The following is a 484,898-nucleotide window of genomic DNA, read 5'->3' as shown; positions in this document are numbered from 1 at the left end:
TATGTACAGGTAAAAATGAGATGATCTATTAATATGGAAGAAAGGAGAACAGACATTAGGGAACAATGAACTGCTGCATTTATTATATCCATTCTAAAAGGGAAAACTGCCACAGGTCTTCTTCCACCAAAAAAGAAAAGAAAAGAAAAAAAAATAATTCTGTTACACTTTGCCACACCAGAGCCAAAAGTTTTGAGGGGAGATTGTGGTGAGTGGAGCTTCATGGCAGAAGCAAACCTGCTTCAAGAACCTAATGGTCTTAAAAAGCATCACTGATAAGAAAAGAATTCTTTTGTGATAATTTACCCAGCTCCAAATGATCATGACTTACCATGTCTAGACTATTACAAAGGGATTATTCAAATCATTCAAAAAGCAACTATGTAGCACCAGTCTGTGGCTGGTTAACTCGTTTAAACACATCATTTCATTCCACAGCCACCAAAGACTCCTCCATAACATGGACCAGTCATCTTGTGTGCAAATAGTGTTGGTAACAAAAATAAATGGAAGGATAAATACAGGAGACAGAGGCAAGGAGGAATAAATTGTTGGAATTCAGAATGCTGGACAAGCCCTAATGTTACCAGGCAATGCAAGGGACACATAAGCAAAAGAAAAATTGATTAATCTTTTAAAAAGTGTCTTCTGTTTAGAGCATATCAAGGTGTTTGTTAAACAAACTGATTTACAGGTGATATACAAACAAGTGTGGTGTGAAGCTGACTGGATGCAAATATGCCAGTGAAGTTCAGAAAGAGAATGACCATCCCATGTGGCTCTGTTCCTGGGAATGCTTCCTCTGACCTGTCTGAGGGATAATTCCTCCTTACCCCTCAGGACGCTGCACAAAGCACCATCTCTTCTTCCCTACTGCCCAGATTTAGTTACCACTCTGCCTTGTACCCTTCTTTCCCTTCACTGTTTCTGCTTTGTAACTGAACTGCTTGTTTGTCTTCCCTATTGACTTCTACTCAGCTTCTAGAGCTTTCTACAGGGTCCACACAACTTCTAGAGAGTAGGCACCTTGTTGTTTCATCTTTGCATTCATGGCTCATCACAAAGTGCTGGTCCAGCATCAGATTGGAGGGAACAATGAATCTCTCAAGGCTGATGTGGGAGGTAGAGCTAAAGGTGGAGTAGCCTTAGGGTTATCTTTCTTCCAGCAAAAAGATACACAGAATGCTTTCTGATGATTTTATTTTGTTTCTTTTCTGTTTATTTTAAAAATACTTTGTTTTATTATAGTTGATTTACAATGTTGTACCAATTTCTGCTGTACAGCATAGTGATCCAGTCATACATATATATACTATGCTGTACAGCAGAAATTGGTACAAATTGTAAATATAGGAAGACATACATACTCCTTTTCTTAATAATTTTATCTTCCATCATGGTCTATCTCAAGAGACTATATATAGTTCCCTGTACTATACAGCAGGACCTCATTGCTTATTGTAGCTTTTATTTTCAAAACAAATCAGGATAAATCTTAAGTTCAAACAAGTTATTTTTTATGATGTCAAATAGCTGTTAATGATTTTTATCATTAGAAAAATATCCCTGGAGATAAGTGTAAAGGAATTTTAATTTTAAAAGTGAGGCACATCACCCTATTTTAACAAATTAAGAAGTTTCTCATATGTGTTACTGAAATGCAGAACATCTAACTGAATTTTCCTTTGAGGCATCCAGAACCTCTCCAGAGGTTTTATCCTTTGCTATCTTAATGCAAGTAAAAATACATATTTATTAGATTCAAAAGCACTTCTAAATTAGAGTCTATGGGGGTGTGGAGAGAAGATGGTGGCAGAGGAGTAGGACATGAGGCTCACCTACTCCCACAAATCCACTGAAAATACATCTATAAGTGGAACTACTTGACCAGAAAACTTGCTGACGTCTCACCAAAGAACCCAAGATTCCAACAGAGAAAGAAAATATTCACAAAAGTGGGTAGGACACAAGAAAAAAGAAAAAAAAAGGGGGAAAAACAAAGTAGGTCAGCACCCACACCTGGCGCCCATGAGGGAGCTGGAAAAGGAGGAAAAAACAAACAAACAAACATAACTCTGCACCCTGAGAAGTCCCCTACATCAGCAAGGAGACCAGCTGAGACAGAGGAACTTTGAAGTACTGGAGAACACAACAATCAGACTAAAGCAGTTGAAATGGAAACGGTCCTCTACAAATGGTCAGTATCATCGCCCTGCACTTCCCAGCCATAATGGGGGATGGACAGGAGCCGAGAACTAAAATTCCAGCTCTGGAAATCAGACTCAGACAGAAAACGGGGCTGGCTACCTGGGGAAAAGCTAGAATTACAGACAGCCTGCAGGGTCTGGAATCTAGAATAACCACATTTGAAGTTGTAAGCTGAGGAATCCCCTTTGGGCTTGGAGGCTAGATGCCATTGTTAGGGGGAGCTGGAGAGAAGAGGCAGGATCCACCAGACCCTTAACCCCCACGAGTGCTCTCAAATGCAAGACTCCAACTTCCCCAGCTCCAGGTTTTACCCTTGAGCAATGGCTGCTTAGCATCAGCTGCAGAGCAGCCCACAGCCCTTAAGACTATAGAGAAAGTGGAGCAAGCAGAGGGTACCCTTTGAGCAGATGGAGGGAATGTGGGAAAAACACAGTCCACACAGCCCCAGCAAGCAGCTGGGAGAGGGAACACTGAAGTGACTAACATAACAGTGCAGAAGGCTCAGGGGATCTCGGATGGCCCTTGGTGTGGTGGACAGCTCCGTTTTCCCTACAGGAAAGAAGCTGTTTTTGGAAACAGCACAGAGGGCCTGGAATTCATCAGGATGTCTCCTGAGCTCCCAGAAAACTTAAGATTCTATAGGGGCAGAGAAAGTCACTTCTGAAGCAGCTTGGAGAGCCAGATTCCCTAAGTCCCCTCTGATCTCTTGATCTCCCTACCAGAATGGAGAAAGTCACGCTGGACAGAGGGAAAGCTCCTGGGAATTTGCAAGGGGCCCCCCAGGCGGGTGCAGACCCACAAGTGGCCTAGCACACAGATCATGATTTTGGAAAGAGTGGATAGGTCCAGCTCTCTGAGCTGCTGGAGACCTCCAGATTTCCTAGGGGGTGGAGAAAGCTATTCTGAAACAGCGCGTGGAGGGGCAGTATCGCACAAGTGCCCTCTGGGGAGGGTATAGAGCTACAACCTCCCTACAGGGGTACAGAAAGTTACCTCGGAAACAGGGAATACTCCTGGGAGTCCACAAGGAAGCTTCTGGGTGATTGCAGACCTGTAATTGGCCTATGAGACAAAAGGGGTTTTTGGAAACAGCGCAGACTGTCCAGAATTCTGCAGGGGGTCTCCTGAGCTGACAGAAACCCGCAGACTTCCTAGGGGGTGCAGAAAGTTATTTCTGAAACAGCACGGAGGGAAGGGACTCTGAAAGGGGCCTTTAGGGAGGGCACAGAACCACAATCTGCCTAAGGGACAGAGGGTGATTTGGAAAACAGCACTGACTGTATGGGTTCTGCAAGGGTCCTCCTGGATGGACACAGAGCCATGATTTGCTTAGTGAACAGTGAAAAGTATCTTGGAAGAAGCACAAAGAATCCTGGAAATCTGCAAGAGTCTTCCTAGGTGGGTTGAGAGATGTGAAAAGCCCACTGAACTGGTAAAGCTGTTTCAGAAACCACACAAAAGGTCCTAGGAATCACAAAAGGCTAGTGGGTAGGCAAAGAGCTGCAATCTACACAAGAGATGGAGAAAGAGAACTTGGAAACAGCAAAAGGATGCTGGGAGTTGAAAGAGGCCAGATGGGCAGGTAGAAAGCCCCAAAAGGCTTAGTGAAGGGGTAAAGTGAACCTGGAAACAAAGCACATAGCCCAGGAGACACAAAACAGCCTAGTGAATTGGCAGAGTGATCTTGGGAAAAGCACAGCCTCCATGATCCTGGCCAACATTCAATCAGGGGACCGCAGAAGCAGAGTATGTTGCATGGCTAGCCAAAGGAGCTGAAAGGGGACCACTGGTGCACATGTTTATAGCACAACAGCTACAGGGAGCACTCTATCAACAGCCTGGCAGGAAAAAGGACCACTGGAATGGTGCAGGCCTTTCAGCTATAGAGAAAGCCTTTTAGCAACAGTTAAGGAGAAGCCCCCACCCCTGGGGCTACAAAGAAGGCCTCTTAGACTGGACAAACAAAGTGACTACAGAAAGGCGCCTACCCCCCTCCCCCTACAGCTACAGAGAGCAATCCCTAGAACCTCCCTGTCAAAGGGAAGGACTGCGGGATCAACTGCTGATGTTGCCAATCACAGGAAACTGTTCTGAGAGCATCCTGGAAGCAAGAGGAATCACAGGAGCCAGTCCTGACCGCCCCCCCACAAGAAAGCAATCCTGTGAACTGTGAACCACTACCAACATTCACACAGACCCCAGCCATAACAGCCACCTTGGTTCAGGGGAGGTAACATAATGCCACCATCCCCATCACATGCTCTAGGTACCTATGAGCCACTAACACCTCTGTGAACTTCAAGACAAGGCAACAACGACAGCATCTACATACCTGTCATCAAGGGGACAATAAATATAGAAAGTTAAACATTACGAGACAACAAAGAAAGAATCTTCAAACAAAGGAACAAGACAAAAATACACAAAAACAACTAAACAGAGAGGAGAGAGGTAACTTACCTGAAAAAGAATTCAGAGTGATGATAGATAGTAAAGATGATCCAAGACCTTGGAAAAAAGATGGAGACACAGATAGAGAAGTTATTAGAAATGTTTAACAAAGAGTTAGAGGACCTAAAGAACAAGCAAACTAAGATGGATAGCACAATATCTGAAATGCAGAATACACTAGAAGGGATCAACAGCAGGATAATGGAGGCAGAAGAACGAATTAAGCGATGTAGAAGATAAAGTGGTGGAGATAACTGCCACAGGAAAAAAATAAAGAGAAAATAATGAAAACTGAGGAGAGCCCCAGTTGGGACAACATTAAACATACCAATATTCACATCATAGGGGTTCCAGAAGGAAAATAAAGAGAAAAGGGGCCAGAGAAAACATATGAAGAGATTACAGCTGAAAATTTCCTTAATATGGGAAAGGAGATACTCACTCAAGCGGAGGAAGCACAGAGGATCACACACAGGATGAACCCAAAGAGAAACAAAGTGAGACACATACTAATCAAACTGACAAAAATTAAATACAAGGAAAATATATTAAAAGCAACAAGAGAAAATCAACAAATAGCATACAAAGGAACACCATTAAGGATAACAACTGATCTTTCAGCAGACTCTGCAAGCTAGAAGAGAGTGGGAAAATATATTTAAGGTGATGAAGAGGAGGAGCTTAGAACCAAGAATACTATGCCCAGCAAGGCTCTCATTCAGATTTGAAGGAGAGATCAAAAACTTTTCAGACAAACAAAAGCTAAAAGAATTCAGCAACTCCAAACCAGTTCTACAGCAACTACTAAAGGAACTTCTTTAAGCAGAAAAGAAAAAGCCACAACTAGAAACAAAAAAAATTTCAAAAGAATAAAATCAGTGGTAAAGACAAAGATAATACAAAGGTAGAAAATCACCCATTGACAAAAATGACATCAAGACTAGCAGACATGAGAAGACAAATGCAGAACATTGAAAATGCATTCAAAAATAAGAGAACTGAAAACCAAAATAATAAGTACAACACACACACACATAAAATAGAAAAAGCAATCCAAATACAGCACTAAAGAGAGTCAGCAAATCACAAGAGAAGACAACAAAAGAAGGGAAGGAAAAAAAGACCCAAAGTAACAATTCAAAGCAATTAACAAAATGGCAATAAATACACACATCCATAATTACAGAATGTAAATGGATTAAATGCTCCAACCAAAAGACACAGACTGGCTCAATAGATACAAAAACAACACCCATATATTGTTTACATATATATTCTGTTTACAGGAGACCCATTTCAGACCCAAGGACACATACAGTCTGAAAGTGAAGAAAATCACAAGAGACAAAGAAGGACACCACCTAATAATTAAAGGATCAATCCAAGAAGAATAAATAACAGTTGTAAATATATACGTACCTAACATAGGAGCACCTCAATATATAAGGCAACTGCTGACGGCCATAAAAGGAGAAATTGACAGCAACACAATAATAGCAGGGGACTTTAATACCCCACTTACATCAAGAGTCAGATCGTCCAGACAGAATCAACAAGGAAACACAGGCCTTAAATGATACTCTACACCAGATAGAGTTAACTGATATTTATAGAACATTCCATTTCAAAGCAGGAGAATATACATTTTTCTCAAGTGCACATGGAATATTACCCAGGATAGATTACATTTTGGGCCACAGATCAAGCCTTGGTAAATTAAAAAAAGTTGAAATTATCCCCTGCATTTTTTCCAACCACAATGCTATGAAACTAGAAATCAACTACAAGAAAAAAAAAAAAAAAAAAAAAAAAAAAAACACAAACTCCTGGAAGCTAACCAATATACTACTGAACATCCAATGGATCATTGAAGAAATCAAAGATGAAATCAAAAGATACTTAGAGACAAATGACAATGAAGATACAATGACCCAAAACCTATGGGACATGGCAAAAGTGGTTCTGAGAGGAAAATTTATAGCAATACAATCTTACCTCAAGAAAGAAGAAAAAGCTCAAATAAACAACCTAACCTTGTACCTAAAACAGAGAAGGAAGAACAGACAAAGCCCAAAACTAGCAGAAGGAAAGAAATCATAAAGATCAGTATGGAAACAACTGAAATAGAAAGAAAACAATAGAGAAGATAAATGAAACCAAAAGTTGGTTCTTTGGAAAGATCAACAAAATTTATAAACCTTTAGCCAGACTCATCAAGAAAAAAAGGGAGAGGGTTCAAATCAATAAAATTAGAAATGAAAAAGGAGAAATTACAACAGACTCCACAGAAATAGAAAGGATCATAAGAGATTTATATGCCAATAAAATGGACAACCTAGAAGAAATGGACAGATTCTTACAAAGGTAAAACCTACCAGGACTGAACCAGAAAGAAACTGAAAATATGAACAGACCAATCACAAGTACCAAAATTGAAAATGTTATTAAAAACCTTCCACAAAACAAAAGTCCAGGACCTGATGGCTACACAGGTGAATTCTATTAAACATTCAGAGAAGAGTTAACACCTATTCTTCTGAAACTCTTTCAAAAAACAGTGGAGGAAGGAACACTCCCAAGCTCATTTTATGAGGCCACATGGCCCTGATACCAAAATCAGACAAAGATAGCACAAAAAAAAAAAAAAGGAAAAGAAAATTATAGGCCAACATCACTGATGAACATAGATGCAAAAATCCTCAACAAAATACTAGCAAACTGAATCCAAATATATATTAAAAGGATCATACACCATAATTCAGTAGGATTTACCCCAGGGATGCAAAGATTCTTCAGTATCTGCAAATCTATCAATGTGATACACCACATCAACAAAGTGAGGAATAAAAACCAAACGATAATCTTAAAAGATGCAGAAAAAGGCCTCTGACAAAATTCAACACCCATTTCTGATAAAAGCTCTCCAGAGAGTAGGGATAGAGGGAACCTACCTCAACATAATAAAAAACATATATGAAAACCCCACAGATAACATCATTCTCAATGGTGAAAAACTGAAAAGATCCCACTAATATCAGGAACAAGACAAGGATGTCTACCTTCACCACTATTATTCAACGTAGCTTTGGAAGTCCCAGCTACACCAATCAGAGAAGAAAAAGAAATAAAAGGAATCCAAATTGGAAAAGAAGAAGTAAAACTATCACTGTTTTCAGGTGACATGATACTATATCTAGAAAACCCTAAAGACAGCACCAGAAAACTGTTAGAACTCATCAATGAATTTGGCAAAGGTGCAGGCTACAAAATTAATACACAGAAATCAACTGTATTTCTGTATACTAATAATGAAAGAACAGAAAGAGAAATCAGAGAAACTGTAACATTTACAATCACATTAAAAAGAATAAAATACCTAGAAATAAACCTACCTAAAGAGACAAAAGACCTATACTCTGAAAACCATAAAACGTTGATGAAAGAAATCAAAGACAACAAAACAGATGGAAAGATATACCATACTCTTGTACTGGAAGAGTCAATATTGTCAAAATGACTATACTACCCAAGGCAATCTACAGGTTCAATGTAATCCCTGTCAAATTACCAAAGACATTATTCACAGAACTAGAACAGAATATTTAAAATTGTATGGAAACACAAGAGACCCCAAATAGCCAAAGCAATATTGAAAAACAAAAATGGGGGAATCAAGCTTCCTGACTTTAGACAATACTACAATACTATAGTCATCAAAACAATACGGTATTGGCACAAAAACAGAAATATATACCAATGGAACAGGATAGAATGCCCAGATATAAATCCAAGTACCTATGGTCAACTAATCTATGACAAAGGAGGACAGAACATACAGTGGAAGAAAGTCAGCCTCCCAATAAATGGTGCTGGGAAAACTGGAAAGCTACATGTAAAAGAATGAAAGTACAACACTAATACCATATATAAAAATAAACTCAGAATGGATTAAAGACCTAAATATAAGGCCAGACACTATAAAACTCCTAGAGGAAAACATAGGTAGAATGCTCTTTCACATAAATCATAGCAACACCTTGTTTGATCCATCTCCTAGAATAATGACAATCAAGACACAAACCAATGGGACCTAATCAAACTCAAAAGCTTTTGCACAGCAAAGAAACCATTAAGAAAATGAAAAGACAACCCACAGAATGGGAGAAAATCTTTGCCAATAATGCAACAGACAAGGGCCTAATCTCCAAAATACACAAACAACTCACACAACTCAACAACAACAAAAAAAAACCAAACAGCACAATTGAAAAATGAGCAGAAGACCTAAATAGACATTTCTCCAAAGAAGACACATTGATGGCCAACAGGCATATGAAAAAATGCTCAATATCACTAATTATTAGAGAAATGCAAATCAAAACTACAATGAGGTACCACCTCACACCAGTCAGAATGGCCATCATTAATGTCAACAAACAAATGCTAGAGAGGGTGTGAAGAAAAAGGTACCTTCCTCTGCCACTGGTGGGAATGTAAATTGGTACAACCACTATGGAAAACAGTATGGAGTTACCTCAGGAAACTAAATATAGAGCTAGTAAATATAGATCCAGCAATTACACTGCTGGGCATATATCTGGACAAAACTTTCACTGACAAAGACACATGCACCCCTGTGTTCACAGCAGCACTATTCACAGTAGTCAAGACACGGAAACAACCTAAATGTCCATTGACAGATGAATGGATTAAGAAGATGTGGTACATATACACAATGGAATATTACATTACTCAGCCATATAGAATACAAACTAATGCCATTTGCAGCAACATAGATGGAGCTAGAGACTCTCATACTAAGTGAAGTAAGCCAGAAAGAAAAGAACAAATACCATATGATATCACTTATTTGTGGAATCTAAAATATGGAACAGATGATCCTATCTAAAAATAACAAAAAAGCAAAAAATAGAAACAGATCATGAACAAGAAGAGCAGGCTTGGGGTTCCCAAGTGGGAAAAGGGAGAGAGTTGGATGCATGGACCTTTGGGGGTTTTTGGGATGCAAACTGTTATATATGGAATGGATGGGCAATGTGATCCTACTGTACAGCACAGGGAAATGTTTGTGACTGGGTCACTATGTTGTACAACACACCTTGATGAAACACTGTAAATCAACTATACTTTAATAATAATAATAATAAATAATAAATAAAATAAAAAAATAAAAAAGTAAATTAGAGTCTATGATTCTTGTGGAGACCTACAATTCACATGCTTCGTTAAAATCACCAAGACCTAAAAATTAATTTTATAATGAGCACAGTCAAGTCAGTTCTCATCTGACAAATGAGCAGCTGGCAGCAATGTTCACATCTGCTCTTCATTCACAGGATGACAGACACAATGGGGAAAGCTGATGGAACACTTACCAGGCTCCAATTGCCTAGTTACTACTAATAGCTGTCTTTCCTCATCAAGGACAACACTGTCCTCATTTGTCCTGCCAAGCCAGAGTCACCAACATAGAACGTGTTAGAAGCAGGCTCTAGGGTCAGACTCAGAGAATGAATCTCAGCTCCTCTATTTATCAGCTGTGATATCTTGAGTCAATTATTTAATATCTCTAAACTTCAACTTTCGCACCCAGAAAACAGTAGGTGATAACTGTCTTCTACACATGGGAATGTGGATGAAGTTGTAGAGTGTGGTATGGAGGGGTAACAGGTGCTACTACTACTGAGTGACAATCATGGCCAAGAATACTTTAAGTATTTTTATGTATTAACTTAATTACTCCTTATAATTTACTGGCTCCATTTCATAGCTGAAGAATCTGAGGCAAAGTAACCTGTCCAAGATCTAATAAATGACAATGCTAAGACTTTAACCCAAGTATCTGACTCCAGAGTCCACGCTCTAAGCTATTATACCATATTGCCTAAAGGCAGGAAATAAAAGTTGTCAGCTGCCTAAAAAGCAAACAACTTCCAGTGAGGGTTTGGAATATTAGCTTGCCCCCAAAGAAAGACAGAGAGACTATCTCGGTTATTTCTTAGTCCTTATGAGAGACCAACAGAGACAGCCAGCCACCAAAAGACTACATATTGACAGATGTCATGGTAACATCCTTATCCTTTAGGAAATATGAGGGCAGCTGGCAAATGGGGCTAAAATGGCTAATTTAGCTAATGGCTAAAAACTAATGGGACCAACTCAACACCTATTAGGATGGCTACTAGAAACAAAACAAAATAATACAAAAATTAACAAGTGTAGATGAGGAGGTGAAGAAATTGGAACCCTTGTTGATGGGAAGTAAAATTGGGCAGCAGCTATGGAAAACAGTAGGCACGTTCCTCAAAGAATGTAAAATAGAATTATAATATGACCCAACATTTCCAGTTCTGGGTATATATCCAGAAAAATTGAAAGCAGAGACTCCAAACAGTTATTTGTACATTAATGTTCACAGCAACAATATTCACAAGGTCTAAAAGGTAGAAACAACCCAAATGTCCTTTTATGGACAAATGGATAAACAAAATGTGGTATACAATGGAATATTACTCAGCCTTCGAAAAAGAAGGAAATTCTGATACATGCTACAACATGGATGATCCTGGAGAGCATTATGCTAAGAGGAATAAGCCAATGACAAAAGGACAAACACTGTACGATTCCACTTACATGAAATACCTAGAGATGTCAAATTCATAGAAACAGAAAGCAGCAGAGTGATTTCCAGGTGCTGAGGAGAGGCAGGAATGGGAATTACTGCTTAATGGGTACAGGGTTGATGAAGAGCTCTGGATATGGATGGTGGTGATGGTTGCACAACAACGTGAATGTACTTAATGCCGTTAAACTGGAAACTTATAAATAAGATAGTAAATTTTATGTTATGTGTATTTTACAATTTATAAAAATCATATAAAAAATAAAAACTAGAGGGAAAACATCTGTTAATAGGACTAACCCATGGTGTTGGAGGTAATTGGAAATGACCTCTGGTTCACCTACAATATTCACAAAATGGGTAAGGAGTCTAAGCAACATCATTGTGGTGGTCCAGAAACTACAAGTCCCAGCCTCTCCCAGGGAAATTCTGCAAACCACCATGGGGACTGCCACCTATGACACCTCCTCTACTTCAGAGGATATGACCTCCTGGGGAATTTAAGGCCTGGCTGCTGGAGGCCTTCACCCAATGACCCCAAAGGGCAAACTAAAATGAGTTTCCTTCCTTCTACAAGCCTAAGCATTCAATATTCATGTCAATTTTCTGGTTCCAAAGGTAAAGTTAAAGATTAGGTGTTCTTCCTCTAAATGAGGGGAACTTTAGAGCTCATACTATCTAAGATATGAACTTTTTTTTAAAGTAAGTTTTACTTTAGCCACTTGACCTCACCAGGCCCTGTGGGGAGAAAAATAGAAAATTCCATCGCAACTCTAGGCAGAGTACCCTGCAGCCCAGAGGGGAAGGAAAGTAAACACTGTTTTTGAAACTTGCAGTTTCCCAAGGAAGAAAGTCTCCCTCTCATAGCCAGAGAAGAAACAACAGTTCCACAGCAGGTTTCTCTTACATCAGAAAAGTGGGTCAGGAATGTTCCTGAGGACAGAGTGGTGATGGTTTGTCTCTGCTCCATGACGTCTGGGGCTACAACTGGAGGGGAATCAACAAGTGGACCCTTAATTATCTGGAAGCATCTTCATTTAGGTCTGCATGTTGCTCCTGGCTGTCAGCAGGGACCTCAGCTGAGCTATGGGCCAGAATACCTACATATGTCATTTCCATGTGGTTTCTCTGCGTGAGCATAACTTGGGCTTTCTCACTGTATCTCACCTGGATTCCCAAGGGAGCAAAGTGGAAATGCAGAGAATTTTTAAGATCTAGCCTCAGATGTCATAGGAAATCCTTTCTACCATATTGTACCATTGGAGGTGAAAGATAACTTGCCCAGATTCACTAAGAGGGAATTGGAAGGAGTGTCAAGGTCACATTATAAGAGGCATATGTGAGACAGGAGACATTGGTGACCATCTTTGGAGAATACAATCTTTGATATATCTACCTGAATGTTCAGTATCTCACCTATAGTGGATATTCACTAGTGGACCCAGACATAGGACACAAAGATCCACACAGTTTTGTCCACTCCCTTAGTTCCCTCTGCATGTCTCTTCCCAGGTCTCTTTGCTACACCTCCCAGGCCTTTGACTCACTCAACCACACAATTCACTATTTCTCAAGACTCTGTATTTCCTTGGCTCAGACTATTTCTCCCTCCAATCAAAGGTGATAACTAAATGTACATCTCAAAGTTCTGTCCGCTAAGATTTTCCTCACCACTGTCCTTTAGAGCCCCTCCCTGAGTGAACTATAGTATAGTAACAGCCTGTTTTCAGCTCTGATAACACATCAAGCCTGAATCAGTCATGAAGATTCTTCTCCAACATCAGGGGCCATAAGAAACGCCTCATGAAAATGTAAGTGTGAGTAAGGAGTACAAGATGTTTGCCACCTGTTCTTGTAAATAATTTATGACTTTTGGACCTGCTTAGATGTGATCCCATGTATAACACTTCTGTTATTCAATGGGTTGTTGCTGTGTGGACCCAACCTTATAAAACCCAGGTCCAGAAGGGCAGCTCTGATAATATAATCATTTGATGTTCCATAGTCAAATGCTCAGTATCATGCCAGTAGGTTTTCTGAACCTACTCTAGAACATTAGAAGGCTGTGCTGTGATTTTCCTTTTAGGTCATGCCAGATTCCACACAGCATCATTAACAACCTAGCACCTTGGGATCTGCCATATCATTATGAGCCAAAGAGAAGAGTAGCTTGTATCACAGCCTGAAACCACTGCTGAGTCCTCTCTTTTATTGACTCTATTCAAAACTTGCAGCTTTTTGACTCATCTGATAGGTGAGAGCAGTACTTTCAAGTGTGGCACAGGCTATCTGTAAAATCTAAACAGGTGTTCCAAATACTGTTTTATATTTCTTGAATAGGTAGTAGGTGGTAAGAGGTGAAAGATGCCGTAACTTTTCCTTTCCTTTGAAGGGGTTACCCAGGTATGCCTCAGATATCCAAGTTTCTAAAAATATGATCATTGTTGCAGGCCCCTGAATATTTATAATTTACCCCTTACCCTTTGGCATGTATGTATGTTACTAGGGCACCCGCAGTACTTGCCATTTCCTACTCCCCAGGACCAATTAATACTATATCATCAATAAAATGGCTTCATGTGATGTTTTGAAGCAGCTTCAAATAATCAAATACAGTCATTTTGAACTATATTATGACAAACATCAGGAGAGTTAGTCAGCCCCGAGAGAATTCATAGGAAAACATCACAGCTTTGAGTGAATATGAACTCAATTTTCCCAAGTGAATGCAAAGTGCTTTTGATCTTTTTTCCTGAAGGGAACTGAACAGAACACATTTGCCAGATCAAAAGCACAAAGCAAGTGCTAGAGGCTGTGTTGATTGGTTCAACCAAAGATACAATACCTGGTATACCCTCTATGCATGAAGATACCACTTGATTAAATTCACAATAGTCCACCATTATCTGCCATGGCCCATCTGGCTTTGGAGGACCATTCTGGTAAACCAAGCTCCCTAAAGATTTTAAATCTTTTAGGTTAGCATTAATCTCTACAATTCCACTAGAATGAGATAATACTTCTTATTTACTGTCTTTGAAAAGCAAGTGGGGTAATGGGAGGCAGTTTCAGGAGCTTCCACTTGACCCTTCCTACCTTAATGGTTCTTAATTCACAGGCCAGAGGAACACTGATCACATTGGATGGTCCTATCAGCTGCTAGGTATATCCATTTCAAGTATGCACTCAGCAACTGGAGAGATGACCATAAGTTGATGGACCCACTGAAGCTACAATGAAACAGATCTGGGCTAGGACTCTGTCACCTGGCCACTATATGTCCCACTCCAGCATGGGGTTATGGTGGCAGTTTGGATTCTCTGTATCAATGTAGTTATCCTGTATCTAACAGCTCTTTAAAGAGCTTGGTATTTATCATTTCTCCAATGTGGGCCTCCAAGGCTCCTCCAGTGAGATAAACTCAAAGAATCTCATTATATCAATGTCAATGGGATAAAAATTACCAGACCTTTATTGCCCTTCCATCCCATTGCAATTGTTACATAATTCAAGAGTTCCTTCTGAGCAACCTGGCCTATTCCTTATCTCCTATTAGGAAAGGTATTTGGCCAACCCCTTAACCCACTTATATAGGGGCATTATAAGTCTCCAGCCAACCAGAAAGTGTATTGTTAAGACCTTTCTTCTCTCCTTTGTCCCTGGGTTATAAAAACAGACAGAACCATGTGCCTGAGGTCAGATTTCCCTGATCATTAGGAAGTCTGCCCACTGTACCGACAGCATTTCTTATCTCAAGAAACTCATCTTTTCACCCTGCTCTATGTCTGGTAATTCTTCTTCCAACCTGAGCATAGACCACAACATCCAGTACACAATTAATCTGAAAAATGGCCATAGTTTCCTTTGGAAAAGATATAAGTACATATTGTATATACTGGTTGTGTTGCAGAGAACTTCCTCAGGGGATCCAGATTTCATTTAATCAATGGACTCTGAGTTTGAGAATTGGCTCTTATCTGGAAATATGTCCAAAAACCATGCTTTTCTATTTTGGCAGTTAAAATGTGCCTTTAGCTCACCAGCTCTTGATTTTGCTGTCATTAGATAAGTCAATAAATACCCTCATTAGCTTTCTATCTATCTTGCCCCTTGGAACACAGGGTGTGTAGAACAGCACAGATCTCCTACATTCCAAGGATCTCTAACCAGTAATTAAATTCACTTGCTTCTGATGATTAAGTGCTGCCAACTACTTTTGCTATTCTGGAATTCTATCATACACATTGACACTAATGCATCTCCTATTGTCACCTCTGACCTGCAAAGGGCAGTCATCACTGAGTCCTCAACTATGTCAGTGCCAACGCACTACTGCAATCTTACAGCTTTAGTGAAAGAACTGTCCTCTGGGCCCTCCCAGGGAAGACAGTAAGCTGGTAGATTCTCTAGTCTCACATAATAAATCCATTCTAAACCCCACTGCTGAGCCTCCTGACCCTTTCCTTAATAATCTGTCAAGGCAGGAGTTCCCGTCGTGGTGCAGTGATTAACGAATCTGACTAAGAACCATGGGTTGCAGGTTCAGTCCCTGGCCTTGCTCAGTGGGTTAAAGGATCCAGCGTTGCCATGAGCTGTGGTGTAGGTTATAGATGCAGCTTGGATCCCCCGTTGCTGTGGCTCTGATGTAGGCTGGTGGCTACAGCTCCGATTGGACCCCTAGCCTGGGAACCTCCATATGCCGCAGGAGCGGCCTAAGAAATGGCAAAAAGACAAAAAAAAAAAAAAAAAAAAAAAAAAAATCTGTCAAGGCAGTCCCGAGGTCTCCATCTCATTTACTATAGGTTACCATTGTGTCTAAGCTTCAATATGCCATCCCCAGATGGCAGGTGTGGCCATTAAAAGAAAAAGAGAAAAAAAAACATGAAGAGACAATTAGTGAACCAGAAGTTGTATTCAAGGAAATCATCATAAACATAAACACAAAGAAATGAAAAATATGAAAAGTCTAATTAGGATACTGTGATACTGGACAGTGATGGACAATGACCAATGGGGGAAAATAGAGGGTCCCAAACTGCCCCACAAATACATGGATACTTGTTTTGCTACAGAGCTATCACTGCAAATAACTGGAGAAGATTGAGTGATTAAAAGAATGGTACTAGAACTACTGGTTACCCATGAGAAAAAGTGAAATTGGATCCATTCCAAACCCCATCCACATAAATCAAATCACATGGACTCATTTTAGAGAATAAATTCCAAGGGATCCCTTGGTTTCATGTAGATGTGAGAGATGGTGTATGTTTGGGGTGGGGTATCAGTGGTTATTTGTGGATAAATTTGCTATAAAGATTCACCTGATAAATCAAGAAAAATATACTTGCTCATGGCAACCCACTTGACTCATTTATCTGTCATTTTTCCCTTTAAAATGTTGTCAAATCCCACAGATCTGTTATTTTCCAAACTGGCAGTGCATCAGATCTCCCTAGAATTCTTAAAGTCAATTCTCATGCCTCCTCTAGGACTTACTCAATCAGAACCTCTGGGAGGCAGTGCCCAGAAGTTTGTATTTTTAACAAATCTTTCCAGGAAATTCCACCACACAGCCAAAACTGGGAACCACTGTCCAGGATCATTATTAGGTCCCAGAATTCATTGAGAAAATAGAAGCCACAAGACAGAAATGCTATCAAATTTTTCTGCCATCAAATCTCATCACAATGAAGTAACTTTGCTGGGATCAGATGGTATCTCCTCCCTTGGCTCTGGATCTCCAACTGTTTCCCCTCTGCAAGAATCTGACTCCTGTAATTATCCCCTATCTCCCCTGACTCTTAGCAGGGCATCTTTGTTTAGGAAACACTCTTCTTCCTTACTTCCATGACACAACATTTGCCTGGCTCTTCTCTTCCATCTCTGGCCATTCTTTCCCAGGCTCTTTGGTCTCTCTTTCTCCATCTGATGTCTACAGAGGGAAGGCCCAGTGCCTTAGTCATTTCCAGCTGTCATAAAAATTACCGTAGACTGGGTGGCTAAAAAAAAAAATTTACTTCTCACAATTCTGGAGGCTGGAAGTTCAAGATCATGATACTGGCATGGTTGGGTTCTTGGTAAGTGCCCTCTCCCTAATTTACAGAGTGCCATCTTGCTGTGTCCTTACATGGTAGAAAGAGAGCTAGCTAGCTCTGTAGCCTCTTCTTAAATAGGCCCTAATCTCATTCATAAGGGCTCTACCCTCATTACTTAACTACCTCCTAAAAGTCCCATCTCCAAATATCATTACATTAGGAATAGGGTTTCAATATATGAATACTGGAGGGATACAAACATTCAATCCATTGATCCAGGAACCCTCTTCTCTTCTCAACAGTGTCTCCTTAAGTGATCTCATCCATTACCACTTCTCTTCACTTCCATCTCTACCATCATATTCCAAGCCACTCCTGTCTCACTTGGGTAATTACAACAGCCTCCAACCTGGTCTTCCTGCTTCAACTGTTCCTGCACACCAGCCAGCTGTGAAAATATAAGCAGATCTCTCGGACTAAAAATTTCCCACGGTTTTCCCTTTGAAATCCTTACTATGACTGGGAAGCTTTCCCAGATCTGGCCTCTGCTTCCCTTTCCATCCTCCTGTCTTGCCATACTCCCCTATTAACCTTCCCACCCAGGTCTTGATTGCTCTTTCCCTTACATTGCTTTTATCATCTGAAATTATTTATTTATTTATTTATTTATTTATTTATTGTCTGTTTCCACTTGGTCTAAATCCAAACTCATCATTTCACCCCCAAAATGGCAAAGGGAACAAGTAGGTGCTGAGGAGGATAAGAAGTAGAGAATTAAGGGCCAGGACTAGAGTAAGGCAAGCAGGCACCCCTAGCACATTTAATGAGGAGCTCCATCTCAGGTTTGCACAAATACTATCCTGAGAGTGACTCCTTAAATTTTGCATCCTAGGCCTCTGCTTGCCAGAGGACATATTGAAGTACACACTGATTTACAAATCAGGATGCCAGTACACTGATAAATAGAATAGTTAAATGGATGTCGAACTTAGGCTGGCTAGTTGCTCCAGTCCCAGCCTTGAAAAGAGGACCATGGGGTATTATTTTCTCTCATCCTTTGATTTCTTACCATCATCTACAATTTGCTAAATCCAAATTTGAAGGCAGAGCTCAGAGGGACATTAGCTTTCTAGGGCACAGAAAGGTAGAGTGTTAAATTGAAAATATCCAATCCAGCACAGCTCTTCATGGAGTTATGATGATTAGAGGAATTAGGATATAAAATTCAGAATTCCTATTGTGGACAGTGGAAACAAATCCACCTAGTATCCATGAGGATGCGGGTTTAATTCCTGGCCTCGCTCAGTGGGTTGGGGATCCAGTGTTGCCGTGAGGTGTGGTGTAGATTGCATATGCAGCTCAGATCTGGTGTTGCTGTGGCTGTGGTGTAGGCCAGCAGCTACAGCTCCGATTCAACCCCTAGCCTGGGAACTTCCATGTGCCATGGGTGTGGCCCTAAAAAGCAAAAAAAAAGGTATAAAATGCTTAGAGAGCTACCTAGAACCTGTTGCTGCTGCTGTTAATATTTTTTATTGCTCATATGATGTAAAAATTTGAATACATCCTCGGGACTCATGGACTCCCTGAAGTACATTTATAAACTGGGTTCAAGGACTAAGAGTCCCTACTCTGATTGAGCTCTTTTTACTGTATAGTGAACCTTCACAAAAAAGCCTTTAAATTTTTTCCCTCCAATTCAGTCCTTCCCAACCATTTTACATCATAGTATCTATAGAAAATGGCTGTATTTGTATAACACTGGGATAAAGAGATGAGGCTACCCTCATCCTGAAGCAACTGGCCCAGGGGCTCTGCCTACACCAAAGACTGAAGGGGTCAGTATCTTAGCACATCCATGCCAGGTGGAAAGTTCTGCTCAAATCTGTTATCTAACCTGCACAGTAACACCAATTTAGTTTTCCTAAAACAGTATTTCCATCACATCTTTTGCATCTAATGAACAACAGTATCCAGAATTCTTGGTCTGACATTCAATATTAATGAAAGGAGTTGGAAGAGACCTCAGAGATCACACAATTTTTTTGCTTTATTTTACAGATGAGCAAGGTGAAGCCCAGCAAAGTTAAATGACTTGTCCAAGACAATACTGACAAGGTCAAGTTTAAGTACCATCTCCTTTATGAAAGCGTTTCAGTTTACCCCGCTGAAAGTGAATGCTTTCTCCTCTAAATTCTCACAAAATTCATTCAGAAACTGTATAAGGAAAAGGAGCAGATAAAGACTGAGCATTTTCAGCCATGCTGGATGAGTTAATCAGATACTAGGATGCAGGATTTTATAACAGACTGATTTACAAAGTGGGATGCCAATTCACTGACAAATATAACAGTTAAATGGATGTACAACTTAGGATAACTAATCAATATAATCTGAAGTAGCACACTTTTAAGGACCAGATAATAAATACATGAGGTCACATACAATCTCTGTTGCATATTTCTATTCTCTTTTCTTTTTGTTGTTGGTCTATTTCATTTTTGTTTTGTTTTTACAATGCTTTGAAAATGTAAAAAATATTCTTAGTTCACCACGAATAAGGTTGCATGGATTGCATTTGGGTGGGGGCCTTAGTTTGCTGAGCCTTAATATCTGTTGCCAGAAGGAAATCTGACTTAGGAAACAAAGTAGGTTATTAGAAGGCTGTTTGGTGAATAAAACAGAGTAAAAGGAGTTCGATTTCTGACAGGTTATCAATATCCTGTGAATGTCTACTCTGTGCCAGGTCCTATCCTTGGTCTTGGAGCCATGGTAGTGAATAAGCGATGCAATTACAGTTCTCAAGGTGATGGGGGAGTGGGTGTGTGATGAGAGATGATTGAAACATTTTAAACAGGGTAGTTTCATTATGATTCTGACTGCTATGAGGAAGCAAGACTGAGGCGGGACAAGAAAAGAAGAGGAGATACTGCCGAGAACCTTATTACAGTGGTCCAAGGAAGAGACGACTAATTCAGACCTAGGCTGCAGTGGGGGAAGTGATGGGAAGGATGGTTAGATTTGGGATATATTTTGGAGATAGATCCAACCAGATTTATCAGTGAATCAGATGAGAACACAACCAGGATGAGAGTGCTGGCACTTGCTGATTTTGAGGGAGGACAGAAAAACATAAAAGTGGGGGATACATGGCCAAGAAGAAGGCTGATCTTGGGATGAGGTCAGGGGCAGTGGGAAAGTGAACTCACCTGGGAAAAGTATTAGGACTGTCTGGCATCTTTGAGTGTCATTTGAGATAAAGGGTCATCAAGTGGCATTTTTAGTGGGTTCTTAATGAATAGTACCTAATGTAACTTAACTGAAAATTTATCTTTTGTATAAATGGATCTTTTCCCTTTATTTTATTTTATTGCATTTTTTAGCGCCGCACCTGCGGCATATGGACGTTCCCAGGCTAGGGGTCAAATCGGAGAAGCAGCTGTCAGCCTACGCCATAGCTATAGCTATAGCGACATGGGATCTGAGCTGCCGTGTCTGCAACCTACACCACAGTTCATGGCAATGCTGGAACCTTAATCCACTGAGCAGGGCCAGGAATTGAACCTGCCTCCTCATGAATACTAGTTCATTACCGCTGAGGCACGACAGGAAATCCCTTTATTTTAAATTATACAAATAAATGTTATTGGATACCACAAAAATACATTAACATACCTATAAGTTATAAAGCATATTTAAATGTACATCCACTCTATCTGAATTATACCTTTACCAATAATTTATTTACCTTTGTTCTTTCTAATCCCATCTCCCTTAACACTCCTCTCCCCCACCAATCCATATCCTGAATTTTATGCTTACCATTTTCTTACCTTAAAACAATATATGTATTTTTTTGCCTAAACAATTTTAGTTTTCCTTATACTTGAACTTTATAAAATAGTATCGGGGCCTTGAGTTTTTTAAATTAACCATTACATTTCCAAAATATATCCATGTTATTACGTGTGTTCATTCATTTACACTGCTTAATTGTGTGGCTATACAATAATTTAGTTATCCATTTTCCTATATAAAACATTTGGTTTGTTCCCACTTTTTTGCTATTATTAAAATTGTTGCTGTGAATATTCTTTTATAGTTTCTTGGCACACAAATGCAAAAGTTTCCCAAATGTACATAGTTAGGAGTGAAAATTGCTGGATAATAAGGTGTGTATGTTGACCTTTAGAGGATTTTGCCATATTGCTTTTCTAAGTGGCTGTACCAATTTACACTCAAGGCAGTAATGTTTAAGAATTCCCATTGATGAACATACTCTCCAGAATTTGGTACTGCCAGACTTCTTAATTGTGTCAATTTGCCGAATGACAAACAGCATCTCATTGTAGTCTTTTTTGCATTTCTCAGATTAATAATGACACAGAGCATCTTTTCATATTCTTATCCGTCATAGCACTTTCTCTTTCACATCGGTATTTATCTAACTTTTCAATCAACCATTATAATCTTCTGCCATTTACATTTCCTCCTGAAATACACATTACTTTCAACGGTTACAGATTATTTAACATTTGCCACATTTACATCTAACATTTTCCCTTTTAGGGCACTTATGGCATACCAATAAAGTCTAATTAGTAATGCATTTATAAGTCACATATTGGGTGGCTTTGGGGCAGTTTTCAACATATGAATCCTCATCAGATTAAGAGTTCTGGTCCTATCATTAATGAAGATGTAGCCTTATCATTAGTTTAGACCTTTATTCTTACAAGCTGAATCTCCTCTACTGAAGTTGATGACATACAGAAGGTGGGATCATATCCACTCATCTTTATTTTATTTTATTTTCGTCCCATCTGCACCCATGGAAGTTCCCAGGACCAGGGACTGAACCCCTGCCACAGGAGCAATTCAAGCCGCTGCAGCAACAACAGCGAGATCCTTAATCCGTTGGGCCACAAGGGAACTCCTCCATAGTAGGATATGAAGTTCTCTTGTGGCCCAGCAGATTAAGGATCCCGCTGTTTTTTTATTTACTTTTTCCTTTTTACTTCTGCACATATGGAATTTCCAAGGCTAGGGGCTGAATCGAGCTGCAGCTGCCAGCCTACCCAACAGACACAGATCCAGCTTGATGTAAGGTGGGACCCTTAACCCACTGAGAGAGGCCAGGGCTTAACCGGCATACTCATGGATATTATTGGGGAATCCGATGAGCCTCATTTTTTTTTTTTTAAGGGCTGCAGTGTGGCATATGTAAGTTCCCAAGCTAGGGTTCAGATCAGATTTACAGTTGCCAGCCTATGCCACAGCCACAGAAACGCCAGATCCGACAGCTCAGGCAACGCTGGATCCTTAACCCACTGAGTGGGGCCAGGGATCTGACTCGAACCATCATGGACATGAGCCCGGTTCACTTCCATGAGCCAAAAGGGGTACTCCCCCCTACTCATTCTTAAACCAGTATTCCAAGCATCGTGTATTCAATACATTTTTGTATGACTTTCACCTCAGTGTACCAATGCTGTCCTGAAAAGTACCGTCTACATACTTACTTTACAGCTGGCCCTACCACTCGGCACCAAGCGTGCTTTCTCTGCCCATCTCTGCCATTTCAAGTAGTGAGACAAGAACTGTAGGTCTCTTACTTACCTCTACTTGGGCAGAAAAGAGCTCCCTTATTATTCGTTTCACAATGACGGGACGGGGAGCAACAGAAGGGGAGGGGGTGGGGAAGTCATCAACTTGTAAAGTTAGGGACTTCTTGGGTGCGACTGTGGGCACGCCCTTCTGGACAAGTCGACATTTTCTTCACTCATATCGTTTGAAAAAAGCATTACCTTTATCTACAACAAAGGTCCAAAATTCATGGTCATGAGTTGTGCACATTTCCTAAAAGCAAACAATACAAACACACGGATGTCCCAATACCCACACACCAACGAAAACACATCCACGTGCTCCGGCCTTCTCCCGCGCCTCAACTTCTTTGAAACCTAACTGAGAAAAATTATCTTAGCATTCCGTCTCACACTTTCGACAATATCCATTCAGCAAAAATAAAATTTAAACAGAAAGTTCTAAAAGAAGCATTTAAACGGATGATAAAACTTCCTTTGTTTACATACCTTCTTTTCTTTTTGCTTTTGTGGGAGGGGGGTTATTTTGAGTCTCCAGACTGAACCCGCCCATGAGCACAAGTAGAAACTGCGACGAGTTGGGCGCAGCTGCTGAGGAGGCGGGGCGGAGGTTGTGACGTCATCGCCGCGGGGCGGAGGCGACGGTGCCTGAGGAGAGACTCCGCGTGCTGCAACGCCGGCTGCCTGCCTCTGAGGCGGCGTGAGTCCCAACCAGCAGCTGCTTTTCGCTAGTGGTCCTTCCACGTTGAGTTCTGCGTGAAGATGGCAGACGATCTTGGAGATGAGTGGTGGGAGAACCAGCCAGCAAGAGCAGCCAGCAGCCCAGGTACCCACTGTGCCCGCGTTGCTGCGGGGCCTCCCCCACCCCCCAGCCCTTCTTTGCACTTCAGCCCCCGCCAGCCTCTGGCGGTCGCCGGGTTCTGCCCCGCCGAGGTGCGCACCGCTGAGGGAACACCCTATCGTCACGGAGCAAGTGGTGTGGGAGATTTACTAACACGTGAGACAGACAAGTGTGACAGTAACTCAGACCTGCCTTCCATTTGGGAAAAAACCCTTCCCAAGCAGCTTTTGCTTTTCGTTTTCCTGTTTCTTAATAGATATGACAGTTTTCGCGGAGACAGGGAGTTTAGGCTTAGTGGTTAAGGGTTAATTCCTAGATTAGGTCCAATTTGCTTATGTTCACATCGCGACTCCAGGCCTCTAATACTATTTCGCTTCCTTTTCTTCATCTGTAAAATAAGGATAATAATGGTAATTGCGTAAGATTGTTGCGAAGTTTAAATGAAGATAATACAAATGGTGCACTTTGGCACCATTTGTACGAGGTAAATAAAAACTTTACTTTTTCTTGCTATCATCATCATGTAATTTGGATTATTTGGCCTAAAGGAGACTTAGAGATTCACTTGGACTCTCCCAGTTGAGAGATAAGGAACGTGAAACCTAAAGATGTCAAGTAACCTGACAAGATCCTAAAGCTAGTTGGTGTCAGAAACAAGACTAGAATTCAGTTGATACAATTTGGACAATGTTTATTATTCTATGTGTACTGGCTGCCAATTCAGTGAACATTTTATCCTTGAGTCACCTTAAGTAACTCCTCACCACAGGCTGGCCTTGAACTTTCAAGTCCCATGGCTTAATGTACAGTTTTTGTTTTTTAAATCATCCTTCAAAGTTGGCCTCTTTCCTTATTAGATTATAATATTTATTAGAACAAAGCAAAAACCTGATCATGTCTGTAAAGTCCACAGGACTGTGCACATGATTGACAGTTGATACATATTTGCTGCAAACGTTAGTCTTGAAATATGAGTTGAGAAATATCCATTAAAGACAAAATTCTGCTACAGCATTGTTTCCAGAAGGGCAGGCTTCAGGTACAGACTAAGCAAATGTCTTTTTTTTAAATGTTGCCAGTGTGATACTTCCTTGATTAAACTTCCTCTTTGTTGCTCTGTTTCTAGCAAATGTATGCTTCTTCTTGAAGGTACAAATGCCTTTCTTTTAAGGCTGTGGTATTTCACTTTTACTTTAATAACCTCTGCCCCCTGTAACTAAGGTGTTAAAAGCTGTATTTTATGGTATGATTCAAGGATAGAGGCCAATTAAGAAATAGTTGAGAAGTTCCTGTCGTGGCTCAGTGATTAATGAGTCCAACTAGGAACCCTGAGGTTTCGGGTTTGATCCCTGGCCTTGCTCAGTGGGTTAAGGATCCAGCGTTGCCGTGAGCTGTGTTGTAGGTTGCAGACTTGGATCAGATCCCAAATTGCCGTGGCTGTGGCGTTGGCTCCCATTGGACCTCTAGCCTGGTAACCTCCATATGCTGCAGGTGCAGCCCTAGAAAAGACCAAAAAAAAAAGAAAGAAAGAAAGAAATAGTTGAATTCCCTTTGAGTGGTGAAGGGGATCGTGATTCTTGGTCCTAGTTCTGTTTCTTGCCCCTCACCACCTATATGTCTCTAAAGTTAGTCACCCTTTGGGTAGAAGAAAATGAACATATATTGAGTATGTACAATGTGTCAGATGTTTTCTTAAATATGAATTCATTTTATCTTCATAACATGCTTAAAAGGTAAGGTTACTTTCATTTTTATAATGAGAAACAGAAAATTTAATGTACTTAGGAACATACAGCAAGGGAGAGATCTGGGAAGAGGATAGTAAAGTGCACCTGACTTTCGAAGTCACACTTTTCCCATTATTACTATGTGGCTTCTCTGGTCCTCAGTATCATAATCTGTAAAATGAGGGATCCTTAGAGATCATCTTTTTAAGGATTTTACCAACCTACGGTTTTAAACATTGAATCTAGTTAGAATGATAAAGTGCTACAGCCTTTTTCATCTAAGTTGCCGGAATTCCCATCAAGATATGTTGGAGTCCCCAGGTTCACCCTACTTCTTGGGTTCATTCTAGTTGTAAGACTGAGCTTTGAAAATTGCTAACATTAAATTTATTGAGGGGTTTTGCTTTGTTAACTCCTTTGAAGGTAGGTGAGTACATACACTTCCTTGAGATCTGCTTGATTGATTATTTACTTGGTGATTTGTCTAACCTATATAACCTCTCGAATTTGGAAGAAATCACAGTTGTACCAATTCATGTTTTCTGATTCTACTTAGGTTAATGGGGAAAGATCAGCTAAAATATGTGAATTATATTTTGTTTTGAAAGTCAAAGGAGAAATAGTGCCTTACATCAGAGAAGGGAAAAATCATGGTAGTAATGCCTTTATTCCTGTTGCCTGCTATGCTACCTGCTTATAGGTAAAAAATTTTTCCTTATCACCTGTTCCCAGTACATGCTTATGGTGGCAAGGTGATGGAGCATTTTAGTCATTTATTCAACAGTCTACATCTTTCTACAACAAAGGCCTGACATTTGTAGTTATAAATTCTTGTACCAATTTTCTAAGGATAAACTATACAAATACATGGATGACCAAACACTGACACACTGGGTATGACACTTATCCAGCTTTTTTTGTCAGGAAAATGAACTATGTTTTGGCTGTTTTCATGACTTTTTAGATGTGGTATGTAACTTAGAAACCAGTTACATAAAGGTTTACTCTTTATGTAAACTCTAAAGGTTTACTCTTATTCTACATGTGACCCTTTTGTACATATCTGTGGCTTTTCAAGACTTATAGTTTTTCTACAGGCATTTCTTACTTTATTGCACTTCACTTTATTGTGCTTCGCAGATACTGTTTTTTTTTTTTTTTTTTTTTTAACAAATTAAAGGTCTGGCGTCCCCGTCGTGGCGAAGTCATTAACGAATCTGACTAGGAACCATGAGGTTTCGGGTTCTACCCCAGCCTCGCTCAGTGGGTTAAGGATCCGGTGTTGCCGTGAGCTGTGGTGTAGGTTACAGACGCAGCTCGGATCCCGAGTTGCTGTGGCTCTGGTGTAGGCCGGCGTCTATAGCTCTGATTAGACCCCTAGCCTGGGAAGCAGCTCAAGAAATAGCAAAAAGACAAAAGAAACAAACAAATTGAAGGTCTGTGGTGACCCTCTTGGTTAGTATTTTTTAGCAATAAATTATTTTTTAATTAAGGTATGTACTCTTTTTATGTGTAGTGCTATTACACACTCAATAGAGTACAATATAGTGTAAATATAACTTTTTTGTGTGTGCATTGGGAAACCAAAAAATTCATGTGACTTGTTTTATTGTGGTATTCGCTTTATTGATAGTGGTCTGAAATGGAGCCAAACCAAAAAATCTCTGAGATATGCCTGTACTAGAATCCTACATTTTACGGGAGCCCAAAATGGACCTGGTACTTAGTTGGTGTTTGATAGATATTAGCTGAATGAGTAAATGCATGCTGCAGGGCTTTTGGTGTCATATACATAGGTAGACATAATTTCTCATCCCATCCAGATACCATTCTTCAAAACTCTGAGCCTCTACTTCTTTTGAGGGTTTTCATACGCTTTCCAAACTTATTCTAAATCATTGGTGCCATCTTTTCCAAGCATCTAACTAGAAAACTGAAGTGTGACGATACTTTTGTGTATAGCGCAGGGAGACTGCCGGTCACAATAGTAATTTGTATTTGTAGAGTGGTGATTCTGTTTTGATTGCTTTTCGTGCATTGGCTCATTTAATCTTCACAGGTACACCATGATATAGTTACTATTATCCCTAGTTTATAGATGAGAAAATTGACGCACTAAGTGGTTAAGTGATTTGCCCAATATTATTCAGTTGATAAGTGGAGAAGCTGATTCATAGATAGACAATCAGAAACTAGTCTCTGCACTTTCTCCAAGTTAATTATTCTAATTATTAGTGATAGGAATCTTATCTCTAAAATAACAGTCCGTGGAATTCCTTGGTGGCATGGTGGTTAAGGACTTGGTGTTGTCCTGCTGTGGCTCAGTTTCAAACTCTGGCCCCAGGAACTTTTGCATGCCATAAACAAACAAACAAATAAGTAACAAATGCTTTATCAATTTAAAGAAGCTCAAAGTTTATTTTTTTATATTACTCAATGAATTTATTACATTTATAGTTGTACAATGATCATCACAACCCAGTTTTATAACATTTCCATCCCAAACCCCCAGCATCCCCCCACCCCTCAACTTCTCTCCTTTGGAAACCAAAAGTTTAAGGCTCAAAGTTTAGAAACCTTTTATTTATATACATCGTTGTTATCAAATTGTTTATTAACCCTTTGTCTCCCAAAGCGTACTCTTCTAAAGAACATTGATTACTTTGAGACACAGATAAGTAGGTTGTAGCACTGGACTTTGAGAATAGTCTATAGCACTAATTTTACCTATAGGCAGCCATGTATAGTAGATGTTGTAAATCGTTGCCTCTACATATAAAATTTAACTTGGAATATTTACAGTAGATGTTTATAACATACAACAAGAGGTCAACTTCAGAGCATGTCATTTTCAAAATCATTTATTGAGGTCTCATGCTTGGCCCTATTTCAGGCCCTGTAGTGAAATTAGAGGGAAAACATAATCTGCTTACATTAAAGGGTGTATACATTGATGTGGTTCATTCAAAATGGAAGTAATATTATCTCAAGACAGATGTTCAAAAGCAAAAAACAAAGTTAGGATAAATTTTAAAAGATGAGAGGAAGGAAAGAAGAGAAAGTGTACACAACATTTTTGTTCTCTACTTGAAGGCTGTGTAACAAAAGGCCTAAGTTTTGCTTTATACAATTTCTATGATTCTTGCAAATGATTAAACAAGTGGTTCTTGACAGCAATTATGAATGTATAAAGGACACATTTACACCTCTTTCTCCAAATAACATGTCTTGAAAAATGCCAGGAATTTGTAAGGCATAGAAATACTTCCATTTCCCCTACTCAGATTCAACAGTTATACACTACATTATATTGTGGCACAAATAAATCCTTTGACCTGTTTTTATCTGACGTTCTTTAGTTGAACACTAGTGCATTCATAGAATTATATACATTTTACTAAATATATCAACAAACAGCTCGAAATATAGTTTCCCCATTTTCATCAGCTTTCATAGAATTCTTAACTGCATTCTTACATTGCTTTTAAAAATCAGTTAATTAAGCTCTTCTTAAGTTCTTATTCTTGAGTTCCTTGTTATCAGTCTAGTTCACAGTAGGCCAGAGGTCAGGAAACTTATTTGTGAAAAGCCAGATAGTAAATATTTTAGGCTATGTTGGCTAGTCTGTGTCACAACTATTCACTCAGCTCTGCTGTTATTGCATAAAAACAATCACATAATAAATATGTAAGCAAATGAGTGTGGCTGTGTTCCAATAGAACTTATATAGATAATGAAATTTGAATTTTCATGTAATATTCATATTTCACAAAATATTCTTTTGGCTTTTTTTTCTATTTAAAAATGTAAAACCATTCTTAACTTCCAGGACATACAGAAAGACTGGGCCAGACTCAGTGTCAGACCTCAAGTGTTATGTCCCATGTCCTCAAAAGCAGGAATTTGAAAAACACCCCTGAGAGAATTACTCTATTATATCAACTACTTCATTACTCGTCCATAATTATCATATATTAGATCAGCCCATTCATCCTGAAATCAGATACTTTATTCTAAAAAGCTAAAAGATTAGTTCAGAAGTCATTGAAGCTAATAAAGGAATGAGGAAAGACTCCAGCATACCATACAAGTATCAGGTTATTAAAGTTTTTGTTACAGTTTGAATGTGTTTTTATTCACTTAGATTTTTATCTGTTTCCTTTTAAAAATTAACTGAATGAAATCACTAGAATTATTAGGATAGCTTCTTTTATTCTTCTCGTTCTTCGGAGGGACCACATTTCTGCAGAAGCAGGGTTATGCTTAGGAAGCAAATTCTTTATGTTTTGGTTGTGTTATATAGGTCAAACAGCATTTTTCTAAACTTAAAATATTATTTCCAATTCTAAATTGTTTATGTATTTTTAATGGTATAATATATTGATTTAAAATAAGCATGATTTTTGGTTAGTAATCCTTTTGTTAGACTAGATTTTGTTAAAGGCTTTTGTCTTAGTGGAATTAGAACTGTATTACCATTTAAAGATGGGTTTCTGCTCCTTGCCATAGAAGTGTTGCTATTTTCCTATACTTTTTTTTTTTAGTTCTTTGTACAGTATCTTGTCCCTCTTATCTTGCTTACTCTTGAACTTGTGCTGGCTTGGCATGAAAATGTACTTTAGGAAGTCTCCTAACATAGGAGAAAGCAATTTTGAAAACATGCAACATATTTTGTGCTTATCTTCAAGGTAAAACATTTCCAGGGCTTTGTGTTTTTCTTGGAGTATTGCTGGTGCCTGTTTTTCCTCTTTTGTTTCATGATTTTTTCAGTCTGTTTGGTTTCCACCCCAGGTGGTTCAGTGTTTTTTCTTTTCATCAGCATAATTATCAGTGTTTTTTCTTTTCATCAGCATAATTATCAGTGTTAAGTGTTACCCAGCATGAATGCTTTTCCTTATCCTATCATATACCATTGCTGTCTCTTAGCACATTTTCTCACTTATGTCTTGACTGAATGGCCCTTCTCTCCCTCATTCTCTGTTCACTTAAGATTACCTGCTAATATCAGGCACAGCCCTAAGCACCTTACACATTTTCCCACTGCACCATCCACCGGTTACTGTCCTACTGCCCTGTATTTCCCTCTGAACTGTCTCTCTTGTGTTATTTTTGTGTCAGAGCATCATCATCTTCTTTTCTTTTTCTTTTTAGGGTGAAACCCACGGCATATGGAAGTTCCCAGGCTAGGGGGCGAATCGGAGCTGTAGCTGCTGCCCTGTGCCATAACGACAGCACAGCAGTATGTGATCCGACAGCTCATGGCAATGCCGGATCCCCAAACCACTGAGTAGGGCCAGGGATCAAACCTGCATCCTCACGGATACTAATTGGATTCATTTCTGCTGCACCACAATGGGAACTTCTGATCATCTTCTTTTGTAGTCTGCTCTTTCCATTATTCTCTTACTGCTTTCCTTTAACTTAGACTTTTCCACTTTGGGGTTTTTTGTTTTTGTTTTTGTTTTTCTGTTTATTGCTGCATCTGAAGCATATGGAAGTTCCCATGCTAGGGGTCAAATTGGAGCTGCAGCTGAGGCCTACACCACAGCCATGCCAACACCAGATCTAAGCCACATCTGTGACTTAAACTTACGGTAACACCGAGTCCTTAACCCACTGACTGAGGCCGGGAATCAAACCCACATCCTCATGGAGACAACATCAGGTCTTTAATCTGCTGAGCCACAAGGGGAACTCCCACTTTGGGTTTTTATTTCACCCAGTCTTCCTACATTCTCCCTCTTCCACTTATCTGCTGAGACTGCTGCACATCATTCCTCTCTTTGGTTTGCATTGATAGCTCAATACTACCCAGATTCCCAGTTCCTTCTTCTCCTCCTTGACATTGAAGTGGGTCCCAGGGACATTTGTATAGTGGCATCAGTGCATTGAAGCTAGTTTGCCTGGATGAATGTGGAGAATGGCAGTTCCCTTGTTCCTGCCCTGCTGACTCCATCCCAGGACAGCCAGCTAAAGCACTGTCCCTAGCGAGGAGCATTTCCTCTAGGATTTTGCCTCCAGTTCTTGGTGCAAAATCACAGAAAACATTGAGTCATGCTCTTTGTAGACTTTTTTTTTTTTCCCTCGCTGAATCTTTGTGAGATATAACTGTCTCTTATGTCAAAAATACCGTATCTTAAAATGTCATTGTGTTACTCTGTCTACACTAGATTACAGACACAGCTTTCTCTTGATTCAGTGAGTTTTTAGTGTGATGAAAAGAACTGCTTTAGCTTACTGCCAGGGGACTAAACTCCACCTTGGAGATGACTGAATTCAGTTTTTTTCTGTTGGACATACTCATGGATTATCAGGACTGGAAGGGACCTGAAGAATTATTTAGCTCTTCGGTTTTGCATACTAGAAACTCAAGGCATAGACTAATGCTCAATGTCAAATGAGTGAAAAGCTTGGATTAGAATTTGAGTTTCCTGATCCCAAGCTTTTGTTGAATCAACTGATTTTTCTGTAGCATTGATTCAGGGAAGAGATATGATTAAAGAATGCTGTATGAGGTGATAATTATTGTCTTTTTTTAAAAATTCAAGACAGTGATCTCATAATGAAATCTCAAAGATTTCATTATTAGTGACCTTTGATTCTCAAGTGTCCTGATTACTATAGAAAAGCAGCAATATCAATCTAATATGGTTTGTTTTACAAGCCTAGCAATGAGATTCCATTGCTAGTAGATACAGGAGGGGCAACCTCCTAGGAAAAATGGGACAGAAGACTGAGTGCCAGCAGCCAAACTTGCACCAGCGATTATCAGGTAGGCCATGCAAAGGATGTGTTTAGCTATTACTCACTCTTGTTGTTTCTTTTCTACTTATAACTAAGATACCAATCTCCCCCTCACCCCTGTCCATAAAGAAGTCATATTTTTAGATCTTAACATATGATTTTAATCGTCCTTCAATTTTGACGAGAGTCATCTTTCTTGAAGCAGATTAGGAATTCTTGCTATTATATCTTCTTGGCAAAGTTCTATAAAATGAAGAATTACTTCTAGGTTTACCAGAAAACTATCTAATGAATTCAGTCCTATCCCAGGCTAATGGTAGGTAGTCCAGCCTTGGGTTGGATTACAAGGAGGATGTGGAATTGGGAGGATTTGGAGTATATGTCTGGGCCGGTGATGGTATATATAAGCATATACATATATAGGTAAAATAATTGTAGATGTGCTAGTCTTTCAGGATGATATTCACCAGGTCCAGGAACCTGTGAGTGAACCATTTGTCTGTTTGCTGCTTCATCATTTCCTGGAGAGATAGCCCTTCCTCTTTATCCTTCCGCACTGGTAATTCCAGCTTTCCAGATATTTCTGTAGGTGAGTGTATCCTGGCAGTGCATTGGCATGACTTACCTTTTCCCTCCCATGTGGAGGAAAGTATTAGAAGTGACAGTCCTTATGATGTGTAGTTTCCCACAGCCAGTATGGTGAATAGTCTTATCCATAGGCCTTTGAAGAACCTTAGGGGAAAGCTTAGTGATGCCTGTAGATTTTGGCTTAGGGATCCGTGTTGGGGTTCTCTGTTTGCATGCCTCCTTGATCTTGAATTAAACAGAAAAACAAAAAGTAATTAATGATACAGTTGGTGGAGAAGCAGGCATTGTTTAGGACACAGAGACAGCTTGGCGATTTTGGCTTTGTTGAAAACGCTAGGTTCCAGGAACACATCAGAATAAAGATTGTCAAATTGAAGAAAAAATTTCAGTAAAGCAGTTCTGCCAACATGAGTTAAGTTTATGCTGTGTGCAAGGCCCTCAAGTGTAGATAATATTAGATACAAAGATATATAGGTTATGTTTCTTGCTTTTGGGCAGTTATAGTATAGTGGGTGATAAGATCAAAAGGTCATGAAATTTCCAGAGAAAGATTAATTTCAACTAAGGGGTCTAAGAGAGCTTCATAAAAGTAGCATTTGACTTGGGCCTCAAAAGACTTTTACAGTTTTTAACAGCAGTAATTGGAGAGCATTCCAGAGTAAAGGAATACTTTTGGCAATGTCCCTAAGGTAGGAAATTGGATACAAGATGGAGTGACTTCAAATTAGGTTGTGTTTGAGAAGCAGAATGGGAGTGTAGACTAGATATCAAAAATTATACCTGATTCTGTAGATAGTGTATGTATGTAGTGGGGGAATAGTAAGGACATAGGTTAGCAAAGACACATTATGGAAGTAGAAATGTATTAATATTTAATAGTTAACATACGAGGCTTGAGAGAGGAATCACAGATGGGTTGAATGATTTGGACTGGGAAAGTGGGTTTTGGTGTATAAAGGAGTAAAGGCTTGATTTAGTTCATATTTGCTTAGAAATACACTCTTATTTTCTTTTATTTGGGAAGAACACTCCTTGAATATGAATACTCCTTGGTAAAGAGATGGGGACAATGTCTCAGCTAATAACTATAGCTCTCTCATAATCCACAATGATGGTGATGATGACTTCCTCTTTTATTGCATCATCCTTTTCTTGCTATGAACTCAAAGACAGAAATCTTTTAAAAATGCATTGTAGTGTTCACCATAGATTTGTAATATCGCTTTTCATGGAAACCTTTCTTATGTTGTTTTTCATTCTATAGAAATTTGTTTCCACATTTTATTGTACTGATAAAGTACAATAAAGTAAATACTACACAGCCCTGGCTAAAAATATGAGTCCTTCAATTAAGGCTAAACTATATGGGGAATATGCTTCCTTTTGGTACAGTCAGCCTTCTCTATGCCTAGGCACTAGTTGAGTTTTGAGGCTTTAGTGTTCTTACTGATTTTTTTTTTTTTTTTTGGTACTTAATCCTAAATATAGCAAATGAAATGTTGATACTCCGATATCATTCTCCTGCCAGGAGAGAATCAGAGATTCAGGCTCTTCATTTTAGCATTATTTTAACAATGAAAAATGGACACAGTTTAAGACTCTAACAAGCCAGATAGAGTAAGTGAATTATACTATAATCACATGAAAATATTATGCTATCTTTAAATAATGATGCTTTTGAAAATATAGGGAAATAATTAGAAATGTTAAAAGCAGGCTTTAAAACTGTATACTTGCTTTAACTATGTATCTTTGAACAGAAAATACTAGAAAAAAAAATACACCAGTGCTATCAGTGGTTAACTCTGGTTAGTAAAGTTATAGATGCTTTTTTTTTTCTTATATCTTCTATATTCTCTACTTTCTGTAATAAGTATTCAGTTTTTAAAAGCAACACTAAGTTATATTAAGGCATAAAAAAAGAAAGGAAATGCTTCAGAGACCAGAACATTTCTGTAAACATCGACCATATTCTTCAAACCATGAATAGCAGCTGCAGTTGAAATCATAATACAAGTCAGCTGATCTTATAACCATAGCATTGATAATACACTTTCCAAGATAGATTTCAGTGATGTCCTTTAACTTTGTCAAGATTTAGGTTGGTTGTCCTATTTAGTGTACAAAAATCTATGTTGGGAGCCTACTTAAATTGTCGATCCCTGGGCTTTTCCTCTAGAATCTATATTCACTTTCTATGGAGGCATCCAGGAATTCACATATTTAATAAACCTCAGGGTGATTTATCTGATGCATGTGGTCAGCCTAACATACTTTGATAAACACCGCCATAGTCAAACCTCATTTAAATGTAAACGTTGAGTTTTCTTTTCACCTGGAACTCTGACCTGCCTGTATATGGGAGGGTCAACACTGTGGATGGCCAGGGTTTCATGGCCCAGTGGTCTTACATGCCCACCAGGACCACCTGAGGGGCTTAAAACAATGCAGGTGCCTATATCCCATCTCAGAATCTACTGACTCAGATTGTCTAGGAGTGTGATATGAATACCATAGGTTATTACGAACTGAAATCTGTCCAGTAAACTAATTGGTATGGAACGCAGTATTGGCGGGCCTTGTTTATTGTAAGCTGTATTGATATATGTTGGCGAAGACAATATGACTTGAAATGGTGGTCATTGGTAGAGTCAGCTGCCTGAGAGTTACTGGGCTCCCATTGTTTCTACATCTTTGCTGCTGCAATTAATTTTGTGTTTTCTTGATAACTCTTGATTTCACTTTGTAGTTTTTACCTCTAGATGGCAGCAAAGGCTGGTTATATTAGGACAACTGTTATTCCAAAATCTTTAAAAAAAAAAAAAAAAGATGCTGTCTTTTTTTCTTGTATGAATTTTATACTTGGACGTGTTTCAGTAAATGAGGTATAGTGCTTTAAAATGTGTCATCTCTTGGAACATTTTTATAGAACATTATGTCAAATAGATTCAAGAAAGTTTTATCCAAATTTGGAGTGCATGGTGCAAGAGGAATCCATGCATATGGCTCTTTTAAGACCACACAGTGAATGTTCTACTAAGAGTTGGAGGCTCCTGGGTTTCATCAGAAAGCAGATGTCTTAGAAGATATTTAGCAAGTTGGAAAGCTCATTCATAGAAGAAAAGAATTTTTTTTTTTTTTTAATGTTTAAAACTCAGTTCAAAATGGAGATTGGGATTTGGAATGGATTGCAGGTCTGAAAAATGCTGAGTTCAGTGAGGCACAGGCCTTAGTTTTATTTAGGGAACAGTAGAAAGAAAAGGAGTAGTTATTAAATTTTTAAAATGTTAGCTTGTTTTGTCCATAGGTTCTTAAAATAAACTGAGCAATCTTTAAGACTCCCTGGTTCCAGGAAGTCATTAGACGGCAGTGAGCTTTAGTGCCCTCCCCTCAAAAAAAAAATTACCAAAAAGTAACAATTTTTTATTCAAAATCTTAATTCTGTAACTCAGTTTCTACTTGATCCTTATGCTCCTTCCCATTATCATGGAGGGCCAACATCCAAAAAAAAATCAGCATTTTTGGGGAAGCTATCAGATCCTAGTTAGACAGCTGGAGTCAGGATGTTTCCTTTTCTCTAAATGAAATTAATTTTGTAAGTGCTTTGAACTTTTTGGATATGTATTGGCAACATAATGTGTAACAAGGCTGTATTCACTCAGGAGTGTTCCTAACTCCAGAGACTGCCAGGCCCCTCATTACACCTTTAGCTCTAGAGGTTGAAAGGCTCAAGACTCTCAAAGACCTTGGGTCGTTTTCACTTGTGATCATTGGAGTGGTACAGGGCTGCCTTACTCCCTCAGGAACCCAGCTGTGGAATGCTTGGTCAAGGCCATGTGTTATCAGAATGACAGTGTTTTGTATTTTTGTTTTTATCTTTGTTTAATGGGAAAGTACATAAGTAATGATGATGGATATGATGATGAAAAGGAGGAAATACTAAACTGAAATGAAAATATCTTTGAAATATTGTTGCCTTCTTTTGTGTATTGTTTGGTAAATCACTGGTAACTTATTTTTTTAAAAAAGAAACTAACAGATAATGAATCTGGCAAATAGCCCAGAGTTTCATATGCTGCTTCAGCTTTTTTCTCTTCGTTTTCTCAGAACTTCCTCATTATACGATAAAATTTTATCACTAAAGATTTTATAGTTTTATATGACAAGGGATCCTTCAAAAGGAAACTGTAGTTTGATTAGCTACAGTAGTAGTTAGTGTAGTTCCAGCTAACCTCTTGTGAGAGGATATTTGGTTTTAAAGAGAACTGCCAAAGTGCTATGGTTTATATTTAAGAGTTGCCAGTTTCTTATGTGAAGAAAGGTTAGAGGAAATTGATGGTTTTATTTTATAATGTAACCTGTTTTTTTCATTGGTTTTTGTTTGTTTGTTTTTTCTTTTTAGGGCTGTATATGGATGTTCCCAGGCTAGGGGTCGAATCAGAGCTGCAGCTGCCGGCCTATGCCACAGCCACAGCAACTCAGGATTTGAGTCGCATCTGCGGCCTGCGCCACAGCTCATGACAACACCAGACTCTTAACCCACTCAGGGAAGCCAGGGATTGAACCCAAGTCGTCATGAATACTAGTCGGGTTCGTTACCACTGAGTCACAATGGGAACTCCTAATGTAACATGGTTTGTGGTTGTAACTAGTCACCTCTCAATCTCTTTGTAGTAATTACACCATGGGCAATGAGGGCAATCCAAGAATAAGCTTTGAAATACAGTTTTCAATAATCCTTCCTAATCTCAGTGCTTCTATTTTGGAACATCACATGTAGAAATAGAATGTTAAAATATACTAACCTTGTTGTCTTATTTATCCCCTTCCCATTTATTCATGAGATTTTTCACCTCAGCTTTTTTTCTTCTTCTTTTGTTTTGGTACCCACTCCCCTTCTTTCTCATTCTTTCATTTGTACCCATGTGAATTTTAAAAAGTTATTCATCAGGCTTGTATCTTACAGCAGCCTAGGGTTAGTTGCTAGAGCCGAATAGACCTGGGTCGGTCTCCATTCCAGTTCTGGCACCAGCTAGCTGTGTGTTCTTGAGCTGGCCAGTTAGCCTGTGCAGACCTTAGTTTCCTCATCTTGTAACCCTTACTTGGGGATTGAAATACCTACTTGCGACTTCTCCAATGGGTAGACATACTGTGTAAGAAAGTCCCTGGCACATCCAAAGTGTTAGTTATTATTAATGTCAACGTTATTATCTTTGTCTTTGTCTTTATATCTGTTAAGATGCCTATTTCTCAATCACAATCATAACTTACCTTCTTTGGTTATTTTACCTTTCTTTTCTTTTTTTTTTTTTTTTTTTCCGCTTTATCCTTTGTTCTCCCATCTCTCCAGTTAATTATTGGAGACATGTTGCTAAGCATAGCAATTGTGGCAGCTAACCACTGGGGCTGTGTTTCTAATCACATCTAGCCCAGAAAAGAACCCCTTCACACATCCTTTTCCCTCTTTATCCTACTTAGTCTATTCGTTATGAGCTTTTCCTTTTTAGAGTTCACCTGAGAACATTATTTTCTACTCTTTTGTGTCTTTTCCTATCTTTTAGTTGTTCAAAAAATGAAGGAGTTATACCAGCTATGAAGTCCTTTGACCCTGACATTCAGTGATTCTGTGAAAAGAACAAATGCAGCTGTGACCACCCAGGTGTGTTGTGAGACCTGCTCATCTTTATTGAGCACCTGCTACCAGCAGTATTTAGGTCTTGATAATGCAGAACAGTGGTTCTTAAATTTTATAAGCCCAAGAATGACTCAGACTGCTTATTAAGATGCAGATTCCCTGCACTGGAGTTCATAAATCTGGGTATGTGGAAATCTGTGGAGTCTTAGGTAATTCTGCTAAAGGTGATCAGTGACTGCAGTTTGAGAAACATTGATAGAAAGTTTCAAAAGTAAATGATAGGAGTTCCCACTATGGCACAACAGGATCTGCAGTATCTCTGCAGAGCCAGGGTACAGGTTTGACCCCTGGCCTGGAACAGTGGGATCACATCACAACTGCAGCTCAAATCTGATCCCTGGCCCAGGAACTCCATATGCCATGGGATGGCTAAAAAGGGAAAAAATAAATTTAAAATTTAAGTTTTTTTAAAAAGAAAGTAAATGATAGCTGATTCTTGCTCTCAAGAGATTATAATATAAGAGGGGTAACAAGTAATTATAACAAGAGGCAAAATGAAGTGCTATAATAAAGGTACGAACAAAGGTGTTTTGGAAACTCAGAGGAAGATTGAGAAAAATAGTTTTCTGGAAGAGTTGGCACTTGAGATAGGAGTCAGATTTCAATACAAGGAACAAAGAGAGAAGAACATTACAGCCATAGGAACAGCATGAACAAAGGTACAGTGTTAGAAGGCCTGATGGTATGTGGGAGGAATATGGGAGGATGGTCAATACTATATTCTGATGAGTGTGCAGATTATGTCCAGAGTTTCAAAGGGAGATGAGGTGAGCTATGGAGGCCTGGGAGAAGTGCTATTTTGAAGGGAGGGACTAGAGGATTGCCATAATCAGGACAGTGTTGTAGAAGGATCACCAGCAACAAAAGTAAAGAGTTGAGGGGTTAAGTGTAGTAGATTAACTATCTTAGTAGCATCTGTACTGAGGTCTGGATTTGGGGAGTTGTTGCACAAATGAAAGGGGGAGGGCAGAGGAAGAAATAGGCAGAGTGGCTGATTGGATCTGGGGGATGAGCAGAAAAGTGGAGAATGGCACCCAGTTGTTGAACCTGGGTGACAGGGAAGGCGGTGGACCTTACCAGAAGTTAGACAAAGAGCAATCCAAAGGTGACAGTGTGCTGAGGAGTGGGGCCCATGCCAAGTTTGAAGTGTAATTGGACCTTCTATATGGAAGGGTTTGGTGGGCATTGAAAGCTTGGAGATGTTGCTTTGAGAATCGTTATAGAAAAATTGTTGATACCATTCAAGTAGCTGAGACAGCCTAGGGAGAAAATTTAATTCCTCCTCACCTGCCACTTTTTTCTTCTCCCACTATCTGTACTTCTGTACCTTTTCCCAGAGCCTGAGAGGTGAGTTTTGATGGGCCCTATCCTGTGCCCACACCCCCTCTATAATACTGCCTGTCTTATTAACTGATAAGTGTTACTAGTTCTCAGAGCAGCCCTCTAAGGGGGCATTTCTTTCCAGTACTTGAACAAAACACAGTGACTGAACCATTTTCCAAGGCACTGATGAGTTAGCTAGGGGAAGGGAAATCCTGCCCGTCTCCTGCAGTGATCAGACTGGCCCCTGGGCCATTGTGTCTGGGCTGAACCTACAGATTACATAAACTCGGGGTGGGGGGGGAGGTGTCTGCCACTCCTTAGCATGGGGGGGGCCATCAGTAATTACAGGATGGTCCCTCTATAGCACATTTCCTTCTTCATTGGCAGTCTAAGGACGTCGTGGAATAGGGTCATAGTTAATAGGTTGGCCTGAAAAAATAGTAGTAATTTCCATTGTTCTCCCTAGTTCTCTCATTATTCTGAGAAGCTAAAAGCAGTGGCTCTGGCAGCATTTATATTTCCCCAAATTTTTGTAATAAATATGTATTATTGTTAAAATCAGGGAAAAAGTTTTCTGTTAAAATTGTGCTGCTTATGTCTGTCAGTATTAGATGTTATCCTTCTCAGAGTAATCCCTGCCCATTGACTGACTCCCTGCTGCCCTGAAGGAGCCCTCTGGTGTTTAAATGTTTCTTATGTTATGGACCCTTTGGAAATCTATTGTGATTTTTGGTTCACTTCTTTTTCTTTAAAATGGTGCTTTTCTGAGGCCTCAAAACTGACTGATATCAGTGAATTCAAGTGAGAACATCATTTAAATTCATTTAAATGTAAAGAACAGAAAAGGAATAGGTTTTTTTGTTTTGTTTTTTTTTTTAGAGCAGGGGGCCTGTTTGGGGGGAAACCGGCCAAGTCCCTAATGGTGAAGGATAGTAATTTGTTCTTGAGGAACTGCTTTGAGTGGCTGCATTGAAATAGGTTTTTGTTGTTTTGTTTTTTGGGGTTTTTTTGTCTTTTGTCTTTTTAAGGCTGCACCCTCAGCATATGGAGGTTCCCAGGCCAGGGGTCAAATCGGAGCTGTAGCTGCTGGCCTACTCCACAGCCACAGCGATGCAGAATACAAGCCGTGTCTGTGACTTACACCACAGCTCATGGCAATGCCGGATCCTTAACCTACTGAGCAAGGCCAGGGATCCACCCCTAGTCCTCGTGGATACTAGTCGGGTTTGTTAACCATTGAGCCACAATGGGAACTACTGAAGTAGGTTTTTATATGCACTTAATTGTAATGAGAGATGATTGGAGACCAACTTGAAGATTTTCCTCTAAAATGGCAATTTTATTTGTGATGCTTCCTTGCTTTACAGTTATTTAATCCTGAATTGGAAGCAGAATTTAGAGACTAACAAGATTGAACCCTAACACTTCTTCCACTGAGTTAAAAAAAAAAAACAGTTTTTTTTAAACTTATTTTGGGACCATAGGTCTTTCCTTATAGGTCTTGATGTTGCTTGAGAAATGGAAACCCTAAATTCGGGTATGTCACCTAGGAAGATTTTGTAGGGTTCTGCAAAGGCAGAAGTCCCACCACCTCTGGTGGTACTTGTCTTTTTGATGGCTAGACTTTGATCCCTAGATTGTCTTTTCTGTAAGTCTTGGGTCACTGTTAGGACTATCAAGAGGGCACCTACTTAGAAACTTTGAGAGAGTTCCTGTTGTAGCTTAGCAGTTTAAGGACCTGATGTTGTTGGGCTTCCATCAATCCTGCCCATTTGTGTGGGGCTTGGCCTTTCATACTCACTATTTTTTGTTAACCTAACAGTAGCCTGAGGGAGATGGGAGGAGTTGAAAGAGGAGGCATATTGCTACTCTCTTCTAAGGTGATCAGATGGTGTTGTAGTTTCAAAAGAGGTAAGGCTTGGGCTAAACCTTTCAGTGTAGGTCATTTGATGGAGAAGAGAATTCTATCCAGGAGCAGTGGGGAGGAGGAAGGAGAAAGCCCTGTGACTTTGTAGGGGTGACTCAAGTGTTCTGGCAGACTTGTGAGGCAGAGTGCAGGAAGGTAATGTTAGGCACCTTGAGTATGTCCACAGACAATGGAGAGGATTAGATGCAAGTTGTCATTCTCCTGCTTGCACCAACAAAACTTCTCAGTATGTTGCCATAGAAAGAGAATGGGACAGTGAAATTAGATCTATCTTCTGTCTCTTTTTTTGTCACAAACAGAGCCAGCTAATTTTCCTTACCTCTCAGAATTTAAATTTTATATCTCTAAAGTTATGATGCTATCCACTTTACAGGGTTGTTGTGAAATGAAAGAATTAGTTTGAGGAGAAAATGCTCCCTCGAATTGTATTCAAGGCCCTTCGTAGTCTGACAGTACTGTGTCCTTTTCGCCTTACCCCTGCCCCAACCATCAACATCAGCCACACTGCATTGCTCACTGTTCCTTGAATGCTGGTTTTCTGCCCTCCTGCTTAACCCCACACCTCTAGGCTCTGAGCATCTCCTGGAATGCCTTTTATCTTTTCTCTAATCCCAGTCTTCCTAATCTCCCAGCCCTCCCCCACCCCCTCAAATCTTAACTGTTTCTGAAACCTGCCCCTGAACTCTGCCCAGAGTAATCTGCTCCTCCTCCAAACTCCAGTTAAGTGCTTGCTATCTACAGATTCCTTCTTTGTGTTGTGGTCTTAATTACCTTTTAAGGCAGTCCTCCACTCCCACCTTAGATTCTAAATCTTATACCTGCATAGCTATCCTGCACAACAGTGAGTAATACTGATACTTCGTAGTAAATATTTGTGGGTTCATTCTTGTGGTGATTTGTTGAGAAATGAATAGAGCCTATATCCTAAGACAAAACATTTGTGCCTGTGGAGACTATAAACTAATACAAAGGAGACTGAAACTCCTCAGAGAGGACTCTTTAGAAAGGTCTAAACAGTAAGGGTTATCTCTTAAATTCTTGGGAATCCTGCTGAAACATGTGTAAGGCAAAGTTGATTGGCTATGTAGACTTCTCCTTACTTCTCCCAAAGCCTTGTGAGAAATGGAAAGCTCATCTGAAAATACTAGTTTATAGTATGGTATCTTTGAAAGAGACAAATGTACAAGGAATTAATACAAACATAAATGTTCAGGGAGTTCCCATTGTGGCTCAGAGGGTTTTGAACAGACTAGTATCCATGAAGATGCGGGTTCAATTCCTGGCCTTGTTCAGGGGGTTAAGAATCCAGCATTATGGAGTTCCTGTCATGGTGCAGCGGAAACGAATATGACTAGTAACCATAAGGTTGCAGGTTCGATCCCTGGCCTCGCTCAGTGTGTTAAGGATCCGGCGTTGCTGTGGGCTATGGTGTAGGTCTCAGATGTGGCTTGGATCTGGAGTTGCTGTGGCGCTGGCATAGGTCAGCGGCAACAGCTCCAATTAAACCCCCAGCCTGGGAACCTCCACATGCCACTGGTGTGGCCCTAAAAAGACAAAAAAAAAAAAAGAAGAAGAAGAATCTAGGGTTTCTGTGGCTGTAGTGTAGGCTGGCAGCTGCAGCTCTGATTTGACCCCTAGCCTGGGAACTTCCATATGCCCTAAAAAGCGATACCACCTTAAAAAGCAAAAAGAAAACAAATAAACAAAACTTGTAAATGTTCAAATATGCATGTGCTCTGGGCTGATCTGTCAGGTTAGTGGAAACTAGCCTTATGCAATGAAATTCTTCAGTGAAGATTTTTAAAGTTGTTTTGAGGCTTATCTTTAGTCAGATTCAAGATTCTTCTCTCTACACACCAGACCAAAGAAGCCCCTGAAGGACTGTGAACATTTTGTCTCCTTTATACTTGCCCAATTCAATGTGCCTTGGTCACTGGATTTGATCAGTAGTGTCCATGCGATGCTTTAAAGAGAATATATTGCATGATGAGACACTGCATGTCACTGAGACACAGTACTGTGTCAATAAACGCACTCCACCCTTCCAAAGGCAGGGTGTGTGAGACAGCCTTTGTAGGTCTGCAGGGCCTATATACATTGTTGGTTATCCAAAAATGGCCTTTAAAAAAAAACGAAACTAATAGGCAAAAAAAAAAAAAAAGGTTTGTTTTAGGTTACTTTACAAAAATATGCAGGATCATTAGGCTATGTGGGAAAAGAACTCACTAAAGTAAGAAAACTAATTTCAGGTTTTCAAAAGACTCTCTCAATCAGATAAATTTTATTTCTCTTGACCAATAATTTTGTGAAAAAAAAAGTGAATTAAAAATGAGGGCATAAAATGATTTTCCCTAGGATTGCTGACTGCAGTGCTAAAGATTAGTTCAGATTACATTTTTATGGCACCATTCTAAGTGTAAAACCTGATGTCCTAATGGAATATTAACAGATTTGTATGTGTTGCCATATGGAGAGTGTTAATTCATTATCAAATGGTAAAGCACTTAGAAATGTGTTGGCCAGTTTATTTGCTGGACCCCCCAAAGGATTCCTTACCCTTCAGCCTTTGGGGGATGCCTGCTCTGACATATTTGCCTAAACAGCCAAAAAGTCAAAAAGTCCATCAGATGGAAGGGAAAGAACTTTTAAGTGCAAATGAATTTTAAGGGGGTTTAAGATTTATGGGTTTTATTGAACCTCTTATGTTCCTTGCTCTTTCTTGCATTTGCTTCACTGTGGCCTGAAGTGAATGGAGTGCTTTGTTTTGGCTCATCCAAACTGCTCGCCATTAATGTGTGTTCTAGACCATTCCCCCAAAATGCTGTCGGGTTACCTTTAGGGCCTGGAATCTGAGATAGAAACAGAGCCTGTAGGTATCAGGCAGCCTGCTTCTGCTCAGTTAAAGATTCAAGCATCTGTGCCTTGCTACAGTTGTAAAACTTAGAACCTTCCCACCTTATAAAATGGTAGGTTGTTTGTTTGTTTGTTTTCTCTTTTGAATAAAAATAAAACCTGGGGAATAAGCCTTCTGTTTGTCATGCCAGCCACTAGAGGGTAGAATAGTCATACTTCCTGAAACAGGTATATTTCACTCTAATAGAGCAAGACCAGGGTTAGAACATATTTTCATTGTTTAGCAATATATAAATTTCTAAACCAATGGAATTCCTTTCTTTAGGTACATACTAATCAGCAGAGGAGCTTGTTAAAGATGCAGCTTCCTGAATCCTCACCCTCAGTCACCCTCAGAGATTGTAATTTGATAGCTCTGTATGGGAAATCAGGGATTCTCATATGTGTCTTGAATTTTACTTTGAGAAACATTGATCATAATGTTTTGGGCATGCATTATTGCCTGATAATCTTTTATCTTAGGATTGCAAAATAAAATGATTATTTTGGAGGAAGAAAAAATATAACAGAAACCAGAGTGCAGGGAAACTAGAGTGTTATTAAAGCTCTTTCCCTATCTTTCTCTAACAAGTTTCAAAGGAGACTCACTCTGTAACGATTCAGAATCAAGGAATTAAAAACATATTTTTGTGTGGAATTGTATTTTAGTCAATAAAGATCACAGAATCTTTAGGCTTCAAAGTCTAAGAATTTTTAGTTAAATAGCCCTTTTATAACCATCTCACAATGCAACCTAATTTTATCCTTTGGGTGTCATGAAGACCCTATACCTAATGTCTTGACATTGTGAAATGTTGTTGTAGAGACTTTCTGAGTAGAGCTCATCTAATCCTGTCATCATTTTGAGCATATATACTTTCCTTTGGATTAAAGATCCAGCTATAGTAATGCACATTGTCTTTCTGGCAAGGTGATGATTTTATTTTTGCCATTGTCCCCAGAGAACAATGGCATCCTTGGGAAAGCTTTACCACTGCTCTTTAAAGGGGAAATAATGTAGTAAAATCTTTCAAATCTGTGAGAAGATGCTGCAGCTTAAAACATTAAAGAGATAGGAGGACTGAGAAACTTGGTTCTGAAGCTGGGACTTCAGATGAGATGAAATAAAGATTTTTTTTTCTGACATTTATGAAAGCAATCTTCTCTTCTACGAGTCTCTCATGGGCCTTTTTTCCTTTAAGAATACAACCCTCTACTTTTACGTATCTCATATTAAGTTTTTTTTCAGTGCCATTTTCTCTCCTTCCTTGTTTTTAAGGTTTTACTGTGATTTTATATGAATGAAAATGAAAATTCTGTAACCTCCCAAACACACACACATGCACAGAGTTCTGAACAGTTGTTTTGAAATTAAAGACCAAAAATCTAGCATGTGCCATTATTTGCATAATTTTATGGAAAAGGGAAGATGCTTTTTTTTAGAGATGATGCTCTCTACCATAAATGTTAATTAGTAGCACTTTTAGTTATATGTTATTAATGGCAGTGTTCCTAAATTTTGATGTGGGTATGAATTTTGACACTGAAGTAATCCTAGTAGAGGAACCTCTAAGAGAGGTTCAGTTCCTTGAAAGTCCAGTATATTTCCAGTAATGTTAATTACTTGGGAAGCCTATTTATAGTTAATTATATGGAGCAGATGATGAAATGAGAATCAGTGCATTATAATCATGGAGCAGAGGACTTGTAGTCTTAACTTTATTGTAGAGAATTGCTCTAGCCCACATAAGATAAAAAATTGAATCCTTATAAAACAGGCTAATGAATACCCCAGAGCTTTCAAATTCTGTTACAGGTGTGCCAAGAATGGATCTTTCCCTAAGCATTTGGGGCAGCCAGGAGGAATCTGGGGTGACAGGAGTCCCTCAGCAGAACATCTCTGCCTCTTTATCCATTGTATTCAGTGTGTTTTCTGTTTGTGTCATTATTTGACAAAAATTGAGAAGTGCTCGGAAGACTTTGTTCTTTAATACTTCCTAGTTTCTGTTCATTATTTCATGATCAATTATTCACTATTCTCTAAAGCATTACTTATACTCTTGATTATTATCTAGAAAACATCTTATGCAGCAACATTATGAATGTCTACTTTGAAAGATATAAAATGTTGTATGTAGTTTCTTGTAAAGTTCTAACCCAAGATGACTTAAAAATAAAAATAGTTTTGGAAAACATTTAGACAGTATGTATTTTGTAATACAGTTGGGTCACTGCCGATTCCCAAGATAAATGTGTTTAAACAGAAGCTTTCTCATTCATCACTAGCCTTAGCTTTCATCTAAATTTATTTAACGATGATGCAAGCCCACAGCATTCGAGTTGCAGTACATCACCATGGATATGTTTCTGTCAACAAATCCTTGCTTTGCTATCTATCATGAAATTGATTTTTCAGGGGAAGGAGGATAATTGTGAAAGATTCCCTTTTACTTTTAAAGATCTTCACAGTTTGCCTGGGTGTCTAAATTAATTGTGTTTAAAATCAATAACTGGCAATAAAATTGACCACACTATATTAACAGGTTAGAAAAGGGAAAATGGCAACGAGCTACTTTGTCTGAAATCATCTTTTTGGAATGTGGCTTTGGGACCAGGTTTGAAATTTAAAATGTTCCTTTGAAAGCTGTTGTTCTCTGCTACAGAAGTACAATTATGTTCAGAGTCCCATTAGCCGGGTGTAAGAATTCCCAGGATGCTTTTTTTTTTTTTTTTTTTTTTAGGAAGACTTGAGTTTTTCTTGAAAATGGCATAACAAAAATCACAGAAGAAACTTCCCTCAGCTAACACTGTATTTTTTTATACATGCCTTTTCTATAACTTATGTTTGTAACTATCTCTGGTTTTTATTTGCTTGTTGGCAGTTAAAAAAAAAAAGCAAGATTAAGTTTATGCTTCTTAATGCAGCCCACTAACAAACAAGCAAGGTAGGAAGCACCTACCTTAAGTAATTCAAACTATTTTGGGAACTAAATAGGAGAAAGTGACAAGGATGACATCTTTGCTCTGAAGCACAGTGTTCATAAGCATATGTCATAGTGGCTGATTCCAGGTTTGGATGCAGCTATATGTTTTAAGGGGATTTTCATCTATGATAAAAATACAGTCAACTCTTGACTGACCTGTTATTTCCAGCTGTGCTTTTTCTGGCTTCTTATCACATTTCAAAGCTTTTTACTTTCACCATCAGCTCATATGTGCTCATAAAATCAAATTACTTAATATTATTTTATTCAGTTATTGTCAGTAAACATTAAGTTTCTGAATTCCTAATGTGCTAAGTACTGTCCTGGTCACCAAGGATATTCACATACATCTCAAGCATGAAGTTAAGTTTCCTCCTGAGAGATGTTATAGTTAACTCTGAGATAAAAAAGAAATAAAGTTTTATTTATTTCAACTACTTCCTCCTCCTCCTTTAATACATGATCAGAAGTTGAGCAGGTCCTGTTTGTTTCTAAGTAAGAATTAAGACACTATGAACAGAAAATGAAATTCTATTATACATGCAAAAAAAGAACACAAAATGACCAAAAAAAAAAAAAAATTCAGCAAGCAATGGTAAAAATAACAATTTACTGCTTTATGATGTTAAAGTATTTCACCAAAACAAGTTGCAATCAAATTAATGTGAGTTATGGAAATGAAAATACATAAAAATGTATTTATACAAGTGCAGACTAAATATTTTCCATACAGATATGTAAATGAAAAGATATACAGTAAGTGCACACTTGATATGACTATGCAGGCAACAGTTAGTTTCAGATACTCTTGGATAGTTCATGCATAAACTTTCCCAAAGTACAAGTTCAGTCATCTTTTGGGGGATGTGGAGGGATCATTATAAAAAAGGACTGAGTTCCTTGCAATGCTGTCAGTATAAACTGGATCAGGGTGAGGGTCATCAGTTATATATATTACTTACTGTAATTTGTGATTGTCGAGGAAGAGGTGTAGCTGTTGGTGTGATAGTAATACTGCTGGTGACTTTATTGGTTGTTTTGTTTAGTGCCCCATTAGTTAAGCCTTGAGTTCGGTTATCCTGCAGTGGTGTTGAAGGGCTAGCAGGTCTCACGGGGCTGGCTACAGCTTGCATGTAAGGACTTCCTAAGTGAATGTGGATTTTATTATCCTCAGTAGTTATCACACTTGAACTGTTACTATTTGAACGCTGAAACTGCCATGATGACTGCCGGTCAGGGGAGACTCTGAAAATCGCGTGCTTGGCACTGATTTCTATTGGCTCTGGAGAGCGCCCCTGCTCAGGGGAGCTAACTGAACCAGTAACAGCCAAAACTTGAATAGGTGACATTGTTCTTTCTGGAGTTATGGAACCACAAGACTCTGGTGTCTGTGCCCTGGCAAAGGCTGCCATGGTAACCGGGGACATGCCTTGCTCTAAATTCATAAGGCCTTCAGCAGAGGTTTTGGATTTCACTGGTGTTATGGAAGCATTTTGGAGGATGGTTATCCTTTGCTTTGGGGTGCCACAGTTTGGTATCACTGCAGTGCTTGTGTAAGAGTGAGGACTCTCTGTGGTCGGACTTGTTATTTCAAGAGTGGCTGTGTTCTGGACGTGGTCTGGGGTAACCTTTATATGAAGTGGCTGCCCAGGTGTGTGGCTTAGTACTAGATCCCCAGGTTGCACGAAGTTGCCATTGGGTTTAGTTTGTATTTTTCCATTCTGAGGATGGCCCTCCTTGGACTTCATCCAAGGAATCCATAGCTTCCTGTTAACAGGACAGGGAGTAGATGAGTTGCATTTGAAGGACAGTACAGATTCCTCATCATTAGGATCATCTTCCTGGTCCTCACTCTCCTCATATAACTGACCATTGATGACTGCTCGTTCCAGAGGAATGAGACTCTTGTAATCAGGTGGCTCATTGTCTACTGCTTCTGTTTGAACTTCCTTAGAAAATACTTGAGGGTCAGATATTCTTCTTCCATTCAGACTGGGCCGAAGGCTCTTACTGAAATGACGGTATCGCTCTAACTCTTTAGTGAGGTTTTCAATCTCTCTTCCTAAATCTCTGTTCCTGTTTTCTTGTTGATTGAGTTTCTTTTGCAAAAGAGAATGATCTCCCTGGAGGTGACATATCAGGTCCTCGGTTGCCATGTATTCATGAATTTTCTCTTTAAGTGCATCCACTTCTTTTGAGAGGTGCCCTGATTTAGCTTCTTCTTCTTGAAGCCTTTTGAAAAGCCATTGTTCATGGCTAGACTCTGTCTTTTCTGCTAACTTGTACTTGGCAAGTTCCATTTTAACATGCTCCAACTCTTCAGATAAAAACTGAGCTTTGTCTCGTTCATTAGCATACCTTCGTTCTAGAGTTTCATATTCATCTTCAGTTTTCATGAGGTCATCCTCAATGGCTTTCATATCCTTTAGCTTCAGTTTCAGTCTTTCCACTTCTTGAGAGAGCTCTTTAATCTTATTGTTTTCTTGGTGTAATACTGTTGTGGACTTACTAGAATCTTGATTTAATTTGGTTTTTTGGAAGTCTTTCTCAATTGCTTCCAATGATTGAAGCCTATTTTTCAACATGTTAACTTTGGACAGGAGATCACTTCCTTTCTCCTCTTCTGCTTTCAGTTTGTTTTTTAGATCATCTCGTTCTTTGGTTACACTGTACATTTTTTCTTCCACATCGGTTTTGGACTTCAGTGCTCGTTTTGTTTCCTCAATTAACTTCTCAGTAACTGTTGTCACTTTACTTTGCTCCACTTGAAGCTGAGAAGCAGCAGCTTGTAACTTATCTTCTGTTTGCTTTAGTTTTTCACTCATTGTTTTCCGTTCATCAACCAACATCACAGTTAATGTTTTCAGTTTAGTTAAATCTTCTTTTAGGGTGAACTCTGTCTTTTCTAGACGACTTTCAATGGTTTCTAGTTCTTTAAGCCTTATCTTTAAACTCTCCAGTTCCTGAGACAACTGCTTTGTAGTCATCCTTTCTTTTTCTAAATTGCATTTCAGAGAATAACATTCTTGTTTGCTTTTGTTGAAAGCATCTTCCAATTTTTCCAGAGCCATAATTCTTTTATTGAGTTTCTCAACCTCTAGTTTAAAGTCTTTACTCTGTGTTGTTTCCTTTTCCAGCCTCTTATTGAGATCTCTGCACTGTTCCTCCATTTTTATGAGTTCTTCATCTTTCCCTTCCATCTCTAGGACACGTTTCCTGAGCTCCTCCACCTCAGCCATGACACTGGAGTTTCCATATTCTCCCTTGTTGACTTTTTCTTTTATATCTTGCAGCTCCTCTTCTGCTTTTCGTAAAGACCTGTTTGTCTCTTCTAACTCATCAATTTGCCGGCTAAGAGCTGCCAGCTTTTGTCGAAGCTGGCGATTTTGGCCATCCTCATTGGTGAGCTTTGCCATAATTGTTTCTTGGTTCTGGTGAAATTTTGTGGTTTGCGTTTGCAGTTCGTTCTCTAGTCTGGTTGCCTTCTGCTCTTCTTCCTGAACTCTGGCTTCAGCAAGGGCTAGTTTAGCATGTGTTTCCTTTGCACTTGTGGTTAGGTCTTGAATTTTCTGCCTTTGAAGGGCAAGCTGTGCTGTCAGCCTTTGTTGTTCATCCACCACCATCAAAGCAAAAGACTTCAGTTTGGTCAACTCCTCTTTCAGGGCAGTGACCTTCTTCTCTTTTTCTTGTTCCTTCTTCTCCTGGGACTCAGTTTCTTGGTCAATCAACCTTTTCAATCTGAAAAATATAAGAGTGCATTCTATTTTGTGATTGGTGCTTTAGAAATTTATCTGCTGTGAGTAAACATTTGTAATTTAGAAAGTCAGTATCAAATCAGCTCATACAAAATATGGAAAAGAGTTCCTGAATTTGATGTGGGAGGAGAATATTTATTAAACAGATGTCTTGCATTTTTGTTTTCATTATGTGCTTTCCTCCTACCTCTCATTGATTGGTAACAGTTGCAGTTTACCAGGAGCCTTAGTAGAAGAGAAAAGGCAAGAATGTTTGGTTTAAATTGCATGTATAACATATACCCAGTCCACCTTATAGCCTGAAGGCTGTGAAAACAGAAACAAGCATGAGAATTAGTTGGACCTGTCTTTAAGACTGGCTCTACTCCTACCAGCCAGTTAACCTGGGCAGTTATTTAACATCCCCTGAGCTTCTGTTTTCTCTATGAAAAAGAGGCAATAATTGTATTATCTCAGGGGCCATTTGTGAAAATTAAATGAGATAATTCATCTGAGATTCTCACAATGCTGGCACATAATAAGCATTTGATAAGTGTTCCTTTTTATTAATGTGGTTATTACATTTATCATGTGCTTTACTTGAACCATTATAATATGTGGTACATTAATGTTTGGTGCTCTACTTCCTGATTCTTAGTTAAGATAAAATTTATTCATATTGCTCGAAGTTAGGCATTTTATTGATGGACCTATTTGCCAGTTAATACACTAGCATGATATTGTGTCAGGAGTCAATTCACATATATCTTTAGTCCCATAGTTGATGGTGGTTGAATGAGAAGAATTGACAGGCACCTGAAGAGGTTTAGAGTTTTCATAACATACAGGAAGACCATGATATTTGATAGGAAAGAGTTTGATGAGAGTTAGATGTTAGAAATGATGGAAGAAAAACTTATCAGAAATGTAATGATCAGAACATCACTCTTGAATGATGACTCTACTATAACGTTATTTTTTCTTTAAGTATCAACAGGAGGATATTTTACATGCAATATAAATTCTCTCTTCCACACACTTTTTTCCCTCAGTATTGAGGTCACAGTTTTAAATTTGAGGCACTCCTAATTACATTGAGAATGGGCTGATTACAGAGTATGTAATTACAACTTTGCAGTATTGTTATACAGAAGCTAAATTAAAATGGAATCCCTGAAGAACCAAACTGAAGGGCTTGCCATGGATGAAAAGTTACAAATATTTGTTTTCTGATCAAGCATAGAGAGTTCATATTATTTTAACATATCTTTTCTACTAGGATTGAGTTCATTATCCAATGCATGAGTTTAATCTTTCACACAGAACTTTCTTTTTAAAATTGTTTAAGGATTTGACATTTTATAAGGAAACTAATTTGGGACAGTCTTTTTGGAAATAGAGTCCTTTTTAAGATCCTAATCTCTTCTGTAAATATACTAAATAAGAGGAATGTGTTTAAAACAATTGTATGATGTAAGAATTTTCAAACTTTCTTATGGAGAGGTTCTGCTTTTAGTTTTTCCTGTTTTGAGAACCTGACAGGCTGGCCCAAGGGCTACAATCTGTAAAGTTCTGAAGAAGCTAGTCTGGATTCTGGGGTGGGGTGCTTGATGATCTCAGCAGTCTTGGCAAGAGGCTTTCCCATGGCATCTGGCCCTGTCCAACTCGCTATTTGAGACATCTGGGAACCTGACAAGAGAAGCATGGCAGCTCCCTCCTGAATGGTAGTCGAGCTTCACAACCCAGTGGCAGAGTCTATAGGTAAACTGCTTTGGTGATAAAATAGTTAAGAAACTTTGGCAAAGTACTTCTTCCTCTCACCTAGCTTTAGAATGGTATTCAACAATACTGCAGTGAGATATTTTCCCCTCTTGACATCACACTTCTTAGAATTTTATTAGAGAACAGTTTCACAAAAACTTTTCAAGATTTCAACTTATTAAATAATACCACATGCTCTTTCATTTTCATGAGAAGAGGGTATGTTAGGATATGAGGGAGGGGAGATTGTTTGGAGTATAATGAAAAGAACATTTAAATCGAATGGTCAAAAGTGAATCTTGGCAGTGCTATATATTAACTGGCACAAAAGATTTTGACATTTTGGTTGTTACCATTGTGTTCAGTGTTTTCAGGAGCTGGCAGTGAAAGTTCCTTTATCTTTTTCATGATTCCTGAAAATCGGCTAGTATTCCCATCTGTTTCCAAGCCCCATCATATAAGGGTAAACACATAAAACTGACAGTCTTAATGCATTTGGTTTTGCATTTCCTTACTACTTGTTTTGTAATAACCTGCTATTTCCCTGTGCCAGTCCCATGAGCACACCTTAAGACAAGTTAACAGGCTAGTCAGGTACAGCCCCTTCAGGGAGAAAAATAGTTTATATGCAGAAAGAATTATATCACCAACCATAAACCAGTGTGAATCCAGAATAGGAGGGAGGCTGAGATAGAACCTTTCTGGGTGCTTATAATGCTTTCCTACATATTGCAGGGTTGTGTATGTGTAATATGAGATATATATATGTATAATATAATATAATATGTGTAATATGTATATGAGAAAAGAAAAATGCTACTGCATTGGAATCAACACTGCTAATATGGTGAATTGGTTTATCCTAAATCATTTGCTTTTTCTTACCTTATTATCCAGAAGCATTTTGAAGGATAAAGTTTGAGGTTAGTGAGGTTAGTTTATAGTCTTGAAGAAAGGTTTTTCTTTGTAAAGTTAACTGGTCTTAGAAGATTTGAAGCTGCAAGCCTGGCCTGTTGTGCACAGTACCCTCTTTTAAACAAGGAAGCTGTCACACAGCTAATTACTAACACAGGGATATATATATGTGTATGTGAGTGTATAAGTGTGTGTATGTGTATACATACATATATTTGACTAGGTGTATTTTTTTTTTCAAATATATATCTGAATGCTTTCAGAAAATGTCTGTTGAGTATTGACTGTATTTTAATCTTTCTTTGGCCATTCCTGCAGCATATGAAAGTTCGCAGGCCAGAGATCAAACCCTCACCACACAGAAATGACAACAGTGAAACCTTAATCTGCTGTGCCACAAGGGAACTCCCTGTATTTTAGTCTTTTGAAGTCTTTAATCATTCATCCAGAACTTCTGAAGCCAAGTATTTCCAAAATTTTAGAGTTTCCAAATTTTAGAAAGGCAGTAAGGAACATCCACCATATATTACATAACAGCTCAAGCAAGGCCTGTGGCACCACCTCCTAAGCAAACCTCTGAATACCTCTGCAGTGAATCCTGTGAATAAATTACACTAAGTGGGACAATTAAGATAGCAGCCTCACATCTATTCCAGGTTTTGTTGCCAAATGAGTTCATATGAGAAGTTTTGCTGCCACAATTTAGCAAAAACTTTGTATAGTTTTTAAATTTTTGAAATTGCAGATGAGATTGTGGATGTATACAATAAAGGTATAGACTTGGTATATTTTTGGTAAGGAGGGTATGGAGTTAGGGGTCCTAAGGCAGCTTTCTTCAGTAGGATTGGGTTTTAAACCAAACAATAACAGTTCTCTGCCTCCATTAATTTTTTTTTTTCATAGTAACAGGTTTTAGGTGTTGATGCTAACTGACTTTATATGCTAATACAGATTTTCATTGCCTCTGGTTTTGTAATAGCAGAAAAGTGATCTTGAGATCTTTTAACCAGAGTACTGATAATCTTGAAAGCAGCATAGATCTTGAGATGCATAAAAGTTCAGTTTATCCCCTCAGAGCTGTGTAGTCAAATTATTGCTCCTTTTCCCATCAATAGTTCCAGTTAATATGTCTTTTGCAAAGATGTTTGTATAATCTATCCTAGGGTTTCTTCAACCTCAGCACTATTGACATTTTGGGCCAACTGATCCTTTATGGTGAGGGGCCATCCTGTGCCTTGTGAGGTGTTTAGCAGCATCCTTGGTCTCTATTCAGGTGCCAGTAGCATTTCTCCCTAGCTGTGACAACCAAAAATGATCACTGATCATTCGTGTTTGTGTGTGCTGTATGTGTCCTCATGGACATGTGTATATTTCAGTGTTATTAGAAGCTAAACTCTTCATGGTCCTGCCTTACTCAGCTTTAGTTAATAAACAAGTCCAACAGAAAGTTCCCACCTGAGTTACATATGTACCTGGTGATTGTATATTTCCTGCTCACAGCCTGTTCTTTACCAGTGCTTCTCACAGTTTAAGGTTCATTTGAATGACCTGGAAATCTTGTTAAATTGCAGTTTCCAATTCTGTAAGTTGGGGGATGGACCCGCAAATTTGCATTGTAACAAGCTCCCAGGTGATGCCAAGACTAACACTACTATTTACATGTCAGGTGTTTTCTGGAAGTGGTATTCTGGCTGAAAATTAACTCAGCCAGTTGTTCATTATTGATAATATCCAAAACCATGGGCACAGCCTGTATTCCTGACCTGCAGAGCCGTCCATTTTTCTCACAGAGAACATTAGGTAGGAGAGCATAAACTAATCTAAAATCTGTCATCATTACAAAAAAAAAAAAATGACTCAAAATGCTTATCGTAGGTGTTTGGTCAGTAGCTAAATTTTCACCTTAAAAAAAGACAATAAATAACTTTAGTTTCTAGCCCAAAGACTAAAATATATGAGTCTATAAAATAGCTACCATTCTTTTCTTTTCTTTTTACAGCTGAGCTTGTGGCATATGGAAATTCCCAGGCTAGGACTCGAATCAGAGCTGCAGCTGCAGCCTACACCACAGCAATCCCAGATCCGAGCTGCATCAGTGACGAGCACCACAGCTTGTGGCAACACCAGATCCTTAACCTACTGAACAAGGCCAGGAATCGAACCTGCATCTTCACAAAGACAACACGGGGTCTTAAGCCACTGGGCCACAATGGGAACTCCTTAGCTACCATTCTTTTAGTGCCAGTGATGTGCTGCCAGGCACCGAGCTAAGTCTGTACAGCTTTTGGTTGTAATTCTAATGGTAAACTTTCAGGGTTTGGGATTATTCTCTCTTTTATAGTTGTGAAAATTGAGACCCAGAAAGGTCAGAAAGGGGCAGAGCCTGTTCTTCTTTCCGCACCCCACACTGCCTCTCCAACAAAAAACACTGACTATTTCATTTACCTGGTCCACATCTAAAGTGTCTTTCTCAAGGAATGCTCTGTGTACTAGAGAAACTATCAACCTAAAGAGAAATTCTCACTTATCATTGTGCTTGAATTATTTTCAGTTCATATTTCAGAGAGCAATGGTTTTATGATGTTTGCTCTATGTCTTCTAAAATGATTTCCTGTTAGGTACAATTAATTTGTTTATGTAAAGAGTAATTATAGCACTTTCTTTTAGCAAATATTGTCGTTTTTAGCTTATTGAGGTATAACAGAAAAATAAATTATAAGATATTTAAAGTATACATTGTGATGATTTTATATGTGTGTGTGTGTGCATAAATTATGAAAGGATTCTCACCAAGTTAACAGTTCCGTCACCTCACATATTCACCTTTTGTTTGTGAGATTACACTTAGGTTCTACTGTCATAGCAAATTTCAGTTTATAACATATGGTATTATCAGTTATAGTCACTGAGTTATATGTTATAGCCTCAGACATTATTCATCTTATAACTATAGTTTTATCATCCCTTCAGTGACCATTTCCCCCACCACCCCCAGTCCCTGGCAACAACCATTCTACTCCCTTTCTGAGTTCAGCTTTTTTAGGATTCCACATATAAGTAATACCATGCACTATTTGTCTCTCTCTGCCTGGCTTATTTCACTTAGCATGATGCCCTCTAGGTTTATCTGTGTTGGCAAGAATTCCTTCTTTTTTAAGGCTGAATAATATTCCACCACATATATATATGTGTATTTGTGTGTATGTATATGTAAATGTCTATATGTATTGTAGATATAATGTATGCTGTGTAGTATATATAGCATTTATATATGTGTGTATTATATACAAGTGTTATACATTTATGTGTACATTTATATATACATTTATATGTGTATTTACATATTTTCAATAGCCATATTTTCTTTTTCCATTCAGTTAATTGTCGGACCCTTAGGCTGTTTCCATACCTTGGCTGTTGTGAATAGTGCTACAGTGAAATGGGAGTACATAGATCTTCTCAAGACAGTGATTTGATTTCCTTTGGATATATACCAAAAGATCACATGGTAGTTCTATTTTTTATTTCTTGAGGAACCTCTTTATTGTTTTCTGTAGTGACTGTACCAGTTTACATTCCCATCAACAATGTACAAGAGTCCCTTTTCTCCACATCCTCTCTGGTATTTGTAATCTCTTGTCATTTTGATACTAGACGACCTCACAGATGTGAGATGATCTCATTTGGTTTTGACCTGTATTTCCCTGATGATTAGTGATGTTGAGCACCTTTTCATATACCTGTGGCCACTTGTATGTCTTCTTTGGGAAAAAAAGTCTGTTCAGGTCTTTTACCCATTTTTAATTGAGTTATTTGGATTTTTTACATTGGAGTTGTATGAGTTCTTTGTTTATGTTGACTATTAACTCTTTATCAGATATATGTGGTTTGTAAATATTTTCTCCCATTCCATAGATTACCTTTTCATTTTGTTTATGGTTTCCTTTGCTGTGCAGAAACTTTTTAGTTTTTTTTTTTTTTTTTTGTCTTTTGTCTTTTTTGTTGTTGTTATTGTTGCTATTTCTTGGGCCGCTCCCGCGGCATATGGAGGTTCCCAGGCTAGGGGTTGAATCGGAGCTATAGCCACCGGCCTACGCCAGAGCCACAGCAACGCGGGATCCGAGCCGCGTCTGCAACCTACACCACAGCTCACGGCAACGCCGGATCGTTAACCCACTGAGCAAGGGCAGGGACCGAACCCGCAACCTCATGGTTCCTAGTCGGATTCGTTAACCACTGCGCCACGACGGGAACTCCAGAAACTTTTTAGTTTGATGTAGTCCCACTTGTTCATTTTTTTGCTCTATGTTACCTTTTCTTATGGTGTCAAAATCAAAAAATCATTCCAAGACCAATGTCAGGGAGTTTACCACCTATGTTTTTTTCTAGGAATTGTACAGTTTCAGGTCTTCAATTCAATCTTTAATCCAGGAGTTCCCATTGTGGCTCAGCAGGTAAAGAATCTAACTAGTATCCATGAGGATGCGGATTTGATCCCAGGCCTTACTTCCATGGGTTAAGGATCTGGCATTGCTGTGAACTGTGGTGTAGGCTGCAGATGTGGCTCAGATCCCACGTGGCTGCGGCTGTGGCATAGGCTGGCAGTTGCAGTTCCAATTGGACTCCTGGCCTGGGAACTTCTATATGCTGCAGATATAGCCCTTTAAAAAAAAAAAAAAAACAACTTTTAATCCATTTTGAGTTAATTTTTGTGTATGATGTAAGATAGGGGTCCAATTTGATTCTTTTGTGGGTAAATATCCTGTTTTTCCAGCACTGGAAACTATCCTTTGCCCCTTTGATATTCTTGGCTCCTTTGTCAAAAATCAATTGATCATGTATGGATGGGTTTATGTTTTGTGTTTCACTGGTCTCTATCTGTTTTTATGCCAATACCAACTTTTTTGATTGTCATAGCCTTCTAGTACAGTTTGAAATCAGGATATGTGATGTCTCTAGCTTTGTTCTTTCTCAAGATTGCTTTCTTTGGCTTTTGTGGTTCCATATACATTTTAGGATCGTTTTTTTTTTTCTATTTCTTTGAAAAATTACATTGGAATTTTGATAAGAATTGAATTTAACCTGTAGGTCATTTGGGTAGTATGGACATTTTAACAATATTAATTCTTCCAATTAAAGAACATGTAACATTGGTCCATTTATCTGTCTTCATTTTGTTTCATCAATATCATAGTTTTTACTATCCAGATCTTTTACCTCCTTGGTTAAATCTATTCATTTTGATTTTATTAATTTTGATGCTATTATAAATTGGATTGTTTTCTTAATTTCTCTTCTGATAGTTCTAAAGCAGTTTTTTCCCCTTTTTTCTTTTTGGCTGCACCATGGCATATGGAGTTCCTGGACCTGGGATCAGATCGCAAAAAACAATTTTTTAAAACTAAGTACACCTTTGCATATTTTTAAAACTAGCATCTAGAATTTTTTTTATTCAAGGTTGAAATAATTTCAAATGATTTTATATATATATATAAACATCTGCCATATAATCTAACAGTCATTGTTGGCAAACCATTCAGCCAAATCAGACATTTAATAAAAGTCTGGATTCAGTTTCCAACTTAAGTAAATGTGTAAATACCCATTCCTCTGCCATCCATATCGCTTCTAAAAGAGATGAGGCACAGGGGCTTAGCTTAGCCTGAGTTGTCTCCAGGTGAATTAGCAGGCACTGCTCCATTCAGTGGTTGGTTTTGAAGCTGTTGCTGCTCTGCTCTCATGTGACTCTCTCAGGAAAGTCTTTCTATAGTTGTCCCTTTGTCTGTGCCCCAGAGGGGTTTCCAACCCAGGAAGATACATTTGGTAAGATTTGTTAAGTAATGAGATTCTTTTGAAAGAGTTATTAGAAAGGGAAACTCATAGAACACAAGGACTTTTTCTATCAAATCTGTTTTGGAAAGCCTGTGTGTGAATTGTGGGTGTAGACACCGATTCCCTTAAAGCTCTCCATGCTGTACTTCTGGAATTCTTTATGTACCTTCAAGGGTATGTATACTCAGTTTGAAGTATACTGTCTTGGAGTACTCATATTCATGTTCAAGTATAGGAACATTCACTGAATCCTGTCTAGTAAAAACAGGTTGTAAGAGCTGGTTTTATGGACACAAATATGAGGTAGTTAAATCCAAACTGGCTTATGGCAGTGTCCTATGACAGCTCTTCTTTAGAGTTTCTACTATGGCTTGGAACTGTTATAACTTACTGTGGTTTATCACTATTATTATGTGCAATGCCAGCTTCTTGTTTTTTCAAAAAGATCACATCTGTCATCTTCAAGTTCTTTGGTATTAACCATACGGCTGGTTCTTTATTACACATTATACATTCAGAGCATCTTTTCAGTTTTTATTTACACACACACATGTCGGCAGCACACGTGTGACTATATTTTATCTCTTCTGTGTTAAGACATTGTTAGTAATATGCATAATATAACACATAGGAAACAGACAGTGTGTCTAAATGCCAGTCATACCCATAATGATTTATATATCATTCTCACTACTTTGATTTTTGTCTTATTTATATATATATAATAACACTATTCAAATACAAGCTTCTTAAGAAAAAGACACATGTCTGATTCATTTGTATCCTCTATAGTGCCTACCACAAACCCTTTACCTATAGAGGTACCAAATGAATGTTTTTTTGAATGAATTAATGGACATTTTCCTGTGGAAAATACCATAGCACTGTCCTTAAGTAATTTTATTAATTTTTCTTCTTTTCTTTTCTTTTTTTTTTCCCCAGCCACACCTGCAGCATGTGGAAGTTCCCAGGCCAGATGGAACCCATGCCACAGCAGTAACCCAAGTCATGGTGGTTACAATGCCAGATCCTTAAGCCACGTGCCACAAGAGAACTCCCTTTAAAAGAAGTTTTTTTTTTTGGTCTTTTTAGGGCCACATCCGCAGCATATGAAGATTCCCAGGCAAAGGGTCAAATAAGATCTGTAGTGCTGGCATACACCACAGCCATGGCAACGCCAGATCCAAGCCGCATCTGCAAACTACACCACAGTTCATGGCAACATTGGATCCTTAACCCAATGAGCTAGGCCAGGGATTGAACCTGCGTCGCCATGGATGCCAGTCAGGTTCATTTCCACTGAGGCACAGCGGAAACTCCCTAAAAGAAGATGTTCTGATGTTTGCCATGTGCATGGTTTCTGGTATCTAAGAAAATTATGTGTGAATGTTTTTTTCCATTGTGTTCTTCAGTTACATTGACCTCTAGAAAAATGGAGACTGTTGGAACATCTCTTTCTCTTCCTTCTTCAGATCCCTGCATTAGAAGTGTATATGCTCGCTTATTTGAGGAGAAGAGAGATGGGTGGTAAATGTCCATATCCTAGCCCCTCACTCTTTTGGTTATTTCATCTCTGCAAACCTAGTAGTGGTCCTTTTTATTTTTTCCTCCAAGCCAGAGCTCTGCTGGACAAATAGGTTTGTATACTACACAAGCAACATTACATCACCAAAAAATGAAACTGGAAAAGAAATACTCATCTATGATCTGACCTAACACACCAATTTTGTTTCTACTTTTCCAGATTCTTTCCCAGTTTTTCAGACAACCAGCCCATATAAATAAACTTAACTCTTGGCATGATTATCAAGCAATAAAACCAGTTCCACAAGCCATTAATGGCATTGTGTTTTTCTGTTAGCTATATAAATCAACCTGTAGGTAAGAACAACTCTAAAGTCAGCTTAGCTTCTCACCTGTCATCTTTTAGGAGACAAATATTCCACTGTACTTAGTATGTGGATCTTAAAGTTTTTAATATGATGAATATGGCAATACTTTTTTTTCATTTAAACCACAAAGGAGTATAGTTAGTACTGGGGCTATACTAGGATGAACAGGGGAGGGTTTCTGTTCATCAGAATTTGTAGGCTGTTAAGAAAGAATGAGCAGATAATTTCAGTGCAACTCAGTAAAGTCTCCAGAACAGTAGTTCTCAAACTTTTGAGCCTCATGACTCCTTTATACTCTTAAAAAAAATTATTGAGGACTCTAAAGAGCTTTTGACTGTCTTGCTTATGTCTATCAATATTTATAGTATTAGAAATTTGGGCTAAGGTATTTTTAAATATTCATACATTTATTCATTAAAAATAAACCCATTATTTGTTAACATAATAACATGTTTTTATGAAAAATAACTTTTTGAAACCCATAAACTTAGTGGGAAGAGTTGTTTTGTAATTCTGCAAACTCTAATGCCTGGCTCAATTGAAGGCAGCTTCATTTGCAAATCTGTTTCATACATTCCATTAGCTGTTAGAACAGCGATGTCACCACACGTCATGTAACCCCTGGAAAACTCCTTGTACACTCGCAAGGGAATGAGAGTGAAAAAGACAGTGTTATTATGAAAATAGCTTTGACCTCTTAGACCTCTTAAAAGGGATCACACCTTGAGAATCACTACTTTTGAGGATGGACAGTTGAAGCATAAATGGCAAATGCGTCTTTCTCTGGAAAAGTCTCTATTTAGGCTGTCACCTTCTTCAGGCTATTACTGAATGAGCCCTTTGATTCCTACTGACGAAGTCCCCAGACTCACAGAATGTAGTCACTACTTAAGTGTTTACATCGTTTATAAAACTAGTTGCTCCCCACCATAGATAGAAGATTCCCTGCCTTCAAATACCTCTTTCCCAGTTGTTAGAAAAATCGTAAGTGACAAAATTATAAGACATCATGTTTTGTTTGAAACCACAATTTGAAATAAGGGTGTGGAAACCACTATTAACCTGGTTTTATGGGGGTCCCATATGCTAGGGCTCGAATATGAGCTGTAGTCACCGGCCTGCACCACAGCCACAGCAACACCAGACCCAAGCTGAGTCTGTGACCTACACCACGGCTTCTGGCAACGCCAGATCCTTAACCCACTGAGCAAGGCCAGAGATCAAGCTGCATCCTCATGGATGCTAGTCAAATTCATTCCCACTGATCCACAGTGGAAACTCCCAGAGCTAGTTTAATACATTCCTTTTTCTTCTTGATTTAATATGTTAATTAATAAGCAGAAAACTCTATACACTGTGTTACTCATTTTTGTATTTGCTCTCATGGCTAGGCTTTGAAAGTCTTGCTATAAATATATCCCACTATATTTTTTAGCTTTTTTTGGCTGAACCCATGGCACATGAAAGTTCCCAGGTGAGGCATCGAACCTGTACTGCAGTTGCAGCCTGCAGCACAGCTGTGGCAATACCAGATCCTTAACCCACTGTGCCACAAGGGAACTTACTTAGCAGTTCTTATCTAATATGTAATTTTATTTGTTGCATTGCATTGATAGCAGACATGTTTATAGTTAAATAACCAGAGAATTCTAAGCAGTTTGCAGAGTAATTACATGGAATTTGTTGGAAATCTGTGTTAGGCTGAGATAGATTCTTGGTAATCAGGCCTGCAATTTATGTTTCCCTGATTGACTTTCTGCTTTTCAATGGGACTTTTCACTGTTTAGTCTAATTTTTAGGAGCACTCATAAAAATAGCTATGACTAGTCTTTTTTATTCTATGTATGTTGCTTCCTTTTATTTCTCTTACAAGTCAAAGGTTTTTTAAAAATTACAGCTACGGCATTCCATAGTCATCATGTAATGCTTGATTCATTTGACTTGGTCAGCAAGATGCAGAAGAACAGTAACACTTTTTTTGGCATCGGCTAGCACAATGTGAGTATACATCTATGTCTGCTTTATGTCCTCGTTCCTGAAGATACTGTCATCATAATTGAGAGATCTTTTAGAGACACCATAAATGGGTCCAGATCCAGAAAACTGGATTACTATTTTTCTTCACTGTGAAATAAGAATTAGGGCATGAAGTGATGTAGGAGGCCTTAGCTGGCACCAGGGAATACATGGTAAAAATGGGGCATGGTGAGTCAGGACTCTTCAACATCTGAACAATCTTGTTTGGCTCCTCACGGGTCAGAGGAAGTGAATTTATAAGATGTGAATAGGCAGATGACATACTAATTATAAGGAGACTGAGAGCTTTTAGCAGAGAAACAGGATCCTGAGAGGAGCTTATGAAATCCTCAAATTGAGCGAGGGACCAGGATTAGGGCAAATCTTTTTTGTTTTGATTTTGCTTTTTAGGGCCACACCCGTGGCATATAGAGGTTCCCAGGCTAGGGGTAGAGTTGGAGCTGTAGCTGCTGGCCTGTGCCACAGCCACAACACCACCAGATCTGAGCTGAGCCTGCAACCTACACCATAGCTCACGGCTATCCCAGAATCCTTAACCCAGTAAGCGAGAGTAGGAATCAAACCTGCATCCTCATGGATGCTAGTCAGATTTGTTTCTGCTAAGCCATGATGGGAACTCCCAAATCTTCTTTTTTAAAGAAGGAAAAAGAGCAAAGAAACTGAGACAAAGAATCTTCTAGAAAGAAAACTGCTGCAAGGTGAAGTTTTGGAACCAGAAAGAAGTCAGTATGAGAGCTCACAGGCACAGAGTTTGGGGAGTAAGGCTACAAGGAGAATATTTTCATTTTGAGACCATGGAATCTGGGCTAGGAGACTCTACACACTCTATCAGTCAAAGGTCCAGGTGGAAACTTTTCTTTTTTTTTTTTTTGTCTTTTGTCTTTTAGGGATGCACCCATGGCATAGGGAGGTTCCCAGGCTGGGGGTACAATCCGAGCTGTAGCCACGGGCCTACACCACAGCAACTGGGGATCTGAGCTGTGTCTGCTACCTACACAACAGCTCACAGCAATGCTGGATCCTTAACTCACTGATCGAGGCCAGGGATCGAACCTGAAACCTCATGGTTACTAGTAGCGTTCATTAACCACTGGGCCATGACGAGAACTCCTCAGGTGGAAACTTCAAAAGCCTAGGAGAGGAAATAGAACTAACGAGGGACTGACAATAAGGACGCCATGGGTAAATCTGTGCCAGGATAATTACTTAGAACCTGAATTATATGTTGTTACTTCTTCAGCACAGTTAAGGAACTTTCTAGAAAGAACTACTGGATGATGGATGTTCATTGAATACCACTAAGCTTGTGCTTCCTCGTCCCCCATTTTAATATCTACTCAGATGGGTTTTTCTTTTTGCCATTTACTGTGATGGATTTTGTTTCCTTGCTTTGCTTTGAATATATTATAGCTCTCAAGAAGGAACTTTTAAAAAACAATTACTGTGAGTATACTACTACGCTAAAGAGCCTACTCATTTTTCTTTTCACATTCTTCTCCCTTCCCCCTACTCTGAATGAGGTTCTTAATTATTTGAAAAACATCCTCAGATCAACATTTTAATGTTTTTTTTTTTCTTTTCCAGACTTTCCATTTTGATTGTTACTACACCAAAAAACAAAGGAAAAACAAAACAAAACAAAACCTAGCTTGTCTTTCAATAGCTTGAGACTTCAGGTCCGTGGCAGACTGAAAGTTTCAGGTGGGCAGCTCCCTAACCGTCAAGGCTTACCTGGACTGCCCACAGCCATGGTGCCATCCCCTGGCTGCCTTGTTCCTCTCTAGGCAAAAGCATTCAAAAAGCCACCCAGAATGTGATGCCTTGGATTATCGCAGACGAGAGTGCCCCTATAGTCCTGAGATTGCCTTGCCTGGTATATGGCCTGGTACATGGCCTCTTTTAAGTTTAAGTTGATGGTAATGATGATATTGGGCTTGTCCCCAGGTTCCTAACACCTTGACTGTTTATCATTCTTTCCTCCCCCTTTTTATGGTTGATTTGGTACTCTTTGTGATCTGTGTTCTTCTGTATCTTATTTGTTTGCAGCCTTCTTGGTAGCCTTCTTTAGGATAGGGCTGCTTTCTACTGCCTATTCCCTACTGCCCCAGCAGTATTTGGCAGTAAACAAACAGTGCAGGTGGCTGGGTGTTAAGAGACATGCGGGATGCCTGATAGAGAGCAAGTGCACTCATTAGCACTGAGGCACCAGTTCGAAAGAGGCAATAGAATAATATAAGATGTTGGGTAGTGCTGGGGGAGAAAGTCACCTGTGGAGTTTGATTTTCACAGTTGAATCTTGGTTTCCCCACTCCTGCGTAGAATAACTGAGCAAGCAGTTTAGCCTCTACAAGTCTCAGGTTCTTCATGTGTTGAGCGGGGATAATACTGGAGCCTCCATTACAAAAATAGCTTTATTCCAAGGATTAACTAAAGCAATCAATACAAAAGCTTCTAGCATACTAGTTAGCACAGTGTATATCAGTTACCACTACAAGTAGGAAACTGTACTGATGAGCATTTCAGCCACAGTGGACTGGCCTAAAGTAGGGGTCACCTGGGAGAAACAGTCAGAATTCATGCTAGAATGAAAGATATAACTACATAATTTGTTTACTGTGATTTATCTTCAGGCCATTCAGCCATGCGCACGGTTTGCTACTAGTGATTGTCATCTGTAGGCCAGAGATTCTCAGCCTTGGCACAGCTGACATTTCAGGCTGGATAATTCTTTGTTGTGGGGCCTGTCCTGTTCATTGTAGGATGTTTAACAGCATCCCTAGCCTCTTAACTACTGAATGCTAGAAGTAACTCAGTACCCTTAACTCTGTTGTGACAATCAAAAAATGTCTCCCAACTCTGAAAAAAACCTGAGGGGGAAAATTGCCTCTGGTTGTAACAACCATTTTAGGGCATAGTTAATTTTATTTAAAACTTCTATTAGATTTGTGTCAGTTGCCTGTGACATTCATAACTCTTCTTCATTATTTGCTGCTCAAATATATTTGGGATCAGTACTTTCCATTTCTCTTTTGTTCGAGATCTCTGCCATAGTTCGTCTCCTTTCCTGGAAGAGAGTGATGTTTTGAATGTGTATTGTCCAGTCAGATGCCAGCATATCACAGTAGAGGCTAATAGCTGACATTCCCAAAGCCTCTCTGATGTTCTATTTATCTTACTCTCCTGTTCTTCATTTCTTGAGTGTGAATGTGCAGTGCACTTTCTTTGCTGGGATAAAATGCTTCTAGACTTGTTTCCCTTGGGACTCAAGAGATAGTGGACTGACTGATTTGGCACATCTCTGCGGTCTTTTTCTGTATGTGTGACTGCCAAGCTTAGTTTCCATGGAGGAAAATGTGGACAATATACTGAGGCTATTTTATGGTTTTTGAGCACTTCAGAAAAAAATTACAAAGTAACAGGCTGAGGGATACCCAAATTATCTAAGAAAGAGGTCATTTGAGGTTTTCATACTATTGTATACTTAACTTTGTAATTATGCGAAGTTTACTTTGCTCAGGTTTTGTTTTCATTTTGTTTTGTTTTTGGTCTTTTTAGGGCTACACCTGCAGCATATGGAAGTTCCAGGCGAGGGGTTGAATCAAAGCTGCAGCTGTCAGCCTACACCACAGCCACCCTGGGATCTGAGCCGTGTCTGTGACCTACACCACAGCTCACGGCAACGCTGGATCCTTAACTCAGTGAGGCCAGGGATCAAACCCGAATCCTCATGGATACTAGTTAGGTTTGTTATCACTAAGCCATGACAGGAACTCCTGTTCAGTTTTAACTCTTCAAGCAAGTCTGAATTTCAGTCTTGGATCTTGGGAGCATTCCAAAATATATAATATATATTTTAAAACCTGTATATTAAAAGGTATACCATGAAGTATGTTCCTCCCACCTCATCCTTCATCTACATTCTTTTCCCAACTTATAACCACTGATAATAGTTTCCAACATGTACTTCTGGAGTGTCTTTTTGAGTAAACAGAGAAATACAGAGATTCTTAATCTCTCCCTTTTTAATACAAAAAATAGCTTATTACTACATACACTGTTTATCCAACACCTTGATTTTTGCAGTTAAACATTTTCCTGAGGATCTTTCCACCAGATCAGTGTTTTTAAACAGGGGCAGGAAAAAGGAATAAAAATCAACATGACTGGGGAGTTCCCGTCATGGCGCAGTGGTTAATGAATCCGACTAGGAACCATGAGGTTGCGGGTTTGATCCCTGGCCTTGCTCAGTGGGTTAAGGATCTGGCGTTGCCGTGAGCTGTATGTGTAGGTTGCAGACACAGCTCAGATCCCACATTGCTTTGGCTCTGGCGTAGGCTGGTGGCTACAGCTCAGATTAGACCCCTAGCTTGGGAACCTCCATATGCCATGGGAGTGGCTCTAGAAAAGGCAAAAAGACAAAAAAAAAAAAAAAAAAAAAAAATCAATGTGACTGTTAAATAAATCCTTACTTCATCTAAAATAATTAAAATTTAAAGGATTTTTGAAACGAAGTAACAGAAGAGCAACAGTCATATACTTTTGTGTCTTTGAACTTTTAATATTATAAACTGTAACAGTAATATTGTGACAATTTTATAACAGCACCTTAATTGATATATATCTTTTTTATAATGTCTATGTGTAGCATCTGCATTTTCTTCCATTCTTTTTTTTTTCTTTTTACGGCTGCACCTGCAGCATATGGAAGTTCCCAGACTAGGGATTGAATTAGAGCTGCAGCTGAGTCCTACACCATAGCCAGCTCAGCAACACCAGATCTGTGCCACATCTGTGATCTACACCCCAGCTTATGGCAACACCAGTTCCTTAACCCACTAAGTGAGGCGAGGAACTGAACCTGCATCCCCACGGAGACAACGTCCAGTTCTTATTAACCCACTGAGCCACAATGGGAACTCCAACATCTGCATTTTCTAGGTTGAGAAACTGAAGCCCAGGCAGATTAACATGTAATGGTATCCCTGGTCTGGAACACGGGCTCTAATTCCCAGATGCTCTCCAGTGTGGAATTTAGTTTATAGTGAAAAAGAAATAAGCATACTGAGGGTCTACTCTGTGCCACTTGATCTTTGAGCTTAATCTCTTTCACAACTTTATAAGGTAAGTATTATTCCTATTGTCCAGATGAGGGTAGGAACCAAAAACTTATATTTTAGAGAGGTTAAATCATTACCAAACAGCACAAATACCCAAACCAGAATAAAATTTACTGGCTGCAAAGCATGTTTTCTTTTTATTTAAGCAATCTATATGACAAAGCTAGAGTACTGACTTCAAAAGAGTTTCTTCTTTCTCCCATCTCACGCTTTTAAAGAATTTTATTTTATTATTATTTTCTTTTTAGAAAGTACCCAGCATATGGAAGTACCCAGGCTAGGGGTTGAATCAGAGCTGCAGCTGCTGACCTACACCACAGCCACAGCAATGTCATGTCCCAGCCGTGTCTGCAACCTATGCCACAGGTCACAGTAATGCCTTATCCTTAATCCACCGAATGAGGCCAGGGTGCAGACCTTCATCTTCATGGATACTAGTCAGGTTTGTTATTGCTGAGCCACAGTGGAAACGCCGCATCTCATGCTTTTTGTGTTCATTTACTCATTCCTGCATTGTGTGTCCCTAGCCCGTTGGTTCCCTGACCCCTCCAACCTTTGCTCAGTCTGCTCCAATTTCCTTGTTGTTCCATAGAGTCTTTGGATTTTGTCCTGCCTGCCTTCCCAGGGAGCCACTGGACTCTCCCCTAGCTCATGTAGTACCATCTAGCATACTATATTTTACTTGTTTGATCTGTCAAATAAGTAAAATTAGGCTGTCTTTCCTACTAGAATGTAAACTTCATGTGAGTAGGGAGATTTGTGTATGTTTTATTCAATGACTGGTCAAGTACTTGTCTGTTTTATTCATTGCTGTATTTCAGGCTCAAGAACAGTGCCTAGTACTTAATTGGTATTCCATAAGTATTTGTTAAATATCTGAACAAGTATCTGTTCTACTCTTGAACTGGGTACCATGTTAGGGAGTAAAGATGTGACTAGAAGCAACAGTCACATGGTGCAGTAAGCCCTCCCTATCTGTGGATTCAGAACCTTCAGAGAGGGAAGGCCAACTGCGCTATATCATTTTATATGAGAGACTTAAGCATCTGCAGATTTTGGTATCTGTGAAGGTCCTGGAATCAATTCCCATTGGATACTGAGGGATGACTATAAGTAGTTCCTTCCCTTTACAGTTATTGAATAATATTGTTTATTGATCAAGTATTATATGCCATGTACCATGCTAGTCCTGGAAACAGTCATGAGGCAAGTATTATTATTCTTATTTTACAAAAAGCAGCTGAGGTCCAGAGAATAAATAATTTGCCAGAGGTCCTGCTAGTAATTGGCAAAACCAGAATGCCAGTGTAGTTTTTATTCCAAATCTTGCTTCTCACCACCATGACTTATATGTGCACCTCCTATTTCATATATCATCCTCTTCAGTGAATTTCTGTGTTGTATTATTCTGCTTGTGAAAGGCACAGAAAATCACTACCACTTACAATTCACTGTATTTTCTGTAGGTTCATAGCTACTTTGAGCCTTGATCCAGAGACATTAGCAAATATTCTCTTAATCATTGTAATAATAAAGCAAGTTTAGTCATTTGGCATAAATTCATGATTATTTTTGGATGGTTTAAAAAATTGTGACTTTGCCAGTAATAACATCTCATGTTCCCTAGAGGAGGTGGGTTTGTCATAAATACCATTTCCGTAGAACATTTCAAGGAACTTAAAGTTCTCGGAAAATATTTTTAACAGGCCACCTTTTTTCAGACAGACTTCAAGGGCATAATACTGTCTACCCTTAAAAGTGTGTGTTGTATGTGTTTTATCTTATTAAGAATATTTATATGTACTTCTCTTATTGCAAAATCCATTTATATTTAGATGTTCCTTTTGTATCTTAGTAGATTGAGGAAAACAAAAGTAGATTCTTGAGAAAAGTATTGATATAGAATATTGTTTTTAATCTAAGCCATTTTTTTTTCTCTTCCCAGATCACAGGTTATTTTCATTCAGATATTGCAAATAGGTGTTTTGGAGGATTAGTATAATTCCTTTCTCTTAACACTTATTTTTGGGTAGGTTGCTTTTCCTTCTTCTATTCTCTCCCTTTAAAAAGTCACAAAAAATTTATCCTTTTCTAAATCTTACTAAGCCAAAAAAAGTTTTTTTAAGTCCCTAGTTCCTGTAAGTCTTTTTTTTTTTTAAGTCTTTCTTCTTTTATTTGGCTTTCATACTTTAATTCACTGGTGTTCAGTTTTTAGATTTAACATAAAAGGCCAAAGCAGGGAGCAGTCATATGTGCCAGAGTGGATGAGTTCACTGGTTTTCACCTCCCTGTAGTCTGTTTGCCTGCACAGAGGCAGTGGCTAACATGGTATGCTTGGGAAACCAAACGTTTCCTAACTTGTTAGTGGGAAATTCAAACTTCAGAAATTTAGAAACCACAACAACAGAGGCTTATGTTTTATTTTGACTACTGAAGTCACACAATTTGCCATGAAAGCAAGCTAGACAAGAGCCAAGAGTATAAAAATGTGAAACATTCTGATCCCTAGAGAACATCCTTCTTCCCCCCACCCTGCCCCCCGTCTATTTTACCTATAGTAAATCAGTAAATAATAGGACAAGGACCCAGGAACATTTACTACCATTAAATAATATTTGTAGGTCAAGGCAGTTGGAGGCTGAAGGTTGATGCTTGGCCTGGATGCCTTCTGAGCAAACAGATCATGAAACAGTGAGCATCCTCCATCTACTTGTACTCACTTTTCCTAGTTCCTGAGCGTGATTGGTTTCTGTCTCCTCCATGATGTTTTAGAGAAGTAAAGTTTTGGCCATACATAAAATCTGATTGCAGATAGGTGGGAAAGTTTTATCCTAAAATCTGTTGGAATATAAATGAGCATTTGTCTTGTGGTCTGTGTTCTGCATGTCCTCTTGCATGCATTGTAAAAATTAAAATTGTTTTGGTCATCTAACCTTGTTTCATTTTCCCTGTTAAGAGCATTTGTTTTACATTTTCCTTTTCTGCCTCTTCTAAGCATTGAGAAGACAGAAAGCATGAACACAGAGTTTAATCCTATTTTTCTCTGAGTTGGGTTCTTTTAAGATGAGTATGTTCTAGAGAATATTAAGCTTGTGTAGTAAGGGGCAGTTCTATCAAGTTGTTACAATAGTTTATAACAGGCCTGCTAGAGGTGAGAGCAATGACATAATGCTTTACTTTTCTTGGCCCTTGGGTCTGTCTGCAGCTGGTTTTGTCCATGAGCAAATGTTTCACCCATTTCGTTGTTTGTCTCTATGAGATTCTGTTTATGGCAGGACTGAAGAAAAGACTGTAGTATACTTTGCGTATGTGCTATATGAATACCCATCCATTTTTGCTCTGACCATACCTTACTTTTGAATATTTGAATTTTAGGAGAGGACGAAGTATTTCAGGTTTGCAGTAATTGGAAAAAGTATTGTTGAAAAAAAGCACTGACTTCACTATCCCTAAATTTTAATCACTTTTAAAGTTCCCTCATCCACAACTGGAAACAAAAAAGCAAAACTTCAAACAACAGAAAAGCCACTTTCAGAAAAGCCATGTATTTATTTGATGGACAGGGAATGTTGAACCAAAAATCTGTTATTGACTTAACTCTGTGACCCTGCATCATCTCCCTGTTACCTCAGCTGCAACGTGGGGAAAGCAGTACAATTTTGTGTTTAAGGTTTACAAAGCCTTTAATGATCCTCAAATCTTGGTTACACAGAGTAAAAAAATAAAAAGCACCACCAACATTTAAAGTCCTTTCCCTCCCTTCTTTCTTATATAGCACTGTGTACAAATTCACATGTCAAAAGTGTATATTCATTCCATTCAATCAGAAGAGATTTTTATGACTTGTCAAGTCTCAGTAGTGAATAACTATAATGAGAACCTTACTTAATTGGAATTTCACGGGATTGTTTTTTTTGGGGGGAGTTCTTTATGTGTTGTAGTTCAAGGTTATAAGTCTGCTGTAAAAGTATGGAAGTAAATCTTTTTTAATGTCTGACACTAAAGTTTTCAATTTATGCTAAATTGAAAGTACAACTAAACTGAAAAAATGAGTACCTAGGAAGAAGTATTTAGTAGTTTCTGAAAGGGTATCTTTATTGTCTATGGCTAGGATCTAATATAAGCTATTTAGCCCATGTTGTAAGATTTGTCTTACTTACTTGTTTCATATGTGCGCCTCTCTGGCATAGTAGGATTTTCAAGGTAAAACAGGGAAATTCCAGGCTAGCTTTTAAGCCTTTTGCTCCCCTTGGTAACTTGTTTAGGAAAGCTTATGTGGGTTTCTCATAATGGAGATTCTATGAGAATCTAACAGGGAAATCAAGGGAAAGGATAACCTCACTCTTCAGAGTAGCTGAGGTTAAGCACTAGAGATACGGATTTTCTCCAGTAAGCTTAATTCTTTACTTCACTTTATGGCTGGGTTCAAAGAGCATGAGTTCTTTGGGACTGCATCCTACAAAGCTTCTCCTCTTTGGCCCTGAGGTAACACCTTGTGCCTCAGTCTGTCAGAACCCTATATCATTAGATGATGATGAAGCACCATTCTTATGGGCAGACTGGCATAATATCTAGAAGAGTAACAAGTACCATTACTGAGTGTCTGCTGAGGGCCTGGCATTGTGCTAACTGCTTTGTCATTACTTTTAATCTTCCTTTAAGGACTGAAATCACTCTGGAAGTCCAGATTGTTCTGAAAGCCAAACAGTGGATTTAAAAATCAGACTTTGGGTGTTCTGATGCTGAATCAAGGCTTTCTCTTTTTACCCCAGATTCCCTTTTCACAGTAGACTTCTAAGGTATAAATCTGCCATCCTTATTTGGAATGCTACATTTACTTTTCAGTTCAGATCGTTTCCTGAATATTCGCTAATATGTCTTACCCTGGCTGGTTCCCCCTTCTTTCTTTCTTTTCTTTCCTTTTTTTTTTTTAAGGCTGCACCCACGGCATATGGAGTTTCCCAGGCTACGGGTCAAATTGGAGCTACAGCCGCATCTGCGACCTCCACCACAGCTCAAGGCAACACCAGATCCTTAACCCACTGAGTGAGGCCAGGGATCAAACCTGCAACCTCATGGTTCCTAGTTGGATTTGTTTTCCGCTGAGCCGCAATGGGAACTCCGGTTCCCTCTTTCTGAGTCCCCACAGCCCTTACAGTTTTGCGACACAAATACTTTGTATTATTTTATACCACTTTTTAGTTTGTTTTATTAGTTCTGCTCTTGGACTAACTGTAAGCTCCTTAAAGAATTTAATACCTCTCTATCTTCCACATGGGTCTGAACTAGGTACATACTTGACAATCAGATGATTGAGAGGTGAGAAGACCCATTTCTTAGGGGACCATAATCCTCTCTTAGACTGAATGATACCTAAAGTTCTCAGAATTTACCCTTATTATTAGCAGAAGAAGGAGAAGTAGAGTTTTTTTTTTTCCTTTTGTTCATGTCACTTTTGAGGAGGGAGAACCATTCAGTGAAGTGAATTCACTTAGAGACAAATTTAAATAAAGTCCAGATGGGGGAAAACTAGCCAGAGAATCTTAACTCTGCCCGTGATTCTTTGCATCTTTGCTCAGCCCAGCAGAATTTTAGGGGAGAACCCCAATCACTTAATAGAGCTGTTCTCATCTTTATCTGAAAGATCTCAGCCTGCCCCATATAGTAGCTGTATGAATGCCTGAAGGGTAATGTGGAACCTCAAACATAATGTATTTCTTTTAATATAAAGTGTCTTTATCTTGATAATAAATTAATTGATTTTTTAAAAAAATAGATAATCTTCACATTAGCAGCAGAGGATTATTTTTCTCAAAACTCCAGAGTGATTCACCTCCTCCGCCATTCCCAATTAATTGACTTAACAAGCCAAGGCTAAGGGATTTCCACAGAATCTCACTGCAGGCCCTTTGTCTTCAGCAAGAAAGAACTTTCTCATGCTCTCCCCAAGCTCTTAGGTCCGGCAGCTCCTTCCTTTTCTTCAAATGTAACAGCAGCAGTCACTAAGACTTGTCAGCCCAAATATGATGAATGTTTTACATTCCTCTTATGACTTCTGCTCAGAGATTTGTTTTTGTTTTGATTCACTTAAAAAAGAATTTTGAAAAGAGAAGAAAAAAAACTTAATTCACCTTTAAACTTTTGTTCCAAGACTAGTGGGCCATGAGATATGATAAATCTAGCACATGTGCTTCTATCAGAGCCACCCATCTTGAAGGGCTGACCTCATCTTTGAGACTGCTCTTGGTAGGATCTTTTGGAGCTCTCACAGGTTCAAGGGCTAGTTATGTGAATTTTACCCCTGGTTTAGAGTAGACTTTTCCTCTCACATTCTTCCCATTTTCTTTAGCTGATTTGTCTCTGTAATGATATGATCAGTTGCTCGTATTTTTAGATAGTATTTGGCTCTATGGAGTTCCCTCACACTATTCTGTCCTCAGGGGTTATGGTGCTATTTTGTCCTCACCCAGTATTGAGAGATAGTTATAGTGGATGACATTGTTTCCTTTTTTTAGGTTTATGCAAGCCAGTGCTATAAGAGGCTTTACCCAGTGAATGGATGGCAGAGCCAAGAAGAGCAGAACTTGATTTAAGAACTGAGATAACACTATTTGTCCATACCAATTAGTGTCACTAGTAAACAAACTTGGAGATTGACTACATTCTGTTGTATTAAAAAAAAAAAAAAAGTCCTTCATTGTTTACGTTACTTTCCATGTACAGCTGACCTGTATTGTCTACATTGCTTTATCAGTTCACTAAAAAAGAGCTGGACAGGACAATGATTGAAACCATTCTATGAGAGCTGCTGATGATCTTAGTCCTTGTTTATGAAGATGGTAGGTGTAGCTATGTTAAGTGACATGGTGTAATGTTCAGAGAACATAGTTGCTAGGCTTGTTGTCCTACCTATACTTAACACACTGATGAGTAGACACTCATTAAATGTTTGGTGCTGATAAGGAGTTACAAGCTCTAGGCTGGCAGGTTGACACTGGCATTAATTACCTAACTTTGAAACTATAGCAAAATTCATCCTTTTCTGTAAAACCTGGCAGATGCACTGGACTACCCACAAAAACTTTGGAATAAAAGTGTATACCTGGGAAAGGGCAGTCTGCTGACTTCTAGTTACGGCAAGGACAAACGGTTTGGGTCCTATGACTGCAACTTCCAGGTCTTCAGCTAAGGCACAGAGATTAGGGAAAAACAGAGGAATACCCTTCATTAAGGACAAAAGCACTACACTCTGCTCTTTCATATTTTGCTTTGCATCCATTCCATGCCCCGGAGCAATTCACCTGGTACTCTTTCACCACCTTTATTCTCGTTATTTTGAGGAGGAAGTTAGATTGAAGTAGGTGGAGGTGGGCAGACAAAGAAGCATCTGACTTAAAGTCTGCCTACACAACATATACTGTACACTAGGAGCATATTTCACTGCCTTATCTTCATCTGAGCCTAATTTGTTTTCTGGTTTTTGTGTTTGTAAGTCAATTATATGTGGTTACTTCAAATAGCAGCAGAGATTTGTTTTGGGCTCTTAAACAAAATCTAGGCCCTTCCTAGCCTATTCTTACCAGAAATACTCTTTTCTTACCAAATGAGAAGCTTCTAGGTTGTAATTTTTGTATTTATCCAGCTCCCTTCTTGGTCTGGTAACATTCCTACTAACTATAGCTAGGTACTTTTCCAGGTGCTAGGGATAAGTCTGGGAGCAAAACTGACCCTCAAGGAGTTTACAGTCCGGGAGACAGATAATAAATAAGCTGTTAATGTGTATTTTAATGTCATGTAGTAATGCATGGTGTGAAGGTAAATAAAGCAGGTAAGCAGAAGCTTACAGCCCACAGTGACTTTCTGTGATGTTTGGGGGAGGCAGATATTTTAAAGGCATTGAGGCACTTTGAGTTTTGAAAGGGATCTTGCTAGCTGGGGAGGTCTAGGGAATGCAGAACGCTTAGTTGGAAGATACTGAGAAGAGGTCACTTGTGAAGTTAATGGCTCAGATCTAAATGGCTTTGACTAGAGAGCATATACTCTTTCCAGGGCACCACTCAACCTTTTAGGCAGAGAGTGAGCTTTGCCACCCAGAGGACCTTTAAGTACATTTTTTTTTTTCTTTATCCTCCCTTTATCATCTCCCTTCTATTGTTGTAGCCTAGTTGAACTGTATTGACTTTCACCTCCCTCCTTTCCCTTGGCTTCTTACTGCTTGTATTTATTAACACGAACTTTGAACCTTTCTACTTCCTTTTTTTTAACAGGGGTTTTATATACAAATTAACACCTGCTGCCCCAAGGCTTCTTTTGGAATCTCTCTTCTCATCTTTGCCTACCAGTAGGAGAAACCAGAGAGGATACCCCAAGAACACAGGGAACCCTGGCTCCGTCCCTGAGTAGTTCTGTGTTTCTGAGACAGGTCACACTGTAGACATCAGTTTCTTCTGTAAAGTGAGGCATTTGGATCAGATGGACTCTAAGGCTTCTTCCAGTTCTGTGGACATTCCCTGCCAGGTGTGTGTGTACACTCTCTGAGGCCTGCGGCATCCTACTCTCCATAAAGAGCTTATCAAGGCACTTCTCAAACTCACATCTGTGGGATTGAGTGTCTACTATTCTGGCATAGTATATACTCTCTTACTGATAACAACTGTCCTTTAGGCTAGAATCAGTAGGTACCATTAAAGAGAAACAATGTGTTTACACTCCTACCTGTCCCAGTGTTAAACTTACCTACCTACTCCTCCACATACCTCCTTACACCCTGACCACATATACACAAAACATATTTCCTAAGCTTGTCCTTAAAAAATAATAATTGTATCTTTAAGAATTGATCTCATTTCGGAACCAGTAGGGCATAAGAATGTGAGGATGGTCAGACTGGAGAAAGAACACTGCTACTGTGATATTCTCTGTTCTTGAGCTCAGAATGAAAACTGCTGTTATCCTATCTAATTATATTAGAATCTCATGGAACAAGCATGAAAATGGGGTGCTTCTCTCATAGCTGAAAAAGAACCAAGGGACTTTTCTTGGAGAGCCTTCCCACTTTTACTTGCCTAGCTTTCCTGGTCAGAGGTAATGTTAGTGCAGAAGGCAGCCAGGGAGAAAGAATCTCAACTCTGTTTTTAAGAAAAAGGGATGTAGGAGGGCTTATAACAGTGTTGGTGACGATCTGCTAGGAATTAGTGCACCTAACACTCGAAGTAGAAGCTGACTTTTCTAAAAGTCTTTGCAGCATACATTAAACATAAATGATTGGGTTGGTGGCCCTTAAACACTATAGTGATGGCAGAGGCAGCCATAGAAACATTTCTTTGGAAGTTTGTGATGCTGGCTGCATATGCAGTGCCTCTTCATCTTTAAATCCTTATTTAAATACAATTTACAGAAACTAAACAATTAGTTTGTATTAAGACCAAATTCATAGTCAAGTACAAATTAAGTAAACTCTAAAAATCACTTAAAACTAATGATGTGCCCAAGAGGGTAAGGTATGTTAAGACTTTTCAAAGATAATGACTCGCTCTGTGGACAACAGATTTAAGTTCCTGAAGCAGGTTGAGACCAATATTGCTTTACACCCCCTGATTATTACTTCACAATATCCCATCTTTTATAAACAGTTCTCTTCCTGCCCCATTTCCTTTTTCCCTTTAATAGGAGGCAGTATTTTTTTTTTTTCTCTATTCACCTTGTTAAAAGCATTTGCTTTGCCCTGAAGCACTAGATATAGACAGAACTTGACCTAAGAGGAATTAATGGAATTTTATTCTTCCTGTCCCCCACTTTCACTTTACCTCAAAATCCATTTGTTAGCAAAGGCTCTTTTTTTGGGAGAGGAAGAAGTAACAGAGAACCCAAAAACAAAATTCATAGCCTTTTCAGAAATCAAATTAATAGGAATTGTAAGTGGACTTGAACATTGAGAAGGTCTAAGCTTGATTTATATTTTCATATTAACTGTTACTATAAACATCATAGCATTGGGAAAATATCACAAAAATACTAGTGCTTAACAGTTAAGCTTAATCACCATAGAAAGGTAAATGAATTTATTAAGTATAAAATTAGTATGTGCTTTATTTAGAGATTTAAGAATCTACATTTATTCAATCCAAGACTTTTTTTTCCATCACATAAATTTTCCCAAGGATTAAGAAATGTTCACTCAAGAGAGCCCACCATGAGATAATGTATCCACAATAAATCTTTTTTAACTTTCAATTTTAAAGGGATTTTAAATGAACAATTGTTCTTTAAAGTTAATAAATGGGGAAAAGTGTGGAATGTTGAAGTGTGTCATTTAAAACTTTTAAAAAAATTGATGCTTGCCTGTTTAAAAAAAAATAAAACGCAGAATCTGGGATACACAGCTGTTACAGCTTTGATAGAGGTTATGATTTTCAACAGTTAAGCTATAGTTTACGGTACAGATGGTACTTTGGGTATAGCTGAAACAATAATTGATGGTTTCTGTTTCCTTTCTCCCCTGTTAGATTCAAAAGAATGGAATACCTTTTTCCCAAGGCAGGAATTTTTCAGTTTCCAATTACAGCCTATATCAAATAAACAACTTTTCTATTGCATATTCCATATTTCTCCACAGTAACTTGGGTGTTCCCACCTCTCTCGTCTCATTATGGTAGGCTTCCCTAGATTTGAAATAATAGTTTTGAGGAAATCCTACTTCTCAGTACTAACCTGCAGTTTATAGAGCCTATCTTCAGACCAAGTAACATAAAAATTTTCTTTTAGGATTCTAAAACCAAAGCCTTGCATTACTTCAAACAAAATTAGTAAACAACACTCCTCTGAAGCAAAAATGGCAGGCCCTAATGTCATATACTTTAAAAGACTCAACCACAGAAATTACTGGAAATACAGATACCCAAATTTTGAGCGAACAAAAAAATCTGTGTTTCACATGGTAAATAAAATATAGAGACTGTTTACAAAGGGAAATAATTATTTCATACATTTCTTAAGTTTTGTTTTACAACATAATGTTCAGACCAAATAAAGTTTGAGTGATAAATCATTTTTTCATCTCCTGGTCCCAGTGTTTTAAATTTGACACAGCATATTTTATTTTTAATTCATCTGCTGATTTTTATTCTGAAAAATAAAGTAAAATATGTAGATTTTCGGCATTTGCCAATTGTTCAATTATCCCACTATAAAGGGTTCATTTATAGCGATAGTCTGTTCAGTGTTTAGATTAACTAATTACTACTAAAAATGCCACTAGCAAAATTCTTATATAGGCTTTATCTTTTAAATTAGTATTTCTACATATAAACTATAGTCCAGAATATTACTGTAGAGAAACTGGGTTTATCTTTACTTTTCAGTGCAGTTTGTTATTTACCCATTGACTAAGTTGAAGTAAAAAGAACTCAGAACTGTGATAATTACTTTCTTGTACTAATTGACTTTTGCTTTTAAGACAGAATAACGTTTGTAGGATTTTTTTTTTTTTTTGAAGCTTAAAAAGTGCTTTACTTTTTAAGTTCGATTCATCTTAATTACAAGATGTATTCCTAACAGGGGTTTTCTAGTCTTTTTTATGAAGATTTACAAAAGAGGGAGTACACTGGGTGGGAAACAAATCCACTACTTTGTGGTAGTGTTTCACACTCTGCTCTTGCAAAACTTTAAAGGAGTCTGAATCCTAGGAGAGATAAGATCAGGAGATTGTTGCATTTTAATATGCCCCCCCAACCCGTTCCCCAAAGATTTCTCAATACAGGCGGGATACAAAGTGTAGCTCACTTGGTTACATTCACCCTTCTATATTAAAAATTAAATCCCAAACGTTTTCTCCGTTGGAGAAAACTTTTTAAGTTCTGTGTGAGTTGGAAAGGGTTTCGAACCTAGAGTTCATTGGACGCGCTTTTCGAAACCTGTCTGCAGTTCATGATGCATAACTTTAAAAGCCACCTACAGACTGCCTGGCTCTCAGACAGCAATCCCCTTGCTGGAGCAGAGGGGCTCTCCCGGGCTTACCTGAGTCGCCTGCGCCGGGGCCGGGCGGGGGCCGCAGTCGCTCGTCTCAGTGAGCGGGCTGTGCGCGCTCCGGGAGTCGCCCGAACAATGCGAGCGGGGCGCCGAGCGCGCCCAGCCTATGGGCGTTACGTCACTGCGCTGCCTTATAAGGCACTCCGCGTGTGCGGCGCGGGCGGCGGGGGCGCTGGTGACAGCCAGACCCGCGGCGGCGGCGCTGCAGCGCGCTCCGGCTCCGCCGATGTTGTGACCGTGTGAACAGACCGTCGGTCCCGGCTCCCTGTGGAGGGGAATGGGCGGCGGACGCTGGCGCCCTCCTACTGGGCTAATCGAGTCTTCGAGGGTCATGGTCGATCTGCTTGTAATTCTTCCCCCTCTGGGGTTCTAGAGCTTATGTTATTGCGTGGGACTCTTAAATACACATCCTGTTACTCTTAATTAAGCTTTTGTAAATACATTTTTGTTATTTTGCTTTTTGTTTGTTTTTTGGTTGCGGGGAAGGCGGGGTGGTGGGGGGAGAGAAAGAAAACCAGAAGTCAGCTTAACCCCCACCCCTTCCCTCTCTCTCTCTCTCTCCATCTTCGGGAGTGATTTAGACTTCAAACCTCTTTCCTCTTTGTAAAGAGTAGGGGTCCTCAGAGGATAGTATTTTATTTCCTGATGATGTAACTACCAAACAATTCTTCAAGTAATGATGGGAAGGCCAGATGAAATCTTTTTTTTTTTTTTCAGTGTTTTTCCTGAAAGAACCTCCTCCTTCCTCATTTCTGCATGCCTATGTTTTAACGAAAGTAGTTAAAACTAATTAGTTTATTTGGCAGGGAAAATATTAAAGAAGTTAAATGCTTTGTGCTGTACTTTCAAGACAAAGTTTAAAAATAGAACTTTAGAACTATTTTAATCCATTTGTTTTCTTCTACCACCACACAAAATAAAATAAAGACATGAGAAGAAAAAAGAAACTGACCAAATATGACTGAATTAAGCCTGTTACCCTTTACTCTGGGGCAGATTTACGTGTGTAAATCCTTTTTATGGTCAATGAGAATCAGCCTCCTAATTGCTTTGCACATCAATACAAGAATCTCTAAAGTCCTAGCCAAACTCTGAATCTGCTAAATAAATTAGAGACATGGCTGCCTCATTTGGGAGCTTCAAATAAACTGAGTAGTTTAAATAACTTGAGTCTATTTAATTTTTAAAATTACATTAAAATAGGATTGCTTCCTATTATGATGTACATATGTCTATAGAATTATTGTTTCCATATGTTTTGTCAAACAGAAATAATGAAAATAGTCAGCATGCTTCTTTAGTGTGGAGTGGAGAAAAGCTTGTTACAGAGAATTTACAGTTAGTGAAAATGGTGTGGAGGAAAGATGCAGGGCACAAAAATAAATATGTGTCATCTGTAATAGAATGTGGGCTCAATTTGACAGTTCTAGATCACTCTACCTGTGTACTAAGAAGTCTATTAAACTAACACCTGCTCTTCATATATATTGTTTCAAGAGAAGTGATTGACCATATCCTTCAGCCGAACTCAAAGTTTAATATTTGAAGTTTTGTATTAACATTTTAGATGTTGGTTTGTTAATTTTAAGTGTTACTCTTTATACTTGTGAGGTGTTTCAGTCTTTTTAGTCTTCTGTGCTTAGCTTGTACGTACTAAACATCCTTTGAGATTTTTATGCTAGATTTGATTTATTTCACATGAGGTAAAATGGCTGTCATGAAAGTTGCATAAAGCCTAAATACCTGAATCTCAGCTCCAAACTAGTAACATAAAGTACCTCTACCCAAAACTAGCATTTTATAAGTTGTTCTGCCTCCTTTACCCTCTGATGGATACAGAAGCTTCCTAACATTTGATGCTACATTTTTATATCTTTCTTAAATTTTTGTACTCATGCTTTGCATTGATGTTCATGTTTCTGACCTCCCAATTTCCATATAAAATATGTTAGTATTATTTCCACCTTTTCTTTAGCTGAAATAACTGAAGACTAGAGAAGTTAAATGGGTAAAAGACTTCTCTTGAAACAAGAGAAAAGATTAGGACCCTACTCCTGTGTTCCTTGCCTGTGCTATGTTACTCCCTGAAGCACTGGTACTGACCCAGCTATAACTCAGTGTTCCAGCTGAGGTTGTGGTATGTGACCACTGTCGTTAGGAACCAAGAATAACTCTCATTTGTTGAGTTTTTAGTTCATACCAGTCACTATGCTTAGTGCTCTACATGCACTCCATCATTTAATCTGTCCAACACATTTTGAGGTAGTATTAGCCATACTTTTCAGATGAGGAGATCCATTTGGAAGGGTAAAATTGCTTGACCAAGTTCACACTGCTAGTAAAGAAAGCAGAGATTTGAACCAGTGTTATATACAGCCTTAGTCTTGAGGATTTGCTCAGAATCTCTCAGAGGTGTTGTTAAGACGTGTTGATTTAACTGAGAAGTTTCTATCTTTATTTTCCAGACTAGATGTAGAACTGGGAAAAAACTAAGACTCGGCCTCTTTGGAGGCCACATACCAGAGCCACCCTGATTGTGCACTAAATAACCCTTGGGAGTGTTGTTTTACATTGGAGACATTGTGAATTAACATACTTACTAAGATAGTTCTCTTGAGGATGTTGGCAACATGTTCTATTAAAGTTAGAGTATTATAACAGTTTTCCAGCATATAAAAATCAAGGGTCTTGAAGAAGGGGTCTTTATCAAACTGATACAAGGATACCCTGTGTCTTTTATTGCGCACTCTAGCCAGCCATTGGCATTGTGCAGCATTGGCCACATGAGTCAATGAGTCGACAGACATTTATCTCTTTCCCTCTTCTTACAACATCCTCTTTGTGATGTAATTTTTGTTCTCTTAGCCCTGACATATATTTATTGTGAGAAGAATAGAGTTAATGACCATTGCGCCTCAGTCCTGGCTGAGGAAATTTTACTTTTCCACTGAAAATTTTACTGTCCAATTGCTATGTGACTCCTCCAAATTTATCATCAGGAATTTCCTACAAATGATTATACCTACAAATTAAAGTCCTTTCTACAGTTAGTAATCTGAATTTATTATCTAAAAATTAGATCTAAAAAGTTAGCTTTGGCATTTGGAAATGGTACAAAGGAATTTTTCTACCAAGCTAATTGTTTTCCAGTGTGAAAGGAGGATTTGTAGGTGACAAGCTTGGAAACTAGGATGTACCAATTTGATTGAACTATATGATGTCAGTTTTGTTAGTCAAAAACAGTTGAATGTCAGCAATTTCCCATGGTTCATGCTAATAGCCCGGAGGTTATTGCAGTGACCACAGCAACAGGTGTTATTAATAATGTCCACAATGTCATCATTATTTAACTGTTTTAAAATACTATTAACATATTACTAAGCATGTCAGAGCCAGTTTCTCTTTGTGAAGTGACTGCTCTTATTTTCTTTCTTGTCCTGTCTCCCCATCTTTGTTTCTTCTTGTGACAGTGAAATCTTTTAGTTATCTAAATAAGCACCAGAGAAGCATTATTCATAATTAGCTGAACTTTTCCTTCAGCTGCCCACAATTTGCACTACTAGTTCTTTCCTCAAGTTAAGAGCGATATGCACCGCTCTCTGGAAGCTCTGCTTCAAACTTTAGGATGATAAAGCTAACTTTGAATGACACACTTGCCCCTTTGCCTCTGTAAAAGAGTATATGTGGAAACACTGTAACATGCAACAAAACCCCAACAATTGTTATTGTGGGCATGGCCCTGTTATGAAAAGCTGAACGGAGTCAGTCAGGACAGATCCAGGGTAATGTAAAAAGTGGCAGAATGCTGTGGTCCTGCACTGTATTAGGCTACAGTTGGATTAACCAGAGTGTGAGCCTTTAAAGGTGCTAAGGTATTCCACCTGACAGAACATTCTAACGCCTCATGGGCAGCCTTCTTGCAAAATGGCTTTGCCTCTGAACTTGGGTAAACCTGCCATGGAGGTAGTGCTGGTCTCTTTTTTGCTGCCACAGAATGTAGGAGGAAAGCTGAAAGGACTGAGCAACTGTGGAACATGGAGCCAAAAGGAAAGTCTGTGGGTGAAAGCAGCTTCTCTCTGTGCCAGGGATGATCAGTTTTCTGACCAGCCTCTTTCATTCACTCTTTTTTTCTGTTCTTCAGGTGGTATCTGCCTAGCTCTGTACACATAAATGCGCACACAAAATATACCTCATCACCACCCAGCATAGCACTTACACTGTGTACTGAGGGCTTTATACGAGCAGTTAATGAGCTGCAGTGAACTTGAATTTATATATAGACCATCTCACTCTTTTCTGTAGCCCAGATCTCCTGGCCAGGCCTCCATAGCCCTCGAAGTTTCCAGAGGCTCTTCAACTAGTCCTATTCTTACTTCAGCTGACTTTGCTTTTAGAAAAGGACCAATACCCTTTGAAAATTAGCTCAGGCAAATTACAGCAACAGTGGCAGTGGTGATATTAGGGGACGGGAAACCCTTTATTAACATTAAAGTGAATGCTATTTTTGTGGTTTTAAAAATTAATTTAAAAGTAGTTCACGGAGTTCCTGTCCTCGCGCAGTGGTTAACGAACCCAACTAGGAACCATGAGGTTTCGGGTTCAATCCCTGGCCTCGCTCAGTGGGTTAAGGATCCAGCGTTTCCGTGAGCTTGGTGTAGGTCACAGATGCGGCTCGGATCCCATGTTGCTGTGGCTCTGGCGTAGGCCAGCGCTACAGCTCCGATTAGACCCCTAGCCTAGGAACCTCCATGTGCCGCGGGTGCAGCCCTAGAAAAGACAAAAAAAATTTTTAAAGTTTTTTTAAATTAAAAAAATAAAAATAGTTCAGTGCCCATGTCATAATTTGGAAAATGCAGAAAAATAAAAAAGACATTTAACAAGCCCATGTATTGTATTTTCTTTTAATTTTTTACCAAGCATTTGTAAAGCATAATTGTCTTCCTACTGTGGGCTATATGTGTGTATTATGTCTTACTTTTTACCTTTATAATATGTATTTTAATTATGTTCCTGGCTTTCCTGTAGACACTGGGTCATTTAAAAGTGTATATTTGCATATTTTCCCTAGAAATGGTAGTCACAAAGCTAAACACTGCCTGCCGTCCCACTGAATTGCCATGGTTTTTGATCTTCAATGAGTGAAACATGGACGTCTGTATTTAATGGAGACTCTTCTGTTGATCAGAAACCTCCTGTTCTTGGTTTGCATAGGATACTAAAGGGACCTTGTCAACTAGTTTGTACTCCATGTCTTTTTTAAGTAATGCCTTTTTTTTTTTCCTTTTTACGGCCGCACCTGTGGCATATGGAAGTTCCCGGGTCAGGAATCGAATTGGAGCTGCTGGGCTTACACCACAGTCATGGCAACACCAGATCTAAGCCACAGCTTGTGGCAATGCCAGATCCTTAACCCGCTGAGCAAGGCCAAGGATTGAACCCATATTTTCATTGAAACGACATGGGTCCTTAACCCACTAAGCCACAGTAGGAACGCTAAGTAATGAATTTTTAAAGAAACGACTCTGACAGATTTTTCTGTATAGTTGTGAAGCTTGATTTCAGGCCACATATTTGTGGAGGAAGACCTAAGGATTCAAAGTACAACTGAACAGGTTTTTTACATGGAACTCATTGGAGCAATTTAGGTTGTCTTTGGAATAGTTGGCCAACTAAGGGTCAAACAAATGGGTGAGTTGAATTTATGTTTCACTTATCATTGGAAACTCAAATATAATAATGCATTAATTACTATAAACTTTTAATCACATAAACTCATTGAAATGTCTAGAAGGCCTAAGGAAGTAAAGCATTTAAGAAATAAAGAAAAGTAAGAGTAAAATGGTTCATTCTGACTTTTGTGGAAGACATTTTATAATATTCCCTCCTGTCCCCAGTTCTACTTTGCCCATTATTTACAGTTGGTTATTGCTTAATGTGAATATGACTTTTAGTTGTGAAATTTTATCTATCAGGCAACTTCTTCCAAACCCCAGAAGGACAAAATAAAACTATCTCACAAAACAATCAGTAGTGGTATTATAGAATAAATGCTTCACTTCCCTACATTATGGCTAAAGATGTCCTCACTGGGGAAAATGATGAACAAATTAAGACATAAAAAAATGTGCTTAGATGGAGTTCCCTGATGGCTCAGTGGGTTAAGGATCCAGCCTTGTTACTGATGTGGCATGGGTTCGATCTCTAGTCTGGGAGCTTCCACCTGCCAAGAGGAAAAAAAAAAAAAGAAATGTGCTTTGAGTTTTATTAAAAAGGATGATCGTTTCATAAAATCACATTTTACAGTGTAAAAGCCCTTAGAAAACATCTACTCTATTACCACTCTTTGTTCTCCCTTTTTAAATAGATGAAATAATTGCAGCTCAGAAAGTTTTTAAAGGAGTTGCCTCAGGTCAGAGAGTAAATTGGTGATCCAGCCACTGTGTTGTATGGTTCTATATGTCTCTGCTGGGAAACATGAAAAATCAAAAATGCCTGTATTTCACAATGTAATTAGAATTTTCAAAAAGAATGTGTTTGAAATCCTAATTAATATTAGTGTAATGTACCTAGGTTTATAGTAACTACAGAAGTAAGTTGGGATATTAATGAGCTAGCTATCCACTTTATGATTAAAAATGCTTTTTGTTTTGGTTTGGTTTTAAATTAAATATCTGTATATTCCTGGTATTAAACTCAAGCCACCAAGATAGGTCATGGGTTGACAGCTCTGGTCAAAAATTTAATGGAGAGATCTGAACTTTTAATATTAATTCTGTGTTATGATTTAACACCATTGTCTTGCATACTTACCAATTGGTTATTCTGTACATGAGAAATCCTATTATAATTTATGCTACTAGGTATCCAATCCACATCATAAAATACAGGTTTGGAAGGGAGATCAAAAGTCTTGTGTTTATCCTTAGATTGAAATCTCTCTTAAGTGAGAATTTCAGCTTTCTTTCCACGAGTTGGTGTGTGCACAGTTCAGTTGTCATTAGTTAGTGCTGAACAGCTCCAAGGATTTGTTAACTTCCTCAACAAGTCCATTCCATTCTGAACTAAAATCTGGCTACCTCTAACTTTGAGTGACTGTTCTGATCTTTCCATGGAGCCATATTGAACAAATACATTGCTTTGATGTGACAACTTTTGAAATATTTGAAGACAGCTTGTCCTAAATCTTCTGCTATTCCTATTTGATATAATTGGAGTTCTTTCACTTCCTGTGTCTAATAATTTGTGTGTGTGTGTGTAGACATAAATTTTCATAGCATTTTAGGCAACCACATCAGACTACTGTGTCATTGATTGAGTTTACTGATCAGCTTCCTAATAAACACACCTAAATATTTTCATCATGCACTGCTCTTGTGATAATCTGGTCAATCACTTCTATCCTGTGTTGATTTTGTTTATGTTATATTTTTAATAACAACCATAATATATAACACATTTACTGTTTAATGGATACCATGAACTGTATGCCATATCAACTTTGATCCACATAATGACCCGACAGATAACTTAGAAATAGAGAGGTGAAGTAACCAGTACAAGATCACAGAGCAAGTGAAGAGTGGCACCAGGGTTTGAATTGCACTCTAACTTCAGCAACTCTGGTAGAAATCATACTCAGTGTCTTGTAGTAGGATTTGGTTTTAGGAATAAACAGAACTAACATGGAATTATAGAACTTTGTATCTCTTTTATCTGATGCCTAGTTCATTACACTTGCACTATGGATGGATGGTAGAGAGAGAATGGATCTTGGAGATCATCTGGCAGCTTCCCTCATCTTACAGTTTGTATAACTGTTACTGAAGCTATGTGGTAGCCTGTTTGGAGCTCAGGCCAGTGTATGGTGCCTTTTCTACTATGGAACTCTAAAGTGTTTCTGCTTTATACAATATCTTCTCTCTCTTTTCTCCTCCCTCCTTTCCTTCTTCTCTTTTTTCCTTCCTGTCTTCTCTCTTTCTCTCTATTTGTGACCATTAAAACAACAGTAACAGTAATAGAAATCACATTGAAAGAAATCCTACCATACCATGTTTTAAACTGTTTTCATTTATTGTCAAATTCTGAATCTATAAGTTCTTTATCTTTTCAGATTACAACATAGATTTAAGAATCTTATCGAATATATTCTCAGAATCTAACTTAAGTTTCATAGTTCAAAGATTTAAGGAGTGAGAAGGGAAGTAGATGGTATTGCTGTCATTTATTGAAAGCCCAATGTGTGGCGATTACTTTGCCCAGCCTTCTACCTTCATGTCTCAAAACTCCTTCTCCCTTTATGAGATTGTGTATGAGGACTAGCACAATATCTTCCACAAAGTGGGCATTCCACAAACCCACAGAATGAAGAAATGACTGGAAAGAAGCACTTTGGATCCAGCAGGAAAAGGAGATGATCATGTACACACAACTCATACTCATTGACTGTTAGCTTTTAATTCATTTTATGTACCATTTATTTCTTATCCATGAAGGCAAATGTGTGTGCAGGATGCCATGGGACATATTTGCAGTGATAGATTTTGACCTTGTGCTTTTAATAAAGCATAATGCTGATTAAGTCTTGATCCAGAAACCATTCTTTCTTCCATTTAATCAGGTTCCTTTAATTTCCTGATCACAAATATTACTTTCTAGGGAAACTTCCCAATGGGAGTGTATTTAATCATGGGAAAAGTCTATGATGAAAGTGCTCTGACAGCTTGAGGATTTGAGGAGTAAAAACTGCAGAGGCAGATTTTCTTCATAACATTTGCCTCTTGGCAAAACAGAACTTGAAGAATAGAGCTGATTTCTTTTTAAACATGATCAGTTACAATGAAAACTGACCCAGTTGAGTTTTGAAACATAAAATCAACTTTCAGTTACCATGCACAACTCCTGTCCTAGTGATGCCAGAATGTCCATGTGCCAGCCTAGTTTATTCACACTGGGAGTCTAGTCACTGGTGTTGACTTTCAGTGACCTCAAATTTGGACTCTGAGATTTATCTCCAAATGCTGATATATTCTGATAAGATTGACAAAAGAGTAAGTTTATAATAAGATTGCTTATTTGTCTCATTACTAGTCTTTGCCACTTAGAATGTGTTATAAATTAATTTTTAAATAAATCTTTTGAATAGCTCAATTATATTTCATTATCTTACCTTTCATTATAAAAATTAAAAGTTCTTTGTTATACAGGTATTTAAAATTTAGTAGGAATTCATAAACTTACATTGGCATTTCTTCATTTCCTTTTCCTAGTATGTTAGTAAACTCAAATTATGAAAGTGGTTTAGATCTCGCTTCACCTCTGAGAGGTGCTGACTGACTTTTGGTTAAAATCAGACTCACTCCATCCATCCATCTGTCCATCCTCTATCTAAGATTATCATTTGCTGAAACGTTATGGGAGAGATGTCTAACTCTTCCTTCCCTTCTCTCTGCTCAAAACGACACACACACATACACACACCCCATAAGTACACATTTAGGCTTTTATATATACTCACTAAGGAAATGAAGAACAATAAAATTCAACTTTTTAGATCGGGAGTGGAAATCTGCTTCCCAAGGGCTAAATGTGTTGTCTTTTCATCTAGTCATGGTGACCTTCAGCAACTAATAGCACTTTTTGTGCATGAGGATTAGCTTCAGTCATTTATGCCAATATGTTAGTAGCAGGATGGGTAGGAGGAGCATTGGCAGCTGATGCATGGCTTTCACTTGTACAACACTGAAAAGTTTTTATGCTTCTGAGAGGATAAAAGGCCTGTATTCTCCAATCAGGTGGTACCAGTGAGAAAATATGATTAAAAATCTTGAAAAAAATTAACCTTTGTTCGTAATATTTGCTCACTGGCATAGAATTGAGTAGGTGAAAAAGGTGTTACATTTTCCCTTCTAAATTAAAAGAGGTGGGGAGTTCCCTTCATAACTCAGCGGTTAACAAACCCATGAGGATCTGAGTTCAACCCCTGGCCTTGCTCAGTTGGCTAAGAATGCAGTGTTGCCTTGAGCTATGGTGTAGGTTGCAGACATGGCTCAGATCCTGTGTTGCTGTGGCTGTGGTATAGGCCAGCAGCTACAGCTGCAATTCCACCCCTAGCCTGTGAACCTCCATATGCTGCATGTGCGGCCCTAAAATAGCAAAAATAAATAAATAATTTTAAAAATAAATTAAAAGAGATGGGATATTTAAAGGGAATACTGTGTGTGTGCATGTTGTGTATGTGTGTATGTGTGTGTGATAATGATAATGATTTATAGGTATACAAGAGTTAAGCCTTGTCTGCAACTACTATATTCTTTTAAGAGGCACTCAGCATCTATTTGTTGAATACCTTCTGTGTGTATTTATCACTGTGCTGAGTTCATGGCAAGGAGAACAGAGAGTATAAAGCATGATCCTCCCCAGATTTTGAGGGGTAAATTAGAGAAAAACAAAAACAGACAAATAAACTCAGTATTAAATTGGGATGCTGAGTTTGATGAAGTATGAATTTTTACAGAAGTTATCATTTAGACGTAGAAATAATCTGGGAGGTGTTCATAACAAAAGATGAAGTTCATCTGGGCCTTGAAGTATGAGTAATTCCAGGAAGGAGGGCAGAGCAAAGGGACTCTGGATTGACTGCAGTCACTGACTAGCCCTTCTTAAGCAGTATTGGGTCTCTGCAGACAGTTGTGCAAGTGGTGGACCTTGCAGCCCTGGAAGAGAGGGTGGTCACATAGGGTGAAGTCAGACTATAAATAGGTCTTAAAATTCAAGCAACAAGTTTTGGATTTTAATTTAATGTTGTAGACAGTAGGGTGCCATTTGCAGCTTTTGAGCAGTTGAGTAATATACTGAAAACAGTTTTAGGTGAATCATGGCATCTTTAGAAAGTTCCTTTTCAATTGCATATTTACCTGAAGTAGAATCGAGAGTATATATTCATATATAAATGCTTCTTTTGGGTGTAGTCTTTGGATAAATGAGAGTATAGAGCAGTCTATTATTAAAATTTTTTAAAGATCTTTTCTGAGAATCAAAATAAAATAGATGTATAATGTTTTATATAAGTAGGAGAATTTCTTTTAGTCCTATTAAATATTAGAATGGCTGCTCAAAGAATGGTTCTCTTGAGCCATTTATTTGGTAAATAATTGTGATTTATCAAAGCTTCTCCCTAGAGAAAAAGTTGATAACTGGGTACAGATCTCCCAAGGCTGCTTATATCATATACTCACTTGCACGCACATGCACACACAAACGCAAATTCTGAATATGAATGAAGGACTGACTGAATGAATGAATTGGTTTGCTTGGTTGTTAGTTTGTTTTGATGATGTCCTTTGCTGAGGTACCTCTTTGATCCATTACTAAAAATGGAGGGAAGCTCTTTATATTTTAGGTACATCTTCTTAACTACTTACCTATAAGCAACTTTGTTTACTGGTTGGAAGGTAAAGTTGAGAAGAAAACTTCTCAGAATATTTTTTTTGTTGAGGCAGACACTGTATCTTCACTTTTTCATTTTCCAGGGAAAGAAATTCTATGATTGTCTTTATTGAGTGATAATTTTGATATTTTCATAGATTTCATTACAAAAACTAGCTCTGCTAAGAACTTTAGTTTGTGTCTTTTCTCTCCATGATTTTATTGGTCTTTCATCTTTCTCTTTGGCTCATGAGATATTTAAAGTTGTGCTTTTTAATTCTTAAACATGTATTTTGGAGTGGGGGGGATCTTTTTGTCACTAATTACGTTGCAGTCATAAAACAGTCAGTTGTTGTCTGCCTTTTGAAGTTTAATATTTGCTCTATGGTCCCACTTTGTGTTAGCTTTTGTACAAATTCCCTATCTGCTTAAAGAGTATATTCTGTCAGAATTAAGAACAGCATTCTCTATATACAAATAAAGCTTGCTTATTGTTAAAATCTTTTATAACCTTGCTGAGTTTTTCCTGATTGATTTTTTTAAGAGCTGTGTTAGACCCTTCCACCGTGGTGGTGAATTCCTCTGTCCTTGTATTTCTGTCAATTCCTGTTTTACATATTTGAGACCATATTTTTAAGGGCATGTAAGTTCAAACTGTTCCTAGGAAATGGACTCTCTTCACATTATATAATGACTATAGATGCTTTCCACCTTATAGTCCCTTTTGTTTCATATTAACATAATGGCATAACCTTTCTATTGGTTAGTGGTTGCCTGATGATATCTTTTAAAGAAGCTTTTACTTTCAGTTTTGTTATATTCTTGTGTTTCAGTGAGTCACTGATAAATACCATATAGTTGGGTATTATTATTGCTAGAATTGTTTTATTCTAGTCTGCCAATCTTTGCGTTTTAACATGAGCATTTATTATTTATTTATTTATTTATTTTATTTTGTCTTTTCTAGGGCCACACCCGCGGCATTTGGAGGTTCCCGGGCTGGGGGTCTAATCGGAGCTGTTGCTGCCAGCCTACGCCAGAGCCATAGCAGTGCAGGATCTGAGCTGCATCTGTGACCTATACCACAGCTCACAGCAACACCGGATCCTTAACCCACTGAGTGAGGCCAGGGATCGAACCGCAACCTCATGGTCTCTAGTTGGATTCACTAACCAGTGAGCCATGACAGGAACTCCCTAACATGAGCATTTAATCTATATTCCAGGGATCACTGATATATTTGGATTTACTTTTGTCATCTTATTTGATGGTTTTATTTTTACCACGTTTTTGTTACTGTTTTATCTCATTTCTTGGCTGCTTTTGGATTTCATTTTTATTCACTTTCTCCTTCTCTACCTTGGAAATTACACACTATCCCTATTCTATTAGGAATTAATTAGCCTGTAAATCCTACCTGAATTAAATTATCTAAGTCTAAAGCTTATCACTATTTAAATCCTCCAAAAACTTTTAAGGACTTCAGAATGCTTAAGTATACCCTCTCAATTTTTTTTTTTTCTTTTTTTTTAGAACTGCACCCATGGGTATGGAAGTTCCCAGGCTACGGGTCAAATCATAGCTGCAGCTGCCAGCCTACACGGCAGCTCATGGCAATGCCACACCTTTAACCCACTGAGCAAGGCCCAGGGATCGAACCCTCATCCTCACGGATACTAGTCGGGGTTTGTTGCCACTGTGTCATGATGGGAACTCCCTACCCTCCCAACTTTTATTGTTGAGATATATTTTAGCTCATGTTTTTAACTCCACAAGATATTGTGATCATCTAGTAATGTTCTTTTAATCAGTGTTTGTTTAGATGAACCAATATATTTACCACTTTCTTTGTTCATCATTCCTTCGTTTATTCTGGACTTCCATCTGGGATCACTCTCCTTTAATCTAAATACCTACTTCTGAAGTTCCTTTAGTGGAAGTCTACTTTTTGCACATTTTCTCTTTTTATTTATTTGAACATATCTTTATTTTCACCCTTGTTCTTAGGAAGATTTTTACAGCGTCAAGACTTTTAGGTTGACACCGTTTCTGTCAGGACATTGAAAATGTTATTCCACTGACTTCTGGTTTCCCATGTTACTTGCTGAAAAGTCAGTCATCAGACTAATTGTCATTCCTTTTTTCTCTATCTGCTTTTATGATTTTCCCTTTGTCTTTGATAGTATGCTGTTTCATTATGATATACTTAAGTATCAATTTCTTTATTTTATCCTTGCTGGGTTTCAGTGAGATTCCTGTATGTTTGAATAAATGTCTTTCCTTGGCTCTAGAAAATTCTCAGCCAATGTTAACCCGTCAGATATGGCTTCTGAATAGTATTTTGTCTCCTTACCTTTTAAAACTTAGACACATTATACCTTCTTATTTCATATCCCTTAACTATTCTTTCATGTGTTGTGTTTCGTTAGTGCTTCAGGCTGCATTTTATTATTTCTTCAGGTTTTTCTTTCAGTTCGCTAATTCTCACAGCTTGGATTTTTATAATCTGTTACTCTTTTAACTAGAAATTTCAATCCCTTTTTGATTTTAAAAAAAAATTTTTTGTCTTTTGTCTTTTAGGGCCGCACCCGCGGCACATGGAGGTTCCCAGGCTAGGGGTCGAATCGGAGCTGTAGCCACTGGCCTACACCAGAACCACAGCAACGCTGGATCCGAGCCATGTCTGTGACCTACACCACAGCTCACGGCAAGACCAGATTCTTAACCCACTCAGTAAGCCCAGGGATCGAACCGGCAACCTCAGGGTTCCTAGTTGGATTTTTTAACCACTGAGCCACGATGGGAACTCCTCAATCCCCTTTTTAATCTTTATTATATTAACTATGTTTCACATGCTGTCTGATAATTTAAATATCTCAAGTTTTTATATAACAGTGATTCTGATTCTGATTTCTCTGACTTTCAATCATAGTGCATTATTTTCTAGTGTGTTTGGGGACTTTTTAAAATATGAACTCATACATCTTGGAGTTCCCGTCGTGGCGCAATGGTTAACAAATCCAACTAGGAACCATGAGGTTGCAGGTTCGATCCCTGCCCTTGCTCAGTGGGTTAACGATCCGGCGTTGCCATGAGCTGCGGTGTAGGTCGCAGTCGCGGCTCAGATCCCGCGTTGCTGTGGCTCTGGCGTAGGGCGGCGGCCACAGCTCCGATTGGACCCCTAGCCTGGGAAGCTCCATGTGCCGCGGGAGCAGCCCAAGAAATGGCAAAAAGACAAAAAAAAAAAAAATGAACTCATACATCTTAGAAGTGTGGGGATTTTTTGAAATTCTTCAACCTGGGTTGAAGGTGGCTTCCTCTAGAGAGGATTTACATTTGTTTTTGCCATGTGCATGTGGGTATTTTCAGCTCTGAATCTCTAGGCCCAGGGGTTTTTGGGTTTCGTTTTTTGGACCACCCAAGTAGTATGAGTTTGGGCTGCAAATTCTCTTGTTTGGTAGCTTGTTATTATAAATTCTCAGTGGAGTTTATTTCCTCCCTTTTTCTCAATGTCATAGTTCAAGGAAAGCAGTTTTTTCTTTATAGTTCCTGGAGACTGAGTTTGTTTCTAAGTCACCTTTACACTGATGGTTTCGCTTTCTACAGTCCTTGCTTTATGTAGATTTACCTGGGAGAACCCTGGGTTTTGTCTTCTTTTGTGTCTTATGACGTCATAAAAATTAAATTCGTAGGGTTGAAAAAATGCTCTCAAAGCAAAAGCCAGCTTGGGTTCTTTGTGTACTTTGCTATATTTCTGATTTAGAAAAAGTTCATATTTACATGCTTATTTACAAGGTTAATTTTTTCCTATCTCCTCAGATTTTCCTTGCTCTTAATTCACTATCATTCTTTTACCCTTAAAAAATGGAAACTAGTTTTGGAATAGAAAAAAGTAATAACAAAATTGAAGAGGTCTAATGGATAGAAATGAGGGTTCTTTTGGCAGTGTTCTCTGATTTTGCTAAAGCCTAAACTTTCTAGTTGGGAAAAACAAGTCACCTGCCTAAGTCACCTTTTTATTGGGATGTTATATTTTATTGCCTGGTCATTGCTTTTTTTCATTTGATTTGGTGATTACATTTGTTTTAAATATAGAAACCTACTTCTGTTTGCATATCATTAGTTGGATTAATGTGAGTGCATGCATGTGTGCAAGTGTTTGTTACAGTAGCTGCTTGTGTTTGTGTGTGTGCATATGCATGTTTTCCTTAGTACTGCATTGCATTTGTTTTATCCTCAGCCAGGAATTAAGGGAATGCTACTGAAGATGATTTTCAAGAGGTAATGACTTGAAGTCCTTAACAATTGGGTGAATAGGTTTACAGCCCTCATCCTAAGTCGAGTCTTCATGTTGCATGGCTTTGGTCAGCCTTCTTGCCCTTCATACAGCAAAGCCTATGGGGTGTTCCCAAGAAGGGCCGAATGGGTGGGGTATGCAGTGGTGACTGTGGACTAGGAATAGCAATGCCTTGTTTAGATGAATGCAGAATGCTTGGCGTCTGTTCTCTCAAGGTGTTCCTATGAGGAAATCTGGGAACTCTTAGGACACATCCTTCTGCTTTCAAGTATCTCTAACTCCAGTAACAATATTTTTAGAATCTAGATATTTTTGAATAGTAGGCTCCAAATATTATCCATTTTGTAGAATCTCCACAACTCATTGTGCTCAATAGATGATTGATTTATAGTTAAATCAATTTGTGTAAAATACAAATAGAGTTACATGCTAATTGAGATCAATTTCTGTTTACCAGTATCCCTCATCGAATATATACTACCAACCCCAAAAACATCTTGAAGGTAAAAAAAATCTGATTTCCTTTTCCTGAATCCACACATGCTTCGATCAGTTTCTTTACAGTTTTCTTCTTATTGAATCTGGGTGACTAGACATTCAGCATTCATTTATTAAGTACCTACTATGTTAAGTGAGACAAATCTGAGGGGAAGAAAGCCGTTTAACATAGAACCAGCATGTAATAGGCTCAAGTAAACTTAGTTCCTTTCCTCTGTGCTATTATATCCAAATTTTCTGTGTGGTAGAAAATAAGACAAATCCTTTTCTTCAGGGAGTTTACAGCCAGAGAGGTATTAATATGGAAGAGGAAGTCTGCTGGTTAAAAACTAAGTTAATTACACAAGATGAATAAATGAAGTGCCCTTTCCCTGCAGAGAAAAAAGTTATGCATCTAGAAAGGTATGACAGAAGGTGGCACTTACGAGTTCAGGTAAAGTTCCACCCTATTTGCTCCTCTGTTGTGGGCACATAAAATTACAGTCACAAAGGAAAAACTGGTCTGATGCCAGGTCTGGCCTCAGGGGGCTGGAGGGCACATTCACTATCCATATTACAATTGTGTGCTCATGTGCTGGTCTCTTCTTTGGCATAAATAACCATTTCTTGGTTGGTTGTTTGGGGTTTTTTTTAATGCTTTTAAAGTCTGTGTTGCTTATGGCTTGTTTTGCTCATGGAAGGAACATGGGATAATGCTGAATTTATGTAGATTGTAGAGCTATGTGGATTCTTTTAGCAAGAAGGAAAGTGAATAGTTTAGTCTTCAAAATGTAGGAATTTCCCCATCTTGCCAAAAGATTGCTTGAAAGGTTCATTTGTAAGGTATTTCGCCATAGAAACAATGTTATTAAATGGAGAGTTGGTTCCCAGAGTAGCACAAAGAGACTTACTAAACCTGTAATGAAGCTGAAAACCTGTATTTGGGTATATATGATAGTATAGTGATATTATAGCACAATAATATTTACATATCACAAGATTTATACCTAATTATTATAGCATGTAGTAGAGAACAATATTCTTGCAAATATATAGAATTTAAACTGTATTTTAGGACAGCTAGTTTTTTGTGGACTAGCTGGGAGCCTGTGTTTTACACAAAACATGATATTTATTAGTAAATGTGTTCCAGTTTCCCACTTTGGATTCCAGGTGAATGCCTCCCCTGACATATCTTTGGCAGCCCCTGTAACTAGCCTGAGGAAAATTAAGTAGCTCTGGAAATATCTTGCCCTCCAGGTGTCATCCTTTTGAGCAGAATGTAGGCTTTTTTGTTTGTTTGTTTGTTTTGTTTTTCACCATACCCATGGCATGGCATATGGAAGTTCCTTGGGCAGGGACTGAATTCAAGACACAGTTGCAACCTATGCCACAGCTGTGGCAATGCCAGATCTTTTAACCTATTACACCAGGCCAGAGATCAAACCTGCACTTCCACAGTGACCCAAGCCACTGCAGTTGGATTCTTAACCCATTGCGCCACAGCAGGAACTCCTAGGCTGGCTTTTTATATAGGGGAAACATTCATGAGTCAGTTCATAATCCAAAGAATGCCTGTGTGTATTTTATGTGGCTAAGAAGTTTAAGCTTAATGTGTTTTATTCTTAGCTCTCCCAGGTTCAAGCACGATAGCATGTTCTTTTAAGCAACTTGCAGTCACCCATGTTCATGGCAAGAAAAGCTCAAACATCCCCCTTTAAAGAATGAATCATAATTCAGCTAACTTTGCAGTTGCCTTCATGGATTTAGTGGGCTGTCACTCAGCAGGATGATGTTTTATTTTTTACCATATCCCATAGCATATGAAGATAACATTTGTGGGCTTTTCGAGGTACTATATTTCTTTTATGCTCATGGACAAGAGTTTATTTTTTCACCTTCTTTTCCAGAAAAGGTTGAGATCCTGGTAGTATCTGCCAAATATAGTTTAAGGAACTTCATTCAACAGTAACATAGTTATTAATCCATGGCAGTGTTTCTTTGCCTATGTATTGGTTTCAGTAAACCAAAAGAGGATAATCAATACAAACCAAAACATTCATTTCTTGTTACTGCACTTCCAAACCATACTTCTCCACTTTATCTCCATAAATTCCCTTCATCTTTAGTGGAAAACCCCTTCCTCTTAACTAATCTCCATGGTGTTTTCTCCTCTTGACTCAGGGCAATCAATCACCTAGCAACCAGAACCCATGAAACAGTTGCCTTATTGAAAGACTGTGGTTAAATGTTGGGTAAACTCTAGCAGTGATTTCTGGAGAGGAAAAGAATGTTGATAGTTGATGAAGGTTTGACAAAGGAGCCCCTCACCTGTGTTTGTCAGGCTCTAAGCTATAAAGATACGCTTTTTGTAGTGGAGGCATGTAGCTCAGTGGAAAAGAGAATCATTTACTTCTACAGGGAATTGCTATGCTTCCATATTCTAAAGTATGAGTCACGGATGTCTTTATGATTACACATCCCCCCTAGCATATGAGGAATAAACTTTAGAGAAAAGGAAGTTAAGAGAAAACAGAAGTGTGAATAACTACTAATGGTGCTGTCTCTGGCTCCGTTCCGTCTGCCATTCCATCATACATAAAGGGGGTAGTTCAGAGATTCCTTTTCTGGCAAATAAATGGCAACATATGTTTGAAACAGTGAATGGAAATTATAGGGAGAAAATGACAGGCATATGGCAATAGGAAGGCAAGGGAAAATTTGTTTCTCTAATGTTAGCTACATAATTGATGTGTTCTTCCATAGAGGGGCTGTTTTAATTTAAAAAGTCTGCATGCCCCATTAGCACAGCATTTCCGAATGTGGAATGTATGTTTTCTAGGGATTTTATTTTTGTTTTGTTTTTTTTCATAAATGGCAGTCACCTTAAGCTGTTCTCACTTCACAGAGAGATGTCTTGAGAGAAATTTTCCCAAAGGGGAAAGACAGAACCTAGTTAGGAAATAGGCCCCTTTATTAAAGTAGCGGAAAAACTGAAAGTGGAGACGCACTTAGAAACAGTCAATTTGAAGGGCTGAGACTAGAAGAATGAGCCCCAAATTACTGTCTTCAAGCATGCTCTTCTTTTAAATGATAATTCTGCAGTGACAATGTTTAGGGTTTATTTGTTGCCATAGTAACTAAACCTTTGCTGAATAGTTTGAGATTTCACAAGTTACCTTAAAGGGCAAGTGTTTGATGTTTTGGTTTCACAAACTATGCATTACTCAATATTTACCTTCTAACAAACTGAAATGATTTTCTTTGAAAAAATAATTTTCTTAACATCAAAAAAAAAAATCAGTGAGTGCTGAAACACATTTCCAATTGTATGTCTTATATGGCTAATAAACAGGAAATGTGTTTTTAAGTCAGATTTAATTATGGCTGGTTGTTATATTAGTTAAAAGTACTAGAGAGAAATATAGTTTGTTTCTCAAAACAAAATTTTTTTTTTTTTTTTTTTTTGCTGCAGCCTATGACACAGCAGTAGCAATGAAGGATCTGAGCCACATCTGCACCCTACACTGCTGCTTGTGGCAAAGGTGGATCCTTAACCCACTGAGCAATGCCAGGGATCAAACCTGCAGCTAGTAGTTTGGTTCTTAACCTGCTGAGCCACAACAGGAATTCCTTTAACTTATTAATAAAAAGTTGTTCAGGTTGTGGGGAAAATTCTGTTATTATTGATTTGGGCCTTGATCATGAATAATATTAGCATGAACAAAGAACTCACTAATATGTATATATCTGTAAATATGATTTAAACATGTAGAAGCCAGTTATTCCATGCCTTATCTTCCAATATCCTCTTTATTATGATTGGTATTGATGGTATTATTTTTTGTCTAATCTCTAGCTTAACTTTTACATACATGCTTTACCTGAGAAGGTAATGTAAACAAAGTGTTTTATTTGTAATCAGAAATTTCTATATACGTTTACATGTATCATAAAGCAGGACATGGCAGAGAAAAGACATGTTTTATAGCCTGCCCACTACCAATTTTTGTACCTCCACAAGCTAAGAATGGTTTCGTTGTCGTTGTTCTTGTTTGTTTTGTTTTTAGGGCTGCATCCACAGCATATGGAAGTTCCCAGGCTAGGGGTCGAATCAGAACTTCAGCCACTGGCCTGTGCCATAGCCACAGCAACACGGGATCTGAGCTGCATCTGCGACCTACACCATGGGTCATGGCAATGCCAATCTTTAACCCACTGAGCAGGGCCAGGGATTGAACCCGCATCCTCATGGATACTACTCAGGTTCATTACTGCTGAGCCACAACAAGAAATCCAGTTTTATTTTTTTTTAATTTTTCTTTTTTTTGGCCAGGCCCACAGCATGTGGAAGTTCTCGGGCCAGGGACTGAACCCACACCACAGCAGTGACCCAGGTTGCTGCAGTGACAACACCAGATCCTTAACTCTGGTTTTTATATTTTTTAATAATTGGAAAATATCAAAATAAGAATAATATTCCATGATATGCAAACATTATATAAAATTCAAATTTTAATGTTCATAAAGTTTGATTGGAACAGAGCCACACCCATCTGTTTACATGTTATTGTCTGCTTTTCTGCTTCAACAGCAGAACTGAGATATGGGAACAAGGCTATCTGGCTACAAAGCCTAAAATATTTACTACCTAGTCCTTTACCAAAGAAAGTTTGCTGACCACTGTTCTGCAGCTTTGGCAATAAATACAGTTCAAAACAAAGCAAAAAGGGAACAACTGAAAGTTTGGTTTTCTATATCTCAACTAGTTTCTGTTCATTTGCTTGACACCAAATTTTGAATTTTCTGTAATAGTTCTTTTAGATCTTGAATCATTTATATTCTCTAAAGACTTATTAATCCATTATTCTTTTTTGTTTGTTTGTTTATTTTTTGTCTTTTCTTGAGCTGCTCCCGCGGCATATGGAGGTTCCCAGTCTAGGGGTCGAATCAGAGCTGTAGCCACCGGCATACGCCAGAGCCACAGCAACATAGGGTCTGAGCGATGTCTGCAACCTACACCACAGCTCACAACAATGCCAGATCCTTAACCCACTGAGCAAGGGCAGGGATGGAACCCGCAACCTCATGGTTCCAAGTCGGATTCGTTAACCACTGCGCCACGACGGGAACTCCTTTATTAATCCATTATTGCCAAGATAATGGATGCCTTTTGATGGAGTACTGAGCTGATGTATATTTGGGGAGAAATGTGGAATAGCGAAAGTAGAAAACCAAAGTTTATTTCTGAGACTACTGGGAAAGAATGAGGCTCTGTCCTCATTATACTTAGTTTCCTCTTTTCCTGACATATCATTTCTCTTATCTGCCCAGACAGGGGATGTCCAGGAAAGTGAAGGAGATTATAGGGGAATTCAATAAGAAACATCCCTATAGTGTGTCAGAGCTTTCTGCTTAAGTGTATGTGGCAAAACAAACCACTATGGAAGTATCCTAGTGCTCATGAGTAAATGAAGTTTTCCATGTGTCTAATCATCATAATTAATTGAGAACTAAGATATTAATAAAAGACATCCTACATCCAATTTATTATTTAACACTGGGTTTGCATTCCCTCAAAATGCATTTCTAGGAGTTGTGGCTCAGCGGGTTAAGATCTGGTTTTGTCACTACTGTGGCTTGGGTTGCTGCTGTGGCCCGAGTTCATTCCCTGGGCTAGGAACTTCCTCATGCCACATGTGTAACCAGAAAGAAAAAAATATGTATATTTCTAAGTAGGCTTAATTATCAAACTCTCAAAAAAGAAACATTCAAAAGAATGTGTGAAGAACAAAAGAAGCTTTGGTTGCTTAGTTGAGAGTTTAGATGTGATATATTGGGGGTTTTTTTGTTATTGCATATTTTGTCATTTTTAAAAGGTTGTTAGAGAAAGAAACTGTATTTCTTTCTTTTTTTTTTTTTTTTTTGCTATTTCTTGAGCCGCTCCCGTGGCATATGGAGGTTCCCAGGCTAAGGGTTGAAACGGAGCTGCAGCCACCGGCCTACGGCCTAGGCCAGAGCCACAGCAACACGGGATCTGAGCCGCATCTGCAACCTGCACCACAGCTCACAGCAACGCCGGATCGTTAACCCACTGAGCAAGGGCAGGGACTGAACCCGCAACCTCATGGTTCCTAGTCGGATTCGTTAACCACTGCGCCACGACGGGAACTCCAGAAACTGTATTTCTATATTGTAGATAGCGTTATTTTTAGAGATATGTCGTGGGTATATGGAATGAATAATATTTCAAATAAATTGTTTTACATGGAATTGCACAATGCCCAGGGCTATGTTTGCTCTGATTCTTTATGTCCAGTCTCATCCTTTTCAAAATCTCTTTCTTTAAAAATAGAAACCTAGGAAGAACAGCTACACAAAATTTTTCTTCTATAGTGGCAAATTTCTAACAGATTGACATTTGACGTGCATACACATGCATAAACACATATATGCATTTTCACATTATCTTAGTAATTTTATTTTGATGTGACTTGGACTATTACACAAGAATGTCAGAATAAGGTACAAAAATGAGATATATTCCATGAACTCTGAAGCTTTCATAGAAATTTAGGTGCATTTCAAGTTATTCTATTATTAGATGATTTCTAATATTATACAAATAATATTTCTGTTGTCATTTTAAATCAGCTAAGATGGGCTCAATACACAGAAAATAGGCCCTTCTTTTTATTTAGGGACTTAGAGACAACTACAGTAGATGTGCCTTGGTTATATCAGATGGAGATTTTATGTGTGCATTTCTGTAGAGGCTTAAACCAGGAACTCATTTCTTTTCATCTAAAAATATCTTTTTAGAGAAAGTAGTTTCTGGTGTTTGTTGATGTTTACTTTGTATCATTTTAAAAGTCTGTTCATTTTTATTTTGAACAGAACATTTGGTTATAGTTTTCAAAAGCATATTGCTTGTTTCCAATACCAAATTATTACACTTTGCAGGTGTTTTGGTAATTTTTTACCATGATACATCCTTTTAGCCTTAATGAGCATTACAAACACACTAGAGTTACAAATGGAAATCACGTACTTTGAGATCATAAAGGAAATATTCCAGGTAATTCTTTGTATAAAGAAGTCATCCATAAATTATATTGACTGTATAATTAAAATAATTAAAAGTTATTATATATAAAGGCTTTAGGTTTTTGTGAAATCTGTGTGGTAGCTGTTGTGATTATTGCTGTTGCCTTTTTTTCCAGCAGTTTCTTAGCCCCTATTTGCATTCTTCAACAAAATATTTCTAAGATAAAGTATGAGGAATAACATATAAGGTGCACTGTTCCTAAAATTATTATGATGGGCATTTTGAACTCTTACCTCCATCTTGACTATGGCTCTACTATAGTTCACCTCCAGGGCATTTTTCCTCAATGCACAGTAACACTGCAAAGATGATGGGCAAGACTTTGGAGCCAGACTCTCTGCATTTGATCTTAAGTTCTCCATTTATTGATTTGGTTACCTCTCTGTGTCTCTGTTCCCTTATCTATAAATGAGGATAGTGAGAGTACCTTCCTCATAGAGTTGTTGGGAGTTTTAAATGAGTTATGGCCTGTAAGTGCTTAGAGAATCATCTATACATAGCAAGTATTCAACTAGTAGCTCTTCTTATGCATTCCTAAGATGCCATCTGTGGTGTTCTGATTGTAATGGATCTTTGAAACTATTTATTCTAAGATCAGAACCAGTATTTTAGGATGGAAATAAATATAAATATGCGTGAAAGTGTTTTGAAAAGTTATAATGTTTGGCACATAGTAGATGCCCTGTGGATATTTATAGAATTAATTAAAAATTGAAAAAATGCTAACATAAAACAGTGATGTCATTCTTAAAATTCATAATGACTAAATTCTAGAAATCAAAGCCTTTCAACTCTTTTAGGTTTGAGAGAAATCATTTAACTCTCATCTGTGTTAATGAGGTATGAATAACAAAGATGGTGATAATGAGAATATATATTTAACAACTAATATTATACCTGGTGCTTACTATAGGTAAAATACTGTCCTAAACACTTTACACTTACATAGATTACTTCATTTAATCTTTATAGCAATGTGATACTATATATAATGTGATATTGCTATTATGCCCATTGAATGGATGGATAAACTGAGTCTGAGGATTTTTTTTAACCCAGGAAGTTTGGCTCCAGAATTCATACTCTTTTTTTTTTTTTTTTTTGTCTTTTTGCTATTTCTTGGGCCACTCCCACGGCATATGGAGGTTCCCAAGCTAGGGGTCGAATCCAAGCTGCAGCCGCCGGCCTACGCCAGAGCCACAGCAACACTGGATCCGAGCCGCGTCTGCAACCTACACCACAGCTCATGGCACAGAATCCATACTCTTAACTCTGTGAAGGTAAGCTGTAATTTCTTAACAGTTATTTAGTCCAACCTTTTTTCCAAATGTTCATCAAAGCAATCATAAAGTACTAAAGGTGCTGATGATTGCCTAACCCTGCTTCTTTCTGTTCTCCCATTCAAATTTAAAGCACTAATAACTCAAACTGGGCTGCACATTGGAATTACCTGGAGAGCTTCCAGTGCAGTATGGGTCTTAAGAGAGTCTAACTTAATTGTGTGCTTTGGGATTGGGATTTTTTTTTTCTTTTTTGGCCACCCTCTGGTATATGTAGTTTCCAGGCCAGGGATCAGTTCTGAGCCCAGCTGGGACCTATGCCACAGCTGCAGCAATGCAGATCCTTTAACCCACTGTGGGGGCTGAGGATAGAACCTGCGTCCTGGCGTGTCAGAGACCCAGGTATTGCATTGTATACACTATTCTTTTAACTTGTTACTTAAAAACAAAAATCAAGTAAGCTGTAGCAATTACTTTAGTCATGGGGTCTTAAATGACTATTGAAAATGTTCCAGAAACATTTGGAAAAAACAAAATGGCTACAAGTACGAATAGGATTGTATGTTCTTTTAGGGTTACCAGCTTATTATTCCAATGAGTAGAGTAGGCTGCCTTTACTAAACCATTTAAGAAAATTGATATTTATTTCAAATGTTTATAGTTTATCGTCTCAGAAGATTAATGCCAAATCCTCAAAAATGTAGTGACGAGCGATGACTCATTTTAGCTCATGTCAAAACAATGCGCTTTTGTAATTTTCCTGTCCCTGGAGAAGCTATTAAATACTAAACAAAAATGCCTTAGAATGAAACTTGATTGAGTGTTTTAAATTATGTACTTTTGCTTGGCTATTAGCCAGATGTTCTTTGGGAAAGCTTACTGCCCATAAAGACCTGTGATTTGCGCTGACAATGATACTACACAGTTTATGACACTGCTTAAATATCAGTGGTGTGTATTCTAAAGCTAAATAGTCAAGCAAAGCTCAGTCTTTTTGCATAAACAGTTTGTGTAACTCCACTCTCAGCCAAGTGATTTTTTTTTTTTCTTTGTTAAACTCTGGCGAGGATGTACCTAACAGATAAGGTATTTTTCTCTACATTATCTTGTTGATAAATAGCACAGATTCCAAAAGGCTTAAGAATAGTTTGATAGATAGATAGATAGATAGATAGATAGATAGATAGATAGATATAGATACTTATATAAAGATTTATGTAATTTTTGTGTAAGTAATGCCAAATATCTTGTCTCCAGTAGAGCACAGTGTAGTGTTTTGCATGTAGTATGTATATATGTGTTGCTGATAATATATGATACCAATAAACAAAACATTTTCATAAATTTCCTGTGATCTGTCTGCCAATACTATATGAGGTTTTTTAATATTCAGTGTTAAGCCAACTTCATTTTATTTTTTATGATCAAAATATTCAAATGATTGGCTTCCTTTCACAAACCTCCTAAGTAATGAGGATATTTACAGTATTAGACATTTTTAAGAAACATTTTCATCAGTATAATTGACTCAGTATTAATAACTAAGACATTCTTGGTACCATGTGATCTTTTTTGAATAGATATTTGGGGACATAGTCCTGATAACCAAAGTATGGTGTTACTCATGACAGTTAGTAGCACACTCAGTACCTAGGAAAGTGTGAGTGTTCAGTAGCTACTTGTTGAACAGACTTTCTACTCTTATTCTTACTAAGAAGAACCAGTTTCTTCAGATACAGTTCCATGAGAGGATGTGGAAAAGCTAATGAAAAGTAATTTCCTTCAGGATGATTCTGTAACAGGGTGATAGACTATCATTCCTAAGGAAATTATATTGAAGCATAAGAGTATCTCTCTATTAGCCCATTCTAAAATGGAAAATTGTGTGAAGAGTGGACAGTCAGAAAGGATTAACAGGTCAATAGAATGGGAAGGGATTCACACTAAATTAATAGCATGATCTTGTTTTTGATTAAAAATATAGAATATCCAGCTATATGTTCTGCCATTCTAGTTACTTGTTGTGAAAAAGAGTTTAACCAGAGTTGGAGGTTTCACATAAGTGCAAACAAAATATAAACTTGCATTTGATATGGCAATTCCATTCCTCATTATTTATCCTAAGAAAAAGGGTAAGCTAAGTGTACTCATATATGTAAATTGCAGCCTTATTTATGATAGCCAACATAATGTAAGCAACCTAAGTACTAATCAGTAGATGAATTGGTAAAGAAGATGTGGTATATACACATAATGGAATATTACTCAGCCATAAAAAGAATGAAGTCTTGCCATTTTTGACAGCATAGATGGACTTAGAAGGTATTATGCTAAGTAAAATAAGTCAGAGAAAGATAAATACTGTATGATTTCACTTATATGTGGAATCTAAAAAAACAAGAAATGAACAAACATAACTAAACAGAAACAGTTATAGATACAGAAAATGAAAAGAGGGGAGGGAGGTGGGGGAGGAAAGAAATACATAAGATGAGTGAGGGGAATTCAGATGTAAAGCTTGCAGTTACAAAATAAAAGTCACAGGTACAGAATGTATAGTGTGGGGGAATATAATCAATGATTATATAATATCTTTGTAGGGTGACAGATGACAATTAGACTTACAATGGTGGCCATTTAAAATATATAGAAATATAGATTCACTGAGTTGTGCACCAGGACCTAACATAGTATTGTAGGTCAGTTATACTTTAAAAACAAACAAACAAATCTGTAGAAAAAGAGATTAGATTTGTGGTTACCAGAGGCAGGGATAGGAGGAGGGGAATTGAGTGAAGGGAGTTAAAAGGTACAAAACTTTCAGTTATAAGTACAGTACTAGGGATGTAACATACAACATGATAATTAGCACTGCTGTATGTTACATATAAAAGTTGTTAAAAGAGTAAATCCTGAGAGTTCTTATCACAGGAAAAAATTTTTTTCTACTTATTTAATGTTATGTTTATATGAGATGATGGATGTTCACTAAACTTACTGTGATAATCATTTCATGATTTCTGTAAGTCAAATCATTATGTTGTACACCTTAAATTTATACATGTATGTCAATTATATCATAATAAAACTGGAAAAAAAAGGATACTAATAAAATGTGTAAAATTATAAATAAGCAGTGTAGCAGGGCAAACACATTTGTTCACCCAAACCTAGAATTGTTAGAAATGGAGTTTTGAAGGAAATGCCTTTACTCAAAGAGCAATGCACTAGAAGCAGTGTGACCTCATGAATAAGAATATCGACAGATGGGAATTCCTGTCATGGCTCAGGGGAAACAAATCTGACTAGCACACATGAGGACACAGGTTCAGTTCCTGCCCTCACTCAAAGGGTTAAGGATCCGGCGTTGCTGTGAGCTATGGTGAGGGTTGTAGACACGGCTTGAATCTGACATAGTAGTGTATACAATAGTGGCTGTGGTATATGCTGGTGGTTACAGCTCCAATTCATCCCCTAGCCAGGGAATCTCCATATGCCTCCATGGTGGCCCTAAAAAGAAAAAAGAAAAGAAAAAAAAAGAAAAGGAAAGAAAGAAAGAATATCAACAGATGGTCAAACTGCTGGATTGGGCTCAGTTCACTTCCCTGTCCATTTCTAACTCTGTCTTTAGGTGCCTCGTTTTCCCAGCCTTCAGTTTTTTCTTCATTTGTAAAATGCTACTAATTATTAGTACCTATCTCATAAGGCTGTATGAGAATTAAAGATTAAGTGAAAGCACTTAAAACACCAGCTGGCATATATAGTAAGCCACGTGTGTGTGTGTGTGTGACCTGCTTGTTTTAAACTGTTTCCCATACTGGTTGAGTAGGTTTAAAAAAAAAAAAAATTAGAACAATTATTTATAGATGAAATCCAAAATTGGCAAATTGGTTATTAAGAGTAATTCATCTTTTAAGGTTGCATCTCCACAGGCTTCTACAGGCTTCTTTGACAGCTACTGTCAGACAGGGATCCTGGGCTGGTTGGATCAGCGACCTGACCCAACAAAGTATTTGTTTCTGTTCTTACAAGATGCTTCTCACAGAAAACTATACCACTATATCCCATACTGAAATAGTGAAATAATGGTAAAGCTCTTATTCCTGCTGCGTCATTTGCTTGTACTAATTTGTCCTAAATGAAAAACTCTTCATTTGGTAATAGAAAAGCATGGCTTCAACTAATAGAATCAAGCCCAAGCTAATCGAGTTAAGCAAGATCTTTGGCCAGGAAAAGTAACTATTGAGATATGCATCTTATTTTTCTAAGCAAATGCTCCTACTTCAGAATCTGAGTGGGCTTTAATCTGTTTACCTGGCTTGAGTTGCCCAGTTTTCAGATTTTGCATTTCTGGGAGCAGTGAATATGATGAATGTTTTTGTTATTGTTGCTCTTAATGATAAGTGTGTGGTTTTTATTCTCACTGTAAAGAAAGGTCTGTAAGGACCTGAGACCAGACTGTTTAACCATTAGAATGTGCTTATTTTGTTATTTCCATCATTTGCTAGTATTTTTGTTCCTAATCTTGGAATAGATATTTCAGTAGGAAGAGAAGATCGTTGCTTTCCAATCAAGTATTTATAGCCACTTTAAGTAGTAGAACTTGTAAAGATTTATTTCGTTTCTATCAAGGCAGTTTTTTGGTACTGATATTTTTGAATGACCAAATTAAAATAGACCTTTAAAAATATATTTAACATATTCCTTCAAAATAGGATAGTCCATTAAAATGAGGTCAAAGAGCCTTTTAAACACTAATTTTTGTTATCTTGACATCTTCCTATTCCATACCTAGGAAGCTTAGAAGTTTTCATACTTTCTTTTGCAGTTGTTTTCCTGTTCTTTATGACTGCTTCTCGTTTCTCAGCCAGCCTGAGATTTGTGCTTTTAATTTTAATTCTCCCTCTGTCTGTTGTGATACTTCTTGTCTCCCATGCCCATTTGTCTCCTCCAGGACTTGGCTCTACTAGTCTTCGAGAGTTCCAGTATTTTTCAGTCTTAGTTGGCCCTTTTCCTTCAATTTCACTATTCCTACAAGTAAGCAGTCTCTCTCTTCCATTCCCATCTCTAGTGAACTTCTTGAAAGAATATCAGCTACACTCAGTGTGTCTGCATCCTCACCACACTCTTTGGTTCCTTCAGATCTAGTTTCAGCACCTACTATTCTGATGAAATTAATTCTCTCAGAGGTTATGGGTGACTTCATCATCAGATCCAACAAACTTTGTTTTTTGCTACTTCTCTAAGCAGTTAACATCCTTAGCTACCTCCCCACTTCTTGAAATTCTCCTTTTGGCTTCTAAGACACTAGGCTCTTTAAATTCTCTTTCTATATCATAGATTGCTTCTTTACTACCTTCCTTGCTAGCTTATTCCCCTTTCCTTAACCTCTGCAGGCATTTGCTGGAACATTCTAGCCCTTTGCTTTCCATACTACTTGCTACTGGCTCAACTTATTCTTCTGTGCTAGAACTCTCAAACCTCTATCTTTGGCCACTTCTTGCCTGAGTTCTGTCTGGTCCCATGAGTGCCATTGCTCCTAGATATCTCTTCAGTTTCTCAAGCACAGCATTCCAAAGCCAAACTCATCTGTCTCTCCAAATTGCTGTTATTAGGACCAATCTTCTCATCACCAGGGCTCATAAGAGTTGCTGAGTTCAGTCATTTCTATCTCTTGGATCTTCAGAATGTATAGCATACCTAATTTCACAACTTAAAAGCACTGCTTTTCCATTTTTATCTTTTACTGAGGTATAATAATTTATATGTGTCAATGTACCCAAATATTAAAGGCATAGATTGATGAGTTGTTATGTTTGTATGTACCTGTGTAAACTCTGTCCAGACTTCAAGATGAAGAATATTTGACTCTGCAAATATTCATGCCACCTTCAGTTCATGCCACCTTCAGTTCATGTCGCCTTCCCAAGAGATAACCATAATTTTTACCTCTCTTATGGTAGTTTAATTTTGCTGTTTTGAACTTTATTCAAATGGACTCTCATTTAAATGGAAATTTAATTTCATATAAATAGAATTTGTATTGCCACCAGAAGTATGCAAGTTCCAGTTGCTCTGCTTCATCAGTACTTGATTTTGTCCTTTTAACCTTAGCCATAATTAAAGGCTGGTAGTTCTATAGTGGTTGGTATCATTATAGTTTTAATTTGCATTTCCCTCATGGTTAATAATGTTGTACTCCCTTTTCACATGCTTTTTCTTTTTCTCATTTTTGTCTTTTTAGGGCCGAACCCGCCGCATATGGAGGCTCCCAGGCTAGAGGTCGAATTGGAGTTGCAGCTGCTGGCCTACACCGCAGCCACAGCAATGCCAGATCCAAGCCATGTCTGTGACCTACACCACAGCTCACGGCAACACTGGATCCTTAACCCACTGAGTGAGGCCAGGGATCGAACCCAAGTCCTCATGGATACTAGTTGGGTTTGTTTCTGCTGAGCCATGATGAGAAAACTCCAAGTCTTTTCCTTTTTTATATTGGGTTGGCAGTCTTTTTTTTTTTTAAATGAATTTGTAAGACTTCTTTATATATTCTGGATGTTAGTCTTTTGTTGGTTATACATATGCAGATATCTTCTCCCAATCTGTGGCTTTTCATCTGATTATTATTGCATTTTGATTAACAAGTTATTAATTTTAACAAAGATGAATTAATCTTTTATGATTGGTGCTCTTGTGTCCTTTTCAAGAAATCTTTACACTCTTCAAGATCATGAATATAAACTGAAGCACAGAGAAGTTAAGTGGTTTCTGCTAATATTGTGGCAGACTTGTTAGTTATCTTTTAAAACATCAATTGTTTTTTTCCCTCCAAGTCATGTATGAGTGCCCAGGCAGACATTCGTAGCTTTCCTTGAATTGAGAAGTGGTTATGTAAGTTTGGATTGGATCAGTGGAATGTGATGAGATGGTCATCTCCAGCTTGACAGTAGATACTTTTCATGTATCTTCATGAGACCTTTCTTGTATTTTCATGTATCTTCATGAGCCCTTTCTTGTATTTTCATGTACCCTTCTTTCCCACCCTCTTCATCCCCCCATGCTCTGTAAGGGAGGCACAGTAGAATTTCAGCTTTGATTATGTAGATGCAGACAATACTGACCTTGTGGAGCAGAGCTCATTTAAGCTTATTTAAATAAAAGTTTTAATTATTTAAAAATATTTAAATAATAAAGATAGTTCAAATGCTGCTTTTCCATGAAGCCTAATCCTATCCCCCTAATTAGTGTTCACCTCTTCTTCTACCACCCACATGCTTTTCTGCTCCTAAGGACAGGGATCACTTTTTTGGTCTAGTGCCTTGCACGTAGTAGACACTCAGAAAGTATTCTGAAAAAAGTGCCTAAATAAACTAGATAATAAGTGAATTTTTCAGGAGCTGAAACTATATATTTAATATTAAGAAATGTTGATCTGGTCATGTAATGAGTATAGCCTAGCTGGGAACTTAAGCTCTCTCTTCACATTGGTTCTGTACCTTCTCTTTAGTGAGGTTCTGACTCAGCAGTCCTGAATCAGCACATTTGCTTTGCTGTATCACTTTCACCTTCCATAAGACAGCCTGTACAGCTGGTTATCCTGATGCTAGTTGCTGACATAGTGTGACCATGACCTCATTTGACTTCAGCAAACAAGATCTTTCTGACTGCTGTATAGTGAGAAAAGGTCCACTTGGTAAAAGAGATGCTATTTTCTATTCAAAGCTGATGATTTGATGTAGACAACTATGTGACAACTGACTTTACTCAGGCTATCTTGGCATCTTAAAAGAACATTTAAACCACATTTGAGATGTCATTTTGTTCCTATCTCCTAATGCCACAGTTGGAGGATCTGATTCAGGATATTTGGGTTTGGGCCCGGAAATCTGTACTTTTAAATAATTCCATGGGCAACTCTGATGATTACGTACTTAATTTGGGGAATAACTGACAGAAGAGTTAAGAGCTCAGGTTCAGGAACCAGGTAGAGCTGAGTTCTAATTCTTCTCTACAACTACAGCAGTGTTACTTCAGGGAAGTTAGGTAATGTTCTGAAGCTTCAGTTGATATCTGAATATGATGTGGACAATAACAGTATCTATTTTGAAAGATTATATAAGCATTATATGAGATAATCTACCTCATATGCTTAGCACAGTGTTTGATGGTGAACATTCAGTAAAATACAACCATTCTTGCTACTATTAATATTATCACTAATTATCAAATTTTTTATAAATAATTTTTCTTTGTATTGCATGTAAAATGTACGAAATAAAATCCATCGTCTCCACAAAAAAAAAAAAAAAAAAAAAAAAAAAAAGAAAAGAAAAGAAAAAGGATTCAGGAGTTCCCGTCGTGGCGTAGTGGTTAATGAATCCGACTAGGAACCATGAGGTTGCAGGTTCGGTCCCTGCCCTTGCTCAGTGGGTTAAGGATCCGGCGTTGCCGTGAGCTGTGGTGTAGGTTGCAGACGCGGCTCGGATCCCGCGTTGCTGTGGCTCTGGTGTAGGCCAGTGGCTACAGCTCCGATTGGACCCCTAGCCTGGGAACCTCCATATGCCGTGGGAGCGGCCCAAAGAAACAGCAAAAAGACTAAATAAATAAATAAATAAATAAATAAATAAATAAAAAAAAATAAAATAAAAAAAGAAAAAGGATTCATGGTGTATGTGGGTGTGTGTTGTCTTTCTGCTAATGAAGTTCTTAGTTTCAGGGGTTTAATTAAGGTCTTTATGGTATTACTTTGACCTTACTTCCTCTTCATAGACAATTAATCAATTAGCTACTCTGTGCTTTTTTTTTAAATTATTGAGGGACTGTTTGTGAGAGTGTGTGTGTGTGGTGTGTGTAAGAAAATATTACAAAGAAATGCCTTCCTGGATTGCTTAAGAACTGAATGTTCTACTGAAGCACTACTTACTCAACTAATAGTAACTAATAGTTAATGTATCAAAATTTAGGAGCTCAGAGTTAAGGCTGTGGGTAAGGGAAATGCAGAGAGCTACCTTTTTCAAAATCTGGTCTCTGTATAATTCTGTATCTGGTCCAATATCAACAGATGGGACAGAGGTAATCTGATCTAGGGTTTGGTGGTGCTACCTACAAGATAAAGTGAGTTCTGGGGTATGTGCTATTCATATATCCATGGAGGAGTGATGTGGAACACTTGGAGCAGGAGGGAGGGACTAGGAGTAGTGAGAGTCACAGGATCAAAAGGTTTTAGAGCCATTCTCTTGCATCCTGGTTATTTGTTTATAATTTTACTCCCAAGGGTAACAATGAGTGATGAGAAGTTAAGGAACAGGAGCACTCTTTCATGGCAGAAGCAAGAAGATTTCTATTTAGGTAAAGCAGAAACTCTCCAGAGCAAGAGAGTGGGTGGGTTCCTTTGAAGAATCTTCTGTGCATAAAAAAATAATGCTGTGGGTAAGAATAGGGTGTTAAGGAGTTTCCGTCATGGTGCGGCAGAAACAAATCCAACTAGGAACCATGAGGTTGAAGGTTGGAACCATGAGGTTGCAGGTTCGAATCCTGGGCTTACTCAGTGGGTTGAGGATCTGGCATTGCCGTGGTGTAGCTCGCACACGCAGCTCAGATCTGGCGTTGCTGTGACTGTGGTGTAGACTGGAGCTACAGCTCCGATTAGACCCCTAGCCTGGGAACCTCCATATGCTGCAGGTGCAGCCCTAAAAATACAAAAAAAAAAAAAAAAAAAAAGAATTGGGTGTTAAAAGAAGAATATTCTGTTAAAGAACACAGAGTTAGAGTTGCCGAACCTCCATGTGGTTAAAGAAAAAAAAAATCCATAAATCCATGTATAGCTTTATAATCAGTCCTCTCTGCACCTGGCTCATGTGTTATATGCCTTTCATTTAAATAGATGAAAAAGTCCATCACACAGCAAATTTTAGTAACTCTTAAAATAACACTGTTGCTATCCATTCCAGTTAATTTAGGTAACTTTGACTTATATTTTACCACATTTTGGTTTCATTTGCATTGGATTGCCTATTGAATTCTCAGATTGCCTGGATAGTAGGTGATGAGAGTCATAGTCTACAACTCTTCCACTTTAGTGAACCCTTCTCAGCCAGAGTTCATTTATCACTGTCAGCAAAGAGCTGTCGTCATCTGATGAGAAATTTTAGTTCTTAGGGTAAGATGCGTATTTAGAGCTGAAATTTTAATTAGAAATAATATTGATTCATTAACAGTTAAATGTTTCATTTGGGGATCAGATTACCCTCATTGCTCTTTCAAGTATTAGACATTCTTAGTTATCCAGAACCTATGGAATTCTTAATAGAATTGGTTTATATATAATTTCTGCTCTTTGACTCATATGAACTTAAGTCTTGTCTGAAAACCTATATGGATTTCAGAGGTTTAGAGAGGATTAAAAAGGCTTTAAAATTTAAATAACTTCATCCAGTGAGCATGTTTACCTGAATGTGTCATCATCAAACTTCTCAGTTTTCTAGTTAGAAAACCGGTTTGGGACAGGCTGACTCAGTCAACTGATAGAATGCAAACACATTCAGAATTCTCCTGGTGAGAGTAATGCAACAAAAACAGGATTCTTTGAGCTTTTAGAGGTAAAGTATTTCATTTCTCTAATAAATCTTCCTATCACTAAGAGCTTTCAGAATAAACACATCTTCACAGTTGTTAGGTGCTGGGTGAGGTGGCATAGGCATACCACTGTATCCAGTATCTCCTTGCCACTCTTAAAATAAGTGATTTTTAAAGGTAACCTGGGAAATAGTAGTTAGCCCTTGGGCTGATGAAAGTAATGCTCTTTAATTCAGAATATCCTCAGATATAAACCTTTCACTTGGTTTGTATTTGATTTTTGACACATGGATCTCAAATTCTTTGCACAAATAGTTGCCCATATTTTTCTCAGCCCTTGTGGAAGGTAGTAGGTAGGAAAACTATTTTCTGCCCATTTTGCAGATGGAAACATCAGCTCAGAACTCAAGTTGTTTCTTTTTTATTTTATTATCTTTTAAATTTTTATTTATTTATTTATTTATTTTTGTATTTTTGCCTTTTCTAAGGCTGCTCCCGCAGCACATGGAGGTTCCCAGGCTGGGGTTGAATTGGAGCTGTAGCTGCCAGCCTACACCAGAGCCACAGCAACGTGGGATCCAAGCCACTTCTGCGACCTATACCACAGCTCACAGCAACACCAGATCCTTAACCCACTGAGCAAGGCCAGGGATCGAACCTGCAACCTCATGGTTCCTAGTCGGATTCGTTAACCACTGAGCCACGACGGGAACTCCCTGTTTCTTTTTTAAATCAAGTTTGCTCAACAAAACTGGGACCAAACTTAAAAGATGGCTAAAGACAGTGATATTCTCTAAGCTAAGTAGCTCTCTTTTCAAGGATGAAGGGATGGAGGTTGGACTATTCTCTTGGCAGAGCTCAAGGTATGGTCAAAATAAATAGATACTCCTGTTCCTTTCTCCTTTCCAGTTAGTTATATCTCTGTGCTGTTTATTCACATGTTGCTATAATTAGCCAATTTTAAGCCAGGCAAAAGACTTAGGTAGCATATTACACACCCACATCTCCTTTTCTAGGATTTAGGATGGGATGAGATTTATTTTTCCATTTTCTTTAGCTAAACGAGCATGTACTTCTCCAATCCCATTTTGCTGTGAGTCCATCTTTATCAAGAAGTTATATAGTAGTGGGTAACATGAAATGCATTTCTGAAAAGCCTTGCCCTCTTTGGTGTTTGACTTATAATAGTAATTTTATGGGTAGTGCTTTTATATTATTATTATCATTATGTTCTTTCCAAAGTTGACACTGAATATACCTAACACAGAGCTTTGTGTATGCTATAGGTTTTCTGACAAATCACCCATGGCAAGTTGAGATTTTTCTGCATGACAAATTTCTCTTGGGCTCAGAATAAAGGGAAATCCTGGGGTAATGGCACGCAGGGTCCTGTACATCCTGGCCCTAAACTGCTTATCCTCAACAAAGACTTAATTCCACAAATTCCTCTTCTTCATTCCTTTGTACCTGGAGGTATACTTTTCTGCCTGGAATACCCTTTCCCCTCTTCTCTGCCTGTTAAAGTGTACTCAGCCTTCAAGCTAATTGCTCCCTGCAGGAATGCCTTCCTATTTCCTCCACGCAGAACTAATGCATCCCTCAATTGGGATCCCTGAGCACTACATATATGCTTTCATTGCAACCCACAATTAATTACCTCATCCTACTTATGTTTACTACTGGAGCCCCAAAGACAGGATCCATATCTTATTCTTTACTTTTTTCCTAGTTCCATGCATTGTGTTAGGTTAAATGAATGTCAGATGAGTGAATGAATAGATGATAGATATCCATGTTTCCCCCCTTTTTTCCCCATATAAAAACAAAAATACTTTCTCCCCCCACCACAGCCTAGCAAATAATCATTTGCCTTTGGTTGTTTCCCTTTGGATATCCCCATTAACTCAAGTCTTTACCCTTTGGTTCCTGAGTGTGATCTAGCATTAAAAAGCCTTCCTTATAAAATTTTCAGAAAACTTTTAACCTATACCTCATGAGAAATATTTATTATCGTTAATAGTTTTATGATCACTTAGATTAGTTAAGTTATATCCATATGGACCCGTTCCGTTTTGTTAAGCCATAAAAAAGAATGAAGGGTTGATATATGCTACAACATTGATGAACCTTGAAAACACGCTAAGTGAAAGAAGTCAGATTCAAAAGGCTGCATATTATATATGATTCCATTAATATGAAATGTCCAGAATAGGCAAATCCATAAGAGACAAAAAGCAAATTAATTGTTTCTGGCTTGTGGGGAGGGAAAATGGAGAGTAACTGCTAGTGGACTCAGGTTTCTTTTTTGCTTTTTTAGGGTGGCACTAGAGGCATATGGAGGTTCCCAGCTAGGGGTCCAATCTGAGCTGAAGACACCAGCCTATACCACAGCTCACAGTACCACAGCTCACAGCAATGCCGGATCCTTAACCCACTGAGCGAGGCCAGTGATAGAACCACATCCTCATGGATGCTAGTCGGGTTCGTTAACTGCTAAGCCACGACGGGAACTCCCAGAGATTTATAGTCTTATTATAAAACTTAGAGTAGTTTAGAAAGGAAAAAAATATCATTTTCTCTGAAAGAAGAAAATGGCTATAGATAGTGGCTCACAGGTTCATAATAGTTTTACCTTTTATTTTACTTTGTTTATGATTCCCCAGAAAATTTGGAGTTCATCAATCATGTTCTCTTCCCCTCAATGACAGTCCCCTGTCCAAATAAATAGCATCAGTTGTATGGGGGGGGTGCATAAAGAAGGTATATGTAGGCTTTGCTTTTAAAATTCTGTTATCTTTGATTCTTCTAGGGTCACTTTGTTCACTTCATCAGGTGACTACTGCAGACAGGTATAAATTTCATGTGAACTGCGGGAGCTGCCACTCTTGGATAAAATCTCTGCTTCTGTAGCTGTTACAGCTCTGTTCTGCTAGATGCTCTGAAGACCTCTTGGGGGAAGTGCTCACAAGTACATGGATGGGCCATGTACCCATGGAAGTGTTATCTCAGTGCTGTCCTCTTCCTTTATCCCCACTACAGTCTTCTGTGTTGTCTTTAGGGTCTGGCACAAAGGCTGCTTTTCTTGTGGGTTTTAGTTTCTCATTATGCGAAAAACCAAAAAACCTAAAGTTACACGAGTAACCTGTTTTTTAAAAGTTAGATATAAGATGCATCTGGAAATTCCTACTGTGGCACAGTAGGTTAAGAATCCAACTGTAAAAGCTCAGGTCACTGCAGAGGCCTGAGTTTGAGCCACCTGGCCTGGGAGCTTCCATATTCCGTAGGTGCAGTTTTTTAAAAAAAAGAAGAAAAGATTCATCTGAAGTTATTGAGCGTCAATTCACTGAACAATGGATTTGCAATGTTTAATAGCAAATAAAAGAAAAAAAGAATCCAATCTAAGAGCCCATACATAGAGCCTAGCCAAATGAATTGCATCACTAAAATGAAATAGTTTACAGCCACCTTTTTTTTAAAAGGTAGAAGTTCTCTTTTATGAATTGCTGGCACATGCTTACAGTAAATTTTTAGAGGTTTTTACAGAGGTTTTTCAGTATATTTCAGAAATATACACAGAAGTTTTATCTGATTTGCTCTGCTTTGTTGTTATTGAAGCTTGTCTCACTTAGATTTCAACACAAATGAAAATTGAGGAGTGATTTTTATTTCCTTCCAACATTTTTGTTATTATGTGTCTCTTATTTTGTTTATTGATAACAGTCTTATTTTTCAAAGGAATGGTGAGAGTGAGCCACTGAATTTTTCTGCAATAGGATGCCACAAGATGCTATCTATGTCTCCACAAATAAACACATTAAAAGAACATTCATTTAACCTAAATGCTGTCTTGATGGTTTAATGCTATCATGTGTGAAAAGTATGGCTATAGAACAGCTGGAGTGTTGTTTAATAGATTATTAGGAGTTTCGATTAATTGACAAATCTGTTTAGAGTAAAAAGTAATTCAATGCAAAGCAAATGGCAGGTGAGTCCCACAAGAAAATAGTCTTTTTAATTGCCACTTATATTTGGTCCTCACTATTGCCATTACTGGTAAGTATTGGATTTTGAGATCTCTCTGATATTTTTTTTTTTTTTTTTTTTTTTGTCTCTTTAGGGCTACACTCACAGCATATGGAAGTTTCCAGGCTAGAGGTCAAATTGGAGCTGTAGCTGCCAGCCTACGCCACAGCCACAGCAATGCAGGATCTGAGCCACGTCTGTGACCTACACTACAGCTCATGGCAACACTGGATCCTTAACCCACTGAGTGAGGCTAGGGATCGAACCTGCATCCTCATGGATACTAGTCGGGTTCATTACTGCTGAGCCACAGCAGGAACTCCTGTTATCTTTGAAGGTAGTGTTTACTAAACAGTGTCATGATGGCTACGTGTGATTCTTTTTTTTTCCACATTTTTTCTTTACCTAGTAGTTATTCCAGTATTTGTTATGGTGTGAAGTGACTTGAGTGTCATATATACTCAGAACAAAAATGTATAATACAAAGCGACAAACTGTGAGGTAGAAATTCCTTATTTTGAAAAAAAACAAAACAAAACACATAGCCTCATAAATCCTGCAAATATGTTTCTTCTGAAACATCTTCTGAAGATATAAATTACCTGTTCACCAGGCATCTCAGAAATTTCATGCTGTCATTGGGAAAGTCATAGAAATAAATGCTATGGGCGTAAATGTATTATGCATGGTAAATAGGGAAGATAGGTGAGGAAGTGAGAGTTGGTAAGTAGAAATTGAGTTAAATAGGTGAAATTGGTATAGAATTCTCATTTTCTCCTAACCAACTAAATTATTAAAGGGGGAATTTCACAAAGTGAACTTTGGATTCCACTGTATTAACAAATCAGATTTGTCTATGTAAGGCTAGTACTATAAGCATTACAAACTATTGCTGAATTCGTCATGTGATAGGAAAGGTGAGCCAGGATCCTGAATTAGGACTTTGAGGCTTGTGTGCAGTTATACCAAGGGAGGAGGTTTCAAGCCTTTTAGAGAAAGAGGAACAGTTTTGGAAGGCTAATGATGGTAGCAAAATCTGAATTTGATGGGAAAAAGGAAATATGCTGAAATTATATCAACAATGGCAAAATATTCTTTCAAGAAAATGTTAGGTATGTTTTTGATGATATGTTAGAATTTTTTTTCGTAAATAGTAACTAACACGTATCTAAAACCAAAGCCCAGGGAGTTCCTGTCGTGGCTCAGCAGAAACAAATCTGACTAGCATCCATGAGGATGCAGATTCAATCCCGGCCTTGCTCAGTGGGTTAAGGATCTGGCACTGTGGTGAGCTGTGGCAGACGCAGCTTGGATCCTGAAATGTTGTGGCTGTGGTATAGGCTGGCAGCTACAGCTCTGATTTGACCCCTAGCCTGGGAACCTCCATATGCCATGGGTTTGGCCCTAAAAAGACAAATACATACATACATAAATACATACCAAAGCCCAAATTCATTGTGGAAGTCTGATTCAGGTTACAAACATTCACTTTACATAATTTTTAACATCATACCATATTTTATATAAGGTCAGATTCAAGACTTAGTTCAAGGCAAAGTTACAAAGTAAGAAATCAGTTCTCTCCTTCATCACTAATAATAGTATAAATAGGGCTGTTTTATAGAATGCAGTTTAACTAACAGTTTTCAAAATCCATAAAAGTTTTATAACTTTTGACCCAGCAATTCCACATCTAAGGATTTTTCTAAGGCAACAATCAGGAAGGTTATAAAAATTAACTGTAATATGAAGCTATTCATCATAGTGTTCTTTAGAAAACTGAAAAAGTAGAAAGAATCGAAACTCCTACAATAGGGAATTTGTTAAATAAATTACATCTCTATGACACAGTAGTATTCATATACTTAAAAATGATGGTGTAGAGGAGTAGTTAGTTATTTAGGAAAATGTTCATGGTAGTCTTGTTAGTGGAAAACATAGGATGCAAAAACTATGCCAAGTATGAATAAAGGGAATTAATTTTAGCTTTTCTTGTATTTATTATTTCTGGTGTTGTGAGTTTTTTTTAACTGTTATTTCCCCAACACAATTTTTTTTTCTACTATACAGCATGGCGACCCAGTTACACATACATGTATACATTCTATTTTCGCACATTATCATGCTCCATCATAAGTGACTAGACATAGTTCCCAGTGCTACACAGCATGATCTCATGGCTAATCCATTCAAAAAGCAAAAGTTTGTATCTATTAACCCCAAGCTCCCCAACCACCCACTCCCTCCCCCTTCCCCTTGGCAACCACAAGTCTGTTTTCCAAGTCCATGATTTTCTTTTCTGTGGAAAGGTTCATCTGTGCCTTATATTAGATTCCAGATATAAGTGATATCATATTGTATTTGTCTTTCTCTTTCTGACTTACCTCACTCAGTATGAGAGTCTCTAGTTCCATCCATGTTGCTGCAAATGGCATTATTTTGTTCTTCTTTATGGCTGAGTAGTATTCCATTGTGTATATATACCACATCTTCCTAATCCAATCACCTATCAGTGGACATTTAGGTTGATTCCATGTTTTGGCTATTGTGAATAGTGCTGCAATGAACATGCAGGTGTATGTCTTTTTTTTTTTTTTTTTTTTTTTTTTTTTTTTGCCTTTTCTAGGGCCGCACCTGTGGCACATGGAGGTTCCCAGGCTAGGGGTCTAATCAGAGCTGCAGCTGCTGGCCCTCGCCAGAGCCACAGCAATGCGGGATCTGAGCCACATCTGCGACCCACACCACAGCTCATGGCAATGCCGGATCCTTAACCCACTGAGCAAGGCCAGGGATCAAACCCACAACCCCATGGTTCCTAGTCGGATTCGTTAACCACTAAGCCATGACGGGAACTCCTGTATGTCTTTTTTCAGTAGAGTTTCATCCGGATATATGCCCAAGAGTGGGGTTGCTGGGTCATATGGTAGTTCTATGTATAGTTTTCTAAGATACCTCCATACTCTACTCCATTGTGGCAGTACCAGCTTACATTCCCACCAACAGTGCAAGAGGGTTCCCTTTTCTCCATACTCCCTCCAGCATTTGTTATTTGCAGACTTATTTATGATGGCCATTTTGACTGGTGTGAGGTGGTAGGTACCTCATAGTGGTTTTGATTTGCATTTCTCTAATAATCAGTGATGTTGAGCATTTTTTCATATGCTTGTTGGCCATCTGTATATCTTCTTTGGAGAAATGTCTATTCAGGACTTTTGCCCATTTTTCCATTGGGTTGTTGGCTTTTTTGCTGTTGAGTTGTGTAAGTTGCTTGTATATTCTAGAGATTAAGCCCTTGTCAGTTGCATCATTTGAAACTATTTTCTCCCATTCTGTAAGTTGTCTTTTTGTTTACTTCTTGGTTTCCTTTGCTGTGCAAATGCTTGTCAGTTTGATTAGGTCCCATTGGTTTATTTTTGCTCTAATTTCTGTTGCTTTGAGAGACTGACCTGAGAAGATATTCGTAACGTTAATGTCAGAGAATGTTTTACCTATGTTCTCTTCCAGGAGTTTGATGGTGTCTTGACTTATATTTAAGTCTTTCAGCCATTTTGAGTTTATTTTCATACATGGTGTGAGGGTGTTGCGTTCTAGTTTCATTGATTTGCATGCAGCTGTCAGGTTTCCCAGCAATGCTTGCTGAAAGACTGTCTTTTTCCCATTTGATGTTCTTGCCTCCTTTGTCAAAGACGAATTGACTATAGGTATCAGGGTTTATTTCTGGGTTCTCTATTCTGTTCCATTGGTCTGTCTGTCTGTTTTGGTACCAGTACACACTGTCTTGATGACTGTGGCTTTGTAATATTGCCTGAAGTCTGGGAGAGTTATGCCTCCTGCTTGGTTTTTGTTTCTCAGGATTGCTTTGGCAATTCTGGGTCTTTTGTGGGTCCATAGAAATGTTTGGATTGTTTGTTCTAGTTCTGTGAAAAGTGTCCTGGGTAATTTGATAGGGATTGCATTGACTCTGTAGATTGCTTTGGGTAGTGTGGCCATTTTTACCATATTAATTTTTCCAACGCAGGAGCATGGAATATGCTTCCATTTCTTTACATCTTTGTTAATTTCCTTGATTAATGTTTTATAGTTGTCGGCATATAGGTCCTGTACCTCCTTGGTCAGGTGTATTCCCGGGTATTTGATTTTTGGGGGTGCCCTTTTAATAGGTATTGTATTTTTGCATTCCTTTTCTAATACTTCATTGTTAGTCTACAGAAATGCCACTGATTTCTGAATGTTAATCTTATATCCTGCTGCTTTGCTGAATTTGTTGATCAAGTAGTTTTTGGGTTGAGTCCTTAGGGTTTTCTATGTATCGTATCATGTCGTCTGCATACAGTGACAGTTTTACGTCTTCTCTTCCTATTTGGATACCTTTTTACTCCTTTTGTTTGTCTGATTGATGTGGCAAGGACTTCCAGTACTATGTTGAATAACAGTGATGAGAGTGGGCATCCCTGTCTTGTTCCAGATTTTAGTGGGAAGGCTTTCAGCTTTTCTCCACTGAGTATTATATTTGCTGTGGGTTTGTCATAAATGGCTTTGATCATGTTAAGGTATGTTCCCTCTATACCCACTTTGGTGAGAGTTTTTGTCATGAATGGATGTTGGACTTTGTCAAATGCTTTTTCTGCATCTATTGAGATGATCATGTGGTGTTTGACTTTTCTTTTGTTAATGTGGTGTATGACATTGATTTGCATATGTTGAACCATCCTTGTGCACCTGGAATGAATCCCACCTGATCATGTTGTATGATCTTTTTGATTGGTTGTTGGATTTGGATGGCTAAAATTTTGCTGAGAATTTTTATGTCCATATTCATCAAAGATATTGGCCTATAGTTTTCTTTTTGGTGGTGTCTTTTTCTGGTTTTGGTATTAGGGTGATGGTAGTGTCATAGAATGTCTTTGGGAGTGTTCCTTCTTCTTCAACTTTTGGAAAAGTTTAAGGAGGATGGGTATAAGTTCCTCTTTGAATGTTTAGTAGAATTCACCTGTGGAAGCCGTCTTGTCCTGGACTTTTATTTGTAGAGAGTGTTTTTTTGACATATTCAATTTCATTTCCAGTGATCAGTCTATTCAGTTGATCTATTTCTTCTTGATTCAGTTTTGGCAGGCTGTTGGTCTCTAGAAAGTTGTCCGTTTCTTCTAGGTTGTCAAATTTGTTGGCATACAATTGTTCATAGTATTCTCTCATAGTTTTTTTAATTTCAGTTCTCCTTTTTCATTTCTTATTTTGTTTATTTGGGTTCTTTCTCTCCTCTTCTTGGTGAGTCTAGCCAGAGGTTTGTCAATTTTATTTACTTTTCAAAGAACCGGCTCTTGGTTTTATTGATTTCTTCTATTTTTTTAATCTCTATTTTGATTGATTTCATCTTTGATGTTTATGATTTCCTTCATCTTGATGACTTTAGGTTTTGTTTGTTGTTCTTTTTCTAATTCATTTAGATGTTGGGTTTAGTTGTCGATTTGAGATTTTCTTCTTTTTTGAGGAAGGCCTGTATTGCTATGAATTTCCTTCTGAGCATTGCTTTTGTAGCATCCCATTGATTTTGAGTGGTTGTGTCTTCATTATCATTTGTCTCAAGGTATTTTTTAATTTCCTTCCTGATTCCCTCATTGACCCATTGGGCTTTTAGTAGCATGTTGTTTAGTCTCCATTTAGTAAGTTTTTTCTCATTTCTTTTCCCATGGTTGATCTCTAGTGTCATACCATTGTGTTCAGAGAAGATACTTAATCTAATTTCTATATTCTTAAATTTGTTGAGGTTAGCTTTGTGCCCCAGTATGTAATCAATTCTTGAGAATGTTCATGTGCACTTGAGAAGAATGTTTATTTTTATTTTTTTGGCTGTAATGTCCTGAAAAATATCGATTAAGTCCAACTTTTCTATTGTGTCCTTTAGGATCTCTGTTGCCATATTGATTTTCTGTCTAGAGGATCTGTCCATTGATGTGAGTGAGGTGTTAAAATCTCCTACTGTGATTGTATTCCCATCAATTTCTCCTTTTATGTCTGTTAGTATTTGTTGGAGGTATCTGGGTGCTCCTATATTAGGGGCATATATATTGACAATTGTAATATCCTCTTCTTGAATGGATCCTTTAACCATTAAATCGTGTCCTTCTTTGTCTTTCTTAATGGCCTTTGTTTTAAAGTCTATTTTGTCTAATATGAGTATTGCACTCTTGCTTTCCTGTCTTGTCCATTGGGATGAAATATCTTTTCCCATCCCCTCACTTTCAATCTGTATGTGTCCTTTGCTCTAAGGTAAGTTTCTTGTGGGCAGCAGATTGAAGGTTTTTGTTTTTTTATGCAATCTGCCACTCTGTGTCTTTTGATTGGAGCCTTTAGTCTAATGACATATAAGGTGATTATTGATAGATAGGTGTTTATTGCCATTTTAAACCTTGTTTTCCAGTTGATCCTATGTTTCTCTTCATTTCTTTTTTGGGTTGGTTGGTTTCCATTTATTTTATGCTTGAGTACTCTTCTTTTCAGTTTTTGTGAATGTAATGTTCAGTTTTGCTTTGTGGTTGCCCTGTTTTTTAAGCATGTTAAGCCCTTCCTATATCTCCTTGCTTTTGCTTGATAGCCGTATAGGCTCAAACACATCATTAAAATGGTGTTGTTTTTTTTAACTTTAAAATTCCATTTCTAGATCATTCTCTCCTCATTGCCATAATAAAGGACTCATCCTCTTTTATACCCACTCTGTTTAAGACAATCCCAAAGTTCTTATGCTTACTTGCTTTGCCTGTCAAAATTGACTTGTTCTATATACTATCCTTAAATGCTGGGCTAAGTGAAGAGAATTAACCAAAAAGCTAACTTATGAGAAGATATTAATGGAAAATAATTAAAATGTAACAACTTTTTCTACATTTCAGTCACTTATTCAACAAATATTTATCCTACTTCTCCCTATCCTTGGCCCTACAGAAGGGATTATGAACAAAACAAATAAAAAATAAGCCCTCTTACCTTATTATGGGAATATTTGATATTTTACAGTCACATTAGGCAAGAAAATGTGATTAATGTGTAGATCATGTGATAGTGGCAGACCCAAGGAGCAGTGGATTCTTTTGCTGGCAAAAACCATCATTTTCGGTGAATCTTAATTCTGAGTATGTGATAGTATGTACTCCTCATAATATCACTGCATTAATATTTATGTTCATCTAAGTAGAATGATTTCCAAAAGGGGAAATAGGTCTTCATGGTTTAGGGAGGAAAAAATAGTTATTGAGTACTCAATGCTATAGTGTTAGATCATTAAGACATTTGGAAATACTCCTACTCTGAAGGAAATAAGATACAACCAGGCTTAGAGAATGAGTCCTCATTTGTGCCTCTTCTGTGTCCTCCATTGTTATTGCATCTGTAAGACAACATTGTGCTTGTTTTTGTGTCTTCTTTCCATATTGAAGATATGCCCTTGAAAGCTTTTATTCATCCTCATATCCTTAGCACTTGGCATAGGGTTCATTTAGGTGCCTTCTTTGCAATCCATGAACTGCCCAGTGGTGTGGTACCAGGTATGCAAATGAACTACTTTGAGGAAAGACGCTAATGCTTACTGAGTGTCAGACACCACATTTAGCACTTTCTATAATTATGTAATTTAGTAATTGCAGGAACCTATGAGGTCCATATCATTTTTTAACTTCTAGTGAAACTGAGATTTACAGGGATTAAGATTTGTTCAGGAGTTCCTGTCATGGTGCAGTGGAGATGAATCTGATTAGGAACCATGAGGTTGTGGGTTTGATCCCTGGCCTCACTCAGTGAGTTAAGGATCCAGCATTGCCTTGAGCTGTGGTGTAGGTTGCAGACGCAGCTCAGATCTGGCATTGCTGTGGCTCTCGCGCAGGCTGGCAGCAACAGCTCTGAGTAGACTCCTAGCCTGGGAACCTCCGCATGCCAGGAGTGTGGCCTTAAAAAAAAAAGAAAAAAGAAAAAAAAAAAAAAAAAGATTTGTTCAAGGTCAAAGAGATATTAGGACCAGATGAAATGGTGGAACCATGGTTCAAACTCTTGTTGGTTCTAACTCCAGAGTCTGTGCTTTTAAACACAATACCCTTCACACTTCTAAGAGGAAGCCTTTCTGTGAAGTGATATTTAGTCATTTGTGCCAGGCATCTTCCATTCTCATGCCTGGCAAAGCTGTTTGGCTTCATCTTCTCATGAAGTAACAATATATTTCCCCAGAAACTTTACCTGCAAGTAGCAAATTCAGGATATGGCTTAATTCTAATGTTCTACCTTGATTTCCATTTATGAGGCACAATTTTCCATTTTGATATGGCTGAATGACCTTATATATTTTGTAGTCAGATGGAACAGAAGCTTGAGAGTGCCTTCCACATTCAGTCTTTGGCTGTTAGGCTAGTATCTGTGAGCCAGTTAGATATATTTATCCAGTGCTTACTGTATGTCGTGCATTCTCCTAGGGCTATGCTGGCTGTTTTGGATAATTACAGTCCTTAATATCCTTTTCGCCTGACCTTGCATAATGTTGAAACAGTGGTGTCAATACCGCAGAATGAACACCTGAATCCTCTGAATCATCAGTAGATTATTTTATGAGGGTCTTGTCTTTTTTTTAATCCTTTCTTTACTTTTTTGTTGTCGTTATTTATTTATGTTGAAGTATAGTTGAATTATAATGTTATATTAGTTTCAGATGTACAACATAGTGGTTCAGTCATATATACACATATACAGGAGATGTATATATATATATCCTTTTTCAGATTCTTTGCCCTTATAGATTATTACAAAATATTGAGTATAGTCTTCTGTGCTATGCAGTATAACCTTGTTGGTTATCTGTTTTATATATAATAGTGTGTATATGTTAATCTCAACCTCCTAATTTATCCCCTCACCCTTTCCCCTTTGGTAATTGTAAGTTTTGTTTTCTATGTCTATGAGTCTGTTTCTGTTTTGTAAATAAGCTCCTTTGTATCATTTTTTTAGATTCCACATATAAATGATGTTATGATATTTGTCTTTCTCTATCTGGTTTACTTTGTATGAAAATCTGTATGTCCATCCATGTTGCCACAGATGGAATTAATTCATTCCTTTTTACGGCTGAGTAATATTCCATTGTAAATATGTGTGTGTGTGTGTGTATGCCACATCTTTTTTATCTGTTCATCTGTTGGTGGACATTTAGGTTGCTTCTGTGTCTCAGCTATTGTAAATAGTGCTGCAGTGAACGTTGGGGTATGTGTATCTTTTCAAATTACAGTTTTCTCTGTACATAAGCCCATGAGTGCAATTGCAACATCATATGGTAATTCTAGGTTTGTTTGTTTGTTTTTAAGAATGTCCATATGGTTTCCATAGTGGCTATACCAATTTGCATTCCCATTAACAGCGAAGGAGTGTTCCTTTTTCTCCACACCCTCTCCAGTATTTATTGTTGTAGACTTTTTAATGATGGCTGTTCTGACCAGCATGAGATAGTTTTGATTTACATTCTCTAATGATCAGTGATGTTGAGCATATTTTCATGTGCCTGTCGGCAACTTGTATGTCTTTGGAAAAATGTCTTTTTTGGTCTTCTGCACGTTTTTTTATTATGAACTAACTTTACACCTAAAGTTACTAGAGAAATAAGTACCAACCCTGCCCCCCAGTGTTACAAGGAAAAAAATCATAAGGATCAGAGCAGAAATGAATGGAATAGAGAAGAAAACAATAGAAAAAATGAATGAAAGTAAAAGCTAGTTTTTGAAAAAATCAACAAAATTGATAAACCTTTAGCCAGGCGGATTAAGAAATAAAGGGCGAGTGATCAAACCAATTAAATTCGAAATGAAAAAGGAGAAATTACAACCAACACCACAGAATTACCAAGGAACATAAGAGACTACTAAAGCAACTAAATGCCAATAAAATGGACTACCTAGAAGAAATGGACAAATTCTTAGAAGGTAAAATCTCCTAAACTTGAAGCAGGAAGAAATAGAATATATGAACAGATCCAAATACAATTACTGGAATTGCTTCTGTGATTAAAAACACTCAACAAACAAAATTCTAGGACCAGATGTCTTCACAAGTGAATTCTACCTTGTTGGTTTTAATATCTTCTTTTTGTCTGTAATTTTTGTCAATTTAATTAATGTGTGTCTCAGTGTGTTCCTCCTGGCATTTATCCTGTATGAACTGCACTTCCTGGATTTGGATGAGTATTTCCTTAACATGTTAGAGAAGTTTTGAGCTATTATCTCTTCAAATATTTTCTGTTTCCCCTATATTGGGAATGTTGGTATTTTTGACATTGTCCCAGAGGTCTCTTAAACTGTCCTCATTTCTTTGCTTTATTTTTTATTCTCTTCTACAATAGTGAATTCCACCACTCTGTCTTTCAGCTCATTGATCCATTCTTCATCATCATTTATTCCACTCTTGATTCCTTTTAGTGTATTTTCATTTCAGTTATTATATTCTTCAACTCTGGTTGTTCTTTATATTTTCTAACTATCTGTTAAAAACTTCTTATATCTTCACTCAGTGCATCCATTCTTTTCCCGCATTCATACATCATCTTTATGACCATTACTCTGAACTCTTTCTTGGGTAGATTGCCTATCTCCACTTCACTTAGTTATTCTTCTGGGATTTTATCTTTTCTTTTTTCTGGAGCATACTCCTTTGCCATCTTATTTTGTTTATATTTCTATTTGTATTTTTTTTTTATTTATTTTCCCACTGTACAGCAAGGGGGTTAGGTTATCCTTACATGTATACATTGCAATTACAGTTTTTCCCCCACCCTTTCTTCTGTTGCAACATGAGTATCTAGACATAGTTCTCAATGCTATATATATGGTAGGCTAGTTATGTTTCTCAACCTTTGAGAGGTGGCCCTCTGTAGGGGATGTCGTTTGTGTCCCATTAGTATACTACATCTCATCAGTCAGGGTCCAGAGATCAGCTGGATCCAGTTTAGGTTCTGACGTGTGTTTGTGGACTCAGTTCCACAGGCTGCAGCATTGTAGTTTTGTTTTGTTTGTTTTTTTTTTGTTTTTCTGGTGTTTGTCTCTTGGTGCTCAAGGCTAATCTAGAGGCTTCCTGCCAGAAGGAAACAGTCAAGGGTCTTATTTTTTCAATGTATTGTAATTATGTCCTAAATTTCTTTGGACCTCCCACATTACCAAGCACAAGGCTTGAGCACCTAGTAATGATTCTAGGGAGAACAATGTGAAATATGTAATCAGGAGAGCCAACTTCTGGTCTGACTTTACTGCTATTAAGCAGCAAGGTTTGGGGGTTTCTTAACTGAGACTTGACTGGCCTCACTTTTCACAATTCAAAAATTAGAAGGTTAGTCTAGATTGCTAGGTCTTTTTAAATTTAAATTTGGAATTCAGATATCTCTATAAATATTTTTATAGTTATCTGATAGATTTATTCATTGTGGCATAAACAGAAATAGAAAGGTTATAAATTGACCCATATTGGCAAAGATGAGATTAAGTTTAGTTTTTAATATGCGACATTCAAGAAGCAATAGGATATACCTTCATCTCGATATCCTTTAAGAATGGAAATACAGACTTGGATATGAAGTTGGTGGTTGAGGTGATGTCATCCTTATTGACCTCTTTTGATAATGAAGATTAGAATCATGGCCTTGAAGTAAAAGTTACTTATTTATAACAATCACATAATTACAGATTTTTAAATCTGCAAGAAACATGCAAATGATACAGCCTGTCGTATTTGTTTATACATAAGTTTGGGGAAATGGAATTTGCCTAGATTTACACAACAGTTGCAGATGCACTCTGCAGACCAGTGGTCCCCTATCTCAAAGTTCCTTGTTCATCCATCATTGTGCTTGTTATGTTTTCTGTTAGACTGCTTTTTAATATTTGTAATATTCTTTTGTGAGCAGTAAATTTGCTAATCATTATACATTCAAATACAAACCCAAAATTATTTGTAAAATTTAGCTCAGCTTTCTGTGAAGGAAAAGCAGTTAAATAGCATACTGTATCCAAATTTTGACCTCTATAATTAAATGGTATTTTATGGAAACCACTGAATCGTGCAATTACAAGGTTATGGTTTTGTGACGTCTGTTAAAAGTTAAGTCACAATGTACAGTCCTAAATGTGTTTTCAGTATCCTTATGAGGTAAGTAATTTCCCTGCATCCTTACCCAGATCCTATATTAGGTCCAAGGTGTATGAACACTGGGCTGATCACATTGTGATTCTCTATACAACTGTAATAATCTAAATATGTGTTTGTGGTGGGTCTCCATTTTATTTTGACAAAGTATTGGATTCCTATGACAAAGGTCAAATGGAGATCTGGCATCCATTTCACTACTTGCAGGACATATTCTTGAGAATATGTAATACATATCACTCCTTTGCCAGAAAACTGAAAGGAAATGATTGCATTTGAGTACAGTGTATCTAAAACAATTGTTTAGTGTGCATGAAATTTGAAACTGCTAGCTTTCCAAATATGATTTTTAAAAAGTGGACTTGGTTTATTTTTTCAGACATTCTGTCTACTGTGTTATGCTTCATGGGATATTCTTAAAAGCTGAGATTAAAGGCCAAAGAAACTGAAAATCCTAATGACAATATCAGTTGCAAGATATTGAATTCTCCAGTAAAGTACTCCAATTTAGTGTGTTCATTGATTTCTTCTGAATGTTTTATTTTCATGAGTATTTAATTTATGTTTTTTTGTACCATACTAGTGTCTATTTTTCCTCCCATCATCATCTCACAGTGCCCTAGAAGCATCTGTATCAGGTCTTAGAGTCTGCAGTAGTGTCTCCGTTTTACACATGTACAAATGAGTTAGCATTTTATGTAGGTGAAAAACACATCTAACTCCTTCACCTGGTATCTAGCACAGGACATGGCATGTAGCAGGCAATCATTAATTGGGTTTTTTGTTTGTTTTAGTGAATATATGAATGGCAAGCAGCACTTAAAGAGCTAACAAATTAGTGAAACTAATTAAACAATTAGATAAATTAATACATTCCTTCATTTATGCATATTTCAAGGGAGTACCCAAAGCCTCTTGAAAGAAGATTTGATGTTTATTCACTACCTTTCCTGATGCCAATTTAGAAAATAGTCTTATTATAGTAGAAAAGGGTTAATGATGTTAATCTTTCTTTATAAAATTGCTTCAGCCGAAGGGAAGGGTGGAGGAAAGACTTTGTTCTTTACCAAGGACTTAGCTCAAGGTGTGGTCAAGGCAACAACTCTTGAAACTGGGTCCCTGCTGACTTTCCTGCAAGATCCTCTGCCCCATAAACCACTGTTCTATTTAGTCACACCTGGGCAGACGGGAACAAGAAATTAATTCTACCTGTGATTCCTTCCTCACTATGTGGCTTTTGGAAGCTACCATTTAACTCCTGCTTTATAAAATCAGAATATCAGTGCTAGCCTATTTGGTCATGATATTATGAAAAAGTAATTGAAAGCTTTAAAAAAATCCATGGTTGAAGCCACATTTTTATACAGAGTTGCCATGATAATATTTGTTTCCCACTTTAGTGGTTGTTTCAAGGCCAGATATGTAGTAATATATATGGTTAGTATACATGGTTTGTTTTAGTGTTCTAAAAAAGAATGCATGGTTTCAAAAAAAGGAAACAGCCTTTTCCCCCATTGAAACTGAAAAAGCAAAAAAAAATATGCAAGCTTTTTTGAAAGTACAGACAAAATTGGCATTTCATTTATGGGAAAATTTTGCAAAATTGTACTGACTAAAAGTGATTTTTGTTTTGGCTTTCCTGTGAAGCCATCCAGAAAGGCCAAAAATTATTGGCATTGCTTTTGTATAAAACCTTTCACATAGACTCCACTTTTAATTCAGCCAAGTACATAATTCAGGTCATCAGTGACACACATATCCACACATTAGAGCTAGTTAGTGAACAGAAGGTTGTCATGAAATGCGGATATAATATTATTTTATGGACAGACTTACAGAGAAGGAAACTTTGCATTAGCATGCTTGGGAACTGGGTTTCCTGAACTTTTTCCTGCCCCCACCCTCCCTCAGTAGGAAAGCCAATTGTTTACTGATTACAACAACGACATCACTTGGCAAACATTTTGGCCTAAACTCAATGACATCAGTCTCCTGTAGGGTTTTCCATGTAAAATGAATTCTCCAAAGAAAACATAGAAATTAAACCTTAATTTGAAATCCATTATTACACCTCTAAGGTTTCATTAACTATCTCAATCATGTATTTCTTAATTTTTATTTTATTTCCAAGTAGGTATTATCTAACATTTAAAATACAAGCAGTAAAATTTTAACAATATTTTTTCAGTTTCAATCAGATAGTCCTTTATAACTATTTTACTCAGACCATTTTAATGAGGGTTATGATATCTTTCTTTGTTTCTCTGTACTGAGGGTCACTGATTTGGGAGTGGCTTACATCACTTTGAGGAAGGAAGCAAACATTATTCTTTGACTCTTTAGAAGAGATTAGTTCTTGCTTTTGTGAGGAGTGGCTACATGTTTGAGAGGAAGTACTCTCACTAACATTAGGACTCTGTAATGGTATGTGTTCTGTCATTTGTCATCAGAGAATGAGACACGTGAATGACACTTTACTCTCTTGTGTAAGCACCTTGTCTGTATGTATTTACCTGAAATTAGAGTTTCCGCTACTTCCTGCATTTTTAGGTGGTCTTCATTTAGTTCTTTTATGCACATGGCCTTAAAGCAAGTGGAAGTCAGTTATGCCTCATGAGGCCCACTGCCTCCATGCCACAGTCTGGGGGTGGGCAGGAGGCAGAAGGCACCAGTGCGTCAGCAGTGCCAGGAAATGGGAATTGTGATGTACAGGTGAAACAGAATTCCTCCAGTCATTTTTTTTTCTATTTTTTGATAATGGCTTACTTTAATTATTCTTTAAGACAAAAAAAAAAAAATTGTGTCCCGTATGGCTAACAAATATAATCTTTTAAAATCTCCCTCTTAAATCCTTGATACATAGAAAAATACTATTCTTGATATATTGATTCCATGATGTACAATTTACATTCATCTCACTGATTTTCTAGCCTGTGGTCTTTATTCCCACTACTCTGTTGTTCCCATTTCTGTGTTGTTCCTCTTTGGTCTCTCTTGATTTAAATAATCTTCACTTGCCTCCAGCTTTACAGTGTTACTTCTGGATAGCCCTCCTCAGCCTTCCTTCAGAAGATAGTAGAGATATAATTGTAAACATTAGAATTCTACCACCACCAGCAGCCTTCCACATTCTTACCCTAACTTATTTATAATCTGTTGTAACAGAGTCTTGCTTTCTCTGTTAATGTGATTAATGTGCCCTCTTTCCCCCCCGCCCCAGGGCAGGGACAGCACGCTTTCTTCTATGGCAGGCAGCACACTGACCATGGTCAATAGATGTTCATAATAATGAAACATGAAAGGAAGTGTCTGTGTTTAATAAGTTAGTGCCAAATGAGTATGGAGGCCAAATGAGGCCATGGGTGCCAGACCACAGGGATCTGAAATAATATTTAATATGACATTGTCTCATTGAGTAACAAATCTTATACTGTAATGTCTGAGTCAAATCTTTCCTTGGTGCCAGATGTCTTTTGCTGCTTTAATCTGCCCCTGCAGATATTTCAAATTCATGGGGGGAAGGTAACAAGACCCCCTCTTTATATAGTGAGTAGAAAACAAACTCCTGATGAATGTGGGAAAATAAACTGGATATGAGGGCCATTGATTCCCTGGCACTCTGCTTGGTGTCCACCATAAAGTCCACTGGAAAGAAATGAAAGTATGAAAGTTTCATTTAGGCTAGCTATTATGTAACTTCGGTTACCTAGCTAAAATATGAACTGTAGGAGCTCCCGCAATGGTGCAACGGGATCGGCAGTGGCTTGGTTGGATCCTCGGCCTGGCGCAGTGGAGTTGGAGTTGCTGCAGCTTAGTTTGCGGCTGAGGCTTGGATCTGATCCCTGGCCTGGGAGCTCCATATGGTGCGGGACAGCTTAAAAAAAAAAAAAAAAAAAAAAAAAAGAATTGTAAGTAGTCAAATAAAATAGTTGAGATTACTAGTATTTTAGAAAAAGGAGCTCACAAGTAATTATTTTTTTTCTGTATTTTCTGTGATTTTTAGATTCCAGCACCATTAGCTCTGTAACTCAGAAGCATACATGGAATAACACAAGTGAAAAGAAGATTCAGTAAAAATTTGATATAGCTAAGATTGGTTATTTTCTCTTTGCGGTGTCAATAGCAAGGAATCATTGTCCTTTCAGTTTAATATGGATGTTCATACTTTCTAACATAATTAGGAACAGAGAGTCAGAAGTTGAGCAAAATAATCAGCTTTCTATATGCTTATAAAATGGTTACTGTATTTCCAGCCATAGGTTGTCTATTTAGATATCTCATTCTCTCCACTGGATATTGGAATATACTAGTTACCTCACAGTCAACATATCTAAAACAAGAAACCCCCCACCAGCACCTTGAAATCTTGCAACAACAAAAAGCTGTGCTCCATTCCTACTTTTCCATACCTTGGTGAATAACCAGAAGTATAACTTCCTGTTTTCCTTGCTCTGCTCTCTAGTCTCTTTAGTCACTAATTCATATTGACTACATATCGTAAATATTTCTTGTTTACACCCCATCCTCCCTAACCCCATAGCCATTAAAACACATACCTGCCCCCAGTTTAAAGCTCCTCCTCTCTTCTTTAAGAAGGTATATACTTGATCAACTCATTCTTCTCATAATTTTTCATTTGCTCCTTATTGCCAATAGTATAAAATCCAGCCGCTCGTGGCTAGCCTTTTCTTTTCTTATCCTTCATTTATACCCTGTGCGGTAGCCATATGAAAAGCTTGAGTTCCCTCAGCATCCACACTCTATGCCTTTGTGCTTTCCTCTTATTTCTGCCACTGCCTTGTATATGGTTTCCCTTCTTATTTGTATAGAGACTGGATCCCTGTTACCTCCTCTCTGCAGCTTTCACAGGACACTCCCTTGCAGAATTAGGTGCCCAGCATTTATGTTTCCACAGTCCTGTCACACCCAGTTATTTTTGCATTGTATTGATGTTGTTTTTAAACATATCTTTTTCCTTACTCTGAACTGTGAGATTTCTGAAACCAGAGTCTATGTCATAATCATCTTGTATCCGTGTATCCCTTGGTAAAATGCCCAGCCCATAGTGAGAGGTTAGTAAGAGTTTGCAGAATGGGTCATTGTCTTGCCCAAAGTAGCCTTACCTTACACATTCCTGTTCTAGCAAGCTTATGAATTCATCATTCTTCTCCATGTATTCTTTATGTTTTCTCTTTTCTTCCTCCAACTCTAATATGGTTTGCCTGTGAGATTTTTCCACCATTAAAAGCTGTCCCAGGATTCGTCTGTGAGATTCTTTATGTTTTTCCACAACTTTGTCCAGCTACAAAAGAACGTATATTAATTGTCTAAGTACAAATCATTTATAATACTGCCAGCTTTCCAAGTTTTGATAAATTAATTCAACAGTGGATTTCTGATTGTCTTGTTCAGTTTTTATCATTGCTCTTGTTAATTGATACTTTTTGGTGTGTTTCAACACAAATATAACTTTTTATTGTCATCTTTTTTAAATCAGAGGGAAATTAGTGTCTCTGTAAATATCAGAACAATTTCCCTGACCTCCTTTCTGCCGCTTCCTTCTCCAAAGAAACCGTATCAGAGGAATGATTAAAAATGAAGAAATTCCTGTACAATGTTTTTTTTTTTTTCACCTTTATTTTAGGGCTACACCTGTGGCACATGGAAATTCCCTGGCTTAGGGGTTGAATCAGTGCTGCAGCTGCAGGCCTATGCCACAGCAATGCCAGAACAAAGCTGCATCTGTGACCTACGCCTCAACTTGTGGCAACTCCAGATCCTTAACCCAGTGGGTGAAGCCAGGGATCAAACCCAAACCCTCATGGATGCTACTCAGGTTCATTACCCTGACCCACAGCAGGAACTCCCCTATATAATGTTTGATTCAGCCACTCACCTAGCTGATCTCTCCTGCCCCAGCCCTCCCTAAAGTACTCTACCCCTCTTGGATCCCATGATCTGTTTTTCATTGTGTTATGTATGAAGGTGCTTGTGTAGTTTTAAAAAATTCTTGTTAATCCAGTCTGTGTTAGTATATAGTATAAATGTGACCAGATGTAAACATCAAGTCCTTTCTGGTTTCCGTGGTCTACCTATATCTCTGTTGTAAAACAGTTGCCCTGTGCTTGATTTAAGTTTGTTTCCTCTACTAGATTAAGAACTCCCTGAAGGGCCTGCATTCTATTTTTCTTAAGTTCTTAGCATCTGATAGCAAGCCTTGCTTACAGCGTGTGCATGTATGCTTACAGATCAAAAACAAAATAAGCAAGAAAGGAATCAAGAAATAAAAAAGGGAGACAGGATGATCAGAACAAATGTAGCTTAGGATCTTTGGCCAGTGATAAACTAAAATCCAGTTAAGAATGTGATTTTGAAAGCATATGACTGTCTAAATTAAGTATTAAACTGTAGCTGATAGTATTTGTTGATTTTATTTACCCTTTGCATTTTTCATAAAGGATTGAAAATTTGACTCTAAATTTGAAGTCTCTTTGAATTGTACATCCTTAAATAGCACGTACTGACTAGGAATCCAAGGCAAAAAATGGCCAAATTATTTCAGAAAAAGAATAGAATAAAGGTATCCCAGCATATAGAACTCAACTAATTCTCTCTGACCTCTAAACATCTAAGCTGGTTGTCTAGTTTTCTAAGATGGGTTTATAATGGGGCTGTAACACAAAAAAATATACGTCATTAAGTCATTCAGGTGTTGATGTTTTTAATAAATGTAACTAGTCCTTTTGAGGAAGCCAAAATCATTAAGATGTATTGCCTGCAGGCAGAGTCACTTTTAACTACTGACTGTTTTCTGAGAGGGAGATTGTAGGCTTAATTGTCCTGGGTTTCAGGCCACAACAGTCCTCTGAAAACTCCTTCCAGTTGCCCAAATATTGGAACGCACTGTAAGGGAAATTCAAATCAGAGTTTCCACTGTTGTGTAGTAGGCTAAGAATCCAACTGTAGTGGCTGGGGTCACTGTAGAAGCTCAGGTTCGATTACTGGCCCAGCGCAGTGGGTTAAAGGATCTGGTGTTGTTGCAGCTGCAGCATAGGTGTCATCTACAGTCCCTGGTCTGGGAACTTCTATATGCTGCAGGTGTGGCCATAATAATAATAATAATGTTACATAAATGGATTCACACATTATGTAACCTTTTAGGATAGGCAGTCATAAAAAAAATTCAAATCAACTGCTTTTAGAATTTTAGAGTGAAATAATGATAGAATCAGCCTTAATTTAGGAAATTTGTCACTTGACTTAGAAAAACACTCAATTTGTCGCAAGATGGACCCTAGAATTAATAAATGAATAATTGTGGTAGGTATTTAGTCAAGCATAAATGAATGACGAAGGGAACCTCATAAATGCAAGAAAAAAGTTCTCAGATAGCTTCTTATAATTGTATGGACATGAATATTAAACTTTATTCAGCCTAAAAAGAGAAAAGAGCAGATTTATTTAATCTACTGTTGCTTTCCATTGTGTTTTTTTCCTCCTTATTTTGTTTATTTGTTTGAAGGGACAAGGAAGAAAGGTCGAAGGTTGGAAAGAATCATTGCCCTTTATTTATTATACAACCTCCTAAGTGATCTCCCTTCCTCAACCTCACCTCCTTCCAGCCTGTCATCATCAGTGACAGCATGATCTTCAACCAGTGGGATTACTCTGCTCTCCTATTCAGAGCCAAAACGTCTCTCACCATCTGGCTTCCTGATACTTCCACCTCATTCATGTCCCATACCATCCTATCTTTCTTACCCAGCCTTTAGCCACACTGGACTTCAGGTTAGGTCTTAGAACACACTACGGTGCTTCAAGGCTGCTTTTTTTCAGTTCTGCGACAGAAACCTTTTTTTCATTTCCACCCAAAACTTTCCCTGTTCTTCATTTATAGCTTTCTTTGATCACTCCTAGGTAGAAGTGTTTGTTCCATCATATCCGTGAGATGCCTAATTCTCTGGGTTTTCCTTCTGTCACATTCCATGACTCTCCCCAAAGAAAATGTAACTTATGCTGGCTATATGTTTTAGCTTATGTTTGAAGTTTTATTCTGTACCTTCATTTCTCCATACCTAGATGGCCTCTTAAAAAATATGCCAGTGGTTCTAAATTCACTGGTTCTCAGTTCAGTGAACCATTCCTGACAGATAGATGATGGACCTGAGCCTGTCCGAACTTATTTCATTCTCCACCACCTCTGTATGTATACTTGTCTAAGCCACACATCCATTGCATACTTCAGATTCTTCAATGATAAATATAGTGGTTGGGCTTGATTTCTAGGATCAATTCTATTGCCACAGTTTTCTCAAGGTAACAGTTATTTATTAAGCGTCTATTATGCTGTATATACTTAGTACTATGATAGTTGCCAGGGGGAATACAAGAGAAGTTTGTATTCAATGCTTATACTCTCTCTAAGAGATAAGAGATACACATGAAACAGTTAGGAGCAGTGTAGGGGTGGTGTATCATTAAGCACTAAAGGATTGTCAGAGAACCACTGCCCCTTTTTTATCTAGCCCCACTTACAGATTGAATGAAGCTTGGGGAAGAAAACAGGAAGACTAAGGTCACTTCAGGGAGTGTCGGGGCAGAAAAATTGAAAAGATGACTCCTTAATGTTTATTGTGCAATGACAAGCTTCCTGCTTATCGTTTTAATCTCCCTGATATCATGTCCAAACCCCAACCCCTAATACAGTCCAACTCCTTGCCTAGAATGAAGGAACTACAGTGTGTCCCAATAGGTTGGATACTCTTATGGGCAAAGGAAGTGAACAGAGAGGTTTTCCATCTTTTTGCATTGGGTCTCTTATATATGTTTAGAAAAGAATAATAACCTTTGTTTTAATGGCCCCTGAGTCACAGACCACCCTAATTTGGGGTTTGATCTTCTTTCTGCACTGTGGTTTTGGTTCTCTTTGTTCTTTTCCATTGGCTCTTTGACAATTATCTTTTTCTTTGATTACTCTGAATATACTGATAGAGATAAGCTAGTCCAGACAACAGAGAAATTATTTGGTCATTTTAGTAGATCAAGGGTAACCTGATCATGCTAGTCATAAAATGTTCCATCTTTCCTGTCTTTCCTGAAACTAGTTTTCCTGGGTAATACTACAATCCTAGAGTCTGCTCTCCTCACACTGCCTCAGAATCTCAGATGCTAGAAATGGGGACATGATTCTCATGGCTCTGTATTGCCACTACCAGACTTATGAAAGTACTTCCTTGTTTTATCAGCACCCTAAATGGTAACAGTCTGCTCTCTCTTATTTAGTCCTCTGCTGAGCCTCAGGTCACTCTCATAATCTTCCTTTCTACTATCAATCTTGGTAGTATTCTAGATGATTTTCAGATTTAGTTGTACCTTCCATGCAGCTTTTTCCTTATCCCTGGTTAACATCCTTTCTTTTCTCCTTAAGGCACCTGTTTGAATCCCAAGCTTCTCTCTAAGCACCAGACCTGAACACATCCTTACCTTCTTACTCGTTATCTCCTACTTGTCTGATTAGTCAGTTAAGCATAAGTACTCTGTTTTTTCTTCTACATTCTTTTTTTTTTTTAATGGACACACCTGCAGCATACGGAAGAATCGGAGCTGCAGTTGCCGCCTACACCACAGCAACACTAGATCCAAGCCGCATCTTCGACTTGTATCACAGCTTGCTGCATTGCCAGATCCTGAACCCGCTGAGCGAGGCCAGGGATTGAACCCACATCCTCAGAGAGACAACATCAGGTCCTTAACCCGCTGAGACACAACAAGAGCTCCTCCTTCTACACTCTTAATCTTTTCACCTATAAGCAGTTTTTGTTGTTCTATCCCTAATTATCTCCTTCTAGCCCTTGTTCCATCTGTGAGTCTCTATTTACTCTCTTTCATCCCACCTCTGTCCCTTCAAAGTGTGCTTGCAAATATGATTAAGCCTTCCTTTTCTAAAAATACACATATATACACATACAGAAAGAGAGAGAAGGATTTACCATGTGGCTATCATCCAGGGCCCTGCCAGGGGCCCAGCAGTGTGTTCGCCCAGCCATGTATTTTGTAAAATGTACAAAAGTAATTGTAATTACACTTTGAGTGTAATCAGTTAAGACCTCTGTCTTTTTCCTACTTCTACGTATGATCCATCATACTTCCTTTCATGTTAGTTTTAGAGAAGCTCTTAACATTTGGGGGGTTCTACTAAAGGGATATTCAGTTGGTTTCAGTCATTTCCAAGTATAGTTAAATTATTGCTAACCACCATACTATAGAAAAGGCTTCCAAAAATGCTTTTACTGCCACTGTGCCAGCTCACCCAACCATTGTCATAGGTGAAAGGCCATAGGCTATACTGCAAAATAAATTTGTCTTCTGGTTCCCAGCACTAGAAGTTTGTGGATTGTAAAGGAGAAGGGTTTCAACATATATGGAGCCAGAAGTTAGTCTATGGAAATTTCCCTTTTAGTTTGTGGCTTCAGGATTTCTCTAGCTCCATCTAAAGTTCATCCATGCACTTAAGAGTATGTTGGATATTTTATTTATTTATTTATTTATTTAAGCGGCAGCACCCATGGCATGTGGAAGTTCCTGGGCGAGGAATCAAATCCAAGCCACAGTTGAGACCTATAGCACAGCTGCAGCAACTCTGGATCCTTGACCCACTGTACCAGACTGGGGATCAAACCTTCCCCTCCTGAGCAACCTGAGCCATCCAGTCAGATTCTTAATCCATTGCACCACAGCAAGAACTCCAATTTAATGTTTTTATGTCTTTTTTAGTGGTATGATTTCATAATATCTCATCTACAGTGTTACTGGAAATGGATTTTTTTTTCTTCCTAACTAGCCCCTATTCATTTTCTAGATCTTTGCTTTTCTTATTCTTCTATTTAAATTTGATTCCCCATTATACTCTCTCATAGTGCTTTGTGGTTTTTACCACAAAAATTAACATGGTGTATATGGTAAACTTATTTGTGTGATCATTTGTTGTCTGTCACTCTCTTAGACATTAAGCATCCCAAAGGCAGCAACCACAACTTTTTATACAACAAAAATTATAAAATGCAATTTAAAAGCAAAATTATACAGTTATTTAAAATAAGTACCTTAAGAATTACCCTAAGGTAATGCTAATAAGGCATGCAGATTCTTTTATTTTACTGCCTTGATAAATCCAAACTGCTATTATATTTTTCTTGATATCTTTTTTGGGAGAACTAAGAATATATTAAACCATTAACTCAGGTATCTGTTTTAAGGTAACTTCTAGTATAGAACCCTAGATTGGAAAGGAATAGGAGGTTATAAAACTGTTCTGGACTCTGAGTTCTTCCCTCCATCTTGACAATCCAGCTCCCCTCTCTCCCCATCCACTTCCTTTATTCTAGCTTGCAAGCCTCCAACTTAAGTCAGTGTTTCTAACATGTGATGTGATGAGAACAGTTTGCTTTTCTAAGATATTTTGCCTTATGAATAGATAAACCCCCTTTAGTTTACCCAAGACATGGTTGAGATTTTTTACGTTTTTAAAAAAAGAACATTATGAATAAAGTAAAAGAAGGGGAATGGAATAAAACAAAACAATAATTTTTTTTTCGAATGCAGATCCTCATCCTAATGTAATTAGGGTATTGCCAGGAATGATCTTAGTGGGAACATTCTCCTCTCTTTCTTTCTTTTCTTCAACCCTATCTGTGGACTCCTAGTCAGTATTTCCCTTTACTGATTATTCTCTGGATATTCTCCTCTCACCCATTACTTCCTAGATAGAGGAAGAAGGTAGGCTAGTGGGTTGTTGGGTAGGTAGAGTTATATAGGCTTCAAGGAACTAGGGGAGAGAAATCTGTAAGGAGGAAGTAGTAGGCTAGAGAAGAAAATGGGCAAATCACAGAGGTGGGAATGTCAGAAGTGTGTGAGTATGTGTGTGTATATCAAGGGGTATCTGTTGGGAGAGTGATCAAGGAAGGTTGGATTTATGAAGCAAGGTCAAATTATGGATAACTTTCAGGATCCTATGCAAAGTTAGGATTGCGAGCATTTGCCGAGAGGGTATTTCCAATTTTGTGTGTGTACAATGAATCATTTTTTAACTAAAACTTTTTTCTACTGATTTCAGCATAAGTTTGGAATCATTTTGTTTTATTTCACACTGAAGTGTTGAGGGGTTGTGCCATTTGTGGAGTTTTGTGAGGATATGTTCAGTGATCATTAATTTGCATTTGTGCTCATATGTATTAGGGAATTTGTGCCTAATGCTGTTTCACAGTCACTTTGTTGGGAGCCAGGATATAATTTTGACACTGTTGACTTGAATACAGCTTCAGCTCCTCTTGTTTAAAATTTGGATTAAAGTGAAATCAACAGACTCTGGGTGGTCTCATCCTCACCCCTCAGAGAAGTAGATCCATATGACCAAACTCCTTCATAATTTGGCAAGATGGTAGTCTCTCATGAGACACCCAAGACAAGAATAGCAAGGACATTAGAGGTCAGTCCTGAGGTAGATTGCCAGAGAGTATGTGGGGGAAATTTGTCCAAAACTTGCTTTCAGTCTCTCCAGCCTTAACTCATGCTCCTAGTTGTTTCCTTTTTATAAAAATGAAAAATTATGAAATTTTCCATTGAGGTCTCAGAGGAAAATAGAAGAATAAAATAAGGATGCCAAGGAGTTTTAGAAACATCAGCAAGTAAAAGAGCAAGAAGTACTGAGTCTTTACACAGTGGTGGCTGTATTGGGACCTTTCATCTTTGCCATTATCATTGCTGGGCACACTTGGTGGGGGAAAAGTCTTTGTCATTAAACTTTTGAAGGTAAAAGAGGATATCTGCTCATCTGAAGTACATGCTTTCTAAAACTCCATTTCTTGGACACTTCTTCAGATCATTTCCCTTCATGCTCAGAATTTCTATGACATAATACTTCAGTGTTTTCAAAGAAATTAACCTCCATGGTTGAAACTTTATCTGTTTTTTATTATTGCTTTCAAGTCTCTAAAAGACACAGACCCTTGTATGTGTGTCTAGATCTGAGTGTCTGTGTTTCTCTGTGTGTTTGTGTGTATGTGTGTCTGTGTATGTGCAAGAGAAAGAGGGAGAGAGAAAAAGAGGAATTCTCTTGCTAGGTTTTAGTCTGATGTCAAGAAACAAGCCTAGTGAAAATATCCCGTCCATGATTTATTCTCCTTTTTTTTTTTTTTTCTTTCCTATAGAACATGTAGTGTTTATCTAATTTGGATAGATTTTAAACATAGAACTATAAATAATCAAAAACAGAGTTATGTGTCTTGCTCACCTGCCAGGCCTAGTGCTTAACTGGCTGGTAAGCTTATTCCACCTCCCTAGGTACACACCCTTGATGTGATACATACCTCATTCATTGGTTTCTCATAGATGTCCTCCTGCCAAGGGTCAGCTTTTGCTTGAAAAGCATCTCGCTGAAGAGCTTCTAGCACCTTTTTTGGAGTGACAAACCCATACTGAGCTTCCAGCAAAGCCAAGTCCATTTTTTCAGCCTTTAAAATTCCTATGACTTCATCTCGAGCCTGTAGGAACAAAAAGCATTTCAGAAAGCCCACTTTTATCTAGCAGCAGTCTCAGCAAGTGATTTCTTGTGTAGTTGAGTGGTTTTTTTCTTCTCATTCAAATATAAACAAGCCATATTTGGTTTTCAGCGCTCTTTTAGAAAAGGTAGCAAAACTGTGTCCCTTCATCCTCTTACAATCCAGTTGCACATTAAAGTGATCACTATACAACAGGAAGAGACTGCATTTTTTATTGTGTTTTTGACAAGCAGATAACATGATAGTCCTCAGTGGGCTGGCATTTTCATTTTCAGGCATAGGAAATAAGATTCTCCTATATGTGTAGGTCAGTAATGCCAGGGCGCATCTAGGAAGGAGCCAGGTCATGTGAGATACAAAACACTTACTATTATTTAAATCAATCCAGAAGTCATCTGGTATTATTGTTACCCATATGTGCCTGTGCATTGGAGCTTGTAAGCAGCATGGGCAGAGGATATGACCTTTCACAACATGTGTGCCAATTGCATGTCATAACAACATCTCTTTTAGATGTGATCTATTGCCCTTCATGTTGCCAGAGAGGATTCTGTGTATGTACACTTTGCTTTCATGTATATACAAGTATGAACCACTGTATCTATTTCTGTAGCATCCTACACACCAAATTCATAAGCAGCCTTTTCCTTAAAACATGAAGGGGGAAAATTCTAACCCAGCTGACCTGCAGTTCTCCCTCCAGAATGCTGAGAAGAAATAATAAGTCATCTCTTGAGAGGTCTTCTCCTTGGTGGCTGTTACCACTGTGTGACTTAGGATATGGAAGGATTGCATCTGACTCACTGGTGGGCTCTTTGTCTCTGTGTCTCTGCTTCATGTCCTCAGGTCCTTGGAAACTGTCGTCTTTACTCTGTCTTGGAAGTTGCTTTCGGGCTGAGCCCTCCATGTCACTGCTTTTGGAACGCATTCTTTATGGACTGGAAAGAAGGAAGACAATTTGTAATTCTTAGTGGATGTGGAGTTTTAATAAGAACTTTGACAAGTCTGCACTCTTGTTGTATTTACCACAGCCAAAGACTTGATCATTGTGAAGTCTACAGCAGAGAAGGGCATTAGCAGATTCATAAATCACAGCCTTATTTATACTTCTGTTTTTAAAATCAACATTTTAAAAAATGTGTTCTGCTTTGATTAAGGCCACTTATGTCCATGGGTAAACAGACTGTATTTGAACTTCATCCACCAAGCATTCTACCTCAGGGACCTAAGTCATACCTCCAACCTCGGTCTAAGTGCTTACTTAAGATGTACTTAACATAGTTATAAAATGGCAGATTTGCTAATTGTTCTAACTTCTGCAGATTCACATTATAGTGTTTCCTTTGGAAGTTTAAAAATTTTTTTAATTTCGTAGACTTCGGCGATTTAAGATAGAAGCATCAAAATTACCACTACAAAATACTTTGGGTTATTTTGTTATGACAGTGAAGTCTAATATTAAAGGAATGAAGGCTTGGTCCCTGGCTGTACCCCTAACATTCTGCTAAAAACTATCCTTGGATAAGTCAAGGACTTATATTTAAGACCCTTATCTCCAAAATGAGAACAATAGTGCCTATAGTAGTTGACAATTATAGAAACAATATAAAATAAATTAATATTGGAGGGACATATTAGCTCCATATATGATTATATAATCATCCAAATTAATTTACAGTAACAAGATAAATTGTTCTGAGGTTTCTAATGAAAAGATAAAATACCAATTGAATTTGTCTACATCAATGATATATAAGCAGATTGTTAACTTTACTCATTCCTAAAATCATGAAAATTTTATCATGATTGGTACTTTGCTTTTAGTTTGTAATAATATTTCTTTACAGAAAGGTATGGAAATTAATGAATCACTACATGCTGCCAATCAGATATGTAAATCTTTATTTACCTTATACATTAGAAAACAATTTTTTCAGTAAAATATTACAGATACAGTCAAAGCCCTTAAGTACCTCTTCCTTAGCCAACTCTGTACCCTTCCCACTCCAGAAGTAACCATCTTGAATTTGGTGTTTATTTTCCCCATGCATGTTTCATACTTTTAAAGCATGTATATTTATTGTTGAGCAATATGTAGTATTACTTTGAAGATTTTCAAACCTTTTGTAAGTACAGCATATTAAATGTATTGTTCTGGAAATATTCTTTTCATCCTGTGTTTTTGAGGTTCTTTTTTTTTACATATTTTGATTGCTATATATTATTTCATTATATGAATAGTCTGCCATTTACTTATCCATTTTACTATTGATGGATATTTAAATAATTTACTTTTTTGTAGTATTAGAAAGAATGCTGCTGTGAATTTTCTTGTACATTTTTTGTGTGTACACATGCCTTTCTTTAGGTAATTTTCTTTAGGTCATAGGAGTGGAATTTTTGGACTATGAAATATATATGTTCTCAGCATTACTAGGCATTATTGCTCTCCTAAATGGAGTATCAATTTATAGCAGAGTATGAGGGTTCTCATTGCTTCATGTCTTCATCAACACTTGGTATTATGAGTTTATAATTTTTACCAATTTGATAAGTGAAATGATATCCAACTTCTTAATTTGCATACTATAATTAATGACAGTGGCATCCTTTTATGTTGAGAGCCATTTGAGTTGCTTCTTAAATTGCTTGTTCAGAGTCTTTGCCCATTTTCCTTTTATATCAGTTGTCTTTTTCTTATAAATTTGTAAGAATTCATGACATTCAATAAATTATTTTGTTGATTATATATTTTGCTATTATTTTTTCTTGTCTATTGCTTGCATTTTCACTTTGTCTTTTGTGGTGTAGAAATTTTACTTTTTAATTTAGTCAAATTTGTCAATATTTAAATCAGTTCTTTTCTTTTTAATGTGCATTGGAAACCAAAATTTGAAGAGTCATTGAGACCCACTCAGTGGGTCTGGAACCACTCTACCTGAGTTCAGATCTGTAATCCATTGACTGAAACTGGACAAGTTATTTAATACCTCTATGCCTCAGTTTTCTCATCTGTAAAATGAAGGTAATAATAGAAGGATATTTATAACCTAAAGTTGCTGCGAGGATTAAATGAATCAGGACATGTCACATGTCAAATGTTTGCAGCACGCCTCATGCAAAATTATCACTCAGTAGGAGTTCCCATCGTGGCGCAGCGGAAACAAATCCGACTAGGAACCATGAGGTTGCAGGTTTGATCCCTGGCCTTGCTCAATAGGTTAAGGATCCAACGTTGCTGCGAGCTGTGGTGTAGGTTGTAGGCATGGCTCGGATCTGGCATTGCTATGGCTCTGGCGTAGGCCGGGAGCAACAGCTCCGATTAGACTCCTAGCCTGGGAACCTCCATATGCTGCAGGTGCAGCCCTAAAGAGACAAAACAAAACAAAACAAAAATTATCACTCAATAAACATTAGCTTCTATTATTAATATTGATATTAATTTATTTCATTCCCCCAAATTTTATAGTGATTCTGCATTACCTTTAATAGTTGGAAAAAATTGAAGAACCAAAGTAAGTTTGATTATCTCTTTCACCTAATGAGATGCAAGCCATAAATACGGGGGAAGGAAAAGAAGATTGAAAGAATGGCTCTGTGTCTTTCCTTGGTACTCTGTTTAAGAAGTGATTCTTGCCAGTCCCAGTTTGCTGGCACCGTTTGAGAAACTTGAATGTCAAGATAGTTCAGGAACCTTGAGGACTTCACAGCCAATCAGCTAAGCCTCCATTCATCTCTCCACCCATCCTTCAGCAAACTTTTATTGAAGGTCACTGTGTGTCATGCACTAAGTTGGTTATTTGTGGTGTGGCTTTCTTACTTCCCTAATACAGGTGATACACTTTCAGGTGTAAGGTTTATGAAAATAGTTTGTAAATCTGAGGTCATGAAATGTGTCTGAACTAGACAGAAGTCTTGTGAAAAGAATTCTGTCACGAATCAGTTGTGGCACTCAGTTAAGACACTGATCATCTCTGAGTTCATTGTCCTGATTAGTGAAACGAGGGGAATGAGGAAGTGATCTCCATGATCCCCTTTCTCCTAGCATATACAATGATTCTTGCCACTGTGCTTTCCAGCGTAAGTTAATCAATATCATATTTAGAAGACATGGATTTGTGAGTCTGTATCTTGCAGGAAAACCACAAAATCTAAATGCTACATAGGGATATGCAGTAAACCTGTGTCTAATGGTTGTCACCAGAGGATAGACTAGAGTTAAAAGACAATGCTCAGGGAAATAATCCTTGTGATAATTTTTAGCTGAGAATTGTTTTGTTTGTTTTTTGTTTTGTTTTGTTTGTCTTTTTAGGGCTGCACCCACAGCATATGCAGGTTCCCAGGCTAGAGGTCAAATTGGAACTGTATCTGCTGGCCTACACCATAGCCATAGCAACGCTGGATCCAAGCCATGTCTGTGACCTACACCACAGCTCAAAACACCAGATCCTTAACCCACTGAGCAAGGCCAGGGATCGAACCTGCGTCCTTATGAATGCTAGTCAGATTCGTTTCCGCTGAGCCACAACAGGAACTTCCAAGCTGAGAATTGTTTTTAGCCTCATATAACAACAGGCTGTAAAAGCAGAACTTGAAGGTGTTATAGCCTTACCTGTTTATTATTTAAATATTTTATTTGTTGGTAACAAACCAACTGTCAGGTGGTACTTGAAGTTAAAGTATCCATCTGGAGAAATTTAAAACATACACTTTCAAAACTTTTAAAGTCCCTTAATGTGTTTTCTCTATAACTCATGATCTTTCTTACTTCCCTCCATCACACATTTATTTTTTACTCTATTAGATACTGGAGACAGAAAGACAGCATTGATGGAGGTGGCGATGGTGATGGTCGTGGTAATGATGATGATAGCTAATACTTACTGAGCAATTACTGCATGCCAGGCATTCTTCTAAGCATTTTACATTTATTAACTTATTCAGTTATCCCAACAACCCTATGATGAGGTAGGGAATATTATTATCTCAGAATTTACAGCAAAGAAATGAAAACACAGATGAATGTTACACAGCTAATAATTGGCAGAACTGGGATTTAAATCCAGGCAACCTGGCTGCAGAAATTATATCTCATGCCATTATATTCTACTGCCAAAGACAGATGGTTATAGGTAACTGTCTGAAATGGATACAGACACCTTGTCTGAAAAATGCTTATAGCCTTGCTGAAGAGGTTATTAATAATTACAGTACGGTGATCTGTGGCAGTTGTTGTCACTGACTCTTCCCTACATAGCCAGGGAAGGATTCATTTATTTGAGTAAAGCAAAGGCATAGAAGTATATTTTGGGAAGGGATGGAAGATTGAAAACATATGGGATTTATGACTCTAGGAAACCCCATTATGTTTCTTTATATATTTATAAATATGTATAACTGAATCACTTTTTGTACAGCAGAAATTGTTTCAACATTGTAAATCAACTATACTTCAATAAAACTTAAAAAAAATAAATAACTAGATAATGTTCCTATGCTAGCATATTAATATATGCTACATACTTATGAAAACATTCAAATGTAAATATTTTTTGGCCACCCTGTGGCATATGGAGTTCTCAGGCCAGGGGTCAGATCTGAGCTATAGTTGTGACTTACACTACAGCAGCAATGTCAGATCCTTAACCCACTGTGCCAGGCCAGGGATCAAACTGCATCCCAGCATTCCAGAAATGCTGCCGATCTCATTGCGCCACAGTGGGAACTCCTAAAAAGGAAAATTATTAACTTAAAAAAAAGATAGCTGTTTTCTCCCACCCTATTGGATTGTCTTAAACACCTCAGGGAGATCCTTGGTCTGGTCTGAAGGAATAATGGAAAGTTGTTAACGTAGATTAGATATATTTAAAATGGATAAATATTATATACTACCTTATGTGTGGCTATGTTCTCACATGAAGGACAGGGCTGTCCATGTCTTCTGTCTAATGTTATTAGTCTCTCCACTCACGTGTCCCATGGCGTTTCTGACCTGGTGCTTCATATATAATGGCTATTCAACAGAGTGACTGGTTTTCTTTTTCTACTTTGTAGCCTGCATAGTGCCTAAATAACAATGGCTCACAATTGTATGGTTCCCTCTGCATTTTCACTCATCTTGCAGTTCAGCTGGGTGTGGATGGTCTAAGATGGGTTCACTCCCATACCTGGCTATCAGCTTATTGGGCTTGGAGATCATCTCATCTTTGCTTCACATGGGCCTTCAACCTCTAGTAGACTAGGCCAAGCTTCCCCACATGGCAGTCTCAGGGCAGCATCCTAAGAATGTGAGACTCCAAGGTCTCATTTTTTTATTGGTGGAAGAATGTCACAAGACCAGCCCAAATTCAGCAGTGGGGAGATAGATTCCGCCTCCTAATGGAAGGAACTGCAAAGTCACATTACAGTGTACTGGGAAAAGTTAAGTGCAGCCATCTTTGGAAAAACTCTAGGCTTAATGCGGTTACAGATTCATATTTCTATGAAAATGGAATAAAAGTCTGGTTTAAAACAGGTAAAATATATTTGGTTCATCTTTTAGTTTCTTGGAAGAGTAAGGCTATTATGATTTCTGTGATAAATGCCTGTGCTTTCATCTTACCCACATATTCATATGTGGAATAATAGCCTACTGATACGAATCGACTTATATTCTGCTTAATCAATAAGGATTTCTCTACCACCATTAATTTTATACAAAGTATGTCTTCCAGAATTCCAAGAAAATTAAGCTTCTATTTAACCAGGTCATTTGCTAAGCATTGCTCATAAGTAGTGCTCTTTAAGACAACCCTGAGCTGCTATAGAAACTGAATGGAAATCTGTATACATTTTATCTTCTCTCACCTCATTCTTTTTTTTTGAAATTGAGTTACAGTTGATGTACAGTATTATAGTTACAGGTGTGCAGTATAATTTTTGAAGGTTATGCTCCATTTATAGTTATTATAAAACATCAGCTATATTCCCCTTCACCTTATTCTTAATGTTAGTTGGGTGAAATCTGCCAGAAGAAGACAAATCATTTGCCAATGATGATATTTATAAGTGATAAAAACGAAATGCCCTGAAACATTTTTACATTGTTTTATTCTTTTTAAAATAATTAGAGTTTTTCTAAAACCACTGATCTTCTTTGGGGACTGGGAAGAATAATATCAGCATTCTTGCTGGCACTCACATTGGGTTGGTGAAAAGAGCCATCGTGTGCAGACTTCTGGTCTACTGAGGAGTGTGTGTCTCTGCATGTTTACAGTGGTGGGGTTTCCTTGCCCTTCTGCCAACAACCACAAAATGATCAGTAATGAGAAGTAATTAAATATCAAGAGGAAGAAAACAAAGACATGAATTTCATGATACTCTCATGCTTTTTATTATCAGTGACTTCATTGTTTCTCTTGGCAAATTTTTAATGCATCTGTGCTTGGCCCAGGGGTACGTATTGAGGAAAAGAAAAATTTTGTAATAGCAATAGTGGTTTGGGATTTTCAGGTTACAAAGGAAAAAAAAAAAGAATGAAAATTTGCTTTTGTTTAGACCAAAAAATGATGCCTTACTTTTTTCATAAAGTGTCAGCAGTGATATAATGCCTGATGATTTTGCAAGGAGAAAACCTGCTTAGTTTTTCAAGTTTAATACAACCTAATGTGTTGTTACCTATGGCTGTCATAGCCATAAATGGCAGCCCTCGGAAGTCTAAGAGAGCAGCAGACTGGGAATTAGGAAACCTGGCTTCTGATCTCCGTTCTACTTGTAAGTAGCTAGGCTCTGGGTTGTTACTTGTAAACAACCTAGGATATTAGGCTAGATTGGCTCCAGAAGGTCATTCAGGATGAAACAAGGATCAGGGGTTCTTTTCCTTGATTTTTGCCCTGTTCCTTGCTCCCCAATAGGTCCCCTTGATGGCAGGATTTGCGCTTGAGACTAGATCATCTCTGAGGTCCTAGGACTTCCCACTTTTGAACTCTGTGCTTTTCTGTTGTCTTGTATCTATGGATACAAATGTGGTGTAGTGCAGTTGGCCCTGAGAAGTAGATTCTGCTTTGTTTTCCTATGTGGTGACCTCAGTCAGTTTCTCTTTGGCTTAAGCTGGTTGATATGGTGGTGTATCTTGGTAAGGATATGTCTGTGCAGAAGAACAAGTAGAGAATTTGCAACTATTTACTTAATTTAGTTACAGGAAATGGCCAAACGTTACTTGAGGCATATTCTACATACCACCGCACCCCAACATATACACTCCCAGCCAAGTCCTTACTTTAAAAGTTGAATTTTCAGAGTTCTTGTCGCGGCTCAGCAGAAATGTATCTGGCTAGGATCCATGAGGATGCAGGTTCAATCCCTGGCCTTGCTCAGTGGGTTAAGGATCTGGTGTTGCCATGAACTGTGGTTTAGGTTACAGATGCGGCTCAGATCTGGTGTGGCTGTGGTATAGGCCAGCAGCTACAGCTCCGATTTGACCCTTACCCTGGGAACCTCCACGTGCCATGGGTGCAGCCCTAAAAAGACCCCCAAAAAAGTTAAATTTTCTTAATCATTCTTTATTAATCTTATTAGCAAAAACTGCTTATTTTACATAACTGGTTTCTATTTAGATATAATTTAGCCTCCATGTACCTATTTATTTTCATGTTCGAATGGTGGAAAGAAGATATTTTGCTTGTATAAAAGAACTTCAGAAAGCCTCAGTGAAAGAAATTGGTTTTGATCTTGATCATTTACTGTGATAATAAGGTAACCAATCAAAGCTCCGATTTAAGAAGAAAATAATAATAATGATATATTAATTCAATACTTACTAAATATAGGCATGTTCTAAATGATTTCTTTTGATTAAATCATTTATTCTTCACAAAAAACTGTTCCTCATTCCCATTTTGCAAAGGAGGAAACTGAGGCTTGTAGCTGTTAACTAACTTGCCAAAGATTTTACTGCTGAAAAGTGGCAGAACCAGATCCTAACTTGGGTGGTCTGGCTCCAAAGTCTATCAAATCACTATGGTATATCTACCTTGGGTCTTATAAGAAAGCATACATCATAAAGGAAAAATCTTAGTTCAACATTGTTACTCAAAAAAATGTATACCATGTCAGTTATCGTATTTGCTGATATGTGCAAGCTTAGGTAAGCAATAACTTAAAATCCCATTTGTTGATATGGGTACTGTATAATATGAATTCACAACTCCCTGGCCCTTTCAGCAGTTGATCTATTCAGTAAAGATGTTTCGTTTTCATGTGTTATATATGTGCAGAAACTTAATTGAGTGCATTGTTATTCTTAAAACTTTAATGTTCTTTTCTCAGCCACTTTGCTGGCATCTTGGAGGTAGGCAGGAGGCATAGCATAATAAAAAGAGAAAGATTATGAAATTGTGGGTTCAGATGGATCTGGGCTTAAATATGTTAGTTTTCTAGACTTGAACAACTTACTATACCTCTGGGAGCCTTCAAATGTAAAATGGGAGTTCCCATCATGGCGCAGCAGAAATGAATCTGACTAGGAACCATGAGGTTGCAGGTTTGATCCCTGGCCTCACTCAGCGGGTCAAGGATCTGGCATTGCCATGAGCTGTGGTGTAGGTTGCAGACGCAGCTTGGATCTGGCATTGCTGTGACTGTGGCGAAGGCCAGCTGCTACAGCTCCCATTAGACCCCTAGCCTGGGAACCTCCATATGCCGTGGGTGTGGCCCTAAAGAGGCAAAAACAAAGAAGGAAGGAAGGAAAGAGAGAGAGAGAGAGAGAAAGGAAGGAAGAAAAGAAAAGAAAAAGTAAAATGGAGATAATGGCACCTGGTAATAGGTATATTGTTCATGCTATGTGAACATAGGGCCCTTGTTCCTGTCTCCCCAGTGTTCAACAGAATTGGACTTCAACAGGAATCATTTGAATAATGGAGTCATGTAGTTCTCCCCAGAGCTGATTGGCTATGAGTAGGAAGTACCTCATGGGAAAGATGATTCATGTGTGAACCACTGACTATAAATTCAGAAAAATAGTACCAAGAATCTAATAGCAGTAGCTGTAATGTATAAGAATAGCTAATGTGAATAGACCTCTTACAGCATACCAGGCACTGTTTTAAGTGCTTTATATAAATTACCTTATTTAATCTTAAAGAGTTTCAGCAATAAAGATCATAGGAAAGGGCTTGGTAAAGGTAAACTAAGTGTGGAGACTATCACAGGAGACATCAAAGAGAAATTAATATCAATATCAGGGTAATGCTGGTACCTACACAAAGTTCAGAATGTGTGTGTGTGTGCACGCACATCTGCACATGTACGCTCAATGGTGGAGAAGAAACACTAGATCCCAAGACTTACTGGAAAATTCCAATTAATGTCACTGAATTTTGAACACTTTTATCATATATATCCTGACCTTTCAGTCTTTGTCATCCCCACTACCCCAAATACACTGTCACATGCATAAAATGATAGAACTAGCCACTACACTCTTTTTTGTTTGACAGCACCTTTAACAACCTTTAGTCCAATTGTTCTGTATGTGACATTTTATAAAGCACTATCATTGTCATTTAAACTTGAGTTTGTAGGAAATTTGGGGGATGAATTGTTTTGATGGCAAGATGACAAAGCAGAGTGAGTCTGTACCAAATGTAGGACACTCTTCATCAAGGGACAAACTTGGAGGTGATCCAGTGCCTTATGTTTGAATGTGTTTAACATCCAACACTTGCTGTATTTAAGGACCAGGCTGTCGGCTAGCTTTACATTTCCACTTGGACTTCGCCTTCTCTCTGCATGGAACCATTAAGCTGTAACTTAGTTCCCTCAAAGTGGAATGGAAAGTGATGTAGTAAGATTATGGGGTTCTCAGCAGAGCTGGTTGAGCCCTTAATATTAACTGTCTCATGGTAAATGTGATTTCATCTATGAAAATACTGTCTATAAATAGATCTTAATAGTGCTCAGTTGCAAAACAGCCAGGTTGTGCTTGCATAGCCACATTAGGGAAAAAAATCCTGTTGAATATTTTATTTGGTTTCTCTTAAAATAAAAAAATAAAAAGTTTGTTTCCTTTTATTGCCCTAGTCACCCACATTTGAAGACACTAAATTCATCCAGCTGCAATAAAGCTATCTGATGGCTAAAAAAAGATGCATTGAAAACTAGACAACCTAATTTAGCAATGGCTCCCTTTATCTTTTTCTTCCATTTTGAGTAAAAATCGTTGAAACATTCCTTAATGATATTTTTACTTATAGGGAGGGCATGAACAGGGCTTCAGAGAGGGGGATGGAACTTGGGGATCTGTGATTCAGGTCCATATTCCTAAGAATGCTGAGTCCTAAGAGAAACTCAAGGTTACTTTCAAATCAGATGTAAGGTTCAAAACATAGTGTAGTAGTCATCTCATCCATCCCCCATGGTACCAGGCACTACATATTTTCTGTGCCCATCTGTTTCATTGTTATACAGCTCTAAGGGTCTGAAAGTGCTGCCTCTCTGTGAGCTGAAATCCAGCTCTCAGGAACTTTATTCATTTATCTTGCTTCTGCCTCTAGAGCTAAGTCCAGCATGACTGATTTTCTTGCCACACTGTGGCCCTTCAGTGGGAAGGGCTTTCTTCTTTCTTCCAGATGTAACACTCCTGGTTTCTTTAACCACCTTTCCTCATACTGTGTAGTTTAGTCTCCCTCACTCTATACATAATCTCACACACATTTGATTATACTCCTTTAGGCCTACTTTTCATTAGACAAAGCATTTCTTAAAGAAATGCATAGAGTTGGGCATGATCTCCCAAACACAACTAAGGAAGTGAAATAATGAGAATATTTACATAGGGAAGATCTCACTAAGTCTTCTGAAGTTGGATCTCAGAATGTTAAGTATAGATTAAGAAATTTGATAGTAAGCATTTAATGAAGACATATTCTAGTTTAGATTATCAAATGAATGCTTGTAATACTTTTCATGTGTATATCACTTATTATGTCAGTAGATAGGTAATTATGTGCCCTGTTTTTCAAGATGTGGAATTTGAGATTCAAAAAGCTTAAATAACTGGGTAATAAATCTTGTGCCAGGAAAGAAAACTTGGGTCTTCTAATGCCCTTTTGTCTCCAGGTTCATGCTAGATTAATCAAAACGTGCCCAGTTTTGTAGTTCCATTATAGTGCAGTGGAAACAAATCTGACTAGTAACCATGAGGTTGCGGATTTGATCCCTGGCCTCGGTCAGTGGGTTAAGGATCCAGAATTGCTGTGAGCTGTGGTATAGGTTGTGGATGCAGCTTGGATCCCTCATTGCTATGGCTGTGGCATAGGCTGGCAACTGTAACTCTGATTCGACCCCTAGCCTGGGAGCCTGCATATGCTGCTGCTGTGGCCCTAAAAAAAACACTTGCACATTTTTAAAGCTTGAATGTGTTCTTTGGTTGCTTGTCCACTAAATGTTGTAGTCAGAGAAGCTGCTAGGCTGTAGATACAGAATAAACAGCCTGCCAATGGAGTCTGGGAGAGCAGACTTACATCATGGCTTTTCTTAGCTGTGTGTTCTGAAGAAAGGACAAAAAGAAGTATAAAAATTTCAGAGTATAAATAGTTGATTTATCTGAGTTTTCCATTACAAATCAGTGGTTCTTTAAAGATTCTTTTCTCATTTAAGGTTGACACAGAACTGGGAATGTTTTCCAGATCTTTGTGGAATAGAACAGAAGAAGAAAATTATTTTCATATAGTCCAAGTTAGCTTTAAATACATTTTTAAGTGCCACACTTCCGGCACTAGATCAGAGCTCTTGAAAATCATATAATTTTAAAAGTTTTTAAACTACATCACTTCATATTTCTTCCAACTCTGCTCTCTGTTTTTTCTTAGAAGCATGGTGATATTGAGCCAGTCACTTAACCTTTCTATTCTCTTTGAATTTTTGTCTCTTTAGCTGTTGGAACCAACTTCATCCAATCACCTTATTCTGCAACTGAGACCCATTGGAATTAACTGATGTGCCCGTAGTCATGCCTGCAGCTAGTGCCAGTACCCAGATCTCTTGCCTACAGCCTTGTTGCTGTTTCTATAGCAACGCTACATGTTTATAGGCTAGCCCCTACTTCTTCCAGACCTAGAAAGATGTGAATCCTAAAAGATAAAAATACATCCTTAGAGTATCCAAAGTCTCTCAAAAATTGTATTAGCTTTCTCAACCTCTGTCCCTTATTAGTTGACAATAGGTCACCCTGACCTCTTGGCTAGACCAACCCAGCATAATAAAGAGCTCAAAGGTGAACAGGAGGTTCAGAGATCAAGAGTTCCCATGTACAGATTCCAAATGACATCTTTCCTTTCTCTTCCTTTATCTAAGGACCTGTGACTGGAATGGAGAGATTTTGTGTTACAGAAAAAAAATGTTGCAACTGGTGAAGTCCTTGGGCAATACTCAACTTTGCAGCCATTTTACTTTTCCTTTCCCACACTCTCCCTTACTCAGTCTATCTTCCTATATTCTGGAACATTTCCCTCTTGCCTCTCAGGCATTTAAATCTTGTTTGACATATTTATAGTTTCTCTTATTAGAGGAAAATAATGAAACTGTCTTTTGTAGAACTCCAGTTATTGGCCAGGTAATATGATTCATGCTTATATATATATATTAGGGCTGCACCTGCAGCATATGGAAGGTCCCAGGCTAGGGGTTGAATTGGAATTGCAGTTGTTGGCCTACACCATAGCTCACAGTAACACCAGATCCTTAACCCACTTAGTGAGGCCAGAGATGGAACCCTCATCCTCATGGATACTATTCAGTTCTTGCTGGGCCACAGCAAGAACTCCTTCTTTGTATCTTTTTTTTTTTTAATTTGGATAGATGGAGTGGGTGTTATTTTTCTTATTCACAGATGAAAAAAATTGAAACACTGAGAAATTCACAGGTTAGTGTGGTAGAAATAGAGATTCAAAACTAAATACAAAATACCAATAAATACTACAAGTAATATCCAGTGTACAAAGTGTTTGGGGGAGGATTTGAGATGAAATGACTAAAGGCACTTAATGAAAACACCTCAAAGTTGGCCCCTGGGAGGATAAGAGTGTTCAGGTCATATGCTCAGGTTGAAAGTGGATGAGAAACAGCATGTAACAAATAACAAGTCATTCCTTATGGCTAAAGTAAAGGAGAAGACAACCAAGAAAATTTGACTGTGGACTATGTATTAGATGATAATAAGAAATTATTGTTAATTTTGTTAGAAATGCTAATGGTATCGTATTTATGTGAGAGAACATCCTTTTTATTTTTCTATATATATAATGAAGTATGTGGGTGACATGATGTCCTGGACTTTTCTTTTAAGTATTCCAGAAACAATAAAGGCAAAAGGTAGAGGAGAAATAAGTATGGCAAAGTATTAAGGATTGTTGAAGGATGGGTGAGTACATGGTCTTTGTTATATTCTTTTTACTTTCAGAAGTGGTTCTCTTTAAAGGGGGAGAATAAGGTGTGAGTTAGAAAAAAGAAAAAGAAGACTAATGTTTGGGTGTCTGGCAGAAAAAGAGAAACAGAAGACTGAGCTGTGTTCCAGGAGCCAAGAGAGAAAATAATTTCAAGGAGCAGAGAGCTACTGTAACCTCGTTTTAACAACATTGCCACTACTCAGAACAGTTTTTGAACTCTACTTTTGGAGTTTTCTGTTTTTGGAATATCCCTCAGCCATGGCAAAATCTGGTTCATTGAATGTGGATTTGACTTCTGACAATAAGGAAAGATTCTTTGGAACCAAATCTAGTGAATCAAGTTAGAGTTTGGGTCAGCAAATTCTGTTTTTGGTCAGAGAACCAATTGTGACCCTAAGATAATAGGATTGTTTTTTTGTATGTGGCCTTTGAAGGGATTTTAAAGATGTTTCCAAAATGTGTTAGCCATGACCCTTTTTCAGAATAAGCTTCATAATGGAAAACTTCTGACAAAATGATACATTTGGATTTATAACTTAGAGCTTCTGTTTTGTTTTTGATATTCCATTTACTCTAGTTATATATCAAGTCATTTGTGTACTGAAGCTTCTGGTTGTTTTCTAGAATCCCAATGCAAAATAAAAAAGAGAGATAGCATAGTATATGGCAGGGGAAAGAGGCAGACTCTAGAGCTGGGCAGCCAAGTTACAACCCTGTCTCCATCCCTGTGTGCTGTCTAATTTGAGGCAAGTTGCTTTACTTCTTTGGGACTCCATATCTTTGCAGGGTTGTTGGGAGGATTTGAGATCATATGTATAAAATACTGTGTCCATTGCCTGATATGTGACAGGAATACATAACTCATCCCATTGGAGATACAATGATACAATTTTATCTCTTGGTTCATCAGACATACCTTCCTTCTTGGGACATCAAGTGAGATAAGAAAATAACCTAATGGATTTTTGCCTTTTAACATCACGAGGAGAATATATTTCTCAGCCTTAACGCCACTGAAGGCAGGAGAGTTCTTTTAGTCAGTGCTAAACCTGTATTTTCAGAGTGTGTTATTTTGTTCCTTGCCAAGATGGAGATTGGCAAGCTGAAGAAATTGGAATTTGGCCAGGAACTGGTGCCTTTTATTTAGCAGAGAGGTGGTAGGGAACTATGATCCTGCCAATCTGGAGGGACTTAACATGAAGTGACTGGCTCCTTGACTGACCTTTAACTGTTCTGAACAAGATGACGAAGGCTGCTGATTCAGAGGCTCTCACTGGTGTGCCTCTTCCACCAACCAAGACTTTTAAAGTCTTCTCTAATACCGTAGCAACATAAAACTTACTGTCTTCCTGGCCAGGTGCTGAGCACTCAGGCTAAAGCACTTTAGATGTATTCATTCTCTTTGCTACTGAAAACAGCCTATCAGGTAGAAACTACTATTAATCTATGCTTTTTTGGAAACCTAAATTGAAAGAGTTTAAGTCAGACTATCCCAAGCTACAGAACACTAAGCCAGAGCAGGGATTCAGTATGGTATTAGAACCCACCCATTCTTTGCAAGCCCATGTTCTGTTGGCTGAATTCTTTCTCATTAGGAATAACGATCTGTTTAAAGATGGGAGGAATCTCAGCAATCATGTTATAACTTCAGCTACATTGGCAAGATCAAAAAGAGTCCAGCACTCTTTCGTCAAAGACCACCATCATGAAGTGGTGAGAGAAGAGAACATAGAGGGCACCAAGGAGTAAGAGGAAATACATAGGCTTGGTCAAATCTCACATTAAGGCACAGTGTGAATTAAATTCGTGCTCCTTCACTCTTCTCCATTCAACTCATTCTACATGTAGCAAGGGAGTTATAAAGCAGGAGGTCTGCTTAAGTCCAAAAACATAAAAGAACATCAAAAACATCAAGAAACCACGTGCAGCAGGTAGAAAACTTGCCCTAGATAGTGGCCTGTGCTAGATCCCATGAGTTTGGGTCAAACTGATTATCAGGGTTCTTCTAACCGGTATCAGATCTCTTCTTATATCCTCTAAGAAGGATCGACCAATCCTTTTCTCAAGCCCCTAGCCCTGTTAATCTATATGAAGATGTGCATTTCCAGTGCTCTTTATTTAGGGGAGATCCCTTCCAAGCCATGTTGAATAGATCTGGACCTCAGATACTCCACAGTGCATAGGACTGGGACAGATGGAGTTTGGGGATTCTACCCACTGTGTGTGGTTCCATGTAACCTTTTGTTCGAAACTAAGGCATACAAGAGTGCATGTTGACCAAGGAGGGTGGCTGCTGCTAGGAGCTATAAGTAAATAAATGAATGTCAGAAGCTTAAAAATGAAAAGGGGCAGGGGTGTGAGAGGCAAAGAATCATTACCCTCCCTTGAGCATGTTGCTTTGGATATTTTGGTAATGATTGTGAAGCATTTACACACAGACTAAACTAAGCTCTTTGTGTTCTTTGCAAGGTGGAGAGCTTGCCAAGTCAATTTCAGCATGCAAAGCCCAGACAGTTATTCTTTTGGCATTTAGGGGCCGCCTCTGTTTTTGCTGGGGTTGGAGGCGGGTAGCCTGTTGACACCGGAAGGCTTTGTAAGGAAAAAGACAACTTTACCCTATGCTTTTAGAAAAGAAATCCGCTGTTAGAGTTCTCAGTCTGTACCTTCTATGCTAAACCTCTGTTACAGAGCCATTAGAAGAACCCCTCAGGCTCAGAAGTGCCACACACAACTTTGGGGCCCACAGTGTGTGACTCATTCATGGCTGTTTTCATTTCCTCTGCCTAGCATCTCACCAGAAAATTGTGTGTTTCTTTTGTGAATGTGTGCATGGAGATGGTTGATAGCTGTATTTCTAGTAATAAATAGAAATTGGAAAGATAAAGCTCTTGAGATGATGGCCTTGGTCCCTTACATAATATATGCCTTGCTGTAGTGATTTTCAACTTGTGAGCTCAAAACCCCTAGGAACTCTCAAAATTGTCAAAAGGGCCTTCCAGTCATCTTCCAAAAGTGTTGTGAGAAACTGAGTGTGGTGTGTCTCCAGAATGGAGACTATTGTGATTAATAGAGTACAAGCTACTTACATGTTTTCGGAATTTCTTGTAGGCATTTGTGGTTATATCATTTTTCCGACCATGGATAGGAAAAGTTCCAACTACTATCAGTGGGGAATTAGGAAATTTTTTTTGTCATGGAAAAGGAGTTCTCATCCTAGAAATAATGAGTAAAATGTCTGAACTTCTTTGTTGTAGCAGCTAAACAAGAGGCTCCTGTTTTCTTGTTATTGAACCTTTTAGTGCTGTTTTCTGATCTACGTGGTTTCATGTCTGGATCAGAACTCCCTATTGGTTGCAATTGCAGCTGAGGAGTGGGCTGAAGACATTCAATCTTTCAGACTGTGGATCTTAAAAACTATGAAGAAGGGAAGGAGGGAGTTCCCATCATGGCTCAGCATTAACAAATCTGACTAGTATCCATGAGGATGTGGCATCAACCCCTGGCCTCTCAATGGGTTAAGGATCCAGCACTGCCGTGAGCTTTGGTATAGGTCACAGACCAGACGAGGCTTGGATCCCGAATTGCTGTGGCTGTGGTGTAGGCAAGCAGCTGTAGCTCCAACTTCCATATGCTGCAGCTATGGCCCTAAAAAGACAAAAAAAAAAAAAAAAAAAAATTAAAAGTGCGAAGGGTGCATATTTTTTTTTTTTTAGTAGTGTCATAAGAGACTTCATGTATCCACTCTACTTTCTTTAGTACAAGTTACCATACACACTGTAATTATTTTCAGGTGAGAAATGATTGCAGTTTAACATGAATGTTGGCAACATGCTGTAGCCTAGATCCACAGTAGCCTTATTTTCAGCCTGTCAGTTTCTTCACTGTTATCTAATTAGGTTGAGCATCTTTTCATATGTTTACTGGTCATTCAAATATCCTCACTTGAGAAATGTCTGTTGAAGCCTTTTGTTTATATTTCTATTAAATTTTTTTTTCTTACTGAAAAAAAACAGCCAAAAGATGAAAATCAGACTTGAAAGTGTATTTCAAACAAAAGTAACAGCAAAGCTGTATGCCACTGGTGGTGGTAAGATAAATATTTTTTCCTTTTAAAACAACAGCATTCTCTTTCTGATCTTTTCAGTGAGTTTGTCCTCATTTTATTGATTGATCGATTGATTGCTTGCTTTTTTTTTTTTTTTAGGCCGCACCCTCGGCATATGGAGATTCCCAGGCTGGGGGTCCAATCGGAGCTACAGCTGCCAGCCTACACCACAGCCACAGCAATGCCAGATTTGAGCCATGTCTGCCACCTATGCCACAGCACAATGCCAGATCCTTCACCCACTGAACGAGGCCAGGGATTGAACCTACAACCTCATGGTTACTAGTCAGATTCATTTCCTCTGTGCCACAACATGAACTCCTGTCCTCATTTTAATACTCCTGTGGTACCTAAAGATAGTACTTTGTGCATAAAACATGGTTACCAAGCAACTTACCAAGAATTAAATTGTTACATGCCTTAGGAAATGCAGGGAAGGGCCTAATTGGTCTAGAAAAGAATCTTAGAATCATAAAACATCATCAGAGTTGCAAGAGCTTGGATGTGGGTTTGCCTAGCAATTCCCCAGCAGGCACTAGAGAGGCCTCTGTATAGGCTCTGTATTGGCTCTCTGATAAGCACTTATCCACTCTATGAGCATTCATTTTTCATAATTCTGTGGCCTTAAAAAAATGCAGCCAATTTCTTTAAGATGTGTCCAGAATTCTTGTGCCATTTTATTTCTCATGACACTATTATTAGCTGAATGCCACTTGATAATATAAATTATGTTGAGTAAATTTCAAAGAGTTGGAAAAAAGATTTCCTGAATGTGAAAGCAGGGACAAGTTCCCCCCAAACTGAGCAAGTGGCCAGAGTGATTTATCACTGAGTATAGCTAAAGAAAAATTTGCCATTGTAAAAATGGTTCTAAAAATGCTGAGCCTAAGCCTACGAAGAAACCTTAGGCTGTTTCCCCAAATTCTGTTTTGACATATTAATACTATCCAGTTTGTTTTCAGTAAGGTAACTTTAAATAAAACTTTTCATAATTGAAAACCAACTTAGATACTTAAATATGCTCTAAATTTTTGTCTTTTAACTTTGTCTAAATGCTCAACAGTGTAATACTATTTGAGCCTTCATTTGGGGAAGTCAGAAATCCATGACTGTCTCTGCTTCCATTTATAATGCCACCTTAAAAAGGCCACTTCACTCTCTGTGCCCTTAATTAGATGTAGTAATGAAAAACAAACAATCCAGTAGCAACCTTGGGTTCCTTTTCAAAGCATTAACTTGGCTACATTTCCAAGTGCTTTATGTTTTCCTAAAAGGTACAAAGAAGTGCATAGTGCCTATGTTAGCATTTCCTAATCAGAAAGGTAAAAAGATGGTAGAGTTGCACAGTAAGACATTGAGGTAGTTCTTTAAGCAATTCTATGTCTAAAGTGTAATTTTTACCTTTTAGTTTTTCTGAGTTTTGAGAATCACAGTAAGACTGCTTTCATATATAGAAATAATTATTTCCTTTGATATTGCTAATCTTTACATTAAAGCCAGTCACAGTAATTACCAATGACATACTTAGCATCTGGGTGTGCAGCATATTTGTGTGTGTTGAGGAGAGAGGGAGGTATCAGACTGAGTTTTGTTGTTGCTGGTTTTTTTTTCTTTTACGGCCGTACCTGCTGCATGTAAGTTTGCAGGCTAAGGTTGAGTTGGGGCTGATGCTGCAGGCCTGCACCACAGCCACAGCAACACCAGATCCAAGTCAACCTATGCTGCAGGTTGTGCAAAGCCAGTTCCTGAACCTACTAAATGAGGCCAAGGATCAAATCTGTATCCTCACAGACACTATCTTGGTTTCTTAACCTGCTGAGACACAATGGGAAGTCCTCAAATACGTCATTCATTTATAAATATTCTCAAATTTGTTATTATATATTATCCACAAAAAAATTTAACTGCATAATCAGAGGTACATCTCTACCTTTGACTTTTACCTGCTTAGTATTGGGAATAAGGTCATTTGAAGGTGTTAGTCATTTTGAGTCACTAGGTTAGAGAACAAAAGTCAGTAAAGTTTACAAAGCACTATAAACCAGCAAGAAGCCACCTACTATAACTGCAGATAAGACTTTTTTCACCTTTACTTCCTTATCCTCTATTATCACTTACCCTGGTTTCTCTGGCCCATAATATATATAAGAAGTATACTCTACTATTGGGAAAGAAAAAAAGCTATATCTAATCTCCTACTAGATGTTAAAAACCTTTACATTATCTTATTTAATCTTCATAACAACTCTGTGATGGACATCTGATTATTCTCATTTTTACAAATGGGGAATCCAGAACTCAGGAAGGTCAACTAACTTGCCCAAGGTTACAGTTGTTATTTATTAAGTGGCTGAGCCATGGTTCACATGTATTGTTCCTGGGATTTTTTCACTTCTCTGTTTTACCTCCTATTTTCATTTGTCCCCCCTGGTGCTTTTCCTTGCCTTTCAGCTACAAAGTACTATTCATCAGATAGTATAACAGGAAGTTAAAAAATTTGCTGTTCACAGCAGGAAGCAGTCCCTATCTGGGTGAATATTCCTACCCAGTTACCTCCCCAGACAGAAAGGGGGTTGGAGACAGCCCACATAATTCCCTTTATACATGTTTTATATATTCACAGAAAGCTACTTAGCAAATTCTTTGAGTTTTTGGGTTTGTTTTTTGGTGGTTTTTTTGTTTTGTTTTGTTTTTGCTTTTCAACTTATTATTTTTCCTAGTTTTTTGAGATATAGTTGATATTTAGCATATTAGTTGTACAAGTAAATTCTTTACTATCTTGCTGCCCTCCTTTTTTTTTTGCTCATTGAAATGATGAAGACTTAAGTGAATATTCAAAATAGAATTTGTTTTGGCTCAGAATTTTAAAAAGAAGGAAAGTAAAGAAGAATAAAAAAGGAAGGAGAGGCAGAAAACACTAACTAGTCATGAAGACAGTGGTGGCCCAAGGGAGCAAGATTGTCACCCAGGGATTACTAGGTTTTACAGTATTACTAGGTTAGCAGTTATTTGGAATAACTGCTAACTTGTTAAGAGGACTTCCAAAGTCCTGCTTGATCTGGCCCACAATTTCACCTCATATTCCTCCCTTCTTCATTCTACTGCTCCAAATGCGCTGGCCTTCTCTCAGTAGTTTGCACTTAACATCCTCTCTCTCACTTTCAGGCCTTTGCCCACCTTGTGCTCTCTGCTTGGACATCTTCTGCTCTTCACCCAGTTAACTCTTTTCACTCAGCCCTCAACCATCAGCTGTAGTGACACTTCCTCAGGAGGTCTTCCCTGACCTTTCTGACTACCTCATAATGCTGATGCTGATACTCACTTTAGTGGCACCATGACCTCTTTCCTACAATTACAGTAGCAGTATTATGTACATCTGTGTTATCTAAAGAATTTCAGCCTCCCCCACTGGACTGTGAGTTCCATGAATATAGACATAACCTGTTTGCTCACTATTATGTCCCTGGTACTTTGCACATAGTATGTACTCAATCTAGTGAATGCATGAATGAGTTTGTCTCATCATCAAATGACCAGATTTTTAGTCCAGTTTTTCCTACAAAACTCACATAAACTTAACCTAGAAGAGCTTGTGTGTTTACAAAGTTGTTGGGTGTTAGATGGAGAAAGATGGGAAAAAGCAATGAAGCAAGTACTTATGTGGCATTATTTCTTCCTGACTGCTTCTTCCATCACACACACACACACATGCCATGGGCACACACCACCATGTAGTGAGCTTGGATACATAATATCTCCTTCCTAATGACATTCGGTAACTAACTGATCTAACAAATGCTTTTAGATCAGCAGCCAGCAAACTTTTCCTATAAAGGACCAAATAGTAAATATTTTAGCGTTGGCAGACCATATAGTTTCTGCCACAACTACTCAGTTCTGTCTTACCAGAAAGCAGCCATAGAACAATGAACAAATGAGTGACGATGGCTGTGTTTCAATAAAACTTCATTTACCAAAACAGCCGTATTTTGCTGACCCCTTCCTTAGATGATATTATGAAGCAGGCATCAGGGAACCTATGAATAAGTCAATATGAAAGAATGATTCTCCACTCCCTTAAATGAATTTAATAGAAAGTTATTGTTTATATCTGTAAGCTATGTGTAACTGTGACTAAGACCTAGGGCTGACTTTGAAGCTGTTAAGTAGAAGATACAGATGCAGCATAGGCACCACCGGAGGCTGTAAGAGCCATAATGTTGCGTAGACCGTGGATCCTATAGATGTGGTTTCTTCATGATTTAATACGAGGAATAAAGGGCAATTCTGTTTGTTTGTTTGTTTGTTTTAGGGCCGAACCCACCGTATATGGAAGTTCCCAGGCTAAGGGTGGAATCAGAGCCTATACCACAGCCAGAGCAACAGGGGATCTGAGCCATGTCTGCAACCTACACCACAGCTCATGGCAGCGCAGGATCCCCAATCCCCCAAGGCCAGGGATCAAACCTGCATCCCCGTGGGTACTAGTTGGATTCATTTTCATTTCTACTGTCACTCAATGGGAACTTCCAGGGCAATTCTTATTTGAGATCTGATATAGTCTCTAGTCACAAAATCTGTGACTTAAATCAGACTAGGGCAGTTTTCAGTGGAATATTTTTGGCTTTAGCTGGGTGTCTAAAATGTTTTCATAATGAGCAAATTACAGTGTTGCTGTACAGAATTTGAACATTTTCCTCAGCTGTTCTTGAACAGTCATTTTTGTCTGTTCAGAGCCAGTAAACAAAAGAATTTTCTGGCTGATCCTACCCCCAGCCCAGAAATTTCTAACTCTTAGAACCTGTGTAATGAATGTAAGATTTGGGAGTTCCCGTCGTGGCTCAGTGGTTAACGAATCTGACTAGGAACTATGAGGTTGTGGGTTCGATCCCTGGCCTTGCTCATTGGGTTAAGGATCCCGCATTGCCGTGAGCTGTGGTGTAGGTTGCAGACGCGGCTCGGGTCCTGAGTTGCTGTGGCTCTGGTGTAGCTCCGATTTGACCCCTAGCCTGGGAACCTCCATGTGCCACAGGAGTGGCCCAAGAAAATGACAAAAAGACCAAAAAAAAAAAAAAAGGAATGTAAGATTTGTGTGGAGTTCATTCATGGTTGGGTTAGTCATTATTGAATAGAAACCTCATGAAATGGATCATTTATATTCTCAGTTTATTAAACCTCCAGTACGAGAAAACACTGTGCTACAGTTCTTGTAGAAATAGATAAACAACTTTTAAACTTACACACATACCTAAGAGCTATAGAAGAAGCTAAATTTTCCTTTTCCCTCCCTGGATTTCCTTATATCTATATTTACTAGTTTTGAGTACAGAAGCAAGAAAACAGAGAAATACTTAGATTTTTTTTAACTAAATTGCTCATTAATATTCCTAAGAGGAAATACAAGAAGTTTTTCTCATGTATTTAATTTGAATCATTTGAGGTGGTTGAGGATGTTAATCTTTATATATTTGAATTGATTTTCTGCTGCATAGTGGCAGGGTGTACACTATAGAAATATATTCCCAAAATGGGCAATAGAATTGTACATAGGTTTAGGAAGAATCCAAAATAATAATTTATTGATTTGGTTTTTGTAATCAAACCAGATTGTCTGTGAAGGTGAGTTTTCCAACAACTCTTTTCCCTATCAAGTGCCAGAAATTTTTTTTTTAAATAAAGTTCAAAGTTTTATGGATATTTTCAAAAATAAATCCATAATTTTCCTGCTTACATGAAGTTTAGTGTTAGTTATATGAATAGCATTTGAAGTATTAAATAATAATTATTAAAATTTTGTTTTCTACCTCTTCTGTGTCATGTTATAGTCAATCATTTATCCGCTTCTCTCACATCTCTACCTACCCTATATCTGGGTTTTACCTTTAGATCTGCTATGGACTGAGAAATCTGGTAACCAGCAAGGTTCTAAGGGGTGAAGTAGTGGTTTTGGTGCAAAAGTTTTGAGAGTCATTTGAGGTAGAGATGTTTTTATTTCCTTTTGTCTATACTGGAGTTATATGAAAATTGTGTCCCAGAAAGCTGGCAGTGGACCATACTACCTTTGAATAGGATCCTAAATATCTACATTTAAAAAGAATAAATCAAATCCAACTGGTCTTTTCCAAGGCGATTTTATTCATATCTTTATAAGGGCTGTCCTAATAGTCCTGCTCATAGGAAGATGCTATAAATATCTTTGAAACACTTCTTACTCATCATTTCTACTAGAATGTGCTTTTCATAGATATGAAATCACAGTGAGAACCTTCTTAGGAATTCCAGTGATGTTGATAGAGAACTGCCCCAAGCAATCCACGTGAGCAATTAGCTAGCTTGTTCACTTATACCCTTTCATGGGGACTCCTGTCTCCTTGATGCCCAAATAATCTGCCCATACTGGAATCAGAAAGCAACAAGGCATGCTTTCCATTATGATCTGCTCTGCAGCTGAGCAGTACCTCCTTTCTCACATAGTAGGTCTCTTAAACCTCCCTTGCAGTCTTCCTGGAAGTCACAATCCTTCCTTAGTTTTGTTGTACTCTTTCGTGTGTGTGTGTTTGTGTGTGTCTTTTTTGCCGTTTCTTGGGCTGCTCCCACGGCATATGGAGGTTCCCAGGCTAGGGGTCCAATCGGAGCTGTAGCCACCGGCCTACTCCAGAGCCAGAGCAACGTGGGATTCGAGCCGCATCTGCACCTACACCACAGCTCACGGCAATGCCGGATCCTTAACCCATTGAACAAGGCCAGGGATCGAACCCGCAACCTCATGGTTCCTAGTCGGATTTGTTAACCACTGAGCCACAACGGGAACTCCAGTTTTGTTTTACTCTTAAGAGAGTTACTCTGTGACCCTCAAAGAGAAAAAGATGGCATCTCAGTTTGTACCAGTGTTAGGCTAAGTAAGCTCTTTTTGAGGAATCATCTCACTTAATCCTTCATTAACTTCATGAGGTGTAGGTAGTGGTCTTCATGTTTTATAGGTGGGGAAACTGAGGCTCAGAGGAATGAGGTACATGCCCAGTATCATATAACTTAAGAAGTTCTGAGCCCAGGTCATTTGATTCCACAGCCCATGTTCTTTCTAGTACCACCACAGTATTTAACAAGAAGAAAAACTGGATTCATGGCAGATGTGCTTTGGACCAGTACTTTACATAATCCTCTCATCTGCAGTGTGAGGTAGGTATCATAATTGTTCTCAGTTTACTCATAGACACGTGAAGTTAGGTAACCTGATGATGGTCACACATCAGTTAAGGGCAAAATCAGAACAAGAACTCTAACTGTGCTTGGCTCTCAGCTTCTCTAAGCCTTAGTTTCCTCTTAAAATAAGAACAGTAATGGCACCAGTCTCTTAAGATTATCCTAAGGACACAATGAGATAATCCTTGTAAAGTGCTTATCACAGTGCCTGGCACATAATAAGCCCTCAATAAATGTTAGCTATAATTAGTTTAACACAGCAAAGGCAGAATCACTTTGAGTAAAAAAATCCTGCTATTCTACTGTTTCACTATTACAAAGATTGTATTATATCAGTGGGAAATGAAAGGGTGTCTTCTCTCATTTAAAACAAAAAGTTAGATCAAGGGCTGGGTAATTTGTCCCTCATCACACAAATAAGGGACACAAGTGGTTCTGAGGTCCCTTTCAAAATGTAACTGTACCATTCTAGCAATGGAGGGCTGTTTTTCCTATTAAGAAATCTTTGTTCAGACCTCAAGTCCTCTCTACAGTAAAGATACAGTGTGTTACCACAGAGATCGAAATAGAGCCCATTAGCAAAGCGGAGTGCAAACGTTTTTTAGAGTTGTAAATGACAAGGAATATAAACAGTGTGGCCTTTGGAGTATTTGTTTCTCATAGAAAAATAAAATGCCTACAGCATTTTTAAGATGGAAACAAAACCCAGATAACTGATTTTTTTTTTTTTTTAAGCAAAGGCATTTTAAAAAATACTTGTTTTGTACTTGGCTCCAGGGGATAATAGAATACAAGTAATTATTAAACTGGAATTTAGTAGCCCAAGTTGAATCAGGAATGGTCATTCCAGAATAGTCCCCAGCAATTCTGGAGACCTCTAACAGGATCCTCATTCACAGCCAGCCACTCTGTTGCTTAGGAAAGTCTGTGAAAGTTTTTGTTTTAATCATAATCTCAAGTCTTGCCTGTCTAACTCATTGGTGATCATGAAAATTAGATCCTCAAGCATTGATGGTCAAGATCCCTCAGTGCTGATGAGTGATACTACTTGATTTCACATCAGGTGCACTTATATACCTTTCTCATTAGTATATCCAGGAGGGTAATGAGATGGAGTTCCCAATGGCCCGTTCTTCATTCACATAGCTTACAGATTGGACTATTTTAATAATTTGCAACTTCCCCTCCAGGAAACTACACCCCTGGATTACATGCATCTTCTCCCTCTCCCACACATCCTACATAGACCTCTAACATAGAGCTTGCCACATTGCCTTATGGTTTGTTTCCTTGCCTGACTTCCTGACTGGGCCCTGGAGTCCTTGGCTCGGGCTGCGCAGTGCCTGGACTTTCAGAGTTGCTCAGTAAATGTTCATTGGCCAACTGACTGACTGATTGAAAGAATGTGTTTTTAAGCTTCCATCTTCAGTGGGTCCTTACTATCAGTAATAGTTTGATGGATTCCTTGTTACTGGAATCTCATTCCTAAACCATGAATCCAAACCTTTTCCATTCTTCTCACTGTCCCCTCTGCTTACTTCCTCACAACTCTTACCCTTCACAACCATTCTCTGTTCCTCCTCTCCCTCTGTCCCCAAAGCCTCTCCCCTTCCTTACACATTTTCTTCTCTTCCTGTCTTAAAAGAATGTTCTTGGTTGCCAAGTCTGTTCCCTCATATGAACTTTGTATCATAGGTATTGCCTCTGGAATCTTGCCCCATCCAATACCTCCCTTCCCTTATGTACCTCTAATTGTTTTCTCACTGCTGATTCTCTTACTGTAACTTCATAGCATGTCCATTTTCTAATACCTTTGCTTTCACTGCTCCCCCTGACAACTACCAGTTTATCTCATCTTCCTATTGTGTGACCTTACCTGTTAGTCTCTTAACTTCAGATCCCTCTACTTGTCATCCAGATTCTGCCCTTACCAGTGGGTTTCTAATTTCTAGATCCAGGAACCTCCTCTTAGTCTTCATGTTCCAGCACAAGCTTCTAGCTGGATTAATAATGCTATCTTTTACCTGGCTATCCAGGCTAGAAATCTTGGTGTCGTTTTCCACTCACCCCTCTTGCCTTAATATACTCCCCTGTTTTAGAGTAAAAATACTTGTTTTTATATTTGTAAGTTTATTTTTTAGGTGGTATACAACAAAAGATATTGTATAAAGCAGAAAAGCGACTTGAAAACAAACCTTCATCAGGTGTTTTGCTTTGGCGGTAAGATGTTGATACAAGCAAAGGGCCAAGCCAGCGAGAAAGTATGAAAAGTAGTAAAAGTAGTGAATGAACCACATGCATTGTATGCATAGCAGCCTATTCTTAAAAGTTCTAATTCCTATACATTTTTAAGCACTAATGGAAAATATCTAGCTGAAGAAAAGCCAAACCAACCAAAACTTGGAGCCAGAAAATGTTCTGGTTTTTCACAAATAATTATGACTTTTTTTAAATACCAACACAAAATTTATGTATTTACAAATGTATGTAAGATCATCATTATGATTCTCTGCTGTAGTATCATCAGGAGTCTTTTAAGAAGCAAAGCAGTGCTTTTAATCACTTCTTCAATACCACATATAGTTGGGATTACCCCCCTTAAAGGACATTCATGAACCTCTGCAAACCTATTCAGTCCTTGGCCTGAAAGTAAAGCTACAGCAGTCAGCCTACCTGTCACTCTACCTCTTCCTTTTACAAAACTGAGTCATCTGCCCCTTCGATCCTCATTTGCCCTTATATTCTGTGAGTTTGGCTTTTATTTGTTTGTTTGAAATAGAATGAAGAAGGTTTGATTTGAATTTGGGGAATTATAAAAGGAGAAAATAATCAGCTACCCAGAGTCTGTTTTCACTGACCCCACTTGGGCAGAGTCATGAATATATACTACCAGGGTTTGTCACACTATATATGAAGAAGCATGTGTTACTGAGGCCCAGCAGAAAAGTGCTTCTGTAGGACTCTGCCCTACCTTTTACAGAAGTTAACAAAGAAAGGAGACATTTGTGAACCAAGAAGAACTGTGCCATGTTGTATGTGCCACAGAAGGGTAGGAGGAGTTCCTAGAGGAAGTGGTGATACAGCATCTAGTAGACAGATAGCATTTCAAGAAAAACTTGAAGTGAGGCTTCATTCAAATCTCAGTGTGGGAGTTCCTGTCGTGGCGCAGTGGTTAACAAATCCAACTAGGAACCATGAGGTTGCGGGTTCGGTCCCTGGCCTTGCTCAGTGGGTTAAAGGATCCCATGTTGCTGTGAGCTGTGGTGTAGGTTGCAGACGCGGCTCGGATCCTGCATTGCTGTGGCTCTGGCATAGGCTGGCGGCTACAGCTCCAATTAGACCCCTAGCCTGGGAATCTCCATATGCCACAGGAGCGGCCCAAAAAAAGGCAAAAAGAAAAAAAAAAAAAAAAAAAAAAAGAATCAGTGTGTATGCAGGGGTAGAAGATAGCAGGGGACAGAGAGAAAACTCTGAGGCATAGAGGTAGGAATCAACAGAGCTTGTTCAGGGAATTGAGACGAAATCAGGGTCTAGAGGTTATGGAGAGGTTTGTGATGCAGTGGAGGAAGCTAAGAGGGACTGGGGAAGACATCAAAATGAACTGAAGAGTGAGCCATACTGCATAGGACTCACCTAGCATCTTAAGGAGTTGTTACTTTATGCTTAAGCAATGGGAAGTCATCAGATGTACCTAAGCAAGCTTTTTTTACCTGTAAGAGGGGGATAATGAGCTCTGCATTATAGAGAGCAATGAATAAAAGTGTAACAAATTGCCATGCCTTAATAAACATTTGATCCTTTATTTTTTTATCAGATAAATTATTAAAGTATGTTACTAATCTAATAGAATTAGAATGCATGTTAGGATATGATCATATTTTTTTAATATCACTATAAAATTTTCAGGTAATTTCCATTTTTCCAAAACTTTCTATGTAAATATTTTAAAAATAAAGAATTAGATTATTTAATTTCTTTCTTTCTTTCTTTTGGGGGGGCTGCACCCAAAAGATATTATGTGGAAATATCCAGGCTAGGGGTCAGTTTGGAGCTATAGCTACCAGCCTACACTACAGCCACAGCAATGCCAGATCCAAGCTGTGCCCATAACCTATACCACAGCTTGAGGCAATGCCGGATCATTAACCCACTGAGCAAGGCCGAGATCGAACCCACATCCTCATGGATATTAGTCAGATTCTTAACCCAATGAGCCACAATGGGAATTCCATAAGTTTAATTTCTTTCTGATTGTAATTTGTTGTAGGTGTTGCATCAATCCTCTGGACTTTTCTGAGCCTTGGTTTTCCAAATGTAAAATTTTTTGTGTAGACTGATAAATTGAATTTAGTAATCCATAGGTCTAGATGCTCTAGCCCATAAAGAGGCTTTAGGCTTTTGTTCAAAAACAAAATTGAATGTAATAAAGACAGTTTATTTCTAACAGATTCTAAAGATAGAGTAATAAGTCTCCACTGAGCTACCAAATTAGCTCCCAGAGGGTATGGGTTAATTGTATAGAGAACAATTAAAGGAAAGAATTGTCTGGTATAATTTCTCTTAGAATTACCCAATAGTAAGATTATGAGCCTGGTTCCCTGGCTGAGACCCCAAGCTCATTCATTGCAGTATGAATCAGACCCAGGAAGTACAAGGGAATGGCACTGAGGGCACATGTTTGTTCCTCGGCAGAAAGAAATGCTAGCATTATGCCTAGTTCTTTCTTTCATCTCTTCCTGCCTTCTTCCCTCCTTCATATACTGTCTACAATGTATACAGACAGCATCATGCCTCTCAATATTACACTGCTGGGCTCCACAATGACCTAGGCTAAGTTCAGTTTTGGAAAAAGAGTCCTAGCTCAACATGCCTGGTATCAGGGAGGGAAGTGGTTATTTTCTCTTCAAACAAACAGAATCATTGAGGGATTCTGTGTGTTTTTCTAGCTAGATTCATCACTTTTGCACACTTGCTTTTAGTTATTCCTATTAACAATATTATGGGGTAGGTTTTAGGATCCCCATTTTACAAATAAGGACACTAAGCCTCAGAAAAGTGGCAGAAACTGGATGATAATAATAATAATACTGTCAATCTAAAGACTGTAACTCTCAACCCAGCCCACTTTCCATGCTGATCCTCAGTTACACAGCCCAGGTGTTTGAGGTTTTGAGCATTTGAAATGCAGAATTTCTGATGAGTAATAAAAAAGCCCGTGGGGCTGCCTGAGGTTACAGTGTGAAATGAGATTCCTCTCTATTCTCCCGATATCTTGCAGGCCCTGCCCACATTATTCTTGGGCCCCTTCCTCTTTCTTCTCCCTCTTTCAGTCATTTTGCCTGCCTCCTAATCATTACCTTGCCCTCTGAGGTGGAGAAGTTGGAGTACTGGGATGGAGGTAGGGAGGATCACTTTTACCTGTAGGGCTATTGTTCTTGCTTCCTTTTGGATGATGTAGTAGTTTCTGTTACTCATTTTATGTTTACTTGCTATCTGAATCCGGGTCAATTTATGTGCCCTTGGCTCTGAACCATCGTTTATATATTTTTGTGTTTTTAATATTTTTAATTGGTGTTTTTAAAGTAGATGTACTCTGCCTGTTTGGCAGACCAACAAAGTGGAATGTAAAAAGAGTTAGTTTTTTAAAATAACCATATAAGGTGAAAAGTCCTTTTTTGTGTGGGTGCATGTATGCATGTGTGCAAATTGCAGATTTTATCAGGCACAATATTCATTAATATTTATTGTAACAGTTTACAGTATAGCCCTTTGAGTCCCTCTGGATTATGCACAGTCCAGATGATGTAACCTTGGAAAATGCAATAAATCTAAAGTTAAAACCATTTCTGATGGGAAGTTTCTTGAAAGTTGTAAAGTTAAATTGCCTCCTCCAGAATGAGGAAGGTAGTGTGGAGAATGCCCCAGGGGACCAGGCTTTGCCCCTTGCTGGTCTTATCCCCTGTGTTGGAATGCTAGATTTGGCTTGGATTACTTTGTCCATTTTATTTAGAATTCTCTGACTGTGGTATTCCACATTAACATGTAACCTTTGATCTTTTCTTTTATGTATTCAGGGTGACTTATCCTATACATGCAGGTGCCCAAAGTAGAATTTTATGAATCAGATTCTTAACTGAGCAAGGATCACCCAGTTCATTTTTGCCACTTCTATATGAAGATGAATACTGACAAAAGCATCTCATGCTCTACATTTTAGAAGCTTCTTCCTTGTTTTATTTTGAAATGTTGCTCTCCAGAGCCTACACTGTTGGTCCTTTCTCTTTCTGAAGCCATGTAGAAGAAACATTCTTCTCCTTTCTTGATATCTGTAGATGTTTGAAGACAATGACAGAATCTTCTCCTATCCCCCTTTTAAATGTCAAACATCCTTAGGTCTGTAAAGCTATTGTGTTATAGTTTGTCCATTTGTAGAGAACAAACTGTATGTGTTAGACACAGTTAGAAACTAGGGGAGCAGTGAGGATAAAGTAAGCTGTGATCTCTGCCCTTAGGGAGCTTTCAGTCCAGTTAATAAGAGTAATAAGTTCTATAAGAGGGGCACCCAATTCAGCCTTGGTGTTTGGAAATTGAGGTTGTCAAGGAAAGTTTTCTGGAGAGGTACCATGTAATTGAAGTTCAGTAGAGTACTATGACTTACCCAAGGGAGCAGGATGAATGAGGTGAGGAGGATATTCCTGGAAGAATGACCAGCTTGTTGAAAAGGCTAAAGGTGAGAAAGCCATGGAGAGGAAGTTCAGGGAAGTGAGGTTGGTTCAGTCTGGGTGAGGCATTAAATGGGGAGATAAAAATGCAGAAGTGCTAGAGCAGAAAGCAGGGCTGACAAAAGGTAGGGTGGGGAAATGGAGTCAGACATTACAGCAGAGAAGAGAATGATGGATAGTCCTGATCAGGAAGAATATTTATTGTTCTCTTGGTTACGCAATAACTATGGGAAACATAACAAGTTCTGTGTAAAGTCATAGAGGTTTGGAAATATTTTGCTTATTATGTTTTATTGTTAGAGAAAGAATGTAATCAGTCATTAGGATTAGACAGATATGGCTCATTCAGTATCAATAGCAAGACCATTTCTCTATCAACAGTATATTTGGAGAAACAAGAGAAAGAAAGAGATAATACAGTTTTAATATTTTTATGACTATGAGAAAATTTGGGTAACTTTTGTACGTAGGATAACAATAATAATAATAGCAAACACTTCTATAGCACTATGGGCTTGGCCTTTTATACCAAGTTTAATGCCCACGTTAACTCTATGAGGTAGGTTTTATCCCCAGATACAGAGAGTTTAAGTAACCTACCAGAGGTTAGAAAGCTAAATGGCAGAGGTAGGATTTGATTCCAAGCCCTAAGAATATGTGGGGAAAGATTTAAGTTCAAGATAAAGGAAGTGCACTGAGCCTATAAAATTAAAAATATCTTTAGGAGGAGTTCCCATCATGGCGCAGTGGCTAACAAATCCGACTAGGAACCATGAGGTTGCAGGTTCGTTCTCTGGCCTTGCTCAGTGGGTTAAGGATCCGGCGTTGCCGTGAGCTGTGGTATGGGTTGCAGACATGTCTTGGATACCGTGTTGCTGTGGCTCTGGCATAGGCCAGTGGCTACAGCTCTAATTGGACCCCTAGCCTGGGAACCTCCATATGCCGCAGGAGTGGCTCAAGAAAAGGCAAAAAGACAAAAGACCAAAAAAATAAAAAATCTTTAGGAGTTCCCAGTGTTGCTCAGCAGGTTAAGGACCCAGCATTGTCTCTGTGAGAATGCAGGTTTGATCCCTGGCCTCTCTCAGTGGAATAAGGATCATTGTTGCCATGACAGTGGCATAGGCCGAACCTGCAGCTGCATTTCGACCCCTGGCCTAGGAACTTCCATATGCCACAGGTGCAGCCATAAAAGGAAAAAAAAAAAAAAAAACTTTAGAAATGGCTTCTGCCTGCTTTTAGTCACAACCACACCCTCACTGGTGTGGTCACGACAAGCATAAATAAAGCAAGTATTTGTAACTCCACATTTCATACCTTAGCCACATTACTGTATGGAGGAGACCTCTCTCCTGATGGCTTTCAAGAGTTGGTCTAGATTTTACTAGCAGTTGTGGCTGCCTACAACCTCAGTTGTTCTGCCTACCTCCTGCTACTTTCAAAGAGGGTTTAGCCTGTCTAGGGAGGGTAAGATAATCAGGGTAACAGTAACTTGAAGAAGTTTTGAAATACTCTAAATTCTAGGGAAGCAAAATTACCTAGCAGTGTTGTCAGGCCAGGCAATGCTGGTAACCATGAATGTACAGCTGCCCCAGTTTTCAAACATGTGTGATTTTTTGTTGTTGTTGTTAAACTGACCCGGTATTGAGTATGTGTAGACAAGTGCTTCTTGGGGACAGAAGGGATGAAGGTAAGTAAGGGAGAGACTGAAGTGATGATCCTTCAAGCCTGTGTTGGATATGAAAATAAGTGAAGGTAGGAAAGGACTAATGCATAAGGATCTAGTGGAAGAGTAAGGGACTAGGGTCTCTGTGGGTCCAAAAAGAAGTGTGGCAGGAGCAGCTGCTTGAAAAGACTGGAAAAATATTCAAGAATGTTGGGTGAGCAAGATGTTTAAATTTTTTTTCAGAGGAGGAATCGTAGCAAATGCATCCTTGCCTTGGTCAGTGTTAAAATGTATCATAATGAAAGTGTTAAATAGGCCAGTCCAGAGCTCCTAGGTACAACCAAGGTGAAGCTGATCTTTTAAATTCACATGACTTTTAATCTTGGAGCACATGTTTGAATATTTAAACATGATGCTTACTCTATTTCATGACTAAATAAAAGCAAAGGTCATAGTCTGGTCTGTGATGCAAATTTACACTATAGATAGAGGTTTATATGCCCAGTAGGAAGTGCCATTGAGGTATATAAGCAATGATAATTCTCAGGCCTCCAAACTCATTATAATTCACTCAGAGTTTATATTTCCTCATTACCTTTTATCTTCATTAATGATCTTATCTTCAGTTGGTTTACAGTTTTCTTAAGATTGGGATTTCCCATGCCTTGCCCAGTATGAAGCTTACATGCTCACAGTCATAGGGATCTAGACCAGTCAGCTTATGTTACAGCTGGAGGCAGCCGAGGTCCTGACAGGTAAAGTGATCTGCTAAGGGTTCAGGGCTAGTAATGAGAAAGCCTGAGCCACAACCCAAGTTTTATTCCCACTTCTGCTCTTTGCACCCTAACACTCTATCACAGCTCAATGAATCAAGTTCTTGCAACAATCTGTGTTTGTGTCAGCCACCCATAGGAGGCTGATGGTATCTAAACTAGTGCTTCCTAACCTGTATTTCCGAGTATGGCTCACATAGAAAATGGTGGTGTTGATTTAGGACATTGGAGTAAGCAGCAGAGCTTTTGGAGGGTAACTGAAGTAAGGAGTGCCTGAGGAAACTGGCCCGGGCACTGTCAGGCTGCCCAGATCATATCTTCATACACTTCTCACCCACTGAGTTTCCAGCAACAGTTGGAAAACACTTCCTTAAGTTAACATTAGATCGCTCAGACACTAGTCCCATCATACATGGACCCAGTAACTTCTCAGGCTTTGAAAGATTTTTGCATATGAAGCTGTTCTTCAAACAGAAAAGAAACATGACCCCTTTCATTGTATTTATTGGAGTACCTAATATATTTAGAAAAATCTGCTGTAGATAAATTACAGTAAATTATAAGTTTATAAAATTGTTTGTAAATGAATGTATTTTCTGGCAAATATCTTAAAAGATTACATTGGTCCAAGAGAATATGTTTTCTAAAGAAATTTAAATCCTACTAGCCAAACATAACACTTAGTCCCCACCATGAGAAAAAGAATAAAAGCTTAAGTTGTGAAACAACTAATACATTAGTCAGGTATTTTTCTTTCGAGGTTAAGCAGGTCATGACCTTCTTTCTTATGTTCTTCACACATGGAAGCACTTTATAACTTTTTTATCAAGGACAGAAGGTTGAAATAGTTTTTTATCAGTGCAGGCTGTTGCATTTATCTGTGTTGCTCAGTCAGGTGCTGTGGCACATGCTCCTTCCAGCATCGTGTGTCCTGTGGGTGTAACACCATGTTCTCTGAAGGTCATGACTGTTTTTCCAGACCTCTAGAATTGAGATAAATAATAAATTTGGGAGTTCCCATTGTGGTGCAGCAGAAACGAATCTGACTATTAACCATGAGGTTGAGGGTTCAATCCCTGGCCTTGCACAGTGGGTTAAGGATCCAGCATTGCCTTGAGCTGTGGTGTCAGTCGCATATACAGCTTGGATCCCGCATTGCAGTGACTATGGCATAGGCCAGCAGCTGTAGCTCCAATTCAGCCTGTAGCCTGGGAACCTCCATATGCCACTGGTACAGCCCTAAAAAGAAAATAATAATAATAATAAATTTGTAGTTCTGAGTTTCTCTAAGATACTTTTCTGGATTCTTTTGTTTGTTTTTTGTTTTTCTTTATCTATTTGTCTTTTTTTAGGGCCACACTCACAGCATATGGGGGTTCCTAGGCTAGGGGTCTAATCAGAGCTGTTGCTGCCGGCCTATGCCAGAGCCATAGCAATGCCAGATCTGAGCCATGTCTGCAGCCTACACCACAGCTCATGGCAATGCCAGATCCTTAACCCACCGAGCGAGGCTCGAACTCGCAACCTCATGGTTTCTAGTCGGATTTGTTTCCGCTGCGCCATGACGGGAACTCCATGGATTCCTTTGTATTTTAACAGTGAAATGACTATTTATAGGGATATCTCTTCACAGTATTTCTTAAAAAAAAGCTGAATAAAAAAAAATTTCACAATCTATAGGTAAATAAGTCCTTAGAAAAATTATTTCTTAGCTCAGAAGTAGATTGGGAGGGTACCTAAGCAGGCTGCAGAGTCTGGGTTTAGGAACTTGAAAGGGCTGGGAGTTTAAATGGTCGACGCCGGGCAGATGTCTTGGAATGAAGTAGGCTCCCCCACCAGTGGCCCTTCCTTTCTGCACCTCCCGTTCCACCTTGCCTGAAAATCTGAAGCTAAGAATACTTTAAAACTTGAAAATGCCATTGAAATGTGAAGACATCTTGAATCAAACTGTAAATATAGAGGGAAGAGCATTGAATAATGGTAATAATAATAATTGCCCCCTTTGCCAAATGTTTGTAAAGTTAATAATGACAGCAAACCCAGTCTGTTAGACTTCAGCACTGGGATGCCAGATCTCTCTTCCTGGTGGAGTGTGGTATAACTTACTGAGGACCATTGGAAGCAGAGCAGAGGGCAAAGAGAGGGGCACAGTGAACCTGGAATAGTTGTTTCTGATTGTGGTCTGTGTAGGACAGGGAGACAACAGCAAAGAGTGAAGCAAGGCGCAGCTTTTTAATAAACATGGATCTGTATCACTACCCCTGCCCCCTGCAATACCTGTGGTGGGAGTGCAGTGGAATGTTGTAACTGGTTCTTAGCAGCTCATGATTATTAAATTTTTAAGAATTATATGAGATGTTTGTTAAATATAGTCTAACTGAAAATTATTTTAGTGGCAAGCAAATAGATAAAGTTCTTGAATACAGAGATAACAAGTGCTCTAAACTTATCTCTTCCTAATATTTTTACTACATTATGCTCTTGAGGTTAGTTATGCCTGTTCTCTTGTAGCTCTGTATTCAGTGATGTCATTTTGGTAGTTTGAAGTAAGCCATCATGAGAATATCTGCCCCAAGGAAATCGGCAAATGCAACAAATCAGGATTTTTTTTTTCCAGAGAGCCAGTTGTTAACCATTTACCAGCATACCAGTGCATGTTATGATTATGTGCCAGCCAGTAGGGAGGAAGGATGTGATATTTATTCCTGTGAAACCAAGTCTTTGACCTCTAGGTTACCTATCTTCAGCTTACCTGGACTGAGGTTAAAAAAGACAAAAAGGAAAGCCTAATGACTTTTCAAGTTCCTTCCACTCCGTTTGCATTGAATACACATATGCCTGATGGCAATTAATGCTATTATGTCAGTGAATTGTGATAGTTTACATTTCTAGTCATTTTTGTATCCCCAGTGCATTGTATACAATTGGTCCTTAATAATTTATACATCATTATGAATAAATTATTTATATGCCCTTCTCCCAGAGTCTGAATATATATCATTGATCAGCTGCAGCAGTTTAACAAATTTCTGCACCACTCCTTAAATATAGGAAACAAGATATATTTTGTTGTTGTTTTCATTGTTATTTACAAAGAAAAAGTATTGTTTGCCTCATCTTCATCTTCTTCACTGTCTTGTTCTTTCTTCTTCTCAACCTAAGGCCTGCATCATTCCAAATAACAGTGACTTTTTTGGCTATGTAAAGTTTTAGACCATGGAACTAGATATAATTCAGTCTAGCACATTTTTCCTTCTCCATAGGTGGTTGCTGTTGAGCAGGGCCCATCAAAATAGTTTGGAGTCTTTGTCCTAATAAATGTAGTGTGTCAGATTTGAAAAAGTGTTTGGAAAATGGGATCTCTATTAGGTTATATGGGCCACATGTATGAGATGTAACTGAAGAGAATGAATTTGAGCATCTTCTACTTGGACAACAGAGCACTTTACTCAAACTGAATTAACTTGAGATGGCAGAGCTCCGAGCTGCCTTGCTTGGGAGCCCTGGATAAGAAGTTAGATGGAGTACACCTGTCAGACCCTCTGTACTACCACAGATGTTGCACAGGTAGGGGACTGGATAGCTGCTAGGTGACCACTGCATTCTCCTGTGGTTCTCTTTTGAGAAGGAGGAATTGATAAGAGGGAAAGAGGGATACATTAGACACAATCCAAAAAAAGAAGGAAAAAGTTTCTAGACTCCTTCACACCCTAGGAAACACTTACTGAAAAGCTTGGATTAGGTATGGCAATGAATTTATATTCACAGGACTCTTGGCTCTTACCTCTACCTTTGACTCTGAGCAAGTCAGCTGACTTATCCATCTGTAAAATAATATTCCCTCTGACATTAATACTTACCTCATGAGGTTATCTAGAGGAAAATGTTAGTAATAATGTCATATGTTTACATCATTCCTTTCACAAAGAGCTTAAAGCATTTTATACATATTGAGAATGAAGCTTCTTGTGAGGAATGAATATAAGTATTCATTTGTGGAAAATGAACTTAAGCCGTTAAGAGCCTAAATTTAATACATTGCAGAAGGACATATGGCATAAGGTGATCAAGTGCTCAGATGAATTTTTTATTCCACTAAGAGCTCCATCTTTCCTCCTTCATATATATTCAATCAGAGTGGTCTCTTGGGACTTATTCAGAGCTTGAAGAACAGTCAATATCTTTAATAACACTCTTGGACCTTGACTGTAGCAGAAAGATACCTGCGAAATCTTAGCCCTGGTCTACACCAAAGGATTCCAGAGATAGAAGATAGAAATATGGCAGTGTTTTCTCTGTTCATTTCAGCTCAATTCAGCCACTGTTTCTTGAGTGTCCATTATACACATGATTTTGAGGAGTATAGTGAATGAAAGAGGCACAGCATGCTCAAGAAAGTTAAACTGTCATTAACAAAGAGAAGGGAATGTGATTTAACCAGCAGCTATACTGGGGAGAGTTAGAAAAGCATCCCAGTATTTCAGGTGTTTAAAGAGGAGAAAGGTTATGTTTAGCTGAATAATCCCAAACATTTGTTACCTATGTACGAAGCATGTCCACTGGAGAGACATAACTCCTGCCCTGGAGATCAGTGGGGAAGACATGTGCAGATAGATAGTTTTAGTACATCGTAGCCAATACAGTGATCAAGGATAATTCATCCAGGTTGAGGAATTTGGAGAGCAAGACTTCTCTAAAAGTCTTAAAAATTGAAAAGAACATGGAAAAGGAATTCCGGTCTGAAGATTAGCATGTTCATAGGCTCCCAATGTTTAGTTTTCTTTCAGCAGAAAATAGTGGGCTAGAGAAAGTTCGGAATTATTATGGCCTAAAGGTTAATTGGAGGTGGTAGTAAGGAATAAGGCTTAAGGTAAAGGGCCTATCTTGTTGTATTGTTTATTGCTGAATACTAGTACAAAGTGTGGGTCATCTATAAATATTTTTTGAAAAACTGAATGAATGACATGTTTGGTTTAAGTCCTGTGTGCTATCTAAAGTAAATAAATGTGGTAAGCATTGGGAGAGAATCTGGACTAGAAATACAGGTTTGGGAATCACCCCTTATCAGAGATATTTAAAATCAAGAGCAAATGAAATAATGAAATTGCACAAATAGAGTATGTAGAATGAGCAGATTAAAGTAGCAATGGGGAAATGTTGAGAAACGCAAACTTTCAAAGGCAAACAAAGGAGAGGAACCCATGTGGAAGACTGGGAGGGAAAGGCAGAGAAGGCAGAGATTTGATACATGTCCATTGGGACAGCGTTGTGGAGTTCATTGGTGGGCTCATTAGAAACGTTTTCAGTTCCGTGGCCAGGACAGACGTCAGATTGTGATTTGTTGTAAGGTAAATGGGAAGGATAAGAAAGTTAAGATAGTGAACGTAGAGTTCTCTTTCAAATCACTTGAATAAGAAGAGAAGGAAGTGGATGGTTCCTAGGGTTCCTTAGTTCAAGAAGGGGAAAAATTAACTTTAATATCATGAAAATTTAAGTAGGCTTCTGGGCTTAGGGGGAAAGCAAATAGACAGTGAAAGTTTGAAGATTTAGGAAATAAAGAAGATAGTTGACAGATCAGATCCTAGAAGAGATGAAAGATTAGAGCCACATGGGGAGAGCAGAGCCTTGAACCAGAGCAGGGATACATCATCTTCGGAAAAGGAATAAAGAGTGTAAGGATAGGCCCGTAGTTATCTAGGAAAGGGAGGGTGTGAGATGAAATTATGTGTAATTATTTCATTGACATGGAAGATGATGTCATATGCTGAGAGGGATGTGGTTTTGGTTGGAGTCTTGAGCATAAAGACAGTTTTGCTGAGTAAAATAAAAGCAAGCTTGGAGTTCCCACTGTTGCAGAGTGGGTTAAAAATCTGACTGCAGTAGCTTAGGTTGCTGCAGAGGCAAGAGTTCGATCCCCAGCCAGCACAGCAGGTTAAAGGATCTGGCATTGCCGCAGCTTCTTCATAGGTTTCACCTGAGGTTCAGAATCAGTCCCTGGCCTGGGAACTTCCACGTGCCATGGGTGCAGCCGTATTTTTTAAAAAATAAAATTAAATTTAAAAAGCAAGCAAAACCCTTCTACATTGTTGCTGGGAATGTAAATTGTTACAACCACTATGGAAAACAGTATGGAGGTACCTCAGAAAACTAAATATAGAACTACCATATGACCCAGCAATCCCACTTTTGGGCATATATCTAGACAAACTTTCCTTGAAAAAGACACATGTACCCTTATGTTCATTGCAGCTCTATTCACAGAAGCCAAGACATGGAAACAACCTAAATGCCCATCGACAGATGAATAGATTAAGAAGATGTGGTATATATACACAACAGAATACTACTCAGCCACAATAAAGAACAAAATAATGCCATTTGCAGCAACATGGAAGGAACTAGAGACTCTCATAGTAAATGAAGTAAGTCAGAAAGATAAAGACAAATACCATATGATATCACTTATATCTTGAATCTAATATACACAAATGAACCTTTCCACAGAAAATAAACTCATGGACTTGGAGAGCAGACTTGTGGTTGCCAAGGAGGAGGGGGAAGGAGTGGGAGGAACTGGGAATCTGGGGTTAATAGATGCAAACTATTGCCTTTGGAATGGATAAGCAATGGATCTTGCTGTATAGCACAGGGAACTCTTATCTAGTCACTTGTGATGGAGCATATTGGAGGATAATGTGAGAAAAAGAATGTATATATGTATGTGTGATGGGGTCACTTTGCTATACAGTAGAAATTTGGCAGAACATTGTAAACCAACTATAATGGAAAAAATAAAAATCATTTAAAAATAAAAGTAAATAAATAAAAATAAAAAGCAAGCAAATATGAGTGAGAGATTGAGCAGAGATTGAGGGCTGCAAATTTATAGTGGCAGCAGTCTGAAAGCTGATTTTCTCCAACTGTGTTTAACATCTGGGTCATGAAATATAGAAAGTACATTTTTTGAATTGATCATGTATTGAGGTTTTATTAAACAAGAGAAGCAAAAAGACAGAGTTCCAATGTAGTTGAAGATACTGATGAGAGAGTGGTTTGGGTGTTGAGCTGTGCTTTCCCAGCTGGATAAAGCATTGAGGCCAGGAGAAGGGCCAAGAAACTGTGGTTCTCTTGGAACTGAAGAAGAGAGGTAGTGAAAGTAAAGACAGGAGACAACTGGAAGAATTGGAGACTGTCATCATCTTTGTATATCGGTTGGGAAGCAGCCCCACTTGATGACTAATTCCGGGTATGACCTTAATGTGGGTAATGTCACCTTGAAGGTGAAGAATGAAAGGACTTGGGTAGGCTGTCTAGATGGATACTGAAGTCATCCAGGATGTTGATAGGACCAAGAATGTGTTAAAAGTTTGTTATCAAGTGCCCTCGTCTTGTTTTAAGGGAACCAGGAAATTAGTAAGAGGACATCAATGAGAAAAGACCTTTGGGTGATAGAAACCTCAACAAATGGTTTAGAAGCCTCTATGAGAATAACATTTTTGGAGTGTGTGTAATTCGTTATGCATTGTTTAAATGGTTGATCCACATGAACTTGCTGTTATTTGAGCATTTTGACCTATAAAAAGGGTAATTTCATACTGTTCAGCCTCATACTATATATGCATTTACTCATTCATTCTCACAGCTGCCTGCTAAAGTAGCTAAACACATTTAGCGAGAACACAGGAATAATAAGTAGCTTGCCCAAGGTCATCTGATAGGGTAGTAGAGCCCAGTTTCAGACCCGGCAGCTTAGTTCCAGAGCCTGCAGTCTATCTCTGAGTAGGGAATGCCCGCCTTACCCCCACTGCACCTTAAGCCTTAGCAGTGTGTGAGGTGTGTGAGACTGAACTCCTTTCAAGTGTGTAATAAACCGAAATAAATGCTATAAAGGAAGTTGAACGTGGTTCTCTAGTCATTCCTAAAATCTCATTCCAACAATCCCTGTGCTTCTTTACCCTCTATGTTCTCTTCACTCCCAAACTTAATGCAGAATACTTTCTCTACCTCTTCATCTAACTGAAACCTAACATGTCCCTAGTTTCCTTGTAGGAGTTTACTAGTAGACAAGAAAGGAAAGGAGTTCTAGACATTGCGTATACAGGGTCACTGCTCTTGAGAAAGAGCAGTGAACACAATTGGTTCAGAAAATGGCAAGACATTTTGTATATGGGATATTGGTCAAGAGGTAGGAGAGGTAGAGTTTGTAAGAGACAGTGATAGAGGTTAAGTCAGAACCTGGGGTGGATCTTGAAGGACTTTTTACCATTTTAAAGAACCCAAACATTATCCTCCATGTTGTAGCCAACCACTAAAAGATTTTAAGCAGCAAAATGCCATGAACAAACTATACAGGTGACCCTTGAACAACATGGGTTTGAACTTTGAGAGTCTACTTATTCATGGGTTTTTTTCCGGTAGTAAATACTACAGTATTACATGATCTACAGTTGGTTGAATCCATGATTGTACAACTGTGGATACAGAAGTAATGCAGATGTGGGGAGCCAACTGTAAGTTATATACAAACTTTTGACTTGGGGGGGGAGTTGGTGCCCCTAACCCTCATGTTGTTCGGGGATCAATTGTGATTGGTGTCTATAAGGATGCAATTAGTAAGTAGCAAGAGGTAGCATGTTGAATTCAAATCAAATCCAGTTACTTTCCTATTCAAAACTCCCCTGTGTTTCCTCTCTGAGTAAAAGTCTTTTTTTTTTTTTTCTTTATTTACAGCTGCACCTGTGGCATATGGAAGTTCTCAGCCTAGGGGTTGAATTGGAGCTGTAGCTGCTGGCCTACACCATAGCCATGGCCTATGCCACAACCAATGCAACACTGCTCTGAGCCACATCTGCAATCTAAGCTGCAGCTTGCAGCAATGCCTGGATCTTTAACCCACTGAGGGAGGCCAGGGATTGAACCCACATCCTCATGAAGACTATGTTGGGTTCTTAACCCACTGACCCACAACCAGAACTCCAAAAGTCCTTATTATAGCCTATGACATCTTCTATCATCTGTAGCCCCAGCTACCTCTCTGACCTCATCTCCTACCACTGGGCCCTTCATTTACTCCACTCCAGTCTCACTTGCCTCATTGCTGTTCCTTGAATGTGTCCAATATGCTTTGCCTTAGTGCCTTTCCATTTGTTCTACCTGGAAATTCTTCCTCACATTACTTAATGCTTCGTTCCTTCACCTCCTTCAGGTTCATGTTTGGACCTTATTAGAAAAGCCTTTCCTGACCTCTTTATTATTTTCTATTTCTCTTCTTAATGAATATCATCTCCTAGCATACTGTGTATCTACTTGTTTATTTGTTTATTATTTGTCTCCCCCAACTAAAATGTAAGATTCATGTGGCCAGGAGCTATGTTTTTCATTGCTATCTCCTCAGTGCCTAGCATATGGAAGGCACCCAAGAATTACTCAATGAATGAATATACTGTTAATATTGCAAACTATTTTCAGCAAACATGATGATACATTTTTGGTGTTGTACTTGGAAATTTCGCACTAAGTTTAAGTCTTTGTCAACTGCCCGTGTACTTCAGTTGTACTACAGTCTTTGCATTTGTGAAATCTGAAGATTAAAAACAATAACTATCAGGAAAATCAGATCGAGGGAAAATAAATAATTTACTTCACACACAAAAAAAGGATGCAGTTAAAGAGGGGAAAGACTAGAGGCAGGAAGATGAGTTAGGAAGCTGCTGTAATCATCTATGTGAAGGAATAGGGCTTGGCAGTAGTCCTAGCAATGTAACTGAAGAGTGGGGGGTACTGGTTCACAAGATATTTAACAGCAAGAATTGGCATGTTTTGGTGTCTAAGAGAGTGTGGGTTGCTGGAATCAGCAACTAAGATCACCATGCAAGAAGAGTAGTCTGTTTGGGAATTCCCTGATTCAGCATGTTGGGGATCCAGTGTAGTCACTGCTGTGGCTCTGGTCACTGTTGTGGCATGGGTTTAGTCCTGGCCTGGGGACTTCCACATGCCATGTGTGCAAAAAAATAAGAGAGAGAGAGAGAAGTCTATTTGGAAAAAAATCCTCTTTTTCTACATGTTGAGTGTAAGATGTCTCTAGTATCCAGGTAGACATACAGGTCTGGGAATCAGGAACCAGGTCTCGTAGGAGATGCAAGTGAATATATTAGCATCCCTTGATCTCTCTGACACTCATTTCCCACACTTCCACTTTGTGCATCAGTATCTGTCCTTTGGTCACTCCTTGATCTAAGTTAGTAACAGAGTGTGGAGACAAGAATGAATAGTCTGTAGTTTTGGGCTAGGTGCCTTCATCAAGGACTCACTCTGTGGAGTTAAAGAGAGGTCTGAGAGTTGAGTGTAGTACACCTGGTAACTCTCCAACTGAGCAGCCCTTTCCCTGCAACATCATTCTCATAAAAGGGGGTAGAGTAGCTTCCTAGTGTTCATGGAAGGAGAAATGCACAATATGAGAGTGGTGACTTCAAGTTTTATTTAGGTTCTTACTGAGGACCACAACCTGGGGAAACTGCCTTTCACATAGCTCTGAGGAACTCCTCAAGGCATGGGGGGAGGAGACGTATAGTCAAGCCTACATCTTGGTAAAAGATTATTGCTAATCGCAAAGAACAGATACCTGCAGTTAATGATTTTAGTGTTTTTCTATGTGTCGGAAGATGCAAGAATCTCTGGTCATTAAAATTCTTCCTGAGACATGCATCTTAACTATCTAAGGGCCTGATTTATACAGAGCACAGAAAGCCTCAACCTGTTTTTCCATCCTTAATTCCTCTAAGGTCACAGTGGGTAGCGGTTTCACCCTTTGTATATCTGACTGCTGAGCAATACTCTTTGTTCCTTTTTTTACATTGGGGTCACTGAATTTAGGTCATCCTAAAAATCCACCTGTATACTCTTTTGGTGGGCTTTGTACAATTATGTGGACCTAGTTCCTGACCTAGGTGTATGTAGACTAGAAGGAAACTGGATTAGGCATCAAATTAGCACATTGACAAGGAATGTAGTCAACAAATGGGTAAAATGGTAAAATATAGATAATATAGTCTGGCTAAGCAGTAAGAAAATCAATAAAAATACTATTAATAAGGAGAGATCTAGTTTTACAAGAATAGAATAATATTGCAGAGACATCATAAGTATTGACTGACATGCAAAGGGTAGGAAAAGATGTCATTCAAACAAGTCTTCGTGAGTTTAATAAATGTGGTAAGGAATAGGAAAACAACCAGTCTTAGCTTTCCCTGACGGTGAAATAAACTTGACCCAATGGAGTTCCCTAGTCCTGTTCATTTGCCGAGTTGACCTAGATTCCAGGGATTTGCATGTGGAAAACTAATGCCATGGCAGGATTACCAGACTGTAAATTCATCAAGAAGCCCGATGATATCATAAACCGTGAGAAGCCAATGTCCTGCAGCAGCATCAGAAACCTCCCAGTTTGATTTAGCACTGGTAATCCATTTTATTCCTCTCCATTAGTTATTACAATAATAACAGATTGGTGACACAGCCCCATTTTCTGCCTCTAGTGCTGTCTGCTGCTGGGCACAACTGCTCCCAGTCATTCTTTCCAGTGTAAATAGTGGTTCATGTTTCCAGGGCTGTCTCGAGATGTTTCTCTGCTTATGAAATGAGACCGTGTTGTGGAAGATTGAAGGTAGGAGTGTAGCCAAGGAACTACATAAGAAAGCTAGAGCTGCACCCCCTCCCTAAGAGGTGTTTTTTGTTCTGGAGGACATTTAGATTGACTTTATTTTAATTTTAATGGTGTGAATTTTCTTGAGTGTAGGGCAAGAAAATTCTATCACTTGCATCTGTCTGATGCAAGCCTTTTACTTTGGAACTTATTCTTTCATGTTAGATGTAAATAAAGAACTCCTTTGTTGTGAGAGGGTATGTTACAAGGCAGTAAACACTTCAGCAAAGAGCATCTTTTGATCTTCACGCCTTTGGCAGTAAAAGCTGAGAGCCAAAAACAGGCCAAAGAATTTGGGGCAGAAACCACTAAATTCTTCCCTTTTATCTATTCACAAAATTTTGCGCAAAACTATAGGAGTAATGAATGAAATGACAATTATTAAGAAAGTTGAAGGGCAAAATTAGGCCACCTGAATGATAAGCTGAAGTTTGGATTTTGAGATCTGTTTTAGAATTCAGTAAATTTCATGAGAATTTAGAAGCCCTGTATAGACACAGCATAAAGAAAATAAATAAAAATATTTCCTCTTCCCTCTGCCACCTCTCTCTTCCTGTGGTCTCTATAGGAATTAGTGGATGTTAATAAATTTTAAATACTAATTTGAGAATTAATGTTTAATAAGAGGTCAGTAGACACTCACTTTTATGTGTATGCAAAGTTATAATTTTAAAAACTTGTCTGTTTTAATACCTTAATTCTTCAAATCCCATTTCAATCTGATTATTAATTCAGCTTTCTTCTAAATATTAAACCATATACGCATAAAAATAGAAATCTAAAATATACAAATACATATGCAAATTCTTCTTTTTTATCTTGCTTATTTGAACATTTTAAATTGTATTGCCAGATCTTGGTAGACATCTAATAATATCTTCTTTATTACATGAAACTTATCAACATCTCCCCCTCAGGCCTTACAGAATTCATACTTGCATCCTGTAGGTAAGTAATAGACTAATATCAAAACCCCACTGTGGTAAAAGGAATAATGAACACACTACACACTTAATGAGAGATAAGTGGACTTGCACTTCAACCCCTTTTTAAGTGCACATCTTTCCCAGTTTTGGTAGCAGTAAGGGTGGCAGAGATTTGAGATGCATGTATCCTGTCAGATGTTCAGTACTTCTTTTCCTCTGCCTGGTTTAATGGTGTGGGGCAGAGGTAGGGGACAGATGTGCTCAAAGTTTAGCTGTCCCTGACTGATACTGTGTAATTGGTAAGTAACTTTGAAAAAATCCTGCATGGTTTCTCATTTTGTTTTATCCCCCGGTTTCTTGCAGTCTACAGTTCCAAAGAGCTGACTGAATTGCTCTGTGATAAAAGGAATTCTGAGACTATATACCATATTCCTCCCAAGCTTTAAGACCAGGAAGGTTCTATGAATATTTTTCAGAGACAGACTGGGGAACTGTGCGCCATATAATGGCCTTTTAATTTAAAAGTTAAACTCAATCCTTCTAATTGCTTGTAGGTATTGGACAATATGAATATTTCCATTGGATAATATGGAGAGGACAATTTATCATTGAAGGACTTGTCATTTTTATCTTAGCTGAATCAGGTGCCAGTATATACAGTTTATGCTTTCAAGTACAGGTTGATTTATTATGGTGTGTGAACCTGCAGTTTTTAGAGGGCTTCATTAAACTGAATTTTTTTGGTAGCTTTATTAAAGTCCATTTTTTTACTTTGTTGACTTTAACGTTGTTGTCAGGTTCAACAAGTTAGGAACAAGAGTAAAAATCCAAATTTGTGGGAAACAGCCTATTTTTTATGATAGATAATAAAAATTCATTCAATTTTATTCAACTAAAGATCATAATTTAGCCCTCAGGAAACAAGATGAAGAAATGAGTACATGAAACAAGCTTCAAGGAGATAAACAATGAACATTTCAGTGTTCTCTTTCCCACCTCTAGGTGTCTGTTGTACTTGGGTGGATTTAGCACCACCACCTTCTACCTCTATAAACGTGGACATATTGTTCAACTGTTTTGAGTTTGCAAAACCTAAAAGTGGTAGTGTCCTCACAAGTTTGTTGAGATGAGTTCATGAAATAAGAGCATCAATCATTACTTACAATTAGTAATATTTAGTGTCTGCTAATGTCCTTAGGACTGTGCTGGACATCTTAGATAAAGCCAGTAAAGTACCTTTCACATAGCAGGCATTCAGCATCTACCTACTTCTGTTCTTCCCCACCCCAAGTTTACCAGATTCCCTAGGTGAAAGAGATTTTGCTAATGTGTTCATGTATTCTCCCATTTATTTGCACATCTATTCAACAAATGCATAATGAGTTCCATTTAGTTCCAGAAACTATTCCAAGTGTTGGAGACTAAGCAGTGAGTGACCAAGAGAAACAGAGTCCCTATTGTTGTATATTCTAACACAGAAGACTGACAATGGACAGGCAAATAAATTTAAAATGTTATATGTCATATATAAGTTCTCTGGAAAAAATGGAGTAAGCAGTTAGAAAGTGACTGCAATACTAGGAGACATGGAGGGGTAAGAAAGTTCTATATTGGATAGTATAATCTAGGGAAAGTGACATTTCAGCAATCCTGAGTAGCAAATCATTCCACAAGTAACATTCTTACTCAGATGTGAAAGTCAAATATGCAGTGAGTTGTGGGGAAGAAAGTTTAGAAAAATCAGCAGCATATCTTATTGTGTTATTTTCTTTGAGCTAGCAAGCAAACAGTAATAGGGTGTCTCTTTTAATAGGTATAAAGAACTTAGAAAGTAGAGCATAGTAAGACTAAAACATGTGTGCTGTTGCTAGTCTGTTTGAAGAGAAGAAGAAGATACTGTGACCTGCCTACACTACTCATTTCTGCTTATATAACTAAACAACAATCATGCAGAAATCATACATATAGAATAGAACTGTATGGTAATTTGGTGTTTTCTGTTTATTGGATGTTTTAGATAAATTATTAAGCCATGCCCAAGACAAATCTATAGACACCAGGAACTTGGAAACAGTAATTCCTCGAGGGAACTGCAGCCAGATTGCTAATAGGATTCTTGCTAGATGTAGGCTTGACTCCAGGAACACTATTAGCCCAGTGAATTTCTTTCAGCCCTTTAAAGATGTCACTTGATTGTGTTCTGGCTTGCATAGTTTGTGGCAAAATGTTTCCTACAATTCTTATCTTCGTTCCTCTCTATATACTGTTTTTTTCTGTCTACTTTCAAGATTTCCTCTTTATTTTTAATTTTCAGTAGTTGGAATATATGATTTCGTAGTTGTTATTTATACTACTGAGGGTTCTCTGGGTTTCTTGGACCTGTGGTTTTATGTCTTTAATTATTTTTTGGAAAAAAATTGCAGCTCCCAAAAATCCTATATTCTCACTCTAGCCTATAATTGTCCTTTAGCAGTGTCTTAAGTGTTTAGCTAAAATTTTAACCACTTGTAATGCCTGGTGTCCCTTGCTCTGCATTCTGCCACAAGTGAGCCAATGTACAGATTTCAAATTTCCTTGGAGAAGCCTGTCCTTGCTTGAATTTCAGGCTGTTTACCTTGTGACCTGAACTCTTAGGACTCAAGTAGAGTTATATTTTTATGTTTTACTCAGTTTTTTTTTTTCTTTTCAAGTGAGTGTGGTACTCTAGCTTTCTAGACGCTAGGTGGAATCAGAATTCTAGTCCAGTGATTTTTAAATTGTTCTACAGATGTGCCTCAGCAGTTCCACAAACATATAATTCAAATTTTATTTTTATAAATAATTTAACTGCCTTAAAATTGTAATAAAATAAATCACACAAAAATGTCATATATACCAAAGTCACGTTGGAGAACTACCTACCAACCTAAATAGCAGTATTGCTCTATTAACTTTTTCTTTTTCAGACCTCACGAAATCCTTGCCATTACTTCACACTATCTTTGAACTTCTGGTACCCTTGGCACTGATTAGGAAGAGTGTGGCTTTGCATATCCAAATTCAGCTCTTTTCCTGTCTGCACATGTAGAATTGCAAAGGCAGGGCTCACTATTGCAAGCACATATATACAGCAATCAGTTAAATGCCAGGCAGTGTCATTGACACCGGTTAGTTATGCAGGAAAAGTGAATGGCTAGCATGCTGCATCATGACTTTAATTAGCCCATATTGTTCTTTTCTTGATTTAATATAAGGAGTATAAGCAGTTTTTAAATATTTCTAATAATTCTACTTGGAAAAAAGTTCTTGTTATTCCTGTTTCAAGCCTTTGGATCAGTTTCACTGAAGAGTTTTTTAAAAATTGATTTATGTGGAGTTCCTGTTGTGGCTTAGAAGTAACGAACCCAGCTAGTATCCATAATGATGTGGGTTCAATCTCTGGCTCTGACTAGTATCCATAAGGATGTAGGTTAACGATCTGTCATTGCCATGAGCTATGGTATAGGCCACAGACACGGCTCGGATCTCCTGTTGCAGTGGCTGTGGCATATAAGCTGGTAGCTACAGCTCCAATTCACCCCCTAGCCTGGGAACCTCCATATGCCTTGGGGCGCAGCCTTAAAAAGCAAAAAAAAAAAAAAAAAAAAATTGGTTTATCTGTTTAAATCAAATTTTTCTTGACATTGCCTCAAAAATGAAATACAGAAGTAAGATGGAGGGTGAGGATAATTGAAGTGTGCAACATCTTCCAAATTACAAATTTTCACATCAAAACCTCCCTATGAATATGGATTAATTTTAAACTACATCATACATTTAAGTGTATGAGGTAATTTTTTAAAGTCAAAACTGCCTTTATCTGTTTACTTATTGGGGTTTTGCATAATGTTTGAGAAACAATTCTGCTCCAAAAACATGCCTGCCCCCAAAATAAATTTAATTTTCATTGATTTGTTGAAAAGAATAATGATAATAATGGCAAACAGTTAAGTAGAGCTTACAATGAGTCATATACTTTTCTAAGCATTTTACATATATATTATTTAATTTAATCCTTATATCAACCCTATGAAGTAGATACCATTGTCATCCCTATTCATCAGATGAAGGAAACAGACACTTGGTATATGTGAGATAACACAGATAATAAAAAGCAGACCAAGGATTCAAACCTAGATAGACTGGTTCCAGAGTGTGGGTTTCAAACCATAAACCATGAACTATGCTGGTAGTTAGAATGTTAACATGGAAGTCTGAATTCATTATTAAATTTTATTTTTCTTATACATTGTCTCTCTTTCTCTTTTTTCTAGCTATAATTCCATTGTCCACTTGTAAATTAGTGATAATTTTGTTAATTACCCTTCAGAATGCAGTGACATTTAATACGTTAAATATTTTTGGAAGTACTTTGGGGGTTGAAGGTGAGGCCAAATGACTGCAGTATAATTTGTTGAAAACAGGTGGGTTTTGGTTTGTTCCTATTTTCTTTTCTGAGTAAATTTAAGATATTGTATGTATCAACAGAGTCTTATTCATTCCACTACCACCACTTGCTACTGTGGATGTTTTCATTCATTCTTCATTGAACATATTCTCACTGAACACTCACTAAGTGCCAGTGTATAGCAAGGCCTGGAAAATTAAGTAGCTTAGAACATGTTCCCTTACTTGTAAGCATTCCCTGCGCAGGTCATGGGTCTTGGCGCTCACAAATGAGGTATTGTGTGTGCTTATTAAGTAAGAGTCAAAATCTTTACTGTTGAAGAAAAGCCCCAAAGGAATAGTATTTAATTTTAATGGTTATAGTTTTAGGGTTGGCCTTTTAAAATGAAAAAATAATATTTCTAGGATGAAGAAATTCAGCAAAGAAAGTGCTTTTTTAAAGTAAAGCAGCATTTTAGAAAAGCCAAGTCATTGAGAATTATATTAAGTCAAACCATGGATGACTGAGACTTGAAAGCACTTTAAAATTATTCACTTTTGAAATATGCCTATCAGTTTTATTTTTGTTAAAAATGGTAGAATGGAAAGGAGGGAAAACCGCATTGCATCAGGTATTGCTGTCAGGTATTTCTCTATAGTTCTAGACATCTTCATTCTGAATGTCAGCGGGTGGTTTATCTTATATATAAAAATCACAAGGTAGTCAAAAGTGGACACCTCCCAAGAAAGCTATATTTTGCGTAATGCACATTTGAAATCTTCCTGTCTTAGGAAATAGATTTATAAGCTTGAAGTTGATAAGTGTTAGATGGTAATATTAAACACAAATATATACGTAGAAAAATCATATTTCTTTCAAAGATTGGTCCTTATTATTTGGTATATATAGCATAAATTGAAAACATTCTACCTATTTTTAAGAAACTTCATTCATAATTTGACAATTTCTTTCCATTGTAGAGCATGCATCTTTGGTGGCTAACATTTTCCATAGGAAAATTTTGCTGAAATTTTTTTCTCCCAATAATGATTTAAAAAAAAAAAAACTAGCTATATTATAAAATCTTGTTAAATGAATTTTAAAAACTGAGTATTTTTATGACTGCGATTTGTTACTGTAGAGCAGTGTTTGTGTTAAAGATTAAAACCTGGGTTAGTTATAGATAAGAGCAGTGTGTATAGGATCTATTATTTCTTGTGGGCTGCTCTTAAAAGTCATTTTCTAATTGAATATCTGGCTTAAGAGTATGAATGAAAGTTTTCCTGATGAGTTTTCAGATGAGGTAGGGACTAAGAGATGTTGCCATGATGATGACAACTTGAGTCTAGGGAAGCCAAAGATTGGACCTCTTAAATTGAGATTAAATGTTTATCAGAAGCACCACACCAGCCAACCTCAATCAAAAATGTTAAGAGAGATAGTTAAATGTTGAGATTTGCTGCTATTTCTTGTCTTCTGGATAGAGAGAACAGCATGGGCACCAGCGTGAACTGTAAAGTTTCATTATAAGGAACATAGGGCTAGATGAACAGGTAAACAGCATAGCATGAAAAGAAAGTATGCAACACAATGCACTGATCATCCCAGAGACAATGGGAAGCCAGGAAAGAGATTTAAATCAGAAAATAACATCAGTGGCTTCTCATTTTAGAAAGGTCATTCTAAGTGGAGGACAGCTTAAGATGGTAGAGAGATCCAAAGCAGGGGAAGAAGATTAAAGGTATATTCCAGTGGGTCAGCATGATATGATGAGAGCCTATAGGCAGCAGAAGTAGAGTCAGAGAGAAGGTGGATGGATGAAATATAAGAAATGTTAAGGAAGATAGTAAATATACCTAAATGATTTGTTTTCATGGGATTTTGCCTTTAAAGGGAATAAAATTCTTATTTAATGTTTCCATGAAATATATTTCAACAGCAAAAAAAGTTGATTTTAGCATAGAAATCCTAAAATGTACATCACAAATAGTATATATGTTTTATGGCCACACTTGTGGCTTATGGAGGCTCCTACTCCAGAGATTGAATCCAAGCTTCAGCTGTGGCAATGCTGGATCCTTTAACCCACTGTACCAGACTGGGGATTGAACCTGCAGCAGCTGGAGCCACTACAGTCAGATTCTTAACCCAGTGCACCATGGTGGGAACGCCACAAATAGTATATTTTAACCAAGCTTATTTAACCTCCAAATTTTATCAGAAGAATAATAGAATGGAATCTTTCGAATTGTTCATGACACTACTGAAATCATAACTGTTGGGTGGGTTTCTTCATGGAACAGTTAACTTATTTTGTTTGATGGCCTCATCATAACCGATCATTTACAAAGTGAATAGAATAAGAGGAATCCATTACTAGAAAGCCCGTTCCAGGAGTTCCTGTCATGGCTCAGCGGGTTATGAACCCATGAGGACACAGATTCAAGGCCCTTGCTCAGTGGATTAAGCATCCGACATTGCTGTGAGCTGTGGTGTAGGTTGCAGGCACAGCTCAGATCCCACATTGCTGTTGCTGTTTCTGTGACTGTGGCGTAGGCCAACAGCTGTAGCTTCAGTTCGACCCCTAGCATGGGAACTTCCATATGCTGCTTGGTGGCCCTAAAAAAACAACAAAAAAAAAAGCCCATTCAAAGCGCATAATATGCATTTATACATCATTAACCTAAAAGAAAAAACTACAAGAAAAATAGAAACAGGCCAAAATTTCCATGTGCAAATTTTACGTCAGCTGGCCCTCTATAAGATTATTATTCTGTTTTGAAGACTCAGAATCCACCTGCCTTATCTTAAAAAAACTTCAGACATGCCACCTTTATATAAAGAAGAAATGGATGTTTCCAAAGAAAACACTTTTTTAAGCCCTGCATTAGAAAATATTAGAAATAAATTCTTAATTGTAAAACTTTTAGAATTGTGTACTCAGAATAAAATATAAATATAAAATGCTCCCTCCAAAAATTCCCTCTACTCACCAAATTCATCAGAATGGAAAGATTCTAAAGATGTTATATCATGTACACTTTTCTAAAAGGATAATTTCTGTTTGGGAACCAAAGTTCAAGGTAATGAGCAGGATTAGAGTCTAGTTTTACGTGAGTAGAAATGATTTATTTTTCTTTTCCTGGTTTTTTTTTTTAGCTCAGTTTCATGAGAAACAAGTTTCTTTTTTCATGAAAATTCCACTTAAAGATGATAATGTTTTAAAAAGGGAAAGATTAAATGTGTCATTGTGTGAGTGTTAAAACATCAGCTATATGCATCAATATAAAACTTATTAATTAAAATATTCTTTACTCACACATGTACAAGTATAAATGCTAGTGAAGCTACATGAGAGGATATTACAAAGTCAAGTATAATAGTCTTTGTATTATGCTTTTCTGAGAAATATAATACGCCCTTTAAATAATGTAAATATATTGTATACATTATTATAATATATATGTATACTTATACATAAATAGAAGTTTATGCTTTGTGATAGATGTTAAACAATCTTGTTTCTGTAAACCTAATATAATCATTATTTTAAAACACTAAAACAATGTAGAGAAATGGAAAGAAGTTGGCAAAAATCACCAAAGATCCACTATCCAAAGTAACCTTCTATAAGGTGTTAATGAGCTTCATACTAGATATTTCTCCATATGTAAAGACCTTTGTTTACTTATGTAAGTGGAATATTATGGTATTTCTAGAAATAATTTAGAGGGAGATTTTTACCTTCAATATATTTTTATTGGAATTGTCTTCTCTTAAAAAAACTTCAGACATGCCACCTCTGCTCCCTGATATGCCTAAAAGGCTGTCCCCAAAGCCACTCAGCTAATATTCTAGACTCCTAGCTTTGCCCAGAGCTGGCCTTTTTGGTGAGGCCCACCTGACCATTCCCACCCCTACACTTTCAGTCCTTTCTTAAACTGCTCTTTTCTTCCTTTCTTCCCCCCATAATACTTAACAACTTTTTACTTACAGTATCATTTACTTGCTTATTGTATTATTATCTGTTGCTCCCAGTAGAATATTGGCTCCATAGATGTGGAGGTTTTATCTCTTTTGTTCAGTGACATTTCCCTTTTGTCTTTCCCTTTTGTACAAGTTGCTCATGATGTACAAATAAGTACATGAAGCGCCTAGAGCAGTGGCCAGTGCATAGGCATTCAGTCAATAATTATTGAATGAATGAAAATGTTACAGGAATGGAGAGTTTGAATACAGCTTTATAGTTGGTTAATCAAAGTTCTCTCATCCCCTTATTTAGTAAATTTATGTAAGTTACTAAAACTCGTTAGTGAACTTAGTAATTAATTAGAGGTGCAGATATCTTCAGTTTTTACTGAAAAGACAAGTGAATAGCCCTGGCTTTTCTCTCTGTTTCTGAAACTAACATATGAGATTTTAGTAGAAACTAAAGAGTTTGAGAATATATGAAATGTATTTCATATCTGAATATATCCTTCACTAAAATGCTTCATAGATAATTAACGCTTTTGTTCTGTGGACATTTCATTCTTTCTAGAATCCAGAACACTTAATACTTTAGTAGAATTAAGAGATGAGTGCTCAGGCCAGTGGTGTTTAAAAGCAATTCAAACTCCATATTTTATTCTAGTACTAGCTAATAATACTTGTTGTCTGGTTGGAAAGATTCTGTTCCTATGAAGACAGGTAGAAATTTGTGTAGAACTCTGTAGAAGTATTTTGATATATGTACTTTAGTATCTGTTCTTTAATGATAAGTACGAATACTACCTTTTCTTTGTTGTACCATCTTTTTTCTTATGCCAATCATGCTTATACACTTTGCATACACCAATTTACTGAGGCTGTGTATTTATGAGTGAAATTTTTTTTAACTTTTAAAACTATTTTTGAATCATTGAATTGTTTAACCATGGAACTAACCAGACTACCATTCATTTGTATGACTCTGTTAATGCCATGTGTGTTATTTCATAGAAAGATTCTTCCTTGTTTTTCGAAAATATGCTTATAAAATTTGTGATGACAATTGAACAGCCCAACCCTATGAAATGATAATTTATGCATCAATAAGAAATAAATAAATCAATGTAATGTGGGTTTGCAGCTGAAGTCAGCTGTGTTAAGCATGTTTTTTAGTCTCTTACATCAAAGTAATACTTACAGAGCTGTATGAGAATGTGTAGGGCAGACATCTTTGAAGTATGCCCCCCTCCCCACTCTGTTAGCTGTGCTTTTGTACCCATTCTATGAGTATGAGGGAATTCATTGTTCTGTGTCCATCAGGAATGATAAACACAATAATGAACTTAACAGAAATGCCTTTCAGATGGTTCAAAACCTTTTTACAGCAATTATCTCGCTTGCCTTCAGAGCCTTTTGAAGAATTTCTCAAGGACATTTTTCTCTAACGTCCCTGAACTATTGAAGTAGCCAGGAAAGATTCCTTGAGTATTGATGTAGAGAAATTGAAGCATACCATTGTTTACTTAGAATATCTATTTCCAACTGTTCAAACTGGTGTTCCATATATATGACTCTACAGTAGCTACTGAGAAAAGTAAAAGAAGATGAAAGTAAAGGAGAATAGACCATTTGATGGAATGATTTCAGAATTTAGAACAACTTGCCAAGAGAGGTAAGAACATGGATTTGGTCTGAACAGGCTGGAGGAAGGCCAAGAGGGGGGAAAAACCCTGTACTACATGACATATACCAGTTACCTAATAGATTTTCTTGTATTGTTTTGTTTTCTGTGATATGTTAATCATAATAAAAAAGGGATTGGTGTGTGTGTTTGTGTGGGTGTGTGGGTGTCTGTGTATGTGTGTTTTCGTTCAGGTATAAAGCCCAGGGTAACATAAAACTGAGTTCTACCAAATGTTCAGGTATGGTATAATTGATCCATATTTCTGGAAGTTCATCAGAAATTGACTTAAGCAGATTTTAAAAAAAACAAAAACAAAGTTGGAATGTGACTGTTTGGGAGCCAAAAATGCATTCTTTGAGTGCAGTTTTACTAGTAGCAATTCATTTATTTATTATGTCGAATGCCTTGTCAAACTAAATTAAAGGTTGTATTTTGTCTTCTCTATGAGTCATCTAGAGCCAAGAATGAAAACCACATAATATATTTTTAGGATTAAACCATTTATTACTGATAGATAATGGCAGAGCAGAAACAGAAGGCACCAGTTAGTCTGCATTAGCTCATGAGGACTGGATAACTTTTTTGTGAACTCTAAAAGTTTGTGAAATTCTATCACTTGGGTTAACTTTCTGATAAATTTCTGATGTGGTCACTTGTCCCATATCCCTGGTCACTGCAAGGGGCTTCTACTCTCAGAAGATCTTTGCTAAGAATTTTCCTCTTTGGGTGTGTCTTAGAAAGAATGAGCACCTTTGCCAAACAACTAACCCTCCTTTCTGGCCAAGCACTTTAACCACTGCTGGTGAGGGATCCTTCCACTGTGTAGAAAGGAAAGAGCTGTGTAGTAGTAAAAGAAAAACCAATTTTTTACTAAGAATCCAGCCTGATTGAGAAACTAAATTAAAATTAAGAATCATAAATACAGCTAACACTTGTTAGGGACATTCTCTGTTGTCAAACACCCTCCCAGAATAAAAACTGAAATAGTCCCTTACTTCAGTGCACATATGAAATAATACATTTAGATCTGGGTGCCGTATATTAAAAAGTATGTTAATGAACAAATGACCACAATGATAAGAAATTTGTACAACTGGGATTCCAGAGTTAAGTAAATTGAAGGTTTTGCTCTTAGAAGAGAAAGTTTAGAGGGAACTTGATTTATCTTTTTTTTTTTTTTTTTGCCTTTAGGGCCACATCCACAACATATGGAAGTTCCCAGACTGAGTTGAATAGGAGCTGCAGCTGCCAGCCTACACCACAGCCACAGCAATGTAGGATCTGAGCTGCATCTGCAATCCACACCAAACTCATGGCAACGCCAGATCTTAACCCACTGAACAAGGCCAGGGACAAACCAGCAACCTTATGGATACTAGTTGGGTTCATTACCGCTGAGCCTCACTCAGGCTCAGGATTTATCCTGTTAAATAAAAATGTTTAAAGGATTTTCCAAAAGGAAGGTATACAGAGTGGGAATGCAGGAGCTATATAGTTAGAAATAGCAGATTCAATAGATCTTTTTTTTAAATAAAATACAGGCTACCCGAGTTCCCGTCGTGGCTCAGTGGTTAGTGAATCCGACTAGGAACCATGAGGTTGCAGGTTCGATCCCTGGCCTTGCTCAGTGGGTTAAAGATCTGGCATTGCCGTGAGCTGTGGTGTAGGTCGAAGACTTGGCTCGGATCCCACATTGCTGTGGCTCTGGCGTAGGCCGGTGGCTACAGCTCCGATTCGACCCCTAGCCTGGGAAGCTCCATATGCCGCGGGAGCGACTCAAGAAAACGCAAAAAGATCAAAAAAAAATATATAGACTACCAAAATTAAAGCTCATTAAGCCTTGGGTTAATTGGAGTAGAGAGAGAAATCAGTGAAAAATCCTGGCAAAGGTCATAGTTTTTGTTTGTTTGGTTTTTTTTGGTTTTTTTTTTTTTTTTTTTTTTTTGGCTTTTTAGAGCCGCACTCGTGGCATATGGAAGTTCCCAGGCTAGGGGTCAAATAGGAGTTGCAGCTGCCAGGCTACATACACCACAACCACAGCACATGTCGATTCTGGATCCTTAACCCGCTCAGCAAGGCCAGGGATTGAACCTGAGCCCTCATGGATGCTAGATCATTACCACTGAGCCACAACAGGAACTCCCTAGTTTATTTTCTTTACAGGTTGAGAAACACTGTTTTAGAACAATTAAAAAGCCCCCAAAATGGAATTGGCTGTCTGGTAATATAATATAATATAGTGATGATCTTGGGAGAGCAAGAATATATTGGGGGACTGTAGAAAGAAATATTTAGGTACAAGACAATTAAACTAAAGAAGCTTGAACTCTATGGCCTTAATCCGATTAAAACAGAAAGTCACATGCCTGACAAGACTAATAATTCTGTTATTAACATGAACCAAAAGTCAGAATTAGCTTAGCACAGTCTTGAGACCTCAGTTATTCTCTTCATGGGTGCATGTAATAAAAGTATTTTGAAATTCCATTTTAAATTGCATGCGTATGTCCAGTGAGCAAGTCAGCAAAAATGCTTTTGTTAAGTTAAAAAACAACACTGTAGCAGTAAACATTTCATTAACTTGATCTGGCAAACAATATGCATATAGTTTTAAAGCAGAGCTGCCAATCTCTCATCCTGTTGGATTCTTAAAAGATTTCAAGTGTAGTATTCTTCCAGGTCATTGTTCTGTTTCTGAGGAATATCTATATTTTACTAATCAAATTAAAGTAAAAAAGAGCTAGTACACCAGAATGCAAAGATGAGTTATAATTTCATTGTTTGTCAGTACATGTTCATAATAAGCTTGTTTTTACTATTGTTCTACTTAAACAACTTTTTTATTCATTTAATAAAAGAATAAAAACTGAAAGCATTGTTATGAGATCTTGGATTTTAATTGAAACCATACTTTTTTTTGGAAGTCTGAAATTTCAATCTTATGAGTTTTTCTTGTAAGAAAAACTGTTTAAAAGCCATTTTCTATTTTTTAGTTCAATTCTGACTAGTATCTAGATGGTACAAACAAAAATAACCCTTTCTGTTTTCTTCCTCAAAAGATGGAAAAGTGGAAATGTCTGGATTGGCTCTATACTTTTTACAGAAACACCTGTTACAATAACACTTAATCTCCAACTATTGGCAGTTGTTCTTCCATTCAGTAATTTGTACTGTGATCCTAAATCTGGCATTTGCCTTCATTCTCCTGGTTAAAAGCATTTATCTGGTTTCTATTAAAACTTCTTTCAGAGTAATTAGGAACTTTCCGTGTTTCCAAATTTCTGCATGGAATTGTTAGAAATGTGGTGTAACTGTGTTTATACCTTTAATACAGGTATATTTTCTCATGGACTGCAAAGGAAAAATTAGAGGTGATTTTTTTTTCCTCAACAAATTCTTCCATGTAACAATGAGAATAACATTGATCTAATGATTCACAGTTCATAAAGCATTTCCATATTCATTATCTTGTTTGAATCTAGCAACAATTTATTGAAATGCTTATTATTATTATACTCTTCTTTGGAGAGAAATTGTCAATTTAAATGAGGCTTATGGCTCACAAGCTCACAAAGTCCAAAATGAGCCTCTAAAAATTAACAGCCAGGTGTTCTGATTCCTGGCTGATAGGCTCCAGTCCTGAGTTCTTCTCTGCTTTCTCAGGGACTTCTGGCCATGTGTCTAGGCCTCTAGGCAATTAGGTGGGAGTAGAAGGGGGGCAAGAGGGGAGAAACGGAGGAAAATCCCCTAGATAAGAAGACCGTCTCTTCCTATCTAATAATCTCTTTTTTCTTCTGTCTCTTTTTTTTTTTTTTTTTTTTTTTTTTTTGAGCCCCAATATACAGTACTCCTGGCTTGGCCAATTTTCTCCAGTTGACACTAGCTCTCAACTCCATTCTTTGGTCCCAGCTGTGACCTTGTCTCTTAGTCTTCCTGTTCCTGCATTTCAGCAAGGCATTTTGTCTTTATATAATGAAATGTTTTGTGCATTGTAGAATTGTTACATTTGAAGCAGTTTTTTTAAAACTATCCATCAGTTTTTTCTCCTTATTGTCTTTTCCTGCAGAAAAATGTCTGAGGTGAAAAGAGTTGGAGAGCCTGTTACCATCCGGGCTGCAGAGAGAACAGGGTGAACATTGACATTTACCAAACACAGTTTCTAAGGGAAGTGGGATTTGTGAGTAGTGCTAATTTTCTAGGAAAAAGTGCAGCCCGTTTACAATTTTGTAGATACATGAAACATATCCCACGAAGTCAAGCCATCTATGTTCTGCCTGTAAGTTCAACATCCTGAATTGCTCTAGATTCTTCTTTTCATCAAGGCAATATCACAGACTCTCTATTCACTCTTCCTGCCCCTAGACTTACTGCTTTCCCACCCTCTCATTCACTTCCCACACTGCTTCCAGAGAAAAGATTCTTAAAATCAAATCTGATTCTATCACACTATCTTTTCCTTTCAGCTTAGAAACTTTCAGTAGTTCTCCACTGCCTTTAAAATGAAGTCCAGACACCCAGAGGAAACCTCCCCCAGAAGATTTTTGGTTCACCCTTTAAGATTCATCTCAGATGTCACTGCTCTGTGGCACTTTCCCTGGCTTCCATAGGCACTACTTCTACTGTTTGTATGTCTATGTTGTATAATATTGACTTGATCAAATATATGTACAGTTTATTCAATTTATTGTTGTTGAATACCTACTTTATGTCACGAATTGTGTTTGGTATTGAAGATACAGAATAAGACATCCCTTGTTTCAGAAAATTGAGGAAGGTGTAACAAGCTCTGCACTGTAAAAGAGAAGCAAGGTATAGAAGTAACAGGGAGGAAGAAGAAGAGTGCTGTCTCATAGTACACATTACAATCTATTGTGATTGTTACTTTATTTCCCACTGAAATGGGAGGCATATACATCCCTTGAAGCACAGTGGGAAGTACAGAGTAGCTGTACAGTGGTAAGTATATGTTGGAGAGATGGATGGCTGTATATCATTATACTGTATAGGCTAAATCTTTGCCATGAGAACTTCTTTTTGTGGTTCAGCAAGTTTTGAATCTGTTAGCCTTCAGGGAGGAGCTCAGGGCCTAGCCTTTTCAGTCAGCCCTTTGGTAAATACATCAAAGAAGTCTGTCACTTGATGGTTCATTTGCTTTAACTTGCCAGAGGCTCAGGCAAAAGGGCCCAATTAAAAGATCTGTGTGTTTCTGTGGTCTTATTCAACAGTGAGGGGAGAATCACCAGGCCTTCATCACATCACTGCTAATAGTGCATCTAGTTAATCTTACTTTATTGGAAAAAAAAAAAAAAAAAAAAAAAGAAGAAGAAGTTTCCATTGTGACTCAGGGGCATTAAGAACCCAACATAGTATCTGTGAGGATTCAGGTTCCATCCCGGCCTGACTCAGAGGGTTAAGGATCCAGCATTGCTGCATGTTTAAGCTGGGATCTGGTATTGCTATGGCTGTGGCACAGGCTGGCAGCTGCAGCTCTGATTTGACCCCTAGCCTAGGAACTTCCATATGCTGCAGGTGCAGCTGTAAAAAGAAAACAAACAAACAAAAGCCCCACACCATTCTAAAACTTAATAGTTCAGTTTCACCCATAGTCTTAGTCTCTCAAATCTCTGAAGTCCTCTGTACATGCTGATAAACAAGTGCCTAGACTGTACAACAGTGGTTCCCAGTCCTGGCTTAACAAACAAATGAAAAAGAAAAAAGAAAAAGGAAAAGAAATACTAGACTCCACCTCCAGGGTGTTGCTGACCAATAGCAGGGCCCAGGCATCAGTATTTTTTTTAAGTGCCCAGTTTTTTAATATTTAACCAGGATAGTGCTAAGGCCAGAAAACTTTACATATAGCCTGGAATACTTCACATGACTGCCTCCTTCTTATCCTTCAGGTCTCTACCTAAATCTCAGCCTCTCAGTGGACCCTCCCCCATTACCCTGTGCTTCAGAGCATTTACCATAATCTGAAAATAACTTCTGTATTTATGGATTTGTTTGTTTGTTATCTGTCCCTCTTACTAAGTTAAGAACTTCATGAGATATTTATTGGCATCTAGTATTGAGTGAATGTGAGCTGCAGACCTAGGATTATGTGTGACTACTGCTAGGCTGACTCAGCAGAGGGGAGAAGGAGCTGGAAGAAAGTAAAAGCAGGTGACAGCTTGAAGGCAAGAAATGCTGTACTTGAAAGAGAGTAACAGATGGCCTTCACTAGATGAGTTGAGATAGTTTTAAATTGCAGTGTCAAAGATTATGTACCCTTACTACTTCTTTACAAATGAAAACACCTTTTTATTCACTAAGCAATAAATGCTTGTTAGAAATTCAAGCAACACTGCTAAAAGTGAAACTGCTAACTCCCATTCTCCAGGAGTAACCCTTGCTTATAGTTTAGTGTTTATCATTTAAAGTATTTTTTAATGTGTACACAAATAATAACAGGCTGATTAAAATAGAATCGAACACTTTCTAAAATATTCCTCCGTAACTATGATGTATATAAATGAAGTCAAAACCTGGAGTTGCCTTGTGGCAAGACACCTGGAAAGGTAACTTGATGATTTAGTGCAAACTAGATTTTCATTAAAAAGCCTGGTTACTGAATGATAAATTTTTAAGAGTTTCAGTTTCTTTGGAATCACTCTGTATTTCACTCCCTTTCTCTCTCTCTCACACATGCACACACGCACTTCCTGAAAATAGGTCGTTATTGTACTGACTGTTAATGAAGGTTGGTTATTTTAGAATTTCGTTCTCCCAAAATTGAGACTTAGATTTATGTTGTTTTAAGTGGTGATTAGTTTGGTAGTACCTTCTCACTTTGTCACAGTTTAGCTACTTGGAAACATACTAGTTCAGAAGTGAGTGAACCATACAGGCCAAATCTAACCCTTCACCTGTGTTTATAGATAATGAGCTTTGCCCATTCATTTACATATTGTCTATAGCTGCTTCTGTGCTATAATGGTAGAGGTGAGTAGTTGCAATACAAACCATATAGCCCACAAAATCTAAAGTATTTACTCTCTTGTTCTTTGAGGGAAAAGTTGGTGGACTTCTGACCTACTCAGTCGAAAAGATTATACAATCAGTAGGTAATCAGAATTAAACCATATGAGCCCAGTGCATAAGAATGTGTTGATGGTTCTGGGGTTTTACACTTCTAGCTAAGGAAAGAGTGGACTGTATATGTCTGTTTGCTTTTTGTAGCAAGGATGTCTGCCAGAGCATTGTTAAGTGATAGGATAGGAAAGGAGTGGGGAGGCATGTTCCACCTAGCTGGAACCTGTCTTCCTGTCGGGCAGGTCACATCTTTTCCCTTTTTATTCTCTCCCCTCCCAGGGGGAACAGTAGTTCTTACAGATGTGGCCAGGGTTTTCAGAATACCTGTAAGCTGGATCCTTTGAATTTAAACAAGTCAGCCCTGTCTTTGCTGCCAAGCTTCATAAATCATTGGCTGAACAATTAAAGGGCTGGGTGCTTTATTGAATGCTGCTCCAGGTGCAGTGAGGTGACCCTTCTGCCCAGCCACTCAGTATGCAAGGTAGGGGATCCCACACAGTGTCAGCTGTGAGGGCAACACTACCAGTCCTTTGGTTTTCATCTCCAGCGGGCTTGTCTATTTCCCCCCACCAAGTATTGTTGGAAATGCACCTCTCTGGAATTCCATCGAAAATCTTCCAGTAATAGGTCTTTAGGTGTTTGCATTGGCCCTCTTGAAAAGATGTAGTGCCATAACAGGTGAAGAGCATTATGCAGAACAGGCTTATCAGGAGCCAACCACCTCCTCTTTGCTTTGGATTGGTCTCTAATGAGTGCCTCCATCCTTTGAAGCCAGTGGTGTGTGAACTTACAAGCTGATAGCTCTTGTGTAAATCATGTACATACTGGCCCTGCATTTGGAGTTAGGGTTACAACATCTATCCAAGTTAGAATTATTTGAAGGTTACTATAAACAACTATACGGCAACAAGTTTGACAATCTGGAAGAAATGGACAATTTTCTAGAATCTTACAGCCCACCAAAACTGAATCAAGAAGAAACAGACCAACTGAACAGACCGATCACTAGAAATGAAATTGAAGAGGTCATAAAATCACTCCCTACAAATAAAAGTCCAGGACCAGATGGCTTCACAGGTCAATTCTATCAAACATATAAAGAGGATCTGGTGCCCATCCTCCTTAAACTCTTTCAAAAGGTTGAAGAAGAAGGAATACTCCCAAAGACATTCTGTGAGGCCACCATCACCCTCATTCCAAAACCAGACAAAGGTACACCAAAAAGAAAACTATCGGCCAATATCTTTGATGAATATAGATGCAAAAATTCTCAACAAAATCTTAGCCAACTGAATCCAACAACATATCAAAAAAATTATACACCATGACCAGGTAGGGTTCATCCCAGGTTCACAAGGATGGTTCAACATACGCAAATCAATCACATCATCCACCACATTAACAAAAAAAAGTCAAAATCATATGATCATCTCAATAGACGCAGAAAAAGCATTTGACAAAGTCCAACATGCATTCATGATCAAGACCCTTGCCAAAGTGGGTATAGAGGGAACATTCCTGAACATAATCAAAGCCATGTATGATAAACCCACAGCAAATATAATACTCAAATATAAAATGAAAGCCTTCTCACTCAAATCTGGAACAAGGCAGGGATGCCCACTCTCACCACTGCTCTTCAACATAGTTTTGGAAGTCCTAGCCACAGCAATTAGACAAACAAAAGAAATAAAAGGCATCCATGTAGGAAGAGAAGAGATCAAACTGTCACTGTATGCAGATGGCATGATACTATACATAGAAAACCCTAAGGACTCAACCCCAAAACTATTTGAACTGATTAATCAATTCAGCAAAGTAGCAGGATATAAGATTAACATTCAGAAGTCAGTTGCATTTCTGTATACCAGCAATGAAATATTAGAAAAGGAATACAAAAATACGATACCTTTTACAATTGCACCTCACAAAATCACATACCTCGGAATACACCTGACCAAGGAGGTAAAGGACCTATATGCCGAGAACTATAAAACTTTAATCAAAGAAATCAAAGAAGATGTAAAGAAATGGAAAGATATTCCATGTTCCTGGATTGGAAAAATCAATATTGTAAAAATGGCCATACTACCCAAAGCAATCTACAGATTCAGTGCAATCCCTATAAAATTACCCAGGACATTTTTCACAGAACTAGAGCAAACAATCCAAACATTTATATGGAACCACAAAAGACCCAGAATCGCCAAAGCAATCCTGAGAAACAAACACCAAGCAGGAGGCAGAACTCTCCCAGACTTCAAGAAATACTACAAAGCCACAGTCCTCAAAACAGTGTGGTACTGGTATCAAAACAGACAGACAGACCAATGGAACAGAATAGAGAACCCAGAAATAAACCCTGACACCTATGGTCAATTAATCTTTGACAAGGGAGCAAGAACATAAAATGGGAAAAGACAGTCTATTCAGCAAGCATTGCTGGGAAACCTGGACAGCTGCATGCAAAGCAATGAACTAGAACACACCTCACACTATGCAAAAAATAAACTCAAAATGGCTGAAAACTTAAATATAAACAGGACACCATCAAACTCCAGAAGAGAACATAGGCAAAACACTCTCTGACATCACTCATGAATATTTTCTCAGGTCAGTCTCCCAAGCAATAGAAATTAGAGCAAAAATAAACCCATGGGACCTAATCAAACTGAAAAGCTTTTGCACAGCAAAGGAAACCCAAAAGAAAACGAAAAGACAACTTTCAGAATGGGAGAAAATAGTTTCAAATGATGCAACTGACAAGGGCTTAATCTCTAGAATATGTAAGCAACTTATACAACCCAACAGCAAAAAAGCCAATCAATCAATGGAAAAATGGGCAAAAGACCTGAATAGACTGTTCTCCAAGGAGGATATACAGATGGCCGGGAAACACATGAGAAAATGCTCAACATCGCTGATCATAAGAGAAATGCAAATCAAAACTACCATGAGATACCACCTCACACCAGTCAGAATGGCCATCATTCATAAGTCCACAAATAACAAGTGCTGGAGGGGCTGTGGAGAAAAGGGAACCCTCCTGCACTGCTGGTGGCAATGTCAACTGGTACAGCCACTATGGAGAACAGTTTGGAGATACCTTAGAAATCTACACATAGAACTTCCATATGACCCCACAGTCCCACTCTTGGGCATATATCTGGACAAAACTCTCCTTAAAAGAGACACATGCACATACATGTTCATTGCAGCACTCACTATTCACAATAGCCAGGACATGGAAACAACCCAAATGTCCATCAACAGATGATGGATTCGGAAGAGGTGGTATATATACACAATGGACTACTACTCAGCCATAAAAAAGAATGACATAATGCCATTTGCAGCAACATGGAAGGAACTAGAGACTCTCATCCTGAGTGAAATGAGCCAGAAAGACAAAGACAAATACCATATGATATCACTTATAACTGGAATCTAATATCCAGCACAAATGAACATCTCCACAGAAAAGAAAATCATGGACTTGGAGAATAGACTTGTGGCTGCCTGACGGGAGAGGGAGGAGTGGGGGGGATCGGGAGCTTGGGGTTATCAGACACAACTCAGAATAGATTTACAAGGAGATCCTGCTGAGTACCATTGAGAACTTTGTCTAGATACTCATGTTGCAACAGAAGAAAGGGTGGGGGAAAAAATGTAATTGTAATGTATACATGTAAGGATAACTTGATCCCCTTGCTGTACAGTGGGAAAATTTAAAAATTATTAAAAAAAAGAATTATTTGAAGGTTAGATTGCCCTTTTTTGTACCTTTTTTTCTTTTTTGCATCCCTTATGCCTCTTTATTGTTCAAACCATTGCCCCTCCAGGTGTTAAAACATTATATAACCTATAGAGCGTTTGCTTTTAGGCTTCTATGGTTTATACTTGAGTGTTCCTATAATCTCAAATATGATCATTCACATTTTCTAGAGGCACCAGTTCCTACCTGCCCCTTTTTTTCTTACTTTAACAAGCTTTGTACACAGCTACATACTCTTGCAGTAATTCAGAGTGGGGATGGGGGTAGCCAAATATTTGAATGACCTGTGTGGCTGAGAATAAATAAAGCTGACTTGTACAACTAAATGTTTATCTGCCCATTGTATGGGCGTGATTGGCTGGAATTTTTAATGAAGAAATTGCAGGACTTAGAGGGACCTTGAAGATCATCTAATTACACAGATACGGAAAGGGCCTATAGACGTTGTCCAAAATGATGAAGCCTAGTCCTTTAGGCCTTCAGATCAGATGGCTTAACCTGTATTTATGCTTACCACCCTTAAGACTTGCCCTCTAAAGCGTGATTTAAACAAAAGGAAATACCAGAAAGAAGCTTTAGTGTAGATTCACATTGCTTTCTGTGATGAGTATGTGTGTATTCTAAGGCTCTCTCTGCTGTCTGCAAATCAGACATTCTTGCTAGGTTGCATCAGAGTCCAGGCAACATGATTGATGAAGAAAGGGCAAAAGAGGGATGATGTAATGGCTCATGCACATTTACCTGCAAATTATCTCTAGCTGTGTACTACTCGGTGTCTGTGTGACTCATGTACTGAGTGAGGCACTATCATCCCTGTTATTCAGCCCTGTAGCCTCACACTTACCTCACCCTATGTTTCTTTCCTTTTCTTGCCAAATCAGATTAGAAGCACTTTTGTTTTGAGCCCATGTTTATGAAGCTATAAGTGGACTTTTTTCTAATGACCATGTGGAGAAAATAAAAGAATGTTAGAATGGGCAAATTAAAATCAAATCAAATCAGCTTGATATCTCAGCTTGATTCATTAAGGACTTACATAGTACCTACTATGTGCTCTGTAATGTTTATGCTGATAGTTTTCTTCCTTACCTGGCTATTTTGTCTCTCACTTCAGTTCAGCAAATACATAGCAAAAAAAAACTATAGCAAGTGCCTACCTGTGTCAGCGACTATGGTGCATGCTTTACACTTTTTCTTGACGACCTCAGAGCAGTTACTGCTTGTACCCATTTTAGAGGTGCGGACACTGGCCCAGTTCATCTAGCTAATATGTGTTGGAATTGCAACTGGAATCCTGGTCTTCTGATACCAAGTACAGTGTTTTTTCCATTGTATCTCAGATGTCTTTGATTCATGTAATCAAAAAGTTCTTGTAAGAAAAAGTCCAGTTCCTTCTAGTTAATATTCATACTTGATCTAGTTTCTGCCTCTGTTCTCTATTTATCTTTGGGATACTAGAAGTCAAGAGAATAGGTATATGTACATTTATTGAACAATAACTACCCAAGTACTTTGGTAGAGTATCATACAAACACTAAATTTGCATGAGTTCAACTGTACCTGCTCAGTAAACGAATATAAAAATAGCTCGAATAATAATTTACATTGTGCAGACAAGTCTACTCAGGTTATAAGTTATATTCTATGAGTCTGTGCCCAGAAGGAAACCTGAGATAGGAGATGTGTATTGTTTTTTTCTCAGTCCATGTCTGTTCCCACATTCTCTCTCAGGGTGAGTATCTTGCCTTGCTCACTGTCCTGTTTTGTATACCCTGCATCCTAAATACAAGCCAGCTCTTCCATCTTGTAGTCAACCAAAGACATAATAATCCATATCAGTGCCAGAAGAAAAACCTGCCTGGGTTGTGCCGACTGAGAAGATAGCATGTTGACCTCCAGCATGGGGCCTTCCTAGGGGATTTTCAAGATAATTTTGACACCACTTAATTTTTTTCCCCTTATGTATTCATTTAAAAACCTAAACTCCAAATGAAATGCAAGTCCTGTAGGTTGATATTGGCTTGCATATAATCAGCCAGGGAATTTTTGTTTAGTTTGAACTGAAACTGCCTTGGGCTCAGCAACATTATATATATGAATGTCTCCTGTTTTCTGTGTGGTGGGGTAAGTTGAAAATATTGATACCAAGCTGATTAAATGCTATGTCCATAAGAGAATTGTGTTTTTGCTGAAAGCAAAGGAGGAGAATCAACAGAAGGAAAAGTAGATGGAGTCACTCAACAGAGAGGTGGAGAGAAAGATAAGATTGAGTAAACCCCATTGAGTTTAGCCGCTTTAGACCTTAGAGAGAGTTGTGATCAACCATGAGGTCAGAAGCAAGAGACAAAGAGTTAAACATCATCTAATATTAGGTCAGAGTAGTCAGCACAATACCATGAATCCAAGAATGTCTCCGTAGTAAGACAAGGCACAGGATCACAGAATTGAGGTCTGAGGACCAAGGGTGGGTGACAGTAGTACCTAAAAGGTAGGATTTGGAGATAAAAGCAGAAGCACATGGTATCATCAAAAAGAATTCTGGCTTCTGAGATTCCCAGATGTGCTGGTGGACAAGAGCCAGCCTCTGAGGGAGTAGAAGCAAGAGAGTCATTGATGTCTGTTGGCAAGCCCCTTCTCATAGGCTTGTACCCATTGCATGTTGGATTTCACATACTTTTCTAAGTAGTTAGATTCCAATTTGCTTGCAGTTTGGGAAACCAAAACTGCCTCTGCAAGGCTGTTATTGGGTTTGGGAAGAGGGTACCAGAATATAGCATATGTAACTGGAAAGCCAATAAAGTTTCAACTCTTATGAATAGAACACCAACTCATTCATAATACCAAACTTCATCATATTCAAGGAAATGAAGTTAAAACCAAGGCACCTCCCTTTCTTTCCTGTGTTTGTGTAGCTAGTAGCACTTTGCATTGTTAAAAGTGAAATCTTGTTAATTTTCTTTCTCTCAGATTGTTCACTTTGTATTTTTGACTCACTATTCAGTGTCGACTGCAAGAGAACTACTGCTCCTAAAAAGCAGGCTGTCTTGGGAAAGTTGAAGCTGAAAGGCTAGGATGCCCCAATTAAGACAGGGTTTCAGTAGGCCCCTCTCCCTACATTGTATGTGTATTAGAATCCCCTTGGGTGCTTATTAAAATGTAGATTCCAGGGCCTCACCCTAGACTATATGATCAGATTTGACTCAGAATATGAATAAGTACCCCTGAGGATTCTTATGAACCCTAAAATTTAAGAACCACTGGTTTAGGAAATATATGTGTGGATAATAAACCAAATTCTAGAAAAATAACATTTTAACAAGCCAAAGTCTTGTTCTAAAGTTAAATTTTATTAATGTAAAAATATGCCCAGACATATTTGTTTTAGTGAAAATTTATAAACCTCTTTGAAACTCTTAGGAGATAAATTTTAATACTAAGTACATGCAAAATGTTAGCAGTAGTAATAAGTTAAACACACATGGATATTAAAAAAAGGAGGTTGTTATGAATTCAGAAAGTCTGTATGTTTTGTGAAATTTCTGTCATTTCTCAAGAAGGGGGAAAGGTGAAAGGAGGAAAGAACACAGGGAGAAGCTTTCCTTAGCTTTGAAGGTCCTAATTCTTTGTTCTTGCCTCCAAAGTGCAGCTGCTTCCTACTTACAGTCCCTTTGCCACAGGCCAGCTGTGTTCCATTCATTCCCACCTTCACTACTGCCTTTTCAACTGTTATACACCAGAACAAGAATGGAGAATAGCAGAAAAGAAAAAAAAGCAATTGATAGGAAATAGAATTAAAGTTTTATAGAAAAGAAGGAAGCAAGTTTCCAAGAATCTAAAAAGACCTCAAAACCAGAAAGCCCTTAGCCATAGTTCTTTGGGTAAAGCCATTTCTTGTAGTTTTAAACTGTGTGGGATGTAGGTATATGAGGGAAGTGTGAGGAGTAGGGGCAGTAACAGAGGCTGCCTCCAATTTCATTGCCCGTATTGAGATAACCTCAGAAACTAACCCAAACTAACTTCTTCCTAAGCCCTCATCTGTTCTTCAGCTCTTCTTGAAATTTTGGTTTTGGTGTCTTTGAATCTTTTCCTTTGTATAAGTCATTTCCCTAAATAATCTCTAAATTTCTTCTTGAAATTGGTAAATTTGAGTCCCTCTTTTCACCCCTTTTCATGGAGTGGTCATCCATAGTTTTCTGCTCTAAAGGCTCCTTTAAAAAATATATTTATTCTACATAGTGATGGAATCCATCATTCAAATTCCAGATGTTTTAGTTTTACCCTTTTAATTTTATATTATTAAAACTTAGCTTTGGAATGAGAATTCAGCTTGTTCATCTTTTCTCTTTTCTTCCTGTAAGAAAATTCCGACTTGGGATGCACTAAGCTCTTAGCGTACTTAACTCCTAGAATTTGCTACTTGAGTGAAGAAATTAAAGCTAAGAGAAAATGTTCCTGACTCTGTTTTGAATCAGATAACCAAATTAATAATTGCAGCACATCAGCCAACGTAAGCAAGCATTCCTGATAGGTAGAACCATGATGCATCATCTTGAGCTGTCTCTAATGTGCATTGTGAGGGATTAGAAGCAAACTTATTTTTAAAGTATTTTTGTTTGGTTTTGTTTTATGTACTTTCTGTCCAAAAATGAGCATATTCGTCTTCATAACTCTTTCATTGTTTATTGGCTTTCTTAGTGCCTTAGCTAGTATTTTTCCTATGAAGTTTACACCATCTTGTGGGCTATAATTTTCCCTGACTCGTTATATTTCTTGTGTCCTTGGCATTCATTAGTGTATTGTCAGATGTTTATAATGGGAAAAGGAGAAATCACTTGTTGTTTTCTGCTCTAAAGGCTTTATTACTTTTCCTGTTTTTCATCTTCATGACCGTGAGAGTCCATAATCTGAGTCTCTCAGATTTAGCCTTTTTATCTTTGCTCACTGAGATCAAAATTTCTTATTGCCTGAAATTTTCATTTGTCTAGAAGACCAAGTAGAGCAGAGTAATGTGTCCACAAAAAGTTTTTGCCATGTTCACTGATCCATTTTGTATGAAATAATCAAATTCTGAAAATCATGCTTATATATCTCCCTCCATAAAAAGGTGGTGCAATGAGAGAAACCAAATTATGAAGGATGCAAAAGTCCAGTCAGCTGAAACAAATAAGAATCCATTATATAATGAAGAAAGGAATTTAGGATGAAGTATACTCAGCTGGGTGGCTGAGGCACAAAGAGGCCTAAAATTGGCCCAGAATATATACAGGTTTTGCTCTAGTTACAAGGTCGACCTCCAAAGTGCTTTAAATAGGACAAGTGTCTCACTGAGGGAAGCTAAAGGCAACATTCTTATTACTTTGACACTGTTATGAATTGTAAAGTATAGAGCTCTTAGAAATCATTGGGAAAGATGTATCAGTCATATTGTGGCAACAGAAATTAAAGAGCAGACCACTGAGGGAGCAGAGGCAGATATCTGTTGGTATATGATGGTAATCAGATTTTCATAGCCTCCTACCCCTTAGTTATTACATAGCATGGGGTTATTAGTTTTCTAAGTAGTTAGATTCTCAGGACTTAGCGGTTGGGGTTGGTTTTCCTAGCACAGCTTTGCTGTGAGACCGGTAACCAGGGTGTTGCCCTGCTCATCTACTAAGTTGGCATAATATTTTCCACCTTCCTAATCTTTGTACTAACATAATTACAGTTAATTGCTGCTGCTTTTGGAGATAATCTGTCTTCTCACATCTGGGTTTAAGTCTTTCAATGAAGCTACTTAAGTAATGGGAGGAAAGAGCCTTTCCATAAAGTTAAGTTCTTTCCTGATAAAGGTAACTACTCCACCCCTCCTTCCCAGTTAGATTCCCTGCCAGCAATAGCATAGACTTGAGCTAGTGCCAGATGTTTTAATACGTAAGGACTCACTTGATAAAGGGTATGCATGGCAAAGGAAAAAACAGCAAAGTTCCCAAACTAAAATTTTCCAAGATTTCCATATGAGATGTAGTTAGAGCACCCTTCGTCTAATTGTTACCATGTGTTTTCTGTAGTCATTGCTACCCTGCAATTTTCATTCTTCATCTCTTCTAGAGATTAGAAATTATAGGAAGTGCTAACCTTGTCAAAATGGAAATCTACTCTAGCTACAGAGAATGTTGTCTCTGACAAAATGGCAAAGACCGGGAACAACTGCAGGATTATTAATATTGTGATGGTTCCAAATAATTACCAAATAATTGTATTGATCTGTTAGCAGCATTCAGCATCATACTTCATTGTTCTGTTAATAGTTTGCATGTGTTTGCTAGCTTTGCTTCTCTTGTTGTTATAAACTCTAGATAGGAAAGAATTATTGTCCTGCTCTGGACCTTACATTTTGCATAAAGAGCTGGCATAGCATAGGAAGTGACAGCATGGAATAGCTGTTGGGTAAAAGACTAGATGAAGCAAAATGATTTCATAGATCCCTGGACAGAGTAAAGATTAATTAATGATTAATAATTAATACTTACAAAATACTCAGTTCAGAAACCTGGACCAGCTACCTATAAATACAAGAAAGAGGTATTTTTCTCTATTTGACTGAAGGTGATTTCCAAATCTCATATATAATGATAGTTGTAGTCTCAACACCCACCACACGCTTTACTATGTTTGCTAATGAATAATAAAGTTGACTGGTCTGTAATAGACTGAAAAGAAAAATGACAGATCTATGACTGTTATGTATTAGAATGTCCCTGGAATTCTCTGGTGGCTCAGCAGGTTAAGGACCTGGCATTGTTAATGCTATGGCAATTGTTCAATCCCTGACCTGCGAACTTCTGCATGTTGCAAGCATGTCCAAATATATAAATGTATATATATAAATATCCCTGAATGAGAATTCAAATGGAGTGCAAGTGACTGAATTTAGCAAGGCCTGTTTCAATTTGACCACTCAAGACTTCGCCTTCTGTTTGAAGAACTAATGGATTTTAAGCAAACCTGCAATATTATTTAAGATTCATCTTCAGTTCAGTTTATTTTCCTGTTGTCCTGAAACAAAATTATGGCTAATATACATTTCTACATAATTTCTCTGAGGAAGTTAGAATTCAGGTAGTATAATAATAATGATAGCATTAAAAGCAGAAACAAGATTGCCTGCCCCTGTTAGCAGCTTGAGTAGTCAGAGGCATTAATGGACCGTGAAAACTGGAGAGCTGGGGTGATCATGGGTCAGAGCTAACATACATAGGAAAGCACAGTGTAGGGGAAACTTTCATCACCTCCACTACACTGAGCCTTTTCTCTTGATAGAGCAAGCTCTTAATTTCCTTTGGTTGTTAATCTGGCACCTTTCATGAACATCACTGTTCACTTTGGAAAATAAAAAAGCAAACAGCCAAAACACCTAAGTATTAAGGGGGAAAGAAAATCAACAGAGGAAATTACAGTAGCACTTGATACAGTGGCACCTTTTTCTTGAGTCATATGAGGTAAAGATATTTGAAAGTTTGCAGCTTTCACAGTCTCTTTAAGACAGTAACCAGAGGTCTTGGGAGAGAAAGTAACATGCATATATTGCCATAGTTTAGCTATGGCCTTTATGGACACATAAGTCTACATTTTCAGAAGTGACCTCTTAAAATACATATGAGAATCAAGTGATTTGAAAGTAAATACCACTTCCTTTCACTCCCCATTTGCCATTTCCTTTCTAACATTAATTACCGTTTCTGAAGGAATTGGTGTTTCCTGAGCTGGTATAGTTTCTATTTGTTTTGGATAGTCCATCAGTTTAAGATACCCACCATTTCTTTTGAAATCTAGTCTATCAAGAGTTGAATACAATACCAAGTTCTCACTTTCTTCTCTCTTGTTTTTAGGTAAGTCATTTATTGGAGTGACATTTCATCTGATGGAATTTTCCATTTGGGTAAAGTATTTGTATTTTTATCAAATGATATAAACTTTGTTTTTTGTGATTTCTCAATTTGTATTTTCACACAACATTGATCTCCAGAGTATGCTTTGTCTTGAAGGCAAAAAATATGAGAGAGAGTCAGAAAAAAGGGGTTTGGGGGTGCTAAGAACAAGGGAGAAGACATATAACTAAATAATATTTCTATGTCAAAAAAAAAAAAACCTGTTGAAAGAAATCTACTGCTTTATAGCTGTTTTCATCAGTTTTACCTGTTAGAACTTCAGGAAGTGAAAGAGTTATTATATTTAATTGTATTTAGAAAGGATTGGGCTTACTTCAGAAAATCCAACCAAGTTTAGAGCAGTGGCCTTCTAATTTTATTTGGTTGAAAATCTGACATTCTCAACTGTTACGCATCTTAGGGGAAGCATTCTGTATCATCAGAGAGCTTTTCTTTTGAATCAGAGTTTTAAGTCTTCAGAATTTTTTCATTTTAAAACATAATTATTAAACAGAGGGATGCATAATACATAATTTTAGAAGTACAAAACCATGATTCTGCACCACGGAATGATGGTACCACGGCTTACAGTCCATAATAATAGAAGATTGAAGCCTCTAAAATGGCATAATGAGAGGGATAAAGAGACACATCATAGTATCAGATGGCTTCTCCTTGGTGTTCTAGATCTTTTCACTAATAAAAAGGATGTCTGTATTTGATACACTTTCTAAAAAGGTAGGTAGGTCATGAATCCTAACAATTATTTTTTTGCTTAGAAATGGGGTAATTTTTCTTTCTGTAGAACTAGGTACATATTGATCTATTGAGTAACAAGCAACCAGAGCCTAAAAACCCTGTTCCCAGCATTTTGACTATCTTAGCGCTTCTTGACTGGGAATTTTTTGTATGTTTTCTTTTAGAGATTAACTTGTTAGAAAGATATAATTTTAAATAACCCAGAGAACCAGTTGGGTGCCATATTCCTTTGACTCTACTGTCCTATTATTTCTTCTGCCTCTCCAGTTTTAGTTTTTAACCTTAATACTTGGTGATTAGTAGTTATAAATCTTATTGAGACCATGGAACATTGGCATTTATTGTTGCTGGTTGAGAGAAGTCACAATCTTTGGATATTGAACTAAATAGTGAAAGGGTGTTATTGACACTATTTAAAAACTTTAGTGGTCGACTCAAAGTTCCTTCTAGTTAAGAAGGCTATTCCATCTCTACCCAGCGATAGGCTTCACTCTACATAGGGTGGTGACCATTGCTCTGTAAAGCACTTTGCTTTTGGTTGACTGAATGGATGGATACATATATATTCATATTAGACTTTTTTTTTTTAATTTTTTTGCTTTTCAGGGCCGCATGTGCGGCATATGCAAGTCCCTAGGCTAGGGGTTAAATCGGAGGTGTAGCTGCTGGCCTATGCCACAGCCACAGCAACTTGGGATTCAAGCCTTATCTGTGACCTACACCACAGCTCATGGCAACACCGGATCCCCAACCCACTGAGCAGGGCCGCTGATCAAACCTACATCCTTGTGGATACTGGTCAGATTTGTTTCCACTGCACCACAGCGGGAACTCCTTTTTTAGACTTTTAAATGTGAGTTTGAATATTTTAATATTGGAGTTTTTAAAAGGGAAAACTTCCCATTTTAGACCCAGCTACCTTATGTTTGGCAACATATGATATTGTATGGATGCTTCCTCATACTGAGATTTGGTTATTCCCTAATATGTCAGTAATCAATACCTAAATTAGATTTATTTTGAAATCTTTATGAGGGGAATGGTAGGTAGGGAGCAAGGAGTGAAGAGTATCCTTTAACTCAAAGCATTCAAAAAACAATAAATGTTGATTGATAAAAAATGTTGATTGATTCTATACTTGAATTGGATTTTTAATACTTTCATCTGTTGTCTGTATTCCAAAGAAATAACTGTCTAAAAATTCTTTCTGGTCCTTTTACTGGAAAGGAGATTGATAGAATTACTGGCTTGTCAACCATTCATAAGTTCTGTTAGATATGAGTTTTTTAAAAATAATTTAATTTCAGTGCTGCTTTCCTTTTTTCTATCCTGAGAATCTCTCTGGTTTTTCATTAGTGTCATTAAAAGTGCAAAACTAAATAAAATATTCTTTGTATTTAAAGAAAATGCCAACATTCTAATGTAGAATCTTATAACTTGAGAGAAAAATCAGGAGCCTTTTGAAGAATATATGTCATTTAATGTAAGGGTTAGGAGCATCTAGAGATAAGAATCTTCCCTAATACCTTAAGACTTGGGAGAGAAGAAGTTATGCTTAAGGAGGAATTCAGTTTCCTTACACCATGGCAAATTAAATATCTCATATATTCAGTTGAATTTCAGCTCAGCTAACTGCCATCTGAAAAGAGAGTTTATGTGGCTAATAATTATGAAATGAGTTAATATCAAGGCTAAGACACCAGTTGTGGATTGATTTCTGTATCCTCTAAGCACGTTCTGAAAATAGTCCCATTTCAAGGTCAATAAGTTGTATTAGATAAAGTATGCAACAAATATTTGAAATTAAATTTAATAGAAAATGAAATGAGGAGTTCCCATTGTGGCTTAGCAGTAACAAACCTGACTAGTATCCATGAGGCTGCAGTTTAATCCCTGGCCCAGCTCAGTGGGTTAAAGATCCATTGTTGCCGTGAGCTAGCGTGGAACTTCCATATGCCGTGAGTATGGCCCTAAAAAAAAAAAAAAAGAAATGACCATGACCATGTTCTTTTTGTTTCTTTTCTAAAATAAGTTCTGGAGTTCCCATCGGGGCTCAGTGGTTAACAAATCCAACTAGGAACCATGAGGTTGCCGGTTCGGTCCCTGCCCTTGCTCAGTGGGTTAAAGATCTGGCGTTGCCGGGAACTGTAGCGTAGGTTGCAGACACGGCTTGGATCCTGCGTTGCAGTGGCTCTGGTGTAGGCCGGCGGCTACAGCTCCGATAGACCCCTAGCCTGGGAACCTCCATATGCCTCAGGAGCGGCCCTAGAAAAGGCAAAAAGACAAAAAAAAAAAAAAAGTTCTTTCTAAACAGTTGAAAAATATTTTTAAAATATTCTTAATCTCAAGTTCATTGCTTCTAGAAATCTGATGGCTTTGAAACTGAAACTTAAGATTGTTGAAGTAAAAATTGCTACAGCTATGCAAAAATTACAGAAGAGAAACCAGCATTTAAATACTTTGTGCCTCAGTGTCCCTACCTATTTGCCTTCACTGGGCTAAAAGCCCCATGAATTTAAGGACTGTGTTGCTTTTGCTAATTTTTGTACCTATAGCAATTGGTATACTGCCAGGTACACAGTTGGTACTCACAGTATCTGATAAATGAGGGGAGGAGAGGTACCATAAATGTAAAATAATCTCAAGCACGTTGAGAGACTTTTAAATACATACATTATTTAACTGGTTTAGATGAAAAACTTTCTAAAGTATTATTTATTTGCCTTGAAAGAATATATGCTAACCATTTTTAAACTTTTTTGAACTAAGGCACCAGTTGTGGATTGATTTCTGTATCCTATAAGGTCATCATTTGGTTCATTTCACTTCAGCATCTGTTTATTTAGCACCTCCTATGTGTTGTGATCCTCTCAGGCCCTTTTAGATACATGGGTCTTTTTACCACTCTACTACTCAGCTTCTGATTGCTGTGTTTTGGAAATATGGAGCCAGTTTTTTATAGCTTCTCTGACTTCCTGGCTGTGAAGACTGGCAGACTCCTCTTAGAGTATATCTCTGAACCTCCCGTCCTAATATGATAGCTGAAATAACCAGCCATACAAATAAATTAAGAGCATAACTCTTAAGAAGCTCTTTAGTGTATAAAGTCTATTAAATTTGTAGATTGTGGCTTTTCAGAGGTCCTTCTTATCCTTTTGCTTATTTCTTGAATCTCTTGAGTTTTTCAGACAATTCTGATACATGAAATGTTGCTATAAATTTAAAAAGCACACATTTCCTTTATTCCCTTTCTTAGCAGTACTTCTAGGAATAGATTCAGATTTTATAACACTTCAGTCTATGTTATCCAGTGACCATGTGAGAATTAGTTGTGTCTAAAATATTAATTTAAGTGCTCTTATCTAATAATTTTCTATAGATTCTTTATGAACCATTTTATATTTGCCTGAGATCTGGTTTGATTTTGAACTATAATGGAGATCTTTAAATGAATTTGTATTAGTTTTTCAAATTCACAGTTTGTGAGTGTGTGTATTCTTTTTTTTTTTTTTTTTTTTAAGGGCTGTACCTGCAGCATATGGAAGTCCCCAGGATAGGGGTGGAATCAAAGCTACAGCCACTGGCCTACACCACAGCCACAGCAACACGGGATCTGAGCCATGTCTGTGACCTTCACCACAGCTTACAGCAATGCTGGATCCTTAACCCCCTGAGTGAGGCCAGGGATCGAATCTGCATCCTTGTGGATCCTAGTTGGGTTTGTTAACTGCTGAGCCACGAAGGGAACTCCCGAGTGTGTGTATTCTTAATAAAGACTTATAGAGGTCAAATGAGAAGTATAAAATTAATAAATACAAACTACTATAATAAAATATAAGCAAAAAGGATAGACTTTATAGCACAAGGAATTATAGCCATTATCTTGTAACATCTTCAATGGAATATAATCCACAAAAATGCTGAATTGCTATGCTATACACCTGAAACAAATAGAATATTTTAAATCAAATATACTTCATTTCTTTTAAAAAAAAAGGCTTCTATAGTAGGCTCATTTTTATGTTCTTTTTCAAAATGACATGTCCTGAAAATGTCTATCATTAAAAAGTTTTTATAAAATATTAGTTAAATTTTATGGCTGTATCTGATTACCAGTTAATCTGAAAATGAAACAACTGCTAGAGAGATGTCTAACTCAAGCTGTACATTATACAGAGGTGAAAGAACTAGCATGTTAGATCAGCAGTTTTCTGAGCCTCTGATACTGATTGGAGCAGTAAAGCTAGATGACATTTTTAATGGATGTTAATCATACCTGTTATTAGTAACTGTTACCTCTCCTGTTATTAGTAACTGTTAGCTTATAACATCCCTTCAGCATCTTTTTATCCACTTTAACCCTGTCATATTTATTTGCTTAAATCTACGTGGCACCCACTTTACCGTATGAGAGCAAGAAGAAGCACCATAGTAACTGACAGTGAAGTTCCTCTGTATGTATTTTGTGTTACCAGCAACACGTATACTAAAATCTTTTCTGAAGAGTCAGTTAATGAGGAAACTTCAGAATTCTTGGATTATCTGTGATTTAAAGTTAGATTGTGGTGTTTTGGTCTACTTAAAGACAGTAGCAGGTTCTTTTTTTTCTCTAAAATTATTTCTAGATTTCTTATGTATAGCATTTGACTGTCTTTTCATCCCTTTTTTATTTAAAAGTTTTATTTGATGGTGTAAAGGTAAGCTAATGTGTGTTTGTATAAGAATGTCATTTACATTCTGTGGAGTGTAATCTTTCAAGCTAGTATCACAACATTAAAGAATAAGTTTCATGTTGTCATCTGATTTCATGGCTTATTTTCACTTGATTTTTCCTATTCACTTAGAATTTACAGGGGAATATGAGAAAGTTACAGTGGTTCTTTTTTTTTTAGTTAAAGGAAGTGGCTAGTGTGAGATTAAGGGCAGAGGGAATGTGGCACAAGGAAACTGGCTTGAAATGTCTATGTATTATATGCAATTTTACTTTCTGAGTAATATCTCTGATTCAATAAGAAACCTGGGTAATAGCCATGCAAGTTTTCTTATTTCCTGGGAAGCCTTACTATAATCGAAAACTTTGCTAACATCATGTACCTTGTAATTTTATTTTCTAAAATTACGCGGCATTTGATGTCTTCATTTCCCCACATGATGTTTTAAAAATTTGGAGTTCCTGTCATGGCACAGCGGAAACGAATCTGACTAGGAACCATGAGGTTGTGGGTTCGATCCCTGGCCTCGCTGAATGGGTTAAGGATCCAGCGTTGCCATGAGCTGTGGTGTAGGCACATATGTGGCATTGCTGTGGCTCTGACTTAGGCTGGCAGCTACAGCTCCGATTCGACCCCTAGCCTGGGAACCTCCATATGCCACCCTAAAAAGCAAACAAAACAAAACAAAACAAAAAAACAAACAAACAAACAAAAATCTTGTATCTTAGACTAACTGACATGAGGAACAAACTTGTGGTTGCCAAGGCAGAGTGGAGAGGGAGTGCATGGACTGGGGTTGGTAGATGCAAACTGTTACATTTAGAATGGGTAAGCAGTAAGGTCCTGCTGTATAATATAGGTAACTATGTATCTAATCTCTTGGGATCCACCATGATGGAAAATAATATAAGAAAAAGAATGTGTGTGTCACTTTGCTGTACAGCAGAAATTGGCACAACGTTGTAAATCAACTATAATTTTTTTTAAAAAATCCTGTCTTCATTTATCTTATTTTCTCTCATACCCTCTTTTCTATTTCAGATATTCTTCAAGTAAATCATTTGTAAATCTTCTAAAAGCTGTATTATCTCATTTATGGTCTAGTACTCTGGCTTCTTGATAGAAGACAAGTTTATAGCCAGAAACTCTAAGGTCAAAATCTGTACAATCTTATCCTGGAAAGCCAAAATATTTTCTCCACAGTCCCTGAATTTCCAAAGAAAGTTAGATGCCATCAGCAGAGAAATGATTGATTTGTTAAGCTGTGAATATTTTGAAGGCCTGAGATAGAGTATCCTACAGGTCTCACCCAGCATTGTTGTGGCCATTCTTTTTTGTGAGTTGCAGATGGAATGGTATCTTTTGCCAAGGCCTAAAAGACATAAAGATATAAATTAGAAGGAAGGAGCCTCTCTCACCTGACTCTCACCAAAGGAAGCAGCAAGTTAAAAACGAATTGTAACTGAAAACATTTTTTTTTCAAGTAGTCTTAAAGTGTTTTAAAAGTGCTTATTTTTAATTATTTAATTTAAAATTTACCAAACCACTATACATGTTGCTCTTTATTACTAAGAGCTATCTTATTAGAAGGTAGTGAATAATTTGGGGTTTTCTTTGTGTCACTGTGCTCTGCTGTTCAAGGCCTGTCAATTATCTAGACCTTATATCCCACTGCAGAATTCCTCAGCTTACTGCTCTCATCTAGAAATTAAGAACACAGTCATCCCTTTGCCACTGCTTTTCTAGGAATCAAACAAAACTATTAAAAGTACTTGAGTTTCTGGTGACATACTCTAGAGTTTCTATACATAGTAAGTTCATTCTTCTTTGGCATTTCTAAGTGAGACTTAAATTTTTATACCCTTAACTGTATTCCTGTTGGTTCATTTTTCTCCTCCCAAGTTAGGCAACTTTACCACCTTTACTCTGAGAAATAAGCTAATAGTGCACAGGATTAGACAAGAAGTTTCAAGAGAAAAGGTAACCTTTCCCAAATTTCAGTATTGCCTCCTTGCAGAGAAAATTCCTACAACATTTTGCTTTGTGTGGAGAATCTAAGTATTAGAACAGAAAGGCAAGAGAAGAGATATCCTGAGCTTCTTGAGTTTGAAACAAGATCTGTATTATGACCTCTCTTTGGAAAAGTGCTGGCCATCCATAAAGCAGTGCTTTGTACAAATTAGTGAATTTTATATCATGTGTCTTTGGTTGCTTGTATTTTTAAATTCTCAGAACAGACATAAAGATAATTCTATAGGAACAGTGAATTGCAAGTTAAAGAAAGAATATCTGATACTTTATAAAACTTATCTTTTTAATGAAGAAGGAAGAATATCTTGGACATTAGTTCTGTATGTATCTGCTTGTGTATATATCTCTGTGTGTCTTTGTGTGGGTCTATCTGTATTTTAGAGGAAGAGAGAGAAAGAGAGCAGACATGAGGCAGACATAGTTATGCCCATCTTCTTTTTCTGCAAAGAAGCAGTAATAGCTTGGAAGCAAAATGTGATAAAATTCACATGGGAATTTTAAATAAAAATAGAGAGGGAAAACCAGGGTGAGGTTGGGGACAATGGTATTAGAATAACTTAGGATATCTCAGGAATCCTACAGGTCTTTTGATTCAGGGGCAGTAGAAGTAACATTAAGAGAGGAGTCAAGTACTGTTCTAGTGTGAAGAAAACAGTAGACCTTCCATTGTCCTCCCATCCATTGCTAGCCCATGTTGAACCAGGGCCACATCCATTATGAGACCTTAAACTTCACCTGGCCTGTTCATCCATTTCCAATCCTCTGGCCTCACCTGTGTGTGCTTGTTATGGCCTGGCTCTCCCAGAGTGTTCATTCCATTGCTTTGGAAAGGCCTACAGTTTTCAGATATTGCACATCCTGTTACAGGAACCTCATTGAGCGTGATTTGGGGAAAAAATAAATCTCACAGTCATCTTATATTGAGCCTGAGTATTCAAGATTCCTTCAAAATATCATGCCTGGATTATTATTCTTTTGGTTTCTCAGGTGCTTCCATAGGATAGACATAGGTGAGGATCACACAGAAACTGGCCAAGACCAGGAAAGAGGAAAGTGAGAGAGATTTCATTATGCTTGACTCAGCTCTAATAGGTAGAAGACTGAAGGATCTTTTTTCTCATTGATCATAATTTGTTTTCATCATCTGTTCCCATGGTTATTTTCCACTGCCCAGTTGTTATTTACACTTCTTTAAAACATCAGTGAGTAAGCCTTAAAAAAAAAAAAAAAAAAAAGTGGAGGTGCCATACCAGAGTCTGAGAAAATTCAAGGTTTAGGACTGAAATCCCATCTCTGAGCTCATGTTTTTTTATTACACTGTATTTGGCTGAAGATCTGAAACTAGATACACTGTAACCACTGGAAAGGCAATGCAATATCTTGTTTCCTAGATTTCCACTGCATTTTTGCCTATTGTTAGAATAGCCACACCTTTCCATGAGTTTCTGGTGTTTTAGCCATTTTGGGAAAAGTGGGGAGGAATTGATGATAAAGAGATGGTGCCTGAAGTGCAAAGTTCACAGATGAAAGTGGAGTATGTGTTACTTTCTGGCTCAGGCCAGGTGGTTGGGTGTGGATGTCATGTGTGTCCCCAGTGCAGTCACCACTGCAGTGGTAATTCTCCCAGTTTAGCCACTATGGAGTATTGTTTCTTGTTTTTCTATAGTGCTTGTCAAAATGCTATGACAACTGGCTGATTTTATGCAAACAGAGCCTGGCTCTCAAGAGACAGTGTGTCTGAAAGTCAAACATGGATGGCAGCCATTGGCACGCAAAAGAGTCAAAAACCACAGATTGTTTTCTCGTTGGATGAACAGCTTAAAGCAACGTAAAGTTAATTGAAGAATTCCTTGAAAGTGAAGTCAGACTAAAAGAAATGCTCTAAGTCTATAATTTACTAAATGTGAAAGATCTGTAAGTGGTGGTGAGACCAAAAGAGTTTGGGGAGGAAAAAGAACAATTTTGTAAACAGATCTGGCTTGTATTATTGCCTAGGCAGTTTTAATTATTTGCTCTAATAATGTAGATCTGCAAAAGAATCTATAATTAGGTAAAACTTGATTTATGGAGTTGGCCTCATATAAACCATGATGTCATAGTGTGCTGCAGAAAATTATAGGCCTGGTCTTGCTGTTGAAAACTATTATTTCTACCTAGGACTGCTCACACTCTGCACTTCTTACTCTTATGAAACGAAAGCATCCTGGGTTCTCATTCTTAATGCCCATTGCCCTGGTAAATTCAACAAACATTATTGTTCATTAAGTAATTTATCAAATATATGTATTTTTTAAAAACTGAGAAGGCAGAGTCAGGGCTTAGCTATTAATTCTAGTAGTTAAAGCAGTCTTTATTTGAGAACTTAGGAGAGATGAACATATGACTCTCTGCAGAAGTGGGTTCAGGGATATGCCAGACTGTCAAAAGCAGTATCTCTGTGTCTGTCTTTCCCTCCCTCCCACAATCTTAACCCCATTCTCCACTTCCCCTCTTCTTCCCTAACCACTTCCTAGAAAGCTGTTTCAGTGTCATCATTGCTTTTTTTTTTTTTTTTTTTTTTTTTTTTTTTTTTAGCTTGGGCCCAGGGCATGTGGAAATTCCCTAGCCAAGGATCAAATCCATGCCACAGCAGCAGCTGAGGCCACTGAAATGACAAAGCCAGATATTTAACCCACTGCACCACAAGGGAACTCCCATCATTGCTTATTTCTCCTGCTTTTAAATGAGAGCATGGGGCTCTGTCATATTTCATTGTGGTTCTTATTCCCTTCTCCGTTGTAGTAGAAGCCTTGAATTAGTGCCAAGGCCTTTTCTTTGATTATAGGTCTTTAATTATATCTTAATGATTACATTTTCCATGGTTTTTTGTTAAAGTAGAAAAAGACTTTAGAAGGAATCCTAGATTGTTGTAATTTGTTTTCCATTCTTTTAGAATTGTCCAACCTATGTCTGCCTTGACAGCCATATTAAGTAATTGGCCTTTATCAGGTCTTCTCAAACTATTCTGCGTACTTTGTGTAGAAAACAACTCTTCCCTTCACTGTCATATTTCATAAACTTACATAATATTTGATTAAATTATGCAATTATAATTGTAAATCTAACAGGTATAAACAGGTTTGGGAACAAACACAATTCTTTAAATAGAAGTTGCAGGGGCCATCCTGGAGAACAGCATTCTATCCAGCATTCAGTACATGTGGGCTCAGCCCTGAGTTAAACAAAAGAACAGAATTGTATAAATGGACCACTAAGGTGTGAGAACTCCTTAATCTGTACTCTCCACCTTCTCTTCATTTTACACATGAGACCTGGGTGGTTATAGGACTTAACCAAAGTCCTGAAACTAGTTGGTAGCCAGGCTGTGTGTTCTGACTCCCAAGTGAGGGTTTTCCCATGACACCAGAGAGGACTGATATCCTAGCCCTTCATTGTGCTTGTCTGGCTGCTAGCTGAATACAGGTCTATAAAGTGCACTTTGACTTATTACCACAAAGTATCTAACTTGATGCTTAGTTTACCTGTAGTTATGGTGTTACTAATTAACATATGTTTTTCTTTAAATTCTCCTTGATATCAAAAATGATCCTCGTTTATTATAGGGAGTTAATCCAGGTCATGAGATTTATCATTTCTATCTCTAAATAACCATAATTAGATAAGAGAGAAAGACTGCATGGAAGAATTTTCTTGGTAGGGCTTATCCTCCTCACCCGTCTACAGACCTGTACTGTTCATGGCTGCTTTTGTGAGATAGACCTGCTTTGGGCTTGAGACAGGGCACTAATGTTTATTATATTATTTGATCTCTTTCACAAACATTATGTGTTGACTTTTATAATATCAAGTTGGAAAGATTTTTTTTAAGTCACTTTCCTTTTCCTGCCCTTTCCTTCCAGTGCTTCCCTACTGCCCCACCCCTATCAGGAAAGATTTGACATTACCTAGAGTCAAAATGTACTTAGAACTAAGCAGTTAAAAATAAAATCAAAATCAGAGTTTCTGTCATGGCTCAGTGGAAACGAAACTAACCAGCATTCATGTGGATGCAGTTTTGATCCTTGGCCTTGCTCAGTGGGTTAATGATCTGGCGCTGCTATGAGCTATGGTGTAGGTTATAGACATGGCTCGGATCTGGGCTTTGTTGTGGCTATTGTGTAGGCCAGCAGCCGCAGCTCTGATTCAGCCCCTAGCTTGGGAACCTCCATGTGCCGCGGGTATGGCCCTAAAAAGACAAAAAAATAAAAATAAAAATAATAAAATGAAATCAAAACCATTAGGATGAATATAAAGGAAGGGAAAAAATATTGTACTCAGATCCCTGAGTTGGGTTAAATGGTTTTGCTGTTATTGAACATTTTGTTTAGCTCTGAGCTTCCTGATAGACAAAGCAAAAACAAAACATTTGAGTTTACATTTTTTTGTTTGGTAAAGGGAAATGTATCAGGTCTTCCACAGAGACATTTTTAGCAGGCACTTTATTCTAAGCCAATGACCCTTATGTAAATTAAGCTAAATAACCATCTGGAGTAGGGGATTCATATGCACATTACAGTGGGAGAAGCCCTAGTATGGTCCCCTTTTTGTTGATGAGCAACAGAAGCCCAGAGAAGATAAGTGATCTACCAGTTACCAGGCTTGTTGGCGATAGCACCAGCCTGGAGCCAGTATCCCTCTGTCCCAACCTAGGCCTCAGAGCACCCTTATTTAGAAATCACAGGTATAGTGAGATGTGCTTGAACCAGTACGGTTCAGAACCATACTTGCTACTGGGCACTGGGTTATTAGACTGTCAAGTGAGTGGCATTTAGATTTGATGAAGTCAGAGTATATGGAAGAGGAGTTTCTTCAAGGAGCTTCTCTTTTCACTGAGAAGAGAGACAGGATAGGCCTCTGTCAAATCACTATGGATGGGAAAACTAGAATAAGAAGTATCCTGATTTAAATAAATACTTTGTCAAAACTCTTCTTTCTTAAGCCAGAATTATAGACAAGTTTATATTGTATTTTTATGACAGTGGAGTTATGAGAGAACTTTGGGGAGGGCTTAAACTCAAACTGTGTGTAGTAGTCAGGCAGGTACAGACAGCTGTGTATACAAAAGGCCACGTATAAGACAATAGGAAACGAGACCTGTAGTGCACCAAAAAGCCAGTGTCCTCTTTCCAGGGGATAGCTTCTTCCCAGATCCAGCTGATTTTTGTCTTGTGAAAAATACAGGTATATAGTTGACCACATCTTCTAGTATTTTGAGAGAGAGAAGCTAGAAGTGTGATTATTAAATCTCCTGATTTTAAATGTTGGCAACTCCTTTCTTCTTATTCATGCCAGAAATTTTGGCGTTGTCCTTGACTCCAGTCTTCCTTCCAAAACCCACATCTAATCCATATGGAAATCCTGTTGGCTCTACCCTCAAAATATATTCAGAATCTGATCTCTTCTTAGTGATTTCCTGTTGCACTGCTGTAGCCCAAACCACCATCATCTCTCTCCAGGATTATTCCAGTAGCCTCCCAGCTGCTTTCCCTTCCATGCTTTCTCTCCTACCGCTGGAGGGATCTGTTGAAGCACAAGTCAGATCATGTTGCTCCTCTGCTCACAACCTTCCAGCTTCCCATCTCATTCAGAGTAAGTCAAAGGCCTCCCAGTGCCCCATCACGGCAGCAACAGTGGCCTCCTGCCTGTTCCTCAAATAAACCAGCTCATTACCTCGTCATGACCTTCACCCATGCTGTTCCCTTGCCTACAGTGCTCTTTCCTCCAGTATTTCCATGACCCATCCGCCGCTTCCAACCCTTTTCTCAAATGTCACCCTCTCAATGAGGCCTTCCTTGGCCACTATCTAAACTTGTAGCCACACACATATATACACAACCCTTCCTTATCCCTCTTAGCTTTGTTTTTAGTACATATCATGATCTAATATACTACTTATTTTTTGTATTTATTACCTATCTTCCACATTACAATATAGGTTCTAAAAGGGTAGGGACTTTGGTTTGTGCATTTGTTCCCTCTGTGTAAGTATTTAGAAATGAGCCTCACACATAGTAAGGGCTCAGTAAAATGAATAAATGAATCTAAAAAAACAAAAAAACAAACAGTTCTTTCAACTTCAGGCCAACAAAACTCTTCAGCGGGCCAAGCCCAGCCTATATCCCCTTGGACCCAAGGTAAGGGTGAATACCTTCAGCTGCACCTACTACCTTGGGACAGACTTCATGACTGCATCATGACACCTGCCCTGTTCAGGAAACAATGGAAGAGCTCTTCTGCTCCACCCTGCTGAACTTTAATGCATACATGTTATTCTATGCCTCAGCACTGTTTCCTGATGCATTGCTGTTTAGAATCTAGAGAATAAATGAATTAGTTCAGCATCTTCTGGGAACTTCCAAACTTTGAAATTTGGAAACATCTGAAGAGTTATACTTGCTTTTTCACAAAACAGAGTCCAGAGTTAGATAAACAATGATTAAAAGAAGAGCACTACAAACAGAGGGAAAATCATATATAAAGACTAAGTGTAGAAAATTTTTTGACGTTTTAGAAGAGATCAAGTGAAACTAGAGTAGGGAATAACGTAGAAAATTGGTAGGAAAAGATGTTGGAAAGACAGGCAGGGGCAAATCTTACAGGCCATGATAAGGAGTTTGGATATTATTGTTCAGCCCATTTGGAAGACTCAGAACCCATTACATTACTGTCAACTGTTCATAATGGTAATTTCTTTTTACTGAAGTATGACATGTTTATATACTGATGATGTTTTTCAAACAAGTCAGTCAGTTTGCAATCATTTTATCATCTAGACTCCCTTTTGTTTTAAAAAAATTTTTGGACTTAATTAGTTTAAAAAATCTTGTTTATTTTCACAGTTATAACAAATAATTAAAGTTAATTTGGGGGAGTTCCCGTTGTGGGGCAACAGAAACAAATCCGACTAGTATGCTTGAAGATGCCAGTTCGATCCCTGGCCTCGCCCAGTGAGTCAAGGATCCTGCATTGCTGTGAGCTGTGGTGTAAAGTCACAAACATGGCTCAGATCCTGAGTTGCTGTGGCTATGGTGTAGACTGGCAGCTGCAGCTCCTATTTGACCCCTAGCCTGGGAACTTCCATATGCCACACCTGTGGCCCTAAAAACAAAAAAAGTTAATTTTTTAATATCTTAAATAACTAAATATATTTATTTGTACAGAAAGTAATCTTTGTTTTTATTATATAATACTGTAGATTTAGGTTATAACAATCATTTAGTAAAGGATGGTTCTTCAGACACATTGTCTTTTATATGCATTTTAGTTACATAAAAAAATACCAAATAGTCATTTATTTTACTTTTGCATATGTGTATTTGCCAAGTTACAATCACATTAAAATATATAACATTTTTGCTTCTAAAAAATCTGTATATACTTAGACTGTATCAAATGTACATTCATGTCTTTTCTATAAAAGATATAGCATTTTCTTACTCTTGTTTTTGTTTTTAGCTTCAGAATTCTGCAGGCCAATTGGAGGGATTTTGTAGCTTAGCCTTGGTTATTTAGTGACCTTATAAAAGGGCAAATTCTGAGTCGTGATAACATTGAGATAACAATAGTCAAAGCAAAATCTAGTTATAGGTAGTCTGGAAAGATGAGGTAAAGACCAAGTGTTTAGGATGAGGCATAGAAGGTGTTGTAATATAAAGAGACAGCACAGGGAGTGTGACATAAATAAGAAATATAAGAAGAAAAACCACAGCTCTTTGTAGTTTTCGCATAGCTGACTCAGTAGCACGAGATGGAAATTATAGACATAGAGAAATTCAGAACTGGAAAAGATTATAGAGACCTTATTTTACAGATGAAACAGACCTAGAGAGCACCAAACCCTTTTTCAGTGTCACACAACTAGAGTTAATATAGGATGAAGTTGAAATTTGGAGCTTTTATTTTCTAGCTTACTATTCTTTTATCTACTTTCTTGTGCATTTTTGACTGCGTAGTCATTGGAGTTGTACCAAAATGGAGTGATTTGGCATTGATAAGGGAAGGAAGCTGTCTGCTACCAAAAATGAGTGATGAGACAGAACCTGGACAATGGCTACCTGACTGCATGTTGAGTTTCCATGAAGGAAATTTGGGCTCAAAGTCCTTTAAGAGCTTTTCCAACTCTAACATTAATGAGTTTAGGTAATTTTAATCATATTTGTAGTAGAATAATTATTTGTCCTCCCAATTTTCAAAAATACTGGTCATTTTCATTATGCATGTCTCATTCACTCTAGCCTTTTCTCTGAACCTGTTTTCCCTTTGAGAGCACTTGTTCTCAAGTTGCTTAGTAATGCATGTGCCCAAAAAGCAGGCCAAGACTTCAAACTCTGTTCACCAATTTTAATGATGAATAATCATTGTACCCAGAACTAATTTAACCTTTTACATTAGATCGGTACCCAGTAACTGCTGATTTTTTTTCTACTACACAAATATAAATCAGCTGTATAGTTAGCAAAACAGAGATCTATGGCAATGAAACTAATCAGCTTTCCTACTCTATAGCAAGGACTTGGAATGGTAAAAAGTTTTGGTCAACTTAAAATCCAATAAGGTTAAAAATTATTTTTAAAGTAGATTATGATAAAATTCTTTACTCTGCAACTATATACCTAGTCTTGATTAGGAATGAGAATGTAGATTTGCATTACAGAATAATCTGCATGAAATAGAAACTCTGATTAGAAATGTATTTGCCGTCTGATAGTATCTGCTCTCTTCTGAATATAAAATTATCTTGTCCATCCCATCACCTTGCCTTTGTCCAGCTTTAGATCCTATATTTTTCTGCTATAATTTAGAAGATATTTTCCCAGACATTGACATTTTTAAACTTTGTGCTTAACAGTCATATTTATAATAGGGAATTTCCAGAAAATAAGTGATTCAGTTTCATATGTCCTAAGCCATTATACAGGGTGAATTACTCATTGTTGCAGATATGTGGTCACATTGAGGGCTTTTATGCATGGGTTTAAAACCCAGTTTTCAACTTCTATCCTGCAGTCTGCTGGAATGATTTACAATATATCCTTATTTCCTTCACTCTCACTGACCCGGAATTATCTTGGAAAATGGAGCAAAGGAGGAGATGGAGATAGTTTTTCACATATTATCATAGTGATCCAGTAAGAACTGATTTTTTCTTTTTCTTTTTCAAACAACGAAACTGAGCCCGGCCAGGGAGAAGCCATGTTATAGGACTAGGGAAGTTAAGTACATAATTGTTCAGAACCACCATAAAAAGGAACTTGAGACCCACATCTCTTGGCTCCTATGCCACTGACTGAACAGGGAGTCAAGCTTATGTGTATTTGCCTCACTTTCTCTCCCAAGAGAAAGACCCCCAAATAAAGGCAGTGTCAACAAACTTCTGTTCTAAAAGGTCAGAAAGTAAATGTTTTTACCAGCCATATGGTCTCTATAGAAACTACTCTGTTCTCAGAGTTACTGTCATGGCTCAGTGGTAACGAACTCTACTAGTATCCATGAGGATGCAAGTTCGATCCCTGGCCTTGCTCAGTGGGCTAAACGATCTGGCATTGCCATGAGCTGTGGTGTAGGTTTCAGACAGGGCTTGGATCTAGCATTGCTGTAGCTGTGGTGTAGGCCAATGGCTACAGCTCCGATTTGACCCGTAGCCTGGGAACTTCCATATGCCACACTTGTGGCCCTATAGAAGCAAAGAGCAAAAATAAATTAAAAATAAAAACGTGAAAATTATTCTTGCAGGCTATGCACAAATAGATTGTGAACCAGATTTTGAACGACTGGTCGCAGTTTGCTCACCCCTGCCCTAGGGAAATAAATATGAAATACGAGGAAACTAAAAAGGTGTTAAAACATGAGGAGACAAAAACATGATACCTGAAGGACAGCTGATTTAAATGTGGTAGGGAAGTGACTGATGGGTATGCATATGCAGAGATGCCCTAAGCCTTTATTCTATTTTAGGTAATCTTAGTTGGTATTTGGTCAAATTCCAGATTGGTTACTTTGATTTACTCTCTTAAGATTTATGAACGGCAGGTTTTAACTAGCCTTAGAGAAGAAAGGCAGAAATACAGAGAGGGCAAGTGACTTAGAGTTTGCCATAGGTATGGAGTGCCAATAGACTATTTTATTAGGAATGGCAGGTGGTGGTTTACGTTATTGGTAAATCATTGTGAAGTCTGTCTGAGGCAGGGAGGAAACAGCTAACTGTATTCCTCTTCAGCAAAAACTAGTTCACAACATTGTAAAGCTCTCATAGAATGTTTTCTACTGTGCCGAAAGAACCCATAAAAATCTCTATTTTAATGACACAAAATCTATACTGATAAAACTTAAATTGAAAAATCCTGTAAACTCAAAACTATAAAGGACCATTTATTTTAGTGGTATGAATAACTTACATGCAGTTGACTACACCCTTTCTTGTTCTGTAGGTAGGCTCACCTATAATAATTGCATAGATGGTAGTGTAGTTATTTCTAACAAAGGATCATAAATTATTATGATAATGATAATACATTTACCATCTTTTAAGCTGCAACTGTACTGGCACTAACATATATTATCTCATTTGTTCCCACAACAACCTTGCAAGGTGGGTGTTACTCTCTTATTGAAGATGAAATTGAGGCCCAGCCGCACACACACAAAGTAGTAGGGCCAAATATATGTCTTCCTGACACAAAAGTTCATACTCTTTCCACTATACCATTACCATAATGAGAAATGGTGGCAAAAAAAAAAAAAGAAAAGAAAAAACAGAGAGAGAGAGAATTTGGAAAAACCATCCTCAGCTCTATTGCTGACTCTTATTACTTCATGTAAATTTTACTCTGCATGGTTATTTACAGTAATAGAATGATTTCATCCCCTTAAAACCTTGGAAAATCAAATCAATTGTGTCTTTTATCATTTGTGGTTTGCGTGTCCATTCATTGCTTACAGTTCCTAGGCAGGCTACAGCCTTGAACTATTCACTGTCTGAACTTGCCCTCAAAGAATTCTTCCTCCCACCCTACCTCTATCAAGTGACAACCAATGAAAAACCCACAAGCTCAGCAGCTGCAGCTCTGGAAAACTTCCATCAAAACCCTCATTGCCACATACACTTTGAAAATCACAGTTCCTAGAGCTTGCTGTTATCTTCTTGAAGGTCATGACTAATGCTTGTAACTTTGTAAAACTTCCTCTGCAAACACTGTCTGCAAGACCAGATTCCTTAAGCTCTGTGTTAATTTACCTACACCAAGACATTTACTGCCTGCCCTCAACTACTATACCCTAAATTCTTACCCAGTAACCTGGTTAGCACATATTAGTATGGAAGTGTTTCACATATTCAGTAGTAAAACTAGAAAGCTTAATGAATTTCAGATAGTGCCTCTTTGACATATCAGAACTGAATAAAAATCCCTGGTATATTGAAAATATGAGGTGACTTACCCTCATAGGTTCTTTCTATGAATTACATTCAGAATTCAAGTATCTAGTATACCTATCTCAGAGGAAACAATTTCATTTTTCCTAAATATGGAGATTTTGTGCAAAAGTGGCTGTTTTATGTATGACGAAATGTTACCAAAATCTGGTTTTTAGCAGCCTTTTCAGATGCGAATCATGTTGTTTAATCCAGATTTCTTCGAACCACAACAAGACATACAGTATGGATATTAATAACCCATTAATACACTTAAGAAAAAAAGTTAATTTGTATCATCATCCACTGAAATTGGACACTGGTGATTACCAACAAAAGAAAGACTCCATCAAGAGATAATTTCCTGATCTGTATGTATCACAACATTGATTTTTCTAGTCCAGAAAATCAGGGAGGAAAAAAGCTGCAGCCAGGAAACAAATATGTGCTAATGCACCACTTACTGTCTGGAGAAAATCTATGGTCATGGCAGCAATAAGACGTTATTTGGTCTGTGTTTATTTACAATGTGCAGGCTACAGAATGTGAGCATTCTGATTGTATCCAGACATAATGGAAAGAATTCACTAGCATTTTCACACTAGCCTTTATAAGGAATGCACCTTTTAAATCAACACTGGTTAAAAGGTTGTCATTTAGTTTCAATAACCCAGAAAGTTCTCTCTGTTACCTACACAATGGAGAAAATGACTTGATACTTTAAATCCCATCTGAATTAAGTGTTCTTGGACACTTAAGCATATTTCCTTATCAGTGAAACTAAGCAGACACATTTTTAAAAATTTGATGGAAAATATTGACTATTTAGGTAAGTCATTGGGTTCAGATTTATGGTGGGGAAACCATCATAATTCAAAAGAGACTTTCTTAAAATAATGAAGATAAAGATTATCAGTGTTGGAGTTCCCATTGTGGCTCAGCAATAATGAGCCCAACTAGTATCCCTGAGGATGCGGGTTGGATCCCTGGTCTCGCTCAGTGGATTAAGGATCTGGCGTTGCCATGAGCTGTGGTGTATGTCACAGACATGGCTCAGATCTGGTGTTGCTATGGCTGTGGTGTAGGCTGGCAACTACAGCTCCCATTGGACCCCTAGCCTGGGAACCTCCATATGCCACAGGTACGGCCCGAAAAATACAAAAAAAAAAAAGTCAGTGTCAGTTTTCCTAATGGAAAGGAGAGGTATGCTTTACAAGCCAAGACTTTCTCTTAAATAAGTAGCCTCAGGAGAATGTCCATTCTCATCAGTGAGCAGTATGTACGTATAAATATATCTGCATGAGGTGGTTTTTTTCCCCTAGATTGCAATTTTCTACTTTCCCGTTTTCATGTTTTGATTATCAGTTACTTAAGGGTCAGAAAACAGCTTGGGATGTCAAGAAAAAGCCGTCTTTGTGCATTTCTTCAACAAAATTCTTGGGTTTGCCTTTCTCCAGAAGACATTAAGGCTTATTCATTTTATTTTATTTTTTAGAGGTTGGTCTGATAATGTAAATATATACTCAGAATGACTATCCAAATTATTTGTGTTTCAAGTGAGTGCTTTCTAAGGTGATTAGAGTTGTGATTTGGAAGTAAAAGCTATGAACATTTTCAAGCCCTTTAGACCAAATATATTGAAAAATTAAATTCATAAATGAATGAGTATTGTGTAAACATTTTTCCTCAAATGTTATATGAAGAGGCATTCATATAAAAATGCTGCCTCTTGTTCCTGGTAATCCAAATGCCTTGGTTTTGTTTTGGTTTTGTTTGTTTGTTTGTCTTTTGTCTTTTTAGGGCTGCACCCATGGCATATGGAGGTACCCAGGCTAGGGGTCAAATCGGAGCTGTAGCCACCGGCCTACACCACAGCCACAGTAACTCGGGATCCAAGCCACGTCTGCGACCTACACCACAGCGCATGGCAACACTGGATCCTTAACCCACTAACCCAGGCCAGGAATCGAACCCACAGCCTCATGGATACTAGTTAGATTCATTAACCACTGAGCCACAACGGGAACTCCCAGGGTATATTCATAATTGAATTTTTTTCATTTTTTTTTTAAAGTTTTACTGAATAGTTGACTTAAAATGTTGTGATAATTTCTGCTGTACGACAAAGTGATTCATTTATACTTATACACACATCTATTCTTTTTTGGATTCTTTTCCCATATTATCACAGAATATTGGGTAGAGTTCTCTGTGCTATCCAGAAGGTCCCTGCTGACCAATCATTACACGTGCCACAGTGTGCATATGCCAATCCCAAACCTCCAATCCACCCTTGCCACTTCTTGTCCCTTTTGGTAAAATAAGTTTGTTTTCAAAGTCTGTGAGTCTCTTTCTGTCCTGTAAATAAGTACATTTATATCCTTTTTTTTTTTTTTTTAAGATTCCACATTTAAGTGATGTCATATAATGTCTTTTTCTGTCTGACTTACTTCACTTAGTATGATAACCTCTAGGTCCATCCATGTTACTGAAATAATGCCATCTGCATTATTTCATTCTTCTTACGGCTGAGTAATAGTAATACACTGGGGTGCATGTGTCTTTTCAAATTATGGTTTTCTCCAGATAGATGCTCAAGAGTGGGTTGCTGGATCATATGGAGTAGTTTTATTTTTAGTTTTTTGAGAATTTCCAAATGGTTTTTCATAGCAGTTGTGCCAGTTTACATTCCTACAAACAATGGCACATATGTGATATTCCTGCCTTCACCAAAATACATAATTAATTTAATGTTAAGGAAATATCAGACAAACCCAAACTAAAAGGTAGTTCTTTAAAAATGTCAGTGTTCTGAAACACAAAGCTGAGGAACTATTTCAGATTAAAGAAAACCAAAGAGATATGAAAACTAAATGTATGTGTCATCCCGGATTGGATCCTTGACTAGGAAAAAAAAAGTTCGAGAAAGAACATTATTGAGACAGTTGGTAAAATTCAGATAAGGTCTGTGAATCAAATAATAATATCGTGACTATGTAAGTTTCCTAATTTTTACTCTACTGTCATTAACTGATTATATTTGTTCTTAGGAAATATACATTTAAATATTTAGAGACAAAAGATATGATGTCTGCCACTCAGATACCTTAGAAAAACAAATAATGCATATGTGGAAAGAGAAAATAAAATACAAAAGTAGCAAATTTTTACTAATTGGTGTATCTGGATGGAACATGGAAGAATATTTTTATGCTGTTCTTGCAACCTTTCTTAAGCTTGAAGTTATTTCAAAATTGAAAAATTTGAATGCAAAAACAAAGCAACTCCACACATATACACACACACACACCCTGACACACACACACACACGCACAGAGTTAGTTGTCTTCATCTTAAATAAACTCAAAATATAGAAATTCGAAAGTAATACCCAAAGGTGAACTGAGGAATATAAAAATTTTTCTCCCAACAGTTTTGCTAAAGAGATCATTTACGTAACAGTTTGTGTGAAAATCATGATATTTACAAAAATTTAATATAGACAGTTTCTTAAGCCCCCAGCTGTAAAGAGAGGCATACCTGCATTTTTTTTATTTCTGTTCTGCTAAAAGCTGCTTTATCTGGCTGGCTTGCTTTGGAAAACTGCTCACATAGAGCTGTGTGCTTAAATGTTTTTGAAGAAAATGATGGTGATGATAGCTTGCTCCAAAATACAGATTAAGGCCTTTTCAGAACTGAGGCTTTACTTCAGATTTCTTTTTCCAATTACCTGAGCTTTTCACCATTTCTTTCCTCTTCTTAAGTATAACTTTTACAGGAATAATAAGAATAGTATTGAGGCAATGAGTCTATTGTTTTGAGCCTATCCGAAAAACATTTCTTCACTAATCACACACACAATATGATACTCACTTATCCAAGCTGACTAGCCAAGACCCCATCTTGCCTGTTCTTTTTTTTTTTTTTTTTTAATTATCATTTTCTATTCACAGAGAAATGGGTTAGGAAGTAGAAACAAGCAAAACTAGTAAGTCATTGTATTTTCTTATAAGCAATTTGGTTTAATGTAAAAATCAATCGATATTGTCTGTAATAGCTAAAGATTGGAAATAAGCTAAATGTAAAGACATTTAATACTGGTGGAACACAGTGCTTCCATAAGCACAGACTGGAATAGTATTTGTTGATATGGAAGGGTTTCCAAGGTATATTGTTAAGTCTTAAAAGCACAGTACAGAAGGGTCTGTATTAAATGCTACACTTTGCATATAATAAAAGGATGAAAAAATATATAGTATGTTTTTGCCTGCATACATATGAAATGTCCCTGAAAAGATAAACATACACACAACTGTTTGACTAAGGAGATGAGAATTTGGTGTTGGAGCACAGGCTCATTAATTTTAGCATTAATAGATGTTGAAAAACTCCTAAATTCAACATGCTACTAAAAAACCAATGGGTCAATGAGGAAATCAAGAAGGAAATTAACAAATACCTTGAAACAAATGATAATGAAGACACAACCTCTCAAAATCTATGGGATGCTGCGAAAGCAGTGCTCAGAGGGAAATTTATACCAATACAGGCCTTTCTCAAAAAAGAAGAAAGATCCCAAATTGACAACTTAACCCTCACCTAAACGAATTAGAAAAAGAAGAACTGGAGTTCCCGTCGTGGCGCAAGGGTTAACAAATCCGACTAGGAACCATGAGGTTGCGGGTTCAGTCCCTGCCCTTGCTCAGTGGGTTAACGATCCGGCGTTGCCATGAGCTGTGGTGTAGGTTGCAGACACGGCTCGGATCCCGCGTTGCTGTGGCTCTGGCGTAGGCCGGTGGCTACAGCTCCGATTCAACCCCTAGCCTGGGAACCTCCATATGCCGCGGGAGCGGCCCAAGAAATAGCAACAACAAAAAGACAAAAAAAAAAGAAAGAAAGAAAAAGAAGAACTAAAAGACCTAAAGCCAGCAGAAGGAAGGAAATTATAAAGATCAAAGAAGAAATCAATAAAATAGAGATTAAAAAAATAGAGAAAATTAATAAAACCAAGAGCTGGTTCTTTGAAAAGGTAAACAAAATTGACAAACCCCTGGCCAGACTCACTAAAAAGAGGAGAGAAAGAACCCAGATAAACAAAATTATAAATGAAAAAGGAGAAATCACAACAGATACTGCAGAAATACAAAAAACCATAAGAGAATACTATGAACAACTATATGCCAACAAATTTGACAATCTGGAAGAAATGGACAATTTTCTAGAATCTTACAGCTCACCAAAACTGAATCAAGAAGAAACAGACCAACTGAACACACCAATCACTAGAAGTGAAATTGAAGAGGTCATAAAATCACTCCCTACAAATAAAAGTCCAGGACCAGATGGCTTCACAGGTCAATTCTATCAAACATATAAAGAGGATCTGGTGCCCATCCTCCTTAAACTCTTTCAAAAGGTTGAAGAAGAAGGAATACTCCCAAAGACATTCTGTGAGGCCACCATCACCCTCATTCCAAAACCAGACAAAGGTAACACCAAGAAAGAAAACTATCGGCCAATATCTTTGATGAATATAGATGCAAAAATTCTCAACAAAATCTTAGCCAACTGAATCCAACAACATATCAAAAAAATTATACACCATGACCAGGTTGGGTTCATCCCAGGTTCACAAGGATGGTTCAACTTACGCAAATCAATCAACATCATCCACCACATTAACCAAAGAAAAGTCAGAAATCATATGATCATCTCAATAGATGCAGAAAAAGCATTTGACAAAGTCCAACATCCATTCATGACAAAAACTCTCGCCAAAGTGGGTATAGAGGGAACATTCCTGAACATAATCAAAGCCATTTATGATAAACCCACAGCAAATATAATACTCAATGGGGAAAAACTGAAAGCCTTCTCACTCAAATCTGGAACAAGACAGGCATGCCCACTCTCACCACTGCTCTTCAACATAGTTTTGGAAGTCCTAGCCACAGCAATTAGACAAACAAAAGAAATAAAAGGCATCCATGTAGGAAGAGAAGAGATCAAACTGTCACTGTATGCAGATGGCATGATACTATACATAGAAAACCCTAAGGACTCAACCCCAAAACTACTTGAACTGATTAATCAATTCAGCAAAGTAGCAGGATATAAGATTAACATTCAGAAGTCAGTTGCATTTCTGTATACCAGCAATGAAAGATTAGAAAAGGAATACAAAAATACGATACCTTTTACAATTACACCTCACAAAATCAAATACCTCGGAATACACCTGACCAAGGAGGTAAAGGACCTATATGCCGAGAACTATAAAACTTTAATCAAAGAAATCAAAGAAGATGTAAAGAAATGGAAAGATATTCCATGTTCCTGGATTGGGAAAATCAATATTGTAAAAATGGCCATACTACCCAAAGCAATCTACAGATTCAGTGCAATCCCTATCAAATTACCCAGGACATTTTTCACAGAACTAGAGCAAACAATCCAAACATTTATATGGAACCACAAAAGACCCAGAATCGCCAAAGCAATCCTGAGAAACAAACACCAAGCAGGAGGCATAACTCTCCCAGACTTCAAGAAATACTACAAAGCCACAGTCCTCAAAACAGTGTGGTACTGGTATCAAAACAGACAGACAGACCAATGGAACAGAATAGAGAACCCAGAAATAAACCCTGACACCTATGGTCAATTAATCTTTGACAAGGGAGGCAAGAACATAAAATGGGAAAAAGACAGTCTATTCAGCAAGCATTGCTGGGAAACCTGGACAGCTGCATGCAAAGCAATGAAACTAGAACACACCCTCACACCATGCACAAAAATAAACTCAAAATGGCTGAAAAACTTAAATATATGACAGGACACCATCAAACTCCCAGAAGAGAACACAGGCAAAACACTCTCTGACATCAGCGTCATGAATATTTTCTCAGGTCAGTCTCCCAAAGCAATAGAAATTAGAGCAAAAATAAACCCATGGGACCTAATCAAACTGAAAAGCTTTTGCACAGCAAAGGAAACCCAAAAGAAAACGAAAAGACAACTTACAGAATGGGAGAAAACAGTTTGAAATGATGCAGCGGACAAGGGCTTAATCTCTAGAATATGTAAGCAACTTATACAACCCAACAGCAAAAAAGCCAATCAATCAATGGAAAAATGGGCAAAAGACCTGAATAGACTGTTCTCCAAGGAGGATATACAGATGGCCGGGAAACACATGAGAAAATGCTCAACATCGCTGATCATAAGAGAAATGCAAATCAAAACTACCATGAGATACCACCTCACACCAGTCAGAATGGCCATCATTCATAAGTCCACAAATAACAAGTGCTGGAGGGGCTGTGGAGAAAAGGGAACCCTCCTGCAGTGTTGGTGGGAATGGAAACTGGTACAGCCACTATGGAGAACAGTTTGGAGATACCTTAGAAATCTATACATAGAACTTCCATATGACCCCACAATCCCACTCTTGGGCATCTATCCGGACAAAACTCTCCTTAAAAGAGACACGTGCACCCGCATGTTCATTGCAGCACTATTCACAATAGCCAGGACATGGAAACAACCCAAATGTCCATCGACAGATGATTGGATTCGGAAGAGGTGGTATGTATACACAATGGAATACTACTCAGCCATAAAAAAGGATGACATAATGCCATTTGCAGCAACATGGAAGGAACTAGAGACTCTCATCCTGAGTGAAATGAGCCAGAAAGACAAAGACAAATACCATATGATATCACTTATAACTGGAATCTAATATCCAGCACAAATGAACATCTCCTCAGAAAAGAAAATCATGGACTTGGAGAAAAGACTTGTGGCTGCCTGATGGGAGGGGGAGGGAGTGGGAGGGATCGGGAGCTTGGGCTTATCAGACACAACCTAGAATAGATATACAAGGAGATCCTGCTGAATAGCATTGAGAACTATGTCTAGATACTCATATTGCAACAGAACAAAGGTGGGGGAAAAAATGTAATGTATATAACTTGATCCCCTTGCTGTACAGTGGGAAAATAAAATCAAAAAAAAAAAAATTCTGAGGTTTCCTTTGGAAGGAAGAAGAAATAAAGATGGAAGAATGAATGTCAAAAAAAAAAAAGAAAAGAAAAAGAAAAACTCCTAATTTCAATGCTGTTGAAGAAAATAAGAAATTGTACTTTTCACCCTTTTTTTCTTTTTAAAAAATTTTTGTTATAGTTGATTTACAACGTTCTGTCAATTTCTGCTGTACGAGAGAGTGACCCAGTTATACATATATATACATTCTTTTTCTCATATTATCTTCTATCATATTCCATCACAAGCTATTGGATATAGTTCCTTGTGCTATACAGCAGGACCTCATTGCTTATCAACTCCAAATGCAATAGTTTGCATCTACTAACCCCAAACTCCCAGTCCATCCCATTCCCCACCTCCCTTGGCAACCACAAGTCTGTACTCCATGTCCTTGACTTTCTTTTCTGTAGATAAGTTCATTTGTGCCATATATTAGATTCCAGATATATGTGATATCGTATGTTATTTGTCTTTATCTTTCAAACTTACTTCACTTAGTTTGAGAATCTCTAGTTCAATCCATGTTGCTGTAAATAGCATTATTTCATTCTTTTTTGTGCTAAGATGTGTATGTACCACATCCTCTGAAACCATTCATCTGTCATTGGACATTTAGGTTGTTTCCATGTCTTGGCTATTGTGAATACTGCTGCCATGAACATAGGGATGCATGTATCTTTTTGAATGAAAGCTTTGTACAGATAGATGCCTAGGAATTTGGTTGCTGTATCTATGGTAATTCTATGTTTAGTTTTCCGAGGTACCTCCATACTGTTTTCCATAGTGGTTTACCAATTTACATTTCCACCAACAGTGTAGGAGTGTTCCCTTTTCTTCATACCCTCTCTAGCATTTGTGACTTGTAGACTTCTTAATGACAGCCATTTTGACCAGTGTGAGGTGGTACCTCATTGTAGTTTTGATTTGCATTTTTCTAATAATTAGCGATGTTGAACATTTTTTCATGTGACAGTTGGTCATTCATACACCTTCTTTGGAGAAATATCTTTTTAGGTCTTCTGCCCACTTTTCAGTTGGGTTGTTTGTATTTTTGCTATTGAGTTGTATGAGTTGTTTGTATATTTTGGAGATTAAGGCCTTGTTGGTTGCATCGTTTGCATTTATTTTCTATTCCATAGGTTCTCTTTTTAGGTTTTTTTATGGTTTCCTTTGCTGTGCAAAAGCTTGTAAGTTTGATTGGGTCCTGTTGGTTCATTTTTGTTTTTATTTCTATTGTCTTGGAAGACTGACCTAAGGAAACATTTGTTGATATCAGAGAATGTTTGGCCTATATTCTCTTCTAGGGTTTTATGGTGTCTTATCTTGTTTAAGTCTTTAAGGCATTTTGAGTTTATTTTTATGCGTGGTGTGAGGGTGTGTTCCAGTTTCAATGATGTACATGCAGCTGTCCAGGTTTCCTAGCAATAATTACCAGTGGTCTTGCTCAGTGGGTAAGGCCTTGCTGTGTCTGTGGCATAGACCAGCGGCTGGCTACAGCTCCAATTCTACCCCTAGCCTGGGAACTTCTGTATGTCACATGTACAGCCCTAAAAAGCAAAAACAAAAAACAAAATAAAAAACATTTGTGAAACGTGTGTGTAAGGAACATCTTTGGGGAATGAGTGAATCCTAAGCCATTATTTGTCATGGTCTTTTGGACCCAAAGGGCCAATCCACAAAAAACCCAAGACATCCATCAAACTTCTCAGACCTGTTTGGGGCAAGTTGATCTACTTTTAATACAGAGTCAGAAGAAAAATCTGGTTCCCCCCCCCAAAACCCACTACCCCACAATTATTTGGGTTAACACATTTCAGAATTTTAAGTGAACAGTTGCTGCACCTGGGTGAAGGCAGCCCCAGATCCATCCACCAGGAAGCACTGTCATTATCTGCAGTGCCACCCAGATCTCAAGGGGGCTATCAGCTTGGGGTCTGCTCTGTAATTATTTCAGAGCCCCAGTTTGCTTCAGGTGAGTCAACAGCTCCCCTCTCTCGTACATGCTTACTAGATTGGTGCATCCACCTATACACTCTTTACCGGTAAAGACCCGAGGTACTGTTCTGGCTCCCGTGAGCTGTTGCAGATAATCTTGAATCTCGTTGGTGTCACTGGTGGCTGTGATATTGACAAATTCCAGAAGCCCTTCTTTGAAGGGCAATTGGCTAAGGAGCTCCTGGGTCTTTCTGCAGTAGGGGCAGATGGGCTTGATGAAAACCACCACCTTCCCAGGCTGGATTTTGCTGTTCACAAATGCTTGAGCCATGCTGACAGACAGCTGCCTCCCAGGAGGAAATCTCAATTGCTGTTACTGCTAGGGTGTAAAACCTATAGTGACTGACCACTTCTCTTCCACTTTGGATACCTTTTATTTCTTTTGTTTGTCTGATTGCTGTGGCTAAGACTTCCAATACTATGTCTAATGAAAGTGTGAGAGTAGGCACCCTTGTCTTGTTCCAGATTTTAGTGGGAACGTGTTCGGCTTTTCTCCATTGAGTATTATATTTGCTGTGGGTTTGTCATAAATGGCTTTGATTATGTTAAGGTATGTTCCCTCTCTACCCACTTTGGTAAGAGTTTTATCGTGAATGGATGTTGGACTTTGTCAAATGCTTTTTCTGCATCTATTGAGATGATCATATGATTTCTGACTTTTCTTTTGTTAATGTGGTGTATGACATTGATTGATTTGCATATGTTGAACCATCCTTGTGAACCTGGGACAAATCCCACTTGGTCATGGTGTATGACCTTTTTTATGTGATGTCGGATCCATTTGGCTAAAAAATTGTTAAGAATTTTGCATCTTTGCTCATCAAAGATATTGGCCTATAATTTTCTTTTTTGGTAGCGTCTTTGTCTGGTTTTGGTATTAGGGTGATGGTGGCTTCATAGAATGTCTTTGGGAGTGTTCCTTCTTCAGTCACTCATGTTTTATTGCTATAGAAATTGTTGTCCTGGAGTTCCTGTCCTGGCTCAGTGGTTAACGAATCCAACGAGGAACCATGAGGTTGCGGGTTCGATCCCTGGCCTTGCTCATGGCGGGCATTGCCATGAGCTATGGTGTAGGTTGCAGACTGGGCCCAGATCCCGCGTTGCTGTGGCTCTGGCGTAGGCCGGTGGCTACAGCTCTGATTCAACCCCTAACCTGGGCACCTCCATATGCCGTAGGAGCGGCCCTCAAAAAAGTCAAAAAAACCAAACCAAAAAAAAAAAAAAAAAACCCTAGAAATTGTTGTCCTAAAATGATAGTTCACCAAAAAAAAACACTCCCAGATCTTTCACTGTAGTGATGCAAATCATTATGCACTTTTTCTTATTCACTTATTAACTTGATCTCAGTAAACTAATCACCATTTTTTTCTTAATTTTCTTGGTCACAGGAGTTCATCCTGTGAATGAACACAAGACTCATCTGCTATAGGAATATTTAAAGAGCTAAAAAGTATAAAGCTGATTTAAGTGAAGTTCTACCAAACTACCAATTTTATTTTAATACCCCATGGGGAGTAGAAGACTAAAATCTATTTCAAATTAGTGTAAGTAAATCAAGACAGCCGGAAACCAAATTAGACCTAGAAAATTTTTAGGAATCCAAAAGAATCTAGAAGCACTTCCTTCTTGGAGTTGATATTTTATTATATGACTAATTTTTTTCAACCAAGATCTCATGCTTCCCTTAAACAGAATATTAAATGGTACATAGTAATTTTTTCCCCTAATGATTCTCTTTGTAGTTAAAAGCTTTCTTTATCAGTCCACCTGCATTTTATAAGTAGATAAATAGAATTATTCCAAGCTGTCCGAATCCTTTTTTTCCCTGCATCTGCCAAAGTCAGTGAGAAGTAGGAACCTAAGACAGTCTCTGGAATAGGTAACCATCTGTTACCACTTACAACATAAAATTTAACAAAGAGAAACTCTTCTCTTGTGGCCTATTTGCATACTTCATGGTTCTGTTTAACTTCCTTTAAAAAAAAAATCACTATTATTCACATAAAGACAACTCATTCAGCTCAAAAGTGGCTATTAAGCTTTTTCTACTCTTTATTTTTTTGTCTTTTTAGGGCCACACCGCTGGCATAGGGAGGTTTCCCCAGGCTAGGGGTCGAGGTGGAGCTGTAGCTGCCAGCCTGCACCTCAGCCATAGCAACGTGGGATTTGAGCTGTGTCTGCGACCTACACTAGGTGACTTAACCCACTGAGCAAGGCTCACGACCACGGTAGGTGACTTAACCCACTGAGCAAGGCCAGGAATCGAACCGGCATCCTCATGGATGCCGGTTCGATTCGTTTCCACTGAGACACGATAGGGGCTCCATTAAAGCTTTTTCTACTGAGAATTGTTTTTATATTTCCAGTTAATAATGCTTCGTTTTTATAGGGAAGAGTGCACAGATATGACAGCAGTCTTGAAAACAGCGTAGGTAGCATCAAAAAACATCTGCACATTTTCCAGCAGCCTGAGTAACTAAGTAGTGATTTGTACTGCCTTCTCTGCATCTGTTCTTTCCCTTGTTTTTTTCAACACATGTAGATGATTAATAAACTCAACAGTCTGTATATGCATTCTGAAAACCTCAGGGTCTGTGGGAGTTGACAGTACACACATACCCTATGTTGTTGTCATGAGATACCTCATTGGATGCCCTGTACCAGGGCACTGTGGCATTTTGAGAAGTAGGTGCTGGGAGCTATATAGGACTCTTTTCCCATCATGATCAAGTTGCTATTTTCTCAGGTCATAGAGTCAGTGGTTGGGTCAGTGTCCTCTTATGTCTGTATTATGCATTTAAATAAATGATTCTTTTGCCTTAGGGAAGAGAGTATTGTCTCATCTTAAAAAGTAAACTCTCATTATTTTAAAATGTAAAAGGACAGTTTTAACAATCAGTTTATTCATTCCACCATGAATTCTGCTGACAGATCTGTCCTAAAGCATGTCTCTACTGCCAAATCCCAAGCTTCACAGTTACTAAAGTTGACTCTGTATGACCTGTTACATTTTCCATAGAATGTTGGATGTGATCATGGAAGGGTGATTGCCAGGCTTTTATTTCAACTCAGATATGACTAAATGCAAGAAATGACTTACTGACACCTTATTCTGCCTGCCCCTCCCTAAATCACCACTTTGGGAAAAAGTTATAGGATCAACAAGATGGTCTGCCTGTGTTCCAAGTTAATTTTGAAAATCTCTTTTTATATCTGGTTTATAGTCTCTTTAGAAAAGCAGAATTATGATGGAAACACTGTGGACATCCTAAGCTGTAACAAATGAGCTGTTCTTGAAGATAAATGTAACTTCATGTCTGTGAAGCTAAATATTTACTTTCCAGATGATTTAATGTATCTTTGTTCCTTTCCACACTGAGCTTTTTCATTCTTTGCATCCCTTCATCTCCAAGCTACTTTTTTGTAGCCCTGTTATATCAGTGTTTTGTGATGTTACAAAAAAGCAGAGTGTGAGGTCAAATTTTCCATTACATACCTCAACAGGAATGCCAGGGAACCTAGCCAAACTAAGTCTACAAAAAATAAAAATTACAGGAAAGATGATTCATTAATCAACAATTGCCCTACAAAAAAAAAAAAAGAATTTGTTGTATATATTCGGTTTTGGGAATGGGGAATGAGGGCAGACAGCCCAGCTATGGGGGTGAAATGGGGTATTTAAAGCCTGCATGGTGTGGCGCTGAGTCTACTGGGGATCTTTTTTAACCATAAAGTTCAGGGAAAGAATAATTTACTTTGTGCTTTGATTTCTGTCAGCGTTTTCTTCTTTCAAAATGATAGTCTCTCATATGCTGACCCCCACTATAATTTGATTTTTAAAATAATGGCCATGGAAAAATTTGATAGGAAAGCACAGCCTGCAGCTCATGAACAGTGAGGGCATGAGCCATTCCTTCCTCTGTTCTCTGTTACATGGTCTTTGTCACTTCCTCTTTCTCCAGCATAGGTCTCTTGCCTTCCTTTCTCTTTTGCCGTTAAGTTCAGAATCTTGATCCTTTCCTAAAATGTTGTCAGATCAATAGAAATGCTAGACTTTTGTCTTTAAGGTTTTTATTAAATATTAAAGGAGCTGAAAAGGGCAAAAATTATGAAGCTGAAAAATTAGTCACTGAAATCAGAAAATGCTCCCAAAGCTTCAAAAGAAGCAAAATTATTTGATCATGGAATTTAGCACTGTAAATGTCAAACTCATTGTGAAGCGCCTTTTTTTTATTATTCTGATGAGGAAACCAGCCAGTAGCAAATATAGTTGTCTCTGTGACCAGCACATAATAGATACTATAAACTCTGTTATCTAATGGTTGATTAGCCAGCCCCTGAGCACCATCATGTTAGGTCCTATATCATCTTATTACTGAGTATACTTTATTTTAATTCTTCAAAAACTGATACTCCATATGTGGTTCAGTCACTGTTAACCAGAGTATGCAGTTAATCAGAACAATTCCAACCATGTTGGATGATACTGAATTTACTGAAGAGTTTCGTTGCCTTTTTTTTTTTTTTTTTTTTTTTTTTTTTTTCTTTTGCCAAAAAGCTTATAACCTAATTATTGTCACCATTTCATCCACACAAAGGGACAGCAACATGAGAAATAAACTTTTTAAAATTGCTAATAATTGAGAACCTGTGAGAAGCTTATGAGAGGGATAGTTCCAGAAAATAAGTGGATTGAAGGAAAGGAATAAAGCCAAAGTTCCTAGACCTTGACAGCTAGGGCAAATGTAACAAGTTCACAGTCATTGTTGAAAAATGTGAAGTCCTGTACTTTTTTAGTAGAAAATAGGACTCTTTGAACAGAACCAAGGAGATAAGGGCCTAACTTGGCCAGTGCTGGTCAGACATCTCTTCTCACCATGTCTATAGGTCAATGACAGACCACCCAGTAGAGACTGTTTTTAAAATAGTGCTGATGATAGTTACCCTTGCGGTTCAGTGGAAACAAATCTGACCTAGTATCTATGAGGATGCAGGTTCAATCCCTGGCCTCGCTCGGTGGGTCAGAGATCTGGCGTTGCCATGGTATAGGTCATAGACACAGCTATGATCCTGCGTTGCTGTGGCTATGGCATAGGCCAGCAGCTCTAGCTCCAATTCAACCCCTAGTCTGGGAACCTCCATATGCCACGTGTGCAGCCCTAAAAAAGCTAATTAACTAAATAAATAAAGTGCTGAAGGAGGCAAACATCCTAGATCTCAGATGGAAAAGAATTGCTCCCCAGTCCTCAAAGCTCAAAGTGGCTTTTTTCAGATATTTCCAATAGTCCACTCTCCACTCTGTTCTTCCTTATCTGTACCACACCCTCTCCCCACCCCCCACCCCCAACACAAACAGGAAGGAGAGAGGATATATGCAAAATCTACTTTCAGTAGCTTCTTCCCCTATAAAAGATGATATTTCATCTTTTCAGAATCTCTCTGCCTTTATGCTTTTCAACTGTATTAAAGATTTGTTTCCCAGTTTTTTAAATCTCACTTGGTTCAGGCTTATAGCAGCTCAGCAATCTCTAATGTCTCCTCTCCCTCATCCATACTCTCATTTCCCTATTATGACTACTCATGTAGGTCAGTAGATGTTTTTATGGTGCACATACTACTGGAAATAGGTTCCACCTGATCCTACCATACTCCCAGACCCCATTTCCTTTCAACCATCAAACCATCCAACCATCCTTCCATCCATCCATTTCAGTCAATCAGAACTTTGATACTTGGGAAATTTACATTTCTAAAATTATGATATGGTGAATTTATAAAGAATTCTTTTCTGATTTATAAGATTTTTAAAGGAGATGTGCTTTAAAACAGACAGATTTGAGTTCAAATCCTGTGACCTTGAGCAAGTTACTTTGCCTCATTATTCATTTAACAAATACTGATTGAGCATCTTCTATGTGCCAGGCATTATGCTAGGCATGATGGATACCATATTTCAATCATAGTAAATATAAAGAAGAAGAAACTCAGGGAACTTAATTGAGTCAAAGGAGCAGGGAAGACTATTTTGTGAAATAGTATTTCTGCTAAGACTCATAGAGTACATAGGAGTTAGCCAAACAAAGAGGAGGTATAAGAGCATCACAGGCTGAAGGCCAGTCTTTTCCAAGACCCAGAGTCAGGAAAGAACTTGATGCAAAGAGGAGTGAGAGAAGACAAGCTAGACTAGAGCCCAGTAAATGAGAGTAAAGTAGAAAAATATAGAAATAGAGAGGAGTCAAGATTATGCAGGGCCTTTCAGGCACTACAAAGAGTTTTGGACTTTGCTCATAGTGATGAGTAGCTATTGAAAGTTTTTTTTTTCCCCCAGGGGAAAAACATGATCATATTCCTGTTTGAATTAGTCTGATTTTTTTTTTTTAATCTCATTACACAGTAGATTAGAGGAGGGCAAAAAGGAAACCAGTAAGGCTAATGACATTTTCCAAGTGAGAGGTGATGGTGGCAATCAGTGGAGAAATGGATGGATTCAAGATAGATTTAGGAGGTAGAGTTTACCAAACCTGTTGGCTCCTTGGATTGGTGACATTGCAGAAGAAGAGTCACTGATGATGTCCAGTTTCTTACATGTGGTGCTATTTCCCAGCATGAGAACTTTTGGATGAGAGGGTGGGTGGGATTGGGGATAGGAGTAGATCCCATCTTCAGTTTTGGACATTTTTGATTGGAGATGCTTGTGATTAATCCAAATTGCTATGTCACGTAGGTAATTATAAGAACAGATTTGAAGCTCAGAAAAGATGCCTAGACTGGAGATATGAATTGGATAAAAGCTTACAGATGATATTTAAAGCCATTAGTATGGACAAGATCACCTAGAAAGAGAACATGTGTCCTGAAGAAAGCCCAGGAAGCCTCTCTGAGCCTCAGGCTGTCTCATCTCTCACAGAAGATATTAGATCTGTCCATGCAAAAAGGTTGAGAGACATGCATTTAGCACATAGAACTGTGTGCAGCTCATAGTAGGCACTCAGTATACGGTAGTTGCTGTTATTACTATGTCTGGTAAAACCTCATGCCCTCGTTCTCTGGAATGAGATGGCACTAATTGACAGAGAAGGGAGTGAAGAAGAGTAAATGAAAGCATGAGGAAATGAACATGAATCTATAGGGATATGCCTAACATTAACTTTTACTGTGCCAGTATGTTAGAATTTTTTTTTCTAATTTTTATTTTCTAGGCAGCCCTCCTCTTGCAAACAAGCTCTTGCCCCAACAGGTTCTTGCCCTGAAAAAACACATCTTCATTTTTCTTAAATGAAATGTTTGTGCCCAAATGTCTTTTGAAGGTGCCACCCGGTTCATTATCTTGGCAGGTTCTCATCATTGTTGCTACAGTCACTGATGGATTCGTTAAGAAATATCTAAACGGTCTTTTGGTAACATTATTTTTAGGAAGACAAATCCTTTCCACTTCCAGACAGCAGCCTGATTGTGGATGTGGGGAGACCACAGAGCTATAACACACTGCACATGTGGATGAGGCCATCCGGGCTTTTTGGCATTACTAATGATGGTAACAATACCACTTGGTGGAGGCAGACCCTCCCTGACACTGGTGTCCTTTCTGTGCAGGGATGAGGTCATTTGGTGGGAAGGGTGGAAGACGGAGCTGAGGAGGATGAGAGAAGGGGAAGAAATGGTCACATATGTGTTCTTGGTTGAAAAATAGAAACGTATTTGCCCATGCTTGCTTGCTTGCTTGCTTGCTTGCTTGCTTGCTTGCTTGCTTGCTTGCTTGATTTATTTATTTAGTGTAGCAGTAGTAATCCAACTGGTGTGCCATAGATTTATTTCTAGAACATGTCTACACAGTCTGTATCCCCACAGTTTGGGATTGATGTTATAGTTGATCGTTGTTGAGGGTTTTTGTGAGGGGAGGGCTTAGTGAAAGAAGGGTTACTTTGGCATCCCAGGGAAAGATCTTAGCATGGGCACAACCAGCCAGCCACAGTGAACCATTTGGCCATATTTGCTCAAGGGAATAGAAATGAGTCAGCTCTGATTGAAAATACTAAAGATGTCCTCAAGATGTTTGGAACCCATCAAAGGGAAGGCTGGGTCTAAGGAGGCTTTGCAGCCTCAGTGCCTCAGCCAGAGCCTGACACAAAATAAGTACTCAGTGAGTGGTGAGTATGCAAGTGACCCAGTAGGCCCATTCCCCATGATTCAGGAGCTCTGCTGTTAACTACAAATGACCATAAGGAATTATACAGAGAAAAAAATATTTTCTCCTAAATGCTGGAAAAAGAGGCAGAATTGCTTAAGTGTAATAGCTGGCTCTCGACAGTGGACCTGACTAGAGTTTCTAAGATATAAAGCATGTTGGACTGGAGGACCGATCCTCTAAGCAAGCTACTAAAATTCCTCCACCTCATTTTCTTGATTGGAAGAATAGAAATGATACTTTCTCTGTTTACCTCTTAGGGTTATTTCCAGGATTAAATCTTATTTAAAAAGTGAAACTAATAAAAACTATAGGTGGTAAGGTTTTGTTAATGGCTTCTTTTGAGAATGCTACTATATCCTTGAGCATTTTTTTTAAATAATGATTTTTATTTTTTCCATTATAGCTGGCTTTCAGTGTTCTGTCAATTTTCCCGTCACACATACATGTGTACGTTCTTTTTTCTCATATTATCATGCTCCGTCATAGGTGACTAGATACAGTTCCCAGTGCTGTATAGCATGATCTCATTGCTTATCCATTTCAAAAGCAATAGTTTGCATCTATTAACCCCAAATTCCCAGTCTATCCCACTCCCTCCCCCTCCCCCTTGGCAACCACAAGTCTGTTCTCCATGCCCATGATTTCCTTTTCTGTGGAAAGGTCCATTTGTGCCATATATCAGATTCCAGATATGTGATATACGGTATTTGTCTTTCTCTTTCTGACTTAACGTTGCTTAGTATGAGAGTCTCTAGTTCCATCCATGTTGCTGCAAATGGCATTATTTTGTACTTTTTAATGGCTGAGAAGTATTCCATTTTGTATATCTACCACATCTTCTGAATCCATTCATCTGTTGATGGACATCTAGGTTGTTTCCACGTCTTGACTATTGTGAATAGTGCTGCAATGAATATAGGGTGCATGTGACTTTTTCAAGGAAAGTTTTGTCTGGATATATGCCCAAGAGTGGGATTCCTGGGTCATATGGTAGTTCTATGTATAATTTTCTAAGGTACCTCCACACTGTATTCCATAGTGGTTGTACCAGTTTACATTTCCACAAACAGTGCAGGAGGGTTCCCTTTTCTCCACACCCTCTCCAGCATTTGTTATTTGTGGACTTTTTTTTGGGGGGGGGTCTTTTTGCCTTTTCTAGGGCCACTCCCATGGCATATGGAGGTTCCCAGGCTAGGGGTCCAGTCGGAGCTGTAGCCACCAGCCTACGCGAGAGCCACAGTAACGCGGGATCCAAGCTGCGTCTGCCACCTACACCACAGCTCATGGCAATGCCGGATCCTTAACCCACTGAGCAAGGGCAGGGATCAAAACCGCAACTTCACAATTCCTAGTTGAATTCGTTAACCACTGCGCCACGACAGGAACTCCCCAATTTGTGGACCTATTAATGATGACCATTCTGACTGGTGTGAGGTGGTAGGTACCTCATAGTGGTTTTGATTTGCATTTCTCTAATAATCAGTGATGTTGAGCATTTTTTCATATGCTTGTTGGCCATCTGTATATCTTCTTTGGAGAAATGTCTATTCAGGACTTTTGCCCATTTTTCCATTGGGTTGTTGGCTTTTTTGCTGTTGAGTTGTGTAAGTTGCTTGTATATTCTAGAGATTAAGCCCTTGTCAGTTGCATCATTTGAAACTATTTTCTCCCATTCTGTAAATTGTCTTTTTGTTTACTTCTTGGTTTCCTTTGCTGTGCAAATGCTTGTCAGTTTGATTAGGTCCCATTGGTTTATTTTTGCTCTAATTTCTGTTGCTTTGAGAGACTGACCTGAGAAGATATTCGTAACGTTAATGTCAGAGAATGTTTTACCTATGTTCTCTTCCAGGAGTTTGATGGTGTCTTGTCTTATATTTAAGTTTTTCAGCCATTTTGAGTTTATTTTCGTACATGGTGTGAGGGTGTTGGCGTTCTAGTTTCATTGCTTTGCATGCAGCTGTTCAGGTTTCCCAGCAATGCTTGCTGAAAGACTGTCTTTTTCCCATTTGATGTTCTTGCCTCCTTTGTCAAAGACGAATTGACTATAGGTGTCAGGGTTTATTTCTGGGTTCTCTATTCTGTTCCATTGGTCTGTCTGTCTGTTTTGGTACCAGTACACGCTGTCTTGATGACTGTGGCTTTGTAATATTGCCTGAAGTCTGGGAGAGTTATGCCTCCTGCTTGGTTTTTGTTTCTCAGGATTGCTTTGGCAATTCTGGGTCTTTTGTGGGTCCATAGAAATGTTTGGATTGTTTGTTCTAGTTCTGTGAAAATGTCCTGGGTAATTTGATAGGGATTGCATTGACTCTGTAGATTGCTTTGGGTAGTGTGGCCATTTTTACCATATTAATTTTTCCAACCCAGGAGCATGGAATATGCTTCCATTTCTTTACATCTTTGTTAATTTCCTTGATTAATGTTTTATAGTTGTCGGCATATAGGTCCTTTACCTCCTTGGTCAGGTGTATTCCCGGGTATTTGATTTTTGGGGGTGCCCTTTTGATAGGTATTGTATTTTTGCATTCCTTTTCTAATACTTCATTGTTAGTCTACAGAAATGCCACTGATTTCTGAATGTTAATCTTATATCCTGCTGCTTTGCTGAATTTGTTGATCAAGTAGTTTTTGGGTTGAGTCCTTAGGATTTTCTATGTATCGTATCATGTCGTCTGCATACAGTGACAGTTTTACCTCTTCTCTTCCTATTTGGATACCTTTTTACTCCTTTTGTTTGTCTGATTGATGTGGCAAGGACTTCCAGTACTATGTTGAATAACAGTGATGAGAGTGGGCATCCCTGTCTTGTTCCAGATTTTAGTGGGAAGGCTTTCAGCTTTTCTCCACTGAGTATTATATTTGCTGTGGGTTTGTCATAAATGGCTTTGATCATGTTAAGGTATGTTCCCTCTATACCCACTTTGGTGAGAGTTTTTGTCCTGAATGGATGTTGGACTTTGTCAAATGCTTTTTCTGCATCTATTGAGATGATCATGTGGTGTTTGACTTTTCTTTTGTTAATGTGGTGTATGACATTGATTTGCATATGTTGAACCATCCTTGTGCACCTGGAATGAATCCCACCTGATCATGTTGTATGATCTTTTTGATTGGTTGTTGGATTTGGATGGCTAAAATTTTGCTGAGAATTTTTATGTCTATATTCATCAAAGATATTGGCCTATAGTTTTCTTTTTGGTGGTGTCTTTTTCTGGTTTTGGTATTAGGGTGATGGTAGTGTCATAGAATGTCTTTGGGAGTGTTCCTTCTTCTTCAACTTTTGGAAAAGTTTAAGGAGGATGGGTATAAGTTCCTCTTTGAATGTTTAGTAGAATTCACCTGTGAAGCCATCTGGTCCTGGGTAGGGAGTGTTTTTTTGACATATTCAATTTCATTTCTAGTGATCAGTCTATTCAGTTGATCTATTTCTTCTTGATTCAGTTTTGGCAGGCTGTAAGTCTCTATAAAAGTTGTCCGTTTCTTCTAGGTTGTCAAATTTATTGTCATACAATTGTTCACAGTATTCTCTTGTGGTTTTTTGTATTTCTGAAGTAGCCACTGTGATTTCTCCTTTTTCATTTCTTATTTTGTTTATTTGGGTTCTTTTTCTCCTCTTCTTGGTGAGTCTGTCCAGAGGTTTGTCAATTTTGTTTACCTTTTCAAAGAACCAGCTCTTGGTTTTATTGATTTTTTTTCTAATGTTTTTTGAGTTTCTATTTTATTAATTTCCTCTCTGATCTTTATGATTTCCATCCTCCTGCTGACTTTAGGTTTTGTTTGCTCTTCTTTTTTTTTTGTCTTTTTGTCTTTTTGTCTTTTCTATGGCCGCATCCACGGCATATGGAGGTCCCCAGGCTAGGGGTCTAATCAGAGCTACAGCTGCCGGCCTATGCCAGAGCCACAGCAACACGGGATCCAGGCTACGTCTGTGACCTACACCACAGCTCACAGCAATGCCAGATCCTTAACCCACTGAGCAAGGCCAGGGATCGAACCCACAACCTCATAGTTCCTAGTCAGATTCATTAACCACTGAGCCACTACAGAACTCCTGTTCTTTTTCTAATTCATTTAGGTGGTGGGTTAAGTTGTCGATTTGAGATTTTTCTCCTTTTTGAGGAAGGCCTGTATTGCTATGAATTTCTCTCTGAGCACTGCTTTTATATAGCATCCCATAGATTTTGAGTGGTTGTGTCTTCATTATCATTTGTCTCAAGGTATTTTTTAATTTCCTTCTTGATTTCCTCATTAACCCATTTGTTTTTTAGTAGCATGTTGTTTAGTCTCCATGTAGTGAGTTTTTTCTCATTTCTTTTCCCATGGTTTATTTCTAGTTTCATGCCATTGTGTTCAGAGAAGATACTTGAAATAATTTCTATATTCTTAAATTTGTTGAGGTTAGCTTTGTGCCCCAGTATGTGATCAATCCTTGAAAATATTCCATGTGCACTTGAGAAGAATGTGTATTCTGATTTTTTTGGATGTAATGTCCTGAAAATGTTAAGTCCAACTTTTCTATTGTGTCCTTTAGGATCTCTGTTGCCATATTGATTTTCTTTCTAGAGGATCTGTCCATTGATGTGAGTGAGGTGTTAAAATCTCCTACTATGATTGTATCAATTTCTCCTTTTATGTCTGTTAGTATTTGTTGGAGGTATCTGGGTGCTCCTATATTAGGGGCATATATATTGACAATTGTAATATCCTCTTCTTGAATGGATCCTTTTACCATTCAATAGTGTCCTTCTTTTTCTTTATGGGCTTCATTTTAAAGTCTATTTTGTCTGATATGAGTATTGCAACTCCTGCTTTCCTGTCTTGTCCATTGGCATGAAATATATTTTCCCACCCCCTCACTTTCAGTCTATATGTGTTCTGTTCCCCAAGGTGAGTGTCTTGTAGTCCTTGAGCATTTTTAAAAGAAAAAAATAGATCTTTAATTCTTTGAAGAAAAGGCTCTTCCAGAAATTCCCATCATGTCTCAGCAGAAATGAATCTGACTAGTGTCCATGAGGACACAGGTTGGATCTCTGGCCTCTCTCAATGGGTTAAGGATCCAGCATTTCCATGAGCTGTGATGTAGATTACAGATGCTGCTCAGATCCGTCATTGCTGTGGCTGTGGTGTAGGCCAGCAGCCACAGCTCCTATTCAACCCTAGCCTGGGAACCTCCATATGCTGTGGGTGCAGCCCTAAAAAAACAAAAAAAAACAAAACAAACAAAAAAAAAACTTCTTCCAAAGCATATTTATTGTGCTACGGTTGTTAATTCCTCTTCAAGCATCATTCATTTGAAAAATAACAACAACCCTACTGTCCTTTGCTGGAAGGCTTTTATGACTTAGCTCCAAATGTTCTGTGTTTAAAAATCTAAAGTATCAAATCCTCCTTGAAATGTACTATTATTATTATTATTAACCTCTGAAACCAGCAAGGGTTATGAAGCTACTGACTGCTTTTGAGTAAGTGGTTACAAATAAAATACTGTTATTACCACATGTAAATTCTTTCCCTGCAGTTTGGGCCTCTACAGACAATGATTCAACCACAGGTGTGTCATGGGACAGCAGAGTTTTGCCCTGGAAAGAGCATAGCCTCACTTTAGTTGTTTCTTCACTGAGCAGGTATTCAGCGGCTCAGCACTGGGGCTTTACTACCCTTTCCAGGATGCATTTGAAAAGAGGGAGGGCATTTATGCTTGTCAGAATGACAGGGTGGGTAAAAAATCATAGGATAGAGTATGCTGCTGGCATTTAGTGGACAGAGATAGGCCTGCTGAGTTTTCTACAATGAGCAAAGCAGTCTCCTGAAAGGAAGAATTATCTCCCTATAGCATAAATATGTTTCTTCCTCCTCTTAAGAAACACAGAGCTGTTGAGGGTGAGAGGGGACACAATTAATAATACGGAAGTGTCTCAGGCAAACTGGGATATATGGACCACCAAGCTACAGTCTGAGTCCACTTTTGCTTGTATCAGCTTCCTCCATTCTTGTCCTGTTCTCCTCTCGAAGGACAAGATCCCAGGCTCTGCTAAACAGCCCTCATGGAAGGGAACAGACAAGTCTGGAACACATACGCATGGTCTCAATTTTACCAGGAAAAGCAGCAGTAGTTGCTGCTTAAAGTTAGTTCATTTATTCATCTCTGAATTTGGTTATGCTTTAGTCACAGAACCTCCCTTATTACCCCCCTTCCCTCACCCTCAGAGCCTTGGGCACTGCCACACCACTCCAGTGTATCAGCTGTCTGAAACATTTGTTTAGGGTAGAGGATGGCACTGGGGGGGTGGTGATGAGGAGGATGGGAAGAGGGTCAGAAGAGGTGCATAGAGCCAGCTCTTCCCTGCAGCTGCAGCTAACCAAATCAAGCTGCCAACACAGACAGCTCACTCCATTTCAGGGGCCACCCTGAAGCCATATCTGTGGGTGCAAAGTTATTGTGACACATGCCACATGGGGTGTAAGGGGAGAAACTCCACTTGGCAAGAAAGGTGCCAGATGATTTTACACTACTTTTTGAATAGCTATTTAGAATGGGAAACAGAACCCAAGTCAGGAATCATTCCATTCTGTTGACACCTCAGCTGAAGGAAGCCTTCGAGTCCAGGTGGGTTTTTTGTTTCTCCACTCCTGTTTATTGACAAAGACTTAGATTCCAGAATTTCCTGTCTAGCCCAGGTTTTTCTCGTAGTTAAATTTAATTTCAGCTTCTTAAATTGTATTTTACTCTTTAAAGAAAATCTGTTACGCAGAACTGTATAAGGCTTGACATGAGGGTCTAAACTAATTGCTTAAGTATGGACATGGACAATTGTTGAAAAGCACTTTTGTTTGTGTCATGGAATGAAAGTTACCACATACACAATAGTCTGTTTCCAAACCTAAATAGACTGTATCTTAAAGAGAATAAAAGAGCATAGAAAAAAAAATCAGACATAAATTCGTTAGGCCAAAATTAAGTTGATATCTAAATTCAACAGGAAAGAACTATAGAAATTTGCTTCTAACAGAGAGAATCCTTTCCTCTTTTGTTTCTTTCATTTTCTCACCGTAGTATTTAAAGTTAAGCCTTTGCGAACATGTAGTTTCTCTATATTATAGAGAAGTGACAAGTATAAGCTTCAGTACCAAACAGACCAATCTTTTGTTTCATTTCGTACTACCTATCCCCCGCCTTAAGGTCAAAGGTTGGGACACTGCTTTTCTAACTTTCCCATGAAACCCTGGGGATTTATAGAATTTACCAAAAACAGAAGACTTAATTTGGGGAGACCTTTTAAAAAAAATTACTCTGCCTGAAATTCCCATATGGTGCACTGAGTTAAGGATCTGGCATAGCCCCAGCTATAGCGCAGGTTGCAACTGTAGTGTGGGTTCAGTCCCTAATATGGGAACTTCCACATGCCACAGACGTAGCACCAATAAATAAATAAATAAATGTATATACATACACACACACATACATACATAAAATATATATATATGTATGTATATATATATACACACATATATGTATCACTCTGCCTGGGAAGCAGAAGTATTGTAGGAGAGGTTAGTAAGGTGGTAGAATGTTATGCTTTTAAGAAAGATTCTTCTTTTTATTTATTAATGTATTCATACCTCGCTGCCAAAGAATATGTGATATAGAAGAATAAAATAATTGGTTGAGGGAGTCATAGTAATTGGAAGATAAATCCAGAGATCAGAATGAAAGCAGAAATGTATACCATCTGGTCCTTTATGGTTGTTAGAAGTAAATCACAAGTTTAGCTTTAAGCTTCCTATTGGCCTAAGTGGAAAGAAACATGTTGTTTTAATCACCCCGACTCATCTTGTAGAATAAATGTATTAAGAGCAACATAGTGCAAGGTTCAGGAGCAAATGGTTTTTTATTTCTTCATTCATTTACCAACCTTTCTTGAGCACCTTCTAATGTGTTATGAGCTTATAGTGATAGCTTGAGCAATTTCAGAGAAAGACATAGCTTTACTAGATTTGTGTGAAATACTCTGTATGAAAATGTACAGTCTCTTAAAATTGATTTTAACCGTGTTTTAATGCTAAATGGAATATTTATCTGTTTATGTATAAATCCAAGTTAGACCAGGAACATTTTATGATTTCTTTTTTTAAGAGAAGTCTATGTAAATTCCCCCCAGGTATTAATACATTATCACCTATGACCCTGGAAGATGCCTCTGTGAGACTTATTTCTTAGAACATAGAAGTAGCTCCTTATAGATGAAAGTGTTTAGAGTCAGAATTTGGAATGCCCTCTGTAAAACTCATTGCTTTTAAATGTTTTCAACAACAAGATCCCTTCTTGCAAAAAATCTTATGACTACCCTCGATAGAGAAAACACATATAAGTAATGTTTTATTAGTGTAAATGTAATTTTAATTTGTCATATATCTACTTATTATCAAGGCAGTTGTTGAGACCATTGAAACTCTGTCTATATATCAGAAATTTGAAAGGATAATTATTCTATCAACCCAGTATCTTATTTTTTTCCCACTTTCTGTTTTGTTGCAGTTTTTTAAAGCTAATTTTTAAAGCTCAATATATGCTATGCAATAGACTAATCCATAATCTTCTTTAAAAGCTCGTTTTTAGGAGTTCCTATTGTGCCTCCATGGGTTAAGGACTTGATGTTGTCTCTCTGAGCATGTGGGTAAAATCCCTGGCCTCACTCAGTGGGTTAAATACCTGATGTTGTCATAAGCTGTGGCAGAGGTTGCAAAAAAAACCTCATTTTTATACTTCAGTATATGCTATGCAATTAGACTAATCCAGAATCTTTTTTAAAAGAATAGTAAATAATTTTATTTCCAATTTGACTAATAAAAATTGCATTATTATGTATTTTATATATTAAAATATATAATGTAATATTTTTATATCACTTATTCATAAATATGTTTTGTTATATGATGTTCATAATATGAAACAAAATATTTTGTGTATTTATATGTGGATATATATTATAAATATATAATAAATGCAAAATATATCACACAGAAAGCAGTTTGCCTATACACCTTTAAATGATGTATAATATTATCATGACATGTTATTTGTCATGTTATGTAGACTACCAATGGGCATAACTCGTGGTCTGAGAGTTCAGCTCACACCAAGCTGACCAGGACCCTATGACATACGCTTATATTGAGCAGATGTGTTTAAGCTCTTCATATGTTAACTGAACTTGGCACACATGTGCTATACTCCATTGAAGTTTTGTTGTTGTTCTTTTCAGGGCCACCTCTGCGGCATATGGAAGTTCCCAGGTGGTCAGATCAGTTCTACAGCTGCCAGCCTATACCACAGTCACAGCAATGTAGAATCTGAGCCACGTCTGCGACCTACACCACAGCTCATGCAATGCCAGATCCTTAACCCACGGAGTGAGGCCAGGGATTAAACCCGCATCCTCATGGATACTAGTCAGGTTCGTAACCCACCGAGCCACAACAGGAATTCCTCCATTGGAGTTTTACATGAGCAAATATCCATATCCAGAAATCATTAAAAAACAATAAAGAGGCATATTCTTCCTAATGTATAACACTTTTAAAATAAATTGTAGAAGAGGCTTTTAGTCCAAGGTTTGGGTGGTAGTGGTAATAATATTTGGTGGTGATATGTGGATGTAGCCTTCTAAAACTGTGCATCCAGTTGGAGGATGGACTTTATGACATCATTTGTGTTATTATTGTGGCTTTATTTCTTGAAACTCTTAAGTGAGACATGGGCTTTGGTCAGCAACTACAGGCTGGTATGGGAAAAGGGGTCTGAGACATGAAGATATAAAATCAAAGAAAAGGTATTAACAAGGAGAACCTGAAGAGAAATCAATGCTATGTTTCTTTCTATTAAAAAATTCAAAAACAACTATGTTTTACATTTTTTACAAAGACAGAAATGAAAGACACTACCCCACAACAAAAGAAAACTTTCTGCCTGTGGAATGGGACAAAGTTATAACTAACTTAATATTTAATCTTGTTCTTTAGATATGTAAAGAACCTAAAATGTCTTGTAGCTATTTTCTAGGACTTGGTTTTTTTCACAGAGAGGAAACTAAGTTGGGCAAGGACAAGTTGACTGGAATTTTAAAATCTGTAATGTGTAATTTCCCCTAAATGAAATTAAATTTAGTTCAACTGTGGGATAAATGCTTTGTATAACACCACTGGAATTGGAAGTTCTCCTGCTCTCTATTTGGTTACCAGTCATTATTGCTCATTTCCATTCTCTCCAAAAATGAGGGTTTTCATGCTCTGTTGACAGAATGTTTCCTGTGCCTTTATCTCTTATACCCTACATATTGCTCCAATTTGGGGCATAATTGCAAGTCATTGTATAATTCATCATAGCAAGCCTTCCAGTCCAGAAGTGGCTTAAACAGACATAGTTTCCTCAGGCTACCATAAGAAATTACCACAAACTGGGTGGTTTATAACAACAAAAATTTATTCTCTCACAGTTCTGGTGTCTAGAAGGCTGAAATCAAGGTGCCAGCAGGGCTTTGCTTCTTCCTCCAAAGGCTCTAGGGAAGACTCCTTCCTTGACTCTTGTAGCATCTGGTGAATGCCAGTATTCCTTGGCATTCTTTGGGTGGTGGTAACTGCAAAACCTTCTGTCTTCACATGATTGTCTTCCCTCAGTGTATGTGTCTGTGTTTAAATCCCTCTTCTTGTAATGATATCAGTCCTTGGATTAGGGCCCACCCCATCCAGTATGACCTCATTTTGTTTACATCTCCAAAGATCATATTACCAAATAAAGTCATATTCACAGGTTCCCAGTGAACATGAATGGAGAAAGAAGGGGAGACAACCTGTTACAGGTAGTAAGAATCAACTACCTGTAATCAATCTGTTACAGATAGTAAGAATCTTGTTTTCTCACTCCCCTGAGCATTTAGGGGTCAAAACTTAAGCCCTCCTTTTTTTTTCTAATCTCAAAAAAGCAATCTTCAACTATCCATCCACTTTGGACATTGAGATTTGTTTTCTCTATAATATCTCTCCTACCTGGAAATGCATCCAAAGCCATAGAAACCCTAACTAATCAATTCTCTGACCACTACTATAGCACATGCTAAGTCTCTATCATTTTATAAAATTGCCCTTCAGGGCCAGGTTTTGTTCTCTTGAATTCAAATGCAACATTCTACTAGAATCAAAGTAAATTGCATGCAAGTATTTTCAAGCACTGACTTCTTCCCAAATTCTATATTTTGTTCTTGTACATCTGTACATTAGGCTTATTTAAACTTACGGTAATATTCTCCCCAAGGCATTAGTTGTGCAAAACTCCATTATGCCAGATTCTTTTGTACTTGAGCTTCCCTGGTATTCTCAGGGCTAGCCAAAGATCAGATATTTAAATGCTTTCATAGAAGCATGTCATGTTAAAATCCATTCCTTAACCAAAGTTACAATTATACTGAGGAGGGGGTCCAGGGAAAAGATCACAAACTAGCCCAGGCCCCACAATCTTCCTCATTTATGTTTTCTTTTATCTGCATGATGGTTCTTCAAAGTTTATTTAGTTAATAACAATAGAAGATTTCAAAGAGAAATCCAGGTATCTGGCTTTTCTTGAAAGCTCAAGATTTGGCAACCCTAGGCCCACATTTCTACAGTGGTCCCTTCGGAGAGAATATGGGCTCTCTCCTACCACGGGCCACTCTGGACTAGACCACTTCATTTGTTTAAGTTACCTCCCTGGCCCTTGTTGGCATTTGAGCTGTCACCCCTGGCCCAAGACTTGGGAATTCAACCTTAATTTTCTTCCTAATGTGGTTCAAAGAAATTGTGAACACACTGAAGCAAAGGAGGGCAGATGACTGGTTTCCTTTCCCTCTATTTTGCACCATCTTGTGGGAGATGATCCCCCAAGCTCAAATGTGAGATTCATCCCTTGAGTCACAGTTCCTCTGGATTCCATACCCTTCCCACCTTTTTTTCTTACCATTTCTGCTGTTACAGTTGAATTCATATGCAAGAACTGATGTTTTCAAAAGTAGGAGTTAATTTCATGAAATTTAGTCTCATATTTCTCTCTTAAGCTTGGATTTCATTAATCATAGCACAGGTCGTTCCAGAAACTTTTGAATGCCTGGTCCTATCCTTTGGAGCCTCTTTTGGCCCTCTTTCTCATCCTTGCTACTTCCATGCTTCACCCTTTATCCCTTGTCCCACAGCATTTTGACTTCAGGTTAGAACTGTCTTTCTGGAAGTCTTGCCTCAGACTCTTACCAGTGTCTTCCCTATAGACACTGGTCTTGCCCTACTGAACATGTCTGGGCAGGCCCTATCCTGGGTTTAGGGTCTCCTAGCTCTCCCTGTACTGTTGTTGTCAGTTTCTTCTTGTTCTCACACTCTTCCTTTAGTGAGCCATCACTTCAAGCACCAACCTTGGAATTCTGAACAATGTCTCTCTTGCTTTTCCTAAAATTATCAGAACATTCTCTAAGTTATTCATTATCCCCAGCTCCTTTGGTATAATCAAGGCATTCATCCCATGGAAAATTGTATTGTATAATGCATGTGTCCACATGCTTGGGAATTCACAGGATATATGGTCATGTTATGGGAATCACCAACTGATGCTAGAAACACCCTAATTTGTCTTTCCTCAAATACTTAGAAATCCTCAGGACCTCATCTTTTTTTTTTTTTTTTTTTTTTTTTGCCTTTTTTTTTTTAGGGCCGCACCCAAGGCATATGGAGGTTCCCAGGCTAGGGGTTGAATTGGAGCACCAGCTGTTGGCCTACACCACAGCCACAGCGATGCCAGATATGAGCTGTGTTTGCAACCTGTACCACAGCTCACGGCAATGCCAGATCCTTAACCAACTGAGCAAGGTCAGGGATCGAACCTGTGTCTTCATGGATGCTAGTCAGATTCGTTAACTGCTAAGCCACAACAGGAACTCCTCATCTTAACCTTTATTTCAGAGCTTCTTGGTGTTCCTTTCTGCTTATCAGAGTCATATGTTCATTGTAGAGATAATGGAAAATACAAAAAATGCAAAGAAAAAAAATCAAAATTATTCATAACTGTAGGGCAGGGACCGAACCCGAAACCTCATGGTTCCTAGTCAGATTCGTTAACCACTGCGCCACGACGGGAACTCCCCTCAAACACTCTTGATAGAAGAGTGATTTTTGTGGTTATCCCAAAAATTTAGAAAAAAGTTATGTAACTCAAGAAAATTCTAGCCTTAACATTTTAGAATGTTCTCAGTGTTGTATACATTCTTGCTTGTTTTATGTTAAATTATTTTATCCTTCCACAACATATTTGGTTTTTCATGACTACCCCAGAGAAGTCCAACGATTATCTGTAGAGTCTCCTCATTTTTCTGGTACAATACATTGTATCATGGATAACTCATGTGTCCAGAGGCCAGGCTTGGTCTTAGACTTTGTTAGAGACTAAATTGTGTGCTTCGCCACCCCAAATTTATATGTTGAACTCCTACTCCCTCCCTGCAATATGGTGGTATTTGGAGGTAAGACTTTAAGAGGGAATTAGGATTAGATGAAGTCATGAGGGCACAGTCCTCATAAATGAGACTAGTGCCCTTATAAGAATCAAAAGAGAGATTGCTGAAAAGTCATCAATTTGCAGTCCCGACAAGAACCCTCACCAGGACTTGACCATGCTGAAATGCTGATCTTAGACTTCTAGCCTTCAGATCTGTGAGAAATAAATGTCTATTGTTTATAAGCCTATGGTATTCTGTTATAGCAGCCTGAACTAAGGCAGGATTTAAGGAAGGAGACTGTGACCAATCTGGTTGTGGATATAAGACACAAATATAAGAAGATTAATACTTGCCCAGGGTAGTATGTAGGTACCAGGTAAATGGTATGTCATGAGTGCCAACTGTGGTAGAGCAAGATCATAAGCTGGGGCTTAAGGAGAAAAAGACAGGGAATAGAGAGGAAAACTATTTAGGTGCATTTTAAATAGAAAAATGTTAGGTTACCAAGAATTATTACTGGCTGAGAGGTGTCAATACTCTGGCTGAGAATCAACTCTGAATCTCAGCTCAGATTTCCTCACATTTCTCGCTGATGAACTGACAAATCTCCGATTCACCATTTCATAAATATTAAATTTTCTAAACCTCATATCTACTCTTTAAATTTTTATGAAAGACTTTTTAGAAATATATTTAATAACCTGAATGTCTATTTTAAACAAAAGTGACTCTTAAATTGCAGTTACTGAATGCCTATTAGCTGGTGGTACAAAGATAAGGAAAGTTCATGTTATATTCTAGTTGAGCTAAATATGTTAGGTATCATTCTAACATTTAGCATCTAGATGACAAGTGTTTCTAGCACTTGCTAGCTTATGTGCTAGAGATTAACAAGTGTGTCATAATATAATTAACACAGCTAGTATTAAATTTATAGGCAGCTATAACAAATATCTCATTGCTTTGGACATTCATACAACCAGGTGGCAGGCCCAGACCAGTAAAAGAAATAAAAAATTTAAAAATTGGGTTTGTCTCTCAATTTCAGTGTAGCTCTGTGAGAGGAACTCATAATTAGATGGCTCTCAGTGACAGTTTTAATGGAAAGCTCTGGACCTGGAGTCAGGGAAACTCTGAGCTGGCAGAGACAATATTTAGCTGCATAGTCTTTGTGTATCACATGGTTTCTTTGCTCCTCCTGTGGACTAGATAAACTCCGAAAATTCTTCTGTTTCTAACATTCTGCGACTCTATGTTTCTCAAGTGTGCAACATTTTTCTATAGGAAATCAAGCAGGGAGAGAGATGTTACTTTAAGGAAAGATGACGTGATCTCTAGTTCTGAGATTCTTGTCCAGTCTTAGGCTCATCAGTTTCATATACTCATTACATCATCAGGGAAAAAGGCCAGTTAAAGCCCAGACCTCTCAGGCTGTAGAATCTGCTTATAAATTGGAATGGACAGAGTAGCTGCGGTTTTTCCAAACACTGAAACATTACATGTTCTTGGTATTACTAAAATGCAATTCATGTCCTGCATCTTGTTAAAGTTTTCGTGATATGTCCCTGTAAAAGTCTGCTGGCCTCCTGCACGTAGGGAACTTGCCTTTGATTATCTGTTACCAGTTAGTGAGTTGGTTAAAATTCAAGGCTATGGGATCAGGCCCCATATGGGACAGTTGGCTTCATGCAGACCAGCTCCCACTTGCCTGGCTGATTTAGAAATGCATGTATTTGATCATGGAGGGCAGAGGTGTGAGCATGCCTGGCTCAGCATAACCTATCTTTCCTACTGGAAGAATCATTCAGACCTCAAGTTTTGACAGAAGTTACTGACCTCAACGTTGTTTAGAATTACAAACTATGAGCATAGTGCCAAGTCAGTTTATATACTCCTCAAAGATCCCGATAATTTTTCACCCAACTAACCATCTAAATTGTTCTACATTGTGAGACTTTGATGAAAATAACTTGTTGGAGGCTGACTTCCTGCAGGGTGCTGTGCTAAGTAGTCTGCATGCACTCTCTCACTCATACCTTGAAGTAATCTCATGCAATTGTACTGTTTTTATTCTCCTTTTGTGGGTGAGAAAACTGTGGCTGGAAAAAGTTACCTGACTGGCCCCAAATCCACAGAGTGGCAGAGCTAGCACGCCAGCCTAAGTCTTGTCTGACCCTAGAACCCATGCTATTACTACCACACTCACCTGTCTGTAAGGATGCTACACAAGACACTGAGCAGTTTAGGATTTCAGAAACTGTGATAAGCCCCTACCTATGGAATGAAATTTTCCACAATTTGATGCTTATAAGTGAGTATGGGTTTTAAGTTATAATCTCTTGAAATGAAAAATGAGGTCACCCTGCAAGTAGACAGAGAAAACTTGACAAATAGTCAAGCGAGGCAGATGTCTCTTCTTGGATGCTTTTACAAATTTTCCATTAGTGACCTCCTCTCGGTCCCAGCCACTTGAGATACATCCCAAATCTAAAGCTTTGCTCAGCTTTAGTTCCTCACACTTCCAGTTCAAACATACTCTCATAGTGGACAAATTGAAAAGTCTCTTCAATTCTTCTCTGGATTCCCCAGCACCTCAGTGCCAACTCAGTTCACTTTATACCCTCAAACACAGAAGCATCAATGGATCAGTAAGACCAGTTTTTCCTTACTGTTCCCTCAGCAATAAAATTTAGAGGCTTTTCAATAGAATGGGGAAGTTGTTAGAACATTGAGTTAAGGCCTGGCTGTGAAGTTTAACTTAAAGTTCAGTCATTAAATGATGTGTTTAGTTTTCTGGAACCCTGTTCTTCCTGACCTTCTGAACTTCACTCTCACTTAAGTGGAAAGGAGCAGCCTGGATAGCACCCAGAAGGCATTTGGTGCAAATTCAGGAAAATGTGTCTGGTAACATGCATCTCTTACAGTGTACTTCTTTCTAGATTTTGTAGGTAGACATAAAACGAACTCGGCCTGTAGGGTAATTTCTCTTTTACGTAGTCAGCAATACAAAGTAAGGCTTAAGGTTTTGTGGTTTTTCTTTTTAAAAAGACCAACTGACTCACTTCACTATTGACATAGTAAAGTATACTGAGAGTTGAAAAGCCTCATCAGATAATCTAAGTTGTTTCTCTTGTCCAGCTTCTGGGAAGGTATCTTTTTGAAAATGAAATACCTGTAATTCCCGTCGTGGCTCAGTGGTTAATGAATCCGACTAGGAACCATGAGGTTGCGGGGTTCGGTCCCTGCCCTTGCTCAGTGGGTTAACGATCCAGAGTTGCCGTGAGCTGTGGTGTAGGTTGCAGACGCAGCTCAGATCCTGCATTGCTGTGGCTCTGGCGTAGGCCAGTGGCTACAGCTCCAATTCGACCCCTAGCCTGGGAACCTCCACATGCTGCAGGAGCGGCCCAAAGAAATAGCAAAAAGATTAAAAAAAAACAAATGAAATACCTCTTTTAGTTTTCTAAAAGATCTTTATAAATCACTGCCATTTGAAGCTATAAAGGAACAAGGTCTTCCATTCCACATCCTTTTTGAAGTACTGTAAAACACTTCATTATGTGTCCTTACCCTTGACTTCCTTTAATCCTCATCTCCCTGATCCATCACTTCTGGCCTTTCTTCCTTCCATTCAGGAGGTATTGTTTCAGCACCTTTTATGTAAGTAGCAGTGCACTAGGTACTGAAGAGGTGAGGAGATGAAGACAAAGACTATGTCCTCCAAGGATACAGTGTATAGTTCAGAGGTTGTAAGCTTAAATGGCTGCAAGAGGCAGGAAGGTCTTTGAGAGCAGAAAGGGACCAGGCGCAGGATAGAGGAATGATTGGTACTCTGCCTGAGTGGAAAGGACATATCACTCTGAGGGATCATCATTATGCAGCTCCAGCTGATTGGAACCACCCTGGAATGCTGGTCCAAGCATTGTCAGAGCTTCCAGTTTGTCAGAAGAAGTCAGATATCCAGATTTGTGTTATGTGCCATCTCCTGATTTTTTAAAAATGCTGGCAACTAATTCACATTCTTCAAAAACATTGTGTGGGCCAAACAAAACATGTATGTGGGCTGAATTCAACTCATGGGCCTCCAATTTGGAGAGTTCTGGTCTGGTTAGTGAGGTAAATCACACATGTATGAAATCATTCATTTAAAATGTGGCCTCTATGACTAAGAGCCCTAATGAGTGACACAGACAGTTCCTGCTACAGGAGTTCAGAGAAAGGAGAAGATGGTCTGAGGAGATGTGAGGAGGATGGGCTCCAGGTACTCTGGCCTCAGCCATGCCAGGCTTGTGGAGGGATATGAGGAAACTGGAGGGTGCATATGAGGAATTTGGGAGACCCACGGAGGCTGTATGGTGGATAGCTTCCAAGGCCAGGCTGAAGAGGTTGGACTTTACTTTCTGTGTCATGGGGAGCCAACTGAGGATTGGCGTACTACTATTTTGGAAAATGAAAAATGTTGGTGAGCAAAGCGGTAAAGCAGCATGCAAGAAACCATCACCAGACTCTTGCTATAGTGCTTTCCCATTTTCCACCCCAGTTCCTTTTCCACCTCTCTGCAACACATCCCAGATCTTCCACCTAATGCACTTCTAAGGAAGAAGGCTCCCTCTAGTAAGGTAGCTTTAAAGTATGCCCATGCCCTAAACCAGAACAGGAAAATGAAATCAGCCCAAAGTAGAATACCACCCCCCACCAAGGAACAAAAGAAAAGAAAGACAAAACAAACAAAAAAAACTAGCCACCATCTCTAACTGAGGAGAAACAAACAAACAAACATGGTTTAAAAAAAAATTGGTGGAGTTCCCGTCGTGGCGCAGTGGTTAGCGAATCCGACTAGGAACCATGAGGTTGCAGGTTCGGTCCCTGTCCTTGCTCAGTGGGTTAACGATCCGGCGTTGCCGTGAGCTGTGGTGTAGGTTGCAGACGTGGCTCGGATCCCGTGCTGGTGTGGCTCTGGCGTATGCCAGTGGCTACAGCTCCGATTCTACCCTCAGCCTGGGAACCTCCATATGCCGCGGGAGCGGCAAAAAGACAAAAAAATAAAATAAAAAATAAAAATAAATAAATAAAAAATACAATTGGGCATCTCTTTGAGCCATACAGATCTATCTAATTAGCCAGGCCTGTGTATCTGTAAAATGCGCTGGCAAGGTACAGAACTCCATTCTTATTAGGTACATAAGTTGAGCAGGAATAGCTCAACAACAGCCACAGTCAGAATCCACACACTTTGCCCTAACATTTTTAGCAAAATTTTCTTAAGTGGCTAATAATGGGCACATATAAAGCAGCAAGGTGCTGTTATAAAAGAGGTGGTGCATGGTGTGGGGCATAACCATTGCCAGTACTAAATGCTCACACCAAAGGTTGGAAAATTGCTGCTAGTCTTCCTCCCACCTCAACTTTCTGGACCTTCTAGAAGCAGGTGGAAGAACCTTTAGTTTGGTTTTTTGTTTGGGTTTTGTTTCGTTATTTCTGATTTCAGAGATTCCCAGAAGAATTGAGATTTTGAAAGTGAGTTTTAGTCTGCTTCAAACCTTCCAGAGCTCTCTTTCCTTCTAGAGTTACAGGATTTTCTTCTAAGAATGTGTTGGTGATGTAGTAGATTGGGAAGACTGAGGATGTATCAAAGTAAACATTATATGAGCTTCTGCTTTGCAGTTTAACTTACTAAGTAGATAAAACCTCAGAGAATTTCCTGTGTATATTAAGGGACAAATTTGTCCTCAGCTCCCCAGGCCTACTGCCTCTCCCTATTCAGCTACCCACTCGCCTCCACACACTTTTTTTTTTAACATTAAAGCCACTCATCAGATGTGGGACTGGTGTACATATTTTCCAGCACCATGCTGGATTAAGTGTGCTGTAAATTATTGGCTTAATTTATGTATAAGCCAGTTTTCATTCTTTATGTTTTGATGTATGCAGCCTAATATTAAATGCAGAGAACTTAGTTAAAGACCCCTTGGCTCTCTCAGAGGTAGAAAGGGCCTTGGAGTGGAGGAAGGAAGACTTTGGCAGAGAGCTTAGAAAATGCTTACAGTCCTAATGGAACTTATAATTTCCACTTACTGATTTTTGTTTTGTTTCGTTTCACTTATTTGTTTTCTTTAGTCTCAGATTCATTGAGGGCATGTGGTCAAATCACACTCATTCATAAGAATGCTTCTAATAAGTTCTTTGTTGCTATCTACTGCATAAGACTGATTTTGCCAAACAACTGATTTTTGAAGAAATTCAGCAGTTAGATTTACTCACAGTAGATGGATTGTTAGAGAGCAGACTTGAGCAAAAAGAAACCTAAATAAACAAACAAATAGGTATTCCTATTGCTTCCCATATATATGATGGTCAATCTACCATCGTATGTCACACTCACACACGTACTCCTTTGTGTGCATAGCAAAGCACTGTGCTAGGCATTACATTTGCTATAAGGAAGAGCAGGAACACAGTTCTTGCTTTAGGGTAAGTCTGATAGGGTTGAAAACCATATGCCCAAATGACATAAAATAGAATACGGAAAGTGATGTGATTGAGATATACATTGAGTAATCTACTTGGTGTGATGTTTAGTGGCAACCGGAAATGGATTGCTACCCCAGTAGTTCTTAGGCCCTCTAAAGTTTAAGAACCTTGATTCTAAACCTAAGTTCCCAGGCCACTCTAATTCTCCTGGAAGTTATTATCATCTGAGTCACAGGTGAGGAAATGGAGTGTCAGAGAGATTAATTTTGGCAGCAGTCGCACAAGCTAACATTTTGACAGTATAGATTCAATCCCACTTCTCTTGAACCATATCATACAATCTGTACTCCTCCTCTTACCTCCTGCTGCCTCATCTAGAAATTATCAACCATGAAAACCATTCTACCAAGACTTCTTTCTTGGTTTTCCACTTTTCATGTTCCTCCCTACCTAAAAAGATATCACTTTAATAATTTTACCACTGCCGTAGTGCCCCATAGCTGTCACCACTGTAAAGCTGAGGTGCAGGCGACACTTTTGGTTTGTTTTCCTTGCCATGTAATTATCAAATTGTTAGTTGATTTCACCAGCAGCTACATTCTTATGTCTAATCAGTCCACCAGCATGTCAGTACCTACTAGATTTGAGGTGAAGAAAACATTATTTTTAAAGATGAATTCAATTTAATCAACACATATTTATTTTACAGCTACTATTTGCCTACTAGTGGGCTCTGTGCGTTATAAGGCACTAGTGCTCAGATATGATCCTTGGACCAGCAGAATCACCTGGGAACTCTTTAGATATGCAGATTTATTTAGCTTCACATGGACATTCTGAGTCAGAAACTCTGGCTGTAGTCTGTTTTTGGAAGTCTTCCAGATAATTCTGATGCATACTAAAGTTTGAGAACCACTGCTATGAGGGGTATGAGAAGTTGGAAACATAGTCATTACTCTTAAAGATGTTAGCATTTATTTTACCTTGCCCACCTGTCAGTGACAATTCAAACTGGGACTTCTGATAACTAAGAGCTCATGGGGGTATTATGATTTTGCTTTACTATGTCTGTAAGATTCAGAAATACCTCCTGCAGCTCTTTGTGGGTTTGTTTCTTCCTTGTTTAATGAGAGTCAGGCACTTATTTATAAAATCACTTACAGAAATTTCAGTATGTTTTAGATGGCAATTACACTTCTTTTTTTCTCTCTCTCCAGGGGTCTCAGTTGCAAAGAATCCTTATAGAGCTAAATTGTTTTGTTCGTGTAGGCAGTCATTTGCCATGTGGTGAGCTTGAAAACAGACTAAATAAATAGTTTGGATGATGATGTCATGGATAGTAGAGATTAAAGCAAGGATAATGCAAAAGGTTGTGCTCCTTAAACAACCTGAGACCAGACCACCTCCTGAAATCCTGGGCCACAGTTTAAAGATTTTTATTTGACATAGGTACAGCCAGTCATTTCTTGTTTTCTCTCAGGATATTCTGTTTCAAGAGAAAACTGTTTGTCTTCTTCAGAGAAACACCTGAAAGTGTATATGCCACACAGATTTCCTGCTCCAAAGTGCTTTGTGTACAAAAGAGGAAGCCTGGACTGTGATTGGGTTATCCATCACAGGGTCACCAAGATGCACCTTCCTGGGGCACCAGTCACGTAAAATATAGGAGCTTGTACCTCAGTTGCTCTGTGTGCACTTTCAAATCTCATTTGTGAAAAAGAGAAATTTCCAGTGCTCACAGTTGACCTAAAGTGGGGGATTCCTATTCATACTGATTATACTGACTCTTTCCCTTCTTGCCCTTTCTCAGCATTTTCGCGAGTTATTTGGGCCTCTCCTGTGGGGCAGATCAGAGTATAGGAAGAATGTGACACTCATACCATGGAAAGCAAGTAACCAAGACCCTGGTGAGGTTTTTATATGTAAAAAAGATGACACCTTTTAGAATGTCATTTGAATCCTTGGGTTTGGTTCATCCCATTCCTCCATGGGTATGCATGACTGGAAACAGCGAATGATTTACAGATGAAGTCTGACTTAAAGTCACTTTATCTAAAATGCTATCATCTGATTACATATGTGTTATTTAAATATAGGTTTATTTGATGCCAGTATAAACCCTTATGAAGAGGGTGTCATGTCTAGAATTAACAAGTTTATCTAGGCTATCCAAGTCAGTAGGATTCTGATTTTGGTTAATAAATTGATTAATGATTAACTTAAAAACTGCACTATGCTCTGAGTGGGTGATAAATCATTGTTTAAGATACATTCCCTGTGGTTTCTCCCAAAGCCTTAAGCTGTGAGGACTGCTGTTTCAAAGAGGCTTTGTTGACCACCTAAGAGACCTCTAGGTTTAGTACAATAGAGGAGCACTGTATAAAACAGAAGCACAATGCTGTAAACAGATAAAAGCTGCCCCCACAACTCATCCATGCCCTTGTGTTACTCCATATTCCAAAGAGCCAAGTCATCTCTAAGACCACTTTTAAGCTCCTCCACAACATAATTCAAAACTCATAGCAGGTCCTGGAACAAAGATAAGCTCTAGAGTCAAACAGACCTGGATCTACCACTAATGATGGAAATTTAAGATTAACTAACTCATAAAGTTGTGGAAGATTACATGGATCCTATCTAAAAATTCAAGGCAATGAGAAAAACGCATGTTAAATAGAAGAATTACCATTTTTCACATATCAAATTGGCAAAATTTTGTTAATGGCCATACCTGGTATTGACAAAGGTACAGGAAATTGGTGCACTTGCACACTTCTCTTGGGAGTATAAGCTATCTTTAAGGCAACTTTGTAATGTTATCATAAACCCAAATGGATGGATGGATGGATGGATGATGGTCAGACAGTGTATGTCTTTTGACCCAGTGGTAACATTTTAAAGTGTTTACCCAAAGAAATCATGGGGATATGTTTAAAGATTTAGCTACTACGCTGTTTATCACACTTCTGTTTATAATTTTGAAGAACTAAAAGCAGTTAGCATAGGACTGCAACTTTGTAAGCATTGGATGAATACTGATTCCCTCCTACCTACCTTGGAATTCCCATCCACTGCCACTCCCACCACCATCCCCACCACAGTGCAACCAGTAAAAAAAAAAAAAAAAAAGCAAAAATATTAAGTAACTTTGAGAATACCAAATAACCACCCATGTTTCAGTCTTACATGCTTCTGTTTTGCCTGCTTTCTCATTTAAATAAGAACTGACTGAGCAGGCCCATAATCCCTTATCTTCAATTCTAAAATTCAAAAAGTCCCTCCAAAGTACCAGTTTGTTAAGAAGTTTAATGAAAACTTTTTTTTCCTTTCTTTTTTCTTTTTTCTTTTTGGCTGTAAACCAGCCAATTTAATGATGTCTCTCAAACTCTAACCTCGAATTCTCATAGGATATTTGGTATAATGATTTACAAAACAGAAAAAAGAAAGAAAATTCAAGACTTATTTGATCTTGAAATTTTCCAAAAGTCTCTCTTCTCTTTCAATTACAAACTCATTTAACAACAAAACCTGATCTGAACTATCACAAGTTTAGCGTCTTTGATCATTGGCAGTGAATATTCATGTATCTTACTACAGGAATATTGTTTGATTAGTGGGTCCTGCCCAGGAACCCGCTGGAAGTTATATATATAATACGTAATATATGTACCATTTAACTTCTAAAATTGAAAAATACTGAAGTACTTTTGGCCTAGGAGTTTCTTCTTTAGCAGGAGAGAAATTGACATATCTGTTCAAGGCTAAATGAACAGTGCTTAGTATATGGGTTAATTCCTTTTTAACATTCCAGGAATGGAACTTAGTGCTTTAAGTGACAGTGACTGTTTCTTCAGCCACACTTTTTCTTTAGCTGTTTACTATGTTGAGGACAAATATTAAATGTTCTCCTGAAGAGAGCTAATTATGAGAATAGAATTAACTATATTTGGAAGGGACACTGAAAATGGTCTCTTAAAGATAATGAAAAAAACCATCCAGATTTTAAAGTCATGATTTAGAAGACCTGGCTTTTAAGATGGACACATAGCTAGTCAGCAAGCAAAGCCCATATTTTATATTCTTGGTATTAATGCTCCTACTGCCTTTTTGCACATTTCAAAGGAAACACTCAACACTGACTATGGGTGGCTAGGACTGCAGCAAAGGTGAGCAGAGATGTCCCCTTCTTTGTGAACTTGCCACTATAAGGGGCACTTTTTCTCAGTGTTTTGATTACTATGGAAAGAGTAAATACTTTTTTCTTTGACTTCATAGGTTATTTATCAATCCAAAAAAACAAGGTTCATTTCTTTCTGCCCTCACCCAGCAGGTGGTGCTGTGAAATAGAGGGATATGAGAGTGCAGGGAGCTGCCTTTCCGCTCTACAAACCCAGTTATAACCTTAGCAAGTACCCACATGATTTTGGCACTTAATAATATATCAATTGAAATACTCAAAAGTCTCCTAAAGGTTCAGTGCCTCAAACAAGTTTTGTTTAATTTAATTTCCAGTGTTCTGTAAAGCTCCTGCTTCCTTTAAGATCAGCCATGTGAAGTACTCACACAGTGTGGCTCTAGCCTTAGCAGAGTCACAGAGGTCCTTTAAAAAGTTGCGATTCTGTTTCTGCACCTGGGTGTTAGAATGGATCCTTTCTTCCTATTGTGGGGAAGGCCATACTCTCCTTTTCCAGGTGTAGGCCTTATTATCCCTCCTGCTTGGGACAGGACCCATTACTTACTTAATCAATTAGCTAATCAGTGTTAACAACCTTGACTGAGCCAGCCATTAGCTGCCTGCTCAGCTGCTCTACTCTAGGTAAGCAAGTGGTTAAGAGAAAGGGAGGAAATAGCCTGTTGTATCTCTCAGACCTCTATTTTTGCAGAGACGCTTTTCTCCTCTGATGGTGATATTTTGGAGTTCCAGTATAGCAGCCAATTGAATCAGTGTTGCAGTCTAAAGACCAGTGGTCCCTTCAGGCTACAGTCTCCTGGGGCACCAGACAGTTTATGCTCATAAGAACTTTCACTTCTTTTTCACAGACATTAATAGTTTCCTGGCACTGCCTTTCAGGAAATGTCGTCATGGTCTGGAGGAACCAATAAAAATACAAGTAACCTGTTTTGACAGATCTCTTTTCTGCCAGAAATTTCAGAATTGGTGTGGGGGGTGGGAGGGAGAGTGGCAAGCCAGTCTATTTGCGGGTGCATAAGGAGAAATTGTATATTTGCTATAAGACTCAGTGGTGATGTCTACCCTGGACATGAGCTGTAGAGGGCTCTCAAGCTATAAACAAATTCCAGATCATTTTGGCAACCTTAAAAAAAAAAAAAAAAAAATCTGGTGTGATAGGGCAGTTCAAATCTCTGGTACACTAGGAGATTTTTCTCATTTTTTTCCTTCTCATTTCAAACACAATTCTAAACTCTTGATCCTCAAAAAAGAAAACTCACACATTAAAAATTAGCAGCATTTGATTATGGATGCACACATGGCATTGCCATAATAATGTATCCATAAAAAAGACAATGGCTTTAGGTAATTATTACCAAATAGCTAAATAAATGCTCTGTGCTCATCCCTTTTATGGCCAGAGCATGGATCTGAATCTCATTAATGTGAGAGTCATTGAATGTTGCTCTAGGACATTGATTGAAATTAGTTTTTGGCTGGGCTAGGGATGGGGAGAGGGGGAGAATCATTGCTTCTCCTCTGAGAGTTTTTGAAGGAAGTTGATCACCATGATACTAAGAGAAGGTGAGAAGAGTAAAGCTGATAATAGTCATTAGAAATGATTGTCTGGCAGTACCCATTGTGGCTCAGCAGTAACGAGCCTAACTAGTATCTGTGACGATGCAGGTTCAATCCCTGACCTTGCTCAGTGGGTTAAGGATCGGGCATTGCTGTGAGCTGCGGTGTAGGTCGCAGACGCTGTGGCTGGGATCTGGTGTTGCTGTGGCTGTGGTGTAGGCCAGCAGCTGTGGCTCCAATTTGACCCCTAGCCTGGGAACTTCCATATGCTGTAGGTGCAGCCCTAAAAAGCAAAAAAAAAAAAAAAAAAAAAAATCACACTAGTGCTGATTTTGAACACTCTTTTTCTTAAGACTAGAGTTTTGGGTTTTTTGGTGTTTTTTGGGGGGGCGGTGTTTTTTTAGAGCCACACCCACAGCATATGGAGGTTCCAGGCTAGGGGTCTAATTGGAGCTATAGCTGCCTACATACACCACAGCTCACAGCAATGCTGGATCCTTAACCCACTGAGCAAGATCAGGGATTGAACCTGCAACCTCATGGTTCCTAAAGACTAGAATTTTAAATAATGTTGCTTTACTCTCCTAAGTACAGTGTAATGCATATAAGCTTGAACTTAAATACATTGCAAAGTATATAACCTAATGATGAATTGTGCCAATTTAAGAGAATATATGGGCTTGTAATAAGATGCTGCTCCAAACCCATCAAAAGTTGCCTATGAGGAAAGATTTTAAACCAATAATCTGCTTTTTGTCTCTGTATGATTTTCCTTATTAAACTCTCTCCTATGTAGTGACCCTTTTTTAGACCTAAGAAACTTTTACTTTTAAAGAGAAACTATTTTTTTGTATTGGTTGGACTAGCTAGACTAACATTTCCAACTTCCTTTTTATGTCATGCTCTTATAATTGCCCCCTTTTCAGACATATCATTATCAATTCATGTTGGAGAAGCGGAGGGAAAATAGATTTTATCCTTATTTCCTCTTACCCACTTCATTTTTTTTTTTCCTGCACCTGTGGCATATGGAAGTTCCCAGGCCAAGGATCAAATCCCAAGCTGCAGTTGCTACCTACACCACAGCTGCAGAAATGCCAGATCCTTAACCCATTTCACCACAGCAGGAACTCCATCACCCACTCCATCTTTTAATTAAAAGCCTGTACTTGCTATACAACTAACTGGGTATAATGGAGAAACTTATACATCCAGAAGAAAGTCAGGAGTAGGGACCATGGCCTCCTGTTCTCTGGAGGAGAAATGCCTCCAAAGGTATTCAGTACCTGCTAAGACCATCAGCCTCTCCCATCTTGTGGGAGCCTGGCCCCCACCTGAGCAAAGCAGTCAGAATGGCTATTGTTTCCTCTTCCTACACCTCCCTGGTTTCAAAGCATTCACTAAAACTTACTTAGAAGAAGGGTTAGAAGTTTGCAGAAGCCCAAAGGTGTCAGTCTTCATACTCCTGATTCTAGTCAGAGCCAAGGCCCATTTTTGATGTGTTAGGACTGGCGGTCCTGGAGGCTGACCCTGAACATAACTTTCTTGGTCCATGCTCAGGCCTTTCACTCTGCTTCACGTATCCTGGCCAAGACTGTTCCTCCCCATATGATCCATGTCTAGCTTTCCTTCCTAATTTCAATGCTCATCCTCTCCTTCCTGCCCTGGCCTCTTTTTCTGTTAGCTGCCATTGGCTCTTGATTTCCTCTCCATGACAAGTTTCAGTCTGGAGAGGTGATTAAAATTCTCAAGGTTCACACTCTCGGGGTACCCAACTATATTATTTCCCAGGTGTGAACCAGTGATCTATTAATCTGGTGCCTTCAGGAGAGCTTTGCCATATCAGCTAATTAATTGCATTTCTCTAAATTGATATCTTGATCCACAGACTGAAACTGAAATATAGAGAACGCTTACCTGAAGAGGTTCATAGGACTAGTCTTCCCTGTGGCAAGTTAATTAGCATATGTCAGAATAAAACCATCATCTCTGATGGTCTAAGGACTGTCATTCTTCCAAATGAGCAAGTTGGACTTACCACTCTCTTGTTCTGTGGACTGTATTTTAGGACAAATCACCAGGCGGTAATGTCCACTGATCTTAGCCACTTCATATCTCATGTACCAAGATCCTTCAGCTGTTATTTCTCCAAACCCATGGATTATTGAGCTAGGAATGGAATGTGCCTAGAAACGGGAGACAGTTTTCTCAATAGCCACCTGCCCTAGTAGATTCCCTGCATTTCCAAATCCAAATTCAAACTTAAACATGGCTCTGAGATCACCCCTTGACTCAAGCATGGGCTTCTGATAACTGAATTGTCTTTGGCTGGCTTCTCCTCTACCTCTGGTCCTAACTCACCGGTTTCTAATTTTCTCTGGGGACTCTCATTTTGTCAACTCAGTGTTTCTAATGATGCAGAAAGTTTTCTGATCCATGATTGATAGAAAAATGAAGCAAGCTTTCATATCACTAAAGTACACATTTAATTACAAATGAAGTAGCTTTCCTCTGCAGCTTTCTGGAAAATATTCCAGTAGGGGAGGTGGTGAGGGGAGACTGGTAGGCCTATGTTAAGAAAACAAATCTTGAGGCTTTTCCTATATTGACTTTTAGTCTTAAAACAAATAATAAATGTGGGCTAAGGGTGCAAGAAAGTGAGTTCTGTGAGCAAGTATCTTCTTTTGGTGCATTTTTTTAGTGCTTCTTGAAGGCCAGGAAGTATTCAGTGCCAAGCACTAACTAAGGGATCCTGGGAAATAGCCTGCTATTCTCCCTACTAACCTGACAGCCAGTGTTCACTTGAACATTCAAAGTGAAGAGCAGGGTGCATGCTGGGCAGGACCTCCCATTTGATGACTGTGGGTTTTGGCACAAGAAGACTTTATTAAGAACCCTTCCTAATCATTCTTTTTAACTTACATCCCTTTTCTTTTAAAGCCCTAGAGTTCAGCATTACCTTTCTCTCTTGATTGCCCACCGATGTTCTCATACACAGAGGAAGTAATGCTTTTCCTGTTTCCTTTCTGGGGACATTTTCCATACTGTGGTTCTCCTTTCTTTCCATTTTTCAATCTTGCATGCGAGTCACACTTAACTGCAGGAAAAGGTTTGTGGGGGCTTTTTTTTTTTTTTGCCTTCCCTCCTCCACAACTGGAAAATATGAGGCAGATCCTGTTTATGTATGCTCTAACCTCAAAAGGAGCTGATATGCTGTTGTCATTAAAGAAGAATCCAGAACTGTTTATCCTGCAGAGGAGTACCAGAGCTCTAAATCTGAAAGCCCCCCTGGGCCCTCCAGCAGAGAGCAGAGAGCTCTCTGCTGCTCTCCTAAGGTTGCTCCAAAAAGTAAGGCAAAGATTTCTGCTACTGCATTTGCTCCCTGCACTCCAGGAACAGATGCAGCGTCAGAGTTGTGCCTTTATAAGAAATCAAAGGCCTTATTCCTTTGTATGAATGTGTTCTTTGAGATCTGTCTTCCAGAGACCTTTTGCGCTCTAAAATATAACTTGAATGCATAATCTTCCTTCCACTATTTTCCCTATAGATTCTTTTTATTATGTTCCAGAAATCTTTTCACAAGTCCATTCTATAGCCATTACGTTTGGCAAATTGTAATAAAATGAGCTTTGCTTTTGCTGAAAACTAATGAAACTTGTGCTTTGGTAATGCAGCTTTCTTTTAAATTTCCATTTCTAATTTCTTTTTTTTTTTAATCGTCTCATTTTCTATACACATCAAGCATAAAGTCTCTTTTATAATAAAGATTTTTTACAAAGCTATATTTATATTATATTTTTCATGATTTATTTGATTTTGGTTTGTTTCTCTTTTGTTTTGGTTTGTCTTGGGGACAGACCCAGATTCCCATTATAAGCTTAGAAATTGTTAAGCAGGAAATGGCCAACCTGGAAACACTCCCTGACCAGCTCTTGCTTAGAGAGGCCATATCAATGCAACATGATTGCTTTTCAAATAGCAGGCTCCTTATAAGAAAAGAGAATTATCCAGAACATGTCAGTGTTCATACATATAGGAACAAGCCACAATCTGGCTCTCATTCCTATGACCTTCACTCTATAGGAGCAAAACGATTATGTTAATAAGGCAGGGATTTCACATTTTTTAGGTTCTCTTCCTTTTCTACGTTCTTTCCATGGAAGCTTTATTATACTTCAAAAAAATTTTTTTCCTGATAGTCAAAGTAAACACACACACACACACACACACACACACCCCTTAATAAAAGCCAGTATAAATCAAAGAATGAAAGATACTGGAATTCTAAAACTGTCATGCAATTATGGTAATAGGAGGATGAAAGTTTCAGTTTAATTTCTCTAAAACTCTGGCCAGTATTTCTTGAGTTATCAAAAGATTAAATCCGTGAGAGTTGAGAAACTGTAAGAAAACCCTTTAAATACAGAATATCATCTGGTTCTGTCTTTTTTGTGCTTTACATGGCATTCTATATTTAGAAATAATTTAGGATTTGGAGAGTGAGTCCTTACAGTGTCATCCCTGTGTGGTGGCTCAGAGGAAACATTTCCATTTACCCATCTCATGTCCATCTCCTTCAAAATGAACTTGGACAAGGCCCATGGAATTAAGCCAAATCTACTTATTGACCTTGGGTTCTTTTTAGGACCAGTTTCTCTCAGATTTTTTTCTTCTAAGTATGTGTTTTGGTAGTGGCAGGGGGAGGGAAGATGGGGGGGTTGCAGGGGGGACAGTGACAGACAGAGCAGGGAGTTAGCTATGGAGTAGATGGAAGGCCTTTCTGTTCAGACTATGATTTAACTCCATGCTTATAGACATTATGCATCTTAATCAGAGACTAGTCATTTGTTGACTCCTGATACTACCTGAGTTTTTCCTTTCTACTTCCTACCCCAATCTTTGTCCTCTTATTTTTGTTCATCTCCCCTCACTTACCATTTGAAGCAACTTCTTAAATATGAATTATATTCTCAGAAAATTGTATAATGTGATAATAAGGGTAACTTATAGATTTCAAGAAAATGTTACCCCAAAGTGGTGGTATCAACCTTAGACCAAGAACCTGTACTAACTGGTGCCTGACCTTTAGCAGCTTACCTCTCTGTGCCTCAGTTTCCTTATTTACAGTTTCCTTAAACTTGGCAAGCTTCTCAGGCAGGTCCCCATTCAGTAGTAGGATCCATGAGTTCTGAGTTAGGTAGCCTTCAGGCCTTGCTTTAAAGACACCAAACTAGATCATCTCTTACATCCCTTTTTCTCTAGAATTCTGTGATCCTAGTCTTCTTTCATTTGTGTGGCTTTGTGCAGCACTGATGCTTCTTGTAAATTCACTTTTTCATCTGCTCTATATCTAAAATTGTTTTTTAATTATCTAATCAAGAAAACCTTTAAGTGTAAGCCATTTTTTTTTTTTTTTTTTTTTTTTTTTTGGCTTTTCTAGGACTGCTTACGGAGGTTCCCAGGCTAGGGGTCTAATCAGAGCTACAGAACTACAGCCACCAGCCTACACCACAGCCACAGCAACTCGGGATCTGAGCCGCATCTGCAACCTACACCACAGCTCATGGTAACACTGGATCCTTAACCCACTGAGCAAGGCCAGGGATCGAATCCACAACCTCATGGTTCCTAATTGGATTTGTTATGATTTCTACATTTGAAGTTCTTTATGTCCGTGGTTGCATTGAGGTGATGTTTGTGTTATCACTTTGTAGAAGAATTTATTTTATATCTCATGAAAAATCAAAAGAAATATTTTATCACATCAGCAAGAAAGTAGATTTTTCAGATTGTCGGATTGATACAGCCAGTGTCACCTCTGGGGTTTTCATTGGTTCATTTGCTTTTTCTATTTTATGTCTGCATGTGTGTTGCAGCCACACCAGATCCTTTAACCCATTGTGCCAGGCTGGGGATTGAACTCAAACCTCCACAGTGACCCAAGTCACTGCAGTGAGTCACATTCTTAACCACTGCACCACGGTAAGAACTCTTCACTTCTGGTTATTTAAACTCTTTATAAGAGTGTGGAATAAGAACAGTCTTTCAGATTTTCTGATTTTCTGATTTTCTCTTCATTTGGGTGTTCTATTATTTCAAATGAGAATATGTGAATTCCCCAAATATTAGATATATATATTCACATTTCAGAACAAAAATTAATTCCCTGATGATGCCCAGATTGAGTGGTTACTGCCATTTTACAACTTCTATGGCTCATTACCTTAATATTAACCTCAAACAAAAAAAATCAAAGTTTGGTATTCCCCATTATTTAAAAAGAACTCCCACAGAATAATGGACATGGATGTGGTAATTTTTTTTCATTTTATTAAAGTATAATAAACTCCCCTAATGTTGTAAGATAATTGCCATCAAAGATTCCCATGATATGTTGAGAAACAGAGTAGAAGCTTGGAGTGGATGGATCAAGAAACCAGGTGAGAAATTAAATGCATTATAAAATTAATAGTCTCAACGTTGGGTCTTCCAGTCTTTTTTAACCTTTTCTCCATCCTTCTGCTGAAATAAGTTAGCCAGTCATCTTTAAAAACTCTCATAAGCTAGCTTAGAGGGAAGAAAATGTTTTTATAATTTTAGGGTTCTAAGTCTTCCTGAGCAGACTGTCTCTTTACACGGGGTTTCATCAAAATCACCCTGGAACATGTTAAAATGTAAATTCCTGGAAGGACCCCTGGACAATTCCAGTTCTATAGTGAGAATTAGAACCCAGGAAGATGAATTTTTTGGCCACACCCACTGCCTGCAGAAGTTCCCAGTCCAGGGACTGAACCTGTCCCACAAGGGAATTCCAGGAATATGAATTTCATACTGAGGATAATGCAGATAGGAGCAATCTCTGGGCCCCATTTTGAGAAATCCAGCTTAACTTTCCTCCTCCTAATTCTAGAAAGGCTGATACTAGTGAGGTTTGAAAAGTAGATGATTTGTCCTATCCCCCCACTGGCAAGAAGCAGTTAAGGTGTCAGGAAGATAGTATATGAGTCTAAGATACATTAGAATTGGTATCATTTCTTAGGCAAAATCAGCTACTTATTTATTTGCATTGGAGCTGAAAGGCTTATGAGAATAGATAAAGAATGCTATCATTTTTCACCAGTTATTACCCACGTAAGGCATGGACTGTATTTTCTTTCTTGGTCCCATTTTAGGATACATATATGTGCTTTCCTACCATCAAACCAGTCCACTTAAAACTTGCTCATACTTCTGTCCTAAAGTATGAGTTTAGAATAGAGATTGCTTTTTGGTCTGTTTGCAAAAGATAGACTCACATATTTCTGTCATTCTTTATTCAAGAAATGTCTACTGAGCATCTTGTATAGCTTATCTAGGCACTGTCAACAGCCCATGTTGTATTCATTAATCTTGCTGATATTCTAGCCCCTTATTTGATGCTTCCTAATTTTGGGGGCAGGGGGATCGGGGGAGTTGCATGACTCCAGACCACTTCCATGGTCCATAATCCTCCTTAGAGATGGATCTTACCTAGGCCACCCAAGAGTCCTTCTTCCACTCTTAACATTTTCAGGAACTGAAGATTCTTTAGTATAATTTACAGTCTGACATTTTCATAATCTCTGCCTATCTTCTACCTAATCTTAATCTACATTGATGCAATTTAAGAAGACTTTCTCTTTTTTCTCAGCAATAACAATGAAGAACAGTGGATCATCTTTCATATAAAACAGGTTATAGGAGTTCCCGTCGTGGCGCAGTGGTTAACGAATCCGACTAGGAACCATGAGGTTGCGGGGTTCGGTCCCTGCCCTTGCTCAGTGGGTTAACGATCTGGCGTTGCCGTGAGCTGTGGTGTAGGTTGCAGATGCGGCTCGGATCCCACATTGCTGTGGCTCTGGCGTAGGCCAGGGGCTACAGCTCCGATTCTACCCCTAGCCTGGGGAACCTCCATATGCCTCGGGAGCGGCCCAAAAAAATAGCAAAAAAAAAAAAACCAGGTTATATACCGCCTTTATTATCATCCAGCAATTATACTAATTGTTAGTTTAGGTCCTTGGAAATCTAACAGTATTCTTTGAAAGCCCACGTCTGCAACCTACACCAAAGTTCACGGCAACGCCTGATCCCTTAACGCACTGAGCGAGGCCAGAGATTGAACCCACAACCTCATGGTAACTAGTCGGATTAGTTTCCGCTGCACCACAATGGGAACTCCTCTTTTTATTTATATCTTTCAGTTGTTTTAGAGCAGAGTTTCTCAGCAGTAGCACTATTGACATTTTGTGCTGGATATCTTATTTGTAGAGAGTTGTCATGTGCGTTATAGGACATGTAGTTTCTCCCTGGGCTCTCCCCACTAGAAACAAGTATTACTCTCATTGTGACAATTTAAAATGTCTCCCTAGAAGTTCCCGTTGTAGCTCAGTGGTAACAAACCCGACTAGTATCCATGAGGATGTGCTTTCAGTCCCTGGCCTCACTCAGTAGATTAAGGATCCCGCATTGCAGTGAGCTGGGGTGTCAGTCACAGATGAGGTTCTGATCTGGTGTTGCTGTGGCTGTGGTGTAGGCCAGCAGCTGCTGCTCCAATTCGACCCCTAGCCTGGGAGCTTCCATATGCCTCAGGTGCAGCCCTAAAAAGCAAAAAAAAAAAAAAAAAGAAGTTTCCAGATATTGTCAAATATCTGCCAGGAGTAAAATCATCTCCAATGGAGAACCAAGGTTTTGGAGTACAAGGCATGGCATATTTAGAACTAAGGCTATATGAAAAAGAACTGTACTGATACCTAATGGTATTCCCTCTCCTTCTTCAAAAAAAAAAAATTACATAATGTCCTGAAAGTATAATTACACAAAGATAGCATGCTTCTAGATTTTAAGTTCCACTGAATACTTAGAATTGACTTGCAGAATACAAGAGCCTCTTGCTTCTTCATTGTGTTGTTTGTAACAAGCCAATAACATTATTGCTAAATCAAGGAGCTCTATATCATAGATTAAAATGCCACATAGAATTCATAAAATAGAATTTATTCTTTTAACTTGCTGAAACTGCACTGTAAAAAGTAAATACTGCTTAATACTTCTGTAACTCATAGGCAAGAATTTATAAACACAGTATAGCAAAAACTTAAAGGAGCTCTTCTATACCATTAGGGAGAAAAATTTTTTTATCATTATAGATGAGAAAACTCATTCACTCATACAGCTCAGGGCTGGTAATCAGTTAATGTCTTTTATTCTCTTTTATCGAAAAAATCCTACTCATTTCCAGAAATGTCTTGGAGAAGATAACCCATAATATCTGGGTGAGACAGGAGTCAGCTATGAAGGCCTTTAACAGCAGCATGGCACCCACGTTTCTGGTCAGAAGAATGAATCCCTGGGAAAGAGTCCCCCAGGGTAGCCACTTTTTAGTTGTAGTCAAGCTCCAACAAATTTTCTTTAGAGAAACTTTATAGACTCCACATAAACACGCCCATTTTTTTATACCCTTGCTTAAATTTATTGTTACATGTTTCTCTTTCTGTGAGGTCCATAAATGTCACAAAATCTGCTTGTCAGCATGATAGTCAAAGACTTACCCTTGTTGACTTAAGACCCCACCTAGTTTAAGGAGATATAATTCACCCCTTGGGGTTTATTTTGTGAGAGTGACCTAGCATACATTCCACAATCTGTAGAATTAGCTTGCCTGTGGTTTTGAAAGAAGAATAAATGGATAACTCTTGCCCTTGTGGTTTTATTTAATGTTTAGAAAAGTTCAAGTTTAATTTAGTAATTTAGAATGTATATGTTTGACTGGCTATACTTATGAAATTATAGTTCTTTAGTAGCAGTTTAAAACTCTAAAAAGTTATGTGTTGGTTTTATTGTTCAGGGTCAGACATGGTGGCAGTCAGTGCCTAACAGGGTCAAAGGTGTTTAGAAAATGATTCAAGGGAAGGAGTTTTACTGAATGTCAAGAGTGCTTGAATCTGTAGCTACTTAAAAAAAAAAACACAAACAAACAAACAAACAAACAAAAAAAAACAACTCTACCAACTAGTTAATCACAAAAGGATTATTTTAGATGAGCAATTCTGAAAGTATGTTGCCTGCAACAGCAGTATTAGCATCACCTGGGAGCTTATTAGAAATAGAATTTTCTGGGCCCAACCCCAGATACTCTGGGGATAAGACCCAGAAATCCGTATTTTAACAAGCCATTCCAGGTGATTATGATGCACACCAAAATTTGAAATCTTTTCTTTTAGATTGTCATAATCATGGTGACATTTTTTTTTTCTTCCTGGTTTGATGGTTGTTCTCTGTTGCCATAAAATCAGATGATTTTTACAAAGAATAAAATATTATTTGCTTAGAACTGTGTTTCTTTGTAATATGAGGTCTGCATTTCCTGTCACATTAAAAAAGGTTTCTAGAATAATCAGTCTTAACTGAGTTTTGTTTTCAAATTTATAAAAAAATTTTAAGCATCACCATTTTTTATTCTTTCCATAGATGACCAGTAGCTTTTTGAACAAAAGTATTAAAGTTACAAACATAATTATCAAAATTTAAGTTATATAAGTTATATATTCTGAAGTTGACAACTGATTTACAAAGTTTATTTCACCCAATCATAGGTAATTTGTGTTACTTCTTCCTTTCATAAAATAATAATAATAATGCTTGCATTAAGACTCTAGGTACTTCATGCCAATGGAAAGATGCTCAGTTTTAAAGGAAAACTTTGGACCATAAGACCCACCTCATTCACTACTTGTCTGAACTTCTTAATTCTTCAGGTATACCGGAAGCTCCATACTGTTGTCTTATGTACAGATATAAATAGTTGTAATGCCAACTTTTTGAATGGATTATTTTTTAAAAGCCCTGTTAGTCTCATACCTGCTATTTCTCAGTACTCCATTGGGTAGAGTTTTGTTTGTTTGTTTTTGTTTCATGCTACTCTTTTAGAGTGTACAGGTATTGATAAGCTCAAGTCAACCTAACTGATTAATTTGCTCCTAGCTATGAATTGTGATCAAGACTGCTTACAAATTCATACTTAGGGTTCACATTAGATACATAGAAAAACTCAAAGAGAATTAATGAAGATTTTCAAAGATTCAGAGATTTGTTTAAAGTGGACATCCACTAAAAACTGGAAGACAATACAATATGGGAAACAAAAACTTAATGGTGAGTGTGCCTATTCAGAGAAGCTTTATAAACAATGCAAACTCTTGCTTTTAGAATGGATTAGCAATGAGATCCTGCTCTGTAGCACTGAGAACTATGTCTAGTCACTTATAATGGAGCATGATAATGGGAGAGAAAAGAATGTATACATGTATGTGTAACTGGGTCACCATGCTGTACAGTAGAAAGAAAAAATTTATTGGGGAAATAACAATTTAAAAAAAGAAAGAAAAGAAAGACAAATAAAAATAGATGGATGTGAAATAAAAAACTGTTTTGGTTTTATTCTATTCATGCAAGGGATCTGACCATAAAAATCATAAGTTAGAGAAATCATCACTTATATATAAGTACAAGCATATGTGTATATATGGTCCATATAGGTGGACCTCACTTTTATCACTTAAATGTATTCCTTAAAAGTCAGATGAAAACAGAATACTTACAAATTAAATCATAGTTTTCAGTTAGCTCATTATCATCTCAGAGGTGCTGTATCTTCCCATTTGCTAGCCTAGCTGGAATATGGCTACTAAAATACCTATCCCCAATTAACTCTAGCTTTGCATCAAGGTGTGAATTATAAAGTATCCACTATTTAAAGGTCCACTTTTAAATCTAGGAATTATTTCATAGTGGAGAAGTTCATTCCCTGTCCATCTCTTTAGCTTCATATTTTTCTGTCAAGTTTGTTGAATTGCGGCACGGTTTTAAATACGTATGCGTACGATTGAAGGTCTTAGCTGATCTTCCTCATAACCAAGTCATAACCCCCAAAGCAGTGTTCACAGCCATGACTATTCAACAGAATCACAAGGGAATCTTTTAAAACTATTAAGACTTGGACTCAGCCCTTATCAATAGAGTTAAAAATCAGTGGTGATGGAATTTTTTAAGTATTTAAGGTGATTCTACTTTGCGGGCAGAGTTGATGTGTGCCTGAAGAGAACATTGATATTTTTGGCAGTTTATTGTAGTACTTGATGCGACTAAATTAATGAGAGTATTTCACACCAAGGCAGTTGAAGTCATGTCTTCTCTTTAAGAATCCATTTCTTACTGTGTTTACTCATGGGAGGGGGGAATGACAGAGTTTAATTATATAGCAGAGTTATATATATATATATTTTTTTAATTGCCCATTTGGGGCTATGCTTTTTTTAGGCATTTCAAAACTGTATGTCAATCCAAAGTTTCTTTCCCTTTTTGTGTCAGAAGTGAAAATGTTCCTATTCCTTCCTCTCTTATCACCAAGGCCCCTCTTCCATCCTGCATGTCGGCATAGCCCTAAGATGTGAGCAAATAATATCCTCATACTTAGGATTTCCAACTCTCGTGAGGGAACTAAGTACCTTTCCTCCAACTGAAATGTTTCTGAAGTATTCTGCAGCCACCTCAGTGTTGTCATTTTTGTCTGTTATTTCAGAAACAGAGCTATGCATGTTGATAACCCCACTCCTAAGTGGCCAAATAAAAGAAATTGCATGTCTTTTATTCATTGTGTGTTTCTCTGGAGACCACCACTAGCAAGAACAGAGAAGGTTACTTTTTAATGAAGAGTAATATACTCCCAAGTTGGATTTTAATGGATAATTTAGCTCCGGGTTAGATTCTTCAGCATAGAGATCACTGCATTTAATATGGAAAGTCATGAGTTTAGTCATTGGACGAGTTAATCAAATGGCTGCCGTAGTTCAAAAGTACATCTGCATTTGGATAAAATTTGGTTCCTATTAGAGAGCTAAACTTGACATATGGTTCCCCTCAGGTAATAAAATAACTTTTAATGAAATAAACATGTACCTTTCTGCAGCAAACCTGCATAAAGTACATAGCATAGTTGCATTTCTTTTCTTGCAGTGGTAGAAAATCTTTAACCTGCCACAGACTGCTTTATTTTATTTAGTTTTCCTTGGTTAATCTTTTGAGCTGATCAGCAGAACAATTGGGAGTCATTGTCAGCACCTCAGATTAAAAGGAAGAAAAGCCACAAAGTTGCTTGTGCTTATTTGAACATCAACAACATTGATTACATCACTTCAAGTACTGCTACAGAGAAATATTGAGTCAGCTTCCCTATTTGTACTGCCCCTTTTGGTTCTAACACTATTGTACAAGGGCTAAAACAAGTCCTATTAATTAATGTCTGTATTTTTACCTCTTAGTACCTTATCCCTAGCTGACACACTCAGTACTTTTTTTTTCAATTTGAACAATTTTTTTTAAGTTTCAGTGTATTTCCCAGCAGGCTACAATGCAAAATAAGATGTCTATTCCTATGGGTCATTACAACCATTTAGTGTAGAATCTCTTAAAATAATTAATAAAAATCACCAGAGAGTTGAGAGCAATGGATAACCTGTATTTTCACTTTAAAAAAATTTACATAGAGTAAAATTCACTTTTGTGTATAGTTCTGTGATTTAGACAAATGCATATAGTAATGTAACCACTACCACTATCAAAATACAGAACACTTTTTTAGGGCCACACCTGCAGCATATGGAAGTTCCCAGGTTAGGTGTCGAATCAGAGTTTCAGCTGCCAGCCTACAACCACAGCGCCACGGTAGTGTGCGATCCAAGCTGCATCTGTGACTTACACCCCAGCTCACAGCCACTCCAGATCCTTAACCCACTAAGCAAGGCCAGGGATTAAGCTCTCAACTTCATGGCTACTAGTCAGGTTTTATAATCCACTGAGCTACAACAGGAACTCCTATAGAACAATTATGCAAAAAAATTCCCTCTTGCCGGCTTTTTTTTTTTTTTTTTTTTTTTTCCTCTTTTTTTTCTTTTTACAACAGTCAGATCTAGGTATTTCTTGATCTGGCTACTGTTTTTCTTCCTTTTTTCTTTTTTAATTTTTTTTTTTTTTTTTTTTTCCTTTTTAGGGCTACACCTGTGGCATATGGAAGTTCCTGGGCCAAGAGTCAAATTGGAGTTGCAGCTGAGGCCTCTGCCCACAGTCATGCAGCACTGGATCCGAGCCGCATCTGTGACCTACCCCACAGTTTTCAGCAATGCAGGATCCTTAACCCACTGAGCGAGGCCACAGATCAAACCCACATCCTTAGAGATAACATCCAGTCCATAACCCACTGAGCCACGATGGAACTCCTCTTGCCAGATTTTTAATCAACCCCTCCCCCAACACTAACCCTGGCAACCACTTTGTTTTCTCCTATAATTTCGCCTTTTCCTAAATGTCATGTGAATATATTAATTACATTTTTAATCTGGTTTCTGTCACTTAGCACAGTCATCCAGGTTGTTGTATATACCAATAGTTTGTTCCTTTTGCCACTGTATAATATTCCATCTTATAGACATATCACAGTTTGTGTATCCACTCACTAGCTGAAGGACGTTTGGGTTGTTTCCTGTTTGGAGTAATTATGAATAAAACCACTATAAATGTTCATGGACAAATTTTTAAGTAAATGTAGCTTATTTCCCTGTGATGTTTCTCTAGAAATGAGATTACTATATTTTATTATAAATATATATTTAACATTTCCTAAGGGACCTTCCTAGTATTTTCCAAAGGGGCTGTACTATTTTGCATTTCCATAGTGTATGAGAATTCCAGTTGCTCTGTATCCTCATTTGCACTTGGTATTGTCAGTGTTTTTTGTTTGGTTGGTTGGGTTTTGTTTGTTTTCTTTTGTTTTTTAGCCATTCTTACCTTTTAGCTATTCTTACTTCCTTGTGATATTAATTTGCATTTCTCTAAGTACCTATAATGTCAAGCATCTTTTCATGTATATATTTCCTATCCATGGATATTTTTTAGTGAAATAGTTGTTCAAATATTTTGCCCATTTTTAAAGTGCAGTCTTTTATTGAGTTTTGAGACTTATTTATATATTCTGAATAGAAATATTTTTCAGAAATGTTCTGCACAGATTTTTTTCCCGCAGCTGCAACTTCCCTTTTCCTTTTCTTAAAAGTGTCTTTTCACAAATGAGAAGTTTTAAATTCTAATGAAGTTCTGTTTTCTTTTATGGATTGTGCCTTGGATGCCATGTCTGAGAAATCTTTATGGAACTCAAGGTCACAAAGATGTTCTCTGGTGTTCAATTGGCTGTTTTTTAGTGTTTCTGTGAGTTTTTAAAGTTAAATTTGAGAGTTAGTTGGGATGGAGGAGGCAGCGAAGAGGAGAGGTTCTTATGATATGGGTTCCCTGAGCATCTCTTAACTAAATCAAAAGTTTGATTTGATATGGAAAAAATAGTTTCATATCTGAAATTAATACAGGTTTTCAGTACAGCCTTCAGAAAATATGGAATGAAGACATCTCACTGTGGAATGATACCCATACACACAAATTAATAATAAGGCAATGGAGTAATTCTTATTGTTAAAGGAAATACATCAAGGCATAGCTCATACACAAGCAGATACCTTTCTGGTTTTCAAAATAAATTTCTGAACCTTAAATCATCCCCTTACACATATCCAAAATATTAACATTGGTGGAAAAGAAATATTTTATACATTGTTAATTCATGATATATTGCTGAGCAAATGATTTTTTTTCTCATGGTGGTAGTTATGAAATGAAGGGTTTTTTTTCCCCCTTTTGTCATTTAAACTTTAATAAAAAATTTTTTTTGGCCTCTGACTTCAAAATATTTTTTAAGAACCAGTTAAGTCACTGTTCACATGTGTATGAACCAGTCATGGTTGACACTCCCCTGAGAAAAACAGCCTTTAATGAAATATGTAAATTTCCCACCTCAGCTCTGGGTAGCATCAACATTAGAAAGCGCCATCCAGCACCAATGACCATTTTATCCATATTCTGCCAGTAAAGTATCCCAGATTAAAATTTTATCTGATATCATTAACATTAAGTATTGTCAGCTTAAAGAAAAACAACATAAGAGTTGTGAGTTTAAATTTTATTCAGAGTCTTACTGAAGACTGTAGCTCAGGAGACAGCCACTCAGTAGCTCAGAGTACACTGCTTCAAACAAGTGGGGGAGGAGCCAGTATATATTGTTTTGTTTTGGTTTGGTTTGGTTTTGTTTGTTTTTGTGTGTGTGTGTTTGTGTGTGTAGGAAAAGCATGTAATCAAGCATATATCTTGGTAAAAAAATTATTGTTAATCATGAAGAAGAGATATCTCAGGTTGATGGGATGATACAAAAAAATCTGAAATCATTGAAATTCTTCCTGAGATATTCATATTAACTATCTGTGGGCACATTTATTCAAACCACTGAATGCCTCATTCTGTTTTTTCCATCCTGAATTCCCTTCTGGAGTGTACTGCCCTCTAGGTGGGCACCTGCAGTGGGTTGTGATTTAACCTGTTGTAATGATGAGGGATACTCTTTAGTCCTTTTGTTTTTCTTTTTTTAACAGGCCCTAGACATGGTTACTTTGTTAATACATTCCAATATCTAGCCCCTGTTTTCAGTGGCATGGTGAAACTTTGTAGTTTTATTGATTTGCTTTCCAGTTTTCTGTTTATATTTATTGGGCTTCAGTATGCATTTTCCTCATACTATTGCATGCACATCCACAAGCTAAACCATACAGGAAATTTACCTGGCTTTCCAATGTTTCCTACTTAATAATGGCTAATTTCTTGAAAATTAAATTTCTTTTTAGTTTTACTAACTTTAAATAATGAATTAACTTAATTAAAATCCTCAAAGAGGAGATGGAGATAGAAATGGAAAAGTTTTTCTACATTCACCTGTAGGTCAAAGCCTTCTATCAGCCAAAAAACATATGAGGCAGGAAACATTTCTATAATAATCATCTTCAGTTTTAGGGCCGTACCCGAGGCATATGGAGGTTCCCAGGCTAGGGGTCTAATCTGAGCTATAGCTGCCGGCCTACGTCACAGCTACAGCAATTCCAGATCCAAGCCGCATCTGTGACCTACACCACAGCTCATAGTAACACCAGATCCTTAACCCACTGAGCGAGGCCAGGGATCAACCTGCAACCTCATGGTTCCTAGTCAGATTCGTTTCTGCTGCACCACGGCAGGAATTCCTGAATCACGTTCTTGATATCTTACCTTTGAAGGGAAAGATACCTCTCTATGTAAGTAATATGTAGAATATAAAATCAGCTTCAAAGACCATATGATCTCACTTATATCTGGAATCCAGAACCTTTCCACAGAAAAGAAAAGCATGGACATGGAGAACAGGCTTGTGATTGCTGAGAGGGAGTGGGAGGGACTGGGAATTTGGGGTTAATAGATGCAAACTATCTATTGCCTTTGGAATAGATAAACAATGGGATCCTGCTGTATAGCACTGGGAACTATGTCTGGTCACTTGTGATGGAGCATGATAATGCGAGAAAAAAGAATGTATACATGTATCTGTGTCTGGGTCACCTTGCTGTGCAGTAGAAAATTGACAGAACACTGTAAATCAGCTATAATGGAAAAAATAAAAATCATTATAAAAAAAGATTAGTGAAATCAGTTTCATTAGACATTTGCATAAAGTAAGATTTCATTGTTCCTTAGTAATCTAGAGAAGGCACTCAGTACATAACTGAGGGAGATTTGGATCTTTTAAGTGGCATGTGCAGTAGAAATAGCTGTATTCTAGTCTCCGTTTAGCCACCTTCTAACCAGCTGGCTAGCTGACCTACAGCAAGTCAGCTAGTCCTTCATTTTACATTTCCTCAACTGTGAAATGTGGGGGTTGGAACTCAGTGATCTCTAGGGTCTCCTGGTTGGAAACAAAATTCAAGGATGGTGGAAGTCACACACTGTCTTCACTGCCCCAACCCCAACCCAAATCCAAATGGTCTTTCTCATAATAGAGGTACATGTGACCACAGAAAGCCTTTGAATTTTCTCAAAGCTCTTTCTCCACTGTTTTATCATTGTGGATGCCCCAGTTGAGCTCCTTTAATGGAGGGCTTTACTCCAGGGCAGTGGCTCCCAGGACTGGGACATACTCTGCGAGTGCCACTTCTACTCCAGGCCCAGGCATCTGTGTCTGCCTGGGTCCATTGTGCAGCTGTTTGTTCATTTTCTTCAAGATTAAAATTTAATTGTTCTGCTCTTCTAAGACTTTAAGATAGCCAAGGGAACATTAGCTCACTGAACATAATTGAAAACACCTTTTTAAAAAGTGCAACTGGGAATGCAAGCATGAGATTCCGTCATGCTGGTCATAGTTTTTCAGGGAAGAGGATATTTCTCTACCTTGTAACATTTTCTAATAAATTTAGAGAAAGTAGTTCCACCTCAGATTTTCTGAATCATAGACTTTGAGAGCAAGACAGGCCTTAAAGATGAGTGACTTACCCAGGTCTTCCGGAATGGTAGCCTGTAAAGCTGTTCCAGGACCCCTACCTGTGCTCTTTTTCTGCTTTACCAGCCTTTCCAGCCTTTTCAGAGTCATGGCAGACCATTCTGGAGGTGCAGTCATTTGCTCTCTAGCATTTCCCATTGCCTTCCCTGCCTCACTCTGAGCATGAGTTTTGTTAGAGCAGGGAGTGGGATCTACATAATTAGCCCACCTGGATGCTAAGGGAAACTTCTCCAAAGGACTTGCACAAGTCATCTCACCACCACTCTCTGAAGGGCTGTTTGCACGTGTGCCAGTGTGAGAGGCCTGCCTTACCCCAGGAATGTGGTATCTCCAACCTTCCCCAGACTGGCCTATTTCATTCCATCCCGTGAGGTCAAAAATATATTTTAAGAAAACTTGAACTTAGTGTAGAGGCTAAACATTTGCAACCAACTTGGACCTACAAGTAACTTTAACCCACAGTAAATTGGAAAATGTTATTCTTGGAACCCTGTCTTTAAGGGCTGTGTGTGTGTGTGTGTGTGTGTGTGTGTCCACCCATGTATGTCCTCTTCACTTAAAATACTTTTATAAATGACCTTTGTGGAATTTTATTTGAAAGACCTTAGGTTTTGTAAGGGAAGAAGCAGTGTGGAAAAGTATGTAACAAGGATAGAGCATCCAATTTTAAAGATACTTAGCAGTGTATGACTTCTTTCATATTTCCAAGTAGTAAGCATAAGTTATTCTGTCACTAGAAGTGTAAATATGTTCTGACTTAAGTGCCTAACATGTTTGAAAAACATACCAACTCTTCAGTTTTCCAAATCCTTGTATTTAGACCTACCTGAGTACCCCAAATTCCTGTTATGCCATCTTGGAAGAGTAAAATAATATTGAAAAACTAACAATCTTCTACCAGTACAAGTTAAACTTCTCTTTGTAGACATTTTCCAGTAGTTCCTTAAGACAGAGTTTTTGTGCAGTATCTATTCTCATAAGTCAGAGGTACATTGTTCTAATTACATGTCAGACCTGAATAAATATTATTTGAAACTCTGAAAACAGTATTATGGTGGTTAAGAGCTCAGGTTCTGGGACCAGATTCCTCAGGTTAGAATCTTAACTCTGACCTTTAATAGTTTTGTGTTGTAGAGCAAGTTGCTCAGCCTCTCTGGGTTTCATTTGTACTACATCTGTAAATTGGGGATGAAGATATTAACATCTACCTCATAGGATTGTTATGAATAGAGGTCTTCAAGAATGTATGCCCATGGAGTTCTCTTGCGGCACAGCAGGTTAAGGATATGGAGTTATCACTGCAGCAGCTCAGATTGCTGCCATGGCACAGGTTCAGTCCCTGGCCCAGGACTTCCACATGCCATGGGAGTGACCAAAAAATATACTCCCAAAATAATTTATAAAACTGTATACATCCTCACACATTTGTAAGTTGAAATCTAAAACTTTTCCTCATAGGTTTCAAAGAAAAGATAGAAAGGAGTATATAACATGAAATAAGATGAGAATTGGCATGGCTGAAATAATTAACACTGTTTGAAAAAACAAGTTTGACCTATCTTTCTGAGTCACTCAAAGAAAATTGGAAAGAAATGGAAAAAAGTATTTATATATTTTAAGTATGAATTTGAGTATATTATCATTCCCAGAAAACATACACATAACATGTGAAGGAGTTAGTATCCTTTACCCGTTCTACTCTGGCTGTTGTTAAGAATTCAGAACATCTCAACATTGACTCAGCTTCAAACTTAATAAAAATGAGTATGAGACAGAAAAGACAGGACTTCTGCTAGCTGAAGATGTCCTAATTAAAGCATATGTCCCTGAAACCAGTAGTATTTCTAATCACAACATGTTTTGGATTCCAGGAAGTTTGTATACTCCGAAGACAATGGGGTCCAGGGCAATGAACTATAATATCTGTCTTGGATGAGGAGTTTGCCTCTTAGTAAAGAAAAAGGGCTGATATGAATGTAGGACAATTCTCAGGCAGTTAAAAAATAAAGTGCAAATGAAAGTTAAAGTCTGGAGACTAATTTCCTTAAAATACATCTTTCATGTGCCCATCTTGCAAAAAAGATTTTCCACCCAGTACCTCAGTATAAAGACCACTAGATAGTTGATTAAATGAGTCAATAAATGTTAAGCTCTTAGAACAATTTTTTGGTATCTAATAAGCTCTGAGCAAAAGTAAGTTATTATAACTATTATTCTTAGGTTCCCCCTTCAGAAAGAATTATTCATACTTATTTTGAGTCCCTACCCAGTCTTTAGGACTTATCTGCCTGTATTTAACTTCTTTTAGAATTAAGCAACTAAGTATCAAAAAAAATCTGTGATCACACTTCTACTCTTCTGAGGCAAACTCAGAAGAATGGAAATATATATATAGTGTATATGCCAAACATATGTATTTTTTTAGTCAAATTCCATTTAATTTTGCTATCCATAAATGTGTTATTCTCCTGAATACATGTAATTTTTCTCTATGCATAGATCCAACCTGGTGCTAAAGGTCTCATAGATTGGTAATCTGTACACTTTCATAAGTACCTTGAGAGATTAGACATTACTGGGTAACTGAAGAAATAGACTACAGGATTGAAAAAAAAAAAAAGAATTGTGAAATTTAAGAAGGAAAGGATAGCTCATTTTAAACTGGACCATTTAAAATCTCAAAATCAAGACAGGGACCCCTGGTCTAACTTATTACCAAGTATTCTGAGTTGGACAGCTTCTGTCATTGGAGTTTAGTGCTGTGCTTATAGCCAATGTCTTCCTTAACTCCTTTTTTCTTCTTATTCAACATTGTTTTAGCTATTCTAGTTCCTTTACCTTCCTGAGATTTTAGAATTATCTCATCTACAGCTCCCAAAAAGTGTGCTGGAATTTTGGTTGGAATTGCATTAAATCTGTATATCAATTTGGGGGCAAATTGACATATTTGCTATGTTAAGTATTCCAATCCATGAACACAGTTACATATTTCTGTTAGATCTTTGAAGTCTTTCATCAGTATTTTGTAGTTTTCAGCATACAAGTCCCATACATATTTTGTATCCCTCAGTGTCTAGCACAGTTGTACCTTCCTAAAGAATGATTTCACAAAAATCATTGCCATATACAGCAGTGGAAACTCATGGTGAAAAGAAACCATTAGCTATAATCGCTTTTTAAAAATAGCTCCCTTAAACTAGAAAAATACTTTAAAGATAGCAGATGACCCAGATAAGAAAGACTTTTCCTTCACCACCTGAAACTAGATACTTCACAGTTTGGGATTGTAAATCAGATTCCAGTTAAGAACTTATTGGATTCAGCTGTGTATGGGATGTGCGGGGGGTGGGGGGCGCCCAGGGGTGGGGGTGCCCCGGCCGCACACACAGGGAGGGGTTCAGGAAGCTGTTTTTGCTTTGCCAATTGCAGAAGTCTTCTTTATATACATATTAAAAAAGAATTTTCAAATTCCTGCCAGTGATAATTTTTCATTGGTAACCCAGAAGAGTTTTGAACTGTCATTTTGTGGGCTTTATCAGGATGCTTAAATCCAGATTAAATTAATCAGAAAACACAAGATTGGGTTTCTGCATTTTCCAGCTTTGAAATCTACTTAATGTTGGTAATAGACTGAACATTTATCATGTTACTGTTCACACTGGGGGTAGTGAAATGTAACATTACATAATTCTTTTAAGAAGATCCTGAGAGTTTGTTTAATGTGCAGTCTAATGGAGAACCTTGGGAGCACAGAAATGCATATTCCTCTCAGAATTATTCATATGAACATAAGATGAGTAAACTATCATTTTTCTGAATTTTCTCATAAGTTTTCACAAGAAAGAAGAACTCAAGGACAAGAAAGTCAGGGAAGAAGAGGACTGTTCCTATTGCTGAGATGGTAGGAAGAGCCCCAGCTGGGTGATACAATGTATAGGTGTTTGTTTTGGTCTAACCATGTAACCCCGAGTAAGTCATTAATTTTTCTGAGCCTTATTTCCATATTTATACAGAGGAATTGAAATAATATTTCTGCCTTCCTAAAGTGATATTCAAATAAGACTGGATAGAGAGGCATATTGTAAGCTCTAAAAAACTATGCAAATGTACCATATTATTCATTTCATAAAAATTTATTAAATACCCAGTGTGTACCAGACACTGTCTTGGGGATAAGGATGAAAAAATCAAATAAGATGTGATCTCCAGTGGTGAGGAGGAGGGACGGACATGAGTACCACTTAAGTACAGTAAAGCATCATAGGTGTACAGAGGTAGAACATTCCAGGTGTAGCTGTGGAACTGGATTGCTGAGGTGAAGTGTACAAACTATTTTTGGATTTGAGAGGCTCTTAAGACAAATTGTGGTAAAGGTCATCTATGTTCAAGTTCAAGCTACCCACAATGGAGAGAGGGTTAAGAGGGGGAAAAAGGTTGACCCATTTGCAAAAGTCCTTATTAAATAGATGGAATAGGAGGAGAAGTCAGTAGGTAGAAGAATTGGGAATTGGACAAGTGTGCCGTGGGCAGTGACATGAACCTCGAGAGATGTAGCTGGCAGGTAATATGAAAATGGCAAAAAATGGCCTGGAAGCAGCAGTGTTGAGCCTGGAGAATGGTACTGCCCCAGGCTTAGGCCTTGGATCTGGGAGTATGAGCAGTCATCTCTTAAGGGACTGAAAGAGTGTAAGTCCTGAGGGAAGGGCTGGGCAACAGGTAGAACAGGAGGAGGGAAGAGGAGTAAGTCAGAAGAGTGAGCATGTGGGGCTTCTAGTAATAGCAGTAGCTGTCATTTGTTGAGCACCTAGGATGTGTCAGGTACTGTACTTGGCTGTTTTGTACAATTCAGTCCTCATAGGATGCTACAAACTAATTATCATCTGGATTTTACAAATACAGGCATAAGGTACATAGAGGCCACGTGCATCATTTAGGATCACACAAGTTCACATTAGATTCTTCCAAGCCACAGTTGCAGCACCCCAGATCTTTTAACACACTGTTCTGGGCCAGGGATCGAACCTGCATCCTGATGCTGCAGAGCCACTGCTCATCCTCTTGTGCCACAGCAGGAACTCTCACATTAGATTCTTTGAACCTGGGTCTGCCTGACTGCAAAGTTGTGCTTTTTCAGTGTTCCACATTTCTTCAAAAGTTTCAGAGAGCACCATGGGATGGATTTAAAGGGAAATTAGGAAGGGAAGAATCCAAGGGAGGAAGCAGAGTTCTATGGGAATGAAAATACAATAGATGAGAGAACTGTTGACCAGAGATGCCTGCATTTTTTCTGGTGGCTGAAAATGTCAGAGCTGTGAGGACTAGAGTCACTGAGACCTCTTGTAGAGTTGAGACTGGTGAAGCTAGCAATTACTTGCCGCAGATCCCAATGGAGCGCCATTGTGAAGGTGTTCTGATGTCTTTTGAAGAAAATTCTCCCAGGCAATTAGTGAAGACAGTCTTTCCTGTCTGCGTTTCCTAACCCATTCCTAGTAGGGTGGGGTGGAGAGGCTTAGCTTCCTGATTTTCAGTGGTCAGTCTTTAGCCCAGATAATGGAAAGCAGAGAAGGAAGTGGGGAATGACCTCTCACTTATATGAAAGGTAGAAGCCAATCAGATATTGGGATGCCTTGGCCACTTTGTACCTCTGGAGCTGCATGGTGCAAACTGGAATTTTCATTAGACTGGTGAAAAGCAAACACGTATATCAGCCTCTTCCAGGTGGCAGTTACAAGTTACTGTCCAAGATAGCTTTATAACAGTCTGAGAAGGAAATATTTTTTTCTTTCCTCACCATCCAGGGACAGCTCATGTCCTACTTTCCTTTACTAGAGGACAGTTAATACTACAGCTGAAATGGCAATTCCCCGTGGCCCCCCCAAGGGAGGTAGTGTGTTGACTGTGGGCACAGGCGAGGACCAGAGACTTTTCTGGAAGCAAACTTTGATACTTGAGAGAAGTAGCAATCCAGCTCTGTTGCTGGATAAGAGGATCTCAGGTGAGGTAGATCAGATTAAAAGAAGCAAAGAAAGGAGACAGAGGATGAGTCAGTAATTGAAGGCAAGTTATGACTCTCACTCTCCCAAACTTGTTTTCAGTTTAGTGCTTCCTTCCACAATTATCACGATTGTGATAAAAATAAATATATCCTTCAAAGTAACACATTTGCCCTCTGATCCAGCTGATCACAGGAGGGGTTGGGGCAGTGAGAGGATAAATGAATGTCCTGAGAAAAAGGATAATAAGGAAAGAGAACAGGATGCTTTGCATAAGATGCTTGCAAAGAAATTGGATCCTTGTAAATATGATTTCTGCTTCTTCACAGGTGGAGGGTTCTCTTTTTCTGTTTCTTCTTGCCAGTACTTTATTTGTACCTCTTTTGTGACATTTTTCATATTCTATGCTGCTTTATAGTTTTTAGGTGTTTTCCTACTTCTGCCAAATTGGTAATTCTTCAAAGGCAAGGATAGTGCCCTTTTCATTCTGTATCTCCCAATAGTGCTTTGCATTTAGTAGCTACTCAGTGTTTGAATGAAGGAATGAACCCAAGACACTGATTCCTCTGAATTTGTTAACTCTTTAACTTGGCCACCAAAGATGAAACCTTGCAAAGCCAGCTTTCTCCTTTTTCTGAGATCAGGGACTAAATTATATTAAAAACATTCTATAATGCTTTGATATGTAGGAGAGAAATTTTCTGTTCAGGCAGTGTTTCTAAACCCTCTCATCAAAAAGAGGCTTTGCATCTATGTCTAAGCTCTGTCAGGACAGAGCAGATTGGCAAGGATAGTTTAAAGGAAACTGGTACAGGTGCCAGTGGAGGAGGAAAATGTGTGTGGTTGAGGCTTGGGATTCTAAGTGCTGTAAAAACGGAGCCAACCAACTGACCAGGGTGCATAGATCTGTATTTTGTGAAATACGTTTCCTGACTTTTGTATACTCCTGTTTACTCTGTGATCCTAGGCTGGGAATCTTCAAAAAGCAACTGGTGATTAGAAGTCTCACCATGTAAGCAGAATATGTGGCCCTTTAAGAAGGGTCCACTTAAACCACGGATGGCAAAAGCTCAGAATGGCAAGAGCAGAGGGAACAGTGGGAGCCAACCAGAAAGACAGATGTGGAACACTAAGTCCTGAGCAGAGCAGCTCCTTTCTGAAGGCTGCTGTTGCTCCTTTGGGGACTGCTACACAGATAATGGTAGGGAATCAAACTAGTGACAGGATAACCATTGTAATTTTTGCAGAATCTGCTCTAAGCATGAGTTCTTCTGCATAAGATCTGGAATCTTTAGAGGTTTTTTCCTCAAGTCTTGAATTTTGCCTTTCTTTGAAAGTTGGAAGCACTGATTGGGCTGGTAACAGCAATTAGTTTGAATGTCAGCAAAAAGGAGGTGTGGTCAGTGAAGGACCAAAGTTGGTATGGGGAGATGCATGGACTGTATTAGGAGTTCCTGGTCACTAACAGTGGCAATTACAAAATGTCGCCTGGGAAATTTAAACAGGAAAACGTTTAGGTTTAGTCTGACTAGCTTTGCAATAAGCATGTTTGTTCTAATAACAAATTGTTGCATTAAGATGGATCTGTCTCTTCTACCCTAAATAAAAGAATCTTTGTTTCCTGTGTTTTCGAGGCATTATCAATGATCTTTACGTAAAGATCAACTCCTGTTAATAAAAACCATGAGCAAAGGTTTGCAGTCAGTAGGAGTGTGTCCATTTGTACCCCTTATTTGCTTATAGGCCTACAGGCCAGGTCACAAAACTGGGGCCCCCTGTCATTGTCTGTAAAAATCTGGCTTCTCACTTCCATAAAATGAAGATAACTGCTGTGTTTGGGTAGGAAAAGCCAGGCTTTAGTGAAGGTAGCCTTTCTACCCACCCCTACCACCAGTCATGTCAAATTATAGGGTGGGGACTGCATAGAAACTTGCTCAGGCGGCTTCTGAGCTTCTGGACTGGTTGGAGCCTCCTTCACTGAATGGCCCACCCTGACCTCGGCCCAAAGCAAGAAACAGAAGATCAAGATGATATGGCTGTGGTCACACAAAGCCTGTTAACTACATTGACTGTTTTTATGTATTTATTCAGGAAATCTGAACTTTTTTTTTTTTTTTTTTGCCTTTTCTAGGGCCGCTCCCGTGGCATATGGAGGTTCCCAGGCTAGGGGTCGAATCGAAGCTGTAGCCACCGGCCTACGCCAGAGCCACAGCAATGCGGGCCACATCTGTGACCTACACCACAGCTCATGGCGATGCCGGATCCCTAACCCACTGAGCAAGGCCAGGGATCGAACCCACAACCTCATGGTTCCCAGTCGGATTTGTCAACCACTGCGCCATGACGGGAACTCCCAACTTTTTTTTTTTTTAACAAGAAATTTAACCACATTTTGGGGTATTCCAGAGAGATGTAGCAATGTGGTTACCATTTTATAAAACTTTTAAACAAAACTGTTAGTGGTTCACAACTTTGTTTACAAAGAAAAATGACTTGAAGCACAGGCCTGTCTTCTCAAGACCCAGTGGACAGTGACCAAGGCAGAGAAGAATCCAGTGCAGAGCTGGCTGACCAAGGCCTTCTTTGGCAAAAGCCAGGAATCCAAACAATTAATGTTGAGGACCTCTTCCCATTTTATGCGAGAGGCAGTGAGTTTGGCCCTGTTACTTTGGTGATTTACACCAAACAAGCTGCCCTCAGCTTTTTAATTTTCCTCAAGTGGAAGAGAAATTCAGGAAAAGTGAGGATGAAGCCAGTCAATTCTGTTGTTTTTTTCCCTTACCCCAGAGATTGAGCCACCATTTTTAGGATAGCTAGTTCACTGCCCAGCCGTTGATATCCTTGTTTCTTCCCTTCCATGTTTACTGCCTCTATCATCACTTCCCTCTCTAATAGCCAAAACGTCACCTGCACTTTCATTCTAATCTTTGTATTAAAAATCTGCCTTTATCTAACTTTTTCCTCATGAGGCAATTCATGTGTATAGGAAACCTCATTTGTAAGCTGTTTTTCTGCTATATTTGGCTGTATATATTGTTCTGTAGCTATTGCCTTTTCTTGGAAAGAGCATCCACAAGAAGTATTAAGTCTCATGAACATCCCTCTAGAAGTATTTATCCTATATCAATTTTTCTAGACTTTTTACAAAGCTGATTTTGTAGATAATATATCCTCCTACCAAAGATTAAAATTGAAATAGACCATAATTGGAGCTGACCAATAAAAATTTGGGGTCAGCAACAGTTTCTAAGTACATGAAACACGTGTGTTTACATGTGTTTTTGAAATCTCAGTTTACCCTTCAGGAAGGCATTTCTCTTGGATCAATTGCATTTCCTATTTAACAACTTCACAGTTTACAAGTAAGACTATGATTAAAATGTTAACAAATTCTGGGGCAAAAAAGTGTTCCAGAAAGAATCAGTAATTGTTGAAAAGGGTAGTTAAATAGCTGTGTGATTAACTGTTTTTCATCTAAAATGCAGCATTTCTCCTGTACCCTTTAAGCAGTACTGACAAGGTATTTCCTGGAGATTAATGACAGTCCGAGTTAATGGCCTGGGAGAAGGTCTTTAATCCTTATACAAAGGTAGTTTGGAAAGTAGGAATGAAAAACAACTGCTAGGTCAAGATGATGCAATCCCAAGAGATGTTTCAGAAGATTAGTTACCTTTGCAGAAGCCTGTACTTAACTACTGTTCTCACTCCCCCTTCTCCGCATAACATACCTCAGACTCAGGTTTTCAACCTCCTGGGATTTACTTTGGCTTTTGAAAACGTCTTGTAATTTCTTCTTTCACCAAACAAAGCCCTTTTTATCAATGTTTTTGTTTGTTTGTTTTTTGGGTTTTTTTGTTTGTTTGTTTTGTCTTTTTGCCTTTTCTAGGGCCTCTCCCTTGGCATATGGAGGTTCCCAGGCTAGGGGTCTAATCGGAGCTGTAGCCCCTGGCTTACGCCAGAGCCACAGCAACACAGGATCCGAGCCGAGTCTGCGACCTACACCACAGCTCAGGGCAATGCTGGATTGTTAACCCAATGAGCAAGGGCAGGGACCGAACCCGCAACCTCATGGTTCCTAGTCGGATTTGTTAACCACTGAGCCACGGCAGGAACTCCCAATGTTTATCAATGCTTCCTCTTTTCATTCTTTCTTACTTAAAATTCATCTTGGAAGTCATTTGTTTTCAGGTAGCTTCTCGCCATCAGGCTCATTTATTGGTGTGGACAGAATTGTGCTTGAGAGCCTAGAAACCAAGGCAGTCAAAACATACTTCTTTGGGTCTCAGATAAATAAAATATCTATGTGTGCTAGGCATAAATTATATAGAAAATATGAAATTACTGTCAGTAGTAGGCTGGGGTTAATGGAACAATAAAACCTAAACACCACTTCAGTAGGTCAGAAGAGGTTGATTCATCATAAGGACACAGAAACAAGTTGGTACAGTTAGGATACTTACAAGCAGAAATGCATGCTTCCAGACTGCAAAATACCACCAGACATGTTCACTTGCAAATGATGTCAGACTTTGTGGAATCTCATTCCTCCTCCAGGCCAGTCCAGGCTGCACCCATTCTGCATGTCTCCTAATCTGGATCTATTCCAACAATCCTCCCATCTGCACAGATTTATTAATTTCAGGATTAAGCAAGATACCGTATGACCTCTGGGGCAAGGACTCTGATGGAGATAGTAGGAAACAGTGGCAGAAGATAAACAGCCACCCAGTGGAGAATTGTACCAAGATGCCCTACTTTGGCTTTTTACCCAAAGAACAGTTGAGAGCTGAAGAATGATCACTTAGTTGGAAAAAAAAAAAAAAAAAAAAAAGATCTGCCTTCCTCTATGGGCATTATCTTATGTAATTGTGTGTCCTTGTGAGAGTTTTAGATCCAGAAGCTTGTACCCTTGCCTGTGCTAAAAGTGTGTTGCTCACCTTCCTGCTGGGAATGTGAGCTTCCTTTGGAATCCTTTAGAGATGAGTAGAACCCCATCTGATTCACTCAAGTAGTTTCTGACTGGCTGGTCCATTAATCCCAGGCTGATACTCTGATCCCTGGCGTATGTTTTCACATGTTTGGATTTTCTTTTTTTTTTTTTTTTTTCTTTTTTTCTTAGGTCACACCCATGGCATATGGAAGCTCCCAGGCTAGGGGTCGAATTGGAGCTACAGGTGCTGGCCTACACACAGCCACAGCAACGCCAGATCCGAGCCATGTCTTCAACCTACATCACAGCTAACAGCAAAGCCAGATCCTTAACCCACTGAGTAAAGCCAGGGACTGAACCCCAGTCTTCATGTATACTAGTTGGGTTCATTACCACTGAGCCATAACAGGAACTCCTTTTTGGAAATTTTTAAATAGTAAAAGTTGAAGTTCGGCCCTGGTGCAACAGGATCAGTGGCATCTCTGGAGCGATGGGACACCGGTTCGATATTGGGCCCAGAACAATAGGTTTAGGATCCTGCTTTGCCCCAGCTGTGGTGTAGCGTGCAACTGGATCTGATCCCTCACCTGGAAACTCCATACCATGGGGCAGCCAAAAAAAAAAAAAAAAAACTTTTAAAAATAAATACATAAATAAAATAGCAGAAATATGCTACAGGAAACTCTAAGAAAAATGTCGTCTGGTCACTAGGGCAAAGGGTTGAAAGGCAAAAGCCCCACTAAAATGGTAACTGGCATTTTGCCACTAACATGTATCTAATCTAACCCTGAAGGCATTAAATTCTTATGGATTTTGTGACAGAGCCAAGAGAAGTAAATTTGTGGCTACCAGTTCAAACTGAACTACTGTTTTAATGCTGTAAGTACAGGTGAAATCTTTATGTTCTTCCATACTTTAAAAAAAAAAAAAAAAAAAGATCCTTGTTTATATACAGATTAGTTCCACTAGACCTAGTTGAACTTTTTGAGTTCTTTTTTCAACTGAAATTGCCTTTTACAAATGAACTATCCAGATGTGGATGGGAACATAATAATAGAATTACATGCTGAAATAACTTAGATTACTTAGGTCATGATTGCAGTTTTATGATACCATCTGGGAAAATTACTAAGAGCATGTGAATTTGAGGTAAAGTTTTTCTCCCTTCAGTAGGCATTATGACCTCTTTTGGCACTTTTTTGGTATTGGAATTTGCTGGTTACTTTGCTTACTTTAAGAGTGATGGATCCACCACTCTGTCATGGTTTAACTGGAGCTTTCCTTCCACACAATTGGCAGGTATTTAATGCGTCAGACAGTCTTTCTGAAACCTGACCTAACCACTTAACAGTAAAATAGTAAAACTTGCTCTTTTGTGTGTACAAATGCTGTCTTTCCAAATTAGGAAAGAAGATATAAAACCCTGTAGAAGTGCCTTGTTTTAAACGGTGTAATTTAATGCTCTACCATTAACATTCTCCCAAGGTAGTGTTACATAAATAATTTCTGCTACACAGGAAGAGTCATTTCCCATTCTGGAATAATTTGCACACATTTAGGAATTTCATTGTCTCCTCTGAATCCTCTGGGCTGTGGGCCCATAAATTATCACATTTTGAGTGTGGAACTTCCATTACATAATCTAAATTTTATGGGAGGAGAGAGCAAAAGGATTGCAAAAAAGTAGTGACTTGCTTATGGGTAGAGAATCTCAAGGAAGGAAAAAGGATATTTCTACTTCTTCAACATAGATCAAGGAAATTTGTGGTTTACTTTTAATAATCAACTTTCTGGTATTTTTTAATGCCAAACCCACAAAATTTGGCGTTTTAAATTCATACCTATCTGTGGGCATGTAGTGTCTAAAGTGGTGGTTCTTAGGATTCCAAAGAAAACATATCACTCAAATGCCAGTTTCCTTGGTTTCTAGATGATAGTTTAAGCCCAAGACTTCTTAATTCTCTCCAAAAGATGCAAAGGTTTTTGTCTATATATATTCTGGGTCTTGTAACATTTATCAGCTTCTCAGAAAGACCTAGCATATGACATTTTCAAGACTAAGTTTTGTTAGACCAATCTTTAACACCATGCTAGGATTTTTTCTAATTATTAATAATGATAATAATAGCTAATTATTGAGCACTTATTATTTGCCACTAACTGTACTTAACACTTTATATTTCTCATTTATTGCTCCCCAAAACACAAGTACACTTATTATCTCCATTTTATGATTGAGGAAACTTAAAGCTTTGAGAGGTTAAGTAACTTTTTGAAGATCACACAGAATTAGAATATCTCAGAAAAAAAGGTATATTTCTCTGCCACTGACTAGTTCTAAGACCTTGGGAAAACTTCCTTGGGCCTAAGTTCTTCATCTTTAAAATGAGGGGAGTGGACCACATCAGTTATTTTTTAAAGATTCTTTTTCCTTTGTCTATTTGAGTACCTTAAAATTTCTTTTTTTTTTTCCACTGAAAATCTATACAAGAACTCCAGTACATCAGCGCAGAATATGCTGGACAATCATGTAACCACCATTGCAATAAAAATAAAAAGCAATCCCAAAGTTTCCTCTCACCACTTTGTAGCTGACCCCTCCGTAGCTGACCCCTCCCCTTAGTCCCAACTGCTGGCAACCATTGACCTGTTTTGTGTCCCTTTAGTTTTTCATTTTCACAATGTCACATAAATTGACCTATTCAGTATTTAGCTTTTTTTGAGTATAGGTTTTTTAACTTAGCATAATTATGCATTTGAAGTTCATCTTCATTGTTGTACATATCAATAATACCAATTACTAATTCTTTATATGGATTACTATACAATGTATAACATATGATTGTCCATTCATGAGTTGAAGGGCATTTCTGTTATTCCCAGTTTTGGGCAATTAGGTGAAGCTTCTATAAATATTGTTACTTAACATTTTGAGGTTGGTGATAGTTATGAGATTAGAGCATCAAAATTCAAGTATCATTGAAGGAAGAGATAGACACTGCAATCTACATTTGCAAGTATGATTTTTTATGACTCTCTCTTACCACAACCAAATCTAGAATGGAGTCCCTAGTAACTTCTCTTCTCATACCCACCCTTTAAAGTTTTCAAAACTATCTTAACCACAGCTAAGATACAACTAAGTGGTTTTAGCTACTGATTGAGTAGCTTATAAACAGCAGATATGTTTTGCTTATATTTTTGTAGGCTAGAAGTCTGAAATCAGGCTGCCAGCATGGTTAAGTGAGGGCTGTCTTCTAGGTCACAGACTTATATTCTCACATGGTAGAAGGGGCTAGGCGTTTTCTAGGACCTTTTTTATAAGGACATTCATGAAGGCTTCACTCTCATGACTTAAGCACCTCCCAAAGGGCCCATCTACTAATACCGTCACCTTTGGGGGCTAGGACTTCAGTATGAATCTTGGGGAGACACATTCATAGCAGTAGCCATTTTTACTCTGGTTTGGAGAGGAAAAGATTGGGACGTGTCATCTAATGTAGAGCCAACCCCAAAATAAATCAAGTTAAAAATAGACCTCTGGGAACTTGAAAACTGGTGCTGCAAGAGTTCATATCCAGCATTTCTATTTCTCCCCCAACCACCTTCGAAACAGAAAAAAAATAAAACTTCCATGTAGTCTCTACCAACAAAATTTGCCCTTCTCCACTTTCATAACTCAGACCTGATTTTATACACTACTTCCCACCAGTATCAATACCTTTGATCAGTATTTAGTGAGATTTGGGCCATATAGACATTCTATTATGAGAATCAGCCCCACAAAGTATGGCTTTTCTTTGGGCTCCACGTTGAAGTGTGATCCTTTTTACAGGGACCAGCTCTGCAATGTATAGTTCATCTTGACCAAGTAATGATGTATACAGAATGTTCATTGGTCTCTTTAGGTGTTGACCAGCAGTGTGAAGCTGCTTATGTCATTTAGTGCAAGGCTGCTTAGAGTGTGATCTGCGGACCTGTGCCAGCCTGTAAACTGTTACTTATCTGCTGCAGGATAAGTCAGAAATTCAAAGTAGGTATTTAGGAACTTTTATAGCAACTTTGCCTTGCTGCAGTATCTCAGCAAATTTTCATCATTCTAGTGATTCATTTTTATTGCAGTCAACAATGGATTGACTAGGGTTCCCATCGAGGCTCCGTGGTAACGAACCCAACTAGTATCCATGAGCATGAGGGTTCGATCCTTGGCCTCACTCAATGGGTTAAGGTTCCAGCATTGCCACAAGCTGTGGTGTAGGCCACAGGTGCCGATTGGATCTTGTGTTGCTGTGGCTGTGGCCTAGGCCGGCAGCTGCAGCTCCAATTCAACCTCTAGCCTGGGAACCTCCATATGACTCAGTTGTGACCCTAAAAAGACCAAAAAAAAAAAGGAGAAAAAAACAATGGATTGACTATAACAAAATTATGTCCTATGCAGCAGGTAGTTGGCAAGCACAGTTTAGTGTGCCTTTTACATAGGATCTTCTATCCAAATCCAGGTTTTGATTCTAGGATGGAGCTTGAGATTCTGGGCTTCTAACACACCCCAAAGTAATCTCTTGACCTGCCAACTAAGCTTTGAGAAGCAAGGATTTGGTGGAAGTGTATGCTCAATGCACTTTTTCCCCTTGAATTTGTGTGAGCACATACACGTTGCCCTTGTAAAGTCTTAAAAAAAAAAGATGTAACAATGGAATACCTGTATACTCTTGGGTCTTGGTTTTGGTTGTCTTCAGTGAGAAGCTGGGCCAATCCATTGGGAAGCTTGAACTTCCCAAGCTTCAAGATGGCAAATGATCATCATTTGTTATTGTCCCTTCAGATCTTCTCTTGTGTTAGGAAGTGTGGAACTCCATAAACAGATGAATCTTGTGAACGAACCTTTTCCCCCATCTCCCTAAACAAGGAGTCTGCCATATATACAGTGTAGCAGACTGAGAATTAGGGCATCTGGTTTCTATACCTCACTCCTCTACAGCAATAAACCTGTATAATTTGATCATTTCAGGTGTTTATTCTCCATCTAGGGTGACACACTGCCCCAATTTTCCCAAGACAGTCCTGATTTTAGCACCAAAAGTCCTGAATCCTGGGAAATCCTTCAATCCCAGGTGCACTTGGACAGTTGGTTACCCTGTCTGCTTTATTTTTCCAGAGTTGGATCCAAGCAGCAAATTCCAGCACTCGTCCTTTGTAGAATCTCCTGAAGAGTACAGATGTTATCTTTTAAACTAAGAGAATGGACAACTCTGGTTTGGATTCATGGGTGTGTGGTGGGCCATTAGAGATAAAGAATTTGAACAGACCAAGGATGACCTGTATAAATTTTAGGGGAATTTGCAAGTACGTAGCTTGAAACGTTTTGAAAAGAAAGAATTTTTGTTTTATATTGCCTTCACTTTTGTTTTAATTCTATCCCTTCAAGGAGTGAGGTGAGTCTTAGAGGATACCTTTCACTAATTATCAAAGTTCAAGTGGTAAATCACTATTTGATATTGTCAGATAATCCTGAATGTCCCTAATATACAAAAGTGTCCCTGTCAGAAGTATTTCAAATGTAATAAGTAGAATATAGGGTTAGGTTAATGGGCATCAGCACAAGTAGTTATATATTGTCCTAATTCTAGCCAAGTGACTTTATTTATTCTTTCATATTTTTAACCAGAACTTGTCAAATAAGAATTATAATGGAAAATGTTAGTGATTTTTTTTTAAAAATTCAAGTTCTAACTACTTTTAATTTTATTTGAGAAGCAAGTCTCCATCTCAATTAATTTTTCCCCTAATATAAAGTTGTTTTTGCATTGGTTGGGGAGGGATACATTAATAATTTTTTAAATTCTGAACTACTAACTGCACCTGCTTAGGATCTAAAACTGAAATGGAAAACACAAGGCTTAACCCCACATGCTCCCTGATCAAATGCAAAAGTTCTTAAAATAACTATGTGTAAAGATGTTCAGAGCAGCTGAAAACCAAGGAGTTAGTGTCCCAAGTCATAACCTGGCAGTTTAATACATAGCTCAGAGGCAGCTGCCTCTGTCTCTTTCTGTTTCAGTGCTTGGAGCAGCAGCTTCTAGAAGAAGCGCAGAAGCAGCCTCTTTATCCACATTGCTATCCTCCCCTGAATTCTACTTTCCTAGTCAAAGAGTCTGACCCAGATCCATCAGGGAGATCTAGGACATTCCTTCCAAGCCATGAGAGAAAAGTAGCCTCCAAACAATTACAATAAACTTTAAATAGATACACAGTAAATTCCAGGAAAAATATAAGAAAGAAATAAAGTCACGTTCATTAGTAGTAACAAACAGTACTAGCTATGAATGATACCCTACACATTGGTGCCTTCAGAATCTCAATTACCAGCAGTTCAGTTTACTCTCTTAAAATCCACTGGAAAAACCTTCTTCACTCACTCAAGACTGCTCTTTTCAGCTCCTCCTATCTTTATAAAGCTCTCAGCTAACTATATATCTTAACAGATATATATCTCAGCTTACCATTTTCCCCCATAGAGATATGTTTCCTGTAATATTTTCTCTTACCTGTGATAAACTGTTCCTCTCAAGGGTCCACTTATGCTTCTACCAGTAGCAGTATCTGGGCTGGGTGCACAATTGATCTAATCTGATTTGACAGCTTTTTATGTTGCCAGGCTGGTGGCACTAACCAGAAATGTAAATTTCCATTTGCATTCCCATGTAGGTGAGTATACTATTATACTATACTGTTTCCTTCCTAAAAAGAAGAAAAAAGCAGTAGCACCTCTTTTAGTATAGCTAAACTGATTTTTTTGAGAGTGAGAGGAAAGAATTGGACAACTATGTAAAAGGGAAATGGAGGCAAGAAGAGGATGGGGTGTGGGAGGCCTGAAACTCTGCTATCAGCAGAGTTTCCAGTTGGCTGCTTCCATCTTCAAACAGTAGTTGGAACTGTGAGTTACTTATGTTGAAAACTCAGAATTTTTCTAGTCCTTCATTTGAGAAATTACTTTATGAAACTGCATTAGAGAGCACATTAGTTAGGCTGATTCCCTGAACATCTAAAACCTACTTCTTCCATCTGCTGAACAGGGAATACCTGCCTTTCCTATCAAGTAGGGTCATCATAGGATCAAATGAGTAGCTGGTAATCTAGTTATATAGCCAGGTATATAACTAGGTATATAAATGACATTGTTGTTATGATTAATGCCATTATACAGTCTCCTCAACCCAGGTGAAAAGCACAGTACTGTCACTCTTAGCTGTAGCCTCCAGTGATTGACTATCTTTGTTAGACAGATTAGACAGAAATACCTTGAACTTTCACCCCAGATAGTTAGGAAGCTATAATACAAATTTTGCTCTAATATCTTCCTTAGGGACTTTCAACTGACCCTATTCTAAAGGACCAAACTATCAGTATATGAGCTTTTTGTCTGATATCAGTAGTTTAGAACAGAAATCTCAACATCTCTTAAAGAAAGTTAAAGTATTTGCACTAAAATGTATATTCCAATCTGCTTATTTGATCATTTGGTCTCTGAAATTGTCTCCTATCTTATAGACACTAAATGAACTTTTTTAAGTAGGAAAAAGATTTTTTTTCTGGTCCTTTTCTTTTAATTGGAAATAAGGAGAAAATACCATGTTAAACAACATAAACACTGTAAAGGTTCAAATCACTAATAATCAGCCCTTCTGTGAAGATTTCCATAATCAGAGCATGTGGAAACCATGTTGCCACATTCACTGCTGTATCCCAAATAACCCAGCACATAGTAGGCATACCAAACATTTGCTGATAGAATGAACAAATGAGCAAACTAATTAAGCCCTTTAACTGTAAAAGTGGTCTACCTAAGTATCATGAAACAAAAAGAATTATTTTGTGCTCAGTGTGAATGGTTATTAAATACTTGTGGCTAACAGTTCTGTCCTAAGTCAAATAAAAGCCACTAACATTGTTTTCTTTAAATGTTTCCTAACGTAGCATATTGAAGAGGCGAGGCATGTTATTTCCAATTAATAATGAAAATTTTGCTTTTAGGACAAAGAATATCATGGATTTTATTCTGAAATATACAGGGCCCTTCCCTTTTGTTTTTTCCCCCATCTGTGCACCTGCCAGACTTGGCGCTTGCAACGTCTATCTCCAACAATAATCAAATTCACCGTCATTTTTAAGCCACATTAAAGTATCTCCATCTCGGAGTTCCCATCATGTCTTAGTGGTTAACGAACCCAACTAGCATCCATGAAGACACGGGTTCGATCCCTGGCCTTACTCAGTGGGTTAAGAATCCAGCGTTGCCATGAGTTGTAGTGTAGGTCACAGATGCGGCTTGGATCCCAAGTTGCTATGGCTGTGGTGTAGGCCAGCAGCTATAGCTCCAATTGGACCCCTAGTCTCGGAACCTCCATAAGCCACGGATGTGGCCCTAGAAAGACAGAAAAGCAAAAAAAAAAAAAAAAAAAAAAAAAAAAATCTCCATCTCCAGTGACAGTGCCACTACCTAAGACCAATTCTTGGATAACAAATTATTTACTTTAATGACAGTTTAAACCAAAAAGACAACTCCATATGAACTTCAACAGAAGCTAAACTCTTCAAAAAAACATTTTGCACTTCTTGTTTGTAATTGATACTTTTCTTCATCCCAGAATTTCTACAGAGTATTTTTGCATTGCTTATCATAAGAACCCAAATTCTTCCTTGCTTTGAGAAATTACCTGCAAAACTCTTCTAAGAATAGACCTGTCTTAAAAGCCCTATGTATTTGTTTTAAAGAAGTAGATACAGCCTGAGAATATTATTGCTGCCTTTAGAAATGTTCAATAGCAAACAGCTCTTAAAGTGTTTATGCTGATTTTTAATTAATTATAATGGTAACTTCATAATAGTGTCAACTGATAAATGAAGAGATATATTTACTTGGAATATTTGTTTCTGAGAGATTGATTGATATATTGGAAAGTATCATCATAGCAAAAGCATTTTTGGTTTCACCTAGAGGAACATTGCCATAGTTTGGAAAAGTTCTCTCCAGTAGTACACTACACCCATCCTCTTTTATAAAATCTAGTATGCACATGGAACATGGTGAATGTAGCTAAGAAGTGTATGCATTGTATCTCTTGCAGTCTTTCCATAGACTTGCATAGATGTTGAGAAGAGGTATGTGATCATCAATTGTTATGAAGAGAAAAAATAATGATTGACTGTATCACAAGATTTTTAGCTGAACACGTATCTCTGTTGAATGGGGATCTATATTCAAAACTATGCATTTTCCCTAAACATTGACTAATATTCCCATTGAGCAAGTACAGTGAGTGAGCAGAACTTTCTCTGGTATCATTTGGTGGCAATCTGGCATCATTTCCCAATGACATTGAGATTTGATATTTTATAGATATCATGTTCCTTGGGGTGATAGGTATCTAAGACCATCCAAAAACCCTGATTCAAAAATCTGCATCTATTCTCTAGCCCCTATTCATCAAATATTAGCATCAAAGAAATATAAACAAAAATAAAGAAGAAATACTATCTAGTTGCCATTTTAAGGTACTGGTTTCTTCTGTCTCACCATAAAAAGAGAATTCCTCCTCTCCAATCTAGCATATCCAGTATGCTTCTCCATTTTTATCACATTTTTGATGACTTTAAAATTATGTACAGATCACTCGCATCTTTTTACAAAATCAAGCTACTAACAAGGCAAGTCTTTTACTCAAACCATTTTTTAAAGTTTTGACTGTTTGTCTTACTCTAAAGAAGATAACAGGAGTTCCCATCATGGCTCAGTGGTTAACCAACCCAACTAGTGTCCATGAGGACGCAGATTCAATCCCAGGCCTTGCTCAATGGGTTAAGGATCTGGCATTGCCGTGAGCTGTGGTGTAGGTCACAGACACGGCTCAGATCCAGCGTTGCTGTGGCTGTGGCATAGGCTAGTAGCCGCAGCTCCAATTGGACCCCTAGCCTGGAAACCTCCATATGCTGCAGGTGCAGCCCTAAAAAGACATAAAAAATAAAAATAAAAATAAATAAAGAAGGTAACAATTTAAGATTTTATTTTGGTCTTCTATATCTACCAATTTATCAGAACATGCCTACTGTCAAAATAGTCCTCTATTTTGCAAGCAATGCTTACTCATATTGGCCTAAAAGTCATCATCCCTTATAAGCCCTTAATCATACCTGAGATTTATTGTATTCCCTTGCATAATACCCAGAAGATCCTTCTCCTGGAGAGCAGTATTGGCAATTCCTGGATATTGGATAACACAGAAACATCCCCAAAGTCTCTTTTCAATAGCAGTAGGGACACTTACCTTACAGTGCAGGTGCCTTTGCTTGATCACATTCAGTAGTCCTCTCTTCTCATCCCCACCAAAATCCAATAGTGGAATCCAGGGACCAACAATGTTTTCTTCTTTTCTTTTTGGACACTTTCTCAGTTTTTGTTTTGTGGACCTCAAAGCCACGGAAAAATTGCAACCAGGAGTTATTGACAGTTCTGCAGAGGAGAGGCAGTGAGGAGCCCAACACTGACTGGGCCCAAACACTAAATATAACCTTCTTCCCTCTCCGGGCAGCGTCCTTCATACTCTGAAGACAGACGACCTTGCAGAATCCCTCACCCTACAGCTTGCCAATCTCCACGGAAGAAAGGGGCTAACTGAACTGAGCTGCAGGATGAGGCGACCCAAAAGCTGGGAGCCATCTGCTCAGAGCAAACAAGTAGAGGCAGGTATAGGCTCCGTGAGTGTGTCTTGTGTATGCGTTTGTATGTTTGCATGCCTGTGCCCAGCAGCTGCTCTCCAGATTAGAAGACACCACTCTTTGGCAGGCAACTCTGAAACCACCCTCTTGGGTAATTTCGAATTCATGTGCACATCTTGGCTGAGAGAGGAAACCTCCCAGGCACAACCTGGGTCCCTTTCTCTGCCCCAAATACACTATGAACCACAAACAAACAGCAGTGCCAGCATCTTAAGAACAGATGCCCAGATGGACATTAGACTGCACTTGATTTTGTACCCTGCAACCAAGAACTGATGCAAGCCTTTTTTGAGATTTAAGTAACAAGGGCATGACCTCTTTTTTGACAGTCATAACCCGAGCACTGCAGAGATTCACTGTTATTAACGCTGTGTTGAACTTTAACTTGAATGCCTGCCTGTTCCATTCACCGTCACAAAGACAAAATACAAAGTGCTGAGGAAACGTTAGAGCGACATTCAAATATATGATGGTATTTATTATTATTATTAAAGGTTTTTGTTTTCTATTATTCAGGTATTAAGAAAAAACTCATACTTTGCATTGCTAAAATTTGAGGAATCTAATTTTCTCTTAAGTGGTATCACTTATTCCGATTGGAGGGGGAGGGGCAGGAAGAAGGAGCTTGACCATCTCTTCAGCCAAGTACATACTGCATCACTAGTTTGGTGTCAGGTCCTCTACCAAACATAGTCTCCACCAGCCTGTGCTGAATCTGTGCATTATTTTATTTAATCCTCATAGCTTCCTTTTAAGACATTCCCTGTATTGGTGATCAAATAAGAAAACCGAAGTTCACAATACTTAACTAACTTCCCCAGAGTCTCATGGTTAATAAATATCTAATTGGGGATTAAAATTTGGTTAGAGTCACACCAAAAGCCATGTTCTATATTTTCAACTCTTATCATTGAAATAATTTCAAACTTACAGAAAAGATACATGAATAATAAAGAATTCCCATATACTCTGCACTCAGAGTTCTCCAATTTTTAGCACTTTACCACATTTGTTTCCCCCCCCTTTTTCCTCCTGATTTCCCTCTTCCCATCCACCCCATTTTGTTTATATATATGTGTTTATATATTTTTCTGAATCGATTTATATACTTCAGTGTTGCTATCCTGAAAGTAATTCGTTCTTCTACATAACTTAGTATAACAATCAAATTCAGTAAATTATCATTGATACAGTATTACTTTCTAATTCATAGTTGCCCTTCACCTTTTCACCAAATATCTCAATAATATCCTTTATAGGATGAAAATTTGTTTTTTTTCTTTTGGTCCAGGATTATATGTAGCATTTAGTTGTCATGTCTCTTCTTCAGTCTTATGCTGTTCTTCAGTCTTTCCTAGTCTTTTGTGACCTGACATTTTTGAAGAGTATGTTTTGTAAAATGTTCCTCAGCTTAGTTTTGTGTGATATTATTTTTTATTATGAGACTGAGTTTGTGCATTTTTTGGCAGGAATACCACAAAATCAATGCTGTATTCTTCTGAGTTAATCATATGAGGAGATATATAAATGGTGTTGGTCCATACCAGCCCCACTTTGTTAAGGTGGTATCTACCAGTTGTCCACTATAAAGTTACAGTTTTTTCCCTTTGCAATTAGTAAATATTTTATGGGAAAATAATTTGAGACTATGCAAATATATTGCTCCTAAATAAACTTTCTACTCTAAGGAAGAATATACCTTCAGTGAAATATTATTCAGCCTTTAAAAAGGATGTAGAGATTTCCCATTGTGGCTTAGCAGAAACGAGCCCAACTAGTATCCGTGAAGATTCGAGTTTGATCCTTGGCCTCACTCAGTGGGTTAAGGATCCGGCGTTGCCATGAGCTGTGGTGTAGGTCACAGATGCAGCTTGGATCTTACATTGCTGTGGCTGTGGCATAGGCCAGCAACTGCAGCTGTGATTCGAACCCTAGACTGGGAACTTCCACATGCCATGGGTATGGCCCTAAATAACAGGGAAAAAAGGAAAGGATGGATATCTGATAATATGTTACAACATGAATGAACCTTGAAGATAAATGTTAAGCGAAATAAGCCAAACACAAAAGAACAAATACTGTATGATTCCACATAAATAAGCTACCTAGAATAGTGAAATTCATAGAGATAAGATTACAAGGGCTGAGGGGAAAGGAGAAGAGGAAATTATTGTTTCATGGGTATAGAGTTTATGTTTGGGATGATAGAAAAAAATCTGGAGATGGATAATGATAATGGTTGCACCACAAGGTGAAAGTATGTACCTAATACCACGGAATTGTACACTCAAAAATGGCTAAGAGAGTTCCCCTGTGGTACAGCATATTAAGGATTTGGCAGTGTCACTGCAGAGGCTTCAGTTGCTGTTGTGGCACAGGTTTGATCCCTGGCCTGGGAACTTCCATATGCCACAGGTGTGGCCCTAAAAAAGCAAAAAAAAAGAAAAAAAAAAAAAAAGCTAAGATGGCGAATATTTACTACAATTTTTAAAATTTATTCTAACCATTTTAATGAGAACACTAAAAAATTTAACATTACATAAATGTATTATATTTCTGTTAGATAGCATTTCTATAATATTGTATTATGATTACAAAAAAATTAATTCCTTATCAGAACTTTCCCTTTTCACATGGCATATTGAAGAGATTCTAACATACCATAATAGGCCTAAATTGGATTTTGTTTGAAAGAGTTAAATAACTTTTCACTTAAAATTATATTGATAATATAGATTTTTGAAATGTAACTTTATAAGACAGTAGTCATTTGTTGTCTTAATAATTCTTAATTTTCCATTTGCACAGTACCCACTGGGCCTCTTTTGCAGACCTAACGTAATTGTATCTGCTTGTGTTTATCGTAAAATAAAATTATCATGAATTCCATCATGATTAATTTTTCCTTGAGTCTGTGGAATTGATATTAGTCTATCAATTAAATTTCAGAAGTCGAGCCCCAAAGACAGATATTCTCTCCCATTCCTGTAGCCTTCTTATCACAGTGTCTTCTGCAAATGGTATCTTCAGGGGGAGGAAAGACAGGAGAGTTGGGCCGACTTATAGTTCTCTGGTGGAACAGACAGCTGATGGAATTATGAGTACACATATACGTAACCAGAATAAATTCTCTAAAGGGTCATATTCCTACCTAGTCACTGGTAACCTAGCAATCAAGTAAAGGGAAATAGCAGGAAAAAATATTCCTAATCTTTTAACGTCATTTTTTTCACTGACCCTGGGCTTTGGTTTCCTCCTCTGTGACAGTTTTGTACTGAAAGATATCTTAGTTGTATCTTAGCACTAATATTCTGTGAGTCTGTCAATTGATGGTTGGAAAATGACCCAGGGAAACATAACTTTATGCTTTTTTTGCTCAACTCTTACTAATAGTTATCACTACAGATAGCTGCAAGGTATTGAGAGATATATTAGTATCAGTTCTTGAAGATATGGTGACTTTTAAACTCATTTTAAAATTAGTTTATTTCTTTATTCCTGTGAATTGTGAAAAGAGATGCAGGAGTCTCAGTAGCAGAGCTGGATCATAGGACATCAGAGACAGTGTTCCCTGGGCATGCCTTACATTTTCTTGATTCACATTCCAGACCCATCCTTCCCACTGTCCTCTCCTTACCCCAGGTGGATTATGTTCTTTCTTAATACTCCCACGGCACCCAGGCCTTAACCATACTTTGCCCTCAATCCTACTTTATTGCAATTGCAAGCATACTTGTCTCTCCCCCACTACTGGAAGTTTATAGAGCAGAGTTCATCCTCCAACATTGTAGTCCCAGCCCCAAGCACACAGTCAGAGCACAATAAATATATGTATATGGAAGAAGCATCACTGATCACTTTGACCAAGTGGACAGAGGAGAGAAGCAACCCTAGAGTAAAGCATCTTTAGAAAATCATCTCAGTGAAATGGAAGATCAAGAAGAAAGCACACATATTAAACCTGTTGGTCTTTTTTAAATTCCAGGCTTTTAAACATTTTCCTGATGGACATTTAACAGCAGCAAAATTGACAAATTTCACGTTATCCTCCCCTTCATGTTCCCTAAAAATGGAGTTAATGACATATACATAAAAATAAGGGATCTGGATAATCCACAAAATAGAAAAATATCTCCAGGTAAATAGGTTTAGGAAAACCTGGTATAATGAAGGGTGCCTCCCTCTTCCTTTGTAACCCACCTATGGGGAATGTTTTAGAATTATGCATATTTTGGGGTTTCAAGCTTTTCTAAAGTGAAAATGATGCTAACAGTTTAACTTTTTAAAAAAAGATGAGGAAAACATATCTTTGACTTTGGAATCTTGTTATTACAAATAATTTGTACTTTTTGGTTTCCAGGAGCTCTTTCTTCATATACTTCAGGAATGCCAAAATACCAGGTGACAGCTGTTTTAGCTCTAAGACATTCCTCAAGTATCCTATTTTGATGTCATTATGTAATGCTTTTCTCTTGGCATAGTTATTATCACTCAGTAGCCTTTATATGTATCACTACATAGCTCTCTTCACTTTTGTATCCGTATTACTTTTCCTAATGGGTACTAGTTCTCTCAAAACTAGACCAAAAGGGAGAGAAGGAATAATTCCAGCACCATCTCAAATTGGACCAATTTCTCCTTGGCGAGAAAGTTCTTTGTGAGCAAGAAAATACATGAGTTAGAAGTCTTTCTCCCCTCTCAGCCTTTCTCTTTAAAATGTTATTTCATCCTAGTCTTGTTTTCCTTTCTAATGACTTTTTTTTTTTTTTTTTTGTCTTTTTGCCATTTCTTGAGCCGCTCCCGCAGCATATGGAGGTTCCCAGGCTAGGGGTCGAATCGGAGCTGTAGCCACCGGCCAACGCAAGAGCCACAGCAACGCAGGATCCAAGCCACGTCTGGGACCCACACCATAGCTCAGGGCAACGCCGGATTGTTAACCCACTCAACAAGGCCAGGGATCGAACCCGCAACCTCATGGTTCCTAGTCGGATTTGTTAACCAGTGCGTCACAACGGGAACTCCTCTAATGACATATCTTATAAAAAGATGTATCAACAGAGAGCTTGTTTCTTCTTTCAGCTTAAATCTTGTCTTAGTAATTGCTGTTGCACAATTTTCAGTTCACTTGAACATGTATTTACTGAGTGCCCACAATATACCATGCAAAACTCAGAATCTGGTAGGAAAGGCACACATCTAAATCCTAATTTTAATGGGCTGTGCATTATAACATAGGGCTAAACACATGCTGTCTGAATCTACTTGAACGCGAGATCGGGAAGGGGCGCTGCTAGGGTGGGGGTGGAAGTATTCAAATTGGATGCTTTGGGGGAGGTGTAGGTTTCTGCCTGGAGAAGTGTAAGAAGGAGAGCAAAGGGCACAATGTGTGCACAAACTTGCTGGCAGGAAAGAACATGATGGACTCAGCAATGGCAAGCTGTCTCCATACTCAGAGAACAGGGGTATGGTGTCCAGCTTTGTCCTAGGTAAAGTGGAACCTTTATTTGAGTCCAAAATGTTAAGGACCTTGATGCTTTGATCCCAGATGTTATAAATGTACTCTGTAGACAGTGGGGAGACACCAGAGGCATTTTAGCAGAAAATTATAGTCAGGAGGTACAGTGTAAAACCCTCAGGATTTGGAACCAGAGGCTTCTTTATGGCTGTTTCTCCTGAGAAGAAACTTGGTGCTTATCTAATTTTAGCCTCTTGTTTTATTCATGAATATTGTGTAACTCAGGTTTAAATTTCACACCACCAGGTGCCATGTCCTTGACATAAAGCCTTAAAGAAGCCACTATGTCACAGCTTCCCCACAGTGGTCCCTGAGTTTAAGCAAGATTATCCCTGAGCATGTGATCCCTGAGAGGGTCACTTTTTACTGATGTAGGATGCCGAGACCTCAGTGGGGTGAGAATGAGGAATGGCTGAGGCTGATCCAGCCTGGAGACAAGCAGCATACATTACAAGTTAGATATTTCAGCCTTGGAGGGAGGATCTGGGCAGGTGGCTGCAGTGTGATTCCAGGTGAGCTGCCTGAGTTGGGACCAGATTCCAAGTGGCAGCTAGGAAAAGGGGAGCAGAAGGCATGAAGGGATAAGAATTTTGCAAGGAAGCTGAACCCTATCCGAATAAACTAGGTGCTAAGTAGCTATAGACCTAGCAGAAAAATTAATACCCTGAGGAAAGCAAGAAGAAAGATCGATCCTAAGGGCTGAGCAAATCAGGAAGTGACTGGAGAAAGGCTACTGTGCATCTAGTACATGAGTAGCCAGGGCCCACTCCAGGCCCTCCAGAGAGTATCCCTAGGCAGGAAGACAATTCTAGGTCTCCCTTTTTGGTATAGCCAGGCCAGACATAGTTCTTACTGGCCAAAGAACCAGACAGAACACAGTCTGGAAACTCCACATCTTTTTTAGATACTGAGCAGGGTTAAAGAGAAAGTCCTGGTACCCAGTATAACTAAGTTTCCAGGCAACTCCATTGTTCAGCATCTCAGGTCACAGTGACAAGGGTGTTCCACTCAGACCAGCTTCACAAAAGCTCCCCAGGGATACATTATACTATCTCCATTCTTAGTGTTCTGATGCTTGACTTTAAGATTCTTTTATAATTTTTCTTAAGGAACACTGTGCTACATACATAATAGCAACTCTGCTTTCAACCGCAAATAGCTTAAATGACAAAGGGCTAATCCTCCCTTATTCAAAATGTATTGTATGCAGAACCTGGTGTTATAAAACAGTCATTTTGAAACTTTCCATTTGTAGCCATAAGTCAGATCTCCATTCTTTTAGCCTGTCCAGTTCACTCAGGGTGGTCCTGGTTAAAATGAATACATGAAAACCTCTAACAGAAATTCAAGATTTCATTAGTATGGTAGTATTTATGGTAGTAAAAACATAAAATTAAAAAATGACCTCTTCTAATTTTTTAATTTACTATTTACAATTATATTCAGCTTATTCATCCATTTAACAATTATTTATTGCCTTTCTGCTGTATCTAGTACTATTCTGAACACTGGATATAGGACCAAAAAAAGATATTATTCCAACTATAATGGAAAAAACAAAAATCATTTTAAAAATTTTAGAAAAGAGAAAAAAAGATATTATTTGTTCCTGCCATCTTGTAATTTAAAGTCTATGGGAGGGACAAATAAAAAGTTTAGAAATAAATCGTGTAACTTGTGATAACGCCATGGTGGAAAGTAAGAGAAAATCGTGACAGAGAATGGAGAGGGAGGAAAGTGCCTACTTTGGATGTCAGAGGAGCGCTATGAAGAGGTGACATTTAAGCTGGACTTGAGTATTGTCAAGGAGCTAGACCAGGTAGAGTAGTCCAGGCATAAGAAGAGTAAGCATAAAGGCTCTGAGGCAAGAAGGGGATTGGCATGTCCTAGGAACCCCAGGAGGTCAGTGTGGCTGGGATGTAGTAGGCCAAGGAGAAGAACAAGGGATACTGCAGGGGTAAGTGGAGGTCCAGTCATGGCAGGGACTGTGGTTGTGGTGGAAAGTGCGAGTATGAGTATTATTCTATGTATAAAAACAAACTGCTATGGGAGTCCTATTGTGGCAGGCACGGCAGGTTAGGGATCCAGTGCTGCACTACAACAGCTTGGGTTGCTGCTGTGGAACGGGTTCAGTCCCTCTCCCAGGAATTTCCATGTGCTATGGACACAGCCAAAAAGCAAAAAAGAATACTGCTGTGGAGTTTCAACCTGGAAAGTTATATCGTCCTATTTACATTTTTAAGAGATTTTTCTGGCTTTCATGTGGAGAATGGATGGGGTCAAAGTGATTAGTGGGGGACCAAACACTGTCTGGACAAAGTTCTGCTGGGTCATGCCTGGAGTTTTCCTGAGGGTAACCCCAGGAAACTCATGGACTCTAGACAACCTGTCATTAATTTTTCTCCATACTGCTTTTTCTCTAAATGCCCAAGCCATTTCTCTCTTTGCCTCGTGGTTAATAGAAAAAGGATGCCAGAAGCACTGTGTTTTGGGTGAGCCAAACAGTCAGGTAGGCTATTCAGGGTAGAATCCTGATCCTAACACTGTTAATAGGAATGCTGCATGTCATTTTCTCTTTGCAAGTTGGCTAAATTCATGCCAACTTTGTACTCTTCTTCACTTTTGTTCCTGGTGCACAGAAAGCACTCAGTAAATGTTTATTAAATGTATTTGACTTGGATTACCAGGAGTGTGCATAGAGAGGGAGAATTAGGAAGTCCGGTGGAGTCCTTTTTATGTTCTCTCTGGAGATGGTATATGTCAGTAGGTTACCATGCTGCTCAAAGAGTTCGTATTTTCAGTCTATGGTGGGTATAGTTCTGGGTGAATAAAATAACTCTCCACTAGAATAAAAGGTTCTGTGTACACGCAAAAGAATTTTGTAAGGGCATCTGGTTAGAGTTTAATGTGACTGAAAAACATTACTATTTTTTTCATGTTTCAATTACCCGAATATGGCTAAAAGTGTACTTTGGATATTTTCCAAAATAAAAACTCTTGAGGTGAGAGAAATTTCAGCCCCAACAATAACTTGAAAATTGGAAGTTGGAATAGCAACTGTTTTTTCAACTGTCTTAACTCTGTCACCAACACTGTGATGATTTGATTACATGTGACAAGTCTGGTTTCTGGCCATTAAACTACACACTTCAGCTATAGGAATCAGTCTTTCCTTTCTTTCACCATGTGTTGATTTAGGGGAAGAAATGAGAACTATCGGGAGAAAGCAAGAGGTTGGGGAGATCAGGCCTTCCTATTAGCCCCCAGGTCACACAACTGGTTACCCTGACCCTCTCAGTAGCTTCATGATTCAGGGCCAGCAACAAACCAATCGTAGGGCAGACTATCCCCATCTTGCAGTACTCACCACCCAGCTTTGTTATTCAGGTGCCGTTAGCTTGTTTAAATATTAGGGACATCCCTTAAGAGGAAAAACATCCTCAAATGGTAAAGGGCCACCTAAGAGCCATGTGGGAAGGGAAGGGATGACACTCCTTAGCAGGGACATGGACATAAAGCTTTTGGTACAGTGTCTGGCACAGAGCAGTCCCTCTAGGTAGAGTGACAGAACCTGTTGATGCCATTATTTTATTTTTGATGAGTCTCATATGGTTACGTACCAGCTTTCAAATCTGTTGTTTCCACTGTTCCTCACCCCCACCAACTCCTCAAGCACTGCTTGACACCTCCTCTGAATAAGGGTTGTTGTCCTAATTTACTCCCTGTATTTAAGTCATTCCTATTCGTGGTATTCTCGTTATTCTAACAGCTCCATCTGGCAAGTGGCATTCTATCTTATTGCTGCTCCAAATGTCCTTATTGGGGGACATTGAGAAGTCCCAAGATACATACCTACACTGTTCCAGCCACTCCATTCCTGGACCTGGCTTCCTCCTTTTTCACATACAAAGGATGTTTTTGTTACCATCTTACTTCAGGGCTTCTCATGACAGAACATAACTCAATTAATTTCTTCAGGCATCTTAGGCACTTTGCTAAAGAGCTCTTTGATCTCAAGTGCCTCATTTTGCTGGAAAGGGAGAAACCTGACACATCTGATCTCTCACTTAGAGAGGTTTGAAATAATCACTTTAGGGCCTGGGAGACACATCTCTTTGTAAAAGAAAGGGATTGCTATTTCTCTGGCTGTCTGCCTTCTTCCCCTGCCCTAAGCCCACACTTGGAAGTCATGGCTGGGCATCTCACTCAACGAAATAAATATTGTAATGGGTCAGGTAATTAGCAGGTAGAATTATGTTTGAGCTGTAACCTGACTCTAATCGCTGACCTCAGAGAGTTGATTTCATATGACATAGCACCTTAGCTGTGTGCTGGATTAGAAGTTTCCACTCATCTTTCCCTCTCGGCCAGATTGCTTTTTCTATTTCTGGACTTGTCCTGTTGATGAGTCAGGTGGCCCAGACTCTTCCTGTGGATGAAAGGGGTACTCCTGTCTTGGATGTATTTTCTGCATTTATAAATTATAAAAAGGAAAAACTCTGTGCTTGTTCCTTGGCATAAAAGTAAGGGAAACTGGAGGATTGAGTGAAGAAAGTATAAAATAGCCAATATAAATAAATCCTGGCCCTGGGGCCTGAAGGCAGCAAGATGTACAACATAGAAAGTGGCACTCCAGTCATAATAAGGAATGTAGGATGTAAAAAGGTCATGTTAATATTTGCCACCAAGTCCTAATCATGAACTTAAAACAGTTTATAAAATAAGATGAAATATTTCTATGAGGACCTGTTTACTCCTGTGGCATAGTAGGTGGATTTTTGTCTCTTTCTTTGTATCAAGCATGGTAATAGTCACCCTGCCTGTTTCCCTGGGTCCTGAACATTTCTCAACAACTGAAGTTCACTGGGGTCTCACCTGCTTTGATTTCTGTAAATGGAATTTGCTACAGGAGTTCAAAGAGATGGTGTACTTTTCATGTTCTTTAAAATATGATATGGTAGTTTCTCTTGTGTAAAAACCAGAATCACCTTTTAAGGCCTAGTTCAAAGCTATTAAATTATCAAAGGAAATTGCTGTGCATTTTGAATTGTGTTGTAATTATTAAGAACCTAAAATCGTACTTCTCCTGAGGAACTGTTTTGTTGTTGTTGCTGCTGCTGCTGCTGCTATTGTTTTTAGCATATGGCTACTCTAAATAATGACAAAGTTTCCTGTGTCAGCTTTCCATTGGCAGCTAGAAACTTAGAGTCTAATTTGTACTCCTTCAATAGCAAAAGTATAGGTTACTAAAACATCTTTAGTGTAACTCTGAGACTGATTTCAGTTCTAATTCTTATTTTTTTTTCATATTCACTCCCACTTTTAATTTATACTGTTTTTTTGTAACCTGCTAAGCCACTTTAAACTCTTTCTAGAATAAGATGGCGCATAGTTAAACCTAACAGCTAGATATTTTTTAAAACTGAAAGAAAGTTGGGAAGAGACAGAGGGAGAGAACTAACAAATAAAAGCAGGCAGGCAGGCAAATATGCAGTGTCAGCAGTTTAACCTCCCTAAACCTCAGTTTCCTTGCATGACCTCTAGCGTTTTTGTAGGTCTCAAAATTATTTTTAGGTAATGAATGTGAACACACTTTATAAGTTATAGAGCTCTATGTACCTTTGTTGTGATTATTTTAAAGCTGTTGTCAATTAAGGCAACTTTCTAATTCCAGTGCCAAGCCTATGGCTCTATCTTCATCTCTGTCCAGTAGAAGGAGCTTTCTGTGTCTGTTCCAAGATCAGGGCCTGGGCTCTTCTGAGAGCTCTCTTGGGGTCCCTTCCAGGAGAGAACCGTAATCCTTAGATCACCACAGAGGCATTGTCCTCTCTTCAAGGATGTCTCTGAAACCTTCAAGCCTGAAAGAGTTCTATACCTGAGCCAGTCCATGAGCCAGGAAATCTCAGTCATCACCACGATCTGGAAAATAGCTGATCAGCAAATCTTATTTACCTCAGTATCTCAGACATCTGCACAAAATTCCCCCAGTACCAGCCTTTCCATTCATGTTCCCATTTCAGATTTGAGGCCTCCAGGGGTATACTGTCTCTCACTTAGAAACTTATAGAACAATCATCTAATTACTGACCCAATCCCAAAATTAGAACCTCTTGGCAGGGGGAATATTTGTAGAATGGGGGGACATGGAGACAGCCTTGGGTGATCACTGCTTAGCCATCATTACTAATGGTATTAAATATAGTTTCTCAAGGGAATTGAAGCAAAAAGATTGAGAATCACACTTCAAATGATCTATTCTTGCGAGAGGCTAGTTATCTCTTTAAAGCAAATTCTAAACAGATAAAAGCTTCCAATAGGTTCCATCAGCATGGCAAGTAGGAGGCAACACATGGTTGAGGGTGAGGGTGAAAGTCCACACTATCTGTGTGGGAATGCTTAATGGGCAAGGGACCTGGGCAAGGTCCTGCATCTTTCTAAGCCCCAGTTCTGAAAAATGGAGGTGGTTATAAGGATTAAATTAAACTGTCCACCTAAAGTGCTTAGCACTGGTGCACTGGAGGGGAGGGGAGGGAAAGGGATGATCTTTACAATTTGAGCCCAGCCCTCCTTCACAGCTTCATTTCACCTGTGTGCACATCACCCAGAAGGACAGCCCCCAGCCTTCTCATATCTGTGACTTTGCACGTGTTGTTCTGGAAGGCCAGTCCTTTCCTGGTCTTTGCACTGAACTGCTACTCTTTCTTCAGCTTCCCAAAGAAAATCACTTCCTTCTGAATGTATTCCCTGGTAATAGATCCTCACCTCAACATAATGCAGAGTTCTGCCCTCCTTGTCCCCCTATTGTTGCATACTCTGCACGAAGATTTTAATTATGTTCATCATGAGAGTTATTATTAAATGTTGCATTTATTTCATTAAGAAATCATAAGAAATTCTAATTTATTTTTTTCCATTTTTTTTAATTATTCAAATGAATTTATCACATCTGTAGTTGTATAATGATCATAACAATCTGATTTCACAGGATTTCCATCCCACAGCCCAGGCCCATCCCCCACCCCCCAAACTGTCTCCTCTGGAGACCATAAGTTTTTCAATGTCTGTGAGTCAGCATCTGTTCTGCAAAGAAGTTCAGTCTGTCCTTTTTTCAGATTCCACATGTCAGTGAAAGCATTTGATGTTGGTGTCTCATTAAGAAAATGTTAATATATGGTAGAGAGGTCATTAATGTTTTATATAACTTTAAACACAATTAGAAATTCTGTGTTGTGAAAGATAAGCCAAGATAACTAAATGCATAATTTTTACTGAGGTATAATTTATATGTATAGAGGTACTCATATCTTAAGTTCCATCAGTTTTCACTAATGACATTTAATCACATCTGAAAGTTCCCTGAGTTCCCTTCCCAGTAAGTCCGTACCCATCCGTCACCCTTTCATACAGAAGCAACCACTCATCTGATTTCTGTCATCCTATGTTACTGTTGCCTACTCTAGAAGTGCATATAAATGGAATCATACAGGCTATGTTTAATTGTATCCTGCTTCTTTCATTCACCTTTCACTCATGCTTTTGAGACTCATCCATATTGTTGCATTTATCAGTAGTCCATTCCTTTTATTACTTAGTAGTGTTCCATTGTATGAATATATCAGAGTTTATCTGTTCTCCTGTTGTCGAGCACCTATCACATTGTTTTCGTTTTATTTTTTAAATTATTATACATCAAAATTAACCTTTTTTTCTTTTGACATACATGTCTATGAATTTTAACACACTTACAGATGTGCGTGACTGCCACCATAATCAGTGTGCGAACAATCCCGTCACCTTAGAAAACTCCCTGGTCCTGCCCTTATAGTTCTACTTTCCCCCCACCCCAAGTCCCTACCACTTCATATCTGTTCCTCATCACCATAGCATAACTTTGCATTTTATTCTATTTTTGACCACACCTGCAGCATGCAGAAGAAGTGGCCAGGGATCAAACCAGTGCCACTGCAGTAACTAGAGCCACAGCAGTTCCTTAACACACTGAGCCACCAGGGAACTCCCACCACATTGTATTTTAATTGCTTATATACCTGGCTGTTGTTCTAACTATATTGTAAGCTTTTCAGAGTAAGGATCTTATCTTACTCATCTTGCCTCCTTTGGGCCTAGCACAGTACCTGGTATATAGCAGGTGCTCATTAAATGTTTGAAGGATGAACGAATTAGTGTTCATGAAGCCACATAATGAATCCTTTCATAATTCTTAAGAGGAGGTAGAAAGATGAAGAAAATCAACATTAACTTTGTTCTTTTTAAGAAAATCGTAGGTCCTTTTTTCACAGCAATAATGCTTTTTGATTTTACAAAATTCTAAAGAGTGTTGCCTGGTAATTGCCACGTGAGAATATGTTGAGTCACACAAAATGAATAATCTTTCATAAAAGGAGTTCAGTAAATGTTTAATTACACTAAAACTATTACTACTGGTTAAGTTAAAACATGGAAATTAAAAAGAAAAGGTTAAACATGCCTCTTTGTCTATTACCTATTTCTAAGTATATTGGAGAAGTCTAAAATTCTCCCCCAGAGTCTTTAATATATTTTCCAGGTGTTCTCAGTTCTATAAGGATTCTCTACACTATATTTAGAGAAACTCAATATTCACATTGTTACTTTTGACTGAAGTTTTGGTTTCCATATTTTTCCCTAAACCAGTGTCATCTTTATCTGAAATTTATTTTACTAAAGTCATTATTATTGCAAGTGATACTTGGTTCTTATAGCTAGTATCTTCCCCAGAGCATATTCAGTTCTTTTCAGCTTGAACTTTGCTTTTCCTTTTTTCCCTTCAGTATTTATTGTTGTTTCCTTTTTCATTAATCACAATGCTGAAATTACTCTGTATATATCCTTCTTACCCTCTTAATTTCATCCATCAGGACATTATCTCTTACAAACTGAGCCCTTTGCCAGCTTCATGTCATATTTCTTTAAGCAAATAAATTATTTCCATATGCTTAGCATATAACTGAACCCTGTAGTCTATTCCCTTTTTTAAAACAGAAATGAGGAAACAGCTGTTTCTCAATTCCTATAAAGTGTGTCCTGTTTTATAGATCATGCTGGACAGCTCTATTTTGATGTCTGCAATATTACTTGGTCCTTGAAATTGTGAATTTCCTGGATTAGAATTTCTTGTCTATATTTGGGAAAGATAAGTTAATTCTAGTAGATATTTTGATGTGTTACACAGGCCATGAGGTCTTCTCTATAGTTTGTTTTGGTAGCTACTGGAAGGATTCACATGGAAGAAGAGCAAAGCACAACAAATTTTTAGCTGTTAAGATTAATATTATGTGATCATTTCATTCATTATTTCAGCAGATGTTGATTGAATATATCTGCCAGATTCTAAGCTACATGGAGAGCATATAAGGATGAAAGGACACGGGCTCTCAGGTAGCCCACAGTCTGAAAGGGGAGACAGATGCAGTGTACTGAGTAGTATAATCAAGGGATATCTGAGCTCTATCTACCTAGAGGAGGGGTTGTCAAACTATGGTCCATTTTCTAACTGCCTGTTGTTGTATATCAAGTTTTGTTATAACCATGCCCACTCATTTACATATTTTCAGTGAATGTTTTCATGATTCAATGTTTAGTTGTGACAGAGATCATAAATCCCACAAGCCTAAAGTATTAACTGTTTGTTCCTCTAATAAAAAAAATTTGCCAACTCCTGACTTAGAAGAAAGAACACCAAGAAAGTGTATGGTCACCAAAAAATAGAATAAATGGAGGGCACCTCAGAGGATCCCAGCATTTTACAGGATAAGTAACAGAAGAGAGCCTGTGAAGTAATGGGTTGAGAACCAAACCATAGTGTACTAGAACACAAAGGAGGAGAGCATATCAAAAAGTTGAGCATTTCCCATTGTGGTTCAGTTGTTACAAACCCAACTAGTATCCATGAGGGTTTGTTCCCTGGCCCCACTCAGTGGATTAAGGATCCGGCGTTACTGTGAGCTGTGGTGTAGGTTGCAGACACAGCTTGGATCTGGCGTTGCCATGGCTGTGGTGTAGGACAGAAGCTGCAGCTCCAATTCGACCCTTAGCCTGGAAACTTCCATGTGCTAAAAGTGTGGCCCTAAAATGCAAAAAAAAAAAAAAAAAAAAAAAAAAAAAAAAAAAAGAAAGAAAGAAAGAAAGAAAAAGAAATTGAGAGTCCACATCATTATCATATGCCCCAAGGTAATCGGGTAAGATGATGGTTATAATGACCATTTCCTGAAAATATACTTATGTGCCAGACTGTGTGCTAAACAGTTTACATTTTACTATGTTAAGACTCCTTGTGATATCCCTATATGCTTGGCACTATTAATATTCCCATTTTGTAGAGGAAGAAATGAAGGCACAGAATGAGCAAGTGACCTTTCCAAGTTTTAAATGGCAGAGGTAGGGTTCCAGTCTAGGCAGCCTGTCTCTGGAGAGCCTGTAATTTTCATCCCTGTCTCATATTAATTTGTCAGTGAAGGAATAATTGATGTCCTTAGCAAGAGTAATTTTAGTGCCATGATGGAGGTAGAGCATAGCTTCAAATGACTGATGATACTACTTACTACAAGCTATGCATTGTTCTGAGTTTTACAGTAACTCATTTAACTTCTTAACAACCTCATTTTATATTTAAGGAAATCACCGCACAGAAAGGTGAATTAACTTGCCCAAAGCCACACAGATACCAAGTGAGAGAGGTGTGATATGAGAGTCCATAGAGTAACAGTGTGACTTCTCTGCATTCTTGCTGAATGCAAGACCTCCATCCATCCCTGGCCCTTTCCGTCTCTCTCAGAGTAGGCCCTCTTTTGTTACTTCTTGCACCCCAATGTGGTAGCCATTTGGAAAATAAAAAAAGAAATCTCAATATGTTTTTTAAAGTAATATGATGGTATGGTACCCACAGAAGACTCACAGGCAGAGCAATGGAACCACACCCAGCCATATGTATGATTTGTATTTTGATTAAATGAAAGTGCCATAATAAGTTATGAGGGAAGGAAGAATCCTTTAGCAACATGTTAGGACAATTGATTATATATTTGAAAAGATAAAGTTAGAGCTTCACCTTATACCATAGACAAAATCTACCCACAAAGGATTTAAGTTAAATTTAAGTTAAAAAAAATTAACCAATCTTTTAAAAAAAACTAGATGAAACTATCTACTTTGGGATGGAATGAACTTTTCAAAACATTGTTGCAACTAAAAGGGATAATGTATTTGATTTTATTACAATTTAAAACATCTATAGGTCAAGTCATTTTAAAAATTAAAAGATAAAACAACTTCTCGAGTTCCCATTGTGGCTCAGCAAGTTAGGGACCTGATGTTATCTCTGTGAGGATGCAGGTTTGATCCCTGGCCTCACTCAGTGGGTTAAGGATCTGGCTTTGCCACAAGCTGCAGCATAGGTCACAGATGTGGCTCGGATCCGGTGTTACTGTAGCTATGGCATAGGCCACAACTGCAGCTACAATTCGGCCATTTAAAAAGAAAAAAAAAAAAAGAGCTTGCTTTAGCCTGACAGTCATATAGGCCCAAACACATTCTAGAAAAAAAGAGTCTATATTTTCTTACTTTCCTTCCCCACATTTTATGATTTTGATGTCCTTTTTTAACATCTTCATGTTTATCCTTTTGCTGTTCCTTGTTTATCATCATTTTTACAGTAGTTTTTTTTTTTCCCCCTTTTAATTCTGCATACTGGCTTATTTAAGTAATTACTTTCCAATTGTAATTTCCTCTATCTTATTTCTTCTTATGTTTTTATTTAGAGGAGCCATTTCAGTATTTCTTTTAGAATGGGTTCAGTATTGCTGTACTCTATCAGTTTTTGTTTGTTGGAGAAATTTTTTATTTCTAATTCTGTTTTAAATGATAATCCCATTCCTGGGCCTATGTCCAGACAAAACTTTCATTGAAAAAGATACATGCACCCCTGTATTCGTTGCAGCACTATTCACAATAGCCGAGACATGGAAACAGTCTAAATGTCCAATGACAGATGAATGGATTAAGAAGATGTGGTATATATATGCAATGAAATACTACTCAGCCATTAAAAAGAACAAAATAATACCATTTGCAGCAACATGGATGGAACTAGAGACTCTGATACTAAGTGAAGTAAGTCAGAGAGAAAGACAAATACCATATGATATCACTATATCCAGAATCTAATATATGGCACAGATGAACCTATATACAGAAAAGAAACAATATCATGACATGGAGAACAAATTTGTGGTTGCCAAGGGGGAGGGGGAGGAAGTGGGATGGACTGGGAGTTTGGGGTTAGTAGATGCAAACTTTTGCATTTGGAGTGGATAAGCAATAAGATCCAGCTGTATAGCACAGGGAACTGTATCTAATCACTTGTGTGATGGAACATGATGGAGGATAATGTGAAAAGAATGTATATAAATGTTATTATAACTGGCTCACTTTGCTGTACAGCAGAAATTGACAGAACATTGTAAATCAACTATAATTTAAAAAAACTAAAAAAGGAAAAGAAATACACATAGCTAATAAAAAGTAAAATATTTGCTCTCAGTCATAATCAAATAAATACAAATTAAAATAATGAAATGTAATTTTTACCTATTAGCAATGTTTAAAAAATTCAGTATTTGCTGGAGTGTGATTAAATAGGTATTTTTATACATGTCGATGACTTTAAAATTGACCCAAAACCTTCTGAAAAAATAGTTTAGAAGTTGTTAGGACACTTAAAAACAAGCATGTATACCTTCTTACAACATAATTTCTCTTCTAAAAATCTATTCTAATCAGAAATGTTAGAAAAGTATCTATTACAATAAATTTATAAAGGTGACTTGTAGAAATAATCTAAGTAATGATAGAGGAATAAATAAATATAGGATACTCAAGCAACAGTTTGTTATATAGACATAAAAATTTTTAAGACTACTAACATGGGAAAATACTCATGGTATAATATTAAAATATAAAGTATTTGATTATGACATGTAATTCCAGATAAAGTTGTGTCACTGTGTGTGTATATATACCTGTATATATATACACACATATACTCATATACACAGAGAAATAGAACAAAATGTAGAAATAACTACCAAAATTATAAATACGTATCTCGTTATCTTTTTATGGTAATGCCAACTTTTTTCTCTTTATTTTCTGAAATATCTGCAATTAGTATGTATTACTTTTATATTAGGAAAAAATGGTTAAAATTTTTATTAATAATGACCCCACCAAAGACCTCAAAGTTATGGTTCTTGAAGATCATTCCAAACACAAATCCCTCTCTGCATATTCCCATGTAGTTGGTAATTAGTTGATAGGTTAATATTCTTTTGTCTTTTGTCTTTTGTCTTTTTGTTGTTGTTGTTGTTGTTGTTGTTGCTATTTCTTGGGCCGCTCCCGCGGCATATGGAGGTTCCCAGGCTAGGGGTTGAATCGGAGCTGTAGCCACCGGCCTACGCCAGAGCCACAGCAACGCGGGATCCGAGCCGCGTCTGCGACCTACACCACAGCTCACGGCAACGCTGGATCGTTAACCCACTGAGCAAGGGCAGGGACCGAACCCGCAACCTCATGGTTCCTAGTCGGATTCGTTAACCACTGCGCCACGACGGGAACTCCTAGGTTAATATTCTTAAACCTAGTTTACCATCAGGGAACTTTAAGGATGAAGTAATAAAGTACCTTGTCATAAGTTGCACACAAAGGCGGTAGATCTGGCTTTTCCATTGAGAAGCTGGGCAAAAGTTAATCATTCTGAAGCAAGGCATGTGAACATAACACTCACCTTTAACAATTCACAAGTTGCACATTAATGGCACACATTAAGTAATCTAATAGGTAGGTGAAGTCTCTGTGAAGGCTATAGGGCAATCTTAACAGAAACTGTGTGCTTTTCCATTGTAACATTTCTCTTCCTTGGACTCACACTTAATAACAAGCATGAGTGGGTAGCAGGTTCAACTATAGCCTCATAGGCCTGTTCCTTACAAAATTTATTCAGGAAACGTCGTAACTCACATATCCATGTGATGGGCCATGTTCACCTATATTTTTTTAAATATTGCCCTATACTTTAAATGTACTTCAGCATTTCACCTCACTCTGGACATTTTGACTTGTCCAGAGTATACAGCATTCTTAATAGAAATTGGCCTGAACCAGAAGAGAATCATAAATGATAGCAATATGACTTCGTCATTCCACAAATGAGAAGACTATGGCATAAAAATGATTTTTTCCAATATCATGAAGTTAGAACTAGAATCTAAGACTTCTAGGACTTCCTTTGTCACTCTTCTGTACTGGCACTTTCCAAAAGGTGCACACAGAGTGCTGGTCTGGGAGCTGTTAATATTTCTGCTGCAAAGAGCAGAATTCAGGAGTCAAATAAGTCTGAAGTTGATCTCATTTCCATTCTCACGCTTGGAGAGTAGTAATACATATTAATATATTAAAGAATCCCTTCAAAAAAATTAAAATTAAAAAAAAGAATCCCTTCAATAAGATAGATACTAAATCAAATGGAATGTGAGAACAACAAGCATACACCAGGACAAGTCTAGGCAAACCAGGATGTGTTTTCTTCCCAGCTAAAATATAGGATAGAGGCAGGAGTGGTAGGAGAGGGTTGCTAACAGGTATCTGGACTAATTGGGTGGTATGTTTGTTTGTTTTGGAGGAGGGGATCTGTTCACCACATGCAGTAGATTCCCAGTTAGATGAGTGTTATTCAAATATAAAAACATATATTATAACACTGTGTTCTACCCACAAAGCCCCATGGATTCCAGCGCCCAGCCTAATAACTAGTACCACCTGAATGCTACCTCATTTGCTTTCTAAGTTAGAGGGGCAGTATTGCGTGGTGGTTAAGAGCAAACTCAAAACCACCTAGATCCAAATCCTGGCTCTCTTTCTCATTAACCTTGGGCAAGTTCTTCCATTTCTATTTCTGTAGAGATATGGTAATAGTACCTATCCGATAAGATTGAATGAATTCATATATGTAGAGCATTTAGAACATTGTCTTGCTCAAAGTAAGGACTGTGTAGGAATTATTATCATTATTACTATTTTCTATTCTAGGAATGGAGAATTTATATGTGGTAGTGCTTCCAAATGTATCAAGTATTCTCATCCAGTAAACATAACAGTTATAATAAGGTCCAAAATGCCACTACTAGCATTGACGGCTCTATTTACCTAATTCCAGCTGCAGCAGTGAGCCAGAAAAGGTTAGATTGAAATTACTCATAGTTTGAAAACTGCACTGAAATATGTAAATATTCTGACATTTAAAATAAACTGGAAAAGAAGAAAGGTGAAGCTCTAACACTCAAAACTAAAGTTGAGGTCCTGTTGCCCAAGCTGACATGTCTATTTTTTTTTTCTTTAAGCTAAAAATAGCATAAGGTAAAAGGAAAAAGGAGTTCCCGTTGTGGCTCAGTAGGTTAAGAACCCAACTAGCATTCATGAGGATGTGGGTTCAATCCCTGGCCTCACTCAGTGGGTTAAGGATCCCCCGTTGACGCAAGCCACGACATAGGTCACAGATATGCCTAGGATCTGGTGTTGCCATGGCTGTGGTATAGGCCAGCAGCTGCAGAATTCAACCCCTAGCCTAGGAAATTCCATATGCCACAGGTGTGGCCCTAAAAAGACAAAAATTTAAAAAAAAAATTTTTTTTTGGTGAGAAAACAAAAGGAAAAATAAATGCCTTATTTTCCTGCAAAGCAAATATATTCCTCTGACATTTGCACAATCTCCACTACATCTTTGTAACTTAAAGATGGGGTAGTTCTTGTGGTACCTGAGTTTTGGCATTAAAGGTCCTTTTTTACTGCCACCACAGCCAGGACTTAAGTATGAGCATTCACACAAGAGGTCAGATGCCTGTGGCTCTAAGTGCTTTACACCTGATGTGGGTTATTCCTCAGGAGCCTGTTCTGTGTATGTTTTTGTTTGTTTGTTTTGCTATTTAGTTACTCTGTTTATGCTTTTTCTTTCTTCCAGTTTTATTGAGTTTTGTTTTTTTTTTTTTAATAATCAGGTCTTTATTAGTGTACAAACCAGAGCAACATGAGGAAGTAGTTATCCAGGTAGGAAGACTTGAAGACAAGAAAATTTTGTCATAAGTGTCACGTGAGACCAACAATGTCTATGAAGACAGTAAGCATTTTCTGCTATCAAAACACAGCTTAGGTCCTCTTGATTAAAAATAGGTTATGTCCACACCTTTTTTAGTTGACGGGGTTGGGGGGAGGGATGAGGGCCCTCATTATAGCTCTGTGTAAGATTAGGATGTACAGCCTACTGATAATACTTACATACATCATGAAATGATTACCGCTGAGACCAGCTCAGCAAGATGAGGCTGAAGAACGGGTGCTGTGAAACTTAAGGAAAAAGTTAACATAAAACAAGACACAGAGACATTTATCTTAATTAAAGGTTGGAACCAGGGGACTCAAGGTCTCAGGGACCAAGAACGCTGCCTCAAGAAACCACACTGCTTTTATTGTGCTCTTTGGGATTACATCAATTGAGGAGGGGGCTATAGGTGCAGGATATAGTTTTTTTTAATTATTTTATAAGTTCTTTTATTATTTTAAAAGTCACATAGCTGGTAGATGGTTGAACTTTTACTCTGACCTTTAGGCATTTAACAATCATTAGCATTTGAGGAAGCTTGGCATAAGCTATCTATGCATAGCATCTAGAGAATCATCACTGCTTCAGCAAATGGCATGCCTATCTGCGGCAACCTGGCATGCCTAGGTTTGCACCTTGGTTCTCTTTGCTAATGCATGTTCTGCTAACAACCCCTCATAAACCACTTGGGGCCATGAAGTTCCTCTTTCTCTTGTTCTTAAGAGGACATATCATGGTGTGCAAACAGCATGCCAGTCTGCACAGGTCCAGCATGCCTAGACTAACGCATTATGTCCTCATTCAGCCAACCCTATGAATAACTTTTGCCTTTAGGTCTTTGTTCATAAGCTTAATTCATTTACCAGCACTGACTGTTTTTCAAGCAGGAAGATGGGGGTAAAGTAAAGCAGGACAAGATGGAGTTTTCAGCAAAGAGGCTAAGAAAATATTGAAACATGTCTCGTGACATTACCACAGTAAGTTTAGTGAACATCTATCATCTCATACAGATACAAACTAAAAGAAAAAGAAAAAATATTTTTTTATGATGAGAACTCTTAGAATTTACTCTCTTAACTTTCATATATAACATACAAAAGTGTTAATTATATTCATCATGTTGTACATTGCATCCCTAATACTTGTTTATTATAACTGGAAGTTTGTACCTTTTGACCACCTTCATCCAGTTCTCTCTCCCACCACCTTGCCTTGAGTAACAACAAATCTGATCTCTTTTTCTATGAGTTTGTTTGTTTTTGAAGTATAATTGACTTACAAAACTATGGTAGTTCCTGGTATACAGCATAGTGAGTAGATATTGCTCTACATTACAGCTGCTGACATGTAACTAGCCACAAATTTTGTAGCATTTAAAATCCCTGCAAATAGAAGGTGAAACATTTTTCTTTAGCCATGTATTTCTGAGATTATGTTATCAGTCTTAGTACTTTACCTTCTTTCACAGTTTCAGAACCCATAAAATGACAGCAGTTCAGAGTTGTGCCATCTCATTCCAAATTTCCCAACCTTAAAGTTTTCTGCGGGAGCTGGAAACATTTTATAAGCAAAGTCTGGAGATGTTGCTAGGGACATCTTTAGCTATGAAAATAGGAGCATTATTGGCATGTAGACCAGGTTGTAGCAGTTACCACTAGAAACAGCAAAACTCCCCACCCCTACTCCTCATTACAGTTCACAATGACAGGAAAACTTCTTCTGATGGAGAGAACTCACTCACGGATACCTATATTCAGAAGCATTTGTTTGGTCAGATCTTTTGGAGAGAGGGGAAAAGACATCTGAAGGGGCATGAGAAGTGGAAAAGGTAGATCATGCCCAGTTTCTTACATTATATGAGAGTAAAAAAGCAAAAAGGAAAATGTGGTACCTAGGAAAAAGAAAACCAGAGAAGCATATGTCATATGCTAACTAACATAAAGCCTGTGAATGACCACAAACCTCTGGAAGACTTTGGTCCAGTGTCCCTGTACCCAGAGCAGGGACTGCATGGGCAGAAAAGGCCAGAAGACTGAAGTTTGAGCCTACCTTGGCTTCTCAAGCAGCCCCTTCGAAGTAACCAGGTGCCCTGGATTGGGCACAATAGGTATGGCCTTGGGTCTGCTGCTCCTTCTGCCACCAGTCACATAATTTTTCATTCTCCTTTTCTCACCATTTTCTTTTCTCAGTGAAAGTTGCACTGAGAAACTACTTGCTAGATTATACCCCAAGATAGTTTTGTTTCTACTTTCAGAAGGTCTTTACACAAGGGGAAATTTGTGCTGAATTTTTGAGGATGGGAGTAAGATTTTGATAGAAAAGTAGTTAAGACAAAGATAAAGGAAGAGCAGGCATTCTCAACAGTCAGGGTGAACGAGAGGTATACTTACAGGTGTATGATTCTTTTCTGGTGTGGCCTAAGTGACTGTAAGCCCTTATTTTTTGGTCATAGCATACCTGTAGTGGCTATTTTGGAAAATATGCAGAAGCAATAAAGGATAGAGCTTCCTTCACTGCATGACTACTGTTAGTGGAGTCAGATTTGAGAGCCCTTTTCTTTCATTGACTGCATTTCTCACTGTTTTGTTTCTCTCTCCTTCCTTCCCTTCCTCTCCTCTGCTCTCCCCTCTCTATGCCCTATGTTGTTTTGCTGTGGTGGCCTTAGGGATTCCACTAAGTTCACTTTTCACAGGATCCTGTTCTTTGGATGTGGGAATTGTGTTCCTCCTCAGTGATGCTGGTGGGAGTCCCTTAATGAGCTGGGAACATGGTTCTTAAAAGTAGTTCCCAGCTCTGCTTCTCCTGGCCAAATAAAACATTCTGGTTTCTAGGGATGAGTAATTTTAGCAAAACGCTTTAGACTGTGGAAGTACAGCTGTGTCTCCAACATTAGTTTTCAGTGTGTATAGATAGATTTCTCAGAGAAAAATACCCCTCCCCAAATAAGTGAAATTGAACTAAATTAAACAAAACAGATTTTTTAAAAACTGGTCACTACATAATGGTAAAACAAGCAGTCAACCAACAGGAAGTTGTAACAATTCTAAACTTGCATGCACCTAACATACCAATAAGATGTGTAAATGAAATTGGTAGAATTACTAGAAAACATGGAGAAATTAAAAATGAGTGGAAGATATTTACATACATGTCAGTAATTGATAGAAAAAACAAAAATTAATAAACATAGCAGACTTGAAAAACATAATTAAATTTATCTGTAATCATGTATAGAATTGTGAGCCTAACAATTAGATACTACACATTCTGTTAAAAAAAATGGGTTTTTTTTAATTGATTATGTATGGGGAAGATAGTTATGATTTCATTATGTATGCAAGTGTCAAATTACTATGTAGTACACATGAAACATAATATTGTATGTCAACTTTTTCAGCAAAAGTAAATAAATAAATAATTGGTTACATACCAGGACAGGAGCTGGCAGACTACAGCCTATGGATCAAATCTAGCCAGCATGTATTTCTATAAATAAAGTTTATCAGAATACAGTCATGCCCAGTCATTTACATATTGTCTAACACTGCTTCTGCACAATAGCAGAGTTGAGTAATTACTGACAGATCTTATTACTCTGCAAACCCTACACTTATTTACCGTATGGCCCTAAAAACCTAAAATTTTGCTGATGCCTGTGCTAGAACATAAAGCAAGTCCTAACAAATATCAAAAAATTGGTATGCAGGCCATTTTTCTAACCACAGTGTAACAAAAAATTAACTTTTAAAATCTATTTGGAAATTTAACAGTACATATCTCAATTACTCTTCAGTCAAAGAAAAACCATTATATAGACTTTAAATGTTTAGAATTAAATTATAATGAAAATGCTATAATATTAGAATGTATGGCATTCAGGTTGAGCTATACAGTATTAAGAAAATATATATCCCGGAGTTCCTGCGTGGCTCAGTGGTTAATGAATCTGACTAGGAACCATGAAGTCAATCCCTAGCCTCACTCAGTGGGTTAAGGATCCCGTGTCGCTGTGAGCTGTGGTGTAGGTTGCAGACGCGGCTCCAATCCCACGTTGCTGTGGCTGTGGCACAGGCCAGCGGCTACAGCTCTGATTAGACCCCTAGACTGGGAACCTCCATATGCCGCTGGTGCAGCCCTAGAAAAGAACCAAAAAAAAAGAAAATATATATCTTAATGCTTACATCAGAAAGAGAAAAACTTAATTGGCTAAATATCCAACTACCGAAATTAAGAAATCAATAGAGTAAACTTAAAGAAAGAATGTTATTGTAATAGAAATCAAGGCTGCAACAGAAAGCACCTATCATACAGAACCTAGTACTTTTTTGTTTTTTTTAAGGAAAGACCTCTCCAGAGATAAAGCAAGAAAAAAGAAGAGGTGCAAATAAAAAATAGGAGAAAAACATTGTAAATCAACTATAATTAAAAACAAAATTTTTAAATGGGAGAAAAGACATAGCTACATATAATGATCACCTCTCTCCAGGGAATTAGAAAAGTTAAATAAAAGTTACCCAGAAAAATAATACTTACCAAATTGAGTTAAAAAATAGAAAAACCTAGGGAGCTCCCTTTGTGGCTCAGCGGAAATGAACCCGACTAGTATCTATGAGGATGTGGATTCAATCCCTGACCCCGCTCAGAGAGTTAAGGATCTGGCATTGCTGTGAACTGTGGTGTAGGCCTGCAGCTACAGGTCTGATTCAACCCCTAGTCTAGGGACTTGCATATACCACAGGTGCGGCCCTAAAAACCAAAAAAAAAAAAGGAAGAAAGAAACAGATCACTTTAATTACATATAACTTTCAGAGGATAGAAAATGAGACATTTCCCTACTATTTCATGAAGCTAATATAACCTCAAAACCTAAACCAGACAAGGACAGTACTAGAAAGGAAAATTATGTCAATAAATATCTAAATAAAATGATAACCAAAATAAAAGCCAACATTATTAAAAAAGAAACACATCATGACCAATTGGAATTTATCCTAGAAATAACAAGAATGGTTTAACATTAGACAAACTATTTTTACAATTCACCACATTAACAGGTTATAGGAAAAACCCATATAATCATCGCAATAAATGCAAAAACAAAAGGCATTGTATTAAATTTAATACATTAATAAATTTAACACCTATTCATTATTTTAAAATAAAACAACAAACAAATCTCTCTCTTAGCAAACAAAATAAAAGGAAAGATCATTTATCTATTAGCAGCATCTTCTCATGCAAGGGTAGTACGAGAGTTAGATTGTAGGTTCTGGCATTAGAATAGCTGGGATTCAGGGAATATTCTTTTGGTGCAGTGGGTTAATGATCTGGTGTTGTCACTGCAATGGCTTGGGTCATTGCTGTGGTGCGGGTTCAATCCCTGGCCCGGGAACTTTCAGTCCTGCAGTCATGGCCAAATATATATGTATTTGGGATTCAAATCCCAGGTCTACCTATTATTGTGTGTGACATTGGGCAAATGTTACAAGTTGTTTGATGGAAGTTAGCTTCTATCATTATTTTTTAGAATCAGACTTATTGAGAAATAATTTACATAGTAAATAATTTATGTAGTAAAATTAACTCATTTTGTGTATAGTTCTATGAATTTTGACTAATGCATACAGTTGTATGCACAATTAAGATATAGAACATTTCCAACAACCCCCAGAAATTTCCCATCTCCAGGCCTCAGTAACTTCTGATCTGTTTTTTATCCCTATAGTTTTGCCTTTTCCGGTATGTTAAATAAATGGAATCACACATTATATAGCCCCTTGATCATGCCTTGTTTTGATTGGCATCATGCTTTTGAAACTTACCAGTGTGTGTTTCAGTAGTTTATTTTGTTGAGAAACTGTGAGAACTGTTAGGAGAGTTAAGCAAGTCTATAGCCAAGACAGATTTAGGTTTTCGTAAAAACTCACAAAATTAGGGGACCTGTCTCTTAGAAAACAACTACAAAGTTACTGATACAAAATTAGGTATGAAAGAAATTATTTTAAACAAGAAATCACAAGAGTACTGTTATAAGCCCAAGAATTCTGAAGTTTTATTTTACTCATCCCCATCAAATAAGAAAAAGCTGGGACTTCCAGCTGTGGCACAGTGAGTTAAGAATCTGACTGCAAGAGTCCCTGTTGTGGCTCAGCGGGTTAAGAACGCGATTAGTATCTATGAGGATGTGGGTTTGATCCCTGGCGTCAAGTGGGGTTAAGGATCTGGTGTTGCTGCAAAGCTTCAGCAAAGGTCACAGATGTGACTCAGGTCCTGTGTTGCCTGGCTGTGGCATAGGCCAGCAGATACAGCTCCGACTCAACCATAGCCCAGGAACTTCCTATGCCAAAGGTGCAGCCATAAAAAAGAAAAAGAAAAAATTTATTAGTTAAAGAAAAATGTTTCAGATGGAATAATTTTTTTGGAACAAGAGGTAACTCAGATTTAAAGCATTTGATTAAACAAGATATCTTTTTTTTTTTTTTTTTTTTTTTTTTGGTCATTTTGCTATTTCTTGAGTCGCTCCTGCGGCATATGGAGGTTCCCAGGCTAGGGGTCTATCGGAGCTGTAGCCGCCGGCCTACGCCAGAGCCACAGCAACGCGGGATCCGAGCCGCATCTGCAACCTACACCACAGCTCACAGCAACGCCAGATCCTTAACCCACTGAGCAAGGTCAGGGACCGAACCCTCAACCTCATGGTTCCTAGTTGGATTCGTTAACCACTGCGCCATGACGGGAACTCCTAAACAAGATACCTTGTTTAAACATTTTCTCCTGGGTTTTTGGTGTGTAAGAGTGACACACCTTTAAAAATGTATCATTTTCAACTAGCTTGCTTAAATGCAGACTATACTCTTCAGTTATCAGATTTTGGGCAATGGAGGAATACAGAATTCAGATTTTTTCTTAAAGCATTACTGAGTTTTATATACTTAAGGGTTTGATCCTGGAATTTATTTATTTGTATTTCAGCCTTTTTATCTTAAAGTGATTTTAAAGCTAATAAGAGGGTAGAAAATTTGTTTAAGAGGCTTAATATTTTACACAGAATATATATTTTATAATAAAAATTTTATATTAAAATGTAAATAAATAAGTGTGGGAGAGTGCTTTTGACGTTTAATTAACATGGGGCCAAGTACTTGGGGCACTCACAGATCTCCTGAGTATTTACAGATCAGAAGGAAAGAAAGCACACTGTGAGGAAGGAAAAAATTATGTGCTGATTTACAAGGTACATTTGGTGTAGAAGTGCAGAGACAAGAAGAAGGACTATGTAGTTAGCCAAGGCTTCCCTGAAAGATCCCGGATGAAGATAGGTTGGGGGATGTTAAGAGAAAGGAAGCCTCAATATAAGAAATTTCACATAAATCACCCTTAAATTTCATATAAGGGTGGCCTTTTCTGGGGAAGGAAATTCTATCACAGGTTTAACATTTAAGAATACATAATACCTCATTAAATTTGAATTTCAGGTAGAGTGAATATTTTTTAACACTATATAGATACCCCACATGCAATATTGAGACATAGTTTTACTAAAAAAATTGTTTGTTTATCTGAAATTCAGATTTAATGGGGCATCCTTTATTTTGTCTGGTACCCCTAGCCCAAGGGCCTTTACTTTTGAAGACTCCAGCATGGCTTCCCTAGGTTGACTGGGTTCTCTGAACCCAGCCACCCTCCTGGCTCTCTGACTCAGGACAACAGTGATAGGAATGTTCACAATAGGATGGTGCTCTAATCTGGTCCACAGCCGACCACATACTCACTGGCTTTCCAGGGTAATGATATTGGGCTTCCCAAGGAAGAGGATGGATTTCCTTTAAAGATTTTTTTTTTTTTTTTTTGGTCTTTTTGCCATTTCTTGAGCCGCTCTCGTGGCATATGGAGGTTCCCACGCTAGGGTCGAATCGGAGCTGTAGGCACCGACCTATGCCAGAGCCACAGCAATGTGGCATCCAAGCCTCATCTGCAACCTATACCATAGCTCACGGCAACGCCAGATCCTTAACCCACTGAGCAAGGCCAGGGATCGAACCTGCAACCTCATGGTTCCTAGTCGGATTCGTTAACCACTGAGCCACAATGGGAACTCCTTAAAGATTTTTTTTAATTAAAATTTCAAATTTTGAAATCATTGAGGCTTCACATGCAATTGTAACAAACAATTCTAAGTACAGAGGAATCTTGTGTACCCATTAACCTGATACCCCTAATAATAACAACTTGCAAAAACATGGATATGGTAACAGCAAAGCTATTGAGATTGATACAGTTAAGATACAGAACATGTCCCTCCCTACAAGAATCCTTGTTGCTCTTTTGTAGCCATAACTGCTTCCTTTCCAACCCCACCCCCACCATAACTCCTTGAGTTCTGTTCTATTCTGTTTTCCATTTCTATAATTTTCTCATTTCAGTAATGTTATATTCTGTTCTCCATTGCTATAATTTTCTCATTTCAGTAATGTTATATAGGAGTTCTCACTGTGGCACAATGGGTTAAGTATCCAGCTGCAGTGGCTTGGGTCACTGTGAAGGTGTGGGTTCAGTCCCTGGTCCAGTGTGGAGGGTTGGAGAATCTGGCATTGCTACAGCTGTAGCCCAGATTCAGTCCCTGGCCTGGGAACTTCTATGTGCTGTGGATGTAGCAATAATAGTAATAATAATGTTATATAAGTGGAATTACATGTTGCATAACCTTTTAGGATTGGATTTTTTTCACTTAGCATAATTCTCTGGAGATTCATATAGGTTATTGCATGTGTCAGCATTAATTCCTTTTTACTGCTGATTAGTATTCCATGGTATGGATGTACCACAGTTTAACCATTCACCCATTGAAGAACATCTGGATTGTTTCCCAGTTTTTTAGCCATTATAAATAATAAATGGAGCTGCTATAAACGTAAGTTTTTATTTCTCTGGGATAAATGCCCAGGAGTGCCATTCCTATGTTTTGTTTTCCATTTGGGGAAGGGAAGTGGCTGACCATGTACACTTGTGATGTCTGAGTGATCCAATTCCTCTACATTCTCAGCAGCATTTCGTGGTGGTGCTTTTTTTTTTTTCTTTTTTTTTTTTTTTTTTTTTTTTTGCTATTAGGGCCGCATCTGCAGGGATCCAAGCCACGTCTGCAACCTACACCATAGCTCATGGCAACACCAGATTGTTAACCCACTGAGCGAGGTCAGGGAATGAACTTGCATCCTCATGGATCCTAGTCAGGTTCATTACTGCTGAGCCACGACATGAACTCCCAATGGTGCTGTTTTTTTAATGCTGGACTTTAATAGGTTTGTGACGATAGCTTGTAGTTTTAAATTACTTTCTTTAGTGATTAATGATGTGAATGGAACATATTTTCATTTACTTATTTTCCATAGTATATCCTCTTCAGTGAACTGTCCATGTCTTCTGTCATTTCCTAATTTGATTATTTTTAGTGTTGAATTTTGAGAATTTGTCCTTTGTTAGACAGGTAGTTTGCAAGTATTTCTCCCACTCTATAGCTTACTTTTTCATTGTCTGAGCAAGGTCTTTGAAAAGCAGATTTTTCAGTTTTGGTAAAGTTGAACTTAGCAGTTTTTCCCTTTGTTGATTGTACTTTTGGTGTTGAATTAAGAACTCTTTTTTTTTAATCCCTCTATATTTGCTTTTAATGATGAAATATTCATACCAAAAGCAAAAAAAATTTAATCCCCATGCAAAAAAAAATGCATCTAGACACAGAGTCATTACATCATTCACAAAAATTCATTCAAAATAGGCCATAGACCTAAATGTAAGATGCAAAGATATAAAACTCATAGAAGATACAGGACAGAATCTAGATGACGTTGGGTGAGGCAATGACTTCTTAAATACAATACCAAGCTATGAAAGAAATAATTGATAAGCAGGACTTCATTAAAATTAAAAACTTCTACTCTGCAAAAGACATTGTCAAGAGAATAAGGAAAGCCACAGACTGGGAGAAAATATTTGCAAAAGTTATATATGATAAAGGTTATCCAAAATATAAAAGAAACTCATGGAGTTCCCTTCATGGCTCAGCAGTTAACAAACCTGACTAGGATCCATGAGGATGCAGGATTCGATCCCTGGCCTCACTCAGTGGGTTAAGGATCTAGTGATGCTGTGTGCTGTGGTGTAGGTTTCAGATGCAGCTCGGATCTGGTGTTGCTGTGGATGTGGTGTAGGCCAGCAGCTGCAGCTCCAATTGTATCCCTAGCCTGGGAACCTCCATATACCATGGGTGTGGCCATAAAAAGCAAGAAAAAAAATTTTTAGTAAATAAAAAGATCTCTTAAAACTCAACAATAAGAAAATAAACAATATGATATAAAAATAGACAAAAATCCTGAACAGACACCTCACCAAAGAAGAAATACAGATGGAAAACAAGCATCTGAAAAGATGTTCCACATCATAAGTCATCAGAGAAATGCAAATTAAAACAACAACAATATACCACTACATGGAGTTCCCGTCATGGCACAGCAGAAACGAATCCAACTAGGAACCATAAGGTTGTGGGTTCGATCCCTGCCCTCACTCAGTGGGTTAAGGATCCGGCGTTGCCATGAACTGTGGTGTAGGTTGCAGACACAGCTCAGATCTGGCATTGCTGTGGCTCTGGTGTAGGCCAGTGGCTACATCTCGGGTTAGACCCCTAGCCTGGGAACCTCCGTATGCCACAGGTGTGGCCCTATAAAGACAAAAGACAACAACAAAAAAATACCACTACACACCAAAATCCAGAACATTGATAACACTGAATACTGTCAAGGATATGGAGCGACAGGAATTCTCATTCATTGCTTGTGGAGATACAAAATGCTACAGCAGAGTTCCCGTTGTGGCTCAGTGGTTAACGAATGCGACTAGGAACCATGAGGTTGAGGGTTCGGTCCCTGGCCTTGCTCAGTGGGTTAAGGATCCAGCGTTGCCGTGAGCTGTGGTGTAGGTTGCAGACAAGGCTCGAATGCCACATTGCTGTGGCTCTGGCATAGGCTGGTGGCTACAGCTCCGATTCGACCCTAGCCTGGGAACCTCCATATGCCGTGGGAGCGGCCCTAGCACACAGTTATAGGAAGGGATCAGCATACTTAAAAAACAGGGCAACCACAAGCCAAAACCAAACATTGCATTCGCAAAAAAAATCACTCAAGCAGATAATAACCAGAGACCATCCAACCAAAAAAAGAAAGGAAGAATTGAGAACCATAGAATCAACTGGAACACGAGGTTCAAAATGGCAATATATAATCACCTATCAATTATCACCTTAAATGTCAATGGACTGAATACTCCAATCAAAAGACACAGAGTGGCTGAGTGGATAAAAAGGCAAAAACCTTCAATATGCTGCCTACAAGAAACTCACTTTAGGACAAAGGACACATAGAGATTGAAAGTGAAGAAGTGGGAAAAAATATTTCACGCCAATAGACGTGACAGGAAAGCAGGAGTTGCAATACTCGTATCAGACAAAATAGACTTTAAAACAAAAGACGTAAAGAAAGACAAAGAAAGACACTATTTAATGATTAAAGGATCCATCCAAGGAGAGGATGTTACTATTGTCAACATATATGCCCCAAATACAGGAGCACCCAGATACATACAACATATATTAACAGACATAAAGGGAGAAATTGAGGGGAATACAATCATAGTAGGAGACATTAATACCCCACTCACATCAGTGAACAGATCCTCTAGACAGAAAACCAATAAAGCAACAAAGATCCTAAAGGAAAAAATAGAAAAGTTAGACTTAATTGATATCTTCAGGACACTACATCCAAAAAAATCAGAATACACATTCTTCTCAAATGCACATGGAACATTCTCAAGAATCAACCACATACTGGGAGACAAAGCTAACCTCCAAAAATTTAGGTGCATAGGAGTTATCTCAAGTATCTTCTCTGAACACAACACCATGAAATTAGAAATCAACCATGGGAAAATAAATGAGAAAAAACCTACTACATGGAGGCTAAAGAACATGCTACTAAAAAACCAATGGGTCAATGAAGAAATCAAGAAGGAAATTTAAACATACCTTGAAACGAATGATAATGAAGACACAACCTCTCAAAATCTATGGGATGCTGCGAAAGCAGTCCTCAGAGGGAAATTTGTAGCAATACAGGCCTTTCTCAAAAAAGAAGAAAGATCCCAAATTGACAGCTTAACCCTCACCTAAACGAATTAGAAAAAGAAGAACTAAAAAGACCTAAGTCAGCAGAAGGAAGGAAATCAATAAAATAAAGATTCAAAAAAAATAGACAAAATTAATAAAACCAAGAGCTGGTTCTTTGAAAAGGTAAACAAAATTGACAAACCCCTGGCCAAACTCACTAAAAAGAGGAGAGAAAGAACTCAAACAAAATTATAAATGAAAAAGGAGAAATCACAACGGATACTGCAGAAATACAAAAAACCGTAAGAGAATACTATGAACAACTATATGCCAACAAATTTGACAATCTGGAAGAAATGGACAATTTTCTAGAATCTTACAACCCGCCAAAACTGAATCAAGAAGAAACAGACCAACTGAACAGACCAATCACTAGAAATGAAATTGAAGAGGTCATAAAAACTCTCCCTACAAATAAAAGTCCAGGACCAGATGGCTTCACAGGTCAATTCTATCAAACATATAAAGAGGATCTGGTGCCCATCCTCCTTAAACTCTTTCAAAAGGTTGAAGAAGAAGGAATACTCCCAAAGACATTCTATGAGGCCACCATCACCTCATTCCAAAACCAGACAAAGATAACACCAAGAAAGAAAACTATCGGCCAATATCTTTGATGAACATAGATGCAAAAATTCTCAACAAAATCTTAGCCAACTGAATCCAACAACATATCAAAAAAATTATACACCATGACCAGGTTGGGTTCATCCCAGGTTCACAAGGATGGTTCAACATATGCAAATCAATCAACGTCATCCACCACATTAACCAAAGAAAAGTCAGAAATCATATGATCATCTCAATAGACGCAGAAAAAGCATTTGACAAAGTCCAACATGCATTCATGATCAAGACCCTCGCCAAAGTGGGTATAGAGGGAACATTCCTGAACATAATCAAAGCCATTTATGATAAACCCACAGCAAATATAATACTCAATGGGGAAAAACTGAAAGCCTTCTCACTCAAATCTGGAACAAGACAGGCATGCCCACTCTCACCACTGCTCTTCAACATAGTTTTGGAAGTCCTAGCCACAGCAATTAGACAAACAAAAGAAATAAAAGGCATCCATGTAGGAAGAGAAGAGATCAAACTGTCACTGTATGCAGATGGCATGATACTATACATAGAAAACCCTAAGGACTCAACCCCAAAACTACTTGAACTGATTAATCAATTCAGCAAAGTAGCAGGATATAAGATTAACATTCAGAAGTCAGTTGCATTTCTGTATACCAGCAATGAAAGATTAGAAAAGGAATACAAAAATACGATACCTTTTACAATTACACCTCACAAAATCAAATACCTCGGAATACACCTGATCAAGGAGGTAAAGGACCTATATGCCGAGAACTATAAAACTTTAATCAAAGAAATCAAAGAAGATGTAAAGAAATGGAAAGATATTCCATGTTCCTGGATTGGGAAAATCAATATTGTAAAAATGGCCATACTACCCAAAGCAATCTACAGATTCAGTGCAATCCCTATCAAATTACCCAGGACATTTTTCACAAAACTAGAACAAACAATCCAAACATTTCTATGGAACAACAAAAGACCCAGAATCGCCAAAGCAATCCTGAGAAACAAACACCAAGCAGGAGGCAGAACTCTCCCAGACTTCAAGAAATACTACAAAGCCACAGTCCTCAAAACAGTGTGGTACTGGTATCAAAACAGACAGACAGACCAATGGAACAGAATAGAGAACTCAGAAATAAACCCTGACACCTATGGTCAATTAATCTTTGACAAGGGAGGCAAGAACATAAAATGGGAAAAAGACAGTCTATTCAGCAAGCATTGCTGGGAAACCTGGACAGCTGCATGCAAAGCAATGAAGTTAGAACACACCTGCACACTATGCATAAAAATAAACTCAAAATGGCTGAAAGACTTAAATATATGACAGGACACCATCAAACTCCTAGAAGAAAACATAGGCAAAACACTCTCTGACATCAACCTCATGAATATTTTCTCAGGTCAGTCTCCCTAAGCAATAGAAATAAGAGCAAAAATAAACCCATGGGAATTAATCAAACTGAAAAGCTTTTGCAGAGCAAAGGAAACCCAAAAGAAACCGAAAAGATAACTTACAGAATGGGAGAAAATAGTTTCAAATGATGCAGCGGACAAGGGCTTAATCTCTAGAATATGTAAGCAACTTATACAACCCAACAGCAAAAAAGCCAATCAATCAATGGAAAAATGGGCAAAAGACCTGAATAGACTGTTCTCCAAGGAGGATATACAGATGGCCAGGAAACACATGAGAAAATGCTCAACATCGCTGATCATAAGAGAAATGCAAATCAAAACTGCCATGAGATACCACCTCACACCAGTCAGAATGGCCATCATTCATAAGTCCACAAATAACAAGTGCTGGAGGGGCTGTGGAGAAAAGGGAACCCTCCTGCAGTGTTGGTGGGAATGGAAACTGGTACAGCCACTATGGAGAACAGTTTGGAGATACCTTAGAAATCTACACATAGAACTTCCATATGACCCCACAGTCCCACTCTTGGGCATCTATCCAGACAAAACTCTACTTAAAATAGACACATGCACCTGCATGTTCATTGCAGCACTATTCACAATAGCCAGGACATGGAAACAACCCAAACGTCCATCAACAGGTGACTGGATTCGGAAGAAGTGGTATATATACACAATGGAATACTACTCAGCCGTAAAAAAGAATGACATAATGCCATTTGCAGCAACATGGAAGGAACTAGAGACTCTCATACTGAGTGAAATGAGCCAGAAAGACAAAGACAAATACCATATGATATCACTTAGAACTGGAATCTAATATCCAGCACAAATGAACATCTCCACAGAAAAGAAAATCATGGACTTGGAGAATAGACTTGTGGCTGCCTGACGGGAGAGGGAGGGAGTGGGAGGGATCGGGAGCTTGGGGTTATCAGACACAACTTAGAATAGATTTACAAGGAGATCCTGCTGAGTAGCATTGAGAACTATGTCTAGATACTCATATTGCAACAGAACAAAGGCAGGGGGAATGTATGCATGTAAGAATAACTTGATCCTGATGCTGTACAGCAGGAAGAAATTTAAAAAAAATTGGTACAGCCACTTTGGAAGACAGTATGGCAATTTCTTACAAAACAAAATATGTATTTTACTATACAATACATCAATCACACTTCCTGGTATTTACCTAAATGAGTTGAGAACTTATATGCACACAAAAACCTGCACATGATTGTTTATAACATATTTATTTATAATTGCCAAAACTTGGAAGTAACCACAAAGTCCTCCAATAAGTGAATGGATACATATAAGTGTGGTAAATCCAGACAACTAGATATTACTCAGCTCATTATTTTAAGAAGAAATGAGCTATTAAGACTTTAAAAGACATGGAGGAACTTTAAATGCACATCACTGCATGAAAGAACCCAATCTGAAAAGATGACGTATTATATGATTCCAACTTAAGGACATTCTGGAAAAGGCAAAACTATGAAAATTTTTTTTAAAAATTCAGTTATTTCCAGGGGTTAGGGTAAAAGGAGGGATAAATAAGAAGAGCACAGATCATTTTTAGGGCAGTGAAAATGTTCTGCATGATTTTAAGTAAATAGATACATGGTCATCATTCTTGTCCAATCCTATAATGCACAGCTCTGACAGTAAACTCTAGGACAAACTGTGGACTTTGGGTGCTAATGATGTGCCAGGGTAGGCACATCTGTTGTCACACTTCTACCACTGTGTGTGGGATGTTGATAGGAGGGGAGGCTGTGTGTACCGCACCATCACCACCATGATACACAGGATTCTGCTTCATATCCAAGGGCCATATGCAGCACGTACCTTCTTTCTCTCCCAGGTCCTTATTTATAATAAAGAAATGATAATTCCTACCTCATCTACTACCCACCCTCCCTTCATAGGCATTTTGAAAAGTTATCTAATACACCTGGTGACATTGTATTTTATCCAAGTTAAAAAACCACCTATTCTTATGAAATGCTATTTCATAAAAACTTAGCCTTATACTCCAACTCAGGCTACTTTGGTGAAGCTCATTCTTAATGCCTTTTTCTTGCTAATAGTGCATAATCCCAGGTTTTATCTCCATATCTGCTTTCTCACATGTGCCAACTTGGCCAATATTTTAGGCTGTTGTTATAAATTGGTAACAATTACTGAGCACTTGTTACTTGGCAAGCACTATTTTACACAGCCATACACATCATCTCTTTAGTCTTTTTTTTTTTGCAGTAAATTAAATAGCATGGAAATGGCATAAAGAATGTCAATCAGATTAACATGAAGAAATAAAATTAGATCCATATAACAGAATACTCAAATATAGATCCAATCATATCCTATCTTGACTTATGACAAAGGTCTTAAAGGAAAAATAAAAAGAATAACTTAACTGGTAAGAATAACAAAAATAATACACCCTCTGAAAATAAGTAAAATATAAAATGCATAAATTTTTTAAAAAACAGTGTAACTATATAAATATGTGCTCACAATTTGTTACATCTTATTGTTTCTTCAATATAGGCATTACACCGTTCTAGGTGATGTGATAAACAAGACATTATAGACCTTACATTGTACCATAGAGAGAAATGGTTATTAATAATACAGTTGTAGAACTGTATTATTTAATTGTACAGTTGCATTATTTAATTATAATTATCATAAATTCTTTGATGGAGAGGAAATCAAAACCAGATCTAAAGAGAATTCAGCATTCCAAGAATGATGTCAAATGACCCCCTTCACAGTGGATTATGGACTTATTTACTATGAGATATATTTCTTCTCCAGAGATTCCTCGTTTGTGTATCAATTGTAGATTTTTGGCTTGCAGTTATTCTGAAGTTTTGATATGAGTCTATATGTATATGAGATTGTTTTAAGTTGTTGGTCTCTTAATTGCAAGTTCATCTCCAGTGTCCTGCATTTGTATCCACCTCTTCTCATTATTTCTGATTTTAGTGGTATAATTGTGCATGGATGATTTTGTATCTTTTCTGTATATATACCTTTACTGGTGAGCCTTGTCATCTGTGGAATTTGTTTCCTCTCTGCTGTGTTTTCTTTTCTGCCTATACAAGTTCCTTTAGTATTTGTTGTAAGGCTGGTTTAGTGTTGCTGAATTCTCTCAGCTTTTGCTTATCTGTGAAGCTTTTGATTTCTCCTTCAAATCTGAATGAGAGCCTTGCTGGGTAGAGTAATCTTGGTTGGAGGTTTTTTTTCCTTTCATCATGTTAAATACATCATGCAGTTTCTGGTGAAAAATCTGCCGATAACCTTATCGGGGTTCCCTTGTGTGTTACTTGTTTCTTTTCCCTAGCTGCTTTCAAGATTTTCTCTTTGTCTTTAATTTTGGTCAGTTTGATTAATATGTGTCTCGGTGTATTCCTCCTTGGGTTTATTTTATATGGTACTCGTGCTTGCTGGATTTGAGTGAGTGGTTCCTTTCCCATGTTAGGGAAGTTTTCGGCTATTATCTCTTGGAATATTTTTTCTGTCCCCTTCTCTCTCTCTTCTCCTTCTGGCACCCCTATAATACAGATGTTGGTGCTTTTCACGTTGTCCCAGAGTTCTCTGAGACTCTCTACATTTCTTTTCAATCTTTTTTCTCTTTTCTGTTCTGCATCCGTAATTTCCACTAATCTGTCCTCCACCTCACTTACTTCTTCTGCCTCCTGTATTCTGCTGTTAGCTGCTTCTAATGAGTTTTTTATTTCAGTTATTGTATTTTGCATCTCTTCTTGCTTATGTTTTATATCTTGTATCTCTTTGCTCAGTGTTTCCTGTAAGTTATTCATCTTTGCTTCCAGTTTATTTCCAACATCTGGCATCAACAGTCTAAAGTCTTTTTCCTGGAGGCTGAGAATCTCCTCATCACTTAACTGATTTTCTGGGGTTTTTCCTTTCTCCCTCATCTGAGTTATAGTCCTCTGTCTTTTCATTTTTATAGGTTTTTGGTGTGGTGACCTTCTTACAGATAATAGAGTTGTAGCCTCTCTTACTTCTGATGTCTGCCCCCCTGTGGCTGAAGTCTGTATGGGGGCTTGCTGTAGGCTTCCTGATGGGACTGATGCCTGCCCACTGGTAGGTGGAGCTGATTCTAATCCCTCTGGTGGGTGGGGCTTAGTCTCTGGATGGGATTAGAGGCAGCTGTGTGCCTGAGGGGTCTTTAGGTAGCCTGTTTACTGAGGGGCGGGGCTGTGATCCCAACTGGATTGTTGTTTGCCCTGGGGCTTCTCAGCAGCTGACGGACAGGTGGGGCCAGATTTTCCCAAAATGGCCACCTCCAGAGAAAGGCACAGCTGCCTAATAGTCCCGAGAGCTTTGCCTTCACTGTCCTTCCCTCACAACAAGCCATATTCACCCCTGTTTTCCCAGGATGTCCTTCTAGAACTGCAGTCAGGTTTGACCCAGATTCCTATGGAGACCTCGCTCTGCCCTGGGACCCAGTGCATGTGAAAGTCTGTGTGCACCTTTTAAGAATGGGGTCTCTGTTTCCCCCAGTCCTGTGGAGCTCCTGTGCACAAGCCCCACTGGCCTTCAATGCCAGATGCACCAGGGGCTCTTTCTCCCAATGCTGTATCCCCACACATGAGGGTTTGATGTGGGGCTCAGAACTCTCACTCCTGTAGGTGAGTCTCTGTGAACCAGGTGGTTTTCAGTTGGTGGCGCTTCCCACCCGGGAGGTATAGGGTTGTTTATATTGCAAAATCACCCCTTCTACCTCTTGATGTGGCCTTCTCTTTCTCTTCTTGAGTAGGGTATCTTTTTTAAGGTTTCTGGTCCATTTGAGTGGAGATTGCTCAGTCTTTAGTTGTGAATTTTGTTTTTTTTTAGGAGAGAAGTTGAGCTCTAGTCCTTCTATTCTGCCATCTTAATCTGGAATCCCTAAGAACTCTTTGTCTAACTCTAGATCTTAAAGATTTTCTCCTCTTCCCCACCCCACACCTTGCAAAGTTGTTACAGTTTTACATTTTACATTTAAGTCTGTGATAAATTTTGAGTTACTTTTTGGATAAGGTGTGAAAGTTAAGTAGGGTTTATCTTTTTGCCTATGGATTTTTTTCCTTTTTATTGAAAAGGCTATATTTCCTCCTTTGAATTGCTTTTACACTTTTGTCAAAAATCTGTTAGGCAGTAGTTTCCGTCATGGCTCAGTGATAACGAACCCAACTAGTAACCATGAGGATTCGGGTTCAGTCGCTGACCTTGCTCAGTGGGTTAAGGATCTGGCATTACTGTAGGCTGTGGTGTAAGTCGCAGATTGGGCTCAGATCTCACATTGCTGTGGCTGTGATGTAGGCCAGCAGCTGCAGCTCCAATTACACCCCTAGCCTGGGAACTTCCATATGCCATGGGTGCAGCCCTAAAAAGAAAATAAAAGAAAAAAAATCAATTGGACATATTTGTGTGGGTCTCTTTCTAGGTCCATATTTGATTCCATTCATCTATATGTTTCTACAACAATAACACACAGTCTGGATTACTGTAGCTATATAATGTCTTGAAATTGTATAGACTAATTCCTCCTACTTGATTATTCTTTTCTAAAATTGTCGTAACTATTCTAGATCCTTTGCTATTCTACATAAATTTTAGAATTATGTATACACAGAGAGAGAGAGAGAGAGAACATGCTGGGATTTTAATAGAAATTATGTTAAACCTGCATATCAATTTGGGGAGAGCTGGCATCTTTACTATGATTAGTCTTCCAGGCCAAGAACACAGTATGTTTCTCCACTTATTTAGATCTTTTTTTATTTATTTCTTGAGTGTTTTATACTCTTCAGCTTGTGAGTACTATACATGTTTTGTTAAATTTACCCAAATATTTCAGTGTTTTTTCAGTGATTATAAATGGCATTGTATTTTTTAATGTCCATATGTTCATTGCTAATGTATAGAAAAAAAAACTGATATCTGCATGTTTATCTTTTATTCTGCAACTTAGTTAAACTCACTTATTAGTTCTAGCAAGATTTTTGTTTCTCTGGGTTTTTTTTTTAAGACTCCTTGGGATTTTCTATATAAGCAATAATGTCATCTGCAAATAGAGGCAGTTTGATTTCTTCTTTTATAATGTATATGCCTTTTATTTCCTATTCTATTTTATTTTATTATTTTATTTTGTTATTTTATTTTTGCTTTTTAGGGCTGCACCCATGGCACGTGGAAGTTCCCAGGCTAGGGGTCAAATCAGAGCTATAGCTGCTGGCCTATACCACAGCCATAGCAACACCAGATCCAAGCTGTGTCTGCGACCTACACCACAGCTCATGGCAACATTGGATCCTTAACCCATTGAGCAAGGCCAGGGATCAAACCCACATCCTCATGGTTACTAGTTGTGTTCCTTACCTCCGAGACCCAGTGGGAACTCCTTTTTCCTTTTCTTGCCTTATTGTACTGGTTAAAAGTTCTATCCCTATGTTGAATAATACTGACCAATGCTGACGTCCTTGCCTTGTTCCCAGTCAGGGTGAAACCATTCAGTCTTTCATTATTAAATATAATGTTTGCTATATTTTTTGTTTGTTTTGTTTATTAGGTTTTTAACACACACTATTCATCAATTTCAATTCTTTTAAGTGTGTTGATGTTTTATGTGCTAGGATATGATCTATCTTGGCACATTTTCCATAACACTTGAAAAGAATATGTATTCTGCTGTTTTGAGTGGAATGTTCTACAAGTGTTAATCAGATTCTGTTGGTTAAAAGTGTCACTCAGTTATTCCATATCCCCGCTGATTTTCTGTTTAGTCATTTTCTAATTTTTCAAGTGTACCGTTAAAGTTTGCAACTTAATTGTAGGTTTGTCTGTCTATTCTTTCATTTTCCTCAGTTTTTGCTTCTATATTTTATAGCTTTGCTGTTTGATGCATACTCATTTAGAATTGCTAACAGATTCACTTTTTTTATTATATGATGTACTTTTGCTGACAATAATCTTTACTCTGTATATCAGTATAACCACTCCTGCTCTTTTTTCATCAATGTTTATATGTTACACTTTATCCATTATTTTGCTTTCAGCTATATTGTCATATTTGAGGTCAGTTTCTTGTAAATAGCATACAGTTAGGTCATATTTTTCAATCCACTTTGTCACTCTCTTGTCTTTAAATCAGTGTGTTTAGATCATTTATATTAATATAATTATTGATATATTAGAGTTCAAATTTGCCATTTTATTTTGTCTTTTCTGTTTATTTGCTGTTTTTATTTCTCTTTCCTGCCTTCCTGTGGGTTACTTGAGCATTTTTAGAATTCTATTTTGATTTGTCTTAGTATTTTTGAGTGTATCTCTGGGTATAACTTTTTCAGTGGTTGCTAAAATATTAGCGTGGGTGATAGCCTCATTAGCACTGGGAAGTATGTAAAGTCCTGATTATCCAGTAGGCTTCTTCTGACACTACCCTAGTGGAGAAGGAGAGATGCCCTTCATTACTACCAGGAAGAAGTGGAAAATCCATGCTCACAGTGTGGTCTCCATTGATACTACAGTGGTGGTGATGGTGATGGGAGGAGAGAACAGGGGTTTGTTACCACCTTGCAGGGATGAAAATCTCTTCAGGGGTTCAGTCCCTACTTTATCACCTTTGACACCACCCTAATGGGAGGTGGACGAGGAGTTGGGGTGCCTCAGTACAACCTGACAAAAGTGGATGTCTAGGTTCCCCACTCAGCCTTTGCTACTATAAGCAGAGCCAAAATTTTTCTGTTGTGTTTGTCTGGAATCAGGTAGTTATTGTCTAAAAGTTTCAGTCTTGCTAGGCTGTCCTTTTCCTGGTCATTTTGTTAAGTAGAACAGACACTTGTTGGGGCCTTTTTGTCTTTTCCCACTTGCATTTCCAAGTTACTAGCTTCTTTAGCTCCAAGTCTGAGATAATGAGTCAAAAAGAAACCCTACCATAATGTTCCTTGGGCCCCAAGGTCCATAGCAGGTCTTCTCCTCTCTACCTTTCTATGTTTGTTTTACATATAGTTTTGAGGAATTTTCAGCTGTACTTCACAGGAAAAATAGGAGAAAATATGACTGCTATTACTGTCTTTTCAGAAGCAGAAGTTCTATAAATACTTTCAGTGCCAACTTAATCACTCATTTTAAAAGCCCTGTTAATCTCCTACCTGCTACTACTTCATTTGGTAGAGTCCTTTTTTTTAATGCTATACAGTGATTACTGTTTGTGTTAATCAGGGTTATCCAGAAAAACAGAACCAATAGGAGAATAGATATTTATTTAATATCAATATGTAAATATCTCTCTCTGTATATGTTTATGTATTTGTGTGTGTGTGTATAGGAATTGGCTCACGATTATGGAAATTGTTAAGTTCCAAAATCTGCAGGATGTATCAGTAAGCTGCAGACCTCGGAGAACTGTTTAGTTCCAGTTCTAATCAGATGGCTTGAGAACCAGAGAGCTGATAGTGTAGTTACAGCTTGAAGTCTGGCAGAGTCTAGGTCCAGGAAGAGCCAATGTTTCAGTCAAATCCGAAGGCAGAAAAAATCATCTTACTCAGGGGGGTCATACTTTTATTCGATTCTACCCTTCATCTGATTGGATGAGTCCCACCTGCATTAGGGAGGGGAATCTGTTCTATTCAGCTTATCCATTCAAATATTAATCTCATCCAAAAATACCTTCATAGAAACATCCAAAATAATGTTTTGCCAGATATCTGGGCACCCTGTGGCCCAATCAAGTTGACACATAAAATTAACATTAGAGTGTACAAGCATTTAAAAGCTGAGGACTACCAAACTGGTTAATTTGTACCTAAATATGAATTCTGACCAACATTACAAACAAATTCATTTTTTGGGCTGACCTAGAGATATACAGAGAAACTCAAAGGGAGTGGGTGAGAAAAGCCTTTCAAGATTCGAAAATGTGTTTAAAGAGAACAGCCACTAAAATCTGGAAGGCCTTATGGGAAATAAGAAACCTGCAGTTGCCATGTTTCTTTAAAAGAGCTTTATAAACAAGCAAAAAAAAAAAAAAAAAAAAAAAAAAAAAAAAAAAACTATTACAACTTTTATTTTTCCTAATTCTTACAGTAAGAATTTGTCTTTCCTAGTGTTCGAAGATTTTATAAATTCAAAATAAAAATTTCTCATGATCCATAATCAGTTTGTCACACACTGTTATCACTCACCCTGGGGCCAACATGCAGGTGTCAAGAGCTGGCTGGTGCTCAGTACAGGCAATATCACTTGAGAGGAAGATTTTGGACTCAAATAGATCCAAGTTCCCAAGTGTGTGACATGGACATATTACATTATCCCTCTAAGCAGCAACTTTCTTATCTGAAAATGAGTTTAATATCTCCTCAGTAAGAGTGTTCAGTAACTAAACATTCTCAAATGTTAGAGGTGAATAATCTTCAGTTTGCTGTTTTATAAATAACACTGCTATCTTGGTACTTAAACCCCTATCTTCATTTTGGGTCATTTCCTTATATTCAGCTTCTTAGAGGTGAAATTAATAAGTCAAGGGATAGGAGTTCCTGTCATGGCTCAGCAGTTAACAAACTCGACTAGGATCCATGAGGATGCAGGTTTGATCCCTGGCCTCACTCAATGGGTTAAGGATCTGGCATTGCCATGAGCTGTGGTGTAGGTTGCAGATGTGGCTTGGATCTGGCGTTGCTGTGGCTGTTGCATAGGCCAAGAGCTATAGCTCTGATTCGACCCCTAGCCTGGGAACCTCCATATGCCGTGGGTGTGGTCCTAAAAAAAGACTAAATAAATAATAAAAAAATAAGTCAAGGGATATAATCTTCTAAAAAGGAGATACCAAAATTACACTAGCAATAGAAGAAATAAAGAGAGTGGTGCTTTTCTTATTTTTGAACTTTGTGTTTCCTAGAAGCATCAGATGGTGAAGGAGGAGGAGACACAGAAATGATGCAGCAGGAGACAGTTCCAGTTCCTGCCCTGTCAAAGAAAACCAAACAGGTGACAGTCACTGAGCCTCTTCTACCCTCCCCCGCCCCCGCCAGCATTCCTGTGCTCTAATAGCTATCGTTGCTGGGATTTAAGTGAAGCTTTTACCTTCTCTACCTTTGAAAGAGCCATGCTTCATTAATTACAAACCAGAAAGGTCTGTTTTCCCCCTAATGTATTTTTTACAACATAAATATATTTTACAATAATTATACCATAAGGGTTGCCATTGTGATTCAGTGGTAAGGAACCCAACTAATATCCATGTGGTGTGGGACCTGGATTTGATTCCTGGCCTCAGTCAGTGGGTTAAGGATCTGGTGTTGCCATGAGCAGTGTGGTGTAGGTCACAGATGCAACTTGGATCACAGACATGGCTTGGGTCCTGGGTTGCTGTGGCTGTGGTATAGGCTGGCAGCTATAGCTCAGATTTGACCCCTAGTCTGGGAACTTCCATATGCCACAGGTGTGGCCCTAAAAAGACAAAATAATAATAATAATAATGATATCATGGATTCTTGTGTCACATTTTTACTAATGACCTAGTCTTGTTCTTTTGGGTACCGTGCCTAGAAGACAAATAGCATAAAAGCACACCAATACATGATTACAGCGCCAAGCCATGCTGTGAACAGACTCCCAGGGCTTCATATCTAGCTAGCATCATGGTTTGTTTTGTAAATTCTTGCCGCGGATTTGCTACCTTTGTATTACCACAAGTGGCCATTTGATAAACTTTGCTTCCTGGACTTATGACCTTTTATTGCTTTTTTAATCTTCTTACTGTCCACTCACATCCATTTGCAGATTTTTCACATTATGTGTCCCTTAAACCTGATTGGTAACCATATGTGATGCTTACAGGACTGTCTACTGTTAGTCCAAAGTTACCATCTTCCATATAGTAACAATTCATGGTCTTACTCTTGTGAGTGGCCTTAAACTCATTCACTAGCAGGTGACTCTACCCAATGTCTGTGACCAGGCACAGGGTAATTGTGCAAAGCAGTTTAGCATTGTGGTTACCTATAAGACATGAGACATGGGGCGCAGTCTCCTTATTGGTAATACGGAGATAATTAGTGTATTTTCTTCACAGACTTGGAGTGAGGATTAAACGATTAACATTTGTTAAGCTCTTAGAACAGTGATTAACAAAGATTAAGCACTAAATTGATAATTATTTTAGTGAAATATACTTCAAGTGTTTTATTTTCTTCATTATTTTTTTTTTTGTGGGGTGGGGAATGCAGAAAGATATATATATTCAATGTATAATCAATCTTGGTTTTCTCTCCAGACATTAAATACTTTACTCTGAGGCCCTGTGTCAATTTTAGTTTTAACCATTCTTTCAAAGACTACAGGTTAACATCCTTAGCTTTTTGATTTATTTCACTGAGGTGGGGTTTGACTTTAACTTACCCCACCAACTACACCATAGTAATTACTTCTTTGACTTCTGCCTCTAATCAATGCCTATCTATGGAACTTATTTCTAAATATTCTTTGTACCCCATTGGCTTTTTTTTTTCTTACTTTCTTCCCTGATTTTCTTGATTACTCTTCATTTTTTTCTGAACTCTGGCGAAAGAATAAATTTGCATTAATAAACTCATCCAAGCCTGCATATTTTCTGTCTTTTTATTAGCAGACTCTTTGCCTTGTTGAATTTTTACCTATTTTTTACTTCCTTACTTCTTGACTCTTTCCCACAATCATCAAATTAGCTAAATGGCAGGGAACCCTAAGAAGAGGAAAAGATCGAGGAAGAGAGCTGAAAACATTCTTCATTTCTGTGTGCATTCACTTGTCTTTCTATAATTCAAGTTTCAACAATAGTACAATAATAAAGACCATTTGTTGAGCACTCACCACTGGCACTGTATAAGGCACCATAACTCGAATCATCATAGCCACCCTGTGAGTAAGGGAACCCCATTTTACAAAGAACCTGAAACCCAGAGAGACAAATACCAGGAGTCATGGCCCATTTGGCTGCCTTTAAGGCAGGCCCTGAGGATGCTTCCACTTCCATTCTAACTGTCATTCCTCATTCAACTTGGAAAGACTGGTTTTACCATATCAAGGAATTTGTTGATCACATGCCATTGCTATTTTCTGCTAAGAAAAAAACAAAGTTAAGATTTTACTCCTCATGTTAACCACCTTCATCTTGCTTTCATTTCTTTCACTAACAAATTGCTTTACAGAATCCAAGTCCAAAGTAGACACAGTACCCTAAACGCTCTCCCCAAGCCTATCCTCATTGCCCTGGCCAGAGAATTCACATCAAAATCTCCTTGTGCCCCTCTGCCTCATCCGAGTGTTTTCTATCTAACTCCCTGGTCTCTCTACCAGACTGTACTCCTCTGTGCATCTCCACTGCACTTACCTTCCCCGAATGGGCACTCATTTGTAAAAGGGAGGAATGGATGACTAGACTAGTATTCCAATTTTCTTACTAGTCTTCCCATCTCAACCTTTTCTGTCCCAGCTGTAAACCACCAGATCCCAGATACTGCTGCCAGTAGAGGCCTCTTGGAGCCCCGTGACCTATTGTCCCTCCTCCAGGCCTAACATTACACAGTCCCTTTGGGCTCCTCTGTGGCCTACTCCTGTCTCTCCCAATGATCTTCTCCCTTTGGAACTCATCTCACCAAGGACCACATTATTTGTCAGGCTGACTCTGCTTTCTTGAGTCCACTTCTAGATGTTCATGCACATCGAGATTAAGTTTCCAGCTAGTCCATAAGCACCTCAGAGGCCAGGGTTTCTTTTATGTTCACAGTTGTACCTAGCACAGCCATAGGCACATAATTCATTTGGCAGATGTGACTAGGTATTTGTTTTTTAATAGTAATTACATTTTTTTCCCTGCATCAAAAAAAAGAAAAAGACAAGAAATTAGTTTTCATTATATTTGTTTTAAATTTTTTTCAAATTTGCTCAGTTGTTTTGCTATTCTGTAAGGATTTTTTTTTTTTTAATGCTTACATAGGAACTGCCTGGCATTATTCTGCTAGCTGTAAAATGCATTTAGATTTTAATATCACCAGGTGAAAGTATCTGTCCAGTTGAATGATGTTCCCTCCTTTGCCACAGCTGGGCCCTTACATTTCTATTACTGAGTCCACAGCTCCCATCTGTCCAGTATTTCAAGCAGCAGATTTATAACTTTATAAAAGTTATTTTCCTCTTGCAACTACATCATCTATAGCAACCATTTCACATCTAAATAATCATCCTTGGCCTCTTTAATAATGTAAGTATAAAGATTTGCCAACAGTTTTTTTTTTTTCCCCCCGGACACTGCTTCCAAAATAAATGATGAATTCCCCTGCTCCTAGAGATTGCATCACCCTCTTCCCTCCTCAACCTCAGTCATTTCAGAGCCAGCCCCAGTGACTTTGTAATTATGGTTCCCAGAATATAATCCTTTATGAGGGATTTCATGACTTTTCATTGATACTTCCATGATGTCAGTAGCCTTTCAGTGGTTCCATGAACCATCCTCTCCCCTTCAAGAGACCACATTGGACCTCTTTTTTCTTAAACAGCCTTTTGTTTATCTGCTTTTATCATAAAAGAATCTTCAGCAAGATTACCTATCCCTTTCCCTCCTTACTCACCTTTTTCACTACTGTATTTTCTTACTGATTCTTAATTTTCACATTGATTGTTTCATATCTCTCTCACTCTTTATCCTCAAGATTATTCTTAAAAGAGGACTGTGTCCTGTCCACCACCCTCTGATTTATCTTCCTCCTTTCTATGCTTGTGTCTCAATTTTGTTTCGCTTTGTATTAATCTATTGTTGCATAACAAATTACCCCCAAAGTTAATACCTTAAAAGAGAAAAGATTCTTTATCTCAGTTTCTCTTACCTCGAAGGCATGGCTAAGCTCAGTCTCTCTGGCTGTACATCTCTCATCTGTTCTCAGTCAAGTTGAAATCTGGGCATTGGGGGATTCCATTATGAGGAATCCTCCTCTAAGCTCACTCGTGTGGTTGTTGGCAAACCTTAGCCCCTCATCATGTGAGCCTCTCCACAGGGGCTGCATGACAGCATTGCCCCTGGCTTCCTTAAGGCCATATGACCCAAGAGGGAGCAAGCAAGAGCACTCAAGACAGAAACCACAGTCTTTTTATTACCTAATCTCAGAACTGACTTCATATCACTTCTGCCATATTCTGTTAGGAGCAGATTAGTAAATCCAGTCTACATTCAAGAGGAGGGGATGAATACAAGGAGCTAGTGATCACTGGTAGTTCTCCTGGAATCTAGCTATCATAGCCTGCCCTCTCTGGCCCCTAGTGATTTACATCCCTCCCATATGCAGAATATATTCACCTCTCCAAATTTTTGCAAAAATCTCATGCCATTACAGTACCTAGAATTTCACTGTTTAAATCAGGTCCAGGTGCAGTCAAGGTTCCTTGGGTTTAGCCCTTTAAGTATAGCTCTTTGAGTACCTTTTTCATAGCTCTCTTTCAACCTATGAAACCAAAGAGACAAGTTATCTCACCCCTACATACCCAACAGCAAGTGGTGAGACAGGTATAGGATAACCTCTATAGACATTTCTATTCAAATAGGAGGAACAGAGTCATTGGTCCACAACATTCAGAAAATTTGGGGAGTTTCTTGTCTTAAGGCCCAGGGTCTTATGCTTCTTGGTTCTGCTCTTGTTCTATCCTCTGAGTCACCGCCCCCCTTTTTTTGGTCACCCTGCAGCATATGGAGTTCCCAGGCCAGGGATCAGACTCAAGCCACAGTTGTGACCTACGCCTTGGCTGTGGCAATGCCAGGTCCTAAACCTGCTGTGCCGGGCCAGGAATCAAATCTGCATCCCAGTGCTCCGAAGATGCCACCAATCCCATTGCACCACATTAGGAACACCTCCACACACACCTTTTTTTAAGTAAAAGGTAGCATGTTTGCAACTAAGCAGCCCTTTCAGCTTGCTGCTGCTTTTTTTTTTTTAGGGCCTCACCTGCGGCATATGGAGGTTCCTGGGCTAGGGGTCTAATTGAAGCTACACCTGCCAGCCTACACCACAGTTACAGCAGTGCAGGATCCGAGCTGCATCTGTGACCTACACCACAGCTCGTGACAATGCCGGATCCTTAACCCACTGAGTGAGGCCAGGGTTCGAACCCACAACCTCATGGTTCCAACTCAGATTCGTTTCCGCTGTGCCATGATAGGAACTCCTCAGCTTGCTTCTTGACAGTAGAATTCTAAGGGTTCATCTTTGACCCTCTCAGTTTCTGAGTGTATAACCCTAAAGAATTTTGTGAGTCTCTTCTGATTCTTCTGGGGGTTTTCTCCATTAAGCAGAAATCACACCTACAAATCCTTTTCAGATAAACCCTTCTCTACCTTTGGCCTCTGTTGAGACAATTACAGGACAAGACCTCTATGCTTCCTAGACTTATGTTTGAGAGAATCAGTGAGGCACATCTTTAATTTCTTTAAAGACTTCTTATGTAACTCAATAGTACTCTGAGGTACCACCTTTGTTCTTTCTAAAATTTTAACACATGTATTTGTAGTCATACCCTTGCCTTTGGCAGTCCTCTCAATTTAACTACCTTATTTTGCATAATACTGTAAGCCACAAGAAGAAATCAGCTGACACCTCTGATACTATTTGGAAATCTCCCTGGCTAAATTACCCATAGCATTAGACGTATTTTCTACTTTCCATATAACTGCAGACAACAATATTGCTAAACTTTCTATCACTACATAGCAAGGATTCCCTTTTCCTCCAGTTTCCACTAAGATTGTCCTCACTTTCTGCAAGCCCTCACCCTCAGTGTCCTCAAAGTCCAAAATTGTTGTTGTTGTTGTTGTTGCTATTTCTTGGGCCGCTCCCGTGGCATATGAAGGTTCCCAGGCAGGGGTTGAATCGGAGCTGTAGCCCCTGGCCTACGCCAGAGCCACAGCAACGCGGGATCCGAGCCGCGTCTGCAACCTACACCACAGCTCACGGCAACGCCGGATCGTTAACCCACTGAGCAAGGGCAGGGACCGAACCCGCAACCTCATGGTTCCTAATCGGATTCGTTAACCACTGCGCCACGACGGGAACTCCCAAAATTTTTGAACAGTGTGTTCAGACACACTATCCATCCATCAGTCACCTCATTTTTGACATATTTCAAAGTAATTTAAAAATCAGTACACTCCCCCAAGATACTTCAACATGGATATAATTTTTAAAAATTCAGTATTTATTTTTAAATTTTTTTTTCTTTAAGGTAAAGTTAACATACAATAAGTGCACAGATGTTAAATGTACCATTTGATAAGTTTTGACAAATTCATATAATTCTGTAACACAAACTCCTACAGGATAAAGAACATTACCATATGGAGTTCCTGTTGTGGCTCAGCAGGTTAAGAACCCGACTAGTATCCATGAGGATGTGGGTTCAATCCCTGGCCTCACTCAGTGGGTTAAGGATCTGGCGTTGATGTGAGCTGTGGTATAGGTCACAGACGTGGCTTGAATCCTACATTGCTGTGGCCATGGGATAGGCCAGCAGCTGCAGTTCCAATTTGACCACTAGCCTGGGAACTTCCATGTGCCGCAGGTATGGCCCTAAAAAGCAAAAAAAAAATTACCATCATGCCAGAATTCTGTCATGCTGCTACCTTCCTTTCCTGTTTTTTGCTGAGTATATTAGTCTTCTAAAGCTGCCATAACAAAGTACCACAGAGTAGGTGGTGTAAACAACAGAAATTTCTCACAGTTCCAAAGGCTGGAAATCCAAGATTAAGTTGTTGTCAGGTTTTGTTTCTCCTGAGACTTTTTTCCTTGGCTTGTAGATGGCTGCCTTCTCACTGTATCCTCATATCTTCTTTCCTCTGTTTGTGTGCATATCCCTGGTGTCTTTTCTTCCTCATATGTTGGATCAGGACCCCATCCTTATGACCTCATTTAACCTTAATTACCTTTTTAAAGGCCCCTTCTCCACATTGAGTCACAAGAGTTAGGGCTTCAGCATATGAATTATGGGGGACACAATTCAGTCTGTAATACCAAGTAACATTGAATTATGTAAGTATACCACAGTTTATCCATTCTTCTATTGATGCGTACTTCTGGCTAGTTCCCTTTTTGACCCATTATGAATAAATCTGCAGTACATTCATATATGAGCCTTTTTGTTAACATATATTTTTATTTCTTGAGTAAATACATAGGAGTAGAATTGTTGAATCATAATTTTTTTTTTTTCGCTTATTTTTTTTAGGGCCCCACCTGCGGCATATGGAGGTTTGCAGGCTACGGGTCAAATCCAAACTGCAGCTGCCAGCCTACACCACAGCCACAGCAACATCAGATCTGAGCCGTGTCTGTGGCCTACACCATAGCTCATGGCAACGTTGGATCCCTAACCCACTGAGTGAGGCCAGGGATTGAACCCACAACCTCATGGTTCCTAGTCAGATTCCTATCTGCTGTATCATGACAGAAACTCCTCTGTTGAATCATATTTAGTTTTATAAAAACTGCTAGACTTTTTTTGAACATGATTGTACCACTTTTGCACTTCCACTGTTGGTGTATGAGAGTTGCTTGCCTTGTATTTTTGTCAACTTTTGGAGTTCTCAGTTTTTAATTTTAGACATTTTGGTGAGAATGTATTGAATAATTTTTTTTTTCAATGTTAACCAGTCGTTTTATTTTATGGGCACACAATTCCATCACCAAGAACCTCATTCCCATCCTAGCAGAAAACTTTCATATCCAATTTTAGTTCATCTGAGGAGATTCGTGTTTCCCAACACCGTTTCTGATAAGCTGGTGCTTAAGGCTCTAGGCTGTCTCACTGGAGGTTAGTTTTCCCATTAAAAATGCTCCGCAGGAGTTCCCGTTTCGTGGCGCAGTGGTTAACGAATCCGACTAGGAACCATGAGGTTGCGGGTTCGGTCCCTGCCCTTGCTCAGTGGGTTAACGATCCGACGTTGCCGTGAGCTGTGGTGTAGGTTGCAGACGCGGCTCGGATCCCGCGTTGCTGTGGCTCTGGCGTACGTAGGCCAGTGGCTACAGCTCCAATTCGACCCCTAGCCTGGGAACCTCCATATGCCGCGGGAGCGGCCCAAGAAATAGCAAAAAGACAAAAAAAAAAAAAAAAAAAATGCTACGCAACGTGTACGCTGCCAACTGAAGAATCGTGTTACACTGTAAAAACAAGGCTTGTTCATTGTTCAGGTAAAGGAGAGAAAAACGTCATCTTCAGATTTCCAAATCACTAATAAGCCGAGGGGCTTAGATGGTTCGTTTCCTCACCGTCTCAGGGAGGCCACCTGTGTCTCCAGGGAGGCACCCAAGTCCCACCTGCGGTCAGACCAGCCCCCCCCCCTTTAAAATTGTTTCTGCGCGGCTACAGGTGACACCGCAAATCACCGTCGTAACCCCGCAGCTCGGCCCAGGGCCGGCTCATTTCTAGGTGCTCCCACGCGCAGCACCTGCGCCCTGCACACTTGGGGGGAGGGGGCGCGTTCGGGAACGTCCCACGGACCCTGGGCCCAAGATATGCCCCGCGCTGGAATTGTGGGGGAAGGGGACCAGCGGCAGCCAGTACAGTGACTCCCAGGGCACTGGCCGAGACCCCGGTGGCTCCGATCGCACGGGCCTCAAAGGCTGCTTCCTCAGCAGCTGGGTTTCTCCTTTCTTTCTTTGGCTCGCACTCTGCCTGTATTGAATAAATTTTGACCAAACCCAAAAGCCAGTTCTAAGTTGTTTTTACTTTTACAATTAACATGCTAATTTTTATTATAAAATGACAATTTAATTTTTTATTTTTACCGAAGTAGAAAGATTTTTGATGAAAAAAAAAGCAGTCTTCTTCCCTACTATTTTCCAGGTCTTTCCTCAGAGGCAACCAGATGTTTATCTTATTTGCAGCTTTTTCATACTGCAGTTTCTTTCTTTGTTCCTCTTTCCTTTCTTTTTTTCTTTCCTTTTTTCTTTCTTTCTATCTTTCTTTCTTTTTTGGCTGTACCCACAGCATGTGGAAGTTCCCAGACCAGGGATCGAACCCACGCCACAGTTAGACTGTGCCATAGCTGCAGTGGCAACACCAGATCCTTAACGCACGACTGTGCCACAAGTGTACTTCCTATACTGCAGTTTCTTGATTTACCAACTCCTGATATTATCCATTAACTTACTGAGGTAGTATATGAGGACATAGTACTCTCATCTACACCCTATCCCCTCTTCAGTTGCCAACACAATTATCACACTTTGGTTAAAACAGTTGTCACTCTTTCATAATTATTACTATGGAAACATTGTTCAGTACAGAGAAAAAAAAGAAGCTATATACATCCCTTCTTTCTTTTACAGCTATTTTCATGGCATTAATAATTACTTCATAGTTTCATTTGCCTAGTTCCTATTAATTGCTCCTAATTTCCTAACATTTCTTCCACATACCCAGGAGTAATATTTTCCATATGCTCAAATAAATCAGTTATGTTCTTTCCTACATACCTCCATACTTTTATTCCACTCTGAATTGACTATTCTCTAGGCCTGATGAGTGACACTTCTCTTTACTGCTCCCTCACTACTCTCCTGGGTTGTAATCCCAATTTGCTGAATCCTATATCATCCTCTTTCTTGGCTTAGCCCTTTACTGTGCTAGAATAGAGCCTTCAGTATATGCCTTAGATATCTGAGAACATTTACTGAATCTGAAATTTTTCCTCTTAACTTGACTGATAGTTTGGGCATAAAAATCTAATTTGCAAGTAAATTTTCCCCATCACTTTGAAGGCATTGTTCCACTGAGTTCTAATAGCTGTTATTGCTGTTGCAAAGGTCTGGCACCATTCTCTCTTGTATTTTTTATGCTATTGTTTCTCTTTTTTGAAATTTTCAGAATCTTTTGTTTGACCAAGATGTTCTGAAATTTCACAGCAATTCTCCTCAGTGTGGGTATTTTTCTTATTTATTCTACTATAAATTTAATGGACTTTCAATTTGGAGATTCATATTCTAGAAAGTTTCCTTCAGTTTTGGAAAGTTTTTCTTAGGTTTTTTAATCACTGTTTTATATGACTTATTTTCTATAATACCTTTTACTGTCACGGTAAGTCTCTTGAGCTGGTTTCCTAATTTTCTTTCCATATTTTCTTATTATTTTTTACCTTCCTGGGAGATTTCCTCTATCTTATCTTCAAGACTTACTCTTACATTTTTATTATGACTTTCTTTCTTATTTTGTGCGGGTTTTTTTTTTTTTTTTTTGGTTTTTCTTTGTTTTTTTTTAGGGCTGCACCTGCAGCATATGGAAGTTCCCAGGCTAGGGGTTGAATTGGAGCTATAGCTGCTGGCCTATGCCACAGCCACAGCAACACAGGATCCAAGCCTCATCTGCAGCCTATACCACAGCTCATGGCAATGCCAGGTCCTTAACCCACTGAGTGAGTCCAGGGTCAAACCAGCATCCTCATGATACTAGTTGGGCTTGTTACTGCTGAGCAACAACAGGAGTTTCCACAACTTTCTTATTCATTTTAATGTTTAAAATGTTCTCTGATTTTTTTCCCTTTTTTAAGAGCATCCTGTTTTTTGTCTTGTGGCTGAAAATTCTTCCCTTAGCTCTCTGAGAATGTGAATTTTAATTGTTTTCAAATACAGTCTCTATTTCCTCAAGGTTCTTTTTTTTTTTTTTTTTTTTTTAATGGCCACACCATGTTATATGGAAGTCCCCAGGCCAGGGACTGAATCTGAGCCACAGCTACAGCAATGCCAGATCCTTCAATCCACTGCATCAGGCCAGGGATTGAATCCATACTTCTGCAGCAACCTGAGCCACCGCAGTCAGATTCTTAACCCACTGCGTCACAGCAGGAACTCCTCTTTTTACTTTTCCTTGAGTATTTACTCTCAATTTGGAGACTTTCATTATATATATGATGAACCTTAGCTGTCTATTCATATTAAATAGAGACATATTAAAAAGTTGATGGAGGAGTTTCCTCCATCCTCCATCCTCCATGAGATGCGGGTTTGATCCCCAGCCTTGCTTAGTGGGTTAAGGATCTGGTGTTGCTATGAGCCGTTGTATAGGTCACAGATATGGCTCAGACCCCATGTGGTTGTGGCTGTGGTGTAGGCTGGCAGCTGTAGCTCCAATTAGACCCCTAGCCTGAGAATTTCCACACAAGTGCAGCCCTGAAAAGCCAAAAAAAAAAAAAAAAAAGTTGATGGAAAATGTTTGTTCATGAGTGGGCGTTATTAGTCGACCTCATTGTAGGGTGATATAATAACAAAGCTGGACCTTTACTATGGAACCCCCCCAGTGTTACTCTCCTGTGGCATTTCTCTTAGGCCATTTTATTTTTCCAGAAAATTCAGTAGTTTCCTGCCTGTACTATATAAGCCTGATATAAGACATCTTGAAATAAGAACAGGAAAAGGAAATGAGCCTCAGCCTCTACCCTGTCTCTCCTGTGCTAGACTTCTTTTTTTTTTTCCTTTTTTTAAAGTCTTATTCAAGTATAGTTGATTTACAGTGTTGTGATAATTTCCGCTGTACAACAAAGTGAATTCATTTACACACATACACACATATACTCTTTCTTAGATTCTTTTCCCATATAGACCATCACAGAATATTGAATACAGTTCCCTTTGCTATACAAAGGTCTCTGTTGGCCAATCATTCCGTATACCACAGTGTGCACATGCTAGTCACAGACCTCCAGTCCATCCCTCCCTGCCAGCACCTGTCCCCTTTGGTAACCATAAGTTTGTTTTCAAAGTCTTTGAGTCATCAGTTTTTATTCTGCAAATAAGTTCATTTGTATCCTTTTATAGACCCACATATTAGTGATCTCATATGATACTTGTCTTTCTCTGTCTGAGTTACTTCATCTAGGATGGATAATTTCTAGGTCCATCCATGTTGATACAAATGACATTATTTCATGCTTTTTATGGCTGAGTAATATTCCATTGTATATATGGAATCTTGTATATATCTTCTTTATCCAGTCCTGTCTTGAAGGACATTTAGGTTGCTTCCATGACCTAGCTATTATAAATAGTGCTGCACTTAACATTGGGGTGCATGTATGTTTTCAAATTATGGTTTTCTCTGGATAGATGCCCAGAAGTGAGATTGCTAGATCATATGGCAGTTCCATTTTTAGTCTTTTGAGGAACTTCCATACTGTTTTCCATAGTGGTTGTACCAATTTACATTCCCACCAGCAGTATAAGAGAGTTGCTTTTTTCTCCAAACCCTCTCCAGCATTTATTGCTTGTAAACTTTTTGTTGATGGCCATTCTGGCTGGTGAGAGGTGATACCTGGTAGTTTTGATTTTCATTTCTCTAATAATTAGCAGTGTTGAGCATCTTTTCATATGTTTTTTCACTATCCGTATGTCTTCTTTGGAGAAATGTCTATTTAGGTCTTCTGCCCATTTTTTGATTGGGTGGGTTGTTTGTGTGAAGGCAACACCTGTGGCATATGGAAGTTGCCAGGCTATGGGTCGAGTTGGAGCTGTAGCTGAGGCCTAAACCACAGTCATAGCAATGCCAAATCCGAACCACATCTGCAACCAACATTGCAACTTGCAGCCAGATCCTGAACCCACTGAGCAAAGCCAGGGATTGAACCTGTATTCTCATGGACACTATATCAAGTTCTTAACCCACTGAGCCACAACAGAAACTTCTGTTTTTTTAATGTTGAGCTGCATAAGTTGTGTTTGTATATGTTGGAGATTAATCCCTTGTCAGTTGCATCATTTGCAAATTTTCTCCCATTCTGCAGGTTGTCCTTTCATTTTGTTAATGGTTTGCCTTGTTGTATAAAAACTTGTAAGTTAAATTAGGTCCCATTTGTTTATTTTTATTTTTATTTTCATTACTCTAAGAGGTGGATCTGAGAAGATATTGCTACAGTTTATGTCAGAGAGTGAGTGTTCTGCCTATGTTTTCCTCTAAGAATTTTATAGTAGCTGGTCTTAATTTTATAGTAGCTTAATTTTATAGTAGGTCTTCAATCCATTTTGAGTTTATTATTGTGTAGGGTGTTTGAGAGTGTTCCAATTTCATTCTTTTACCTGTATTTGTCTAGTTTTCCCAGCACCACTTATTGGAGATTCCTTCTTTTCTCCATTGTGTATTCTTGCCTCCTTTGTCATATTAGTTGACCTTAGGTACATGGATTTATTTCAGGGCTTTCTATCCTGTCACATTGATCTATATGTCTGTTTTTGTGTTAGTACCATGCGGTTTTAATGACTGTGGCTTTGTAGTATAGCCTGAAATCAGGGAGCCTTATTCCTTCAACACCATTTTTCTTTCTCAGGATTGCTTTGACTGTTCGGAGTCTTTCATGTTTCCATGCAAATTTAAAATATTTTGTACTAGTAACAAATGCTATTGGTAATTTGATAAGGATTGCATTGAATCTGTAGATTGCCTTGGACAGTATAGTCATTTTGACAACATTGATGCATCCAATCAAAGAGCATGGTATATTTTTACATCTGTTCATGTCATATTTGATTTCTTTCACTAGCATCTTATAGTTTTCAGATCTTTTGTCTCTTTAGACAGATTTATTCCTAGGCATTTTATTCTTTTTGATGCAATGGTAAATGGAATTATTTCCCTAATTTCTCTTTCTGACCTTCCATTGTTAGTGTGTAGATGTGCAATAGATTTCTATGTATTAATTTTTTATTCTGCAACTTTACCAAATTCATTGATGAGCTTTAAGAGTTTTCTGGTAGCATCTTTAGGATTTTCTATGTATAGTATCATGTCATCTGCAAACAGTGATAGTTTACTTCTTTCTTTACAATTTAGGTTCCTTTTGTTTCTTTTTCTTCTTGATTGCCATGGCTAGGACTTCCAAAACTATGTTGAATAAAAGTGGCAAAAGTGGACAACCTTGCTTTGTTCCTGATCTTAGCGAGAATTCTTTCTGTTTTTCCTTGTTGAGAATGATGTTAGCTATGGGTTTGTCATATATTAATAACTGCTTTTCATCAATGGTTTTTATTGATGTATGATTTTAAGAAAGAAAATGTGTTAAAATCTCATTGACAACAATATCCTCAGAAATTACCACTGGCATGAATAGATTATTATTCACCGGCATTTACAATTAAAGCCCCTGTATTGTAGAACTTTAGGGTGTATCAGTCATATCCAGACTGCATAAATGGTACCTGTGATTTTGTATAGGACAATCTATGTAGCTACACCTATTGCCCCTGTTACATCACTGTCTATGTTGAAGAAAAAAGTTATGCTTCACAAAGTAATAAATGTTTGCAGTTCGATACAATTGATAACAACAGTTTCTCAGTTAAGTTTGAGCAATATTTATATGGTTGAATACACACACACACACACATATATGTGTGTGTGCATGTTTATGTGTATGTATAGCCATGCACATAAAATACAAGTTTTATACTTTTTCAGTTTTTCAATAAATGTGTATTTAGTGCCTGTTCTAAGACAAGCACTGTGCCTAAAAGTTGCAAATATAATAAGAAACAATTCAAATATTTTTCTGTCCCCAGATTTCTTGCAGTTTAGTGCTAGAGATAGATGTTAGTAATATATAAATGTATAGATGGGTAGATCAGTAGATAGATTTTGAAGCAATGTACCAGGATATTGGAAGCTATAGCAGTATTCAGAAGAACACCTAATGTAGTCCAAGGGATGTAGTGGAAGGGAACCACTGAGAAAATATTTCCCTATGAAATTTCCCTTAAGGAAATAACATTTGAGCTGAAATTTAAAAGATAATATATCAGTTGGTGTTCATCCAGGGAAGCAAGGTCATTATAATGGTTATAGAGTAAAGGATTTAGTATAGGTATTAAACCTTACAGAGCCATGAGAGGAGGTGAGGCAACTAAAGCTTCAAAGGATCAGAACACAAAATCACTAATTTCTCCCTGAATTACTTTCTTGGGTGAATTAGTCAAAGTCTTCAGAGAAATTTTGAGAAGCCAAGAAAACCGTGTCCTATATGAGGGCTGTGAAGGGAAATTCCTCGAGAATTTGAGGGAAAGTTATTGTTTTGTGAAACTTCTGCCTCTGTTTGGCTTGGAGGCCACTGTTAGTTAGCATGTTGTCAGCAGTTGGGTAGAAGAGTTGGACATTGAGTGATGAATAGCAAAAACAAGCAGGAACCCAATACATACCTCTGCATCTCTCTGCCATCTCTGTGGCCATAAAAAGGCATTTAGAGGGTCATGCTGTTACCTTACTTATTTCTCAAATCTCCCATGGTTGACCTTCAGGACAGCTCCAACCAGGAGTGCAGTAGGAAAGGAAATTTAGGCAGTGTAGGCCCCTATTTAACCAGGTGACCAGTAGAAAAATTTCATATACAGGGTCAAAGTTAACTAGAGGAGGATTTCAGGAACAGGAGAAACAGAAGATCAAGGCAAAGAGATCAGTTTGCTATATTCACATTTATATTAATTACTTCATACAAGATAAGTCCTTGCTTAACATTTAATTTTGGTTAAAACGGAGTATCATAAGCATAGATAATAAAAGGAAAATTTATATTTGTCGCTTCAGACTTTTTTTTTTTCCTTTTTATGGCTACACCTGCAGCATATGGAAGTTCCCAGGCTAGGGGTTCTATCAGAGCTGCAGCTGATGCCTATGCCACAGTTTGTGGCAACATCAGATCCTTAACCCACTGAGCGAGGCCAGGGATCAAATCCACACCCTCACAGACACTATGTCAGATCCTTGTCCCACCAAGCCATAACAGGAACTCCCCTGACTTTTTTTTTTTTTTTTTTATGGACGCTTAGTATAAAGTAAAATAATAGCTCAAGAGTTGAGAAATGTTAACTGACGAGTGTCCGCTATGGTACAACAGGATCAGTAGCATCTCTGGAGCACTGAGAATCAGGTTTGATCCCCAGCCCAGCACAATGGGTTAAGGATCCAGTGTCCCCGCATCTGGAACATAGGTCACAACTGCAGCTCAGATCTGATCCCTAGCCAGGGAAGTCCTTATGGCTGCAGGTGGCCAAAAAAGAAAAAGAAAGAAATGGTAACTGAGAGAGCTGGCAATTCAGTCCTGTATTGGGCACATTTCATGGACATTAATGTGCTCCTTAATTAACTCTTAGACTCTCTGACAGGCACAAATATTTGTCTTCCTCCAGACAATTTCCTTTCTGTTTGGAGCTATGAAACAATTCACAGATTCATATCCTTACATAGAATTATGAGGAAAAAATTCTTACATGACTACACATTTAGGATCTTCAGAAATAGGAAAGTTCTAGACAAAATTGAATGATAAATATTTAATAGTGAGCTTAATTCATTAAACAGTCTTTTTTGTTGTTCTTCTTTTAATTTTTTTCTTTGCTTCCCTTTCCTTTCTCTGTCTGTCTTCCTAGATTACCATTTGGGATTTTTGAAGTCTAATTTGTCTGATATGAGTATTGCTACTCCAGCTTTCCTTTGATTGCCATTTGCATAGAATATCTTCTTCCATCCTCTCACTTTCAGTTTGTATGTGTCCCTAGAACTGAAGTGAGTCTCTTGTAGATGCCATATATACGGGTCTTGTTATTTATATCCATGCATCCAGTTTGTGTCTTTTGGTTGGAGAATTTAATTCATTTACATTTAAAGCAATTATTGATGTGTATGTTCTTATTGCCATTTTGTTAATTGTTTTGGATATGTTTTTGTTGGGGTTTTTTTTTTTCTCTTTGCATCTTTTCTTGTGGTTTGATGACTATCTTTAGTGTTAAGTTTGGATTGCTTTTTCTTGTGTGTCTGTGTGTCTATTGTAAATTTTTGGTTTGCAGTTACCATGAAATTTTGATATAGGAGTTTATATACATACAAGATTGTTTTATGTTGCTGGCCTCTTAATTGCAATGCATCTCCAGTATTCTGCATGTGTACCCTCCTCTTCTCACAATTGCTAGTTTTAATATCATATTTGTGTATGATTTCCTGCCTTTACTACATGTTTGCCTTTACCAGTGGGTTTCTCATCTATAGTTTTCTTATTTCTAGTTGTGGCCTTTTCTTTTCTACCTAAAGAAGTTCCTTTAGTATTTATTGCAAATCTTGGTTAGTGGTGCTGAATTCTTTTAGCTTGTTTTGTCTGTAAATCTTTTGATTTCTCCTTCAAATCTGAATGATAACTTTGCAGGGTAGAGTATTCTTTGTTGTACATTTTTTCCTTCCATCAATTTAAGTATATTTTGCCACTCTCTTCTGCAGAGTTTCTGCTGAAAAATCAGTGATAACCTCATCGGGGCTCACTTGTATGTTATTTGTTGCTTTTCCCTGCCTGCTTTCAATATTTTGTCTTTGTCTTTAATTTTGGTCAGTTTGATTAATCTGTGTCTCAGTATGTTCCTCCTCAGGTTTATCCTATGTGGTATTTGTTGTGCTTCCTGAATTTGAATGAGTGATTCCTTTCCCATGTTAGGGACGTTTTCAGCTATTATCTGTTTAAATGTTTTCTCTGGCCCTTTTTTTCTCTCTTTTCCTCTTGCACCCCAATAATGCATATGTTGGTGCATTTTAAATTGTCCCAGGAGTTCCTGCTGTGGCACAGTGGGTTAATGGTCTAGCTTGTCTGTGTGGCATTGCCAGTTTGAACCCTGGCCTGATGTAGTGGGTTAAGGTTCCAGCATTGTCATAACTGGCATAGCTCACAGATGTGGTTTGGATTCGATTCCTGGCCCAGGGCCTTCATATGCCACAGATGCAGCCAAAAAAATAAAATTAATTAATTGATTAAGTTGCCCAGAGTTCTCTTAGACTGTCCTCATTTCTTTTCATTCTTTTTCTTTATTCTGTTCCACATCAGTGATTTCCACCAGTTTGTCTTCCAACTCACTTATTTCTTCTTCTGCTTTCTGTATTCTGCTATTGGCTACCTCTAGTGAATTTTTAAGTTCAGTTATTGTATTTTGCATCTCTGTCTGTTAAATCTTTAAATCTTCTATTTTTTTGTTCAGTGTTTCTATATTTTGTTTTGTTTTGTTTTTGTCTTTTTGCTAGGGCTGCTCCTGTGGCACATGGAGGTTCCCAGGCTAGGGGTCTAATCAGAGCTGTAGCCACCAGCCTACAGCACAGCTCACAGCAACGCCAGATCCTTAACCCACTGAGCAAGGCCAGGGATCAAACCTGCAACCTTATGGTTCCTAGTCGGATTGTTAACCACTGCACCACAACGGGAACTCCCAGTGTTTCTTATAATTTATCAATCTTTGCCTCCAGTTTTTTTTTTTTTTTCTAAGATATCAGATCATCTTTACTATCATTACTCTAAAATATTTTTCATATAGGTTGCTTATCTCCAGTCCACTTAGCTGTTTTTCTGGGCTTTTGTCTTATTCTTTCAGCTGGCTCATATTTCTCGACCTTTTAATTTTGTACAGTTTTGTGTGTGGTTTTCTTTTTGCAATCTTGTAGCCTCTCTTGGTTTTGGTGTCTGCCCCCTGGTGGGTGAAGCTGATACATGGGCTTGTGGTAGGCATCCTGGTGGGAGAGTTTATGCCTATCCACTGGTATGTGGAGCTGAATCTTATACTTCTGGTGGGTGGAGCTTTGTCTCTGGGTGTCATTAGAGGTGGCTATGTTCCTAGGAGGAATTCAGGAAGCTTGTTTGCTGACGGGTGGGGCTGTGTTCCCACCCTGTTTGTTATTTGGTCTGGGCTTCTCAGCTCGGATGGGTGGAGCCAGAATTTTCCAAAATGGCCAGCTCCAATGACTATTCCTTGGACCTCCGCCTCCAATGTCATGCCCCCACAGTAAGCCACAGCCATGCCCTGCTTTCCCAGGAGACCCTCCAGGACCTGCAGATAGGTCTGACCTAGATTCTTATGAGTCCCTGCTTTGCCATGGGACCCAGTACACATAAAACCCCGTGTGACCCCTCCAGGAGTGAAGTCTCTGTTAGCCCCAGTCCTGTGGAGCTTCTGTGCTCAAGCCCTACTGGCCTTCAATACCAAATACTCTGGGGGCACCTCCTTCCAATGCCATACTCCCAGGCCGGGGAAGCTGACATGAGGTTCAGAACTCTCATTCCTGTGGGAGAGCTTCTGCAGTACAGTTATTTTCCAATCTGCGGGCCGCCCACCCATGGGTGTGGGGATTGCTTATATCATGAAAGCATCCCTCCTACCATCTTGATGTGGCTTCTTTTTCTTTGGGTGCAGGATATCTTTTTTGGTAGTTTCCAGTCTTATTTTCTTGATGGTTGTTCAGCAGTTAGTTGTAATTTCGATGTTTTCATGAGAGAAGGTAAGCCTGAGTCCAGGGGAGGGGAGAGGAAGAGAGGAGAAAATGCCCCAATTAATTAACTTAAAAGTTTAGTAAGTTTTTTGGCATATTTTTGGGCAAGTGTGATTCTTCTAAATCTTTAACTCCTTATTTAGGGTTCCTTTTTTTTAAAAACTGCCTAGGGAGTTCCCATAGTGGCTCAGTGGTTAATGAACCTGACTTGTAACCATGAGGTTGCAGGTTCAATCCCTGGCCGCACTCACTGGGTTAAGGATCTGGCATTGCCATGAGCTATGGTGTAGGTCGCAGATGTGGCTCGGATCTGGCATTGCTGTGGCTGTTGCGTAGGCCAGCAGCTGTAGCTCCGATTGGACCCCTAGCCTGGGAACCTCCATATGCCTTGGGTGTGGCCTAAAAAGACAAAAGACCAAAAAAATAAATAAAATAAAAAAACTGCCTAGAGACAAAACCTTGCTTATTAATTGTCAAAGACAGATACTGGTTGGAATTGGTTTCTAATGGTTAGTTGACCTACCCTGAGTCCTCATCTTTTTACCTAGTCTCTCTGAGAGTAAATATCAGCATGCGTAACACAGCTGGCAAAGTATAGAAATTTTCAGTACTACAGGATTTGTACTTCATAAAGTTGTCTCTTGTCTGTGGAAATTGACCCCATAAATTTGCTTCTTCATTGGCACCCTACTGAAACCAGCTGAAGCGACTGCTCCCAGAAAATAAATATCATATTCCATTTCCTTTAAAATGATGTAAGAATTTGAACCTGGTGTGTAAATCTGATAGTGTCTTGACAAAAGCAGTTGTTAATAAGCATGTTTCTTTTTTCCCTTGCATGATTGAGAATTGTGTTTTTATTTTTTCTTCCAGAATTAGAATCCATATCCTTATAATTGAGCTCATATCCACGTTTAATTTGTGACATGTTTAATTGGCTTTGTAAGCACAGAATAAATATAACCTACATGTTAAACATACTCTTACAGAGCACCCCCATTTGCCAAATAAGAAAATGGAATAGGTTTCTACATCTCCTTCTCCCAAACCTTGATACTGGTGACAAGACACTGCAGTATGTCTTGAGGTATCTGCTAATTGTATCCAGGCCTTTGCCATGGGAGCATGAGCTGAATTTGGCTTGATCTATAATTGGACTCTTATGACTGTCTGGCAGCTTCTGTGACATTTTAGTGGCCTTGGCCCAGTTTCTAATTGGCATCAGATTAGCATGTATCTGCATCCACAAGACAGTTTTAACTTTCTGAATAAGAGAGGTCATAACACTTTTCTTTTCTTTAGCTATGATGCCATTGCACTTTTTAACTAAGAAGCAGCTGAAATTTCAAGATCCCCATGTTACTTTAATCCTGAGCCTTTTGAATCTACTTCTGTATAACTGAAACAGAGTCTAGAAACTTGGTCCTGGCCTCATGTCTTGAAGAAATTATGTAGTATTATATCTCTCTGGCTTCAGGCCATAGGCATTCTTAATCTACAGGCTGTCTGCAGACTTTAATAGAAAGCTTCATCTGTAATCATTTTAAAGAGAGCCAGTGGAGACAAGATTGCTTTAGTTAGTAGTTTACCAGCTTAAAGTGAATACACTCTGGTTGAAATGGAAACTTAAGAAAAAAAACGCAGAATAAATTTTCACTTACGTTTTATATCTTGGCAATTTGTTTGAAAATATTCCATAAAAGATCCAACACAGGAAACATTTTATATAACTACTTATGATTAATAAATAAGGAATCTGAAGCATTCTGTTTTATAAATCAATGTCTTAGTCCAAATTTCCTGTTTTTTTACATTAAAAAAAAAAAAAAAAAACCTTAGGGTAAAAATAGCACTAAACTGTATAGGGTACTCCGGGGGTCAAGGCAACAGGCAAAATCAATTACTTAGGATACCATAGTACTGAGACTTTTGTCAGACCATCAGCTGAAACATTCATTTTGTAGTCACTATAGATAAGGCATTTGGTGCAGCTGGTTTTATAAAAATATAAGTAAATATATCCTACTTTAGATCTTCTGTGCTTATGGAGAAGAGAAAAGGAATGGATAATAAAATAGTAAGTCAGTGCCTTGGAAATACAGGCTCACATATTACTAGTTCACGGAAAACACTAGTCATGCCAGTCAAAGACTTTCTTACCACATCTTAATTTTAATCACATCCCTTTCTGCCTGTGTTTTACAAACCTGGCCACTGTCTTCAATCTTTAATACCCTGCACCACCACCTCAAACACATATATACACCCACTTACACATTTTGACCTTTATTCAAAGATTTTCCAGTCTTAAGTCATCCGTACTTTCTTACTTTTACAAATTCTCTCAGCCCAGCCCCTGCATAATAGCCTACCCTGGGTTTTCCAGCATTTCTTTGTCCATAGAATATTACAAAGGCCCTCTGAGGAATACATGCATGATAGTACATACTTTGGGATTTATACCGTTAGTTGATACCTCATCATGCTAAGATGAAAGTTTTCACATTTGTATTTTTTTATAGCCTAAAGAATGTTTCTTGATACAACCAAAGGAAACAAATGAGGATGCCACCAAGACCAGGAAGAGGAGAAAGGTAATAATAATGTCTTACAATGCTGTGGCCCCACATGGAAATGTGTGGTTTCCACCACATGTTTACAGAGTGTACTTTGATGAAGCAATTATGTTTCCCCCACTTTAGAGATGCAAAGATTGTAAAATTCATTGAGGTTTGGTGACTTTCCTAAGGTCACTAGTAATAAGTGTGTTTCTGTTGGAGCCAAAATACATTCTTCTAATTCCTATTTCAGTACTCCAAACCACCCTGTGTTTTTACTGTGGTTAGAAGTCAGACATAGGTTTCTAATTCTAGAAGGGGCCCAGAACTATCCTGCCCTCCGGCCTCTCTGGTTCTGTCCAAGAAAAGAAATTTACCTTTCTTTTCTTCATTTCATTTTTTATAAACCTTATATCCTAGAGTATTAATAAGAAAATAATAAGCAGACGAAAGTAGTATAGTATAAGGCATTCCTAACTCTGATTTTGAACCATAATTTAAGCAAAAGGTTCCTGTTGCATTTTAATACTTGCTTGTGGACATATGGAAAATTCTGCTCCTATACAAACTTTCTTATGGCTCAGCCTTAGAGAAAGTGTGGTTAGCTTTGACCTTCCACCACAGTTGTGAAAACAGCAGTGTAATTCTCTCCCTGCCAAGAAGGGTCTACTGCTGTAGTCAGCAGAGGAAATATAATTGGATTAGAGGAAAGAAGATGGACTCAAACCAATTACTTAACAGCAAGCTTTTAGAAAACTGAGAGTGTGTGTGCATGTTCCCCTAGCTCACAAATGGCCAAATAGGAAGATAGGAGGTACCATATTGACTAAGGCTTGGCAAATTCTTAAAGAAATGATTTGAACTTCTCTTTGATAGTTTGTACACTAATGGCCTTCAGGAGTCTTAAGTTCTTGGTGGCTCAAGGTCAGAACTCCAGCTAGATAGTTTAGCCTTGGCTGAGGTCATGGTAAAATCTTCCCACTACTGACATATTTTTTTTTAATTAATTCATTTAACAGAATTTTGACCATTCTTGGCAGTGGTATAAACAGTAAGATAGTATGGGGGGTGGGGGGAACACCAGGAGAAAGCTGACATAGGAGCAAGGAAGGGCTTTTTCTGGATCTTTGGCAAAACATTAGAAAGAAATAAGAAGGGAAGTTTATAGTGAAAGTTAAATGAACAATTGTGTAAATGCTATACAAATAACTCCAAATAAAAATAGATGTTGTAGGAGTTCCTGTGTAACTCAATGGGTTAAGGATCTGGCGTTGTCATTGCTCAGGTTGCTGCTATTGATCCATGGCCCGGGAACTTCCACATGCCACAGGTGCAGCCAAAAAAAAAAAAAAAAAAAAAGGCAGTAGATGTTGTAAGTTATTTCCTGTTCTGCTTTCCATAGGGCCAATTCAAGACTGTCTTTCCTAATACTTGAGAACTGAGTGCCCCTATTCAGTGTGGTCCTTTACTGAGATTACTCCCACAGCTCTTAACTTCAATCCTAGAAATCCAAACTGCAGCTCAGTGCCTTAAAAACCAGGCTAGGCAAGAAATTCTCAATGCTCCCAAGAATTGACTTTTAACAGAAAATAGTACCTAATAGGGTACTGATAGAGACTCCCAAAAAAGTTTCAGTTTTCCTAAAAGTCATAGACCAAGAGTTTGAGTCCTTTAGAACTCCCATTCATACTTGACTATCACCAAAACCTATGCACAGTTTAAATGCCAGAGGAATCAACCTATTCTAAGCCAAATGCCATTCTAAAAATCTCTTTTTTTTCCTTCCTTCTCATCAGAAGAAAATTACTGATATTCTTGCAAAATCAGAGCCTAAACCAGGGACACCTGAAGACCTGCAGAAGCTGATGAAGGACTATTACAGTAGTAACCGCTCAGTGATTGAATTAGAAGAACTAAACATACCAGGTACAAGCAAGCTTCGTGTTGTTTTCTTTTTTCTCTTTACTCTTCTGAGGTTAGTTATTTAGTAGGACCCATTGTTAATTCCTAATAGTTTTCCTGATGAAGAGGAGCAAAATAGGTTTGTCTTTTCTCTAATATATGTTTATGGCTAGGTTTCTCAGCTAGGGTTTTTTTTTTTTTTTTTTTTTTTTGGCTTTTGTCTTTTTAGGGTTGAACCCTCAGCACATGGAAGTTCCCAGGCTAGTGGTCTAATTGGAGCTGTTGCTGCTGACCTACAGCACACCACAGCAATGCCAGATCCTTAACCCACTGAGCAAGGCCAGGGATCAAACCGTCAACCTCATGGTTCTTAGTCAGATTTGTTCCCCTGTGCCACAATGGGAACTCCTCAGCTAGGGATGTTATATTTTCATGCTAAGACTCCTTTCCTCAATCTTATAGTTTTAACTGTTGGATGATTTTATTAAGCTGCTAAATGGTGTTTGTTCGATCAATAAAAAGGTTTGTAATTTTCTATTTAAAAGACTAATTGTTGGCTGTGCATTTTTTCGGCAGACTCTCAGTGAATAATAATCTTCGGAGTTGCTACTGTGGTACAATGGGATCAGCAGCGTCTCTGCAGCACCAGGACGCAGGTCTGATTCCCAGGCCAGCACAGTGGGTTAAAGGCTCCAGTGTTGCCACAGTTGCAGCGTAGGTCTCAACTGCAGCTTGAATCTAATCTCTGGCCCGGGAACTCCATATGCTATGGAGCGGCCAAAAAAGAGGAAAAGAAAAGACAGAATCTTTAATGAGGATAGAAATTAAATAAGAACACATTTTAAACTATAGATACGAAACATTAATTTACTCATATTTATAGACAAAGATTTTAGCCTTTAATAAACATCTTAGTTTTGTTGTTGCCCTTTTGTTGTTGGCTAATAATGGTTGTGCTTTTAGGATAGTGTTTTGGGTCCCAGCCAAGATTTTTTCAAGTAAACCATCGAAAGATAGGACAAAGTTCTGCATTTTTAGCAAGGCTGACACCTCACTCCATGCTATCCTTAAGCCTACTATTATTTGAGATCTACTGCCTTAAGAGATTTATAATTAAGTTAAAATTCTGGAAAATTCTTGAAACAACCAATTTTAATTAATTTCAAAATAATGATATATCCAGTAACTCTTTTGCACAAAGATTGAAGAAAAGAAATGTCTCAAAGTCAAACCACAAACGATTTGGGTGCCACTGCTTCAAATGAGCTAATAGACTACTAGGGATAACTAACACTGCTTTTGTAAAAAGTCAAAGGTAGCTTGACTTCCTTTTTCCATTACGGCGTTATGTTTCCTAGAGGCTTAAGAAGCTAAAAAACAGCCCATTCCCTGAATTTTTATAATTCTTTTGCGATTTTTGTTAAATGCCCATGGGTTGGAGATACCAGTGCCCCTGTCTGTTCCTTTTCCAAAAAGAATGATACTCTTTAGGGAATTGAGGGAATGCATTTCCACATGAACAAGTTCTAGAGTTTTCTGCTTATTGGAGATCAGAAGCCCCAAGGTTAGAAACCACTCTTCTCAGCACAGCAGTTCCTCTAGAGGAGAGCTAAGTCTTGGCTCTTCCACTTCAGGAAATAAGGATTATAACAAAGCATATTCAGAGATTAACTGAAGTTTGATTTTACCATGGCTCAATGGTCAATTTTCCCATCTTGTTCTTTTTTTTTTTTTTTTTTTTCTTTTTATGGCTGCACCCACAGCATGTGGAAGTTCCTGGGCAAAGGACTGAATCCAAGCCGCAGCTGCAACAATGCAGAATCCTTTAACCCACTGTTCCAGGCCAGGGATTGAACCTACATCCCTGGCTGCAGAGATGCTGCCAGTCCTGTTGCATCACGACTCCTCCCATTCTTTGTTAGAGTTTACCTTCCCCTGAGGAAAGACTTGTAAGATAATGGGACTCTTACTATTATGTAATTTCATGGAACATTGGAAACCTTAATTTGCTAGAATTGTAGAGAGTCAAAGGGTGGAAGAAACCTTTAAGGAGTTGTTTGAGAAGTTCCCATTGTGGCACAGCAGAAATGAATCCGACTAGGAACCATGAGGTTTCGGGTTCAATCCCTAGCCTCGCTCAGTGAGTTAAGGATCCAGCATTGCCGTGAGCTGTGATGTAGGTCACAGATGCAGCTCAGATCTGGCATTGCTGTGGCTGTGGTGTAGGCTGGTAGCTGCAGCTCCAGTTAGACCCCTAGCCTGGGAACCTCCACATGCCGAGGGTGCGGTCCTAAAGAGACGAAAAGACAAAAAAAAAAAAAAAAAAAAAAAAAAAGTTCTTTGAGTTCCACAGTGGGTTCACATTATATTGAACATATATTACAGTATATGAACATTAGAATTCAGTAATACAGTTAGGCAAGAAAGTGTGATTGTAGGTTGGCTTAGGGGAAAATATTTACAATATGTTAAAAATACTGTTGTAGTCAAAAAGAACAGGTTTTCATTTCAGTTAAGAAATTAGGCCATTCTCAGCCACAGTGAACAAAGGCATCATATGAAGGTTTTACAGAAAAGGCCCGTCCCTACACTATTAGGACCGAAGATACAGAGGAAGACTATGTTAGGTGAGAGAAAGGACACACCATGGGTAATTTGGAACAGTCTCAGGAAAGGGCATAAATATAAGGTGGAGATAAGTAATAAAATATTGTTCCTATTTAGTTTGCCAAATGTCTAACTTGGTTGTGGTTTGAGGTTGTTTGTGTCTGTAAGGCAGCAACATGTCTTTTCAATTAATACAGTGCACTGTACATTGCTTATGTCATACACATGGGAACTTAATTAGAATTTCGAGGCAGGAGTCACTTAGAGCTAACTCAGCTGTCCTCCTGAGAGCTGCAGTGTGGTTTAGATCAATGCTAAATGCCTGTAGGCCACAAATGAGTCACCCAGGAACTTAAAAAGCAAATTCCCAGGCCCACCCCCAAGGAATTCTGTCTCACTATGCAAAGAAGAGTCCATTCCGGGAATCTGTATCTTTTGTAAAACTCTCCAGGTGAGTCTGATCATATCCAGGCTTGGGAGATTAAGACCATCAAAGGCTCTACAACAGTTTAGAGGGCAACGTTTTTTAAGTTAGTTACTCTCATATTGTGAGTTAAACAGGCTGGATCACAACATAAATTTCATATAATTTAGCAATAGTTTACTCTCTAGCACTCTGCTCTGTTTGTAGACAGACTTTTTCTTGTAGAATGAATTAGGATGATAAACATGATGTGGCTTTTTTTACGTCTTAGGTACTGGGGTAATAATACTATATAATTGCTAGACCATGATCATCATTGACTGAGCAAGTCCCCTATGTTTTATTGTAGTATGTTACATTGCCTTTTATTGTGTTGTTGTGCTGTGTTGTGTTATGTTGTATTTTGATGTATTATTCCCACTCTTCCCCAATCCACACGCCAATTTCCTTTCTCCATAAACATTCACTTGAATGTGTTACTATACCTTTTTAAATATGCATATGTTCTTAAAAAATATGTCATTGTTGCATGTGGGTACATTTTACAATTTATTTAAATAATGTCCTGAACCTCTCATTCTGTTTCCTCATTTTCATACTTTTCAAGATATGCCTATATAGCTTTATGTATATCTGGGTCATTGCTTCTAAAATGCTAGCATAGTATTCCAGTGGTTTTTGTCTACCATGTATTGCTCATCCATTTTCTCCTGTACGGACACTTAGGTTGCCTGTAGTCCCCCAGTATTACAAATAATGCTAGTATGAATGTACCTGAGTATGTCTCTTTATAGACCACACAAGAATTTCTTTCCATTGTTTATTCAGGATTGTGATCCTGGTGTAGACATCTTAATTTTACTGTCTAGGATAGCTATACCAATTTATACCTCCACCTACAGTCTACAAGAGTTTCTGTCATCCTACATTCTGAGCAATGCTTGGTATTATACATCTTCCAAACAGTTGCCATTCTGGTGTGTGTGCAAAGTGTTATCTCTTCTTGTATTAATTTGCATTTTTCTGATGACAAGTGAATTTAATGATCTCTGCATAGATTTGTTAGCTATTTCAGCTTTGCCTTTGTGTGTTGCCTACTCCATGGACTTGAAAATAAAGATGCTTCCAGAGAATTATGTCCAATTTCTTGGTATAGACCATGATGGAAGATAATATAAGAAAAGGAATGTGTATGTGCGTGCGTGCGTGTGTGTGTGTGTGTGTGTATGACTGGATCACTCTACTGTACAGCATTACAAATCAACTATAATAAAAAATAAAGATCCATTTGTCCATTGAATGATACAGCAAGTTATTGCTGCTGCTTTTGTTTTAAATGCTAGACAGCACTTTAAAATGAGCCTCCAATTCAGTAATGTTATACAACCTGTTCAAGATTGCGCCATTCACATTTAATCTATTTTGAGTATGTCTATATTTGCAAAATCCTATATAAAGCATGTTTCTCATATTTTTAGATTCCTGCTTTCTCAAGGCCAATGATTTGACTCACAGTCTTTCATCATACCTAAAAGAAAGTAAGTAAACTCATTTTTTTAATTATTCAAGCTATTATTTCCGTTAAAACATAAGGTCTGTTTCTTTAAAATAAAAACTTTTTTTTTCTTTTTAGGGCCACAGCATATGGACGTTCCCAAGCTAAGGGTCGAATTGGAGCTGCAACTGCTGGCCTATGCCACAGCCACAGCAATGCAGGATCCGAGCTGCATCTGTGACCTACACCATAGCTAAGGGCAACCCTGGATCCTTAACCCACTGAAAGAGGCCAGGGATCGAACCTGGGTCCCAATGGATCCTAGTTGGGATCATTATAGCTGAGCCACAACAGGAACTCCTAAAATAAAACTTTTAGAAGTACAGTTAAAATCAAGTTCTCACCCTAACTGGATTTTTTTTTTTTTTTTTTTTTTTTTTTTGCTTTTTAGGGCCACACCCGTGGCATATGGAAGTTCCTAGGCTAGGGGTCTAATCAGAGCTATAGCTGCAGGCCTATGCCACAGCCATAGCAACTTGGGATCTGAACTGCATCTGCAACCTACATTACACCTCTCGGCAATACCGGATCCTTAACCCACTGAGCAGGGTCAGGGATCAACATCCTCATGGATCCTAGTTGGGTTCGTTAACCACTGAACCATGAAGGGAACTCCCTTAAATGGATTTTAAGTGAAGGTTGTTTGGGTCTGTCTTGATATTATTATTTATTTGAATTTATTCTTGCTTTTTCTGGATTGAGGATTTGGGTATTGATCTTACTTTTTGTTTTACAACAATGTTAGTATTCCAATATTAATATTCCAATATTAATATTCCAGTATTAGGAGTATTAGACTTGGAATCAGCAGAATTATTAGTGTTCTAGTCCCAGGTCCCTCATTAATTTGCTGTTTGACCTAGGACAAGTCACTGAGGACACCTCTGAGACTCAGATTTGTGATCTGAAAGACAAGAAGGTTGGATTATGTAATCTTGAACCCAGCTCTGAGATTCTGAAATTTTGTTCCTATGTTCAGAACTCAGACCATGGCTATTGCATAGACAGTGTAATTAGATCTTTTCCATAAGTATTGTATGTAGGCAATAGTAACTAGATTACTCATGCTGAGTAGTCATTTATTTCTGACCAACAATCAGATAGTTTAGATATAGAGATTTAACATTCTTCTTTCAAATTCTATCCCAATTCTGATGACTGTCAACTTGAGTCCATAAACATGCCTCAAATTCAGCAAATGTAGATAATGATAGAATTAATCTCACTGAAAACCAAAAAAGATAATTATGTAAAGTGCTTAGCACAGTGTCAGTGTTTAACAAATATTTGCCATTATTTTGATATCATTTCCATTTTGTACCTTATACTGAGTGTCCCTTTAAAATTTAACATCAGATCGGAGCTCTTTTCCTGTTTAGTCAACATTGCCTTCAAGCATCAAACATAATATATAAGAAATATTGTATTGTTACAAACATTTTTTACTTAGTCCTAAAACTGGTCACATGTAGCTACTTAGCATATTATATGTTTTGTGACATAAGTTAATTATATTTCATTTTAATCTAATATCTAGAATACCCACAGAATAAAATCTAAACAATGCTCATTATATTTTATTTTACTTAAATAATAACAAAGAAGTACTTGGAGAATATTCAACTTCAGAGGCCTAATTTAGGCTATATTTAGAGCAATATTTTTTTAATGATCTTTTTTCAGTCTGCCCTAAATGGGTGAAACTTCGGAAAAGCCACAGTGAGAAGAAATCAGTCCTGATGCTGATTATCTGCAGCTCTGCCATCCGAGCCTTGGAGCTCATTAGGTAGGAATTTTCATCTGTTCTATTTTGTAAATATTTTCTAAGTAACCAGTATGTGCCAAGCTGATATGTTCTATATGCTAGAGATGTGGCAGTGAACAAAATAGAATCTCCTGTCTCATGGAACTTACTTTCCAGTAAGGAAGACGGACAATAAACAAATAAATACACATTATAATGTCAATTAGTGGTAAGTTATTTAAGAAAAAAATAAAAGCATGGCAAAGGCATAGAAGAGGGTAGGGGTTACTTTTAAACAGGTGGTCCCAGAAAGCTTTTCTAGGAAAGTGACATTGAGTAGAGACTTGAACAAAGTAAAGGAGAAAGCAAAGCACATACCTGGAAGAAGAGTATTCCAGGCAGAGGGAAGAGTAAGTATAAAAGGCCCTGAGATGGGATGCCTTTGAAAGATTTTGAGCGGAGGAATCACGTGATCTGAATAATCATTCTAAAGAATCACTTTGGCTGCTGTGTGGAGAACAGACATTATAGAGAGCAAGGGTAAAGCGGGGAGATTATACAAGAAACAACCAGTCAGGAGAAATAACGAAAGAAAAGATCTTATTTAATAGCAATGCATGTCTCAGCAGGTTAAGGATACACTGTTGCCCCTGCTGTAGCACGGGTTTGATCCCTGGCCTGGGAACTTCCACCTGCCATAGATGAAGTCAAAAATTAAATTAAAATTTGAAAAAATAGCAGAGAGCGTCCTTGTCTGCCCGATTGCATCTCTCACAAGCGTCCTGTTCTAATAAATCTGTTTCTTGCCTATCAAAAAAATTTTTTTGAAAAAAATAGAACAATGAGGAATAAACTTATCAAAATTTAGATAAGGAAAATATTACATAAGGAATGCAAAAGATCTTAAACAAAAAGGCATACCATAATAGGAAGATTCAATGTAAGTATGTCGGTTTAACCTAGGATAATCTACAAATTTCACAGATTCCTAGTGAAACTCCAATAGAATTATTTTTTGAACTAGATAAAGTAGTTCTAAGTTCATATGAGAAAATACAGAAGCAAAAATACCTGAGGAAATTCTAAAAAAGAATGCTAGTGAGGATACTATGCCTATAGTATCTATCAAATTATTAAAAAAACATAAAGTCTTGATAATTAAAACAGTATGGAACTGGCATATACGTGACAGACAGATCAGAACGGTAGAACAAAATTGAAAGTTTAGAAATAGATTCATATGCATCTGAAAGTGCAGCATATGGCAAAAGCAACAAATCAGTAGGGAAAGATGAATTATTTAATAATTGGTGTTGGTCAAATGCTTTCACTCACATGTGGAATCTGAAAAAAGGACAGAATGAACTTCTTTGCAGAACAGATACTGACTCACAGACTTTGGAAAACTTATGGTTTCCAAAGAAGACAGTTTGTGGGGTGGGGGATACGCTGGGGTTGTGAGATGGAAATCCTATAAAATTGGAATGTGATGATCATTGTACAACTATAAATGTAATAAATTCACTGAGTAATAAAAAAAATTTCCAAAACAATAAAAAAAATCAATTGGTGTTGGAACTACTGTGTGTAGCCATTTGAAAAAATTAGGTTGGACCCATATCTCACTTCTTAAACTAAAATAAATTGCTGGATGGACCAAAAATTCAAATGTAAAAATTAAGTTTTAAGGATAATTTGTTGGAGGAGTCCCTGTTTTGGCTCAGTGATAACAAATCCGACTAGTATCCATGAGGACTTGGGTTCAATCCCTGGCCTCACTCAGGGGGTTAAGGATGTGGTGTTGCCATGAGCTGTGGTGTATGTTGCAGGCACGGCTCGGATCCCACGTTGCTGGCATAGGCTGGCAGCTACAGCTCCAATTTGACCCCTAGCCTGGGAACTTCATATGCCACTGGTGCGGCCCTAAAAAAAAAAAAAGGAAATACACACACACACACAAAATGGGATTTACTGAGACTCACACTCTCCTGGGACTAGGCTCTGCACCAGGCTTTGACTGGAAACATAGCAAAGGAAAATCTAAGTCCTGAAGAAAAAGAAACTTGATCAAATAGACTAAGGTGCAAATATAGACTTTCCATAGTTATGTAGCATCTATTTTTCTAAGTGAACTAACTTGACCATGAATTTTAAAAAGTAATTTTTTAAGCCTTGGTAGTAGTCCTTTAAATCCTTCTTTCCCACTAGGTACACACATTAAATTGTATCTCACATTCTTTCAATAAAACAAAAGTATTTCTTTCAACTGTTTCTGCTCTAAATATAATTGATCTTCAAGAGCACCTGCTTCTGGGTAGCTGTACTTGCTAGTTATGAAATTGTCAAGAGTTCACATTGATTTTCCGTGTTCTAAAAACTACCACCACAGAATTCATTTCAGATTCAGACACTAATAGTAAAGAGGTTAGCCTGGAGGTGGCTTCTTAAAGATAAGTTGTCACATTGATTTAAGTTTTCACTGTACTCAAATGGCTTTCTGAGGGGCATAGAAGCACTATGTTGTCATACTTCATTTGCCAGTTCTCAGTGTTTTTCTGTGTCTTTAGCAATATTATGATCCATTTTCAAGGTTAGGTGATTTGCAGTAGGTGATTTCTGAACAGGTACAAAGAGCCCTATTCATAAAGGCTAATACTGAATAATTTTAAATTTTGAAAAAAATCTCTTCTCTTGAAAAGCATGAGTTAAGTTATATATGTTCCCTGAATTGTCTTCCTAATGAATCTTGCCATGGAGAAAGCTCATGTGTAAGTAAGTACAGACTTGAATACAACAGAACTTGTGTAGCATGAGTCGCTATTTTGTAAACTGATATATTCCTCCTGGTCAGTAATATTTCTCAAATAATGATATATAGGAGTTTCCATTATATATAATAATTATATATTATAATATTCTGAGCAGTATTCCCATGTTCTATTCCCAAATATCAACTAAAAGATTGTTCTTTTATACCCATTTGTACCCGAAGCATTTCCAGATATAAAACTTTACAGAAAGGCTCACTCTGCAGAATCATTCAAAGTGGCAGACTGCTCTGAATGAAGGACATAAGCCCTCCTGCTCCTCCCTGCCTGCTCATCCCTGTCCCCTCAGGGTAGCCACAGGCTGACGTCACTGTTAAAATATTTCTCATGACCAAATTTTGTATGAGAACTGTACTGCAGAGTTTGAAGGTAAATTTTCTGCCAGGGACCTAAAATACAGAACTCTTGTATTACGGTTGTTAAAAGAACAAAATCCAACCGAGCAAATTTGAAGATTGAATTGGCTTTTATTCAATGATTCATGAATTGGGTGAGCATCATTCTATCTAGCCTTCAGAAGGGCATTCCAAAGGGTTGTGAAAAATGAAAGGTTTTTATAGGAAAAAGGGTGGGGCAAAGGAGCTGTTAGCAAAAGAGAAGGAAGACTTATTTTTAGGCCAGGACATCTTCTTTTTGGAAGGTAAGAAATGGCAAAGGTATTATCTTCCCCTGGGGTGGGGAGGGGCCACAGGACAATTTACCTTACTGGCACTTGACCAGAAATTCCAGACTGGCTAATTAAGATTTTATTTCTGAGAGAGGCTAAAACTGCAGTTAGATCAAGTATTATATCTGGGTTCCGTAACATAGATTTTTAGCATGAGTGATGCCGTTTTGGGGCTGTGGTTTTCATTTTAACACAAGTGAAGGGCAAATACACATATTTCAGTAATCAAAGAAACCTAAAGTTAACTTTGTGTCTGAGAATTAGAAGCCAACCTGGATGCATGCCTAAATAAAGACCACCCCACTTTCATTCCAGAGATGGGCTAACTTGAAAATCAGAATTTTTTGTGTATCTGTATACATCCACATACACATGCAAATATATACACACATGTAAATGCACATGTTCTTTTGAATAAACCAATAATTAAGTAGTTGACATGTCCTTGAATGAATAAATTTCCTTATGTGTAAATCTATTATTTTTCATTAGGTCGATGACTGCATTCAGAGGAGACAGCAAAGTTATGAAATTATTTGCAAAACACATAAAGGTAAGCAAGGGCTTGTGGTTCCTGATAAAGGGTAGAAGTGGTCCTTAAAGATCAGCCTTCAGGAGTTCCCGTCATGGTCATGCGCAGTGGTTAACGAATCAGACTAGGAACCATGAGGTTTCGGGTTCGATCCCTACCCTTTCTCAGTGGGTTAGGGATCTGGTGTTGCCGTGAGCTGTGGCGTAGGTCGCAGACGCGGCTTGGATCTGGCGTTGCTGTGGCTCTGGCGTAGGCTGGCAGCTACAACCCCGATTAGACCCATAGCCTAGGAACCTCCATATGCCTTGGGAGCGGCCCAAGAAATGGCAGAAAGACAAAAAAAAAAAAAAATCAGGCTTCAGTTTTGTTTGTTTGTTTTTGTCTTTTTGCCTTTTCTAGGGCCACTCCTTTGGCATATGGAGGTTCCCAGGCTAAGGGTCCAATCAGAGCTGTAGCTGCCGGCCTACGCCAAAGCCACAGCAACTCGGGATCCGAGCCTCGTCTGCAATCTACACCACAGCTCGTGGCAATGCCAGATCCCTAACCCACTGAGCGAGGCCAGGGATGGAACCCGCAACCTCATGGTTCCTAGTTGGATTCGTTAACCACTGAGCCACAACAGGAACTCCAAGCTTCAGTTTTTTTACTTCAGCTCTTTTCCTTATCTCCTTCGCAAGCATGTTCTTTGGTACCTTCCTTATGTAACATATTTAACAACCATTCTGGTTTTCTTTGCATTCCTTGCCTCTCCCCCAACAATAGTCACCATTCCTCTATGCTCCAAGATTGCTATACAGAAGCTGAGGTTTAACCCCTGGAATTTTTGAAGATTTACCAGTTTTCTAGGGAGATGCTCTTCTGTCTTGGTGTTAACCTTCTTTGCCCCTGAAGTTGACCCTAAACAAGGGTAGCCACATTCACTTTTTTACTTTCTTAGCTTTTAGACTAAATGCTCTAAAATGGACTGTGATTGAACTTTTTCTTTTTTTTTTTTTTTTTCCGTATTTCCCCAATACATTTTTTTTTTCATACTGGACTTTCTAATGACTCTTCTTTTCTTTGTTCTCTTTCCTTTTGGATAGGTCCAAGAGCAGGTAAAATTGCTGGAGAAGCGTGTGGTACACCTGGGTGTAGGAACTCCAGGAAGGATTAAAGAACTTGTTAAACAAGGTATGAAAAGAGGCAGTGATACTCCTACTCAGAGCTAGGGTTTGTCTTACCCCTATGTAAGTTTGGGAAACCACATGTGTGATGTAGTGAAACTAGACCTCTGTATTAATTCAGGAGTTGGAGACCCAGTGTTTAGTCTCTAAAGCCAGCCAGCAGGTATACTGTAGTAGGAAATGGTAAGGGTTGTGGCAGACTGTAGTACATGTGCCCATCTAAATACACTTTAAGCAGGTTAGTGATCCACAATTTATTTTACCAATTTGCAGCCTCTGGAATTTGTATAGCTACATGTGTTGAGTATTTCTCTCTTACTTGAGTCTTGGTTCCCTAAAGCTCCCATTCCAGTTTCAGACTGGTATATAAAATATGTTCAAACAAAAATGCAGTTTTTGAAGTTCCTGTTGCAGCTCAATAGATTAAGGACCGGATGCTGTTTCCATAAGGATGAAGGTTCAGTCCCTGACCTCACTTAGTGGGTTAAGGATCTGGCATTGCTGTGAGCTGCATTGTAGGTCCCAGACATGGCTTGGACCTGGTGTTGCTGTGGCTGTGGTATAGGCCTACAGCTGTAGCTCCACTTCAACCCCTAGCCTGGGAACATCCATATGCTTCAGGTATAGCCATAAAAAGAAAAAAAATGCAGTTTCTATGGATGAAATACAACTATTCTAGAACACTTCTTCCAAATGCATTTCTCTTTTAGTGCTTTTCCCAAACAGTTTTCCAGACAGCATCCACAAACTTGATAGTTTGTTGACTTTCTCAACACCAGTAGCCTGAAAAACACTGACCTGCTGATGATTTTATTACATGTTCTATCTGCCAAATAAATTAAGGTTTCTTTTCAATGCTCATATCTAAATTACTCATCTAGGAGTTCCCATCGTGGTTCAGTGGTTAACGAATTTGACTAGGAACCATGAGGTTGCAGGTTCGATCCCTGGCCTCAATTAGTGGGTTAAGGATCTGGCGTTGCCATGAGCTGTGGTGTAGGTTGCAGATGCGGCTCAGATCCGACGTTGCTGTGGCTCTGGTGTAGGCCAGGGACTACAGCTCCAATTAGACCCCTAGCCTGGGAACCTCCATATGCCAAGGGTACAGCCCTAGAAAAAGACAATAAACAAATAAATAACTCATTTAATATAGTATTAGAACTTTATTTTAGAACTGTCTGGAGGTATTCCTGGGTTTTTATATATCTGAAAGTAGTGTGTTCATCAATATAGTGTCTCAGTATAGAGATGGCCATTTGCCAGGAAGCAAAAGAGAGCTGGAAATACTAGTACTTCTCTCCAGATGAAAACCATGGGTAAGTGAACTCACTGTATGCAGAGGTCTGTGCACTTACAAGGAATTAACAAACTTGAGCTCCAGACAGGAAGGGAAACAAATATTTTTTGAGTTCCTACCTATACTCAGTGCAATGCTGGATACCCTCACATATATTATTTAGTACTCCTGTACTCCTGGCATCCTTGCAGGCTACCATTCTTTTTGCATGTGGGGTTTTTTTTGTTTGTTTGTTTGTTTTGGGGTTTCATTTTTTTGTTTGTTTTTTTGTTTGTTTGTTTGTTTGTTGATTTTGGTTTGCTTTGCTTTGCTTTTCTTTGCTTTGCTTTTTAGGGTTGCACTTGCAGCATATAAAAGTTCCCAGGCTGGGAGTCAAATCAGAACTACAGCTGCCAGCCTACACCACAGCCACAATAACTTGGGATCCAAGCCAAGTCTGCAACCTACACTACAGCTCACAGCAACACCAGATCCTTAACCCACTGAGTGAGGGCCAGGGATCAAATCCGAATCCTTATGGATCCTAGTGGGGTTCGTTAACCTCTGAGCCACAAAGGGAACTTCCTACCATTCTTATTTCTTATGAGAGAAAACTGAAACTTTGAAGGGCTACATACAGCCCCTCCCCAAATCTCTCATTGTAGGCCTTCCTGGTTCCAGAGCCTTTTCCCCTCAAGGAGCTCCTGATCCAGTTGAAGAGATAAATGTACATTGAATGAGACGGACAACATGACACAGTAAATGCCTAGGGCCAAATGAGCACTTTTAAGTCCTATAGGAGTTGAAAATGAGGGAGGGATTATTATGGTGACTAAGTCTGCAGGGAAGGCTTTACAGAGGAAAGTGTCTTTAACTGATCTTTGAAGTATGGAGAGGATTAAAGTAGGATCTTTGAAGTATGGAGATGTTAGAGAAGCATTTGGGAATGGGAGAACAGCTGAATCAGAAGCAGACAGGCAGATACATGGGGTCTATCCAGAGGAGACAATAAATATGCAGAACCATGTTATTATGGACTTAATTTCTGGATGCAAATCCCAGGTCCAGCAGTTTACCAGTTCTGTGACTTGGCAAGTTTCCTAACCTTTCTAAACCTGTTTCTTTATCCGAAGACAAAGTAGTAATAGCACCTACCTCAAAGGCTTATCATGCCAATAAAAAGCTACATGGTGAGTGTTGCACCTAAAAACTCAAAAAATACTGGTCATTACTTTTATTAAAGAGACCATCTTTCTAGGTTGGAGACTTCATGAGCTGTGGTGGCCTGTGCTTCATTTAGAAAGAAGGTCAGATTTTGCACAGTGATTGGCTGAATTTTTGTCTTGTGACCCTAGTAAGGTGATGAAAGTAAAGGAGCAGATAAGAGGCTCTCCTGATCTGTCTATGAGTCCTGGAATTGGGAGAGACTGGCTGGGCAGATGGAGAGGCCAAGGATGTACCCTTCCTCTCTCACAGCTCTTAGCCAAAGATTTACCTCTCCCCTTCCTGGATTCCAGATGTTCTGTGTGTTTCCAGGCCCCCCATGTAACAGAGTCACTCTTATCCATATTTAATATTTAAAAGAGAGAATGGGAGAGAAAATGAACTGGTCCAGACTTGAAATTAGATTCCTACAGAGTTGTGAAAACTCACTGTGAAAGCTTATTTCATTTAAGGAGTGGAAAAGTCATTTAAGGAGCTGTCAACTTTTTTTTAATAATACTAATGAAAAAAACTCTTCTGATTGGATGAATGCGTTAATCCCATTAACTACAGATGTTAGGCTACATAAAAAAAATTTTTTTGTCTTTTTTGCCATTTCTTGGACCACTCCCTCGGCATAGGGAGGTTCCCAGGCTAGGGGTCTAATCAGAGCTGTAGCTGCCAGCCCATGCCAGAGCCACAGCAACACGAGGATCCGAGCCACGTCTTTGACCTACACCATACCTCACGGCAATGCCAGATCCCTAACCCACTGAGCAAGGCCAGGGATCAAACCCCCAACCTCATGGTTCCTAGTCGGATTTGTTAACCACTGAGCCACAAGGGGAACTCCTACATAAAAATTTTTTAAAGAGAATAATTCCAGCACTCTAAAAACTGAAAAATCTGACAAAGCAAGATAAATGGCACATAACTCATTTTATGTAGCTGTTTATGACTTAAGATATTTCATATATATATATGATACATTAAGGAGAGTTTCATCAAAAGATACCCCATAACATTGAGATCAGTATGCTTTGTATTATAAAGAATTACATTTTTTTATTTAATAATGAAGGGGATTTTCTAATTATGAGACCATTAGTAAAATGTAAAAAGACACAGAAAAGAAAATAAGTCACTTTAAAGACAATATCATTAGTTGATATTAAATATATTTCCTTTCAGTCTTTTTTCTATGCATTTATGTATCTCTTTTTGTAACTGGAGATCATACTGTACATAATAACTTTATAACCTATCTTGTCTACGTAATATATCTCATGAAATAGTTGTCATGAAATAGTTTTACTTTTTTATTTTTAACGTCTGCATAATATTCTGTTGGGTTTTTTCCTAGTTTCATTGAAATATAATCAACATTTAACACTGTGTCATCCAAAGTGAACAGCATGCTTTGGTATATGTGATATATGTGAAATAATTAATACAGTAAGTTTAGTTAGTATCAGTCATTTCACAGTTATAATTTTTTTTTCTTTTCTTGAGGAACATTCAAGATCTATCTTGGTAGCTTTCTGATATACAGAATGCAGAATGTTGTAGTTAACTATAGTAACCATGCTGTATATTATATCCCCAGAACTTATTTATCTTAAAACTGTAAGTTTTTATCTTTTGACCACCGTCATTAGTTTCTACCTACAGCAACCACAACCAATCTGTTCTCTGCTGCTATGAACTAGGATTTTTTTTAGAGTCCACTTATAAGTGAGATCATGCAGTATTTGTCATTCACTCTCTGACAGTACTTCACTCAGCATAATGCCCTCAAGGTCCATCCATGTTGTCACAAATGGCAGGATTTTCTTCTTTTTTATAGATGAATAATACTCCTTTGTGTGTGTGACGTATTCTTTTTCCATTCATTTGTCAATGGACACTTATATTGTCTCCATGTCTTGGCTATTAGAAATAATATTCCAGTGAACATGGGGGTGCAGATGTCTTTTCGAGATACTGATTTCATTTCCTTTAGGTGTATACACAGAAGTGGAATTGCTGGTTCATAGGGTAGTTCTATTTTTAATTTTTTGAAAACCCTCCATACTATTTTCCATAATCACTGCATCAATTTACAGTCCCACCAGCAGTGCACAGGGTTCCTTTTTCTCCATGTCCTTGCCTATACTTGTTATCTCTTGTCTTTTTGGTAACAGTCATTCTGACAGGTGTGAGGGGATAGTTCATGTGATTTTGACCTTCATTTCCCTGATGATTAGTGATGTTGAGAACCTTTTCATGTATATCTTGGCCATTTAGATGTCTTCTTTGGGACAATGTCTTTTCAATGTCATTTCCATTTTAAATCAAATCATTTGTATTTTTTCCATTGATTTGTATGTGGTTTTGCATATTAACAAGTTATATTGATTTTTAGCAATTGTAATACAGTAAGATATTTGTGGTTTTTTTTTTTTTTTGCTACTATAAGTAATTCACAGTGATCATCTTTATAAGTAACTATGCTTAGGTTTCTGGTGTTTTTATTGGGATATGTCTTAGAAGGAGAATCATGTTATCAAACAGTAAGCATTTTAAATCTTCTACTATATAATGCCCATTTGCCTTCCAGAGAGGCTATACCTGTTTGCTCTCCCACCAGGAGTCAGTTGTTTTGTTTTATTTTTGTTTTTGTTTTTGCTTTTTAGGGCCGCTTTTGCAACATATGGAAGTTCCCAAGCTAGGGGTAGAATCAGAGCTGCAGCTGCTAGCCTATGCCACAGCCACAGCAACACAGGATCCGAGCCGCATCTTCGGCCTCTACCACAGCTCATGGCAACACTGGATCCTTAACCTACTGAACGAGGCCCGGGATCGAACCCACATCCTCATGGATCCTGGTCGGTTTCATAAACTACTGAGCCACAAAGGGAACTCCCAGCAGTCAGTTATTTTTAAGGGAACACTGTCAACCCATCGTCTTTCTTAATTGATCATTTTTAACTTTGCAAAGAGAGTTTTAAATAAGAGGCATTGTAGTTATAACAAGCATAAAGGTCTTTGGGGCAGAGAGCAATTTATTGAAATAATCAGTATTGAGGGGAAGTGCTGCTGGATCAAGGGAGACTTTGTTATGTTTCCAGGTGTAACATGTAATAGCTTGGGGCAGTGGGCAGAACGTGAGTGAGAAAAACTAACGGCCCAACTCAGACCTTTGAGGAATAGACAGTCCCTGAGGTCCTCTCCGGCCCCACATTCCATAATTATCTCTAGGTAGGCGGGAAGACAGCAGGAATGAGTCCTTAAGTGGTTTACCAGTCTCCTCAAAGGATAGCAGACTTTGAAGAGAGCCCATTCATCTTGACGTTCTTTTCTTCCTGAAATTAATCCCACCCCACCAAGCCTGTCCTCATCCTTCTGTCCACTCACCTCCTCAGAGTCATGCAGACTCCTTTGGACTCAACTCCTCTGAAGGGTCACTACCCCAGATTGCAGGATACATTTTTATCAAATCTCTGTCAGGAATGAGACTTTCCCCTTTGGGACTTCATGAAATGGAAGCTTGGGATTGATTCTTTGCCAACACTTGAGCATTTGACGAGCTTAGCAAGAGCAGATTCCCTGTTTCCTTGAGAATCCGTGATAAGATTGTAAGGAGAGCAAGTCTCCGAGTGCTGCATTTGTTTTCCATCAGACTGGGACAGCACTTAATGCGCAGTTTAGTTGCCAGGGGAGAAAAGAGCAAATGAGGCAAAAAGCAACCAGGAAAATACAAAATCATTTTAATAAGCTTATGTCATGAGTTCTTTCATGTAGCAACTCTCTCCCTGTCTTTTTCAGGCGGCCTTAATTTGAACCCCTTAAAGTTTCTGGTTTTTGACTGGAACTGGAGAGATCAGAAGCTAAGAAGGATGATGGACATTCCCGAGGTACCATGTAACCAGCAATCCAGCAATTGCCTTTAATCTTTTTTTTTTCAATTTGAACTTGAGTTCAAACAGAGTAATAAAGTCTTTGACATGGGGAGCCAGCACATTCTGGCCTTTGAAATGATTTCTTTTAACTCTGAAGTAACTACATTTATAGAGGACATCTCACTCCTTACACATAACTGTATCCTTTCCATGTGTTTTATAGAAATCATCTTTGTTTCTTTATTAAATGACCAGTGGCCTCTGGCCCAATGGGGACCACATCTGTACCTTTGAGAAACAGGTAGATGTAGAGGGCTTGACATATTTCCCTGCGCCTTGCTTTAGAGACGCAGTCGTGTTTGCCTTTCACTTGGAGTAGGGGGCACAAACTTGCCTTACTGCCCGCATCTCCACATACCCAAAAACCCACTCATTTAATTTAGAAGGTTCTTTTGTTTTTTGGGAGAGGGGAAATTTCGTTGCTGTTTCAGGGGATTAAAACTGATTGAATGTCTTTGTGGGAATAGCTCATTATATATTTATGAAAGCAGTAGTTCATTATATATTTATGAAGGTAATCATATCATCATAATGTGAAAGATTAAGGTTCCCATTGTGACACAGCAGGTTAAGGATCTGGTATTGTCTCTGAGGTGATATGGCTTTGATCTTTGATCTCTGGCCTGGTGCAGTGGATTAAGGATCTGGCATTGCCACAACTGGGGTGTAGGTCACAGCTGCAGCTCAGATTCAATTCCTGGCCCATGAACTTCCATATAATATGGGTGTGGGTGAAAAGAAAGAGAAAATTGATTTGCTACCCACCTTATCATCATAAGGCTAATTTTTCAATTTAGCCTGATGCTTAGAAGTAGCTGCTAAAGATAGAATATCTCACTAATTTTTTATGCTGATGAGATATTGACATGAGATTATTTTGGATATATAGGATTAAATAAAATACATTATTAAATTAAAAAAAAAAGTAGCTGTTGGAGAGAATAGGGTTGTGCAGTAGTAAACATGGCTGCCAGTCACCAACTGGGAGTAAATCATGGCAGCAACTATCAAAGAAGCTTGGAATCACTCTTCTAAATGTGCTGGAGGAATTAATTTACTACATAAAACTGTATCTCCAGAATGACCAAACCTGATTATAACTGATTGGTGAGTTATATCATACATTAATTCAGGCTAAAAAAACATTTTTCTCAGTTCCCTACACACACACACACCCCCCCACACACACACCACTTGGTCTCTTGAACTGACTATTTTGTTTGTTTGTTTGTTTTGGCTGCACCTGTGGCATGTGAAAATTCCCCAGCCAGGGATCAAACCTGAATCACAGCAGTGACAATGCCAAATCCTTAACCATTAGGCTACCAGGGACCTCCCTGATTGGTTTTTTCCAACCGGTTTAATCAACTAGATGTCAGGTTCTTGAGGCCATATTGATGGTTTCAGTTATAATGTTAAATTGGAGTAAGTCACCACTGGTTTTATAATTATAATAATGAAGGAGAAATAGTATTCAAAAAAACCCTTTCAGAGAGCCTGTCATGGCTCAGCAGTAACAAACCCAACCTAGTATCCATGAGGATGAGGGTTCAATCCCTGACTTTGCTCAGTTGGATAAGGATCCAGCATGGCCATGAGCTGTGGAATAGGTTGCAACACAGCTCCGATTCAACCCCTAGCCTGTAAACTTCATATGACCCGGGTACAGCCCTAAAAAGCCAAAAAAAAAAAAAAAAAAAAAAAAAAAAACACACCCTTTTAACTCATAGTTTTATATTGTTGATGTCATTATTAGCAGTTACCCTGTATTGAGATATTGCATATACTTTAGGCACACTTTGGGTATCTTGAAACAACTTTGTATGAGGTTTTTCCGTGAGATTTTATTTCAACTGGCTATAAACAAAAGAATATTTTAATTAAACTAGTGTGCCCTTTCCTTTACTTATGTAAATATTTCAACTCTGAGTAAAACACAGATTTTGCTCTTCTTGATTCTGGCCATAAGAGCTGTATAAATACCAGGGAATCCAGATGGTTTAATTTATTCATCAACACCATCTTTTCTTTTTCTTTTTTTCTTTTTTTTCTTTTTGCTTTTTAGGGTTGCACCCATGGCATATGGAAGTTCCTAGGCTAGCAGTCTAGGGGTTAAATCAGAGCTACAGCTGCCGGCCTACGTCACAGCCACAGCAACACAGGATTCAAGCCGTGTCTGTGACCTGCAACAGCTCATGCAACAGCTCATGGCAACGCCATATCCTTAACCCATGAGCAAGACCAGGGATCGAACCCACAACCTCATGATTCTTTTTCCCTGCACCACAGTGGAAACTCCAAGACCATCTTTTCTTAATCTTAACCTTTTTTTTTTCCTCTCTCACTTAGATAAGAAAGGAAGTTTTTGAACTTCTGGAAATGGGAGTCCTCAATCTATGTAAGTCAGAATCTTTGAAGCTGGGCCTTTTCTAAGTTTAGGCCTGAAGAAAATTCCTGGTTTAATGGTGCGATTTGCTTGTTTATTGGCTCTGGCACACTGCAAGCATTCAGTAACTATCAGCTATTGTTTTGTTAAGTTGACTGTATCACTGATGCATCATGGGGAATGGTGGGGATTTTTTGACAAAAATGAATCTGTCCTTTGCCAACTCCCTTGTATAATAAAGTATCATTGGTTTGTCTGTGAGTTTTGTTAGGCAGACTGAGTTTTTCTTCCACCAACTGGCCTCTGACGTGACTGCAAGAAAAGGAAAGAGCATCTGGGCAACCTTAGGCAAGCTCCTTCCCTCTCTGAGCCTCATTTTCACCAGCTGTGAATGGGAATGATACCTTGCAGGATTGCTGAGGATTTCATGAGATGGTAGATGTGGAACAGATTTGTGGCTGTGAAGCCTCGTCCCAGTGTTTAGGGTGGCACTGGTAATGGTACAAAGAGCTGGAAGTAAGTGGAACTTTGTAAATGTATAAAAGACAACAGTATAACTACAACTGTCTTATTCCTTTTTTAATTATGTTTTGAGATAATCTCACACTTATAGGAAAGTTACAAAAATAGTGTAAAGAATTCCCACATCCCCTTTTCCCGGCATCCCCAAGTGTTAACCTCTTGTATAACCACAGTACATTTATCAAAACTAAGAAATCAACATGGGCACAATACTCTTAACTACAGATTTTAGGTTTTACCAGCTTTTCCACAGATATCTTTTTCCCATTCCAGGATCCAGTCAAGGATCTCACATTGTATATAGTTGTCATTCTCCTTAGTTTTCTTTTTCTTTTTCTTTTTCTTTTTTTTTTTTTTTTTTTTTTTTTTTCTTTCTAGAGCTGCACCCACAGCATGTGGAGGTTCCCAGGCTAGGGGTCAAATAGCAGCTGCAGCTGCCAGCCTATGCAACAGCCACAGCAATGCAGGATCTGAGCCGCATCTGCGACCTACACCACAGTTCATGGCAATGCCAGATCCTTAACACACTGAGCAAGGCCAGGGATGGAACTTACATCCTCATGGATGCTAGTCAGATTCATTAACCACTGAGCCATGACAGGAACTCCCTCCTTAGTTTTCTAAGAAGAGCATATATAGTCTGTCACATTTAATCACTGAAGTAGTTCTGGAGGAAGAGTGTTATTTATATTTGTTTTGTTTTGTTTTTGCTTTTTAGGGTCGCACCTGCAGCATGTGGGAGTTCACAGGCTAGGGGCTGAATCAGGGCTACAGCTGCCAGCCTACATCACAGCCACATCAATACTAAATCTGAGCTGCACCTGTGACCTACCACAGTTCACAGTAATGCCAGATCCTTAACCCACTGAGCAAGGCCAAGGATTGAATCCATATCCTCATGGGTACTAGTTGGGTTTGTTTCTACTGAGCCACAATGGGAACTCCCATGTTATTTATATTTTATAGATGGTGAAACTGAATCTCAGAAAGGACACTAGTTTAAGTAGCAGAAACAGAAGTCATACCCAAATCTCCCATATTCACTTCAGAATACCAGAGTTTCTGTTTGGGAACTCAAGCATATATAACAAATGATATAATAAGGTAAATTAATACCATTACAGGTATATAAAATTCCACATTCAAATATTGCGAAATTTTAAATGAGACTGGAAGTGTAGCAAATCACCCTCTGGCAAATCACAGGCTTTCACAAGCCAGGACCTACTGTTTGTACACCTCTGTGGGCTAGAAACCACACACAGGGATTCAAAGGAAAGGGAACCAAGTTCTTTCTGCAGGACCTTGAGTCAAGCCCATCAGGTTAGAGGATAAAGAAGAAAAGTCATCACAGAATGAAAACTCATTCAAGCTAGATAAATTAAGCCCTGTTATTATATATATGTGTGTTATACCTATATTGTCTTTTTAGGGCCACACCCAAGGCGTATGGAGGTTCCCAGGCTAAGGGTTGAATCAGAGCTGCAGTTGCTGGCATGCCACAGCAACTCAGCCACAGCGACTCAGGATCTAAGCCACATCTGCAACCTACACCACAACTCAGAGCAACGCCAGATCCTTAACCCACTGAGCAAGGCCCAGGGATTGAACTTGCATCTTCATGGACACCCATGGATAGTCAGATTCATTTCTGCTGAGCCACAATGGGAACTCCCAGCCCTGTTGTTTTTATTCCTTTAGCCCTAACATGTGAGATGTTCTTGGCCATTGGTAAGAAAGAAAAAAAAAAGGGATCACATGCAACTCCTATCAATTGACATGTCTTAAATTGATCTGGAAGAAAGCATAAAGCATGACTATATAAGGGCAGATTTTCAAACTGAGACCTGTGGTCTGTGCTTTCAGAATTCAAATCAATCCACCAAGTCATTATTGACTCACCAAACCCAAAAATAAGATCGTCTTGGATATTATGTGCTCATTAAAGCGTGTGTGCGTGAGTGTACCCCAAACATATAACCACTTCCTGATTCTATACTTATATTTGGTACATTTGTATCTCAGCAGTTAATAAGATAAGACAGTGAAATACAAAATGTCTGGTAATGCTTGAGACTATCTACACAGCAGTTAAAGAAAAATGAAAGCAAGGACTTTAAAAATAACTCTCTGAAGTTTCTAATGATACCACAACACAACAGCCTCTAACAAATTATCATATCCATATCAGTGTTGAACAGTGGTTCTCAATTCAGGGCTGTTTTGACTCCCAAGGGCCATTTGCCATATCTGAAGACATGTTTGATTGTCACAACTCAGGGGGCAACTAATAGCATCTAGTGTGGGATTGTGACTGGCATTTGATGTGTAGAAGCCAAGGGCACTGTTCAGCATTCTACAAACCTATAGGACAACCCCCTGCAGTAAAGAAATGTCTGGCCTAATCGTTAATAAGTCCACAAATAACAAACCCTGGATAGGGTGTGGAGAAAATAGAACCCTCCTGCACTCTTGGTAGGAATGTAAATTGGTACAGCCACTATGGAAAACAGTATGGAGGTACCTTAGAAAACTAAATATGGAGCTACCATATTACCCAGCAATCCCACTCTTGGACATATATCAGGACAAAACTTTCCTTAAAAAAGATACATGCACCCCTATGTTCATTGCAGCACTCTTCACAATAGCCAAGACGTGGAAACAACCTAAATGTTTCAACAGATGAATGGATCAAGAAGATGTGGTATATATACACAATGGAATACTACTCAGCCATTAAAAGAACAAAATAATGCCATTTGCAGCAACATGGATGGAACTAGAGACTCTCATGCTAAGTGAAGCAAGTCAGAAAGAGAAAGACAAACACCATATGATATCACTTATATCTGGAATCTAATATACGGCACCAATGAACCTTTCCACAGAAAAGAAAATAATGGACTTGGTGAACAAACTTGTGGTTGCCAAGGGGGAGGGGAAAGGAATGGAATGGATTGGGAATTTGGGGTTAATATATGCAAACTATTGCCTTTGGAATGGATTAGCAATGAGATCCTGCTGTACAGCACTGGGAACTATATCTAGTCACTTATGATGGAGCATGATAATGTAAGAAAAAGAATGTATGTGTATATATATATATATATGTGTGTGTGTGTGTGTGACTGGGTCACCTTGTTGCGTACAGTAGAAAATTGACAGAACACTGTAAACCAGCTGTGACGAAAAAAAAATAAAAATCATTTTTAAAAATTTAAAAAAGAGACATATCTGGCCTAAAATGTAGTGCTAACGTTGAATAGCTCTGTTGTAGAAATTTGAAAAGAAAGCATATGAAGTATATTTGTATACTTGCAGTAGGTTTATTTAGAAGAGAAATATGTGAATCTAAAAGTAACTACAGGAGTTCCCATCGTGGCGCAGTGGTTAACGAATCCGACTAGGAACCATGAGGTTGCGGGTTCGGTCCCTGCCTTTGCTCAGTGGGTTAACGATCCAGCGTTGCCGTGAGCTGTGGTGTAGGTCGCAGACGCGGCTCGGATCCTGCGTTGCTGTGGCTCTGGTGTAGGCTGGCGGCCACAGCTCCAATTAGACCCCTAGCCTGGGAACCTCCATATGCCGCAGGAGCGGCCCAAGAAATAGCAAAAAGACAAAAAAAAATAAAATAAAATAAAAGTAACTACAAAAGGTATACCTGGCTATCTCTCAATATTGCCTCAGAAATATTTTCACTTACTATTAGTAATGGTTAATTTTATGTGTCAACTTGACTGGACCACAAGGTACCCAGATTGCCAGTCAAATCTTGTTCTGGGTGTTTCTGTGAGGGTATTTTTGGATGAGACCAGCATTGAAACTGGGGACTTGAGCAAAGCAGATTGCCCTCCATAATGTGGGTGGGCCTCATCTTGTCAGTTAAATCCTGAATAGAATAAAAGGCTGACCCTCCCCCAAGTAAGAGAGAACTCTGCCTTCCAACTGAAACACTGGCTCTTCCTGCCTGATGACCTCAAACAGCTCTTCCTGGTTATACAGCAGCTTTTGGCCTTCAAACTCAAACTGGAGGAACATCAGCTCTACAGGCTTTGAACTTGCCAGCCTCCTCCATAATCCTGTGAGCCAATTCTTTATGATATATCTACACATACATATAGCTCTCCTACTGGTTCTGTTTCTCTGGAAAAGCTTAATATACTTCTGTGAAGCACCTTTAATCAAGTTAGGGATTTGATTAGATTGGTTTCAATGTTTTATAAAAAGCCTAAAAAATACTGTTCTTGATTTGTAATGACCGTTCTGGTAGATGTTACCTGAGTACTGTAATCTCATCCAGCGTTGGAACAAATACCTAGATTGCAAACATACCCAATATTTTGTAGGCCAACTCCGCACACATAATCAAATCTCATAGGCTGTTACTAATCTTAAACTCAAGTTCTTGAACATGTTTATTTAGTCAAACAATTGATAGATGTGAACTAGAAGTATTCGCTGCCATCTTCTCACACAAATATGTCTGCTACCAACAGCCATACTCACTACCACCTCAAGTGAGATTCAAATAGCTTTCTGAAAAGTTCCCATTGGTGTTGTGCTTTTTCCAATTTTACAAAGGAAAGTTTTAACTCTGAATAGGAAACCTTTCAGTGTAAGTAATTGCATTTGTTTTGTATTCTTTTAAATGAGTTAGATTTGCCAATGTCCTTTTCTTCTATAATACAGTAATAGTCTGGCATGGCCTCTCAGCGGAATGTTAATAAAAAAGGAAGATTAGAACTCACATGCTCCCTAATTTTTTAAAAATGCTAATTCTGCATCTTGACTGCAGCTTGAAGGGGAAGTAATTATTAATAGCCTAATGAAAATAATGTTAGTGGATCTATAATAGGTGGAAAAAAACCCCAAACTGAACCCATAATACTCTTTTGCAATATTGAACATTTAAATGATTATCTGTTTTCCTCTTCCTTTCTCTTGTCTCATTTGGACTTCTTCAAAGTGTATGCTTGAGAAAAAGTTAGGAGGAGATGTTTTTCATCTACACTTGCTATTGGAATCTTTCTTATGGATGAAAAAATTGGAAGCTGCTGAGATTAGACATCTGTGTTCTGCAATCCCTGTTTGCTTCTCCCTTCCTCATTCTCACAAATGACAAAGTTAGCTAATCTGAACATTTTCCTAACTTAGTTTATATTCATGATAAGGGACAGCCACATTTGGAAAAAGCTGACAGCACAAATATTTTTTTAAAATTAATCTCCAAGGATTTGGGCAAGTTCTTAAAGATAAACCCATTTTCCCCCTTCCCAAAGGCCTTGCCCTGAATTAGTCACCACGTCCCAGAAATAGCCTATTGGAACTGCTTTCCAGGGTTGCCAAATGTTGGTTTATACTCACATACTTGGGACTATTCTTCCTAGGTATGGCATTTAGCACAACAAAGTTTTTGAGCCTAAGTAAAATATACCTGTTAGTGGCTGACTGATAGGAGCTGAGCTCCTGCTGAATATTGGGTCTGGTTAAGAAATAATTCTAGGAAGCATAAACTGCAACTACAAAGAAAGAGTGACATAATTCTTGATATTACCACTCTGTGGTATTACTATGAGCAGAAGTGTTATAAATGTCTCAAAAGTATATCTGAGTAACCTGCAGGACAAAAATGAAGAGGAAAAGCCAAGACTCCCAGTCCAGATTGCCAGACAACACCGCTGTGAAGCAGCAGCAACTGCCCGCCTACCGGCTACAGCTCTCGGCCAAGGAAATTCTCTCTGGCTTTTTTGCTACAGGAGTGTTCTGCCTTGGCATTGGCATCATCCTTCTGTTGTCTGCAAAGAGCATCAAAGAAATAGAGGTTTGTCCTGTCTTATATTTTAATGCAATTTCTGAGAATTTTCAGCTTTGGGACTATAAAAGAATGGTCAGTTTGAGAACAGCTCTTCAACAGGGAACTGGATGAGACTGGAACATCGCTTTTTCAGAAGGGAAGGTGCACATGATGACAGAGCCTCTGTGTGATGGCTTTATTCATCCCTTCTCCCTCTTGAGAATAATCCATCTCACACTGGTCAGTTCAGCCATATTTGTTTACAGGCGCCTGGCAAAGTCTGGAGCTTTTTATGTTGGCAGAGTACCGGAGCAAGCGATCGGTACAGGCAGAAGGAGAGGCAGGGCCAAATGACTGTCAGACACCTATGAATCATATTGATAAAAAGAGTGAAGAGCCAAAGATATAGGTCTTCAGTTTTGCCCCACTTTCAAGCATTGTTTCTTTCCTTTTTCAAATGAACTCCCTCTGAGATCATTACTTTAATCTAGGAAAGGCAAAAACCCAAATATTTCTGACTTCTTAAGGATGCTTAGCAAAATAAACTCAGTGAAAAAAGCTGAGGCTAAAAGCATACCCCTTTCAGAAGCCTTTTGCTGATTTGATTCACAAGCTGTTGGAGGATGAGACACTCAGAAGCTAGTCTGGGGAGAGGAGCTTAGATCTGGTCTGAGGCTGTGTACTCATTTAGTTTAATGAATTAAGTAAATGCTTCATGCAAATCAGCCCTGAGCAGATTACCAATATCCCAGACTGTATGACCTCCATGCCGAAGGCAGCCATATTCCCTCTCCACACATGGGCTAGTGGCAAAATTACCATGAAGGCCAAGTCTGTCAACATTGATTTAAGGTTCATGAGTGTCTGAAGGTGCTAGGAATTCTTTTGGGTATGCAGATGAGTAAGATAAGTAAAAGAGTTGATCCCTGTCCTCAATGAGCTAATGATAGAGTAAGAAAGATAATGTGGTAAGAACAGGGAGCTCAGCCATGGCTGGCTTGTTTGCCACATCCACAAGCCCTTCCTTGCATACTGCCAATACATAATAGGCACACACTTAAACTGAAAGAACAGATTAGGGCAAACAGGACTTCAAAGAAGAAAACGTCATTTCAGGTCCCACTCCTCCCTCCAACACATACTGCCCCATTGCTTTTCTACCATATTTTCTGCTCTCCTCTCCAAGCTCCTGGAAGATTGTCTTCCCAGAGCCCCTAAGTCTTTTTGAGTCCTCCAGTGTGATAATGTAGCAGAGGCAAAATGGCAGCAGGAAAATCGACTTGCCTTGTAAGCAAAGTAATTGGTTTACAAGAATGATATTTATTTCTGCAAATAGCTCATCCTGTTTACTTTTCTATTTTCTTCTTTACCAACCCCTTTCTTTCTGGATTCTTCCCCTCCGCTTCCCATGTCCTTTCAGCTTCCTCTCTTCTGGTCACCTATCCCTACCCACTATGAACTGCAGCCTCCATTACGAGGCATCCGGTGCTGAATGATATCACGACAGATACATGACGAGAACTTCACCCCATGGTTGGCCTAAGCTACTCTGCAAACAACTTTCAATAGGATGATTTTCCAATTGCTTTTCTTTAAAGCCACTTTGAATAGGACTGTTTCTAACATTTTGCTCTTACACAGGAAAATCAGAAGTCACCCACAGGGAGTTCCTGTCATAGCTCAGCAGCAGTGAACCCCACTAGCATCCATGAGGATGCAGGTTAGCTCCCTGGCCTTGCTCAATGATCCTCTTTTTTTTCTTTCTTTCTTTCTTTTTTTTTTTTTTTTTTTTTTTTTTTAGTGCGGCACCTGGGGCATATGGAAGTTCCCACTAGGGGTCAATCAGAGCTGCAGTTGCTGGCCACAGCCACAGCAACACAGAATCTGAGCCACGTCTGTAACCTATACCACATCTCATAGCAATGCCAGATCCTTAACCCACTGGGCGAGGCCAGGGATCGAACCCTAGTCCTCATGGATGATAGATTCATTACCTCTGAGCCACAAAGGGAACTCCTGAATGTGATCCTCTTTTGCACATGGAAGTGTTTCATGATAATGGGTGTAAGATGAAGTGCTTATTCCAGGCCAATGTGACCAACACACACACCCAGCAGAAAAGTTCTGAGCTGGCTTTCCTCTTCTCACTTAGCCCTGGGGAACATCAAGGAAGTACCATTTCTGCAGTTCACTTTAAGCAAAAATGTAATTCCTGCCTCTCCAGAATTCTTGAAGAAGCAGACTATGGTCTTTGCTGACATTTTAGAGCTAGAGGTTTACAGAGTCACTTGAGCAGCAAAGGAGACAGTAGATGAAATTTTATGTTTTTCTCATAAAATTCTTAGAGCTAGAAAGCACCTTAGATATCACCTACTCAAAAATAATTTGATCATGAAACATTTTTTTCTTTTTTAGGGGCCACACCTTTGGCTTATGGAAGTTCCCAGGCTAGGGGTAAAATCGGAGCTGCAGCTGCTGGCCACAGCCACAGCAACTCACAATCTAAGCTGCGTCTTCAACCTCACCACAGCTCATGGCAACACCAGATCCCCGACCCACTGAGCAAGGCCAGGGATCAAACTTGCATCCTCATGGATACTAATCAGGTTCGTTACTGCTGAGCCACAATGGGAACTCCCAAAACACATTTATTTCTAATTCAACATTGAAAGAACTCCAACGAGAATCCATGGAGTAGACTGTATACTACTACATTCACCTCACAGGTCAGTTAATTACCAGCCAAAATGATGCTGTTGAAAAAAATATGGGCCCTAGAGGAAAAGTATTTTAACTCAAGATCAGAGACAGGCTGAATTAGGACCCCAGTTTCCTCACAGTTCAGTGTGTGAGCACTCAACTACAATATAGCCCTGTTCTTTAATGCTTTTTGAAAATTGGAATGCAGTTTCACAAAGTTTAGAAAAGGCATCAAGGAGTTCCTGTTGTGGCACAGAGGAAACAAATTCGACTAGTAACTGTGAGGTTGAGGGTTCAATCCCTGACCTCGCTCAGTGGGTTAAGGATCTGGCATTGCTGTGAGCTGTGGTATAGGTCACAGACACAGCTCATGTCCTGCATTGCTGTGGCTGTGGCATAGGCTGGCAGCTGTAGCTCCAATTCGACCCCTAGTCTGGGAACCTCCAGATGCCTCAGGTGAGGCCCCAAAAGGCCAAAAAAAAAAAAAAAAAAGAAAAGAAAAGAAAAGAAAAGAAAAAGAAAAGGCATCAATTTTTTTCTTTGTTTCCCACCTCGCAGCATATGGACTTCCCAGGCCAGGGATCAGATCTGAGCCACAGTAGCAACCTACACCACAGCTCTGGCAACATCAGATCCTTAACCCACTGGGCAGGGCAAGGGATTGAACCTGTGTCTCAGTGCTCCAGAGACACTGCTGATCCCAATGTGCCAGCCATAGTGGGAATTCCATTAATATTTTAAAACATAAAAAAGTCTTGCTTCAGGAGTTCCCGTCGTGGCACAGTGGTTAACGAATCCGACTAGGAACCATGAGGTTGCGGGTTCGGTCCCTGCCCTTGCTCAGTGGGTTAACGATCTGGCGTTGCCGTGAGCTGTGGTGTAGGTTGCAGACGCGGCTCGGATCCCACGTTGCTGTGGCTCTGGCGTATGCCAGAGGCTATAGCTCCGATTCGACCCCTAGCCTGGGAACCTCCATATGCCGCAGAAGCGGCCCAAAGAAATAGCAAAAAAAAAAAAAAAAAAAAAAAAAAAGTCTGGCTTCATACTTAAAGAATGATTTGATTAAATTTAATCAAATCGTTTAATTAAATATAAACATCTAAGCACAATTGAATAGTCTTTTGGCTAACCTTTAATTTAGTATTCACAGTTTACCTGTTTGACTTCCAAACTCCCAGTGGCTTTTCGAGCATTCAAAATTCCTTTCCTTCTTGTTAGTCTTCTCTCCCAAAGAATCCAAAATCGCATTGGCAGTTTACGGAGAAGAAAAACAGTCTTTTGCTTCCCTGTTCCTTCCCCATTCCCAAACTCTTCTTATTATTCCTTAACACAGTGGGGAAAAAGCAGAGGACCCCAGCAGCACCCCACACAACCCCTAGGTTGCACCTGAGATGAATGTTTCCTAGAGTGGAAATAACTCTTCTTTCAGTTCTCTCTTCACATAACTGAGCTCTTCAGCCAAAGCTCACAGGATTTGCCCTTTGGAGACACACTACCTTTTTTTTTTTTCTTTTTTTTTTCTTTTTAGGGCCACACCTATAGATATGGAAGTTCCTAGGCTAGGTAGGGGTCAAATTGGAACTGCAGCTGTGGCCTACACTTGAGCCACAGCAAGGCCAGATCCAAGCCACATCTGTGACCTACACCATAGCTCACAGCAACGCTAGATCCTTTTACCCACTGAGTGAGGTCAGGAATCAAACCCGCATCCTCATGGACACTAGTCAGGTACTTAAGCTGCTGAGCCACAACGGGAACTCCAGAAACACACTACCTTTTTTTTTGGAAACATGCCTTTTTCTATGTTTGATTCTTTTTTTTTTTTTTTTTTTTTTTTTTGGCTTTTCTTAGGGCCGCAACCCAGGGCATATGGAAGTTCCCAGGCTAGGAGTTGAATCGGAGCTACAACTGCTGGCCACAGCCACAGCAACGCCAGATCCGAGATACATCTGTGACCTACACAGCAACTCCTGGCAATGCTGGATCCTTAACCCACTGAAGCCAGTAATCGAACCCGCATCTTTATGGATCCTAGTTGGGTTCGTTACTGCTGAGCCATGACGGGAATTCCTGTTTGGTCATTTTTAATAACTTCCTCTAGACTCCATGTAAAAGAAGCCATTAGTATAAATATTTTCCGTGAAATAAAATGGGAAAACAGTCAAGTGATTTACCCATATAGCTGATTAGACCTAGGCCACGGGCCCAGTTCGCGTGAGTCATTGACTAATACTTTCCTAACAGTACCTTTTTATGATGGAAGCATAAGGCTTCATCACAACAGTTTACATAAATATGCAGTAAAACCCCGAACTTCAGGTAAGTGGCAAATGCTGCCAGGTACCAGAATGAAAGTCTGCTAGGAGGCCCAGTCCTCCCACATATCCTCGGAGCACTCTCACCCAGCACAGTGAGCTGCCCTTGGTTTATGTCCCAGACAGCACACCCTTGACCCAGAGAGCTTGGAGACTTTGGTTTACTCAGGACTTTAAGATATGTACTCATGTCCCTTTTAAATTAATAATTGTTATTTTCTCTGCCTGACAGATTAATTACACAGAAAAATGTGCAAATTGTGCAAAACTGCGGGAAAATGCTGCTAATTTTGCCAAAGAATGCGCCTGCTCTATTCCTTTTTACCTTTCAGAGGCAATGAGGGTAAGTGAAATTCAAGAGTCTTCAACTGTCTATATGCTGCTCTGCTCGTATTTAACACATGGCAGTAAGTCCATGATCTCCACCAAATGCTCTCCCAAACTGAAAATACAGAAAATAAAGCAGAATGGGGATTGGGAGAGAGGCTTATAAAGTGTTGAGTTCCTCTGTGACTACCCCACCACCACCACCACCACGCCTTTTTTTTCCTTTGGAATTTAATTATTTTCCTTTGTAAATTTCCAGATTCTTTACCCACCCAACTTTGTGACATAATTCTTAACATCAATCAGACAGGTTTTACACCAAGTGTCAGCACAGGAGGGGACCATAGAAATCAATGCATCTAACCATTCATTTTATTGTGAGAAAATTAATTGGTTTAGAGGTTAAGTGACTTGGCCAAGGTCACATAGTGAATCAATGTCAAGGGTCACACACCTGGTAGGACTCTCCTCCTCACCACCCCCTCAAGCCATTCCCTACACACTGTTTCCTGATCCCTAAGGCGACTCTCGGCCTGGCTGTCAGACACTGTGGGAAATGCCAAAGAAATATTAAGAGATGTCCCTGCTCTTGGGCTGATTAAAGTCACATGTTAGTTCAGATCCTCTGAGAAGCAGATGCCAAGACAGGATTAGACATGCCAGAGATTTATTGGAGGAACTGCCTATGAAGGAAAATATGGAGGAAGTGGAGGAGGCTGGGAGAGCTTTCAGCCCACAACATGTCCCCCTCCTTTCTGCCCCCACTTCCCCTTCATAGATGACTCCGCATATGATGCTTCTACAGGCAGGCAGGCCTTTTCTTGAGCCTGTCACTGAACACCCCATCCTGCTTCCACCCCGCCCTGCTTCCTCCCCAAACCAGAAAAACCCTTCTGATTTCCTGTCTGGTAAAGATTCTGTCAGCAAGACTCAAAATTTTCTTCCTTGACTTTACCCTGCCCTCTCCTTTCTCATCCAAGCCTCTGAAGTATGAGCACTGTTCTTCCATCTGGGTTTCTCCCTTCCACCCTCTCCCTTCATTTTTTTGGCATCACTCCAATTCAGAACCTCCTGGTCTAGCACCACAGCAACCTTAACTGCACTTCTAGCCTTTGGCTTCTCCTACTTTTAGCCAAATGTTACTTGGAAAATCAGTAGACCACACCTTGGCACCCCCACCCCCACACAACTTGCCCTCTTTCGGATTGCTCTTGAGCATCTGAGGCCCAACTACCTTTTCTTTCTTTCTTTCTTTTTTTTTTTTTTTTTTTTGCTTTTAGGGGCCACACCTGCAACATATGGAAGTTCCCAGGCTGGGGTTTAAATTAGGGCTGCAGCTGTTGACCTACGCCACAGCCGCAGCAATGCCAGATTTGAGCCTCATCTGTGACCTACACCACAGTTCATGGTAATGCCGGATCCTTTAACCCACCAAGCAAGGTCAGGGATCTAACCTGCAACCTAATGAATACTAGTCAGGTTCTTAACCCACTGAGCCACAATGGGAACTCCCCCAGCTACCTTTTCATCTTTGTCTCTGCAAGAGATCTTGTAGTCTTGCCAAACTGGCCAGCTTGTTTTTCATGATACAACTCTATGTTCCTGCTGTTCTTTTGCCAAGAAAACCTTCAGTTACTCCCCACCTGTAAGATCTCACTTGTTTTAAGCCCCTAATATCCCAACCCTTCCCTGAGCCTCCTTTTTACTCATAAGTCCAATAAGAATTTCCCCACATTCGTATTATGGGAGTGCTCTTTCCACTCTTCTGATGGATTTACAGTCATCTGTATAATATCCTATAGACTCATTTCCTCTATTTGCAGGAGCCTCCCTAAGGATAAGGACCGTACTTTACATGCCACACACACCACACCCATACAGATCTGCACTACATACTCAACCTTCCTCCCACGTGTTACCACAGATGAACCATATGTGCTCCCATCCAAAGGTTCACCTCTCCACTTGTGTGGTAGATGCTAGCCTTTCTTGCCTTTAATGGATTTAACTCAGCAGTTCTCACCTCTCATATATCATCAACTTTTCTCTCTGTTGGATCATTCCCACCGTCACACAAACATTATTTTACCTCTCTTTAAAAAGCATAAACAAAGCACTTCTATTCTTCAAAACTTCCCTGTCCCTGTCTGCCCATTTCTTTCCTCCCATTACCAGGAAGAATCCTCAGAGGAGTCATCTATCTTGCCTAATTCCAATTCCTCTCTTCTCATTTCCTTAGACCCACTCTATTCAGGGCCCTCAGCCCTCAGTGAAATTGCAAGATTACCAGTGACATCCACATGGATAAATCCACTGCTCACTTCCTCATCTTTGACACGTTTTATTCTCTTGGCTTTCATGATACCTTACTCTCTTGGTTTTCCTCCTCGCTCTCTGGCTACTCTTCTTGGGTTCTTTTGCTGTCCTTCCTATTTTCCCCAAACTCTTAATGTTGAGGTTTTCAGGGATTTTTGTCTTAGTCTCTAGTCTTCTTCTTCTCTCCATATGCAGTCCCTCCCTTGGAAGTATCATATGCCTCCAGGTTTAAATGCCATTGATCACCAACGCTGTTTTCTGTCTCTATCCCAAACCTCTCTTCCAGTATCCACACTTGCATTTCCAACTGCCTTCCTGATGTCATTAGTCAGGTGTCTAATGGATATCTGAAGTTCAACATTTCTAAAACTGAATTCCTAATATCCACTTTCCCCCCTTACCTACTCTGTACACACACCCCCCCAAAGGAAAAACCTTTTTCACCTACAAGCTTCTCAGTCAACTCTGTCCTTCTGATGCTCAGGCTAAAAGCCTTCCTTAACTCTTTTTGATCTCTTACCCCTCATATCCAATCCATCCTATTGGCTCTACCTTCAAAATATACCCAGATTCTGCTTACCTCTGCCCACCTCTGCTGTTACTACCCAGCTCCACACCACACTCATCTCTTATTTGGATTTCTGCAATAACCTCCTATTCAGGTCTCCCTGTTATATTCATGTCTCAACATAGCAGCCAGAGTGAACTTTTTAGAGCATGTTATATTGTGTTATTCCTTTGCTCAAAAATCCCTGCAATGGATTTTTTTCCACTCAGTCAAAAAGCCTAAGCCCTTAGAAGGACTTGTGTGAGATCTGGCTTCTTGGTTCCTCTCTAACCTCCTCTTTCCATTCTCTTCCCGCTCCCTACTCTGACCACACTAGAGTCAGGCATTCTTTTGCTCCATGTATCTGATTTCCACTTGGCTAACTCCTCTGCTGCCTTCAAGTCCTGCTTGGCTAACTATCACCTAATCAGGCCGATACTGGCCATCCTGTTTCATACTGCACCCTGTCTACTCACCCCACCCTGCACTCCTGATTCTTGTTACCTTGCTCTAATTCCCGTTTTTTCCATGTACTTACCACCTTCCAACTTACTATATAAATTATATGTATTATTTATTGTCTGTCTCTCACTACTATATCCCAATCACCTATAACTATGCCCAGCACACCGGAGTTGCTCAGTTAACATTTACTGAATTGATATATGAATCCATACTTCCTCCATAGTGCATAGCACAATATATTTTACATGGTAGATGCTCAGAAAATGTTTCCTGAAATACTAACTTAATAGAGGAAAGATAAAGTGCTAAATTATATGGCTTGATGCTCTTAGGATGCTTTCGTTTTATGTGTCCCCCTTGATCCCAGATAAAAGCATGTTGGCATCAGTAATATTCTGACTATATCTTTATCTCTAAACATTTTTGTAAGTCCAATGTAAATTATAAGGAATTACTGGGTTATACTGGGGTTGTAAGTGATATCTAAAGTCCATAGGGGACGTTTTATATCTGTGTTCTTTTATTAGAGGTCAAAATTTTAGTTCTCTACAACTGTACACTTTCTTTCTTCCTCAGCTCACCATGATACCCCCTAAAGTAAAAGTTAGCATTACTTTTATTCATCAGAAATTTATTCTTTCCCAATTTTAGAAATCAGAAGTCTGAAATCAAGTTGTCAGCAGGATTGGTTCCTTCTTGGGGGCTCAGAGTGCTTAAAATTTTAAAGAAAAAAAATCCAAAAGATAAAACCTTAAAGGGCTTCAAGTTCCCACTGTTTGTGTCCTTTGAAATCCTAAAGGCAAATAAGTGTTACCAGCTGCTAACCATTCCTTTCAACCAAAGGCTTCTCATAAAATTCCAGCCAAACTTCTCAGGACAACCACAGGGCCTTCAACTCACCCATTCACACACATTACACACTATAGACTCTCTGCCTGCAACTAGGAATCCTGCACAAAGTACCACTGGAGGGAAGAAACACCATCAAATGCATTGTGCTTCCAGGGCCAATTACAAAGATGACCATCTTGGAGGCCTTGTTAAATTTTGGACAAAGAGTCATTGAAAAAAGGGTAATAAATCACTTCTGACCCTAGTGTGAGTATCCTCTGCCTATTTATTTTGTCACATTTATATGAATATATAACTTCCAGTAAGTCGAATTCTCTCCTAAGCATCCAAGAAAATGTGTAGTAAATTCCATTCCATGGATTTCATATTTTTCTGTAGTTATGGGTCAACAATAGAGTTTCCCTCTTTGGTTGAAGAAATGCAAGCAGCCATTCCCACTATGCCTGGCTTGTTTATCTTCACATCCATTCTCTCTCTTTATGATGTCAGGGCCCTGCATCTCCCCTTCTCGGTGTTCCAAAGACTTTTCTCTTACCAGTGACAGCTCTTCAGCCTTTGTTGTTTTCTGTAACTGGCCACACTTACCATGACCTTTATTTACAGTAACTTTATCTTCCATACATACTCATCCTCTTTTTTTGTGTTTTATTGAAGTATAGTTGACTTATAATGTTGTGTTAATTTCTGCTGTACAACAAAGTGATGCAGTTATACATATATAATTTTTTTTTTTTTGTCGTTTTAGGGCTGCACCAATGCCATATGGAGGTTCCCAGGCTAGAGGTTGAGTTGGAGCTGCACTGCCAGTCTATGCCACAGCCACAACAGTGTGGGATCCAAGCCCCATTTACAACCTACACCATAGCTCACGGCAATGCCGGATCCTTAACCCACTGAGCAAGGCCAGGTATCATCCTCTTAGAGGTCCTTAGGACAAGGACAAATTTGCATAGCTTAAGAGAATCAGTTGACTCAGGAAATTGTGAAGGAATTCTTTTGTATTTCTAGCACTGAATATAGCCCCTAAAATATAGGAAGCCTTAAGAAAATTTTGGCCTCCATATTTTTGGATACAGTCCTTCATTATTTTGGAGGTAGATAGTATATTCATTATAAATAGCTACAGTTGGACATTTACATTTGCATAATATGTGCTGTTAGTAAAATCTTTCTCAAGCCTGCCTGAAAAAGTTCTAGGGCCTTAGTATGTCGCTATAATGGGAGAATCACTCTGGTAGCCTGTGATTGGGCAGCCTCATTCAGCAACATTCATGAAAAAGGCATCTCATGGCAACAAGGGTACAAATCATCTTGTAGATCAGGGAACTATCCCATCTTTTTGTTCACCATCTCTTTTCTTTCTTTCTTTCTTTCTTTGCTTTTTATGTTCGCAGCTACAGCATATGGAAGTTCCCAGCCTAGGGGTCAAGTTGGAGCTATAGCTGCCAGCCTACACCACAGACACAGAAACACCAGATCCAAGCTGTGTCTGTGACCCACACCACAGCTCTCGGCAACACCAGATACTTAACCCACTGAGCAAGGCCAGGGATCGAACCTATGTCCTCATGGATACTAGTCAAGTTCATTACAACTAAGCTACAAGGAAACTCTGGGTCACCATTTCTTGACCAAGTATTACATACTGCAGTACTGTGTGTGTTATATCCTAGGCATAAAAAAGACAACAATGGAGAGGACCCCAAAAAGCTGGGCTTGTGTCTTTCACATATGCAGTATGCACATACACCTAAACATGCTCAGTAGCTCCAATTTTAAATTATGTTACGTGGATTTGCTTTGAATTCACCATATGAATCTGCTGCTTACCACAACCCCTATGCAGAGCATCTTTCTAGTATTTCTAGGAAATATTTGTAAAATCAAATGTTATATATTGAGAATACAAAGCCTAGTTATAAAAATTTTTCAAGGCATGAATGCAGTAGCCCTTACAAAAACATTGTTAGTCATTTTATAATTCTGTATAGATGAGCACTTTCTAACACTGATTTTTAAAAATAATTTCTTGGGTTTCTATCTGACAAAAAGAAACTTTCCATTCTCATCAACATTTTTATGTACTACGTCTTATGTTTTAAAAATCCTGTCCATGTTTATTAACATCCCAGCTTCTTTTGCTCTCTCCTTACATCTTGCTGTTCTCCTCTACAGGGTAATGTTTATATGTACTATAAATTGTATGGCTTCTATCAGAACCTCTATCGGTATATTTTATCCAGAAGTAATAGCCAACTGGTGGGTACAGATATAAAGGTAAGGTTTTATTTGATTTGCTATAATACTCCTTTTTTAGGCTTTTTTTTTTCGCTCTCTCATAAAGAGAGCTAGAGTAATTATTTTTTAAAAAAGAAGTGTAGATCACGCTCAGTGTTGGCTTTAAAGAATCTTCCTTTCGGCAATAGTCTCTAGATCTAGGATCTGATATTTGTGGCACAGAAGATTTGTATACATTCTTGCCATGGAGTGGTTGTAATGTCTCCAAGGCACAGTTCTGCTCCTTTTGCTTTTAATAAACCAGGTGAATCTTTCAGTGTAAAAGAGTATGGGAAATAAATTCAAAAGCTAAGGTTTTACAAGAAAGAAATGCCACAACACTGTAAATCAACTATACTCTAATTTTAAAAAAGAAAAAGTGTAAAATAAAACAAAACATTAAAAAAAGACAGAAATGTTCATTTCATTCTCGCATGAACTGAAGGGGCTAAGTATTCAGCTATTGAGAAGGAGCAGTTTCCTCTTCAGAGCAGGATTGTGAATCTTGTCTAGTTAAATGGTTATCTTTCATGTACCAATCTTTTTTTTTGACAGAATTTTATGTTAAAACCAGATACACATGGGATTACACAAGTCTTGGTAATAATGTGTCAAAAGGGCAAATCTTCAAGTACCTTTCAACCACAATTCAAGATTTATATTTCTCTTAACAAAATTTATAGCATACTGGAGCTACTTCAGACAGAGTTTTTACTTCTTTGAATGATTGACACATTAGATTTCAATGTTATTTCTTTACACTTAATTTCTGTAGTTATTTTAAAGTTGCTCATTTTAGGGAGTTTCCATTGTGCCTCAGTGGGTTATGAATCAGATTAGTATCCATGAAGATGTGGGTTCAATCCCTGGTTTTGCTCAGTGGGTTAAGGATCCAGTGTTGCCATGAGCTGTGGTATAGGTCAAAGATGCGGCTCGGATCCCGAGTTGCTGTGGCTGTGGTGTAAGCCGACAGTTGTAGCTCCAATTAGACCCCTAGCCTGGGAACTACAATATGCATGAGTGCAGCCCTAAAAAGCAAATAAATAAATAAATAAATTGCCCATTTTAGTTAATGGATGCACTAATTTTGATAATAACCTTGAGTGGTTGGTCTCAGCCTGGATCACTCTATCTCCACCATTGTCCTTTTTATAACTGGGGCCTTCAGTCAGCCTAGATTAAGGAAATTGGGCTCTACTTCATTGAATAAAAGCCTTTGGTTTAATGAATAGCCTTTCAGACTTAAGATTACAAAATTGTACTTTTGGTAGATAATACTCAGAATACTGGCAAGAAAAGCTAGACAGAAACCTTTTATATAATGACATTATATAAAAGAGATAACCAAATTATTTTTAGCAACCATTCTTAAAAATGTATTCTGGGAGTTCCCATCGTGGCTCAGTGATTAGCAAACCTGACTAGCATCCATGAGGACATACGTTCGATCCCTGGCCTTGCTCAGTGGGTTAAGGATCCAGCGTCACCATGAGTTTTGGTGTAGATCACAGGTGCGGCTCGGATCTGGCGTTGATGTGGTTGTGGTGTAGGCCAGCAGCTACAGCTCCAATTGGACCCCTAGCCTGGGAACCTCCGTATGCCGCAGGTGCGGCCCTAGAAAGACAAAAAGACCAAAAAAAAAAAAAAAAATGTATTCTGGTAGTTAGGTGGGTGTATTCCCTGTGATAAGTCATCTAGATGTAGACTCACCATTTACTTACTTTTTGGAATATTTTACACTCCAATACCAAAATCTTTTTTAAGATGTATGGGCTTAGCATGGTACTTTGCACAGCCAGAAAATTAGGTTACTTCCTGCAGACATATTTGGTATGCTATGTACTGCTAATGAGGAAAAAAAATACACACACCTGCCTGTAGAAACACACACACATCTCTCCAAACAAAACACAAAAAATTGTCTGGTCTGAGTGAGACAGCATCCTGGTAACAACAGGTAACTCTTAGTCTGTGCCAATAGATCAGTGTGGGTTGATTTACACTGCCAGTGTTTTTCCTTTCAGCATTTTAAGAGAGTTTACCAAAAGCACTTTCTCCTATATCATTTCTCATCCAGGATGTTACAAACTGTTCTCCATTCAAAAATTCCCCAAATGGGACCCCCATCGCTCCTTGTGGTGCTATTGCCAACAGCATATTCAATGGTAGGTGATTTTTCCTATTTCCATTGTGTTCTCTTTTAAAAATGTATAACAATCTAAATGTTGCTTCTGCAACTGAAAGGCAGTTTTAAAAAATCACATCTGCGGCTGAAAGGCAGTTAAAAAAAATGTTTGTATATATTGTCCACTGATATATTTCATTTGCAAATAAGTTCTTCCCTATCAGAAATTTGAAGTAGTTAGGAAACATGAGTTAAATGGAGACCCAGAATATTTTTCAATAATTGGGACCTTGGAGGAGTTCTCTGGTGGCACAGCAGGTTAAGGATCCAGTAGTCACTGCCTGACTGGGTTGCTGCTGTGGCATAGGTTCAGTCCCTGGCCCAGGACTTTACACATGCCATGGGTGCAGCAAAAAAATAAAATATAAATAAAACTCGCCCACATTCCGAAAATAATAATGGTAGTTGGGGCCTTGGAAAGAAAAGGAATATAGTCTTCTGATTCTAGCATCTATGGCATGTAGACATGTGAAGACTGCTCAAACCCTGCTTTATTTCTCAACTCTGTCTGGCTATGTACTTCCAAATGTGGCGGAAATGCCTGGATCTCTAATACAGTTTTTAATTTCTTTACAGACACCATTATTCTTTCATACAATCTTAATTCATCTATACATATTAAAGTCCCAATGCTAAGGAGTGGGATTACATGGTGGACAGACAAGTATGTCAAGTTTCAGAATCCAAGTTCCCACAATCTTTCTAGTGCATTTGCAGGTAAGATCCATACATTAGCTTAATATTCTTCTCTCCTTACAGAAACTTTGGTTTTGCTATGGGGGGATGTCTTTGATTCCTCCTCCTTTACTTCTTTGTTGACCTCTTTTTGCAGGCACCTCCATCACGTACCTCTCAGAAACATGAAATGATTTGGTACCCTGGTTACTTCAGTTTACCATTAGGAAAAAGGCAGTGTTTTAAGAAACTTGTTCCTTCATCTGTATGGTGATCATGTAACTTTCTGTCCACATGAGAGTGAAAGGGGTCAACTAGAATAACTAAAGTTATTTATTTGAAAGTTTTATTTATTGGTCAATATATTTACACTGCCACACTGATGGACCTATGAAAGAATGCCATGACAAACTATTTTTAAAAATAAAATTCTTTCCAAAATTAAAATGATGTATTTGTATACATGAAGCCAACTTTTAAAAATACTTTATTATCTAAATATTTATAGTTAACATAAGCAGAATAATTATTCTGGAAACAGAGTCACATACTTTAATCAGTTTCTTGGCCATATTTATCTTCATCACATCCCCCTGTATTTTTCCACTGAATTTGAGGATTTTTAAATATTTTACTGAGATATTATATTTATTTTTTTCACAACTTGTCTGCAGTATTTTTTGAAGTGCATTTTATGGAAAATCAATTTGAAATTGTTGCACCTTTAATTGATTCTTCTCCTTTGACCCTAATTTTTTTTCTTTTACTTTTTTAAAATGATTTTTAATTTTTCCTAATTTTTTTTTCAGTTGACCTCACTTTTTTATCAATTTGTTTGTTTTTTTTAGGGCCACACCTGCTGTACAATGTTCCCAGGCTAGGGGTAGAATTGGAGCTATAGCCACTGGCATACGCCACAGCCAGAGCAACGCCAGATCCAAGCCATGTCTGCGACTACACCACAGCTCACAGCAACACCGGATCCTTAACCCACTGAGCTAGGCCAGGGATCAAACCCGCAACCTCATGGTTACTACTTGGATTCATTTCCTCTGTACCACAGCAGGGATTTCTTGCTATCTTTTAATTCTGAGAGATAAGAAGATTTTATCCATTTTTTTTTAAGATTTCAAAAAACAGATTTATTAAGATAGGACTCTTGTGAGAGATGCAAGCAGGCAGGCAAGGCGGTTCTTATCCAGTATTTTAATCCATCAAAATGGTCTTCCTGTAAACTGAGATAGTCCAAAGCACAATTATAGAATTTGAATATAAAATCTTGTACTCATTTTGAACTCTCATTATGTAATGTGTTCAATTGTTTACTTACTTTTATAGGGGTAAATGTCACTATCTTCTTGTTTGCAACTTTGGTTTTCAATAATTATAGTTAATTCAATCTTTACAAACTAAGTTTTATTGCACTCCATAGCTAAAATATTTTGTCTAAAACTTTTCAACTATTTTGGGAGTTCTCATCATGGCTCAGCAGTAACGAACCCGACTAATATCCATGGGGATGCAGGTTCAATCCCTGTCATCACTCAATGGGTTAAGGATCCAGTATTGCCATAAGCTGTGATGTAGGTCACAGGAGTGGCTCAGATCTCGCATTGCTGTGGCTGTGGTTTAGGCTTGCAGTTGCAGCTCTGATTAGATCCCTAGCCTGGGAACTTCCATATACCACCAGTGTGTCCCTAAAAAGACGAAAAAAAAACCCAAGACAGCTTTTCAACTATTGTGAACAAAATTCCACCAAAAGTTAGAGGGCTAATTTACCAAAAAAAAAGGTCAGGATTATTGCAAAATATATCATTTGATATAGAAAACAGTTGTTTAAAAGCTTGAATATTTCTAAAATTCTGGTTGATGATATTACAGCAAAGACAGACCACATGTACTATCATGCTGAAGCATTTGTTTAACATTTTTGTCATTGTAAAAATTTTGCAGTTCATTTTCTCTGTGAATATATAACATTTAAATTTGCACAATTATAGCTCTTTTGGTTTGCAAAATATTGAGGCTTATTTGGATATAGTTGTTAATTACATATGTATTACAAGCAATTTTAAGCCCATTTCTCCATAAATTTCTCAGTTTACTAAGAACATCGTTTTTACTCTGATGTTGTGTTTCACAAATTTGCATTTATGTTATCTCTCCAAACCGAAAATTCACGCTTGATTGTTGAATATTTTAGCTGAATTTATAGTAATATTTATAATAACACGAGATTTTATCTTCCAATATTGACTATTCAAAAGTTTTGCTTTGATTCCATGAAGAACCAAATTTTAAAAATCAAACTAATGCATTTATTTATTTATTTATTGACTTTTTAGGGCGGCACCTGAGGCCGTCATAGTGCAGCCGAAAGAATCTGACTAGGAACCATGAGGTTGCGGGTTTGATCCCTGACCTTGCTCAGTGAGTTAAGGATCTGACATTGCTGGGAGCTGTGGTGTAGGTCACAGACTCGGCTCGGATCCCTCGTTGCTGTGGCTGTGGTGTAGGCCAAACAATAAAATAATTATATATTTACACCAGATAATAAATAATACTGTTGCAAGAGAATTGCAACCCGCTCAGCATCTATTTTTCACAGTACATCATGTGCCTGTAACATAACCTGCAGTATCCCACCATTCCCACTGACCCCACTGACTTGCAGTTGGCAGATTCACATATCTTACAGGCCAAAACAGAGACTGTGACCTAACAGGGTGTACTGTCAAGCAGTGGCAGAGTCACAAGGATATGTTGCTTTGAAGGGCCTCTGGTTATCTTCCCGTTAATTACATGTTAAAGTAAGCACTCTATTCATGGTACATGGGTATCTTTCACTACTAAGACCATGGCTGGAAGCTGAAAGGATGGTTATATGTACATTATTTGTTTGGGATAAATGCTAAATCAGATGAGATAATGGACAACAGACAGAAACTGGGACTGTCTTAGTCAAACAGGCATGTATGATCACTGTATCTATATTAAATTCCTAGTTTTTGAAAGGAACTTGGCAACATGCTTTTGTTTTGTCTTACCAGAACTACAGGCCGATAACACAAAGCAGCCTTGGCTTTCTCTTATCACACCATCGCACATTGTTCTTAACTTCCTCTGTTGGAAGAGTTACCATGTCTTACTGTAATTATCTGTCTGAATACCTGTCATCCCCCCTTCAGTATGTGAATTTCTTGAGGAAAAGGATTAGAATTTATGCAGTTTTATATCCCTGGTGCTTGATACAAGAGAACAATCAAGAAACGCTTAGTCTTGACTAAATAGGTGAATACAAATGACCAGCCGAACTTGAAAGAAGTTGTCGCTTCCTGTACCATGATTCTCATACTCTCTGAAGACACGGGACGGGTGGGATCAGAGGTTGGTAAGCACAAGCATGCTTAAGCCTGCATTTTCACTCCCTGGGTGATTCAGATTTTCAGTGGCCCATAGGACATATTGCCTTGAGGCATGAGCTCTGGCTAAAGTAGAGAGTGAGGTCCACATGCCGGCACTAAAGGCATTTTTGGTTTTTGGTTTTGTTTTTTTTTTGCCTTTTTTAGGACTTCACCCTGCAGCATATGGAAGTTCCCAGGCTAGGGGTCTAATTGGAGCTGCAGCTACCAGCCTACACCACAGCCAAGGTGATGCCAGATCTTTAACCCACTGAACAAGGCCAAGGATCGAACCCTCGTCCCAATGGATGCTTGTCGGGTTCATTGCCACTGAGCCACAATGAGAACTCCCGAGGTAGTTTTTTTTTTTTTTTTCTTTTTCTTTTTTTTTCTTTTTTAGGGCCACACGCATGGCACATGGAGGTTCCCAGGCTAGGGATTTAATCGGAGATACAGTTGCTGGCCTACACCACAGCCACAGCAACTCAGGATCCAAGCCGCATCTAAAACCTACACCATAGCTCACAGCAATGCTGGATTCCCCAACCCACTGAGCAAGGGCAGGGACTGAACCTGCATCCTCATGGATACTAGTCAGATTCCTTCCCACTGCGCCTTAGTGGGAATTCCCTTCCATGTGGTTTTATAAGCACTACAGCCATGCTTAGAAAACAGGACTGGGTTTCTTTTAGGAGAAAATAGTTAGTGGTCAGGGTTAAGAAAGAATGGTTTCCTGCAAATAGTAGAATCAGTTTTATGGAATTAAAAAGTTCACCAAACTACTTCTCCTTGTTGACTATTTTAAAATTCAAAATACTTTTTTTTTTTTTGTCTTTTGTCTTTTATCCTTTTAGTGCTGCACCCGAGGCATATGGAGGTTCCCAGGCTAGGGTCTAACTGGAACTATAGATGCTGGCCTACACCACAGCCACAGCAACACCAGATCTGAGCCATGTCTGCAACCTACACTATAGCTCACGGCAATGCCGGATCCTTAACCCACTGAGCGAGGCCTCACGGTTCCTAGTCAGATTTGTTAACGCTGCGCCACGATAGGAAATCCTCAAAATACTTTTCATTATCAACTCCTGTCAGCTTTTGTTGGAATTGCTCATCCCTATATCAAGCATTTTTTGAAAACCTACCATGTGCCAGGCCCTGGACTAAGTGGTAGTGAAAATAGATGAGGAAGACACTGTACTCAAGAGACTGTTGTTGAATGGGAAAGACAGACAAGCCCACCAAGGTCAAATGGGAAGTAGTAGGTTGAGGGTAAACTCACCAGACTCCTCTCCCAGCTTTGGTCCCCCACCCTGTGCTTCCATCATCCCTACAGCACAGCACCCAGGCCTTCCAGGCTTCCTGGCTTTAGAATAGGCTTGCAACTCCTTTACTGTCCACCTTCTCCCTTTTATCAGTTTCTCCTCCTTGCTTCAACCTTCAAGCCCTTAGGCATAGGGCTGCAGGAAATTGTAACTGATCTTCATGCATTTCCATGATTATTTTCCTAGGAAACAGTCCTAGAAGTAGAATTTCTGGGCCAAAACATATGTAGAAGATAGTCAATTTTGCTGCATGTTCCTAGACAGCTAAAGATGTGGTTAATCAACACTTCTGTCTGCTCTATACAAGACTTTCATGAGTTCCTGTTGTGGCTCAGCAGGCTAAGAACCTGACATAGTGTCCAAAAGGATGTGGATTCAATCCTGGCCGTACTCAGTGGGTTAAGGATCCAGCATTGCTGTGGCTGTGGCCTAGGCCTGTGGCTGCAGCTCAGATTCAACCCCTAGCCCAGGAACTTCCATATGCTGCAGATTCAGCCCTAAAAAGGAAAAAAAAAAAAAAAAGTGTTTCCGTTTCCACTGCTTTATTGGTGGCTGTCATTCTTTTTTTCTTTAAATATTAACTAAAGACATCCCCTATGATGTGCTCTCACTTAATGCCACCACTATTATCATTTTGCTGCACCTATTTTTTCAGTGCTTTACTATACATTTAATATAGTTGAATACATAATATACATATCTGATATTCTATTTTTTAAACCCAATGACAGTATCATTAATATCTTCCCCTCACATTTTCTTAGTCTGTATAACCATTATATTTAATGGTTGTATACTCAGGTAGCTTACACCCATATTTTTTTCAAAAGTGTAATTTTGAGTTCTCTTTCCTCAAGAATGTGAGATTTGTTTCATTTTTTACATTTTAAGGAAAACCGAAGGGGTAAATGATTTTTCTCAACCACATCCATTATTAACTTTCTACAGGAACCACGAAGCCCCCGTACTGGCCTAAGCCTGCCTATGAACTGGATGAAGAGGACCCAGGAAACAATGGCTTCATCAATGATGATTTCATCGTGTGGATGCGGACAGCTGCCTTTCCCACTTTCAAAAAACTATACCGCCGACTCCATCGAGTACAGCATTTTACTGAAGGATTGCCTGCTGGTAGTTATAGTTTCAACATAACCTACAGTATCCTTTTATTCCAGTTTTCTTTGTGGGGGTCAAGGAAAAGTATGTCCGTCTGAGTACTAGTAGTTGTTGAATTATTTCATGCTGTACTTTTCTATTCTCGAAATCTATATATATATGTAAAAGAAATCTAAATATATGTAAACATATATTTATCTTGTAGGCAATGCTGTCACCTCATCACCATATAGCTGTTTGTCTCCACTTTATATACAATTAAATGTGTACTTTTTTTTTTTTTAAGAATAACAGTCAATAGCAATATCTGCTGAGTAGGTCTGAATAAGTAGGGAAGGACTCTTTCTGTTCCAGAAGAAAGATTAAATAACACTGAGCCTAAAACAGTGAAGAGAAGCCTGCTGCATAGGACAGGATGAAATAGAGGACCTTGGAAATAGAGGTTTACTAGGAAGTAAATTTGGAATGTGAACTAAAAACAATGAAAACTGAGAGGAACTATAGAACATTTTGTTCTAGACAAAAGTATCCTACACAAGGAGCCCTGGATTCAGGGGGCAGCGTGGGTTTATCCAGTCCAGGTGAGCCATGCTAAGAGCTCTGTGCTGAGAATGAGGTGTTATTCTCTGCTAGGTACAAGGCCAGCCAGCAGGAGCCAGTGCCTTGGTTGTGGACATACGGTCTACATTAGGAGACATGCTTTGATATGAAATTCTGAATGTTTTCACTTAATATAAAAATACAAATGTAACTCTTGACTTAAGAACAAAAAGGACTTAACTTCAAAGTGACATCAAACACTATCTTTAAAAAATTAATATATATTTAAATATAATTTACACTAACTCTGGTCTTCAGATGTAGTTTTCAAGTCCCTTCTCTTTCTCCCTGAGGCAGAATTCTCTCGGAGGCAGACTTTTTCCAGGACTTGTATACAGCTTTGAGATGTCAGCACGATTAGGCATCAGCATGTTACCATCTCAGGACTACTGGCTGGGAGTCTTTCATGGGACACCAGGCCAGAGGATCTTAACACCAAACTGTCTACCTCCTTCATTTCTTTACCTCTCAGGGAGCTTGAATGAAAGATTCTTGGGGTCAGTGCATGACGGCATGTGTTCCAGTCCCCTATTCTCTTTTCTCCTAGAGCAGAGCTCAGACATCTCCACTCTGAGGGGCGAGTGGGGACGTTCCTCAGAGGCATGGAGAGATCCCCCACTTATATGATACAATCTCTACTTCTCAGCTTGTTGTCTCCTTTCATTTACTGACCAGGAATACAGTTTGCCTTCAGCCATTCCTTTAGCACTAGTTCAGTGCTTTAGTCTCTAGTTCTAGCCTATGAAAAGGAAAGCCAGAAATTGCTCTCTCTTATACAGCATTGTATGTGTAGATCAAAGAGTAAACCACATAAATTACATTTTAAACAGGATTTCAGCAACCCTCTCTCTCCCACCAGAAAATGTGAGATTGAAATTAGCTTGGCAACAGTCTCTTAAATTGGATCTTCTGTTCCCATCAACTTTGTCTGTGATTGCCCTACCAGTAAAGCAGTCAGAGTTGCAGTTAAGGTACAGGAAAAAAAACAAACACGTACTATTTCCCTCACAATTCACTAAAGTGAGTTTGTGGTTGAGGGGAAGAGGAAGGGAGTCCACATTCCAAACAAAGGAGACACCGTTCCTCCACTTGAAGCATGCATTCTCTCCTTGGGCATCTTCATTTACAGTCATGTTTGAATGCTGATGGCTCTCAAATCTAAATCTTTGGCACAGAACCTCAATCCTGAGCTTGTGTCCTATGCTTGTACCATCTGTGTTGAACCCTAGTGTGAGTATTACCTATCTACCCTCATAGCCTGACTACTGTGTAAGGAGAACTAAGCCTGAGCTGCAGAAAATGCCTACCACTACTAAGAGAGAAAAGACACTGTGTAGGAGAAAAATACCCTCTTAATGAAACTGAGGGAGGGAGAAAATAGGCAGATGAGCTGAGATGACACCCAAGGACCTGGTGACAATGAAGAATTTTGATGGAAAAGAAAGAGCGAACTAGCTTCCTAACAAGTTTCTTTGTGCCTTTAAATAGCATGTTGCCAAGTGATTTGAGGCCTTTTAAGAGCTTTGCTGGGAAATGCCGTTGCTATGAGAAGCCTTTATTTGTTTATTAGTTTGGTTTACAAAGGCACCAGATGTTTAAAAACCTCAGGCCACATGCATAATCAAAATGACATCATTCAAATGCTAACGATAGCAAACCCACTTCAAACACTTTCTCCCCAGCAGTGAGGGATCCTGGACTTTTCAAAACCCAAATAAATGCACCACCTTTAATTTTCCCACCAAAAATGTTTTGCCATCTATCTCATTATTTTCTTTGCTCTTCACTCTTGAGGAACTTTCCCTGAGATAGGAATTCAAAGCTTACCTATAAAGGATAGCCTGTCCTGGTATCCTGATCCATAAACACAGATTTAGGTTTGCTGCAACACCTGTCTGTATTCTCTTCATTTCCTTGAGTTTGCTGAAGGAAATTAACTATATTTGTTCATTATTGAGTTATCTGTAAGTCATTTAGATCTACCTTTGTCTGAATTTCTTTCAGAGAATATAACTATGTAGGGAGAAGACTTGTTTTTACTTAATTTCATTCCTGCAAGATACAGCATACTGTTTGGTAAAGATTAGACTATATGAAATTGCATATTCAACCTTTTTTTTTTTTACCTACAAAAACAGCACTATTATATGGTTCACCACAATGTGTATTTAGGATATGTGGAGGTAGAGCGAGAAGTGCTGATACAGATCCATGGAGTTCCCATCGTGGTGCAGTGGTTAGCGAATCTGACTAGAAACAGATCCTTAACAGGTTTTCTTTTCTTAGATTTTCCAGTAAGCAGGTTCCAAGGAGAAAAATCAGTTGTTCTTTCCACCCTGACATGGAGTGGAGGCAGTAGCCTTTTCTTAGGTCTAGCCTACGTGGTGACAGGAGCTGTGACATGGTTGGCTTTCTTTTCCATGATGGCAATTCACTTGAGGCTGAAAGAAAGGAAAGGGTTCTTCCTCCAGTAGTAAAGTCAAGCTTTGAAAAGAAAAGACAGAAATGGACTGTGAAGTAATGGAGCCAAAGATCTCCAACAAGACTCAAAATGACTGGGCTATTTCACCAGAAGGAACTGGATTAACTGACCAGTTAATAATGAGAGTTTCAGAGTGAGGAAGAAAAAGAAGAGGAGGAGAAGGCATAATTAAGTATAGTAAAATGTCCTTGGAATGGGGAAGGTAAATCATTCTTGAGCTCTAAACCAAGTCTCAGGTGTTTATTTGACACCCTTGTGCCTAAAAGTAAGTGAATGCCTAGCAGGGTGGCATCACCAGACAAGAGTAAGTAAGTCCGGGGCCCCAAGATTAGGTGAATCCTTTTAACCATCAATCAGGCTCAGACCATGATGAGTCTTCGTCAGCTGGCTAAAATTACAGACTTCCCAGCAACAATTGTTGAACACTGAATTGAGCAATCAGTATGATTTTTGAAAACTCTTCTCTCCTTCCATGGAGCCAGAATGAAGCTTTCTCTACAAAGAATACACTAAGCAAAGGTTTTGGCAGTGCCCTGAGCACCCAAAATACATCGGTACACCAAAAAGAAAGTCCAGGAATTTCTTAAAGTTACCCATATAGCCAAGAGGAAGGCACTTAAAGTGACCAATTCTCTCAAAAACTGTACTCAACATTTGAAGGCACAACACAGTTCTAAAACTTATACTGGGATGACATATTCTAGGATGCAGATGGTAACCTGGGTTTGCGACACTTGAATTATATGTGCTGAGGGAGCTTCTTAGAGTCCATCTTAAAAGATCTGAATTCCTACTGAAGTTCATGTACAGGTGACCCTTGAACAACGCAAGTGTTATTGGCACCACCCCCTATGTAGTCGAGAATCCACCTGTAACTTTACAGTTGGCCCTTAGAATCTGTGGTTTTGCATTCACGAATTCAACCAGCTGTGGATCATGTAGTACTGTAGTAAGTGTTTACTGAAAAAAATCCATGCATGAGTAGACACGTGCAGTTCAGACCTGTGTTCAAAGGTCAGCTGCACTTGGTAAAGCTGCCAGGGGAGAGACTCCATAGATCTGTGTGCCTAGATAACCAGAATATTATACTTCGAAAAATGTATTTATATTTTGAGGTGGGAGAAGTTTTACTCTATGATGATTCTAAGAGCAGAATTTTCATTGTTAAAGGAAAACATGGTACCAACACATACTTGTCTCTTTAGCAGCCAAGAAAGCACTTCTTTGTTGCAACTTTCTACATTCACCAAATAGTTGAGTACTTTTCCAAAAAAAACAAAAATGGTTTCAGGTACGAAATCTGAAATCTTGGAATCCTTCCCCATCTCACCTTCCCTGTGTAACCAGTGACCTCCAGTGACCAGGTGTGGTAAGCTGAATAACATCCCACCCCTAACTCCAAAGACAACCATGTCCTAATCCTTGAGCTGTGAATGTTACTTTATATGCTTCATATGTCAGACTTTGAAGATATGATTAAGCTAACGATACTGATATGGGAAGATTATCCTGGATTATCTGGATGGGCTCAATGTAATCATAAGGGTCCTTGTAAAAGAGCGGCAGGAGATGACAAGAGTGGGGCAAGATGTGGCGATGTAAGCAAAAGGTTGGAGTGTTATAAAGGAGGGGCTGTGACCTTAAGAATAAGGCAGCCTCTAGAAGCCGAAAAAAGCAAGATATAGATCCTCCCCTGAACCCTCTAGAAGTCCTGCCTACACCTTGATTTGGGAGTTCTGACTTCTAGAACTGGAAGAAAGTTAATTTTTTGTTTTTAGCACTGAGTGTGGTAATTTGTTACAGTAGCAATAGAAAACTGATATACTACTGGCTGGAGTCCTCTAGTCATCTGAACAATTGTTTCTCCAGCTTAGGTGACCAATCCAGGACAAAGAGCTAGAAAGGAACAGACCTCACCAGTGACTTCAGATCCTGGGAACCAAATCCAGTGACTTCAGATCCTGGGCTCCCACCCCTTTAGTCCACACTCCTTAGTTATTGTGCTGATTGGAAAAAAGCATGGATACATTTGTTGTATCTCAACCTTCTTGGTCAGCTTGTAAGATGTTGTATTAGTCAAGGTTCTCCAGAATCAAAAGGAAAATGTGTGTGTGTGTGTGTGTGTGTGTGTGTGTGCGCGCACACATGCGCATGCATGCACACCTATGTGTGTGTGTAAAGAGATTCATTTTCAGGAATTGGCTCAGGATTCTGGAGGCTTAGCAAGTACAGAATCCAATGGGGGAGTCTAGCAGGCTGGATGCTCAGGAAAGAGTTGCATTTCAATCCAAAAGGCAGTCTGCTGGAGCAACAGGAAGAATTGATGTTGCAGATGGAACCTGAAGTCTGTCAGCTGGAGAATTCCCTCTTGTGTAGGGGAAGTTAGTGCTTCATTCTAGTCAGGCTTTCCATTGAATGCATGAGACCCACTCACGTTATGGAGGGGGTCTGTTTTCTTAGTCTACTAATTTAAGTGTAAATCTCATCCAGAAACGGCTTTACAGAAACATCCAGAATAATGTTTGACCAAATATTTGGGCACCCAAGGCCCAGTCAAGTCTACCTATAAAATTAACCATAACAGGAGGCATATGCATTCAGCAATTAGTTGAGATATTAAAAAAAAAAGTACTCAACTTTGCACTAGAGTTGATTCAGTGGAAAGATTGTATGTAAAGCATAAGTCTGTCCACACAAGAAACTAAACTACTCAAAAATAAGTGACTGGAATTTATGACAGAATAGAGGTGTAGTTCCTTTTTTCTGCTTCTCCACAAATTATCAAGCCTAAAGTGCTTTGTCTCTGTAGGACTCTTTCTAACCCTGCTATAGAAGCTGGGAGCCATCTTTCTTATCCTCGTTAGGGGAAGAGCCTCATCATTCACAATTAACTCCTCACCCACAATGGGGAGCTTACCTGCTCTGGCTTTCTACCTCTTTGATTCTTTCTCTTCCCTTTCCCATTGTCTTGCTCTTATCCTCTTCATCTACTTTTCTAAATCTTCATCCTTGTGCTTTTGTGAATTGATTGGTGAAGTCTTGGAAAAACTAACCTTTCTTTCTTTCTCTAACTCCTGACAACAATTCTGGAATGAGAAAAAGTGAGCATGAGATCAAGAGAGTCAACAAAAATGTGAATAAATGAGAACTTGTGTGTGTTTGAGCATTTGGGTGAGTGTATGACTGTATGATTGTGTGTGTGACTATTTAGAAATCACTGGGGTTTTGAGGTGATTTTATTTAGGCATATATGCTAAGTACATGGGCAGAGGCAGCAGGCATAAAATTGGATAGGCTGAGGAGTTCCTGTCATGGCTCAGTGGTAATGAACCCAACCAGTATCCGTGAGGATGTGGGTTCGATCCCTGCCTCGCTCAATGGGTTAAGGATCCAGCGTTGCTGTGAGCTGCGGTGTAGGTCAAAGATGTGGCTCTGATCCTGCGTTGCTGTGGCTGTGGCATAAGCTGGCAACTGCAGCTCTGATTCAACAACTAGCCTGGGAACCTCCATATGCCGTGGTTGCAGCCCTAAAAAGACAAAAAACAAAAAACAAAAAATTGGGTGGGCTGAAATTATAGCTGAATAAAAGTGTAGACTTAACCTTTACTTGAAATTTAACCAATTAAACCCCTACCTTATGTAATATTCACAATGCCAAGGTTACCAAAATAAGCCAGCTGGGGCCCTGCTTTTAAGGGACTCATATCCCACAGCTTTTTAGGTCTTTCCAATCCCACCTACACAGTTTAGCCTGAATCCCATACTCTTGCCTTGCAAGAGTTTCCCTTGGTTTCTTGCACTGAGGTCTGGCCTCTGGGACAGAAGAGAGAGTATGCACCCTCGGGGCAGCATCAGCTCCCCCCACTCTTGTATGATCCCAAAGCAACCAGGTCCATGCTGACCGCGCAGGGGCATTCAAATTGATAAAAACCGCAATTCTTCCCAGCCTGCACAAAGGCCTTCCTCATGAGCCTGGTTTTTCAGCTGGTTTGTTTCATGGTAGAGGCTTTATTAACCTTCAGACAGCTGCGGGTGATTTTCCTTTGCAGGACTTCCCACAGAATCCCACAAGGTTGCAGTCTGAAGTTGTCAACAATTTTTGTCTATGGATGTTCCTAAGTGATAGGACGGCAGAGCAGATTTATCCTAGCTTCTCCACTGGAGGCAGCACAGGAGCGCCCCCTCAGAGCCAGGGGAGTCATTCAGGCACTCAGCCCAGGGTCCCTTTCCTCAGGATGAGCCGAGGCCTTTTCTTTATCTCCACTCCCTCTCCTACCCCACTTAAAATAGCCAGCTATTTGGTAAATGAGTAGAAGAGAGGAGGTGAAATGATGAGATTTGGATTACAATGACTCAGCAGCAAGAGAAACTCATTTAGAGAAAATACCCTTTCCTGCAAAGGGTCAGGCTTGTACAACATCCCCATTCTAATCCTGTGGCAGTCAGTGAAATGACTCAGAGCCACCTTGACAAATGTAGGAACTCTTCAAAGTCCCGGGAGTGAAATGCTGCCTTATAATGAATCTTCCGTTTTTGATTAGTGTGGAGCCTGTATCCTGCTTCCAGAGGCAGGATCCAGTTTTCTTATTCATTTTCACCACAGTTGGAATGGAAAAACTGAAGTCACTGCTCTGATGGCAAGAAACATCTTGTGGCGCCCACAGAGCCAGCAGTCAGTGCAGGCAGGCGTGGGGGCGACTTTCACCCCTTTTCTGTATGGAAAGAGCTTCACTCCTCTGAAACAGATGATTTTTGGTGCAGACTAACATTGCAGAAAGAACTTAGATTCTGCTGATTTTTCTAAGTTTTTGTTTATAAAGATTTCTCAGTTTATTCTTATAATCAACATCTGTGATTTAAAAAAATATATATATTCCTCCATCTGAGGTCAGACACTTTCTTGAGAGGTCAGGGAGATTCCAAATGGTTTGTGGAAACTGGAGCTGCAGAACCCCAAAAAGTAGGTTGGAGTTGAAGAGACAAGCAATGCCTTTGTTTAGGAAAGGTAAACAAAACTTTTGGATTTCCATCTTCTAAAGCTGAAAAATGAGGAAGGAAACCTGAAGGGGAGAAAGAAATAAAGAAATGAAGATGTGCCTTACTCACATTTCTGTGTTTAATCTTCACAATGAGATGAGGCAGATCTGTTACCCTCCCAAGCATCAGTCACTTACCTTAGTCCTCTCCCCTCTTGTCAAAGCTTACTTCTTGTGATAAATGTTAAAAATGCTAGGTTCATACTTAGCCTTTGGGTAAGAATGCCCAAGGGACCCAGCTGTGACTGTGGGATGTAAGAGAAAGTCTGTTGAGGGTATTGGGAAAAGACAAGCTCTCTTGTCACCTTATCTGCACTCTTCTTCCTACATATGGATGCAGTTGTATGATGACAAGATGTCTGGAGCTGCAGAACCCATCTTGCAACCAAGAAGCAAAAAAAAAAAAAAAAAAAAAAAAATCTGAGGGCCAAAAGTTTTCATACCAAAGATGGTGGAATGGAGGATGGAAAGAACTGGATTTTTTTTTTAATTATCTTTCATGGAAATAATCAAAAATTATTTTGATACTTGATTTACAATATTGTGTTAGTTTCAGGTATACAGCAAAGTGACTCAGTTAAATATTTTTTAGGTTGTTTTCCATCATAGGTTATATTACAATACATTGAATATAGGTCTTAGTGCTATACAGTACATTCTTTTTGCTTGTGGTAGTTTGTATCTGTTAATCCCATACTCCCAAATTATAACCCCCACCCCACCCCTTGCCACTTTTTTTTTTATCTTTTTATGGCCACACCTGCAGCATATGGAAGTTACCAGGCTAGGGGTCAAATGTGAACTGCATCTGCAACCTACACCACAGCTTGCAGCAACACCAGATCCTTAACCCACTGAGCAAGGCCAGGGATTGAACCCACATCACATGGACACTATGTCGAGTTCTTAACCTGCTCAACAACAACAGGAACTCCTCCCCCCCCACCCCACTTTGATAATTTTTAGTTTGTCTTCTATGTCTGTAGGTCTGCTTCTGTTTTATATATAGAGTCATTTGTATTATTTTTTGAATTCCACATGCAGGTGATATCATATAATATTTGTCTCTCTCTGTCTGACTTACTTCACTTAGTGTAGTATTCTCTAGGTCCATCCATGTTGCTCCAAATAGCAGTATTTCATTCTTTTTTATGGCTAATATATATATATATATATACATAAAATCTCACAACTTCTTAAGCCAGTTATCTGTTGATGGGCACTTGGATTGTTTTCATGTCTTGGCTATTGTAAGTAATGTTAAATGAACATTGGGGTGCATGTATCTTTTCTAATTAGGGTTCTTGTCTTTTTCATATATATGCCCAGGAGTAGGATTGCTGGGTCATATGGTAGCTCTATTTTTAGTTTTTTAAGGGACCCCCATACTGCTGTCCATAGTAGCTGCACCAATTTATATTCCCACCAACATTGTGGGAGGGTTCCCTTTTCTCCACGCCCTCTCCAGCATTTGTTATTTTTAATGATGGCCTTTCTGCTTGATGTGAGATGATACCTCATTGTGATTTTGATTTGCATTTCTCTAATAATTACCGATGTGAGCATCTTTTCGTGCACTTATTGGCTATCTGTATTTTTCTTTAGAGAAATGTCTTTTGCCCGTTTTTTTATTGTGTTGTGTTTTTGTTTTTTGATATTGAGTTGAATGAATTGTTTGTGTATTTCTGGATATTAACTCCTTGCTTGTTGGTTACATCACTTGCAAATATTTTCTCCCATTCTGTGGGTTGTCCTTTCATTCTGTTGGTAGTTTCCTTTGCTGTGCCAAAGCTTTTAAATTTGATTAGATTTCATTTATTTATTTTTGCATTTTTGTATTGCTTTGTAGACTGTCCTAAGAAAACAATTTATGTCAGAAAATATTTTCCCTATGTTCTCTTTTAGGAGTTTTATGGAGGAGTCTTATATTTAGTGTTTAAACCACTTTGTGATTATTATGGATTGGGAGGGGTTGTTTGCTTGTATATGGTGTGAGGGAATGTTCAGTTTAATTGCTTTATATACAGCTGTCCAACTTTCCCAGCACTGCTTGTTGAAGAGACTGTCTTTTCTCCATTGTATATTCTTGCCTTGTTTGTTATAGATTAATTGACCATAGATATGTGGATTTATTTCTGGATTCTTTGTTCTGTTCTGTTGATCTATATGTCTTTTTTTGTGCCAATACCTTGCTGTTTTGATTACTATAGTATCATAGTATTGTCTCAAGTCTAGAAGGATTATTCTTCCAACTTTTGTGCTTTTTCCTCAGGATTGCTCTGGCAATTCTGGGTCTTTTATGGTTCCATATAAATTTTAGGATTATTTGTTCTAGTTCTGTGAAAAATGTCATGAGTATTTTGATAGGGATTGCAGATTCCTATCTGTAGATTTCTTTGGGTGTTACAACCATTTTAACATTAATTCTTCTGATCCAAGAGCATGGGGTATCTGTCCATTTCTTTGAATCATCTTCAGTTTCCTTTATCAACGTTTTATAGTTTTTAGCATATGTGTCTTTCACCTCGTTGGTTAATTCCTAGGTTTTTGTGTATTTTTTTGACACAGTTTTAAATTGGATTTACTTTCTTCTTCTGACATTTCATTGTTAGTATAAAGAAATGCAACGGATTTCTGTATATTAAGGCTTGTATCCTGCTACCTTGCTGAATTCATTTATTGATTCTAATAGTTTTTGTGTGGAGACTTTAGGGTTCTCTATGTAGAGTATCATGTTATCTACAAATAGTGACAGTTTTACTTCTTCCTTTCCAGTTTGGATATTTTTTATTTCTTTTTCTTGTCTGACTGCTGTGACTAGGACTTCCAAAACTATGTTGAATAGAAGTGGTAAGAGTGGGCATCCTTGTCTTGTTCCTGAGTTTAGTGGGAAGGCTTTCAGCTTTTCACCATTGAGTATTATGTTAGCTGTGAGTTTGTTGTAAATAGCTTTTACTATGTTCCCTCTATACCCATTTTGGTGAGAGTTGTTAGTATGAGTGAATGTTGAATTTTGTCAGTCACTTTTTCTGCATCTGAGATGATACACATGGTTTTTAGAAAGCACTTGACTTTTCATGATATTGAAGAGACCACTGATTCAGTCCTGGGACTACCTACCTCTAGAGAGACTTTTTACGTGAGATATTATTTTAGCCACTTTCAGCTGGATATTCTGTTACTTGTAGCCAAAACATCCAAATAGTTAAAATATGATTATTTCCATTTTACTGTACCAGATGTGTTTTGTCTGACCATTATATTACTGACTCTACAGTGGTAACAAAGCATAGTTGCTTTATAATCTGTTGGGAAGCATCTCTTATACAGTTCTGTAGTTTTCAGCTTACATTTTCTCCTCACTGTCCTTCGTGTGTGAATGATAACATGTAGAAGTTCATGAAATGGCCATGTACCACCCATGGCAACCTTACAGTCTATTTTTTCTTGTGATCCAGATGCTAAAATTTCGGCACCAGTCCTCAACCATTAGTCTTATAATTTGGCTAACACTCTTCCTATCAGACTGATAGACGTTCCGAGGCTGATACAACATATGAATCTAAGATTATTGTCTCATACCATGATAATACCAGGTTCATAGTTTAGAACAGTTCTGTTATTCAGAATGGCTGCTGGCAAAGCCATCAGTCACACTGCAGCTTTTCCTCACAGAGATAATGTGTTATACACTATATGATATTCTCAGAAAGACAAAATTGTAGTGATGAAGAAAATTAGTAGTTGCCAGGAATTCAAGGTAGGGTAAGGCTAGTCTAATAAAAGGATAGAATGCAGGAGTGTTTTAGGGTAATGGAACTGAGGTGTATCCTCATTGTGGTGATAGTTACATATATCTGTACATGTGTTTATTCATAGAATTGTACTTGCCAAAAAAGTTCATTTCACTAGTGATCATTTAAAAATTAAATTCATCCCATCAAAAATGATTTATAGCCTGTCCTTCATCAATAAGTCCAAATTGATTTGCCATTTTGTTTAATCATTAGCAAGAAAGAGGGAGTGCTATAGTGAGCTGAAGAAAAACAGTAGCCTTGAAGTTCCTGTTGTGCCTCAGCGGGTTAAGAACCCAACATAGTATCCATGAGGATGTGGGTTCGTTCCCTGGCCTCACTCACTGGGTTAAGGATCCAGTATTGCCGCAAGCTACAACATAGGTTGCAGATACAGCTCTGATCTGGTGTTGCCATGGTGTAGGCCGGCAGCTGCATCTCCGATTAACCCCTAGCCCAGGAACTTGCATATGCCACAGTATGGCCCTAAAAAGAAAAAAAAAAAAATTAAATGAAAAATGGTAGCCAGGTCAAGAAAAGGGAAAATAACTATATCTGATTGCTATAATTGACAACAGTGGTTGACTTCACTCAGGAGTATGGAAGAAAACAGAGTTTCATGAGATAAAACTCTTAAATTCTGGAGTTCCTTTGTGGCACAACAGCTTAAGGGTCTGGCATTGTCACTGCACTGGCTTGGGTCCCTTCTGTGGCAAAGTTTCCATCCATGGGCCAGGAACTTCTACATGCCCTAGCCACAGCCAAAAAATAAAATAAAATAAAATAAAAATAACTAAAAGCAAACTTTAAGTTCTTAATTGCTGAAGCCTCTCCCAATTTGGGGGGGTAGGTGGTGCTGCTGAAAATAAAAGACATTTCCCTGGTTACAAAATCTCAGGATCTATGGTCTCAATCCATATAGAAAGAGCATTTGATCATTTGATAAAATTCATCACCTTTCATAATAAAAACGCTCAACAAACTAGGATTAGAAAAAAGTTACTTCAACATAATAAAGGCCATATATGAAAAACCCACAGCCAACATACTCAGTGATGAAAGACAGAAGGCTTTTCCTCTAAGACCAGGAATAAGTTAAAGATGCTTAATTTCAACACTTCTAGTCAACATAGTGCTAGTAGTTCTATTCAGAGCAATTAGGCAAGATATTAAAAAAGAAAGGCATCCAAATTGTAAAAGAAGAAGCAAAATATCTTCATTTGCAAGTGACAAGATCCTATATGTAGGAAAGCCTAAAGATTACACACACACACACATACACACACACATATGTTGTCAGAATTAATAAGAGAATTCAGCAAAGTTGTAGGATACAAAATTAATACACAAAATCAGCTGTGTTTCTATACACTAACAATGAATAGTCCAAAAGAAGATTAAGAAAACAGTTCAGTTTACAACTGAAGAATTATGAAGCACTTGGAAACCAAGGAGGTTAATTACACCAAAAACTACAAAACATTCTTGAAAGAAATTAGACATCCCATGGAACATGGGATGGAAAGATACCCCATGTTCATTGATTAGAATGTTTAATATTAATATGTCAATACTGCACAACATGATCTACATTTTCAGTGCAATCCTCATCAATATCTCCACATTTTGGAGTTCCCATTTTGGCTTAGCAGGCTAAGGATCCAATGTTGTCTCTGTGAGGATGTGGATTTGATCCCTGGCCTTGTTCAGTGGGTTAAAGATCCGGCTTTGCTGCAATCTATGGCATAGGTCCCAGATGCAGCTTGGATCTGGGGTTTCGTGGCTGTGGTATAGGCCAGCAGCTGCAGCTCCAATTCGACCCCTAGCCTGGGAACTTCTATATGCTGCAGGTACAGCCATAAAAAGAAAATAAAATTTTTTTCTGAAATGGAAAATTCATCCTGAAATTATTACGGAATTTTATCAAAGGACCCCAAATAATCAAAACAATTTTGAAAAAAAAGAACAAAGTTGGAGGTCTCACATTCTTGATCTCTTATAATGCTATGGCAATCAAAACTGTGTGGTACTGGCATACACACATAAACACCAATGGAGTACAATAGAGAACCCAGAAATAAACCCTTACATATATGGCCAAATAATTTTCAGTAAGAGTGCCAAGGTCATTACTAGGAAAAGACAGTCTTTTTAACAAGTGGGTGTTGGGAAAACTGGATATCCAAAAGCAAAAAAAAAAAAAAAAAGCAAAAATGCTAATGCAAAAATAAATTGGACCCTTATCTTATGCTATGTACAAAAATTAACTCAAAATGGATCAAAGACCTAAATGTTAGAGCCAAAAGTTAGAAGAAAACGTAGGAAAAAAGCTTTAAGAGATTGGATTTGGTAATGATTTCCTGCTTGCCAAAAAACACAGTCAAGAAAAAAAAAATAGATAAATTGGACTTCATTGAAATTTAAGAACTTCTGTGCATCAAAATACATTGTCAACAGAATGAAAAGGAAATCCTCAGAATGGGAGAAAATATTCACAAATTATATATCTTATAAGGGATTAATTTCTGGAATATGTATCTTAAAATTTCAACTCAACAACAAAACATCCAATTTAAATGGGCAAAAGACTTGAATAGACATCTTCAAAGGTATACAAATGGCCACTAAGCCCATGAAAAGATGCTCAATATCTAATCATTAGGGAAATTCATATTGAAACCATGAGATATCACTTCACACACATTAACATGGCTATTATAAAAAAAAATTCCAAATGTTGACAAGGATATGAAGAAAGTGGAACCCATTGCTAGTAGGAATATATAAAATGGTGCAGCTGCTATGAAAAAATGGTATCATGATTTTTCAAAATAGAATTACAATATAATCTAGCAATTATACTTCTGAGTATACACCAAAAAAGCAAGAATTTGGACAGGTATTTCTATACCAGTGTTCACAGTAGCGTTATTCACAGTAGCCAAATTCACTGCTGCAGGTACAGCCATAAAAAGAAAATAAAATTTTCTTTTGGAAGCAACTCAAGTGTCCATTGATAGATGAATGAATAAGCAAAATGTGGTATTGGTGTGTACATATATATATACACATATACAGACAGACATACACATACAGACGTACAGTTAATCCTTGAACAGCTCAGGGGTTATGGGTGCTAACCCTCTGCACAGTCAAAAATATGCATATAACGTTACATCTGCCCTCCATATCTGTGGTTCATGATCCAAGGAACAATCAACCACAGATAATGTATCATAGTACATGTTTAGTGAAAAAAATCCATGTAAAGGTGGGCTGCACAGTTCAAAGTCTTTTTCAAGGATCCACTGTGTATGTATATATGTGTGTGTGCATGTATATATATGTATATACACATACAATAGTATATATTTGAGCCTCTAAAAACAATGAAAATTCCGATACACGCTACAACATGGACAAACCCCAAGGACATTATGCTATGTGAAATAAGCCAGACACAAAAAAACAAATATTGTATGATTCCATTTATACAGTATACCCAAGTCCAAGTCATAGAGGCAGAAAGTGGAATGGTGGTTGCCAGGGGCCAGGGGTAGTTTGAATGGGAGATTATTGTTTAATGGGTACAGAGTTTCCTTTGGGGAAGATGAAGTAGTTCTAGAGATGGATGGTGGTGATGATTGCACAACAATATGAATGTACTTAATGTCACTGAACTGTACACCTAAAGATGGTTAAAAGGGTAAATTTCAGGCGATGTATATTTTACCACTGAAACCAAATAAGTCTCAGAGTTAGTATGCCATGCTTGTAATTTAGAATGGCATATACCAAAAAACTTTTTGAGTGGCTTTTGTACATGTGCTAAGCGTTTGATCAAGCCAAATTATCAGTAAGGAAGATGGAGTGAAAATGGCTATAGCTTTCAGCCACAGTGTCCTCCAACAAGTTAGGACAGCATGTTTGTTGTATAAGGCTCCTGTCTTGGTAGTTTCATTGGAAATGAATAATGGCTTCATCAATGAGGAGTTTTATTAACTAAGCTTTATTGGGTACACTAAAAAAGTCCCATTATTTACCAACTCAAAAAGATCTTCAGCTACAAATATCTTATGTCACTACAGCACCAAACAGAACTCTGGCTAAGATGCTCTGTAGATAACTACTCAGCACAAAGAATGCATTCTCCTGGGAACATACTGGAGCCTCCACATGGCCCTTAAGAAGACACTGACCTCTTTGAAACTAGGACTGTAAGGTCCAGGGAACTGGAGGCGACTTCCACTTGCACAGATTTTTCTGAACTCTGGTTCTCAAGAAAGACTAAATGAAGGAATCATCGGAAGACTCAAAATAGAATCTGTCACATACCAGTCCTATGAGGTAATGCATGATCTTGCGGAGGCATTAAGACAAAGGAAGACAGATAATCTGGGCCTCTTTTTAACATGATTTATTGGCTTCTAGAGAGGCTCAAAGACTGTGGAAAAAATTCTCCTCTTCTGTAAAAATATATTAAAATATATAGACCTATTGGACTCTTTTAAACTGAAAATAGTAGTTAAATCCTAGGATCAGGACTAGCACCAGCATAAGGAAGGAGTTCCCTACTCCCCACCTCCTTCCAGACGGCTCAGATAGCATCAGTCTCCTGGCCAATGCAGAGACAGAGTCTGTATTTCAAGATTTTCATCTTTGACCTCTTTCTCTCTGAAACATAAAATAGCATCGTCAAGGGTTTTAGATAGCCTATGGCTTTATGAAAGCTTTTTCAGTTCACACCAGTGAGAGTTTCCCATATGGACTGAGGTCAGTTCTTGACCTCTGGAATCTTTCATATGTTATCCTCAAGGCAGCTGCTTTCTTATAAATTAGCTGTGTATTTTCTGGGATCAACCACATCCTTGGAAAACTTAATGCATTTCATCCAAGAAACTTGGCCTCCATTCTGTGCTCTCTAGAGACAGCTGTGTGAGTTTCAGGAGCAATAACTCAGACAGAGGGTCCTCTGTGGTCAGGGGAGCCCCAAATTTGGATAAGGTTTCATTGGCTTTAGTAATTTGGTAAAAGTAGGAGAAGGCTCCTAATTCCATGGGGTCAAATACCCTCCCTGAAACTAAAATGGAAAAGATGAACTGACTCATGGAAAGGATTTTGTGATAAACCTAATGTCCTGGGGCCACTTTCAATGGTACCTCCTCTTCTCATCACTCATTTCCCTTGTGTGTCTCTTGAATAATATCCTTTTTAAGGATTTAATAAAGATTTCTCTGTCAGCAGCCCAAGTCAAAGCCTCTAGAGGAACTGGTATATTGTTTGAAAAATCCAGGGCCCTCAGTTCCAATGAAGTATAAGAATAAAGAGGATGTAAGGAACAAGATATCTATTGGGGACAGACAGCCTGAAGCCAACAGCACCTTGGGACTAGAAAGAATGAAGAGACATCGGCCCAATGGAGATATTTAAATAGAATGGGAGTCAAATAGTATTAGCAGTTACATATACAGATGGCAGATAAGCATATGAAAAGATGCTCAACATCATCTGCCATTAGGGAATTGCAAATTAAAACAACAATGAGATGCCACTACATACTGCTCAGAATGGCTTAAATCCAAGTATTGACAGTACCAAATGCTGACAGCGAAAAGATCAGTGGTTGCCAAGGGTTTGGGGAAGGGAAAGAGGTTTGGGATTTTTAGAGGGGTCTATGGGAACTCTGTACTCTTCTGTAAATCCAAAACTTCTCTTTAAAAATGTATTAATTAAAAAAAAAGAGCTGCTGACAAGAGATCTGGTAATGCCTATCTGCGTAAAGATAGGGGCCAGTCAGAGATTTGCATCTTCTTAATAGTGTGGAGTATTTGTGTGTTCGTTAAATGGGAACCAAAATGAGGTTTCTCAAAATGAGTTTCAAGAACCACCTCCATTAAAAACTGGGTTGATTATTAAATGCAGACTCCTGGGCCAAAACTGTTGAATCCAAGTCTCTTGGAGTGGGACCTGGAAATCTGCATTGTGAACACTTCAGTGATTCCTGTGCACTTTAAAGTTTGTGACCTGTTAGTCTACACTGTACCAATCTGCTAATTTCCAACTGGCGCATTCTACCAATCTGTAGGTCTTCTATCTTTTATTTTTGTCCACTAAATTCTTATATATATAACAATCCATGAACAGGCGTGCTGGAGATGGAAAGAGTGGGATGGACACATACAAGTTGAGACCAATGAACAACCTGTTTGAAGAGGCTTCTGAGCCTGTGTCAGTCAGAAATGACCAGTGGAAGATAGCTCTTGAGCTTTGAGTCAAGGGGTAATAAATAGTTTCCAGGAAGAACTGTGAAAGCATGCCAAAAAATAAACACACACACACACACACACACACACACACACACACACACACACCCTCAAACCAAAACAAAGAAACCAGAATATGAAAGATGATCATTTTCCATCATTGGTGTTACATTCACATACTTGCCAGATTGTGGTTTTCTTTATTTTTGAATAAATTACCATAATTGTAACCTGACACTGAGGTAACAAAGTAAACAAAGTGTGGTAGGAGGGAGAATAAAATATTTTTCTCATTTGTCCCACATCCACTTGTGTAACAAAATAAGGTCTTTTACTTCTTATATGCTTTATTATTGCTGTTTTAGCACTTGGAGCAAGATGTGTACCTCTCTCTCTCCTTAGCTAGGCTGTGAACTATTTAAAAGCTCTTATTTACCTCTGGGTTCTCAGTGTCAGGCACAGAGAATGTAGTCTGCAAATATATGTATATTGATTAACTAATTAAAACAGCACCTCAGGAGAGAGCCACACTCCATTGGAAGTGATATGGTATGTATAAATGAGGGTAACTGAGCAAAAAACCTCACAATTTAAAGCAAGTGGAGGAGAAGACCAGCAGTAAGGAAGGTTAGGGTCAACAACTGCAAAGTGTGGAGTTGCCATCATGGCTCAGTGGAAGGGAATCTGACTCGTATTCATGAGGATGCAGGTTCAATCCCTGGCCTCGTTCAGTGGGTTAAGGAGTGGACGTTACCATGAACTGTGGTGTAGGTTGCAGACGAGGCTTGGATCTGGTGTTGCTGTGGCTGTGGTGTAGGCCAGTGGCTACAGCTCCAAATCGACCCCTAGTCTGGGAACCTCCATGTGCCTCAGGTGTGGCCCTAAAAAGACAGGAAAAAAAATTGAAAAGTGTGAAGAGGAAGATGACAGCTGGTTATTAGATTTCCCAGAGCTTGAGTATTTTTATCAGATCATAGAATGGACCCACAATTGTGGTTGGTCTCCTGAGAACCATGGCCATTGTGAAGTATAGGCTTTTCTCTTTCTCCTCTCTATCCAACATTGCTCTTATTCTCAAAAGGAAACTCTGGTAGAATTACACAAAACAGCCCACAAAGTCAGATGTAGAAAAGTCAGGCAGTAGACATAAAAGAAAAAGAATGAATTCTGCTCTTGGTGTTTGGGTTACTAACTTTGCATGGGAAATTAGATTTGCATTTTAAGTGAGTATATTGGCTGTGTACTAAAATTTTCCTAGCCTGTGGTATAGAGTTGAGCTCCTCCAGGTTTTTACAAATTGGGAGGAATTAGTCTCTGTTGTCTGTAGAACTAAAGGACATAATTAGCATTTCTGGGAAACACTCTAGTAAAATTAGGAAATTTTAATTCAGTTTGGTTATTGGGCTTGCTTTTATTTGGATTAACAAAGGCGTAGCTTAATTAAGAATGCCTCAGAGGGCAATAACAGTCTGAAGAGAAGCTGTGAGTAATGAAGTGGCATTCACATTGTTACCTTCAAGTCACCTTAAATTACTTTGGAACAAGACAAACTAGTAAAATAAAATTAGGAAACATCTTGCATTTGAAGGAGATTTATGGGTTTTGAAATTTAAAATCCCAGGTGTTGGCAAAGATGTACAGCAACCAAACATCTCATACTCTACTTGTGGGAGTGTTAACTGGATCAATTATTTTGAGCAATTGCTAGGCAGTGTGTCTACTAATGCTGAACATACATATAAGCTACGACTAAGAAATCCCAATTGTAGGTATATGCCCCACAGAACTGAACATATTTGTTCTCCCATTCATAAAGCCAGACACAAACACTATCCAAATGCCCATCAACAGAGAAATGTATAAGTAAATTGTGATATATTTCATAAAACTGAATGCTGTACATCAAGGCAAAGGAATGATCCATAAACTGCACAAGGTATGTATGAACTTCATAAACATGGCAGTGAGTGAAACAAGTCAGGCAGAAAAACTATATACCTGTGAATCCTTTTATGTGAAGTTCAAGCACAAGCAAAGTCTATAGTGTTAGAGATCAGGAAAATGAATACTCTTGAGAGGGTGTAGTGACTTGAAGGGGTGTGAGTGATATTTCTGTGGTTATTGTTTCTTGTCTTGCATGTTTATTACATGAGCATGCTGAGTTTGTAAAAATTTATTAAGCTGTACATTTCTAAAATGTGCATTTTTCTCTATAGTATACTCCAGTAATATTTCATTTATAATCTCAAAAGATACATGAATTGTTGGATGTTGTCAAGGAAGCTATTATCATGTTTCTATTAAACTGGAAAAAAAATGAGGTAAAGAGAAGATATAAATAACTTTTTAAAAGTACCTAATTTACTAGAGTTCCCGTCGTAGCTCAGTGGTTAGCAAATCGGACTAGGAACCATGAGGTTTCGGGTTCAATCCCTGGCCTTGCTCAGTGGGTTAAGGATCGCAGACACTGCTCGGATCCCACGTTGCTGTGGCTTTGGCATAGGCTGGCAGCTACAGCTCCAATTTGATCCCTAGCCTGGGAACCTCCATATGCTGCAGGAGCGGCCCAAGAAATGGTAAAAAGACAAAAAAAAAAAAAAAAAAAGTGCCTAATTTACTTTTCACATTATTGATCCACGCTAAAACAAGGTTTTATTTTACTGAAGGTGAAGAAACATTGTGCCTTTGCTTAATTGTTTTTTGCGGGGTTTTTTTTGTTTGTTTGTTTTTGTTTTTTTTGTCTTTTGTCTTTTTAGGGCCACACCTGTGGCATATGGAGGGTCCCAGGCTAGGGGTCGATTTGGACTACAGCTGCAGGCCTACACCACAGCCACAGCAACTTAGGATCAAGCCATGTCTTCGACCTACACCACAGCTCATGGCAATGTCTGATCCTTAACCCACGGAACAAAGCCAGAGATTGAACCCACATCCTCATGGATACCAGTCCAGTTCATTAACCACTGAACCAAGATGGGAACTCCTTAATTGTGTTATTTTTTTCCTCTTTGTAGGAAGTACTGCTTAGAATCATATGTTACTAATTATATACCAACATCTCATACATCCCAATGTGCAGGTAGAAAGAATGGAGTAAAGGTATATTTCACTTCTTTTAGTAGAAGTAAATATAGAGTATATAGAAGTTTATTATTCTAAATTTATCAAAAGAGATGACCATATAAAATCATTCACTGGTAGATTTTTATTCTAAACCAAACCAAGTAAACAATCACATCTTTAAGAACAATCTATATTTTATATAGAAAATTGTATACCTAAAGTTCTTGCTTTTCTTGTGAGGAAAACTGAGTAGGAAAGAGCTGAAATAGCTTACATAGAAGTAACAGAGCTAATACTAACATAAAACAAAAGAAAAAATGATTTCTTCCACCATTAGTCTTAGTAAAAATTAACTCAGACAAATTTTACAGTCGTACAATCATTAAAAGGAATTAGGAGAGAAAATGGTAAGGAAATGTCAAGGAAAGCCAACATTCTAGTACTGAATGTCCTCACAGGCACTGCAAAGTTAAATGTTAATTTGAAAATGGAATTAAAATTTATAAACAAACTCCTAATAAATGAGATTACTCCTCTTATGTTGTTAGTTTTAAATCTTTAAAGAAGTTTTCACATGACAGAATGTATGCATTTTATTCTGTAAATGTTTCTTAATTAAAAGCCAATAAGTAAAGTGTATCAAAATGTTTTTGAAACAATTGAAACAACTAAAATCTTATTTTGTAGCACAATAACTATTTTCATATAATCTTCCAGGTGATCAAGTATATTTACATCATGATAATCCTAAGGTATGTACTTTTCTTTCTTTTTAAATGACAATAGCAATATGATACATGCTCCCTGAAATATTTTCAAGTAATAGAATTATGTAAAAGAAAAGTTCTGTTCCATTTTACTCTCATTCAAGAGTAAGCACTGTTAACATATCCACCTTTTTCCTTGTATACTCATACATATACACCTACTACTTTGTCTTTTGTTACTATCATTTAAAATTTTGAAGTAAACATTTTCCCATGTTCCTGAAAAATTGCTGTTTTAAAGGCCACATGGCATTCCTGTGTGTTTATGTAGTAATCAGGGCTCTTAATTGTCAGTGACAGAAACCTAACTTAAACCAGCTTAACAAAAATAGAGACTTAATGGCTTGTGTAACTGAAGTGGACATGAGTGGAAGAGATATTAGGTGTGACTGGATCCAAGCCTCAAATTGTTTTCAGGAATGTACCACCTGAGTCTCTGTCTCTCTTCATCTCTGTGTATTGGCCTTATTTACTTGGTTTTGCTGCAGCCAGTCTTTCTCTGTGTGACCGGCAACGTGGAGTTGTATTTTTCCAGTCCTTGACCATAAAAACAAGAGAATGTCTTCCTCACCAATTATAAAGGAAAATTCCTAGGAAAGGACTTTCATTGGCTTATCCCTAAACCAGTCACTGTGGCTGTGGAGATAGGACAGTCTGATTGGCCACCTTGGGTCATGTGCCTCCCCTATGTTTAAGAGGAGTGAAGGAAGTGATAGGGAAGAAATATGCTTGCCAGGAGTTCCTGTTGTGGCTCAGTGATTAACCAACCCAACTAGTATCCATGAGGTTGCAGGTTGGATCCCTAGCCTTGCTCAGAGGGTTAAGAATCCAGTGTTGCTGTGAGCTGTGGTGTAGGTCGCAGACGAGACTCGGATCCCGCATTGCTGTGGCTGTGGCTGTGGCATGGCCAGCAGCTACATTTCTGATTGGACCCCTAGCCTGGGAACCTCCATATGCCGCAGGTGCAGCCCTAAAAAGACAAAAGACAAAAAGAAATGTGGAAACATGCTTGGCAGCCAGAAATCATACCTTTCATAGTTATTGTATCCTGGGCTTTGAGACTGTCTCATATTTGCCTGTAATTGATAACCTTGGGAATACCCTCAAGGGTGTTACTCCTATAGGATTTTGCCTTGAAAAATTCCTTGGGAGTTCCTGTCATGGTGCAGTGGAAACCAATCCGACTAGGAACATGAGGTTGCAGGTTCGATCCCTGGCCTCACTCAGTGGGTTAAGGATCCGGCATTGCCGTGAGCTGTGGTGTAGGTCACAGATGTGGCTCGGGTCTGGCATTGCTGTGCCTGTGGTGTAGGCCAGCAGCTGTAGCTCTGATTAGACCCCTAGCCTGGGAACCTCCATATGCCGCGGGGGTGGCCCTAAAAAGTAAAAAAAAAAAAAAAAAAAAAAATTCCTTGGAGTAGAATTCTTGAATCAAGGAGTATCACATAGACATTCATGTGGTTCTTGCTATATGTTGCCTTATTGTTTTCCAAAAGAATTGTGGCAAAGAAACAGCTAATAAACAATGAGGGTCTATTGAAATTTTTAAGTCCATTTATTAATTCAACAAATATTAATTCAGTTATGTGCCAGGCAATATATCCATCCAACAAGTCACACAGTTAGGGAGTCAGCAGTGTCTAAATTCAAACCCATCTGAGTAATCTGTCTATATTATAGCAGGATGAATACATGTTAGGAGACATTAGGTTCTGTTTAGAAGTCACAGTGGATCCTTATGGTTGTGAAATTTATCTATCAATTATCAATTTTCCTAAAATGGTTTCAGCCATATTAAATTACCCAAATGATCCCTTTTCATATAAAATTTTGTTCCAATGAACTTTATAGATGCAATATAAATTGTAATTTGAGGCATCTTCACCCACCAGCTAGATTCATTTTCCTGAGCTTTGGTTTGCTCATTTCTGACTGAAAAATGTCAGAAATATCTGCTAAGGAGTTCCTGCTGTGGCACAGTGGGTTAAGGATCCAGCATTGCTGCAGCTCTGGCATAAGTCTCAGCTGTGGCTCTGACTCAGTCCCTGGCCCAGAACTTCCATACGCTGAGAGTACAGCCAAAAAAGAAAGAAGGAAAGAAAAAAAAGGAAGGGAGGGAGGAAGGAAGGAAGATTTGCTAAGCTCTCTCCTCAGGGCTCAAAGGTGGGGTCAAAGGTGGAGTATGAGGGTTCAGGGAAACTGGGTGCTTGAGGAGTGATGAGAAGGTCTAGAGAAACCAGTGAGGTGAATGTGATAGGAAATTTAAAAACTGAAAAAATAAATTTGTTAAACTATAAAATGTGAAACAAATGTAAGATGTTATGATCTGGAGAGGTGATACAATAGCAGCTCTTTTAACACAAAATTATAACTGAATTTTGAAAATTTTTTCCACCTTTGCAAAAAACGTAAGGAAAAAACATTTCTGAAAATGCTTCTTTCTTTAACGAGAACTTCTTGTTAAGTTATGACCATTTTATAAAACATGTTGATGGAATGATGAGTTAATAAAAACAAATGGATGTATTCACAAATAGTTGCTAACTTCCCTTCAGATTTTAGTTAAATTAATGGGCAAGAATTTATCATGTAAGGCATAAATAACAGAGCATGTGAATTGTATATAGGTTTTAGCATTGACTAAACTTTTTAAGGGGTAGAACCATAGATTTTTTTCCCCCATGACTGAAAGCAACCATAGAGACCATTTAGCTCAGACTATTTCGGTTTCATTGCTTTAGCAGAAAATTTTCATTGCATGCTTCCATTTGGTTAATACCCATCTATTTCAAGAAGACATGCTGTGGCTATTTTTGAAAGGTACTTAAATAGGGAAACCATTAGAATGATTAGGGAGCAATTCAAATTGTTTAGGAAAACATTTTCATCATGGAATCATAAGATTTAAAAATAGTTGGCATTTACACTAAATAAAATGCTTTATGAGTGAGGGCCTCAGTAATCTCTGAAATGCTTTCACAGTTGTTTGGTTCCATTATAAGTGATGGTGGGAATGGAAATTCTAGAATCTCACCTCTACTGTTGTTCGATCTCTAACAATAGGTTCAAAGATTTGCATACTTTTAGGGTCCATGAGATGTCTAGAAGCTTATTTCTGGTGCTTGCCACATCATGTACACTGTTTATCAAATGGGATCAGTTGACTAAAAACCAAATTCTAGCAAAAAGGAAGATTAATTAAAAACAATTATCATTTTCTGCTAAGTGACATTTTGTTTAACTCACTTTTATAATGTTGTCACTAGTATTAGCATATCCAAATTTTAGCTAATCTTATTCTCCTGGTAGGAAATAGAAGGCTTATGGAATTCAAATGGCTGCTAAATGGTACCCAAACATATAGTGAATCATGGATGACCTCAGATCAAAGTAAAGAAACAATTACAGTCAGATGTTTGAAGAAGAAACAAAATCCATGAGCTGGCCGATTATCCTCCCTATGATATTAGACACATTCTTTAGAAGTAAATAAAGCAAGTGACAACTATAATATCTGTCACCAGTTTGATTGAAGTACGTGATGAAAGATCATTTCCTTCTAATTCAAATTTGATCATTAAATTGTTGCGAGGCCTTGAGCAGTTGACAACACTTAACATAGACAGAGCCACATGACAAGGCACAAAGTGTACAGGCCTTGTTATTCAACAGACTTGGGTTCGAGTCCTAACATTGACCCTTTATTTGTGGTTCTGTCACTTGTCTCATTTAACTTCTACTGAGCATCATCTATGTGTCAGGCATCACCTGGGAAGTAGAGCTCCAGAGCTACAGAAATGAATCAGACATGATATTTGCCTTCAAGAAACTTAAATTTAGTGGCAAGAGCTAGGCAACAAATAAAAGGACTATTAAAACCTACAAAATGGGAGTCTTATGAGGCTTGAGATGACATATATAAAACACTTGACATTGTCCCTAGCCTGCAATAGGCATTTAACAAAACTGATTTAGTTGCTTCTTCATTCAATTATTTATTCTAAGCTTACAGCACTATTCTGGGTACTGAACAGGAGTCAGGGTAGTACAAATCATAGCCCAGCCCTCAAGAGTTACCATATAAAAGTTGGAGAGAAGAGTGAAAGGGAGTATTTCAAGTATGTAGATACCTTCTGCACAAGGCAGAATTGGATAAATGTTAATTATCTCTTCTAAGTTAGATGCAGTGTGAGTGGAACAGGGAGACAATAAGGACTGGATAAAAGAATTGCTGCAGTAAACGTGTTGATGAAATTGGCTGTCACTGAATTGTGGTTTGCTAGTCAGTAGATTTACATGAATTTTTCTGGTAAAATTTGACACTCAGGTTTCAGAGAAAAGAAGACTGTGGGGTGACTCAACTGGAAATCAGTCCGACAAACATAGAAGACAAGAGGAGCAAGAGAAGGCAATATTAAAATGCCAGACCCTTGAGTCCAAGCTGGTGAATCTTGCTAGAGAGGCCAGGAAATCCGAAGGAGGTGACTGTCAAGATAGGGAGGAGTAGAAGGGTAGGGGTCATGGGGGCTGGGAGGAGCATGCTCAGTGCTCAGAGAGGGAGTGAACAATATCCAAGGACAGAAGTTTGTGGTCAGAGAAAAACTCATAATCTTTTTTTTTTTTTTTTTTTTTTTTTTTTTTTTTTGGTCTTTTTAGGACCATGCCCGAGGCGTATGGAGGTTCCTGTTAGGGGTCGAATCAGAGCTAAAGTTACTGGCCTACATCACAGCCACAGCAACGCAGGATCCAAGCGGCGTCTGCAACCTACACCACAGCTCTTAGCAATGCTGGATCCTTAATCCAAGCAAGGCCAGGGGTCGAACCTGCATCCTCATGGATGCTAGTCAGATGTGTTTCCACTGAGCCACAATAAGAACTCCCAAAAACTCATAATCTTGAGGTATAACCTACAAATGCCTCAAGTGGTGGCTCCAGGTAGAGTCATTTTAGGGGCCAGTGTAACAGACATGAGATATATCACACACATCCTCCTTTTCAAGAAAGGATTTGCTACTCAGCTTAAAGAAGTATAGTTAGTTAGCAGCCTCCAGCTGTTAGCTCCTTCTGGACCTGCTCTTTGTTGGATCTGAGATCACTCTCTTCATGGGGTGTCCCCCAACCAATGGCTGAGCAAGCGAGTGGTACGAGGAACTGGCCATTCCCATTCAGCATGGACTCCTTGAACTGGCCATCAGAGCTCCATGCTCCCTGTCAGGCTGGCAGAGAAAGCAGTGCACTCTGACCACTCCCTTGCTCAATGCTGCTTGTTTCTCTTTTCTTCTATAGGTGTCACTCCCTCAGAAAATTTTGTACTCCTAACTTTATCTTACCATTTTTTTCCAAAAGAACCCACCTATATAGAATTTTAAGTCCTGTCACATACATTATCTTATTTTATCCCTATAATAACCAATGTGATAGAGATAGTAAGAACACCCATGCTTTGCTTTACAAATGGAAAAATGAAAACCCAAAACACTCAAGTAACCTGATCATGTTTATACTGCTCAGTTGTGCCAAAGCTGGATTAGAAATTTCCTTTAAATCTTTTCCAAGCCTAGTGCTCTTTATGTCAGAGATATCGGGAGGAATAACGAGCGGCAACAAAAAAGTGTTAAAGTCACAATTTGCTATCTGCCAACCTTTGTAGAATTAGCATGAGGCTGAAAAGTTAAATGTAGTTGAAAAAGCAATCTCACACTTAAAGTAGTACATTTTGATTAAAGGAGAGAATGATAAATTATTTAAAAATTTATTTGTATCTGGCTCTCATTTTAAGGGTTCCTTTTGTGTATGTTTAGGACAATTGTAATGTTTTGTTTTGTTTTGGTTTTGCTTTTTAGGGCTGTACCCACGGCATATGGAGGTTCCCAGGCTGGGGGTCTAATTGGAGCTATAGCTGCCGGCCCACACAACAGCCACAGCAACACCAGATCCAAGCCGCGTCTGCAACCTACACCACAGCTCATGGCAATGCCCAATCCTTAACCCACTGAGCGAGACCAGGGATCAAACTCACGACCTCTTGGTTATTAATCAGATTCGTTTCTGATGCACCATGATGGGATCTCCAATAATTGTAATGTTAATATGGTCTGTCATATATTTTTTGTTTTTTGGGTGTTTTTGGCCTTTTAAGGGCCACATCCACCACATGTGGAAGTTTTCAGGCTACGGGTTGAATCTGAGCTGTAGCTGCTGGCCTATGCCACAGCCACAGCAATGCCAGATTGGAGACATGTCTGCGACCTACACCATAGCTCATGGCAACGCCGGATCCTTAACCACTGAGCAAGGCCAGTGATCGAACCCCTGTCCTCATGGATACTAGTTGGGTTCATTACCACTGAACCACAACGGGAACTCCCTTTCAGGTGTTTTTATTTTTTTTTGTTTTTGGCCGAGCCCGTGGCACATGGAAGTTCCTGGGCCAGGGATGGAACCCAGGCCACTGCAGGAACCCAAACCACTTCAATGACAATGCTGGCTCCTTAACCCACTGTGCCACAGGAGAACTCCTTTTCAGATGTTATTTTGCCATCAGTGGCTCAGACTGAAGTCAAGTGATTTCCACATCCAAGGGAAATATTACAATCCCCTTTTGAAATCATACTAGCTTTTTTTAAAAACCATAAACAAGGTAATTTACAAATAACTTTCTTTGTTGAAACCTGCTGATCATTCTTTTCTCTTTCCTTTTTTGTTCTTTTGAATTTTGAAATAATTAGACCCAAAAACAAATTATTAAACACAATTTGAGAAATACAGAAAAGTGTACAGATGACAAATGTCACCCATAATGCCACTACTATTAGTATTTTGGCTTTAGTTCTTTGTAGTCTTCCACCATTGTTTACACATATGTATCTTCATTCCCACAGTCTAACTAACACCAGACCACACTCCACCTCTAGGTCTGTAAGTCATGACTATACCTCAACTTAGGAAGTTTATGCAAGCCCAATTCCCTTATATTGACAGGTGATGAAGTCACTGAAATCCACCTATACTCCCAAAGTGAAACTTTTTAATCTCTTCCAAGATCTCACAGATTTAGATACCAAACTTAGTTCTTCCATGTTTATTTTTGCTGCCAAATCCTTGGATACTACCACTGCCCAGCGGCCAGCACTGTCCAACCTCCCTTCATTGGAGTTACTTGAGTGCCACCTAGTGTCACTTGTTAATGCTGAAGAGCGTTTGGATAGACCACGTAGTTCAACTTAGCCCACCTGAGGAGAGTGAGCCCCTGTGAGCAGAGGTGGTTTCAGGAGGCCACAGCTATCTGATTAGATGCTGAGCCAAGTCTAGGAATCAGACGTCCTGCTTTAGACAGGAAAACCAGTGATAACCTCTGGAGTTTGGGAGTCAGGAGTCCTGGTAGCTGGATGTGCTAAAGAATAAAAGCATAAACCTTCCAGGACCTCAGGTACCCCATGCATTAAACTCCTAAAATAATGCTTGCTTGTTCTTAAAGTCTTTGAGACACATGAATGACAGAGAAAAGAATCTGAAAGTTAGTATAGTTCCCCACAGGTAATTAAATCTGCCTCTCTCCTCCATGAACACCTGCATCTAATCCAGCTGTACAGTGATCAAACTATTTCCTATTAAGTGAGTGCTCTGATCCAAACTCATTAGCCTTAATTCAGGATGATGCTTCAGCTGTCACCTTTTATGATTTCTGCCTTCAGCTCTACCTTTGTGAACAAGGCAAGTCTGATGCCATCTAAGGGACCAGTGCTTTTGGAACCAGCCAGGCTTTGATTTCAGAAATCAGGTGCTCTCAGGAGTTCCTGTCATGGTGCAGTGGTTAACGAATCTGACTAGGAACCATGAGGTTGCAGGTTTGATCCCTGGCCTTGCTCAGTGGGTTAACGATCTGGCATTGCCGTGAGCTGTGGTGTAGGTTGCAGATGAGGCTCAGATCCTGTGTTGCTGTGGCTCTGGTGTAGGCTGGTGGCTACAGCTCTGATTAAACCCCTAGCCTGGGAACCTCCATATGCCACGGGTGTGGCCCTAGAAAAGGCAAAAAGACAAAAAAAGAAAAGAAAAAAGAAATCAGGTGTTCTCTAGATTTCCAAGTAGGGTTTCTGTTGAAAGTGTAATGCACATTAGCATCACTCAAGGAACTTTTAGAAAACCTTTCTGCTTGGGTCTGACCTTGAACCTTGGAGTCAGAATCCCTTGGGGGTGAATTCCCACATAGTGTTTCATTTTGTTTTTAAGCTTCTCGGGTTATTCCAATGGTCAGAAGATTGAAAATCAGGGGTGGGCTGAGCTTGCACTGAATAGGAAAGTAGGAGAGGTAAAAGTAGGAAAGGTGGGAGGTAGATAAGGTCATTCCACCCAGGGTCTCACACAGAACTTGGTAGACACTGAAGTGCTCAGTAAATAACTGCAGAAAGGAATTTATCCAAAATAATATAAAGGAGTTCACAGTCTACTAATGATTTCAGGATTCTCTTACTGCCTGTATGGAAAACATGTAAGAACCACAAGTAAATTTACCAATAGGAGAAGCAGGTAGGCAAGACAATACAGATCAAGGAGAAGAGTTTCAAAACATGAATACCATTAAAGCATACGTCACATTCTGCCTTCCTTCTCCCTTCCCCTTTTATTTTATTTTATTTTATTATTTTTCTCTTTTTAGGGCCACATCTGTGTCATATGTAAGTTCCTGGGCCAGGGTTCGAATCTGAGCTGCAGCTGCCAGCCTGCAATGCCTCAACCCACTGAGCAAGGCCAGGGATCCAACCTGAATCTTCATGGATACTACTTGGGTTCTTAACCCACTGACCCACAAGAGAATTCCCTCTCATTTCACATTTTAAGTTTCTTGTTTCCCCATTCAAATCTCATATAGCGTGTCTAAAGACATAACAAAGGGGCCCGCTGTATTCTGAAAGGCTGCCCCATTTCTGCTCTGAGGAAGTGACAACTAAGCTGAGGTGTGAAGTAAGAGCAGGATGTATATATGATTGGAATCTGTGTGTGTTCAGGGCAGAGACAGCATGTGCAAAGGCTATGTGTTAAAAGGCTTATTCAAGAAACAGAGGAGGCCAGTGTGAGGGGGCTATGAAAGGGGACTAGAATGCATGTTCAAGAGGTGCCAGCCTGGCCTACCCACTCACTTGCATATGCCTACGCACCACGTACCGCTTTTGCACACTCAGTCCCCCCACCCCCACCCGTTTCCCTGCCCTGCTTTGACTGCTTCATGATTTCACCAGTGACTGAATGCCTTCCTCAAGAAAGTCTGAAAGTGATTTCTAAAATTCCAATCTTTTATTCTTATTACAAACATAATATATGCTCAGTGGGAAAAAAAAATCCTAACTATAGTTGCAAAAGGTGAACGTCCCAAGTCCTACCTACCCAAAACTATCACAGTTAACAATTCCATATATTCTTTTAGATCTTCTCTATGCATGTCCAAATATATACCTCACTTTTTTTGAAATGTGGAATTCCACTAGACACACCATTTTGTAACTTGCTTTTTCCCCCCAACTCTTTTGTTTTATTTAAAAATAGGAGTTCCTGGAGTTCCCATTGTGGCTCAGTGGTTAACGAATCTGACTAGGAACCATGAGGTTGTGGGTTTGATCCCTGGCCTCGCTCAGTGGGTTAAGGATCCGGCGTTGCCCTGAGCTCTGGTGTAGGTCACAGACTCGGCTTGGATCCTGTGGTGCTGTGGCTCTGGTGAAGGCTGATGGCTACAGCTCCGATTGGACCCCTAGCCTGGGAAGCTCCATATACCACGGCTACAGCCCTCAAAAAGACAAAACAACAAATAAATAAAATAAATAAATAAAAGAGGAGATATAAATAAATAAATGAATAAATAAAAATAGGAGTTCCTTGAGTTCCTGCTTCGGTGCCACAGGATCAGTGGTATCTCTGCAGCACCAGGACACAGGTTTGATCCCCTGTCCAGCACAGTGAGTTAAAAGGATCCAATGTAGGTAGCAACTAACGTTGAAGTCTGATCCCTGGCCCAGGCATTGCAGGACAGCCCAAAAAAATTAAATAAAAATTTTTTTAAAATAAGAAAATAAAAATGAGAGAGTTCCTACTGTGGCACAGCAGGTTGAGGATCGAATTTTGTCTCTGAGCAGCTGAGTCACTGCTGAGGCATGGGTTCAATCCCTGGCCCAGGAACTTCCATATGCCTTGGGTGTGGCCATAAATTAATTAATAGATTAATTAATTAAAGGGTTAGCACAATTCCCAGGGGACAGAGAAGTGGTGTTGGACCCAGCTTTTTAAGGCCAGGTAGAACCAGAACATGCACCAATGAATAATTCTGGTAGTGGTGGTGGGGGGGGGTTGTTTAAGAGGTTTTTCCAAAAGTAAAAATCTTTCAGCTTTATTGAGATATAATTGGCAAAATTGAAAGAGATTTAAAGTGTACATCGTGATGATTTGAGATACATGTTGTGAAAGGATTCCTCCCATGTAATTAACACATTCGCAACTTGCTTTTGTTTTTTTGCTTAATATGTGATCGACATCTTTCTGTGTCCTTATACATAGCTTTATCTCATTCTGTTTTAGCAGCATCATGGTATTTCTTCATGTAGTGGTACTATCCAATGATGGACAATTAGGTTGATTCAATTTTTTGCCATTACAAGCCAAACATCACATCAATGAGCATTCTTGTATATACTCTTGCTCAATTATGCAAATATCTCTACAAGACAAATTCTACAGAGAATGTTTCAAAGGGTATGCATTTATTATTATTTAAAAAAATTTTATTTATGTATTTTTTAGGACTGCATGTGAGACATATGGAAGTTCCCAGGCTAAGGGTCTAACCAGAGCTGCAGCTGCCAGCCTATACCACAGCCATGGCAATACAGGATCCTTAAGGCACTGAGCAAGGCTAGGGATCAAACCCACATCCTCATGGAGACTAGTTGGGTTCATTTCCACTGAGCCACAATGGGAACTCCCAAGTATGCATGTTTTAGAAGTCAATGAATATTTCCTAATTCTCACCCCAAAACAGTGCACTTCCCATGGAGGCATGTGAGAATGCCATGGCATTCTCAGTCTCCTGATTGGTTACGTCTCATCCTACAGAAAAAACCAGAATCAGAATTTTCCAGGATTTGTAGCCTTAGACCTAGTCCATTTCCTGGGCCATAGCCTTATTTCCAGCTGCCTAATACACCCCATTTCCATCAAACCTCTATGCCTACCATATCTTCCTCCTGAAGGCTCTGCTCCTGCTGTGGCCACTATCATCTGGGCCACATACCCCCTTCTTTTTTCTCTCACATCTAATCCAGAACTCAGTGTCTCATAATCTTTCTCTTTCCATAATCCTTCTTATTTTCATTACTTTTCTTCTGGGTGCTAATATTCCAGTTTAGGATCTTACTGGCCCCTGACTGACCTTCCTGTCTCTGATCTCTTCTACCTTCAGTTCAACTTGAACTCAATTCCACGTTCATCTCTGTAAAGCTCTGCCAGGATCTGTCCTATTTGAGAACCTTTGATTGCTCTCCATTCCCTACCAGATCCTAGCTGGGCTGTCTCTCCCATCACTGGCTTACTCTCCAAACCAATAACATGCCTGGTGCTTTTCTGCAGCTAATTGTATCAATCCCTCCCCGAAGTTCTTTCCCTTACCTCTGCCTACCTGAACGCCCTCTACCCAGTGAGCCGTACACATATCTGGGGAAAAAGCTTTCCAAATGGAGGGAACACTGGGTGGCAGATTATGTAGAGCTTCATAAGACATTGTAAAGACTGTGACTACACAAAATTTAAGCATGATCATTATCTGTGAATATAGGCTTTGTCTCTGCTGACAGACTATCACCAAATGCTTTTTTTTTTTTTTTTTTGGCTTTTTGCCTTTTCTAGGGCCGCTCCCGCGGCACATGGAGGTTCCCAGGCTAGGCATCTAATGGGAGCTGTAGCCACCAGCCTACGCCAGAGCCACAGCAACACAGGATCAGAGCCACATCTGCAACCTACACCACAGCTCATGGCAACATGGGATCCTTAACCCACTGAGGAAGGCCAGGGATCCAACCTGCAACCTCATGGTTCCTAGTCGGATTTGTTAACCACTGTGCCATGACAGGAACTCCTCCAAATGCTTTATACAAATCAATAATTTAAAAAATAATGATTTTTTTTATAGTAGGGAGAAATTATTTTGCTTTAGGTTGAAAATAATGACACAAGACTTTGCTTCTCCCAGGAAGGATTTCATTAAGCAAAAGCAGAAATGTCCAATTAAGCAACTGCACCTATTTGTGATAAATAAGGACCCTGAAGTAATGTTCTCCCTTTTCTTCATCTTTTGTGCATCTTCATTAACTTAAATTTAATACAAACATGACAATTGCTACATCTAAAGAAGTGATTCTTAAATCATGATAGAAAACTACTTGTCTGTTTTGTCTAAACTGAATTCAGAATCCATATTTATTCATAGAGTTATTGGGAGGATTAGGCGAGTTAACAGAAATGGTCAGAACAATGCCTAGTACATAGAAAATGCTCTAAAAGTTTGCAATAATAATGTTTGTGTGTATATATATATATATACATATATATATACATATATATACTAACCATTCCTGTATTTATACAGTAGATTACAGCTATCAAGTACTGTTCTAGAAATGTAAAGATGTATTAAGCTGGTCCCAAGGATATCTTGTCTAGCAGAGAAAATAAATATATAAGCATATAATTCTGAAGTATATTTAAGGGGAAGTGGTAGCAAAAGACAAGAATGAATAATTTTGCTTGAGACGGGAGTTACAAAGAAATTGTTGCTCAAGCCATAGGGCTAGGTGTAACCAGTTGAAGGAAGTTAGAATGTAACAAAGCAGAGGAAATAAGTTTTAACTAAGACATAAAGCCACAGAGCAGCAGGGCATATCTGGGGCCTGTAAATATAGCATGGCTGAGCGTATGTTAAAAGGGAAGAAGAAAAAGTGCTTGAGAATCTGAGAGTATTCATGATAAGGAATTTGGACATTCTTTATAGGGGGTAATGAGCAATTAAAAGATTTTAGGTAGCTTTCCATTTTAGAAATAAGCAGCAAGAGGCACAAATTTAAATACCTCCGAGGACCAAGCAAATAACAAATGTGTGAACTAGGGCTGATCTGAAGTGATGAGGAGTGTTAGAGGAGATGACCTGAAAATGGTACATGACATTCAAGTGATTAAAAATGACAAGATACTAAAAGATGCTAAGTAATCTAGCCTGAGGGCTGCCAGTTTGAACCCCTGGTGCAGAGGCTGTGTTGACTGACTGGAGAAGAGAGAGGAAGGGGGTGGAGACTAACTAAGGAATTCCTTCATGTAAGACAAAAGGAGGAGCAAAAGCAGGAGAGAAGCTGCAGGGGTGGAGAAGCAGGACCCAACCTGAAAAATATTTAGGGAGGAAAATACGCATAGGGCCATGATGACCCATGGGAAGAAAGAAGGAAAGACGCTAGAATAGCAGTTCCCACTGTGGCACAGTTAAGAATCTGACTTCAGGGCTTAGGTCACTGTGGAGGTGTGGGTTCCATCCCTGGCGTGGTGTTACCCGCAGCTGTGGAGTAGGTCATAACTATGGCTGGGATTCACTCCCGGCCTGGAACTTCCATATGCTGCAGGTGTAGCCATTAAAAATAATAATAATAATAATAATAATAATAATTAAAAAAAGAAGCCAGAATAGTTCTCAAGTTTCTGGCTTAGATGACTAGATATATAATAAGATTATTTACCTCTACAGAAATGGTACAGACTGGGAAGCAGGAAGATATAATGAGTTCGGTTTTAGAAGTACTCAGTTTGGCATGTTGTGGGCCATCCAAGTGCAAGCTCACAGTAGGTGGCTAGATTTATAAATACACTGTATAAAAGGCCAGGGTTGGAAATACAGATTTAGGAATTAGCAGGTAACAGGTTGGAATTAACCACAGAAAAGTAGTTGATATTATCCTTTAAAAAGTATGAGCAAAATTATAAAGAAATTCTTTATCTAAATTTTTAAGGTGCTTTTGTTTCTGTAGTCATTTTCATACTCATTACATCCTAAGAATTCTTTTTATTTGATTTTTTTATTCTTCATATGTGAATTAGGAATGCAGAAGTGACAGTGATAAGCTGCATAATTTAGCATGGGTATTAGAGAAATCAGCCTGTAAATAACATATTTTCATAGAAATTGAAATATATACCTGTATTTTTTACACATAACATTAAAAGCATGTATCATGTAATTCTATCCAATTGCCTTAGATAGTTACTTGCTTACTATTCCATTTGGAAAGATATGTCTAAAAGGAAGGGTGAGCATAAATGTATGAGGTGAAGGGAGACAGATTATACATAAAGAATAGCTTAGCCATTGTCTAAGGATACCGTTTACAGATTGTGTGTGTGTGTGAATTCACAAAAAACAAGAAGTTACATTTTTAAAACAAAGGCTAGTTCCAGCTAACATATTGTTTACTATCTCTGATTCCAACCAGCAGTGACTCAACCCTAATAAGAGCCTTTTGTCTGGAACAGCTGGGAATGAATTTGGAATGACAAAGAGTGAAATAGGCTCCCACACTAAAGCCTAACTATCCCAAACCCAAGAATGGGTCAATCTCTATCCAAATGTTTACTTTGGGTCCATCTATATAACCTATTAAGGGTCAACTTCAATTAGCAAAGACAACTACTAGAAGGATAATGGAGAAATATTAGAATTTCCAGCTCTTTTTATCACTGTTTGCTCAACACTTTTAAATGAATTAAAAGCAGATGTTGAAATTGCTTCCCACTGTTCACTTGTCATCTGTGAATGGGAATTAACTTTGTTTTGGACGTCATTAAATTAAATGTTAGGCTTCAGTAGTTTAAAGAGTCTTGGAATGCTGGTCCCGATGGGATTTTAAAGTTACAGATGACTAAAGTAATTTTGATAATTGTGAAAACATTTGTCCTTGTAAGATAAGAAAAATGCCTGGGAAAGTTTGGAATGCTGAAACTCTCACACGACATCTGAAGAAACAAAAATCAATCTTTTGTTATTCAACAAGAGCTTTTGGGCACCATCTACACTTTCAGCCTTGCATTTGGTATAATGGAGACTACAAAAGTACTTAAAAATTGGGAGTTCCCCTTGTGGCTCAGTGGTTGACGAATCCGACTAGGAACCATGAGGTTGCGGGTTCCATCCCTGGCCTTGCTCAGTGGGTTAAGGATCCAGCGTTGCCGTGAGCTGTGGTATAGGTCGAAGACAAGGCTCGGATTCCTAGTTGCTGTGGCCCTGGTGTAGGCTGGCAGCTACAGCTCTGATTAGACCCCTAGCCTGGGAACCTCCATATGCCTCAGGAGCAGCCCTAGAAATGGCAAAAAAAAAAAAAAAAAAAAGACCAAAAAACAAAAAACAAAAACCAAAAAACAAAAATCAAGGCTCTAGTTCAAAACAAAAACAAAAACAAACAAACAAAAAAAATTGTTGCCATTCTTGGAGCTAAAGACTACTAAATGCTGTATAACTAAGTGCTGATGAGAGGACCTGCCACTAGTTCTTTACAAGTTCAAAGAAGGAAGGACATGAGGAGAGCTAAGATGATATGAACAGGAATCTCAGGGGCAAGTTGATTGGACAAGGAAGAATGTGCAGGATTTAATATTACCTCAAGTGGCAGTCAGTCACTAAATGGCCCTCGGTGGTTCTTGCCTTTGGGTATTCAAGCCGTTTTATAGTTCCCGCCCATGCTGAATAGGGCTGACCTGTGTAACTAAGAGGGTATTGCAGAAATGATGGAGTGTGACTTTTGAAGCTAGGTCATAAAAATATTGTGGCTTTGATCTTGATCTCTCTTGAACTCTTACTCTAGGGGAAGCCAGCCTCCATGTTCAAAGGACATTCAAGTAGCCCACAGAAAGTCTCATTTGCAGAGCACCATAGGCATCCTGCCAACAGCCAACACCAACTTGTCAGGCGAGTGAGTAAGCCACTGTGGGAGCAGCACCTCCAGCCCCAGTGAAGCCTTAAGATGACTGCATGACTGCAAGCCTGGACAATATGTTGACTACAACCTCAAAAGGCCTGAGCTAGAACATCCAGCTAAGCTGCTTCTAAATCCCTGACCCACAGAAACTGTAATAAATAAATGCTTATTTGTTTGGGGACACCGAGCTTGGGATAATCTTTAATGTATCAATAGATTAATACACCTTATTAAGTTTTCATCTAAGAATGTATGAAAGGAAAAGATTGCTTGATAGGAATAAAAGAAAAAGAGCTATGACCACTTCTCTTTATTTTATATAAATGCTATTATTATAATGAAAAAGGAAATAAATACTACTACCCTAACACAATAATTGACTATACAGATAAGTCACAATCCCTATCTCCCCCAATCCCAGCCAGCCATTTCTATATAGATGAATAACTTCATCCATTCCACAATACTTTTAAAAATTCTTAAGTTCATTTAACAAATATTTATTAACAGACTCTGTTAAAATATGATTTAAGTTTATATGTGGCATAATTATATGTCACAGAATACCAAATAATAGATGAAAAATACCTTTTTTAGTTTCATTCAAAACCAAGAAACTAGATCAACTATAATAGAAAAAAATAAAAATCTTTAAAAAAAAGGGTAATAGGAGTTCCCGTCGTGGCGCAATGGTTAACGAATCCGACTAGGAACCATGAGGTTGCTGGTTCGGTCCCTGCCCTTGCTCAGTGGGTTAAGGGTCCGGCGTTGCTGTGAGCTGTGGTGTAGGTCACAGACGTGGCTCGGATCCTGCATTGCTGTGGCTCTGGCGTAGGCTGGTGGCTACAGCTCTGATTCAACCCATAGCCTGGGAACCTCCATATGCTGCGGGAGCGGCCCAAGAAATAGCAAAAAGACAAAAAAAAAAAAAAAAAAAAAAAAAAGGGTAATAGGAGCTCCCGTTGTTGCTCAGTGGTTAACAAATCCGACCAGGAACCATAATGTTGTGGGTTTGATCCCTGGCCTTGCTCAGTGGGTTAAGGATCTGGCGTTGCCGTGAGCTGCGGTGTAAGTTGCAGACATGGCTCGGATTCCTAGTTGCTGTGACTCTGGTGTAGACTGGCAGATTAAACCCCTAGCCTGGGAACCTCCATGTGCTGCAGATATGGCCCTGGAAAAGACAAAAAAATAAATAAATAAAAAATAAAAAATAAATGAAATAAAAAAGGGTAATAAAGGAATGCCAAGATTAAAAATACATAAATAAAAAACAAAACAAAAGAAACTGGAGGTCCCATTGTGGCTCAGTATCCAGGAGGTGGCAGGTTCGATCCCTGGCCCCACCCGTGGGTTAAACATCTGGGTGGGGCTATGGTGTAGGTCGCAGATGCAGCTTGGATCTGGTGTTGCTGTGGCTGTGGCATAGACTGGCAGCTGTAGCTCTGTTTCGACCCCTAGCCTGGGAATCTCCATGTGCTGTGTGTGCAGACCTATATTAAAAACAAAAACACCAACAACCAAGAAACTTTGGGAGTTCCCACTGTGGCACAGTGGGTTAATGAGCTGGCTTTTCTCTGTGACATTGCTGGTTCTGTCCTCCCCCTGGCTCAGTGGATTAAGGATCCAGCATTGCCACAGATGTGGTGTAGGCTGCAAATGTGGCTTGGTTTTGATCTTTGGCCCAGGAACTTCCATATACCATCGGTGCAGCCTAAAACAAAAACAAAACAAAAAAACAAAGCCAAGAAACTTTAATTTTCCCTTTATAAAAATGCAATTTGATTTTATCCAAGGATAACATGAAATAATACTACACCTCCTTATTTAGGCGTGGGAATAAAAATAACTGCAGAAGTGCAGGCATATAACCCATCATATGTGAATGATAGGATGCACCTTCTTGAAGACACATCTTGGAATGGCTGCATTGTGCACAGATCCAGATGGTCACCACTATTAGCATCACCTTAGCACAGCACTAGGTCTATGGAAAAAAAAAGATTCTGACTCCTCCTGCTCCAGAAAGATATAAAGATACATAAAAGCAGAGAGAGCTCCTAGTATCATTAATAAAAATCTTATAATTAGAAGAAAAAAGTAATGTAAAAACATACAGGGAGATGATTTCATAATGAAATCTTCTTTAGCACTTTTTAAATTATTTTTTTATTTTTTGGTTGTACCTGTGGCATGCAGAACTTCCCAGGCCAGGGATCAAACCTGTGCCATGGCAGTAACCAGAGCCACAGCACTGACAATGCCAGATCCTTAACCCACTGAGCCACCAGGGAACTCACAAGTGTTTTCTTTTTTTAAAAAGCAGGGATTCACTAATAGAATTTAACAAATTCACTTGTAATCCTATGCTTATATTGTTTTTAAGCTCATAACAATCCAGGTAAATGGCACGACTTTAAAAGTTTTTTTTAAAGCACAGAAATACTCAGAAAGTTACACCCATAAAAACTTGTAAGCAGTTAGAAATAATGTGTAATATCCTTGTCATCTCAGGAATTGAGGTGTGTTGGGGAAAATGCGGACAAACAAGAAGGACTTATCAGGAAACTCATCAATCAGGGGGTCTGCACTAATTCAGTAGCCTGGAGATCAACAAACTGGTATGGTGTTTGTCCTTTCAGAGAACAAGGCAAGGTGAAGGGGCGGAGTGGATGACCCCTATCCAGAGGAAGAGAAAAAGGAGAAAGGGCTTATCAGGACTCAACAACCATTGAGATCTGCAGTAACTCCGATGTCAACAAGCCAAACATAAGCAAACACTGCAGAGTTAGCCAGTGGAACCTGTTCAAGAAAGAGGAACCAGGAGTTCCCATTGTGGTTCAGTGGTTAATGAATCCGACTAGGATCCTTGAGGATGCAGGTTTGATCCCTGGCCTTGCTCAGTGGGTTCTGAATCCTGCGTTGCTGTGGCTGTGGTGTAGACTGGCAGCTGTAGCTCCGATTCAACCTCTAGCCTGGGAACTTCCATATGCTGCATGTGCGACCCTGAAAAGACAAAAGACCAAAACAAACAAACAAACAAAACCAAAAAACACGAGAGGAAAAAGTATGTATACATGTATGTGTAACTTGGTCCCCATGCTGTACGGAGGAAAAAATAAATAAATAAAAATAATAAAAATTAAAAAAAAAGAGGCACCTCATACTGAGTTTTGAGGACTTCACCTAACAACCAGATTCCTTGAATTCCCACTGGAGAAGGAGGATGTCATCTTGGTGAATATCATGACTTCAGAGTGAATATTCAGTATGACATAGAATGGTTTGATGTGTAAGGAACAGATGATATAAATACTCCAGAAGATATCATCACTAAACAATTTCAATTGAAATCTTGTCCCTAAGGGGTATATATCAATTTCAGAGTGACCCTATCTAAGAATGGCTACATAATTTGTGTGTGGGGGGGTTGTGCAAAAAAAATGAGGGGCTGTTCCAAAATTACTAAGAAATTTCAAGACAGCAATAGCAGAGCACTAAACCAAGTTCAGGGCCCTTTTTAAGCACGGTATCTTGTGTTGTTCCACAGGTTGCAAGCCATATGGAGCTGACCCTGTCCCTACTAAAGAGAATGAAAGTCGGAAGGTTCTACTTTACTTCTGGAAAAGGAAGAACTGCTTGAAAATGTCAAGTAATATATTTTTAATGGAATAATATTTTTACCACATGGAGTATAAAGCAGTCACTGGTTTAATTACACTTTGAATGAATTACAATTGAGGGTTAGAATCACCTTAACCAATGAACAACTGCTTGTCATGTCACTGACTTAATAGTTTGTTTTTGTTTTTTTGTCTTTTTGTCTTTTTCAGGGCTGCACCCACGGCATATGGAGGTTCCCAGGCTAGGGGTCTAATCGGACTGTAGCCACAGGCCTACTCCACAGCCACAGCAACGCCAGATCCGAGCTAAATCTGCAACCTACACCACAGCTCACGGCAATGCTGGATCCTTAACCCATTGAGCGAGGCCAGGGATCGAACTCGAAACCTCATGGTTCCTAGTTGGATTTGTTTCCGCTGCGCCACGACGGGAACTCCTGACTTAATAGTTTTAAAAACCATTTTAGAAAAGCTTCTGAAAACCCACTGACAGCAACTGAAGGGATCCAGCAGAGGTCCTGAATATCAGGATGGTAATTTGACCTAGATTCATGCCTTTTATTCTTTTTGAAGCTGTCATCTGAACTCTCATTCCATGTTAAAAGAAATTTTCCCCGGAGAGGGCTTGAACATCATGCAGAGATCCTGGGCTCAGAAGTGGGTGTGATAATGTGGCTCTGTATTATCTCCCCTTTGGAAGAGAATGAACATACTTTTGGTTGTAAATGAAAGAGCTGTACTATGCTTTGTGCTTATTTAGTCAAATAGTTTTTAAAATTATGAAACATTTTAGATTCCAAAGTGTTGACTCTATAAATACTGAACATACATAGCCACTTCTCAGCTCTTTAGAAACACAATATTAAAAACGTAATTGAAGCCATTTCCTCCCCTCCCACAGATGTAATTGTGAGAACTGCAGAACTTTCCAGCACATAACAACTCTGTCCGAACCCGTGCACTGAGACTTGATCAAATTCTAGCATGGTTTTTAGCAACTTAAGGCTGTGTCCCTAAAATGACCCTAGTCCCTACTGAATCTCATTAAAGACCTGATTGAGAAAGCTCATTGTCTGCTTGGAGAATTTACTGTTTGACCTAGCCAACACCTGATGAAAAATACTGACCTCTCCTGGTGTGTTTACTAGGAAGAGCTTGCAATTGTGAATATGTATCT

General features: G+C 38.5%; 3 protein-coding genes and 1 pseudogene across 13 annotated transcripts; 2 read left to right on the top strand and 2 right to left on the bottom strand.

Moving 5' to 3' along the window:
- CMSS1 (cms1 ribosomal small subunit homolog (yeast)) lies at positions 23,539-416,912 on the top strand. 6 transcript variants are annotated; one of them, XM_021071316.1, is made up of 11 exons: positions 23,587-23,766; positions 325,086-325,240; positions 371,120-371,208; positions 393,027-393,098; positions 394,859-394,988; positions 399,474-399,533; positions 401,234-401,336; positions 405,282-405,342; positions 406,404-406,491; positions 412,771-412,859; positions 415,254-415,549. In XM_021071316.1, exons 2-11 carry the CDS (start codon positions 325,186-325,188, stop codon positions 415,335-415,337), a joined length of 831 nt encoding a protein of 276 aa, XP_020926975.1. In that variant the 5' UTR covers positions 23,587-23,766; positions 325,086-325,185; the 3' UTR covers positions 415,338-415,549. The 6 variants fall into 6 exon arrangements, with proteins under 6 accessions (XP_020926974.1, XP_020926977.1, XP_020926973.1 ...); XM_021071317.1 differs by lacking the exon at positions 325,086-325,240 and adding an exon at positions 38,402-38,499 and having other exon boundaries at positions 23,594-23,766; positions 415,254-415,551; XM_021071315.1 differs by lacking the exon at positions 325,086-325,240 and having other exon boundaries at positions 23,539-23,766; positions 371,123-371,208; positions 415,254-415,551.
- On the bottom strand, positions 28,201-326,330 carry FILIP1L (filamin A interacting protein 1 like). 6 transcript variants are annotated; one of them, XM_021071312.1, is made up of 7 exons: positions 324,822-325,032; positions 314,030-314,188; positions 146,558-146,810; positions 145,681-145,854; positions 137,440-137,618; positions 48,624-51,399; positions 28,201-33,065 (listed from the first exon to the last, which is right to left on the bottom strand). In XM_021071312.1, the coding sequence occupies exons 3-7, from the start codon at positions 146,798-146,800 to the stop codon at positions 32,874-32,876; spliced, it is 3,564 nt and encodes a 1,187-aa protein (XP_020926971.1). In that variant the 5' UTR covers positions 146,801-146,810; positions 314,030-314,188; positions 324,822-325,032; the 3' UTR covers positions 28,201-32,873. The 6 variants fall into 6 exon arrangements, with proteins under 6 accessions (XP_020926971.1, XP_020926969.1, XP_003132758.5 ...); XM_021071310.1 differs by lacking the exon at positions 314,030-314,188 and having other exon boundaries at positions 324,822-326,330; XM_003132710.6 differs by lacking the exon at positions 324,822-325,032 and having other exon boundaries at positions 314,030-324,495.
- Positions 250,664-251,763, bottom strand: LOC100524528 (annotated as a pseudogene).
- Positions 426,308-448,565, top strand: LOC100524713 (cell cycle control protein 50C-like). The gene is made up of 5 exons (XM_021071319.1): positions 426,308-426,964; positions 433,304-433,405; positions 435,483-435,570; positions 436,167-436,307; positions 441,940-448,565. Exons 1-5 carry the CDS (start codon positions 426,959-426,961, stop codon positions 442,203-442,205), a joined length of 603 nt encoding a protein of 200 aa, XP_020926978.1. The 5' UTR covers positions 426,308-426,958; the 3' UTR covers positions 442,206-448,565.

Source organism: Sus scrofa, chromosome 13, assembly GCF_000003025.6.
Source record: "Sus scrofa isolate TJ Tabasco breed Duroc chromosome 13, Sscrofa11.1, whole genome shotgun sequence".
Taxonomy (NCBI): Eukaryota; Metazoa; Chordata; class Mammalia; order Artiodactyla; family Suidae; genus Sus; species Sus scrofa.
The sequence above is the reverse complement of the archived record's forward strand: the minus strand, read 5'-3'. Positions and strand labels throughout refer to the sequence as shown.

Excerpts from the sequence above, each read along its gene's own strand:
- LOC100524713 (XM_021071319.1), top strand. Across the intron at positions 435,571-436,166 it reads TGCCAACAGCATATTCAATG|ACACCATTATTCTTTCATAC; the intron begins GTAGGTGATTTT and ends ATTTCTTTACAG. Across the intron at positions 436,308-441,939 it reads TCTTTCTAGTGCATTTGCAG|GAACCACGAAGCCCCCGTAC; the intron begins GTAAGATCCATA and ends AACTTTCTACAG.
- FILIP1L (XM_021071310.1), bottom strand. The coding sequence starts at position 146,800 with ATGCGTTCCAAAAGCAGTGACATGGAGGGCTCAGCCCGAAAGCAACTT. Across the intron at positions 137,619-145,680 it reads ATGAGAAACCAATGAATGAG|CTGGACAAAGTTGTGGAAAA; the intron begins GTATGTATCACA and ends GTTCTTTTGTAG. Across the intron at positions 51,400-137,439 it reads CTAGAACAGGAATGTGTAAG|ATTGAAAAGGTTGATTGACC; the intron begins GTAAGGCTACTT and ends TATATTTTTCAG.
- CMSS1 (XM_021071314.1), top strand. The coding sequence starts at position 23,703 with ATGGCAGACGATCTTGGAGATGAGTGGTGGGAGAACCAGCCAGCAAGA. Across the intron at positions 405,343-406,403 it reads TATTTGCAAAACACATAAAG|GTCCAAGAGCAGGTAAAATT; the intron begins GTAAGCAAGGGC and ends CCTTTTGGATAG. Across the intron at positions 412,860-415,253 it reads GGATGATGGACATTCCCGAG|ATAAGAAAGGAAGTTTTTGA; the intron begins GTACCATGTAAC and ends TCTCTCACTTAG.